Source organism: Tachyglossus aculeatus, chromosome 10, assembly GCF_015852505.1.
Source record: "Tachyglossus aculeatus isolate mTacAcu1 chromosome 10, mTacAcu1.pri, whole genome shotgun sequence".
Lineage (NCBI taxonomy): Eukaryota > Metazoa > Chordata > Mammalia > Monotremata > Tachyglossidae > Tachyglossus > Tachyglossus aculeatus.
This window is the reverse complement of record NC_052075.1, coordinates 50,759,931-51,278,328: the sequence shown is the minus strand read 5'-3', so window position 1 is coordinate 51,278,328 and position 518,398 is coordinate 50,759,931. Positions and strand designations below refer to the sequence as shown.

The 518,398-nt window shown below is 53.3% G+C and overlaps 39 protein-coding genes and 9 non-coding genes across 65 annotated transcripts; 31 read left to right on the top strand and 17 right to left on the bottom strand.

Annotated features, from left to right (window-relative positions):
• Window positions 1–6,019: 6,019 nt before the first annotated feature.
• On the top strand, window positions 6,020–6,668 carry NTF4 (neurotrophin 4). The gene has a single exon (XM_038752877.1). The coding sequence runs from the start codon at window positions 6,020–6,022 to the stop codon at window positions 6,617–6,619; it is 600 nt and encodes a 199-aa protein (XP_038608805.1). The 3' UTR covers window positions 6,620–6,668.
• Window positions 6,669–9,137: 2,469 nt separating this feature from the next.
• On the top strand, window positions 9,138–10,881 carry LOC119933385. Its single transcript, XM_038752876.1, has 5 exons — window positions 9,138–9,266; window positions 9,345–9,548; window positions 9,665–9,814; window positions 9,930–10,048; window positions 10,154–10,881. The coding sequence occupies exons 1-5, from the start codon at window positions 9,147–9,149 to the stop codon at window positions 10,497–10,499; spliced, it is 939 nt and encodes a 312-aa protein (XP_038608804.1). The 5' UTR covers window positions 9,138–9,146; the 3' UTR covers window positions 10,500–10,881.
• Window positions 10,882–10,987: 106 nt separating this feature from the next.
• LOC119933387 (lutropin subunit beta-like) lies at window positions 10,988–11,919 on the top strand. Its single transcript, XM_038752878.1, has 3 exons — window positions 10,988–11,207; window positions 11,344–11,538; window positions 11,644–11,919. The coding sequence occupies exons 1-3, from the start codon at window positions 11,193–11,195 to the stop codon at window positions 11,878–11,880; spliced, it is 447 nt and encodes a 148-aa protein (XP_038608806.1). The 5' UTR covers window positions 10,988–11,192; the 3' UTR covers window positions 11,881–11,919.
• Window positions 11,920–12,047: 128 nt separating this feature from the next.
• Window positions 12,048–22,619, bottom strand: RUVBL2 (RuvB like AAA ATPase 2). Of its 2 annotated transcripts, none has more exons than XM_038752480.1 (15): window positions 22,592–22,619; window positions 22,356–22,407; window positions 17,099–17,154; window positions 16,850–16,991; window positions 16,530–16,659; window positions 16,353–16,419; window positions 16,080–16,186; window positions 15,798–15,891; window positions 14,074–14,197; window positions 13,765–13,859; window positions 13,479–13,597; window positions 13,262–13,381; window positions 12,841–12,970; window positions 12,430–12,544; window positions 12,048–12,227 (listed from the first exon to the last, which is right to left on the bottom strand). In XM_038752480.1, exons 1-15 carry the CDS (start codon window positions 22,601–22,603, stop codon window positions 12,202–12,204), a joined length of 1,389 nt encoding a protein of 462 aa, XP_038608408.1. In that variant the 5' UTR covers window positions 22,604–22,619; the 3' UTR covers window positions 12,048–12,201. The 2 variants fall into 2 exon arrangements, with proteins under 2 accessions (XP_038608408.1, XP_038608409.1); XM_038752481.1 differs by having other exon boundaries at window positions 12,048–12,224.
• A 3,156-nt stretch (window positions 22,620–25,775) lies between these two features.
• Window positions 25,776–37,908, top strand: GYS1 (glycogen synthase 1). Its single transcript, XM_038752584.1, is given in 17 exon segments — window positions 25,776–25,893; window positions 27,642–27,823; window positions 28,556–28,594; window positions 28,596–28,748; window positions 30,191–30,376; window positions 30,477–30,621; window positions 31,944–32,061; window positions 32,181–32,301; window positions 32,652–32,758; window positions 33,238–33,297; window positions 33,583–33,661; window positions 34,100–34,213; window positions 34,692–34,818; window positions 34,943–35,038; window positions 35,143–35,306; window positions 35,763–35,843; window positions 36,054–37,908. Coding segments are annotated over 17 exon segments (2,205 nt in total). The 3' UTR covers window positions 36,369–37,908.
• Window positions 37,909–39,848: 1,940 nt separating this feature from the next.
• On the bottom strand, window positions 39,849–42,505 carry FTL (ferritin light chain). Its single transcript, XM_038753093.1, has 4 exons — window positions 42,207–42,505; window positions 41,070–41,216; window positions 40,195–40,320; window positions 39,849–40,110 (listed from the first exon to the last, which is right to left on the bottom strand). The coding sequence occupies exons 1-4, from the start codon at window positions 42,306–42,308 to the stop codon at window positions 39,958–39,960; spliced, it is 528 nt and encodes a 175-aa protein (XP_038609021.1). The 5' UTR covers window positions 42,309–42,505; the 3' UTR covers window positions 39,849–39,957.
• Window positions 42,506–55,222: 12,717 nt separating this feature from the next.
• Window positions 55,223–57,236, bottom strand: LOC119933106 (ferritin heavy chain B-like). Its single transcript, XM_038752404.1, has 4 exons — window positions 57,019–57,236; window positions 55,982–56,128; window positions 55,633–55,758; window positions 55,223–55,447 (listed from the first exon to the last, which is right to left on the bottom strand). Exons 1-4 carry the CDS (start codon window positions 57,121–57,123, stop codon window positions 55,307–55,309), a joined length of 519 nt encoding a protein of 172 aa, XP_038608332.1. The 5' UTR covers window positions 57,124–57,236; the 3' UTR covers window positions 55,223–55,306.
• Window positions 57,237–61,489: 4,253 nt separating this feature from the next.
• Window positions 61,490–73,119, bottom strand: BAX (BCL2 associated X, apoptosis regulator). Its single transcript, XM_038752841.1, has 6 exons — window positions 73,046–73,119; window positions 69,721–69,775; window positions 69,458–69,619; window positions 65,306–65,441; window positions 63,796–63,900; window positions 61,490–61,973 (listed from the first exon to the last, which is right to left on the bottom strand). Exons 1-6 carry the CDS (start codon window positions 73,077–73,079, stop codon window positions 61,872–61,874), a joined length of 594 nt encoding a protein of 197 aa, XP_038608769.1. The 5' UTR covers window positions 73,080–73,119; the 3' UTR covers window positions 61,490–61,871.
• Window positions 73,120–80,082: 6,963 nt separating this feature from the next.
• On the bottom strand, window positions 80,083–93,727 carry SLC6A16 (solute carrier family 6 member 16). Of its 3 annotated transcripts, XM_038752606.1 has the most exons (14): window positions 93,641–93,727; window positions 91,113–91,218; window positions 89,484–89,770; window positions 89,116–89,273; window positions 88,888–89,014; window positions 87,537–87,712; window positions 87,108–87,218; window positions 86,760–87,001; window positions 86,427–86,616; window positions 85,794–85,995; window positions 85,097–85,256; window positions 83,045–83,207; window positions 80,634–80,863; window positions 80,171–80,250 (listed from the first exon to the last, which is right to left on the bottom strand). In XM_038752606.1, the coding sequence occupies exons 3-13, from the start codon at window positions 89,668–89,670 to the stop codon at window positions 80,654–80,656; spliced, it is 1,926 nt and encodes a 641-aa protein (XP_038608534.1). In that variant the 5' UTR covers window positions 89,671–89,770; window positions 91,113–91,218; window positions 93,641–93,727; the 3' UTR covers window positions 80,171–80,250; window positions 80,634–80,653. The 3 variants fall into 3 exon arrangements, with proteins under 3 accessions (XP_038608532.1, XP_038608533.1, XP_038608534.1); XM_038752604.1 differs by having other exon boundaries at window positions 80,083–80,863; XM_038752605.1 differs by lacking the exon at window positions 91,113–91,218 and having other exon boundaries at window positions 80,083–80,863; window positions 93,641–93,674.
• A 9,670-nt stretch (window positions 93,728–103,397) lies between these two features.
• CD37 (CD37 molecule) lies at window positions 103,398–110,048 on the top strand. Of its 2 annotated transcripts, XM_038752259.1 has the most exons (9): window positions 103,398–103,489; window positions 104,179–104,262; window positions 104,877–104,949; window positions 106,385–106,509; window positions 106,739–106,813; window positions 106,964–107,071; window positions 107,756–107,974; window positions 108,759–108,842; window positions 109,096–109,492. In XM_038752259.1, exons 2-9 carry the CDS (start codon window positions 104,188–104,190, stop codon window positions 109,387–109,389), a joined length of 1,053 nt encoding a protein of 350 aa, XP_038608187.1. In that variant the 5' UTR covers window positions 103,398–103,489; window positions 104,179–104,187; the 3' UTR covers window positions 109,390–109,492. The 2 variants fall into 2 exon arrangements, with proteins under 2 accessions (XP_038608187.1, XP_038608188.1); XM_038752260.1 differs by lacking the exons at window positions 103,398–103,489; window positions 109,096–109,492 and adding an exon at window positions 109,521–110,048 and having other exon boundaries at window positions 104,063–104,262.
• A 543-nt stretch (window positions 110,049–110,591) lies between these two features.
• Window positions 110,592–121,073, bottom strand: TEAD2 (TEA domain transcription factor 2). Of its 4 annotated transcripts, none has more exons than XM_038752255.1 (14): window positions 120,741–121,073; window positions 118,884–119,227; window positions 118,561–118,625; window positions 118,322–118,384; window positions 117,479–117,490; window positions 117,257–117,376; window positions 116,782–116,892; window positions 116,502–116,560; window positions 115,967–116,040; window positions 115,653–115,798; window positions 114,496–114,669; window positions 113,247–113,387; window positions 111,913–112,065; window positions 110,592–111,090 (listed from the first exon to the last, which is right to left on the bottom strand). In XM_038752255.1, exons 2-14 carry the CDS (start codon window positions 119,077–119,079, stop codon window positions 110,977–110,979), a joined length of 1,428 nt encoding a protein of 475 aa, XP_038608183.1. In that variant the 5' UTR covers window positions 119,080–119,227; window positions 120,741–121,073; the 3' UTR covers window positions 110,592–110,976. The 4 variants fall into 4 exon arrangements, with proteins under 4 accessions (XP_038608183.1, XP_038608184.1, XP_038608185.1 ...); XM_038752258.1 differs by having other exon boundaries at window positions 111,013–111,090; window positions 111,913–112,061; XM_038752256.1 differs by lacking the exon at window positions 117,257–117,376.
• Window positions 121,074–121,223: 150 nt separating this feature from the next.
• DKKL1 (dickkopf like acrosomal protein 1) lies at window positions 121,224–132,998 on the top strand. 3 transcript variants are annotated; one of them, XM_038752263.1, is made up of 5 exons: window positions 121,224–121,329; window positions 129,165–129,331; window positions 130,626–130,766; window positions 131,914–131,991; window positions 132,636–132,998. In XM_038752263.1, the coding sequence occupies exons 2-5, from the start codon at window positions 129,173–129,175 to the stop codon at window positions 132,906–132,908; spliced, it is 651 nt and encodes a 216-aa protein (XP_038608191.1). In that variant the 5' UTR covers window positions 121,224–121,329; window positions 129,165–129,172; the 3' UTR covers window positions 132,909–132,998. The 3 variants fall into 3 exon arrangements, with proteins under 3 accessions (XP_038608191.1, XP_038608190.1, XP_038608189.1); XM_038752262.1 differs by lacking the exon at window positions 121,224–121,329 and having other exon boundaries at window positions 129,105–129,331; window positions 130,629–130,766; XM_038752261.1 differs by lacking the exon at window positions 121,224–121,329 and having other exon boundaries at window positions 129,105–129,331.
• A 4,495-nt stretch (window positions 132,999–137,493) lies between these two features.
• Window positions 137,494–163,824, top strand: KASH5 (KASH domain containing 5). Its single transcript, XM_038753009.1, has 18 exons — window positions 137,494–137,581; window positions 142,092–142,233; window positions 146,051–146,152; window positions 146,395–146,575; window positions 146,937–147,001; window positions 150,979–151,045; window positions 153,098–153,259; window positions 153,890–154,007; window positions 154,504–154,554; window positions 157,196–157,273; window positions 158,011–158,067; window positions 158,262–158,321; window positions 158,467–158,531; window positions 159,001–159,076; window positions 159,692–159,790; window positions 160,716–160,789; window positions 162,759–162,878; window positions 163,615–163,824. Exons 2-18 carry the CDS (start codon window positions 142,215–142,217, stop codon window positions 163,766–163,768), a joined length of 1,548 nt encoding a protein of 515 aa, XP_038608937.1. The 5' UTR covers window positions 137,494–137,581; window positions 142,092–142,214; the 3' UTR covers window positions 163,769–163,824.
• A 19,821-nt stretch (window positions 163,825–183,645) lies between these two features.
• SLC17A7 (solute carrier family 17 member 7) lies at window positions 183,646–206,260 on the bottom strand. Its single transcript, XM_038752881.1, is given in 13 exon segments — window positions 183,646–186,271; window positions 187,256–187,383; window positions 187,488–187,598; window positions 188,923–189,055; window positions 189,863–190,012; window positions 190,165–190,307; window positions 191,168–191,254; window positions 193,217–193,259; window positions 193,261–193,305; window positions 193,419–193,533; window positions 193,666–193,784; window positions 196,123–196,375; window positions 205,941–206,260. Coding segments are annotated over 13 exon segments (1,740 nt in total). The 5' UTR covers window positions 206,003–206,260; the 3' UTR covers window positions 183,646–185,920.
• A 1,786-nt stretch (window positions 206,261–208,046) lies between these two features.
• On the bottom strand, window positions 208,047–216,395 carry PIH1D1 (PIH1 domain containing 1). 2 transcript variants are annotated; one of them, XM_038752653.1, is made up of 10 exons: window positions 216,313–216,395; window positions 213,874–213,966; window positions 213,711–213,777; window positions 213,312–213,491; window positions 212,032–212,093; window positions 211,777–211,858; window positions 211,586–211,679; window positions 211,207–211,282; window positions 209,080–209,223; window positions 208,047–208,178 (listed from the first exon to the last, which is right to left on the bottom strand). In XM_038752653.1, exons 2-10 carry the CDS (start codon window positions 213,961–213,963, stop codon window positions 208,137–208,139), a joined length of 837 nt encoding a protein of 278 aa, XP_038608581.1. In that variant the 5' UTR covers window positions 213,964–213,966; window positions 216,313–216,395; the 3' UTR covers window positions 208,047–208,136. The 2 variants fall into 2 exon arrangements, with proteins under 2 accessions (XP_038608581.1, XP_038608582.1); XM_038752654.1 differs by having other exon boundaries at window positions 211,800–211,858.
• Window positions 216,396–216,542: 147 nt separating this feature from the next.
• ALDH16A1 (aldehyde dehydrogenase 16 family member A1) lies at window positions 216,543–227,773 on the top strand. The gene is made up of 17 exons (XM_038752652.1): window positions 216,543–216,682; window positions 219,058–219,160; window positions 219,417–219,543; window positions 220,254–220,432; window positions 220,519–220,596; window positions 220,714–220,898; window positions 221,117–221,269; window positions 221,447–221,632; window positions 221,896–221,991; window positions 222,351–222,487; window positions 223,104–223,209; window positions 223,411–223,541; window positions 223,994–224,161; window positions 224,889–225,099; window positions 225,332–225,517; window positions 226,485–226,607; window positions 227,436–227,773. Exons 1-17 carry the CDS (start codon window positions 216,611–216,613, stop codon window positions 227,598–227,600), a joined length of 2,406 nt encoding a protein of 801 aa, XP_038608580.1. The 5' UTR covers window positions 216,543–216,610; the 3' UTR covers window positions 227,601–227,773.
• Window positions 227,774–234,085: 6,312 nt separating this feature from the next.
• FLT3LG (fms related receptor tyrosine kinase 3 ligand) lies at window positions 234,086–237,653 on the top strand. Its single transcript, XM_038752955.1, has 9 exons — window positions 234,086–234,115; window positions 234,271–234,338; window positions 234,922–235,026; window positions 235,156–235,209; window positions 235,687–235,830; window positions 235,984–236,122; window positions 236,974–237,149; window positions 237,335–237,445; window positions 237,565–237,653. The coding sequence occupies exons 2-8, from the start codon at window positions 234,306–234,308 to the stop codon at window positions 237,395–237,397; spliced, it is 714 nt and encodes a 237-aa protein (XP_038608883.1). The 5' UTR covers window positions 234,086–234,115; window positions 234,271–234,305; the 3' UTR covers window positions 237,398–237,445; window positions 237,565–237,653.
• Window positions 237,654–241,093: 3,440 nt separating this feature from the next.
• On the top strand, window positions 241,094–245,334 carry RPL13A (ribosomal protein L13a). Its single transcript, XM_038752773.1, has 8 exons — window positions 241,094–241,123; window positions 243,688–243,760; window positions 244,002–244,067; window positions 244,156–244,257; window positions 244,460–244,545; window positions 244,745–244,804; window positions 244,984–245,106; window positions 245,220–245,334. Exons 1-8 carry the CDS (start codon window positions 241,109–241,111, stop codon window positions 245,304–245,306), a joined length of 612 nt encoding a protein of 203 aa, XP_038608701.1. The 5' UTR covers window positions 241,094–241,108; the 3' UTR covers window positions 245,307–245,334.
• Window positions 243,787–243,870, top strand: LOC119933920. Its single transcript, XR_005452786.1, has one exon. It is a non-coding gene; the product is annotated as a small nucleolar RNA Z195/SNORD33/SNORD32 family (small nucleolar RNA).
• On the top strand, window positions 244,305–244,388 carry LOC119933895. The gene has a single exon (XR_005452763.1). It is a non-coding gene; the product is annotated as a small nucleolar RNA Z195/SNORD33/SNORD32 family (small nucleolar RNA).
• On the top strand, window positions 244,594–244,669 carry LOC119933928. Its single transcript, XR_005452795.1, has one exon. It is a non-coding gene; the product is annotated as a small nucleolar RNA SNORD34 (small nucleolar RNA).
• Window positions 245,335–252,016: 6,682 nt separating the features above from the next.
• Window positions 252,017–252,105, top strand: LOC119933930. The gene has a single exon (XR_005452796.1). It is a non-coding gene; the product is annotated as a small nucleolar RNA SNORD35 (small nucleolar RNA).
• Window positions 252,106–253,149: 1,044 nt separating this feature from the next.
• Window positions 253,150–253,233, top strand: LOC119933926. Its single transcript, XR_005452793.1, has one exon. It is a non-coding gene; the product is annotated as a small nucleolar RNA Z195/SNORD33/SNORD32 family (small nucleolar RNA).
• Window positions 253,234–253,470: 237 nt separating this feature from the next.
• LOC119933908 lies at window positions 253,471–253,554 on the top strand. Its single transcript, XR_005452774.1, has one exon. It is a non-coding gene; the product is annotated as a small nucleolar RNA Z195/SNORD33/SNORD32 family (small nucleolar RNA).
• Window positions 253,555–253,755: 201 nt separating this feature from the next.
• On the top strand, window positions 253,756–253,828 carry LOC119933927. The gene has a single exon (XR_005452794.1). It is a non-coding gene; the product is annotated as a small nucleolar RNA SNORD34 (small nucleolar RNA).
• Window positions 253,829–259,263: 5,435 nt separating this feature from the next.
• Window positions 259,264–265,418, top strand: RPS11 (ribosomal protein S11). The gene is made up of 5 exons (XM_038752222.1): window positions 259,264–259,352; window positions 260,657–260,788; window positions 263,089–263,164; window positions 263,965–264,094; window positions 265,256–265,418. The coding sequence occupies exons 1-5, from the start codon at window positions 259,338–259,340 to the stop codon at window positions 265,377–265,379; spliced, it is 477 nt and encodes a 158-aa protein (XP_038608150.1). The 5' UTR covers window positions 259,264–259,337; the 3' UTR covers window positions 265,380–265,418.
• LOC119933931 lies at window positions 262,905–262,996 on the top strand. The gene has a single exon (XR_005452797.1). It is a non-coding gene; the product is annotated as a small nucleolar RNA SNORD35 (small nucleolar RNA).
• On the top strand, window positions 263,210–263,300 carry LOC119933932. Its single transcript, XR_005452798.1, has one exon. It is a non-coding gene; the product is annotated as a small nucleolar RNA SNORD35 (small nucleolar RNA).
• A 2,898-nt stretch (window positions 265,419–268,316) lies between the features above and the next one.
• On the bottom strand, window positions 268,317–284,504 carry NUCB1 (nucleobindin 1). The gene is made up of 12 exons (XM_038752220.1): window positions 284,364–284,504; window positions 281,070–281,177; window positions 279,642–279,774; window positions 279,169–279,272; window positions 278,053–278,238; window positions 276,181–276,271; window positions 275,616–275,674; window positions 274,662–274,754; window positions 273,070–273,159; window positions 270,971–271,141; window positions 268,820–268,910; window positions 268,317–268,635 (listed from the first exon to the last, which is right to left on the bottom strand). The coding sequence occupies exons 1-12, from the start codon at window positions 284,478–284,480 to the stop codon at window positions 268,526–268,528; spliced, it is 1,353 nt and encodes a 450-aa protein (XP_038608148.1). The 5' UTR covers window positions 284,481–284,504; the 3' UTR covers window positions 268,317–268,525.
• Window positions 284,505–289,332: 4,828 nt separating this feature from the next.
• TULP2 (TUB like protein 2) lies at window positions 289,333–300,243 on the top strand. Of its 2 annotated transcripts, none has more exons than XM_038752219.1 (14): window positions 289,333–289,565; window positions 290,282–290,317; window positions 290,591–290,642; window positions 290,731–290,857; window positions 292,530–292,667; window positions 292,869–292,985; window positions 293,489–293,614; window positions 293,832–293,908; window positions 297,033–297,272; window positions 298,382–298,494; window positions 298,600–298,714; window positions 298,798–298,896; window positions 299,439–299,610; window positions 300,062–300,243. In XM_038752219.1, the coding sequence occupies exons 2-14, from the start codon at window positions 290,283–290,285 to the stop codon at window positions 300,193–300,195; spliced, it is 1,545 nt and encodes a 514-aa protein (XP_038608147.1). In that variant the 5' UTR covers window positions 289,333–289,565; window position 290,282; the 3' UTR covers window positions 300,196–300,243. The 2 variants fall into 2 exon arrangements, with proteins under 2 accessions (XP_038608147.1, XP_038608146.1); XM_038752218.1 differs by having other exon boundaries at window positions 299,439–299,634.
• A 438-nt stretch (window positions 300,244–300,681) lies between these two features.
• PPP1R15A (protein phosphatase 1 regulatory subunit 15A) lies at window positions 300,682–304,310 on the bottom strand. Its single transcript, XM_038752221.1, has 3 exons — window positions 304,156–304,310; window positions 301,735–302,668; window positions 300,682–301,198 (listed from the first exon to the last, which is right to left on the bottom strand). Exons 2-3 carry the CDS (start codon window positions 302,617–302,619, stop codon window positions 300,977–300,979), a joined length of 1,107 nt encoding a protein of 368 aa, XP_038608149.1. The 5' UTR covers window positions 302,620–302,668; window positions 304,156–304,310; the 3' UTR covers window positions 300,682–300,976.
• Window positions 304,311–307,145: 2,835 nt separating this feature from the next.
• Window positions 307,146–354,143, bottom strand: ODAD1 (outer dynein arm docking complex subunit 1). Of its 2 annotated transcripts, none has more exons than XM_038752640.1 (14): window positions 353,836–354,143; window positions 317,957–318,059; window positions 317,119–317,308; window positions 316,646–316,768; window positions 315,459–315,572; window positions 315,266–315,333; window positions 314,275–314,462; window positions 313,138–313,272; window positions 311,910–311,992; window positions 310,886–311,054; window positions 309,604–309,767; window positions 307,873–307,979; window positions 307,610–307,691; window positions 307,146–307,474 (listed from the first exon to the last, which is right to left on the bottom strand). In XM_038752640.1, the coding sequence occupies exons 2-14, from the start codon at window positions 318,013–318,015 to the stop codon at window positions 307,373–307,375; spliced, it is 1,584 nt and encodes a 527-aa protein (XP_038608568.1). In that variant the 5' UTR covers window positions 318,016–318,059; window positions 353,836–354,143; the 3' UTR covers window positions 307,146–307,372. The 2 variants fall into 2 exon arrangements, with proteins under 2 accessions (XP_038608568.1, XP_038608567.1); XM_038752639.1 differs by lacking the exon at window positions 353,836–354,143 and adding an exon at window positions 323,392–323,594.
• PLEKHA4 (pleckstrin homology domain containing A4) lies at window positions 330,224–341,460 on the top strand. The gene is made up of 20 exons (XM_038752002.1): window positions 330,224–330,583; window positions 331,657–331,747; window positions 331,937–332,041; window positions 332,319–332,391; window positions 332,584–332,684; window positions 332,770–332,879; window positions 333,124–333,342; window positions 333,440–333,725; window positions 333,911–333,985; window positions 334,155–334,202; window positions 334,478–334,558; window positions 335,338–335,496; window positions 335,875–335,973; window positions 336,328–336,474; window positions 338,517–338,619; window positions 338,741–338,817; window positions 338,939–339,139; window positions 339,618–339,703; window positions 341,005–341,120; window positions 341,213–341,460. Exons 2-20 carry the CDS (start codon window positions 331,667–331,669, stop codon window positions 341,431–341,433), a joined length of 2,388 nt encoding a protein of 795 aa, XP_038607930.1. The 5' UTR covers window positions 330,224–330,583; window positions 331,657–331,666; the 3' UTR covers window positions 341,434–341,460.
• Window positions 341,707–349,844, top strand: HSD17B14 (hydroxysteroid 17-beta dehydrogenase 14). Its single transcript, XM_038752642.1, has 9 exons — window positions 341,707–341,831; window positions 344,532–344,570; window positions 345,615–345,715; window positions 345,828–345,894; window positions 345,993–346,084; window positions 346,269–346,373; window positions 346,604–346,671; window positions 348,375–348,471; window positions 348,620–349,844. The coding sequence occupies exons 1-9, from the start codon at window positions 341,744–341,746 to the stop codon at window positions 348,788–348,790; spliced, it is 828 nt and encodes a 275-aa protein (XP_038608570.1). The 5' UTR covers window positions 341,707–341,743; the 3' UTR covers window positions 348,791–349,844.
• On the top strand, window positions 353,160–365,755 carry BCAT2 (branched chain amino acid transaminase 2). Of its 2 annotated transcripts, none has more exons than XR_005452535.1 (11): window positions 353,160–353,285; window positions 358,954–359,028; window positions 359,119–359,322; window positions 361,256–361,366; window positions 361,829–361,948; window positions 362,397–362,560; window positions 362,716–362,858; window positions 363,843–363,939; window positions 364,063–364,148; window positions 364,468–364,608; window positions 364,825–364,857. XR_005452535.1 is itself a non-coding variant. In XM_038752641.1 (11 exons), the coding sequence occupies exons 1-11, from the start codon at window positions 353,262–353,264 to the stop codon at window positions 365,157–365,159; spliced, it is 1,182 nt and encodes a 393-aa protein (XP_038608569.1). In that variant the 5' UTR covers window positions 353,160–353,261; the 3' UTR covers window positions 365,160–365,755. The 2 variants fall into 2 exon arrangements, 1 of the variants encoding a protein (XP_038608569.1); XM_038752641.1 differs by lacking the exon at window positions 363,843–363,939 and adding an exon at window positions 365,121–365,755 and having other exon boundaries at window positions 364,825–364,899.
• LOC119933231 (tripartite motif-containing protein 15-like) lies at window positions 355,777–357,815 on the bottom strand. Its single transcript, XM_038752638.1, has one exon. It carries the CDS (start codon window positions 357,680–357,682, stop codon window positions 355,844–355,846), a length of 1,839 nt encoding a protein of 612 aa, XP_038608566.1. The 5' UTR covers window positions 357,683–357,815; the 3' UTR covers window positions 355,777–355,843.
• Window positions 365,756–372,844: 7,089 nt separating the features above from the next.
• LOC119933620 (galactoside alpha-(1,2)-fucosyltransferase 1-like) lies at window positions 372,845–375,456 on the top strand. Its single transcript, XM_038753173.1, has 2 exons — window positions 372,845–374,831; window positions 374,958–375,456. Exon 1 carries the CDS (start codon window positions 373,412–373,414, stop codon window positions 374,576–374,578), a length of 1,167 nt encoding a protein of 388 aa, XP_038609101.1. The 5' UTR covers window positions 372,845–373,411; the 3' UTR covers window positions 374,579–374,831; window positions 374,958–375,456.
• Window positions 375,457–376,844: 1,388 nt separating this feature from the next.
• FUT2 (fucosyltransferase 2) lies at window positions 376,845–379,427 on the top strand. The gene is made up of 2 exons (XM_038752602.1): window positions 376,845–377,064; window positions 378,256–379,427. The coding sequence occupies exon 2, from the start codon at window positions 378,266–378,268 to the stop codon at window positions 379,328–379,330; it is 1,065 nt and encodes a 354-aa protein (XP_038608530.1). The 5' UTR covers window positions 376,845–377,064; window positions 378,256–378,265; the 3' UTR covers window positions 379,331–379,427.
• A 2,316-nt stretch (window positions 379,428–381,743) lies between these two features.
• RASIP1 (Ras interacting protein 1) lies at window positions 381,744–394,691 on the bottom strand. Its single transcript, XM_038752976.1, is given in 14 exon segments — window positions 381,744–382,160; window positions 384,258–384,309; window positions 384,311–384,406; window positions 385,056–385,228; window positions 385,663–385,906; window positions 387,752–387,867; window positions 388,025–388,176; window positions 388,412–388,449; window positions 390,147–390,806; window positions 391,396–391,524; window positions 391,526–391,752; window positions 392,711–393,435; window positions 394,335–394,478; window positions 394,614–394,691. Coding segments are annotated over 13 exon segments (2,958 nt in total). The 5' UTR covers window positions 394,475–394,478; window positions 394,614–394,691; the 3' UTR covers window positions 381,744–381,954.
• Window positions 394,692–395,078: 387 nt separating this feature from the next.
• On the bottom strand, window positions 395,079–400,596 carry IZUMO1 (izumo sperm-egg fusion 1). The gene is given in 10 exon segments (XM_038752977.1): window positions 395,079–395,126; window positions 395,128–395,360; window positions 395,479–395,637; window positions 395,722–395,875; window positions 397,283–397,383; window positions 397,543–397,623; window positions 398,033–398,053; window positions 398,210–398,296; window positions 398,635–398,709; window positions 400,329–400,596. Coding segments are annotated over 10 exon segments (1,206 nt in total). The 5' UTR covers window positions 400,576–400,596.
• A 5,751-nt stretch (window positions 400,597–406,347) lies between these two features.
• On the top strand, window positions 406,348–419,626 carry NTN5 (netrin 5). The gene is made up of 12 exons (XM_038752001.1): window positions 406,348–406,419; window positions 410,550–411,224; window positions 411,708–411,896; window positions 412,271–412,420; window positions 412,527–412,580; window positions 413,284–413,364; window positions 414,490–414,844; window positions 416,898–416,958; window positions 417,506–417,585; window positions 418,099–418,238; window positions 418,289–418,487; window positions 419,554–419,626. The coding sequence occupies exons 1-12, from the start codon at window positions 406,386–406,388 to the stop codon at window positions 419,624–419,626; spliced, it is 2,091 nt and encodes a 696-aa protein (XP_038607929.1). The 5' UTR covers window positions 406,348–406,385.
• A 3,299-nt stretch (window positions 419,627–422,925) lies between these two features.
• Window positions 422,926–430,296, top strand: CA11 (carbonic anhydrase 11). Its single transcript, XM_038752000.1, has 10 exons — window positions 422,926–423,561; window positions 423,797–423,871; window positions 424,531–424,673; window positions 425,476–425,661; window positions 425,997–426,092; window positions 426,211–426,283; window positions 426,494–426,648; window positions 428,217–428,382; window positions 429,857–429,918; window positions 430,168–430,296. The coding sequence occupies exons 1-10, from the start codon at window positions 423,492–423,494 to the stop codon at window positions 430,294–430,296; spliced, it is 1,155 nt and encodes a 384-aa protein (XP_038607928.1). The 5' UTR covers window positions 422,926–423,491.
• Window positions 430,297–434,413: 4,117 nt separating this feature from the next.
• LOC119933162 (D-box binding PAR bZIP transcription factor) lies at window positions 434,414–442,859 on the top strand. The gene is made up of 4 exons (XM_038752496.1): window positions 434,414–434,948; window positions 435,357–435,716; window positions 441,081–441,292; window positions 441,848–442,859. Exons 1-4 carry the CDS (start codon window positions 434,813–434,815, stop codon window positions 442,061–442,063), a joined length of 924 nt encoding a protein of 307 aa, XP_038608424.1. The 5' UTR covers window positions 434,414–434,812; the 3' UTR covers window positions 442,064–442,859.
• Window positions 442,860–443,382: 523 nt separating this feature from the next.
• Window positions 443,383–454,847, bottom strand: SPHK2 (sphingosine kinase 2). 2 transcript variants are annotated; one of them, XM_038752494.1, is made up of 6 exons: window positions 454,771–454,847; window positions 450,013–450,772; window positions 448,404–448,553; window positions 446,363–446,457; window positions 446,162–446,277; window positions 443,383–444,887 (listed from the first exon to the last, which is right to left on the bottom strand). In XM_038752494.1, exons 2-6 carry the CDS (start codon window positions 450,407–450,409, stop codon window positions 443,924–443,926), a joined length of 1,722 nt encoding a protein of 573 aa, XP_038608422.1. In that variant the 5' UTR covers window positions 450,410–450,772; window positions 454,771–454,847; the 3' UTR covers window positions 443,383–443,923. The 2 variants fall into 2 exon arrangements, with proteins under 2 accessions (XP_038608422.1, XP_038608423.1); XM_038752495.1 differs by having other exon boundaries at window positions 450,013–450,623; window positions 454,771–454,823.
• A 5,245-nt stretch (window positions 454,848–460,092) lies between these two features.
• RPL18 (ribosomal protein L18) lies at window positions 460,093–464,386 on the top strand. Its single transcript, XM_038752887.1, has 7 exons — window positions 460,093–460,153; window positions 461,621–461,707; window positions 461,828–461,935; window positions 463,436–463,534; window positions 463,682–463,805; window positions 463,959–464,028; window positions 464,277–464,386. Exons 1-7 carry the CDS (start codon window positions 460,151–460,153, stop codon window positions 464,350–464,352), a joined length of 567 nt encoding a protein of 188 aa, XP_038608815.1. The 5' UTR covers window positions 460,093–460,150; the 3' UTR covers window positions 464,353–464,386.
• Window positions 464,387–472,657: 8,271 nt separating this feature from the next.
• On the top strand, window positions 472,658–477,843 carry FAM83E (family with sequence similarity 83 member E). The gene is given in 6 exon segments (XM_038752985.1): window positions 472,658–473,122; window positions 473,343–473,510; window positions 473,786–473,910; window positions 475,841–476,525; window positions 476,527–476,619; window positions 477,148–477,843. Coding segments are annotated over 6 exon segments (1,686 nt in total). The 3' UTR covers window positions 477,298–477,843.
• Window positions 474,185–475,404, bottom strand: SPACA4 (sperm acrosome associated 4). The gene has a single exon (XM_038752986.1). The coding sequence runs from the start codon at window positions 474,602–474,604 to the stop codon at window positions 474,227–474,229; it is 378 nt and encodes a 125-aa protein (XP_038608914.1). The 5' UTR covers window positions 474,605–475,404; the 3' UTR covers window positions 474,185–474,226.
• A 782-nt stretch (window positions 477,844–478,625) lies between the features above and the next one.
• SULT2B1 (sulfotransferase family 2B member 1) lies at window positions 478,626–516,447 on the bottom strand. Of its 4 annotated transcripts, none has more exons than XM_038753065.1 (11): window positions 516,406–516,447; window positions 512,540–512,694; window positions 504,107–504,176; window positions 503,024–503,104; window positions 501,554–501,685; window positions 496,296–496,438; window positions 495,004–495,212; window positions 482,238–482,364; window positions 481,006–481,100; window positions 479,894–480,074; window positions 478,626–478,830 (listed from the first exon to the last, which is right to left on the bottom strand). In XM_038753065.1, exons 3-11 carry the CDS (start codon window positions 504,163–504,165, stop codon window positions 478,646–478,648), a joined length of 1,212 nt encoding a protein of 403 aa, XP_038608993.1. In that variant the 5' UTR covers window positions 504,166–504,176; window positions 512,540–512,694; window positions 516,406–516,447; the 3' UTR covers window positions 478,626–478,645. The 4 variants fall into 4 exon arrangements, with proteins under 4 accessions (XP_038608993.1, XP_038608994.1, XP_038608995.1 ...); XM_038753066.1 differs by lacking the exon at window positions 516,406–516,447 and adding an exon at window positions 516,306–516,324; XM_038753067.1 differs by lacking the exon at window positions 504,107–504,176.
• Between the last annotated feature and the right edge of the window lie 1,951 nt (window positions 516,448–518,398).

Here is a 518,398-nt window from a genome sequence, read left to right as displayed (position 1 = left end):
ATATTTAGGCCATGAGGGAATGTTGGGGGCGGACGAGGCGGCGCTGCCCCAGTCCCCCCTCCCCCTTCCCCCTTCAGTCTAGCTTCAATCGGTCTCACTGCACCCAAAAGGAACGGCAGACCCCACCTCTCCAGCCAAGGCCCATCACCTGCCCTGGGTCCCGCGCTCTGGTGTCAGGTGTCGGCGAGGGTTAAAAATAACTGGAAAAGGGCGGGAAGGGGGAGTTATGGGGGAAGGAGGGGGGGTGTGGTCCAGGGAGGGGAAGCTGGAAAGCATTTCCTGGTCATAGGAGTCTGGGGGAAGATGGTGAGAGGGATGGGAGGAGGGGGGAAAGGGAGTTAGAGAGAGGAGGGAAATAATCCATCAGTGGTATTTATCCTAACTCCACCGCTTGTCTGCTGTGTGACCTTGGGGAAGTCACTTCTCTGTACCTTGGTTACCTCATCTGCAAAATGGGGTTTGAGACTGTGAGCCCCACATGGGACAAAGACTGGGTCCCACCTGATATGCTTGTAACCACCCCAGCTCTTAGTACAGTGCCTGGCACATAGGACTTAACAAATGCCATAATTATTACTATTAAGTGCTTACTGTGTGCAGAGCATTGTGCTAAGTGCTTGAAGAGCACACTCCAGCAGGGGAGATAGACTCGATCCCTGCCCGCAAGGAATTTACAGACTAAGAAGGAAAAGGAAAACAGAGGGGGTAATAATTATGGTCTCTGTAGCAACTCCAGGTTGAGCCTCATGGGGGTCTGCTGGGGCGAAAGGCTGTTCTCCTCGCCTTCTGCCGGGGGAGCGTCTCTCTGTGTCTTAATAATAATCATAATCACTGTGGTATTTGTTAAGAACTTACTATGTGCCAGTCTCTGTACTAAGAGCTGGGATGGATACGAGCAACAAATCGGGGTGGACACGGTCCCTGATCCGCATGGGGCTCACAGTCATAATCCCTATTTTACCGATGAGGTAACTGAGGCACAGAGAAATGAAATGACTAGCTCAAGGCCACACAGCAGACAGGTGGCAGATTAGGGTTAGAACCCATGATCTTCTGACTCTCAGGCCTGTGCTCTAACTAATAGGCAATGCTGCTTCTTGTTTCTTTATGTGTGGCTCCTTCCCTCTCTAAGGCTTCCTCATGACCTCTATGGCCCCATTCCTTCATTCAATCATTTATTGAGGGCTTACTGTGTGCAAAGCACTGTACAAAGTGCTTGGGAACGTACAATACAACAATAAAAAGACGCATTCCCTGCCCACAACGAGTTTACACTCTAGAAGCTGAGCCCCTGTCTGTCTCTCTGACTCTTTGTAACTCTTAATTCCTTCCGTGTCTCTCCTGCCGTCTCCATCTGTGTCTGAGTCTCACCTGCTCCCCCGCTTACCTGTCTCCCACAGGGTTGGATGATTTGTCTGTGGACTCCAGTCTCCTCAGGCCCCTTGGGGAAGGGAGATTCATTCATTCATTCATTCAATCGTATTTATTGAGCGTTTACTGTGTGCAGAGCACTGTACTAAGCGCCTGGGAAGTACAATGCCATTATTGTTATTATTATTATTACAAGTTGGCAACAGATCGAGGTCTGGAGGGTGTGGAAGCCCCCTGCTGTAGCCACCCACTGTTAGTGCTTGGCACATAGTAAGCGCTTAACAAATTCCATCATTATTATCCCCTCTGAACCCACCCCCTTCCCAGCTTTTTCACTAACACACACCTACCTCCCCCCACGCATCTTGTCTAATCCCAGCTTTGTCCAGCAGGAAGAGGCTGGGAGGTCACCCCTGAAGCAAGCTCCCTTCCCGGGAGGGAGGGAGCACTGGAGAGGAGGGAAGGGGAGCAGTCTGTTGTCTGCTCTGCGGGAAGGGATGGATAGGAAGAGGCTTCCCTAACTGCCCCTGCTATCCAAAAGCCCGAGGCCTAGAGGAAGAATCCGAGACCCAGTAAAGAGGCTCGTTGCGGGCAGGGAATGTGTTTATTGTTATATTGTACTCTCCCAAGCGCTTAGTACAGTGCTCTGCACACAGTAAATACAATTGAATTCATTCATTCAATCGTATTTATTGAGCGCATACTGTGTGCAGAGCACTGGACTAAGCGCTTGGGAGAGTACAAGTTGGCAACATATAGAGACGGTCCCTACCCAACAACGGGCTCACAGTCTAGAAGGGGGAGACAGGCAACAAAACAAAACGTGTGGACGGGTGTCAAGTTGTCAGAACAAACAGAATTAAAGCTAAATGCACATTGTTAACAAAATAAATAGAATAGTAAATATGTACAAGTAAAATAAATAGAGTAATAAATCTGTGGGGAGGGGAAGGAGGTAGGGCTGGGGGGGATGGGGAGGATGAATGAATACAATTGAATGAAAGAATGAGGAGTCAGGGAAAGTCCTGGCTTCCTCCTTGGATCCCATGGCTCCCAGAGATCAGCTTCCAGAGACCCTTTCCGCCTTAGACATCCTGGTTGCTAGGGAGGGAGGAGCCCTGGTAACGGGGCCTGGACCACTCCCCTCCCCAACCCAAAGCCTGGAAGGACGAGTCCCTTCTAGGCAAGAGTTGCGATCCTCCCCCTAGCCCCTCACGGCATCTCCACCCGGCCCACCAGAGCCAGGTTCAGAGACCACCCCTCTCCGGCCCCCCTCCTCCCTCCCAGAGGTGCTCCTAAGCTCTTAGTCCAGTGCTCTGTACACAGTAAGCGCTCAATAAATACGATTGAATGAATGAATGAATGCTCCCTGGAGATCAGAGAGGACTGCATTCCCCAACCCCAGGGTCCCGTTCCTGTTCCCACCCAGAAGTAGGTTCAAATCCCTGCTCCACCACTCGTCTGCTGTTTGACCTTGAGCAAGTCATTTAACTTCCCTGTGCCTCAGTTATCTCATCTGTAAAATGGGGATTCAAACTGTAAGCCTCAAGTGGGACAACCTGATTACCCTGTATCCACCCCAGTGCTTGGCACCTAGTAAGCGCTTAACCAATACCCTAATTATCATTATTATTATTAGAGCTGAGATGCCTCGCTTGGGTCGGTGACAGCAGGCCGGGAGAGCCGCCAGGCCCCAGCTGGAGCTTGGGCCTCCCACCATCCCCTCCCGGGCCCATCTTGCATCTCCCCTTCCCAGGCCGGTCAGTCTCTGTGGACTGGTGGGAGCTCCAGGCCGCAGCCAGACGGAGGAAGGGGGGATAGTGAGGAAGGGGGGGACGGGCGGACAGAGGACAGACAGGCCCTTATCTCCCAGACGGGCAGGCGGCTGGTTTGTGTCTAGGCCTGGGAAAACGGCAGCCGTGGGGAGGAGGGGTCTCTGGGGAGAGAGTGTGGCTGGGGGCCGGGATGCTTGGGTCTCTGAGGGCAATGGGAGCAGGATCCGAGGGCTGGGGTTAGCCACTCTGGTGGTACCCTGGTTCCCCCAACTCCAGTGGGGAGGGCAGGGCGGGGTTCTCTGGCCTCTCCCCATTTCTTCTCCTTCACCTTGCTCCTCCCCCTCCTCATTTCTGCTCCCGGGGAGGCGGGGTCCCCGCTCCCAACCCCGCCCCCCACCCCACCCCACCCTCCTGGGGAAAGCGGGTCCTGCTGTCGGCGGGGACACGCACAGAGAGCACAGCGGAGGAGAGGAGGGAGCCAGAGGTAAGGGAGGGACCCAGGCGTCCCGGCTCCTCCCTTCCCGGGCACCAGGCTTTCTACCTCCCGAAGCCCCCAGCTCTCCCCTTTCCAACCCCCAATCCTCCCAAGGACCCATGTCGGCATCCCACCAGCCTCCTTCCTTCTCCCCCAAGATCCTGGGGTCCTCGTTCCCATCTCTCGTCTCCAAGATCAAAGCAGGAGGCAGAGCAGGGAGAAGGGAGCCAAGGGGTGGAGCTTGGGGGGAGGAAACTGAGGCAGAGCAGGGACCTCGGTGTTCGCCCCTTCGCAGTCCCTGCTCCTCTTAGGGGTCTGGCTGTCCTGTCAGCCCTCCCTGTCCCATTCCTCCTCCGGCTTCCCTCACCGAAGTGTCCTGGAGTCTGGTCCCGGCTCGCTCCTTCCACTCTCTGCTCCTTTTCTGGAACTCAGGTGTCCTGCTGGGACGTGGATTCGCTTGCTCTGGCGATGGGAAGCAGCTGTTGCAGCCCCAGGAAAAGATGCAGCTTCAGGCTGCTTCTTATTAGCCACGGGGCCGCCTGCCCCTTCCCAGCCGGGGGAGCAGAACACCTGGGTCTTGAGAGGAAGCAGAGCTGAAGGGCAGGACACCTGGGTCCCGAGGTGGGGGACGGCTGAGGCAGGAAGCCTGAGTCTTGAAGGGAGGGAGAGCTGAGAGGCAGGACGCCTGGGTCCTGAGGGGAGGGAGGAATAAGAGGCAGGACGCCTGGGTCCCGAGGGGAGAGAGGAGGGGCAGGAAGCCCGGATCCTGAGGGGAGGGAGAGCTGAGGGGCAGGATGCCTGGGTCCTGAGGGGAGGGAGAGCCGAAGGGTGGGATGCCTGGGTCCTGAGGTGAGCTAGGTTGGGGAGAACACCTGGGTTCCTGGGTTCCTTTTCGACTGTGAGCCCACTGTTGGGTAGGGACTGTCTCTATATGTTGCCAATTTGTACTTCCCAAGCGCTTAGTACAGTGCTCTGCACACAGTAAGCGCTCAATAAATACGATTGATGATGATGATGATGATGATGGAACCCTCCAGGGTCCCGCGCGTTAATCCTCTGTCTCCTTCCCTACCTCCCACCTCCCTCCCGATCCTTCCCTTGGTTCTCTGGGCTGTTGGGCGGGCGGGTGGGAGCCCCAGGTATGCACCACCTGAGGCCCGGGCGGGCCCCGGCCTGCCCCACTGTGGAGAGAGCATTCCTCCCACACAGCCGGAGTCCGGGACCCGGCGTCCGGCCCCGCCGGCTCCCCTCTCCCTCGGGGACCCAGGTGTCCTCCACGCTCCCGCAGGGTCCCGGGCATTCCACTGCTCCCCTCGGGGGCCCAGGCATCCTGTGAAGTGTCACAGGACCTACCCCCGCCCCGGTTCAAGTCTCCTGACACCCCCACCCTCCCCAAGGACCCAGGGGTCCAACTCCCCAGCCTCCGGGACTCTCCTCCGCTGTTTCCGGTGGAGGGGGAGAGAGAAATTTCTTCCAGTCCTGGAGCCTCATCTATCAACTCCCCCCGACCCTGTCCCACCATCTGCTTCCCATCCCAGCCCAGGCAGGTTCGTCACCTGAGCTGGGGCCTCTGTGGGAGGTGTCTGTGTGTGTGTGTGTGTGTGTACACGTGTCTGAAACTGAGGCCCGGGGGTTGGGAGAGGGGCCTGGGTCCAGGAGGTCTGGGTCTCTAAAGGGAGTGGGGGCTGGTGGCCGGCGGGATGAACATCTGGGAGATGGAAAGAAAGAGCTGGAGTGAAGAAAGTTCTGTTTACAATGGCCAGGGCTGACCACAGCTCCCTTCTCTCCCCCTCTCCCAGGTGGTTGCCCCTCCCTCACCCCCGGGATGGTGCAGCGGAGGGGTCCCCCGATGTCTCCTCTGGGGCCGCCCGGGGACAGGCCCCGGGGGCCACGCCAGAAACCCTGACCAAGAAGGTAACAGCTCCCCACCCTCCATCGGTTGTCCTAAACCCCATTCCTTTCCCCCAATTTCCCTAAACCCTGTCCACTCCCCCCATCCACCTCCCCAGTTTCCTTCTCGTCCCACTGACTCCCCCCATGTCTCTCCTGGGCCCCGTCCCTCCCCCAGACCCCTGCCCTCCTCCCCTTTCCCCCCATTAGACCTCCCTTCCTGGTGGGTCTGTAGCCCCGCTCCCCTTCAGCCCCCACTCCTTTGGGGGAGGTCTTGGGTGGCGATGCCATGGCTCCCATGCTGGCCTAGTTGGCACGGCCAACTAGGCCCTCAGGGTGGTGGCAAAGGGAGGGGGGGACCTTGTGGAGTTTGGTCACGGCTAGGGGAGAGGCCCTGATGACCAGGGCGAGGTCCAGACGGGACAAGCCAGGCCTGGTGAGGCTCGGGCCTTGCGTTCCCCACAGGCCCTGCGTTGAGTTCTGCCCTCTCTCCCCAGGTGGCCACGTGATGCTCTGGTCTCCTCGGCCTTGCCTCCTCCTCCTCCTCGTCCTCCTCCTCGTCCCAGCCTCCCGGACGGCCCCGCTCCTCCTGCTGCCGCCACCGGTCCCCGGGCCGGACTGGTCCCTTCTGAGCCCGCGGGTGGCCCTGGGCCGGTCGGCGCCAGCAGGGCCACCGCTCCTCATCCTCCTGGAGGGTGGGGCCTCGGTGGGGGCAGCTGCCAATCGGAGCCGTCGGGGTGCCGGGCCGGGGCGGCGCGGGGAGCTGTCGGTGTGCGACGCGGTCAGCCGCTGGGTGACGGACCGCCGGACGGCCGTGGACATCCGGGGCCGGGAGGTGGCCGTGCTGGCCGAGGTGCAGACCCTGGCCGGGCCCCTGAAGCAGTATTTCTTCGAGACCCAATGCAAGGCCGGCGGGGCCGGGGGATCCGCCGGTCCCGGGGGAGGCTGCCGCGGCGTGGACCGGCGCCACTGGGTGTCCGAATGCAAGGCCAAACAGTCCTACGTGCGGGCGCTCACCGCCGATGACCAGAAGCTGGTCGGCTGGCGCTGGATCCGCATCGACACCGCCTGCGTGTGCACCTTACTGAGCCGAGCCGGCCGCGCTTGACGGGCAGCAAAGGAAACCGGACCGTAGTCAGCAGCAGCATCGAGAAGCAGCGGGGCTCGGTGGAAGGAGCCCGGGCTTGGGAGTCAGAGGGCGTGGGTTCTAATCCTGGCTCTGCCACATGTCTGCTGTGTGACCTTGGGCAAGTCACTTCACTTCTCTGGGCCTCAGTGACCTCATCTGTCAAATGGGGATGAAGACTGGGAGCCCCACGTGGGACAACCTGATCACCTTGTAACCTCCCCAGCGCTTAGAACAGTGCTTTGCACATGGTAAGCGCTTAATAAATGCCATTATTATTATTATTATTCTCTGAGCCTCAGTAACCTCATCTGTCTAATGGGGATGAAGACTGTGCGCCCACTGTGGGACAACCTGATCAGCTTGTATCCCCCCAGTGCTTAGAACAGTGCTTCTCACATAGTAAGCACTTAACAAATGCCATCATTATTATTATTATTATTATTATCATCTTCATGGTGGTATTTCTCAAGCGCTTACTACATGCCAGGCACCCTACTGAGCCGCTGGGGTGGCTACAAGCAACACGGGTTGGACTGTAGCAGGGGTCAGCCAGGACAGAGATTTATTTTCTCTTTTTTAATGGTCTTTGTCAAACGCTTACGCTGTGTCAAGCACGGGGATAGATACAAGCTAATCAGGTTGGACACAGTCCCTGTCCCATATGGGGCTCACCGTCTTCATCCCCATTTTACAGCTGAGGGAACTGAGGCCCGGAGAAGTGAAGTGACTCGCCCAAGGTCACACGGCACACAAAAAGCGGAGCAGAGATTAGAACCCAGGTCTTTCTGATTTCCAGGCCCGGGCTCTATCCACTAGGCCATGCCACGCTGGGCCGGCTAGGACCAGGACAGGAGAACTGGACACTGGCTTTGGTTCACTGATGACCAGGACAATTTAATTGGACATAATAATAATAATGATGATGGTATTTGTTAAGCACTTACTATGAGCCAAGCAGTATTCTAAGCGCTGGGGTAGTTACAAGGTAATCGGTTGTCCCTCGTGGACAGTTTTAATCCCATTTTACAGATGAGGGAACTGAGGTACAGAGAAGTTAAGTGACTTGCCCAGAGTCCTACAGCTGATAAGTGGCAGAGCCGGAACTAGAACCCACAACCTCTGACTCCACTAAGCCACTCTGCTTCTCTTTTGGGAGCGATGCTGATCCACTGGGACCAGGATGCAGTCGATTTAATACCTCCCCTCCTACCAGGGGTGGCTAAATAGCCACGGATGATGTGGTTAACTAGGTACAGGACGGGTCAGCTTGGCATTGCGGGTAGTCAATCGGATTAATTGGTCAGTGAGCAGCAATCACGTACCGGATTAATTGGTCAGTGAGCAGCAACCAGGCCATTGGGACAAGTCAGCGTGTTAAGTGGATGGAATCAAGAGGGTCCAGGATTGAAGTCACTGAGCTTTGGGTACAATGTGTCCATGTGAGACTGGGCCCTCAGTGCTGCTGTTGGACCAGGTCACCTGATCACCGGACACGGTCAACTGGGTCCTGGCATGGGCCACGAGAGGCTCCTGTCAGCCAACCAGGCACTAGACTGGGGCAATGAGGAAGTGGGCAAAGCCCAATGATCTCTAGGCGATCAGCGAGCCATTGGTCAAGCCATCTGGACACGGGAAGCCAACCGGACTCCAGATGCGGTCAACTGGTCAATGGGGAAAAAAGATCGAGTGGACGAAATCGGTACGGTCCTCTGAGGTTAGACCAGCCCGGCTGTACCCTGGGCAAAGACGACCGCTTAATACGCGTAGTCGACTTAACTCTGGCGGTCGCATCACTGGGCAGAATTAATTGGTCAGTGACTGTTCAACTGGACACCGGGTGGTCAACAGGGCGGTGGACACGAGCAACTGAAACCAAGACACTGTCAGCTGGTTAACAGGCAGGGCCCACGGGTTTTGGCGTGGAGCCCCAGAGACCTGAGGGGGGCTGAGTCCTGGGCCCCAGACACTAAAGGAGGGGATGAGATGGAGGCCAGCACCCCAATTCCTCCCTCTGAGTCCCGCCGCCTCTCTCCATCATCATCATCAATCGTATTTATTGAGCACTTACCGTGTGCAGAGCACTGTACTAAGCGCTTGGGAAGTACAAGTTGGCAACATATACGGACAGTCCCTACCCAACAGTGGGCTCACAGTCTCCAGGGGCCTCCTGTCCCGTCTTCATTCCCCTTCCAACCCCTCTAACTTATCGTGAGACCAGAACGCCCCCCGTCTGTGCCTCCCCCTTCCCCTCGGCTATGGACTGTACTGGGAGGCGAGTGCCTCCCCGCTGGGCTCACCCTTCCAAGGGCAAGGCCAGGACTCCCCTCCCTGTGCCCGGGCAGGAGACAGGGCGGTTAAGGGCATCCGAGCCCGCCTGCCTCTGCCACGCTCCTTCCCCGCCCCCAAACTCGGAGTCGGGGGGGGGAGGGGGGCGTCGCCATGGCGACGGCCTAACACGGCTCAGCCCCGGGGGACGGGGCAGGACCAGGCCGGGCCGGGCGGCCCAATGGTGTGGGGCTCCCGTAGGGCGGAAGGCCCGGGCCCTTGGCCGCATGGGTGTCGCACCAGCAGTGAGGTGGGCCTCCCTCCGACCTCGCCCCTGCCCTTCCCCCCGCCAGCAGCTCGGGTAAGTCCGGGGGTCCCGGGGCCGGTGGGGGGCGGGGGTCGCCTGGCCTCCTCCTGATGCCCAGGGTGTCTCCTCCAGTCCACAGCCCCGGCCCCCCTCCCGTGGGCCCTGGCTCAGGACCCCTGGGGTCGGAGCTTCGACGAGGGGGTTGTGAGCAGGTGGGAAACCACAGCCGGCGCCGCCTACGGCCCCAAGACCTACGGGGGTTGCTATGGGCAGCCCACCGCCCTCCCGCCGGCCCGGGCTGAGCGCCTTATGGGAATCAAGGGAGCCAGGGACAAGGTGAGCCCCGGAGCCAAAGGGGGGGCTCCCGTTTTAGGGTGCTGGGGATGGGGGGGTTATCCGGGTGCAGAGGCAGCAGCAGGCCTTGCCTTCCCTGCCCGTCTTGGGGCCTGCAGCTGGTCCTCCGCGCCTGGACCTCCCACCAGCGGAAGAGCGAGATGAGGGCCCGGTACCCGGGCTGGCCCAGCCTCGCCCCGCAGGCGACCTTTGACCCCGGGCCCCTGCCCTTCGGCCTCGCTGACCACCACACCCGAGGTCCCTCCCAGGTGACAGCGGGCCCCGGGGCTGGGGGCGCTGGGAGCGCTGGGGACAGGGGAGGAGGGCTTGGCTGTGACTTCCTCTCTCTCCCCTCCTTTCCCCTCTGACCCCCCGCACCATCAGGCCGTAGTCCCCAGCACAGAAAACCCAGCTCTGGCGGGAAGGATCTATCACATCCCAGAGCGCGCCATCCTCCATCTACAAGAACCGTACCTCTCCATCACCGCCCAGGACTTCTCCAGGTTCCCAGTTCCTTCCCTCTCCCCAGAGACCCCACCCCCACGTGCCCACTTCCCCCTCAAACCAAGCATCCAGATCCCTGACTTCGATCCCGTCTCGCCGCACAGAGCCGACCGGGCCCGCCCGTCCCCGCTGACGGCAGAGACATCGCAGGTTGGGGGCCCGGTGCCCCTCCACCCGCCCTGGCCCCACTCGGCCGAGTTCCCGCCCCCGCTCCCCAGAGGCCGTATCGCCCACCTGGGCCCCCTGCGCCCGCCTTGGCAGTGGCGGTCGCTGACGCACGCCTCCTTCACGCCCCCGCTTCACCCGCTCCGGACTCCGGATCGCTTCTGCCCGCTGGAGCTGCCGTGGGTCGGGCCCCACCGCTGCCCCAGTCCCAAGCTGGCCGCCGTGCCCCACTTTTACCAGCCCGAGAGCACCCGCTACGGCAGCGGGAAGCCCTGTGCCCTCTGAGGGGCCGCGGATGGGAGCTGCAGGCCGGGGCGCGTGGCAGGCGGGTGGGCAGGCAGCAGGCCGGGGCAGAGGGCGGGCACAGACCGGGACCGCAGCCCCCCGTTCCCGCCCAGAGCCAGGCAACTGCAAGTTTGGTCAGCAGCAGGCTGGGGGCGAAACCTGGGGCCTGGGCTCCTTTTCTAGGGGCCAGGATTGCCAGGGGCCTGGGAGAATGGAGGAGGAGGAGGCAGGAGGTGGAGACAAGGCTTGATGGCCGAGGCACAAACAGCTCCACCGTTGGGGGGAGGGAGGGGATGGGGACAACAGGCACAGCCCACACTGACTGTCCCCCACTCCCACCCTTCCAACATGACCATATGACCATTCTCTGGCACAAAGCTCGTCAACTTTTTTCCTCTCTGCCTTGGCAGCGCGGGGCTGAGAGCGAAGCTCGGGGTGGGGTTTGGGCTGTGAGCGCTTCAGGTCTCTTCCGACCCCCGCCGGCCCTCCCTCCCCTAAGCCCTCGGGTTCCCTGCTGGCTGTGGCCTTGCCCCGTCCACCCCCTCCCTGCCCGGCCCCGGAGGGCGGTGGGCGAGGGAGAGGATTAGCTGCCTGGTTACCCGGCTCCCGCCCCCGCCCTCTGGCCTTGCCGCCCCCACGGTGGCCGGGCCCCTATAAGGGCAGGGACCAGGTGGGGAAGGGGCCAGCCTCAACATGGAGCCACACCTGGTGAGTTGCTGCAGAGTCCCCGTCCCCCGTCCTTCCACCCATCCCAGGGCCCCCCCAAAACCCCTTTATGGGAGGGAGTGGGGGTGGGGGCGGAGGGGCGCAGGGGGTGAAGGGGGAGCTGACGGTGGGCCCTCAGGGGCTCTCGCTCCTGCTCTTGTTCCTGCTGCCGCCCCTGCTCCCAGCCGGGGACCCCGGCGAGCCTGGCAAGCCGGGCCTCAGGGGGGGCCCCTACTGCCGCCTCGTCAATGCCACCGTGGCCGCCGAGCACGAGGCCTGTCCTGTATGCATCACTTTCACCACCACCATCTGTGCCGGTTTTTGTAAGAGCAAGGTGAGGGTGGGGAATAGGGCCGGGGAGGGAGGCCTGAGCTAGATGCCCTGGGGCGGGGGGAGGCGTCCCCTTCAGCCGCTCTCTCACCCGCCGCTTCGTCCTCAGATGCCCCTGTTGCCGAACCCAAGATACCCGCCCGTCCAGCAAGTGTGCACGTACGGCCGGCTGCGCTACGGATCCCTGCGGCTGCCCGGCTGCCCGCCCGGCGTGGACCCCGTGGTCTCCTTCCCCGTGGCCCTGAGCTGCCACTGCGACCAGTGCCAGCTGGCGTCCAGCGACTGCACCTCCCGCATGCAGCATCACAGGCTGGACTTCTGCTCGGCCCCCCGCCTGCGCTTCTAGTGCCCCCCTGCCTCCCCCCGGGGGGCCTCTCAATCCAATAAAGCCCCCGTTGACACTCCTGTTGTCTGACTTGGGCTTTGGGGAAGGATGGGGGAGGGGACGCGCAGGGAGAGAGGGACGGGCCAGAATTCAGGGTTGACCACTGGCCAACAGACACGGCAGGCCCCTACTTTGAGAACCATTTTATAAAAATTCACAGTCCCTCGATACTGGGTTAAAAAAAAAAAATATGACAGATGGAGGGGCAGGGAGGGGACGGAGAGGGTCGGACAGACAGACTCTAGCAGACGGGGAGGAAGGATTCCAGCCGAAGGTGCCAGCTCATGAAGTGTCCATGGTCTCTCCTTCTGAGGGGGAGATGGAGGGGGACGTCGGAGGGGGCCCAGGGCACGTAGGGGGTGGGTGTGGCGGGGTCTGGGCCTGGGGGAGGGAATGGGGGAAAGAGGAGGAAGCGTGGGCCACCTTGGGGAGGAAAGACTGGCCAGGGGCGCCAGACCTGGGTGGGGAGGCAGGGGTTGGCCCCTGAGGAAGAAGGACGGAGCTACTCACTGAGCTCATTGAAGAGGAAGGCATCTTGGTACTCCTTCATGTACTGTGTGGAACGCGACTCGTCCAGGAAGAGTGAATACACGCGCTTGATATCGTCCACCTGCACTTCTGTGCCCTGTGGCGGAGGAGGGAGGTGTTCACTCAATCGTATTTACTGAGCGCTTACTGTGTGCAGAGCACTGTACTAAGCACTTGGGAAGTACAAGTGTTCAGGGGTGCAAGGCCACCTGGCCCCAAGGGAGGGGTGGGAGAAGCAGCAGGATGGGGAAGTGTGGGCAGGAGGGGAAGGAGGAGGAGGAGAAGCAGCAAAATGGGGAGAGCAGAAGCAGTGGGCTGAGGAGAGCAGGAAGGAGGGGGAGATGGATGGGGTGCCCATGCAGAAGGAGGATGGGGGAGAGGGCAGGCTCCCACCTTGCGCTTGCGGCAGACCAGGCTGGCGGCGGTGATAAGCTGGATGGCGTACCGCAGGGAGGTCTCCAGGCCGATGCGGGTCAGCACCGTGTAGGCGTCCTCGCTCATCTCCACATCTTCCTCCTCACATCTGGGAGTGCGGGCGGGCGGGAGGGTAGGGGTCAGGGGACCTGGGACCGAACCGCCCAGTCCCCAGCCTGCTCTGCCCAGTGAACGCGCACACCTGGGTGTCTGCTTGGAGCGGGCTCTCTCGCTCACTCTCTTCCAGGCCTCGGCTCTTCTCCCCTCCCTCACCCGCCCCCAAGGGCCTCGCCCTCCTCCCCGCCCCCCCACGGGCCCTCAGTTGGCAAGGACGAGAGAGGGCCAGTGGCACCCGTCCCTCCAGATGGGAGACTCCCCCCTGTCTGGCCCCCGGCCTAACCGGATCTTGAGGATCTGCTTGGTGTCCTTCTCGCTGTAGGGGGTGGTGGACACGATGAGGAGGCGGTCCAGCAGGTCGATGGGGATGCCGTGGGGGCTCTGGTAGGAAGTGCCCCGGATCCTGGCGGGGAGGAGAGGGCAGATGGTAGTGAGCAGCCCCTGCCACCCCCCTGCTTCAGGCTTCTGCCCTCAGCCCCCCGTCCCGCTGCTCGGGGTACCGGGTGATGCCACGGTTGGTGGCCATGATGAGGACGGGGGCCATGTCGCTCTCCAGCGCGCGGTTCAGGAAAGAGAAGCTCTCGATGTCCAGCATGTGGACCTCGTCGATGAACAGCACCTGGCCGGGGCGCAGGCAGGGGTGGCGGTGAGGGAGGGCGGGAAGGCTGGGAGGACCGGGGGGCAGGGCAGAAGCGGATGGGGGTGAGAGGGAGGAGCCGAGGAGGAGGAAGAAGAGGGCCAGTTCCTCCAGTTCTGTCCCCCACGTCCTTCCCCACCTCCGCTCACCCCGGGGATGATGTCGGCCTTGCCCTCCTCTCTCCACTCCGCCACCTTGGCATTGATCTGCTCCCGCACCTCCGACTTGATCTCGCCCGTGTCACCTGTGAGGACAGGGTTGGGAGGATCGGGATGAGAGGCTAGTGGAAGTGGAACCAGGAACGTACAGCCTGGGGTGGGGGCTCAGAGAACGCTACGGACGGAGAGGTTGACCAAGTCCCGCTAGCTAGCCCGCTCCCCCCGAACTTGGAGGAAGCCAGGAAGCTCCGACCCCTGTACCCCCTGCCAGAGCAGAGAGCCCCGAGCCGCCCTCCCTACCAGAGAAGAGGGCCAGGAAGCCCTGGGTCCGGGAGTTGATGACGTCAATCTCGTGCAAGGACACAGTATGCACCACCTCCTTCCGTTTCTGCAGCTCCCCATCTGGGCACTGCACAAACTTGGTCTGGGGGAGACAAGCACAACTCGCCTGTCGCCGCGCTGCCTGCCCCTTCCCCCAACTTCCTGGTCCCTCCCTTGGCACCCCCCAGTCCAGAGACAAGGGGACAGGGGGGCCCAGAGCTACTGTTAACAGGACTGTCAGCTGATCCCTCTCCATCATCCCCTCTCCAGAGGTCTCTGGTCCCTCTCTAATTATTCCCTCCTCTAACACCCCTAATGACAGGGGCGGCCTATCCCTCCCCTGTGGCTATGGACTCTTCTGGGGCCCAGGTGCCTCCCCCTAGGCCCACGCCCCCTTGGTTAAGTCCAGGACCCCCCGTAAGGGGCTGTGGAGGGCTAGGGGTGTGGAGGCAGTGTGGGGGTGTGGTTGAGGGCATCTGTGCCCACCTCTCTCTGCTACACCCCTTCCCCGCCCCCAGACTCGGAGACCAGAGCGGGGGGTGGAGGCTGGCTGGGAAGGGAACATATCCTGTCTCCAAGGCGATGGTCTAACACTGCTCAGCCCTGGGATGGCGGGGAGGGGCGGGGCAGACAGCCCTCTTGCCCATGCCTGCTGCCCAGGGATAATTAAGTGGGAGGATCTGGAGGAGCAGGAGCAGGACAGAAGAGGAAGAGGGACGGGGACTGAGCATGGAGGCTTGGGGAGTGTGGAACCATAGAGGCCCGAGGCCCAGCAGCCTTGGGGGGGCTGCTCCAGGGCCTGGGCCGATCTCCCTCAAGAACTACTGGGGCTCCTAAAGGGCGATGCCAAACCTAGAAAATTACAACTGTGAACTGCCTCTCCAGGACAAGATGCCCCAACAAAACGCGTCCCACTTTGATCTGCAGAGAGAAGAGCACATGCCCTGGGCAGCATGGCTTAATGGATAGAGTTCATGCCCAGGACTCAGAAGGACGTGGGTTCTAATCCTGGCTCTGCCACATGTCTGCTGGGCAACCTTGGGCAAGTCACTTCACTTCTCTGTGTCTCAATTCCCTCGTCTGTAAAATGGGGATCAAGACTGGGAGTTCCATGTGGGACACACACCGTGCCCAACCCAATTTGCTTGTATCCACCCCGGCACTTAGGACGCTGCCTGGTGCATAATAAGTGCTTATCAAGTACCATAATTATTAAGGGAGCCCTGAGAAATGAACATGGGAAGGCCACAGCTGTGCAGAATTATGGGAGAACACAAGAAAGAAGCCCGCGCACGCTGGGGGGACTCCCCACCTTCCCCACCAGCAGCCAGAGCCCCAGCTGTGGCCAGCCTTCCCTTCCTGAAGCCACCCATCATCCCCACCCTCCACTTGCTTCTCCAGGGGAGCGGGAGGGATACAGGAAGGCAGGAGTAGCACACAGCTCTACAGACTCAGTGACCTGGAACCTGCAGGGCACACGAGAGGCAAAAGGCCCATGTCTCCACTCTCCCTGGGTCCCAGCCCCAGGCAGGACACGGTGACCCCCCGCCCCCTCCCCAAGCATCTAGACCACCTCCCTCGATACCATCTCCAGTTCTGAGCCCTTCTTCAGATATAGCGGGCAGGCGCCGTCTCAGTATTCCAGGAGCGCTGGCCTCGGAGATGGCGGGGATGGGATTCGGGGGGGGGGGGGGGGGAGGTACCTGGGAGCCCATGGCGTCATAGTCCCGGGCACGGGTGAAGGAGCGGCCCAACTTGGAGATCTTGCCTGTTGCTTTGTCGATGGTGATCACGTCCCTGCCAGGTACGGGGGAGGGAGTCGGTGAGGGGAGAGGAGATGAGCTGGGTGACCCTCCCACCCGCCCCTCCTCCCTCTTCCTTCCTCTTCCTCTGGGTCTCCTCCCCCTCCCCGCTTGCTACTTCCGGAACCTCTCTCTCCCGTAGCCACCCTCCTTAGACCAGACGCCGCCCATCAGGGTACTGACCCGGCCTGGACCTTCTCCTTGGTGAGCGACTCGATCATCTTGGTGCCCAGATCGTAGATCGTTTCCATCTCTGTCGTCTTCAACGTCAGCTTCCCCACTTTGGCACCCTTGGGGGAGGGGGGCCAGGCGGACTCTCAGGTCATCCCTCGGCCCCGCTCCAACCCCTTCCCAGGAATCCAGAGGAGACCCCGTGATGGGAATTGGGCGGTGGCCACTGGCCCACCTTGCCCCTCACGGGGGGAGGTGGACACCCCTGCCTCCTTGGGGACTTACAGTGCCGGAGGCTGGTCGGTCAATCTGGATCTCCACCACTTCGCCCTCAATGATCTCGGTCTCTTCCCTGGGGGGAGGAGTGGCGGGGGTTGGGGCAGCTCCATCTCTCCCCTACAAGTCCTTCCCTCAACCCCTCCGCTCGGGGACACAGTCGCCCCTCCCCGCCACTCTCCATACTTGATGCGAACCCCGATGGAGCGCCGGAACGCCTGAGTCAGGGCCTCCGTCTTGCTCATCTCCAGGGAGAAAATTTCACTGCCGGCGATGGCTGTGAACGGAGTATCTGGGCCCAGGGCTTGGGCCATGCCTGGGAGAGAGAAGATGTGGGGCGGGATACAGTGTCATTCCCACTAGCTCTGGGCCCTCCACTTCCTCCTCCTCCTCCGAACCCCTCTCCCACCTCTTCCCTCCCTCTCCGTTCAACCCTCTCCCTGCAGCCCCTCCCTCGGGCAAGTCTCTGTCCTCCGTGGCCACGTGCCCTTCCCGGGAATCCTCACCCATGGCGATAGCAGTCTTGCCGGTCCCCGGCTGACCGGCGATGAGGACGGCCCGGCCCGCGATCTTCCCCTCGCGGATCATCTCTAGGATCACGCCGGCGGCCCGCCGTGCTGCCAGCTGACCCACCATGCCCTGGGACACCTGGAGAACGTGGGAGCGGAGAAGAAGGTTGGGGGGTGGGGGGACGCCCAGCAGAGACACCCTCTTGACTTTACCCCCGTCCCAAAACCCGTCTCCCCTCTCTGTACCTGTCGCGGCTCCAGGGCATCATCCAAGCCGAGGCCTCTGATGTGGGAGTGGGCTCCTGGGGGGGGGGGGGTGGGGGTTACCTGGGCGAAGTTGCGTTTATCACCCTCTTTCAGGGTTGACGCTCACCCACGTCCTGCCTCCTCAAATCCGACAGATAATTACTGTCTTCCCCTCTTCAAATCCTTATTGAAGGCACATCGCCTTCCCAGACTGAGCCCCTTCCTTCCTCTCCCCCTCGTCCCCCTCTCCTTCCCCCCCATCTTACCTCCTTCCCTTCCCCACAGCACCTGTATATATGTATATATGGTTGCACATATTTATTACTCTATTTATTTATTTATTTATTTTACTTGTACATTTCTATCCTATTTATTTTATTTTGTTGGTATGTTTGGTTCTGTTCTCTGTCTCCCCCTTTTAGACTGTGAGCCCACTGTTGGGTAGGGACTGTCTCTATGTGTTGCCAATTTGTACTTCCCAAGCGCTTAGTACAGTGCTCTGCACATAGTAAGCGCTCAATAAATACGATTGATTGATTGATTGATTGAAGAAACCGTCCCTAAGCCCTCCTTTCCTCTTCTCCCACTCCCTTCTGCATCATCCTGACTTGCTCCCTTTATTCATCCCCTCACCCAGCCCCACAGCGCTTATGTACGTATCTGTCATTTATTTACTTATATTGACATCCTTCTCACCCTCTAGACTGTAAGCTCACTGGGAGCAAGGAATGTGCCTGCTTATTGTTATTACTGTACTCTCCCAAACGCTTAGTGCAGTAAGGAGCACAGCCTAATGGACAGAGCTCGGGCCTGGGAGCAGAAGACACTGGGTTCTAATCCCGGCTCCACCACTGATCAGCTGTGTGGCTTTGGGCAAGTCACTTGACTTCTCTGTGCCTCAGTTACCTCATCTGTAAAATGGGGATTAAGACTGTGGGCCCCACGTGGGACAACCTGATTACCTTGTATCTACCCCAGGGCTTGGAACAGTGCTTGGCTCATAGTCCCCTACTAGCCTGTGTTGTTGGGTAGGGGCTGTCTCTATCTGTTGCCGATTTGTACTTCCCAAGTGTTTAACACAATGCTCTGCGCACAGTAAGCGCTCAGTAAATACGATTGAATGAATGAATGAACGAGGGTACTTATTAAGTGACTACTATGTGCTGAACACTGTAGCGCTTAACAAATGCCATTATTTTTATTAATGATAATAGAGATAACAATAGTAGTAAGAGAAGCAGTGTGGCTTAGTGGAAAGAGCTTGGGCTTGGGAGTCAGAGGTCGTGGGTTCTAATCCCGGCTCCGTCACTTGTCAGCTGTGTGACTTTGGGCAAGTCACTTCACTTCTCTGGGCCTCAGTTCCCTCATCTGTAAAATGGGGATGACGACTGTGAGTCCCACGTGGGACAACCTGATGACCTTGTATCTACCCCAGTGCTTAGAATAGTGCTTGGCACAGAATAAGCACTTAGCAAATACCATAATTATTATCATTATTACTTTTATTACAGGGACTGTGTCCAACCTGATTAACTTGTGCGAACCCCAGCACTTTAGAACAGTGCTTGGTATGTAGTTAGCGCTTAGCAAATGCCATCTGATATCTGAGCAAATGCCATAGACTGAGCCCCCTCCTTCCTCTCCCCCTCCTCCCCCTCTCCATCCCCCCCTTACCTCCTTCCCCTCCCCACAGCACCTGTATATATGTACATATGTTTGTACGTATTTATTACTCTACTTTACTTGTACATATCTATTGTATTTATTTTATTTTGTTAATATGTTTTGTTTTGTTCTCCATCTCCCCCTCTCACACTGTGTGCAGAGCACTGTACTAAGCACTCGGGAAGTCCAAGTTGGCAACATATAGGGACGGTCCCTGCCCAACAATCAATCAATCGTATTTACTGAGCGCTTACTGTGTGCAGAGCACCGGACTAAGCGCTTGGGAAGTCCAAGTTGGCAACATATAGGGACGGTCCCTACCCAACAATCAGTCAATCGTATTTATTGGACGCTATGTGCAGAGCACCGGACTAAGTGCTTGGGAAGTACAAGATGGCAACATATAGAGACGGTCCCTACCCAACAGTGGACTCACAGTATAGAAGGGGGAGACAGAGAACAAAACCAAACATATTAACAGAATAAAATGAATAGAATAGATATGCACAAGTAAAATAAATAGAGTAATAAATATGTACAAACATATATACATATATACAGGTGCTGTAGGGAAGGGAAGGGCCCAACAATCAATCATCAATCGTATTTATTGGGCACTTACTGGGTGCAGAGCACTGTACTGAGCGCTTGGGAAGTCCAAGTTGGCAACATATAGGGACGGTCCCTACCCAACAATCAATCAATCGTATTTATTGGGCGCTTACTGTGTGCAGAGCACCGGACTGAGCACTTGGGAAGTACAAGTTGGCAACACATCAATCAATCAATCGTATTTATTGAGCGCTTACTGTGTGCAGAGCACTGGACTGAGCGCTTGGGAAGTACAAGATGGCAACATATAGGGACGGTCCCTACCCAACAATCAATCAATCGTATTTACTGGGCGCTTACTGGGTGCAGAGCACTGGACTGAGCGCTTGGGAAGTACAAGTTGGCAACACATCAATCAATCGCATTTATTGAGCGCTTACTGTGTGCAGAGCACTGTACTGAGCGCTTGGGAAGTCCAAGTTGGCAACATATAGGGACGGTCCCTACCCAACAATCAATCAATCGCATTTATTGGGCGCTTACTGTGTGCAGAGCACCGGACTGAGCGCTTGGGAAGTACAAGTTGGCAACACATCAATCAATCAATCAATCGTATTTATTGAGCGCTTACTGTGTGCAGAGCACTGGACTGAGTGCTTGGGAAGTACAAGATGGCAACATACAGGGACGGTCCCCACCCAACAATCAATCAATCGTATTTACTGGGCGCTTACTGGGTGCAGAGCACTGGACTGAGCGCTTGGGAAGTACAAGTTGGCAACACATCAATCAATCAATCGTATTTATTGAGCGCTTACTGTGTGCAGAGCACTGTACTAAGCGCTTGGGAAGTCCAAGTTGGCAACATATAGGGACGGTCCCTACCCAACAATCAATCAATCGTATTTATTGGGCGATTACTGGGTGCAGAGCACCGGACTGAGCGCTTGGGAAGTACAAGTTGGCAACACATCAATCAATCAATCAATCGTATTTATTGAGCGCTTACTGTGTGCAGAGCACTGGACCGAGCGCTTGGGAAGTACAAACTGGCAACCAACCAATCAATCAATCAATCGTATGTATTGAGCGCTTACTGTGTGCAGAGCACTGGACTGAGCGCTTGGGAAGTCCAAGTTGGCAACATATAGGGACGGTCCCTACCCAACAATCAATCAATCGTATTTATTGGGCGCTTACTGGGTGCAGAGCACCGGACTGAGCGCTTGGGAAATACAAGTTGGCAACACATCAATCAATCGTATTTATTGAGCGCTTACTCTGTGCAGAGCACTGGACTGAGCGCTTGGGAAGTCCAAGTTGGCAACACATCAATCAATCAATCAATCGTATTTATTGAGCGCTTACTGTGTGCAGAGCACTGGACCGAGCGCTTGGGAAGTACAAACTGGCAACCAACCAACCAATCAATCAATCGTTTGTATTGAGCGCTTACTGTGTGCAGAGCACTGTACTGAGCGCTTGGGAAGTCCAAGTTGGCAACATATAGGGACGGTCCCTACCCAACAATCAATCAATCGTATTTATTGGGCGCTTACTGGGTGCAGAGCACCGGACTGAGCGCTTGGGAAGTCCAAGTTGGCAACACATCAATCAATCAATCAATCGTATTTATTGAGCGCTTACTGTGTGCAGAGCACTGGACTGAGCGCTTGGGAAGTACAAGTTGGCAACACATCAATCAATCAATCGTATTTATTGAGCGCTTACTGTGTGCAGAGCACTGTACTAAGCGCTTGGGAAGTCCAAGTTGGCAACATATAGGGACGGTCCCTACCCAACAATCAATCAATCGTATTTATTGGGCGATTACTGGGTGCAGAGCACCGGACTGAGCGCTTGGGAAGTACAAGTTGGCAACACATCAATCAATCAATCAATCGTATTTATTGAGCGCTTACTGTGTGCAGAGCACTGGACCGAGCGCTTGGGAAGTACAAACTGGCAACCAACCAATCAATCAATCAATCGTATGTATTGAGCGCTTACTGTGTGCAGAGCACTGGACTGAGCGCTTGGGAAGTCCAAGTTGGCAACATATAGGGACGGTCCCTACCCAACAATCAATCAATCATATTTATTGGGCGCTTACTGGGTGCAGAGCACCAGACTGAGCGCTTGGGAAGCCCAAGTTGGCAACATATAGAGACGGTCAGTCAATCAATCAATCGTATTTATTGAGCGCTTACTGTGTGCAGAGCACTGGACCGAGCGCTTGGGAAGTACAAACTGGCAACCAACCAATCAATCAATCGTATGTATTGAGCGCTTACTGTGTGCAGAGCACTGGACTGAGCGCTTGGGAAGTCCAAGTTGGCAACACATCAATCAATCAATCAATCGTATTTATTGAGCGCTTACTGTGTGCAGAGCACTGGACCGAGCGCTTGGGAAGTACAAACTGGCAACCAACCAACCAATCAATCAATCAATCGTATTTATTGAGCGCTTACTGTGTGCAGAGCACTGGACTGAGCGCTTGGGAAGTCCAAGTTGGCAACATATAGGGACGGTCCCTACCCAACAATCAATCAATCGTATTTATTGGGCGCTTACTGGGTGCAGAGCACCGGACTGAGCGCTTGGGAAGCCCAAGTTGGCAACATATAGAGACGGTCAGTCAATCAATCAATCGTATTTATTGAGCGCTTACTGTGTGCAGAGCACTGGACCGAGCGCTTGGGAAGTACAAACTGGCAACCAACCAATCAATCAATCAATCGTATGTATTGAGCGCTTACTGTGTGCAGAGCACTGGACTGAGCGCTTGGGAAGTCCAAGTTGGCAACACATCAATCAATCAATCAATCGTATTTATTGAGCGCTTACTGTGTGCAGAGCACTGGACCGAGCGCTTGGGAAGTACAAACTGGCAACCAACCAACCAATCAATCAATCAATCGTATTTATTGAGCGCTTACTGTGTGCAAAGCAGTGTACTAAGCGCTTGGGAAGGACAAGTTGGCAACCTGTAGAGCCGGTCCCTCCCCACCAGTGGGGGTCGCAGCCCCGCACTCACCGATCCGCTCGATCCGTGTGACATCGCGCACTTCGGGAACCTTCGGCGGGGCCTACGGAAAGGGACGAAGCGGGCTGGGGGGGGCTCGGGGCGGGGGGCGCACCCTCCCCCCTCCCCTCCCCCGGGATCGGACCCGAGAGGGAACCGGTCTCAACGCTCAGCCCAGCGCTCTGCACACAGTGAGCGCTCACTAAACACGACTGAACGGGCGCACCCCGGCGCCTCCCCTCCCTCACCGTGGTTGCCATGTTGCCCCCACAACGGCCGCGACGCTCTGACCGGAACCGGAAGCCGGCGGGGCACGTGGGGCCGCTCTAGGCCCCGAGGCGGGCGCGCGTCTCTATGGTCGGGCCCTGAGGGGACGCCGTCCTCGCCCTCTGGGGGCCTTCAGTCAGTCGTCCATCGTCATCAATCGTATTGATGGAGCGCTTACTATGTGCAGAGCACTGTGCTAAGCGCTTGGGAAGTCCAAATTGGCAACACAGAGAGACAGTCCCTACCCACCAGTGGGTTCGGGTCTAGTACAGTGCTCAGCGCACAGTAGGAACCGTCCCTATACGTTACCGACTTGTACTTCCCAAGCGCTGAGTCCAGTGCTCTGCACACAGTGAGCGCTCAATCAGTACGACTGAATGAATGAATTCATCCCTCATCCAGCCAGAGAAGCAGCGTGGCTCAGTGGAAAATCAATCAATCAATCGTATTGATTGAGCGCTTGCTGTGTGCAGAGCACTGGACTAAGCACTTGGGAAGTACAGGTTGGCAACATAGAGAGATAGTCCCTACCCAACAGTGGGCTCACAGTCTAAAAGACTGTGAGGTAAGAAAAAGGCCCGGGGTTTGGAGTCAGAGGTCATGAGTTCAAATCCCGACTCCACCACTTAGCTGGGTGATTTTGGGCAAGTCACTTCACTCCTCTGGGCCTCAGTTCCCTCATGTGTCAAATGGGGATGAAGACTGTGAGCCCCCTGTGGGACAACCTGATCACCTTGTAACCTCCCCAGCGCTTGGAACAGTGCTCTGCACATAGCGCTTAATAAATGCCATTATTATTATTATTATTATCTATCCATTCATTCAGGAGAAGCAGCGTGGCTCAGTGGAAAGAGCCCGGTTTTTGGAGTCAGAGGTCATGAGTTCAAATCCCGGCTCCACCACTTGTCAGCTGGGTGATTTTGGGCAAGTCACTTCACTTCTCTGGGCCTCAGTTCCCTCATCTGTAAAATGTGGATGAAGACTGTGAGCCCCCTGTGGGACAGCCTGATCACCTTGTAACCTCCCCAGCGCTTGGAACAGTGCTTTGCACCTAGTCAGCGCTTAATAAATGCCATTATTATTATTATTATTATTATCTATCCATTCATTCAGGAGAAGCAGTGCGGCTCAGTGGAAAGAGCCCGGGCTTTGGAGTCGGAGGTCATGGGTTCAAATCCCGGCTCCGCCAGTTGTCAGCTGGGTGACTTTGGGCAAGTTGCTTAACTTCTCTGGGCCTCAGTTACCTCATCTGTAAAATGGGGATTGAGACTGTGAGCCCCCTGTGGGACGACCTGATCACCCTGTAACCTCCCCAGCGCTTAGAACAGTGCTTTGCACATAGTAAGCGCTTAATAAATGCCATTATTATTTATTTATTTATTATCTAGCCATTGATTCATTAATTCTTCATCCATCCATTCATCCATCCGTTCTTCATTCATTCATTCTTCATTCATCCATCCATCCATCCATTCATTCATTCAATCGTATTTAATAATAATAATAATAATAATGAAGGCATTTATTAAGCACTTACTATGTGCAAAGCACTGTTCTAAGCGCTGGGGAATTTACAAGGTGATCAGGTTGTCATTCATTCATTCAATCGTATTTATTGAGCGCTTACTGTATGCATAGCACTGTACTAAGCGCTTGGGAAGTACAAGTCGGTAACATATAGAGACGGTCCCTACTCAACAACGGGCTCACAGTCTAGAAGGGGGAGACAGACAACAAAACAAAACCCATCCATTCATCCATTTATTCATATTTATTGAGCGCTTACTGTGTGCAGGGCACTGTACTAGGCGCTTGGGAAGTACAATTCAGCAACAGAGACAATCCCTGACCACAATGGGCTCACAGTCTAGAAGGGGCTCCGTGGAAAGAGCCCGGGCTTGGGAGTCAGGGGACGTGGATTCTAATTCCACCTCCACCACTTGTCTGCTGGGTGACCTTGGGCAAGCCGCTTAACTTCCCTGGGCCTCAGTTACCTCATTTGTAAAATGGGGATTAAGACTGTGAGCCCCACGTGGGACAACCTGATTACTTTGTATATACCCCAATTATTAGAACAGTGCTTGGCACATAGTAAGCGCTTAACAAATACCATTATCATCATCAGTAAATACAATTGACTGGGGAGGGGTATTCATTCATTCAATTGTATTTATTGAGCATTTACTGTGTGCAGAGCATTGTATTAAGCACTTGGGAAGTACAAGTTGGCAACATATAGAGACAGTCCCTACCCAACAGCGGGCTCACAGTCTAGAAGGGGGAGACAGACAACAAAACAAAACAAACTAGCAAAATAAAATAAATAGAATAGGTATGTACAAATAAAATAGAGTAATAAATTCGTACAAAGATATACACATATGCCTGATCACCTTGTAACCTCCCCAGGGCTTAGAATAGTGCTTTGCGCATAGTAAGCGCTTAACAAATACCATCATTATTATGATGATGATGATAAGCGCTTAGTACAGTGCTCTGCACATAGTAAGCGCTCAATAAATACGATTGTTGTTGTTGTTGATGATGATGATGAAATCCCGGCCCCTATTGGGCCTCTCTCTTCCCTCTTTCTTTCCCCGGGCCCCTCCCCCCGCCCCCGCTTCCTTCTCCCCCGCCCATTCCCAGAAAATGTCGACACTTCCCCTTTAAGAAGCGGCACGTCCTCCACGTGCGGTTTCCCCGCCTCGCCCCTCTCGTTGTCCCCGCCCCCTCCCCAAGACGGACAGGAGCCCTCCCCAATCCCCGCGCGCTCCCTTGGCCCCACCAGCCAATCGCCTTCGAGCCCTGCTCCTCGGGGGCCACGCCCCCCTGGGCGATCCCCGACTGACCCGCCTCCAGCCAATCAGGAGCCTTCGGGCCGCTCCAGGCCCCGCCCCCCCCGGAGGCGCAGGGGGCGGGGCCTGCCCCCTGGTGGTCGCGGAGCCTCGCTGCAGCTGCCCGGACCGCCCCATTGACGCCTTCGCTGCTGCTCCTGGAATTCCAGTTCGGGAAGTCGAGGGAGCTGGGAAGCGCGGGCGCGGCTTGGGATCCAACGGGGAATATCGTGAACCTTCTTTTGCTCCCGGTTGTGCAGCCCCTTGTCCAGCAGCGGGAGGAGACGGGGTCCCCCTCCTCGCCCCCCGAAGTTTGCTAACTAGGCCGACAATGCCCCTGAGCCGCAGCCTGTCGGTGACGTCCCTGCCGGGGCTGGAGGATTGGCAGGATGACCTCGATTTGGACAACGCCGTGCTCTTCGAGGTGGCCTGGGAGGTGGCCAATAAAGGTGAGGGGCTGGGGGGGCCGGACCTCCCCCGGAGGGATGGCGAAATCTGACCACCCGGGACGCCTGGGGCCCTGGGAGAGGAGAGAACTGGCCTCCTGCAAAGGGGGCTGCGGGGTCGGGACGCCTGGGTTCTCCCCAGGGTGACCTTGAGGATCCTGAGGGCCCTTTCCTGGCGGGCGAACGGAGCCCCGATCGTTCATTCAGTCATTTATGGAGCGCTTACTGTGTGCAGAGCGCTGGACTAAGCGCTTGGCAACATACAGAGAAGCAGCGTGGCTCAGTGGAAAGAGCAAGGGCTTTGGAGTCAGAGGTCATGGGTTCAAATCCCGGCCCTGCCAGTTGTCAGCTGTGGGGCTTGGGGCAAGTCACTTCACTTCTCTGGGCCTCAATTACCTCGTCTGTCAAATGGGGGTTAAGACTGTGAGCCCCCCCGTGGGACAGCCTGATCACCTTGTAATAATAATAATGATGGCATTTGTTAAGCGCTTACTATGTGCAGAGCACTGTTCTAAGCGCTGGGGGTGGATACAAGGTGTATCCTTGTAACCTTGTACCTTGTAACCTCCCCAGCGCTTGGAACAGTGCTCTGCACATAGTAAGCGCTTAATAAATGCCGTTATTATTATTATTATATAGAGATGGTCCCTACCCAACAACGGGCTCACAGTCTGAAGGAATCCCGCGGCAGCGGGCATACCCGCATCCTGCTGCCCACCCCAAACCCTCCCCGGGTTGCCCCAGCCCTGCCCCACTCCACCCCATAGGTGAGAAACTTTGCATCCGCTCCCCCCAAACCCCCTTTCTTCAGGGGACCAGAGGCTTCGATTCCCCCATATAGTTTTTAACGAGCACCGACTACGTGCAGAGCACTGTCCCAAGCCCTTGGGAGCGTACATTCCAGCGGAGTTGGTAGACGTGAACCTCTCCCTCAAAGGAGTTTGGAATCCAGCAGGGGAAATGGAGTCTTCCCCCTCCTCTCCCTCCCTCTCCCCATCCCGGGATGCGGGAGGCCTGCAGCCCAGGCTTCAGCTCCGTGGCCTCAGCCTCAATCAATCAATCAATCAATCGTATTTATTGAGGACTTACTATGTGCAGAGCACTGTACTAAGCGCTTGGGAGGTACAAATTGGCAACACATAGAGACAGTCCCTACCCAACAGTGGGCTCACAGTCTAAAAGGGGGAGACAGAGAACAGAACCAAACATACCAACAAAATTAAATAAATAGGATAGAAATGTACAGGTAAAATAAATAAATAAATAAATAAATAGAGTACAAAATATGTACAACCATATATACATATATACAGGTGCTGTGGGGAAGGGAAGGAGGTAAGATGGAGGGATGGAGAGGGGGACGAGGGGGAGAGGAAGGAAGGGGCTCAGTCTGGGAAGGCCTCCTGGAGGAGGTGAGCTCTCAGCAGGGCCTTGAAGGGAGGAAGAGAGCCTCCTGTTCCCTCAGGACCCCGGGGTCCTGGCCCTCCAGCTCCATCCCCGGCTCGTGGCCTTGGACGAGTCACTTCATTTTCCTGTGCCTCAGTGACCTCATCTGTCAAATGGAAATTGAGACTATGAGCCCCGTGTGGGGCAGGGGCTCTGTTCAACCTGATTTGCTTATATCTACCCCAGCGCTTAATCCAGTGCTTGGCACATAGTAAGCGCTTAGCAGATAGCACAATTATTAATTATTATTATTATCCCTTCTCCTTCCCCCGCTGGCCTGCTAATTGGGCTGGGTTCCTCTGCAGTGGGCGGGATCTACACGGTGATCCAGACGAAGGCGAAAGTGACCGGGGACGAGTGGGGGGACAATTACTACCTGGTGGGGCCCTACACGGAGCAGGGGGTCCGCACCCAGGTGGAGCTGCTGGAGCCCCCGCTGCCCGCCCTGAAGCGCACCCTGGACGCCATGAACAGCAAAGGCTGCAAGGTGAGCATGCGTGACGGAAGCTCCGGGGCCCCGGGGTGCGGGGAGGACCCCAGAGTCCTCACCCCGGGCCCTGCCTGCCCTCCCGTTTCCTCTCCTCTTCCTCCGGGCAGCTGCCGGCCACGTGGGGCGGGCGCGGCTGTCACCTTCCTAAGAATAACCGCCCAGGATGGGGGTGGGAAAAAGGGCAGGCGGCAGCTGGGCCTAGCGGAGGGGGTCCTGGCACCGGGGGATCCGGCCTTCATCCCGGTGGCGGCGCCGGATGGGGTGCCAGAGGTGTCAAGGTCCAGGGCTGAGTTGCTGCTGCCGTCCTGCCCTTCTGTCTGCCCCGTCTGTCTACGGCCGGCCCGTCTGCCCTTCTGTCTGCCTCCCCTGCCTGTCTATCCACGGCAGGCCCATCTGTCCATCTTTCTCCCCACCCGGCGTGACCTTCCACCACAGGCCCACCTGTCCGCCCTGCCTGCCTGTCTGTCCACGGTGGATTCATCTGCCCTTCTGTCTGCCTGCAGTGGGCCCGTAAATCAGTCTGTCTCTTTCCTCTGCCCGCATCCCATCCCGATGACCAGAATGCCCACCGCCGCACCCCCTCACCTCTCCACGACTTCTCCCTCTGCCTCTTTAAGCCCGAGCCGTGCCCACCGTGAGCCCCCTGGGGGGGTCGGAGTTAGTCCCCTCTGGGCAGGGAGGGGTCCCTGCGGCTGCAGGTGTGCGGATGTGTGTGTGCCTGCTGCCTAGGTGTACTATGGGCGCTGGCTGATTGAGGGGGGGCCCGCCGGTCATCCTGCTGGACGTGGGGGCGGCGGCCTGGGCGCTGGAGCGCTGGAAGGGGGAGCTGTGGGAGAGCTGCAGCATCGGCGTCCCCTGGTACGACCGCGAGGCCAACGATGCCCTCCTCTTTGGCTTTCTCACCGCCTGGTTCCTGGGCGAGGTACGGCCCCCAACTGCCCACCCTGCCCCCTCAGTGCCCAGCCCCTCACCGCCTCATTCCTGGGCAAGGTACAGCCCCCCCCCCCACTGCCCCTCTGGCCACTCCTGCCCATCCCCCAGTGCCCGGCCTGTTTTTTGGGTGAGGTACGGCATCCCCTGCCCCTTTCCCACTATCCGGCCCCTCACTGCGTAGTTCCTGGGTGAGATATGTCCACCCCTGCCCCTCCACCAGCGCCCAACCCCTCACCACCCGGCTCCTGGGCAAGGAACAGCCCCCACAGCCACCCCTGCCCCTTCCCCAAATGCCTAGCCCCTCACCTCCTGGTCCCTGGGCACACCTGGTTCCCTACCACCTCCCACCCCACCCATCTCCAGAAGCAGCTTGGCACAGTGGATAGAGCACAGTCCTGGGAATCAGAAGGTCATGGGTTCTAATTCTGGCTCTGCTACTGTAGTACAGTGCTCTGCGCACAGTAAGTGCTCAATAAGTATGATTGAATGCATCATATATATACATACGTGTATATATGTATGTATATGTATATATATATACCTGTATATATGTATGTGTGTTTGTACATATTTATTACTCCATTTATTTATTTATTTATTTTACTTGTGCATATTTATTCTATTTATTTTATTTTGGTAGTGTGTTTGGTTTTGTTCTCTGTCTCCCCCTTTTAGACTGTGAGCCCACTGTTGGGTAGGGACTGTCTCTATATGTTGCCAACTTGGACTTCCCAAGCACTTAGTACAGTGCTCTGCACACAGTAAGCGCCCAATAAATATGATTGATTGATTGAATGAATGCATGCTGTGCAACCTTGAGCAAGTCACTTACATTCTCTGTGCTTCAGTCACCTCATCTGTAAAAAATGGGGATTAAGAGCGTGAGCCCAATGTGGGATGGGGACTGTGTTCAACCTGGTTAATTTGTCCTACCCCAGTGCTTAGAACAGCGCTTGGCACATAGTAAGCGCTTAACAAGTGAAGCAGTGTGACTCAGTGAAAAGAGCACGGGCTTTGGAGTCAGAGGTCAGGGGTTCAAATCCCACTCCACCAACTGTCAGCTGTGTGACTTTGGGCAAGTCACTTGGCTTCTCTGGGCCTCAGTTCCCTCATCTGTAAAATGGGGATTAAGACTGTGAGCCCCTCCGGGGGAAAACCTGATCACCTGGTAACCTCCCCAGCGCTTAGAACAGTGCTTTGCACATAGTAGGCACTTAATAAGTGCCATCATTATTATTAACAAGTACTATCGTCATTATTACTACTATTATTTATCCAAGCTCAGCTCCTCTCCCCAACGTCCCAGTCCTCCACGACCCCCGGATACCAGGCTCCTTGCTCCCTCCTTGCCCCGAGCCCTCCTCCCCTCGGGTCAGGGCTCCCCGCCGGGGGCCTCGCAGTGACTCGGCTGCCTGGCCCTCTCCCCTCCAGTTCTACGCACAGAGCGAGGAGAAGCCATTCGTGATCGGCCACTTCCACGAGTGGCTGGCCGGCGTGGGCCTCTGCCTGTGCCGGGCCCGCCGCCTGCCCGTGGCCACCATCTTCACCACCCACGCCACCCTGCTCGGGCGCTACCTCTGCGCCGGGGCCGTTGACTTCTACAACAACCTGGAGAATGTGAGCGGGGCGGCGGGGAGGCGCGGAGAGACGGGCAGGGGCGAGGGGAAGGCCAGTCCTCCCACCTCCGACCATTCCCCGGCCCCACTCCCTGACACAGTTCAACGTGGACAAGGAGGCCGGCGAGCGGCAGATCTACCACCGGTATTGCATGGAGCGAGCAGCCGCTCACTGCGCCCACGTCTTCACCACCGTCTCCCAGATCACCGCCATCGAGGCCCAGCACCTGCTCAAAAGGAAGCCCGGTGGGTGGGGAGCTGGGTCCCGGCGCTGGGGACTGGGACTCGGAGATCGGAGACCCCAGGAGGGTGGGCCAACGGGGCAGAGAGCGGGGGTTCGGGTTTCTGAAGCGTCGGACGGAAGCCGGCCTGGAGGAGGGGGACGGGGGCTGGGGGCGAGTGAAGGGGAGAGGTTTGTGCTGGGAAGATGGGGGGTGAGGGGGAAAGGGATCCGGTGGGGCCTGGGAGTTCTGGGGAAGGGGCTGGGAGAGCTCAGGTAGCACTAGGGACCCAGGAGAGGCCGAAGGGTGTAGAGGCTGAGAGGGTAGGGAGCAGCTGGGGAGGATGAGGTAGGGGCTCAGGGGCACTGGCGAGTTGCCCAGGGCCAGGCATGGACTTTAGCTTAGACTCCCAAATAATAATAATGGCATTTGTTAAGCGCTTACTATGTGCAAAGCACTGTTCTAAGCGCTGGGGAGGATACAAGGTGATCAGGTTGCCCCACGTGGGGCTCACAGTCTTAATCCCCATTTTACAAACGAGGTAACTGAGGCCCAGAGAAGTTAAGTGACTTGCCCAAAGTCACACAGCTGACGTAGCGGAGCCGGAATTTGAACCCATGACCTCTGACTCCAAAGCCCGTGCTCTTTCCACTGAGCCACGCTGCTTCTCTAAGCAAAACAGCCATGCTGGGGGCGGGATTGGGGGGGGGGGCGGCTGGTGCACTTGCCATTCAACTCCCGCTGCCACGGCCCAGCAGGCTCAGCGCCCAACGTGGGCTGAGGGCTGTGAGGGGGGCACCCCCTCAGGAGTTGAGGGACCCCCTCGCTCTGAGCGGAGGCAGAGGACCAGACCCGATGAGCACCTCTCCCCAACTCTGAAAGGACAGGACACCCTCGTCCCTACCACCGAACCGGGGAATGGGGGGGGGACGTGGGGGTGAGGGCTGAGGATTGGCAGGGTCAGTCATCTGTGACACCCCATCATCATCATCATCAATCGTATTTGTTGAGCGCTTACTATGTGCAGAGCACCGTACTAAGCGCTTGGGAAGTACAAATTGGCAACATATAGAGACAGTCCCTACCCAACAGTGGGCTCACAGTCTAAAAGGGGGAGACAGAGAACAAAACCAAACATACTAACAAAATAAAATAAATAGAATAGCTATGTACAAGTAAAATAAATAGAGTAATAAATATGTACAAACATATATACAGTATATACATATATATATACATATATATGTATAGACATATACATATATGTATATATGTATATATATGTGTGTATATATACGTATATATGTATATATATATACATATACACCCCATCCCCACCCTCCTCAGATTTAGTAACCCCCAACGGGCTCAATGTGAAGAAGTTCTCAGCCATGCACGAGTTCCAGAACCTGCACGCCCAGAGCAAGGCCCGGATCCAGGAGTTCGTGCGCGGACACTTCTACGGGTGAGGGGCCACCCGGTCCCTGGAGCGGGGAAAGCGGGGCAAGGGACGGAACCCAAAATGAGCATCTCTTACCGGCTCCTTCCTCCCCTGGACCCCCCACCCCTCTTCCACCCTCTCAGGCACCTTGACTTCAGCTTGGATAAGACCCTGTTCTTCTTCATCGCCGGACGCTACGAGTTTTCCAACAAGGGAGCGGATGTGTTCCTCGAGGCCCTGGCCCGCCTCAACTACCTGCTCCGGGTGAGTATGGGAGAGACGGAGGAGTTGCGGGGAAGGGAAAGATGTGGGGAGGGTGGCCCGCATAGCCTAGTGGATAGCGCGTAGGCCTGGGAGTAGAAGAACCTGGGTTCTAATCCCGGCTCTGCCACTTGCCTGTGGTGTGACCTTGGGTGAATCACTTCACTTCCCTGTGCCTCGGTTTCCTCATCTGTAACATAGGGATGAAGACTTCGAACCCCATGTGGGACAACCTGATCACCTTGTATCCCCCCCCCCAGCGCTTAGAACAGGGTTTGACACACAGTAAGCGCTTAACAAATGCTGTCGTTATTATGATGATGATTTTTCCCTTCCTGCTTTCCCGTTGGCAGGTGAACGGCAGCAACCAGACGGTGGTAGCGTTCTTCATCATGCCCGCCAGGACCAACAACTTCAACGTGGAGTCCTTGAAGGGCCAGGCCGTTCGGAAGCAACTCTGGTCAGTTTCCCGGGCCCTTCCTGCTGCTTCAGACAGCATGGCCAACCCCTACCACCCATTCAACGCCCCCAGCATGGTCTAGGCAGCATGGGCTAGTGGCAAGAGCCCAGACTTGGGCATCAGAGGATGTGGGGTCTAATCCCGGCTCTGCCACGTATCTGCTGTGTGACCTTGGGCAAGTCACTTCACTTCTCTGTGCCTCAGTTACCTCATCTCTAAAATGGGGATTAAGACTATAAGCCCCATCTGGGACATAGTAAGCCGGTACCCCTATCGTTAACTGTTGTTATCACTGTGGGGCAGAATGGAGGGGCTGGCGAGAAAGGTCTGGGTCAGGGGATGTGTGGGTGGCTGGAGGGGCAGGGGAGAGTCCCGGAGGTTGGAAAAGGCAGGGGGGGAGAGAGAGCTCGGGTTGGGGGGCAGGGCAGGGGCTGTGCGTCAGTTACCTCATTTGTAGAATGCTATCTCCCGCCACCCAGGGACACGGCCAACACGGTGAAGGAGAAGTTTGGGAGGAAACTGTACGAGTCTCTGCTGGTGTGAGTCTCTGCCGCAGATCCACCGTCTCCAGCCTCTCCATTCAATCGTATTTATTGAGCGCTTACTGTGTGCACAGCACTGTACTAACCGCTTGCCCCCCATCCTACCAGCTCACCCCTTCCCTGGCTCCCCTGACCCAACCCTCCCCTCCTTCCCCATCTCCAGCCTCTCTAGGCTCTCCTGACCCCAACTCCCCACCCCGACCCCCATCTCCCCACCCCGACCCCCACCTCCAGCCTCTCTAAGCCCCGGTCGTCACAGCTCACCCCTAGCTCCACTCACAGGGGGAGCCTCCCGGACATGAACAAGATGCTGGACAAGGAGGATTTCACCATGATGAAGCGAGCCCTCTTTGCCACTCAGGTTTGGGCAGCTGGGGCCGGAGAAGGGAAAACCCATGACATGGGGGATTGAAGGCAGTGTGGGTGGGAGAGCGGACCCGGCGCCTCATGTGCTCCCTGAAGAGACCTCCATCCACTGGCTCCAGACCCTCCTCCCTCTCCCCCCCCTCCATGCGCCCTTTGACCCTTCCAACTGGGGAAGGCTGGGAGAGGTGTCAGCCTGAGACCTGGGTTCAAATCCCAAATGCGTCCCTGGCCTGCTTCCTGACCCTCGGCGAGCAACTTAACCACCCTGGACCTCTGTTTCCTCATTTGTGAAATGGGAAGAAAATAGCTGGTGAACCTCATCTCGTAACTTTGTATCTACTCTTAGCACTTAGCACATACAATGAGCTTAAGGGATGCCATCAGTATCCTTCAGTGAACACCTCCTAAATAGGTTCCTCCCTTCCCCCTCCAGCGCCAGTCTTTCCCCCCAGTCTGCACCCACAACATGCTGGACGACTCTTCCGATCCCATCCTCACCACCATCCGTCGCATCGGCCTCTTCAACAGCAGCGCGGATCGCGTCAAGGTGAAGGGGGATGGGCGGTCAGAGGGGGTGGGTGGAGAGTGGTCAAGGGGGATGGGAGGTGAGGGAGATGATGGGGAGGAGGGGGGCGGGCAGTGGGGAGGATGGATGGTGAGAGGGCGGAGAAGTGGAGATGCTGCTTTCCAGTCCTTTCTCCTCTCTCAACTCTCCCTTCCCCCATCTCCCACCACCTTTCTCCTTTGCCATCTTCCCCTTTCTCTCTCCCTTCCCCCTTCCCCCATCTCCCACCACCTTTCTCCTTTGCCATCTTCCCCTTTCTCCCCCACTTCCCCCTTCGTTTCTCCTTGCCCTCCTCCATCTTCCACATTTTCTCCTCCTTCTCCTCCATCTCTTGGCCCTTTCCTCCTCTGCCTTCTCCCCGTTCCTCCCGCTCCCCCTTCCTCCCGCCATCTCCTCTTTTCTCCCCCCCATCTTCCCTCCCCGTCCTGGGACCACCTGACCCCACTCTGCCCCACACCAGGTTATCTTCCACCCCGAGTTCCTGTCCTCCACCAGCCCCCTTCTGCCCGTGGACTACGAAGAGTTTGTCCGTGGCTGTCACCTGGGTGTCTTCCCTTCTTACTACGAGCCCTGGGGGTACACGCCCGGTGAGGGAGTCCTGAGAGGGGAGAGGAGAGGCTCGGAGCCCAGGGAGTGGGGTGGGGTAGAGCGGGGTACCGGATTCTGAGGAACCCTCCAAGGGTGACCCGCCCTCTCTGTCCCTCCCCGCAGCCGAGTGCACGGTCATGGGCATCCCCAGCGTATCCACCAACCTGTCTGGCTTTGGATGTTTCATGGAAGAGCACATAGCTGATCCCTCAGCCTACGGTCAGCCCCGGGGGTCTCCGCTGGTGGCAGGGTGGGCGAGGCCGGCTGGGTGCCCGCGGGTCCCCCGGGCCCCGTGACCCACATCCTCCCCGGCCGGTCCGCAGGCATCTACATCCTGGACCGGCGGTTCCGCAGCCTGGACGACTCGTGCACCCAGCTGACGTCTTTCCTGTACAGCTTCTGCCAGCAGAGCCGGCGCCAGCGCATCGTCCAGCGCAACCGCACCGAGCGGCTCTCCGACCTGCTGGACTGGAAGTACCTGGGCCGGGTACGATGGGGCCTACTGTTGGGTAGGGACTGTCTCTGTATGTTGCCAACTTGTACTTCCCAAGTGCTTAGTACAGTGCTCTGCACACAGTAAGCGCTCAATAAATACGATTGATTGATTGATTGGGGCTGGGACCCCAGACCCTCGGGTCCCCGTCAGGCGATCGATCGCTGCCAGGACGGGCCTGCCTGGCTCCACCCTCCAGCCCCCAGGAGGCCCTGGCCCTTTATGGGGAGGGTCTTGTGGCGACTCATTTGCACATAAGGGTGGGGTTAGAGTGTATTCTACTCTCAGGGACACTCTTTCCCTTTGACCCCTCCATTCCTGGCCTCTGCCTGTCTTGCCTCCGGGGAACCCAAGGTGCCACTGAGGGCTCTGCTAGCTCACAACGGGGGCCGGAGCCGGGGGTTCCCGTTCCGGCTGAGCCTATCCTCCTCGCCTCCTTCCTCCCCACAGTATTATATGTTTGCCCGACACATGGCTCTGGCCAAAGCTTTTCCAGACTACTTCACTTACGAGCCCCACGACGCCGATGCGGTGAGCCGGGCTGATGGCAGTGGGTGGTGGGGAACGGGAAAGCCAGATTCTCACAGAAGGCCGGGGAACGGGAAGACAGGAAGTTTGGGAGGGGAGAGGACCAGGTCAGGGGACCCCGAAGGAAGAATCTGGGAGGCTCCTGGGCAGCTCACGAGACACCCCCCCCAACCCCCGCCTCCGTCCCCCTTCTCCCTTCCCCCTCCTTTCCAGACCCAGGGATTCCGCTACCCCCGCCCGGCCTCGGTGCCCCCCTCGCCTTCGCTGTCCCGCCACTCGAGCCCCCACCAGAGCGAGGGGGAGGAGGAGGAGGAGTGCGACGAAGCAGAACGCTACGACGAGGATGAGGAGGCGGAGAAGGACCGACGCAACATCCGGACCCTCGAGTGGCCGCGTCGCCCCTCGGCCGGCCTCCTCACCCAGAGCGGGGCCAAGCGCGGCTCCGTGGACACCGCCCCCTCCAGCTCGGCCAGCTCCCTCAGTGAGCCCGTCAGCCCCACCAGCTCCCTGGGGGAGGAGCGCAACTAAGGGTACCCTAAGTGCCTCCTGTGTGTTATCGTCCCCCCCCACCCCAACACACGTACCCCCTTCGGGTCTCCCCACCCACCCACTCGCTGTCCCGGAACCGGAACCCACTGGGGTTGGGATTCCGAGTCGCCCGTGGTCTTGCATCCAAGCCCAGGTTCGGCCGCTGGGGCCCTCACCTCGGTCTAGAATTTAAGCTCTAGATACAACTGGAGGACTGCTTTCGGCCTCCGGAACCCCAGCTTCTAGACCCGGTTCCCCGGGACTGATTTTTAGATGGGGATTCAAGCTCCAGTCCTGCCCGTCCCCCGTCAAGAATGAGAGGCTCTCAAGCTCTGGGGCTCCTCCTGGATCCAGAACCCCCAACTCCTCGGGGCCCCACATGGAAAGGAATTCAGGTGTCCCTGTTTTAAGACGGAGGACCGAATCTCGGCCCGGGAGCCCAGAGGATCACTTTTACAGCCTTAATTTGGAGTGCTGGGGCTCTGGAATAAGCTCCAGCCCTGTCCTGGGAACCATCTTGATTTTTAGCTTGCCTTTAGCCTGGAATCCAAGACCTGGTGTTCTGCCCTGGATCTAGAATGTCTCCTCTTGGAAGGCAAGTTTTGAACTTGAACCCGAGCCATCCTGCTTGCTCCTTGAAGCCTCCCGCTAGACTAGAATGCAGACTCCAGTTTGCTGTCCCCGGGACCAACTTCCTGTAGAACCCCAGGTCCAGAGGTGGTGCTACAGGATCCTATTTCTTGGAGAGTTGGAGGGGAGGGTGTCCTAGAACTGATCCCCCTCTCCCCCTGACTCAGTTGCCCCTTTCCCGAACCTACCGAAGCAGAACTTGCTGTGGCGATCCAGAACCCCAGAGGTCTAGACGCCGTCCCGTTCTGAGACTTCCATTGATCCGTCCCACCATTTTGCAGAGGCTGGGAGCGCCCCGATCCCAGACTCTTAGAACTGTGAACTGTATCCCGGACCACTTGTTCTGTCTCCTGCCTCACGCTAGAGACGAGCACAAGGCCCGGGCCTAGAACCCCTTCCCCTGTCAGCTCATTGGTCCCTTTCTCCCTCACCGCCCCTGAAGCGTGTTGGGCAAATCCTTTGCTAGAACCTCTGCCTGAGTGCCTCACCCATCTGGAGCCCACCTGTCCCTGCTGTGGCACCCAAGAGGTGGTCTAAGAACCAGTTCTAAAAACGGCCCCCGCCTAGGCTGTAGCCTAGGACCCGCCCTGAACCCGGAACATTTCCTCAGGCCCGGTTTCCAGGCATCCGCCCTCAGTGACCCCAGGGATACACTTCTCCAGCCCTGCCAAATACAGGGCAGTAGCCAAAGTCACCCAACTCTGGGAATCATCTGTGCCAACCTCTGGGAGTGTGTGGGAAGAAGGGGACTTTCTTCCAGGTGGGAGGGGCAGGGGGTGTGTCTGTTTGCTGTGAGTCCGATGCCTCCCTTTCCTCCTGCTGCTTGGTTTGCGTTATTTGGTTGTTGGGGGATGGTGAATGCTGGATTTGCCAGAGATATCTATTTAAAGAATAAAGGATTTTAACCATGGTACTGGTGTGGATGGGTTGGGGCACTACCATCTAACAGCTATAATTGAGGTATTTAGGCACTTTTTTTTAGTGGTATTTGTTAAGTTCTTAGCTATGTGTCACGCACAGTGCTGAGATCATAAGATTGGACAGTCCCTGACCCCCATAATAATAATGGCCTTTATTAAGCGCTATGTGCAAAGAAAGCACTGTTCTAAGCGCTGGGGAGGTTGCAAGGTGATCAGGTTGTCCCACCCAGGGGCTCACAGTCTTAATCCCCATTTTACAGATGAGGTAACTGAGGCCCAGAGAAGTGAAGTGACTTGCCCAGTCACACAGCTGACAAGTGGCATAGGTTGGATTAGAACCCATGACCTGTGACTCCAAAGCTGGGCTCTTTCCCCTGAGCCACGCTGCTTCTCTACAGTGCCCTCAGGCTGAGGGAGGACAATAATAATTGTGGTATTTAAGTGCTTGCTCTGTGCCAAATTGCTCTATGCCCTGGGGTAGATGGAATGCAAATCAGCACTTAGTACAGTGCCCTGCACACAGTAAGAACTCAATAAATATAACTGACTTGACAGGTCAGAGTTCCCATTCCATCTGAGACTCACAATCTGAAAGGAGAGGGAGAACAGAAACGGAGTCCCCATTTTCTGAGTAAGAAATTTGAGGCATAATTAGGGATCCTGTCTAAGGTCACAGCCATTACATGATGGAGCAGGGATTAGAAGGCAGGGCTTTTGACTCCCACTCTCAGACTCTTCCTAGGCCAAGTGGCTTCTCATGTAAGATAGGCAGGAGGGGACCCAGGCAGCTGCTGCTCAAAGGCCTCACTTCAGGTCAGTTGGCAAAGCAGAGCTGAGAAAATAAACCTGCAGTTCAGTGGGCAGGGCACAAACCCCAACAAGTTGCCATCCCAGTCTTGCTGGTGGCCTAGCCTAGCATCACTGGAGCCCACATACAGAGGTTGGTGCGGCTTCTCAAGGAGAACCATGGATATTTATTGTCATGGGGCCCACTTTGGACAGGGATTGGTTAACACCAAAGGGAAGACTTGCAGTTGTAGAGACCCAGCCTGAGGTAAGTGGATGTGTGGCTGTGTCTTTTTGGGGGGTGGGGGAAGTGGGACAGGGAAGGACAGGAAGAAGCAGCACTCACCTGGCTCTGCCACTGGCCAGAGCCCATCTTGGGCCTCAGGCCTGCTGAGGACCCACATCTCCAGTCTGGGGGAATGTTGGGAAGTAGGGGGCATTAAATTGTCAAATTTGGCCTGAGGGGGAAATCAAGAGTTGAGGGGAACTAGTTGTTAGAACCAAGGAGTTGGGGTGAGGGATTTGATTTGCTCCCCCCTCCCCTGGGAAAAAAAAAAAAATATTGAGCACTTACCTGCTGCAGCACACTGCACTAAGCACTTGGGAGAGTACAGCACTGAGGGGCAGGTGAGGGCATGGCCCTAAACAGTGGAAATAGTGCAATGGGCCTTTGAAACCTGGGGCCTCCTCTCTCACCAACCCCAGCCCAAAGTCTGCTTCTCCAACAACCCCTGGGAGGCTGGGGGCAGCGTGGGAGAAAGATAAAAACCATTCCCTCAAACAAAAAACCCCACCCACTAAGAGTTTAAAAAAAAAAAAACAAAAAAAGCCTCTCTCCCTTAGATTCATTCAATCCTGAGTGCTTACTATGTGCAGAGCACGGTACTAAGTGCTTGGGAAGCACAAATCAGCAACATAGAGATGGTCCCTAAGCAACAACAGGCTTACATCCCACCTCCTCCCTGGCATTTGCCATGATACACTTCCCTCTCTCCCACTCCAACTTGTTGAAATCAATTTGCTTACTCTTTTAAAAATACTTCCTCCTCCCTGCCACTTATATTGTGACATTCTCAGCTGCTACCAGCGGGCCCATTTAGCAACTAGCTCACAGAATTAAGATCAGCTTTCAACCACACCAAACCACAGAGATGGCAGTAGCTTTATTCAATGCACTTTGTTTCTCAGCTGGGGAAGGGAACCAGGTGCCTGAGGGGGCAGTGGCAACAGCAGTACAACCACCTCCTGCTCCTTCAGTCGTGTTTGAGGGTGAGTCTCTCGAACAGGTATTCTCCCAGACCCTCCTCTGGAGCCTTCAGGCGACGCAGGTTGGTCACGTGGTCACCCAGCATCTTCAGAGTCTTGACCTCTGACTCCAGGAAATGGGTCTCCAGGAAGTCACAGAGCTGAGTGGAAGTAAAGGGGAAAGGTCAGAGGGCATAGGCAGAACAAGGGCCGGCCAAGAGACCAGAATGCCATTCAGTACTCACATGGGGATCCGCGTGAGTTGTCGCAACAGCATGCAGCTCCAGTAGAGCTTGGTTCAGCCCCTTCTCCAGGGCCAGGGCAGCCTCCATGGCATCCAGGCTGCGGCCCCACTCGTCCTGGACCGGTTTCTGGGGGTGGAGAAGATGAAACGGAAGAGTTTACATGGAGAAGCAACAAAATCTCGTGGGTAGAGGGTTTGGGTTCCAATTCTGATTTCACCACCTGTCTGCTGTATACTTTGGGCAAGTCACTTCACTTCTCTGTGCCTCCATTCCCTCATCTGTAAAATGGTGATTAAGACTGTGAGCCCTATGTGGGACAGGGAGTGTGTCCAGCCCAGTTATCTTGCATCTAGCCCAGGACTTGGCATCACAGTCCTTAATACTAGTATTGTTACTAGATGCATATGGATCACCAGACTGCTGTCCCCACCGAGAAGCAGCGTGGCTCAGTAAAAAGAGTGCCTGAGCTTGGGAGTCAGAGGTCATGGGTTCTAGTCCCAGCTCTGCCACTTGCCTGCTGTGTGACTTTGGGTGAGTCACTTCTCTGTGCCTCACTTACCCCATCTGTCAAATGGGGATTAAGACTGTGAGCCCCATGTGGGACAACCTGATCACCTTGTATCCCCCAGTGGTTAGAACAATGCTTCGTGCACTGTAAGCGATCAACGAATACCATCATTATTATTCTCCCCTCAGAAGATGCAACAGTATGGAACTAGTCCCAGTTTTGAGTCCCCCCTGCCCCTTGAGCCTTGTGGAGCAAGGATGACGGTGGATCTCTTATCTGCTTTGGTGTGAGGCACAGAGTAAGCTCTTCGTAAACAACATAGTTGTAATAGGAGTGATGATAGGGCGCAGACCCCCTCCCCTCTCACCTGGATATCCTGCAGCACAGCCCGGCCGCCCCTGCGGTTCTGGAGCTTGAGGAGACGCTCGGCCCCCTCCCGTTTCTCCTCCGCTTGCTCGCGGAAGAAGCGGGAGACCCCGGCCAGGGCCACATCATCCCGGTCGAAGTAGTAGCCCTAGAGGGGGAAACAGAGGTTAAAGGTCAGCTTGGGCTCTCCCCCCACCTCCACTCTACCCTTCCCTCCAAATTACGACTCCCTTTCCATGGGCCTGCCCACTGCGAGGCTTTTGACTCCTCCTATCCCCCCTCCCCGAGGAGGTCAACCCCAGGGACTTCGCTCCCACTTTGGTAAACACAAAAGGGCGGGGACTGGAGCATGCGCAGTTAACGAAGGGGCGCCCACTCCGAGGCCAGGGGGAGGGCCACCATTCACTCATTCACTCAATCATATTTATTGAGCGCTTACTGTGTGCAAGGTACTGCACTAAGCGTTTGGGAAATACACATTGGCAACATATAGAGACGGTCCCTACGCAACAACGGGCTCACAGTCTAGAAGGGGGAGACATACAACAAGACAAAACATGGGGACAGGTGTCAAGTCATCAGAATTAATACAAGGTAGATGCATATCCTTAACACAATAGGATAGTAAATATATACAAGTAAAATAAAGAGAGTAATAAAGCTGTACAGATACATACACAGGTGCTGTGGGGAGGGGAAAGAGGTAGGGTGGGGGCGATGGGGAGGAGGAAAGGAAAGAGACCAACGAGGCCTAGGAAGGGAGTCATTCATTCATTCAATCGTATTTATTCAGCGCTTACTGTGTGCAAAGCACTGTACTAAGCGCTTGGGAAGTACAAGTTTGCAACATAGAGAGACGGTCCCTACAGAACAGCGGGCAGGGGCACACTCAATCGTATTTTTTGAGAACAGGACAGTGTACTAAGCGCATCACAACAATATAACAGACATTCTCGGCCCACAGCGCCCTTACAGTCTCCCCCGTCTAGACCATAAGCTCATCGTGCGCAGGGAATGCGTCTGTTTATTGCTCTATTGTACTCTCCTAAGCGCTTAGTACAGTGCTCTGCCCACGGTAAGCGCTCAATAAATACGAATGAGGCAAGCGGGGTTCTGGGGGAGGAAAAAGGGGTCTCACCAAGCTCAGGTAGGTATACGAAGCCCGCAGGTGCAGGTTGACCAGGCGGTTGACCCCGGCCTCGGCCTCGGGGGCGAAGTTCTGGCGGATCTGGGAAGTCATGATCGCAGAGAACGACAAGGAAGAAGAGGAAACTGGTCCCAGTTGCGGTCTGGTGGGGAATCTCGGGATAGCCGGGCTATTGGTGGAACTGGTCCCGATGAACTGGTTCTGCTGGGCGGTGGGAATGGGGTGGGAAAAAGAAGAGCCGCCGGATCCGTTCCGTTCAAACACTGTTGAAGCAAGACACAGGACCAGGCCGGAAGGAGGCGCCCGCGGCCTCGCCTTTTATAGAGGAGCTGCCCGGGGGGCGTGGCCTTGATGGACCAATCAGGAGAGGTGGGCGGGGCTGTCTATAAATGGGTGTGGCTTTGACTGGCCAATCAGGAGGGCGAGGGGGCGGGGCAAGGGCGGGGGCGCGCGGAGGGAGGGAGGGAGTCACGCGCCAAAGGCGGGAGGTGGGGGGGCCTTTCACGTGCCTTAGGGGCCGCCCCGCCATCGCCTCACGGGCAGTCAATCAATCAATTGTATTTATTGAGCGCTTACTGTGGGTAGAGCACTGTACTAAGCGCTTGGGAAGTCCAAGCTGGCAACATATAGAGACAGCCCCTACCCAACAGCGGGCTCACAGTCTAGAAGGGGGAGACAGAGAACAAAATCAAACATACTAACAAAATAAAATCAATAGAATAATCAATCAATCGTATTTATTGAGCGCTTACTGTGGGCAGAGCACTGTACTAAGCGCTTGGGAAGTCTAAGCTGGCAGCATAAAGAGACAGTCCCTACCCAACAGCGGGCTCACAGTCTAGAAGGGGGAGACAGAGAACAAAATCAAACATACTAACAAAATAAAATCAATAGAATAATCAATCAATCGTATTTATTGAGCGCTTACTGTGGGCAGAGCACTGTACTAAGCGCTTGGGAAGTCTAAGCTGGCAGCATAAAGAGACAGTCCCTACCCAACAGCGGGCTCACAGTCTAGAAGGGGGAGACAGAGAACAAAATCAAACATACTAACAAAAGAAAATCAATAGAATAATCAATCAATCGTATTTATTGAGCGCTTACTGTGGGCAGAGCACTGTACTAAGCGCTTGGGAAGTCCAAGCTGGCAGCATAAAGAGACAGTCCCTACCCAACAGTGGGCTCACAGTCTAGAAGGGGGAGACATTGCACAAAACCAAACATACAAACAAAATAAAATAAATAGAATAGATAGGTACAAGTAAAATAAATAGAGTAATAAATATGTACAAACATATATCCCCACAGCACCTGTATATATGTATATATGTTTGTATATGTTTCTTTTAGACTGTGAGCCCACTGTTGGGTAGGGACTGTCTCTATATGTTGCCAGCTTGTACTTCCCAAGCGCTTAGTGCAGTGCTCTGCCCACAGTAAGCGCTCAATAAATACGATTAATTGATTGATTGTACATATTTATTACTCTATTTATTTATTTATTTTACTTGGACATATCTATTCTAATTATTTTATTTTGTTAATATGTTTGGTTTTGTTCTCTGTCTCCCCCTTTGAGACTGAGCCCACTGTTGAGTAGGGACTGTCTCTATATGTTGCCAGCTTGGACTTCCCAACGCTTAGTACAGTGCTCTGCACACAGTAATCACACAATAAATACGATTGATTGATTGTTCATGTTTATTACTCTATTTATTTTACTTGTACATATCTATTCATTTTATTTTGTTAGTATGTTTGGTTTTGTTCTCTGTCTCCCCCGTTTAGACTGTGAGCCCACTGTTGGGTAGGGACTGTATATGTTGCCAGCTTGGACTTACCCAAGCGCTTAGTACAGTGCTCTCTGCACACAGTAAGCGCTCAATAAATACGATTGATTGATTGTACATGTTTATTACTCTATTTTACTTGTACATATCTATTCTATTTATTTTATTTTGTTAGTATGTTTGGTTTTGTTCTCTGTCTCCCCCTTCTAGACTGTGAGCCCACTGTTGGGGAGGGACTGTCTCTATATGTTGCCAGCTTGTACTTCCCAAGCGCTTAGTACAGTGCTCTGCACACAGTAAGCGCTCAATAAATACGATTGATTGATTGATATATACATATATACAATAGATTTACGTTGAGACAATAGCTCAGGCGGCGGGATGGACGCCTCAGGAGGGGAGGGGGAGAGGGCTCGATTCCTCTGCTCTCCTTCCTCTTCCTCTCCCTCCTCTCCCTCTCCCCTCCCCCTTGCTGAGTCACGCTGAGCTCAGCTGGAGGGAGATTGCGGCTGACCACCAGAGGCCCGGAGGCAGGGGGCTGGCGAGAATGATGATGATGATGGTATTTATTAAGCGCTTACTACGTGCCAAGCACTGTTCTAAGCGCTGGGGAGGTTCCAGTCTTCTAGACTGTGAGCCCATTGTTGGGTAGGGACCGTCTCTATATGTTGCCAACTTGTACTTCCCAAGCGCTTAGTACAGTGCTCTGCACACAGTAAGCGCTTAATAAATATGATTGAATGAAGGAATTAATACAAGGTGATCAGATTGTCCCATTCGGGGCTCACAGTCTTCATCCCCATTTTCCAGATGAGGGAACTGAGGCCCAGAGAAGTTAGGTGACTTGCCCAAAGTCACGCAGCTGACGAATGCATTCCCTGGCCACAGTGAGTTTACAGTCTAATAATAATAATGACATTTATTAAGCGCTGACTAGGTGCAAAGCACTGTTCTAAGCGCTGGGGAGGTTACAAGGTGATCAGATTGTCCCATTCGGGGCTCACAGTCTTCATCCCCATTTTCCAGATGAGGGAACCGAGGCCCAGGGAAGTTAGGTGACTTGCCCAAAGTCACGCAGTTGACGGATGCATTCCCTGGCCACAGTGAGTTTACGGTCTAATAATAATAGTGACATTTATTAAGCGCTGACTATGTGTAAAGCACTGTTCTAAGCACTGGGGAGGTTACAAGGTGATCAGGTTGTCCCACGGGGGTCTCAAAGTCTTCATCCCCAATGGGAATGGGAGAAAGGGGGGGATTGTGCTGGGAGATTGGGGGGGGTGAAAAAAGAAGGGATGAGGGTGGGTGTAGTTGGAAAGATTAGGAGATTGGGGAAAGGCTGAGGTGGGGGCCACGGCTAAGGGCCCCAAAGGACCCCTATCACCTCCTTCATTCATTCATTCGATCATATTTATTGAGCATTTACTGTGTGCAGAGCACTGTACTAAACGCTTGGAAAGTACAATTTGGCAGCAGATAATGACAGTCCCTACCCAACAACAGGTTCACAGTCTAGAAGGGGCAGACAGACACAAAACAAGTAGACAGGTGTCAATACCATCAGAATAGATAAATAGAATTATAGCTATATACACTTCCACCCCTTTCCATCTTCATTCATTCAATCGTATTTACTGCAGTTTACTATGTGCAGAGCACTGTATTAAGCACTTAGGAAAGTCCAATACAACAATAAACAGTGACATTCCCTGCCCACAACAAGTTTACAGCCTAGAGGTAGGGAGACAGACATCAGCACGTGTAAGGCAGCGTGGGTTAGTGGAAAGAGCACAGGCTTGGGAGTCAGAGGATACGAGTTCTATTCTGGCTCCACCACTTGTCTGCTGTGTGGCCTTGGGAAAGCTATTTCACTTCTCTGGGCCTCAGTTCCTTCATCTGTAAAATGGGGATTAAGACTGTGAGCCCCACGTGGGACAACCTGATTACCTTGTATCTACCCCAGCACTTAGAACAGTGCTTGGCACATAGTAAGCACTTAACAAATACCATTATTATTATTAATAATAACAATAATAAATAAAATTACAGATAGGTACATAAGTGTTAGGCTAGGAGGGGGGATGAATAGAAGGAGCAAGTCGGGGGGACGCAGGAGGAAGTGGAAGAAAAGGAAAAGAGAGCTTAGTTGGGGACAATCTCTTGGAAGAGATGTGCTTTCCAACAAGGCCTTGAAGAGGGGGAAGAGTAATTGTTGGATATTCCCGACTTGTACTTCCCAAGCGCTTAGTACAGTGCTCTACACACAGTAAGCGCTCAATAAATATGGATGAATGAATGAATATGAGGAGGGAGAGGCTTCCAGACCAGAGGCAGGACATGGGCCAGAGATTGGCATCGAGATAGATGAAATCAGGTACAGTGGGAACGTTGGCATTAGGGAGCCAAAGTGTTTGGGCTGGGTTGTAGTAGAAGAATAATGAGGTGATGTAGAAATAATAATAATAATAACAATAATAATGATGGCATTTATTAAGCGCTTACTATGTGCAAAGCACTGTTCTAAGCGCTGGGGGGGGGGGGGTTACAAGGTGATCAGATTGTCCCACGGGGGGCTCACAGTCTTCATCCCATTTTAGAGATGAGGGAACTGAGGCCCAGAGAAGTGAAGCGACTTGCCCAAAGTCACACAGCTGACAATTGGCAGAGCCGGAATTTGAACCCATGACCTCCGACTCCAAAGCCCCTGCTCTTGCCACTGAGCCACTGAGTGCTTTAAAGCCGACGGTGAGGAGATTCTGCTCGATGCGGAGGTGGGTGGCAACCACCGGAGGTTCTTGAGGCATGGGGAAACGTGGCCTGAATGCTTTTGTAGAAAAATGATCCGGGCAGCAGAGGGAAGCATGGACTGGAGTGAAGAGAGGCAGGGAGGCCAGGAAGGAGGCTGATACAGTAATTAAGATGGAATCAGTAAGCGTTAAGCCTGTGTGCAGATCACACCCCTATTTAGTGTGGGGGGCTTGGGGAGGGGGACATGAAGACTGGTTCTGATGCACTCACTGACCCACGGGGTTGGGGGGGGGGGTCCCCCACTGTAAAAGGAGGGGGAAGGCCAGGGCCTGGGAAACAAAATAACAGTTTTTAAGATACTGTCAAAGCTGCTGAGTCACACTGAGGTCAGCTAGGGGAGAAGGTGCCGAGATGATAATAATAATATTTGCTAAGCATTTACCATGGGTCAAGCGCAGTTCTAAGCACAGGGGTAGATCCAAGTTAATCGGGTTGAAAAGTAATAATAATAATAATGGCATTTATTAAGCACTTACTATGTGCAAAGCACTGTTCTAAGCGCTGGGGTAGATACAAGGTAATCAAGTTGTCCCACGTAGGGCTCACAGACTTAATCCCCATTTTCCAGATGAGGGAACTGAGGCCCAGAGAAGGGATGTGACTCGCCCAAAGTCACACAGCTGACAAGTGGCGGAGCTGGGATTTGAACCCATGACCTCTGACTCCAAAGCCCGAGCTTTTTCTACTGAGCCACGCTGTAGTGCGGCCAAGTGGGCTGAGCAAGTCAGAAGGACCTGGGTTCCGATTCCGGCTCTGCCGTGTGACTGCCAAGTGACCTTGGGAAAGTCACTTAACTTCTCAGTGCTGTAGTTCCTTTATCTTTAAAATGGGTATTAAGATGGTGAGTCATATGTGGGACATGGACTGTGTCCAATCTATCTTGTATCTACCCCAGCACTTAGTACAGTGCTGGGGTAGATAAGTAATTAACAAATAACATTACCAAAAAAAAAAAAAAAAGGTGGAACACAGTCCCTCGCCAAACAGGAGCCTCACAGTCTAAGTAGGAGTAAGAATCCCTGCTCCACCACTTGTCAGCTGTGTGACCTTGGGCAAGCCACTTAACTTCTCTGTGCCTCAGTTACCTCATCTGTAAAATGGGGATTAAGACTGTAAGCCCCACTTGAGACAACCTCATCACCTTGTATATCCCCCCCCCCCGGCGCTTAGAACAGTGCTTTGCACGTGGTAAGCGCTTAACAAATACCATTATTATTATTATTGAGGTATTGAGTCCCCATTTTAGAGTTGGGGAAACTGAGAAGCGAAGTGACTTGCCCAAGATCACTTTTAGACTGTGAGCCCACTATTGGGTAGGGACTGTCTCTATGTGTTGCCAACTTGTACTTCCCAAGCGCTTAGTACAGTGCTCTGCACACAGCGCTCAATAAATACGATGATGATGATGTATGTTTGGTTTTGTTCTTTATCTCCCCTTTTAGACTGTTAGCCCACTGTTGGGTAGGGACTGTCTCTATATGTTGCCAACTTGTACTTCCCAAGCGCTTAGTCCAGTGCTCTGCACACAGTAAGCGCTCAATAAATACGATAATGATGATGTATGTTTGGTTTTGTTCTCTGTCTCCCCTTTTAGACTGTGAGCCCACTGTTGGGTAGGGACTGTCTCTATATGTTGCCAACTTGTACTTCCCAAGCGCTTAGTCCAGTGCTCTGCACACAGTAAGCGCTCAATAAATACAATTGATTGATTGATGAAGATCACCCAGCAGGCAAGTGGCAGAGAATCCAGAATCTTCTGGCTCCCAGGCCCAAGATTTTTCCACTACGTCACCCCAAGTTGGGGTGCGCGTGGTGCTCACAGAGGAGATTGTGGTCTCTTCGACCGGCAGGGAAGACTAGGGGGGTATGATGGAGTAGGGAGTTCAAAAGAAAGGGAGGGAATTAAAGGGAGCAGCAGGGAAGGAAAGAGGCATGAAGGTGGGAATTGGGATATGGAGGCCTGGGAATTCAATGTGGGAGCGTGGGGGTGGCAGTTAGGAAGAATAAGGGGGCTGGGGTGAGTGGGTGGGAAGACTTTGTTCTGCCCCTTTCTCCCCCCTCCCCCTGCTGCAGAGCAGCTGAGCTCACACAGGGCTGGAGCAGGCCACAGTCATCCGGTTCAGACCAGTCTGGGGTGCGGGGGGAAGGGAGGAAAGACAAGAAGGAGGAGCAGGGTTAGACTAGAAAAAAGGGCAGCTGTGTATTTTAGTGTGCCCCAGCTCTTAATCCCAACTTTCCCTCTGGAAACTAAGGACCCCAGGGCCCCTTTCCCTCTCCCCATCCTAACTAGCACCTTGCCTCGGGGCCAGGCCTAATAATAATAATGACATTTTTTTAATTGGCATTTATTAAGCGCTTACTATGTGCAAAGCCCTGTTCTAAGCGCTGGGGAGGTTCCAAGGTGATCAGGTTGTCCCACGGGGGGCTCGCGGTTTTCATCCCCATTTGACAGGTGAGGTAACTGAGGCACAGAGAGGTTAAGTGACTTGCCCAAAGTCACACAGCTGACAAGTGGCGGAGCCGGGATTCGAACCCGTGACCTCTGACTCCCAAGCCCGGGCTCTTCCCACTGAGCCACGCTGCTTCTCCGTTTGTTAAGCGTTTACTATGCGCAGAGCACTGTTCTAAGCGCTGGGGGGGATACAAGGTGATCAGGTTGTCCCACTTGGGGCTCACAGTCTTAATCCCCATTTTACAGATGAGGTAACTGAGGCTCAGAGAAGTTAAGTGACTTGCCCAAGGTCACACAGCAGACATGTGGCAGAGTGGGATTCGAACCCATGACCTCTGACTCCAAAGCCGGGGCTCTTTTCCACTGAGCCACGCTGCTTCTGATCCTCGCTTAGTACAGTGCTCTGCACCCAGAAGGCGCTTTGTAAATACTGGTCATGGGTTCAAATAATAATAATAATAATGTTGGTATTTGTTAAGCGCTTACTATGTGCCAAGCACTGTTCTAAGCGCTGGGATAGATACAAGGTGATCAGGTTGTCCCACGTGGGGCTCACAGTCTTCATCCCCATTTTACAGATGAGGGAACTGAGGCCCAGAGAAGCAAAGTGACTTGCCCAAAGTCACACAGCTGACAAGTGGCGGAGCCGGGATTTGAACCCATGACCTCTGACTCCAAAGCCCCGGCTCTTTCCACTGAGCCACGCTGCTTCTCAATCAAATCCTGGCTCAGCCACTTGTCAGCCGTGTGACTATGGGCAAGTCACTTGACTTCTCTGTGCCTCAGTTCCCTCATCTGTCAAATGGGGATGAAGACTGTGAGCCCCAAGTGGGACAACCTGATCACCTTCTATTCTCCCCAGCGCTTAGAACAGTGCTTTGCACGTAGTAAGCACTTAAAAAATGTCATCATTATTATTATATTATTATTACTGTTGTGGCCAGGGAACGTGTCTGTTATATTGTACCCTCCCAAGCGCTCAGGACAGTGCTTTGCACACAGTAAGCGCTCAATAAAGCATGAAAAGCAGCGTGGTGTCGAGGATAGAGCACAGGTCTGGGAGTCGGAAGGTCATGGGTTCTAATTCTGCTGCCACTTCTCTGCTGTGTGATCTCAGGCAAGGCACTAAACTTCTCTGTACCTCAGTTACCTCAACTGTAAAATGGGGATTGAGACTATGAGCCCAGGGGGGACAGGGACCGTGGCCAACCTAATTTGTTTGTATTCATTCATTCATTCAATTGTATTTATTGAGCGTTTACTGTATGCAGAGCACTATACTAAGCGCTTGGGGAGTACAAAGTTGGCCACATATAGTGACGGTCCCTACCCAACAGCGGGCTCACAGTCTAGAAGGGGGAGACAGACAACAAAACAAAACATATTAACAAAATAAAATAAATAGAATAGTAAATAAGTACAAGTAAAATAGAGTAATAAATATGTACAAGCATATGTACAGGTGCTGCGGGGAGGGGAAGGAGAGGAGGGGGAGAGGAAGGAGGGGGCTCATTCTGGGGCTTGTATCCACCCCAGCGCCTAATACAGTGCCTGACACATAGTAAGCGCTTAACAAATAGCGTAATTATTTACTTATCATCATCAATCGTATTTATTGAGCGCTTACTATGTGCAGAGCACTGTACTAAGCGCTTGGGAAGTACAAATTGGCAACATATATAGTCCCTACCCAACAGTGGGCTCAGTCTAAAAATCTTATTATTATAAATACGATTGACTATTACCACTCGCCGGCCCCCGCTGAGAGACATGCCTCAGTTTAACCCTAAACCCTGCGTTACTGACTTGACCCCAGGTCTCGAGGGAAACGGGAAGAAGAGGGGTGGGACAGAGAGCAGAATTAACTTCTGGGAGAGGTCCAAGTCTCCACTTCTGGTTTCTGAACCCGGAGTCTTCTCTCCTCCCTCCACCCCGGCTGCTGATCGCATGGGGCCTCAACCCAACTAACAATCAATGGTATTTCCTGAACCCTTACTATGCGCAGAGTTGGTAGTCAAGAACCCTGCCCACAAGGAGCTTACAGTGTATGGGGGAGATAGGCAAAAACTCCTCACTATTGGCTTTAAAGCACTCAATCACCTTGCCTCCTCCTACCTCACCTCTCTACTCTCTTACTACATACGATCCAGCCCGCGCATTTTAATCCTCTGTTGCCGACCTTCTCACTGGGCCTCCAGCGTGGCTCACTGGAAAGAGCACGGGCTTTGGAGTCAGAGTTCATGGGTTCAAATCCCGGCTCTGCCAGTTGTCAGCTGTGTGACTTTGGGCAAGTCACTTCACTTCTCTGGGCCTCAGTTCCCTCATCTGTAAAATGGGGATTAAGACTGTGAGCCTCCCATGGGACAACCTGATCACCTTGTAAACTCCCCAGCGCTTAGAACAGTGCTTTGCACATAGTAAGCGCTTAATAAATGCCATCATCATCATCATCTAACTCACCGCTGACCCCTCGCCCACGTCCAGGCCTCTGACCTGGAACGCCCTCCCTCCTCAAATCAAACAGACATTCACTCTCCCCCACTTCAAAGGCTTATTGAAGGCCCATCTCCTCCAAGGGGCCTCCCCAGATTAAGCCCTTATTTCCTCTTCTCCCTCTTCCTTCTAGGTCCCTCATTTGCTTCCTTTGTTCTTCCCCTCTCCTAGCCCCACAGCACTTGCGTACACATCTGTAATTTATTTATTTATATTAATGTCTGTCTCCCCAGCTCTAGACCGTAAACTCACTGTGGGCAGGGAATGTGTCTGTTCATTGTGGTATCGTACTCTCCCAAGCGCTTAGTACGGTGTTCTGCACACAGTAAGCGCTCAAGAAATAAGATTGAATGAATGATGGGGAGGGGTGGAAGGGGTGGGTGGCAGAGGGGGTAGGGGGTGTAAAGTGGTATAAAATGGGGAGCAAAACGAGGTTCCCCAGGGCCTGGCGGTCATTGGGTTTCTCCATTCCCCCATATCTTACCTCCTTTCCTTCCCCACAGCACCTGTGTATATGTTTGTACATATTTATTACTCTATTTGTTTTACTTGTACATATCTATTCTATTTATTTTATTTTGTTAGTATGTTTGGTTTTGTTCTCTGTCTCCCCCTTTTAGACTGTGAGCCCACTGTTGGGTAGGGACTGTCTCTATATGCTGCCATCTTGTACTTCCCAAGTGCTTAGTACAGTGCTCTGCACACAGTAAGCGCTCAATAAATACGATTGATTTCTGTGTGTGATGGGACTGGGATGGGCTGGCTGGAGGGAGGGGATTGAAGGGTCACAGTGGGGTGGGTGAAGTTTAGTTGAGGTAAAAGCAACTTAATCCGGTGATATCCTGAGGAGATGGTTGAATTGTCCTTGGTCCCTGAGAGTGAAGAGACCAGAGAATAGGAGAAAACAGGCCAAGTTGGTGTAAAGACAGGCCGCTGTTGATATGTAAAGTATAAATCTGGGCCTTTGTCACCTAGGGGTTAGGCAGCTGCCCCCATCTTTGTTATCCCTGAGGGAACAGGCCCGACTGCAGGGAATCAATCAATCAATCAATCGTATTTATTGAGGAAAGAGAAAGAAGATGAAGAAATGGCCGCTTCTGGGCCACAGCAGATATGGAACGAAATGCTGGAGACCTGATGGGCCGGCAGAAGGTAGGTGGTGGTTCCGATGGTTAGTATGTTTGGTTTTGTTCTCTGTCTCCCCCTTTTAGACTGTGAGCCCACTGTTGGGTAGGGACTGTCTCTATATGTTGCCAACTTGTACTTCCCAAGCGCTTAGTACAGTGCTCTGCACACGGTAAGCACTCAATAAATACGATTAATGATGATGATGATGGCTGATAAGATGGTCAGATTGAGGTCGCTCGGCAGAGAGATCCCTGCGTCCTCGAGCAGGTCTCTGTCCCGGGCGATGGTCGATGGTCCGGCCCGCTTTGCGGCCTCTCGGCGGAGGCATCCCTTCCGACCCATAGAACTCGGGGGCCGGAACCAAAACTCCAGACAGGATGGAGGGAGGATGGGTGCTTTAAAATAATTGATTGGACATGAAGGCATTCAGAGCCCTAGCCACAAGAAACGGATGAGCTGAAAACCAGACTGTCTGGAATAAAACCAAATGAATGGGCAACCCAGGGGAAGGAGCGGAGTCCCTCTGGAGCAAGGGGGCAATGGGGAAAGCAAAAATAGGGACACGAGGGCCAGCCGGGTTGCTGAGAAGGAGTAGTTTGGCACAGACCTGGAAATCAAAGGGCCTGGGTTCTAATCCTGCTCTGGGTGACCTTGGGCAAATCACAACTTCTCCGGCCCTCAGTTTCCTTATCTGTAAAATGAGGCTTCGTTTTCTGCTCTCCTTACCCCTTCTAGACTGTGAGCCCACTGTTGGGTAGGGACCGTCTCTCTATGTTGCCAACTTGTACTTCCCAAGCGCTTAGTACGGTGCTCTGCACACAGTAAGCGTTCAATAAATACGATTGAATGAAATGAATGAATGAATAGGGACTGTGTCCAACCTAATGATCTATCTACGTCAGCATTTAGAACGTAAGCGCTACTAATTCCACCATTATTATTAAGAAATGGAGGTAGCAGGGATTATTTTTGTTAGGAAAGCCAGATGCCTACACAGAAGAATCACGTGGATGCCCACTGTCCTCTGCCCCAGTATCACGTTGGAATGGACGCCCAGCCTCCCGCAGGAATTTCAGAAAGTTGTGAAACTGTGACTCTTGTGACTATTGGACTCTGAACTTGTTTTGTTTTTATTGTTTGTCTCACCTTCCTAGACTGTGAGCCCGTTGTTGGGTAGGGATTGTCTGTTGCCAAATTGTACTTTCCAAGTGCTTAGTACAGTGCTCTGCACACGGTAAACGCTCAATGAATACAATCTAATGAATGAATCCATGAATGAATCAACAGCTCTTCTGCCTCCCGTGCCCTGTTGCCCTTGTTGTTTTTATCAGTTTCCTTGGCTGATGTTCGTGTTTCTATTTATTTTTAAGATTATAAAACCCGGGAGGGCGGAGGACCCGGCCATTTTCACATGTATTTTTATCCCAGTATTTATTACCCTTCCTTGCACCCAGTGGGGTACTTAGTATTATTACTACTACTACCGCCTTCCTCCAAAGCAGCATAGCCTAGTGGCTAGAGCTTGGGCCTGGAAGTCAGGAGGATCTGGGTTCTAATCCCAGCTCTGCCCCTGGTCTATGTGACCTTGGGCAAGTCACTTCATTCCTCTGTCCCTCTGTAAAACAGAGATTAAGACTGAGAGCCCCACATGGGACATGGACTGTGTCCAACTTGATTAGCTTGTATCTGCCCAAGTGCTTAGTAATAATAATGATGGTATTTGTTAAGCGCTTACTATGTGCAAAGCACTGTTCTAAGCGCTGGGGAGGTTACAAGGTGATCAGGTTGTCCCACTGGGGGCTCAGTCTTAATCCCCATTTTACAGATGAGCTAACAGAGGCACTGAGAAGTGAAGCGACTTGCCCAAAGTCACACAGCTGACAGTTGGCAGAGCCAGGATTTGAACCCATGACCTCTGACTCCAAAGCCCGGGCTCTTTCCACTGAGCCACGCTGCTTCGTATTGTGCCTGGCACGTGGTAAGCGCTTAAGTACCATAAAAGAAATGCTAGTGGGGAATTTCTAGACTGTAAGTTCGTTGTGGGCAGGGAATGTGTCTATTAGTGTATTGTAGTTTCTCAAGTGCTTAGTACAGTGCTCTGCACACAGTAAGCACTCTTTAAATATGATTGAATGAATGAATGAATGAATGGACCGTCTATCCCTGACCCTGGAGAAATGCCAGTTTTGCTTTGGTCATGGTCCATCCTGGATAAGGGCCACTGTTGTTATCCAATATGTTTGCTAGAGCAGTGTGGGGAGTCAGGATATAGATAATACACACACACACACACACACACACACACACACACACACACACACACATACAGAGGTGGGGCAAGGCAAAAACACCCTTTATTGAAGGGGGAAAGAGGAAGGGAGCCAGCCCCTCGCCCCCTGTCCCTGCCCCAGATTGGCCGCTCAGCTGCTCAGGCTGTGCTTGTCGAAGAGGAATTCGCCCAAGCCGGGCCCCAGCCGGGTGAGATTGGTGACGTGGTCGCTGAGCTTCTTGATGGCCTCCACCTGCTCGGCCAGGTAGTGGGATTCCAGCAGATCACAGAGCTGGAGGGGCGGAAGGCAGGGGAAGTTAGGTCAAACAGAGGGACCACGGGAGCCCTAGATTGAGGATCGGCTGTGGCGGGGTGGGCGGAAAGGGAAACGGTCGAGGCCAGGATCTCAGGTCATCGTTGGAGAGGTCACTGTTGGGCCTGGGATCTGGGGAAGGGTCCCACTGGAGTGTCACTCACATGAGGGTCAGCCTTGGCGGTGGCCAGCGCGTGCAAGTCCAGCAGGGCCTGGTTCACCGTCTTCTCCAAAGCCAGGGCCGCCTGCATCGCCTCCAGCACCGAGCCCCACGAGTCCTGCTCTGGTTTCTGGGGGCCCGACACACACGCTTCAGGATCGCGGAGGCGCCAATGGCGGGCGAGGGGGGTGGTCAAAGGGCAGGCACAGCCCAGCGGGCCGGTCAATGCCCGAGGGCCCGGGTGTCTGAAGGTCACCTGGCCCCCTCCCCTTCCCATCTGGCAAGGGCAGTGCCCATCTCTCCCTCCCCACCCTCCTCTTGGGGGTGCGGGGCTCAGGCCCCCCCGGACTCACCCGCACGTCTTGCAGGAGTATGCGGCCCCCACGCTGGTTCTGGTAGCGCAGCAGCCGCTCGGCGTGTTCTCGCTCCTCGTGAGACTGGGCCAGGAAGAACTCGGACACATGATGCAGGGCCACGTCGTCCTGATCAAAGTAGCTGCCCTGGGAGGAGAGAACACCTTCAAACCCTTCCCGCTCCACAAGGGCTGGGGACGAGCTGGCGAGGGGAAAAGGGGCACCCTCCCCCCAGCACCAGCACGAGAAAGATGAGGGAGGGGGAACAGAAAGGAGGAAGAGCGGTCTGGGAGGAACTGAGTCACGGAGGAGTTGGGGGGCGGGAAATTGGGACGACTGAGGCTGAAGAGGAAGAAGACAAACCGGAGTGAGGTTCCCAGGGCCGGGAAAGCGGAGGAAGTCAAGCGAGGATGGAGACAAAAGGCTGGGCGGCAAAGATGGGCATTAGGATTCAGTGAGAAGACCCTGCTGGTGGTGGATGTGTGCTGGGGGAAAGTGGAGAGCAGAGGGGAAGAGCAGCGTGGTCTAGTGCCTAGAGCACGAGCCTCTAATCCCGCCTCTGCCACATAATGATGGCATTTGTTAAGTGCTTACTATGTGCAAAGTACTGTTCTAAGCGCTGGGGAGGCTACAAGGTGATCAGGTTGTACCACGGGGGGCTCACCGTCAATCCCCATTTTACAGATGAGGGAACTGAGGCCCAGAGAAGTGAAGTGACTTGCCCAAAGTCACCCAGCTGACAATTGGCGGAGGCGGGATTTGAACCCATGACCTCTAACTCCAAAGCCCGGGCTCTTTCCACTGAGCCATGCTGCTTCTCTAAGCATGCCTAAGTATGCCACATGCCTGCTGTGTGACCCTGGGCAAGTCACTTCACCGTGCCTGGTTACCTCATCTGTAAAAATGGGACTGTGACTGTGAGCCCCACGTGCGTCCAACCCCAATTGCTTGTATCCACCCCAGCGCTTAGCACGGTGCTCGGCACATAGTAAGCTCTTAATAAATCCCACAATTGAGTATTCTTATAATTAACTCACCATGGACAGGTAGACGTAGCTGGCGTAGAGCTCCAGGTTGACCATCCGGTTCAGCGCGGCCTCACACTCCCGGTCGTAGTTCTGTCGGATCTGGGACGAGGCCATGGTGGGCTGGTACTGGTGCCGGAACTGGTTCTGGAGCTAGGATCGGGGGTTCGGGGACGCGGTTCCGTCCAAGCACTGTTGGAGCAGGAACCAGGTCCAGGAGAGGGGTTGGGGGGCACTGGGGCAGCTCTGGGCCTTTATCCCCTCCAGGAAAGGGGCGGGGGGGAGGGTGGGGCTTGGAGAGGGTGGGCAGGGCAAGCTGGAGGGCCACTGGGTTGGTGGGGGGACCAGCTGGGAGGGTCACTCGGGGTGCTGACTCAGTGGGAGGAGGAAATTCCGGGAGAGACTGAGCATGAAGTGAGTGGGGAGGGTGGGCAGGACACAAGTCAGAGGGCAGGAAATGACCCAGAGGGTGGAGCAGGGGTCAGAGCGGCCAAAAGGGGAGTTGGGGGAGGATGCGGAGGAGGGGCGTCACTGCTGAAATGCAGACTCCTCACCGTTAGGCCTCGTTCTCCCCTGTCCCACCGTCGACCCCCGGTCCACGTCCTATCCCGGGCCTGGAATGCCCTCCCTCCCAACGTCCGCCTAGCTAGCTCTCTTCCTCCCTTCAAGGTCCTACTGAGAGCTCACCTCCTCCAGGAGGCCTTCCCACACTCAGCCCCTTCCTTCCTCTCTCCCTCGCCCCCCTTTCCATCCCCCCCATCTTCCCTCCTTCCCTTCCCCACAGCACCTGTACATATGTATATATGTTTGTACAGATTTATTACTCTATTTATTTTACTTGTACATATCTATTCTATTTATTTTATTTTGTTAGTATGTTTGGTTTCGTTCTCTGTCTCCCCCTTTTAGACCGTGAACCCACTGTTGGCTAGGGACTGTCTCTGTGTGTTGCCAGCTCACCTCCTCCAGGAGGCCTTCCCACACTGAGCCCCTTCCTTCCTCTCCCCCTCGCCCCCCTCTCCATCCCCCCATCTTACCTCCTTCCCTTCCCCACAGCACCTGTATATATGTATATATGCTTGTACGTATTTATTACTCTATTTACTTATTTATTTTACTTGTACATATCTATTCTATTTATTTTATTTTGTTAGTATGTTTGGTTTTGTTCTCTGTCTCCCCCTTTTAGACTGTGAGCCCACTGTTGGGTAGGGACTGTCTCTATATGTTGCCAACTTGTACTTCCCAAGCGCTTAGTACAGTGCTCTGCACACAGTAAGTGCTCAATAAATACGATTGATTGATTGATTGATTGACAGGAAGTGGGCAGAGGCTGGAGGTGTCGGGGCTCATGGGCAAAGGAGATGCTAGGGGCGGGCAGGCAGGAGGAGGGGCAAAGAATGATGATGGCATTTGTTAGGCGCTTACTATGTGCAAAGCACTGGTCTAAGCGCTGGGGAGGTTCCAAGGTGATCAGGTTGTCCCACATGGGGCTCACTGTCTTAATCCCCATTTTACAGATGAGGTAACTGAGGCCCAGAGAAGTGAAGTGACTTACCCAAAGTCACACAGCTGACAGTGGGCGGAGCCGGCATTTGAACCCCTGACCTCTGACTCCAAAGCCCGGGCTCTTTCCACCGAGCCACGCTGCTTCTCCAGAGAAGCAGAGGGGTGGAAGGAGGGCGGGAGTTTCATTTTATTTTATTAGTATGTTTGGTTTTGTTCTCTGTCTCCCCCTTTTAGACTGTGAGCCCACTGTTGGGTAGGGACTGTCTCTATATGTTGCCAACTTCCCAAGCGCTTAGTCCAGTGCTCTGCACACAGTAAGCGCTCAATAAATACGATTGATGATGATGAGCAGGGCTTGGGGCCCTATGTCAGTGTGACTTGGCATGGGCCCAGGCTGACTCAGCCCCAGGAGGAGGAAGTCACAGGGCCTGCTGGCTTACCCATTACCCCAGCCACTCGTGCTAGCCCCGGGTGTCTGTTACCACGGTCTCACCAATTATGTGCCCTTTGGCCCGGGCCCGCCCGCCCGGGCCACCAAAGCGCCCTGGGTTCCGGAGGGAGCCAAGGGGAAACGTTGGCCACCGCGGGAAGGGCAAGTGGGGGTGCTGGGATAGTCCGGGTGGGGTTCAGCCCGGGGACGAGGTGTCCCTGGGCCAGTGCCAACACCCCAACCCTATCCTGCCAGTGTGTGCCATCTCATCTTGGGGAGGGAGGGGTAGTTTATTTAAGCGTGCCTGCCCTACCTAGAGTGTAAACTTAACCATCGCGGTATTTGTTAAACACTTGCGTGGCTTAGTGGAAACAGCACAGGTTCGAGTTCGGTAGTGAGTTCTAATGCCGCTCCGCGACAGCTGTGTGACTTCGGGCAAGCCACTTAGCTTCTCTGGGCCTCAGTTCCCTCATCTGTAAAATGGGGATTAATCAATCAATCGGATTTATTGAGCGCTTACTGTGGGCAGGGCACTGTGCTAAGCGCTTGGGAAGTACAAGTTGGCGACATATAGAGACGGTCCCTACCCAACAGTGGGCTCACAGTCTAGAAGAGGGAGACAGAGAACAAAACCAAACATATTAACAAAATAAAATAAATAGAATAGATATGTACAAGTAAAATAAATAGAGTAATAAATATGTACAAACATATACACATATATACAGGTTAAGACTCTGTGCCCCATGTGGGACAACCTGATTACCTTGTATCTACCCCAGCGCTTAGAACAGTGTTCGGAACATAGTAAGCACTGACTGTGAGCCCACTGGTGGGTAGGGACTGTCTATGTTGCCAACTTGTACTTCCCAAGCGCTTAGTACAGTGCTCTGCACACAGTAAGCGCTCAATAAATATGATTGATGATGATGATGGTATCATAATCATCACTTACTATGCGCCAGGCACTGTACTAAGCACTGGGGCGGACATAAGCTAATCAGGTTGGACACAGTTCTTGTCCCCCAGGGGGTTCACAGTCGCCATCCCCATTTTACAGATGAGAGACCTGAGGCTCAGAGAGAGAAATGACTTGTCCAAGGTCACACAGCAGACACACGGCAGAGCCAGGACTAGAAACCATGACCTTCTGACTCCCAGGCTCTGCTCTATCCACTAGGCCCTGCTGCTCCTCACTGAGGGTAGGGATCCTGCCTACTGCCTTCATTCAATTAATTCTATTCATTCATACTGCCTTTTAGACTGTAAGCCCACTATTGGGTAGGGACTGTCTCAATATGTTGCCAACTTGTACTTCCCAAGCACTTAATACAGTGCTCTGCACACAGTAAGCGCTCAATAAATATGATTGATGATGATGATTCTTCTAGCCTGTGAGCCCGTTGTCGGGTAGAGACCGTCTCTAGAGAAGCAGCGTGGCTCCGTGGAAAGAGCCCAGGCTTTGGAGTCAGGGGTCATGGGTTCAAACCCCAGCACCGTCAATTGTCAGCTGTGTGACTTTGGGCAAATCACTTCACTTCTCTGTGCCTCAGTTACCTCATCTGTAAAATGGGGCTTAAGACTGTGAGCCCCCCGTGGGACAACCTGATCACCTTGGAACCCCCCCAGCACTTAGAACAGTGCTTTGCATATAGTAAGCTCTTAATAAATGCCATCATTATTTTATGTTGCCAACTTGTACTTCCCAAGCGCTGAGTCCAGTGCTCTGCGCACCATAAGCGCTCAATAAATGAATGAATGAATGACTGAGCCCCCCTCCATCCCCCATCTTACCTCCTTCCCTTCCCCACAGCACCTGTATATATGTATATATCAATCAATCGTATTTATTGAGCGCTTACTGTGTGCAGAGTTGTATATATTACTCTATTTTACTTGTACTTATCTATCCTATTTTATTTTGTTAGTATGTTTTGTTCTCTGTCTCCCCCTTCTAGACTGTGAGCCCACTGTTGGGTAGGGACCGTCTCTATATGTTGCCAATTTGTACTTCCCAAGCGCTTAGTACAGTGCTCTGCACATAGTAAGCGCTCAATAAATACGATTGATGATGATGATGATAGGGACCCTCTCTATATGTTGCCAATTTGTACTTCCCAAGCGCTTAGTACAGTGCTCTGCACACAGTAAGTGCTCAATAAGTAAATACGATTGAATGAATGAATACGATTGAATGAATTCAATTGTTTACCTTGTGCAGAGCACTAGACTAAGCGCTTGGGAAAGTGCAATACAATAAACAGACACATTTCCTTTCCTGTATGGCATCCTGAGTCGTCTGTACAGCACTTTGTAAGCACTCAAGCAAGCCCGCTGATTGATAAGCTTAAGAACCGAGGAGGGATTGGAGCCCGCCAGAAGCGGATCATCAATCGTATTTATTGAGCGCTTACTGTGTGCAGAGCACTGTACTAAGCGCTCAGTAAGCGGATCCGGGATGCGTGCGTCTGACCCAGAATTGGGGCCCAGGTCGGATTCCGAGCACCCCCCACCCCAACCCTAGTCACACATCACACTCTCAGCCCTTGCTGCTACTCTGTTTATTGCCTTTGTCCCCTCAACGTCCCCAAACCGGTGGGGAGGGCTGGGGGTCACAGGAAGGGACAGGGGAGAGAGTCAGTAGGAAGTAGTGGTGGTCTTGGCTTTATCCCCCTCTCTCCCTCCCACGGCATCCAAAGCAAGGCAGCTGGCTCACACCCCCGTAATTAAAAAAGTAACAAACCCACCCGGCCCTCCCCCAACACGTCATAATTTATCATAAAAGCAACCCCCCCCCCGCAAAAAAACAGTTCATGGAAAAGATCCCCCAAATCTGAGATCACCCAGGGCCCCAGAGGAGAGGGGGCTGGGGGGGGGGGGCGGGGGGGCAGGGAAGGGTCTCTCTCCCCTCCCCCCACCTCGGCCCCTAGGACATCTTCCAGATGGTGAGGGACGCAGTGAGGACCCCGGCGGCGAAGATGGTGAGGGTCTGCCAGGTGGGCTTGCCGAAGTAGGAGAGGAGACCGTCCTGCGGGGAACGAACAGAGGGAACGGCAGTCAGGGGAGATGGAAAAACTGGAGGAAGGAGGGGGACAGGGAGGAACAGCAGCACGGCCTAGTGGGTAGAGCCCATGCCGAGGAGTCAGAAGGACCTGGGTTCTAATCCCGGCTGCACCACTTGTCTGCTGTGTGACCTTGGGCGAGTAACTTCACTTCTCTGGGCTTCGGTTGCCTCCTTTGTAAAATGGGGATGAACATACACTATGTCCAATACAGTATATACCCTGTAGTACCCTGTATATACCTCAGCGCTTAGAACAGTACCGGGCACATGGTAAGTGATACCATAAAATTGAAGCTCCAGGGGTTGCCCATCCACCTCCGCAGCAAACAGAGACTTCTCACCATTGGTTCTGAAGTGCTCTATCGCCTTGCCCCCTCCTACCTCACTACTCTCCTACTATAACCCAGCCGGCATGCTTCGTTCCTCCGGTGCTGGCCTCCTCGTTATATCTCAATCTCATCTATCTCACCACCGACCTCTTGCCCACATCCTGCCCCTGCCCTGGAACCCCCTCCCTTCTCGTAGCCAACAATGACTCTACCCCCATTCGAACCCTTCATTGATTCATTCATTCAATCATTTATTGAACGCCTACTGTGTGCAGAGCACTGTACTGAGCACCCGGGAAAGTACAATACGGCAGGGAAGAGAGACAATCCCTGCCCACAAAGAGCTCACAGTTATTGATCCAAGAGGCGTTCCCTGACTAAGCCTTTCTTCCCTTTTCTCCCACTCCCTTCTGCGTGGTCCCTTTATTCATCCTCCTTCCCAGCTCCTCACTGTTGGGTAGGAACCGCCTCTATATGTTGCCAACTTGTACTTCCCAAGCGCTTAGTACAGTGCTCTGCACACAGTAAGTGCTCAATAAATACGACTGATTGATTATGTACATAGTAATTTAAATAAGTAATTTAATTACTTAATAAATAATTTATTTATTTATAGTACTGTCTTGCCCTCTAGACTGGAAGCTCATTGTGGACAGGGAATGTGCCTTTTATTGTATTCTCCCAGGCGCTTAGTACAGTGCTCTGCACACAGTAAGCACTCAATAAACACGACTAATCGACTGACAGCAGAAACCATTTACTCTGCGTTCCCAAGCCCCTAATGCAAGCTTCTCCACAGCCAGCCCGGGACTCAAGAAACGCTGCTGCTACTGATCATCATCATCGTCATCATCATCAATCGTATTTATTGAGCGCTTACTATGTGCAGAGCACTGTACTAAGCACTTGGGAAGTACAAATTGGTGTCTCTATATGTTGCCAATTTGTACTTCCCAAGCGCTTAGTACTGTGCTCTGCACATAGTAAGCGCTCAATAAATACGATTGATGATGATGATGATGATATAGAGACAGTCCCTACCCAACAGTGGGCTCACAGTCTAAAAGGGGGAGACAGAGAACAAAACCAAACATGCTAAAAAAATAAAATAAATTAAGCGCTTACTATGTGCAAATAAAATAGAGTCATAAATATGTACAAACATATATACATATATACAGATGTCTATCTACTTGTTCTGTTGGGTTGTCCGTCTCCCCCTTCTAGACCGTGAGCCCGCTGTTGGGTACGGATTGTCTCATCTGTTGCCGAATTGTTCTTTCCAAGCGCTTAGGACAGTGCTCTGCACACGGTAAGCGCTCAGGACGACTGAATGAATACCGATGAATGAATTTGAGGGCTTCCAGTCAGCGCCGGGTCAGGTGAGGGAGTGGAGGAGGAAGATGGAGAATGACGGGTCGGGGCGGGGGGGAGAAGAGGACGTGTTTCCGCCTTACCCAGCCTCCCTGGGCCTGGATCCAGCCCAGCAGCCTCTCGCGCAAGAAGTCGAGGGTCCAGCCCACGATTGTGCGGATCAGCTCCGGCACCTTGGTACACAGGGCCTGGACGGGCAAGGACAGAAGGGCTTTCAGTGGTCCGCGCCCGCCGGCCCCTGCCTACACCCGAGCTAAGCCGCGGACGCACGAGGGTTGGGGTTAAGCGGTAGGACCGGTGGGATACAGAAGCGGCGTGCCTCAGTGGGAGGAGCTCGGGCTTTGGAGTCAGAGGCTCTGCCAATTTATCACTCAATCGTATTTATTGAGCGCTTACTGTGTGCAGAGCACTGTATTAAGCGCTTGGGAAGTACAACTTGGCAACATGTATTGTCACACAATTGTCAGCTGTGTGCCTTTCGGCAAGTCGCTTCACTTCTCTGGGCCTCAGTTACCTCATCTGTAAAACGAGGATGAAGGCTGTGAGCCCCCCGTGGGACAACCTGATCACCTTGTAACTTCCCCAGCGCTTAGAACAGAGCTTGGTACATAGTAAGCGCTTAATAAACGCCATCATTATGTTCGGCGCCAGGACGCCGATAACGGACATGTACTTCCCAGGCGCTTAGTACAGTGCTCTGCACACAGTAAGTGCTCAATAAATATAACTGAATGACAAGGACCAGGGGAGGGCAGCTGGGGTTGTGAGGAATGAACAGAAGCCCAACCGCCATCAGTACATTGTTAGTAATAATAATAATAATAATTGTGATATTTGTTAAGCGCTCACTATGTGCCAGGCACTGTGCTAAGCGCCGGGGGGTGGGGGGATACAAGCAAATCAGGTTGGACACAGTCCCTGTGGCAGATAGGGCTCACAGCCTTCATCCCCATTTTACAGATAAGGGAACTGAGGCCCAGAGAATAATAATAATGGCATTTGTTAAGCGCTTACTATGTGCATAGCACTGTTCTAAGCGCTGGGGAGGTTACAAGGTGATCAGGTGGCCCTATGGGGGGGGAGCTCACAGTTCTTCATCCCCATTTTCCGGATGAGGGAACTGAGGCCCAGAGAAGTGAAGTGACTGGTCCAAGGTCATACAGCAGACACGTGGCCAAGCCGGGATTAGAAGCCAGGTCCTACTGACTCCCAGAGCCCTGCGCTATCCACTAGGCCATACTGCTTCACCCTATTGTACACTCCCAAGTGCGTAGTATAAAGCTCTGCACGGAGCAGGTGCTCAATAAATATGATTAACAGGTGGGATCGTGCCACCAGTTCCCATCCCCTTTCCCCACTCTACACCTGCTCAGGTGCCAGCATGCATCACTCTACCCCAGAGCAGCCCTCTGATCCCCCCACATTTTGCGGGGGGTTTTCTGGCCCAACCTGGGGGTCTCAGCAGCAGAGTGGCGGGTTAGGTAGACCTTTTGGGGGGTTTTCGGTGCTCTGTGCGCCGCCCCCTGTGACCCCCCCTGCCCCCCCCGGGTCCCCTCCCCTGCCTCATTTCCCCCACCACGCCCCTCTTCCTACCCTGAGCACAAGTTTGCAGGCAAAGTAGAACAGGGCGACCACTCGGCCCCAGTTGAAGGTGCCGTCAGCGAACATTTCAGCTGCCACTCGGAAGAAGACGTCGCGGGGGGAGGCGGTGTCCACCGATTCAATCATTCTGAGGGGAGCAGGAACTGAGTGAGGACCCCAGTGACTGACTGTTCCCTCCCCCAGACTGTCACCTCTTTACAAGAAGTCCCTCCTGGCTGGGAACCCATCTTCTAACTCGACAGCATCTATCTCGCTGCCGACCTCTTGCTTGCGTCCTGCCGCTGGCCTGGAATGCCCTCCCTCCTACCTGACAGTCACTCTCCTCTCCTTCAAAGTCTTAATGAAAGCACACCTCCTCCAAGAGGCCTTCCCTCATTAAGCCCTCATTTCCTCTTCTCCCACTCCCTTCTGCTTCACCACGACTTGCTCCCCTTATTTATCCCCCCTCCCAGCCCCACGACACTTTACGGACATACCCGTAATTTATTTATATTCACGTCCACCTCCCCCTCTGGACTAGCAGCTTGTTGTGGGCCGGGAACGCGCCCACCAACTCTGTTTTATCGTACTCTCCCACGTTCTCAGTACAGTGCTCCGCACACAGTAAGCATTTAATTAATATGACTGATTGATGACCCCAAGAGCTTTATGTTTGGTATTCTGCCCAGACTAGGTGCTCAATAAACACTACTGATGTAAGCGCCTTGTGGACAAGATCAGGTCCGCCAACTCCAATAATAATAATAATGATGATGATGGTATTAGTTAAGCACTATATGCCAAGCACTAAGCGCCGGGGTAGATACAAGGTCATCAGGTTGTCCCACATGGGGCTCACGGTCTTAATCCGTGGACTGTGAGCCCACTGTTGGGTAGGGACTGTCTCTATATGTTGCCAACTTGTACTTCCCAAGCGCTTGGTACAGTGCTCTGCACACAGTAAGCGCTCAATAAATACGATTGATTGATTGATTAATCCCCATTTTACAGATGAGGTCACTGAGGCACAGAGAAGTGAAGGTGACTGGCCCCCAGCCTCACAGCAGACAAACGGAGGAGCCGGGATTAGACCCCCCCGACCTCTGACTCCCGAGCCCGGGCTCTTTCCACCGAGGCACGCTGCTCCCTTGTATTCCTTGTACAGCTCTACTGTATTTTCTCAAGCACTCAGTACAGTGTTCTGCATACAGTAAGTGCTCACTAAATATGATCGATTCAGCAGGGAGAGTTCATCGGAGCCCTACCCACAGCCTGTCCCTCAAGGTTTGGTCTTGCCAGGATCCCAGGCGGCAGTCGGCCCCCTCCCACCTTCCGAATCCTGGGCACTGGCCCCCGTGGGATCAGGTAAGTGGGGGTAAAGTCTTTTAGACTGGGAGCCCACTGTTGGGTAGGGACTGTCTCTATATGTTGCCAATTTGTACTTCCCAAGCGCTTGGTACAGTGCTCTGCACATAGTAAGCGCTCAATAAATACGATTGATGATGATGATGGTAAAGGCTTCCACTGGTTTGGTCCTTATTTTGGCTGGCTGCATAAAAGGGGGAGTGGGCTCCCCGCCTCCACCCCCTCGGCTTCTTCGAATTTGGACGGCAGCTCCCAGCGTGTATCGCGGTGGGTACAGAGGGCAAAAATATGAACCAGAGCTACTGTGTATGAACGCCGTACCCGTCAATAGCGTCTGGCAAGGTGGGTCAATAAGGAAGCCAGTAAAAGAGTTCAGTCGGAGTGATTACTACTTTTTAAAAGGCACACCTCCTCCAAGAGGCCTTCCTTAAGCCCCCCGTCTATCTCCCCTCTCTAGACTGTAAACTCATTGTGGGCAGGGAACGTCTCCCCCTCTTCCCCCCTCCATCACCTCCTTCCCTTCCCCACAGCACCTGTACATATGTATATGTGTTTGTACATATTTATTACTCTATTTATTCATTTATTTTACTTGTACATATCTATTCTATTTATTTTGTTAATGTTTTGTTTTGTTCTGTCTCCCCCTTCTAGACTGTGAGCCCACTGCTGGGTAGGGACCGTCTCTATGTGTTGCCAACTTGTGCTTCCCAAGCGCTTAGTACAGTGCTCTGCACACAGTAAGCGCTCAATAAATACGATTGATTGATTAATTGTTATAGTGTACTCTCCCAAACGCTTAGGGCAGTGCTCTGCACATGGTAAGCGCTCAATAAATGTGACTGCCTGACTGGCCAAGAGTTTCTCCGGTCCTGAGAGACGCGGCCCCGGGTTCGGCTAGGTTTCCAGCAGGCAAGTGGCCAGGACAATGGGGTTTTTGATCCCAGGGGTCTGGGGGTGATGGAAGAAGGGAAAAAGCGTGGCTCAATGGGAAGAGTCCAGGCTTCTTAGTCAGAGGTCATGGGTTCTAATCCCGGCTCCGCCACTTCTCAGCTGTGTGACTTTGGGCAAGTCACTTAATAATAATAATGATGGTATTTGTTAAGCGCTTACTATGTGCCAAGCACTGTTCTAAGCGCTGGGTGATCAGGTTGTCCCACGTGGGGCTCGCAGTCTTCATCCCCATTTTCCAGATGAGGTAACTGAGGCCCAGAGAAGTGAAGCGACTTGCCCCAAGTCACCCACCTGACCGGTGGTGGAACCGGGATTAGAACCCACGACCTCTGACTCCCCAGACCAGGCTCTTGCCATTAAGCCACGCTGCTTCTCTGTGCCTCAGTAACCCCATCTGTAAAATGGGAATTAAGACCCTGAGCCCCAGGTGGGACAACCTGATGACCCTGTAATAATAATAACAATGTTGGTATCTGTTCAGCGCTTACTATGTGCCAAGCCCTGTTCTCAGCACTGGGGGGATACAAGGTGATCAGGTTGTCCCACGTGGGGCTCACAGTCTTAATCCTTGCGTCTCCCCCAGCGCTTAGAACGGGGCTTGGAACATCTTCTAGACTGTAAGCCCGTTGTTGGGTAGGGACCATCTCTTTCTGTTGCCAACTTGTACTTCCCAAGCGCTTAGTACAGTGCTCTGCACACAGTAAGCACTCAATAAATACGGTTGAATGAATGAATAGTAAAGTAAAATAAATGGTGGTGTTTGTTAAGGGCTTACTATGTGCCAAGCCCTACTCTAAGTGCTGGGGAGGTTACAAGGTGATCAGAGCTTGTGGGTTCTAATCCCAGCTCCGCCACCCGTCCGCTGTGTGACTCTGGCCAAGTCACTTCACTTGCAGCATGGCTCAGTGAAAAGAGCCCGGGCTTTGGAGTCAGAGGTCATGGGTTCCAATCCCGGCTCTGCCAGCTGTCAGCTGTGTGACTTTGGGCAAGTCACTTCACTTCTCTGGGCCTCGGTGACCTCATCTGTAAAATGGGGATGAAGACTGTGAGCCCCACATGGGACAACCTGATCACCTTGTAACCTCCCCAGTGCTTAGACCAGTGCTTGGCTCATAGTAAGCGCTTAATAAATGCCATCATTATTATATTATTATTCTCTGGGCCTCTGTTCCCTCATCTGGAAAGTGGGGATGAAGACTGGGAGCCCCATGGGGACAACCTGATCACCTTGTATCTCGTGGCTCAGTGGAAAGAGCCCGGGCTTGGGAGTCAGAGGTCATGGGTTCATATCCCAGCTCCGCCAATTGTCAGCTGGGTGACTTTGGGCAAGTCACTTCACTGGGCCTCAGTGACCTCATCTGTCAAATGGGGATGAAGACTGTGAGCCCCCTGTGGGACAACCTGATCACCTTGTACCCTCCCCAGAGCTTAGCACAGTGCTTTGCACATAAGTGATCAATAAATACCATCATTATTATTATTGTTGTTATCCCCCCCAGTGCTTATTACAGGGCTTGGCACCGAGTAAGCGCCTAACAAATGGAGAAGCATCGTGGCTCAGTGGAAAGAGCCCGGGCTTTGGAGTCAGAGGTCATGGGTTCAAATCCCAGCTCCGTGATTTTGGGCAAGTCACTTCACTTCTCTGGGCCTCAGCGACCTCATCTGTAAAATGGGGATGAAGACTGTGAGCCCCCCTTGTAACCTCCCCAGCGCTTAGAACAGTGCTTTGCACATAGTAAGCGCTTAATAAATGCCATCATTATTACTGCTATTATCAGACTGTCCCACGTGAGGGGTCAGGAGAGAGCATCATCCCCCAGGGGAGGGAGCGGGGGGACGTGGCACCTCTGCAGCTCCATGTTATTGTCCAGTTCGTCCCCGATCCTGCGCAGGCATTCGCTGAGCCGCTTGGTGGAAGCGTCGGGGGGCGGCAGCTCCGAGCCCCCCAGCTGCTCCGGGGTCAGGTCCGGGCCCCCCTCCACGTGCGCCACCCGGTCCTGGATGAACCTGGGCGGGAGGGGCACAGGTGGGCGAGGGGCCCAGGTGGCCGACGGGCCCAGGCATCGCCCCCCCACCCCCCCACCGCCCGTCCGGCCGCCCCCTCTCACCCCTGAAGCAGCAAGGCCCCGGTCTTCATGATCTGCTCGGAGCTGGTGGCGGAGGCTGCGGGGAAAATGAGCGGGCCGTCAGCGGAGGGGAGACCAATTTATGTTGCCAACTTGTACTTCCCAAGCGCTTAGTACAGTGCTCTGCACACAGTAAGCATTCCATAAATGATTGAATGAATGAATCACGTCGCCCACTCCTACCTCACCTCCCTTCTCCCCTTTTCCAGCCCAGCTGGCACCCTCCGCTCCTCCGCCGCTAATCTCCTCACCGTGCCTCGTTCTCCTGTCCCGCCGTCGACCCCCGGCCCACGTCCTCCCCCGGGCCTGGAATGCCCTCCCTCTGCCCATCCGCCAAGCTAGCTCTCTTCCTCCCTTCAAGGCCCTACTGAGAGCTCACCTCCTCCAGGAGGCCTTCCCACACTGAGCCCCCTTTTCCTCTCCTCCTCCCCACCCTACCTCCTTCCCCTCCCCACAGCACCTGTATATATGTATGTACTTACTACTCTATTAATTTTATTAGCACATATTCTATTTATTTTATTTTGTTAATATGCCTTGTTTTGTTGTCTGTCTCCCCCTCCTAGACTGTGAGCCCGCTGTTGGGTAGGGACAGCACCTGTATATATGAATATATGTTTTTACATATTTACTACTCTATTTTACTTTGTTAGTATGTTTGGTTTTGTTCTCTGCCTCCCCCTTTTAGACTGTGAGCCCACTGTTGGGTAGGGACTGTCTCTCTATGTTGCCAACTTGGACTTCCCAAGGGCTTGGTACAGTGCTCTGCACACAGTAAGCGCTCAACAAATACGACTGATTGACTGATTGATTGACCGTCTCTATATGTTGCCAACTTGGACTTCCCAAGCGCTTAGTCCGGTGCTCTGCACACAGTAAGCGCTCAATAAATACGATTGATTGATTGATTGACCGTCTTTATATGTTGCCAACTTGGACATCCCAAGCGCTTAGTCCACTGCTCTGCACACAGTAAGTGCTCAATAAATATGATTGATTGATTGATTGACCGTCTCTATATGTTGCCAACTTGGGCTTCCCAAGCGCTTGGTACAGTGCTCTGCACACAGTAAGCACTTAATAAATACGATTGATTGACTGATTGACCATCTCTCTATGTTGCCAACTTGGACTTCCCAATAATAATAATAATGGCATTTGTTAAGCTCTATGTGCAAAGCACTATTCTAAGCGCTGGGGGAATACAAGGTGATTAGGTTGCCCCACGGGGGAGCTCACAGTCTTAATCCCCATTTTACAGATGAGGGAACTGAGGCTCAGAGAAGTGAAGTGACTTGCCCAAAGTCACCCAGCTGACAGTTGGCAGAGCCGAGATTTGAACCCCTGACCTCTGACTCCAAAGCCCAAGCTCTTTCCACTGAGCCACGCTGCTTCTCAGTCACGCTGCTTCTGCTTCCCAAGCGCTTAGTCCAGTGCTCTGCACACAGTAAGCGCTCAATAAATACGATTGATTGACTGATTGATTGACCATCTCTATAGGTTGCCAACTTGGACTTCCCAAGCGCTTAGTCCAGTGCTCTGCACACAGTCAGCGCTCAATAAATACGATTGACTTATTGATTGACTGTCTCTATATGTTGCCAACTTGGACTTCCCAAGCGCTTAGTCCAGTGCTCTGCACACAGTCCGCGCTCAATAAATACGACTGATTGATTGTCTCTATATGTTGCCAACTTGGACTTCCCAAGCGCTTAGTCCAGTGCTCTGCACACAGTAAGCGCTCACTAAATACGATTGACTGATTGATTGACCGTCTTTATATGATGCCAACTTGGACTTCCCGAGCGCCTGGTCCAGTGCTCTGCACACAGTCAGCGCTCACTAAATACGATTGACTGATTGATTGACCATCTCTCTATGTTGCCAACTTGGGCTTCCCGAGCGCTTAGTCCAGTGCTCTGCACACAGTAAGCGCTCAATAAATATGATTGACTGATTGATTGACCGTCTCTCTATGTTGCCAACTTGGGCTTCCCAAGCGCTTGGTCCAGTGCTCTGCACACAGTAAGCGCTCAATAAATACGATTGATTAATTGATTGACCGTCTCTATATGTTGCCAACTTGGGCTTCCCGAGCGCTTAGTCCAGTGCTCTGCACACAGTAAGCGCTCAATAAATATGACTGACTGATTGATTGACCGTCTCTCTATGTTGCCAACTTGGGCTTCCCAAGCGCTTGGTCCAGTGCTCTGCACACAGTAAGCGCTCAATAAATACGATTGATTAATTGATTGACCGTCTCTATATGTTGCCAACTTGGACTTCCCAAGCACTTGGTCCACTGCTCTGCACACAGTAAGCGCTCAATAAATACGATTGATTAATTGATTGACCGTCTCTATATGTTGCCAACCTGGGCTTCCCAAGCGCTTGGTCCAGTGCTCTGCACACAGTAAGCGCTCAATAAATACGATTGATTAATTGATTGACCGTCTCTATATGTTGCCAACTTGGGCTTCCCGAGCGCTTAGTCCAGTGCTCTGCACACAGTAAGCGCTCAATAAATATGACTGACTGATTGATTGACCGTCTCTCTATGTTGCCAACTTGGGCTTCCCAAGCGCTTGGTCCAGTGCTCTGCACACAGTAAGCGCTCAATAAATATGATTGATTAATTGATTGACCGTCTCTCTATGTTGCCAACTTGGACTTCCCAGGCGCTTAGTGCAGTGCTCTGCACACAGTAAGCGCTCAATAAATACGATTGATTGATTGACTGACCGTCTCTATATGTTGCCAACTTGGGCTTCCCGAGCGCTTGGTCCAGTGCTCCGCACACAGTAAGCGCTCAATAAATACGACTGATTGATTGATCGTCTCTATATGTTGCCAACTTGGACTTCCCAAGCGCTTAGTCCAGTGCTCTGCACACAGCAAGCGCTCAATAAATACGACTGATTGACTGATTGATTGACCGTCTCTCTATGTTGCCAACTTGGACTTCCCAGGCGCTTAGTGCAGTGCTCTGCACACAGTAAGCGCTCAATAAATACGATTGATTGATTGATTGACCGTCTCTCTATGTTGCCAACTTGGACTTCCCAAGCGCTTAGTGCAGTGCTCTGCACACAGTAAGGGCTCACTAAATACGACTGAATGAATGAATGAATGACAGGGTCGGGGCAGCACCGGGCAAGTCCGGGCCTGCCCGGGTGCCCTGGGGGGAGGGGAGGGGCCGCCCGGGGGGGTTGGGGGTCTCTGGTGTGTGTGTGTTTTTTTTTGTGTGTGTGTGTGTGTGTGTTTTTGTGTGTTTTTTGTGTGCGTTTGTGTGTGTGCGTGTGCTCACCCCCGCTTCTGGGCTGGTCCCCGGAGCCCTCCATCGCGCCTCTCCCGCCGCCGCTCCCGCCCTTCCCGGTAACCGGGCGGCCTCGGCGCCCACCCCGGCCACGTGACACCGGCCCCCCCCTCGTCACGTGACCCCGGCGACACCGCTCCCTCCCCCCGCCACGTGACTTCAGGCACCACCCTCGCCCCCCGCCACGTGACCGCGAACGCGCGCTCGTTCAATCCATCACTCGTATTTACTGAGCGCTTACCGCGTGCAGAGCACTGGACTAAGCGCTTGGGAAGTCCAAGTTGGCAACATCTAGAGACAGTCCCTATCCAACCGTGGGCTCACAGTCTAGAAGGGGGAGACAGAGAACAAAACCAAACATACTAACATAGTAAAATAAATAGAATAGATATAATAATAATAATAATGGCATTTGTTGAGCGCTTACTATGTGCAGAGCACTGTTCTAAGCGCTGGGGGTGGATACAAGGCGATCAGGTTGTCCCACGTGGGGCTCACAGTCTTAATCCCCATTTTACAGATGAAGTAACTGAGGCTCAGAGAAGTTAAGTGACTTGCCCAGGGTCACACAGCAGACATGTGGCGGAGCCGGGATTTGAACCCTTGACCTCTGACTCCAAAGCCCGGGCTCTTCTCCACTGAGCCACGCTGCTCAAGTAAAATAAATAAATAGAGTAATAAATATGTACAAACATATATACATATATACAGGGGCTGTGGGGAAGGGATTCACTCATTCATGCCTTCAATCACATTTATCGAGCGCTTACTGTGTGCAGAGCACTGGACGAAGCGCTTGGGAAGTCCAAGTTGGCAACATGTAGAGACGGTCCCTATCATTCAGTCGATCGTATTTATTGAGCGCTTACTGTGTGCAGAGCACTGGACAAAGCGCTTGGGAAGTCCAAGTTGGCAACATCTAGAGACGGTCCCTATCAATCAATCAGTCAATCATATTTATTGAGCACTTACTGTGTGCAGAGCACTGGACGAAGCGCTTGGGAAGTCCAAGTTGGCAGCATCTAGAGACGGTCCCTATCAATCAATCAGTCAATCGTATTTATTGAGCGCTTACTGTGTGCAGAGCACTGGATGAAGCGCTTGGGAAGTCCAAGTTGGCAGCATCTAGAGACGGTCCCTATCAATCAATCAATCAATCGTATTTATTGAGCGCTTACTGTGTGCAGAGCACTGGACGAAGCGCTTGGGAAGTCCAAGTTGGCAACATCTAGAGACGGTCCCTGCCCAACAGCGGGCTCACAGTCTAGAAGGGGGAGACAGACAACAAAACAAAACACATTAACACAATAAAATAAATAGAATAAATATGTACAAATAAAATAGAGTAACAAATACGCACAAACATATATACAGCTATACTCTCGTCACGTGACCGCGGACGCCGCACTCACCCCATCCGTCACGTGACCTCGGACACCACCCTCGCCCCCCGCCACGTGACCGCAAACGCACACTCGTTTACTCATTCATCCCTTCAATCGCGTTTATCGAGCGCTTACTGCGTGCAGAGCACTGGACGAAGGGCTTGGGAAGTCCAAGTTGGCAACATCTAGGGACGGTCCCTACCCAACAGCGGGCTCACAGCCTAGAAGGGGGAGACAGACAACAAAACAAGACATTAACAGAATAAAATAAATGGAATAAATATGTACAAACAAAATAGAGTAATAAATACGTACAAACATACAGACATATATATACTCTCGTCATGTGACCGCGGACGCCGCATTCATACTCTCCGTCATACATTCATAATCACCGTTAGGCCTCGTTCTCGCCTGTCCCGCCATCGACCCCAGGCCCACGTCCTCCCCCGGGCCTGGAATGCCCTCCCTCTGCCCATCCGCCAAGCTAGCTCTCTTCCTCCCTTCTCAAGGCCCTGCTGAGAGCTCACCTCCTCCAAGAGGCCTTCCCACACTGAGCCCCCTCCTTCCTCTCCCCCTCGTCCGTCTCCATCCCCCCCGTCTTACCTCCTTCCCTTCCCCACAACACCTGTATATAGGTATATATGTTTGTACATGTTTATTACTCTATTTATTTTACTTGTACATATCTATTCTATTTATTTTATTAGTATGTTTGGTTTTGTTCTCTGTCTCCCCCTTCTAGACTGTGAGCCCACTGTTGGATAGGGACTGTCTCTATATGTTGCCAGCTTGGACTTCCCAAGCGCTTAGTCCAGTGCTCTGCACACAGTAAGCGCTCAATAAATACGATTGATTGATTGAGTGATACTCTCGTCACGTGATCGCGGACGCCGCAGTCACACCCACCGTCACGTGACCTCAGACCCCTCCCTCGCCCGCCTCCCCCGTCACGTGACAAGCGCCAACTCACCTGCACCACGTGACCACCGGTCCGGGCGCGGCACCCGCCGCAAAAACTATCACGTGACTCCGAAACCCCCAGGTGACCCAGCCCCCTCCCTATAATAATAATAATGATGGCATTTATTAAGCGCTTACTACGTGCAAAGCACTGGTCTAAGCGCTGGGGAGGTTGCAAGGTGATCAGGTTGTCTCATGTGGGGCTCACAGTCTTCATCCCCATTTGACAGATGAGGGAACTGAGGCCCAGAGAAGTGAAGTGACTTGCCCAAAGTCACACAGCTGACAAGTGGCAGAGCTGGGATTTGAACCCATGACCACTGATTCCAAAGCCCGGGCTCTATCCTCTGAGCCACGCTATAATGATGGCATTTGTTAAGCACTTAATATGCACAAAGCACTGTTCTAAGCGCTGGGGGGATACAAGGGAATCAGGTTGTCCCACGTGGGGCTCACAATCTTAATCCCCATTTGACAGATGAGGGAACTGAGGCACAAAGAATAATAATAATGATGGTATTTGATAAGCGCTTACTATGTGCCAAGCACTGTTCTAAGAGCCGGGGGGATACAAGGGAATCAGGTTGTCCCACGTGGGGCTCAGTCCTCATCCCCATTTGACAGATGAGAGAATTGAGGCACAAAGAATAATAATAATGATGGCATTTGTTAAGTGCTTACTGTGTGAGACACTAAGTGCTGCGGGGGTGGGGGGGTAGAGAAGCAGCGTGGCTCAGTGGAAAGATCGCGGGCTTTGGAGTCAGAGGTCGTGGGTTCAAATCCCGGCTCCACCAATTGTCAGCTGTGTGACTTTGGGCAAGTCACTTAACTTCTCTGGGCCTCAGTTACCTCATCTGTAAAATGGGGATGAAGACTGTGAGCCCTCCATGGGACAACCTGATCACCTTGTAACCTCCCCAGCGCTTAGAACAGTGCTTTGCACATAGTAAGCGCTTAATAAATGCCATCATTATTATTATTATTATTATTACAAGGGAATCAGGTTGTCCCAGGGGGGCTCACAGTCTTCATCCCCATTTGACAGATGAGGTAACTGAGGTCCAGAGGAGTGAAGTGACTTCCTCAAGGTAACACAGCTGACAAGTGACGGAGCTGGGATTAGAACCCATGGCCTCTGACTCCTCCCAAGCCCGGGCTCTTTCCACTGAGCCATGATTTGCGCCTTTAATCCTTCGCCCATTGACTCGTGACAGGGACGGGGTCTTTGCATATTACTTTGCATCTTATTTACAAAAAGTGCTATTAATATAAGAAGGGGAACAGGGTTTTGTGAAGCAAAAAAAATCCCACCAGAAACAGAAGCAGCATGGTTTAGTGGAAAGAGCCAGGGCTTGGGAGTCAGAGGTCGTGGGTTCTAATCCCAGCTCCACCACTTGTCAGCTGTGTGACTTTGGGCAAGTCACTTCACTCCTCTGGACCTCAGTTACCTCATCTGTCAAATGGGGATGAAGACTGTGAGCCCCCCTGGAACAACCTGATTCCCTTGTACACCCCCCCTACCCCCAGCACTTAGAACAGTGCTTGACACATAGTAAGCGCTTAACAAATGCCATCATTATTATTATTCTTTGTGCTCTGTGACCTTAGGCAAGCCACTTAACTTCTCTGTGCCTCAGTGACCTCATCTGTAAAACTGGGAAGAAGACCGTGAGCCCCACGTGGGACCGCCTGATTACCTTGTATCTCCCCCAGTGCTTAAAATAGTGCTTGGTACATAGTAAGTGCTTAACAAATACCATTATTATTATTATTATTATTAGAACTGTAGCAGGAACGGATGAGCATGGTCTAGTGGAAAGAGCAAAGACATGGGAGTTAAGAGGTCTGGATTGATGATGACGATGGTATTTGTTAAGCGCTTACTGTGTGCCAAGCACCGTTCTAAGCACTGGGATAGATACAAGGTTATCAGTTGTCCGACGTGGGGCTCACGGTCTTAATCCCCATTTTACAGATGAGGGAACTGAGGCACAGAGAAGTGAAGTGACTTGCCCCAACTCACACAGCTCATAAGTGGTGGAATCGGGATTAATAATAATAATAATATAGGCATTTGTTAAGCGCTTACTATAATAATAATAATAATGATGGTATTTGTTAAGCGCTTACTATGTGCAAAGCACTGTTCTAAGTGCTGGGGGGATACAAGGTGATCAGGTTGTCCCACATGGGGCTCACAGTCTTAATCCCCATTTTACAGATGAGGGAACTGAGGCACAGAGAAGTGAAGTGACTTGCCCAAAGTCAGAAAGCTGATAAGTGATGGAGCTGGGATTAGAACCCACGACCTCTGACTCCCAAGCCCTGGCTCCTTCCACTAAACCACACTGCTTCACGACCTCTGACTCCCAAGCTTTTTCCACTTAGCCACGCTGCTTCCTTGAATGGCGATTCGTATCCGGTCTCTGCCGTCTGCCTCCTTCACGCCTCCATGCTTCACCTACCTCATCTGTAAAATGAGGATTTAATGCCTGTTTTCCCTCCTACTCGGATTGTGGGTCCCATGTAAGTCAAAGTGCATTTAATTATTTTTTTGATGGCATTTATTACACACTTACTATGTGCAAAGCACTGTTCTAAGCGCTGGGGAGTTTACAAGGTGATCAGGTTGTCCCACGGGGGGCTCACAGTCTTAATCCCCATTATACAGATGAGGGAACTGAGGCCCAGAGAAGTGAAGTGACTTGCCCAAAGTCACACAGCTGACAAGTGGCAGAGCTGGGATTTGAACCGATGACCTCTGACTCCAAAGCCCGGGTTAATTTAATTGGTTATCTACACCAAGTTTTAGCCCAGGGATTAGCCTATAGTAATCACTCCGGCGCTCACTATAGTGCCTGGCATATAGTAAGTGCTTAACAAATACAATAAACAAGGTACCGAATACCATTATTTATTACACTGGGGTCCCTGAGTGGATGTGCGTGTGTTGGGAAGGGTGTATATATGTTTGTACATATTTATTACTCATTTATTTATTTTACTTGTACATATCTATTCTATTTATTCTATTTTGTTAGTATGTTTGGTTTTGTTCTCTGTCTCCCCCTTTTAGACTGTGAGCCCACTGTTGGGTAGGGACTGTCTCTATATGTTGCCAATTTGTACTTCCCAAGCGCTTAGTACAGTGCTCTGCACATAGTAAGCGCTCAGTAAATACGATTGATGATTGATGATGATGACAAGTGGCGGAGCCAGGATTTGAACCGATGACCTCTGACTCCAAAGCCCGGATTAATTTAATTGGTTATCTACACCAAGTTTTAGCCCAGGGATTAGCCTATAGTAATCACTCCGGCGCTCACTATAGTGCCTGGCATATAGTAAGTGCTTAACAAATACAATAAACAAGGTACCAAATACCATTATTTGTTACACTGGGGTCCCTGAGTGGGTGTGCATGTGTTGGGAAGGGTGCATATATGTTTGTACATATTTATTACTCTATTTCTTTATTTTACTTGTACATATCTATTCTATTTATTCTATTTTGTTAGTATGTATGGTTTTGTTCTCTGTCTCCCCCTTCTAGACTGTGAGCCCACTGTTGGGTAGGGACAGTCTCTGCATGTTGCCAATTTGTACTTCCCAAGCGCTTAGTACAGTGCTCTGCACATAGTAAGCGCTCAATAAATACGATTGATGATTGATGATGATGACAAGTGGCGGAGCCAGGATTTGAACCGATGACCTCTGACTCCAAAGCCCGGGTTAATTTAATTGGTTATCTACACCAAGTTTTAGCCTAGGGATTAGCCTATAGTAATCACTCCGGCGCTCACTATAGTGCCTGGCATATAGCAAGTGCTTAACAAATACAATAAACAAGGTACCAAATACCATTATTTGTTACACTGGGGTCCCTGAGTGGATGTGCGTGTGTTGGGAAGGGTGTATATATGTTTGTACATATTTATTACTCTATTTATTTTACTTGTACATATCTATTCTATTTATTCTATTTTGTTAGTATGTTTGGTTTTGTTCTCTGTCTCCCCCTTCTAGACTGTGAGCCCACTGTTGGGTAGGGACTGTCTCTATATGTTGCCAATTTGTACTTCCCAAGCGCTTAGTACAGTGCTCTGCACATAGTAAGCGCTCAATAAATGCGATTGATGATGATGATGATGAGCCACAAAGGGGAAGAGACCTGTTCATATTACCGTCTGTCTCCCTGCTCTAGACTGTGAGTTCATTATGGTCAGGGGACAGGTCTGTTAATTCTCTTGCCCAGTACTCTCCCAAGCACTTAGTTGTGCTCTGCACCTAGTAAGCGCTCAATAAATACAATTAATTGATTACGCACAATATCCACCCAACGAATTGGTTTATTTGTCATTTAGCACCATGGGTTACCCCCACAGGGGGCTCTTGGCTGATGGAGGCCAGTCGTGAGGAGGCAGCTGTGTGGAGCTGGAAAGACTTAGTCCCTTCCTTCCATCGTCCCCACTGGAGTGTTTGGTAACGATTTCCCCACCCCACCCTCTCCAGGAGTTTCTAAAAAAGCCTCTTAGCAACCTCCCTGCCTTATAAATAGAAGGAAGGATGTGATCTGGACTGGGGCAGAGAGAGGCTCGCTGGGATCGGAGGACCAGTTTGCCAATGAATGGTCTCCGGGAGGATTTTCCACCTGGTGGAAATTTATAACGTCACTGGCCAGATGAGATACCCGTTGGAGCTGAGGACGGCGGAGGTTGGTAGGCAGGGTATCCACTTAGTGGAATCTGATGACTCCGTCGTCACTGGTCGCCGGCCGAATCGTCCACCTTGCGGAATGTGATGATGGCACCGGGTGCCCGGCCGCTTGTCCTTCAGTGGCCAGAGAGGCTATCGGAGGGGCAGAATTCAATGTTGTCATCTGTTGTTGGGCAAATTCGTCTCCTCTCCTTGCTGCCCTGGTTCCAGAGGGAGCCCAGGGAGGGAGGTGTGTATGTGTGTGCGGGGATACAGGGGCGGGGATGAGAGGATGGCGTTACGGCGGGGGGCGGTGGTGGAGGGGAATGAGAGGATGGTGTGTGTGTGCAGTGCGGAGTGGGACAAGAGGACGAGGATGATATGGGTGTGTTTGTGTGGCATGAAGGGGATGAAAGGATGGTGGGGGGGGGGGCGGGTGGGGAGAGGGCAGGGGGGTGAGAGGATGAGAGCCCAAGCATCTGAAGCCCCTGCCCCCTAGATGAAGCGTGGAGGGGGAGGGTCCGTCCTGTGTCCACCTTGGCCTCCATCTCTGCCCCTACTCCGTCCTCACGGGCACATAACCGTTGGCAGGGCCATCGTCCTCAGGGGCAGGGACAAGTTCCCTGGGCGAGATTCCTTTCTGGGCCTGGTATTCCTGGTAGAGTCGGTGCAGGAGGGCGGTGGGAATGGGCAGGATGGCCAAGACGATGAGGATGATGAGCATGGCCAGAGCCCAGGGTGGGTAGGGGAGGTCCACCTCGTGAGCCTGTGGAGAGGAGAGTTGGGAGCTGGAATAGCGTGGGCACAGGGATTAACAGAGGGGAGGGCGTGGCCTAGTGGAAAGAGCCCGGGCCTGGGAAGCAGAGGATCGGGATCCTCATCCTGGCTCCACCACCTGCCTGCCGTGTGACGAGGGCAAGCGACTCACCTCCTCTGGGCCTTGGTTTCCTCATAATAATAATAATGATGGCATTTATTAAGCTCTTAGTATGTGCAAAGCACTGTTCTAAACGCTGGGGAGGTTACAAGGTGATCAGGATGTCCCACGGGGGGCTCACAGTCTTCATCCCCATTTTACAGATGAGGTAACTGAGGACCAGAGAAGTGAAGTGACTTGCCCAAAGTCACACAGCTGACAGTTGGCGGAGCCGGGGTTTGAACCCATGACCTCTGACGCCAAAGCCCACGCTCTTTCCACTGAGCCACGCTGCTTCTCATCTGTGAAATGGGGATTCAATGCCTGTTCCCCTCCTACTTAGACTGTGAGCGCCACATGGGCCAGGGGCAGTGTCCAGTCTGTATATATACACTGTATCTATCCTAGCGCTTAATACAGTGCTTGGCACATAGTAAGCACTTAACAACCCTAAAGCACTTATGTCCATAGCGGTAATTTACTGATTTCTATTAATGACCGTCTCCCCCTCTAGACTGTCAGTTCACTGTGGGCAGGGAATGTGTTTGGGAAGCAGCATGGCACAGTGGAAAGAGCCCGGGCTTTGGAGTCAGAGGTCATGGGTTTGAATCCCAGCTCCACCACATGTCTGCTGTGTGACCTTGGGCAAGTCACTTAACTTCTCTGAGCCTCAGTTACCTCATCTGTAAAATGGGGATTAAGACTGTGAGCCCCACGTGGGACAACCTGATCGCCTTGTATCCCCCCCCAGCGCTTAGAACAGTGCTTTGCACATAGTAAGCGCTTAACAAATGCCATTATTATTATTATACTGTACTCTCCCAAGCACTTAGTACAGTGCTCTGCACACAGAAAGCGCTCAATAAATACGATTGAATGAATGAATATTGGAGGTGGCGAGCTCTCTTCCTCCCTTCAAAGCCCTACTGGAGGCCTTCCCAGACTGAGCCCCCTTTATCCTCTCCTCCTTCCCATCCCCTCCGCCCTACTTCCTTCCCCTCCCCACAGCACCTGTATATACGTTTGTACAGATTTATTACTCTATTTTACTTGTACATATTTACCATTCTATTTATTCTGTTAATGATGTGCATCTAGCTTTATCTCTATTTATTCTGATGACTTCACACCTGTCCACATGTTTTGTTGTCTGTCTCCCCCTTCTAGCCTGTGAGCCCGCTGTCGGGTAGGGACCGTCTCTAGATGTTGCCGACTTGTACTTCCCAAGCGCTTAGTCCAGTGCTCTGCACACAGTAAGCGCTCAATAAATATGATTGAATGAATGAATGAATGAATGCAGAGCACTGTACTAAGCGCTTGGGAAGTACAAATTTGCAACACATAGAGACAGTCCCTACCCAACAGTGGGCTCACAGTCTAAAAGGGGGAGACAGAGAACAGAACCAAACATACCAACAAAATAAAATAAATAGGATAGAAATGTACAAGTAAAATAAATAAATAAATAAATAAATAGAGTAATAAATATGTACAACCATATATACATATATACAGGTGCTGTGGGGAAGGGAAGGAGGTAAGACGGGAGGATGGAGAGGGGGACGAGGGGGAGAGGAAAGAAGGGGCTCAGTCTGGGAAGGCCTCCTGGAGGAGGTGAGCTCTCAGCAGGGCCTTGAAGGGAGGAAGAGAGCTAGCTTGGCGGATGGGCGGAGGGAGGGCATTCCAGGCCCGGGGGATGACATGGGCCGGAGGTCGATGGCGGGACAGGCGAGAGCGAGGTACGGTGAGGAGGTCAGCGGCGGAGGAGCGGAGGGTGCGGGCTGGGCTGGAGAAGGACAGAAGGGAGGTGAGGTAGGAGGGGGCGAGGGGATGGATGGACAGCCTGGAAGCCCAGGGTGAGGAGTTTCTGCCTGATGCGCAGATTGATTGGTAGCCACTGGAGATTTTTGAGGAGGGGAGTAATATGCCCAGAGCGTTTCTGGACAAAGATAATCCGGGCAGCAGCATGAAGTATGGATTGAAGTGGGGAGAGACCCGAGAATGAATGAATGAATGAATGAGAGAGCTCACCTTCTGGGCATCCCAGGCACGATAGGTGGGGACCTGCAGACATATCTGCACCATGCTGGCCAACAGCAGCCCGACCATGCCCACCAGCGTCACGTAGCGCCACAAAAACCGGTAGCCGGGCCAGGGCCGGTGCCCCAGCATGACCTCGATGTCCGCCAGGAACCTGCAGGGAGAAGGGAGGCAGGAAGGCAGGGTGGGCTCAGTGCTCCCCCGGGACCACAGGAAGCCGTCTCTCCTTCCCAAGAGGGCAGGGTCTCTGCCTAACTGATGCCATGTCTCTTGGCAGTGCTCTGCACATAGTAAGCACTTAACAAATGCCATCATTATTATTGGAAGAGACAGGATCTGAGCAAACGCACCATCTTTGGCCACCACCCTGCACACACACACGGGAGATCCTGGGCACTCTCTGGGACCACGAGTTCCAGCAGCCCAGGCAGTCACAATAATTGTGGTATTTGTTAAGCGCTCACTATGAGCGCTTATTAAAGAAGCAGCGTGGCTCGGTGGAAAGAGCCTGGGCTTGGGAGTCAGAGGTCGTGGGTTTGAATCCCGGCTCCACCACGTCTGCTGTGAGACCTTGGGCACGTCACAACTTCTCTGAGCCTCAGTTACCTCATCTGTAAAATGGGGATTAAGACTGTGAGCCCCATGTGGGACAACGTGATCACCTTGTATCCCCCCCCACCAGCGCTCAGAACAGTGCTTTGCACATAGTAAGCGCTTAACAAATGCCATCATTATTATTATTATTATTATCTCAGTGTCCCTCCAGCACGATGCTTGCTCATTCTGGAGACAGGATCTAGACTGATGGACACCTGGACTGATCCAATACAGCATTTCTGAGGCCTATCTGTAGGGCAAGGGCAACAGCTGCTTTTCCTTGACACCCTCCTAATGGTTTGTGGATAATTTATTTTAATGTCGGAGGTTAGCTCGTAAGTCCCTCGAGGGCAGATGCCTTTGTGCTCTATTGCCTTCTCCCGAGCGCTTGGTACAATGCTCTTGCATAGTAAATGCTTTCCACTAGTATGGCCTAGTGGAAATAGCACAGGCCCGGGAGTCTGAGGACCTGGGTTCTAATTTCTATTTGGCCCCATGCTGCTGTAGGACCTTGGGCAAGTCATTTACCTTCTCTGTGCCTCAGTCCCTTCATTTGTTCTTCCTACTTAGACTGCCCATATGGAACCTGAATATCTTGGATCTACCCCAGCACTGAGTTCAGTGCTTGGCACATAGTGAGTGCCTGACAAAAACCACAATTATTAATAAATCCATTTAATCGATTGATTGATTGATCGGTTAGGGATAGACCATCCGGCATCCCTAACTTGTCTTCTCTACTTCTACTTGGGAACTGTCCGTTCATGAATTCATACCAACTGGTTTTGGGCCTACTCTTGTTTCTTGCCGGGGGTGGGCTGGGGGCTGGGAGATAAATTCCCATGTACCACTCTCTGGGTGAAGCTGTTCACTGTAAGCCCGCTGTTGGGTCGGGACCGTCTCTATATGTTGCCAACTTGTACTTCCCAAGCGCTTAGTACAGTGCTGTGCACACAGTAAGTGCTCAACAAATACGAGTGAATGAATGAATTGAAAAAGCTGTTTTCCTGGGGCTGTTTGGAACATATCATCTCCAAGACTCAATGGGTGTCACCTCATCCTGTAACTAAGGGATCTGGCAGATTACAATTCCATGTTCATCCTGTCAAATCCCTTCATGATGTGTCTGCTTATTGTTCACGCAGCACAGTGCTCTGCACACAATAAGCGCTCAATAAATACGACCGAATGAATAATCAAGCGGTGTTAGGTTGGGCTACGGAAATCTGATTTATGCATGACTAGATCCTTCCCCAGGGGCTCATGGGAATCATAGCTCTTGGGTAGGGGGAGGCGGGGATAGTAACCTGTTACCTCCCCCAACCATCTTCTGGTCCAGTCTTCCAGGACTGGGATAAGAATCTCAGTCCTCGGAGGGTGGCGGGGGTCAGATTCCGCCAGCTGCTAAGGAAAAGCACGCAGGGGAGGGACCTATGTCCGTCTCACCGGTCGGCTCCGTAGACCCAGGCCACGGCCATGTTCTCGCAGACCACCACGGCGATGAGAGGCAAGGTGGCCGAATAGTCATCGAACATGGCCAGGAAGTAGCTGCCCGAGCCCTGGGTGAAGAGGAGGCCACCCAGGAAGCCCAGCAAACAGGCGCCAACTGCAGAAGAGGTAAGGAAAATGGGGGGGCAAGATCAGACCAAGATCTCAAAGGCTGAAGGGAGATAAAGTTTCTGGGACCAAGGAATTCTGGGAGGGCCGGTCCCTGTGGCCTCAAGGAATTCTGGACATCTGGGGCAATAGGGCTCTATTTGGCTGCCTTAGAGGAATTCTGGGATCCACAGCCCTCGCACGCTGGAGGGGTTCTGAGGGCCAAGGGGGCTGTGGGAGTTGTGGCCTCAAAGAGCACGACCCTAGGGGTCACTTGCTCACCACGTGACCTTGGGCAAGTCACCAAACTTCTCTGGGCCTCAGTTTCCTCCTCTATAAAATGGGGATGCAATACCAGTTCTCTCCCCACATTAGACCGTGAGCCCCAAGTGGGGCAGGAACTCTGCCCAACCTGTTTCTCTTGTCATTTCCCCGTTAACTTAGCGCTGGGCTCGGCCCAAGTACCACCCTCATCATTATGAGGGGGGCTCAAGGAGGCCGGGTCCCCTCTCTCCCCTCACCCCGGGGCCCCCCCGACCCCACATACTGGTGAGCAGGGTCCGGCGGGAGCGCAGCAAGTGGAAGGCGTCCTGCAGGGGGGTGAGGATGCCCTGCAAGGTGCCCAGCATGGTGCTCAGCCCCAGGTTCAGCAGCATCAGGAAGAAGAGCACTGCCCAGAACGGGGCGCCGGGGAAGAGCGTCAGAGCCTCAGTGAACACCACAAAGGCCAAGCCTGGGCCTTCCACACCCTAGGTGGGGAGGGACCCCAGGAGAAGACCCAGGAAGAGACAGGAGAGATGTACGGGGAGTCAGAAGCGCGCAAAGGAAAGACTGAGGGAAGCCCCGTCTGACTGGTCCCTCACTCCTCCCTTGCTTCCCTCCAGGTCCCCGGCCCCAGAGGACTCGGATCGCAGAAGCACCGGGGCAAGAGGCGGGGGCTGTGGGACCCTGCAGGGGATTCTGGGCATCGGAGTCATCATCAATCGTATTTATTGAGCGCTTACTATGTGCAGAGCACTGTACTAAGCGCTTGGGAAGTACAAATTGGCGTCAGAGTCAGTGCCTGAGAGATGCGGGGCTTCTGGGCAAGGGAGGTTGGGTCCCTGGAGCCACCGCTCCTGCCTCCGAGAGGCGGGGAGGGGGGGGGGGGGGGCTCTGGGGGCTTGGGTTTGGCCCTCACTTTGTTCAGCTCTTCCTCCAGGCTGCAGGAAGACATGTTGAACTGGTGGAGCTGGGCGGCCAGGTCCGGGTGCAGTGCTCGGAACCAGCGGTTGAATGTGGTGGCTGGCAGGTCCGACAGGTTGGTAGGGGGCAGAGCCTCAGAGGGCAGCAGATTCCCTGCGGTGAGCTGCACCAGAGCCTCCGCATTCCTGGGGAGGCAGAAGAGCAGACCAGAAGGGGTCGGCTGGGGCTGGCGGGCCGGGCGTCTTCCCGGACGGCATTCCGCCCAGCCCCCGACCGGGAACTTCGCTCCCGGCCCGCCTCCACCCCCCAAGCCCCCCAGCATCCTCACCGGATGGCACAGCGGCGGGTCAGGGTCATGGCTCGAAAACCCAAGACGGAGTAGACCACGAGAGTGGCCAGCAGGGACGTGGCCAAGTTGATATAGGCCACCATCCAGGCGTCGCGGGCACAGTTGTTTTCCCGGCGCGTATAGGAGGCGAAGGCCACGACGCTGCCGAAGCCCAGGCCCAGCGCGAAGAAAACCTGGGTGCCCGCCCGACGCCACACCGGGATGGACAGCAGAGCTGAGGGCTGCGGGGCGCAAGTAGACAGAGTGAGGCCGAGGTGGGAGGGGAGCAGGGGGGCCCGCCCCTCTCCTTTATGGGGTCCCAGGGGTCTCTGGGGAGCAGAGCCTGACCTGAGTTTGCAGCATGTGCTTCAGGCCGGCGGTAGCCCCGTCAAGCAGCAACCCCCGGATCAGCAGGCACAGCAGCACCAGGTAGGGGAACAGCGTGGAGAAATACAACACCTGGGAAGGGGAGCCCGAGGGCAGGCAGGGCATTCAGTGAGGTAGAAGACAGGGAGGTGGAGCAGGGGGCATCTGGGGAGTGAGGAGGGAAATGGGACACAGAGGGTCCCTGGCCATCACGGAGTCACTGGGGAGACCACGGGACAAGGTCGCCGGAGTCAACGGGAAGACCTCAGTGGAGTCAACAGGGAGACGACGGGGGGAGGTCACTAGGGTCACCGGGGAGACCACTAGGGAAGGGAAAGGTCACGGGAGTCTGGAGGAGTCGGGGCAGGGGGACAACAGGCTTCGGAGGGGTGGTGCCAGGAGAGAGGTTACCTTCCCAGAGGACTTGATCCCACGAATCATGGCCCCACAGACCAAGAACCAGGCGGCCAGGAGCGCAAGGGAGAGAGCCAGGACAAGGCCACCGCTCTCCCCGATGGAGCCAGTGACCTCCAGAGTTTTCCGGTACCAGAAATACGTAGTCGGGGAGGAGTGATCACACTCAGGCACTGTGATGGGGGGAAGCAGGAGGAGTTGGGAGGTCGGGGGAGACCCTGACCTCCTCCCTCCTCTCCATCCATCGAGAGTATTTACTGAACTCCTCCTTTAGGCAGAGCATCACTCTCCCACCCTCTCCTGCCCCTTCTTTGACTCTCCCATCTCTCTCTCTCCTCTGCATCACCTATTAACTTGCTCTTCCCCTCTCCCAGTGCCACAGCTCTTAGGTATCTATCTGTAATTTATTTGTACTGATGTCTCCCTCCCCTCCTCTAGACTGTAAGCTCGTTGTGGGCAGGGATTGTCTCTACTTGTTGAATTGTACTCTCCCAAGCACTTAGTGCAGTGCTCTGCACACAATAAGAGCTCAATAAATACGTTTGAATGAATGAATGGATCTCTACCCTTTAAAGCAGTTGATATCCAACCAGCTGGCAACCCCATGGCACTCAGGTCCTTATCTGTCATTTATTTGAATGTCTGTCTCCCCCTTTAGACTGCAAGCTCTTTGTGGGCAGGGAATGTGTCTAAACACTTAGGCAGTGTGCACAGTAAGAACTTTATTTATTTTTTTAAGGGTATTTGTTATGTGCTTACTGTGTGCCAGGCACTGTTCTAAGCACTGGGGTAGAAATAAGGGAATCAGGTTGGACACAGTCTATGTCCCACATGGGGCTCACAGTCTTAACCTCCGTTTTACAGATGAGGTAACTGAGGCAGACAGAGAAGTGAAACGACTTGCCCTGACAAGTGAGAGCCAGGATTAGAACCCAGGTCCTTCTGACTCCCAGATCTGAGTGCTTTCCACTAGCAGCGTGGCTCAGTGGAGTGAGCACATGCTGTGGAGTCAGAGATCATGGGTTCAAATCCCGGCTCCGCCAATTGCCAGCTGTGTGACTTTGGGCAAGTCACTTAACTTCTCTGTCCCTCAGTTCCCTGATCCGTAAAATGGGGATTAAGACTGTGAGCCTCCCAGGGGAAAATCTGATCACCTTGTAACCTCCCCAGCACTTAGAACAGTGCTTTTCACATAGTAAGCACTTAATAAATGCCATTATTATTATTAGTAGGCCATGCTGCTTCCCAATTTACATCATTGCTTTGATTTTCCTAGGTGCTTGGGAGAGTCAGGCCGTCTCTTGGCTGCTGGCCCTCCCTCCCCCTAGTCTCATCCCTGCCCTCTCACCGGCATTGGTGCTATTGGGTAGGAGTGGGCAGGTCTCCCAGGGCAGCGGGGCCTGGAACGAATGGCTCAGGTAAAAGAGGCTCCAGGCGAGGATCACGTTGTAGTAGAGGCCAACGAAGCCACACACCTATGGGGAGGGTGATCGTCGGGGGCGGTGAGGGGCAGGGCCAGGGAGCAGAGGCCGGAGTTGGGGCAGGGGGCGAGGGCCGCGGCGGGAGAGGGGCTCACCACACAGCTGGCATAGCCCACGCCCCCGAGGCGCGGGCTGATGCGTTTCCAGACGCCGATGCTGCCCTGCCGCAGGTCCTGGCCCGCCGCCATCTCCATGAAGAGCAGTGGGATACCAATGAAGGTCAGGAGAAGCATGTACAGAAGCAGAAAGGTGCCTAGGGGGAAGAGGGAGCTTCAGGGGCCCAGGAGTCCTGCCCCCGCCAGTCTCCAGCTCCCTCCTTCCCCATCCTACACCTGCCCTCTCCTCAGGGGATTCGGAGCCTCAGGCCCCAGGCCCCCAACCCTCCCCCATCCCCGCCAAGACCCAGGCTCCGTCGCACCCCCAACCACCTCCCCCAGCAAGGACCCAGGCGTCCAGGCCTTACCGCCTCCATTCTGATGACACAGATACGGGAACCTCCAGACATTCCCCAGCCCCACGGAGAACCCGACCTGAGCCAGGATGTACTCGGTTTTGTTGGCCCAGGCCGGGCGGGTAACGGGAGCCTTGCCCTCCTCCTCCTCCTCACCGGCCTCCCCGTTGGCGGCCTCTGGCCTCTCCTCCATCTCCATCTGGGCAACGGAAGTGTGGGGGGAGGGCGGACCCCAGTCCCAGAGGAGACGGCCGGACCCCGGCCCGGGTACACGGACCCCCTCGGGTGGCCGGGGACACCTGGAATGAGAAATCCAGAAAAAATGGAGGTTTCTAGAACTGAGCCGAGGACCGTAGATCCAAGAGGACTCGCAGACGTGGGGAACAAAGAGGGCTGGCTAGAAAAATCCAGAAGGAGACCTCCCTCTTCCCAGGCCATGGATAGAGAGAACCAGACCAAATCAAGAGTGCAGGAGGCACTTCTGTGCAGAAAGAAACAGCAGACGTAGGCCTCCTCCTGACTCAGTGTTCACATTTTTCAAGTTTTTAGGACTTTCCCCCATTTCTCAAGAATCCCCACCTCCCCATCAAACAGAAACTCCTTAAAGTCACCTCGCTGCTCTCCTTTTACAACCCAGCCCACACACTTTGCTCCTCTAACGCCAACTTACTCACTGTACCTCATCCACAACCTGACTCTGGCCTGGAATGCCCTCCCTCTTCACAGCCGACACTAGATCACTCTCCTTACTTTTAAAGCCTTATTTGAAGGCACATCTCCCCCAAGAGGCCTCCCCCAACTAAGCCCTCATTTCCTCTTCTCACACTCCCGTCACCCTTGTACTTGGATTTGGTCCCTTTATTCACCCCTCCCTCAGCCCCACGGCATTTATGTCTTATCTTGTCTTATGCTGTCGAGTCGTCTCTGACCCATAGCGACTCCATGGGTACACCTGTCCCAGAATGCCCCAACTCCATCTGCAATCGTTCTGGTAGTGTATCCATAGAGCTTATTTATTATATTATTTATTTATTTAGATTAATGCCTGCGCCCCCACCCCCACCCCCAGACTGTAAGCTCGTGGTGGGCAGGGAACGTCTCTGCCAACTCTGTTCTATTGTACTCTCCAAAGTGCTTAATACAGTGCACTCAATAAGCACTCAATAAATACGATTGATTGATTGACTTTGGGGACTTTAAAAGCCCCCAAACTGCTCCTTTAGCCTTAGCCTAGATTGCACTTTAGCTCAACTCGATTGCTTCTTGGAATTCAACCCTAGGGTATTCCATACCAATTCCTTCCAACGTTTTCTGAGGCTATAGGCCCCGTGTGTCTAATTCTCATCCTTGCTTCTGGCTTTCCTCGGGGAACCGAGGAACCCCAAACACCCCAGGGCCGGTTTGGGTCAGCCTGGCTTGTCCAGGAGCAGAGGTCAGACCCCTCCCACAGAGGCCGGACGGACCTGGGGCCGTTCCAAGACCCCCGTCTCTAGCCTGAGCCCGGAACGAAGAGGCCCAGAGGAAGTCAGGTCCCCCAAACCTCGAACGGACAGCACCTTCACGCCCACCCAAGCGCACAAGCGTGTAGGATCTCGAACCGAGCACCGAGACTTGGACAATGCTCCCTCCCCTGCCCCGGACCTGGATGCCCGCTTGCAATTTGGAACAGGACACGTTGCAGTTGGACAGATCCGTTCCCGGTTCCCTCACGAGGCGGCCTCGATGGGTCTCCTGGGGCTCCGAGGACCTGCAACAAAGTCAGGGCCGCAGGATGGGGGAGGCGGCAGGGCTGGGAAAGGGCCAGGGGTCGAGGGAGGCCCCTGAAGAGAATTTCTTCCTGACCCCCTCTGCCATCCGGACTACTGCCCCCGACCCAGTTGGTCCAGAACCCCAAGGGATGAGGGGGTCCCTGAAGAAAATTTCTTCCTGACCCCTCTGCCCAACAGTGCTTTGCACATAGTGAGCGCTTAATAAATGCCATCATGATTATTATTATTACCACCCCCCGACCCAGTTGGTCCAGAACTGCACCCCCAAGGGACGAGGGGGGTCCCTGAAGAGAAGTTCTTCCTGAGCCCTCTGCCCAATAGTGCTTTGCACATAATAAGCGCTTAATAAATGCCATCATGATTATTATTACTGCCCCCCGACCCAGTTGGTCCAGAACCGCACTCCCAAGGGACGAGGGGGGGTCCCTGAAGAGAATTTCTTCCTGACCCCTCTGCCCAACAGTGCTTTGCACATAGTAAGCACTTAATAAATGCCATCATGATTATTATTATTACCGCCCCCCGACCCATTGGGTCCAGAATGGCACCCCGCTCCCTGACGGGCCTCATCTCCCACTCCCCTCTCTAGTCCTGCCCATCAGCAGGTCCTGGGGGGTAACAGCCCCACTCGGGACGCCGGCTGGGTGCGTGTGTAGGGGAAGCTGGGGGTCCCGGACCTCTGGGTCCCAGGGGCGAGTAGGACTCATTCATTCATTCAATCGTATTTATTGAGTGCTTACTGTGTGCAGAGCACTGTACTAAGCGCTTGGAAAGTAGAAGTTGAAATCCTGGCTCCACCAGTTGTCAGCTGTGTGACTTTGCACAAGTCACTTCACTTCCAGCGCTTAGAACAATGCCCAGCGCTTAGAACAGTGCTTTGCACATAGTAAGCACTTAAAAAATACCATCATCATCATCATTCTCGGTGCCTCAGTTCCCTCATCTGTAAAATGGGGATTAAAACCGTGAGCCCCAACGTGGGACAACCTGATCACCTTGTAACCTCCCCAGTGCCGAGAACGGTGCTTTGCACCTAGTAAGCCCTTAAGAAATACCATTATTATTATTATTATTATTACAAGTTGGCAACATATAGACCCAACAGCGGGCTCAATCAATCAATCAATCGTATTGAGCGCTTACTGTGTGCAGAGCACTGTACTAAGCGCTTGGGAAGTCCAAGTTGGCAACATATAGAGACGGTCCCTACCCAACAGTGGGCTCACAGTCTAGAAGGAGGAGACAGAGAACAGAACCAAACATATTAACAAAATAAAATAAATAGAATAGATATGTACAAGTAAAATAGAGTAATAAATCCGTACAAACATATATACATATATACAGGTGCTGTGGGGAAGGGAAAGAGGTAAGGCGGTGGGGGGGATAGAGGGGGAGAGGAAGGAGGGGGCTCAGTCTGGGAAGGCCTCCTGGAGGAGGAGGCTCACAGTCTAGAAGGGGGAGACAGACAACAAAACATATTAATAAAATAAATAGAATAGTAAATATGTCCAAGTAAAATCCATAGAGTAATAAACCTGGACAAACATATATACAGGTGCTGTGGGGAGGGGAAGGAGGTAAGGCGGGGGGGATGGGGAGGAGGAGAGGACTGTGAGCCCGCTGTTGGGTAGGGACTGTCTCTATATGTTGCCAACTTGTACTTCCCAAGCGCTTAATACAGTGCTCTGCACACAGTAAGCGCTCAATAAATACGATTGATGATGATGATGATGAAAAGGGGGCTCAGTCTGGGAAGGCCTCCTGGAGGAGGAGGCTCACAGTCTAGAAGGGGGAGACAGACAACAAAACATATTAACACAATAAAATAAATAGAATAGTAAATACGTCCAAGTCAAATCCATAGAGTAATAAATCTGGACAGACATATATACAGGTGCTGTGGGGAGGGGAAGGAGGTAAGGTGGGGGGGATGGAGGGGGAGAGGAAGGAGGGGGCTCAGTCTGGGAAGGCCTCCTGGAGGAGGAGGCTCACAGTCTAGAAGGGGGAGACAGCCAACAAAACAAAACATATCAACACAATAAAATAAATAGAATAGAAAATACGTCCAAGTCAAATCCATAGAGTAACAAATCTGGACAGACATATATACAGGTGCTGTGGGGAGGGGATGGAGGTAAGGCGGGGGGGATGGAGGGGGAGAGGAAGGAGGGGGCTCAGTCTGGGAAGGTCTCCTGGAGGAGGAGGCTCACAGTCTAGAAGGGGGAGACAGCCAACAAAACATATTAACACAATAAAATAAACAGAATAGTAAATACGTCCAAGTCAAATCCATAGAGTAATAAATCTGGACAGACCTATATACAGGTGCTGTGGGGAGGGGAAGGAGGTAAGGCGGGGGGGATGGGGAGGGGGCTCAGTCTGGGGACTCCTTCTCACCCTCTTCCAGCGCAGAGTGGCCAGGGGATGCAGTGAGGTGGCCAGGGGATGCAGTGAGGTGGCCAGGGGATGCAGTGAGGTGGCCAGTTGATGCAGTGAGGTGGCCAGTTGCATCAGCCCCGAAGGGGACGTGGCTTCCAGTGGCCGGGCCCCGCCCCCTCCCTCATTAACCCGTTTTTTTCCGTTCCTAAGGGGGGGGGGGGCGCGAGAAGATGGGGAGCCAATGGAAGCGCGGCTTCCCCCGATGGGCGGGGCCAAGGGCCCAGGCGGGAGCCAATGGGAGGAGACCTTTTTTAAAAAAAGGGGGTATTTGTGATGCGCTGTCAATCAATCGTACCTATGGTGACTAGAGAAACAGCGTGGCGTTGTGGAAAGGGCCCGGGCTTGGAGGTCAGGGGTTCAAATCAATCAATCGTATTTATTGAGCGCTTACTGTGTGCAGAGCACTGGACTAAGCGCTTGGGATGTACAAGCTGGCAGCATAGACAGTCCCTACCCAACAGCGGGCTCACAGTCTAGAAGGGGGAGACAGAGAACAAAACCAAACACACTAACAAAATCAAATAGATAGGATAGATAGGTACAAGTAAAATAAATAAATAAATAGAGTAATAAATCTGTACAAACATATATACATATCTCTTTCTCCCCCTTTTAGACTGTGAGCCCACTGGTGGGCAGGGACTGTCTCTATATGTTGCCAATTTGTACTTCCCAAGCGCTTAGTACAGTGCTCTGCACACAGTAAGCGCTCAATAAATACGATTGATGATGATACATATAGACAGGTGCTGTGGGGAAGGGAAGGAGGTAAGATGGGGGGGATGGAGAGGGGGTCGAGGGGGAGAGGAAGGAAGGGGCTGAGTGTGGGAAGGCCTCCTGGAGGAGGTGAGCTCTCAGTAGGGCCTTGAAGGGAAGAAGAGAGCTAGCTTGGCGGAAGGGCAGAGGGAGGGCATTCCAGGCCCCGGGGGAATCAATCAGTCAATCAATCGATCGTATTTATTGAGCGCTTACTGTGTGCAGAGCACTGTACTAAGCGCTTGGGAAGTACAAGTTGGCAACATAGAGAGACGGTCCCTGCCCAACAGCGGGCTCACAGTCTAGAAGGGGGAGACAGAGAACAAAACCAAACATAGTAACAAAATAAAATAAATAGAATAGATATGTACAAGTAAAATAAATAGAGTAAAAAGTTGTGTGTGTTTGTATACATATACATAAAATCACTGCCCATAAGAATGCCAATAGCTAGCGTGCATGTCAATGTTGTAAATGGCTTAAAACAAACTATGAAAGGCTCATTATACAGTAAATGTTCTCCCTCCTAGTCCCATGTTTACTAATAGGGTTTTGTGAATACCAAAGAATTTAAAAGTGAAGAATTCAACAGCATACATCTCTTTATGTGGCTCTCCAGCCCAAATAACTATTCATTCTTGCAATAAAGTCTTTTCCCAAATTTTAATCCTTGGGTAAATTTCCAGTAGATTGAAGGAGACTAAACTAAGCTTTATTAGCCAGATTATTTGAGAAAAAATGTCCACACTGAATTTGGCATAACAGGAAATAAATCCATCCCTGCTCCGTCAATTGTCAGCTGGGTGACTTTGGGCAAGTCACTTCACTTCTCTGGGTCTCAGTGACTGCATCTGTAAAATGGGGATGAAGACTGGGAGACCCACGTGGGACAACCTGATCACCTTGTATCCTCCCCAGCGCTTAGAACAGTGCTTGGCACATAGTAAGCACTTTTATATATGTAAGTATACATACATATATAAAATATATAAATATAAATTCTATAAATATATATTTATAAATATATATAATATGTTTATACATTTATAAATAAATATTTATATACTCATAAATACATAAATATATGATATATTTATATATTTATAAATACATATTTATATATTTCTAAATATGTATGTATTTATAAATATATATTTATATGTTAAAATATATAATATTTTATAAAATAAAGTGTATATACATTTATATATAATAATATATATAAATAAATATATATTTCTTATATATCTGGGCCTATATATGTATATATAGTGGTATTTCTTAAGCACTTATATACATATATATATGTATATATCTGGGCCTCAGTTACCTCATCTGTAAAGTGGGGATGAAGACTGTGAGCCCTCCGTGGGACAACCTGATCACCTTGTATCCTCCTCAGAGCTTAGAACATTCATTCATTCAATCGTATTTATTGAGCGCTTACTGTGTGCAGTACTGTGTACTGTGTGCAGGGCAACATATAGAGACAGTCCCTACCCAACAGCGGGCTCACAGTCTAGAAGGGGGAGACAGACAACAAAACAAAACATATTAACAAAATAAAATAAATAGAATAAATATGTACAAATGAATAGGTAATAAATATGTACAATCATATATATATGTATATACGTATATATACACAAGTGCTGCTGGGAGGTGAAGGAGGTAAGGTGGGGGGGATGGGGAGGGGGAGGAGGGGGAGAGGAAGGAGGGGGCTCAGTCTGGGAAGGCCTCCTGGAGGAGGTGAGCTCTCAGTAGGGCAGAGAAGCAGCATGGCTCAGTGGGAAGAGCACGGGCTTTGGAGTCAGAGGTCATGGGTTCAGTTTCCGGCTCTGCCAATTGTCAGCTGTGTGACTTTGGGTAAGTCACTTCACTTCTCTGTGAGCCCCCCGTGGGACAACCTGATCACCTCGTAACCTCCCCAGCGCTTAGAACAGTGCTTTGCACATAGTAAGTGCTTAATAAATGCCATCATTATTATTATTATTGTTAAGGTCCCAGGAAGCAGAGCCCAACCCCCTCGTAGTTGGTTCACCTGTGTAATGGTAGTCGGCCAGGGGGTGCGATGGTGTTTTCTGTGGCCCCTTAATCAGCAGGGTCTCCAGGGCTTCCAAAGTGTTGCCTTTGGACAGTGCTTGGCACATAGTAAGCGCTATATATATATATATAGTGGTATTTCTTAAGCGCTTACTTTATATATATATAAAGTATATCAATCAATCAATCGTATTTATTGAGCGCTTACTGTGTGCAGAGCACTGTACTAAGCGCTTGGGAAGTACAAGTTGGCAACATATAGAGACAGTCCCTACCCAACAGTGGGCTCACAGTCTAAATATATAAAGTAATAAATATATAAGGCTAAATATATAAAATAATAAAGGGTGAGGAGGTGAGGGACTAATCAGGGAATGGCCTAATAATAATAACTGTGGTATTTGTTAGGCTCTTATTATAATAACTGTGGTATTTGTTAAGCACTTACTCTGTACCAGGCACTGTACTAAGCGCTGGGGTGGATACAAGCTAACGGGGTGGGACACAGTCTATGTTCCACGTGGGTTCACAGTCCAAGAGGGAGAGAAAATGGGTATTGAGTCCCCCCTTTTTTTATAGTAGTTGTGAAGTGCTTACTATGCACCAGGCACAGTACTAACCATGGGTTAGATACAGGCTAATCAGGTTGGACACAGTCCTAGGCCCACATGGGGCTCGCAGTCTTAATCTCCATTTTACAGATGAGGGAACTGAGCCACAGAGAAGTGAAGAGACTTGCCCAAGGTCACACAGCAGATAACTGGAGGAACTGAGCTAGAACCCGGGTCCTTCTGACTCCCACGCCCATGCTCTATCCACTAGCCCACACTAATTCATTTTACAGGTGACCACCCCCTTTTCCTGGAAACATTATCTAGCCTTGGCCCTCCTGGTCTTCCTCTTAACCCTCTTGTCTGTTCCATTCTCAGTCTCTTTTCCAAACTCCACCATTGCTTCCCACCCCCTAACTGTGAGGATCCCTAGAGGCTTAGTTTTGGGTTTTGGGTCCCCCTTCTATTTTCCATCTATACCCACTCCCTTGAAAAACTCATTCGCTCCCATGGCTTCAACTACCATCTCTATGCAGAGGATTCCCAAAACTATTTCTCCAGCCTGAACTTTCTCCTTCTCTGTAGTCTCATATTTCCTCCCACCTTCAGGACATCTCTATTTGGATGTCTCGACACCTCAAATTTAACATGTCCAAAACAGAACTCCTTTATCTTCCCACCTAAGTCCCGTCCTCCTCGTGACTTTCCCATCCCTGTAGACAGCATCACCATCCTCCCTGTCTCACAGTTCTGTAACCTTGGTGTGATCCTCAACTCATCTCCTTTCATTCAACCCACATGTTCCATCTGTCACCAAATCCCGTCAGTTCAACCTTCACAACATGACTAAAACTCATCCTTTCCTCTCTATCCAAACCGCTACTCCAGCGATCCAAGCACTTATCCTATCCTACCTTTATTTATTACTGCATCAGCCTCCTTGCTGACCTCCCCTCTCCCTGCCTTTCCCTGCTCCAGTCCAAACTTTACTCTGCTGCCCGGATCATTTTTCTAAAACTGTGAAAGTGTGAGCCCCCCGTGGGACAACCTGATTACCTTGTAACCGCCCCAGCACTTAGAACTGTGCTTTGCACGTAGTAAGCACTTAATAAATGCCATTATTATTATTATTATAATAAAAAGAGTTCAACCCATCTTTCTCCACTCCTCAAAAACCTCCAGAGGTTGCTCATCCACCTCCACATCAAACAGAAACTTCTTAACATTCGTTTTAAAGCATTCGATTACTTGCCCCCTCTAATCTCATCTCTCTGATTTCCTTCTACAACCCTGTCTGCTCACTTCTCTGCTCTAACACCAATCTACTCACTGTACCCCTATCTCACCTATCTCCCCACCCATCTCATGCCCACGTCCTGCCTCTCCTGGAACACCCTCCCTCTTCATAGCTGACACTAGATCACTCTCTCTCACCTTCAAAGCCTTATTGAAGGCACATCTCCTCCAAGAGACTAGTCCCTCATTTCCTCACCTCCTATTCCCCTTTGTGCTGCCCTTGCATTTGGATTTGGACCCTTTATTCACCCCTCCTTCAGCCCCACAACGCTTATCCATAATTTATTTATATTAATGTCTGTCTCCCCCTCTAGACTGTAAGTTCATTGTAGGCCAGGAACGTTTCTACCAACTCTGTTCCACTGTACTCCCCCAAGAGATTATTATCACAGTGCCCTGCACACAGCAAGCACTCAAAAAATATTATCGATTGATTATTTGAGAGGAATGTAGCTGTACAAACCAGAGTGTAGTGGGAAAAGATTGACGGTAAACTGTGGGGAAGGAGTTGATTGAGGGCTTTTAAGCTGCTGGTGAGGACTTTTTGCTTGACACAGAGAAAGGCAATCATTAGAGATTTGTGAGGAGTGGGGAGATATGCACAGAACCTTGTTTTAGAAAATTGATCGGTACAGCAAGGTGAGGTGTGGACTGGAGAGGGGAGAGGCTGGAGGGGTGGAGGTCTGTCATTCAGTCAGCTCTCTCCTTCCTACCTTCTCTCACTGATTTCCTCCTTAAAACCCAACCCAAACATCCTACATTTCTCTCCTCTAACACCAACCTACTCTCTGAACCTCGATCTCATCTATCCTGCCATCGACCCCTTGCCCACATCCTTTCTCAGGCCTGGAACTCCCTTCCTCCTCTTATCTGTTGGACCTCCACTCTTCCCACCTTCAAAACCCTTCTAAAATCACATTTCCTCCAAGAGGCCTTCTCTACCTAACCCCTCATTTCCCCTGTTCATTCATTCAATTGCATTTATTGAGCGCTTACTGTGTGCAGAGCACTGTACTAAGTGCTTGGGAAGTACAAGTTGGCAACATATAGAGACGGTCTCTACCCAACAACGGGCTCACAGTCTAGAAGGGGGAGACAGACAACAAAACAAAACATGAGGACAGGTGTCAAGTCATCAGAATAAATAGAAGTAAAGCTAGATGAAGAGTAAGAAGCCTACCTAGAGCTCAAACTATTACCACTGTATTTTTATTGTGCTAATTTGGAGCTTCTGTGTTAGAAAACTACCTAATCTACAGTTAGAGAAGCAGCGCGGCTCAATGGAAAGAGCACGGCCTTGGGAGTCAGAGGTCACGGGTTCAAATCCTGACTCTGCCAATTGTCAATAGTGTGACCTTGGGCAAGTCACTTCTCATTTCCCCTACCTGCCCTCCCCTCTGAATAATCTATGCACATGGTTGTGTTTCCCTTAATCACGCTGATACTCCCCCAGCCCCACAGAAATTATGTAAATAGACCTTTACTCTACTATTTCCCCAAGCCCTAATTAATTTTAATGTCCATCTCTCTGTGTAGACTGCCATCTTCTTGTGCGCAGGGATTGCATTTACCAACTCTGATATATTGTACGTCTTTTTTTAATGACATTGGTTAAGTCATTACTCTGTGCCAGGCACTGTATTATGGGTTGGGGTATGTACAAGGTAATTAGGTTGGACACAGTCCTTGTCCCCCCAGTGGGCTCACAGTCTCAATCCCCATTTTACAGATGAGGTAACTGAGGCACAGAGAAGTGAAGGCCTAGGTCACACGGCAGACAAGTAGCAGAGCTGGGATTAGAATCCAGGTCTGACGACCCTCTCTCCACTACCCCACACTGCTTCTCTAAGCAGCTTTCCTAAGAGCTTACTACAGTGCTCTCTGCACACAGTAATTGCTCAATAAAAAACAGTGATTGATGGATGGAGATTAATGCAGTAGTTGAGCCCTGATACGCCAAGTACGTGGCCCAGTGTGTTGGTAGTTTGGGTGGAGGGGGAGAGGATTTCTGGAGATGTTGTGGAGGAAGAATTGAAAAGATTTGACCCCAGACTGAATACGGGGGTCGGAAGAGAGGATGGGGTCAAGGACAACGCCAAAGTCGCGGGCTCGAGAGACAGGAAAAATGGTGGTGTTATCTACCCTGATAAAAGTTATCTGAGGGAGAAGAGGAAGGGAGAAGAGGAGTCAGTTTGGACGCGATGAGTTTAAGGTGTCCCCGGGACCTCCACGATGACAGAAGGCCAGTCAGCCAGTCAATCGCATTTATTGAGCGCTTCCAGGGTGCAGAGCACTGTACTGAGTGCTTGGGGGAGCCCAGTAGAACTAAAGATAAAGAGACTCATTCCCTACCCACAACAAGAAGCAGCATGGCTCAGTGGAAAGAGCCCGGGCTTGGGAGTCAGACGTCTTGGGTTCTAATCCCGGCTCTGCCACTTGTCTGCTGTGTGACCCTGGGCATGTAACTTAACTTCTCTGGGCCTCAGTTCCCTCATCTGCAAAATGGGGATTAAAACTGTGCGCCCCATGTGGGACAACCTGATTACCTTGTATCTACCCCAGCGCTTTGAACAGCGGTTGGCACCTAGTAAGCGTTTAACAAATACCACCATTATTATAATTATTATTATTACAGTCTAGAGGGCAGAGGAAAGACCTCCGCAACGCCCTAGGGGAATGAAACAGGGGCTAGTCAGAGAAGCATCGTGGCTCAGTGTAAAGAGCTCGGGCTTTGGAGTCAGAGGTCATGGGTTCAAATCCCAGCTCCGCCAATTGCCAGCTGTGTGACTTTGGGCAAGTCACTTAACTTCTCTGGGCCTCGGTTCCCTCATCTGTAAAATGGGGATGAAGACTGGGAGCCCCACGTGGGATGACCTGATCAACCTGTAACCTCCCCAGCGCTTAGAACAGTGCTTGGCACATAGTAAATGCTTAATAAATGCCATTATTATTATTACTTCACTTCTCTGGGCCTCAGTTCCCTCATCTGTAAAATGGGGATGAAGACTGTGAGCCCCCCGTGGGACAACCTGATCACCTTGTAACCTCCCCAGCACTTAGAACAGTGCTTTGCACATAGTAAACGCTCAACAAATGCCATCATTATTATTATTATAGTCAGTAATATTATAGTCAGTAATAATAATTATTATTATTACTTCAATACGATTGATTAACTTCTCTGGGCCTCAGTTACCTCATCTGTAAAATGGGGATGAAGACTGGGAGCCCCACATGGGACAACCTGATCACCTTGTAACCTACCCAGTGCTAAGAAGAGTGCTTTGCACATAGTAAGCACTCAACAAATGCCATCATTATTACTATTATAGTCAGTAATATTATAGTCAGCAATAATAATTACTATTATTACTTCACTACAATTGATTGATTAACTTCTCTGGGCCTCAGTTCCCTCATCTGTAAAATGGGGATGAAGACTGGGAGCCTCACGTGGGACAACCTGATCACCTTGTAACCTACCCAGCGCTGAGAAGAGTGCTTTGCACATAGTAAGCGCTCAACAACTGCCATCATTATTATTATTATAGTCAGTAATATTATAGTCAGTAATAATAATAATTCTTATTACTTCAATACGATTGATTGATTAACATCCCTGGGTCTCAGTTACCTCATCTGTAAAATGGGGATGAAGACTGGGAGCCTCCTGTGGGACAACCTGATCACCTTCAATCAATCAATCAATTGTATTTATTGAGCGCTTACTGTGTGCAGAGCACTGTATTAAGCGCTTGGGAAGTACAAGTTGGCAACATATAGAGACAGTCTCTACCCAACAGTGGGCTCACAGTCTAAAAGACTGTGTAACTTCCCCACTATTATAATAGTAATAATAATTACTATTATTACTTCAATACGATTGGCTAACTTCTCTGGGCCTCAGTTCCCCCATCTGTAAAATGGGGATGAAGACTGGGAGCCCCACGTGGGACAACCTGATCACCTTGTAACCTCCCCAGTGCTGAGAAGAGTGCTTTGCACATAGTAAGTGCTTAGGAAATGCCATCCTTATTAATCAATCAATCAATCGATTGATTGATTAATCAATCAATCGTATTTATTGAGCGCTTACTGTGTGCAGAGCACTGTACTAAGCGCTTGGGAAGTCCAAGTTGGCAACATATAGAGACGGTCCCTACCCAACAGTGGGCTCACAGTCTAGAAGGGGGAGACAGAGAACAAAACCAAACACCTTAACAAAATAAATAGAGTAGATATGTACAAGTAAAATAAATAGAGTAATAAATATGTACAAAGCGCTTGGGAAGTCCAAGTTGGCAACATATAGAGACGGTCCCTACCCAACAGTGGGCTCACAGTCTAGAAGGGGGAGACAGAGAACAAAACCAAACATCTTAACAAAATAAAATAAATAGAATAGATATGGACAAGTAAAATAAATAGAGTAATAAATATGTACAAAGCGCTTGGGAAGTCCAAGTTGGCAACATCTAGAGACGGTCCCTACCCAACAGTGGGCTCACAGTCTAGAAGGGGGAGACAGAGAACAAAACCAAACATCTTAACAAAATAAAATAAATAGAATAGATATGGACAAGTAAAATAAATAGAGTAATAAATATGTACAAAGCGCTTGGGAAGTCCAAGTTGGCAACATCTAGAGACGGTCCCTACCCAACAGTGGGCTCAGAGTCTAGAAGGGGGAGACAGAGAACTAAACCAAACATCTTAACAAAATAAAATAAATAGAATAGATATGTACAAGTAAAATAAATAGAGTAATAAATATGTACAAACATATATACAGTTTTGTTTTGTTGTATTGTTGTCCGTCTCCCCCTTCTAGACTGTGAGCCCACTGTTGGGTAGGGCCCGTCTCTCTATGTTGCCAACTTGTCCTTCCCAAGCGCTTGGTCCAGCGCTCTGCACACAGTAAGCGCTCAATACGTACGACTGAATGACTACACATATAATTATTGTTGCTGAAGGACCGAAAACGGCGGCCGAGGCGGTTCCATGTTAAGAGGGCTGGGCGGGGCAAGGCCGGCCCCGGTCCAATGAGGGGCTGGGCGACGCCCCCCCGGGGCCCCCCAAAACCCCCGCCTCGGCCGGAGTTGGGGCAGTGGACCCCTTGGCGGGAGGACCCCGGAGCTCGGCCTCCCCAGCTGCAGACCTGGTAAAAAGGGGGGGGAAGGGGACGCGTTTCTTCCTGGGCCCCCTTCTCCTCCTCCTTCTCCTCCTCCTCCCCCCTCCTCCTCCTCTTCCTCCTCCCCATCCTTGCCGGGGTCTCTTACCGACCCCATGGCAACCGGCCCGGCTCCCTCTGTTACCAGGGGGGGGGGGCCCAGCCCTTTCCCCCCCTGACACCCCACTTTCCTCCCTCCACTTCCTCCCCGCGAGGCCACAGGCCCGGTCACCCCCATTTCCTGAGCCGGGGTTTGGGGCGGAGGGGGAAGAAATCAGAGGGGAGGGGCAACCCAAAACAGGTTGCTAGGAAATCCCCGCTCCCCATTCCCTAGGGACCCCCCCCCCAGACTCTCACTTCCCCCCCCAACCCCCCCAAAAAACAGGGCCCCAAGGCCAGCTGTCTTGTCGCCGCATCAGCTTATCGGACGCCCAGTTGGTGTTGTGACGATAGGCAGCCTCACTGTGAGGTTGGGGGGCTGGGTTGGGGGGGCCCCCCCCGTCCCCTGACCGGCCCCGCCGGCCATGGGCAGCAAAGAGGAGACCCTTCTGAGCCCTCCCTCCCCCTGGGAGAGGCAGGTGGGGCGGAGGGGAGGGGAGAGAAGCCCCTCCGGGGCTCCCTGTTGCTTTGCCCGGCCGGGGCCTCCGCCTCCCTCTGATCTCATCACCGGCCCCCACCAGGCAACCACCATGTCGCCCAAGGCCGGGAACGGGTGTCTCAGCCTCACGAAATATTTCCTCTTCGTGTTCAATCTCTTCTTCTTCGTGAGTTCCGCCGCCCCTCAGTCCCCTAGGGTCCCCCGGGCACCTGGGCCCCTCCTGTCCTCCACCCAAGACTTCCTGTTTCCCCTTCCCCATCCGACCACCCCAACATTACTGGGTTCCCCGGACTTATTTATTATTTATTTTACTTGTACATATCTATTTTATTTATTTTATCTTGTTAGTGTGTTTGGTTTTGTTCTCTGTCTCCCCCTTTTAGACTGTGAGCCCACCGTTGGGTAGAGACTGTCTCTATAGGTTGCCAACTTGGACTTCCCAAGTGCTCAGTCCAGTGCTCTGCACACAGTAAGCGCTCAATAAATACGATTGATTGATTGATTGACTTCCAGCTCCCCTCTCAGCCCACCTGGGTCAAGGTCCACCCGCAACTCCCACTGCCCAGTGTCGGTCACCTCCTGGGATTTTTTTTTTCTTTTTCCCTTCTAGACCGTGAGCCCGCTGTTGGGTAGGGACGGTCCCTATATGTTGCCAACTTGTACTTCCCAAGCGCTTGGTACAGTGCTCTGCACACAGTAAGCGCTCAATAAATACGAATGAATGATCCCTCCACCCTCCACCCCACATGTCCCCCGACCCCTGCCCCCATCCGCCTCCAGGTCCTCGGTGGACTCCTCTTCTGCTTCGGGCTGTGGATTCTCTTCGACCGGAACAGCTTTGCCTCCTTCCTGGGTGAGCCCAGGCTACTGGGGGAGGAGAAGGCAGAAGGGTGGGGAAGGGTGACCCCCCTCTTTGACCCCCCCAGCGACCTAGTCCCCGTCTCCCGATTTCCCAAATTCCGTTTCCGTATTCCCTCCATAATGATTCCAACCCAGCGCCCTTGCCCTGACCGCTCCCAAGCTTGCTCACAAGCAGCCACGAGGCCTAGCGGAAATAATAATAATAAAAATAATAATGGCACTTGCTATGTGCATAGCACTGTTCTAAGCACTGGGGAGGTTGCAAGGTGATCGGGTTGTCCCACAGGGTGTTCACAGTCTTAATCCCCATTTTACAGATGCGGTAACTGAGGCACAGAGAAGTTGAGACTGGCCCAGAGTCACACAGCTGACAATTGGCAGAGGCGGGATTCGAACCCATGACATGACTCCAAAGCCTGTGCTCTTTCCTCTGAGCCACGCTGCTTCCCAGGCCCAGGAAAGACCCTGGGCCTAGGAGTCAGGAGGCCTGGGTTCTAATCCAGCGTGGATTAGAGAACGTTGGAGATGCAGCGTGGCTCAGTGGAAAGAGCATAGGCTTTGGATTCAGAGGTCGTGGGTTCAAATCCTGGCTCCGCCAACTGTCAGCCGTGTGACTTCGGGCAAGTCACTTAACTTCTCTGGGCCTCAATTACCTCATCTGTAAAATGGGGATTAAAACTGTGAGCCCCCTGTGGGACAACCTGATCTCCTTGTAACCTCCCCGGCACTTAGAACAGTGCTTTGCACATAGTAAGCGCTTAACAAATACCATCATTATTATTATTATTATTGTAATCGCAGCTCTGCTGCTTGCCTGCTGTGAGACCTTGAACCAGTCACTTAACTTCTCTGGGCTTCAGTTTCCTCATCTGTAAAATGGGGATTCAGTACCTCTTTTTCCCACTCGGACTGTAAACCTCATGTGGGGCAGGGACTGTGTCTGATCTGATTATCATGTATCCAACCCAAAGCTGAGTACGGTGCTTGGCCCATAATAAGTGCTGTTAACGAATATCACTGTTATTATTCTGACCCCAGTGCTCTGATCCACATGACCTTAACCCTGAAGTGGTTTAAGAATAATAATAATAATAATGGCATTTATTAAGCGCTTACTATGTGCAAAGCACTGTTCTAGGAGCCGGCGAAGTTACACGGTGATCAAGTTGTCCCATGGGGGGGCTCGCAGTCTTAATCCCCATTTTACAGATGAGGTAATTGAGGCCCAGAGAAGTTAAGTGACTTGCCTAAAGTCACACAGCTGACAAGTGGCGGAGCCGGGATTTGAACCCGTGACCTCTGAGTCCAAAGCCCGTCCATTGAGCCCCCAGCTCCCGGACCCCATCCCCATTTACACAGTCCTAGCTCCGGGCTTCCGTGCTCCCTTTCCTCTCCTTTCCCCCAACCCGCCTGCCCCCCGTCTCTAGGTGTGTCGTACTCCCCGCTCCGTGCATGGTCCTTCGCGCTTTCAGCCTCCGGGATCCTGACGATGCTGCTCGGCTTCCTGGGCTGCCTTGGTGCCCTCAAAGAGATCCGCTGCCTGTTGGGCTGCGTGAGTTTGTGTCGGTGTGTTTGTGTGTCCGCGTCCGCAGCCCACCTTCCCCCACAAGCCCTGACCCTACTGGACAAGTCTCTCCCCAAAGTCCTGCCCCCTGCATATCCCGCCCTATTCTCACCAGAGCAAGCGCTGATCCTGGACCGGGTTTTGGGGAGGTGGTGGAGGGGGCTGGGGGAAGAGCTCTCCCTTCCTCACACCCTTCCCGTCTCCCCTCCACCTGCAGTATTTTGGGGTCCTGCTCCTCCTTTTCACAGCCCAGATCACCTTGGGAGTCTTGATCTACACCCAGCGTGGCCGCGTGAGTGACCTCAGGGTCGGGGTGGGGGCAGAGAGGGTCAGGAAAGGCCCCAGAGGGAGGGCTGGCTGGAAGGAAGTGGGGTGGCCAGTCTTGGACATCTTGTCCAGGAGGGAGGGGGCTGTCATCCTTTATTTCCCCCTGTTCCTTCAGCTGAAGGCGAAAGTGGGCGAGGTGGTGGTGGACTTAATCGAGAACTACCAGCAGAAGCCAGGAAAAGAACGGGTTGGTGAGGAGAACTGGGATTATGTCCAATTCCAGGTGAGAGCTGCCCTCCCCATCCTCTTCCCTTCCCCTTCCCGAGACCCACAACCCCTACCCCCTCCCAGGCCCGTGTCTGGAGATCGTAGGCCAGATGCGGTTCAGGAAAGTTTAATGGGTGAGAACTTGCCAGCATTTGGGGGCCAGGCCCACCTCGGTCCTGTGAAGCATCACCAGACAGCAAGGCTGAGCCCTAGCACGGCCCCTTCCCCCATCCTCGATTCAGGGCTGGGCTTCTGTGGGCCAAGGGTGACCATTTGAGGCGGAGCAGTCTCCAAATTCCACCCCAGATCGCAACTCTCAGGGCTTTACCGATGCCAGAAGGCCTGGGCCAGCCCGGGCTCGCCGCTTGGGAATCAGCGGGTGCCCCCATCTCTCCGGGTACGATCTGCGCTGCTTCTCCTCAGCAGTCTTGCCCTCCTGGCTCTGGGCGCCTTCCCCTAAGGCTCCTGGCGGTCGGCCCCTTTGGGTGTTGATGGAGCACAGTGCTGTTTTCCGGCCGGCTTCAGTAACAGAGGGGCAAATCACTGCTCACTGGGTCTCTGTGGCTGTTGAAGTCCAGTCGGTCTGTGCCCTGTACACCCCCCTACAAGCCTTCTCTTGGGTCCCAGCCAGTGGCCTCCGCCACCTCGCTTCCGCCTCCGGCTCCTGACCCTCCGCTTTGTTCTCTCCCCTGACCCCCAGCTCCACTGCTGTGGCTGGGCCTCCCCCCAGGACTGGACTCGGAACCCGGGTCTGCGTTCCAACAGCTCGGCCCCCCAAGTTCCCTGCTCCTGCCGCAACAGCACCGAGATCCACTCCAACGTGACGGTTGACTCCACGACTGCGCTGGTTGGCCCCGGGGCCCCAGTGGCCCCCATCCCCTCTGGCTTCTGCCCTGGGGATGTGGCTGTCTACAGGGAGGTGAGTGACATCGTGGGGCGGTGGATGGGGGACTGAATGGGGTGGGAGAGGAGGGAGCAGTTTTTTCTTCCCTCCATCCCCAACCCCATCCTGGGTCCCCAACCCCCTGGTGTGGGTGTGTGGGTTCAGGGGAGTAGCGGAGAAACCCAGCTCAGAGGTCACCACCTGGGTTGCCTCCCTCAACTAACCAGTGGTTATTTGGTGAGCGCTTACTGTGTGCAAAGCACTGCATTGATATCTTGGGAGAGTACAATGGAGTTAGCAGACACCATCCTGACCCTAGAGCAGCTGACGGTCTAGAGGGGTCCTTAGCTGTTGGGGCAGGGGGCTGCCCTGACAGGATTCAGTCTGCCCCTTGTTCCTCTGTGCCCCTTCCGTGACAACCACATCCCTGAGATGGACACTGTCCACTTCGATTGTTTATATTACCATCCGTCTCCCCTTATAGGCTGTAAGCTTGTGGGCAGGGAATGTGTCTGTTCATTGAGGTATTGTACTCTCCCAAGCACTTAGTACAGTGCTCTGCACACAGTAAGTGCTCGGTAAATACGATGGACTGACTGACTTCCCCTGGTACACTTCAGGTGCCCCTCTAAGCCGGTGATTTGGTCACTCTGGTTCCTGCCTGTTTCTCCTGGGTTTTGCCTAGGGCTCCTATCCCAACTCACCCCCAATCTAGTCCTATCTCGGTGGAAAGGACAGGGTGTGGGGAGCGGCAGGGCTGAGGAGACGCCCAGCCTGGGCCCACGCCCTCTGACCACCTCCCCCCCCAATCCTCTCTCAGGGCTGCGCCCGCAGTGTCCACGCGTGGCTCAATAACAACCTCATCTCCATCGTTGGCGTCTGCCTGGGCATCGCACTGCTTGAGGTACAAGTCCAGTCCTGCTCCCCTCCTCTGACCCGGCCCAGGGTGATCCCATTGGCTTGCCCTCGGGCCCCCCTGCGCCCTGGGGAGAGGGGAGGGAAGAGGGGTGGATTGGAAGACTGAGTGACAGCCTGAGGGAATCCAGCCCCAACATCCCTCACTGGATGTGCCTTTAGTTACCCACCCCTGATTGGAGGCCTGCAGGCTCTTCCCCACCCTTCCACCCCCTGACTCACCGGTGCATTTCCACTTCCAGGTGCTCTCGGCCGGGCTGACCTGGGTGCTCAGCCAGCGGGCCCGGCCTTGGGGGGCCCTGAGAACCATGTTGCGGGAGGGGCCCGTGGGGCGGTTGGTGGGGCTGGTGTCCTTGGCGGGCCGTGGGGCGTCGCTGCAGGAGCGCTGGACCCGCCTGCCCACCACCCCCAGGATCCCACAGATCTCCCGGGCCCCTCCCCACCTGCCCCGCATCTCCCCCCACCTCTGCCTCCACGTAGTGGAGCTGGGCTCCTGGAAGACCAAGAGGAAGGGTTCTCTCAATAAAAGGGTCTGACAAATGGACACACATGGGAGCTGAGCTGGTGTTCTGGGGGGATGCAAATGGTTCCCCCCGCCCAGGAGGGGGGCGGGCGGCCAATTGGAGGGGCTTCCTGCCCTCTGACTCCATCCCCTTTCTCTCCCCAGCTCGGGGTTATGGCCCTCTCGATGTTCCTGTGCAGGAACCTGGATCACAACTACAACAAGCTCGCGCGATACTCCTAGGCCTTGACCCCTTGCTCAGGGGACTGTGACGCCTCCGTCTCCACCCTCAGGTTCAGGGATAAACCACTGCACCTTTCCTCTCCCCATCCCTCCAGTCCTGGGGGGGCCGGTTCCCCTCCACAGAGCTGTATATATTTTTGTGACTCTCCACCACCTCCTCCCTCAGCTCCCAAGGTGTCTTCCTAACTCCCCGCTTTTCCCCCGCTACCTCCCCACTGCTGGCTTCTGCTTTCCTCAGGGACCGAATAACTTCTTCCCCGCATTCATCCACTCCCTTCCGGGGTCTAAACCGTTCCTCCAGCTGAACCCTCTCTGTCCCCCACCTCCTTTCAAGGATCCTTTGGAGTCCCAGCCCCACCCCGCCTTTCTCCCTCCCAGCCCATTCCTTGCGCCTCTCTTTCAGGTACGTTTTATAAATAAACAATTTTATGGGGTTTTCTGGCCTGGCCTCCGTCCTAATCCCTTTCCCAGCAAGCCATCAGGTGGGTAAAATAAATTAGCCTTCCTCCCAAAGCACCGAGCCCAGGGGTTTCTGCCTGCAGCCCAAAGCAGTGCCTGCCCCCTTTTGTGGCCCACAGTTTGGACCGGGGTGGAGGGGCAGGGGGCACAGCCTTGAGTAGAGGGGTTCCTCCCAAAACAGGGATTCGTGCTCTCCCTTGAATACTGCTGAACAGGTAAGAAAATGGTCTCCAGGTCACTGGGTCTCTTCCCTCCTACTCCATCCCCATTCTTGCCTCTGTCCCACCCCAGCTTCCTCAGGGAAATCAGGGGATAGGAGGGTCAGGGTTAGTCCAAATTGTGGGGGAAGGAAGTGGGGGAGTCTGCCTTGTGCTGGGAAAATCTCAGGGCTGGGTTTTGGGGGGGGGTTCCCCCAATAAGGGGACCCATCACCTTTAACTGTACTTAAACGACCTTCAGAGGAGGCGTTTGGATGGGGACATTTTGGGGTGACCCCCAGCTACTGATGCTCCAACAGACACACTTCTACATTGCTGAGTTGAACCCCAAATCCTTTAAGTCTTTCAAAAGCCGGACCCCCTGCGTCAGGAATTCCCCTGCCTGAGGCCAGGACCCTGCCATTTTCAGGAAGGGAGAAGGTCTCCCCACTCCGGGTACCCCCTTCTGCCACTCCTCAGCCCCCCACAAATGAGCAGCAAAGAGCATCAAAAGGACTGGTTGGACAGCCCTGGGGATCCGGGGTGTGTGTGTGGGTGCTGGAAACCCCCCCACCCCGCTTTGGGTTGCCCCATTCTTGATCTCTGTTCCCCACAAGCCAGCGGGCGGGTCCATGACCCCAACCTGGGGTACAGAGAGGAGTCAGGGGCCCCTTTGAGGGGGGGGCTGACGAGAAAGGTCCACCTGGTTCGGGGCCGCCCCTTCAGTCCTTGATGAGCCGGTAAATGTGGTGCTGAGCCCCGTGTTCGCTGGTGGAGACCTCGAACACATAGGCCGTGCAGAGCAGCAGCTCTTGTGTGTCTCGGTTGGTCACAACCTGGAGAAAAAATTGGGGTTATCCCACCCCCTGGCCGAGCCCAGGGGGGTCCTCTCTGCCTGGGGCCCAACCCCTGGCTCTGGGCCGGGGGCTTCCTTTGTTCTCTGAGGCCGGTGGCCGAGGGCAAAGGGGACGGAGGAAGTTCGTAAAACTGGGAGAATCCAAAGGTTCCCAGTCGCCCCCATTCCTCGGCGACCTCGGGTGGGGGAGCTGAGACTGCCACTCCAGGGATGAGTGCCCCTCTGGGTTGGGGAAGCCCCAAACTTGGGATGTCTTCTACTGCTGAGGGCACTGCTGGGAGCAGACCAACAGTGGTGACGGTGGGTGGGGGGACCCTCAAGTTTCAGGGACCCCCCCCCCCCCGGACAATAGAGCAGCCTTCCTCTGGTGAGCACCACTCCTCCAACATTCGCTGCCCTTGGCCACGTCTCCGCTCCAGGTTTGGGGTGCTCAGTGTACCCGCAATGGGTTTGGGATGCCTGGGGGGGCCATGCCCACTACACATCAGAGGTCTCCCAGCACCATGCCCGCTACAGGTTTTGGGGTCCCCCACAGTGCCGTACCCGCTTCAGATTTGGGGGCCCATTGCAGTTTTGGGGTACCCAGAGCCATGCCTGCGACAGGTTTGGGATACCCGCTGCCGGTTGGGGTGTCCCTCGCACCATGCCCTGGGCAGGTTTTGGGGTGCCACACCCGTTGCAGGTTTGGGATTCCCACTGCAAGCTGGGGTGCCTCTCGACACTGCGCCCTGTGCTGGTTTCGGGGTACCCCCCGTGTCGTACCTACTGTAGGTCTGGGGTGCCACGGCCAGGAGGCTCATACCTGCAGGATGGTGAAGTTCTCCAGGACGCTGTTCATCATGTAACGCTCGGGCAGCTGCTGCAGCTTGTGGACAAAGTTGACCAGGTACTCGCACATGGGCGAACGCCGCAGCTGGAACACGAAGCGTCCGTTCTCCGGCCGTGCCCGCTCTGTCTGGGGCACCAAGAAGGGGTGGAAAAGACAGGACAGAGGAGTCACCCCCAGCCCAGGCCCCCCTCCCCGCTCTCCAGGTGGACCAGCTCAGAGCTTCCCCTACATCCTGAGTCTCTGCCCCCAAGATGAAATAATGTCTGTCTCCACCCACTTGACTGTAAAAGCTTGTTCTGAGCAGGGAATGTGTCTGTTCATTGGTGTATTGGCCTAGTGGATAGAGTAAGGGCCTGGGAGTTGGAAGGTCATGGGCTCTAATCCCGGCTCTGTCACTTGTCTACTGCGTGACCGTGGGCAAGTCACTTCACTTCTCTAGGCTTCAGTTACCTCATCTGTAAAATGGGGATGGAGACTGTGAGCCCCACGTGGGACAGAGACTGTGTCCAACCTGATTTGCTTATATCTGTAATTATTATTATTAGTACAGTGCTCTGCACACAGTAAGAGTTCAATAAATATGATTGAACGAATGTATGAATGAATGAATCAGTTCTCACTTCTCAGAGCCAACCTCTTCACCCCCACTGAGCCCCCTCCTTCCTCTCCCCCTCCTGCCCCTCCCCATTCCCCCGCCTTACCTCCTTCCCCTCCCCACAGCACCCGTATAGATGTTTGTACATATTTATTACTCTATTTTATTTGTACATATTTATCCTATTTATTTGACTTCGTTAATATGTTTTGTTCTCTGTCTCCCCCTTCTAGACTGTGAGCCCACTGTTGGGTAGGGACCGTTTCTATATGTTGCCAACTTGGACTTCCCAAGCGCTTAGCACAGAGCTCTGCACACTATAAGCGCTCAATAAATACGATTGAATGAATGAATGAATCAATCAGTGGTATTTATTGAGCGCATCCTAGGTGCAAAGCACTGTACTAAGCACTTGGGAGAGCATAATACAACAAAATTAGCAGACATATTCCCTGCACAACAGCCAGCTTAGAGTCAGTCAGACTCCTTATGCTTTCCCTCCCCGAGACTCCCTCTTAACAGCCCCCACCTCAACCATGGCTCCTCCAGCCCCCCGACCCCCATCCAGACTCCTCCCCATGGTCTAGTGTCCGGTGGGGCCGGACAAGCTCGTGTGGTCAGCACTGTGTTTAGTGTCTGCCCCAGGGGCCGGGATGACTGAGTAGGCCCCGGAGCCTCCTCCTTCTCCTTGACCCATTCCCCAGCCACTCACCTCCACCTTCTCCACCACCTGCTTGCCGAAGGAGCAGACCTTAGAGGAGCAGGTGACCGTCATGTCTTCGGGACTTTCATATAGGCTGGTCACCCCATAAAACCTGCCCGGCTCCTCTGACTGCCCGGAGTTCAAGTCCGCCTGGAGAGGGGGGCAAGGGCGGGGGGAGGGATCAGCAAAGAGGTAAAATAACTGTGGTATTTGTTAAGCGGTTACTATGTGTCAAGCACTGTTCTAAGCACCGGCGTAGATCCAAGATAATCAGGTCAGATACAGCCCCTGTCCCACACAGGGCTTACAGCCTAAGTACAAGGGAGGAGTATTGAGCCCACTGTTGGGTAGGGACTGTCTCTATATGTTGCCAATTTGTACTTCCCAAGCGCTTAGTACAGTGCTCTGCACACAGTAAGCGCTCAATAAATACGACTGATGATGATGATGAGTATTGGATCCCCATTTTACAGATTAGGAAACTGAGGCCCAGAGAGGTACAGACCTTCGCAGCTTGGATGCCAGAGGTCCCAGTGATAAGTAAAATTTGTGATACTTGTCAAGTGCTCATTCTGAGTCAAGAACTTTGCTAAGTACTAGGGAAGATAGTAGACAGTAGACATAGTAGACAGTCTTTTAGACTGTGAGCCCACTGTTGGGTAGGGACTGTCTCTGTTGCCAATTTGTACTTCCCAAGCACTTAGTACAGTGCTCTGCACATAGTAAGCGCTCAATAAATACGATTGATGATGATGATACAAGCTAATCATGCCGGACCCAATCGTGTCCCACACAGGGCGCACGGTCTAAGTAGGAGGGAGAAGGAGTATCGAATCCCTTTTAGACATGAGAAAACTGAAGTCCAGAGAAATCAAATGACTTGTCCAAGATCACCAAGCAGGCAAGTGGTGGAGCCGGGATAATAATAATAATAATGATGGCATTTGTTAAGTGCTCACTGTGTGCAAAGCACTGTTTGTTCTAGGCGCTGGGGAGGATACAAGGTGATCAAGTTGTCCCACTGGGGCTCACAGTCTTCATCCCCATTTTCCAGATGAGGTAACTGAGGCCCAGAGAAGTGAAATGCCTTGCTCTAAGTCACACAGCTGACAAGTGGTGGAGCCGGGATTAGAACCCACGACCTCTGACTCCCAAGCCCGGGCTCTTGCCACTGAGCCACGCTGGAATGAAGACCCAGGGGCCTCTGATTCCCAGCCTCGTGGCTTCTTAATTGGGCTACCTCTCTTCACTCGCTCACCCAGAACTTGACCAGGAAGAAGGCATTGGGGGGGCCCCGCTCATACAGCTCCCGCAGCCCTCCTTTCTTCTCCGGGAACTTGTCATAGATCTGCCGCACGTCCACGCTCTCTAGGGGAGTGTCCCCGGCGCCCGAGTTGTCCTGGCTGATGTGGACGAACAGGTGCCGCTGAACCTGGGGGTGGGGGCGGGGGGTGAGGGTCAGTCATGGGACCTCCCGTCCCCCCATTCAGATCTCTTCTGGACTTGAACTCCCCTCCTCGAGACTTTTTGGGGACCCACCCACTCCTTAATAATGATAATGGTATTTCTTAAGCACTTACTATGTGCCAGGCACTGTTCTAAGCGCTGGGGTAGATTCTGCGTCACCCTGACTTGCTCTTTGTTCTTCCCCGCTCTCAGCCCCACTGCACTTATTCATTCATTCATTCAATCATATTTATTGAGCGCTTACTGTGCGCAGAGCACTGTACTAAGCGCTTGGGAAGTACAGGACATATATGTCTATATGTTGCCAACTTGTACTTCCCAAGCGCTTGTACAGTGCTCTGCACACAGTAAGCGCTCAATAAATACGATTGATTGATTGGGAAGTACAGGTCGGCAACATATAGAGACGGCCCCTACGCAACAACGGGCTCACAGTCTAGAAGGGGGAGACACACAAAACAAAACATAACAAATATCTGTAATTTTATTTATACGGATGGCTGTCTCCTTCCATCTAGACCGTAAGTTCGCTGAGGGCAGGGAATGTTACTGTTTATTGTTGTGTTGTACTTTCCCAAGCGTTTAGTACAGTAAATAAATACGACTGAGTGAATGAATGAATGAATAATCGGGTTGGACATAAATTCCTTCTTGCCTCCTTGATATTAAACCTTTTGACCCTGAAAACTCTGATGACCACTGTAATTCCAAAACCCTCTGGGTCAGCATCAGCCCCACAACTTCTGGGTGAGCCCCCCCCCACCCCCCCAACCCCCATCTTCTCTTTTTGACCCCAGGGACTCATTGCCCTAGTGAGCCCCGTGGTCTCCTGCTGACCTGTCCATAACCAGCTGGTGACCTCCAAGGGACTCCAATGACCTCACCAACTTTAGTGTGTTCTCCGCTACCCCTCACCCTCCCTGCTCCCTCAAAGCCCACGTGACTCACGGCTCCAGCCCCGTCGGGCACCTCCACGAAGGCGGAAAACTCTACCAGCTGCAACCTGGGAGTGCCCAGCACCCGGCCTTGCCAGCCCGGGGAAGAGCACGTGCCTGGGGAGGGGGACAGACCACCGGGAGGAGAGGAGTCATATCCTGGGGGAATGGAAGAAGGGGAGAGAGGAGGGCAGATGAGTCATTTGGCTACTCCCAGTCCAACCCCAGAAGTGACCCCCAGAGCGGGAGGAAGGAGGGCAGGTGGTGCAAGATAGAGTTAGGAAGAAGGTGGAGAAGGAGCAGTGAATTTGAGGGGTGCAGTGGTACCTGGCAGGTCCATAGGGGTCGGAGGCAGCATCAAGGTGGGGCACGGCGCCGGAATCAGGGGGAACTGCTTCCCGCTGTTGGAGGGGACACAGCTGGGTCGACGGGAGACCCGTCAAGGTCGGGGCGGGGGGCCCGGGGGCATCGAATAGGGCAGCGGGGACATAGGGTTAATAATCTGCACCCAGTAAGCGCTCAATAAATACGGCTGAATGAATGAATAATAATCGTGGTATTTGTTAAGCGCTCACTCTGTGCCAAGCATCATTCTAAGCTCTGGGGCAGATGCGAGGTAATCAGGTTGGACACGGTCCCTGTCCCACATGGGGCTCACCGTCTTAATCCCCATTTCACAGATGAGGGAAGTGAGGCACAGAGAAGTGAGGGGACTTGCCTAAGGTCACACAGCAGACATGTGGCAGAACCAGGATTACAGCCCATGTCATTTGATTCCCAGGCCCGTGCTCTTTCCACCAGACCATGCAGGGTTGGGTCTGGGTGAGCTGGGGAAATTTGAGCAGCGTCGGGAGTTACTTACTCCTGTCCAGATAGGGGCTGGCTGCCTGGTCCTGGCCAGAACTGGAAAAATTCGGAGGCCTGAGGAAGGAGAAGTGGTCTTTATCCCTCCCCCCAGGACACTCTGGTGGCCCCCCGGAGAGTTTCCCCCTTCCCTGGGGCTTGTCTTTGCCCTCATTCCTTTCCCGTACCCCCGATCTCTGCTCCCCTCACCCCACCATCCCCCAACCCCTGCCCACCCACACCCCCCGGGGCGCCTATCGCCTGGCCTTCTCTGCCCCCAAGGGTCCCGTGGGACTTACATGGGGGCCGGGGTTGGGGGGCGTTGGGGGGGTCAGCACCGGGGCCGCAATGAGTTGGGCAGATGACATGGCCGACAGACTCTGCAGGGCCTTGTCCTTGGCCACCTGGTCCTGGGGACGTTGGGGGGAGACGTGGGGTCGGGGTGGAGGAACGCGGGGAGAACCGAGGGGCGTGGGGTTGTCGGGGACACCAAGGACATCACGGGGCAGAGGTGGGAGGAAACACTGAGGGACCAGCGCGGGAAGTGGAGAGTCGAAGAGGGGAACGGTGGGGTTGGACGGCTGGGGCTTGGAGGACACCGGGGGCGAGTAAGCGTGATCAGGGGGATTCTTGGGGTTGGAATGGGAGAGACAGATGGGGTGTGAAGGCACATGGGAGTCAGCAAGACCCAAAATGGACCCGGCAGGACAGGAGGAAGGAATGACGGCCCACCTCCCCGCCGGCCGGCCAAGCCCCCGCAGGACTTCTCCCCACCTCACATCTCCTGCCTCTTCTCAAGACCTCTCTCTGAGTCTCCCCAACCTCAGAACCTCTCTCTCTGTCTCTCTCACTCTCCCTTGGGAGGCCGGAGAGCTCGCGAGGAACACAGGGAGGCTGGGGCCAAGAGGACGACAGAGAAATAGGGGGCTTGAGAAGAATGGAGGAGAGAGAGGGGAGGGGAGATGGCAGAAGGCTTTTCAGGGGCCTGGGACTTACCACATTCAGGGTCTGATGGTGGGGGGGCGCCCGCCAGGGAGAAGGAAAAAACAGGAGTTTAGCTGGAGACCCTCCCCCCTCTCCATAACTCCCCCCGCTCCTAGACTGGGATCCCTCCACGGAACAGGGACGATGTCCAATTCCCACCTGTGCATTCTCTGCCAGCACTTAGTACGGTGCTCTGCAAACGATAACCACTTAACAATTGCTATTGCTACCCAGGATCTTCCAATCCGGATCAGCAAAGTGTGGGGGAGGAGACAAATCTGGGGGGATTCAGGGTAACCGAAGTCAAGGGGAGGGAGAAGTGGGAGGAGGCACAAAAGAGGAAAGACAGGAAATAGATGAGAGGGAAAGGAACTCAGAAAGTGGGGAGACGGGAAATGATTGGAGTGTGAATAGGAACTACGGAGGATACATGCAAGGGAAGTAGGAAGTGGGGAAATGGGCAGAAAATGAGCCAGGGGAAAAGGAAGTGAGGATGGGCTCAGGGAACAAGGAGAACAGGAAGCAGGATTCAAAGGAGACAAGTGGGAAACTCAGGGACAGACAGGAAGTGGGGCAAGGCCTGATGTGAGGGAGGGGAGGAAAGGGGCTGCTGAGTTTGGGAGTGCCCAGACCAGTCCAGCCATCAAGGGCGCCTCAGCAGAAGTGGAAGACAGGAAGCTGATGGAAACAGGGAAGCTGGGCAGGCAGTCGGAGGGGTCCAGGGGCCGAACCAAGGCTGGGATCTCTCCCCCTCTCTCCCCAGGGAATCCTCCAGAGAGGAAAGACATTGTGCCCGGTCCCATTTTTTCCCTCCGGGAAGGCAGAGTCTGGGTTGATCTCCCTACCAACACACACCTTGAGCTTGGACTGTATCTCCCGGGATTTTCGCCGAGCCAGAACCTGGATGTGACTGGAGACCTGGATTGAGGGACAGACAAAGAGTCCTCAGCCCACCCCTCCTCCCCCTTCCCACACCCCCTTCCTCCCTCAGGTCTACACACTAGTCAATTTACAAGCTGCCCAGACACATACACCCAACCCCCCGGGCCCGGCCAGCCCCCGAGAAACCAGGCGGGCCGCCCTCCCAGCCGGACCTGCTTCCGGGTCCGTGTCTTTCCTGTCCGGAGCTTGATGTATCGGGCGATCAACTCGTTCCGACCTGGTTGGTGAGGAACAGAGGGGATGAAGCCGGTGGGGGTGGGGTAGAGGAGGGTTCTTGACTCTGGAGTTTGTGCTTAGGAGACCCCGACCCTCCCCACACTTTAATTCCTCCACTGTAGCAAGACAGATTGAGGCTAGACTTCGGGAAGATCTTCCCGAACGGGCACGCGCAAGGACGGTTGTGTGAGCAGCATCTCTCCTGGGGAGATGCGGGCCCCATTTGGGATCGGGCAGGGCTCAGGGTGGGGACACTCACCATACATCTTGCCCTCGTCCGAGAGGATGATCTTGCGACGCCCACATGGTGGGTAGATGGCAAGGGCCTCCTGGAAGCTTAGCTCGATGTCTGGGCTCCACACGCCCTCCGCGTCGGGCTCCGGACACCCCTCATCCTCCGCGGCCCCCTCTTCGCTCTCCACCTTGCCCCCGGCCCAGCCATTGGGCTCCCCCATCCGGGCTTCGCAGCCTGCGGAGCAGGGTGGGTGAGAGGGTCTGGATCCCGGAGGGAGCTTGGGGGCAAAGACCACTGGGTCCTGAAGTCAGTGGGGGCCAGGGAAGGTTACGGGTCAGATCTTGGTCGGGGGCACCATATCCAGATCCCTGAGGAGAAGAGAGACAGGGAAGGGTCCTTGAATGTCTGAGCGCCTGAGAAGGAAACAAGTCCTATGTGAGATCGGGGCTCCTCTGGGGACGTCCACGTTGGGTGCTACAGCAGGACTCTGGGTGAAAGTGGGTGAGGGGCGGTTGTCCCTGGGGTGCTGGGGATATGACAGTCTCTGTTTCAGAGAGAGAGAAGGGCAGGGGGGAGGGAAAGAGAGAAAGAGATAGAGTGTGTGTGTGTTTGTGTGCGTGATTTGGGGCTGGTTTCTGCAGGTCTGTCCTGGGGGAAGGATAAGAGGGATAGGGCGGGGAGGGAAAGTTTGTTCTCCCGGAAAACAGGGGCAAGGAGACTCTGTAAGGTGTAGAGAGAGACTCAGGGCCAGAGAGAGGCAAAGAGTGCCAGAAAAAGGCCGTTAGAGAGGCTGGGAGACGGAGTCAGTCTCCCAGACAGACAGAAACAGCGGATGGTGGGGGGGGGGGGGGGGAGGGGGGTTGGTTGAATCCAGGATCTGGAGCCAAGGAACAAAGAAGGCCACCGGCGCCCCCCTCCCCCAGCCTGCCCTGAGCCCCCCGAGGGGAGAAAGCTGGGCAAGGGGTAGTGCGGGGAGGGGAGGGGGCCCGACCCCCTTTTAGCCCCCTTCTCCTCCCCGCCCTCCCCTCCCCCATCTCGCCTCTCCGATTTCCTCCGCTTTTCCGGAGGCCGCGGAATCCCGGGAAAACTTTTCCCAAGTCCCGTCCGGCGGCCTCAACGAGCAGCTCTGCCCCGGCCCGCTTTTCCGTGCCATCCGGGGGCCCCTCCTCTCAGCCCCCCACCCTCCCCCCAGGCGTCCCCTTCCCCGTCCCCAAGGAGCCAGGCGTCCAGCCTCCCGTCCCCTTCCCCCTCCCCTCCTCCGTGCTCTTGGAAGACACGGAAACAAAGGTCCCGCGGCGAACCCACTTGTTGCTCGGCGTCGGGGGTCGGGGGTCGGGGTGGGGGGGATGGTTGGGAGGCCCGGGTGGGGACCCCTCCGGCTCTGCCCCCTCCTCGGGCCTGGATCTTGGACTCCCTGGGCCCCTGTGTCCCTTAGCGGCCTGCGGACTGGGAAATCGCCGCTGGACAAAAGAGCGACGCGTTTTCCGGGCGGATGGGCCACCCCCGGCCACCCACCCACCCACCCACCCACTCCATATCCGCCCCTTCCCACTTCCCCGCCGGTCCTGGCTTCCATGCGGCACAAATCATCCAAAGTCCAGTCCCAGGCCGGGCCCACCCGCAGCCCCAAATCCGGACGGTCCAGGAGGGGGTCATTTGGGGGGCTCAGGGGGCCTGGTACTTCCCAAGCGCTTAGTCCAGTGCTCTGCACACAGTAAGCGCTCAATAAATACGATTGATGATGATGATGGATACCCGAGGTCCGGGAACAGCGGATCAGGAGCCGTCCGAGGGTTGGGAGACAGTGGGGGAAGGCCTTCAGGAGAAGCCTGCCAAGCTGGAATAATGGTATTTATCAAGCCCCCCACAAAGTTTCCTTACCTTCCTTCTGGGGAATGCGGGGCGGAGGTGGCCAACCGCCGGCCGGGAAGGAAGACAGAGGGGGATCCAGAGAGAGAGGGCGGGAAAGTTGCCGGGATCTTTGTTTGGGAAAGTTTGGAGGAAGAGGGAATCCGGGGAAGGGAGGGGAAAGGCGGGATCCCAGATTCCCTGAGGGGAGTGGGGGCAAGATCCAGAGCTAGGAGAGGCCGACTCCCGGGATGGGGGAGGGGGGACTGGGGTGAAGGCTGGGAATGGGGGTCCTCCTGTCTCCCTTCCCGCCGGCTGTCCCACCCCGAATTCATGCCCCCAACCCCGTCGGCAGGAGTTTGGGCAGCGGCCTGTCTGCTCCGGGCAGCCGAGGGGGCGGGGGGGGATGGGGAGGGGGGCCACGAGGAAGGGGGAGGGGGTTGGCCCCGTCACCAGGGCAACGCTGGTCGCTTGTGACCTCACCGGGGCCAAGGGCCACCTTATGCAGATGTTTCCGTGGGGGTTCTGAGTTCAAAACTACCCGTCGAGTTGCGCCCCCGTCCCCACCACAGCCCCGCCCGGAGCCCAGGTCTAAAGGCCAAAAAGGGCGATAAGGGGCCTGGTAAGAGCCGGGCTGGGAGCTCGGACGCCGGGATCTTTCCGGGAAACGGGCTGGGGACAGGAGGATCAGGTTCTGGGAAGCCGGATGCCTGGGTTCTGGGGAGCGGATTGCGCCGGGATTTCGGGAAAAGGCTGGAGTCGCCCCCCCCGCCCTCCCCGCTCACAGCGCCAGGCCCTGCTGGCCCCATTAACCGTTTCCATAAATGAGGTTTATTAACAATAATAATAATGACATTTATTAAGCGCTTACTAGGTGCAAAGCACTGTTCTAAGCGCTGGGGAGGTTACGAGGTGATCAGGTTGTCCCACGCTTATATTCTTCATCCCCATTTTGCAGATGAGGTAACTGAGGCCTAGAGAATAATAATAACAATAATGGCATTTATTAAGCGCTTACTAGGTGCAAAGCACTGTTCTGAGCGCTGGGGAGGTTACAAGGTGATCAGGTTGCCCCACGGGGGGCTTATAGTCTTCACCCCCATTTTACAGATGAGGTAACTGAGGCCTAGAGAATAATAATAATAATAATAATGGCATTTATTAAGCGCTTACTAGGTGCAAAGCACTGTTCTAAGCGCTGGGGAGGTTACAAGGTGATCAGGTTGTCCCACAGGCGGCTCATAGTCTTCACCCCCATTTTACAGATGAGGTAACTGAGGCCCAGAGAATAATAATAATAATAATAATGGCATTTATTAAGCGCTTACTAGGTGCAAAGCACTGTTCTAAGCGCTGGGGAGGTTGCAAGGTGATCAGGTTGTCCCACGGGGGGCTTATGTTCTTCATCCCCATTTTACAGATGAGGTAACTGAGGCCTAGAGAATAATAATAATAATGGCATTTATTAAGCGCTTACTAGGTGCAAAACACTGTTCTGAGTGCTGGGGAGGTTACAAGGTGATCAGGTTGTCCCACGGGGGGCTTATAGTCTTCACGCCCATTTTGCAGATGAGGTAACTGAGGCCTAGAGAATAATAATAATAATAATGGCATTTATTAAGCGCTTACTAGGTGCAAAGCACTGTTCTAAGCGCTGGGGAGGTTACAAGGTGATCAGGTTGTCCCACGGGGGGCTTACAGTCTTCACCCCCATTTTGCAGATGAGGAAACTGAGGCCTAGGGAATAATATAATAATAATGGCATTTATTAAGCGCTTACTACGTGCAAAGCACTGTTCTAAGCGCTGGGGAGGTTGCAAGGTGATCAGGTTGTCCCACGGGGGGCTTATGTTCTTCATCCCCATTTTACAGATGAGGTAACTGAGGCCTAGAGAATAATAATAATAATGGCATTTATTAAGCGCTTACTAGGTGCAAAACACTGTTCTGAGCGCTGGGGAGGTTACAAGGTGATCAGGTTGTCCCACAGGGGGCTTATAGTCTTCACGCCCATTTTGCAGATGAGGTAACTGAGGCCTAGAGAAGAATAATAATAATAATGGCATTTATTAAGCGCTTACTAGGTGCAAAGCACTGTTCTAAGCGCTGGGGAGGTTACAAGGTGATCAGGTTGTCCCACGGGGGGCTTATAGTCTTCACCCCCATTTTACAGATGAGGTAACTGAGGCCTAGAGAATAATAATAATAATAATAATGGCATTTATTAAGTGCTTACTAGGTGCAAAGCACTGTTCTAAGCGCTGGGGAGGTTACAAGGTGATCAGGTTGTCCCACGGGGGGCTTACAGTCTTCACCCCCATTTTGCAGATGAGGAAACTGAGGCCTAGGGAATAATATAATAATAATGGCATTTATTAAGCGCTTACTATGTGCAAAGCACTGTTCTAAGCACTGGGGAGGTTGCAAGGTGATCAGGTTGTCCCACGGGGGGCTTATGTTCTTCATCCCCATTTTACAGATGAGGTAACTGAGGCCTAGAGAATAATAATAATAATGGCATTTATTAAGCGCTTACTAGGTGCAAAACACTGTTCTGAGCGCTGGGGAGGTTACAAGGTGATCAGGTTGTCCCACGGGGGGCTTATAGTCTTCACGCCCATTTTGCAGATGAGGTAACTGAGGCCTAGAGAATAATAATAATAATAATGGCATTTATTAAGTGCTTACTAGGTGCAAAGCACTGTTCTAAGCGCTGGGGAGGTTACAAGGTCATCAGGTTGTCCCACGGGGGGCTTATAGTCTTCACCCCCATTTTGCAGATGAGGTAACTGAGGCCTAGAGAAGAAGAAGAATAATAATGGCATTTATTAAGCGCTTACTAGGTGCAAAGCACTGTTCTAAGCGCTGGGGAGGTTACAAGGTGATCAGGTTGTCCCACGGGGGGCTTATAGTCTTCACCCCCATTTTACAGATGAGGTAACTGAGGCCTAGAGAATAATAATAATAATAATAATGGCATTTATTAAGCGCTTACTAGGTGCAAAGCACTGTTCTAAGCGCTGGGGAGGTTACAAGGTGATCAGGTTGTCCCACGCTTATATTCTTCATCCCCATTTTGCAGATGAGGTAACTGGGGTCCAGAGAATAATAATAATAATAATAATGGCATTTATTAAGCGCTTACTAGGTGCAAAGCACTGTTCTAAGCGCTGGGGAGGTTACAAGATGATCAGGTTGTCCCACGGGGAGCTTATATTCTTCATCCCCATTTTACAGATGAGGTAACTGAGGCCTAGAGAATAATAATAATAATAATGGCATTTATTAAGCGCTTACTAGGTGCAAAGCACTGTTCTAAGCGCTGGGGAGGTTACAAGGTGATCAGGTTGTCCCACGGGGGGCTCATAGTCTTCACCCCCATTTTACAGCTGAGGTAACTGAGGCCCAGAGAATAATAATAATAATAATGGCATTTATTAAGCGCTTACTATGTGCCAAGCACTGTTCTAAGCGCTTACTATGTGCCAAGCACTGTTCTAAGGGCTTACTATATGCAAAGCACTGTTCTAAGCCCTGGGGAGGATACAAGGTGATCAGGTTGTCCCACGGGGGGGGGCTCATAGTCTTCATCCCCATTTTACAGATGAGGTAACTGAGGCCCAGAGAAATGAAGTGACTTGCCCAAGGTCACACGGCTGACAATCGGCGGAGCGGGATTTGAACCCATAACCTCTGACTCCACAGCCCATTCTCTTTCCATTTAGCCACACTGCTAATAATAATAATGATAATAGTAATAATAATAGTAATAGTGGTGGTATTTGTTAAGCGCTTACTATGTGCCAAGCACTGTTTTTAGCGCTGGGGGAGATACAAGGTCATCAGGTTGTCCCACATGGGGCTCACAGTCTTCATCCCCATTTTACAGAGGAGGGAACTGAGGCACAGAGAAGTGAGAAGGAGGAAAGGGGAGGCAGAGGGGGAAGACAGAGAAGGGGGAAAGGGGAGGCAGAGGGTGAAGACTGTGAGCCCACTGTTGGGTAGGGGCAGTCTCTATATGTTGCCGACTTGTACTTCCCAAGCGCTTAGTACAGTGCCCTGCACACAGTAAGCACTCAATAAATACGATTGAATGAATTAATGAAGTAATTTATAATATATAATTTATAGCCGTATAAATAACTACTGTAAGTCTGAGGGTGGGGCGAACAGCAAATGCCCAAAGGTCACAGATCCAAGTGTAAAGATGGAGCAGAAGGGAGAGGGAACCTGTAGTGTGGCCTACTTGGATGCAGGATGGGCCTGGGTCTCAGAAGGACCTGAGTTCTAATCCCGACTCCGCCACCTGTCTGCTCTATGACTTTGGGGAAGTCACTTCACTTCTTTGTGGCTCAGTTACCTCATCTGTAAAATGGGGATTATTACCATGAGTCCCATGTGGTATAGGGACTGTGTCCAACCTGATTAGTTTGTATAATGATAATAATGATGATGGCATTTATTAAGCGCTTACTATGTGCAAAGCACTGTTCTAAGCGCTGGGAAGGTTACAAGGTGATCAGGTTGCCCCACGGGGGGCTCACAGTCAATCCCCATTTTACAGATGAGGAACTGAGGCACAGAGAAGTTAAGTGACTTGCCCAAAGTCACGTAGCTGACAAGTGGTGGAGCCGGGATTTGAGCTCATGACCACTGACTCCAAAGCCTGTGCTCTTTCCACTGAGCCATGCTGCTTTTCTTGTATATATCTCAGCGCTTAATACAATGCCTGGCAAATAGTAAATGCTTAACCAAACCATAAAAAAAAGGAAGAGGGCTAAGTCGGGGAAAAACTCTTATGGATGTAACCAAAACAGGCAGGGATGGGGAAGGATGTGAGGCAGGGAGTATAAAGGGACAGGGTGGCAGGGTAAGTGGAGAGTATATCCAGTCAAGGGGGCTAAACAGACACAGAGGCCGACACAGAGACAATATGTGATACAAAAATACAAAGAGCCAGTCAATCAATCAGTGGTATTTATTGAGGGCTTCCCATGAGCAGAGCACTGTACCAAGCACTTGGGAAAGTACAACAGAGTTGGTAGATGTGATTCCTGCCCACAGGATTCCAGAAACTGAGGCAGGGAAAGATCTGGGTGGAGATCAAGACCTAGGGCCAAATAGCTAGAGGTAAATCTGACGGAACAGCACCCCCCCGCCCCCGTCTTCATAGCCCTACTAAAATCGTATCTCCTCCAGGAAGCCTTCCCTGCCTATCCTCTCATCTCTACACCCTATTCTCCCTTCTCCATCACCTATGGAGGAGCAGCATGGCCTAGTGAAAAGAGCACCGGCCTGGGAGTCGGAAGACCTGGGTTTTAATCTGGCTTCGCCACTTGTCCTGCTGTATGGGCAGGTTCACTTGGGCAAGTTCTGTGTCTCCGTTTCCTAATCTGCAAAATGGGGATTCATTCAACTACTTTTTCTCCCTCCTACTCAGACTGAGCCCCATGTGGGCCAGGGACTCCGTTTGACCTAACTTGTATCTACCCCAGCGTTTAGAATAGTGCTCGACACACAGTAAACACTTAACAAACACAATTATTTCTTTTTTAAAAACCTATGCACTTGGGTCTGTACAACCTAAGAACTTTGATACTCACACTACCCTCGCCTCCTCAGCATTTCTGCACTTATCCTCGTAGTACGCTGCTTCCTCTATTTGGAATTCATTTTAATGGCTGTCTCCCCACTAGATTATCAGTTTCTTGAGGGCAGGGATGGTCCCTTCTAACAGTATTGTATTCTGTCCACAACTTGCTCTGGTCTGCAACACTCTTCCCTCCTCATATCCCACAGACATGACTCTACCCCGCTTCAAAGCCTTACTGAAGGCATAGCTTCTCCAAAGGCCTTCCCTGACTAAGCCCTCCTTTCCTCTCTTCCCACTCCCTTCTGCATCACCCTGACTTGCTCCCTCTATTCTTCTCCGCTCCCAGCCCCACAGCACTTACATCTATATCTGTAATTTATTTATTTATAATAATGTCTGTAAGCTTGTTGGGGGCAGGGAACGTTTATTGTTGATTCAGTCATTCGATTGTCTTTATTGAGTTCTTACTATGTGCAGAGCACTGTACTAAGTGCTTGGGAGAGTACAATACAACAATAAACAGTCACATTCCCAGCCCACAGCGAGCTTACAGTCTAAGTGGGGGAGACAGACATCAGTAAAAATAAATAAAATTACAGATTTGTACATAAGTGCTGTGGGGCTGGGAGGGGGGAAGAGGAAAACGAGCAAGTCAGGGCATCACAGAAGGGAGCGGGAGATGAGGAAAAGTGAGGTTTAGTCTGGGAAGGCCTCTTGGAGAATAAGGCTTTGAAGGGGGGGAGAGTCATTGTCGGATTTGAGGAGGGAGGGTGTTCCAGGCTAGAGGCAGGATGTGGGCTAGACAAGGGAGATCGAAGCACAGTGAGTAGGTTAACACTAGAGGAGCAAAGTGTGCGGGCTGGGATGTAGAAAAAGAGAAGTGAAAAGTGAAATGAGGTTGGAGCGGGCAAGGTAGTGGACTGCTTTAAAGTCAATGGTGAGGAGCTTCTGTTTGATGTGGAGGTGAATGGGCAACCATGGGAGTGTTTTTGAGGAGCGGGGTGACATGTCCTGAACGTTTTAGTAGAAAAATGATCGGGCGGAAGAGTGACGTATGGACTGGAGTGAGAAGAGACAGGTGGCTGGGAGGTCAGCAAGGAGGCTGATGCAGTAATCCAGGCAGGATAGGATGAGTAATTGTATTAACTTGGTAGCAGTTTGGATGGAGAGGAAAGATGTCCCCTTGGATGTCCCTTTCCTTCCTCTCCCCCTCGTCCCCCTCTCTATCCCCCTAATCCTACCTCCTTCCCTTCCCCACAGCACCTGTATATATGTATTTATGTTTGTACATATTTATTACTCTATTTATTTATCTATTTTACTTGTACATATCTATTCTATTTATTTTATTTTGTTAGTATGTTTGGTTTTGTTCTCTTTTGTTCTCTGTCTCCCCCTTTTAGACTGTGAGCCCACTGTTGGGTAGGGACTGTCTCTATATGTTGCCAACTTGTACTTCCCAAGCGCTTAGTCCAGTGCTCTGCACACAGTAAGCGCTCAATAAATACGATTGATTGATTGATTGATTGATTGATTGAAAGGACGGATTTTAGCGGTGTTGTGAAGGTGGGACCGACAGGATTTAGTGATAGAATGACTGCGTGGGTTGAATCTCAGCGAGGAGACACGGATAATCCCAAGGTTACAGGCTTGTGAGATGGGAAGGATCGATCGTTATATTGTGTTCTCCCAAGCGTTTAGTACAGTGCTCTGCACACAATAACCCCTCAATCAATATGCTCTACTGACTTACAATTGTACTCTCCCAGCGCTTAATACAGTGACTGATTGATTGAAGGAGCTGGACCAAAGGTGCTGGACCAAGGCCTGGGGCAAGGGTTTAGAAAGGGGGTATGAGTGGAAAGTGCAGGGGCTTGGGAGTCAGAGGTCATGGGTTCGAATCCCAGCTCCGCCACTTATCAGCTGTGACTTTGGGCAAGTCACTTCACTTCTCTGTGCCTCGGTTACCTCATCTGTCAAATGGGGATGAAGACTGCGATCCCCATGTGGGACAACCTGATGACCTTGTATCTACCCCATTCATTCATTCATTCAATTGTATTTATTGAGCGCTTACTGTGTGCAGAGCACTGTACTAAGGTCTTGGGAAGTACAAGTTGGCAACATATAGAGATGGTCCCTACCCAACAACGGGCTCACAGTCTAGAAGGGGGAGACAGACAACAAAACAAAACATGTGGACGGGTGTCAAGTCATTCATTCATTCAATCGTATTTATTCATTCTTCAGCGCTGAGAACAGTGTCTTGCACATAGTAAGCGCTTGAAGCAGCACGGCTCAGTGGAAAGAGCACGGGCTTGGGAGTCAGAGGCCGTGGGTCCTAATCCCGGCTCCTTCACTTGTCAGCTGTGTGACTTTGGGCAAGTCTCCTAACTTCTCTGGGCCTCAGTTCCCTCGTCTGTAAAATGGGGATGAAGACTGTGAGCCCCACGAGGGACAACCCGATCACCTTGTATCCTCCCCAGTGCTTAGAACAGTGCTTGGCATAGAGTAAGCGCTTAACAAATGCCATCGTGATTACTTCTAGACTGTGAGCCCGTTGTTGGGTCTCTATGTGTCGCCGACTTGTACTTCCCAAGTGCTTAGTCCACTGCTCTGCACACAGTAAGCGCTCAATAAATACTATTGAATGAAATACTATTATTATTATTATTATTATTATTATATCAAGTGGGGGGGCCCTGATTTTAAGGGCGGGGCCAGATAGGTGAGCCTGGGGGTGGGGCCAGAACGTGGAGGCGTTTCTAGGCAGCTCAAACATAAACAAAGGGAAACGGGCAAGGTGGAATCCGGGGCCTGGGGGATGATGGAGCCCTATCTCTCTGCCTCCACCTCCCCTGCAGCCCCCGGGATGTGGTCCCCAATGAGGCTCCTGTTCCTCCTCGCCGTGGTTTCACCGAAGGGGATTGCCCCAGCCCCGTTACTGCTGGACGGGCAGACCTACGGGGCCGTGGAGCCCATCTTCGGCCTGCACAACCTCATCCGCCGGTTTGGTCGCCTCCTGCAGCCGGTGAGAATTTGTCGGGGGTGAGGGGGGGACCCCGAGGGCAGATTGGGGAGGGGAGAGAGAAGAGAAATAGGGGAGGATGAGAGCGAGCCCAACAGGTGGGAGGAAGAGAATTGGGAGCCTGTTAGGTTCGTCGTGGGCTCCTCGTGTGTGTTTGTTGTCAAAGAGGACTCTCCCAAACGCTCGGTGCTCTACAAACTGTAATTATTATTATTATTTATGTATAATTATTATTATCAAGTGCTGCCGATTCGTAGAGACTCTGTGGATATATTTTCTTCCAGAACGTCCTGCCGTAATCCGTAACCTTGATGATGGTTCTGCCACTATCCCCCTTTTAGACTGTGAGCCCACTGTTGGGTAGGGACTGTCTCTATATGTTGCCAATTTGTACTTCCCAAGCGCTTAGTACAGTGCTCTGCACACAGTAAGCGCTCAATAAATGCGATTGATGATGATGATGATGATGATTATCGGTGTTCTGGTTTCTCTCCATCCAGCCACGGGTCTGCCCCTTCCACGTTTTCCCTGGACTTTTCCTAGCATTAGTGTCTTCTCCGGAGAATTAGTCCTCCTAATGATGTATCCAGTGAGCCCGCTGTTGGGTAGGGACTGTCTCTATGTGTTGCCAACTTGTACTTCCCAAGCGTTTAGTAGAGTGCTCTGCACACAGTAAGCCCTCAATAAATACGATTGATTGATTGATTGATTGATTTAGGCCTCCTGATTATGTGTCCAATGTGTCCCGTGTGAGTCCTTATGAATCAATGCCTTACTATGGCAGGAGAGTTTGCGTAGGCCAGTGAAGTAGAGTTATGCCACTGAGAGATACTTTCGCTAGGGTTATCCCTAACGGAAAGGCCTAAGGTGACCTGTGCTGGGCAGCAGCAGCATGGGAAAGAGTCAAAGGCTCTTTTGATCAAATGATGAAAATGTTGATCAAAGACAACAGCAGAGGCTCACATTTTCACTGCGCGAAAAAGGTGATGGTAAACCTCTTCCGTATTTTTACCAAGAAAACGCTATGGGTGCGCACAGTAAGCGCTCAATAAAAACAGTTGACCGAATGGATGAGGGGAAATTAGGAACAAGACTGAGAATTAAGAGGGGAATGAGGATGGGGTACAGAAGGGACCCCATTAGTGGTGTAAGAAGTAGCAAGAACAAGAGGAAGGAGGCAGAAGGGATGGAGATTGGCCAGGAACTGAGGAGGGAGTGGAGGCTTTGTGGGTTAAAGGGAATAATCCTCTCTCTCCCCCCCCACTTCCCGCCCCCCAACCACCATTTTCCTGGATAGCAGGTGGAGCTGGGCAGAACGGTGAATCTCTTTGATGAGCTCCTGAACATCCGGGGCCTCCCTCCAAACTACCACAACGAGGCCCAGTCTCAACAGAAAGTGGGCAATGCCACAGTCTACAGCCACCGCCAGATCAACAAGGTACAGGATAAACTTGCTGCTTCTGCTTCCCAGCCTTCCTCAGGGCAAGCCAGCCTTCCCCATGCTTCTGCCCTGGAAACCATCCCCCCCGCTCCACCCAAGCCCCAGCCCACTCCCCATTTGGGAAGTCCCTTTTTTTTTTTTAAAAAAAAAAAAGATATTTGTTAAGCACTTACTATGTGCCAGAAACTGTATTAAGCACCAGTGTAGGTACAAGGTTGGACACATTCCATGTCCCGCCTGGGGCTCATAGTCTTAATTCCCATTTTACAGATGAGGTAACTGAGGCACAGCGAAGTTAAATAACTTGCCCAAGGTCACACAGCAGTCAAGTGGTGGAGTCAGGATTAATCAATCAATCAACCAATCGTATTTATTGAGCGCTTACTGTATGCAGAGCACTGTACTAAGCGCTTGGGAAGTACAAGTTGGCAACATCTAGAGACAGTCCCTACCCAACAGTGGGCTTACAGTCTAGAAGGGGGAGACAGAGAACAAAACCAAACATACTAACAAAATAAAATAAATAGAATAGATATGTACAAGTAAAATAAATAAATAAATATATAGAGTAATAAATATGTACAAACGTATATACATATATACAGGATTAGAACCTAGGTCCTTCTGACTCTCAGTTCCATGGGCTATCCGCTAGGCCATGTCCTCACCTTGGAGTGCCTGACATTTTGATGGCTTCACCCCTGAAGCCGGAAATTCCACCTTTTCCTTGGGCAGGCAAGGAGTTCTGGTGGAATCCATCCTGATGGTTAATTGGGAAGCAGCATGGCCTAGTGGATAGACCATGGGCTTGGGAGTCAGAAGGACCTGGATTCTAATCCCAGCTTTACCACATGTGTGCTGTGTTACCTTGGGCAAGTCACTTGACTTCTCTGTTCCCCATTTATCTCATCTGTAAAATGGGGATTAAGACTGTGAGCCCCATGTAGGATCTGGATTGTATCCAACCTGATTCGCTTCTATCTACCCCAGTGCCTAGAACAGTGCTTGACACACGGTAAGAGTTTAACAAATACCATTATTATTACCAAGGGGAATCAGTACTGGGCTTGGGGAAGAGACCAAGAAGCAGGGATGTGTGGTTAGAATTAGGTTTGCAGGCTCTGAAAATCTACCTCATGTTCAGGAAACAGACAACGACACTGGAGAAGTAGTGTTCGAGGAAAAGGTAATAACATCCGTGGAAGAAGACGACATGGGGAAGGTGAGTTGGTGCCCCTCCAAATCTCCCTCCTTCTACTTCCCTGCTCTGTACCCCTTCCCCAGTCTCTCCCCCTATGCCTCTCCATCATCCCCCTCTTCAGTTGTTTGGTTTTTCCGTTCCTCATTGTAACACCTAAAACGCCCCTAAATCCAGCTGCCCACCCAGACCCCAGGGACCTGCACTGCATCCCCCTTTCCAACACATTCTTCAGGACCCAGGCATCCTGCTACCCCTAGCCCCCATCAGGGACACCGGCCTTTCATCCACAACACTGGTCCTCTCCAGGGCCTCAGGATCTGCTCCTCCATCTCCGTTCCCTCTCAAGATTCAGGCAGCTGGACTTCCAGTTCTAAACCCTTTTTACCTACACAATCCCTCAATCCTTCCAGCTCCTTCTCCCCTCCCAGCTCCCTGCAGCGATCCAGACATCTTGCTTCACAGCCCTACCTAATCCTCTCCTCCCTGTCTTTCAGAGTGGCTGCCGCTAACTTCCTCTGAAGGAGAGCGGGGGCTAGGGAGAGGATGGGGGCCAGGGAGAGGAGGGGGGCCCAGAGGCCGGGGAGGGACTGACGAGGAGGGGACACATGGGAACGGGCTGTTAAAGAGGGATCTGAAGGAGTAGCTGTCTGTCCTGTCTCTCTCAGAGCCCATCCATCAAGGAGGAGGTGGAACACCGCCAGATCCAAAGACCCCAGCTCAGCTCTCCACCCCACATTGCCTTCTTTTTTGTCCCACTTCCTCGACGCCTGGCAAGAACTGACCCCCCTCCTTCGGGCGGGCTGAAGGATCACTGGTTAGACAACCACCAGAACCGGCTCATGGCCCTCCGCGCTGGACTCCGCCAGGCCCCTCGTCTCCACCCCATCTCCCCGAGGTCTCATTTCCTCTACTTACTGCGGCCTCCCCGCCCACTCTAGAGAGGCTTGCAGGTTGGGGGCCCAGAGGCACGAGTTGAGATTACTGGCCGGTGTAAACCTTTTGGAAAGAGTAAAGTTTTAATGTGAAAAGTCAAATAGTGTCATCATTTCGTAGTATCAGTTTCTCTGACCCTGATTCTCCCCATCCCGATTTTTCTCTTATGTTCCTCCCCATCTCTCTGCCCTCCCCCATCTTGCCTCTCTCCTCCCTCTACCTCTCTTTTTCATCTCTGTCTCTCTCACCTGGACAATTACCAAATTAAATCATTACTTTTGCTAGTCCACAGATGTTTCTAAAAGGTTTAATACTTGGTTTTATGCCAGGCCATAAATATTTACCTAGTGCTTAGAAACAGGATTAGAGCTTGAAGAGACACAGTTCTGATCATCTCGTCTTATTTTCCTCAACACCTATGTCCGCCCCCTCGTTAGAGGAGCAGAAGCCTCACACTGGCAATTTTAAACATTTCCAGAGGCTTACAATTCCAGCACAATCCAGTCAAAATGGCATGAGAAGCAGTGTGGCGTAGTGGATAGAGTACGGGCTTGGAACTCAGTAGGACCTGGGTTCTAATCCCGTGTCTGCTCTGTGACCTTGGGCAAGTCATTTAACTTCCCTCATCTGTAAAAAGGGGATTAAGACTGTGAGCCCCATGTGGGACAGGGACTGTGTCCAACCTGATTAACTTGTATCTACCCCAGTGCTTAGAACAGTGTTTGGCACATAGTAAGCACTTATCAAGTACCATAATTATTTAAAACACCATATTTGTCAAGGGCTAAACAACATCAAAGGGCCACTTTTTAGCTAGAATAATGAGATTTTGTATCAGGGATTCCCAAATTTAGATCATGAAGGAGCATATTAGCACCCCTTCGGGGAGCTGAAGGAGTAAGGAGGAAGCCAAGATGAAGACCAAGGGTCTGCAGGTGAACAAAGTTTAGTCAAAGTACACCAAGTGTGTTAGCATTTCACTTTTATATTTTCCTTTTCTCAACATTTAGATCCAAACTTGGGCGTGATCCTAGGGTGACCAGTGTGTTGGAGGTTTGTTCATCCAATCCTCTTTATTGAGCACTTACTGTGTGCAAAGTACTGTAATAATATTGATGGTATTTGTTAACCACTTACTATAATAATGATGGTATTTATTAAGCGCGTACTATGTGCCAAGCACTGTTCTAAGCGCTAGGGTAGATACAAGGTTATCAGGTTGTCCCATGTGGGGCTCACAGTCTTAATTCTCATTTTACAGATGAGGTAACTGAGCCACACTGCTTCACTATGTGTCAAGCTCTGTACTCTGTATAGGGAAGCAGTGTGGTTCAGTGGAAAAGAGCACGGGCTTGGGAGTCAGAGGTCATGGGTTCAAATCCCAGCTCCGCCAATTGTCAGTTGTGTGACTTTGGGCAAGTAACTTAACTTCTCTGTGCCTCAGTTACCTCATCTGTAAAATGGGGATGAAGACCGTGAGCCCCACGTGGGACAACCTGATCGCCTTGTATCCCTTCCCAGCACTTAGAACAGTGCTTTGCACGTAGTAAGCACTTAACAAATGCCATTAGTATTATTATTACTAAGCGCTAGACTAAAATCCTGGGGCAGTAACAGTAAACAGACACATTCCCTGCCCGCAATGATCTTACAGTCTAGAGGTTACAGTTATTCAGGTGGAAGGGTGAAAGGGGTAGCATCATTTTGAATTTTGAGGCCCCCCCCATGGGACAACCTGATCACCTTGTAACCTCCCCAGTGCTTAGAACAGTGCTTTGCACACAGTAAGCGCTTAATAAATGCTATCATTATTATTATTATTATCCCCTCCCAGATGGTTCTAATTGGCCAAAAAGAGGAAATAGGCCTCAAAATTCAAAATGATGCTATATTTGGCTACTTTCATTCATTCATTCATTCAATCGTATTTATTGAGCGTTTACTGTGTGCAGAGCACCGTACCAAGTGCTTGGGAAGTCCAAGTCGGCAACATATAGAGACGGTCCCTACCCAACAACGGGCTCACAGTCTAGAAGGGGGAGACAGACAACAAAACAAAACATGTGGACGGGAGTCAAGTCATTCATTCAATCGTATTTATTGAGCGCTTACTGTGTGCACAGCACTGTACTAAGCGCTTGGGAAGTACAAGTTGGCAACATATAGAGATGGTCCCTACCCAACAACGGGCTCACAGTCTAGAAGGGGGAGACAGACAACAAAACAAAACATGTGGATGGGTGTCAAGTCATTCATTCATTCAATCGTATTTATTTATTTATTCATTCATTCAATCGTATTTATTGAGCGCTTACTGTGTGCAGAGCACTGTACTAAGCGCTTCGGAGGTACAAGTTGGCAACATATAGAGACGGTCCCTACCCAACAGTGGGGTCACAGTCTAGAAAGTCTGAACAAGTCTTCAGAACAAATAGAAGTAAAGCTAAATGCACATCATTAACAAAATAAATAGAATAGTAAATATGTACATGTAAAATAGAGTAATAAATCTGTACAAACATAGATACAGGGCCTTCTCAGACTGAACCCCCTCCTTCCACTCCCCCTCCTCCCCCTCTCCAACCCCCCCCTTTACCTCCTTCCTCTCCCCACAGCACCTGTAGATATGTATATATATTTGTACGTATTACTCTATTTATTTATTTTACTTGTACATATTTATTCTCCTTATTTTATTTTGTTAATATGTTTTGTTTTGTTCTCTGTCTCCCCCTTCTAGACTGTGAGCCTGCTGTTGGGTAGGGACCGTCTCTAGATGTTGCCGACTTGTACTTCCCAAGCGCTTAGTCCAGGGCTCTGCATACAGTAAGCGCTCAATAAATACGATTGATTGATTGATTGATTGTTGGGTAGGGACCGTCTCTATATGTTGCTGACTTGTACTTCCCAAGCGCTTAGTACAGTGCTCTGCAATCAATCAATCAATCAATCGTATTTATTGAGCACTTACTGTGTGCAGAGCACTGTACTAAGCGCTTGGCAACAAATTGGCAACATATAGAGATGGTCCCTACCAAACAGTGGGCTCACAGTCTAAAACGGGGTGACAGAGAACAAAACCAAACATACTAACAAAATAAAATAAATAGAATAGATATGTACAAGTAAAATAAATAGAGTAATAGATATGTACAAACATATATACAGGCGCTGTGGGGAAGGGAAGGAGGTAAGATGCGGGGATGGAGAGGGGGACGAGGGGAAGAAGAAGGAAGGGGCTCATTGTGGGAAGGCCTCCTGGAGGAAGCAGTGAAGCAGTGTGGTTCAGTGGAAAGAGCCCGGGCTTGGGAGTCAGAGGTCATGGGTTTGAATCCCGACCTCGCCACTTGTCAGCTGTGTGACCTTGGGCAAGTCACTTCACTTCTCTGGGCCTCAGTTCCCTCATCTGTAAAATGGGGACTAAGACTGTGAGCCCCACGTGGGACAAACTTGATGACCTTGTATCCCCCCCCCAGCGCTTAGAACAGTGCTTGGCACATAGTAAGCGCTTAACAAATACCACTATTATTATAACCGCTTAGTACAGTGCACTGCACACAGTAAGCGCTCAATAAATATGATTGATTGATTGAGGAGGTGAGCTCTCAGTAGGGCCTTGAAGGGAGGAAGAGAGCTGGCTTGGCGGATGGGCAAGTCACTTAACTTCTCTGAGCCTCAGTTACCTCATCTGTAAAAATGGGGATTAAGACTCTGAGCCTTACGTGGGACACCTTGATCACACTGTATCCCCCCCAGCGCTTAGAACAGTGCTTTGCACGTAGTAAGCGCTTAACAAATGCCATTATTATTATTATTATTATTATTGGCAGAGGGAGGGCCTTCAAGGCCCGGGGGAAACACAGTAAGCACTCAATAAATATAATTGAATGAATCATCATCATCATCATCATCAATCGTATTTATTGAGCGCTTACTGTGTGCAGAGCACTGGACTAAGTGCTTGGGAAGTCCAAGTTGGCAACATATAGAGACAGTCCCTACCCAACAGTGGGCTCACAGTCTACAAGGGGGACGGGAGGGGAAGGAGGGAGGGCGGAGGGGATGGGGGACGTTGACCAAAAGGGCGAACTGTTTGAGGCCCACTAACGGTCTTCAAACTGCCAGCCATTAACGGCCACTCCCACCCCACCCCCCTTCCCGGCTTCATCGCGTCCTTCCCTTCCCCACAGCACCTGTATATATGTATATATGTTTGTACCTATTTATTACCCTATTTATTTATTTATTTTACTTGTCCATATCTATTCTATTTATTTTATTTTGTTAGTCTGTTTGGTTTTGTTCTCCGTCTCCCCCTTTTAGACTGTGAGCCCACTGTTGGGTAGGGACTGTCTCTGTATGTTGCCAACTTGGACTTCCCAAGCGCTTAGTACAGTGCTCTGCACACAGTAAGCGCTCAATAAAGTCGATTGATGATGATGATGATGATGAAGGGCGCCGTGAAGGAAGGCGCGAAAAAGAGGCCCCCGCCTTGCGCGCGCGGGAGAAGAGCTAGAGCGCATGCGCCAACGAGCCGGGCGCGTGCGCGCGTGGTTACGGAGTCTGCGCAGAAGGGAGTCCGAGCTCGTGCTCCCTTTGGGCGGGAAAACGGCGCCTCGTGAGCAACTCCCGCCCCCCCTCCGCCATTTCGCACCTCCTCGTCCGTGGCAACGCTGAGGTAACGATTTCCACAGCTCTGGATGATCAGGCCCCACCTTCACAGCCCTCGTGCCCATCAATCAATCAATCAATCAATCGTATTTATTGAGCGCTTACTGTGTGCAGAGCACCGGACTAAGCGCTTGGGAAGTCCAAGCTGGCAACATAGAGAGACCATCCCTACCCAACAGTGGGCTCACAGTCTAAAAGAGAAGCAGCTTGGCTCAGTGGAAAGAGCAAGGGCTTTGGAGTCAGAGGTCATGGGTTCGAATCCCAACTCTGCCACATGTCTGCTGTGTGATCTTGGGCAAGTCAACTTCTCTGGGCCTCAGTTACCTCATCTGTAAAATGGGGATTAAGACTGTGAGCCCCACGTGGGACAACCTGATCACCCTGTATCCTCCCCAGCGCTTAGAACAGTGCTTTGCACATAGTAAGCGCTTAACAAATGCCAAATGATTATTATTATTATTATTATTAAAAGCCCATCAGCCTTCTCAAAATGGCTGCAAAACCCCGTCATAATAATGATAGCATTTATTAAGCGCTTACTATGTGCAAAGCACCGTTCTAAGCGCTGGGGAGGTTACAAGATGATCAGGTTGTCCCACGGGGGGCTCACAGTCTTAATCTCCATTTTACAGATGAGGGAACTGAGGCACAGAGAAGTGACTTGCCCAAAGTCACACAGCTGACAAGTGGCGGAGGCGGGATTTGAACCCTTGACCTCTGACTCCAAAGCCCGTGCTCTTTCCACTGAGCCACGCTCCATCATAGCCCACGACCTCGAGGTTTAGGGATCGCCGAAAGAGCCTGGGCTTTGGAGTCAGAGTTCACGGGTTCAAATCCCGGCTCCGCCAATTGTCAGCTGGGTGACTTTGGGCAAGTCACTTCACTTCTCTGGGCCTCAGTTCCCTCATCTGGAAAATGGGGATTAAGACTGTGAGCCCCCCATAGGACAACCTGATCACCTTGTAAACTCCCCAGCGCTTAGAACAGTGCTTTGCACAGAGTAAGCGCTTAATAAATGCCATCATTATCATTATTATTATTATTCCCCGGCCCCCTTCCTAAGGGAAAGCTAACAAGAGGCCTAGGGCTCCCAAACGCAAGGAGCTCGGGCCCTCTGAGGGAGGCTCCAGTCGACGATGAGGATGGCATTTGTTAAGCACTTGATGATGATGATGATAGCATTTGTTAAGCGCTTACTATGTGCAAAGCACTGTTCCAAGCGCTGGGGGGGATACAAGCAGAAGCAGCATGGCTCTTCCCTTCCCTTCCCTTCTGGGCATTTCTCCTGGCTCAGTGGAAAAGAGCACGGGCTTTGGAGTCAGAGGTCATGGGTTCATATCCCAGCCCCGCCAATTGTCAGCTGGGTGACTTTGGGCAAGTCACTTCACTTCTCTGGGCCTCAGTTACCTCATCTGTGAAATGGGGATTAAGACTGTGAGCCCCCGTGGGACAACTTGATCACCTTGTAACCTCCCCAGTGCTTAGAACAGTGCTTTGCACATAGTAAGCGCTTAATAATAATAATAATAATGGCATTTATTAATAAATGCCATAAATGCCATAATATGGCAAGTCGGCAACATGTAGAGACGGTCCCTAACCAACAACGGGCTCAGCCTAGAAGGGGGAGACAGACAACAAAACAAAACAGTACAATAATGATAACAAAACAATAATGGCATAAATGCCATTAATAAATTTATTAATGGCATTTTATTAATAAAATGCCATTATTGTGATTGTGGTTGTTACAAGGTGATCAGGTGGTCCCACGTGATGATGATGATGATGGCATTTATTAAGCGCCTACTATGTGCAAAGTACTGTTCTAAGCGCTGATAATGATGGCATTTATTAAGTGCTTACTATGTGCAAAGCACTGTTCTAAGCGCTGGGTAGGTTACAAGGTGATCAGGTCGTCCCACGGGGGGCTCACAGTCTTCATCCCCATTTTACAGATGAGGGAACTGAGAAGTGAAGTGACTTGCCCGGAGTCACACAGCTGACAATTGGCGGAGCTGGGATTTGAACCCATGACCTCTGACTCCAAAGCCCGGGCTCTTTCCACTGAGCCACACTGCTGGGGAGGTTGGGAGGAGTAGCTTTAGGGTAGAAGATGAGCTGTGCTGTTTTAGACACTGAGTTTGAGGAATTGGCAGGATATCCAAGTGGAGGTGCCCTGGCTGCGATTCTGCAGTGGCGGTGAATTGTGTAGCCCACGGTTGATTCTTCTGCCCTCCATACTGAGCCATGATGGAGGGAAAATGTCTTGGCTGGTTTATCTTCTTTCCCTAATCTGGCCCCAACGGCTTCCTCTGTCTCCCGGCCGGGGCTCACAGTCTTAATCCCCATTTTACGGATGAGGGAACTGAGGCTCTGAGAAGTTAAGTGACTTGCCCAAGGTCACACAGCAGACATGTGGCAGAGCTGGGACTCGAACCCATGACCTCTGACTCCCAAGCCCGTGCTCTTTCCACTGAGCCACGCTGCTTCACTTACTAGTTGCCAAGCACTGTTCTAAGCGCTGAGGTAGGTACAAGGTCAACAGGTGGTTCCCACGTGGGGCTCACGGTCTTCATCCCCTGTTTAAAGGTGAGATGGCTGAGGCACAGAGAAGCTAAGTGACTTGCCCAAAGTCACGCAGCTGACAAGTGGTGAAGTTGGGATTAATAATAATAATGATGGCATTTGTTAAGCGTTTACTATGTGCCAAGCACTGTTAAAAGCCATAGAGTAGATACAAGGTAATTAGGTTCATTCATTCATTCATTCAGTCGTATTTATTGAGTGTTTACTGTGTGCAAGAGCACTGTACTAAGCACTTGGAAAGTACAAGTTGGCAGCATATAGGTTGTCCCACATGGGGCTCATAGTCTTAATGCCCATTTTACAGATGAGGTAACTGAGGCACAGAGAAGTTAAGTGACTTGCCCAAAGTCACACAGCCGACAAGTGGTTTAGCTGGGATTAATAATAATAATAATAATGGCATTTGTTAAGCGCTTACTATGTGCCAAGCACTGTTCTAAGCCATAGAGTGGATACAGGGTAATCAGGTTGTCCCATGTGGGTCTCACAGCCTTAATGCCCATTTTACAGATGAGGTAACTGAGGCACAGAGAAGTTAAGTGACTTGCCCAAAGTCACACAGCTGACAAGGGGCAAAACCGGGATTAGAACCTATGACCTCTGACTCCCAAGCCCGTGTTCTTCCCACTAAGCCACACTGTTTCTACAGTTTCTAGTCCTCGCCTAGGTTGGCTTGTGGACCTCAGAGCCTTAATGATGATCTTAATGATAGATGGTACAGTATATGCCATTACCTGCACAGTTTAATCATTTGGAGCCAATATGACCTCATAGAGATTAGATTTTTCATGGCAGTCGTGGAGGGTAAGAGCAGTTGTTTCAGGTAGTCAGAACTTCAGCCCATGGAGGCTATCATTAGAAAGGGAAAATCTGTTGAAAAACTTTTAATATAATTTGTCTCCAACTACCACTCACCCCCTCCCATAGCTGTCTATCAGTAGGGATACTGTATCACAATTATTTTTCAGCGTGTGAATGGGGTAATGTTAGACATACAGAATTGACTCCTGTTTTTGTAGGACCTGCTGAAAACCTGGCAGGGAAGAGCTGTACTCCAGTGATTGGCTCTTGGGCTTAAGATCTATTCCACTTCTACCTCATACTCCCAAAATAAAGCTGACAAATGCTACTTTAGGGCAGGCTTCCATATTCCCTTTGTCCTGGCATTCAGCATGAATGCTTAGATGGGCCAGGACGGTGGGAGGTGTGACTACTTCAACTTCTTCCTCCACCCAAACTGTCTTTCAGCAATAGGTTGGGAGCTTGCTTCCCTTTTTTTTTCCCCTGCCTGCCCTTCCCAAGAGACCCTGAGACAGGAGAGAGAATAAAAAAGGAAAAAGGACTTGAAAACTCATTTGGGGACTATTACAAGTTAGCTTTGTCAACCACTATTTACCCAAATGCTCCTACCTTCTCCCACCTGCCTCTCCTCTCTCAACCGTCCAACAATCCACCGTTCCTCATCCGTCCATCTATTTTTGATAATAGTTTCTGTCTCAAAGTGCCTCTTTCTGCCCCATTTTTGCATTTCTGGCCCTCTGGACTGTAAATTCCCCCTAGACTGTAAGCTCATTATGGTCAGAGAATGTTTCTAATTCTGTTTTATTGTACTCTCCCAACCACATAGCGCAGGGCTCTGCATGTAGTAAGCGTTCAATAAATACCATGGACTGATTTTCCTCTTCCTGCTGCTTTCTTTGTTTCTCTGCTTCTGGGTGTCTGTCACCGTTTCTCTGCCCATCACTGAGTTTCTCAGATTGCCTCTCCAAGCTCCACTCTCTGTCTGTTTTTGTCTCTCCACCTCTCTAGGAGAGTGGAAGGGGAGCATTTTGTGGAGATTGCGAAAGAGACATAGATAGGGAGCTTTAGAGGAACCAGTTTTGAGACTGACATCTGCCTTTGACTTATCATTTGTCTATGTGCTTTAGGATTGGGAAAGAAGTAGCTCAAGTTCTTCCCAAAGGCAGCCGGCTCCTTTCTCTTCGTGAACCAGCGTGTCACAGCCAAATCACTGGACAAGCATACAGTCTGCTGAACAGCATTTGGATGAAATGGAACCGCCACCAAGAAGTATGTGTTGGCACCAGGAATTTTCAAAACACATTCACTCCATGAACCTCCTGTCTCCATGCCTGTGGGCTTTCTGTGGAAGGGACAAGGAGAAGCAGAGTAATAATAATAATGTTAATAGCGATAATAATGATGGTGGTATTGATAATAACAATGGCATTTATTAAGCGCTTACTATGTGCAAAGCACTGTTCTAAGCGCCGAGCACTGTTCTAAGCGTCAGTGCATACTATGTGTCAATCACTGTTCTAAGCAAGCGCTGGGGAAAATACAAGTTAATCAGGTCTGACACAGTCTCTAGACACAGAAAAGGAATCGAATCCCCATTTTACTGATGAGGAAACTGAGGCCCAGAGAAGTTGTGACTTGTCCAATTTACCCGTTAGGCAAGTGGCAGAGGCAGGATTAGAACCCAGGTCCTCTGGCTCACAGGCCGATGCTCTTTCCACGCCGAGGGGGGACAGGAGAGGTCGGTGGGGAAAGTGACTCCAGGAGAAGCGTCAAGCAACTCCTGTATGGCTAACTGTCAGCAAGAGGGAGAACCCAAGAACGGTATGGGAGAACAGGGTTATATTTGTGATCAGCCCAAGATTAATCTGATTTCATTTGTGTTTGAAGTAACTGGGAGGGGCAGGGAGGTCTGATCTTGGAGAGCCTGAATCTGGACAGACCATTTCAAACCCTGCACCCCAAGGACAGTTAGTCACTGTTTCCTGGGACATCCATTTTAAACATTTTCAGCCCCGTGAAATGGAACCCCCAGAGGCCCTGAATCACCCAATCTGTGATCCTCAGGTCAGGAATTATATGGATGCCTCCCTCTGAAAACCTCAGGGAGCCGTCAATGGGCATAGAACCCCTTGAAGAGATTCAAGGTAGACCGCTTGGGCCAGTAATAGTAATAGTGGTGGTATTTGTTAAGCGTTTACTATGTGCCAAGTACTGTCGTAAGCACTGGCTAGGCTGATACAGGGTAGTCAGATCGGACGCAGTCCTTGTCCCACATGGGACTCACCATGTAGGTGAGAGAGATAGAATAGGACTGTAATCCCCACTTTACAGGTGAGGAAACTGAAGCACAGAGAAGCAAATTGCCCAAGGTCACACAGCAGGCAAATGGTGGAGCCAGATTTAGAAACCAGGTCTCCTGATTCTCAGCTTCAGGCACTGTCCATTAGAGCCCGGGCTTGGGAGTCAGAGGACGAGGGTTCTAACCCCGACTCCGCCACTTGTCTGCTGTGTGGGCAAGCCGCTGCCACAACTTCTCTGTGCCTCAGTGACCTCATCTGTAAAATGGGGATTAAGACTGGGAGCCCCACGTGAGACAACCTGATTACTTTGTATCTATCCCAACACTCAGAACAGTGCTTGGCATATAGTAAGCGCTTAACAAATCAATCAATCAATCAATCGTATTTATTGAGTGCTTACTATGTGCAGAGCACTGTACTAAGCGCTTGGGAAGTACAAATTGGCAACATATAGAGACAGTCCCTACCCAACAGTGGGCTCACAGTCTAAAAGGGGGAGACAGAGAACAAAACCAAGCATACTAACAAAATAAAATAAATAGGATACCATAATTATTACGAGAAGCATTATGAGAAGCAAGAGAAGCAGCGTGGCTCAGTGGAAAGAACACGGGCTTTGGAGTCAGAGGTCATGGGTTCCAATCCCAGCTCCGCCGCTTGTCAGCTGTGGGAAGTCGCTTAACTTCTCTGTGCCTCAGTTACCTCATCTGTCAAATGGGGATTGAGGTTGTGAGCCCCCGATGGGACAACCTGATCACCTTGTAACCTCCCCAGCGCTTAGAGCAGTGCTTTGCACTTAGTAAGTGCTTAACAAATGCTATTATTATTATTATTTTCTTGGGCCAGGATCCAAGCACACTGTCTGGGACCAGAATTGTGGGGCGGGGAGCAACAGCCAAACCCCCTTTGGCAGTGTCTGGCTCGTGGTCTGGTAATGCCCATCCAGCACATATCTTCCTGGCCCTTTCCCTGTGTCCTTTTGGGGATGGAGATGGAGAAGCCAGCCGAGCTTCTTAAGTCACTTCTGTTTCTGTATATTTTGTCAGGGCCAGAAGAGGGCGAGGAGGACCTAGAAACAAGGCTGTTGCCTTAGCGTGTGGAATGGCGAAAGTGTCCCGTTCCCAGAAAGGGGACCCGTCTCCATGAGCGGAAGACCTGCCTCTTCCTTGCCAACTGGCCTTCTGTCCCCTCAGGTCCCCGGAGAGTGGAGGGAATCAGAGCGATGGTCTGCTGGCCCCTATTCCTCCCAACTTCCCACAATCAAATCCCGGCTCCACCAGTTGTCAGCTGCGTGACTTGGAGCAAGTCACTTAACTTCTCTGGGCCTCAGTTCCCTCATCTGATCTCATCCAGCAGAGGAAACTGTTCTCTCCCCCATCTTCATCCCAGTGCCGAGGAGGACTGGGCCTGCCTTCCAGCTGATTCTGCGGCAGCCACGGCCTCATTTTATTCTAACTGGAACGGGAGAATTTGGGCTACGGAGAGAGTGGGGAACAGAGGAAGTCGGGGCAAAGTACATGGGTGAGGAGGCTTGGGAACCCCCTCCTCCGGACAGTAGCCCAGCTCCTCCTCCGCTCTCCCGTAGATGCTGATGAGGTCATTTTTGCCGCTGAGCGAGGGAAAGGGGGTGGGGAGGAGAGGGCACAAGTATGGAGGGAGAGAGAGTGGAGCATGGCAGGAAAACAGTGGCTGAGGGTGAAACCAGAGATGGCGGCATCCGTTATCGGATTGTCCTTGTCCCAGCTCTCAAGACCTTTTCCAGGCCTTCTGTAGGATGGGGGAACCCTCCTGCTCCCCACCCCCACCGTTGGCCCTCTCACTGGGCTGCGGTTACTTGGGCCTGGCTGGATCCTGCCGGTTAAAAAAAAAAACAAACCTCCACGGGCATGTCACAGTGAGCTGCCCCCTTGCCCGCTTACTGTTGCACGGTCCTCCATGCCCTGGTGGGAGACTGACTGGTAGCAATGGGAGTCTGCGGGTAGTGCCGTGCAAACCACCGGCTAACTGACTCCTTCACGTGAGTTCCTGGTTCTGAAGCCTCAGGCCCGAGGCCTGTCCACCGTGCTCGACTACACACTCCACCAGCATCTGCAAAGTCATCCCCTTAGAGTCAACATGTGAGCCCCGCGATCTGATGATAAGGATAATACCAATTCTGGTATGTGTTAAGCGCATACTCTGTGTCAGGTACTGTGCTAAGTATAGGCGTAGATACAAGCAAATCGGGTTGGACACAGTCCCTGTCCCACGTGGGGCTCACAGTCTCAACCCCCATTTTACAGATGAGGTCACGGAGGCACAGAGAAGTGAAGTGACTTGTCCAAGGTCCTATAGCAGACAAGAGGTAGAGCCGGGATTAGAACCCATGACCTTTTGACACCCAGGCCCGGGTTCTGTCCACTAGGCCTTGCTGCCTTACCATAGGAAAGGGTCGAGTGCGCTTTTGACCCTTGTGGCATCGGAAGGACTCGGGGCTCAGGAGACCCAGCTAGGGAAATGGGACGGGACTGAGAGGTGTTGGGTCTGAAAAAGTGTTGGGCAAGGGAGGCAGAGGAAAATACAGTGAGAGGGAGAGAGGTTAGACTGAAGGCAAGGTGAAGGGGAGAGGGGGCCTCTTTTGGAGAAGCCGCCTCTTCACTGGGGTCAAGACGAAGGCAAGAGAGGTCAAGCCAACCTGCAGGGGGATGAAGAGGTCGGAGGGAAAAGGCGAGGGACGTTGTGTCCCTAAAGGGGGTCCCTCATGCTTCAGCCACACGCTGTCAAGACCCTTCTTCTCCTTTCTGTAGTGATTCCCAGACGTAGGCCATGTGATGCGCTGGGGAGCCCTGTCAGCCTGGAGGAGCAGGTGCTCATCTCCACATTCAGAGCGTGTGACCTGGAAAAGACAGGTACCGGCTCCAGGGGAAGGAGGCGGCGGGGGGCGGGAACCCCCGGGGAGTGAGAGAGAGTGTGAGGTGTGGGGAGAGAGCAGGGCCTAGAATCACTAGGGGTGGGGGTGGGGAGGAGGACAGGGGATTGGGGACACTGTGGGAGCAGAGGCCGGGGAACCTGCTGAGACAGAGAAGGGGGTCGGGAGCCCTTGGGGGCGGGGGGGCCGGAGGGTGGCCCTGACTCGGTGGTGGGTCTGCAGGAAAGGTTCCCGTGGCTCAGATCCTGTCATACATCGAGGCCGTGTCCGGGCAGGGCGCCGGGGACGCCCGGCTGCAGTCTCTGGCCAGCCAGCTGGACCCCGAGCGAAAGGGGGCCTCTGTCGACCTTCGGACCTTCCTCGCCGTCACCGGGGACTGGATCTCCTACTGCCAGCAGTACAGGTGAGCCCAGCCCCTACCTACGGGCCTGGCCCTCCGTCCCCCGGAACCTCAGCCCCAGGCCCTCTCTGCCCTGCCCCCCTCTCCAGCGGTCCCCCGTTTCCTACCTCACTTCTCCCTCCACATCTGCGCCTCGACCGGTTCCCCTGGCTCCAGTCCCCCTCCTCCTCCGCCCTCCATCTGGCCCCACAGCCACACCATATGGCCCTGCCGCGCCCTCCCATGGGGGTCAGCCACCCTCCTTCTTTCTCCCTGTGGCAGCCCTGCCTTCCCCAACCCTGTCCCCCCTACTCCCCCCGCCCCCCCACACATCCCCTCCCTTCTAGGGGAGCAGGATTGATCTCCCCTCTGCTGTCTTCCGCAGGGGGCCCGAGCACGCCGAGGAGGCAGAGGAGGGAGCCACGGTCTCCACTGACCTCCTGCCATCTGGTGAGAGAGCCGGAGCCCGGGCCGCATCTAAATATAGGCCGCTCAATAATTCAGGAGCCTGGAAGGAGGGCCGAGAAGCTGAAAAATCCACTTCTGCCTCACCTCCTCCCTCTCAGGGAAACAGCCTATCAGGATCCTTTTTCTTGCTTCTGGGTAACCCTCTCGACTCCCCATGAAGGATCTGTTCTTGGATCTTGCCCCCATCCCCAGGCTCTTCATCTGGGACACCAGCTCCTCCTTTCATGGTATCTCCTTCAAACTCTAGTTCTTTGCCTCTTCCTCTCTTTTTATGTCAGTATCTCTGTTCTCTGCCTTTCTATCTCTTCAGTTTTTTATCCTCTCAGTTCTCAGTTCCCTCATCTGTAAAACGGGGATTGAGACTGAGCCCCACGTGGGACAGGGACTGCGTCTAACCCAGTTTGCTTGAATCCACCCCAGTCTCTCTCTCTCTCTTTTCCCCATGTCCTCTGTCCTGAATCTCTGTTTCTGTGTCTCCATCTTGTTCTTTCCAAGTCTGAAGCACTCCTGAACTCTGATCAACTTCTGGTTTTGTCTTGATTTCTCCCAGTCTTTCTCCAGAACCAGTATGGGATTCCCCTAGGGCCTTCCCATGTCTTTGGATATCTCAGGACCTGCCCTCCTCTCAACCTTCTAGGCACAGTCCATCAAAGAGGCTGAGGACTGATCAGTTCTTATCAAATCCAAAAAAAAAAAGCAGAACTGGAGCCCTTTTTTGAGTCATTGCCTAGTTCAGTGTTATCTTTTTTTGAAAAAATGATATTGAAGCGTTTACTATGTGCCGGGCACTCTATTGAGCACTCTGCTAAGCCCGGTACAAGCTAATCAGGCTGGAAAATCAGTCTCAATCTCCATTTTTCAGATGAGGTTACTGAGGCACAGAGAAGTGAAGTGATTTGCCCAAAGGCATAGCAGACAAGAGACAGAACCAGGAAGATCTCATCCTTTCTTAGATTCTCATAATAATAATAATCATAATAATAATGATAATAACCGTGGTTTTTGTTAAGCACTTACTACATGCCAAGCACTGTACTAAAAGTGCTGGAGTAGATAAAAGATCAACAGGTCCCAAATGGAGCTCGCAGGCTAAGTAGGAGGGAAAACAAGTATTGAATCCCTATTTTCCAGATGAGGGAACTGAGGCAAAGAGAAGTTAAGTGACTTGCCCAAAGTCACACAGCCTGTAAGTGGCAAGCCAGATATTAGAACTCAGGACCTCAGATTCCCAGGCCCAGGCTCTTTCCAAGAGGCCACAAAGCTTCTTATATCCAAACCTGAAAGTAGTAAGTTTAAAAAACAAACAATAGGAAGCACCTTTTCACACAGGGTGAGGTCAACATGGAATGTGACAGGAGCAAAGGTACGCAAGCGGAAAATATCGAGGGGTTCAAGAAAAGTTTGGATAAATTTGGGACAGAATAGTGGAGGAAAAAGTTAAGTATTTGGGGGGGACAAAAGTGACGAATGACAGGGCACCTGTCCCTGTAGGTTCACAGTGTCAGTGTCACCAACAGTGGTGTTTATTAAGAGCTTGTTGTGGGCAGAGCACTGTACTAAGCACCTGAGAAAGTTCAGTCCAACAGAGTTAATAGTAATGATGGCATTTATTAAGCGCTTACTATGTGCAAAGCACTGTTCTAAGCGCTGGGAAGGTTACAAGGTGATCAGGTTGTCCCACGGGGGGCTCACAGTCTTAATCCCCATTTTACAGATGAGGGAACTGAGGCACAGAGAAGTGAAATGACTTGCCCAAAGTCACACAGCTGACAAGCGGCAGAGCCGGGATTTGAACCAAAGCCCAGGCTCTTCCCACAGAGCCACGCTGCTTCTCAGAGTTGGTAGACCCGATTCCCGCCCTCGAGGATATTACAGTCTATTCTAGTGGCAGCCCGAATTCATGTACTGGGCGGTCGCTTGTCCGACCTCGGAGAGCGTTGCTTGGTCTTACCTTCCCTTCACCTTTCCGGCAGCCCCGAAACCTGCCACGGAAGGGGCGTCTTCCAAGTTGTCCAAGTCACCGCTTTGGCCAGGGGAGCCTGAAGGGTGGAAAGGAGAGTCGGGGGGAAGTGCCAGTTGAAAGGAGGCCGTGTCTTCTGTGGAGATGGTCCCTGAGGACCGATTAGGCTTCTCCTGCCATTGCTGCCCACCTCTAGCTGGGCTTGCGGGGACGAGGTGGGCCAGGCTGGGGGACTGCCGCCCGTAATGTCCCTTACTGCCAGCGGAGGGAGCCAGAACCCACGGTTCGTCTAATAATAATAATAATAATAATAATAATAATAATAATAATAATAATAATAATTTGTTAAGCACTTACTATGTGCAAAGCACCGTTCTAAGCGCTGGGGGATACCAGGTGATGAGGTTGTCCCACGTGGGACTCACCGTCTTCATCCCCATTTTACAGATCAGGGAACTGAGGCACAGAGAAGCAGCGTAGCTCAGCAGAAAGAGCCCGGGCTTTGGAGTCTAGAGGTCAGGGGTTCGAATCCCGGCTCCGCCAAATGTCCGCTGTGTGACCTTGGGCAAGTCACTTAACTTCTCTGAGCCTCAGTTACCTCATCTGTAAAAGGGGGATTGACTGTGAGCCCCACGTGGGACAATTTAATCACCCTGTATCCTCCCCAGCGCTTAGAACGGTGCTTTGCACATAGTAAGCGCTTAACAAATGCCATTATTATTATTATTATTATTATTATTATTATTAAGTGACTTGCCCAAAGTCACACTGCTGACAATAGGTGGAGCCGGGATATGAACCCATGACCGCAATAAGGGCCCAACCTCGGCGCTCAGTTGGTCCTGCTCACCTGGATGGGCCCGGAGAGGGGAGGAGGACTACCGGGATCTGGGGCCGCCAAATAAACAACTCCCAAATGGCCGTACAGGCCTCGGTCGGGGGCGGACAGAGACCCCCGACGTCTGGTCTCCACTGATGTTGCCTTCCGTTCCTTGGCTCTCCGTTGCCCTCCTCAGGGACCTTCCTCTTTGAAGTATTTCCCTCAGTCAAGACCTTTCAAATCTCATTTCATCTCTTCCCCCGCCTCAAGCGGAGATTCAGTCAATCGTATTTATTGAGCGCTTACTGTGTGCAGCGCACTGGACTAAGCGCTTGGGAAGTACAGGTCGGCGACATATAGAGACAGTGGGCTCACAGTCTAGAAGGGGCAGACAGCAAAACAAAACATGTGGACAGGTGTCAAGTCGTCAGAATAGAATTAAAGCTAAATGCACATCATTAACAAAATAAATAGAATAGTAAATATGTACAGGTAAAATAAACAGAGATTGCTCGTTGCCTAATCAGGAGAAGGCCTACAAGGATTTGGTTGGGAATGATGAGGGGGAAATCCTTCAAGTCCTTCAAGTGTCAAGTCGTCAGAATAGAATTAAAGCTAAATGCACATCATTAACAAAATAAATAGAATAGTAAATATGTACAAGTAAAATAAACAGAGATTGCTCGTTGCCTAATCAGGAGAAGACCTAAAAGGATTTGGTTGGGAATGTTGAGGGGGAAATCCTTCCTAAAGCAAGACCTGTGCCTCTCGGACTGCCAGATAAGAATTATCAGGGAGTTTGGTAGCAGAGGGTGGGGGGTTCCCGATAGATCTTTTGGAGAGGACATTTTCCTGCCCTGGCTCTCCCATGATTGGAAAGTTCCTTCTGTTTTCTGTCAGTCTGCCCCGAGTCCCTCCCGCTTAAGGGTTCTATTGGAACTGAGGTCTCCCTCTTCCTTCACAATCTTCTAGCCTGTACTGCCAGCCTCTGCCTATTTCCCCTGTCCCGGGACATAAAAGCCACTTGGGTCCTCCCTTCCCTTTGCCCCTTTTCCCAGGCCCTTTCTTTAGCCTTAGGCTCCCCAGGCTTGAATGTAGGGTTTCATGTTGTATGGGGTGTAACGGAAAAATTCATATCTCTCTCTCTCGCTCTCTCTCACTCTCTCACTGTCATTCCAGGGACTCTGAATCATTCAGACATTGCCCAACTGGAGAGTTATGGTGGAGAAGACCTCAGAGCTGCATCGTAAGTTAGACCCCCCTCCCCAATTCAGGCACTCCCCCACTTTCAGAGTCTCTCGTCCCCTCCTCCCTACCAGCCACGAGCCTGTGTGGCCCGACACCCGGGGCACCAGCAAGCCCAAATTGCCACCCAGGGCACCAGCGAAACCATCATCCCTTCTGTGTTTAATGGGTCTTGGTCTCACCTCCAGGAAGGCACTGGGGTAGATACAAGCCCACCCCTCAGCACTTAGGCACAGATCCGTAATTTCTTTTAATGTCTAACTCCCCTTCTAGACCGTAAGCACCTCGTGGGCAGGGAACATGAGGCTGTTGTATTGTCCTCTCCCAAGCGTTTAATAGAGTGTTCTGCACACAGTAAGCACTCAATAAATACCACTGATGGGGTAACCTGTCTGAGGGAAGCAAGAAGAAGAGTGGCTAGGCTTCAGGCTGAGGGGTGGGGAGAGAGAGAAGCAGAAACTGGGGAGGGAGAGGGAAAGCTGGCTGAGTTAGAGAAGCAGTGAGGGTGGGGAAGGGGAGAATATGGACCCAGGCCTTTACACCCCCTCTCTCTTCCCCTCCTGCCTCCCTGGGAGATCAGAGGATTAAACTAGCATGGCCCTGGGAGTAAGAAGGACCTTGTTCTAATCTGGGCTCCACCACTCATCTGCTGGGTGACCCAGCGTGGCTCATGAGAAGCAGCATGGCTCAGTGGAAAGAGCAAGGTCTTGGGAGTCAGAGGTCATGGGTTCAAATTCCGGCCCTGCCGCTTTGGGCGAGTCACTTCACTTCTGTGTGCCTCAGTTACCTCATCTGTAAAATGGGGATTAAGACTGTGAGCCCCATGAGGGACAACCTGAACACCTTGTATCCTCCCTAGTGCTTAGAACAGTGCTTTGCACATAGTAAGCGCTTAACAAATGCCATCGTTATTATTAATCAATCAATCGTATTTATTGAGCGCTTACTGTGTGCAGAGCACTGTACTAAATGCTTGGGAAGCACAAGTTGGCAACATGTAGAGACAGTCCCTACCTCCTCTGTCCCTCAGTTACCTCACCTGTAAAATGGGGATTAAGCCTGCGAACCCCGGGAGGAACAGGGACTGTGCCCAATCCGACAACCTTGTATGTATCCCAGTGCTTAGTACAGTGCCTGGCACATAATAAGCCCATAACAAATACCACTGGGAAGCATTATGGCCTAGTGGGTAGAACAAGAACAAGGGCCTGAGAGTCAGAAGGACCTGGGTTCTAATCCCGACTGCCACTTGTCTGCTGTGTGACCTTGGGTAAGTCATTTCACTTCTCTGGGCCTCAGTTCCTGCATCTGTAAAATGGAGATTACGACAGTGAGCTCCATGTCAGGATAGACTGTATTTAACCTAATTAGTTGTATCTATCTACTGCAGCACTTAATACGCTGCCTGGAACATAGTAAGCACTTAACGGATGCCAGTAAAAACACAAAACTACAAACTTAAGTCATTGTTCATTTATTCACTCCCCCTGCCTCTTCACTGGTCTTCACATCCCTTTCTCCATATCTCTGTCTCACTTCATCTCTCTCTCTGTCTCTCTCTCTCTCTCTCTCTCATTCTGTGTGTGTTTCTCTTTGTTCCTCTCTCACTGCCTATGTGTCTCTGGATCTCTCCCTGCCTCTGGCTGTATTTCAGCAGGGCAGCTTGGCTTAAGAAAGAACATGACCCTAGGAGTCTATCTGGATACCTTGGTCTTTCTTTTGCTTCTGGTCTGCTGTGTGACCTTGGGCAAGTCACTTAAGCTAATAATATTAGTTGTGGTACTTACTATGTGCCAAGCCCTAAACTAAGTGCTGGGAGAGATACCAGATGATCAAGGCAGACAGAGTCCTCGTCCCTGGGACTCACAGCTTAAGGGTCGGAGGCAAACTCGTTTACAGCCCACCCAGAAGGTCCTCCATCCTCTCTTTTCCACAAGGGAAAAGTGATTGAGCCAGGTTCCCTGGGGAGAGGGGCAGGGCAGGGGACTCCCGAGGCAGGGGATTGGAGCTGATGACCTTCCCCCAAACCCCTCTCGTCTCTCCCCACACCCAGCCCAAATGAGGCCGAGCTCCGGAGCAGCATTGAAGACCTGGAGTTCAACAACCGAAGACTCGTGGGGGAGAATGAGAAGTTACAAAGGGCAGTGGAGGTTGCAGAGGAAGTCGGGGCCCGGCTGGGTGAGGAGATCTCCACCCTGGAGAAGAAACTGAGGAGGTGAAGACCAGGCCAGGAGACCCTGACCCTCCCCCTCCTCCTCTCCCTCCCCCCAGCCCCTGGCCCTGAGCCTTGCGGTGACCCAGACCTTCTCCGGTCACCTGTTGTCCCCTGCTCATGCTCCCTACCTCTGTCTCCAATCCCGGCCCCCTCCCTGCCCCTCTCCTGTGTCTCATCCTGTCTCTTTCCCACCCCGCCTCAATGGCTTCTGGATCAGTTAATCCCAGCTCCGCCACTTGTTGCTGTGTGGCCTTGGGCAAGTCGCTTCACTTCCCTGTGCCTCGGCTACCTCATCTGTAAAATGGGGATTGAGATTGTGCACCTCACATGGGACAGGGACTTTGTCCAACCCAATGTGCTTGTATCCACCCCAGTACCTAGTACAGTGCCTGGCACATAGTAAGCGCTTAACAGATACCAGAGTCATTACTATTATTACTATTATTTCCGTCGCCCTCCCCATCTCTGTGCACCTGTCTCCCCCACCCTCCACCTTACTCTCCCAGCTCCGTCTCTGCTCTCTGCTGCCTCGCCCCTTCTTTGCCTCTCACTCACTTCACCCGTCCCTCTCTCTGTCTGTCTGGGACTCTCTGACTCTCCCCATCTCTGTTTGCCTCGTCTCTCCCTTAGCTCCCAGCAGGCCCTCCAAGTGGCCAAGTACCGGGACGAGGAACTGGAAGACATGAAATCTCTGGCCAAGAGCCTACAGGAAGAGAATCGAGGCCTGCAGGCCCAAGCCCGGCACTCGGTGAGTGGAATAGGAGGGACACCTGGATTCACCCAGGGTCCTCTCTCTCCGACCAGTGCCCAAGCCCTTCAATGCCCCAAGAATCCTGCCTCCCAGCCTCTGTCTCTCCCTCCAAAGCCCCCCGCACCTCTTTTTTTCCTCTCCATCTCCTGTTACTTCTCTGCTTGTCATGTCTCTCTCCCCTCTGCGACCCTTTAGCAAGTGCCAATTATGAATGGAGCTGATGAGCTAATCCCCAGCCTGGCAGAGACCTTCCTCCTTCACTGAGGAAATGTTCCTCTCCTGAGAAACCCTCATTGGTCCTCTCTTCATCCTCACCATCCACATGGACAGTTCTCCCTATGGTCTGCTCTGCCTTCCCTCCCTCCCCACCGTGCACCCCACTGAGACAGACCCCATATCCAGAGGAAGGGAGACTGGTTTCTGTGTAGAAAGATTGCTTTCCCCCTCCCGTTGCCCCGCTCCTTCAGTCTACCCTCCATCCTCTCCACTGCAGGAAAGAGAGCAGCAGCAGTTTGTGGCCGAGGTGGAGACGCTCCGGGAGCAGGTGAGTTGGACCCAGGGAAAGCTCCCACTCGTGGGCTGGGACAAATTATATTTTAATGCTTCTCCTTCTGGAAATTTTTTCTGTCCTCTGGAATCGTTGGCAAGCTCTGGATTTGAAATTAGGAATGTGTTCTGGACCATTTAACTGCACCCTTTAGACTGTAAGCTCTTTGAGGGCAGGAAATGTGTCTGTTGTGTTATATTGTACTCTCCCAAGGGCTTAGTACGGTGCTGTGCACCCAGTAAGCGCTCAGTAAATACGACTGACTGAAGACCGGAAGCTCCTGTGGGCAGGGATCATGCCTACCAACTAGGTTGTATTGTCCTTTCCCAAGCGCTTAGTACAGTGAACTGCCCACAATAAGGGCTCAATAAATACCATTGGTTGATCAGAGACTGTCTCCCCCCCTGCCGCTGGGTGATCCTAGAAAAAATGGTCAGCCTCTCTGATTTTGCTTAGAACAGGGAGGGAGACAGGAAGATCGGGGAAAATGGACAGGTATTCCCCTCCTTCAACTCTTCCTGCCTCTACTCCTTGTGTCTGCTGCTTTCTCCCAAGCGTTTAGTACAGTGCTCTGCACCTAGTAAGCACTCAGCAAATGCAATTGAATGAATGAATATCTGTCTCTGTCCTTATACCCTGCCACAGACTTATGCTCTGCCATTTCCCCCATCTGTCATTTATTGTAATGTCTGTCTCCCTCACTAGACTGCAAGCTCCTTGTGGGCAGGGATCATGTCTATTAACTCTGTCATCCTCTCCCAAGAGCTTATTACAGTGCCATGCACACAGTAAACACTCAGTAAATACCATTGATTGATTGTCTCAATCATTCAAGAGTTGGTAGACACACTTCCTATCCTCAAGGAGTTTCCAATCTAGTGAGTTTACAATCTAGACCGCATCTCTCTCTGCATCTCTCTCTCTCCCTTTTTAATGGTACTTCTAAAGTGCGTGGCTCAGTGGAAAGACCACAGGCTTTGGAGTGAGACGTCATGGGTTCAAATCCCCACTCCGCCAATTGTCAGCTGTGTGACTTTGGCCAAGTCACTTCACTTCTCTGTGCCTCAGTTACCTCATCTATCAAATGGGGATGAAGACCGTGAGCCCCCCGTGGGACAACCTGATCACCTTGTAACCTCCCCAGCGCTTAGAACAGTGCTTTGCACATAGTAAGCGCTTAATAAATGCCGTCATTATCATTATTACTGTTATTATCACTATGTGTAAAGCACTGTTCTAAATAGATACAAGGTAATCAGGTTGGTCACAATCTAAAGAAGAAGGAGTAAGATTTAATCCCTGTTTTCCAGTTGAGGAAACTGAGGCACAGAGAAGTTAAGTGACTCTTTGAGTGTCCTTGTCTCTGTATCTCTCTGTATCGCTCTGTCCCTGTGACCCCCCTCTAAGCCTGTCTCTGTCTTTCTCAGTTCTTTGACTCTCCCTTGCCCTACCTCTGCAGTGTTTATGTCCCTGCATACCTCTTCCATTTAGTGTTTTCCCCTTTCCTCCTCCCACCTCCTCCGCTCTTTTCCCTTCTGGACATTCTCCAATTCCTCTCTAATAACTCCCCCTCCCTCCCTTCTTGGCCTCCCTCCCCTCCTGGCCCCATGGAGGGAGAGAGAGTGAAAAGGGAAAGAGGGGAAGAAACCGCCTCTGCAGATATCCGGGACACTTTGCCCTTCTCTGGAAACCTGAGCTGCTGGAGGAGGCCAGAGCCACTGAGCCAGCGAACAGGGGTGTGCGTGGAGTGGCAGGGGTAGGGGGAAGGGGAGGTAGGAGGGAAGAGCAAGTTGGGAGGAGAGTGAGAGGGAAATGGATGGGCAAGGGGGGTTGGATGATAGAATGGGAAGAGGGGATGTGGAGAGAGCCAGAGGAAAAGTGAAGTGGGAATAGGGGAGTGATGGAGGAGGTTTTCTGGACGAGGGCTGGCCGCCTAGGCCTCTCTTCTCTGCCTAATAATAATAAGAATAATGCCAGTAATGATAATAACTGTGGTGTTTGCTAAGCGCTTACTATGTTCCAGGCACTGTACTAAGTGCTGGGGTAGATATCAGATAATCGAGTCAGACACGATCCCGGTCCCACATGGGGCTCACGGTCTCAATCCCCATTTTACAGGTGAGGCACAGAGAAATGAAGTGACTTTCCCAAGATCGCACAGACAGATGGAGCCGGGACTAAAACCCGGGTCTTCTGACTCCCTGGTTGTCTAGAACCAACAGCACCAGCAGGGTGTGGGGTCATGACTCAAGGAAGCAGCGTGAGAAGCAGTGGGACCTAGTGGGAAGACCCCAGGCCGAGGAATCAGGACCCCTGGGTTCTAATCCTGGCTCCGCCACTAGCCTGCTGAACACGACTTCAGTTTCCTCATCTGTAAAAGAAAGCAAAATAGGGATCAGACCCCAGTTCTCCCTGCCTCTTAGATAGTGAGCCTCATATGGGATGGGGACTGTGGCCAGTCAGTTTGTCTTGGACCTACCAAATCTACCCCTAGTCTTAATAAGTGCTTAGTAAAGACCCCAGTTATTCATATTAGGGTAGACCCTGGCAAGGAGGGAAAGGTTGGGCTCTTAAGATTCAGTGCAGTCATCTAGCCCTGGAACTGGCCCCGCATCGCCTCTGGCCCACTTTTTTCCAGAATGGGAAACTACTGGCAGAGCAAGAGGGAGTGAAGATGAAGAGCGAGTTGCTGGCCGCCGAGAGGATGGCTCTGAAGGTACCTATCCTCTCCCTCTTGGGGGCCAAGAGGGGCCACAATATCTGTCCCTCTGCCTCCAGGCTGAAGCCTTTGGGCTGGAGCGGGATGGGGCTCTCCTTCGTGGGCCCTCAGTGGTCCCTTCCCGAAAGCCACCTCGGTCCTCTTGTCCCAGCATCTCCCGCATAGATCCACCAGGAAGGAAGTCTTTCTCAGATCCTGCAGCCCCATTTCTTGGCTCTCCTTTAGAGGAGCCAGAAGTGCTCCTGGCTGAGGGAGGGGAGAAGAGGGAGAGAGGAGCTGGGAGGGAAGAGGTGGAGGGGGAAGTGAGGAGCCCCTGGATACCCTGGGAAAGGTGACTCGCCTTCCCCAGGAATCCATTTCTCCCTTTTCCCCCACCCTGACAAGGCAGGATCATCTCTGCCAGGAAGGGATTCTCCTTATTCCCTGGGGGGAACTTCCCACCTGTCCACCTGTCGGAGAACAGGATAGGTACTAGTTACTTGTTCTCCAGAGACCTCACAAGATGAGGGATTCCTCCAGGACCTCAACCCCCTTGATTCTGACATCACAGCAAGTCCGATTTATGTTAGACATAAGCGAGGACTTTCCCAGGCTGGAAGGGCAAAAATCACTGGGCCCCGGGGGCATCTCCGCCCCAAGGGATTTTAGTGGGGAGTGGTCGGGGTTGGCTGCCACACAGTCTGGGAAAGGAGGGGGTAGCAAGGGCAGGTGGAAATTCTCTTCCCTTCCCCTAGCGCCAGCTGTGTGAGTACCAGACCCTCATCTGCCACAGAGACAGCGTCCTCTTGGAGGTGAGTGCCCTTTCTCCTAGCTCTACTCCCTCAGAAACATCGGCCTCCAGCCCCCGACTCCCACCAGAGGCATCCTGCCCCACGTCCCAGCTTCCAGGTCTCACTCTCCCCTGAGACTCCGTTGTCCCAACCCTCCGGTTCCCCTCAGAGCCCCGAGCCCCACCCCCGTCCGCTTCCCGATTCTGTGTTCCCAGAGAACAAGCCAGACAGAAGATCTAACGGAAACTGTGGAGCAGTATCGAGCTACAATCCAGGTAGTCACCACCCCCCATCCCCCTTTCTACCCATCCCCCTCTCTCAGCCTCCCCTGTCATGGGAGAGGAGGGGATGGTCGGAGCCCAAGCTGGACTCCACCAGGGCTCCGGGGGATAGCGGGGTCGGCTCCCTCCTTCATCCTAGGAATTGAAGTCCGAGATTGGCCACCTAGAAGAAAAACTCCTCCTGAGTCAGGGAGGCGTGGAGAGGTGAGTGCTGGTCGGAGGAAGAGAGGAGTTAGGAGGGGGAAGGAAAGAGGGGATGGGAAGCGCGAGGGGGATGGGGTCCCGGGTTGGGAGGTGAGAGGCAGATCCGCCCTCCCCAAGCTGCTCCCATGATCACTGCAGCCCGAGGGACCGAGGTTATTCATTCCTTCATCTGATCACATTTATTGAGCTCTTACTGAGTGCAGAACACTGTACTAAGCGCTTGGGGGAGTACAATACAACAATAAACAGGCACATCCCCTGCCTGCAACGAGCGTGCAGTCTAGAGGCTAGACACCAGGAAGAACTCGTTGCTGGAAGAGGAGGAGAAATTCTAGGGGAGAGTCGCTGGTGGAGAAGCTTTGGGATTGGGACTCAGGCCACCCTGACTGATGCGGGAAGCAAGGGAGGAGCAAGTTAAACCCCAGCAGGCCCTGAGACTGACCTGGGGGCTATCCGGTTTGTGGCCTAGCTGGACGAGGGACCCACCAGAGGTGGGAGAGAGAGCCCCACAGTCCATGTTCTTGGAGATCGAAGCCACCCAGTTGGTAAGCCACACCATTGTCCTTGACCCTCTCTCTATCTCTCCCTACCCGAGCTCCATCCCTGCCCTCCTATCCCAGCCTTATCCTGCCCCAGCTGCCTCCCTTTCTTCCTCTCCAGCCCCGCCCCTGCCCTCTTCCCCCAGCCCCGTCCCTTCCTTCTTCTCCACATGGCACAGTGGAAAGAGCATGGGCCCGGGAATCAGAAAGTCAAGAGTCTGATCCCGGCTCTGATGCTTGTCTGCTGTGTGACCTTGGGCATGATATTTCACTTCTCTGTGTTTCAGTTCCCTCATCTGTAAAATAGGGATTAAGACTGTAAGCCCCGTGTTGGACAGGGACTATGTTCAACCTGACTAATTTGTATCTACCCCAGCGCTTACAGCAGTGGGTGGCACATAGGCAGTGCTTAACAAACACCATAATTATGATTATTATTCCCCCAGCCCTGCCTCCAACCCATCCCCAACTTCCTACCGCCCCACCCAACTCCAACCTCATAGTGTACTAGCCCCATCCCCAAGCCCTGACCTTTTATCCCCTGTGGCCTTAGCTCTAGTCCTCACCCCAGGCCGACTGCCCGCCCTCACCTCAGCCCCCCTCCTCTGCTCGGCCCTACAGAGCCTGGAGCTGGAGCTGCCCAGCCCACTGTGCGGGGCGCTGCCCGACGGGACGCCCTCCAAGCCAGCCAAGGCGGGAGACTTCAGTGAAGAGGAGCTGGTGAGCTAATTGTCCCCCGGCGATTTCCAGCATGCCCCCACGCTCCAGGGAGGAGTAGCCCCAGGCCTCTGGGGATGATCAGCTTCAGGTGGCACCCTGCCCACACTCTGCCCAGTGCCGTCCGTCTCGGGTGGCACAGATGGGGGCGGAGGGGGAGCCGGCGGTGTGGGGAGCGTGGTGGCAGCTGGGAACAACAGGCTGCTCCCCAGCAGCCGGCCAGAGTTCCGGGGAGCGGGGGACGGGGCCCCCAATAAAGGAACCAACCGGCTTGGCTGGCCGATGGGGAGAAGGTTGAAGGGCCTGGGGGCATGGCTGGCTGGGGGTCCATTAGGGGGCCAGGGCAGCGATGAATGGGAGGCTTGGGAAGAGGACGAGCGAGGGAGGTCCTAGAGCCATCTCAGATCTTGGGAATTGGCCAGGAAGGAAGACAGTCCTCTGGGGGCCAGGCAGGGAGAGACCAGCCAGTACATAGGCAGGGCTCACCCCAAGGGGATGAGAGTTTTCAATCGATAAATTAATTAGTTATGAGATTTATCCAGGGCTTAAAGCAACCCGCAGCACTGTGCTAAGCACTGAAGAAGATACAGGATAATCCAATCAAGCATGGTCCCTGTCCCATATGGGATGTGCATATCCGTAATTCATCTATTTATATTAACGTCTGCTTCACCCCCTACACCCTTGTGGGCAGGGAACGTGTCTACCGACTCTGTTCTGTTGTACTCTCTTATGCGTTCAGTACAGCGCCCTGCACACGGTAAGCACTCGGTAAATATGATTGAGCGATAAGAAGGGTCATCTTATCCCCATTTTAAAGAGGAAAATGAGGCAAAGAGGGATTCAGTGACTTGCCCACCATCACAGGTCTAGAAGGGAGGTTTCCCGACTCTCAGGCCCACGATCTTTCCATTTGCACCTTTCCCAGTCTCTGGAGCAGGGAGACCAAGAGGGGAGAACAACGTCTCACCCCGAAGCCGTGGGCCCCGAGGAGACAAGAAGGTAATCCATCCCCTGGAACCAAGGCCCCTCCTCTCCTCCCAGGGCCAGACAGCTTCCTTCCTTCAGCGACCCAGGCATCCCCACCCCTGCCAGCCCTCAGCTCTCACTTCCAGGCTGAGAGGTCTCCATGCCAGTCTGTCCAGGGGCCCGCTCTCTGCAGCTCAGTTCCCCCGCGCCACCCCCTACCTTCTCCCAGACAGTCCCAATTAGCTCCTGTCCCTGCAACCTCATTAGAGAGAAGGAGCGGCCAGTGGGGCGGGGGAGAGACCATCGAGACGGAGCCACGGCTACTGACGTCTGAGCCCGGGGGTGATGAGAGGTCTGAGTCCCCACAGGGCCCGGAGCTGGGCGGGGAAGATTCACGACCCAGAGAGCCCCCGCCTGGGTCCTCAGGAGAGCTGGGGGGGGGGGGGGCAGGGGTGTGGGAGAGAGAGGGTAGAGTGAGGAGTGGTGTGCCGGGGGAGGTGGGGGGAGAGAGGGGTGCCACAGGCTGAAGAGAGTGAAGAGGGGAGGGGGAAATGGCCCAGGGAGGCTGGGCCCAAGTGGAAGAGGAGTTATTGGATGAAGGGTGAATGGTTGGGGGTCTGGGGACCCTGGAGGAGGAGGCTGTGGGGGAGAGGGACTCCCCACAGCCCCGCAGCAACAGTGATTCGGGGTAGAGTCATGGAGTAACTCTGGACTTTGGGAAAGCTGGGCCCCAGCTGTCTCCTTCCACAGAGATCTCTCCAAGAAGGCCGTCACTCCACCAAGGCCTAAGATGTGGTAGGGTCAGCTGGCACGGGGGCAGGAGGAGGGGCAGGGCCAACTGGCAGAAGGGTGGGAGGAGGGGCAGGGTGATACTGCATCAGTGCAGGTGAAGGAGTCCAATTCCAGGAAGGAGGAGGGAGTGTGAACTCCAGGTGTGGAGAAGAAAGGTCTAACAGTTCTGGTCATCAAATTCCCTTTACCGCAACTCCTGCCAAGGCTCAGCCCCACTCCCCAGCTCCCCCTCACAAACCACAGCTACCCCCGCCCCCCAACAATTCCACAGTTCCTTCCCTCCCATACCTATCACCCTCCCGGAGCCCAGATACCCCTTTCCCCCCTTCCCAGGCATTGTCCCCACAACCCGCCTTGGCCTCCCCCAACCCAGGACTTCCAAAGCTGAGAGGGCCCATCCTCCTGATCCTCCATCCCCCCCCACGCTGCCAGCCCTGCCCAAACCTAAAGGACCCAACACTCCCCTGTCTCCTGCTCTGTTTGTTCCCTTTCAAAATCGCAGCAGATTTTCATGCGTGGAAAAGACAGAAGAAAAGATGGGAGGGAGAAGTGGGTGGGTGGCAGAGAAGGAGGGAAGGAAGAAGGAGAACATTCTGGTTTACCATTTGTCACCGCCAAACAGCTGTTGAGAAATACACACACACACACACACACACACACACACACACTCTCTCTCTCTCTCTCTCTCTCTCTCGCTCTCTCTACCCCTCTTCCTCTTCTCTTCCTCCTCCTTATTCTCCTCCCCCAGGATTCCTCTAGACTCCATTGAGGTCCCAACTACGAGTGAGAAACAATGGTTCAGGCGCACGCACACACGCACATATTCAGAGGCATTCAGTCACAGTCACACACCCACACACATATCTCAAGAAAACCTTCCATCCAGACCCAGGCCCACCCAGGGAGACCATCCAAGAGAACCCTCAGGTGTGGACGGGGATCGAGCCATGACCTGCCCTGCTGCCTCCCAACCCCCAGTACCCCCATTAGGCAAAGGCAGGGAAACGTGCTGGTGCTGCAGCAGGAAGGATCTAGGTTAGATCTGGTTTCCCCGGTGCCAACGAACCCAGCTCCATAAACACAGGCTTACCACCCCCTAGCCGGGTGGGGCAAGGCTCTACCTGAGGGGGCCAGGGAGAGACAGGACAGAGAGAATCCCAGTGTCGAACCCACTGAAGTCTTTCTCCCAACTTCTCTCCCCTCCTCCCAGAGACACGGAAAGCCCAGCCCTGACCGGGCCCTTAGTGCCGGTACAAAACCAAGTGGCCCCAGTGAGGCGGAGGACCTGGAAGCAGCTTCATCCCGACCCCCAGGCCCCTCCGGACCACAGGTAGGAAGGCCAGTCAGCCAGAGGGAATGGGGAGGACCTCCCGGGATAGACAGTTGTCATCCCCAAGCAGACTTCACAGCAGCAGGATCTCAGGGTGGGGCAGGAGATTATCCAGGATGGAGAGAAACCCCCTCCCATCTCACCCACTTGGATTGGCATTACAACAAGGAGGATTTAAGGTAGACTCTGGAAAGAATTTCCCCATTGTGGGCGTGAGCGTGAGGAAAGCCAGTAGATTTGGGGCACCACCTCAGTTCCCCCATATCTGTGCCCACAAACACCCTGTCTGCAGTGAGGCGGGTTTAGAAGCAGTGTGGCTGAGTGGAGAGAGCCTGGGCTTTAGAGTCAGAGGTCATGAGTTCAAATCCTGGCTCCACCAATTGTCAGCTGTGCGACTTTGGGCAAGTCACTTAACTTCTCTGGGCCTCAGTTCCCTCATCTGTAAAATGGGGATTAAGACTGTGAGCCCCCCGTGGCACAACCTGATCACTTTGTAACCTCCCCAGCGCTTAGAACAGTGATTTGCACATAGTAAGCACTTAATAAATGCCATCATTAATTAATTAATTTAGATCAGGCTTCACAACGGACCTCTCCGGCAAGAGGACGAGGGTGGGCGGCTACGGGGAAACGTGACCGGAGAGGAGGGGCCGGGCTCAAGGGCGAGCGACGGGGCGGGCGCAGAGGCAGGGAGTGGGACAAGGTGACCCCTGTTCCCCTCCGACCCCTCGTACAGGGCCTCGCCCCAGCCTCCGCTCCTAGGCCTGCTGCTTCTGTTCCTGCTGCTGCTGTCGCTGCTGCTCCTTTCGCTGCCCAGGACCCCGGCCCCACCCAGGAGGCCGGCCTGGCCCCACCTGCAGCTGCACTATCTGCAGCCTCCCCCAGTGTGAGCGGGCCCGTGACACCCCAGGGCTCCGGTGGCTCCGGCTGGAATAAAACTTGGTTGAACTCGAGTCTGGGCCGAGCTGCTGGGCCGCCTGTTCTGCGGGCCAGTCGCCCCCGCCGTGACTGCGCGGTTCCTCATCAGCCCTAGTGCAGTGGTGGTGGCTCTGTCGTTACTTCAGAATTCACGCTCCATTCTCCCAAAAGGAGCGTCCTCGCCCCGGGGCTGGGATGAAACGCCACTTCGGAAAGAGGGACCCTTCTTCCAACCGCATACGCCTCCCCGGAGAGGGCCTGGTGCCAGTATAACAATAATAATAATCATGGTATTTGTTAAGCAGTTACTATGTGCCAGGCACTGAACTAAGCCCCGGGGTGGATACAAGAAAATCGGAATGGACAAAGTCCCCGTCCAGTGTGGGGCTTACAGTCTCAATCCCCGTTTTACAGATGAGGTAACGGAGGCACAGAGAAAACAAGTGACTTGCCCAAGGTCAAACAGCAGACAAGGGGTGAAGCTAGGATTAGAACCCATGATCTTTCGACTCCCAGACACATGTTCTGTCCGCTCCACCAGGCTGCTTCTTACCATGCTGCCGTGTCCTAAGCGGGTGTCATGGGGCATCGACAGAGACACACAAATCTTGAGGCGTGTTTTCCTTCATGCGGGGTCTGTCCGGAAGGAAACCCGCTCCCCAGTGTGGTAGGAAAACTGCTCCCGTGGAGGGCTTATGGGGCAGAGCACAGCACTGGGCACTCGTGGGATTTCCCAGAGAACACAATTGCTGCCCTGGAGGGGCTTACAAACCAACATTTTGGGCTTCTGCCTGGGCAGCTCCCTGAACAGCTGGAGGGGCCCACAGCTAGCCCCTCTCCCTAAGGCCACACTGCTTGACATAGGGAAGCAGTGTGGCCTAGTGGATAGAGCCCGGGCCTGGGAATCGGAAAGGCCTGGGCTCTAATCTCAGCTCTGCCACTTGTCTGCTACGTGACCCTGGGAAAGTCACTTCACTTCTCTGTGCCTCAGCTACCTCATCTGTAAAATGGGGATTGAGAATATGAAGCCCACGTGGAACAGGGATTGGGTCCAACCCGATTTGCTTGTCTCTACCCTGGGCTTACTACAGTGCCTGGCACATAGTAAGCACTTCAAAAATACTACTACAGTCTGGTGAAAAATGTAGAATCCCCCAAGAGAGCCCCAGACTGGACTGGTCACCACCCTCAAGGGAGTCCCCTGGAGTCAATCCCCAGCCTGCCAACAACCAGTTGTCCAGGCACAAAGTGAGGAGGCCAAAGCACTCAGCACAAAACCTCCTGAGGGACTACAAGGAAGAGTGTTGCTCAACTCCCAGAAACACTTGCAGGAACTTCTTGCTGATTGGCCCATTGAGGTGATGCAGCTGGGCTGTGGAAGAGGAGGAGGAGGACGATGTCTTGGGTTCTTTTTGGTTTGGCTTTGCATCGGTTACTATGTGCCAGGCACTGTCCTAAGCGCTGGGGTAGATACAAGGTAATCAGGTTGGACACAGTCCCTGTCCCACATGGGCCTCACAATCTTAATCCCCGTTGTTCAGATGAAGGAACTGAGGCCCAGAGAAATGAAATGACTTGAATAAGGTCACAAAGCAGTAGAATGGCAGAGCTGGGACTAGAACCCAGGTCCTCCTGACTCCCAGGCTCTCGCTCTAACCACTAGGTCACGTTGCTTCCTGTCCCTGCCTCTTTTTGGCCCTCCCATCCCCTGCAAGGCCTACTGGCTGCCCGCCCAGCTAAAGGACCTTCAGCATCAGGCTGTGTTACATCAGAGGAACGTGCTGCTTTTTCTTGCCCACCCCTTGGTCAGTTGCTAATGAGGGTAACCTGGGAGCTTCTTGGCCAGTTTTTCCTTCTCAGCCACGAGGATCCCATTCGGCCTCAGCTTCATCCCCATCCCTGGCTCGGGGGAAAACCACCTTCCTAACTCTGGCCCTTGGCTTTGGAGGAGAGCAATCCCAGTTACAGTATTTCAGTTCTCCAAGGGTGAGGGGAGTGGTAGAAGGTGGTCCCTCTGGGGTCCTTGGGAAACCCAGACCCAATTTCCTGAGGAATGCCAAGATATAGAACGCTGGCCCGGTTTCTGGACCATCTCGAGTTCCAGAGTTGTGACCACAGAATGCCAGAGCCAGGAGGGATCTCATAGGCCTGTAGATCCAGCCCCCTGCTTCCGATCAGGTGATGTCACCACCAAAATTTTAGAAATTTTATGAAAGAGATTCCACAAACTCCACTGGTGTTGAATCCCCCTGGGGATCCTTTCTTAATCCAACTCCCTCTGACTGCAAATTAAACCCATTTCTTCTCTGGATACAGAAAACTGGCCAATGTCTCCCTTCTCCCCTTCAGAAAAACCTGCCTTTCCTTAAAGGCAATCAGCAGGCAGCCATTTGATCTCCAGGTTATAGTTTAGTCCGCACAATACTAATTCGTCCTCCCTCCCAGTTTCTCCTCAATGAACCTAGTGGCAAGTAAGCAAGAGGGAGTCTGGTTAGACTCAGAGAGGGGACTGGTGAATATGGAAAACTGAAGACAGAAGACATGGCTCCGGGAAATGCAGGGTCAGGGCTACAGTGCTAAGCGCTTAGTACAGTGCTCTGCTCACAGTAAGCACTCAATAAATATGACTGAATGAATGAAGACCCCGCTGGAGACCCTACATAAACAAGTCCTCAGAAGGTCATGGCAAAGATTCACCCATAAGTCAAGACCTCAGACCTTACTGCATCTATCCCAGCATTTGGGATAGTGTTGACACATTTTGAGCTCTTAACAAACATAAATATTATTAATTGGGCCTCAGACCTTTCCCCTGGATGATCACCTTCGTGAGGTGGATTCAATCAACCTACTAATTGTGTTTCTGTGTATAGTGCATTGTACTAAGTGCTTGGGAGGTACTAAGCCAGTGCTTAGTACAGTGCATAGCACATAGTAAGCACAAATACCATTTAAAAAAGAGATATAGTTAGAAAACACCATCCCTGTGAGCCCCATGTGGGACATGGACTGTGTCCAACCTGGTTAGCTTGCTCCTGCCCTAGCCCTTAGTACAGTGCCTGGAATATAGTGCTTAATAAGTACCACTTAAGAAAAATAGATTCCTGCCCTTGAGGCATTTCCAATCTAGCTGGGGAGCAGAAGGCCTCCCTAGCCCTGGAGACTCCCCCGGAGGGGCCGAGTGGTGAATCCGTCTTCAGAACAAGAGCCCAGGTCGGCCACGCTTGAGGAAAGGGACTCGGATGTCTCTGGGGGAGGCAGTGGGGGTGCTCAGTGGTTTGGGGACCCTCCTTCCAAAAGCCCAGATGCTCCCCAAGCAAAGCCACCTAAGAAAAGCCCTAAGAATAATAATTGCAGTCCTTCTAAAAGCCCAGACGCTCCCCAAGCAAAGCCACCTAAGAAAAGCCCTAAGAATAATAATTGTGGCATTTGTTGAGCCCTTTGTATAAACCAAGCACCAATATTTTTTAAAAAAATATTTTTATGGCATTTGTTAAGCACTTACGATGTACCAGGCACTAAGCACTGGGGTAGATACAAGTTAATCAGTTTGGGCACAGTCCATGGCCCACGTGAGACTCAGTCTTAATTCCCATTTTACAGATGAAGAAACAGAGGCCCAGAGACATGAAGTGACTTGCCGGAGGTCACACAACAGACAAGTGGCGGAGTCTGTATCAGAAGCCAGGTCTTTCCGACTCCCAAGTCCTATCCTCGAGGGCCTGCTCTATCCATTAGGCTACACTGCTTCTCTCGAGACCAATAGGCTAATACCAGGAGACAATATCCCTGCCCCAGATGGAGCTACCATACTTCATGCTGCTGCCCGGATTATCTTTGTCCAGAAACGCTCTGGGCATATTACTCCCCTCCTCAAAAGCCTCCAATGGCTACCAATCAATCTGTGCATCAGGCAGAAACTCCTCACCCTAGGCTTCAAGGCTGTCCATCCCCTGGCCCCCTCCTACCTCACCTCCCTTCTGTCCTTCTCCAGCCCAGCCTGCACCCTCCGCTCCTCCGCCGCTAATCTCCTCCCCGTACCTCGTTCTCGCCTGTCCCGCCGTCGACCCCCGGCTCACGTCATCCCCCGGGCCTGGAATTCCCTCCCTCTGCCCATCCGCCAAGCTAGCTCTCTTCCTCCCTTCAAGGCCCTGCTGAGAGCTCACCTCCTCCAGGAGGCCTTCCCAGACTGAGCCCCTTCCTTCCTCTTCCCCTCATCCCCCTCTCCATCCCCCCCATCTTACCTCCTTCCCTTCCCCGCAGCACCTGTATATATGTATATATGGTTGTACATATTTATTACTCTATTTATTTATTTATTTATTTTACTTGTACCTATCTATCCTATTTATTTTATTTTGTTGGTATGTTTGGTTTTGTTCTCTGTCTCCCCCTTTTAGATTGTGAGCCCACTGCTGGGTAGGGACTGTCTCTATATGTTGCCAATTTGTACTTCCCAAGCGCTTAGTACAGTGCTCTGCACATAGTAAGCGCTCAATAAATACGATTGATTGATTGATTGATTGATTGATTAAGCAGGAGGGAGACCAGCTATAGAATCCCCCTTCTACAGATGAGGAAATGGAGCCGCAGGAAAGTCACCGACTTGGCCGGGGTTACACCCCAGGCCAATGGCGGCGGCGGGATGAGAACCCACGTCTCCTGCCTCCCAGTTTCGGGCTCTTCCCACTAAACCATGCAGCTTCTCCACCTAAGCAAGTCCAAACGTCCCTGCTGCAGCTCGCGGCCTTGTGACTTCTCCCCGCCGCTCCCCCTCCTGCCCAGAGGCTTCGGAGACAGGGCCGGATCGATGGATCCGTTCGGAGTGGGGGTGGGAGGCAGCCAATTACGGGGGGGAGGCGAAGAGCCCGGGGGGTGGCTGGGAGAGGAGAGGCCACTGCCAGGATGAGTTAGCAACTAGCCGGGGGACTGGCGGCCGACAAACCATTCAATCGATGTTGAGACATGAGAAGCTTGCAGGCCGACAGCAGGCCCGGTTGTCGGGCAGACAGGATGCCAGGACCCGGGGAGGACCCCCATCCTCCCCAGATCAGTCAGTCAGTCATATTTATTGAGAGCTTACTCCGTGCAGAGTACTGTACTAAGCGCTTGGGAGAGTATGATATAACAGACACAGTCCCTGCCCACAACAAGCTTACAGTCTAGAAGTAGACCCCTTGACAGACCACCGCCAAATGGAGGGAGAAGCGATGTGGCCTAGTGGGAGTCAGAAGGAGCTGGGTTCTAATTCCACCTTTGCCACTTATTGGCTGTACGACCTCGGGCCAGCCACTTAACTTCTCTGTGCTTCAGTTATTTCATCTGTAAAATGGGGATTGATGCTGTGAACCCCATGTGGGACAAGGATTGTGTCCACCCTGATTAGCTTATTTCTCCCCCAGCGCTTGGAACAGTCCTCAACACATAGTAAGTGCTTAACAAACACTATAATACTAATTATTATTATTAGAATAATAATAATACTTTTATTATTATTATTATTATTATAAGATTGGACAGAGGCCAGGAACCTATAGTTAGCCAGCCAGGCCTCCGGCTCCCCACCCCCACAACCCAACACCGACTGAATTTTGAAACAGAAACTCTGAGAGGAAAGAGACCTGCTCATTCAGGGAGGCAGAGAGAGGCGAAGAGATGAGGAGAGTGAGCGGGAGAGAGCAGAGAATGAGGAGCAGGGTCAGGGGCGGCAGAGCTTGAGGTGGGGAAACACAGACCTGAAAGAGGAGGTCGAGAGGGAGGCAGTAGACAGGGGGGAGGTAGAGACGAGAGGAGGTAGAGACAGGAGAAGGTGGAGACTGGGGGAGGAAAAGCCCAGAGGGGATAGAGACGAGGTGAGGTAGAGACTGGGGAGAAGGGAGAGACGAGGGGACGGAGACGAGGGATGTAGAGGTGAAAGCAGCATGACACAGTGGATAGAGATAGGAGTCAGGAGGTTATGGGTTCTAATCCTGACTCCGCCACTCGTCTGCCCTGTGACCTCGGGCAAATCACTTCACTTCTCTGGGCCTCAGTTCCTTCATGTGTAAAATGGAGATTGAGACTGTGAGCCCCACGTGGGACAGGGACTGTATCCAATCCAATCTGCTGGCACCCACCCCAGCGCTTAGTACAGTGCCTGGCACACAGTTAAGCGCTAAACAGATAGCATAATTATTAGATGAAGGGAGGGAAAGTGGGGCTTGGAGGGAGGGGTTCTGCCTCTTAATTGTCCTCAAGCGGCCCCGGCTGAGGCTGAGGAATATATCCGAAAGACCCGTGAAGCGCTTTCTGCTTTCTAGAAATTTTGGAGCAGGTTTCTCGCTCCTTCGTCCTGGGAGCTCTGAGCCAGCCCCGCGGTGGTTGAGGAGCGGCCTGCAGTCATTTAGTCGGAGCCAAACCCCACTTCCCGTCAGTCCGTGGCCGTGGTCGTGGCTCTGTTCGCCCAACTGCCTCCCGACCCCCCCAAAACCGCCTCACCGGCCCCCGGGGGGGAAGACAGGGATGGAAAGGCAGTGTGAAATCTGGGAGTGCGAGGGGGACAGGGAGGGAAGGAACAGGAATGGAGATGGGGAGAAGCAGGAGCTTCGGAGGAATAGTCTCTTCTCTCTCTCTCCCTCTGGGAAGGAACAGGAGCAAAGAGCAAAGATTTGGAGAGGCTTCGAAGACAGAATCTATTTTCTCTTTCTCTCTGGGAAGGAACAGGAGCGTAATGGGGAGAAGCAGGGGCTTCGGAGAGAGAGTCTATTCTCTCTCTTTCTCTCTCTTTCCCTCTGGGAAGGAACAGGAGCAAAGAGCAAAGATTTGGAGAGGCTTCGAAGACAGAATCTATTTTCTCTTTCTCTCTGGGAAGGAACAGGAGCGTAATGGGGAGAAGCAGGGGCTTTGGAGAGAGAGTCTATTCTCTCTCTCTTTCTCTCTCTTTCCTTCTGGGAAGGAACAGGAGCAAAGAGCAAAGATTTGGAGAGGCTTCGAAGACAGACTCTATTTTCTCTTTCTCTCTGGGAAGGAACAGGTAATAGGGAGAAGTAGGGGCTTCGGAGAGACAGTCTATTCTCTCTCTCTCTTTCCCTCTGGGAAGAAACAGGAGCAAAGATGGGGAGAAGCAGGGCCTTCGGAGAGAGTCTATCCTTCCTCTCTTTTTCTCTCGTCTCCTCTTCCCTCCTCTCTCTCTCCCCCCCATGTCTCTGTTTCTCCGGCCCCAATTACCATCCACTCTCCGGGTTCCACCCCCGGCTCCTCGTTATCCCATCTCCGGCTTTTAATGAGGCTCCCAGGGGGGGCGTCCCTCTGACCCCGCGACCCCCAGCCCCTTGGTCCCTGCGTCAGCCAGCCAGAACCCGAGGTGGGGGGAGGCCGGAGGGGCCGGGGCTATATAACCAGAACCCACAGTTGGGGAACGGGGATGGGGAGAAGCTGGGTAGGTGGCTGAAGGAGGGGGGGTAGGGGGTTGGGGGGTTCGGGAAGGCTGAGCCCCCCCCCCAACCGACTCTGTCTCTGCCTCGCCCCACGCAGGTGATGGAGGCGACGCAGAGACGGGAGCCAAGACGGCTGCTACTGGCGCTGCTGGCGCTTCTGGTGGGGTCCAGGCCGGGGGTCGGGGCCCCTCTTCCCTCCGGGGGGGATGGCAGGTGGGTGACCGGAAGGCCCAGAGTGAGAAACTGAGGCACAGACAGGGACGGACAGAGTGAGGAAGAGGGGTGGGAAGAGGAGCAGGGAGGGGAGGGGATGGACGTGGACGGGGTGGGAGTCCTGAAAGGGGGTGGAACTGGGGGGAGCCCGAGGAGGGGAGGGGAGAGAGGGAGGAAGCAGAGGACCCGGAGGCAGGGGTGGGGAAGACATGACCTCAGGCCCGGGCCGTCGGGGGAGAATCTAGGGATGGGGTCAGGGAAGGAGGAGGGACCCGGCTGAGGCCTGTCCCCTCCGCCGCCCCCAGGCCGTGGCGGCCGCCCCCCTTGTTGGCCCCGGCCTGGGCCCCGGCCCCGTCGCTGACCCTGCGGGACTGGACCCTGCGGCTGACGGCCGAACCGGGCCCAGAGCGGCCGGGCCCGCCCGGGGGGGACTGGGGCCCCGGGGCCAAGCGGAGCCTCGTGGTGGCCGACGACACAGTGTTCCGAGAGCGGGCCAAGCTGCTGACCGCCATGGAGAGGAAAAAGTGGCTCAACTCCTACATGCAGAAGATGCTGCTCGTCAACGAGGCCTGAGGACGGGGAGCGGGCGACGGGAGACCCTCAGGGGCCCCCCGGACGGCCGCCTCCTCCTCCCCCAGCCCGCCCCCCGCCTCAATAAAGCCCCTACTCTCCCGGAGACCTTGCTGGACGTGTCGTCACTAGGTGCGGTGCGGGATGGCGGGGAGGGGAGGGGAGGGGAGGGGAAAAAAGGCCTCAGTTCCTAGGCTCCCTCGATTCCACTTTCTCTCTCTCGCTTTGTGTGTCTCTTGTGCTACTGTCTCTGCCCCTCGACCTCCCTCCCCTCCTCCCTGCCACCCTCATCTCTGCTTCCCTCCCCGCTCTAAAGACCCAGCTGGCTGCTCAGGACCCAGGAGACCGAGCCTGGGAACAGGCTTTCCTTTCCTTTCCTTCCCTCTCCTCCCCTCTTCCACCAGCACAGACCCAGGCAGTTAGAGAAGCAGCGTGGCTCGGTGGAAAGAGCCCGGGTTTTGGAGTCAGAGGTCACGGGTTCAAACCCCAGCTCCGCCAATTGTTAGCTGTGTGACTTTGGGCAAGTCACTTCACTTCTCTGTGCCTCCGTTGCCTCATCTGCAAAATGGGGATTAAGATTGTGAGCCCCACATGGGACAACCTGATCACCTTGTACCCTCCCCAGCGCTTGGAACAGTGCTTTGCACATAGTAAGCGCTGAACGAATACCAACATTATTATTATTATTCTCTGTGCCTCGGTTACCTCATCTGTCCAATGGGGATTAAGACTGTGAGCCCCACATGGGACAACCTGATCACCTTGTAGCCTCTCCAGCGCTTAGAACAGTGCTTTGTACATAGTGAGCGCTTAACAAATACCAAAATTATTATTATTATTATTATTATTATTATTATTATTGTCTGTGCCTCGGTTACCTCATCTGTCCAATGGGGATGAAGACTGTGAGCCCCCCGTGGGACAACCTGATCACCTTGTAATCTCCCCAGCGCTTAGAACAGTGCTCTGCACATAGTAAGAGCTGAACAAATACCAAAATTATTATTATTATTATTGTCTGTGCCTCGGTTACCTCATCTGTCCAATGGGGATGAAGACTGTGAGCCCCCCGTGGGACAACCTGATCACCTTGTAACCTCCCCAGCGCTTAGAACAGTGCTCTGCACATAGTAAGCGCCTAATAAATGCCATCGTTATTATTATTATTAGACGGAGGCCCCCGGAGTGGAGCGGGAGCTGGGGGCGGTGGGAGCCGGGGAGCGGGGACGGCGGCTGCGGGAGCGGATCGCGTTCTGATTGGCTGACGGGAAGCAGGGGGTGGGAGGATGCGGGCGGACGCTCTTCTGATTGGCCAAAGGAGAGACCCGGGCGGGCCGGGGGACGCACCGGACCCCAGTGGGGACAGGACAGGTGGGGCGACCCGCGGGAGGGGCCGGGGACTAGCGTGTGTCCTCACACGCCTGGGGGATGGGTGGCTTGCTGCCTACGAATTCATCGCTCGATCAGTGCTATTTATTGAGCGCCTACTACTGAGCGCTTGGGAGAGTACTGTCTGTCTCCCCCTTCAAAACTGTGAGCCCGTTGTTGGGTAGGGACCGTCTCTATATGCTGCCAACTTGGACTTCCCAAGCGCTCGGTACAGTGCTCTGCACACAGTAAGCGCTCAATAAACACGATTGATTGATTTATTGAGCGCTTACTGTGTGCAGAGCACTGTACTAAGCGCTTAGCAATTGGTAATACTAATATTTTAAGCACTTTACAATATTCCAAGCACGGTGATAAGTGCTGCGATAGATAGAATAAAAGCAGAACAGACAGAATCCCTGTCATATCAGTTTTGCAGAACTACTTCTAGTGCTTGGCACATAGTAAGCGCTTAACAAATACCAACATTATATTTATTACTCTATTTATTTATTTTACTTGTACATATTTATTTTATTTTGTTAATATGTTTTGTTTTGTTGTCTGTCTCCCCCTTCCAGACTGTGGGCCCACTGTTGGATAGGGACCGTCTCTATATGTTGCCAACTTGTACTTCCCAAGCGCTTAGTACAGTGCTCTGCACACAGTAAGTGCTCAATAAATACGATTGATTGATTGATTGAATTACAATGCAACAGAAGCAGCAGACGCGTCCCCTGCCCCTTACGATAACAATAATAATATCTGTGGTATTTGTGGTATTGCGGAGAAGCAGCATGGCATAGTGGATAGAGCAGGGGCCTGGGACTCAGAAGGTCCGCCACTTGTCTGCTGTGTGGCCTTAGGCAAGTCACTTTCATTCACTCACTCGTTTAATCGTATTTATTGAGCACTTACTGTGTGCAGAGCACTGTACCAAGCGCTTGGGAAGTTCAAGTTGGCAACATATAGAGACAGTCCCTACCCAACAGTGGGCTCACAGTCTAGAAGGGGGAGACAGAGAACAAAACAAAACATATTAACAAAATAAAATAAATAGAATAAATATGTACAAGTAAACTAGAGTAATAAATATGTGCAAACATATATACATATATACAGGTGCGGTGGGGAGGGGAAGGAGGTAAGGTGGGGGGATGGAGAGGGGCGCGAGGGGGAGAGGAAGGAAGGGGCTCAGTGTGGGAAGGCCTCCTGGAGGAGGTGAGCTCTCAGTAGGGCCTTGAAGGGAGGAAGAGAGCTAGCTTGGCGGATGGGCAGAGGGAGGGCATTCCAGGCCCGGGGGAGGACGTGGGCCGGGGGCCGATGGTGGGACAGGCGAGAACGAGGTACGGGGAGGAGATTAGCGGCAGAGGAGCGGAGGGTGCGGGGTGGGCTGGAGAAGGAGAGACGGGAGGTGAGGTAGGAGGGGGCAAGGGGATGGACAACCTTGAAGCCTAGGGTGAGGAGTTTCTGCCTGATGCGCAGATTGGTAGCCACTGGAGATTTTTGAGGAGGGGAGTAACGTGCCCAGAGCGTTTCTGGACAAAGACAATCCGGGCAGCAGCATGAAGTATGGATTGAAGTGGGGAGAGACACGAGGATGGGAGATCAGAGAGAAGGCTGATGCAGTAGTCCAGACGGGATAGAATGAGAGCTTGAACGAGCAGGGTAGCGATATGGATGAAGAGGAAAGGGCGGATCTTGGCAACGTTGCGGAGCTGAGAACGGCAGGTTTTGGTGACGGCTTGGATGTGAGGGGTGAATGAGAAAGCGGAGTCGAGGATGACACCAAGGTTGCGGGCTTTCCAAATGCTAATCCAGCATTTAGAACAGTATTAGGCACATAGTATGTACTTATCAAGTACCACAATTTTTTAAGGAGTTGGAGGCCCCAGTAAATCTAGGTTCTCGCACCCACTTCCCTCCACTATTCCTCACCTGTTCTCTCTATTAGACTGCGAGCCCTATGTCGGGCAGGGACTGTGTGCAAGCTGATTAACTTGAATCTACCCCTGAACCTAGTACAGTACATGACACACAGTCAGCACTTAATCATTATTATCATCGTTATTATTATTGTCACCCACCCTCCAGGGTTACGAGTGAAGAACTGAACTGAAGAACTGAACCCTCTATGGGACCAGACTCAGGGCTTCCCCTTCTTTGGGTCTCCCCCTTCTAGACTGTGAGCCCACTGTTGGGTAGGGACCGTCTCTAGATGTTGCCAACTTGGACTTCCCAAGCGCTTAGTCCAGTGCTCTGCACACAGTAAGCGCTCAATAAATACGATTGAAAGAACAGGTGCCTTCCCCTTGCTTCACTAACGGGGGGACTCTTCGCCAACACCATTTGCTTGCCTCCACCCAGCCTGGCCCAGCAAGTGGGAAATTCCCCCCTACCTGCCTCCCCCGGCCCCGCCAGCGATGTAAACTCGGTTGGGGCCGAGAATGTGTCTGTTTGTGGTTAAATTGTGCTTTCCCAAGGGCTCAGTACAGTACTCTGCACACAGTAAGCTCTCGATAAATACAATTCAATGCATAAACAGATCCTTGGTGAGGCCCTTTTACTAGAGAGTTCCGTTGCGTTTAGTCCGTTCCCCAAGGAGAGGGGGAGGAAATTGCTCGGTGGTCTGGTGTGGGGGAGGGTGTGGCCAGGCTCCCCAGCTCTCCGAGGGGCGGGAGTGGGATTTAGGAGAGACTGATCCTTAAAGAGACAGGGCTCACTTTCACTCCCCGACGATTCTCTTTTCTGGGGGGGCAGGACACTCGAAATAATGATGATGATAATCATAACGGTTGTTGTTATTGTTGTTAAGCGTTTGCTAGGTGTCAAGCACTGTTCTAAGCGCTGAGATACAAACAAGATAATAATAATAATAATTATGGTATTTGCGAAGCGTTTACCCAGTGCCAGGCACTGTTCTAAGCGCTGGGGTGATTAACAAGCAAATCGGGTTGGACACAGTCCCTGTCCCGCACGGGGCTCACAGTCTTAATCCTCATTGTACAGAAGAGGTAACTGAGACACAGAGAAGTGAAGTGACTTAATAATAATAATAATAATGATGTTGGCATTTGTTAAGCGCTTACTGTGTGCAAAGCACTGTTCTAAGCGCTGGGGGGGATACAAGGTCATCAGGTTGTCCCACGTGGGGCTCACGGTCTTAATCCCCATTTTACAGATGAGGGAACTGAGGCTCAGAGAAGTGAAGTGGTTTGCCCAAGGTCACACAGCAGACATGTGGCGGAGCCGGGATTTGAACCCATGACCTCTGACTCCAAAGCCCGGGCTCTTTCCACTGAGCCATGCCGACTTGCCCAAGGACACACAGCAGACAAGTGGCAGAGTGGGGATTAGAACCCATGATCTACTGACTCCCATCCCCATGCTCTCTTCACAGGGTTGGACACAGTCCCTGTCCCATCTGGAGCTCACGGTGTAGTGAGTAGGGAGTAGGATTTCATACCCATTTTACAGATAAGATTTATTACTCTATTTATTTATCTATTTATTTTATTTGTGCATATTTATTCTATTTATTTCATTTTGTTAATATGTTTTGTTTTGTTCTCTGTCTCCCCCTTCTAGACTGTGAGCCCACTGTTGGGTAGGGACCGTCTCTATATGTTGCCGACTTGTACATCCCAAGCGCTTAGTACAGTGCTCTGCATACAGTAGGCGCTCAATAAATACGAATGAATGAATAAGATCCTTAGGAGAAGCAGGGGGCGAGATGCGGTTCTTCCCATCCCAAGTGCTGGGCTCCTCAGGGTTCCTACTCCCCGGCCTCCACCTCTCTCTACTAAATCCCTGCTCCCTACAGGGATCTAGGAGTGTTCCCTCCCTGTGACCTCCGTCCGGCCCCGCCACTTGTCTGCTGGACGACTTTGGGAAAGACACTTGACTTCTCTGTGCCTCAGAGAAGTCTGCAAAATGGGGATTAATCAACCAATCAATCGTATTTATTGAGCGCTTACTGTGGGCAGAGCACTGTACTAAACACTTGGGAAGTACAAGTTGGCAACATATAGAGACGGTCCCTACCCAACAGTGGGCTCACAGTCTAGCAGGGGGAGACAGAGAACAAAACAAAACATATTAACAAAATAAATACAATATGTACAAGTAAAATAAATAGAGTAATAAATACGTACAAACATATATACATATATGCAGGTGCTGTGGGGAAGGGAAGGAGGTAAGGCCGGGGGGGTGGAGAGGGGGAGGAGGGGGAGAGGAAGGAGGGGGCTCAGTGTGGAAATGTTGCCAATTTTTACTTCCCAAGCGCTTAGTACAGTGCTCTGCACATAGTAAGCGCTCAATAAATATGATTGATTGATTGATTGATTGAAGAGGTGAGCTCTCAGAAGGGCCTTGAAGGGAGGAAGAGAGCTAGAAAGACTGCGAGCCCCACGTGGGGCCACCCGATTACCTTGCATCTACCCCAGCGTTGAGAACAGTGCTTGGCACCTAGGAAGCGTTTAACAAATGCCGTCATTATGATTATTATCATTCCCTCTCCATCCCCTCGGGTGTCAGGCCCCAATGCTGCCCCTTTAAGAGATGGCACCTTGGCAACAGGTGCCTCGGGCCCGAAGCGGTGTCGGCTGCGTCACGGAGCCCCCGGGGATCTCCCCCTGCCCCGCCCCACCCCCTGTTGTCTCCTTGTCGCCGTTCACCTGGCGCTGCTCTTCGCTTTGTTCACCTGTTGTTGCCTCCCGTCCCCGACCCCCGCCCCGCAGGTAAGGGACCCCTCCATTCTCCCCCGTCTCTTGAGCCACTTCCCCCTTGGGTCAGGAATAATAATAATGATGGCATCTATTAAGCGCTTACTATGTGCAAAGCACTGCTCTAAGCGCTGGGGAGGTTACAAGGTGATAATAATAATAATAATGGCATTTATTAAGCGCTTACTATGTGCAAAGCACTGCTCTAAGCGCTGGGGAGGTTACAAGGTGATAATAATAATAATAATAATGGCATTTATTAAGCGCTTACTATGTGCAAAGCACTGTTCTAAGCGCTGGGGAGTTTACAAGATGATCAGGTTGTCCCACATCAGGTTGTCCCACAGGGGTTGGGGAGGGCTCCCAGTCTTCATCCCCATTTGACAGATGAGGTCACTGAGGCACAGAGGAGTGAAATGACTTGCCCAAAGTCACACAGCCGACAATTGGCGGAGCCGGGGTTTGGACCCATGACCTCTGACTCCAAAGCCCGTGATCTTTCCACTGAGTCACGCTGCTTCTCTGATCCAAGCGCCCTGATCTCCATCCTTTAGCCTCCCCTCCTCAGCCCGCCCTCCCCTGAGGGACTTGGGCATCCTGGATCCCATCCGGGCCCCAGCTCGGTCTACTGCAATTCCCATTCATTCATTCATTCATTCATTCATTCATTCATTCATTCAATCGTATTTATTGAGCGCTTACTGTGTGCAGAGTACTGTACTAAGCGCTTGGGAAGTACAAGTTGGCAACATATAGAGACGGTCCCTACCCAATAACGGGCTCACAGTCTAGACAACAAAACTCTGCCCCCGGTGTCCAGCTCTCCGGGCTCCCTTCTTGTACTCCGGGCCCCACCCTCCGTCCCCACAGACACCCAAATATTTTGGTCCCCACTTTCCCCACCAAGACCCGCACCCTCCAGGGACACCCAGGCGTCCTGCCCCCAGAGTTCCTGGACCCCCTTCATCCCCAGCATCCTGCTGCTTCCCAACACTCTCCGGGGAGCATTTAACTTCAACGAGTGGAAACTCGGGGTGACTGGGGGATGAGGCCCCCCTTTCCCTTCCTTTTCCCTTCCCTTCCACCCCCCCCCCCACCTTCCTCTCCCAGCTCCAGCCCCGATCCCGGCTCTACGGTGAAGGCGTGGGAAGGTCCTCGTCCTCCCACCTCTCAGGGACCGTCTGTGCCGCGGGTCATCGGACGGACTACAATCCCCATGATGCCCGGCAGCCTCCGCTCCAGCCAGGGGACCTGGCCGCTGCCGCGGGTGCTCCTGGGAGTTGTAGTTTTTCTGGGACTAGGCCGTTGTCGCGCCCGTCTTGCCGGGGTGAAGGGGGGAGGCCCGGCCCAGGCCGAGCCACGCCCTGATGAACCTTTCCCCCACCTTGTCCCTCAGGTGCAGCGGATTCCGTGCGCTATGAGATCACACTGGCCCCTTCTCTTCTCCCTCCTCTTCCTCCTCCACCCCCTGAGCTCGGTAGCCGAGCCGAGCCCCGTCCCCCCGGGGACCTTCCCGCCCACCCCTTTCCGAACCGACACCCCCCTCTTCTCGGCTGAGCCCCGTCCAGGGACCCAGGCTTCCCTGGGCTCCGACTCCCTGGCCGGCACAGAGGCTGGGGGCGAGGGGACGAATGCCGTGACCTATAACCCCAAGCAGACCCCTGGATCGGAGACCCCCAGGCCCGGGACCCCAGCCCCAATTATTTCCGCTTCGTCTGAAACCCCTGCGTCGGAGTCCTCCAGCTCAGAAAATCCTTCCACCGATTCCGAAAGTCCCACCCTTGAGCCCGAGACCCCGACCTCCCCAACTCCCGCCTCACCCAGTTCCTCACCCCAAACCCCGGGCCGAGACCCCCTCTCCCCAGATCCTCCCTCGGCCTCAATCTCCTCTACAACTTCTCCAGCAACAGGTCCTCCCTCCCCCGACAGCCCTGAATCCAGCAGTCCCGCCTCCAAGACCTCTACTCCTGGAAACTCTGGGCCCCCAGCCCCCAGCCCCCAAACCCCTACATCTGGAAACCCCACCCCCCAAACCCCAACAGCTGGGACCCCCGCCCCTCAAACTCCTGCCAGTGTAACCCCTGCCTCGAACACTCCGGCCCCCCAAACTGCTATCCCTGGAAACCCCGGCCCCCCAACCCCTACCCCCGCGGACTCCTCCCCGAAGACCCCTTTCCCTGGAAACTCCTCCCCCCCAGGCCCTCTCCCTGGAAAGCCTTCCTTCGAGACCCCCTCCCCTTCCCTCGCCAATGAGTCCAGGCCCTTCTCCCCTGCATCCCTCGCCCTTGACCGCCCCCGACCCCCGACCCCTCCTCCTTTCCCGCCCCCGCAGCCGCAGCGCGGCGGGAGCGACCGACTCAACACCATCATCGTGGTGGAGCGCGTGGAGGAGACAGGTAACAATAAATAGCAATGATGGTACGTGGTAAGCCCTTACGATGTGCCAAGCGCTGATCTAAGCGCTGGGGTAGATCCAAGGTCATCAGGTTGTCCCACGTGGGGCTCACAGTCTTCATTCCCATTTTCCAGATGAGGTAACCGAGGCCCAGAGAAGTTAATAATAATAATAATGATGGCATTTGTTAGGCGCTTACTGTGTGCAAAGCACTGTTCTAAGCGCTGGGGAGGATACAAGGTGATCAGGTTGTCCCTCGGGGGGGCTCACAGTCTTCATCCCCATTTTCCAGATGAGGTAACTGAAGCACAGAGAAGTTAAGTGACTTGCCCAAAGTCCCACAGCTGACAATTGGCACAGCCGGGATTTGAAGTTCAGTGACTTTGGGCAAGTCTCACAGCCGCTAAGTGGCAGAGGTGGGATTAGAACCCAGGGCCTCTGACTCCCAAGCCCGGGCTGTTTCGGGGCCCGAGCGCGGGGAGACGGCCGGGAAGCTTGGGTACCGCTCGGACCTCGGTCTCGCTGCCCGACAGGTGTGACTTTGGTGGGCCGGGCCCGGAGCCCGGGGGGCGGCGCCCTGATCCTGTTCCTGTGCGGGGCCGGCCTCCTCCTCGGGGTCTTCCTCCTCCTCTACTGCCTCTACCGTCGAGCCACCCACCACCAATCCTTCGCCCACCACCGGCTGCACGAGGACGGTTACGACGAGCCAGGTGAGGCCCCGCACCCTTCCCTCCCCTCCCCTCTCCCCCACTCCTTTCCCCACCCCCCGACCCTCCTCCACCTCCCCTTCATCCCTGCAGTTCTCCACCTGGACAACCCCAAGGACCCGTACGACCTTTACTTCTACGCCCCGGACGCCTGGATCCCCTCCCACATCGCTACCAAGCAGCCTCCCCAACAGACGCCTCCGCTGCCCTCTCCGGTGCCCCCAAAGTTACCTCCCCCAGCCCCGGGTCCCCCCCAAAACGGGAAGTCGACGATCCACCTGGAGCCTCTCTCGGCCGCCGCCCTCCCCAATAACTTTGTGTGAAGCACGGGTCCTCTTGGGAGGATGAGGGTCGTCGGGAGACCCCCTCCCCAATCCCTTCCTTCCTTCCCTGGCCCCTGACTCCCTTGGCCCTCACTGCCGGGATGCTCCCTACCCCCAGGTACCCAGGGGTCTGGCTTTCCCATTGGTGCCAGGTGGGAATGGGCTGAGGAGTGGGGGACTCTGGGTTCCCCTTTCCAGCATGCTTTGCCCTGTAGTTCTGCCATATCTCTTTTTCCCCCCTCCCACAGTCCCTTTCAGGCTGGAAGAGGTCTCCGGCCAGGGGAAGGTGAAGGGGAGAGGGCCCTAGTCGTCGCTTTGCCTTAGCAGAGGGAGGACCCAACGAGTCAGTAATAAAACCACCCCTGGGCTCCAATCTTGTTCTCTGCCTCATCTGTTTGGGAGGGAAGAAGTCAGGAGAGGTGGTGGGAATGAAATGAGAAGGCTGCTTCAGAGGGCAACAGTGGGCAGTGGCGACATAGGGATGCAGTACGGTCAGAGGTTAATAGTAATAAATTGTAGGATTTGTAAAATAAGCACTGAGTGCCGAGCAGAAGACCTTACTTAGGCAGAGCTGAACGGGCCCTAGAAACCCATCCTGGGAAGACAGTGTAGACCTACCTCCTGGTAGCTGGCCACACCCATTCCCATTGGGGTGGAGGGTTCTTCCAGGGGATTGATGAGGTGCCCTGTGATGTCATGGTTGGAGACGGTGCTAGGGGAAGACCGAGGGGCTGGAAAGATGCCAAAAAATTCACTTCCCACCCCAGGCCATGGCAAAGCACCCAAGCCAAGGTAAGTATTAGAAGCCCCTTCCTAAGCAAGGGAACACCTCTGAAGTCTGAGAAGATCCAGCTTTAGCCAACCCTTTTTTTGTAAAAGCCCTTCATAAACCAGGCTTGAGCGGCCCAGGTTCCAACCAATCCATTTCTTTAGGGCCTTTATAGCGGCATCTGAAAGGTTTCTGAAAAATGATGGCGGTGGCAGGGGGGACCAGCCAGCTCTGAGAGAACCCTAGGTAAACAGGCTCATGACAATCCTATGTAAGCCAAGTCAGGTCTCAGGGGCCCAGGTAAACAGGCCACTAAAGACGCTACCTGATCAGAAAGCTGGACCTTTCGTAAACAATGTCAGGTGGGAAGAGTCCTTATAGTAAGCAAAATCAGCCAAAGACCTTAAGGTATGAACAGGATGGAGTTGGTGGAAAATTCCATTCTGGGTCCCAAGGGGCTTTTGCCTCCCCCTCTGCTGCCCCCACTGAATATCTGGGTGTTCTCTGACATGGAACCCTTCTTGGGAAACGGCAGCCAGCTCTTCTTGTGGTAATTGGGACCTCAGGGGCGGCGGGAACCAGCGTCCCTGCAAGAAGATAAGCATCAAAACTAACAGAGAGACAACAGCTCAGGAACCTGAGGGATGAGAACTCTGTCTAATTCCCACCTGTAGAGAGAAGCAGCTTGGCCTACTGGATAGAGCCTGGGCCTGGGGGTCAGAGGACCCGATTTCTAATTCCATCTCCACCACTTGTCTGCTGGGTGACCTTGGGCAAGTCACTTACCTTCAGTTCCCTCATCTGCAAAATGGGGATGAAGACTGTGTGAGACAGGGACTGTCCGTACCAATTTGCTTGCACCCTCCCCAGCACTTAGCACAGTGCCTGGCACATAGTAATCACTTAATAAATACCGCAATTTTTATCATTACAATAGTCATTCATTCAGTCGTATTTATTGAGCACTTACTGTGTGCAAAGCACCGTACTAAGCAATATTTTTTCCCAGGGCTTAGTTCAGAGCTTCTGGTCACAGTCAGCTCTTAAGAAATACTATAACTCTTCCTCCCCAATGCCAATCTCTCTTCTTCAAGTATTTCCACTTCTCCCCTCTCCCCCACCTTCCAGCAACAACCCTCTTCCCAATCCAGTCCGCAGCTCTCTTCCCTTCCTGCCTCCTCTCCCCTCTCCTTATTTCAGCTGTTCCTTCATCTCTCCCCTTAAGCCCTACTTTCCTCTCACAGCGAGCTACTCCTTCCCCCCTCCCCACTCCTGCTCCAAGATCCAAGTAGAAGGGGATCCAGGGTCCCCCATCCACAATTAGAAACTAGCAAATGAATGAGGGAAGACCAGAACAGGAAGTCAGGAGGCAGTGGTGTGAATCTGTGTTTGGAGCTGAGAGATGGGGAGGCAGCATATCCATGTTATTGGGGTGGGGGGCAGGTGTTGGCCCCCCAAGCCTGCAGGAACAAAGCAAGGAAGGAGTGGTGGGGGCTGGGACGGTGTATTTATATATTTACACAACAGCATTTTATTCAGACAAGGAAGTGGGCAAGAGCAGGAGCACAACACAGAGACACAGAGACGGAGCAGGGACCCCAGGGGAATGGGGGAAGGAGGACTGGGATCCCCGGATTTGGGGGGAAACCCGGACTCTGAGTCGTTCACCCCGGATTGGGTACTCGCCAAGGGGTGGTGGGGTATGGGTCTGGAGACCGCTGGTGAAGGCTTAGGGGGGGAAATGGATTGGAGTGGTTTAAAACCACCAGAAGGGAGGGAGGATATGGTAAAGTGCTAGGAAGTGGGAGGCCTTGAAACCACCATGGAGAAAGTGCAGGCGGAAGGGCGAGGGACGTTGAAACCGCCAGGAGGTGGGTGGCCATTTTAGATGTGGGGTGATGGGGACTGGGAACGGCCATTTTGAAAGTGTGAGTTAAAGACCATGCCAGAGAAGGGGTGAGGGGTGGCGGGCTCTTGGGCCCATAAAGGAAATGGCCATTGTGATTGGGTGTGTTGCCCAAAGGACGAATGGAGATCGCTGGGCTCAGATCCCTCAGAGCTGAGGGTGGGTGCCAGAAACATCCTCAGAGATAAATGCAAGGGGGTGAGTAGCTGTCCCTGGGGCACCATAGGCAGGGTAGGGGGCACCTGAGGGCCCCAGGAAAGAGAGCTGGCTGGTTTGGGCTCCAAACCGACCTCGAGACCAGGCCGAGGCGGGCAGGTGCGGGAGGCTAGAGGTATCGGTCTAGGGCCTGCTGGGCCAGGGCACCCGCCACTGGCTCCCCTGCGGGGAGGAGGGTCATTCCTCGCGTGTCTCCTAGAAACGCTGGTGGATGTCAGTTCCAGGGGAGCAGAGCGGCTGTGGGGATGCGGGGGCAGGGCCTCACCCTCCGTTTGTGCCCAGAGGGGGAGAGTTGGGACTCCCCCAGGAGGGAGGGGATGCTAAGTCTCGGGGGGCTAGAGACTCGGAGGACTGGGGGGAGTATCCATCAGGGATCAGAGGGAGGCCTGAAACCACCTGGGTTTTGAGGAAAATTATAGCCTTGAGCTCCCTCTTTATCCCAATCTCTGGGAGAGTTGGCATGAAGGGGGCTCAGAGTCCCAGGGCCTTCTGGGGTGTGTTATCTTGGAGAGTGGGCAAGTGCGGGGAAGCTACCTAAACTGCCTTGGCACCTGCTCTGGACCCTCATGGCTGCATTTGTAGCTGGCCTAGAAGGGGCCTGGGGTGACATCTCTCAATACCCCAATAGTAATTCTACCAGGGCTGGACCCAGGACCAATTCAAGAAGGACTTTGGCGGGCCTTGAAACCCCGGCAGGGGCTAGAGGGAGCCCTGGAATTGCCAGTCTGGAACAGAGAGGCTCATAGAGAGGATTGGGAAGAACTTGAAACTGCTGGTCAGGGGGAAAAGAGAGACCCTGACATGACTGATGAGGAGACTTGAAAGTGCTGGTCAGGAGTGTGGGGCGAATCCCCTCCTCAGGACAATTAATAAAAGACTTTCCAGTTAGAGAGGGGACTTGCCCGAGGGAGAATAAAACCCCCGAGCGGAGGGACTTGAGACTTTAGGGGTGGGGGTAGTCAGAGACAGAGGACCTTGAGAAATTGCTGGTTGGGGAGGGGTCCAAACACTTCCAAAACCCGAGCAGGAAGATTTGAAACTGCCAGCTAGGAATTGAGAGGGGCCCTGAAACACCCAAGGGAGGTCTTGTAGCAACCATTCAGAGTGGGAGGGAAGACTCCACAAACATCTGAGGAAACTTGGAATGGATTGGCCTGGTGTGGTAGGGAGGGCCTGAAACCATCGATCGGATCGAGTGCTTTGGAGAGGATCTCGTCCTGCCAAAAGAAGGGCTGGGAGTGCGGAAACAGAGGGAGCCCGGGCCCACCCTAAAGGTTCCCTCTGTTGTCTGTGACACAACTAGTTGGAAAAGGGGAATGGGGGGGGCTGGAAACACCTGAGATCAGCTGAGGGAGGATGGGGGGGGCGCTTGAAACCGTGGTTTGAACCCGATTGCAGCCTGAGAAGGGCTGGGGGTGTCTGGACACCTCCTTTTCGATCAGACGCTCCGTCTCTCACACGCACAGAGGACATCACTAGCCCCGCTCCTGGGATGGGGGGAGAGAGGGGGCTGCCTCAGAAGTCCCGGCCAGGGGCGAGAGGCCGGGAGGGCGCGGGGTCGTCGAAGGAGACCCAGTTGCTGGGGGCCCGAGTGGTGGAGCGGGTCGCCCCGTAGCCGTGAGGGGCCGGGGGCCGGGCCGGGGGACCCGTGGGGGCCGGGGGCACCCCATCTTCCTCGTCCTCGTCCTCGTCTTCCTCGCTGGCCCCCAGCTGGTCCTGGTGGATGAAGCCACACTTCTCCTCGCTCTGCTCCTCGGGCTCGGCCCATGGCTGCTTCTCTCCCGAGGCGAAGATCCCGTAGAAGAGAACTCCGCCGTAGTGCACCAGGGAGGCGATGAGGAATACGTATTGCCATTCTTCCCGCGTCTGCGGGGCCCAGAGAAGGGGAGACGTGAGGGAAAGGGGGTCCGGGGGAAGAGAGTGAGGAGAGAGAAGGAGGCAGAAGGGAGAGAAATCAATCTAGCTCAGTCTGCGGCCTTCTCCTCCCCTTCGCGTTCCCTTTTTATGGTATCTGTTAAGCCCTTATTATGTGTCCAACACTGCCCTAAACGCTTGGGTAGGTACAAGTGAATTAGGTTGGACACAGTTCCTGTCCCACCCGGGGCTCACAAGTAAGAGAGAGAACAGCAGTGCCAACATTTTATTTGTTCCAACGATTTTGACACCCGTCTACATATTTTGTCTTGTCTGTCTCCCCCTTCTAGACTGAGAGCCCGTTGTTGGGTAGGGACCGTCTCTATCTGTTGCCGACTTGTACTTCCCAAGCGCTTAGTACAGTGCTCTGCACACAGTAACTGGCCAAAGGTCATCTATCGGAATGAGAAGCAACATGGCATAGTGGATAGGGGATGGGAGCTCTAATCCCAGCTCTGCCACTTGTCTGCTGTGTGACCTTGGACAAGTCACTTCGCTTCCCTGTGCCTCAGTTACCTCACCTGTAAAGTGGGGATTGAGGCTGTGAGCCCCATGTGGGATAGGGAATGTGTCCAACCACATTTGCTTGTATCCGGTGCTTTGTACAGTGCCTGGCACATAGTAAGTGCTTAACAAATACTATTATTATTATTATTATTGTTATTAGAAGCCAGGTCCTTTGACTCCCAGTCCTGTGTTCTTTCCACTAGACCACGTGGCTTCCCACTGCTAGAGCTTGCGTGTCTGCTGTGCTTTCCCAAGCATGTAGTATGGCGAGTTGCAGTCACCAAGCACTCAACAGATGCCACTGCCCGATTTCCGTACCAGCCCTCAAAGATCCTGCCCTCTGGGCCTCCCCGGCTGCTAGGGAGGGTCTCTCTCGGACAAAGAGGCCTTGATTCGGACCCCTCAGAGAACCCTACCTCCGGTAAGTACCTTGTGCTTGGTCATGGCGCCCACGATGATGGGACAGACCATGCCGGACAGCGTGCCCACGCCGTTGGAGATGCCCATGAGGATGCTGGCATAGCGAGGGGCGATGTCCAAGTGGTTAACGTTGAAGCCTGAGGGCAAAGCCTGTCAGAGGCCCGCAGAGACACGACGGCGGGGGTAGTCCCTTGGGTTGGCCCTCCCCTCTCCGTGCCCCCACCCCGCCAGGCCCCCGCACCGGAGATGGCGAAGCCACTGAAGCCGACGGCCAGAACCAGGAAGGAGATGGCCACGCCTTTGGAGTGGGAGTAGCCAACGACCAGCAGTAGGGTAGCCTCCATTCCGAACCCTGGGAGGGGAGGAGGGGAGATCCGTCAGCCTCGTTGTGAGCAGGGGACGTGACTACCTACTCTGTTAGAGTGTCCTCTCCCAAGCGCTTAAGTATAGTGCTCCGCACGCAATAAGTGCTCAATAAATGGCATTGATGATGATGGCAGCGTGGCAAGGTGGGAGAATTGCAGGCCTGGGAGTGGGAGCCCCGGGGGTTCTAGTCCCAGCTCCGCCACCTGTCTACGGTGTGGCCTTGGGCTAATCACTTAACCTCCCCATACCATCTGTAAAATGGGGATAATGCCTGAGCCCTACCACGCAAGGGTGTTGTGAGGAGCAAATTGCTTGGCAATAAAAGTACCAGAGCTCCCTCTAGACGGTAAGTTCTTTTTTTTTTTTTATAACGGTACTTGTTTAGCGCTTTCTATGTGCCAAGCAATATTCCAAGCACTGGAGTAGATATAAGATCCTCACATGAGCCTCACAGTCTTACTCTCCATTTTACAGATGAGGTAACTGAGGCATAGAGAAGTGAAGTGACTGGTCCGAGGTCACACAGCAGACAACTGGAGGAGCCGGAATTAGAACCCAGGTCCTTCTGTGTTGTGGGCAGAGAATGTGTCTGCTAACTCTGTCCTCTCCCAAGCACATAATACAGTGCTCCGCACATAGTGAGTGCTTAATAAATTCGACTGATGATGATGGTGAGGCCTTCCCTGACTAAGCCCCTCTTTCCTCTTCTTCCATGCCCTTCTGCGTCACCCTGACTTGTTCCCTTTTTTCATCCCCACTCCCAGCCCCACAGCACTTACGTACATATCCGTCGTTTATTAATTTATGTTAATATCTGTCTCCTCCTCTCTAAACTGCAAGCTCGTTGTGGGCAGGGAATGCATCTGTTTATTGTTGTACTCTCCCAAGTGCTTAGTACAGTGCTGTGCTCTGCGCTCAATAAATACAACAGAATGAATGAGTGAATGAATGGTAAGGTGTGCTCCGCACACAGTAAGTGCTCAATAAATATGATTGAATAAGAATAAGAGTAATAATGATGGTATTTGTTAAGCACTTACTAGGTGCCAAGCACTGTTCTAAATGCTGGGGTAGATATAAGGTAATCGGGTTGTTCCACGTGGGGCTCCCAGTCTTAATCCCCATTTTCCAGATGAGGTAATTGAGGCACTGAGAAGTGAAGTGACTTGCCCAAAGCCACACCGCTGACAAGTGGCGGAGCCGGGATTAGAACCCAGGACCTCTGACTCCCAAGCCCGGGCTCTTTCCATGGAACCACGCTGCTTCCCTGAATGGTGATGGGGGCAGGCCACCCCCCGCCCGGCTCTCACCGCCGCAGTTCATCATCTTGCGCACGTTGGTGGTGGACATGATGCGGCGCGTGCGGAGGAAGTCGGCGATCTGGCCCCCGATGGGCACGATGATGGTCATGACCAGGTGGGGGAGGGCCGAGACCAGCCCCACCTGTGGGGGGGGGGGGCACGGACAGGTGAGGTCCTAGGGCCACGCCCACTCTACCTCAGGCCAGCCCACTCCATCCCAGGTCACGCCCACCCATCCCGGGTCATGCCCACTCCATCCCAGGTCATGCTCACCCATCCCAGGTCATGCTCACCCATCCCAGGTCATGTTCACCCATCCCAGGTCATGCCCACTCCATCCCAGAGCACGCCCACTCCATCCCAGGCCAGGCCCACCACATCCCAGGTTACGCCCACTCCATCCCAGGTCACACCCACTCCATCCCAGGTCACGCCCACTCCATCCCAGTCATGCCCACTCCATCCCAGGTCACGGCCACTCCATCCCAGTCATGCCCACGCCATCCCAGGTCACAGCCCCTCCATCCCAGGCCAGGCTCACTCCATCCCAGGTCATGGCCACTCCATCCCAGGTCATGGCCACTCCATCCAGTCATGCTCACTCCAACCCAGGTCATGCCCACTCCATCCCAGGTCACAGCCCCTCCATCCCAGGCCAGGCCCACTCCATCCCAGGTAACAGAAACTCCATCCTAGGCCAAGCCCACTCCGTACCAGTTCACACCCATTCCATCCCAGGTCATTCCCACTCCATCCCAGGCCAGGCCCACTCCACCCCAGGCCAGGCCCACTCCATCCCAGGTCAGGCCCACTCCATCCCAGGTCAGGCCCACTCCATCCCAGGCCTCCACCCTGACTTGACCCCGCCCCTTTTCTTGTCTCCCCTCGGGGGGTCAGTGGGGGGGAGCACCCTGGGCATCCCCGGTGGCCGGGGAGAAGGCGGCCTGACCTTGCTGATCTCAAAACCGAACACCTCCTCGAAGTAGGCGGGCTGGGAGATGAGGAGCAGGTAGAAAGTCCAGCTGCGGCAGAAGTTGGCCACGATGATGGCGTAGACGGGCATGGACGTGAAGAACTTGCGCCACGGAGTGCTGAACTTCTGCGGGGGCGGGGGGCGGGAGCTGGGGGAGGGGGCCCAAGCCGGTCTCCCCCGCAATCCACCCTCAACGCTCCCCTCCCCCACCTCCTCCAGCCCCCTGCTCCCTTTAGCCCCAGGGGGCCCAGCCATCAATCCCCCGGCCGCCCCCTGACCGAGACGGGGTTCACGAGGTTGGCGCTCTCGCCGATGGCCTCCTCGATGTAGCGCCTCTCCTCCTCCGAGATACTGGGGTGCAGAGCGGGGCTCTCGTAGGAGACCAGGAGCCAGAACAGGTACCAGAAGATCCCGAAACTGCCTGAGAGCCCGGACCCGGGAGCAAGTGAGGACCCAGGCGCTCCAGCCCGTCCTCACCTTCTGACCCCATCCCCCTAGAAGATTCAAGCCCCCAGCCCCTGGTCCCAACCCGCCCATGCACCTCAGGGACCCAGGTGCCCAGTTCCCAGCCCCATCCCACCCTCACCTTCTGACCCCCTTCCCCTCAAAGCCCCCAGCCCGCCCCTGCCCCTCAGGGACCCAGGTGCCCAGTTTCCAGCCCCAACCCACCCTCACCTTCTGACCCCCTTCCTCTTAAAGCCCCCAGACCCTCGTCCCAGCCTGCCCCTGCCCCTCAGGGACCCAGGTACCCAGTTCCCAGCCCCAACCCACCCTCACCTTCTGACCCCCTTTCCCTCAAAGCCCCCAGACCCTGGTCCCCCCCCACCCCTGCCCCTCAGGGACCCAGGTACCCAGTTCCCAGCCCCAACCCACCCTCACCTTCTGACCCCCTTCCCCTCAAAGCCCCCAGACCCTGGTCCCACCCCACCCCTGCCCCTCAGGGACCCAGGTGCCCAGTTTCCAGCCCCAACCCACCCTCACCTTCTGACCCCCTTCCCCTCAAAGCCCCCAGACCCTGGTCCCAGCCCGCCCCTGCCCCTCAGTGACCTAGGTACCCAGTTTCCAGCCCCAACTCACCCTCACCTTCTGACCCCCTTCCCCTCAAAGCCCCCAGCCCCTGGTCCCAGCCCACCCTTATCCCTCAGGGACCCAGGTGCCCAGTTCCCAGCCCCAACCCACCCTCACCTTCTGACCTCCTTCCCCTCAAAGCCCCCAGCCTCTAGTCCCAGCCCGCCCCTGCCCCTCGGGACCCAAATGCCCAGCGCCCAGGTAGTCACTGACCGTAGACGTAGAAGACAGAGCTCCACCCTGAGTATTGGACGAGGACTCCGGCGAGAGGCATTGCCACCACGGCCCCCGCGTAGGAGCCTGTGGAGAAGGACCCCCAGAGGGTTCACCCGGGAATGGCTTCCCCCCGACTTTCCCTTCACTGTAGACAACACCACCTGTCTCAGAAACCTTCCATCATCCTGTATTCATCTATCTCATTCAAGCAACATATTCAATCTGTCACCAAATTCTGCAGATTCTACCTCTACAATATCTCCTTTCCTGTCCCCACAAACTGCTACAACGCTGGTCCAAGCTTTTATCCTATTTCGTCTCTACGCTGACTTCCCTGTTTCCTGTCTCTCCCTACTCCAGTCCATACTTTGCCTACGGGATCATTTTTCTTAAAAAAAAAAGTTCAATCCACATCTTCCCACTCCTCTAGAACCTCCTGTGGTTGCTCTTCCACCTCGGCGTCCAACAGAATCGCCTCGCCATCGACCTTAAATCATTCAATCTGCTCTCCCCCTTCTACTCAGCCTCATTCATTTCCTATTACGACCCAGCATATATAATTAATCCATCAGTTGTATTTATGGAATGCTTATTGTATGCAGAGAACTGTACTAAGTGCTTAGGAAAGTAATGATACTGATGGCATTTGTTAAGTGCTTACTACAAGTAGAAAACAATTGAGTTTGTAGTCAGGATCCCTGGCTTCAAGTGAGCTGGAGGTAGATATAAGGTAATCAGGGTGTCCCACTTGGGGCTCACAGTTCTTAATCCCCATTTTACAGATGAGGGAACTGAGGTGCAGAGAAGTTAAGTGACTTGCCCAAAGTCACACAGCTGATAAGTGGCCAAGCAGGGGTTGACTCCCAAGCCCGGGCTCTTCCCACTAAGCCACGCTACTTTTCTATATCCTCATATCCTAATATCATTATATTCTCCCACTTACCCTACCTGTGATTTGCTTTAATGTCTGGTTTCCCCACTAAACTGAAAGCTCCTTATAATAATGGCATTTATTAAGCGCTTACTATGTGCAAAGCGCTGTTCTTGAGGGCAGGGACTGAATTTACCGACTCTATTGTATTGTACTCTCCCACGCGCTTAGCACAGTGCTCTGCACATAGTAAGTTTTCAATAATTATCAGTGATTGAGCACCCTAGCCCTAGCCTCAGTTGCTTCCCATCGAGCATCAGACATCCTTTTCCTTACTACAGTGATAATAACAATAAAATTATTGCCTTGTGCCAAGCACTGTGCTAAGTGCTAGGATGGATACGATACAATCAGGCCAGACACAGTCCTTGTCCCACGTGGGGCTTGCAGTCTAAGGGTGAGGGAGCACAGGTGTTGAATCCCCATTTTACAGATGAGGGAACCGAGGCACAGAGGAGCTAAGTAACTTGTTCAAGGTCACACAGCAGGTTCCCAGGCCCAGACTCTTCCCACCAGACAGGGCTGCCTCCCCAGACCACCACCTGGCCCAGTCCCCACGCCCTTCCTTAGTAGCCCTGGTGCCCGTTGCCCCCATAATAATAATGATGGGATTTGTTAAGCGCTTATTATGTGGAAAACACTGTTCTAAGCGCTGGGGGGGATACGAGGTGATCACGTTGTCCCACGTGGGGCTCACAATCTTAATCCCCATTTTGCAGATGAGGTAACTGAGGCCCAGAGAAGTGAAGTGACTTGCCCAAAGTCACCCAGCAGACAAGTGGCGGAGCCGGGATTAGAACCCGTGACCTCTGACTCCCAAGCCCGTGCTCTTTCCACTGAGTCACGCTGCTTAATAATAATAATGATGGTATTTGTTAAGGGCTTACTATGGGCTGGGGGAGGTACAGGGTAATCAGGTGGTCCCACGTGGGGCTCATAGTCTTCGTCCCCATTTTGCAGATGAGGGAACTGAGGCCCAGAGAAGTGAAGTGACTTGCCCAAAGTCACCCAGCAGACAAGTGGCGGAGCCGGGATTAGAACCCGTGACCTCTGACTCCTAAACCCGGGCTCTTTCCACCAAATCACGCCCCATCCCCACCCCCGCAGCCCCTCACCGCAGAAGGCTGTGGTGGCCAGACGACTCCGCTCCAGTGGGGGGGGCCCACTTGCTCCAGATCCCGTGGCACGCTGGGTAGGTGACCCCCTGAGGAAGGAGGAAGGGGTAGGGGGGCATTCAGCACCAGGGTGGGGGCCTGGGCACAGGGGAGGGGGCGTGGGCCAAAGGGTGGGATGGTGGGCAAAGGGGCAGGGCCAGACCTCCACCAGGCCCTGCAAAATGCGGACGAAGATGACGCAGCCGTAGTGGACGCGTGCAGCGGAGGGAATGAGCATGTTCAGCGTGGACGTGGCCACAATGGCGAAGCCGAACACCCTGTGGGCACACAGGGAAAAGCCATCAGTCGTGGTAGACGGAGGTGGAGGGCCCAGCCCAACCCCGGCCTCCTCCCCCAGATCCAGCCTCCTCCCCTCATTCCTGGGCCCTGGTTCCCCCCAATCCCCGCACCTGTTGGCAGCGAATTTCTGGCAAATGAACCCGCCGGGGATCTGGGTGACGATGTAGCCCCAGAAAAAGGAGCCGTGGATGAGGCCTACCGTCTCGGGGTCCCAACCGAACTGGGCTTTCTGGGGAGACAGGGGAGAGAGGGGCGTGCCAGAGGGCCGGCCCCCGCCAGACCACAACCCAGAGGTCTCCTTCGTGTCTGGGCTGGCTGGGGACCCCGCAGGCTTGTCCCCTCCTCGCCCCTCAGCCCCCACGGGGCTCCCAAATCCCAGTTGAAGAGTCTTGTCTTGTGCAGATGCCCCCACGGGACGCCCGGAACCGACCCGCAGCTCGTGTCTGGCCTTTGGGTTCCTCATAATAATAATGGTAATAATAATAATAATAATAATCAAGTGGTTAGTACAGTGCTTTGCACACGGTAAGCACTCAGTGAATGAATAATACTTGTTTTGATGCCTGTCTCCCCCCTTCTAGGCTGTGAGCCCGTTGTTGGGTAGGGATTGTCTCTATTTGTTGCTGAATTGTACTTTCCAAGCGCTTAGTACAGTGCTCGGCACACAGTTAGCCCTCCATAAATACAATTGAATGAATGAATGAGTAATATTGTTAATAATAAATAGTCGTCGCATTTAAGCGCTTACTGTGTGCCCAGCACTGTATTAAGCGCCAGGGATAGATGCAAGATCATTTGGTGAGATAGTCCCTGCCCCACACGGAGCCCAGAGTCTAGAGGGGAGATAATAATAATGATAATAATAATAATTATTATTATTATAGTATGTGTTAAGCACTTACTGTGCGTCCGGCACTGTACTAAGCGCTGAGTTGGATGCAAGCAAATCGGGTTGGACACGGGCCCTGTCCCACGTGGGGCTCACAGTCTCAATCCCTATTTTTAAGATGAGGGAACCGAGGCCAAGAGAAGTGAAGTGACTTGCCCACGGTCACACAGCAGACATGTGGCGGAGCCCTGATTAGAACTCAGGTCCTTCTGACTCCCAGGCCCGGGCCGATAGAACAAGTAACTCATAAGCGTTTAGTACAGTGCTCTGCACTCAGTAAGCGCTCATTAAATACAATTGAATGAATGAATCCTCAGATGACAGTGGAGGAAGGGGAGGCCCAGAGTAATAATAATAATAACGATGGCATTTGTTAAGTGCTTACTATGTGCCAAGCACTGTTCTAAGCGCTGGCGTGGGGGGGAATACAAGGTGATCAGGTTGTCCCACGTGGGGCTCGCAGTCTTAATCCCCATTTTGCAGATGAGGGAACTGAGGCTCAGAGAATAATAATAATAATAATAATAATAATAATAATAATAATGGTATTCGTTAAGCACTTACTATGTGTGAAGCACTGTTCTAAGCGCTGGGGGGGATACAAGGTGATCAGGTTGTCCCATATGGGGCTCACAGTCTTCATCCCCATCTTACAGATGAGGTAACTGAGGCTCAGAGAAGTGAAGTGACTTGCCCAAGGTCACACAGCAGACACGTGGCAGAGCTGGGATCAGAACCCCTGCCCTCTGCCTCCCAAGCCCGGGCTCTTTCCACTGAGCCACGCTGCTTCTCAGAGAAGTGAAGTGACATTTTGCAGATGAGGGAACTGAGGCTCAGAGAATAATAATAATAACAACAACAATAATAATAATGGTATTTGTTAAGCACTTACTATGTGTGAAGCACTGTTCTAAGTGCTGGGGGATACAAGGTGATCAGGTTGTCTCACATGGGGCTCCCAGTCTTCAGCCCCATCTTACAGATGAGGTAACTGGGGCTCGGAGAATCAATCAATCGTATTTATTGAGCGCTCACTGTGTGCAGAGCACTGGACTAAGCGCTTGGGAAGTACAAGTTGGCAACATCTAGAGACAGTCCCTACCCAAGGGAAGTGAAGTGACTCGCTCAAGGTCACACAAGCAGACACGTGGCGGAGCCGGGATCGGAACCCCTGCCCTCTGCCTCCCAAGCCCGGGCTCTTTCCGCTGAGCCAGGCTGCTTCTCAGAGAAGTGAAGTGACATTTTGCAGATGAGGGAACTGAGGCTCAGAGAATAATAATAATAATAACAACAATAATAATAATAATAATAATGATAATGGTATTTGTTAAGCACTTACTATGTGTGAAGCACTGTTCTAAGTGCTGGGGGGATACAAGGTGATCAGGTTGTCTCACATGGGGCTCCCAGTCTTCAGCCCCATCTTACAGATGAGGTAACTGGGGCTCAGAGATTCACTGTACTGAGCGCTTGGGAAGTACAAGTTGGCAACATCTAGAGACAGTCCCTACCCAAGGGAAGTGAAGTGACTCGCTCAAGGTCACACAGCAGACACGTGGCGGAGCCGGGATCGGAACCCCTGGCCTCTGCCCCCCAAGCCCGGGCTGTTTCTCAGAGAAGTGAAGTGACTGGCCCAGGGGGACTGGGCGGGGGGGACGACGGAGAAGGGCTCCCGCACCTGGATGAGGACTTTGTCTCCCTGTCGCACGGTGCTGTTGTTGACCATGCTCACGATGGCCACGCCCAGGTTGCAGCGGATGCCGAAGCTGATGCAGAAGCCCAGGCCGCTCATGATGGCGATGATGTAGCGGCGCGGCAGGCCGAAGCACGTGCAGTCCAGCACGGGCCTCCGCCGCTCCGACACGGCCACCGGCCGGCCCTCCTCCGTCAGCTCCAGCCTCTCCGAGCCCTCCTGCCGCTTCTCCAGGAGCCTGGCGTCCAGAGTGGGCTCAGACGGGGGCTGCAAAGAGGGGACCCCCCTCCTCTCCCCGTAGCCCGCCCCCCAACCCCGACATCTGCCCCTCCCCACGTCTCCCGCCCCCTCAGACAAGCAGCGTGGCTCAGTGGAAAGAGCCCGGGCTTTGGAGTTGGAGGTCGTGAGCCCACTGTTGGGTAGGGACCGTCCCTATATGTTGCCATCTTGTACTTCCCAAGCGCTTAGTACAGTGCTCTGCACACAGTAAGCGCTCAATAAATACGGTTGATGATGATGATGATGATGATGATGATGATGATGATGAGCCCGGCTCTGCCAACTGTCAGCTGGATGACTTTGGTCACTTCGCTTCTGCGGGCCTCAGGTTTTTTTTTATGGCATTTATTAAGCGCTTACTATGCGCAAAGCACTGTTCTAAGCGCTGGGGAGGTTACAAGGTGATCAGGTTGTCCCACGGGGGGCGCACAGTCTCCATCCCCATTTTACAGAGGAGGGAACTGAGGCCCAGAGAAGTCAAGTGACTCGCCCAAAGTCACACAGCTGACAATTGGCGGAACCGGGATTTGAACCCATGACCTCTGACTCCAAAGCCCGGCCCCTTTCCACTGAGCCACGCTGCTTCTCTAGCCTCAGTTCACTCATCTGTCAAATGGGGATGAAGACGGTGAGCCCCACGTAGGACAACCTGACTCCTCTGTATCCCCCCGCCAGCACTTAGAACAGTGCTTAACAAATGCCACCATTATTATTATTCTTTGTGCCTCAGTTACCTCATCTGTCAAATGGGGATTAAGACTGTGAGCCCCACGTGGGACAACCTGGTCACCTTGTACCCCCCCCCCCCCAGCCCTTAGGACAGTGCTTTGCACATAGTAAGCGCTTAACAAATACCATCATCATTATTATTATTATTATCGCCATTCCCTTGAGGCCCGGACCCCGGAGTCTCCGAGGGGAGCTGGGGGAAGGGCCCCTCTAGACTGTAAGCCCGTTGTGGGCAGGGATTGTCTCCCTTTATCTCTGAATTGTAATAATAATAATAATAAAATGGAATTTCTTAAGCGCTTACTATGTGTCAAGCACCTTTCTAAGCGCTGGGGGAGATACAAGGTAATCAGGTTGCCCCACGTGGGGCTCACAATCTTCATCCCCATTTTACATATGAGGTAACTGAGGCACGGAGAATAATAATAATAATAATAATAATGGCATTCGTTAAGCGCTTACTATGTGCCAAGCACTGTTCTAAGCGCTGAGGTAGATACAAGGTAATCAGGTTGCCCCACGTAGGGCTCACAATCTTAATCCCCATTTGACAGATGAGGTAACTGAGGCACGGTGAATAATAATAATAATAATGGCATTTTTTAAGCGCTTACTCTGTGCCAAGCACCATTCTAAGCGCTGAGGTAGATACACGGTCATCAGGTTGCCCCACGTGGGGCTCACAGTCTTCATCCCCATTTTACAGATGAGGTAACTGAGGCACAGAGAAGTGAAGTGACTTGCCCAAAGTCACACAGCTGATAAACGGCAGAGGCGGGATTAGGACACACGACCTCTGACTCCCAAATCCGGGCTCTTTCCACTAAGCCACGCTGCTTCTAAATTCCGAGCGCTTAGTCCAGTGCTCTGCACACAGTAAGCTCTCAATAAATACGACTGACTGAATGAATGAGGGGCAGGGCACCAGGGAAAACAGAGGCTGAGGGGGGCGGGGAGTGCTGGAGGCTGGGACGCCGGGGACTCCGAAGGGAGCAGAGGCTGCTGGGCTGGGCTGGGCTGAGGAATTGGGGTGGGGGGCGTGTTCAGACATCCACTCTTGGGTGGGGAAGGGTTATTTTTAACAGCAGCGTCTGACTAGCATCTGTTCCTGCGACACCTTCCTCTTTGCATCTCGTTAGCACCTTGAGCAGTTTCAAATAGAGCGTGTCAGCCTGGGGGGCTGGGGAAAGGGGGGACCCGGGAGTCTTGGCCTCAGTCTCCCCGGGTGGGCCCCCGCTCCGCTTCCCATGCCAAAGACGTAGGGCGTCTAGCGGAGCTGGGGCCAGGCAGCGCCCGGCAAAGGTCGGGGCACGAAGGCCCTCACTCCCCCGGCCCAGGGCGGAGGAGGGACCCGGGAGCTCAAAAGAGGGAGAGGCCCAGAGGGGAGAAACGTCGGGAGCGCGATCCCCCGGACTGAGGGGGCCGAGATGGACAGAGTCCGAGAGAGATTCCGACAGATAGAGGGAGGGAGAGATGGACAGACAGACAGACGGTCGGAAGGACGGAGGGACAGAGCCGGAGAGGGAGGCAGGGAGGGAGGGAGGAAGGCAAGAAGGCAGGCAGGAAGGAAGGAAGGGAGGGAGGGAGGGAGGGAGGAAGGAAGGAAGGAAGGAAGGAAGGAAGGAAGGAAGGAAGGAAGGAAGGAAGGGAAAGGAGGAGGGATGGAAGGAGGGAAGGGAGGAAGGAAAGAGGGGAGGAGGGGAGGAGGGGAGGAAGGAGGGAGGGAGGAAGGAAGGAAGGAAGGAAGGAAGGAAGGAAGGAAGGAAGGGAAAGGAGGAGGGATGGAAGGAGGGAAAGGAGGAAGGAGAGAGGGGAGGAGGGAAGGAAGGAGGGAGGGGGAGGAGGGAAGGAAGGAAGGAGGGAGGGGGAGGAGAGAAGGAAGGAAGGAGGGAGGGGGAGGAGGGAAGGAAGGAAGGAGGGGGAGGAGGGAAGGAAGGAGGGAGGGAGAGAAGGAGGGAAGGAAGGAGGGAGGGAAGGAGAGAAGGAGGAAAGAAAGAAAGAAAAAGAAAGAAAGAAAGAAAGAAAGAAAGAAAGAAAGGAAGGAAGGAAGGAAGGAAGGAAGGAAGGAAGGAAGGAAGGAAGGAAGGAAGGAAGAGAAAGAGGAAGGAAAGAAGGAGGGAAGAAAGAGAAAGAAAGAAGGAAGGAAAGAAGGAAGAAAGGAAGGGAGGGAGGGAGAAAGGAAGGAAGGAAAGAAGGAAGGAAGGAAAGAAGGAAGGAAGGAAGGAAAGAAGGAAGGATGGATGCAGGAGACGCCGGCCCTGCGCCAGGCTTGGAGCGTTGGGGAACAGATGGAAAGAAAGACGGAGCCGGGGGAGGAGGGGGCGAGAACAGCCAGGCCTGGTGGGGGGGGGGGGAGAGGAGGGGGGCGTGAGGCAGCACAGTGAAGAAACGTGAGGGGATGGGGGAGCCGTCGAGGGAGAGAACATGGGAAGGGCGGGGGGACCAAACGTGTCCATTTCCACTCGCCCACTTTTGGTCACGGTGCATGGGGGAAATTGGTGGCTAAAGGGGGTGTTTTATTTCTCACGTCTAGCTCACATACACATGCACAACAGCCCTTCAGAGGATTGCGGAGAGGGCCGGGGAAGAAGAGCCCTCCACTCCTCTGAAGTCTCCTCTGTCCCACCCTTTCCGGAAGTCCCTCCTCGAGTCTTCCCCAAGTTCCTCACACTTCAGGATCCACTTGGCTCTCCAGGAAGCAGGGTGAGCACTAATTCCTCCTTGTCCAGGTCTAATGACAATAATAATAATGTTTTATAGTGCACTATATATAATATAGCAATAATTATGGCTTTGTTAAGCGCTTATGATGTGGGAAACACTGTTCCAAGCGCTGGGGTAGACACAAGTTTGTCAGGTCAGACACAGTGCCTTTCCCACTAGGGGGCTTCCACTCTAAGTAGGATGGAGAACAAGTATTGGGTTTCCATTTTACAGTTGAGGAAACTGAGGTAAGGAAAGTTAAGTGACTTGCCCAAGGTCACACAGCAAGCGAGTGGCAGAGGCGGGATTAGAACGCAGGTCTTCTGATTTCCAGGGCCGGGCTCTTTCCACTAGGCCACGCTGCTTTTCTAATCCAGCCAAGCATTGGCCCCACTAAACCCAGCTTCTCACCTTCCCTCAACACTGCGAGGCCGCAGTTCTGATCTCTTCTCATTACTCTGAGTCCTGACGTCCCGATTCCAATGACTAAGAGCAAATACGGTCTTCTGATGCCAGAGCCCGTCCTGAGAACGAACCTGTCATCTGCAGCCTGGCTCAGTGGAAAGAGCACGGGCTTGGGAGTCAGAAGTCGTGGGTTCTAATTCCGGCTCCGCCACGTCAGCTGTGTGACTTTGGGGGAAGTCACTTAACTTCTTTGTGCCTCAGTTACCTCATCTGTAAATTGGGCATTAAGACTGTGAAACCCACCTGGGACAACCTGATTACCCCCAGTACTGAGAACAGTGCTTGGCACATAGTTTGTTAAGCGCTTAACAAATACCATTGTTATTATTATTATTATCATTATCTGCCGAAGAGTGGAGTCTCACGTTCAATCTCGGAGTCTTAGAGCGAGCTAATCATTTCTCCTAATATAGGGATGCGATAGATCAATATCCGGGATCAGAGTCGGATATCTCTAAATGTCCTCGCCTGTTATCAGTTTCTCATCTTGGAGTCAAATGTCGAATTTCCGAGCTCCGGCCTGCCACCAGTACTAATCTATGGAGTTTAATCGCACACTCCCACCCCTCTCTGGGTGTCTATTGATTTGCCCCCTGCCGCCCCCAACTCCCAGCCTGCTCCCCGGGGTCCACCCTGGTTTCCCGCTCCCTGGAAGCTTGGGGGGCCCGGACCAGTCGGAAATGATTACTGGGATGGGGAGGTAGAGTGGACATGGCTCCCAAAGCTTCGGTCCCTGCCCTGCCCTGCCCTTCAGAAACCTGGTCTATTCAGTCGGCTTTCCCTTCCCGCAACGCCCGCCCCCGCCACTCCCGCATCGCCAGGACGTTGAGCTGAGGGGAGGCTGAGAAGGCCTGGGGGTGGACTGAGGGAGGGCCGGGAAAGGGGGGAGAGGGGCCTGAGAGCAAGCTGAGGACCAGCTGAGGGCGGCCCGAGGACAGGTTGGATGAGGGCCAGGGTGGGCTGAGGGAGGACAGAGGGAGGGCTGAGGGCGGGCAGAGGGAGGACTGAGGATGGACAGAGGGTGGGCTGAGGAAGGGCTGAGGGAGGGCCGGGCCGGGCTGAGGGCGGGGAGAAGGAGGGCAGAGGGAGGTCTGAGGACGGGCTGAGGGTGGACTGAGGGATGGGCTGGAGGAGGGCAAGAGGAAAGGCAAAGGATGGGCAGAGAGCGGGCTGAGGGTGGGCTGTTAACGGGTTGAGGGTGGCGGGGTTGGGTTGGGTTGGGCTGGGCCGTGCCATATGGCCAGGGATGTGCCTGGGGGCCGCCAGGGAAGAGGTCAAGACAGAGGGACGGAGACAGAGAGAGGCAGAGGCCGAGTTAGCCCCACCTCGACCTCCAAATGGCCGGAGCCCTCTACTCTAGGCCCCACCACCCCGACTCCTGCAGCCAAGGCCCGGCTCAGCCCCGGTGACTCTCCCTCCCCTAGGCATCCGGCTCCGAGGGGATTTCTCTCCCCGCCACCAAGGAATCCTGAGGGGAACTTGGTGGGGGAATCGGGTCCGAGGGGACGAAAGGTTCCCTCCATCCCCTTCTGGTCCCGGTGAATTCAAGGGTCAGTCCAATGGGGGCACTAGGGTCTGTCCAGCTGGCTCTCCTCTGCTCTCCCCCCGTCATCTGCTGTCCGGGGATAGCAGGTCCAGGTGGGGAGTTGGAGAAGGGGGAAGCGCTTCGGTTTTTAACCTGGAGTTCGGGGCTCTGGGCTTCCTCGGGGGCCGGAAGGAGCCCCCCGCCCTCTCCCCAAGCCCCTGAAGGAGGCCGAGGAGACAATGAAATAGCCGGGGGCTTTAGGGTCCAGTTAGAGAGCGGTGAAGAGACAAAGGAGAGGTAGAGACAAAGGCCAAGAGAAATGGACAGGGAAGGAGATCGCCCGATAATAATAATAATGATATTATTATTACTGTGGCATTAGCTAAGCACTTACCATGTGCCAGGCACTGTACTAAGCGCTGGGATGGATCCAAGCAAATCGGGCTGGGCACAGTCCCTGTCCCACATGGAGCCCACAGCCTCAATCCCCATTTTACAGATGAGGTCCCTGAGGCCCAGAGAAGTGAAGTGACTGGCCCAAGGTCACACAGCAGACAAGCGGCAGAGCCGGGATTAGAAATCATGACCCCCAGGCCCGGGCTCTTTCCACTAGGCCACGCTACCTGATCTCTGGCCACTCCCCATCCTGCCCGTTCCCCCCCTCTCCTGCTGGAATAGATGGGGTGGGGGGATTCTGACCAGACCCCAGTCCCAAACCCCTCCCTTTCCCCAGGCATGTCCCTTCCCAGCCTGGGAGGGTCGGGGGAGGCGTCCCCAAAACGGGGTCTCTCTGGCTCACTCGTTCTCTCGCTCTCGCTCGGTGCTCTCTCCCGAGTTCACGCCTGGAGGTATATATATACCGATATATATCGGGCGTCGCGCGAACCGAGGTGTAGAGAGCTGGGAAGAGGTGGCGGCGGAGGCGGCGGGGGCGGGGGGCTTGGACTCCCTGGGAGCCGATCTGACCTGCCTTTCCAAGGCCTGCCTTTCCTTCCCTTCCCGAGGCCCAAGCCCCGACCCTGCCGGAAAGAACTAGAGCTTCAAGAAGGGATCCCCAACCTCCCCGCCCCGCGTGGGACGGGGGCGCAGACACCCCATCAGACATTCCTCCCATACTCTGCCCCGCTTCCCTCCCGCTGCAGAGCCTGGGGGGAAGGGGGAGGAGCTGAAGGTTGGCCGGTTCCCCTTGTCTGTTGTATTGTCCTTTTACCAAGCGCTTAGTACAGTGCTCTGCGCACTGTAAGAGCTCAATAAATACCATTGATTGAGTGATTGATTGAGAGGTGCCCCAACCCGGTTTGATTGCTGGGAAGGGGGAGCAGGAGCTTGGGGGGAAAGGGTCCTAGATGGGAGAGGGATGCTGAGGTGATTTGCCCGCACTGAGAGAGGCCTGGTGGCGGGGCGGGGGGGGGGGGCGGTCTCCTAACTAGGAGAGGGTCCCCAGCTCCGCCCTCCTCCCCCAGCTGCAGCGAGCTGGACCCCGATTATACCTCAAGAGCAGGGATTCCTTTTTTTCCCATGGTATTTGTTAAGCGCTTACTATGTACCAGGCTCTGAACTAAGGGCTGGGGTAGATACAAGTTCATTCGTTCATTCAATCGTATTTATTGAGCGCTTACTGTGTGCGGAGCACTGTACTAAGCTCTTGGGAAGTACAAGTCGGTACCATATAGAGACGGTCCCTCTGACGGTTAATCAGATTGGATACAGTCCCTGTCCCACTTGAGAAGCAGCGTGGCTCAGTGGAAAGAGCAAGGGCTTGGGAGCCAGAGGTCATGGGTTCTAATCCCGGCTCTGCCACATGTCTGCTGTGTGACCTTGGGCAAGTCACTTAACTTCTCTGAGCCTCAGTTCCCTCTTCTGTCAAATGGGGATGAAGAGTGTGAGCCCCACGTGGGACAACTTTTAGACTGTAAGCCCACTGTTGGGTAGGGACTGTCTGTATGTGTTGCCAACTTGTACTTCCCAAGCGCTTAGTACAGTGCTCTGCACACAGTAAGCGCTCAATAAATACGATTGATGATGATGATGATGATGACAACCTGATCACCATGTATCTCCCCTAGCGCTTAGAACAGTGCTTCGCACATAGTAAGCGCTTAACAAATGCCATTATTATTACTGGAGCTCATAGCCTTAATCCCCACTTCACAGATGAGGTCACCTAGGCCCAGAGAAGCAAAGTGATTTGCCCAAGGTCACACAGCAGACGAGTGGCAGGACTAGAAGGCAGTTATGTCAAGGGGCAGCCCGAGGGACCCTCCTCACCCCCACTCCCTCCCTCCCCTACTCCCCACCCCGTCTTCCAGATGGATAGGGAATCTCCAGGAGGCCTGCGAGAGGGCATTGCGGGGGCAAACTCGGGAGAAAGGATTTTCCAAGTGCCCAGAGGACCATCAACCCACTCCCGGAGGGCTAGGCAGAGGGAAGGCTAGAATGACCCTGGCCACGCTACCTGAGGGGTCACTTGCCCTCGGACTCTATCTCCCCACCCCTGGGCCCGGCCCAACCCTCGCGTGGGATATTTATAGTCGGTCTCTGCAGTTTTGAGTAATACCTCTGATACGGAGCCAGACCACAGAGGGGAGTGAGGAGGGGAGCGGGCAGAAGAGGCGGCTATGACCTAGAGTCTCCTAGGGCTCGCCAGGGTCAATTCAGTCATTCCACTGTCCCTGCATAGGCAGAGACCCTGCCCACCTTGAGTCTACCCCCACTCCTTCCTACTGCAGGGATTGCTTCTAGAAGTCCCTTCTGCCCGCTGCCGGCTCGTCAGCCCCTCTCGACCCCTTTCTGTTCTCTCTCCCCTGGACTGAACTCCCTCCTGTGACTTCCCTCTGGGAAAGGGGAAAGTGCAGGGGGCTGGAAAGAGAATCCTTCCCAGGAAAAGACACACACACACACACACACACACACACACGTGGAGAGAGAGAGAGAGAGAAAGAGAGAGAGAGAGAGAGAGAGAGAGAGACAGAGGGAGATGGGGTAGAAACAGAGACTCTGAAACTGAAAATCGGAGAGACCGACATCTTTGAGGGAGATCTCACAAGGACCTTCCTTCCGCTGCCCCCTTCCTCACCCCCACCTCGAGGACTTGAAGGTGAAGGTCTGGCAGGGAAGACCCCTGGAGAGAGAGCCCTGCTGCCCTCCTGCCTCCCTACGAGGAATAAGGAGACCCTGCAGCGGGAAGGAGTTGGGATGGACACGGGGCGACTTCTTCGAGGAGAATGAGGCGGGAGGTGACATGGGGTTATGTCAGGAAGAACTCCAGGGTTCAGGCCCCAGGGGCTCCCCTCCCCCAGTCCTGGCTCAAACCACGCCAGGACACGGTCCTCTCTCCTGCCTCCATCCACTCCCCACCCACTGCCAATCGGCTTTGGCCCTGGATTAGGCCTGGGCAGGGAGAAGGGGGGGAGAGGCGGGGTTGAGAGACTGGGGGAAGGGGGCTGCTGGGTCCTGCCTTTCCCCCCTCACCTCCTCTCCAGACTAGAGAATGCGAGGCGGGGGGCGGGAGGGGGTGGATGCGAAGGGAAAAGAGGCAGAGATGGAGCCAGACTGACAGAGACCAGAGAAGCTGACAGAGGGGGCAAAAAGGCAGAGGGAAGATGAAGGAACCACAGAGTGTGGGGCGAGAAGACTGAGGCAGAAGCAGGAGGCAGAGAGGGCCCCCGGGCCCAGCTCAGGGACACCGGGAATCCATCCCTCTCGCTCTGTCCACAGTCTTTTAGACTGTGAGTCCACTATCGGGTAGGGACTGTCTCTATATGTTGCCAACTTGCACTTCCCAAGCGCTTAGTACAGTGCTCTGCACACAGTAAGCGCTCAATAAATACAATTGATGATAATGATGTCCATCCGGGACACTCTCTCCCTGTCTCTGTGACTCTGTGTCTTTCTCCAGAAGCCCCCTGGTCCTGGCCCTGCCTGTCTCCTCTCCTGTTCCCCCACCCTCCCCGGGATTCCCGTCGGATCCTAACCGTCCGGGATGCGATTGGAGCATTGGAATATTCCTATTCGGTCGACGTCCCAAGGCTGGGGAGGGTCTGGGCTGGGCTCGGGGGGACGGGACGGGGACGACACACAAATTCTGGGGGAAAGGACTCACCGGTGCAGGTGGCCCAAGGTCTTCCCGGCCAGTTTCTGGAATTCCTCCTTCCGGAACTCCATGGCGGTGGGATGTTGGCCGGCCTTCCTGCTATTCCGGGGGGCGATCAGCCCCAGAGGCGATGGTCACACCAGCGCCCCACCCTTCTGTCTCTCTCTCTCTCTCTCTCTCTCTCTCTCTCTCTCTCTCTCTCTCTGTCTTTCCCAGAACGTGGGGGGGGCGGGCGTCAGCACATCCCAGGTTTGGGGGGAGGGTCTTCGGGGATGGAAGGGAACGCCACTTTGGAATGCCGTCTGGAATTCCAGGGGCGCTGCTCAGATCCGATGACTGCAGAGGGTCCTCTCTCTGCTGCTGCCTTCCCACCCCCCCCTCCGCCCCCCACCCACCCAAAGTTGGGACTGTCACTCCTGGAAAGTCCGGCCTTGGGATTCCGGAGAATTGCGGACTGAAGGTGGGGGAGGGAGGTGAGTGGGGTCCTGGAAGAGGGAACTGGAGGTTTCAGGTTTAAGGGGAGGTGGGGGGGTCCTGAGAGGTAAAAGGTGGAGGGGAAAAGGGGTGGATGGAGGGGGCGGGAGAGGCGGTGGCTGGGATAGGAGCTACTGTAGGGGAGGCTGCGGCCCCGCCCCTAACCGGTGGGTTATATATAGTGCTAGGGGGGAGGGGGGAAGGAAGGGAGGGAAGGGGGGAACAGGGAGGGGCTGGGGACTGTGCCCTCCTGGGTTCCACACCAGCCCCTTCCTTCCCCCAAGGCCACCAGAGCTCCACTCCCTTTGGCAACACTGGCTTTTCCCCCCCAGGGTCTCCCAGCACCCCCACCCCGCCTCATAGTCCCCGGCTTCCCAAGCTCGGGGGGCGTCCAGGAATCCCTTGCCCGCAGCTCTCCCGGCCGTCCCCGCCCCCCGGCCACGAGGCGGGCGGCAGCACCACGGCCAGCGGCCGGGCCCTTTAAATCCTCCCCTCTCCCGGCCGCCCCCTCCCCCGCCGCCCCTCCGGGGGGACCCCGGGGCTCGGGACACGTGGTTCCCGGAGTAACCCTGGAATTGCCGGCGAGGAGCGCCGAAGACCCTCCCCCCCAGGGTCGCCTGGGGTGTCTGAGGAGGCCGGAGCCCGCTGGGGACGGAGAGGCAGGGACAAGAAGAGGAGGAAAGAAAGAGGTGGGTGGGTGGGTGGGTGGGGGGACCCCGGCCCCAGCCCTCCACCCCGCCTAATGCACCGGGAATGAAATTTTCCCTGGTCGGCTCCGAGCCACCAACTAGGGGAAAGACCGGAGAGGATGGGGAGGGGAGCTCACGAGAAATAATAATAATAATAATAATGATAATGGCATTTATTAAGCGCTTACTATGCCCAAAGCACTGTTCTAAGCGCTGGGGAGTTTACAAGGTGATCAGCTTGTCCCGCGTGGGGCTCACAGTCTTCATCCCCATTTTCCAGATGAGGCCACTGAGGCCCAGAGAAGTGAAGTGACTTGCCCGAAGTCACACAGCTGACAAGTGGTGGAACTGGGATTTGAACCGGTGACCTCTGACCCCAAAGCCCGGGCTCTTTCCGCTGAGCCATGCTGCTTCTCAACAGCAACGGGGCTGGTGCGGAGACACACACGCCCACCCGGAGACCAGGATCCCGGCTTCCCAGCCCCCGTCGCCCATTCAGTCTCCCGGTGCCTGGGCCCTCGGGGCTGGCCCGGCGGCTGGGAAGTTGAGGCGGTGGTGGTCGGGGGTGTGGGAGGGTAAATGGGGGGGGTGGGGGGGGGTGGGGGGGGTGGGGGGGACCCTCCCCGACTGTGGCATCCCTGGTGCCACCTGGTAGCCGGGAAATGTGGCGATGGGATGTGGGGCCGCCTGGGTGTGGGCGGCGGCTCCATGCCAGGTGTGATCTGGAGGGGGGGACCGGGAGGAGGGGGAGCAGATGGAGAGGGGGAGGGGGAGGCGGCCAGCTGCCAGGTCCCCCCAAGTGAAGGCTGTTGTCATGGAGACAAACCAAGGAAGCGGCCACCCTCCTCAAGGCCTAGGTGGCCCTTTTCCCCACGAGACACCCCCCCCCCCCCCGCCCACGGCTCCCTGCCACCCTCTGCCAAGAGGATGGGACACAGACAGGTTCAGGTTCAAGTTCAAATCTTTTATTTGCACACACAGATTGGAAGAAAGCGCGGCCTCTCCCGGGCTCCCACCTCCAGGGAGCCAGGAGTCCTGGGGCTCAGCGGCAGGGGGTCTGCAGAGGCATGGTGACTGTCAGGATCTGGACAAAATAATGATAATGATGGCATTTATTAAGTGCTTACTATGTGCAAAGCACTGTTCTAAGCGCTGGGGATGTTACAAGGTGGTCAAGTTGTCCCAAAGGGGGCTCACAGTCTCATTCCCCATTTTACAGATGAGGGAACCGAGGCATGGAGAAGTTAAGTGACTTGCCCAAAGTCACACAGCTGACAATTGGCGGAGCCGGGATTTGAACGCATGACCTCTGACTCCAAAGCCCAGGCTCTTTCCAATGAGCCACGCTGCTTCGAAAGTGAGCTTAGATGTTTCTGTCCCACCTCATCACCTCAAAATAGCATCCCTATCCTGCCCCCCATCCCAGGGCGCTGGTCTGCCTTGAGCCGCCCCACGGCCTAGTGGAAAGAGCGTGGGGCTGGGCGACAGGAGATCCAGGTCCTAACGCCGGCTCTGCCACTTGCCTGCTGTGTGACTTTGGGCAGGTGACTTCACTTCCCTGGGCTCTAGTATCCTCATCTGTAAAATTGGGGATCGTACCTGCTCTTCCTCCCCCTTAGAGCTCTGCGGGGGTCAGGGATCATCATGCATCTACCCCAGTGCTTATCCGATGCCTCTGTTATTATCAGTAGCAGTAGTAGCGGAGTGTTAGTAGAGAAGCAGCATGGCCTAGTGGCAAGAGCACGGGATTGGGAATCAGAGGTCTGGGTTCTAATCCCGCTCCGTCACTTGTCTGCTATGCTTGGGCAAGTCACTTAACTCCTCTATGCCTCAGTTACCTCATCTGTAAAATGGGGATTGAGACTGTGAGCCCTACGTGGGACCTGACTGCCTTGTACTTACCCCAGCGCTTAGAACAGTGCTTGGCACATAGTAAGCGCTTAACAAATACCATAATAATAATAATAATACTGTTACTGGAGCACCTTGCTTTCCCGGTTGAAGGCCGCCCGGCTCTGCTCCTGGACCACGTTATGAGGCACGAACACGTCGAGCCGGTAAGGGGAGTCGACGCCGGCCAACACGAGCCGATCCTCGCCCAGGCTCAGGGTCAGGGAGCGAGCGGAGTCCTAAGGGGGGGCGGGGGACCCCAGAGAGACAGAGACACGGAAGAGACACCCGTCCACTTGTTTTGTTCTGCTGTCCGTCTCCCCCTTCTGGACTGTGAGCCCGTTGTTGGGTAGGGACCGGCTCTATACGTTGACGACTTGTACTTCCTAAGCGCTTAGTCCAGTGCTCTGCACACAGTGAGCGCTCAGTAACTACGATTGAATGAATGAATGGATGGATGGATGAATGAATGGAGCCAGGGTCAGCCCGCTGCGGCTTCGCCGGTCTCAGGGCGTCCTCCGGTGGCCAACGGCAGAATTGCAGGGAGGCCCGGCTGTGGCGGTGGCTTGAAGCCTGCGGGCCTGGGCTACCTGTGGGCCGGGGCTACCTGTGGGCTGGGGCTACCTGGGGCTTCAATCCGGCCCCAGGGAGAGAGAGGGAGACAGACAGATAGATAGAAACACACACACACACACACACACACACACACACACACTCTCTCTCATATTGCTCCTCATCATCATCCCCCCCGCCCTACCTCCTCCCCCTCCCCACAGCACCTGTATATATGTTTGTACAGATTTATTACTCTATTTGTTTTATCATCATCATCATCATCAGTCGTATTTATTGAGTGCTTACTGTGTGCAGAGCACTGGACTAAGCGCTTGGGAAGTCCAAGTTGGCAACATATGGAGACAGTCCCTACCCAACAGTGGGCTCACAGTCTAAAAGGGGGAGACAGAGAACAAAACCAAACATACTACCAAAATAAAATAAATAGAATAGATATGTACAAGTAAAATTGAGTAATAAATATGTACAAACATATATACATATATACAGGTGCTGTGGGGAAGGGAAGGAGGTAAGATGGGGGGATGGAGAGGGGGACGAGGGGGGAGAGGAAGGAAGGGGCTGAGTGTGGGAAGGCCTCCTGGAGGAGGTGAGCTCTCAGTAGGGCCTTGAAGGGAGGAAGAGAGCTAGCTTGGCGGATGGGCAGAGGGAGGGCATTCCAGGCCCGGGGGATGACGTGGGCCAGGGGTCGACAGCAGGACAGGCCAGAAAGAGGCCCGGTGAGGAGATGAGCAGAGGGTGCGGGCTGGGCTGGAGAAGGAGAGAAGGGAGGTGAGGTAGGAGGGGGCGAGGGGATGGATGGACAGCCTTGAAGCCCAGGGTGAGGAGTTTCTGCCTGATGCGCAGATTGATTGGTAGCCACTGGAGATTTTTGAGGAGGGGAGTAATGTGCCCAGAGCGTTTCTGGACAAAGATAATCCGGGCAGCAGCATGAAGTATCACTTACATATATTTACTATTCTATTTATTTTGTCAATGATGTGCATTCAGCTTTAATTCTATTTGTTCTGACGACTCGACACCTGTCCACATGTTTGGCTTTGTTGTCTGTCTCCCGCTTCTAGACGGTGAGCCCGTTGTTGGGTAGGGACCATCTCTATATGTTGCCGACTTGTCCTTCCCAAGCGCTCAGTACAGTGCTCTGCACACAGTGAGCGCTCAATAAATACGACTGAATGAATGAATACTGAGGGCTTACTGTGTGCACAGCACTGTACTAAGCACTTGGGAGAGTACAACATAACAATATAACCCACATTCCCAGCCCACAACGAGCTTACAGTCTAGAGGGAACACACGCACAGTCATGTTTATTGAGTGCTTACTGTGTGCAGAGCGCTGTACTAAGCTCCTGGGAGAGTACAACATAACAATATAACCCACATTCCCAGCCCACAACTAGCTTACAGTCTAGAGGGAACACACGAACAATCATATTTATTGAGCGCTTACTGTGTGCAGAGCACTGTACGAAGCGCTTGGGAGAGTACAGTATAACAGACAGACTCCCCGCCACAACGAGCTTACAGGCTACAGGACGGATATGGACACCCCTCCACCCGCCCCCAGCTCAAAGCTGGCCCCGGTATTAGATGCTCTTGGGGAGCCTGGCCCCCAACCCCCCTACCCCTCCGGGGCCCCCTCACCAGTTTGGGCAGAGCGATCTCTGCCTTCATGAGATGGGGCGGCTCCAGCCACAGGGTCAGAGCCGGAGCTTCGGGGCTGGTGGAGACACGGAGATGGAGATGGATGGAGGGTCAGGCAGAGCCAGAGAAAAGGAGGGGAGCGGTGATGGAGCGAGGCCCAATCTCCTCTCTCCAAAGCTAAGGGGACTGGAAGCCCCTTGAGGACAAGGATCACGTCCACCAACTCCATGGTACTGCACTCTCCCAAATGCTCAGGACAGTGCTCTGCACCCAGTAAGCACTTGGTAAATGCCACTGATCGACTGACAAGGATGTTGAATGGGCTGGGGGAAGCCTGTCTGCTAGCTCCGTCCCCTCCTGCCGCCCACCCCCGCCTCACCTTGCCAGCTCCTGGATCCCCGGCCGGCTGTGGGTCCGGATGTTTTGCTCCGAGATGGAGCCGAGGAAGGGCCGATGTTTCAGGAGGCGCCACTCTGAAGGGGAGGGATGGAAGGGGGTGTCGGAGGGCTCCGTCCCTTCCCTGGGCCCCCTTGCCCCCTCCCCGGGCCCACCCACCCACCCGCTCCTCACCGCTGCTCAGCTCCACCCCATACTTGCTGCTCAGCCCCTCCAGGGCGACAGTGACGAAGAACTCGAGGAAGAAGTCGTTGGTCTGGAGGGAGGACGGCACGGGGTGGGGCTCGGCACCTGCGGTCCCCCGGTCCGGCAAGCCCATCCCTCCCCGGCCGCGCCCCCCGGGACCCCAGCCCCCACCCCCGGCTGGCACCTGTGTCCCTCGACTGCACACCCCTCGCCCCCGCTGGGCCCCCCTCAGCCCAGCCTCACCCGCAGCTTCTCGTAGAAGTCGCTGTTGATTGCCACGTCGTACGCCGTACAGCCTTGCCCACCTGCAACAGCCGGGATCCCGCTAAACTGTAAGCTCCTCGAGGATGGAGATCACATCTTCTGCCTTTTTCTGTCCACGCCTGAGTCTTAGTACGGTCCTCTCTGCTCTTAGCAAGCGCTCAATACACTTTATTAATGGAGTAGGACCCCAGGGCTTGTATTCTGGCTCCCCCCTCTAGTACAGAAGTTCGTTGTGGGCACAGAACGTGTCTATCATTGTGATGTCCTCTCCCAAGCACTTAGTACAGTGCTCTGCACACAGTAAGCGCGTGATAGATACGATCGAATGAATGAATGGAGTCCCAGCAACCCCGTGGGCCCGAAGGTGGCTGAGTCCAAGGGAAAAGTTTCACGGCACCTATATAGATATCTATGTTTACGCTACACTTATTAATAATGACGGAATTTCTTAAGCACTTACTATGCATCAAGCGCTGCTTTAAGCGCTGGGATAGGTACAAGGTAATCGGGTTAGACAGAGTCCCCGTCCCACGTGGGGATCACGGTCCGGGTCCCCATTTTACAGATGAGGTAACTGAGGCACACGGAAGTTAAGGGGCTTGCCTGAGGTCACACGGCAAACAAGTGGAAGAGCCGGGAATAGAACCCAGGTCCTTGTGACGTTCAGGCCCGTGCTCTATTCGCTAGGCCGTGCTGCTTCCCAAAGGGAGAGGTGGACAGGACACCAAAGCACTCGTGTACATGTCCAAAATTTGTTTTAATGTCTGCCTCCCCCTCTAGCCTGGTGGGCGGGAGGCGTGTCTACCAACTCTGTTGGATTGTCCTCTCCCAAGTGCTTAGTCCAGGGCTCTGTGCTTAACAGCTTAACAAATACCCACGTTTATTTTTATGTTTATTTATTCGCTTATGTGCGCATCCATAAGGTATTTTAACGGCCATCTCCCCGTCTTAACCGTAACCTCCTGGTGGGCAGGGAAGTCTATCAACTGTTGTGTTGTGCTCCCCCAAGCAATTAGTCCAGTGCTCTACACACAGTGTAAGTGTTCAACAAATACCATCGACTGATTGATCAACTACCCCCTTCCTCCGGGCTGGGGCTGGGCATCGTCCTCCCGGCTCTGGGTGTCGGGAGGGGGTCTGGGCTTTGAGGCGGAGGAGCAGGTGCCGGGAGCTGAGGACAGGTGAGGGCTCACCCAGGGCCCTTGGGATGGAGGTGGGGGTAGCAGAGGGCAAAGGGGAGAGGAAGCTTAGTTTCTTACTTTTGTCCAGCTCAGCATGGGGCTCCCCCAGGCTCATGGGGACCCGGAAGGCTGTCTGGTCATCCTCGATGACACACAGCAGCTCCTGCTCAGTCAGGTCGGCCGGGGGCGGGATGGAAGGGGAACGGCAGACGTTAATAAAGACTTTCCCTTGCGGGGAGCGGGTCTTGATGCAGAAACCTGGTGCGGGAGGAGGAGTAGTAGCAGGCGACCCGAGGGTTATCCACCCAGAACCCGAATCAGCTCCACCCCTACACAGCTCTCTGTCCGTCACTCTGTGACTCTGCCTCTTCCCCTCTCCCTCCGCCTCTCCCATTTTTTCCTCTTTCCCTCTCTCCCGCTGCCCTTCCCATCTTGACCGCTTCCCAACCCCTAAAGCCTATTCCCCCGCCTCAGTACCTGGTTGGGGTCTTATCTGTTTTGAGTCAGGCATGGGAGAGCGGGCATTGATGATTTTCTGCGTGGCCTAGAGAGGAGAGGGATGGCGAGGCGGTCACTCGTGGCCCCCCGGTTCGGCCCCTCTTCCCCGCTCCCCTCAGGGCCCGGGCATCCAGCCCTCCACCTGCAGCAGGATGCGCTCGTACAGTGCTTCGTCCTCATCCTCCTCATTCTGGCCCGGGAAGAGTAGGGAATCATCCGCCTGCACCGCCATGACCTGGAGGGGTTGAGATGTGGGAAGGGTCAGCAGAGGGGCTGGGCATCCCTTTGGCTCCAGACCCCCACACCCAAGAGAAGAAGCATGGCTTAGTGGAAAGAGCATGGGTTTAGGAGTCAGTGGTCATGAGTTCTAATCCCGGCTCCACCGCTTCTCTGCTAGGTGGTCTTGGGCAAGTCACTTCGCTTCTGTGTGCCTCAGTTCCCTCATCTGTAAAATGGGGATTAAGACTGTGAGCCCCACGTGGGACAACCTGATTACCTTGTACCTACCCCAGCGCTTAGAACAGTGTTTGGCACATAGTAAGTGCTTAACAAATACCCTAATTATTATTATTATGAAGACCACTCCCTTTCTCCTTCTGCGACCCCACTTTCCTCCTCCTACAGCCATGGGTTCTAATCCCAAGCTCCACCGCTTGTCTGCTGTGTGATCTTGGGCAAGTCACTTCATTTCTCTGTGCCTCAGTTCCCTCCTCTGCGAACCAGGGGGTTGAGACTGGGAGCCCCATGTGGAACGGGGAATGTGCCCAACCCGATTTGCCGGTATCCACCCCAGCGCTTAGTACGGTGCCTGGCACACAGTAAGTGCTTAACAAATACCAAAGTTGCTATTATAGCCGCCACCCCAGCTCAGCTAGCTTCTCCCCATCACCCTCCAATTGCTTCTTGCTTCCTCCTCCAGTCTCCAGCTCCCCACGTGCCTCATCTCCATCATCCGCTGCCCTCCCCATCATGGAGCCCCTCAAGCCTAGCCTAGCCCCCTCCTTTCGGATCTGCTGCTACTAATGATGCATTTGCTAGCGCTTTCTACGGGCCAAGGACTGTTCTAAGCGCTGGGGGGAATAGAAGGTAATCAGGTTGTTCCACGTGGGGCTCACAGTCTACCTGTCATCATCATCAATCACATTTATTGAGCGCTTACTATGTGCAGAGCACTGTACTAAACGCTTGGGAAGTACAAATTGGCAACACATAGAGACAGTCCCTACCCAACAGTGGGCTCACAGTCTAAAAGGGGGAGACAGAGAACAGAACAGCATCATCATCATCAATCGTATTTATTGAGCGCTTACTGTGTGCAGAGCACTGTACTAAGCGCTTGGGAAGTACAAATTGGCAACATATAGAGACAGTCCCTACCCAACAGTGGGCTCACAGTCTAAAAGGGGGAGACAGAGTCTAGAGTTCACAGTCTAGAGAAGCAGCATGGCTCAGTGGAAAGAGCCCGGGCTTTGGAGTCAGAGATCATGGGTTCAGATCCCAGCTCGGCCAACTGTGTGACTTTGGGCAAGTCACTTCACTTCTCTGGGCCTCAGTTCCCTCATCTTTAAAATGGGGATGAAGACTGTGAGCCCCCCGTGGGATCACCTGATCACCTTGTAGCCTCCCCAGTGCTTGGCACATAGTAAGCACTTAATAAATGCCATTATTATTATTATTATTATTATTATTAGAGAAGTAGCGTGGCTCAGTGGAAAGAGCCCGGGCTTTGGAGTCATTGGTCATGGGTTCAAATCCCACCTCCGCCAACTGTCAGCTGCTGTGACTTTGGGCAAGTCACTTAACGTCTCTGTGCCTCAGTTCCCTTATCTGTAAAATGGGGGTGAAGACTGAGCCCCTCGTGGGACCACCTGATCACTTTGTAGCCTCCCCAGCGTTTAGAACAGTGCTTGGCACATAGTAAGAGCTTAATAAATGCCATTATTATTATTATTATTATTATTAGAGAAGCAGCGTGGCTCAGCAGAAAGAGCCCAGGCTTTGAGGTCAGTGGTCATGGGTTCAAATCCTGCCTCCAACTGTCAGCTACTGTGACTTTGGGCAAGTCACTTAACGTCTCTGTGCCTCAGTTCCCTCATCTGGAAAATGGGGATAAAGACTGTGAGCCCCCCATGGGACCACCTGATCACCCTGTAGCCTCCCCAGAGCTTAGAACAGTGCTTGGCACATAGTAAGCGCTTAATAAATGCCATTATTATTATTATTATTATTATTAGAGAAGCAGCGTGGCTCAGTGGAAAGAGCCCGGGCTTTGAGGTCAGCGGTCATGGGTTCAAATCCTGCCTCCAACTGTCGGCTGCTGTGTCTCCGTGCCTCAGTTCCCTTATCTGTAAAATGGGGATGAGGACTGTGAGCCCCCCGTGGGACCACCTGATCACCCTGTAGCCTCCCCAGCGCTTAGAACAGTGCTTGGCACATAGTAAGCGCTTAATAATAACAATAATGATGGCATTTGTTAAGCGCTTACTATCTGCAGAGCACTGTCCTAAGTGCAGAATGCCATTATTCTTATTATTATTAGAAAAAAATAGAATAATGATAAATGCCATCATCATTATCCCACCTCAGGTCCAGCTGAGCTCCTGAGCCCGGGCCGGGCTCCCTGGTAACCCTCGCTCTAACTACGCGCTTCCGAAGCACTTCCGCCCCACTTCCGTCTTTTTCCCGGGGGCAATGCCACTCTTCCGGCGCCCTGTTGCCCGACTTCCGGTCCCGGCCGGGCGCTGGGCCAATGAGGAGGCGGGGCTGGGGGCGGCGCTCTAGCCCGCCATTTGCCCTTCGTCTCGGTCGCCTGGCGAGAGACGCTCTCTCCCGGTCCGCCCGGAGGCCTCCGCCCGGCCCGGGAAACGGTCCTGCCGGTCATGGCGGCGGCGCGGGACATCTTCGCTAGCCTGGAGTTCGGCCCGGTGCCCGAGAGCCACGCATGCGCGCTGGTGAGGCGCCCACCGACCCGCCCTCGCCTCCCCCTTCTTTTGATGATCGATCAATCAATCAATCGTATTTATTGAGCGCTTACTGTGTGCAGAGCACTGTGCTAAGCGCTTGGGAAGTCCAAGTTGGCAACATCTAGAGACGGTCCCTAACCCAACAGTGGGCTCACAGTCTAAAAGGGGGAGACGGAGAACAAAACCAAACATACTATGATAGGGACCGTCCCTAGATCATCGTCATCAATCGTATTTATTGAGCGCTTACTGTGCGCAGAGCACTGTACTAAGCGCTTGGGAAGTACAAGTTGGCAACATATAATAATAATGACATTTTGTTAAACGCTTACTATGTGCAAAGCACTGTTTTAAGCGCTGGGGGAGATACAAGGTAATCAGGTTGTCCTACGTGGGGCTCACAGTCTTAATCCCCGTTTTACAGATGAGGTAACTGAGGCACAGAGAAATTAAGTGACTTAGCCCAGAGTCACACAGCTGACAATGGGCAGAGCTGGGATTTGAACCCATGACCTCTGACTCCAAAGCCCAGGCTCTTATCCATTGAGCCACGCTGCTTCCACATATAGAGACAGTCCCTACCCAACAGTGGGCTCACGGTCTAAAAGTTGCCGACTTGTACTTCCCAAGCGCTTAGTAACAATAATAATAATAATGATGGCATTTGTTAAGCGCTTACTATGTGCAAAGCGCTGTTCTAAGCGCTGGGGAGGTTACACGGTGAACAGGTGGACCCACGGGGGGCTCACAGTCTTCATCCCCATTTTACAGATGAGGGAAGTGAGGCCCACAGAAGTGAAGTGACTTGCCCAAAGTCACACAACTGACAGTTGGAACCCATGACCTCTGACTCCAAAGCCCGGGCTCTTTCCACTGAGGAGACTCCTGTGAGAAGACTAGACTGTGAGCCCACTGTTGGGTAGGGACCGTCTCTATGTGTTGCCAACTTGTACCTCCCAAGCGCTTAGTACATTTCTTTGCACACAGTAAGTGCTCAATAAATACGATTGAATGAATGAATGAAGTGACTTGCCCAAGGTCACACAGCAGACATGTGGCGGAGCCGGGATTCGAACCCATGACCTCTGACTCCAAAGCCCGTGCTCTTTCCACTGAGCCACGAAGCGCTTACTATGTGCGAAGCACTGTTCTAAGAGCTGGGGAGGTTACAAGGTGATCAGGTTGCCCCACGGTGGGGGGCTCACAGTCTTCATCCCCATTTTCCAGATGAGGTCACTGAGGCCTAGAGGAGTTAAAGTGACTTGCCCAAAGTCACACAGCTGACAGTTGGCGGAGCTGGGTTTTTAGCCTCTGACCTATATATGTATATATGTGTGTACATATTTAATACTCTATTTTACTTGTACGTATTTATTCTATTTTATTTTGTTAATATGTTTTGATTTGTTGTCTGTCTCCCCCTTCTAGACTGTGAGCCCGCTGTTGGGTAGGGACCGTCTCTAGATGTTGCCAACTTGGGCTTCCCAAGCGCTTAGTGTAGTGCTCTGCACACAGTAAGCGCTCAATAAAATACGATTGAGTGAATGACTACAAAGCCCTGGCTCTTTCCACTGAGCCACGCTGCTTCTCTCCCTACTCGTTCATTCATTCATTCATTCAATCGTATTTATTGAGCGCCTGCAGTGTGCAGAGCACTCCATCCTCACACTCTCCCCCACCCTTGCTCTCGCTCCCCACCCTTGCCCTCTCCCTGTCCCGTCCTCCCTCTCTCCCCAGAGTGTGGAGTGTGGCCAAGGCAGGGTACCCACGTCCTGGACGTCTCCCCCATCCTTGTTCTTTCCCCACCCCATGCTCACATTCTCCCCCGCCCCCAAACCATCGCTCTCTCCCCACTCCATCCTTGCCCCATCTCCTTTCCCTGGCTGTCAGGGAACTTGTACTTCCAACTTGTACTTCCCAAGCGCTTAGTATAGTGCACTGCACACAGTAAGTGCTCAATAAATACAATTGATTGATTGATTGTCAGGTACCACCCCCTGCCCAGCTCGGCCGATCTGAGGCTGAACCTCACTCCCTCTGGGGCCCAGCTTCCCACCCTTTATGGGTCAGGGGAGCCCCGGTTGGGGTGAGAGGGGACGGCTTGAACCCCGAGGCAGGGAATGGCACTGGCCGTTTGTAGGGTATGGAGAGAGAGGGAGGGCTGGACTCTGAGCTGGTGGAGCAGGTGTGAAAGGAACCCTGGAGACCTGGACTTGCCCTCTCCCCCACCCCTTGAATGAGCAAAGGGCAAAGAGGAGGGAGCCTGGCGGATGGGATGACCAGGATGAGAAAAGGGGCTAGTCTCTCCCTCGAGGACGGGGCAAGGAGGAGAAACTTCTGACCCCCTTTTCCCTTGTCCCCAGGCCTGGCTGAATTCCCACGGCCAGGCTCTGGGCCATTTTGTGGACGGGGACTGGTTAACGCCGGAGGGAAGAGAGACTCACAGCTGTAGGGATCCAGGCACAGGTAAGTCAGGGGCAGCCAGGGCGGGGCGACTGGGCGGGCGGAGCGGGCAGGGGAAACCTGGTCTCAGGCATATGTTTGTGTGGTGTTGGGGCGGGGCGGGGTGGGGGGATGACAGACTTGGAGGGACGGGGTGTCGGGGTTGAGGGGAGGGCCAGTTCTCACAGCCAAGGGGCAACCACTGGCCCTCTCTTGTTGGGAGGGGGTTTTGGATCTGCTGCCCCTAAAACCTCTGCCCTTCCTCCTCCTGGGGCCCCAGGGGAGTTCCTGGCCAGCAGCCTGCAGGGTGAGGAGAAGGATGTGGTCGTGGCCGTGGAAGCGGCCCAGCGGGCCTTCAAGACGTGGAGCAGGCTCCCCGGGACCAGGCGGGCTCAGCATCTGACCAGGTGAGTGGCCAACAGCCCCCGGGCTGCGGCCTCCTCTCTCGGAAACCCCTGCCCCAGGCTCCATATCTCCCAGCAGCCTCTGGACTGGGGACTCAATTTCCCCTCAGAAATCCTTTTCCAGTCCCACCTCACCCAGCACAGTAGCACTTCTGCAGTCGCAACCCGCCGCTAAACTTCTGAACGGATTGACTGTCGTGTTATACTGTTTAAGCACTTCCTTCTTGTCTTCTGCCTCTGTTTCCCCCATTCAATTATAAGCTCCTTGAGGGTAGGGAACGTGGCTTCTCCCTCTTTTGGGCTCTCCTAAATATGTAGTACAGTGCTTTGTTGGCTGGAGGTGCTCAATAAATATCAATTGATTGATCAAGCTATGTGCCTTGGTAACCTCCCAGCAACCTGTGGGGCAGCCAGTTCTTCTTAAGGCAGGAGGCCTATCCGTCTCAAGGCCTGAAAGGGTCAAGGAGGACATTAAGTCTCTTCTTCCCCATTCACTCTAAATCTTCGCGCCTGTTCCTGTTAGGAGGCAGGACCTTTCCAACTACATTTCCCAGGGAGTTCTGGACTCCTCTTCCCCCTGCTGCTAGGGGCTTTGACCCCAAGGGCTCATGGGAGTTGTAGTTCTACTTAAAAGAGCCCCAAGGGGAAGTGAAAGCCTGGGTTCTGACCCTCTGCTTCTTCCCCATCCCCGCCCCCCCATCCCCTCCCCCTAGCTTTGTGAAGACGATACAGAAGCATCAGCGGCTTCTGTGGACCCTGGAGTCCCTGGTGTCCGGCCGGGCTGTTCACGAGATCCGGGATGGCGATCTGCCTCTGGCTGCCAGCCTGCTGCAGTATCATGCCAGCTGGGCCCAGATCCAAGAGGAAGAACTGGCAGACTGGGAACCTGTGGGTAAGAAGCCAAGACCCGGGCATCCTGCCTCTCAGGCTCCACTGTGTCCATCCCCCAGGTCCCAACACTCTCCCGTCATCCCCCAGGGGTGGTGGCCGTCCTCCTCCCTGGATCCTTCCCTCTCACTGAGATGATGTGGAGAGTCTGCCCGGCTTTGGCCGTGGGTAAGTTGGAAGTTGGCGCTCTAATGTGGGGTGGGGGAGACTGGAAGCATGTGGGGCAAAGAGGGAACCCTGAGCCCTGCATGTCGACCCTCCCCTCCGTCTCCCCCGGCTCTCCAGGCTGCTCCGTGGTGGTCCTCTCGGCTGGCTCCGCTTGCCTCTCCCCGCTGCTCCTGGCCCAGCTTGGGGGGGAGGCGGGCCTGCCCCCCGGGGTCCTCAACGTGGTCACGGGCCCCTCTTCCCTGGGGCCCCTGCTTGCCGCCCAGCCCGGGGTCGGCAAGGTCTCCTTCGCCGGGGATACTGAGGTAGGGAGGAGAAGGAGGCGGGGAGAGGGAACAGGGAGGGATGGGATGGGAGTTGAAGGGGGAATGGGAGCCTGAGAAAGGCAGGGGTGGCTGAGGGAGGGGCTCATGGGATGAGGGAAGGTCTCCAGCTAAATGAATGTGAGTGAGGCTTCGTGGCTGAGGTGGGCTTTATTCTGAGGGGTGGGGCCGGGCTAAGTGATGGATGTGTCTGTTCCCAGGAGGGGCGGAGTCTGCGGCGGGCCCTGGCCGGGGTAGGGCCGGAGCTGGCCCTGAGCCTGGGAGCTGACACCGTCCTCCTGGTCACCGACTTGGCCGACCTGGATTCTGCCGCGGAGGGGGCCTTGGAGGCCGCCTGGTCCGATGGCAGCGCGGTAAGGGCCTGGGCCGCTCGAGCGGAAAGGCCGGCTGGGGGGAGAGGGGGCTGGTTGTCCGGGGGGAGAGGAGACCATCTCGGTGGGCAATGAGGAGAGGAGAGCATCCAGGAGGGCAGGATGGGGAGGGTAGCCGGAAGCATCCTTGAGCAGTCCCTCCGTCCCTGGGGCGGGCAGGGCGGGGCGCGGCTACTGGTGCAGGAGTCGGTGTGGGAGGAGACGCTGCGGCGGGTGCGGAGCCGGATGGATCGCCTGCGTGTGGGCCGAGGCCTGGACGGGGCCGTGGACATGGGCAGCCTGGGAGACGCGGCGCGGGACAAGGCCGAGGCCTTTGTCCAGCGGGCCCGGAGCCAGGGGGCCCAGGTGAGTTGCGGGCTGGGGCGACCAGTCCCGTGAGCCTCTGGGGGAACCAAGGGGCAGAGACTGGGTTGGACCCTGGATCAGATGGCAGGGATGGGAGCCGGGAACTTAAGCTTAAGACCGTGGGGCCAGAGGGAGGGTTGCAGTCTCCACCGTCGGCTCTCTGGGGCGGGATGAAGTGGGGGTGGGAGGGCTGGGCGGCTTAGATCCCCGTGGGCGTTGGGGGCTGAGAGGCCAGGGACTCAGGTGTGTGCCTCTCTCCTCAGATCTTCCAGGCTGGAGACCTCCCCCAGGAAGGGCCCTTCTACCCCCCAACCCTGATCACTGACCTCCCTGCAGCTTCCCCCTGTGCCCACAGTGAGGTCAGTGATGGCCGAAAAGGGAGGACTTCCTGTGGTGGATGGGGTGGGGGGTCTGCCTGAGGGGATGGGGAGGGGGCTCTGTGGGGCAGAGGAGGTCGGCGGGGTGGGTGGAGGAGGAGGGAGTGGAGGCTGTGGAGTGGGCGTCTTTAGGGCTCTGGAGGTAGTGCTGTAGGACACTCTAGACTGTAATCTTGTTGTGGGCAGGGAATGTGTCTGTTTATTGTATTGCATTACTCTCCCAAGCGCTTAGTACAGTGCTGTGTACACAGTAAGTGCTCAATAAATAAGATTGAATGAATGAAAAGGGGGTTTGGGTGCGTAGGGGCTAGGGTCCCTGAGAATCTGCCTCTCCCCGGCAGATCCCCCGGCCCCTGGTCCTGGCTCTCCCCTTCCGCACGGCCAAAGAAGCTTTGGCCCTGGCCAACGGGACCCCACGCGGGGGCAGCAGCAGTGTCTGGAGTGAGAAGCTGGGCCTGGCCCTGGAGCTGGCCTACGGGTGAGGACCTCCTCGCAATCAATCATTCAATCAGTAGTATTTATTGAGCGCCTACTGTGTGCAGAGCACTGTACTAAGCGCTTGGGAAATACAAGTTGGCAACATATAGAGACAGTCCCTACCCAACAGTGGGCTCACAGTCTAAAATTCCTTCCCACCCCGAGAAGGCTCTGTGATTCTGGCCTCCAGCCTGGCGCTGTACTTTCCTGACCTGCCTCTGCCCCCTGCACTCTCCTCCCATGAGAGGGGTACCCCCCCGCCACCCAGAATGTAACTCAGACCAAAGCCCCCTTCCCCTGGGAAGCCCCCTCCCCAGCTCAGAGGAGGCCCTACCTGAAACGGGCAGACTCAGCCTCTCCTCTGCCAACTCTTGCCATTCTGGGGCCCTGAGGTGGGCGGGCTTCTCCGAGCCAGGGTCGGAGGGATCCGACGAGGGCCCCCGGCCGCTCATCTGGGGGACTGGGAAGGGCCAGAGGAAGAAGAGCCAAGGGAAAGTGGAATTTTAATACATTTCGTTCATGGTCCTGATTGTTCCATTCCCCAACTCCCCTGCTCTCTCCCTGCCCCTGCTTTTCTCTGTTGCCCTGGCCTCCCTCCCTTCCCCCACCCACTCCAGGCTTCGGTTCGGTACCATCTGGGTCAATGCCCATGCCCTCCGTGACCCCGCGGCCCCTTTCGGAGGCTGCAAGGAGAGCGGGCCGGCCTGCCATGGGGGCTCAGATGTGAGTATGGCCCCCGCCCCGCCACCTCTTCTCCCCAACGCCTCCCCATCCCTCCTCTCGTCTCTTCCCTTGCCACGTCCCTTCCTCAACCCTTCACTGGCCCTTGCCTCCCACATTCTCCCCCACTTCTCTTCCTCGATTTTTCACTGGCCCTCCCCTCCCTTGTTCTCCCCATTCCCTAACTTCCGTCCCCCCTTCTAGGGTCTCTATGAGTACCTCCGTCCTTCCGGCCTGACCCCTCGATGCCACGGAGCCATCACAGACCTCAACTATGACACCTTTGGCCTGACTCCTGCTCCCACTGTCCCCGGGGGTCCCCTGGTCACTCCCAGGTGAGAGCTGAGCGATTGGAACGGGGAACTTTGGCTCCTAGAATCTCCAGAGCTTGGGCAACCTGGTCCCGTAAGCCTCTGCGGAGCCCCTCCTCGGTCCCATCTCCTTAATTCATCGCTTAATGGACCTGAAAGGACTCTGACTCCCGTGATCCTCCAGGGCTGGGCGCCTACTGTCCCTTCAGAACCCACCCAGGGATGGGGGAGTTTTCCCTTTTGAGGAGCCTGAGAGTTGGGCCCCGGGGGGCTAATGGAAGATGTAATTCCCATCTCTCAGGCTGCGGTGGGGAGGGGAAAAGGGGCTATGGCATCGTTGATGCTGAGGTCCTGGGAGGCAGAACGCTGAAAGCGGGGAGAGTTCCTGGGTTGCCTGCATTCTGACCCCTCTCTCCATTCTCTCTCTCTCCACCCCGCCTGTCTTCGTTCCTCCGCTTCCCTGACCTGACCTCCAGTCCTGCCATCCCCTACGGCCTGTTCCTTGGCGGTAAATTCCAGCCCCCGGGGGGCCGAAGCTCCCGCCTGGTCCGGGCCCCTGATGGAGCGGTCTACGCCCACGTCCCTGAGGGAGGGGCCAAGGATGTGCGGGTCGCCGTGGAGACCGCCCATAAGGCTGCCCCCGGGTAAGGGGAGTGGGGGGACCGGGGCCAGAGGGGCCGGGGCGAGCAGCATGGCGCAGTTAATAGAGCAAAGTCCCGGGAGTCGGAAGGTCACGTGTCCTCATCCCAGCTCCACCGTTTACCTGCTGTGTGACCTTGGGCAAGCCACTTCACTTCTCTGGGCCTCAGTTACTACCTCATCTCTAAAAGGGGGATTGAGACTATGAGCCCCGTGTGGGACAGGGACCGTATCCAACCCGATCTCGGTTTTGACACCCATCTACATGTTTTGTTGTCTGTCTCTCCCCCTTCTAGACTGAGCCCGTTGTTGGGTAGGAACTGTCTCTATATGTTGCCGACTTGTACTTCCCAAGCGCTTAGTACGGTGCTCTGCACACAGTAAGCGCTCAATAAATACAATTGAATGAATGAATGAATCTCCTTGGATTTACCCCAGCACTTAAAACAGTACCTGGCATGTAGTAAGTGCTTAACAAATACCACAGTTATTATTATTAGGTGACCAGGGGACACTTGGGTCCTTGAGAGTAGATGGGACCGAGAAGACTTCACTTCTCTGAGCCGCAGTTACCGCATCTGTAAAATGGGGATTAAGACTGTGAGCCCCACGTGGGACAACCTGATCACCTTGTATCCCCCCAGTGCTTAGAACAGTGCTTTGGACATAGTAAGCACTTAACAAATGCCATCCACTCCCTTCCCCCGCCCCACTGGGCTTCTCTCCCCACAGTTGGGCAGCCCAGTCGCCTGGGTCCCGGATGGCGGCCCTGTGGGGCCTGGCCTCTGCCTTGGCCCGCCGGAGCGCGGCATTGGCAGAGACCCTGATCCGAGCGGCAGGCAGGAGCCCCGAGGAGGCCAAGACGGAGGTGGAGCTGAGTGTGAAGCAGCTGCGGGTGTGGGGGGCTCGCGCCCAGGCCCAGACCCTGGGGGGCCACGTGCAGGTGAGTGGGGCCCAGCGGCCCCCGGAACCGCATTCCCCATGAACCTCTGGGCCTTCTTTCTTCCCGCTGCCGTAATAATAATAATAATAATAATAATAATGGCGTTTATTAAGCGCTTACTATGTGCAAAGCACTGTTCTAAGCGCTGGGGAGGTTAGTTGCAGGCCCCAAGGTGGGTTTGGGCTCCCGGGAGGCGAGGAGGTCCAGGCCCGAGCCCTGTTTCTCCCCACAGGCGGCGAGTCTGAGGGGTTCCGTGCTGCGGCTGCGGGAGCCGCTGGGCGTCCTGGGGGTCGTGTGTCCCGAGGAGCAGCCCCTACTCAGCTTCGTCTCGCTTCTGGCCCCCGCCCTGGCCCACGGCAACGCCCTGGTCATGGTGCCGGCTGGGGGCTGCCCGTTGCCTGCGTTGGAGCTGTGCCAGGTAGATGGGGACCCAGACTGACCGAGCCCACTCCTGGACTCTCCCCCCTGCCCCGTCACTGGCCTTCCGTGGCCTCCCCACCTCCCTATTAATAATAATAATAATAATAATAATAATGATAGCATTTATTAAGCACTTACTATGTGCAAAGCACTGTTCTAAGCGCTGGGGAGGTTACAAGGTGATCAGGTTGTCCCACAGGGGGCTCACAGTCTTCATCTAGACTTCATCTAGTCTTCCTTTCTAGACTATGAGCCCACTGTTGGGTAGGGACCGTCTCTATATGTTGCCAACTTGTACTTCCCAAGCGCTTAATGCAGTGCTCTGCACACAGTAAGCACTCAATAAATATGATTGATTGATTGATTCATCCCCATTTTCCAGATGAGGTAACTGAGGCAAAGAGAAGTGAAGTGACTTGCCCAAAGTCACACAGCTGGCAACTGGAGGAGCCGGGATTTGAACCCATGACCTCTGACTTCAAAGCCCGGGCTCCTTCTGCTGAGCCACGCTGCTTCTCTCTACCAGTCTCTACTTGCCTCCCCTCTCAAACCCCCAGTTCTTCTCTTTCATTCATTCATTCAGTCGTATTTATTGAGTGCTTACTGTGTGCAAAGCACTGTACTAAGCACTTTGGGAGAGTACAGTATAAAAGCCAAGTCATGGGTTCTAATCCCGGCCCTGCCACTCATCCAGAAATTGGGGCTTGAGGGACTGTATCCAACCTGATTTGCTGGTATCCACCCCGGCACGTAGTACAGTGCCTGGAGTGTAGTAAGCACTTAACAAATACCACAGTTATTATCGATAAAGGGACACATTCCCTGCCCACAGTGAGCTCACCTGCTGCACCTCTGCCCCCAGCTCCAACTCTCCTCAAGGACCAAGGGGTCAATGCCCCCATCCCTCCTCCCCGCCCCCCAACTTTGGCAGCCATCTGCCCCTCTGCTTCTCTCCTCCCCCACAGGATGTGGCCACAACCCTCCCCGCCGGCGTGGTGAACGTGATCACTGGGGACCGGGCCCACCTGACCCGCTGCCTGGCCCTGCACCAAGACGTCCCCGCCCTGTGGCACTTCGGGTCCGCCGAGGTACAGTCTCCCCCGGCCTCTCCAGCTCCTTGCCCCTCGCTGCCCCGCTGGCTAGGGTGTGGTTGGCCCTGGCAGATGAGGACAAAATCTCCCCTCAACCAGATTGGTACTGGGGGGCTCCCCCTGACCCCCTCCCTTGAGTCAATCAGTCGTATTTCTCTCTTTCTCTCGTGATCATTCATTCAATCATATTTATTGAGCGCTTACTGTGTGCAGAGCACTGTACTAAGCACTTGGGAAGTACAAGTTGGCAACATATAAAGACGGTCCCCACCCAACAGCGGGCTCACAGTCTAGAAGGGGGAGACAGACAACAAAACCAAACCAAACCACCAGAAATGCTCTTGTTCCCACTCTAAGGTTTGGAGAAAAGGAATGGGAAACACTCCCAAAAGTGATCACATTTACTGGGTGCTTACGGTATGCAGAGCTTGGAAGAGTACAGTATAACGGACACATTCCCTACCCACAACGAGCTTACAGTCTAGAAGGGACACACACACACACACACAATCGATCGTATTTATTTAGTGCTTACTGTGTGCAGAGCACTGTACTAAGCGCTTGGAAGAGTACAATACAACAATAAACAGACATTCCCTGCCCACAGCAAGCTTACAGTCTAGAGGTGGGGAGACAGACATTAATGTAAATAAATAAATGATAGATATGGGCAATAAGTGCTGTGGGGCTCGGAGGGGGAATGAATAGAGGGAGCAGGTCAGCGTGACACAGAAGGGTGAGGGAGAAGACGAAAGGAGGGCTTAGTCAGGGAAGGCCTTTCTTCCTTCCTCCTGACTGCCCCTTTCATCCCTCCCCCGTCCCCAGTGTTCCCAGTTTGTGGAATGGGCTTCGGCCGGCAACCTGAAAGCTACATGGGTGAGCGGAGGCCAGGTCCGGGCCTGGGACCAACTTCCCCCTGGGGCCATCGAAGAGCTGGGCCGCCGGGCCGCCCGAACCAAGAGCGTGTGGCTGCCCGCGGGGGACAGCTGAGATCCCTGGGCCAGCCAGACCGCCCGCCCACCCACCTGTCGACGGGACAGACCTGAGGCCGGACCCCACCCCCACCCCCTCTCCGCCCCAGTAGTTGACCAGAATCGGCACTGATTCTCACTGCCCGCTAACCTCCACCACCACCCCGGCCCCTCCGCTCCCCCAATAAATGGCCCCAGGATGTGAAAATCATTCAGCTTCTGAATGGGGGGAGGCTAATGAGGTCCAGAGAGGAGGGAAGGGGAGAGGATGGGGCTGAATGGGGAGGGGGAAGAAAAGGAGTCCAAGTAGGAATAGGTTTGAGAGGAGTAGGGCAGGGGATAGGGGGCCTGGTGAGGGGAGTAGAGGGGATGGATCCGGGCATCCGTGGGGGCATTCCCAGGTTGGCGGGGTCAGCGGAACCGTCACGAAACCAAGTCCTGGTGGGCCGGTGCCCACCTCTCAGGTGGATTTGAGTGCCACTCTCCAAGTCCCCCGGGCCCAGGGAGAGAACGCTGCAGAACTGCACTCATCCTGTGGGGCAGCAGGGCCAGGCCGTTGACCAATCAGTACATCCTCTGCAGTACTTACTGAGCATCCACTACGTGCCGGACACTGAGCTAAGCGTTCAACGGAGAACCAGGGAGGTGAAGGATACCCCCCTGCCCTTGAGGACCTTATAGTCTCCAAGGAGAGAGACGGACACCAGATCATTTACGAATAATAATTGCGGTATTTGTTAAGCACTTACTATATGCCAAGCGCTCTACTAAGCCCTGGGGTGGATACAAGCCAATCGGGTTGGACACTGTCCCTGTCCCGCATGAGGCACACAAGTCTTAATCCCCATTTTAAAGATGAGGAAGCTGAGGCCCAGAGAAGTGAAGTGACTTGCCCAAGGTCACACTGCAGACAAGTGGCAGAGCTGAGATTAGAACTCAGGTCTTTCTGACTCCTAGGCCCGTGTTCTATGTACTAAACATCACTGTGTTTACAGCTCGGATGGATGGGCTGATGAACAAATTAAGTGCTCAAACAGTAGAGAACGTGAACTAAGAAGGGTGGGGAGTTGGGAGGGGACCTAAAGGGAAGCAGCGTGGCTCAGTGGCTACAGCACGGGCCGGGGCGTCAGGAGGACCTGGGTTCTAATCCTGGCTCCGCCACATGTCTGCCGTGTGATCTTGGGTAAGTCACTTTGCTTCTCTGGGCCTCAGTGACCTCATCTGTAAAATGGGAATTAAGAGCGTGAGCCCCATGTGAGACAGGGACTGTGTCCAACCTGGTTAACCTGTATTAACCCCAGTGCTTGGCATATAGTAAGCGCTTAGGTACCATACTTATTATTACTAAAGATCCAAGTGGGAATTGGGGGAGATAAGACCTGTAGCCTGGAAGCTCCTTGTGGGCAGGGAACGTTTCTACCCGTGCTGTTATATTGTGCTCTTCCAAGTGCTTTATACAGGGCTTTGCACACAGTAAGTGCTCAATAAATGCCACTGTGATTGACATGACCTAGGGAGAAGAGATGGATTGGGGAAAGCCACCTGGAGGAGGTGGGCTGTTGGGGGGCATTTAAGGTGGGAGTTGTCCACACTCCTGTCCCGCCCCTCTCTGGGTGTCCTTGATTTTCTTGGCTCGAGCCACGGAGGCCCAACCCCAGAATAATAATTGTGGTATTATTACTGAGCTCTGGGGTTATTAGTACCAGATGTTGTCAAGTCGTTCCCGATTCATAGCAACTCAGTGGATATATATTCTCCAGAATGCCCTATCTTCTTCCATAATCCTTAAACTTGAATTCTGTTATCGTTGCTATGATTTCTATCCATCTAGCTCTGGTCTGCCTCGTCCACGTTTTCCCTGGACTTTTCCTAGCATTCGTGTCTTCTCCAGAGAATTAGTCCTCCTGATGATGTATCCAAAATATGCTAATCTAACTCGAGTCATTTGGCCTTCCAAAGACCACCTTGGCTTAATTTGCTCCAAAATCCATTTATTTGTCTTTCGGGCAGTCCATGGTATTCACAAAGGCCTTCTCCAACACCACATTTCAAAAGAGTCGATGCTCTTTCTGTCCCGTTTTTTCACTGTCCGGCTTTCGGATCCATACAATGTCACTGGAAACACATAGAATTTACAGTTTGTATTTTTGTGGCGATTGTTACATCAGCGCATTTCATGATTTTTTCCAGGTAAAATCCTGCAAATCTTCCTAACATTAATCTTTGGCATATCTCTTGACTACTAGTTCCTTTTATTACTGAGTATCAATCCCAGGAGAGAAAAATTGTCAACTATTTCTATCTTCTCTTCACCCGCTATAAATGTGTTAAAACTTCCAAGTGTCATGGTCTTTGTATTCTTGACATTCAAATGCAGGCCCATCTCTTTGCTCTGTTCCTTAGCTTCTAATTATAAGCCCTTCAAATCGTCACTCTCTGCTAGTAGGGTAGTGATCATCAGCATAACAAAGGTTGTTGATATTTCTTCCTCCAGTCTCTCTACTCCCCGTTTGTCTTCATCCAATCCGGCTTCTCTCATTATGTATTAAGCATAAAGGATGACCCGATAAGGCGATGAGTTGCATCCTTGTCTTACTGTACTGTACCCGTACTGATGGGAAACCAATCAGCTTCTCCACGTTCCGTTCTTATTGTAGTTTCCTGCCCGGCATACGGCTTCCGTATTAATTCTATTAAATGGTCCGGCCTGCCCATTTTCCTTAACATGCTCCAGAGTTTCTGAAGTATCCATGCAGTCAAAGGTCTTACTATAATCAATAAATGACTTCCTTTTGATGTTCTCTTGCCCTTTCGATTGCTCAACAGACATCAGCAATAAGACCCCCTGTCCCTCGTCCTTTCTGGAATCCTGCTTGGAAATCGGGCAGTTCACATCCCATGTAGGTCTCCGTTCCATGCTGTATAACTTTCAGCGATACCTCGCTGGCATCTGAGAGCAAGGAACTACTACTACAGTAATTGTCGCATTTAGTTCTCTCTCCTTTCTTTGGTTTTGGAACATAACCTGATCTCTCCCGATCAGCTGGCCATTGAGTGGTTAGCCAACTTTGTTGACATAATTGGACTTCAACCGATTTTTCTCCAGCTGCCTGAAACATCTCAATAGGAACCCTATCCAAGCTGGGTGCCTTATTTCTGGCAAGACAGAGCAAAGCTGATCTAACTTCGCTTTCCGTGATGAGTGCCTCTAATTCACAAGGAACTTCTTCAAATACTCCTTGTATATTGCTATCCTTCTGGTGTAGTTCCTGTATGGATTCCTTCCATCTCTGATTCCACTGACATTGCTTATCGTCAGTCCATTTTTAGCAAAGTCAATCGAGGACAAAATGTCCCCTTGATTTCCTCAGTCTTCTGAAATAGTGATCTTGTCCGTCCACATTTGTTACTGACTTCCCATTTCTTTACATATGCTGTTATAATATTCCTCTTTCTCCTTCCTGGCAGAGCATTGGAATCCTTGGTTCAGTTCTTTAACCAAGTTCTTTTGTCCTCCGATTTTTGCTTCCTTCCTTTTCCTGGCTACTTCCAGAGTCATATTCAACATCCATTTTGACTTCTGCTTCCTGACTCTTTGCTGTACTGTGTCGCTTTCTTCCTCGATGACATTTTCAATCTCCATCCACAGTTTCTCTGGTTCCTTGTCTGTGAGATTAAGTGCCTCAAATCCATTTTTTACATGATCCTTAAATGCAGGGGGAATATTAGTCTGATCATATTTGGGCAGCTGTAAGGCATGATTGGTCTTGCTAAGTTTTAGCCTGAAGTTACACACGAACAGCTCATGATCTGTTCCACAATCCGCTCCAGGCCAAGTTTTTGCTGCCAAAAGAGAACTCCTCCATCTCTTTCTCCAGGTAAAATAGTCTATTTCATTTCCATATAGTCCATCTGGTGAAGTTCGTGTGTACGGTGGTTGTTTAGGTTGGTTAAAGAAGGTGTTGGCAATAAAAAAGTCATTCGATTCATAGAAATCAATGTCAGGGTCTGGCTTGCTTCTTATTTCCAAGACCGTATTTCCCGACAACCTTTATTTCCATTCCATTACCAACGTTCGCATTACAGGCCCCAGTGATAATCGACACATCTTGCTTGAGGCTTTTATCAATCTCTCTCCACTTCATAATAAAATCTATTTCTTCTTGCTCTGCATCTGCTGTTGAGGCGTACACCTGAAGTATCATCATATTGAATGGTTTTCGCCATACAAGATGATCCAGTTCATTCAATTGTATTTATTGAGTGCTTACTGTGAGCAAAGCACTGTACTAAGTAGGACACAGTCCCTGTCCAAAGGGGTTCGCAGCCTTAATCCCCATTTTACAGAAGAGATAACTGAGGCAAAGAGAAGGGAAGTGACTTGTTCAAGGTCATACGGCAGACAGGTGGCAGAGTCAGCATTAGAACCCAGGTCCTTCTGACTCCCAGGCCTGAGCTCTAGCCACTAGGCAACCCTGCTTCTTTATAGCAGCCCTTTCCCTCAAGGCCTAAGAAGCAGCAGAGCCTAGTGGAAAGAGCACAGGCCTGTAAGTTCCCTCCGGACTAGGCTCTTTGTGAGCAGGAGGGGCCCAAGGACTCAGTACAGTGCTCTGCATCCAGGAAGCGCTCAATAAATACTATTGATTGGGTTGGGAGGCTTGGGTTCAAAACCCAGCTCTGCCACTTACCTGCTGTGTGAGCTTGGGCAAATAAATCAATCATGTAAACTGTGTGCAGAGCATTCATTCATTCAATCGTATTTATTGAGCACTTACTGTGCGCAGAGCACTGTACTAAGCGCTTGGGAAGTACAAGTTGGCAACATATAGAGACGGTCCCTACCCAACATTGTACCAAGTGCTTGAGACAGTACAATATAACAGTATAACAGAGTTGATAGACACATCCCCTGTCCACATTGAGCTGATAGTCTAGAGGGCAAATCATTTAACTTCTCTAGGCCTGTGTCCTCACCTGTAAAAAGGGGATTCAAAACGCTTTCCCCCTCCCCCTTACTGTGTGCAAAGCACTATACTAAACGCTTGGGAGAGTACAATATAACAGAATTGGTAGTCACATTCCCTGCCTATAACGAGCCCTCAGGCTAGTGGAGGGGGAGGATTGTGAGATCCTTCTGTTGGGTAGGGACTGTATCTATAAATTGCCGACTTGTACTTCCCAAGTGCTTAGTCCAGTGCTCTGCACACAGTAAGTGCTCAATAAATACGATTGAATGAATGAATGAATGAATGTCGAGGGGCTCTGGGGTCCCCCACCTCCCTGGATTGAGTTTGGGTGGCCCCGGTTTGGGGGTACTGTCGAGGGGCTCCGGGGTCCCCCCACCTCCTTGGATTGAGTTTGGGTGGTCCCGGTTTGGGGGTACTGTTGAGGGGCTCCAGGGTCATTCATTCATTCAGTCATATTTATTGAGTGCTTACTGTGTGCAGAGCACTGGACTAAGTGCTTGGGAAGTCCAAGTCGGCAACACAGAGAGCCGGTCCCTACCCACCAGCGGGCTCCCAGTCTAGAAGAGGGAGACGGCCAACAAGACAAAACACATTAACAAAATAAAACAAGGAGGTCCCCCCCACCTCCTTGGATTGAGTTTGGGTGGCACTGGACTAAGCGCTTGGGAAGTCCAAGTCGGCAACACAGAGAGATGGTCCCTACCCACCAGGGGGCTCCCAGTCTAGAAGGGGGAGACAGCCAACAAGACAAAACACATTAACAAAATAAAACAAGGAGGTCCCCCCCACCTCCTTGGATTGAGTTTGGGTGGCACTGAACTAAGCGCTTGGGAAGTCCAAGTCGGCAACACAGAGAGACGGTCCCTACCCACCAGCGGGCTCCCAGTCTAGAAGGGGGAGACGGCCAACAAGACAAAACACATTAACAAAATAAAATAAGGAGGTCCCCCCTTGATTTTTAGGCTGTGAGCCCACTGTTGGGTAGGGACTGTCTCTATATGTTGCCAACTTGTACTTCCCAAGCGCTTAGTTCAGTGCTCTGCACACAGTAAGCGCTCAATAAATGCGATTGATTGATTGATTGATTGATTGAGTTTGGGAGGCCCCGGTTTGGGGGTGCGCCTCCTTGGATTGGGTGCTGCCTATTGGCCCCTCTCGCCCCCCCAAAACACACACAGACACACACACAGACACACACACACAGACACACTCTCTCTCTCTCTCTCTCTCTCTCTCTCTCTCTCTCTCTCTCTCTCTCTCTCTCTCTCTCTCTCTCTGTCACTCACACACACACACACAGAGGAGTTTTTGCTTTCGATATCTTGACCTCCCGGCTGGTCTGGGCGGGACTGGGCTGGACTGGGCGGGCCCAGGGCCGCCGAGCAGAGTCCAGGTGAGAACCGAACCCATGCTGGCCGAGGAGCTGGCCGAGGCGGCGGCCGGGCCCCGTGCAGGGCACTGCCCCGGGGGGGCCGCTCAGCGGCTCGGACGCCTGGGTCCCCGAGGGGGGCAGGGCCCGGGGGCAGGCGCCCGGGTTCCTGGAAGGCGGGCAGGGGACCTGTTCGCAGTAAGTGCAGGCACAGGAAGCCAGGCACACGGCGACGGGGGGGGAGCAGGGCGGAAACCGAGCCACATGAAGGGGCCGGGGGCCGGGGAGGGGGCTGGGGGGCGGCCGGCCCGGACACCTGGGTCCCCAGCTCGGGGCTGACTCCTCCGCCCTAGGGCCCGGCCTCCGGCATGTGGGGCCCGTCGGCAAGATGACGGCTCGGCCGCCCCCGGCACTCCCCCACGTGAGTACCGGGCCGGGGGGCGCCGGGGCACCCGACGGAGAGCTCACTGGGGAGTGGGGTGGGGGCCTACCCACTGGGGGGGGTCGGTGGAGCGGGAGAGGGGGCACCCCGGGGGAGGAGGACGGGATGGGGGGTCACCCGGGGGGAGGGGGAGGTGTGGGGAGTCACACCGAGGGAGATGGGGGGCAGTGAGATGAGGGGCCAACCTCGAGGGTGATGGGGGTCAGTAGAGCGTGGGGGTCAGCGGGGAGGGGGGGTCATCCCAAGCAGAGGCAGGACGTGGGGAGCCATCAGAGGGAGAGGGAGGGGATGGAATCCGTGGGGTGAGGGGGATGGAGGGAATGGGGGGCAAGGGTCATGGGGACATTGCAGGGAGAAGAAGGGGATGGGAGGATTAGCCGGGAGGGGGCAAGGAAGGGGATGGGGGGCACTGGCGGGGGGGCGGGGAGGGAGGAGATGGAGGGGAGGCCAGGGGCAGGCAGATGGAGGTGGCCAGAGAGGGAGGGGCAGGTTGGGGCCCGCCTTGGGGAGGGGGCGGGGGGCCCAGGCCCCGGCCCAGGCTTGGCTGCTGGTCCACCTTCAGCTGTTGCTGCTGCTCCTGCTGCTGAGCGGGCCGCCTCCTGCCCCCGCCTGCGCCTTCCGCTACAGCCCCGTCAGCTCCATGTTCCCACTGCACATCCACAACCTGGTGAGCCCCCCACCCCGGTTCCCAGAACCCCATCCGGCCCCGGATTCCGTCGCCCACTGCCCTTCCCTTCCTCCCCGCTAATGGACTTCTCTCTGCCCGGCCTCCCCACCCCCGGACCCCCCGCCACAGGCCCAATACCTGCTCCAGGACTACCCCATCAGCGTGGTCACCAACCTCCAGACTGTGAGTATGGCGCTGCTCCCCCGGACCCTCCCCTTGCCCCCCACCGCGCCCCCAGAGCAGAGCCCCTAGAGCCCTGCACCTCCCAATCCCCCCCAGGTCCCAGGGCCCAGGACACAACAGGGACCCTCTCCCAGCCGGGGCGGTTCCTCCGTGTTCCCCGGCCTCACGTTGGGGGTGCAGAAGGGCTTGGAGGGAGCGAGAAAGGCCTCCCTCCCCCAGCCCCTCAAGGACCCAGGTCTCCCTCACCGCTGTCCCCCAGCTCTTCACCACATCCCTTCCTCTCCAGGTCCCCCAGCCCTCCCCGTGCCCCCCTGGGTCTTCCTTGCACTTTGCCCCCTCCCTCCCAGGCTTCCTGATGCTCCCAACACACCCCATCGTCCCCACGTCCTCTCCCAGTTCCCTCCAGTCTCCCCCACTGTGGCCCCTCGCTCGCCCTCCCCACCCCCACACCCGGCCCCAGCCCTGGCTGTACCCCAGGATGAGCTGTGCTGGGAGCTGTGGCACCTGTCGGTGGCAAAGGAACGGCTAAAGCACTTAGAGCGGATGTCCGGGCCTCGGCTGCGGGACCTGGTCCACAAGGTCCAGGCTGAAGTCGACTTCGTCAGCGACTGTGGCTTCCAGGTGGGACCGGCCCCCCTCACCCCCATGGCAGGTGGCTTCTGTGGGCAGGGACGGGAGTCCCCATCCAGCAACCGCTCCTCCCCCGCCGGGGGGGACTGGAGACCCTGGGGGACCCCCGGGAAGTCTGAAGCAGGGGCCTCCTCTCCCGCTCAGCGCCCCCAGAAGTGCGCCAGATTCCAGCAGATCAACATCTCACAGTTCCTGGGGGACGTGTCCCAGCACCTGACCTCCCTGCGCCCCAAGATAACCAGCCTCAACTTCTCCAGCTGCCTGGAGCTCCGCTGCGTCCCTGGTAACAGCCGTCTCCATCCCCGATCCCCAGCTCTGCCACCGTCTTGCCTTGCCCGATTCTCCTTCCCCTTTCCCCACCCCCCGCATTCAACTTCCCTCCGTCTTCATGTTTTTCGCCAGTCCCACTGCCTGTCCTTCCCTGACCCATGTCTTCGCCCCTCTCTCCCAGTTCCTCTTGTTCACTCCTTCCCCACCCTGGGCCCCGCTTTCCCAGGTCCCCCTTGTCTGCTCCTTTCCCACCTGGGCCCCTGTCTCCCAGCTCCCCTGCCCAACTCATCCCACCTGCCCCCCTCCTGTGCCCTCCACCACAGGGGCAGGGGGTGGGCGTGGGGGCTCTCCCTGCTAGCGACTCCTCCAACTCACCCTGGTGCTCGCAGACTGGCAGAGGATAGCTGCAGGAAATGAGTCCCTTGCCCTACCCATTTCCCAGCTACTGTCGCTGGGGATGGGGCTTTGGGGGTGGGGGGAGTGAGACTCTCCCCAAAGCTGTATATGTTCCCTTTCCCCCTCCTCACCCTGAGCAAACCCCCGTCTCTGGGCCTGGGCTCCCCTTCCCAGCTCCATTGGGTCCTCCAAGGCGGAGGAGGGAGTAGGGACTGGGAAGACGGGACTTCAGGACCCTGGGGGTGGAGGGCACGCTCAGGAGAGAGTGGGAGGGGAGAAAAGAGAAGTCTCAGCCCACATTTGTGAAGGCGGTTGTCCCCCTGGAGGCAACCCTCTCCCCCCCAACTTCCACTGTTCCCCACCCCCCCAGCCCTGCCCCCCTCTCCCACTGTGTCCCACTCCCCTCAGCCACCCTATCCCTCCCCCTTGACCTCCTCTCTCTCCCGCTCATTTTCCCCCTCCACCCAGATTCCTCCACCTCAGCTCCTTCCGCTGGCACCCCGGGCCCCCTGGGCAGCCAGGCTCCCCTATCCCAGGGCCTCCTCCTGACCCCGCTGTGGCTCTTCCTGCCCGGGCTGGCCATGGGGGCATTGTGGGGACTGTGGAAGCTGTGGAGGATACGGAACTGGGGAGGACAGAGCCAGGTGAGCTGGGGGCGGGACGGGGCCGGGTGGATAGGAGCGGGGGTGCCCCCCCACCCCACCGTGGACGGGGAGTTGGGGTTCCCGAGGTGGGCAGGGGGTCCTCCGTCATCATGGGCCGCTCCTTCCGATAACCCAGAGGAGCGGGCAGTTTCCCATTTCGGTGCGGGGGCTCTCTCTCTCCACAGCCGTGCCAGAGGGCGTCTCAGATCCCCACAGATTCTCCCCTCCCGAGGAGACCGTGCTCATGACCCCCTGCCCACCCTGAGCGGGACTGAGAGTGGAAGCAGAGAGACAAGGTACATGGGCGCAGGCTGGCAGCCGCCCCCCGTCTCCCCGCTACCCGGGTCTCTCCGCCCCATGGCCCCCAGACCCCAGCTCCGGCCAACGCCCCCCAATCTTTGTCTCTTCCCTCCAGGACTTCACTGCCACTTGTCTCCCGAGGAAATCAGAAGGGGGATCCAGCTGGGTGCGGGGCAGGCCGGAGCAGGCCAAGCTTCACCTCCCCCTCCTGCCCCTGCCCACCCGCCCCCTCGCGCATCAAGCCGAACGTTATTGACATGGAAAGATTTTGCTGTGAGAGGCTAAACCACATCTCATCCCGCCTTCAAGCTGCAAAAAGCCACCTCCTCCTCCAGGCAGCCTTCTCGGACTGTGGACTCCTTTCATCCACTTCAGCCGCCCTAGCAACTGTGTATTATCTCTGTAAATCTTGTGTATATATTTCCGTTCTTAGTTTTATGCTCCTGGCACGTGCACTTTTGGTGTAATTGAAAATGGATGTGGTTCCTGCCTCCCTAAAGAGACTGTAAACTCCTCCAGGGTGGGGGGACTATTATCTTATTCCTCATTTGTAATTCCTGTCAGCCCTCAGGGCCCAGGGTGCCCCCCTTCCTCAGCTGATCCTCAATAAACACCGGTAATGATATTGAAGGCAAGGCACCCCCAGGGTGTCTGAGAGTTATGGGGACTGGGGGCACTTGGGTAGTGCTGGAGACATTCATTGAGTATTTATTGAGCTCTTACTGTGTGCAGAGCACTGTACTAATGACATCTGCAGCGTGGCTCGGTGGAAAGAGCCCGGACTTTGGAGTCAGAGATCATGGGTTCAAATCCCTGCTCTGCCACTTGTCAGCTGTGTGACTTTGGGCAAGTCACTTAACTTATCTGGGCCTCAGTTACCTCATCTGTAAAATGGGGATTAAGACTGTGAGCCCCCCGTGGGACAACCTGATCACCTTGTAACCTCCCCAGCGCTTGGAACAGTGCTTTTCACATAGTAAGCGCTTAATAAAATGCCATTATTATTATTATTTGCAGCGTGGCTCAGTGGAAAGAGCCCGGACTTTGGAGTCAGAGGTCACAGGTTCAAATCCTGGCTCTGCCACTTGTCAGCTGTGCGACTTTGGGCAAGTCACTTAACTTCTCTGGGCCTCAGTTACCTCATCTGTAAAATGGGGATTAAGACTGTGAGCCCCACGTGGGACAACCGGATCACCTTGTAACCTCCCCAGGGCTTAGAACAGTGCTTTGCACATTGTAAGTGCTTAATAAATGCCATTATTATTATTATTATCTGAGTGCAGGGAGGGAGGGAGGGGAGCGGGTACCTGCTTTGTGACCTTGGGAAGTCACTTAACTTCTTTGTAAAATGGAGATTAAATGACCTTCCTTTTAGATCGTGAGGCCCATGTGTCCAATCTACCTACATTGCACTTATCTCAGGGCTTATAGACTACTTTTTTTTTTTTACAGCATTTGTTAAGCGCTACGTGTCAGACGCTGTACTAAGCCTGGGGTAGATGCAAGCTAATCAAGTTGGACCCAGTTCCCATCCCACAGGAGGCTCACAATCTTAATCCCCGTTTTGCAGATGAGGGGACAGAGGCCCAGACAAGTTAAATACGATTGATTGATTGATTGATTGTCCCTACCCAATAACGGCTCACAGTCTAGAAGGGGGAGACAGACAACAAAACAAAACATGTGGACAGGTGTCAAGTCATCAGAACAACTAGAATTAAAGCTAAATGCACATCATTAAGCAGCATGGGGAAGCAACATGGCTCAGTGAAAAGAGCCCAGGCTTTGGAGTCAGAGGTCAGGGGTTCAAATCCCGGCTCCACTGGTTGTCAGCTGTGTGACTTTGGGCATTCATTCATTCATTCAATCATATTTATTGAGCGCTTACTGTGTGCAGAGCACTGTACTAAGCGCTTGGGAAGTACAAGTTGGCAACATATAGAGACGGTCCCTACCCAACAGTGGGCTCACAGTCTAGAAGGGGGAGACAGAGAACAAAACAAAACATATAAAATAGAGTAATAAATACGTACAAAGATAAATACATATATACAGGTGCTGTGGGGAGGGGAAGGAGGTAAGGCAGGGGGGATGGGGAGCGGGAGGAGGGGGAGAGGAAGGAGGGGGCTCAGTCTGGGCAAGTCACTTAACTTCTCTGGGCCTCAGTTACCTCATCTGTAAAATGGGGATTAAGACTGTGAGCCCCCCGTGGGACAACCTGATCACCTTGTAACCTCCCCAGTGCTTAGAACAGGGCTTTGCACATAGTAAGCGCTTAATAAATGCCATTATTATTATTATTATCATTAACAAAGTAAATAGAATAGTAAATATGTGCAAGTAAAATCAATAGTGTAATAAATCAGTACTTAGTACTAAGTAAGTGCCCAATAAATATGACTGAATGAATGTTCTAAGCGTTTGGGTGAAAAAACCCATGTCCTTCCAACTCGGAGGCCTTCCCAGACTGAGCCCCCTCCTTCCTCTCCCCTCCTCCCCCTCTCCATCGCCCGCTTTACCTCCTTTCCTTCCCCACAGCACCTGTATATATGTATATATGTTTGTACGTCTTTATTACTCTATTTTACTTGTACATATTTATTCTATTTATTTTATTTTGTTAATATGTTTTGTTTTGTTCTCTGTCTCCCCCTTCTAGACTGTGAGCCCACTGCTGGGTAGGGACCGTCTCTATATGTTCATCGTCATCATCAATCGTATTTATTGAGCGCTTACTGTGTGCAGAGCACTGTACTAAGCGCTTGGGAAGTACAAGTTGGCAACATAGAGACAGTCCCTACCCAACAGTGGGCTCGCAGTCTAAAAGGGGGGAGACAGAGAACAAAACCAAACATACTAACAAAATAAAATAAATAGAATAGATATGTACAAGTAAAATAGAGTAACAAATATGTACAAACATATATACATATAAACAGGTGCTGTGGGGAAGGGAAGGAGGGAAGATGGGGGGGATGGAGAGGGGGACGAGGGGGAGAGGAAGGAAGGGGCTCAGTCTGGGAAGGCCTCCTGGAGGAATATATACATACATACATATATACAGGTATATACATATATATCTGTATATATGTTTGTACATATTTATTACTCTATTTTACCTGTACATATCTATTCTATTTATTTTATTTTGTTAGTATGTTTGGTTTTGTTCTCCGTCTCCCCCTTTTAGACTGTGAGCCCACTGTTGGGTAGGGACTGTCTCTATATGTTGCCAATTTGTACTTCCCAAGCGCTTAGTACAGTGCTCTGCACTCAGTAAGCGCTCAATAAATACGATTGAATGAATGGGGAGGGAATGGAGAGGGGGAGAGGAAGGAAGGCCCGGGAAGTTTCCACCCCCTTCTCTCCCAGGGCCGCTTCCACCTCAGGCCCGCCGTACGGCGTCCTGTTGTACGGCATCTGCCCCAGAGAAAGATGGCGTCCCCCACAACCCACGTGCTCTCCCCTTAGCCTCCCCATTGGCTCCTCTCTTCCGCGTGACCCGGCCCCGCCCTCTCTTGAGGGACGGCGGCCGCAATCTGACCAATAGCGAGCGGAGCCTCCGGGTCCCCCGTGACGTCACTTCCGGCGGCCCCTGCGCCGGCGATAAGGAGACCCCTGAGGAGGCACGCTCCTTCTTTTCCGGGCGGCGGACGAAGATGGCGGAAGGCCAGGTGGGGAGCTCCGCGACGGGCGACGGGGGGGACCCGGGACTCCTCGTTCCCTGCGGAGTAGAGCTTTAATTCTGTTTTTTCTGACCATTTTGACACCGTCTGCAGGGTTCGTTTTGTTGCCTGCCTCCCCCTTCTAGACTGTGAGCCCGTTGTCGGGTAAGGATCGGCTCTCTATGTGGCCGACTTGGACTACATCATCATCATCATCAATCGTATTTATTGAGCGCTTACTGTGTGCAGAGCACCGGACTAAGCGCTTGGGAAGTACAAGTTGGCAACGTATAGAGACAGTCCCTACCCAACAGCGGGCTCGCAGTCTAAAAGGGGGAGGCGGAGAACAAAACCAAACCTACGAACAAAATAAAATCACCATCATCATCATCAATCGTATTTATTGAGCGCTTACTATGTGCAGAGCACTGCACTAAGCGCTTGGGAAGTACAAATTGGCAACATAGAGAGACAGTCCCTACCCAACAGTGGGCTCACAGTCTAAAAGGGGGAGACGGAGAACAAAACCAAACATACGAACAAAATAAAATAAATAGAATAGATATGTACAAATAAAATAAATAGAGTAAAAAACACGTACAAACATATATACATATATACAGGTGCTGTGGGGAAGGGAAGGAGGTAAGATGGGGGGGATGGAGAGGGGGATGAGGGGGAGAGGAAGGAAGGGGCTCAGTCTGGGAAGGCCTCCTGGAGGAGGTGAGCTCTCAAAATAAATAGAATAGATATGTACAAGTAAAATAAATAAATAGAGTAACGAATATGTACAAACATATACAGGTGCTGTGGGGAAGGGAAGGAGGTAAGATGGGGGGGATGGAGAGGGGGATGAGGGGGAGAGGAAGGAAGGGGCTCAGTCTGGGAAGGCCTCCTGGAGAAGGTGAGCTCTCAAAATAAATAGAATAGATATGTACAAGTAAAATAAATAAATAAATAGAGTAACGAATGTGTACAAACATATATACAGGTGCTGTGGGGAAGGGAAAGGAGGTAAGATGCGGGGGGATGGAGAGGGGGACGAGGGGGAGAGGAAGGAAGGGGCTGAGTGTGGGAAGGCCTCCTGGAGGAGGTGAGCTCTCAGTAGGGCCTTGAAGGGAGGAAGAGAGCGAGCTTGGCGGATGGGCAGAGGGATTGGGGGCATTCCAGGCCCGGGGGATGAAATGGGCCGGGGGTCGATGGCGGGACAGGCGAGAACTTCCCACGCGCTTAGTACAGTGCTCCGCACACGGTAATTGTTCAATAAATGTGAATGAATGAATGGGGTGCGGGGGCAGCGGACCGAGAAGAGGCGAAGTGCCAAAGGAGGCCGCAAAACTACATCCTTCCGTTTGCATCCGTCAAAAAATCTTATTTACTGAGCGCCTACTTCGTGCGGAACACTGTATTAAACCTTCCGGAAAGGACCCTGTAGTAGTTCCTCGCCCGCGAGCTTACATTGTAGACATTCTGCCAGAGGCCGACCTTGTACTAATGATAATGATGGTGTTTGTTAAGCGCTTACTATGTGCTAAGCGCCGGGGGGCTCCAAGGTGATCAGGTTGTCCCACGTGGGCCTCATAGTCTTCATCCCCATTTTGCAGATGAATCAATCAATCAATCGTATTTATTGAGCGCTTACTGTGTGCAGAGCACTGGACTAAGCGCTTGGGAAGTACAAGTTGGCAACAACTTGCAGATGAGGGAACTGAGGCCCAGACAAGTGAAGTGACTTCATTCAGTCGTATTTAGTGAGCGCTTACTGTGTACAGAGCACTGTACTAAGCGCTTGGGAAATACGAGTCGGCAATATACAGAGACGATCCCTACCCAACAATGAGCTCACAGTATAGAAGGTATAGACTTGCCCAAAGTCACACAGCAGACATGGCACAGCCGGGATTAGAACCCATGACCCTCCGACTCCCAAGCCCATGCTTTTTCCACTGAGCCACGGTGCCTTTCCAACCCAGCGCTTAGAACGGTGCTCAACGCATAGTAAGCGCTTAGCAAGTACCAGCATTTATTATTATTACTGTTTAAGCGTCGTTGTAGCGCCGAAGGGCCCCACCAGTCCATCAGGAGTATTTGTCGGACGCTGTCTGCAGAGCACTGGCCTAAGCCCTTGGGGGTAGAAACAATCACTGGCGTTTTTGAGCGCAAACTGTGTGCGGAACACTACTAAGCCCTTAGGAGTGAGTCATTCACTGGTGTTTTTTAGCACGTACCGTGTGCGAAATACTTAGCTAAACCTTTGGGAGTGAGTCAATCACTGGTATTTTTTGGACTGTCGCTGGGTGTGGAACACTACCAAGCCCTTGGGAGTGAATCGTTGGTTTGAGCTCTTAATATGTGCAAAGCACTGTACTGAGCGCTTGGCAGAGTACAGTACAACAGAGTTAGCAGGCACTTATCCTGCCCAAGTGAGTTTAAAGTGAACAACTCAGGTTTGATCACTGCCCTGAAGGAGCTTGCTGTCTGGTGGAGGGCACAGACACTGAAACAACTTGCTGGGTGTGGGGGAACGAGTATGAAAAGGCCACTGGCATGTTAAAGTACACTCTCCCTTCCAGGTGCTGGTGATAGACGGGCGCGGCCACTTGCTGGGACGCCTGGCAGCTATTGTGGCAAAGCAAGTGTTGCTGGGTAGGTGCCACCCCCTGCCTGGACCCTCGGCCTGTGATGAGGAACATTCACCATCTTTCGTTCGAGTCTTGCGACCGTGAGACCAACTCCATGCACCGCTCTGAGGCCTCTTCCCCCCACAGTCCCCTCCCCTCTCATCTTTCCTTCTGGGTCCCTGATCCCCCCCATCCTGGGGCTGGTGGGAAGGAGGAAGCTGAGGATCTGGGGTAGGATCGCTAACCCTGTAAAACTCGCGCCCTAGGACGCAAGGTGGTCGTGGTGAGATGCGAAGGAATCAACATCTCCGGCAACTTCTACCGGAATAAACGTGAGTAAAGGGGTCCGTTCGGGGGAGCGTCGGGGGTGGAGGGCAGGTCGCTTGGGTCCCCTGACTCCTCCTCTCCGTCACTTCCCAGTGAAGTACCTGGCATTCCTGAGGAAGCGGATGAACACCAACCCCTCCAGGGGGCCTTACCATTTCCGGGCCCCGAGCCGCATCTTCTGGAGGACGGTGAGAGGTGAGAGGGGGCCTGGGCGTGAGGAGGAGGGAGGTGGGGCGGGGACACCGGTCTGTGATGACGACTGTCCACTTTATTTCGAGTCTTCCGACCTTGAGATCACATCTCCATGCACTACCATCTGAGACCGTCCAGCGTCCGGGGAGGGATTGGGGCTCTGGGTTATGGGGGGCTGGGCCTCTGACCCCCATCTTCCCCTTAGGGATGTTGCCCCACAAGACCAAACGTGGCCAGGCGGCCCTGGAGAGGCTCAAGGTGTTCGACGGGATCCCCCCGCCCTACGATAAGGTACCAGTCTCTTGGAGTCCCTCCTGCCCCTCTGAGCCCCCTTACCCTGGGGGTCAATGATGCTGCGCGATTACCTACATTGCTTGATTTTCCCCATGAGAACATAACTGTGACTGAGGCCCCCCCCGGGACGCTCTCCCCCCCTGACATCCCTCCCTCTGGCCCGTATCCTGACTCTGACCCACCCGTCCCTCTGCAGAGGAAGCGCATGGTGGTCCCTGCTGCCCTCAAGGTGCTCCGGCTGAAGCCCACCCGCAAGGTGAGTTAGTTCCAGGACCCTGGAAGGTGGGCCGACCTTGGTCAGGGCAGCCACTTGCCCTGAACGCCTGGCACATGGAGGGGAGGGAGGAGGTTGAGGGGGCTGACTCATGGGCAGCCGGAGATCTTGAAGTAACTGTGCGGGCTCTTAACTGCACCGACCCCTGGTTTCCTTCTCAGTTTGCTTTCCTGGGGCGCCTGGCCCATGAGGTTGGCTGGAAGTACCAGGCGGTGACAGCCACGCTGGAGGAGAAGCGGAAGGAGAAGGCCAAACTGCACTACCGGCGCAAGAAGAAGCTGACGGTGAGGAGGCCTGTCGGAGTTGGGGGGCCCCCGAGCTTGGGGAGCCCCTGAGGTGGGGGCTGGGAGGGAGTGGGTAGAGTTGACTCTGAATTAACCTCCCCTCCCTCCTGCAGAGGCTGCGCAAACAGGCAGAGAAAAATGTGGAGAGCAAGATCAACAAGTACACAGAAGTGCTGAAACAGCATGGGATCTTGGTCTAACCCTCCCAATAAAAGGCTCTTTGACAGATCCCTTTGGTTCACTCATTTGCCTGTTGGATTGGTGGGGGGCGGGGTGACCTTCCTCTGGATCACGCCAGGCAGTTGGCACTGTAGGACACAGGTGGGACAGATGGACGATTGGGTAGACCCTTATGGTCGACGCTGGCAAAGTCAGCAGGATGAGGAATCCTTCCTCATCTTGTCTTTGTAACCGCTCATCTTCCTTGTTAGACTGGAAGCTCTTTGAGAGTTCTGTCATGTCTCCCAAGCATGCTTCCAGTTTAACAGGCGCTCAGTAGATACTGTCGGTTGGCTGAACATTTCGAGTGATGGTGGGAACAAATATTTTCAAAGAGGTCACAAGTGAATGGGGCCCGACAGCTGACTTGAATTAACGTTTAAAAAAAAAAAGGCAATGTGAGTGCTAATGTGGTTGATGGGTTTCACCCATAAAGGTCTCCTCCTTACCCTATGCTGGGCAAAAGTTCACTCAATCATTCGTTTTGAGTGCTTGCTGTGTGCAGAGCAGTTTAGTAAGCATTTGAGAGAGTCCAGGTTAATTGTAGGTAGAGACAATCCCTGCCTGAAAGAAACTGTCTCCAACAAATTAAGGTATTTAGCACTTTGATCCAAAGCACTGCTACAGGTAAGGAAACTGGGTCAGGGAGTAGTTTTTTCATGGTATTTTAGTGCTGACTGCCAGTCACTCTACTAAATGCTCAGGTAGATACAAGGTACTCAGGTTGGTCAGTCCCATGTGGGGCTCAGTCTTAATCCTCATTTTGCAGATTACAGGCACAGAGAAGTGAAGTAATTGGCCCAACGTCACATGGCAGGCAAATGGCAGAACTGGATTTGGAGCCCAGGTCTTTTGATTCCCAGGCCCATGCTCTATCCATTAGGCCACACTGCTTCTCTTTGTAAAATATCAATCCACACGCCTCAGAAACCTGTGGTTTTGCATCTGTGCCTAGATAAACCTATCCTGACCTTTGGGCTTTAAGGGGTTCATAAACTTGACCTCTCTACTCTTTCTACAACTGTACCCCAGCATACATTATACTCCCTCCAAACGAACCATATCACTCTCAGCTTTCCCACAACCCTCCACTTATAATCTGTCAGGTAAGTGTTTGCCCCATCTTCAAAACCCTTTTGGAATCCATCCTCCAATTCCTTTTTTTTCTCCCCAGGATACAGCAGTTTAGTTACCAGTTCAATGCTTACCCCCTCCACCTCTCTTGGAAATTCTGTGCATGTGTGTTTATATCAGTCAGTTTAATTGATTTACCCTGGCGTAGTGGAAAGAGCACAGACAAAGGGGGCAAAAAGATCTGGGTTCTAATGCTGGCTTTGCCATTTAAGATTGACTATGAGCCCCATGTGGGCCATGGACTGTTCAATTCAACCCTATTATCTTGTATCCACCCCAGTGCTTTACAGCACCTACCTCACAGTAAGTTTTTACCAAGTGTCATGATTAAGTTCAGTCAACAAACTCCACGTGGAAAAGGATTGTACTGGCCCAAGCGCTTAGTACAATGCTCTGCTTAGAGTAGGTGCTTAATAAATAGTATTGATTGCTCCCTGGAGTCTTTGCAAATCGTTTTTATGGGCTATTTTCAGTCAATTGAGCTGGTTTGGAAGGCAAGCACTATAGGTGCCCTTTGGAGGGGGGCATTGAGTGAACAACTATTCAGTAGGATAAAACTGGTCATCCTGCCAGGGTTACAAAGACTAGGGGTGTTTATTGAGCCCTTAATATGTGTTCAGCATCGGGAAAGAAACAGATCAAGAAGCAACATGGTCTAGTGGATAGAAGACAGAGCTCCTCCGTTTGTGTGCTCTCTGACTTTAGGCAAGGCACTTCACTTTTCTGTGCCTGTTTCCTCATCTATAAAAATGGAGATTAATAATAATTGGCATTTGTTAAGCGCTTACTATGTGCAAAGCACTGTTCTAAGCGCTGGGGAGGATACAGGGTGATCAGGTTGTCCCATGTGGGGCTCACAGTCTTAATCCCCATTTTACAGATGAGGTAACTGAGGCCCAGAGAAGTTGTGACTTGCCCAAGATCACACAGTAGACATATGGTGGAGTCGGGATTCGAACCCATGACCTCTGACTCCAAAGCCCGTGCTCTTTCCACTGAGCCATGCTGCTTCTCTTAAGACTGTGCCCCGTGTGGGATGTGGACTGCCCGACCTAATTAGCTTGTATCTACCCTAGTGCTTACTACAGTGCCTGGCACATAGTAAGTTTTAACACATACCATAAAGATAAACAGTGTGGTGTAGTGGACAGAGCATGGGCTTGGGAGTCAGGTTGTGGGTTTTAATCCCACATCCACCACTTGTCAGCTGTGTCACTTTGGGCAAGTCACTTAACTTTTAACTAGCAGGGTAATCTCTGCCTCCCAACTGCCTCTCCCTAATAGTGCTGCAGTTCTTCTAGACTGTGAGCCCACTGTTGGGTAGGGATCATCTCTATATGTTGCCAACTTGTACTTCCCAAGCGCTTAGTACAGTGCTCTGCACACAGCGCTCAATAAATACAATTGATTGATTTTCTATGTCTGTTAACCTCATCTGTAGAGAAGCAGCGTGGCTCAGTGGAAAGAGCCCGGGCTTTGGAGTCAAAGGTCATGGGTTCGAATCCCGGCTCCACCATATGTCAGCTGTGTGACCTTGGGCAAGTCACTTCACTTCTCTGAGCCTCAGTTCCTTCATCTGTAAAATGGGGATTAAGATTGTGAGCCCCACGTGGGACAACCAGATCACCTTGTATCCCCCCAGCGCTTAGAACAGTGCTTTGCACATAGTAAGCGCTTAACAAATGCCGTCATTATTATTATTATTATTATTATCTGTAAAATGGGGATTAAGACTCGTAGCCCCACGTGGGACAGATTACCTTATATCTACCCCAGTGCTTAGAAAACACTTGGCACATAATAAATGCTTAACAAATACCATCATCGTCCAAGAAAGATATAATCTAATAATGCAAGATGGTAGGCTGCCCAGGTGTTTTACATCTGTTTTACAGATGGGCGAATAGGCACAGAGAGGTTAGGTGACTTGCCCAAGATCACACAGCAAGCCAGTGGCAGAGTTGGAACTGGCAGCCTGGATTCCCAGATCCCTGCTCCTTCCATTAATCTTTGCTGCCTCTGGGCTGGAAGCTTATATGACCAGGTGCTCAGTACCCAGCGCTCTGCACACAGTAATAATAATAATGGTAATAATAATGATGGCATTTGTTAAGCACTATGTGCCAAGCACTGTTCTAAGTGCTGGGGGGGGGATATAAGGTAATCAATCGTATTTATTGAGTGCTTACTATGTGCAGAGCACTGTACTAAGCGCTTGGGAAGTACAAATTGGCATCACATAGAGACAGTCCCTACCCAACAGTGGGCTCACAGTCAGGTGACCCACAGTAATCAGTAATCAGGTGGCCCACAGTCTTAATACCCACTTTACAGATGAGGTAACTGAGGCCCAGAGAAGTTGTGACTTGCCCAAAGTCAGCAGACAAGAGAAACAGCATGGTTCAGTGGAAAAGAGCATGGACTTTGGAGTCAGAGGTCATGGGTTCAAATCCCAGCTCTGCCAATTGTCAGCTGTGTGACTTTGGGCAACTCACTTAACTTTTCTATGCCTCACTTACCTCATCTGGAAAATGGGGATTAAGACTGTGAATCCCCTGTGGGACAACCTGATCACCTTACAACCTCCCCAGCGCTTAGAACAGTGCTTTGAACATAGTAAGCGCTTAATAAATGCCATCATTATTAAGTGGCAGAGTTGGCATTAGAACCCATGACCTCTGACTCCCAAGTCCAGGCTCTTTCCACTGAGCCATGCTGCTTATTAAGCGCGCAAGCACTGTTCTAAGCTCTGGGGTAGAGCTCTGGGTCATGGACTATGTCCAATCTGTTGTTCTCTCATCTAGAGAAGCAGCGTGGTTCAGTGGAAAGAGCATTCATTCATTCATTCATTCAATCGTATTTATTGAGCACTTACTGTGTGCAGAACACTGTACTAAGCTCTTGGGAAGTACAAGTTGGCAACATATAGAGATGGTCCCTACCCAACAGTGGGCTCACAGTCTAGAAGCATGGACTTTGGAGTCAGAGGTCATGGGTTCAAGTCCCTGCTCTGCCAATTGTCAGCTGTGTGACTTTGGGCAACTCACTTCACTTCTCTGTGCTTCAGTTACCTCATCTGTAAAATGGGGATTAAGACTGAGCCCCCCGTGGGACAACCTGATAATAATAATAATAATAATGGCATTTATTAAGCACTTACTATGTGCAAAGCACTGTCTTTTCCGGGCTTTGGAGAAGCAACGTGGATCATTGGAGAAGAGCCCGGGCTTTGGAGTCAGAGGTCATGGGTTCAAACCCCAGCTCCGCCAATTGTCCGCTGTGTGACTTTGGGCAAGTCACTTCTCTGTGCCTCAGTGATCTCATCTGTAAAATGGGGATTGAGACTGTGAGCCCCACGTGGGACAACGTGATCACCTTGTAAGCTCCCCAGCGCTTTGAACAGTGCTTTGCACATAGTAAGCGCTTAATAAATGCCATCATTATTATTATTATTTTCCACTGAGCCACGCTGCTTCACCTGATCACCTTGTAACCTCCCCAGCACTTACAACGGTGCTTTGCACATAGTAAGCGCTTAATAAAATTCCATTATTATTATTATTCTAGCGTTTAGTCCAGGGCTTGGTACCCAGTAAGAGCTTGCAAATACCCCCATTATTATTATCATCATCAAGGACACTGTCAAGAGTTGGAAGTGAAGGGAGGTCACGTGACCTGAGCAGGCATGGCGGCCGCGTGGACATGCGGGGAGATCACGTGGTACGGTACGGACCACGGCCTCCGCCCATCACCCGTCACGTGACCAGAGCTCCCCTTTCATCTTGGCCAATGGGAAGGCGCGGTAGGGATGACGTCACTTTGACCCCGCCCCTGGGCTGGTTTAAAAGGCCCCGCGCAAAAGAACGCCCCCTCTTTCCCGATAAGCGCTGGACGTTGGAGGGTTGCAGGTGAGGAGCTCGGCGAGGGTGCTGTCGGTTGGAATAATAATAATAATAATAATGATGGCATTTCTTAAGCCCTTACCATGTGCAAAGCACTGTGTTCAGCGCTGGGGAGGATACAAAGTGATCAGGTTGGCCCACGTGGGGCTCAGTCTTAATCCCCATTTGGTAGATGAGGGAACTGAGGCTCAGAGAAGTTAAGTGACCTGCCCAAGGTCACACAACAGACATGTGGCGGAGCTGGGATTAGAACCCATGACCTCTGACTCCAAAGCCCGTGCCCTTTCCACTGAGCCACGCTTCTTCTCAGCATTTTATTTATTACTTATTATTATTACTCTATTTTACTTGTACATATCTATTCTATTTTATTTTGTTAGTATGTTTCGTTTTGATATCTGTCAACCCCCTTTTAGACTGTGAGCCCCCTGTTGGGGTCGGGACTGTCTCTATATGTTGCCAACTTGTACTTCCCAAGCGCTTAGTACAGTGCTCTGCACACAGTATGCGCTCAATAAATACGATTGATTGATTGATTCTCAGGGTAGATTCCGTTTGGACCGGCGGCCTCAGCTGGGGAGGAACTTGGGCAGAGGGTTTGGGGCCCGGGAGGGATGAGAGGTCGACCCTGAGCCCGTTGTTGGGTAGGGATCGTCTCTATTTGTTGCCGAATTGTGCTTTCAAACGCTTAGTCCAGTGCTGTGCACACAGTAAGCGCTCAATAAATACGATTGAATGAATGATGCAAGGCTCGGTCAGGCCCAGAGCGGGCGACCCTCTTTCCAGGCCCTCGAATATGCGCAGAGCGGGTTGGGACGCAGACTTGCGAAGGGCTAGAGCTCCGGTATGGGAGTCAATCAATCGTATTGAGCGCTTACTGTGTGCAGAGCACTGTACTAAGCGCTTGGGAAGTACAAGTTGGCAACATACAGACACAGTCCCTACCCAACAGTGGGCTCACAGTCTAAAAGTCAGAAGGTCATGGGTTCTAAATTCTAATTCCGCACTTGTTTGCTGTGTGACTTTTGGACAAGTCACTTCTCTGCCTCAACTGCAAAATGAGGATTGAGACTGAACCCCACGTGGGCCAGGCGCTGTGTCCACCCCAGCTCTTACTACAGTGCCTGGCACAAAATGAGCGGTTAACAAATACCAGTTATTATTATTATTCAGATCCCCACCCTTGGGCAAGTCACTTGACTAATCTGCTGCAGTAACCTCATGTAAAATGGGGATTGAGACTGGAACCACGCGATTACCTTGTAACAGCCCCAGCGCTTAGAACAGTGCTTGGCACATGGTAAGCGCTTAACAAATACCATCATCATCACCCTCGGGTCCACGTAGTCCCACACTGGCATACGGGGAGTCCTCTGGGTACGTGGTTTCCATACTTCGAAACTAAGGTGGTCTTCGAACTCCCAATTAAGGGGCCGTGCCAACGCTGCTGAGTGGAGCGGGTGATGCCAGGGGAGGAGGTGCAGCGGTCGCGGAACCCCGACGTCCTTCCTCTCCGCTCCCCCCTGACATCTACTTTCTTCTGCAGGCCATCGAGGACATCTGCATGGTCAGGAAGTGCCCATGTACCGGAAATGTGTCCGTCGGTGGCCTCTTCCTCTCTGGTGAGTGTTTCTGAGGGCCACCTCTTCCCCTCTGGCAGATGATGTCCAATCTCACGATGGTCTTCAGATTGCCCTCCGTGGGCGCTGGCGACACTGCCGAATGGCTCAGCTGATGCCAGGGGGGCCAGGGAGGGGGTGGTCGTCGGGTTTGTTATTTTTCGGGGCACTGGTTGTCCGCTAGTTAGCAGCTGTAAGTACTCTATGCTTGGGTTCTATAGGTGCCGAGCTTGAACACCCAGTAAGTCGATTTTACTGTGTAAAGCACTCCCGAGCATTTGGGAGATCAATGCTTCTGGCATTTGAATGCTTAACTATTTGCTAAAGATTGTACCAAGTGCTAGAGTGGACACAAGATAACTTGGCCCGACATGAGGCGCAGAGTTTGAAAGAGAAAGGGTACTACATTTCCATTTTGAAGGGGATTTGCCCAAATGGGGCTGCAGTTTTTCAGGAGGTAACCCAATGTGATCATCTCTGGCCCTTCCTCCATCCTCACTCACATGTTTAGTGTCCAAGGAAAGTGCAGCAGCCAGTTATCAAGTGGTGTAACCACCGTTGTAATCAAAGCTGTTCAGAGAAAGGCCTCCAAGAGGAAGAAAATCTGCTTTTGACAAGCTGGGGTGACTACTGTGTTCCCCTGGGTTTGGGCCTCTGGAGGTGTTGCTGACTGGAACTGCTTCAGGAGACTAGTTTAAATCCATTCCTATTCAATTACCACTGTAACCGGGTAGAGCACTGCATTAAGTACCAGGCAAAATAGAGAAGTGAGTTTCAGTTCAAAAGGGGTTTACAACTTAGGGGAGATGGACCTTTTTCTTTTAATGATATTAAACTCTTAATGTGCCAAGCATTGGGGTGGATTATCAGATTGGGCAGTCCTTTTCCCACATCTGTTGTCGAATTGGGGGATCCAAATCCCATATGAGAGCTCAGGTCCATGTTCGTTTCACTAGCCCACACTGCTTCCCTGAGCTTGGGAATGACAGCCCAGTGGGTGCCGGCTGTCAATGAAGGATTGTCCTGAGAGCTGCTGCCCAACAGTGTCCCCTATCTCTTCCAGGAGCTGGCGATTGATGGGTGGGGCTGCCTGGCTGCCATTGACTGAGCAGATGCCACCGGGTAAGTGTTGCCTGTGCCCTGGACCCCCTTCAGCAGCCCCCAACCTCCCGGCCAATGATGAGGAACATTCACCATCTTTCGTTCGAGTCTCGCGACCGTGAGACCAACTCCATGCACCGCTCTGAGGCCTCTCCTTTGCTCCCTAAGTGTCTCTGCAGAAGTCCCTGGGTCTTGGGGTGGGGGCTGAGGGGCAGGGGCCAGAAGGATACTAAGGTCATCCATCCTTGTCTCCCAGCGAGGTGCTTGTGTTCCTGAGGAACTAGATGGACGTTATCCTGTCCAGGAGACTGAGCCACTCCTGAATCCCAAGCACCATCTTCTGACGGATGGTGAGAAGGGGTCTTGGGTGGTGGATGTGGGGGGGAACAAGGGTCTGTGATGATGACTCTTCACATTATTTCGAGTCTAACGACCTTGAGATCACATCTCCATGCACTACCATCTGAGACCGCCGAGAGTAGGGAGGGGTTAGGTTTCTGGGGTCGGGGTTTGCTGGTCCTCTGACCCCCATCTTTTTTTCTCTAGGGATGCTGCCCCACAAGACCAAATGGGGCCAGGCGGCTCAGGAGAGACTTGAGGTGTGGGGGTCCCCTCTGCCCTACAATAAGGTACCAGACCCTTGGTGTCCCTCCCGTCTGTACCCCCTTTCCCCGAGGGTCAATGATGATGTTTAATTACCTACATTGTTTGACTTTCCTATGAGAATACAACTGTGTCTGAGACCCTAGCTTCCATTGATGTCCCTGTCTCTCTTTGGCTCCCCCAACCCCATGCCATAAAGGATGGGGTGGAGGATCACTTGTCTTGTTAGGGAGAGAATGACTAAGTGGCATTAAGCACTTACTGTGTGTCAAATCACTTAAATCCCCATTTTACATGGAAGCTGAGCCATAGAAGTTGTGACTTGCCACTCAACAGACTAAGGGTCTTTCTGACTCCTAGGCCCAAATTCTTTCTGCCAAGCCACACTTGCTTTTTCAGCTTGTTGTTTAACATCCTTTTCTCCACCTCACTAGGACATGTGTGAAGATGTCTTCGAGGACCATCTGCCAAAGGAGGATGGAATCCTGGTTTAACCTGCAATATGATTGTCCTGCTTCTCACTTCTGGGTGCAGTAGTGGCCCTTTACCTGGAATTCATGTTAGTGTCTGTCATGAGTGAATCTTCACCAAGATTGTAAGCTCTTTGAGGGCAGCGATTGATCTTGTCTATTATACTCTCCCATGTGATCAATAAATGAAATTCAACTTAAGAACAAGGTATCCTGATGTGATTTCTCTAAGTCCCAGAGCAGGACGCCTCCCCACTCGAATGAGGAAACGGGTTAGGGAGAAATAGAGATTGAACATGAAACAGCAAACTTGTTCACTCCACCTTTAACTTATAAACATGTAGGAGGCGATACAAGGATCAGCTAAAGCAGCACTGAATTGAATTGGGAAGTGTATTTTGCTGTAAGTACTGAAGGTGGTCAAGTCCATTTTTGGGTTGAAGTTGAAGAGGATGTCTGCTCTTATCTTGAAAGGGCTGGAAGCTGGGTGGGGAAGTGGGAGAGCTTTGGAGGCAAGAAGTTGTTACTGTTTTGGAAGCAGAATAGCATGACTTGCTCTAATCTGGCACACACTGACCGTTTGGATTTGATTTTCTTCCTAATCTGCACAGCTTCCTGTCTGAAGGAACTTGTGCTATTAATGGCCTGTCAAGCAAGATTGTTCCATTTCCTTTGGTTTGGGAAACACCACATTCAGGCCTTTAGTGCCCCCTATTCCGGAATGGTTCATCTTGTCCATCTACTACTCTAAACTCCTTAGTCAGGGCATATAGATACCAAATCTGTTATATTGTACTCCCAAGTAATTGCACAAAGTGCTCGATAAAGGATTTAATTGGACCTCCTAGGCTATTCCAGGAAAAGGTTTTCCTACCTCGGTCATCTTGTAGGCTTCTTTCTGTGGCTACTAATCAAAGCAGCAGTTTGGAGTTCAGGCAGTGGATTCCTGCAGGAAAAGATCACAGACCCACGGAAACAAACCAAGGCATTCACTTTGCTAAGCTATAATAGATACAAAGTAACAGACAACTGCAAAGGGATGGGGTCTCAGATTCTTGGGTGGAGGGGATCTCTAGGGATGGGAGAAATGGGGCAGGGAAGATTTTTGGGAGATCACACCTAAGGATTTTGACTTTCTCAAAGTAGGTGGCTAGATGATTAGGGGTAAGGGATAGGAGGTGATCCAGAGCTGTGGCTTAGTGGTATGAGAAGGGATGGGGGAGCGAGTGAGTTCAGTAGAGGGTGGTGAGCATCACTGGGGTGAAGCAGGATGTCAATGGAGTGGTAGGAAGCAGGCAGTGGAAGGGTCATCAGGACTGTCCCCCTCATACCCCTTCCTCTGCCCCCTGTCAACTCGCTCCCATCCACCCCTCGTGCTGTCCCTCTCCCACTCCCCTCCATCCACAGCTTCTGCCAGGTGTGGCCTGTGGGACCCCTGCTCCATCATGGGGAAGCTTCCCTTCATCCTTGACCTGTTCCTGTCTGTCACTCCTCACCATCATTGAAACCTACAATAATAATAGTGATGGCATTTATTAAGCGCTATGTGCAAAGCACTTCTAAGCGGTGGGGAGGTTACAAGGTTATCAGGTTGTCCCACGGGGGCCTCACAGTCTTAATCCCCATTTTCCAGATGAGGTAACTGAGGCCCAGAGAAGTGAAGTGACTTGCCCAAAGTCACACAACTGTCAATTGGTGGAGCTGGGATTTGAACCCGTGACCTCTGACTCCAAAGCCCATGCTCTTTCCACTGAACCACACTGCTTCTCTAACCTGCCTCTCCCTGGACAACACAGTCTCCCCTGCTGCTCTCCCCAGAGGGGGCTTCATCTTCCCCCCATTCCCCCAGACTCACAGAAAAAGGTGTTGGCTTCCTTCTCCAATGTGCTTTCACACCATTCCACCTTTGCCATCCTTTTCTTTCCCTACAACCCAGCCCACACACACCACTCCTCTAATGCCAATCTACTCACTGCACCTCCATCTCTCTCAATCAATCAATTGTATTTATTGAGTGCTTACTGTGTGCAGAGCACTGTACTAAGCGCTTGGGAAGTCCAAGTTGGCAACATCTAGAGACAGTCCCTACCCAACAGTGGGCTCACAGTCTAAAAGGGGGAGACAGAGAACAAAACCAAACATACTTACAAAATAAAATAAATAGAATAGATATGAACAAGTAAAATAAATAAATAAATAAATCCTGCCTCTAGCCTGGAACTTCTTACTATGCGACAGTGCCTGCATGGCACGTGGTTAGCGCTTAACAAATACCATAATGATGATGATAATAATCATCATAATAATAATGATGGCATTTATTAAGCGCTTACCTTGTGCAAAGCATTGTTCTAAGCGCTGGGGAGGTTACAAGGTGATCAGGTTGCCCCACGGGGGGCTCACAGTCTTAACCCCCATTTTGCAGATGAGGTAACTGAGGCCCAGAGAAGTTAAATGACTTGCCCAAAGCCACACAGCTGACACTTGACAGAGCTGAGATTTTTTTTTATGATGACATTTATTAAGCGCTTACTATGTGCAAAGCACTGTTCTAAGCATTGAGGAGGTTACAAGGTGATCAGGTTGTCCCACGTGGGACTCACAGCCATCATCCCCATTTTACAGGTGAGGTAACTGAGGCTCAGAAAAGTTAAGTGACTTGCCCAAGGTCACACAGCAGACTTGTGGTGGAGCAGGAATTCGAACCCATGACCGCTGACTCCAAAGCCCATGCTCTTTCCACTGAGCCATGCACCCATGATCTCTGACTCCAAAGCCCGGGCTCTTTCCACTGAGCCACGCTGCTTCTCTGATTATTTATTTATTTTGTACATATTTATTCTATTTTATTTTGTTAATTTAATATGTTTTGTTTTGTTCTCTGTCTCCCCCTTCTAGACTGTGAGCCCGTTGTTGGGTAGGGACCGTCTCTCTATGTTGCCAACTTGGACTTCCCAAGCACTTAGTACGGTGCTCTCCCCCTCTCCATCCCCCCCTCCTTACCTCCTTCCCTTCCCCACGGCACCTATATATATGTATATATGTTTGTACGTATTTATTACTCTATTTATTTTACTTGTACATATTGTATTTATTTTGTTAATATGTTTTGTTCTCTGTCTTCCCCCTTCTAGACTGCCCGTTGTTGGGTAGGGACCGTCTCTCTATGTTGCCAACTTGGACTTCCCAAGCGCTTAGTACGGTGCTCTGCACACAGTAAGGCGCTCAGTAAATACGATTGAATGAATGAATTATGATCATAATAATCAGAGTCATCCCCAACATCGCTCCCCAGAGGGCGCTATCTCAGAGCTCGATTTGTCGCCCTCTGGCGTTCAGCCGCGGGAAGCCACGCGACCCCTCTCCCCCTCTCCATCCCCCCCGCCTTACTTCCTTCCCTTCCCCACGGCACCTGTATATATGCATATATGTTTGTACGTCTTTATTACTCTATTTATTTATTTTACTTGTACATATTGTATTTATTTTATTAATATGCTTTGTTTTGTTCTCTGTCTTCCCCCTTCTAGACTGTGAGCCCATTGTTGGGTAGGGACCGTCTCTCTATGTTGCCAACTCGTACTTCCCAAGCGCTTAGTACGGTGCTCTGCACCCAGTAAGGCGCTCAGTAAATACGATTGAATGAATGAATTATAATCATAATAATCAGAGTCATCCCCAACACCGCTCCCCAGAGGGCGCTATCTCAGAGCTCGATTTGTCGCCCTCTGGCGTTCAGCCGTGGGAAGCCACGCGACCCCTCTCCCCCGTCCATCCACCCCGCCTTACCTCCTTCCCTTCCCCGCAGCACCTGTCCATATGCATATATGTTTGTACGTCTTTATTATTCTATTTATTTATTTTACTTGTACATATTGTATTTATTTTGTTAATATGTTTTGTTTTTTTCTCTGTCTTCCCCCTTCTAGACTGTGAGCCCATTGTTGGGTAGGGACTGTCTCTATATGTTGCCAACTTGGAATTCCCAAGCTCTTAGTACTGTGTGCTCTGCACACAGTAAGGCGCTCAGTAAATGAGCCCACTTTTGGGTAGGGACTGTCTCTATATGTTGCCAATTTGTACTTCCCAAGCGCTTAGTACAGTGCTCTGCACACAGTAAGCGCTCAATAAATACGATTGATTGAATGAATGAATTATAGTCATAATAATCAGAGTCATCCCCAACACCGCTCCCCAGAGGGCGCTATCTCAGAGGTCGATTTGTCGCCCTCTGGCGTTCAGACGCAGAAAGCCACACGGCGCCTCTCCATCCCCCCAGCCTTATCTCCTTCCCTTCCCCACGGCACCTGTATATATGTATATACGTTTGTACATATTTATTACTCTATTTATTTATTTATTTTACTTGTACATATCTATTTCTATTTATTTTATTTTGTTAGTATGTTTGGTTTTGTTCTCCGTCTCCCCCTTCTAGACTGTGAGCCCACTGTTGGGTAGGGACTGTCTCTATATGTTGCCAGTTTGGACTTCCCAAGTGCTTAATCCAGTGCTCTGCACACAGTAAGCGCTCAATAAATACGATTGATTGAATGATTGATTGATTGATTCTCTGAGCCTCAGTTACCTCATCTGGAAAATGGGGATTAAGACCGGGAGCCCCACGTGGGACAACCTGATGGCACAGTAAGCGCTCATTAAATACGATTGATGATGATGATGATGACCTTGTATCCCCCCCAGCGCTTAGAACAGTGCTTTGCACATAGTAAGCGCTTAACAAATGCCGTTATTATTATTATTATCATTACGATTGAGTGAATGAATTATAATCATAATAATCAGAGTCATCCCCAACACCGCTCCCCAGAGGGCGCTCTCTCAGAGGTCGCTGTGTCGCCCTCTGGCGTTCAGCCACGCGACTTCTCCGGCTCCTCCCCCGCCACGACGTTCAGGGACGCCGGCGACGAGCGCCGCCTAGCGCGACGCCGCGTGAGCCGGGCGCCTCCCCGACCGGAAGCCCCGCCTCCCCTACCGGAAGCCGTGCCTCCCCTACCGGAAGCCGTGCCTCCCCGACCGGAAGCAGCGCCTCCCCGACCGGAAGCCCCGCCTCCCGGGTGGGGCGGGGGCCCGTGACGTCACTTCCGTTACGCCCCTGCTCTAGCGCTAAGGAGACCCCTGCTGGGCGCGCGAGGCTTTCCTTTCCCCGGCGGCCGGCGAAGATGGCGGACATCCAGGTCGGGTGCAGCGGGAGGGAGCGAGGGTAGACCGGCGGGTGGCAAGTTGGGCGGGAAGGAAGGAGGAAGGGCCCACCCTGTTGCTGACACCCTCCTCAATAACCTCCAGTGGCTCGTTCTCCCCTGCCCCCCGTCCTCCCCCAGGCCTGGAATGCCTTCCCTCCCCACATCCCCCAAACTAGCTCTCTTCCTCCCTAAATCATCATCATTAATCGTATTTATTGAGCGCTTACTGTGTGCAGAGCACTGGACTAGGCTCTTGGGAAGTACAAGTTGGCAACATATATCATCATCAATCGTATTTATTGAGCGCTTACTATGTGCAGAGCACTGGACTAAGCGCTTGGGAAGTACAAATTAGCAACCTATAGAGACAGTCCCGACCCAACAGTGGGCTCACAGTCTAAAAGGGGGAGACGGAGAACAAAACCAAACATACTAACAAAATAAAATAAATAGAATAGATAGGTACAAGGCCCTACTGAGAGCTCACCTCCTCCAGGAGGCCTTCCCACACTCAGCCCCCTCCTTCCTCTCCCCCTTTCCATCCCCCCCGCCTTACCTCCTTCCCTTCCCCACAGCACCCGTATATATGTTTGTACACATTTATTACTCTATTTTACCTGTACATATGTATTCTATTTATTTTATTTTGTTAGTATGTTTGGTTTCGTTGTCTGTCTCCCCCTTCTAGACTGTGAGCCCACTGTTGGGTAGGGGCTGTCTCTATATGTTGCCAACTTGGACTTCCCAAGCGCTTAGTACAGTGCTCTGCACACAGTAAGCGCTCAAATACGATTGATTGTACTCCCCAAGCGCTTAGTCCGGTGCTCTGCACACAGTAAGCGCTCAATAAATACGATTGAATGAGTGAATGTTGCCAACTTTTCTTCCCAAGCGCTTAGGCCGGTGCTTTGCCCACAGTAAGCGCTCAATAAATACGATTGAATGAATGAATATTGCCAGCTTGTACTTCCCAAGCGCTTAGTCCGGTGCTCTGCCCACAGTAAGCGCTCAATAAATACGATTGAATGAATGAATATTGCCAACTTGTACTTCCCAAGCGCTTAGTCCGGTGTTCTGCACACAGTAATAATAATAATGGTATTTGTTAAGCACTTACTATGTGCAAGGCACTGTTCTCAGCGCTGAGTGCCAAGCGCTCAATAAATACGACTGAATGAGTGAATGTTGCCAACTTGTACTTCCCAAGCGCTTAGTCCAGTGCCCTGCCCACAGTAAGCGCTCAATAAATACGACTGAGTGAATGACACGTGCACCCTCTCTTTCCCTCCCCATGGCAGACGGAGCGCGCCTACCAGAAGCAGCCCACCATCTTCCAGAACAAGAAACGGGTGCTCCTCGGCGAGGGCGGCAAGGAGAAGCTCCCGCGCTACTACAAGAACATCGGCCTGGGCTTCAAGACCCCCAAGGAGGTGGGCTACCATCAGTGTGAGCCCGTTGTTGGGGAGGGACCGCCTCTCTGTGTTGCCAACTTGTACTTCCCAAGCGCTTAGTACAGCGCTCTGCACACAGGGAGCGATCAATAAATACAATTGAATGAGTGATAATGGCATCTGTGAAGCACCTATTAGGTGCCGCTTCAATGAATGAATGAATGAGACACAGCGTGGCTTTAGTGTTTAGAGCCCGGGCTTGGAAGTCAGAGGTCCTGGGTTCTAATCCCACTTCTGCCACTTGTCTCCCCACAGCACCTGTATATATGTTTGTACGAATTTATTACTGTATTTATTTGTGCATATTTATTCTATTTTATTTTGTTAATACGTTTTGTTCTCTGTCTCCCCCTTCTAGACTGTGAGCCCACTGTTAGGTAGGGACCGTCTCTATGTGTTGCCAACTTGTACTTCCCAAGCGCTTAGTACAGTGCTCTGCACACAGTAAGCGCTCAATAAATACGATTGAATGAATGAACTTGTCAGCTGTGTGACTTTGGGCAAGTCACTTCACTTCTCTGGACCTAAATTCCCTCTTCTGTAAAATGGGGATGAAGTCTGTGAGCCCTAAGTGGGACATCTACCCCAGTGCTTAGGACAGTGCTCTGCACAAAGTAAGCGCTTAAAAAATGCCATCATTATTATTATTATCCCAGTTTCGTCACTTATCAGCTGTGTGACTTTGGGCAAGTCTGTGCCTCAGTGACCTCATCTGTTAACTGGGGGTGAAGACGGTTGAGCCCCATGTGGGACAACCTGATGCCACTGTTGTCGCTGTTCTAAGCGCCGGGAGGGATACAAGGCGATCAGGTGGGCCCACATGGGGCTCACAGGCTTCACCCCCATTTTGCAGATGAGGGAACTGAGGCCCAAAGAAGTGAAGTGACTTGCCCAGGGTCACACAGCTGACAAGTGGCGGAGCTGGGATTAAGACTGTGAGCGCCCCGTGGGACAACCTAGTAATAATAATAATGATGGTATTTGTTAAGTGCTTACTATGTGTGAAGCACTGTTCTAAGTGCCAGGGGGTGATAACAAGGCGATCAGGTTGTCCCACATGGGACTCACAATCTTAATCCCCATTTAACAGATGAGGTGACTGAGGCCCAGAGAAGTGAAGTGACTTGCCCAAAGTCACACAAGCTGACAATTGGTGGAACCGGGATTTGAACCCATGACCACTGACTCCAAAGCCCGGGCTTTTTATCACCTTGTAACCTCCCCAGCACTTAGAACAGTGCTTTGCACATAGTAAGCGCTTAACAAATACCATCATCAGCATTATTATTATTAGAACCTACGACTGTTGACTCCCAAGCCTGGACTCTTTCTACTGAGCCATGATGCTTTTCAGAGGCTGTTGGGCCCAGGATTGGCAGGGGGAGGGACGCCCCTGCTTCAAAATGCCGGGTGATGATGATGATGATGGTATTTAAGTGCTTACTATGTGCCAAGCACTGTTCTGAGTGCTGGGGGTAGATCTAAGGGCTTCAGGTTGTCCCACGTGGGGCTCAACGTCTTCATCCCCATTTTAATGGTAATAACAATGATATTTGTTAAGCGCTTACTATGTGCCAAGCACTGTTACAAGCACTGGAGTGGATCCAAGGGCATCAGGTTATCCCATGCAGGGCTCAACGGCTTCACCCCCAGTTTACAGATGAGGTCACTGAGGCAGAGACTCACCCAAAGTCACACAGCTGATAAGTGGTGGAGCTGGGATAATAATGATAATGATGGCATTTTTTAAGCGTTCACTTTGTGCAAAGCACTGTTCTAAGCACTGGGGTAGATATCCCACTTAGGGCTCACAGACTTCACCCCCATTTTACAGATGAGGGAATTTAGGTCCAGTGAAGTGACTTGCCCAAAGTCACCCAGCTGACAAGTGGCAGAAGTGGGATTAGAACCCAGGACCTCTGACTCCCAAGCCCGGGCTCTTAACACTATGCCACGCTGAGTCTCATTCATTCATTCAGTCAATCGTATTTATTGAACGCTTACTGTATGCAGAGCACTGTACTAAGCGCTTGGGAAGTACAAGTTGGCAACATATGCGTCTGGTCCTTGACACAGGGATTTCGGGGCCTCCCCTGGCACGTGATGTCCATCCTCACGATGGTCTTCCAAGCCCCCCGGTGAACGGGCTGTGCCGACGCTGCCAACTGGCTCAGCTGATGCCAGGGGAGGAGGTGCAGCGGTCACGGACCCCCGGCGTCCTGCCCTCCCCTCCACCCCCCCTGTGTCCGCTCCGCCCTGACCTCTACTTTCCTCTGTAGGCCATCGAGGGCACCTACATCGACAAGAAGTGTCCATTCACCGGCAACGTGTCCATCCGCGGCCGCATCCTCTCCGGTGAGTGGCTCTGAGGGCTGCCCGGCCCGGCCTTCCCTTCCCTCTGGCAGATGATGTCCATTCTCACGATGGTCTTCGGATGCCACATCGCGTGGGCGCTGGCGACGCCGCCGAAAGGCTCAGCTGATGCCAGGGGGACCCGGAAGGGGGCCGGGGGGGTGGGTCAGATGGGAGGCTCGGAAAAGTCGGGCTGATTTTTGTTTTGTGGGGAGAAGCAGCACAGTGTAGTGGCTAGAGCGTGGGCTTGGAAGTCTGGTGGTCATGGGTTCTAATCCCATTGCTGTATGACCTTGTGCAAGTCACTTCACTTCTTTGGGCCTCAGTTACCTCATCTGGAAAATGGGGGTTAAGATTGTGAGTCCCACGTGGGACAACCTGACTACCTTATATTCAGCGCTAAAACAGTGCTTTGCACATACTAAGCGCTTATCGAATGCAGTTATTATTGTTATTAGAGGAGTGTTTGCTTTCAGTAGCTCCTGGCTGTTAGGAATATTGACTCCCGGATGCTCCTGGGGCCTTGCCGGAGACTCTGTATTTACTGCTCGCTTTGGACAGAGAATGTGTCTGTTGTACTCTCCCAAGGGCTTAGGACAGGGCTCTGCCCACAGTGAACACTCAGTAAATAGGACTGACTGATTGACACAAGAAACTTGGAGTGTGGTACGTTAATGGGGTGGGTTGGTTTTCCACAGAAGGGCTCAGCATGGCAAGGATGTCTCTGGTTCAAGGGGGCTGTGCAGCAAAGCGCTTGAACCCCCCCAACTTCAGATTATTTTTGACGACTCCTCTGTCCCCAGGGGTGGTGACCAAGATGAAGATGCAGCGGACGATTGTGATCCGGAGGGATTACCTGCACTACATCCGCAAGTACAACCGTTTTGAGAAGCGCCACAAGAACATGAGCGTCCACCTCTCGCCCTGCTTCAGGTGAGCCTGGGACCAGTGGGCACAGCAAGGGTTGTCTGGGTCCCCCTCATTCATTCATTCATTCATTCAATCGTATTTATAGAGTGCTTACTGTGTGCAGAGCACTGTACTAAGCGCTTGGGAAGTACAAGTTGGCAACATAGACGGTCCCTACCCAACAGTGGGCTCACAGTCTAGAAGAGGGAGACAGAACAAAACAAAACATATTAACAAAATAAAATAAATAGAATAAATATGTACAAATAAAATAGAGTAATAGATTCCCTCAGTGGTGAATCTGTCCATCTCTGCCTTTACCTCATCTGCAAAATGGAGATGAAGACGGGGAGTCCCATGTGGGACCTGGACTGCGTCAAACCTGACTAGCTTGTTTCTGCCCCAGTGCTTAGCACAGTGTTGGGCACATAGTAAGTGCTTAAATACCAAAAGACATAAGCTTGAGAGCCTACAGGGAAGTTCAGCACTGCCCTTGAAACAAAACTCAAGCCCAGCCCCATAGATTTAAGGGGTCCTTAAGTACTGAGGTGGTTGTTGGGGGGAATAGGGAAGTAATCAGGAAAGACTTTGAAGATGGTGGTCAGGTGGGTGTTGAGGTTTGGGCTGGAGTTGAGCCTGGTGTAGCTGGGGAACTTCACTCATGAAGTGCTAACTGTGCAGAGCACTGTACTAAGCACTTGGGAAAGTACAACAAACAGTGACAGTCCCTGCCCACAATGAGCTCACAGTTTAGAGGGAGTGTGAATTGGGAGGGTGCCCACGTGTAAAGGGGATGAAAGCTGTGAACCTCAAATCCAGTGGGAGGGAATTTTTTTTTGATAGCATTTATAAAGCGCTTACTATGTGCAAAGCACTGTTCTAAGCGCTGGAATTTCCACTTAATATAGTGGGAAATGAATAGCCTTAGGAGCAAAGTGCTGAGCGATGGTCTAAGATGGTTATTGAGGGAGCAGTGTGAATCGTGGTTGGGAGGGAGGGTGGGCGAGAAAGGGTGCAGTAGTCTGGTTTGTTGGGTGCTTATTGAGTGTCTCCTGCTCTGTGGGGAAGGCACACAGTGCTCCATGGAGGGGGCTGGGCCAGAGGAAAGGCTTCAGATAGTGGGTTGAGGGTTCCAGAACTTGCAGTCATGGGTTTTCTGACCCCCCCATTTCTGCTCCCCTCCAGGGACGTCCAGATTGGCGACATTGTCACTGTGGGTGAGTGTCGCCCCCTCAGCAAGACCGTGCGCTTCAACGTCCTCAAGGTGACAAAGGCTGCGGGCACCAAGAAACAGTTCCAGAAGTTCTAAGAGTGTCCCCACCCCAAATAAAGCTAACTTTCTCATCCAGTCTGGCTTCACTATGTTTGGCAAGTACCCCTTCCCGCACCCCCGGGGGAAAGGTGCAGGGGGCCTCCGAGGCCATCACAGCATTTCCCAATAATTGTACTAAGTGCTTACTATGTGACAAGCACTAAGCACTGGGGTAACAGTAATGATGGCATTTATTAAGCACTTACTATGTGCAAAGCACTGTTCTAAGCGCTGGGGAGGTGATCAGGTTGTCCCACGTGAGGCTCTCAGTCTTAATCCTCGTTTTACAGATGAGGGAACTGAGGCATAGAGAAGTTACTTGACTTGCCCAAAGTCACACAGCTGATAAGTGGCGGAGCTGGGATTTGAACCCATGACCTCTGACTCCAAAGCCCGGGCTCCTTCCACTGAGCCACGCTGCTTCTCACGTGATAAGCAGATACAAGATAATTGGGGCTCACAGTTATAAGTAGGAAGGAGAACAGGTTGAATCCCCAGAGAACTGAGGCCCAAAGAACCTGCCCAAGGAGAAGCAGCGTGGTGTAATGGGTAAAGCATGGGCCTGGGAGTTGAAAGGTTGTGGGTTCAAATTCCAGCTCCACCAATTGTCAGCTGTGTGACTTTGGGCATGTAACTTCTCTGTGCCTTAGTTACCTCGTCCATAAAATGGGGACCAAGACTGAGCCCCACGTAGGACAACCTGATCACCCTGCATCCTCCCCAGCGCTTAGAACAGTGCTTTGCATGTAATATGCGCTTAACAAATGCCATCATAATTATATCTGCTGTGTGACCTTGGGCAAGTCAACTTCTCTGCCTAAGTTACCTCATCTGTAAAACGGGGAGTGAGACTCAGCCCCACATGGGACAGGTATTGTGTCCACCCCAGCGCTGAGTACAGTGCCTGGCACATAGCGCTTAAATAAATACCATTATTATTAAGGACTCTGAGGTGAAGAGATCATACATTAGGTCCTGGAGGGTCTTGTCTTTGGCCAGGCACATCTCGGGGGTGGGTCTTCCGTGTCCAGGCGCTGCCGGCTATGGTAGATGTGATGGAAGATGGATATAGTGATGGTGATGATGAAGAAAAGGAAGATGGTGCCCACAACCATAGCCGCCAGGTCCACCAGGCCTGAGGTGGGCCTAGTAGCTGTGTCCCACTTTATTTGGGGTGGGGTATGGCAGTGGTTACTGCCGTGGGTGGTAAAGGGCAGACCCGGGTTCCTCCCCCTGCTCAGACAAATCCCCTACCTCCATCACCACGTACTAAACCGATAACATTGCCAGTGATTGTTCCCCACCTCCCCCGAAAGACACCATGCCACCCAAGTGAACGAGGGCAGTGCTCTAGTGGGTGATAACTCCCTCATCACACTCACCTCTAGTGCACCCCGGTGCAAAGGCAGCTGCGTCCAATCGAACCCGCCCAGAGCAGGAAGACTCCAAGATCCAAGTGGGATCTTGTGGGAGCCAGCTGGTACAGCCTTTCTACCAGAAGCTGGTGCCTAGTAACTTGCCTAGTTAGTGGCCGAGGCAGCATCCGTTCTCCGCTGGGCAGGGACCCCACTCAGAGCTTGGATTGCAGAGGGACTGGGCTTCCAAGCAGTGTGGCTCAATGGAAAGAGCTTTGGAGTCAGAGGTCATGGGTTCAAATCCCAGCTCTGCTGCTTGTCAGCTGTGTGACTTTGGGCAAGTCAATTAACTTCTCTGTGCCTGTTACCTCATCTGTAAAATGGGGATTAAGACTGTGAGCCCCCTGTGGGACAACCTGATCACCTTGTAACCTTCCAGGCGCTTAGAACAGTGCTTTGCACATAGTAAGCGCTTAATAAATGCCATCATTACTATTATTCCAAACTGTTCACTCAGCCCTCCGGAATTGGCCATCATATGGAAACAAGGCCCAAATTCAAGCCGTGGGTTGGGAGGACACCAAGTCCTACCCCAACCCTGGACACAGCAGAACAGGTAAACCTTCCCCCTCCAACAACCTCCCTCTACCATCCTCCACTAATAGGTCTACTCACCAGCTCCTCAGCGCTCTGCCCCACCTTCCTGTTTCTTAACAAACCTTGAAGCAGTGAAAAAAATCACTTGATGTGGACACAGCAGAACAGGTAAACCTTCCCCCTCCAACAACCTCCCTCTACCATCCTCCGCTAATAGGTCTACTCACCAGCTCCTCAGCGCTCTGCCCCACCTCCCTGTTTCTTAACAAACCTTGAAGCAGTGAAAAAAATCACTTGATGCGGCCCATTCCCCCGCCATGCCACCTTCAAATTCCCCTTACTTCCTTTCCTCCACGCCCCAGCCTCTGGAAGAAGGGGAAGCCCTGGCTGCTGAAATCCGGCCAGTGAAGGGGAAGTAGTGTTAACGTTATCCAGGAGTTCACGCTCCCTGATCGCGGCTAAGGGCGAGGAGTGCTGAGTCTGCCCATCAGGCCACACGTGGCTCAGACCGGACAGACCCAGGAGCTCAGCTTCCCAGTCACAAGACTAAGGACACGAGCTGTTGCCACACCCAGCACAACCTTGGTGCCCGAGGTTCGAAGGGCAGGCAAAGGCCAGATGGGCAAGAATAAGGGTGGGGAGAGAACCCAGGAAAACACAGGCCCCCTTCTAGGATCAGCCACGCCAGCTCTGGACTTCGATCTTGGCCCTAGGAGGCCGGCTGCCCATCGCTCCTTCCACCTCTGGGCCCCGATAAGCACCTCTCCCAGATAAGAACCCCAAATCAGGACTTTTTCACTTCCAGAGACCACAGCCAAGTTACTGACGTGACGGTTGTTATCTGCAGACTAGGGAAACTGGCTGAGCCCCAAGCAGTAAACTTCCATCCTGCCTCCATCGCTAGGAGTCACAAGGTGTGCTTTGACCCTTCTCCGGCCCCCAGTCTTGCCCAGACTGGAGCTGACAGAGTATGGACGAGCAGTTGAGGAGGAGTCTTTATTCCGGGGTCTCTGCTGGCCCTGGAGTTCCTCGCCCCCTGAACGGCCCCCAGGGCTCTCATTCTGGTCCCCCCCAGGCTCCGCAGTGCTTCTCACAGTCCCGGGAGATTGACGGGAGAGAGGAGATTCCGCAGATGTCGCCAACTGAGGGGTGATGAGGGTGGAGATGTCAACCTGGGGGCGTGGGGGGTCGTCACTGGAGCTGATCGGGTTGAGGTGGGTGGTCCCCAGGCGGCTGTGTAGGCCTCTGCTCGGGGTTGGCCGAGGCGGGGAGGGTGTCCCGGGGGCCTGGGGCTCCGGCACCTATAACGAGACCGAGGGACCGTATCTACCAACTGGTATCTTGAACTCTCCCAAGGGCTGCACCAAGTCAGCGCTCAATAAATGGGACTGGTTGACTGATTAAAAGAGGGAGATCTGGGCCCCCTGGCTCCTCTTCCTCCCTGCCTCGCTCCCTTCAGAGGTCCAGCTGTCCCACCCCTCCTACCTGCTTGGGGCTGGAACAGAAGTTGGCCCTCAGGGCCAGGGGCCTGGAGTGCTGGAGGCTGCTGCTTCCGCTGCTCCATCTGCAGAACGGCCTGAAGGACAGGTGGACAGTGGACTGTATTTATCACCAGGGATTTAGCAATCCTTAGCCTCCCCATCCCCCACAGAGGGTCGGGGCCCAGGCTCCTCGGGGTCTAAACCCAGATGGGGACTTCAGTCCTCCGACCCCTGGGGTCAGGCCCAACCTATTTTTTTTTTTAAATGGTATTTGTTAAGCATTTACTATGTACCACGCACTGAGCTACGCGCTGGGGTAGATACAAGATAATCAGTCCGGACACAGTTCATATCCCACGGGGGTTGGGGGGGCTCGCAGTCTTCACCCCCATTTTACAGCTGAGCTAGCTGAGGCACAGGGAAGCGAAGCGACTTTTTCAAGGTCAGCATAGCATAGTGGAGAGAGCCCGGGCCGGGGATTTGGAAGGTCATGGGTTCTAATCCCGGCTCCGCCACCTTTCTGCTCTGTGGCCTTTGGCAAGTCACTTCTCTGGGCCCCAGTTCCCTCAGCTGTAAGGAATGTATCTGTTAATTGTTATATTGTGCTCTCCCAGGTGCTTAGTACAGTGCTCTTTAAGCGCTCAATAAATGCAACAATGAATATAAAATTCATTCATTCATTCATTCAATCGTATTTATTGAGCGTTTACTGTGTGCAGAGCACTGTACTAAGTGCTTGGGAAGTACAAGTTGGCAACAAATAGGGATGGTCCCTACCCAACAACGGGCTCACAGTTTAGAAGGGGGATCAAAAATGGGGACTGAGACTGTGAGCCCCACGTGGAACAGGGACTGTGTCCAACCTGATTCGCTTTTATTCCACCCCAGCGCTTAGTACAGAGCCTGGCCCATAGTAAGTGCTTAATAAATACCACAATTAACTAGGATCATATAGCAGGCCGGTGGCAGAGCCAGGATTAGAACCCAGGTTGCTCCGGCTCCCAGCCTGAGCTCTATCCACTAGGCCACGCTGCTTGTCATGTTTGGCTCATCAAACTTACATTTCCACCAAGTTACACCCCAATGGACGAATAAAAAGCTTACTTTTCCAAATGATCTGGTTTAAGAGGGAAGGCACTGAATGTGAATAAGTTCACAAGTCACAGCTCTCTTGGTTCTAATATATATATATTATATATATATAATAATAATAATGTCATTTATTAAGCGCTTACTATGTGCAAAGCACTGTTCTAAGCGCTGGGGAGGTTACAAGGTGATCAGGTTGCCCCATGGGGGGCTCACAATCTTAATCCCCATTTCACAGGTGAGGGAACTGAGGCACAGAGAAGTTAAGTGACTTGCCCAAATTCACACAGCTGACAATTGGCTGAGCCGGGATTTGAACCCATGAACTCTGACTCCAAAGCCCGGGCTCTTTCCGAGGTAACTGAGGGCCAGAGAAGTTAAGTGACTTGTCCAAAGTCACACAGCTGAGCTGGGATTTGAACCCATGAACTCTAACTCCAAAACCCAAGTCCCACTTAGCCACAATATATGTAATATGTATGCTATATATATGTATAATAGACAGCATATATTAATACATAGCACATATTAATATATAATACATAGCATATATTAATACATAGTATATATTAATATATAGCATATAATACATAGCATATACTAATATATAATATATAGCATATATTAATATATATATATTTTTCCCAAAGCCCTTTACCATCCCAGCTAAGCACGTCCTTTAGTAATTAAGATGGCTGAACTGAACGTCTTGTACATATTTACTATTCTATTTATTTTGTTAATAATGTGCATCTAGCTTTATTTATTCTGACGACCTGACACCTGTCCACGTTTGGTTTTGTCTGTCTCCCCCTTCTAGACTGCGAGCCCGTTGTCGGGTAGGGGCCGTCTCTACATGTGGCCAACTTGGACTTCCCAAGCGCTTAGTCTAGTGCTCTGCACACAGTAAGCGCTCAATAAGTACGACTGAATGAATGAATGAATGCAGCAGAACTTCTTCCAGTCGAACTTGGGTCAGGGTCCCCGGGGCACCGGACGGTGTCCCCCACCGTGGGGCCCCACGTCCCTTCCCACCCCAAACTTGGCATGGAGGAGCCTCTCCCACCTGCTTCAGTTCTTGCTTCTTGGCATCCAGCTGGCCCTGGGAGCGCTTCAGGGCCTCATGCTCCCGGCCCAGCTGAGCGGCGCGTTCACTCAGTTCTGCCTCCCGGGCGACCAGCTCCGCCTCGAAGCGCGCCAGCTCCTCCTCTGTGTACACGGGCTGCTCCTCCACCGTCTGCGGGACGATCAGTTAGTCAGTCAGCCCTATTTATTAATAATACTAATGGCATTTATTAAGCACTTACTATGTGCAAAGCACTGTTCTAAGCGATGGGGAGGTTACAAGGTGATCAGGTTGTCCCATGTGGGGCTCACAGCCTTCAGCCCCATTTCACAGAAGAGGGAACTGAGGCTTAGAGAAGTGAAGTGACTTGCCCAAGGTCACACAGCAGACAAGTGGCGGCACCAGGATTAGAACCCATGACCTCTGACTCCCAGCGCGCGCTCTTTCCACTGAGTCACGCTGTTTCTCAAGCGCTTACTGAGCACAGAGCACTGTACTAAGTGTTCGGGAGAGTAATAATAATAATAATAATTTTGGTATTTGTTAAGTGCTTCCTATGTGCAAAGCACTGTTCTAAGTGCTGGGGAGGATACAAGGTGATCAGGTTGTCCCATGTGGGGCTCACAATCAATCCCCATTTTACAGATGAGGTAACTGAGGCCCAGAGAAGTTAAATGACTTGCCCAAAGTCACACAGCTGACAAGCGGCAGAGCCGGGATTTGAACCCACAACCTCTGACTCCCAAGCCCAGGCTCTTTCCACTGAGCCACGCTGCTTCTCTCAGTACGTTATAACACATTCCCTGCCCATAACAAGCTTACAGTCTAGAGGGAGAGGCCGACATTTATATAAATAATTACAGATGTGTACCTAGTGCCGTGGGGAGGGGAGGATGAATAAAGGGAGAGGGTTGGGCAGAAGGGAGTGGAGGTATATATGTATATATGTTTGTACATATTTATTACTCTATTTAATTTACTTGTACATATCTATTCTATTTTATTTTGTTAGTATGTTTGGTTTTGTTCTCTGTCTCCCCCTTGTAGACTGTGAGCCCACTGTTGGGGAGGGACTGTCTATATGTTGCCAACTTGTACTTCCCAAGTGCTCAGTAAGTGCTCAATAAATACGACTGATTGATTGAAAAGGAAAAGATGGCTTAGGCCAGGAAGGCGTCTTGGAGGAGAAGTGCCTTCAGTAAGGCATTTTATTTTGTTAATATGTTTTGTTTTGTTGCCTGTCTCCCCCTCATAGACTGTGAGCCCGTTGTTGGGTAGGGACCGTCTCTATATGTTGCCAACTTGTACTTCCCAAGTGCTTAGTACGGTGCTCCGCACACAGTAAGCGCTCAATAAATACGATTGAATGAATGAATGAATGGAGAGAGAGTCACTGCCTGTCGCGTAGGAGGAGGGAGGACGTTCTGGGCCAAAGGCAGGAGTGGGCAGCGAAATAGGCAAGACTGAGGTACAGTGAGTACATTGGCATTAGAGGAGCGAAGCATGCCAGCTGGGTTGTAGTGGGAGAGTAGCAAGGTGAGGGAAGCTCGGCAAGGTGATTGAGTGCTTACTATGTGCACAGCATTAGACTAAGCACTTGGGAGAGTACAACATCATCATCAATCGTATTTATTGAGCGCTTATTGTGTGCAGAGCACTGTACTAAGCACTTGGGAAGTACAAGTTGGCAACATATAGAGACAGTCCCTACTCAACAGTGGGCTCACTGTCTAAACGGGGGAGTACAGTATAACAACAAAGGTATTCGTTAAGCTCTTACTACTACTAATAATAATGATGGCATTTATTAAGCACTTACTATGTGCAAAGCGCTGGGGAGGTGACAAGGTGATCAGGTTGTCCCATGGGGGGCTCACAGTCTTAATCCCCATTTTGCAGATGAGGGAACTGAGGCCCAGAGAAGTGACTTGCCCAACGTCACACAGGTGACAACTGGCGGAGCCGGGATTTGAACTCATGACCTCTGACTCCAAAGCCCGGGCTCTTTCCATTGAGCCTCGCTGGTACTATGTGCCAGGCACAATATAACAGACGCATTCCCGGCCCACAACGAGCCCCAATGGCCGGCCCCTCCTCACCTCCCAGCCTTCGGCCTCGGCGAATTCCTTGCGTTGAGTGGATGACAGAAATTCATCCAGAGTGACCAGGCGGTCATGGTTGGTGTCCACCTGGGAAGAGTGGGCAAAGTTAGGACCTGACTCCTTCCCCCCAGGGCCAACCTCCCCCTGGCTCCTGCCTCTAATAATAATAATGATAATATTTGGTAAGCGCTTACTATGTACCAAGCACAGGGGTAGATACAGTATCTGCATCTGTATCTCTCTTCCTCCCTTCAAGGCCCTGCTGAGAGCTCACCTCCTCCAGGAGGCCTTCCCAGACTGAGCCCCTTCTTTCCTCTCCCCCTCGTCCCCCTCTCCATCCCCGTCTTACCTCCTTCCCTTCCCCACAGCACCTGTATGTATGTATATATGGTTGTACATATTTATTACTCTGTTTATTTATTTATTTATTTTACTTGTACATTTCTATCCTACTTATTTTATTTTGTTGGTATGTTTGGTTCTGTTCTCTGTCTCCCCCTTTTAGACTGTGAGCCCACTGTTGGGTAGGGACTGTCTCTATGTGATGCCAATTTGTACTTCCCAAGTGCTTAGTACAGTGCTCTGCACATAGTAAGCGCTCAATAAATACGATTGATTGATTGATTGATTGATCTGCAGATGAGATACAGTTCCTGACCTACATGGGGCTTATAGTCTAAACAGGAGGGAGAACAGGTATTAAATCCCCATTTTACAGGTGAGGAAACTGAGACCTGAGGGAGTTAAGTGATTTCCCCAAAGTTACACAATAGGCAACTGGCTGTACCGGGATTAATAATAATAATAATAATGGCATTTATTAAGCGCTTTTCCCAGACAAAGCCCCCTCCTTCCTCTCCCCCTCGACCCCCTCTCCATCCCCGGTCTTACCTCCTTCCCTTCCCCACAGCACCTGTATATATGTATATATGTTTGTACAGATTTATTACTCTATTTATTTATTTATTTTACTTGTACATATCTATTCTATTTTATTTTGTTAATATGTTTGGTTTTGTTCTCTGTCTCCCCCTTCTAGACTGTGAGTCCACTGTTGGGTAGGGACTGCCTCTATATGTTGCCACCTTGGACTTCCCAAGTGCTTAGTACAGTGCTCTGCACACAGTAAGCGCTCAATAAATACGATTGATAGATTGATTGATGGGGCTCATAGTCTAAACAGGAGGGAGAACAGGTATTAAATCCCCATTTTACAGGTGAGGAAACTGAGACCTGAGGGAGTTAAGTGATTTCCCCAAAGTTACACGACAGGCAACTGGCTGTGCCGGGATTAATAATAATAATAATAATGGCATTTATTAAGCGCTTACTATATGCAAAGCACTGTTCTAAGTGCTGAACCCAGGTCCTCTGGCTCCCAGGTTTGGGTTCTTTCCACTAGGCCATGTTGCTTCCCCCAGAGCCAGTGGGTCCAGCTCCCCGAAGAGGGTTACGCAGGACACGGGGAGCCGGGGGCCGGCACCCAGTCAAGGGGATGGGATACCCCAGTTCTTCGTTCTCCCCTGGGTTGGGGGGGGGTCCTAACTGAGTGCCTATTCTTGCTCTACAAGCTGAGCGCCCATCCTCACGTTCTTCATCACATGCTCCCGCATCCTCAGCCTCTCCTCCTCCATCTCTCTCATGTCATCGTCCTCATTCTTGGGGTCGTAGACCTTCTCCAGCTGGGCAGCGGCGGCGGCGAACAGCGGGCGGGATGGGAGAAAAAGGGGACACCGGAGTCACGCAAGTTCCATTCATTCATTCATTCATTCATTCAATCGTATTTATTGAGCGCTTATTGTGTGCAGAGCACTGTACTAAGCGCTTGGGAAGTACAAGTTGACAACATATAGAGACGGTCCCTGCCCAACAGCGGGCTCACAGTCTAGAAGGGGGAGACAAACAACAAAACAAAACATGTGGACAGGTGTCAAGTCATCAGAATAAACAGCAATAAAGCTAGATGCACGTCATTAAGAAAATAAATAGAACAGTAAATATGTACAAGTAAAATAGAGCAATAAATCTGTACAAACACATATACAGGTGCTGTGGGGAGGGGAAGGGGGTAGGGCGGGGGGGATGGAGAGGAGGAGACCAAAAAGTAGGGGCTGTGAGCGTGGCTCAGTGGAAGGAGCCCGGGTTTTGGAGTCAGAGGTCATGGGTTCAAATCCTGGCCAGGCAGACAGGTGACTCAGACCAGGCCACACCCCTCCTAATAATAATTATCTGCGGTATTCGTTAAGCACTTACTATGAGCTAGATATTGTACTAAGCGTTGGGGTAGATAGGAGATGATTGGGTTGGACGCAGTCCCTGTCCCACATAGGGCTCCCCATTTTACAGATGAGGCCACTGAGGATCAGAGAAGTGAAGTGTCGTGCCCAGGTAGTGGAGCTGGGATTCGAAACCAGGTCCTTCTGACCCAGGCCCGGGCTCTATCCACTAGACCATGTTACTTCTCCTCCACCCAGCTCTTCGTCCTGCTCCCCCCAGGGACCCAGGCACCCTGCCCCCAGCTCCTGGCTCTCCCCACAGCTCACCTCTTTGGTGAAGAGCGCTTCCAATTCCTGCTCATCGAGAACGCCATCGCTGTTGGTGTCTGTGGAGGGAGGGAGAGGAAGTTCAGATTCCTCGTCCGGGAGGGAGTTGGGGGGCTTCTGGGATCACGGGTCGGGGGGGGCACTTAGACCGAAGGAGGGTCCAGGCCTTACTAGGCTTCCCCAGGTCTCATTTCCGCGGAGCGTTTCTGCTTAGCAACTGAGGCACGGAGCTGGGGGGACAACCCTGGGCATCTGTTAGGGCTCAGGTCGGGGGGAGAAGTAGAAGCAGCGTGGCACAGTGGAAAGAGTACGGGCTTTGGAGTCAGAGGTCACGGGTTTAAATCCCGGCTCCGCCAAATGTCAGCGGTGTGACTTTGGGCAAGTCACTTAACTTCTCTGGGCCTCAGTTCCCTCATCTGTAAAACGGGGATGAAGACTGTGACTCCCACGTGGGACAACCTGATCACTTTGTATCCCCCCACTTAGAACAGTGCTTTGCACATAGTAAGTGCTTAAAAAATACCATTATTATTATTATTATTATTATTATTATTCGGCCCCGTACCATGCAGCCGGAAGAAGGTCTTGGGGTTGAACTCTGCGGGGTCCAGACCATCTGTCTCTTCCCAAACTTCCTGCAGCTGGGCCCGGCTACCCTGGGGTGAGAAGCAGAGTTGGTGGAGGGAGGATGTCCCTCCCGGTAAACCCCCCTCTGGACCCCCAGAACAGATGGGGAAGAGAGAACCAGAAGGCAATAAGAGAGTTCCCTGTTACGAGCAGGGAACTTGTCGGCCGATTCTGTTCATTCATTCACTCAATAGTATTTACTGAGCGCTTACTGTGTGCAGAGCACTGTACTAAGCGCTTGGGAGAGAGTACAACACAATAAATAGACACATTCCCTGCCCACAACGAGCTGACAGCCTGGGTGGGGGAGACAGATGTCAATACAAATAAATAAATGATAGATAATAATAATGTTGGTATTTGTTAAGCGCTTACTATGCTCCAAGCACTGTTCTAAGCGCTGGGGGAATACAAGGTTGTCCCATGTGGGGATCACAATCTTCATCCCCATTTTACAGATGAGGGAACTGAGGCCCAGAGAAGTGAAGTGACTTGCCCCAAGTCACACAGCTGAGAAGTGGCAGAGCCGGGATTAGAACCCATGACCTGACTCCCAAGCCCGGGCTCTTTCCACTGAGCCACGCTGCTTTCCTGGATATGTAGATAGATGTTCCCTAGATAAATATGTACATAAGTGCTGTGGGGCTGGGAAGGACAAAGGGAGCAAGTCAGTAAAACAATTACTCTGTTGTACTCTACTCTCCCAAGCGCTTAGTACAGTGCTGTACACATAATAAGCACTCAATAAATGCAACTGACTGAGGCTGCAAGAGGTGGGTATTGCGGGCCAGGCATGTGTCTCAGGTGGAGGCCAGTTTCCTGTTGTATTGTATCAATCAATCGTATTTATTGAGCGCTTACTGTGTGCAGAGCACTGTACTAAGCGCTTGGGAAGTACAAGTTGGCAACATTGTACTCTCCCAAGCGCTTAGTACAGTGCTCTGCACACAGTCAGCGCTCAAAGCATACAATCCCCCCTGCCCTACCTCCTTCCCCTCCCCAGAGCACCTGTATATATGTTTATACAGATTTATTACTCTATTTCACTTGTACATATTTACTATTCTATTTATTTTGTTAATCATGTGCATTTAGCTTTAATTCTGTTTGTTCTAACGACTTGACACCTGTCCACGTTTTGTTTTGTTGTCTGTCTCCCCCTTCTAGACTGTGAGCCCGTTGTTGGGTAGGGACCGGCTCTATATGTTGCCAACCTGTACTTCCCAAGTGCTTAGTACAGTGCTCTGCACACAGTAAGCGCTCAATAAATACGATTGAACGAATGAATGACTGAATGAGTGAGTGCAAGCTCGTTGTGGTCAGGGAATGTGTCCGTTTATTGTTCCATTGTACTCTCCCAAACAGTACAGTGCGCTCTGCACCCAGCGCTCAGGTGGCGTCCAGCCTGATTAGCCTGTATCCACCCCAGCCCTTAACGCATAGAGAAGCAGCGTGGCTCAGTGGAACAAGCCTGGGCTTTGGAGTCAGGGGTCACGGGTTCAAATTCCGGCTCTGCCAATTGTCAGCTGCGTGACTTTGGGCAAGTCACTTCACTTCTCAGTTCCCTCATCTATAAAATGGGGATTAAAACTGTGAGCCCCCTGCGGGACAACCTGATCACCTTGTAACCTCCCCAGCGCTTAGAACAGTGCTTTGCACATAGTAAGCGCTTAATAAATGCCATTATTATTATAGTAAGTGCTTCCCAAATACCATCATCATTATAAATACGGTGGACTTGTTGAGTGAGCGGGAGCCCAGACCTCCCCAGGTCCTCCGAGTGGCCCCCCAGAGCGGCCCTCGCACTCACAGGCACATTGACCCTCGGGTGCTGGCGGTGGCGCTTCTGTTGCTCCTGCAGACGCCTCTCCTCCTCCCGCCGCCGCTCGCTGCCCAGGGAGTCCAGGTACTGGCGCCGCTCGTGTTCCTTCAGCATCTCGTAGCGCTTGAATTCGGCGTGGTGGGCCGCGTCGTACTGGGCCAGGTCCCGCGTGGCCTGCGGAGGGGCCGGGCCCGGCGGTGACCCCTCTGCCCCTCAGCTCTCCAGCCACGGACCCGCGCCCCTTCCCCTTCTGGTCAAGAGCTCGTACCTCACTGTACCTCGATCTCTCCTCCCCCTGGCCCGGAATGCCCTCCCTCCGCACATCCGCCAAGCTAGCTCTCTTCCTCCCTTCAAAGCCTTACTGAGAGCTCGCCTCCTCCAGGAGGCCTTCCCAGACTAAGCCCTCTTTATCCTCTCCTCCCCCCCCAACCTCCTTCCCCTCCCCACAGCACCTGTACATATGTTTGTACAGATTTATCACTCTATTTTACTGGTACATATTTACTATTCTATTTATTTTGTTAATGATAATAATAATAATAATAATAATAATGGCATCTGTTAAGCGCTTACTATGTGCAAAGCACTGTTCTAAGCGCTGGGGGGATATAACGTGATCAGGTTGTCCCATGTGGGGCTCACAGTCAATCCCCATTTTACAGATGAGGGAACTGAGGCTCAGAGAAGTTAAGTGACTTGCCCAAGGTCACACGGCAGACATATGGCGGAGCTGGGATTCAAACCCATGACCTCTGACTCCAAAGCCCGGGCTCTTTCCACTGGGCCACGCTGCTTCTCTCTGTGCACAGAGAGATGATGCGCACAGAGCTTTAATTCTATTTGTTCTGACGACTGGACACCCGTCCACCTGTTTTGTTTTGTTGTCTGTCCTCCCCCTTCTAGACTGTGAGCCCGTTGGTGGGTGGAGACCATCTCTATACTTGCCGACTTGTACTTCCCAAGCGTTTAGTCCAGTGCTCTGCTCACAGTAAGCGCTCAATAAATACGACTGAATGAATGAAAGGGTGTCTGCCGCCCCGTCCGAGACGACCGACTGATGGACGGCTTGATGGCAGGCCCTGGCCTCCCTCGCACCCGCCTCACCGTCTGGATCAGCAGCTCCAGGTCTCGGGCCTCAAACCTGTGCTGGTTCTGTGGGTCCAGGTGATCGAACTGCTTCAACAGACTCAGGTGATCCACCTGTACTTCTGGGAGGAGGAATAATAATAATAATAATAATAATAATAATAATAATAATAATAATAATAATAATAATAATAATGGTATCTGTTAAGCGCTTACTACGTGCCAAGCACCGTTCCAAGCGCTGGGATAGATACAAGGTGATCAGGTTGTCCCACTTGGGGCTCACAGTCTTCATCCCCATTTTACAGATGAGGTGGACCGAGGCACAGAGAAGTTAAGTGACTTGTCCGAAGTCACACAGCTGAGCCGGGATTAGGAAGGGAGTCGGGAGTCCGGCTCCCCAGCCATCTCTCTCCCCGCCGACCCTAACTCCTTCTCCCAGGCCTCCGGTCCCCCCCCGCACCCCGGTCACCTCCAGGCCCCAGACCCACCCTGCTCCTGCATGGCGTCCATCTTGGCCTTGAGCAGCATTCGCAGCCGGGACACCTCCTGCCTCTTCAGCTCGTCCAGCTTGGTGCGGATATGGTGGCTGACGAAATCCAACTCCCGGCTCAGCTTGCCATTCTGAAGGGGGGCAGGGGTGGCCAGTTAGGGGGCAGACGGTTTGGCTTAGTGGAAAGAGCACCGTCTTGGGGGCCGGAGGACCTGGGTTCTAATCCCTGCCCTGCCATGTGTTTGCTGTGTGACCCTGGCCAAGTCACTTCACTTCTCTGGGCCTCAGTTCCCTCATCTGTAAAATGGGGATTAAGACTGGGAGCCCCACATGGAACCCGATTACCTTGCCCAGAGCTTCGTACAGTGCCCGACACAGTAAGCGCTTAACAAATACCATTAAAAAACAAAAGTTACTTAACTTCTCTGTGCCTCAGTTCCCTCATCTGTAAAACAAAGATTCAATATCTGTTCTCCCTCCTACTTAAACTGGATGCCCCATGTGGGCAGGGACTGCGTCTGACCTGAAAATCCTGTATCTTTCCCAGTGCTGACACCCCGTTAGGCGCTTAAGACCACAATCACAGAGAAGCAGCGTGGCTCAGTGGAAAGAGCCCGGGCTTTGGAGCCAGAGGTCATGGGTTCAAATCCCGCTCTGCCAATTGTCAGCTGTGTGACTTTGGGCAAGTCACTTCACTTCTCTGTGCCTCAGTTCCCTCATCTAGAAAATGGGGATGGAGACTGTGAGCCCCCCGGGGGACAACCTGATCACCTTGTAACCTCCCCAGCGCTTAGAACAGTGCTTTGCACATAGTAAATGCTTAATAAATGCCACTATTATTATTATTAATTATTATAATTATGTGCCTGCTCATTCTCCGGGCCCATCATAATCATCAATCGTATTTATTGAGTGCTTACTGTGTGCAGAGCACTGTACTAAGCGCTTGGGAAGTACAAGTTGGCAACATATAGAGACAGTCCCTACCCAACAGTGGGCTCACAGTCTAAAAGAATATCCCCCCTCCCTCAACCAGTCAATGGTACTTACTGTGAACTGTAATAATAATAATAATGATGGTATTTGTTAAGCGCTTACTATGTGCAAAGCACTGTTCTAAGCGCTGGGGAGGTTACAAGGTGATCAGGTTGTCCCACGGCTTTAATCCCCATTTTCCAGATGAGGGAACTGAGGCCCAGAGAAGTGAAGTGACTTGCCCAAAATCGCAAAGCTGACAGTTGACGGAGCTGGGACTTGAACCCATGACCTCGGACTCCAAAGCCCGGGCTCTTTCCACTGAGCCACGCTGCTTCTCCACTGTACTAAGTGCTTGGGAGAACATCGCAGCACGGAGCTGGTGGTGACATTCCCTGCCCTCAGGGAGCTTCCAGCCTGATCTCCACCCGGCGCCCCTCCGGCCGCCCACCTTGATGTCCTCGGCGTTGGCGGCCTGTAGCTTCTCCTTGAAGTGTCCGTCCGTCTCCAGCACGTTGATCACTTCCTGCAGGTAGCGGTGATAATATAGCCCGGTGTCCTGGCAGCAGTCGGGAAGGATGGAGAAACAGCATGGCTTAATGAAAAGAGCACAGCCCTGGGAGGCTGTGCCCAACCTAACTAGTACATACCCCCGGTGCTTGGCACACTCCTTCATTCATTCATTCAATCGTATTTATTGAGCGCTTACTATGTGCCAAGCACTGTACTAAGCGCTTGGGAAGTCCAAGTTGGCAACACATAGAGACGGTCCCTACCCAACAGTGGGCTCACAGTCTAGAAGGGGGAGACAGAGAACATATTAACAAAATAAAATAAACAGAATCAATATGCACAAATAGAGTAATAAATTCGTACAAACATATATACACATATACAGGTGCTGTGGGGAGACAAGTGGCAGAAGTGGGATTAGAACCCAGGACCTCTGACCCCCAAGCCCGGGCTCTTAAGTGCTTAACAAGTACCATAATAATTATTATTATTATAGAAGGAGCTGGGTTCTATTCCGGCTCTGCCAAATGTCTGCTTTGTGACCTTGGGCAAGTCATTTCTCTGTGCCTCAGTTACCTCATCTGTAAAATGGGGATTAAGACTGTGAGCCCCCCATGGGACAGGGACTGTGTCCAAACTGACTATAAAATGGGGATTAAGACTGTGAGCCCCCCATGGGACAGGGACTGTGTCCAAACTAACTTGTATCCACCCGAGTGCTTAGAACAGTGCTTGGCATATAGTAAGCGCTTTGGAGTCAGAGGTCATGGGTTCAAATCCAGGCTCTGCCAATTGTCAGCTGTGTGACTTTGGGCAAGTCACTTCACTTCTCTGTGCCTCAGTTACCTCATCTGGAAAATGGGGATTAAGACTGTGAGCCCCCCATGGGACAGGGACTGTGTCCAAACTAACTTATATCCACCCGAGTGCTTAGAACACTGCTTGGCATATAGTAAGCGCTTTGGAGTCAGAGGTCATGGGTTCAAATCCAGGCTCTGCCAATTGTCAGCTGTGTGACTTTGGGCAAGTCACTTCACTTCTCTGGGCCTCAGTTCCCTCATCTGGAAAATGGGGACTAAGACTGTGAGCCCCCCCGTGGGACAACCTGATCACCTTGGAACCTCCCCAGTGCTTAGAACAGTGCTTTGCACATAGTAAGCGCTTAATAAATGCTATCATTATTATTATTATTATTATTATTATTAGCATTCGTTCATTCCTTCAATCATATTTATTGGGCACTTACTGTATGCAGAGAACTGTACTAAGCACTTGGGAGAGAACAATACAACAATAAACAGATACATTCCCTGCCCACAAAGAGCTTACAGTCTAGAGGGGGGTAGACATTAATATAAATAAACAAATAAATGACAGATATGGACATAAGTGCTGTGGGGCTGGGAGGGGGATGACTAAAGGGAGCAAGTCAGCAGGGTGGCTAGTGAAACATCGGAAAGAGCCCGGGCTTGGGAGTCAGAGGATGCGGGTTCTAATCCTGGCTCTGCCACCTGTTTGCTGTGTGACCTTGGGCAAGCCACTTAACTTCTCTGTGCCTCAGTTGCCTCATCCGTAAAATGGGGATTAAGGCTGTGAGCCCCATATGGGACAACCTGATGACCTTGTATCATCTACCTCAGCGCTTAGAACAGTGCTTGGCACATAGTAAGCGCTTAACAAATACCATAATTATTATTATAGAAGAGGAAAGGAGGGGCTTGGTCAAGGAAATCCTCGTGGAGGAGATGTGCCTTTGATGAGGCTTTGAAGCTGAGGCGAGTGACTGTCTGTCGGATTGTCTGTCAGAAGGTCGAGGGTTCTAATCCTTGCTCTGCCACTTGCCTGCTCTGTATATATGTATATATGTTTGTACATATTTTTTATTACTCTATTTATTTATTTATTTTACTTGTACATATCTATTCTATTCATTTTATTTTGTTAATATATTTGGTTTTGTTCTCTGTCTCCCCCTTTTAGACTGTGAGCCCACTGTTGGGTAGGGACTGTCTCTATAGGTTGCCAATGTGTACTTCCCAAGTGCTTAGTCCAGTGCTCTGCACACAGTAAGCGCTCAATAAATACGATTGATCGATCGAATGAATGAACAGCTGACAATTGGTGGGGCCGGGATTTGAAGCCATGACCTCTGACTCCGAAGACCGGGCTCTTTCCACCTATATATATATATATATATATATTTATATATATATATATATACCTGTCTATGTGTATATATGTTTGTACATATTTATTACTCTACTGATTTATTTTACTTGTACATATCTATTCTATTTTATTTTGTTAGTATGTTTGGTTTTGTTCTCTGTCTCCCCCTTTTAGACTGTGAGCCCACTGTTGGGTAGGGACTGTCTCTATAGGTTGCCAATGTGTACTTCCCAAGTGCTTAGTCCAGTGCTCTGCACACAGTAAGCGCTCAATAAATACGATTGATCGATCGAATGAATGAACAGCTGACAATTGGTGGGGCCGGGATTTGAAGCCATGACCTCTGACTCCGAAGCCCGGGCTCTTTCCACCTGTATGTATATATATATATATATATATGTATATATATATATATACCTGTATATATGTTTGTACATATTTATTACTCCATTTATTTATTGTACTTGTACATATCTATTCTATTTATTTTATTTTGTTAGTATGTTTGGTTTTGTTCTCTGTCTCCCCCTTTTCGACTGTGAGCCCACTGTTGGGTAGGGACTGTCTCTATAGGTTGCCAACTTGGACTTCCCAAGCGCTTAGTCCAGTGCTCTGCACACAGTAAGCGCTCAATAAATACGATTGATTGATTAAATGAATGAACAGCTGACGATTGGCGGAGCCGGGATTCGAAGCCATGACCTCTGACTCCGAAGCCGGGGCTCTTTCCACCTGTATATATATATATACCTGTATATAGGGATATATGTTTGTACATATTTATTACTCTATTTCTTTTACTTGTACATATCTATTCTATTTATTTTATTTTGTTAGTATGTTTGGTTTTGTCTCCCCCTTTTAGACTGTGAGCGCACTGTTGGGTAGGGACTGTCTCTATGTGTTGCCCGCTTGGGCTTCCCAAGCGCTTAGTCCAGTGCTCTGCACACAGTAAGCGCTCAATAAATACGATTGATTGATTGATTGATTGATTGATTGAGTCTTCTGATGCTGCCCGGGGGGTCCCCCCCGGCGGCCCAGCCCCGCCGAAGACGGCTCTTACCGGGGTGTCGGTCGGCTGCTCGTCGCCCTTTTTGGCTCCGGGCCTGTCGAGGGGCAGGGCGGCGGCGGCGGGGACCAGCAGCCACAGGCCCAAGGCCACCAGGGCGGGCGAGGCCATGGCGGGGACACCGGACCGGACACCTGCAGCGGCCCGGGGACCTCCGCCCCCAGCCCCCGATTGGCTGCAGGAGGACCCATCCCAGCCAATCCCAGCCCGAGGATGACGGGCATCCCGGGGAAACCACGCCCCCTGCAACCGGATTGGCGAGCAGGCGCCGCCCCTTCGACCCAAATTGCTGCAGGAGGAGCCATCCCAGCCAATCCGAGCCCGAGGATGACGGGAATTCGGGGAACCCTCGCCCCCCTGCAACCGGATTGGCGAGCAGGCTCCGCCCCCTCGGCCCAATTGGCTGCAGGAGGAGCCATCTCAGCCAATCCGAGGCCGAGGGGTATTCGGGGAGGCCACGCCCCCTGCAACCGGATTGGAGAGCAGGCTACGCCCCTTCGACCCAATTGGCATCCCAGCCAATCTGAGGCCAAGGGGTGTAAGGGGAGGCCACGCCCCCTGCAACCGGATTGGAGAGCAGGCTACGCCCCTTCGACCCTATTGGCTGCAGGAGGAGCCATCCCAGCCAATCCGAGGCCGAGGGGTATAAGGGGAGGCCACGCCCCCTGCAACCGGATTGGCGAGCAGGCTCCGCCCCTTCGACCCAATTGGCTGGAGGAGGAGCCATCCCAGCCAATCTGAGGCCGAGGGGTATAAGGGAAGCCCACGCCCCCTGCAACCGGATTGGCGATCAGGCTCCGCCCCTTCGACCCAATTGGCTGGAGGAGGAGCCATCTCAGCCAATCCGAGGCCGAGGGGCATTCGGGGAGGCCACGCCCCCTGCGACTGGATTGGCTAGCAGGCTCCGCCCCTTCGACCCAATTGGCTGGAGGAGGAGCCATCCCAGCCACTCCGAAGCCGCGGGCTATTCGGGGAGGCCACGCCCCCTGCAACCGGATTGGCGAGAAAGCTCCGCCCCTTCGACCTAATTGGCTGGAGGAGGAGCCATCCCAGCCAATCCGAGGCCGAAGGTGACTGGCATTTGGGCATGCCACGCCCCCTGCGACCGGATTGGCTAGTGAGCGAGCGCCTCCTCCCCCTCCCCCGAGGCTCAGCCCTGAAAAAGAAAACGGGATTGGAACACGGGATTTGAACATTGTTCCGATGTGTTGTTTTGTTTTGTTGTCTGTCTCCCCCTTCTAGACTGTGAGCTCGCTATTGGGTAGGGATCGCTATGGTTGTACATATTTATTACTCTATTTATTGATTTATTTATCTTACTTGTACATATCTATCCTATTTATTTTATTTTGTTAGTATGTTTGGTTTTGTTCTCTGTCTCCCCCTTTTAGACTGTGAGCCCACTGTTGGGTAGGGACTGTCTCTATACGTTGCCAATTTGTACTTCCCAAGCGCTTAGTACAGTGCTCTGCACATAGTAAGCGCTCAATAAATACGATTGATGATGATGATGATGATCGTCTCTAGATGTTACCAACTTGTACTTCCCAAGCGCTCAGTACAGTGCTCTGCACACAGTAAGCGTTCAATGAATACGATTGAATGAATGAATGAAAGGCCCCACGACCCCGCTTTCTGCAACCTGATTGGTTGGGAGATGGATTCGGATCCAATCCGCTGCCAAACCCAGGCTCCACCCCTCCTTTTTTTTAATGATGATGATGGTATTTGTTAAGCTCTTTTTATGTGCCAAGCACTGTTAATTGTATTTATTAAAGATTTACTATGTGCCAGGCACTATACTAAGCGCTGGGATAGATGTAGAGAAGCAGCGTGGCTCAATGGAAAGAGCACGGGCTTGGGAGTCAGAGGTCATGGGTTCTAATCCCGGCTCCGCCACTTGTCAGCTGTGTGACTTTCGGCAAGTCACTTCACTTCTCTGTGCCTGTGACCTCATCTGTAAAATGGGGATTAAGACTGTGACCCCCACGTGGGATAACCCGATCCCATTGTATCCTTCCCAGCACTTAGAACAGTGCTTTGCACATAGTAAGCGCTTAACAAACGCCATCATTATTATTATTAATATGCACTACGTGCTTGTCAGGTTGGACAAAGTCCTTGTCCCACATGGGACTCATAGTCTTCATCCCCATTTTTCGGAAGAGGTAACTGAGGCACAGAAAAGTGAGTAAGCGCCTGAATGAATGAATGAAGTGATTTGCTGAAGGTCCCAAAGCAGACAAGTGGCATAGATATAATAATAATAACGATGGCATTTGTTAAGCACTTACTATGTGCTGGGGAGGATGCAAGGTGATCAGGTTGTCCCACGTGGGGCTCACAGTCTTCATCCCCATTTTACAGGTGAGGTAACTGAGGCACAGAGAAGTTAAGTGACTTGCCCAAAGTCACGCAACTGATGTGACGGAATCGGAATTAGAACCCATGACCTCTGACTCCCAAGCCCGTGCTCTTTCCATTGAGCCATACTGTTTCAACATGGTGTAGTAAATAGAGGATGAGCCTGGAAGTTCAGAAGACCGTGTCCAACCCGACTTACTTGTATCTACTCCAGCGCTTAGTATAGTGCCTGGCACACAGAAAGTGCTTAACAAACACCAGAATTCTAATTACTATTGTAATACCTTAAGTGGAGTGGAGGAGACATGACCTTAATTAGGCTCTGAAGGTGGGGAAGAGTGAAGATCTGGCATAATAAGTTCCATCATCATAAATGGGCTCTTACTATGTGCAGAGCACTGTAGTAAGCTTTTGGGAGACTGCAATACAACAGAGTTGGCAGACATGTTCCTAGCCCACAGCAAGCACTTAGTACAGTGCTTTGCACACAGTAAGCACTCAAAATAATAACAAGTTTACAGTTCCAGGCTAGAGGGAAGATACAGGAAAGTGGGGGTGGTGAGGTAGGGGGTAAATGAGCACACATGCATATCTCCGTAATTTATTTTCATGTCTGTCTAGGATCTAGGCTTCTTGTGTGCAGGGAATGTGCCTACCCACTTGGTTATGTAATGTACTCTCCCAAGTGCTTAATACAGTGCTCTGCACCCAGTAAGCTCTCAATTAATACTGTTGATTGATTGATTGATTGAGCTGGGACTCCTGGATTACGAAGAGGAGCCAGGATGGAGAGTGGGTTCCTGGATCTCTGAGAGAAATGAAGTCCGGGGCATCCGCCAAGCTAGCTCTCTTCCTCCCTTCAAGGCCCTGCTGAGAGCTCACCTCCTCCAGGAGGCCTTCCCAGACTGAGCCCCTTCTTTCCTCTCCCCCTCGTCCCCCTCTCCATCCCCCCCATCTTACCTCCTTCCCTTCCCCACAGCACCTGTATATATGTATATATGTTTGTACATATTTATTACTCTATTTATTTATTTATTTATTTATTTGTACATATCTGTTCTATTTATTTTATTTTGTTAGTATGTTTGGTTTTGTTCCCTGTCTCCCCCTTTTAGACTGTGAGCCCACTGTTGTGTAGGGACTGTCTCTATATGTTGCCAATTTGTACTTCCCAAGCGCTTAGTACAGTGCTCTGCACATAGTAAGCGCTCAATAAATGCGATTGATTGATTGATTGATTGATTTAAGGAATGACATCACTTGTTCTGGGACAGTACTTCGCACCCAGTAAGTTCTCAATAAATACTGTTGATTGATTGATTGAGCAAGTCCCTTAACTTCTCCATGACCTGGTTACCTCATCTGTAAAATGGGGATTATGGGACTGTGTCCAACCTGATTAACTTGTATTAACTCTCTCTCTCTCTCTCTGTCTCTGCCTCTCTCTCTCTGTTTGTCTCTGTTTCCCTGTTTGTCTCTGTTTCTCTTTCTGTCTCTGCCTGTTTCTCTCTCTGTCTGTCTGCTTCTCTGCCCTCTCTCTCTCCATTTCTCTATTTCTTCCTCTCTTTCTCTGTCTCTGTCTGTTTCTCTGCCCCCTCTCTGTTTCTCTCTCTCTCCCTCCATTTCTCTATTTCTTCCTCTCTCTGTTTCTCTCTCTCCATTTCTATTTATTTTATTTTGTTAATATGTTTGGTTTTGTTCTCTGTCTCCCCCTTCTAGACTGTGAGCCCACTGTTGGGTAGGGACCGTCTCGATATGTTGCCAACTTGTACTTCCCAAGCGCTTAGTACAGTGCTCTGCACACAGTAAGCGCTCAATAAATACGGTTGATTGATTGATTGATTGACTCCTGGATTACTAAGAGGAGCCAGGATGGAGAGTGGGTTCCTGGATCTCTGGGAGAAATGAAGTCCGGGGCATCAGAATGTCTAGGTCCCTTTAAAGAATGTCATCCCTTGTTCTGCGACAGTACTTCGCACCCAGTAAATTCTCAATAAATACTGTTGATTGATTGATTGATTGATTAAGCTGGGACTCCTGGATTACTAAGGGGAGCCAGGATGGAGAGTGGGTTCCTGAATTTCTGGGAGAAATGAAGCCTAGGGGCATCAGAATGTCTAGGTCCCTTTAAGGAATGTCACCCCTTGTTCTGCGACAGTACTTCGCACCCAGTAAGTTCTCAATAAATACTGTTGATTGATTGATTGATTGGGCTGGGACTCCTGGATTACTAAGAGGAGCCAGGATGGAGAGTGGGTTCCTGGATCTCTGGGAGAAATGAAGTCTGGGGCATCAGAATGTCTAGGTCCCTTTAAGGAATGTCACCCCTTGTTATGGGACAGTACTTCGCACCCAGTAAGTTCTCAATAAATACTGTTGATTGATTGATTGATTGAGCTGGGACTCCTGGATTACTAAGAGGAGCCAGGATGGAGAGTGGGTTCCTGGATTTCTGGGAGAAATGAAGTCTAGGGGCAACAGAATGTCTAGGTCCCTTTAAGGAATGTCACCCCCTTGTTCTGGGACGGTACTTCATTCCCCTGTTGCCAGGCGCAAGCCCAGACCGGGGCCCATTCTGCGGGAGTGAGCAGGGAGTTTGAGTGCAGAAAATTGGGGGTCTGAAGCAGAAGGAACTTTTGGGGTGAAAGGCAGAGGGAAAGGAGGCATTGGGGTGTGGTGTCTTTTGACCCTCTCTCCCCCTCCACTCTCTGAGATCCCAGTTCTGGGGCCTCAGCCCCATCCCCGGTCGCTAAGGCAGATCGCCCCTCTGGACTCTGGGTGGGTGACACCCAGTTTTCAGATCTCCAAGGGAATCCAAAAGGAGAAGAGCAGGTAAGGAATGGCAGAAACAGAGGTAGAGGAACAAACTCAAAGACAGAGACTGAGGAGGGGGAAATGAGGGAGAGTGAGTGAGGGAAACTGAGGCAGAGACCTAGCCCGGGTGGGGTGGGGATCCCCAAACCCATCTCCTCCGGCCCCCAAGGCAGATTAGTGCAGATTAGATTCTGCCTTCTAGACTGTGAGCCCACTGTTGGGTAGGGACCGTCTCTATATGTTGCCAACTTGTACTTCCCAAGGGCTTAGTACAGTGCTCTGCACACAGTAAGCGCTCAATAAATACAATTGAATGAATGAATGAATTAGTGGGCAGGATCAGGCTCGGGGAGAAAGAGCGAGGGGTGGGGGGGACTGGGCCCCCAGGTCCCTGTCATCTGGAGGGATAGAAAAGCAGCAGCAGTAGATAATGAGCCTGGAAGTCAAAAGGTCATGAGTTCTAATCCCAGCTCCGCCACTTGTCTGCTGTGTGACCTTGGGCAAGTCACTTCACTTCTCTGGACCTCAGTTACCTCATCTGTAAAATGGGGATTGAGACTGTGAGTCCTCCGTGGGTCGGGGACTGTGTCCAACCCGATTTGCTTGTATCCACCCAAGCGCTTACTACAGTGCCTGGCACACAGAAAGTACTTAACAAATACCAATATTATTATTATTATGGAAGAGAGTTAGGGTCTGATGCTTGGGTCTGAGCACCCCTCCTCTCCCCCCAGGATGCTCCAGGACACCAATCCCTGGAAGAAGGAGCTGTAAGTCTAGGGAAGACCCAGTTTCGGGCCTCCGTTCCCCACTCTGGCAGCCCCTCAGCTCCCAGGCAGACCCCCCTCGCCCCGTAGCCCAGGCTGGAGAATCATAGGGTCGGGTCTGGATTTCAGGCCCTCCCCGCTCTGCTGGAGAGATAATCCCACAGACATAATCCTACTCCAACCCCTAGACGGAATGTCCGGGGCCCTGGGGGGAGCGGAGCTGGTGGGGGCAGGAGCCCCCAGAGGTTTGTGACCTCACAAATACTTGTCTCTCAGGGGCATTGGTGATGAGCTGGTGGCCGTGAGACTGCAGAAGCTGGAGCAGCAGGTAAGACGGAGGCCCTTCCCCGTCCCCCATTCAGTCCCCTCTTTCTCACCACCCCCGTCTCACCTTCTCTCCCCTTCCCCTCGTCCAGCGCCGCCTTTTTGAGAAGAAGCAGAGACGGAAGCGCCAGGAACCTCTTATGGTTCAGGCCAACCCTGACGCCTCTCTGAGACCCCGGCGGCCTCAGAGGCGGGAGGAGAGGGGCACCGTGTGGAGAGGTGAGAAGGGCTGGGGTCGGTGGGGGAAGAGAGACAGAGAGAGAGACACATCCATTCGTTCATTCAATCCTATTTATTGAGCACTTACTGTGTGCGAATCACTGTACTAGGTACTTGGGAGAGTCACGAACACAGAAACAGAGAGAGAAGGTGGAGGGAGAAGGGAAGAAAGAGGGCGGAGTCCTCAGGAGCGTGGGGCCTGGGAAGATCCAATCAGTCAGTCAATGATATTTACTGAGCGCTTAATCATCATCATCATCATCATCAATCGTATTTATTGAGTGCTTACGATGTGCAGAGCACTGTACTAAGCGCTTGGAAAGTACAAATTGGCAATGTATAGAGACAGTCCCTACCCAACAGTGGGCTCACAGTCTAAAAGGGGAGACAGAGAACAAAACCAAACATACTAACAAAATAAAATAAATAGAATAGATATGTACAAGTAAAATAAATAAATAAATAAATAGAGTAATAAATATGTACAAACATATATACATATATACAGGTGTTTTGGGGTAGGGACGGAGGTAAGATGGGGGATGGAGAGGGGGATGAGGGGGAGAGGAAGGAAGGGGCTCAGTCTGGGAAGGCCTCCTGGAGGAGGTGAGCTCTCAGCAGGGCCTTGAAGGGAGGAAGATTAATGTTTAATGCTTAATGTAGGCAGAGCACTGTACTAAGCACTTGGAATAATAATGATGGCATTTGTTAAGCGCTTACTATGTGCAAAGCACTGTTCTAAGCACTGGGGAGGATACAAGGTGATCAGGTTGTCCCACGTGGGGCTCACAGTCTTCATCGGTCTTTTGAGTCAGAGGTCATGGGTTTACATGCCGTTCCACCACTTATCAGCTGTGTGACTTTGGGCAAGTCACTTAACTTCTCTGGGCCTCAGTTACCTCATCTGTAAAATGGGGATGAAGACTGAGCCCCCCGTGGGACAACCTGATCCCCTTGTTAACCTCCCCAGCACTTAGAACAGTACTTTGCACATAGTAAGTGCTTAATAAATTCCATCATTATTATTATTATTATCCCCATTTTACAGACGAGGTAACTGAGGCACAGAGAAGCTAAATGACTTGCCCAAAGTCTCACAGCTGAAAATTGGTGGAACAGGGATTAGAACCCATGACCTCTGACTCCCAAGCCCGTGCTCTTTCCACTGAGCCATGCTGTTTCAATATAACAATATAATAGACACATTCCCTGCCCACAATGAGTTTACAGTCTACCATTCCAGCCTCTCTTCTCTCTAGACTCAGAGAAGCAGCGTGGCTCAGTGGAAAGAGCTCGGGCTTTGGAATCAGAGGTCATGGGTTCAAATCCCAGCTCCACCACATGTCTGCTGTGTGACCTTGGGCTAGTCACTTAACTTCTCGGAGCCTCAGTTCCCTCATCTGTAAAATGGGGATGATGACGGTGAGCCCCACGTGCGACAACCTGATCACCCCAGCGCTTAGAACAGTGCTTTGCACATAGTAAGCGCTTAACAAATGCCACTATTATTATTATTATTAGACTGTAAACTCCTCTAGACCATAAATTCATGGTAGACAGGGACATATGTCGATCTGTACTGTATTGTACTGTACTTTCCCAAGCGCTTAGTACAGTGCTGTGCACATAGCGCTCATTAAAAGCCACTGATGATGCTCCTCCCCAACCGCAGGCCCGGGGAGCCCTCCCCTCCTGGACCCCATCCCCGATTCGCGGATGCTGCCCCGTGCCCACAGCAGTCCGGGGCCTGTGAATTGTGGCAGGACCCGGGGCCGGGAGAAGGGGGTTCGCCACTCCCCGCCTGGAGCAGGTAACTTTGCCCCTGCCAGCCCCCACTCCTCTGGGACCCCGGCGACTTGAGGAGCCTCCCCCAGGAACACTGGGCATCTTGGCCCTCAGCTTCTTGCTCTCCTCGGCCCCCTCAGGTCCCCTCGTTCTGACCTCCGCCCTCCCCTGCACCCCCTGCTCCGCAGGGGCCGAATCCTCAAGCCCCCTTGCTCTCTCGCCACAGACAACTCTGACCCTGAGCTGGAGGAGGTGTCGGTGGCCGATACCCCAGCCTTGGCCTCGCCACACAAGGATATTCTGGGGGCCCGTCGCCGGGGCTGGCAGGCTTGCCAGAGAACCGGTCAGTTTGTGCGCGGAACTGGCCCAGCGCCGGAGAATCCCGGCCCACCTTGCCCCCTTCCCCACTTTACTTCCCCTGGGGGTGCAGCCGCCCCCTCCCCCGGGACCCAGCACCTCCTGTGATGGAGACCTATCTTGTAGACACCACCCGGGTGCAGCCCACCTTCTGCCGCTGTTGGGTTCCAGTCTGGCATGGGGGCCCTGCCCACTGCACCCCCATATTGCACCTCCTGGCTTGTAGGGAGAGCGGAGATCCCAGGGAAGCCCAGCCCAGTGTTGGGGGCAGGGAAGGGGCAGAGAGGCCAAGGGGCAGGGGCCAGCAGGGATCCACAATGGGGATGTGATGTGGCCTTTGGGATTTCTCCAGGGTTTGTCTTCCTGTTCCTCCCCACAGGAAGTGGATGTGGTAGGTGTCTCACATTTCTCTCTCACATACAGTGATGCATTTCTCTCTCTCACCCATGCTACCACACCGAACGGGCACATCTCCCCCTGCTTGTCCAGGAGTGGAGGAGACGGTCCTGCTCCAGGACACAGAAGAGGGGCAGGGGGAGCCTGCCGAGGGGGTGACCGCAGGCCAGTTCACTCATGGCAGATTTCAGCGGGAGAGGAAGCCGTCCCCACAGCCAGGTAGCCCGGACCCCGGCTCCAGCTCCCCAACATCTGTCTCATCTCCAACACCCATCCCTCCACTGGGACCCAGTAATCCCCTCCTCCTCGCCTTCAGTTCTCCCCCCCTTCCCTGCCATTGGGCCCAGAAGCCTGCTGCCCCAACCCACCTTCCTCGGAGAGCCAGGCAAACCCACCCTCTGTCCTGGTGGGCTTCCCCCCATTTTGCCCTCTCTAGGCTTCAACTTGAAAGATGAGGCCGAGGGGGAAGACAAAAGCTGCAGCTCTGGAGGAAGTTTTTCTCCTTCCAGCAAGGTGAGGTGGGCAGACCCAAAGACCACGGGGCCACGGGGCAAGGGCCATGTGGCCCGGGCCTGTAGGCCATGGTAGGGGTGGGGGCTCCAGTGGTGGGTGGACTTCTGGAGGGCCTCTCTCTCTGAGCTTGGAGTAGTGAAAATGTGAGGAATGTTGGCTTCAGAATCCCCAAGGGGGAGAGACTTCATGGCACTCAGAATCAAGTGAGTCAAGTTCGGAAAGAGGAGTTCATTTCCCCAGTTGATTTCTAATCTCCCCATCTGCCACTTCAGAACTTCCACCCCACCTAAGAATTTGGGGACTCACGCTCTGCCCTAGCTCATATCTTTAAACTCAGTTGCTCCCTTTACCTGTAGTTTATTTTATTTCTAAACCCAGATTTGCCACCTGCCTGCTGTGTGACCTTGGACAAGTCACTTAACTTCTCTGTGCCTCGGTTTCCTTGTCTGTAAAATAGGAATTAAATACCTGTTCTTCCTCTCTCTTAGACCTTAGCCTCATTCGAGACAGGAACTACGTCCATCCTAGTTATCTTGTATCTACCCCAGGGTAGATTAGTATATGTAATATATACTAATATATATAGTATGTATAACCGATATATATACATCGGGTAACTTTGCCCCTGCCAGCCCCCACTCCTCTGGGACCCCGGCGACTTGAGGATCCTCCCCCAGGAACACTGGGCATCTTGGCCCTCAGCTTCTTTCTCTCCTCGGCCCCATCAGGCCCCCTTGTTCTGACCTCCGCCCTCCCCTGCACCCCCTGCTCTATCCCTGGGGTAGATACAAGATAACTAGGATGGATGTAGTTCCTGTCTCGAATGAGGCTAAGGTCCAAGAGAGAGGAAGAACAGGTATTTAATTCCTATTTTACAGACAAAGAAACCGATATATATATGTTATATATACTATATATATTAGCATATATTATATATACTATATAATAATATAGTATACTATATAAGCAATATATCAGTATATATTATATATACTATATAATAATAATTATAGTATATATTTATATATACTATAATATTATAGTATTTGTTAACTTTGACCCAAGCAGAACCCTAGGAGAGAGTCTTCAGGGGATGGAATTTGAGTCATAGAGCTCAGAGCCAACGGATTGCAGGGGAGCCCGTTTTAGAATTTAGGGCCTGGAAAAGTTTGGATAACAAATTTCGAGCCTCTGGAGGCGGAGCTTCAGAATTTGGAGGGGACAGGGTTGTGAAAACTCGAGGCCAATTAGACCATGGTGGTTGGGATTTGGGATTCAGGGAAATTGGGGTGGGGGGAGCCCGGAATTCGGGAGGGGTGGGCTTGGGGTTTTGAGTCCCAGGGAACGGGTCGAGGGCGCGGCTTGGAGTCATCGGATTTGCAACGGCTCTGAGGCCCCTCCTGACCCTGCTGTGTGGCCTTGGGCAAGTCACTTCACTTCTCTGTGCCTCAGTTACCTCATCTGCAAAATGGGGATTTCAGACTGTAAGCCCCACATAGGACAGGGACTGCGTCCAACCCGATTTGCTTCTATCCACCCCAGGGCTTGGTACAATGCCTGGCACATAATAATAATAATATATAGATATATAGATATATAGTTTAGTATACCGTATATAGTAAAGTATATACTTATAGTATATATATATATATATATATATACTGTATATACCTCTATAATTTACAGAGGTGATTATTATTACTATTATTATTACATTTGGTAGCACTTTCTATGTGCCAAACTCTGTGCTAAGCCCTGGGGTCGATACAATATAACTAGGATGGACGTAGTTCCTGTGTCGAATGAGGCTAAGGTCTAAGAGAGAGGAAGAACAGGTATTTAATTCCTGTTTTACAGACAAGGAAACCAATATATATATATATATATATATCGGTTATATATACTATATATTAGTATATATTATATATAATAATAATACAGTATACTATATATGCCATATATATTAGTATATATTATATATACTATATAATAATAATTATTATAGTATATAGGTATATATACTATAATATTATAGTATTTGTTAAGTGCTTACTATGTGTCAAGCACTATTCTAAGCGCTGGGGGAGATACAAGGTGATCAGGTTGTCCCAGGTGGGGCTCACAGTCTTAATCCCCATTTCACAGATGAGGTAACCGAGGCACGGAGAAGTTAAGTAACTTGCCCAAGGTCACACAGCAGACAAATGGAGAATCCGGGATTAGAACCCATGACCTACTGACTCCCAGGCCCATGCTCTATCCATTTTATTATTATTAATAATAATAATGGCATTTATTAAGCACTTACTATGTGCAAAGCACTGTTCTAAGCACTGGGGAGGATACAAGGTGATCAGGTTATCCCACAGGGGGCTCACAGTCTTAATCCCCATTTTACAGATGAGGTAACTGAGGCACGGAGAAGTTCAGTAACTTGCCCAAGGTCACACAGCAGGCAAATGGAGAATCCGGGATTGGAACCCATGACCTACTGACTCCCAGGCCCATGCTCTATCCATTTTAATAATAATAATAATAATAATGGCATTTATTAAGGGCTTACTATGTGCAAAGCACTGTTCTAATCAATCAATCGTATTTATTGAGCGCTTACTGTGTGCAGAGCACTGTACTAAGCGCTTGGGAAGTACAAGTTGGCAACATCTAGAGACGGTCCCTACCCAACAGTGGGCTCACAGTCTAGAAGGGGGAGACAGAGAACAAAACAAAACATATTAACAACAACAAAATAATGATGGCATTTATTAAGCGCTTACTATGTGCAAAGCACTGTTCTAAGCGCTGGGGGGGGGGGGTTACAAGGTGATCAGGTTGTCCCATGTGGGGCTCACAGTCTTAATCCTCATTTTCCAGATGAGGTAACCGAGGCCCAGTGATGTGACTTGCCCAAAGTCACACAGCTGACAATTGGCGGAGCCGGGATTTGAACCTGCCTCTCTATCATCATCAATCGTATTTATTGAGCGCTCACTACGTGCAGAGCACTGTACTAAGCACTTGGGAAGTACAAATTGGCAACATATAGAGACAGTCCCTACCCAACAGTGGGCTCACAGTCAATACCAGTTATTTATTAGCCTCCAACGTCTCTCCTCCATTCCAGGAAGATGAGAAGGAGCAGAAGGAGCTGGTTGGGGCCGGCGGAGGGGACGGGGCCGGTTTCCCCAGCTGTCCGAACCAGGCCCCCGGGCCCCAGGCCGGCGAAGACATGGAGAAGTATGCCCTGCGGCCAGTCCCCCGCGGCTTCACGGCCCAGTGCCGGATCATCCGGGACAAACGTGGCCTGGACAAGGGCATCTTCCCCTCCTACTACCTGTACCTGGAGGGTGTCAACGGAAAGAAGGTGAGAGATGCCAGGGGCCTGGGTCCCTGGGCCGTGGCCAGACCTGGGGAGGGGGAAGATCTGTGGCCTAGTGGAAGGATCACGGGGCTGGGAAGCAAGAGACCCGGGTTCTTGTCCCAGCTCCATCACTGGCCTGCTGTGTGACCTTCACTTTCTGGGGCCTCAGTTTCCTCATCTGTAAATTAAATTGGGGATTCATTCATTCATTCATTCAATTGTATTTATTGAGCACTTACAGTCATTTAGACTGTGAGCCCACTGTTGGGTAGGGACTGTCTCTATGTGTTGCCAACTTGTACTTCCCAAGCGCTTAGTACAGTGCTCTGCACAAAATAAGTGCTCAATAAATACGATTGATTGATTGATTAATTGTGCAGAGCACTGTACTAAGCGCTTGGGAAGTACAAGTTTGCAACATATAGAGACAGTCCCTACCCAACAGCGGGCTTGCAATCTAGAAGTCTAGATTCAGTCTAGGATTCAATGACTGTCCTCCCTCCCACTTAGACACTCACTCTAGACTTTAAGCCCTTATGGGCAGGGGATGTGCCTGCTGATTCCATTGTATTGCACTCTCCCAACCGCTTAGTACAGTGCTCTGCGTACAGTAAGAGCTCAATAAGTACCACTGATTGATTTATTGGACTGTGAGCCCCACGTGGGACAAGGACAGTGTCTGATTGTATGGGACTGCCCCAGCATTTAACACAGTGGGCATAGAAAGCACTTAATAGATATTACTTAATAGATATAATAATAATAGATATTATTCTAGACCGTGAGCCCGTTGTTGGGTAGGGACCGTCTCTGTATGTTGCCAACTTGGACTTCCCAAGCGCTTAGTACAGTGCTCTGCACACAGTAAACGCTCAATAAATACGATTGAATGAATATTACAGTTATTGTTATTATTACTGGGAAAGGCCAGGCTGTGGGGCAGAGAAGTCCCAAAGGGAGTGGGGCAGAATGTGAGCTTTAAATGTGAGCTGTAAGTTGTTAGATCAGCCACCCAGAGGATCAAGGAAAAAGACACCCGGAGACTGGGGCTTTTCTGAGCCCCTTCCCAGCTTTTCTGATTCATCGGTTCCCCCTTTTGCCCCCCCACCCAGCAATTTCTCCTGGCCGGCCGCAAGAGAAAGAAGAGCAAAACTTCCAACTACCTCATTTCCCTGGACCCCACAGACCTGTCTCGGGATGGAGAGAATTATATCGGGAAAGTTAGGTGAGAACTGCCTTCCTGCAGTGAGCTCTGAATGGCAGGGTTCCCTCTGCTAAGGGGGGGGGGCAGGGGGTGGGGAGCAGAGCTGCCCGGATCATCCGCCCACAGGTCCAACGTGCTGGGGACCAGATTCACCATCTTCAACAATGGAATCAACCCCGAGAAGAAACCATTTGTACCCGAGTCAGCACAGCTTCGGGAGGAACTAGGAGCCGTGTGCTATGTGAGTTTGGGGGGTTCCCAGCTTCTCGGGCCAGGGATGGGGTCTCAAAGGACAGACTGACTGTTCCCTCTCGGTTTCCCCAGGAGACCAACCTCCTAGGCTTCCGGGGACCCCGCAAAATGACCGTCATCCTCCCAGAGATCGACGCCCAGGGCCAGAGACTCAGCATCTGGCCCCAATGTGTAAGGCCTTGGGAGGGGGGCCCTGGTGAGGCCTCGTGGGGAGTCCCTGGCTCCGATCCCAACTTTGCTTCTCCTAGACCCCAAGCCCCATGAGGGATGGGAATTGTGTCCAACTTGATGACCTATTTACCTCATCGATTAGTACGGTGCTTACCACAGCTACTATTACCGACTTGCTGTGGTACCATGAGCAAGACACTTGGCCTCTCTGAGCCCCAGCATCCTTCTCTGGTCTCTGCTCTGCCCACCTGCCCCTCTGTCTGACCTGGTCACTTCATCATCATCATCAACCGTATTTATTGAGCGCTATGTGCAGAGCACTGTACTAAGCGCTTGGGAAGTACAAATTGGCAACATATAGAGACAGTCCCTACCCAACAGTGGGCTCACAGTCTAACTGGGCTCACTGGATCCAGGCCAGTGCTGAACGCAGCACTCTGGCCTCCAGAATGAATACCAGGATTGTGACTTCTCCGGAGAGGGGTGGGGGCTGGAAACAGGGACTGGGCGTTCTCCCAACCATCGTCTGGTCTCCTCCCCAGGAGCGGGAGTCCCTCCTGAACCAGGTGCAGCGAGGAGCGCTTAAGGGACTGGTTCTGCTGCAGAACAAGACGCCGTCCTGGAACGAGGAGAACGGCGCCTACGTCCTCAACTTCCACGGCCGCGTCACCCGGGCTTCCGTCAAGAACTTCCAGATCGTCTACCCGGAAGACCGTGAGCCCGGGGCCAAGGGCAGAGGTAGGGGTGGAGGGGGGGCGGGGAGGAGGCAGACATCTGAGAAGGAGTGTGACCTAGTGAGTAGAGCACGGGCCTAGGAGTCAAAGGACCTGTGTTCTGCCACTGGTCTGTTGTGTGACCTTGGGCAGGTCACTTGAGTTCTCTCTGCCTAGGTTCCCTCATCTGTAAAATGAGGATTAAGACCATGAGCCGTATATGGCTAGTTCTAGACTGTGAGCCCACTGTTGGGTAGGGACTCTCTCTCTATGTTGCCAACGTTGAATACGTTGAATACGATTGATTGATTATATGGGCCAGGGACTGCCGTCCAACCTGATTATCTTGTATCTGCCCCAGTGCTTAGTACAAAGTAAGTCCTTAAATACCACAATTATTATTGCCTGACTCTGTGGCCAAGAGGGGCCTTAACTCTCATTTCCCCCTCCAGCCGAGTACCTGGTGCTACAGTTCGGCCGCATCGCTCCCGACCTCTTCACCATGGACTTCCGCTTCCCCCTCTGCCCCCTTCAAGCCTTCGCCATCTGCCTCTCCAGCTTTGATGGGAAGCTGACCTGCAAGTGAGGGCAACTAGGCTGCTTTTCTGTACCAGCAATAAACTTATTTCCCTTAGACATGTGTCTGGGTGCCCTCAGCCCGCTCCCTTCATCAGGTTAGGGTGAGGTCAGGAAAAAGAGAAAGATAAATTTTATCGTGCCCCTCCATCAGGGTTGCAGCAATCTAAACACTCTAGATCTCTCTCAGCCTTTTCCCTGACTGAATGATGGTATTTGTTAGACATGTACTGTCTGTCACGGACTAAGCGCTGGGGTAGATATGAGGCAATCAGGTTGGACACAGTCCCTGTCCCACATGAGGCTCCCAGTCTTAATCCCCAGTTTAAAGATGAGGTAAATGAGGCCCAGAGAAGTCAAGTGACTCGCCCACGGTCACAGAGCAGATAAGTGGCGGAGTGGGATTAGAACCCAGGTCCTTCTGACTCCCGGGCCCGTGGCTGTATCTCCTGGGCCACGCTGCTGCCCTGCAGTCAAACACAACAAGACATCAGCCTTAGAAACCCAGACACTTTATTCTTGCCAATAAATAAAACAGATGAATCAAGGCCAAAAGAGAGGAGGAAAAAGGAGTTAGGATGAGGGGAGCTCTACCTGAATTTGGAGAGCTCCACTGGTTCAGTTTGTAGGACAGGGGGAAGATCAGGCCTCTCCCTTTGAAGGAGAGGAAATGACACAAGCCCCAGAATGGGAGGAGAGGCTGACTCCACTCCCCTTCTCAGAGCCACACGGACCGAGCCAGAACCGGTCCCAGGGAGCCGCTCTCCTCGGTGTGGCCGATGGCCACTCCATCAGGCTCCCAGGCAGGGCGTGGGTGGGTGCAGGCGGGCCCAGGCGGCAGCCCGGGCCCCGGGGGAGAGGCAGGGCGCCAGTTCCACCTCAGCCTGGGCGATGCGGCGGGAGAAGCGGCTGCGGTCTCGGGCCAGCTGCTCCCAAGGGCCCCGGCGGGTGGCCCTGGCCGGCCCGGCCCACACAGCCATAAGGTGGACAGAGACCTGGGAGGAGAACCGGACCTGTGGAGGGGAAGAAACAGAGAGAGGAGTCAGTGGCACGGAAAGAAAATCCTGCCTGGTCCCCTGAGCCAGGAAACCCTTCCCCTGAACCAGCCCTTTGAGAAAACACCAGCCTGTTCCCTTCCATCCCAGCCTCCTTTTCAACAGCAAGATACCTACTCTAAATTCCACAACTCTGGGATTAACCAGTTCTCCAAATGTTAAGGATCAGCAGGCCCTTAACTGACAGGGTCTCTCGTCAATTTCCGGAGGAAGGCTTCTATCTTCCGCTTGTTTACTCCCTCCCCTCCCGCTGGGCCGCTCAGATGCCAAACATTTGAGTCAGTCAAGGGGAGTCACGAGAGCTTGTTGGTGTCACCCGAAGCCCCAAGGTCTATTTGTGTCCTTCCTCCACTCCCCCACCTCTTTTGTCTCTGGCTTTCTAGCCGATTACACACCAGACACTCCCCCGAGACCAGCTTATGCAACTTGTCTGCAACCTCAACCCTTTGTTTCCCCACCCCCACCCGAAACCCAGGTCCTTATTTAGTCCTTACTTTCCTTCCTGCCACAGACAGTTCCACCGGTGGGTCTGCAAGCAAGGGCTGCCTTCTGGCTGGGGGGGTTCTCATGCGCCTCTGCAGCCGACGGGGAATCTGGGGGCGTTCCCAGGAGGCCGGTGGCTCCGATCCAGGGAGATAGAAGGCCACAAGGAAGGGTTTGGGTGAGTGGGTGTGGGTCTCTTCGTCTTCATCATCAACATCTTCATCTTCATCATCTTCCCCGGGACGGCAGACCCAGCCCCTTAGCAGAGGGCTCATGAACATTGGAGAGAGGGGAGTTTGAGTGACTTCTATGTTGTCATTATTGTCATCCTCCTTGTCTTCTTCTTTCTCCTCCTCCTCCTCCTCCTCTTCTTCTTCTTCCTCCTCCTCCTCCTCTTTCTCCTCCTCCTCTTCTTCTTCTTCTTCTTCTTCTTCCTCCTCCTCCTCTTCCTCCTCCGGCCTGTAGGCCCAGGCCCTGAGCCAGGGGCTCATGAATACTGGGGAGTGGGGACATTGGGTCACTTTTGTTCTTTCTTCATTCTCCTCCTCCAGTGGAAAGACAGGAGCCTTAAGTAGGTCAGTGCTTGAGGCAAAAGGAAGCCTGGGAGTTGAGGCTGTCTCTTCTTCATCATCCTCATTCTCTTCATCTTCATCATCCTCATTCTCTTCATCTTCATCATCCTCCTCCTCCGTTTCCTCTATTGGCTGGCACTCTCCTGGCATGAGCGTGGGTTCCCAGAAGGCGGGGCTGATGTTATCTCCATCCTGAATCTCCTTCTCTGAGTCACTGGAGGAGGAGGGGTCTCCTCCCGTGGCCCCTGCCCAGCCCAGAGAAGCCCCCGAAAGGGCACTCCAGGCCCACTGGATCAGGGTGATGAGGTAGGCTAGCGAAGCCATGGCGAGGGCAGGTCCCGGGGGGGCCACAGATGGGGGGCATGGCGCCGACCTGTGGGGTGAAACGGGGCGGAGGAGTGAGTCACGGTAACCTTGGCCCATCTCCCGCGGCGTGACGCTGAGTCAAGAAGCGAAAAAAAGAGAAGCAGCGTGGCTCAGGGGAAAGAACCCGGGCTTGGGAGTCAGAGGTCATGGGTTCTAATCCCGGCTCTGCCGCTTGTCAGCTGGGTAGTCACTTCACTTCTTTGGGCCTCAGTTTCCTCATCTGTCAAATGGGGATTAAGACTGTGAGCCCCACGTGGGACAACACTATCACCTTGTAGTAATTATAGTGATGGCATTTATTAAGCGCTTACTATGATCTGAGCGCTGGGGAGGTTACAAGGTGATCAGATTGTCCCACGGGATGGGGGGCGGGGGGCTCACAGTCTTCATCCCCATTTTACAGACAAGGTAACTGAGGCCCAGAGAAGTGAAGTGACTTGCCCAAAGTCACACAGCTGACAATTGGCGGGGCCGGGATTTGAACCCATGACCTCTGACTCCCAAGCCCGTGCTCTTTCCACTAAGCCACGCTGCTTTTCACCCTGCCCCAGAGCTTAGAACACTGCTTGGCACACAGTAAATGCTTAACAAATGCCCTCATTATTATTATTAAAAAATAGAATAATAATAATAATGGCATTTATTAAGCGCTTACTATGTGCCAAGCACTGTTCTAAGCACAGGGGAGGTTACAAGGAGATTAGGTTGTCCCACGGCGGGGGGGGCTCACTGTCTTAATCCCCATTTTACGGATGAGGGAACTGAGGCACAGAGAAGTGAAGCCTTAAAGTGAAGCCTTCTAGACTGTGAGCCCACTCTTCTAGACTGTGAGCCCACTGTTGGGTAGGGCCCATCTCTATGTGTTGCCAACTTGTACTTCCCAAGCGCTTAGTACAGTTCTCTGCACACTTTTTAAGCGCTCAATAAATACAATTGATTGATTGAAGCCCACTGTTGGGTAGGGCCCGTCTATGTTGCCAACTTGTACTTCCCAAGCGCTTAGTCCAGTGCTCTGCACACAGTAAGCATAGAGAAGCAGCGTGGCTCAGCGGAAAAGAGCCCGGGCTTTGGAGTCAGAGTTCACGGGTTCAAACCCCGGCTCCGCCAAAGGTCAGCTGTGTGACTTTGGGAAAGTCACTTCACTTCTCTGGGCCTCAGTTACCTCATCTGCAAAATGGGGATTAAAGCTGTGAGCCCCCCCCCACCGTGGGACAACCTGATCACCTTGTAGCCTCCCCAGCGCTTAGAACAGTGCTTTGCACATAGTGAGCGCTTAATAAATGCCATCCATCATCATCATCATAAATACGATTGATTGATTGATTGAAGCCCACTGTTGGGTAGGGACCGTCTCTGTATGTTGCCAACTTGTACTTCCCAAGCGCTTAGTCCAGTGCTCTGCACACAGTAAGCGCTCAATAAATACGATTGATTGACGTGCTAGAGGCCAGGCCAGGCCTCCTGTGCCTCCCGCCTTAGGCCCAGTGGTCTCACCGGTTGGAGCAGGGAGGGTCAGCCCGGGGAGCGGGCGGGATTCAGCAGGCGATCGCGGGTCCAGGAGCCTCGGGGCGGCGGGAGGGTCATCTCACGGCCGGGCGGCGGGTTCCCACGGCAACGGAGGGCGGCTACTACGATGACTTCTACGCTGGGGAGCTCACCAAGTTGCCCAGCGTCGCCGCCCGGGCCCTTTTATTAGAGCCGCCCCACCCCGCCGCGGTGACGTCACCAGGGACGTGCAAAAACTCCCCGACGCGCTGACGTCACCAGGGACGTGCCCGACGTGCTGACGTCACGGCCACCCCGCCTCTCCCCTCCTTTTCGACTTGCCGTTTACCCGAGTTCCGCCGGGAAAACCCAAACTACCATTCATTCATTCATTCATCATCAATCGTATTTATTGAGCGCTTACTATGTGCAGAGCACTGTACTAAGCGCTTGGGAAGTACAAATTGGCAACATCTAGAGACAGTCCCTACCCAACAGTGGGCTCACAGTCTAAAAGGGGGAGACAGAGAACAAAACCAAACGTACTAACAAAATAAAATAAATAGAATAGATATGTACAAGTAAAATAAATAAATAGAGTAATAAATACGTACAAACATATATACATATATGCATCCATTCATTCATCCATTCATCCATTCAATCGTATTTATTGAGCGCTTACTATAATAATATTAAGCGCTTACTATGTGCAAAGCACTGTTCTAAGCGCTGGGGAGGTTACGAGGTGATCAGGTTGTCCCACGGGGGGCACACAGTCTTCATCCCCATTTGACAGATGAGGTCACTGAGGCACAGAGAAGCTAATAATAATAATAATAATGATGGCATTTGTTAAGCGCTTACTGTGTGCACTGTTCTAAGCTCTGGGGAGGTTACAAGGTGATCAGGTTGTCCCACGGGGGGCTCACAGTCTTCATCACCATTTTACAGATGAGGTCACTGAGGCACAGAGAAGCTAATAATAATAATGGCATTTGTTAAGCGCTTACTATGTGCCAAGCACTGTTCTAAGCGCTGGGGAGGTTACAAGGTGATCAGGTTGTCCCACGGGAGGCTCACAGTCTTAATCCCCATTTTACAGATGTGGTAACTGAAGCACAGAGAAGTTAATAATAATAATAATAATAGTGATGGTATTTGTTAAGCATTTACTTCCCAATAGCTTAGTACAGTGCTCTGCACACAGTAAGCGCTCAATAAATACAATTGATTGATTGATTGGTTTACTATGTGCAAAGCATTGTTGTAAGTGCTGGGGGGGATACAAGCTGATCAGGTTGTCCCACGTGGGGCTCACAATCTTCATCCCCATTTTAAAGATGAGGTAACAGACCCAGAGAAGTGAAGTGACTTGCCCAAAGTCATACAGCCGATAAGTGGCTTGTTAAGTGCTTACCTATGTGCCAGGCACTGTACTAAGCGCTGGGGTTGGTACAAGTAAATTGGGTTGGACACAGTCCCTTTCCCACGTGGGGCTCACAGTCTCAATCCCCATTTCATAGATGAGGTAACTGACTTCCCCAAGCTGACTAGGAAGTTCAAAAGGACAAAGTTAGCCTCAGTGATAGAGGTTTAGTTTTTCATTTGCATGTTTTCATTTTTCATTTGCATTTTTCCATTTAACATGTTCCTATCTCCTCTGATTACCATCTACATTTTATGGATTAATTCCTACCATTATCTAATAGACAAAAACTATTACTCATTACAAGTGATAGACCAGGTCGTAGACACAGGTGTGTTAGTAACATGGCTGGTGGATTGATGTGCCTCTTGGCTCAAATAGCCTTTGGCTGTAAACTAGAATGGAATACGTAATGACACCATTTACTAAGCACTGGGGAAGGCACCAGGTTATGAGCTCAGACAAAGCCCCTATCCCACATACAGAAACTGAAGCCCAGGGAAGTTACCCAAGGTTATCCATCAGGCCAGTAGCAAAATTGGGATTCAAACCAGGTCTCCTGACTCCTAGACTCATGTTTTTTCCACGAGGCCATCCTGTTAAAGGTGGGATTTGACCAGCCCCCGTTTTCCATGGTATTTGCCAGGCACTGGGGTAGATATAAGCTAATTGGGATGGACACAGTCCTTGTCCCATGTGGGGCTCACAGTCTTTAATCCCCATTTTACAGGTGAGGTAAATGGGGCACCATAGAACCCAGGTCCTCTGAGTCCCAGACCCATGCTCTTTCCACTAAGGCACGTGGCTTCTCAAGGCTTTCTGAAGTTTTTTGTTTCTGGTCTGCCCCTTCCCCTTCAAACTTGCAATTAGTCACAAGTATATGGTCTTTTCCCCCTCTGGCCATTTCCCTCTGCAAAATCCCTATTCTGCCTTTCATGTGCTGGTCTTATTCCAGCTCGATTACACTATCAGCTTCTCACTCATCTCCCTGCTTCTGAATTTTCCCCACTCCAGTCTATACTTCACTCTGCTCCCCAGATGATTGCTTTAAAACTTCATATATGCACCCCTCTCCTCACTCCTCAAAAACCTCCCAAGGATATCCAATCCTCCCTCCATTAAGCCAAAACACCCGACCGTCGGCTTTAAGGCACTTCATCAGCTCTCTCCCACTTATCCACTCTCTTCTCCCATTCTGCTCCAGCCTCACACTCTTTTCCCCCCTCAAAATTACCTTCTCACCAGGCCTTGTTCTCAACATCCCCCCCTCCCCTTTTTAATGGAATTTCTTTAGCATTTACTATGCACCAGGCACTGGGATAGATACAAGATAATCAGGTTGGACACAGTCCTGGTCCCACATAGGACTCACAATCTTAATCCCCATTTTACAGATGAGGCAACTGAGGCCCAGAAAAGTTAAGTCACTTGTCCAAGGTCAAATAGCAGAGCCGGGTTGAGAACCCAGACTTCTTGATGTCCAGGCTCTTTCCACAGGACCATGCTGCTTCTCCTCCAGACTCCGGTCTCCTCAGTCCCTCCACACTCACAGATCAGACACAGCGGAGGGTCACAGGTCACGCTAAAACTTTATTCTACACTTCCACATACAGCCCAGACCCTTCCCCTTCCTTGGGCCCCAGAATCTTCTGGGCTTCCCAGTGACGAGGAGGAGAAGGGAGGAGAGGAAGGGACTACAGAGATGGATGGAGTCGGGGCTTGGCCTCAGAGACAAAGGCAGCACTGTGAGGCCCCAGCAATGGAAGGAGGGAGGGAAGTGGGCAGTGGGGAGAGCCCTCAGGCATCAGCCACTTTCTTGGGCAGAGGAGTTCCCCCTTGGTCCCCGGCCACGCCAGACACGCTCTTCCTGCAGAGATGAGCCTGCTCCCGAGCCAGGATCTGGAAGATGGAATCAGTGGGCAACAAGCGGGCCCGGGGAGAGCTTCCCTGGCCAGCACAGCTTGTCCGCATCCTGGCCATCCGGGCCCTCGGCCCACCTGCCCCCCATTCCCGGCCAGGGTGCCCACCACTCACCGCTTGCAGGACTTGGGCCTTCAGCTCCCCGTGGCTCAGGGGCCGCTCCGCCTCCTGCTGCTGCAGGAATTCAGGCTCCTCCCTGGGCATAGCCAGGGTTAGAGCCCAGGAGTCCCCAGCCACCCCACCCTTCGGTCCAACCCTTCCCCGACCAGAGCCCGGCAGCTCTCTCTTCACAACCCCGTCCAGGCCCCAATCCATCCCCTCCACCATTTTTACGGCCTCCCTCACACCCAAAATCCTCTCCATCCCCGGTTCCATACCCAGAAAAGGGGAGTCGGGGCTGGCTGGGGCGGGGCCCAGGACCCTCACGACTCTGCCCCAAGAGAAGGAGGGCAGTGGCCTCCGGGTCGTAGTTCGCCTTGTCGTCCTGTGGGGTTGTGGAGCAGGAAAGGAGTCAGTCATTCGTATTTATTCATTCATTCAATCATATTTATTGAGCGCTTACTGTGTGCAGAGCACGTACTAAGCGCTGGGGAGAGCACAATACAATAAACAGACACATTCCCTGCCCACGAGCTTTACAGTCTAGAGGAGGAGACAGACGTTAATATAAATAAATAAATTACAGGTATGTACATAGTCATTGAGCGCTTACTGTGTGCAGAACACTGTACTGAGCGCTACGGAGAGTACAAGACACATTCCCTGCCCACAATGAGCTTACAGTCTAGAGGGGAAGACAGACATTAATATAAATAAATAAATGAATGACAGAAATGCACGTAAGTGACACAGGGCATGGAGGGGGAGGGGAAGGGAGTCAGCAGATAGAGAAGCAGCGTGGTTCAGTGGAAAGAGTACGGGTTTGGGAGTCTAAGGTCAAGGGTTCGAATCCCAGCTCTGCCACTTGTCTGCTGTGTGACTTCGGGCAAGTCACTTCACTTCTCTGTGCCTTGGTTACCTCATTTGGAAAATGGGGATTAAGACTGTGAGCCCCATGAGGGACAACCTAATCACCTTGTATCCCCCCCAGCGCTTAGAAGAGTGCTTTGCACATAGTAAGTGTTTACCAAATACAATCATTATTATAAAAGCCCAGTGTAGGTCAGGGAGAGGGTTGGTAGACAGGGAATACGACGGGAGGGAAAAGGGTGGGGGAACATGAAAGAGAACCCAGAGAAAGTTGGGGGAAAGCAGGAGGAGGACCCAGAAAGGGACACAGGTGGAAAGGGTCCTGGGGGAAGGGGTAAGAAAGGACATGGAGGGAGGAAGGAGGGAAGGCCCATTGGAAGGGGACATACGAGGGGAGCAGGGGCTCAGTTCTTTCCTTCATTCCCACACTGCTGCCTCACCGCTAACCCGCTCCCTCTTACTCCTTCTGGCCACCTCCCTTTCCAGCTAAGGCCTGAGGAAGGACCAGTTCTGGGATGAGATGGGAAGGGTCATCTGGGTTCACCCTCTGCCTCAGTACCAGCTGACTCCTCTCTATCCAGGACCCCCCCGACCCCTAGCCCAAAGCTCCTCAAAAGTCCTCACTTCCTCCCTCCTCCTCCCCAAATCCCAACAGCTTTCCTACCCTTCTCGGCTCCTCCAGCCTCCCCTCTCTTCCTCCAGTCCGTCCAGCCACCCCTCCTTGGGTTTCCTCCAGGCTCCCTTCCCCTTGTCCTCTCTGGCCTTCCCTCCACTCCTCCAGTCCTTCCAGTCTCCTTTCCTGCAGTCTCCCCTCTCCTTCTCCAGCCTCCCCCTCCTCCTCCAGTCCCTCCAACCTCCCTTTCCCTCCTCCAGACCCTTCAGCCTCCTCTCCTCCAACCCCCAACTCCTTCTCCAGCCTCCTCTCCTCCAGCCTCCCCTCCTCCGGTCCCTCTGGCCTTCCTTCTCCTCCTCTGGTCCCTCCACCCTCCTTTCCTCCAGCTTTCACTCCCCTTTCCCCCTCCAGCCTCCCAGCCTCCTCACCCTCCCTTCCCCCCCACCCCACCTCCAGTCTCCCTTGCTGTCCCAACCCCCATCCTCCCCCCAGGTCGAACCTAGCCCTTCCCTTCAAGCTTTCCCACCTTGGAGTCCAGGAAAGCCTGGGTGGTCAGCAGCTCCCCGAGCCGCCGCTCGATGAGGGCAAAGAAGACCCCAATGTTGTTGTCCCGGACTTCCGTCCCCCCGCCCAGCAGCTGCTCCAGAGTTGTAGAGTCACAGCTCATCCGTGTAAAGATGGCTCCGATGCCTGGGGTGGGTGGGTAGAGAAGCAAAGGGAGACGATGGAGCCACATACGAAAACGCAGGTACCCACCTCTTTCAGCTTCATGAATGACAATAATAATAACAATAATGAGGTGAACGGTATGTGTTCAGCACTTTCTATGTGCCAAGCACTGTGCAAAGCAATGGGGCAGATATGATGCAGTCCACGTCCCACAGGGAGCTCACAGTCTAATGGGGATAGGGAACAGTTATCTTAGCCTCATTTCACAGATGAGGAAACTGAGACACAGAAAAGTCAAGTGACTTGCCCAAAGCCACGTAGCAGGGAAATGATGGACCCAGGATTAGAACCCAGGTCTCCCAACTCCCAGCCTGTGACCTTTCCAATGCAATTTCCACGCGGCTTCTCCGGCCACGAAGCCCAAAGATTGTCTTCCAGCTAACAGTGATCCCATCTCCTCTGCCTTTAAAGCCCAAGTGCTTCATTCAAGCAATCAATGGTATTTATTGAGAGCTTACTGTGTGCAGAACACTGAACTAAACACTTAGGAAAGTCCAATACAACAGAGTGAGTAGACATGTCCCCTGCCCACAAGGAGCTTACAGTCTAGAAGAGGAGAGAGACATTAAAATAAATTGCAGAAGCAGCATGGCTTAGTGGAAAGAGCCTGGGCCTGGGCTCTAATCCCAACCCCGCCATGCACCGGCTATGTAACCTTGGGCAAGTCACTTAAGTTCTTTGGGCCTCAGTTCCCTCATCTACAAAATGGAAATTTGATACCTGTTCTCCCTCTTATTTAGACTGTGAATCCCATGTGGAACCGGATTACCCTGTATCTACCCCAGTGGTTAGTCCAGTAGACTGTAAGCTCGTTGTGGGCAGGGAATGTATCTGTTTGTAGTTATGTCATATTCTTCCAAGCTCATAGTTCAGTGCTCTGCACACAGTAAGTGCTCAACAAATAGGACTGAATGAATTAATACAGTCTTGGAATATAGTAAGTGGTTAACACACCACAATTCTTATTAATGATATGATCGCAAGTGCGGTAAATTTCTCCTTACCCCAAGGCCCCATCCCCTTTGCCCTCTGGAATCCCAGTCTGGGAGACCCTAAGTCTGGGCCCCCCGGGGCCTCACCAGCTTTGAGCAGTTCCAAGGTCTTGGCCGTGGCCTGAATCTTCTCTGTGAGCTGCTTGGCTTCCTGCCCAACCACCTCCTGCTGCTCCTCGAGGGCTGCCAGCTCCTTCTGCTCCTTGGCCAGACGCTCCTCCTTCCTGGACACACACATGGCCTGGGCCTTCTCGGTCTGGCAGAGGCCAAAGAGGCAAAGACAGGGCGTGGATGTTGGGGTAGAAACTGCCAATGCCGGAGGGGCGGGGGGAGACCGGACAGAGACTGGAGGGAGCCCCGGGGAGGGGATGGAGGCCAAGGGGTGAGGACTCACTGGATCAGGGTACCCTTGGGGACGCAGTGTGGTCTGGGGGAAATAATATAATAATTATGATATTTGTTAAGCATTTATTATGTGCCAGGCTCTGTACTAAGCGCTGGGGTGGATACAAGCAAATTCAACTGGACATAGTCCCTGTCCCACAAAGGGCTCACAGACTTAATCCCCTTTTTAAAGATGAGGTAACTGAGACACAGAGAAGTGAAATGACTTGCCCATGGCCACACTACAGACAAGTGGGGGAGCCGGGCTTGAACCCATGACCCCAGGCCCGTGCTCTATCCACTATGCCATGCTGCTTCTGGGAGATGGGTCTACTCCCAGCTCTGCCCTTAGCCTGCTGTGTGACTGTGGTCAAGTCACTTGACCTCTCTGGGGCTCATTTTCCACATCTTTAAAATGGGGACAAGACAGATGGTGAGTCCCAGGTGGGATAGGAACTCTGTCTTGATCTGATAACCCTAAAGCTTAGCACATAAGTGCTTAATATATGTCATTATGGGTCAGCAGGTCGGAGATCCCAGGGGCAATGGGGTTATGGAGCTGGGAGACAGAGTGAGAGGGTTCACAAAGTCAAAGGTCTTTGGGTCAGAGGGAGTCAGGGTTGAGGAAATCACAGGTATTGGAGCACGCAGAGTCAGGAGTGACCCGAGGTCAGAGGTCACATGGGTCAGAAAGTAGCCACGTGGCTGGCCCGCTCCCTCTTCCCACCTCCTGGATCTCTTCCCGAAGCCGCTCCAGTTCGTGGTTCTGCTCATTGACGTAGTTGAACTGGGCAAAGTTTCGTTCCTCCACTGGGGGAAGGGAAAGGGATAAAGAGGAAGTTACGCACAAGGGACACGGGATAACAGCGTGGCCTTGAGGAAAGAGTCTGGGCTGAGAGTTAGTGAACCTGATTTCTAGTCCTGGTCCCGGCACTTATCTGCTGTGTGACCTTGGACAAGTTACTTAACTTCTCTGTGCCTCAGTTAACCTCATCTGAAAAATGGGGATGAAGACTGTGAACCACATGTGGGACATGGACTATGTCCTATCTGATTTGCTTGTATCTACCCCAGTGCTTAGTACTGTGCCTGGCACAGAGAAAATGTTCAATAACATTAAAAAAAAACAACAACACCCAGATCCTCCCCCAGACTGGGCCTTCTTCTCCCAACACTGCCTCCTTGAGCTCTGGGTCTCCTCTTCCTTTGGCAATCCCCTCTAATGATAACAATGGCTTTTTGATAAGCATTTACTATGTGTAAAGTACTGGACTATATATGAGATAATCAATCCCTGTCCCACACAGGGCTCACAGTCTAAGCAGGAGAGTGAACAAGTTCTGAATCCTCATTTTTCAGATAACTGAGACTAAAGAAAATTAAGTAACTTGCCCAAGTTAACACAACAGGCAAGTGGCAGAGCCAGGGTTAGAACCCAGGTCCCCTTGACGCCCAGGCCCAGGCTCTTTCCTCCGGGCCACGCTGCTTCTCAGAGTCTAACTCAAACACCAATTCTGCCTTCTATCACCCATTTTTCCCTCCCCACCCCTCTACAACTCTAGTCCCGTCCCCCAACCCAACATCAGAACTCTGGGTCTGACCAATGGCCAATGACCCACTACCACCCGGCTCCTGTCTCTGCCGTGGACACCAAAGACACTTGGAAAAGCAGCACATTAGTTGCCCTCTTTGACATCCTTCAATCAACCAATGGAGTTTGTTGAGGACTTTGAAGATGGGGAGAGCAAGGGTCTGTCAGATGTGGAGGGGCAGGAAGTTTCCGGCAGAGGGGCTGACGTTTCTCCCCAGCAGCCCATCAGGGCCTCTTCTCCCCCAAATCCACCTAAATTCTTCTCAAACCTGCTCACTTCTCCCTCTGGAAACCCATCGGAGAGGCCTCAGCCCCCTGACGCTCAAGTGCCCCCTGCCCGCCCCACAAAAAAACCAGGTGGCACCTTCCAGGTATTTGTCCATGAGCTCCTTGATGTCTGTCTCGCCTGTGAATTCCTCAAGCTGCTTCAGCATTGTCTTGTAGCTCTCTGCCAGCACCTTCCGGGGGTCTCGCCGTTTTCCTTCAGCCTTCTCCCACTCTGCCAGCCCACCATGGTCGGGGGTGGTTAGGAGATAGGGTGGGGAGTGAGGGAGAGCGGTGGGAAGACATTGGGAGAGGGGATGGAAGGAAGATGGGGGACAGACGAGTAGATTCCGGGGAAGAGTGAGGATGGGACAAAAGGGAAATAAGAAAAACGGGGGCAGGATGACCGGCGAATGGAGGCAGGGGGAAGGAAGGAGGTGATGGGGTGAGATGAGGGAACCAAACCAGCAACTGTTCCCCTCCCCTAAGCTTCAGACCCAGAGTCAGTCAGTCAGTCGTAATTATTAAGCGCTGTGTGTAGAGCAATGTACTAAGCGCTTGGGAGAGTACACTATAACAATGTTTGTGCGTGGCTCAGTGGAAAGAGCACGGGCTTTGGAGTCAGAGGTCATGGGTTTAAATCCTGACTCCACCAATTAGCTGTGTGACTTTGGGCAAGTTACTTAACTTCTCTGTGCCTCAGTTCCCTCATCTGTAAAAATGGGGACTAAGACTGAGCCCCCCGTGGGACAACGTGATCACCTTGTAACCTCCCCAGTGCTTAGAACAGTGCTTTGCACATAGTATGCACTTAATAAATGCCATCATTATTATTATTATCCAGCGCTTAGGACAGTGCTTGGCACATAGTAAGCACTTAATAAATACCATCATTATTATATAATCAATCGTATTTATTGAGCACTTACTGTGTGCAGAGCACTGTACTTAGCGCTTGGGAAGTACAAGTTGGCAACATATAGAGACAGTCCCTACCCAACAGTGGGCTCCCAGTCTAGAACAGACACATGCCCTGCCCACAGTGAGCATACAGTCCTTTTCACCCAGCCCTCAGCTTTTTGCTCGACCACCTCCCACCCTCTAGGCCACTGTGGATCTGTCTCACCCTGTCCGTCCCCTCCCTCACCCAGGGTGCCCTCCCTCCCTCTGCCGCTGTCCTTTCTCTCCAGGGGACCAACTCCACCGGCCCCTGCCTCCGCCACCGGGGCTCTCTCACCCCGCCGCTTTCGGGCCTCCAACGCCAGGGGATCCAGCCCCCGCTCCTGGCTCTTGAAGGCCAAGAAGAGCCGCATCCGCTCCTCGTGGTCCAGCAGCCGCTGCAGCTCCCTCAGCTCCCCTCTGCGCTGCATCGCCTCCTTCTCTGCCTTCTCTCGCAGCTGCGACGCTTTGCCCTGTGCCTCTTCCCTGGGCCGCCCGTCGACAGAGTGGGTCCTCGCAGCCCTTGACCTCCTCCTCCTCCTCCCCACTCCATTCTTTCTGGGAGAGCCCCCTGCCAAGGTCACCCCGACCCTCTCCCCCGGCCTCCTCCCTGCCCTTGGGGAGGGGCAGTCTGTCAATCCATGAATCAACGGCTTCTCTTGGCCATCTACTAAGCACTTGGGAGAGTCAACGGAAACGGGATGGAGACCAAGAAGGTGGGAGGAAGGAGGCTGAGGTCCCAGCTGGGATGGATTGGGGAGCAGAGGGCCTCCCTCTTCGCCCTGCCACTCCCCCGTCAATCATATTTATTGAGCACTTTACTGTGTGCGGAGCCCTGCACTAAGTGCTTGGGAAAGTACATTAGAACAGTCACATTCTCTGCCCACAGTGAGCTTACAGTGCAGTAATAATAATAATAATGGCATTTATTAAGCGCTTACTATGTGCAAAGCACTGTTCCAAGCGCTGGGGTAGATACAAAGTAATCAAGTTGTCCCACGTTGGGCTCACAGACAATCTCCATTTTACAGATGAGGTACCTGAGGCACAGAGAAGTTAAGCGACTTGCCTAAAGTCACACAGCTGACAAGTGGCAGAGCTGGGATTTGAACCCATGAACTCTGACTCCAAAGCCCAGGCTCTTTCCACTGAGCCACGCGGCTTCTCTAATAGCTCCTCGTGGGCAAAGAACTCCCGCTGCACTTTCCCAGGCATTTAGTACAGTGGGGCGCTTTGGTTTAGACGCTCAATATTTCCCATTTCTCCTCCTCTTGGTTAGGTGTGGGTACCTGGCACTGAAAGCAGAGGCCGAAGAGTCGACGTGGGCCGCGATGATCCGGGAGGCGTGGTAGTGTTTCTGGCGGGAGGGCACGGGGGGGCCATGAGCCTGGGGCAGGGCGTAATACCCACCTGGGGACCCTGCTGCCCGAACTCTACTACGGCTGGAGGTCCCTGGGCTGTCGGGGGTAAAAAGGGCCCAACCTTAAGCAGTCGGTTGTGAAGACGCTGAAACCGGCTCCATTCCACGTGCAGCAGATGCAGCTCCTTTCTCAGCGCCGCGTTTTTCCCCAGCTGGGTGTTGAACTGATTGCAGGCCTGCCCAAGGTGGTGGGAAGGGGGAGAGGGTGACGACGGGCAGGGGAAAAAGCTTCCATTTGCTTGTATCCTCCCCAGCCACTTAGTACCTTGCTTGGCATGTACTAAGCGCTTAACCAATACCACAATCATTATTATTCTGCCTGAGCCAGAGTGCCAGCCTGTCTCGACTCGACCCGCCGCCCAGGGCCAGTCTGGAGGTGAATCCAGACCTTGTTCTCGTGCCCAGCGGCAGCAGAGCTGCAGTGGCTGGGCCGTCACCCTCCACCGTGATGGAGCTGAGGGCGAGGGGAATAAATCCAAGGGCTAGAGCGGCACAGAAAGGAGTTGGGAGAAGAGGAAATGAGAGCAAAGTCGGGGAAGGCCTCTTGGAAGAGGTATGCCTTCAATAAGGCTTTGAAGGGGCGGAGAGGGATCGTCAGTCGGACCTGAAGAGGGAGGGCATTCCAGGCCAGAGGCAAGATGTGGGTGAGAGGACGGTGGCCAGATAGTCAAGATTGAGTGCTGCACTGTAGTAGGAAAGCAGCGAGGGAAGGTAAAATGGGGCAAGGTGATGGAGGGCTCTAAAGCGTTTCTGTTTGACTTGGAGGTGGATGGGTAACAACAGGAGGCTCTTGAAAAGTGGGAAAACACGGACTGAATAGTTTTGTAGAGAAATGAACCGGATAACAGAGCGAAGTATGGACTGGAATGGGGAGAGACAGGGTGAGGGTCTGAGTCGGTTGAACTTGGGACCTCAGCCTGTGTAGAGGTAGATGAGGGAGAGATTGTCTGTTAGACCATAAGCTCCTTGAGGGCGGGGATCTTGTCTACCCTATTGTACTCTCCCAAGTACTTCATACAATGCTCTACAGGTAGGAAGAGCCCAATAAATTGATCGATCAATTGATTGGGAGGGGCAGACTCCTCAGAGTCCAGGACCCCCCATCACTACCTCCTTCTTTATGGTAATTGTTATCATCCCCTTCTCCTGTGAGCCCCTACTCCCTTAGGCTCCTGTCCCTGACATTTCCTTGCTCTTGGCTTTCCCTCTCCTCTGGCACCCTGGTATCCGACTCCTCAGCATAATTCACCACGTTCAGCTGGTTCTCCAGGATCTTCACCCTTCGCTGGGCCTGGGTCTTCTGGTTTTGGGAGACGCCAGGGGCGTGGGACTCCCGGTGTAGAGACAGAATCCGCTTTTCCCACTCACGGATCTAAGGGCCCAAAGTGGGTTGGAAGGAAGGTAATGATCACCACATGTTCCCTCTGGCCTGCACCTCTGGGTCTTGGCTCACCTAGCCCCACCCCACCTGCCCTTCCGCCCTGACTGTCTCCATGCCCCAACTCTTCCACCCAAAACCTCTTATTTCCCCCTTACCATCCCCTATCCCCTTCCCACCCCCTCCCACACTGTCTTCTCCTCATTCCCTCATTTTACTCATGTTCTCCTGCCTCCCCCCTCCTCCGGCCCATTCCCCGCCCCGCTCTCCCGTCTCCCCTGACTCCACCTGCCCTCATCCCCGTCCTCCTCCGCGTTCCCCACCCTGCACGCTGTTCATCCCACCTGTTTGTCCAGTTCCTGCAGCCTGTTCTGTTCCTGTTTCACCTTCTCCTGCACCTGGTCCTGCTGTTCCAGCAAGCCCCTCAAGTTACGCCCGTCCTCCCGGTCCCGCCGCTGGTTGGCCCGACTCTCTGAGGCCTCGATGCTGACGAGGAGCTCTGCCTGTTCTTCCTTCAGACGGGCGATCTTCTTTCTGCCAGTCCCCAGAGGGAGACACAGTCCGCTTTAGGAAAACTGAGGACACGGTAGCCATCGTCTTCCCCACCAAGGAATCCTGCTCTCCAGTTCCCTCAGGACCTTGGATGTCCCAACCCCGGTTTCTCCCTCCTCCTTCCTCTCCCAAAGAAGCAATGCGGCTTAGGGCAGAACAGAACAGGGTTGGGAGTCGGGAAACCTGGGTGCCAATCCCAGCTCTGTCACTTGTCTGCTATGTGACCCTGGGCAAGTCACTTGACTTCTCTGTTCTGCAATTTCCTCATCTGACAAAGGAGGATTAAGTATCTGTTCTCCCTCTCCCTTAAACTGTGAGTCCCATGTGACAAGGACTGTGTCCGATCCGATTACCACAGTGCTTAGTAAAGTCTGGGCATACAATAAGCACCACATTTTAAATTATATTATTATTATTATTATTCTTTGTCCCCACTCACCTTTCCAGACCCAGGTGTCCTGCCCCCACCTCTTCCCTCAGCACACAAATCCACACCTTCCTCCCAGGCCCCCCCACCCAAGTTCTCTTCCCTTCGGGGTCAGGGGGTCTATTCCACATCCCCCCCAGGTTCTCCCTGCTCCAGATCCCAATCCCCTCGGGAGCCCCAGGGGTCCAGCTCCCTGCACTCACTGTTGCCGTCGGATGACATTTTGGCTCTCAATGTTATAGGCCTGCATGTTGCGCTCCATCAGCTGGCACTTCCGCTGAAGTCGCTTCACCTCTGTTTTCACAGCTAAAATAATATCATAATTATGGTACTTGTTAAGCACTTACTATGTGCCCAGCACTTGTTCCAAGCACTGGGGGGAGAAACAAGTTAATCAGGTTGCGCCAGTCCATTTCTCACATGGGGCTCACAGTGTCGGTCCCCATTTTACAGATGAGGTAACCGAGGCCCAGAGAAGTGAAATGACTTGCCCAAGGTCACACAGCAGACATGTGGAGGAATGGGGATTAGAACCCAGGTTCTTCTGATTCCCAGGTCCAGGCTCTAACCACTAAGCCACCCTGCTTCTCTGCTAGGAAGGGGATGGAGGAGCTGGCCTAGGGGGGCAGCTGGGGGCACCCCATCTCTGTTTCTCCAGTCATTCAATCAATCAATAAATCAATCAATCGTATTTATTGAGTGCTTACTGTGTGCAGAGTACTAAGCGCTTGGGAAGTACAAGTTGGCAACATATAGAGACAGTCCCTACCCAACAGTGGGCTCACAGTCTAAAAGGGGAGCAGTGTGGCTCAGCGGAAAGAGCCCGGGCTTTGAAGTCAGAGGTCATCGGTTCAAATCCCGGCTCTGCCACTGGTCAGCTGTGTGACTTTGGGCAAGTCACTTCACTTCTCTGGGCCTCAGTTACCTCCTCTGTAATATGGGGATTAAGACTGGGAGCCCCACGTGGGACAGCCTGATCACCTTGTAAATTCCCCAGCGCTTAGAACAGTGCTTTGCACATAGTAAGTGCTTAATAAATGTCATCAAAAAAAAAAAGGGGGTAGACAGAGAACAAAACCAAACATACTAACAAAATAAAATTAATAGAATAGATATGGACAAGTAAAATAAATCAATAAATAGAGTAATAAATATGTACAAACATATATACATATATACAGGTGCAGTGGGGAAGGGACAGTACAGTCTAGTGGCAAGACCACGGGCTCGGGAGTCAGAGGACGTGGGTTCTAATTCCAGCTCTGCCACCTGTCTGCTGTGTGACCTTGGGCAAGTCACTTCACTTCCCTGGGCCTCAGTTACCTCATCTGCAAAATGGGGATTAAGAACTTTGAGCCCCATGTGGGACAAACTGATTACCTTCTATCTACCCCAGCGCGTAGAATAGTGCTTGGCACACAGTTAGCGCTTAACAAATACCATCATTATTAGTGCTTGGCACATAGTAGGTGTTTTACTTCTCTGTGCCTCAGTGACCTCAACTGTAAAATGGGGATCAAGACTGTGAGCCCCAAGTGGGACAACCTGATCATCTTGTAACCTCCCCAGCGTTTAGAACAGTGCTTTGCACATAGTAAGCGCTTAATAAATGCCATTATTATTATTATTATTATTAACAAATATCATTATTATTATTATTACTTATTAAGCACTTGCCATATGCAGAGCACTGTACTAAGGGCTTCGGAAAGCACAATATAACAATAAACGGGGATATTTCCTTGCCTACCCTCTCATGGATTAGTGGCTAGAACGCGGGACTGGGAGTCCGAAGGTCATGGGTTCTAATCCCGGCTCTGCCACGCCTGCTGTGTGACCTTGGGCAAATTCATTCATTCAATCGTATTTATTGAGCGCTTACTGTGTGCAGAGCACTGTACTAAGCGCTTGGGAAGTACAAGTCGACAACATATAGAGACGGTCCCTACCCAACAGCAGGCTCACAGTCTAGAAGGGGGAGACAGACAACAAAACAAAGCATATTAGAGCTCGGGCTTGGGAGTCAGAGGTCATGGGTTTGAATCCCCGCTTCACCACTTGTCAGCTGTGTGACCTTGGGCAAGCCACTTAACTTCTCTGTGCCTCAGTTCCCTCATCCGTAAAATGGGGATTAAGACTGTGAGCCCCATGTGGGACAACCTGATTACCCTGTATCTAACCCAGTGCTTAGAACAGTGCTTTGCACATAGTAAGCACTTAACAAATACCACCATTATTATTATTATATTAACAAAATAAAATAAATAGAATAAATATGTACAAATAAAATAGAGTAATAAATACGTACAAACATGTATACATATGTACACATATGTATATACATATACAGGTGCTGTGGGGAGGGGAGGGCCTCAGTTTCCTCATCTGTAAAATGGGGATGGAGACTGTGAGCCCCACGTGGGACAACCTGACGACCTTGTATCTTCTAGACTGTGAGTCCACTGTTGGGTAGGGACTGTCTCTATATGTTGCCAACTTGTACTTCCCAAGCTCTTAGTACAGTGCTCTGCACACAGTAAGCGCTCAATAAATACGATTGATTGATTGTATCTACCCCAGCGCTTAGAACAGTGCTTGGCACATAGTCAGCACTTAACAAATACCACCGTTATTATTATTTCCGAATCAGCTACCACCCCCTTAACCGTGCCCCTCCCTTGCTCAATCAACTGTATTTATTGAGCGCTTACTGTGTGCAGAGCACTGTACTAAGCGCTTGGGAAGTACAAGTTGGCAACAGTCCCTACCCAACGTATAGAGACAGTCCCTACCCAACAATCAATTAATCATATTTATTGAGTGCTTACTGTATGCACAACACTGTACTAAGCGCTTGGAAAGTACAAGTTGGCAACATATAGAGACGGTCCCTACCCAACAATCAATCAATCGTATTTATTGAGCGCTTACTGTGTGCAGAGCACTGTACTAAGCGCTTGGGAAGTCCAAGTTGGCAACATACAGAGACAGTCCCTACCCAACAGTGGGCTCACAGTCTAAAAGGGGGAGACAGAGAACAAAACAAACATACTAACAAAATAAAATAAATAGAATAGATATGTACAAGTAAAATAGAGTAATCAATCAATCGTATTTATTGAGCACTTACTGTGTGCAGAGCACTGTACTAAGCGCTTGGGAAGTACAAGTTGGCAACATATAGAGACAGTCCCTACCCAACAGTGGGCTCACAGTCTAAAAGGGGGAGACAGAGAACAAAACCGAACATACTAACAAAATAAAATAAATAGAATAGGTATGTACAAATAAAATAAATAGAGTAATCAATCATATTTATTGAGCGCTTACTGTGTGCAGAGCACTATACTAATCGCTTGGGAAGTACAAGTTGGCAACATATAGAGACAGTCCCTACCCAACAGTGGGCTCACAGTCTAAAAGGGGGAGACAAGAGAACAAACCAAACATCCTAACAAAATAAAATAAATAGAATAGGTATGTACAAGTAAAATAAATAAATAGAGTAATCAATCATATTTATTGAGCGCTTACTGTGCGCAGAGCACTATACTAATCGCTTGGGAAGTCCAAGTTGGCAACATATAGAGACAGTCCCTACCCAACAGTGGGCTCACAGTCTAAAAGGGGGAGACAGAGAACAAAACAAACATACTAACAAAATAAAATAAATAGAATAGGTATGTACAAGTAAAATAAATAGAGTAATCAATCATATTTATTGAGCACTTACTGTGTGCCGAGCACTATACTAATCGCTTGGGAAGTCCAAGTTGGCAACATATAGAGACAGTCCCTACCCAACAGTGGGCTCACAGTCTAAAAGGGGAAGACAGAGAACAAAACCGAACATACTAACAAAATAAAATAAATAGAATAGGTATGTACAAGTAAAATAAATAGAGTAATCAATCATATTTATTGAGCGCTTACTGTGTGCAGAGCACTATACTAATCGCTTGGGAAGTACAGGTTGGCAACATATAGAGACAGTCCCCACCCAACAGTGGGCTCACAGTCTAAAACGGGGAGACAGAGAACAAAACAAACATACTAACAAAATAAAATAAATAGAATAGGTATGTACAAGTAAAATAAATAGAGTAATCAATCATATTTATTGAGTGCTTACTGTGTGCAGAGCACTATACTAATCGCTTGGGAAGTACAGGTTGGCAACATATAGAGACAGTCCCCACCCAACAGTGGGCTCACAGTCTAAAAGGGGAAGACAGAGAACAAAACAAACATACTAACAAAATAAAATAAATAGAATAGGTATGTACAAGTAAAATAAATAGAGTAATCAATCATATTTATTGAGCGCTTACTGTGTGCAGAGCACTATACTAATCGCTTGGGAAGTACAGGTTGGCAACATATAGAGACAGTCCCCACCCAACAGTGGGCTCACAGTCTAAAAGGGGAAGACAGAGAACAAAACAAACATACTAACAAAATAAAATAAATAGAATAGGTATGTACAAGTAAAATAAATAGAGTAATCAATCATATTTATTGAGCGCTTACTGTGTGCAGAGCACTATACTAATCGCTTGGGAAGTACAGGTTGGCAACATATAGAGACAGTCCCCACCCAACAGTGGGCTCACAGTCTAAAAGGGGGAGACAGAGAACAAAACAAACACACTAACAAAATAAAATAAATAGAATAGGTATGTACAAGTAAAATAAATAGAGTAATCAATCATATTTATTGAGCGCTTACTGTGTGCAGAGCACTATACTAATCGCTTGGGAAGTACAGGTTGGCAACATATAGAGACAGTCCCCACCCAACAGTGGGCTCACAGTCTAAAAGGGGGAGACAGAGAACAAAACAAACACACTAACAAAATAAAATAAATAGAATAGGTATGTACAAGTAAAATAAACAGAGTAATCAATCATATTTATTGAGCGCTTACTGTGTGCAGAGTACTATACTAATCGCTTGGGAAGTACAGGTTGGCAACATATAGAGACAGTCCCCACCCAACAGTGGGCTCACAGTCTAAAAGGGGGAGACAGAGAACAAAACAAACACACTAACAAAATAAAATAAATAGAATAGATATGTACAAGTAAAATAGAGTAATAAATATGTACAGACATATATACAGGTGCTGTGGGGAAGGGAAGGAGGCAACACATAGAGACAGTCCCTACCCAACAGTGGGCTCACAGTCTAAAAGGGGGGAGACAGAGAACAAACCAAACATACTAACAAAATAAAATAAATAGAATAGATATGTAGAAGTAAAATAGAGTAATAAATATGTACAGACATATATACAGGTGCTGTGGGGAAGGGAAGGAGGCAACACATAGAGACAGTCCCTACCCAACAGTGGGCTCACAGTCTAAAAGGGGGAGACAGAGAACAAACCAAACATACTAACAAAATAAAATAAATAGAATAGATATGTACAAGTAAAATAGAGTAATAAATATGTACAGACATATATACAGGTGCTGTGGGGAAGGGAAGGAGGTAAGATGTGGGGGATGGAGAGGGGGATGAGGGGGAGAGGAAGGAAGGGGCTGAGTGTGGGAAGGCCTCCTGGAGGAGGTGAGCTGCTCTCAGTAGGGCCTTGAGGTCCCTGCTACTCCAAGCGCCCCGCCCAGCCCCAGGTACCCAATCCATCAGTGTCCGTTACGCTGCTCTCGGAGCGGGCAGTGGTGGTCCACCCGCCAAAAGCCATGGTGGTGGTCTTCGGGGGCTGGGGAATGGCGGGGGCCGTTGGGACTTGGCCGGGGATGAGGAATGGGACCAGAGCGAGCCCGGGCCGCTCCTCCTAGGCCCCGCCGGCTCCCGGGTTTGGGCCGGTTGCCTAGGAGACGCCTCTGGACTCCGGTTAAGAGGCGGCCGGCAGTGGGCGGGGCGGCCGTTGCCGGGGTAACGGGCGAGGAGGCTGGGGGAGCCACCTGGGAAAAGACCCACATCATCATCATCAACATCAATCGTATTTATTGAGCGCTTACTATGTGCGGAGCACTGGACTAAGCGCTTGGGAAGGACAAATTGGCAACATCTAGAGACGGTCCCTACCCAACAGTGGGCTCACAGTCTGAAAGGGGGAGACGGGGAACAAAACCAAACATACTAACAAAATAAAATAAATAGAATAGATATGTCCAAGTAAAATAAATAAATAGAGTAATAAATCTGTACAAACATATATACAGGTTCTGTGGGGAAGGGAAGGAGGTAAGATGGGGGGATGGAGAGGGGGACGAGGGGGAGAGACGAGGGGGACATAATACACCTACACACATAATACACAGTCCTCTAGACTGTGAGCCCGCTGTTGGGTAGGGACCGTCTCTATATGTTGCCAGCTTGTACTTCCCAAGCGCTTAGTACAGTGCCCTGCACACACTGTAAGTGCTCAATAAATACGATTGATTGATTGAGTCAGAGGTCTTGGGTTCTAATCCCGGCTCCTCCACTTATCAGCTGGGTGACCTTGGGCAAGTCACTTCACGTCTCTGGGCCTCAGTTACCTCCTCTGGAAAATGGGGATGAAGACTGTGAGCCCCGCGTGGGACCACCTGGTCCCCTTGTATCCTCCCCAGCGCTTAGAACAGTGCTTTGCACATAGTAAGCGCTTAACCAATGCCATTATTATTATACAGTCCCTGTTCCACACGGAGCTCACAGTCTAAGTAGGAGGGAGCACAGATGTTGAATTCCCATTTTCCAGATGAGGAAACAGAGGCCTGGAGAAATTAAATGTCTTAACCAAGGTCCCACAGCTGCCAAGTGGCAGAGCTAGGATTAGAGGCCAGGTCCTCTAATTCCCGGGTGCAGACTCCTTGTCCTTGCTTATTTTATTTTATTTTATTTTATTTTACTTGTACATACTATTCTATTTATTTTATTTTGTTAATATATTTTGTTTTGTTGTCTGTCTCCCCCTTCTAGACTGTGAGCCCGTTGTTGGGTAGGGAACCATCTGTATATGTTGCCGACTTGTACTTCCCAAGCGCTTAGTACAGTGCTCTGCACAAAGTAAGCACTCAACAAATACGATTGACTGAATGAATGAATTATTATTATTCAATCGCAAGTCACTTAACTTCTCTGGGCCTGTTACCTCATCTGTCAAATGGGGATGACGACTGTGGGCCCCATGTGGGACAACCTGATAATAATAATAATGGCATTTATTAAGCACTTACTATGTGCAAAGCACTGTTCTAAGCATTGGGGAGGTTGCAAGGTGATCAGGTTGACCCACGTGGGGCTCACAGTCTTAATCCCCATTTTCCAGATGAGGTAACTGAGGCACAGAGAAGTTAAGTGACTTGCCCAAAGTCACACAGCTGACAAGTAGCGGAGTCAGGTTTTGAACCCATGACCTCTGACTCCAAAGCCCAGGCTCTTTCCACTGAGCCACGCTGATCACCTTGCATCCCCCCCCCCAGCGCTTAGAACAGTGCTTTGTACATTGTAAGCGCTTAACAAATGCCACTATTATTATTATTATTTATTGAGCTCTTACTGTGTGTCAAGCACTTCACTTCTCTGGGCCTCAGTTCCCTCATCTGTAAAACGAGGATTCATTCAATCGTATTTATTGAGCGCTTACTGTGTGCAGCGCACTGCACTGAGCACTTGGGAAGTACACGTCGGCCACCTATAGAGACCCCTACCCGACAATGGGCTCACAGTCAATCAATCAATCAATCGTATTTATTGAGCGCTTACTGTGTGCAGAGCACTGGACTAAGCGCTTGGGAAGTACAAGTTGGCAACATATAGAGACGGTCCCTACCCAACAATGGGCTCACAGTCTAGAAGATGGAGACTGTGAGCCCCACGTGGGACAACCTGATGACCTTGGATCTACTCGAGCGCTTAGAACAGTGCTTGGCACGTAGTAAGCGCTTAACAAATACCATCATTATTATTATTATTGAGTAGTGAGGGGAGGGGCCTCTGGGGGCGCTGTCAGACGCCCCTGGGGCACCGCGCGCTCCTCCACTGCGCCTGCGCGGCCAACGCCCCGGCCGCTCCCGCCAAAACCGCAGCCACGTGCTGCTCGCCTCCGCCGCTCTGATTGGCCACGCTCAGGACACGCCCACATCACAAGCCACGCCCCCTTATAAAGTCACGCCCTCTGCCGTTTGTTGGGTCTCAAGCGGGCTGAGTATTCATTCATTCATTCAATCGTATTTATTGAGCGCTTACTGTGTGCAGAGCACTGTACTAAGCGCTTGGGAAGTACAAGTTGGCAACACATAGAGACGGTCCCTACCCAACGGTGGGAGCAGCAGCAGAGAGGAGCGTGGCACAGAGACGGACAGACACTCAGACAGAGGCGGGCAGCAGGGACACAAGGAAGAGGGTCACTCAGTTGTATTTACTGAGCGCTTACTGTGTGCAATCAATCAATCGTATTTATTGAGCAATTACTGTGTGCAGAGCACTGTACTAAGCGCTTGGGAAGTACAAGTCGGCAACATATAGAGACAGTCCCTACCCAACAGTGGGCTCACAGTCTAGACAGTGCAGAGCACTGTACTAAGCCCTTGGGAGAGTACAGTGTTCACTCATTCATTCAATCGTATTTATTAAGCGCTTACTGTGTGCACAGCACTGTACTAAGCGCTTGGGAGAGTATAATGTTCATTCAATCAGATTTGTTAAGCATTTACTACTACTACTAATAATGGCATTTATTAGAGGGCTTACTATGTGCAAAGCACTGTTCTAAGCGCTGGGGAGGTTACAAGGTGAGCAGGTTGTCCCATGGGGGGGCTCACAGTCTTCATCCCCATTTTACAGATGAGGTAACTGAGGCACAGAGAAGTGAAGTGACTTGCCCAAAGTCACGCAGTTGACAATTGGTGGAGCCGGGATTTGAACCCATGACCTTCGACTCCAAAGCCTGGGCTCTTTCCACTGAGCCACGCTGTTTCTCTCAAGCTCATGCTGCTTACTGTGTGCAGAACACTGTACTAAACACTTGGGAGAGTACAATGTTCATTCATTCTTTCAATCATATTTATTAAGCGCTTACTGTGTGCAGAGCACTGTACTAAGCACTTGGGAGAGTACAGTGTTCATTCAGTCATATTTATTTAGTACTTACTGTGTGCAGAGCACTGTACTAAGTGCTTGGGAGAGAACATCATTCCCTTAGTCGTATTGAGCACTTACCGTGTGCAGAGCACTGTACTAAGCGCTTGGGAGAGAACAACATTCATTCATTAAGCATATTTATTGAGCGCTTACTGTGCGCCGAGCACTGTACTAAGCGATTGGGAGAGAACAACATTCATTCATTCAATTGTATTTATTGAGCGCTTACTGTGTGCAGAGCACTGTACTAAGCACTTGGGAGAGAACAGCATTCATTCATTCAATCGTATTTATTGAGCGCTTACTGTGTGCAGAGCACTGTACTACGCACTTGGGAGAGAACAATATTCATTCATTCATTCAATCGTATTTATTGAGTGCTTACAGTGTGCTAAGCACTGTACTAAGCGCTTGGGAGAGAACAACATTCATTCATTCAATCGTATTTATTGAGCACTTACCGTGTGCTAAGCACTGTACTAAGTGCTTGGGAAAGAACAATATTCATTCATTCAATCGTATTTATTGAGCGCTTACTGTGTGCAGGGCACTGTTCTAAGCGCTTGGGAGAATACAGTGCATCAACAGACAGACACATTCCCTGCCCACAACAAGTTTACTGTCTGGACGACGAGTTCACAGTCTAGGAGATGGGAGAGATGTATGGGCAGAGAGATGGGGAAGGTGAGAGAAACAGAGGGAAGTCGGCAGAGCCAAAGGAAAGGGCAGTCATTCAATTGTATTTATTGAGCGCTTACTTTTTGCACAGCACTGTACTAAGCGCTTGGGAAGTTAAGTCGGTTCCCCCCCTCCTTCCTCTCCCCCTCCTCCCCCACCCCACCCCCCCGCCTTACCTCCTTCCCCTCCCCACAGCACCTGTATATATGTTTGTACGTATTTATTACTTTATTTATTTTATTTGTACATATTTATTCTATTTTGTTAATATGTTTTGTTGTCTGTCTCCCCCTTCTAGACTGTGAGCCCGCTGATGGATAGGGACCGTCTCTATATGTTGCCAACTTGTACTTCCCAAGCGCTTAGTACGGTGCTCTGCACACAGTAAGCGCTCAATAAATATGATTGATTGATTGATTGATTGATTGAAGGGACACGGACAGATGGACAAGTCGAAGAAACATGGACAGAGGCAGAGAGTCACAAAAAGAGAGAGGCAGAGAAAGAGAATGGCAGGGATATCGAGACAAACCTACCCCTTACATCGAGAGCTCCGTGTGGGACTACAATGTTTGGCACATAATAAGCACCTAACCATCAATCAATCGTATTTATTGAGTGTTTACTATATTTGGTATATGTGGTACAAACGTATTTAAGTGTTTACTATATGCCAGGCAATGTACTAAGCGCTGGGGTCGATACGAGCAAATCAGGTTGGACGCAATCCTTGTCCCCCATAGTAGTTAGTACAATGTTTGACACATAAAAAGCTCCTAACCATCAATCAATCGTATTTATTGAGTGTTTACTATATTTGGTATATGTGGTACAAATGTATTTGTTAAGTGCTTACTATATGCCAGGCACTGTCCTAAGCGCTGGGGTCGATACGAGCAAATCAGGTTGGATGCAATCCTTGTCCCCCATAGTGGTTAGTACAATGTTTGGCACATAATAAGTACCTAACCATCAATCAATCGTATTTATTGAATGTTTACTCTATGTGGTATATGTGGTACAAATGTATTTAAGTGTTTACTATATGCCAGGCACTGTCGTAAGCACTGGGGTGGATACGAGCAAATCAGGTTGGACGCAATCCTTGTCCCCCATGGGGGTCACAGTCTTAATCCCCATTTTACAGATGAGGTAACTGAGGCACAGAGAAGTGAAGCGACTTGCCCAAGATCATACGGCAGACAAGTGGTGGTGCCGCCGTTAGAACCCAGGTCTTTCAGACTCTCGGGCCTGTGCTCTATCCGTTAGGTGCAGAACACTGTCCTAAGCGCTTGGGAGAGTGCACTTCAAAGAATTAGCAGACACGTTCCCTGCCCATAACGAGCAGTCTAGACGGCCTGCGGTCTAATACCATTCATATTAGTTTTATTATTGTCTCTTCCTATGCGTGTTCCCCGTTCGACCTCCCTCTTCCCTTCTCCCCCTTCCTCCTCCCCCCAATTGACACGGAACCAACTGTTCTGCCTCTGCCTCACCCCCCCTCTCCGCCCCCTCCCCAGCCCTTAGGCGCCAATTCCGTGGATTTTTAGACGCTGCTTCTTTCACGCCCACAGCTTTTTGGATCTGAACTCTGAGCCTCGCGCAACCCGGATCTCCTACAAAACATCAGGGCTTAAAAAGCCCCCAAACCAAGTCTTTCTGATTTAACTCTTCGATGCCCGCCCTCCCCATCCCCATCCCACTTGCTCCTCCCCAAAGGCCCCCTCCTCTCTCCACCCGATCAATTGTATTTATTGAGCGCTTACTGTGTGCAGAGCACTGTACTAACCGCTTGGGAAGTACAAGTTGGCAACATATACAGTCCCTACCCAACAGTGGGCTCACAGTCTAAAAGAGAATTTGTCCCCTCTCTGCCCAGAGCCTTCGCTGACCATCGCCTTCCACATGCCATTCCTGTCCGCCCTCCGCCTTCCCCTCCCCATTGCTCACCTACCCTGGCTCAGTGGAAAGAGCCCGGGCTTTGGAGTCAGAGGTCGTGGGTTCAAATCCCGGCTCCGCCACTTGTCAGCTGTGTGACTTTGGGCAAGTCGCTTCACTTCTCTGGGCCTCAGTCACCTCATCTGGAAAATGGGGATGAAGACTGTGACCCCCCTGTGGGACCACCTGATCACTCTGTAACCGCCTCAGCGCTTAGAACAGTGCTTTGCACATAGTAAATGCTTAACAAATGCCATTATTATTATTATTATTACCCTGCCCTGAGCCTCCAGGGCTATGTGTGTCCCCAACCCTATGGTCTGTGGGGGTGATAGGCTCTCCCTGCCTCTTCCGGCTAGGAGGATTTCTTGGGCTGCCCATGCCACCTGAACACTGAATTCATACCCCTGCTTCCCTCAGGGACTCAGGCGCCCCACCCTCCAGCCCTCCCACCCTTCAGCCGCCTGGCCCTCCAACCCCTGGCTTTCCTCTCGCAGGGACCCAGGCATCCTGCCCCACTGCACTCCACTCTCCCCCCACTAACTCTCCTCTCCTTAGTGACCCAGGCATCCTATCCCTGAGGCCTGGACCCCTCCCACCCTCTGAGGGGGCAGATGGGACCAGGGGTTAGGTTGTTCTGGGGGTAGGCGGGGCGAGATGGGATAGACAGGGAGAGGAAGGAGGGGAGGGAAGGGTGTGCGGGGGCGAGGGAGAGAGAGAGAGAGAGAGAGAGAAGACTGGGACAGGGGGAGAAAGAGCAAGACAGAGAGAGACAGCCGGGAAGGGAGAGAGGGGTTGGAAAAGTTGCAGAAGGAGCAGAGTCAGAAAGCAGGAACGGACAGAGAAGGAAGTTTTCTGAGTCACTGGGAGGGAGGGGGAGTGAGAGGGAGACAGAAAGAGAGATCAAGAACACTCATATGTAAGGACTGAGGAAATAGGACGCTGGATCTCGAGAGGGGAACCAGCAAGAGAGAAAGGGCTGAGGTTTCGATCCTGGACATCCCCCAGAGGAAGTAGAGGCTGGAGTAAGGGGAGAGACCGGGCCGAGGGGCAGGAAGGTACCCCTGGTCTTCTCTCGAAGACACCTGCACAGATCCAAGACCAGCTGACCTGCAAGATCAAGGTAAGACTGCAGAGGTTGGGGGCAGGACACCTGGGTCCCCCTCCTGATCCCAGGCTAGGTACATTGAGTGTGGGAGAGGGCAGGGCTAGGGGATTGGAATCTCAGAGTTGGGGCAGTTGGGTTTGGGTTACAGGAGAGATGGGGATTTGGGGCAGCTGAAAGGACTGGGGCTGGGAAGGGAGGATGAGTGATGGGAGTGGCCTCTAGTTTCTGCCTTGGAGGTCAAGGGGGCTGGTTTGGTTTCTGCCTTTGGGAAGTCTGGGGTCTGTGGGGGGGTGAGGCCTATAGGCTCCTCTCTGTTCTGTACCATCCTCAAGAGTGTCACGAGTTGAGGTTGAGCCTCAGCTTGCCCTCCCACCCCCCCGCCCCCCACTGCCCTCTCCAGGGGCCCAGCAGGATGGTGGGTGGGGCAGGGCCAGTGAGCTGAATGGCCAGTGGGTGGGGGGGGTTAAATTCCTGATCTCTGGGACCCTCGCCACTGACCCCCTCCCCCTTCTGCAGGGGCCTGAAGACAAAGGGGGTTCTTTTCTGCTCTCCACCCCGCCTCCCAGCTGTCCCCCCCCCCCCGCAAGCAGCTGGCTCCAGGGAAGGAGTTCAGCTTCCTTCACCACACTCTCTGTCCCCCGTCCCCCCCACCCATCTCCAATCGGCCATTCCCTTCCCCACCCCCGCCAGCCTGCAGCTGCTGTAGCCCCCCTGGCAGTGCCCCCAGCTTGGTATGCCAAGCAGGTTCCGCCCATGCCAAAATCCAGCACCCAGCCCCTGCCTCTCCCGGACCCCTAGTTGGGCTGTCCTTACCCGCCCCTACCTCCACCTCCCTTCTGTACCCCTTCCCCCCACCATCTCTCCAAACTTTCTTTCTCTCCTCGCCCACCCCGCAAGTCCGATCCCCACTCTGATCTGAGCTGGAGCCCAGAGACTCCACCCTCCCCAGGGTAGAAGTTAAGGGGCCACGGCCCACCGGGCTCCCAAGCGCCCTTGAGCAGAGCTGACATTTCCCTCTGCAATTTCCGGTCTCCGGGCTCCACAGCCTTTTTCCTCGCAGCTCTCTCTCTCTCTTCTCTCTCCCCCAGGGGAGAGGAGATGGAGGACGGGAGACCCAGGAGCAGCTTGAGCGTCTCCAGCAGTGTCTCCACAGCCTCCTCCCTCAACCTCAGCTCCAAGGTCAGTGAACCAGCATCGTGGCGTGGGCCTCCAGAGGCCCCAGCCCTCTCGGACATGTTGTGAGGGATGGGCGCTCCCGAGCAATGGGGCCTAGGCTCCCTGCCCCTCCACACTGCCCCACCCCACTGGCCCTCAAGCGGCCCAAAGCCCTCGCGTAGGGACTGAAGCATCCCCGTCTCCTTTCCCCAGCCGGCCCGGCCTGTCAGCCGGGTCCACGCTTTTGGGAAGAGGGAGAGCGCTCTCAAGAGAGACCCCAACCTGGCTGTGCAGATCAGGGGCTGGTTATACAAGCAGGTACGAGGGGCAGGGGTGACCCTGGGGCAGGTGGGGCCATGGAGAGACTTGGGAGGCTGGTGAGGGGCTGGACAGACCTCAGGGGTCTTGGAGAGGTTGGAAGGGAGGTTGGGTCTCTGAGGGTCCCCTCTTTAGGCCCCTGGGCCCGTCTCTTTGGTCCTCTCCCTGTTTCCATCTCTCCAGCTGTGCTTCTCTTTGTGTCTCCGTCTTTCCTTCCCCTCCTGTCTCTACCTACTGTTTCTTTTTGATTTTTCCCTCACTTTGTTCTGCCTCCCAGGATAGCTCAGGGCTTCGTCTCTGGAAACGTCGCTGGTTCGTCCTCTCCGGCCACTGTCTTTTCTACTACCGGGGTCAGTGCCTGGGGGTTCGGGCGGGCAGCCCAGGGGAGAGGGTGGGTGATCCCTGACCTTCCACCCTGATCCTCCAGAGATTCACCCACTCACCACCCTCCCTTAGAGCACTGAGGTGGGTAACGGGCACCGATCCATCAGCCCCCAAGCTGTCCTGGGGACCCAGGCCCTACCCTCCCACCCCTTTTACAGACAGCCGGGAAGAGAGCGTCCTGGGCAGCGTGCTCCTTCCCAGCTACAGCGTCCGCCCAGATGGCCCCGGGATGCCCCGCGGCCGCCGCTTCACCTTCACCGTGAGTCCCACTGCCACAGGAGCTTCCCCCTTGCCCCTCCCCCTTACCGACCTCTGGGACCCCCATCCTCCCTTCCCCTTTCCAGGCAGAGCACCCTGGGATGAGGACGTACGTGCTGGGGGCTGACACCCAGGAGGACCTGCGGGGCTGGCTCCGGGCCCTGGGCAGGGCCGCCAGGGCTGAGGGGGAGGACAGGTAAGGAGGAAGGATGGGGGCGTGGGGAGCAGGGAGTGTGGTCACCCGGGAGGGGCAGCCCCTGGAGCCCAAGCTCCACCCCCCGAAACCTTCCCTCATCCGCATTCTGCCTCCTGAAGTCTCCAGGCCCTTGGGATTAGGGACCCCACCCTCAGCCCCCAAGACTCCCGGCCTGTCCTGCGGCCTCCCCTTGTCTCATGGTCCCCGTCCCGTCCAGCCCCCCCTCACCAGCCTCCCCTCTCAGTTTCCCCAGCAGAGGCCGCCCCTCCCTGCAGCCTGGCCCCGAGGGTCCCGGGGGGCCTGGGGGACCCCCCGAGCTGGGCAGCGGGGATGAGGACCGCAGCGCCGAGTCTCTGGAAGTGGCCAGGATCTCAGAGAGCCAGAGAGGAGGCGGGCTCCCCCCGAGCTCCCCAGCCCGTCCTGAGCCGAGGGAGCCCCGGAGCCCCCCGCCCCGGAGCCCCGAGTGAGTGGGTGGGGTTGAAGGAGGGCAGGGCAAATGGTGGTAGTGCCAGGCTGGGCTGGGCCCACGGCTAATTCCTCTCCCTCCCACCCTCGGCCAGGTTGTTCTCACCCCTGTCCCGGCCCCCGTCCCCACTGGGGCTGCCCCGGCCCCGTTCGGCCCCAGCCCGGCGGCCCCCTCCTCACGCAGCCTCCTGCGAGGAACTGGGCCGCCCATCCAGACCACACACGCCTGTGGGCCGCCTGGACGTCCGACCCCAGGACTGGGCCACTGCCACACCGCGCCGGCCCATATCCAGGCCTTCCACTCCGCGCCGGCCACTGGCCACTGAGGAGGGGCGGGCCCGGCCCCCCCGGAAGCCCCTGGACTGGACCCAGGAGTCCGGGGTGAGTCGGGGGACTCCCCCGGCTCGGGTGAGTGGGGCTGGGACCCTCGGTCCAGTCTGGGATCGGGTTTGGCCACCCATCACTCTCTCTCTGCCTCGCCCCAGCCCAAAAACCTCCGTGCATCCTCTGGCCCTCCGGAACCACGGGCACGCGTCACCTTCTCATCCCCTCCCTTTGCCCCCCAGGTGTCCCCTGGACCCTCCCCATACCTACAGCTTCCCCCTCGGCCGCCTGGGTCCCGGACCTCCCTTGCCGCTCTGGTACGTGTATCCCCACTTACCTCTGTCGCGCCCCCATCCTCATTCACCTCTTTGGCTGCCCTGGTGTCCTGTGAGGAGGGATGAGGGAAGCTTGGGCCCTTGTGAGGGGCAGTGACCCCACTCTCACCCTTCCCCCTGATTTCTCCCTCCCCCTCTACCCCTTTCACAGCCTGGAGCCCATGCAGATTCTACTCTCCGACGAGGGGCTGAGACAGATGTAAGTCCCCCCTCCCCCGACACACACACACACCCTGCACCCCTTCCCTCATCCCCAAATTCCAGATTCCAGCCTCTGCTGCCGGTTTATATCGGTCACTGGGAGTTTCTGGTGCTCTGGTCCTTTTATGGATTGGAGGCAGAGATGACTCCTTGGGGAAGAAGGTTCCTGGGGGTCTGGGAGAGGTGGGGAAGGAGACTGGGGGAGCAGAAACAAGGTCTTGAAATAAACAGAAGTAGCTTCTCACCCAAAGCTCATCCTCTGTATCCCTGTAGGTGCTGCTGAACAGGTTGTGTGGGCAGGACCGGCTGCTGAGGGGGCTGGAGGAGGAGATGGCGAGGAGGCGGGAGGAGAAGGTGGGATTTGGCGGGGTGTGGGGTCGGGGGTTGGGGACCCTGGGACTTCAGGCCCCTATGATGGCTGGCTCCGCCCAACCTCCCATGGGCAAATCCTTCTTCCATCTGAAGCGATCTCTGGGAAAGGTAGCGCCCTTCCCTTACTGAAGTCTCATAGAGTGTGGCTTAGTGGATAGAGCCCAGGCCTGGGAATCAGGGGACCGGGGTTCTAATCCTGGTTCCGCCACTTGTCTGCTGTATGATGCTGGGCCAGTCACTTCACTTCTCTGAGCCTCAGTTACCTCATCTGAAAAATGATGATTCAATATCTGTTCTCCCTCCTACTTAGATTATGAGCCCCTCTCCCTCGTGGGATAGTTACATGGTACTCTCCCGAGCCATTGGAGAAGCAGCATGGCTCAGTGGAAAGAGCACGGGCTTTGGAGTCAGAGGTCATGGGTTCAACTCCCGGCTCCACCAATTGTCAGCTGTGTGACTTTGGGCAAGTCACTTCACTTCTCTGTGCCTCAGTTACCTCATCTGTAAAACGGGGATTAAGACTGTGAGCCCCCCGAAGGACAACCTGATCACCTTGTAACCTCCCCAGTGCTTAGAACAGTTGCTTTGCACATAGTAAGCGCTTAATAAATGCCATCATTATTAGTAGTAGTAGTAGTACAGTGTTCTGCACAAAGCACTCAATACCTATCAATAAATCGACTGATTGACTGAGTGTCACTCAGTAGGGAGCCCAAGCCTCCCTCCCTGCCGCCCTCTCACACCGTCCCTCCGGCCCCCAGGAGCAGCTGGAGGCCGCCCTGGAGCTGACCCGTCGCCAACTAAGCCTCGTGCCGGACCAAGAGCCCGCAGTGGCCGTCACCGAGAGGATCTGGACCCGCCAGCGTCTTCTCCAGGACCGGCTGGTGTGCGTGCGGGCTGGGCTTTGCCAGCTCACCCTGGTGAGGGCCCTGGGGACTGGCTGGGGGTAAAGAGAAAGGCAGGCAGGGCCCCCCACCTGTCTTCCCACCAACACCAACCTTCCGGACCAGGACTCTGACTCCAAGGAATCAGGATGCTGTGTCCCTGCAGCCGCAAGAACTTCATCGCCCAGCTTCGGTGGGGTGGGTCCAGAGGCTGTTGGGAGTCCATTGGGCTCCTTGAGGCTGACTGGGCCTCCCAAGGCCCCCCCGATGCTATGGGATGTGGCCACTTCTCCTCTGATTCAGCTGCTAAACTGGCCTGGGGTGGGGAGAAGAGAGGCAAGGGGAAGGGTGGTAGGTAGAGATGTTGGGAACAGTGTATTGCCTTGTCCCATGTCCCCATCTCCCCTTGCCCAGGAGCACGAGCGGGTGTGGGAGAACTACAGTGGGCTGGAGCAGGAGCTGAAGACACTGAGAGAGACACTGGAATATCTGTTACAGCTTGGTTCTCCCCAGGTAAACCCGTGCCCCCCGGGTTGGGGGGGTTTGGGTGTGGACTAGGCAGAGGGAATACCTGGCTTGTATCTGCCCCTTCCCATCTCAAGTCTTCCTCCCTAGCTTTGATCCTCAGGCCCCTGGCATGCAATCAATTAATCAATCAATGGTATTTATTGAGCGCTTACTGTATATGGAGCACTGTACTAAGGGTACAAAATAACAGAGTTCACTTGGATTCTGAACTCTGCTAGTTGAAGCGCTATCGGTCCTGATCCTCGACGCTTTTCCTAAACTCTGTCCCCATCCCCGTCTTATCCCCACATCTGACCGGAATTCCCTTCCACCTTTTCCAATGCCCTCCCCTTCCTGTAGGCCCGGGCGTCTGCCCAGCAGCAGCTGTGGATGGTAGAGGACACTTTGGAGGGCTTGGGGAGCCCCTCTTCCCATAAGCTACCACCCTATCACCTAGAGGCCCCAGGTTCCCCTCTTCTGCCAAGAAGGAGCTCCCCTAAATTAGAGGTGAGTGACCCTCCGTAACCCAATCCTCCTCACAGCTCCCACTTTCTCTTCACCCCGTTTTTTATTTTTCCCAAGTACCATCCATCAACTGATGGTATGGGAAGCAGCATGGTCTAGTGGCTCAGTGTGGCAGTGTGGCTCAGTGGAAAGAGCCTGGGCTTTGGAGTCAGAGGTCATGGGTTCGAATCCAGCTCTGCCAATTGTCAGCTGTGTGGCTTTGGGCAAGTCACTTAACTTCTCTGTGCCTCAGTTACCTCATCTGTCAAATGGGGATTAAGACTGTGAGCCCCACACGGGACAACTTGATCACCTTGTAACCGCCCCAGTGCTTAGAACAGTGCTCTGCACATAGTAAGCACTTAATAAATGCCATTACATATATATATATAGTGGCCTGGGAGTCAGAAGGACCTGGGCTCTAATCCCAGCTCTGCCACTTATCTGCTATGTGACCTTGGGCAAGTCACTTCACTTTTCTGTGCCTCACTTACCTCATCTGTAAAATGGGGATGAAGACTGTGAGCCCCTTGTGGGACACAGACTTTGTCCAACCTGATTAGCTTGTACCTACCCCAGTGCTTAGTTCAGTGCCTGGCACGTAGTAAACACTTAACAAATACAATTAAAAAACAAAAGCAGCATGACCTAGTGGAAAGAACATGGGCCTGGGAGGATCTGGGTTCTAATCCTGGTTCCGTCACTTGCCTCTCGTGTAACCTTGGGCAAGTCACTTTAACTTCGCTGTGCCTCAAATCCCTCACCTGCAAAATGGGAATTCAGTACCTGTGCTCCGTCCTCCTTGGAATGTGAGCTGAGCGTGGGGTGAATATCAAATGCTTAAACGGTACAAATCCAAGTGCAAGGGCAACACAGAAGGGAGAGGGAGTAGGGGAAATAAGGGCTAGTATGGGAAGGCCTCATGGAGGAAATGTGATTTTAATAAGTCTTTGAAGGTGAGAAGAGAGGTGATGTGTCATATATGCAGCGTGGCTTGGTGGACAGAGCACAGGCTTGGGAGTCAGAGGATGTGGGTTCTAATTACAGTTCCGCCACTTGTCTATCTGCTTGTCTGCTTGGGCAAATCATGGAAGGCCTCAGAGGAAATGTGATTTTAATAAGTCTTTGAAGGTGAGAAGAGAGGTGATGTGTCATATATGCAGCATGGCTTAGTGGAAAGAGCACAGGCTTGGGAGTCAGAGGATGTGGGTTCTAATTCCGGTTCCGCCACTTGTCTGCTTATCTGCTTGTCTGCTTGGGCAAATCACTTAACTTCTCTGTGCCTCAGTTACCTAATCTGTAAAATGGGGATTATGACTGTGAGCCTCATGTGGGACAACCTGATTACCTTGTATCTACCCCAGTGCTTAAAACAGTGCTTGGCACATAGTAAATGCTTAATAAATACCATCATTATTATTATTATTATCATTATATGAAGAAGGAGAGTGTTTCAGGCCAGAGGGTGGTCGAGGGCAAGGGGTCAATGCTGAAATAGACGAGATTGTGCTTCCCAAGCGCTTAGTACAGTGCTCTGCACACAATAAGCACTCAATAAATACGATTGAATAAATGCATCAAGGTACAGTGAATAGGTTGGTATTAGAGAAGTGTGTGGGCTGGGTTACAGGAAGGGTTAAGCTGATTGCTTTAAAGCCAATAGCAAGGAGTCTATACCATAATTATTATTATTTTGTGAAAGTGGATGTGCAACCATTCGAGGTTTTTGAGGAGTGGAGAGTCATGGACTGAATGTTTTTTTTAGAAAAATGATCCAGGCAGCAGTGTGAAGTATGGACTGGAGCGGGGAGGGCAGGAAGCTGAAAGGTCAGTGAAGAAGTTGATGCAGTAGTCAAGGTGGGATATGATAATTGTCCCCATTTTAACCTCATATCCCTTAGAGGTAGGAAGAGGCAGGTGCTAGAAAACCCATTTTACAGATGAGGAAACTGAGGCCTAGAGAGGTGAAATGGCTTGCCCAAGGTCAAAGAGCAGGCCAGGATGGGAACCCAGGTCACCTAACCACACTTGCTTTCTCCTAACAGAGCCCGCCCCAGGGGTCTCACCTGGATTTGGGGATCCCAGGGTCCCCAGACCTCCACTGGGGGAGTCTCCCGAAGGAGAGAGACACCTGCAGTACACCAACAGGTGAGAGAGAGAAGCATGCCGAGCATTAACTGCTCCTTCCCTATCCCAATACCAACCCGAACCCTTCTGCCCTTCCTTCATTTATCTCTTCTCCTGGCTTGCCTTGCCCCCTCTCCTCCAGGCCTCAGCTCCCCCGGGTCCCCCTCAACACCCAGGCCTGACATTCAGCTCCAGTTGTCCCCCCAGCCAGGGGCAAAGGTAGGACACTTCCCCTTCCCCAACCCTGGGAACAGCATCTCGTGGCCCCCTTCACCCTTTTCCCCTCAGAACTCGGAGGCACGGCAAACCTAACGACCCCCGCCCTCTCCCCTGCCTCCAGTCCACTGCCCGGGGAGTCCGACCCCGGATGAGTGCCCAAGAACAGCTGGAGCGGATGCGGCGCCACCAGGAGACCTGCCGGCCCCTTCCCTGTCCGGCATCCCTGGGGCCTCGAGGGAGGCTGGGCTCCCTGGGGGGAGCCAGGAGGACCCTTTCTCCATCCAGTCAACAGCCCCTTCAGACCCCGGAGCCAGTCAATCAGGTTGGTGTAGGCGGAGGGGCGGGAGCGGCTGAGGACCCCCTTCCTGGAGGAGGCCGTGGGTGCTGGACCGTCCCCACGATCTTCTCCCACGCCTGCTCCAGTGTGGCCTAGTGGATGGAGCACGGCCCTGGGAGTCAGAAGGACCTGGGTTCTAATCCCAGCCCTGCCACTTTTCTGCTGTGTGACCTCGGGCAAGTCACTTGACTTCTCTGGGTCTCAGTTACCTCATCTGTAAAATGGGGATTAAGACCACGAACCCTGTGAGGGACAGGGCTTGTTGTTGGGCTTATGTTGCCAACTTGTACTTCCCAAGCGCTTAGTCCAGTGCTCTGCACACACTAAGCGCTCAATAAACACGATTGAATGAATGACAGGGACTGTGTCTGACCCAATTACCTTGGGTACAGTGCCTGACACATAGTAAGTGCTTAACAAATACCACAGTTGTGATTATTATTATCATCTCCACATCCCCCAGGTTGCCACTCTCGCCCCGGACTCGCCAGAGGCCTCGGACCAGCCTGTGGTCACAGAGTGGATCCGGAGTTCAGGATCCTGGAGCAGGTGAAAGGCTTGGGGGGCTGTGGAGGGGGAGGGGAGTCGGAGAACGGGCCCCCGGTAGCCCGGTGGGTCTTGACTCCCCTTCCCCACTGCCCCCGGGATGGGGAAGGTCGGGGGGATGAAGGCGAGACTACGTTTCCCATGAGCCTTTGCGGCATTGGGTTTTTCATTCATTCATTCAATCGTATTTATTGAGCGCTTACTGTGTGCAGAGCAAGGTACTACGCGCTTGGGAAGTACAAGTTGGCAACATATAGAGACGGTCCCTACCCAACAGTGGGCTCACAGTCTAGAAGGGGGAGACAGAGAACAAAACAAAACATATTAACAAAATAAAATAAATAGAATAGATATAACAACGGGCTCACAGATCATAATGATAGAATTTATTAAGCGCTTACTATGTGACACCTGACGAGTCCTCAGCCTGTCCTACGCCCTGGCAGCCGAGGCCTCAGGGAAATGAAGGCAGGACTACATTTCCCATGAGCCTCCGCGGCGTTGGGTTTTTCATTCATTCATTCAATCGTATTTGTTGAGCGCTTACTGTGTGCAGAGCACTGTACTAAGCGCTTGGGAAGTACACGTTGGCAACATATAGAGACAGCCCCTACCCAACAACAGGCTCACAGATCATAATGATGGCATTTGTTAAGCGCTTACCATGTGACACCTGACCACATGTTTTGTTTTGTTGTCTGTCTCCCCCTTCTAGACTTTGAGCCCGTTGTTGGGTAATAATAACAACAATGATAGCATTTATTAAGCGCTTACTATGTGCAAAGCACTGTTCTAAGCACTGGGGAGGTTACAAGGTGATCAGGTTGTCCCATGGGGGGCTCACAGTCTTGATCCCCATTTTGCAGATGAGGTCATTGAGGCACGGAGAAGTTAAGTGACTTGCCCAAAGTCACACAGCTGACAGTTGGCGGAGCCAGGATTTGAACCTGTGAACTCTGACTCCAAAGCCCGGGCTCTTTCCACTGAGCCATGCTGCTCGGACTAATAATATTTAGGGTGTTTGTTTAGTGCTTACTATGAGTAAGTAGGGACCGTCTCTACCTTGCCAACTTGTACTTCCCAAGCGCTTAACACAGCGCTCTGCACACAGTAAGCGCTCAAGAAATACGATTGATTGATTGCTCTGCACACAGTAAGCGGTCAATAAATGTGAATGAGTGAATGCAAGGCACTGTTCTAAACGCTGGAGGGGATTACAAGGTGATCAGGTTGTCCCACGTGGGGCTCACAGTCTTCATCCCCATTTTCCAGATGAGGTAACTCTGTCCGTCTCCGTGTTTCAGCCCCAGGTCCCCCGCCCCGGCCTACGTGCCACCCCCCGAGGGTCACCGGGAACGGGTCCTCAGCCTGTCCTACGCCTTGGCGGCCGAGGCCTCGCACTGGCACCGGCTTCTCACAGGTCAGGGGTCAAGGGTCAGGGGTCGGGACCGAATGCCGGCACTCCGGTGACGGAGGATTCACGATCCACTCTCCTTCCCCGCACATCCTCAGGCCGGAGCCTTGCCGCCGCCGCCGGAGAGCCCTCCCAATCTTCCCCCGTCCCCCGGGCAACGCCGCCGACCAATCCCCGCGGGCCCCGGCCGCCCGCCTCGACCAATGAGAGCGCAGAATCAGGCCCCGCCCCCTGGGGGCCCTCCTCAGGGGCTGGGCCGGCCCCCTCAGACGAAGGCCCGTGGCCTCCTCGCGTCACCCTGCTCCAATCCAGTTTCTAGGATTCCCTTCCCCTTTCCCGATTAAACTTTATTCCCTAGCCCAGAAGCCTAGTCTGTTTGTCTGGGAAAAAAAGGAAAGGGAGGGTGGGTCGCCCGGGGAGGGGGGGAATTTGGGATGATGGGGATCCCAGACGAGTGGGGGCCGGTCCTGGGCCCTGAGGGGAACTGATGGGGAGGGGAGGGACGAGTTCAGGGCGCTGGGGGTGAGGCCCCTGCCCCCTCGAGGTCCCGCCTCCTCTGCTTTTTCTTTGCCATCCCGCTCCCTCGCTCTCTGTGTCCCGGTTGCGGACGAGGGAGGAACGGGAGCGGTATGGCCACCGGGCAGCGCTACGCCGGGCGGGTGGCCGTGGTGACCGGGGGCGGCCGGGGCATCGGCGAGGGCATCGTGCGGACCTTTGGTATGAAGGAGGCCTTCCCAAACTGAGCCCCTTCCTTCCTCTCCCCCTCTCCATCCCCCCCATCTTACCTCCTTCCCTTCCCCACAGCACCTGTATATATGTCTGTACATATTTATTACTCTATTTTATTTGTACATATCTATTCTATTTATTTTATTTGGTTAGTATGTTTGGTTTTGTTCTCTGTCTCCCCCTTTTAGACTGTGAGCCCCCTGTTGGGTAGGGACTGTCTCTCTATGTTGCCAATTTGTACTTCCCAAGCGCGTAGTACAGTGCTCTGCACATAGTAAGCGCTCAATAAATACGATTGATGATGATGAAGGAGGGCGAGGAGATCCTGGGGGCTGCGGGGAATAATAATGGCATTTATTAAGCGCTTACTATGTGCAAAGCACTGTTCTAAGCGCTGGGGAGGGAATCTGGGGGCGGGAGTGCTTGGGAAGCGCGGGGGATGGGCTGGGTTTGGAAAAGTAGGGACCGTCTCTATACGTTCATTCAGTCATTCAATCTGAATCTGAAAGGGGCCCAGACTGAGCCCCTTCCTTCCTCTCCCCCTCGTCCCCCTCTCCATCCCCCCCATCTTACCTCCTTCCCTTCCCCACAGCACCTGTATATATGTTTGTACATATTTATTACTTTATTTATTTTACTTGTACATATCTATTCTATTTATTTTATTTTGTTAGTATGTTTGGTTTTGTTCTCTGTCTCCCCCTTTCAGACTGTGAGCCCACTGTTGGGTAGGGATTGTCTCTATATGTTGCCAACTTGGACTTCCCAAGCGCTTAGTACAGTGCTCTGCACACAGTAAGCACTCAATAAATACGAATGATTGATTCAATCGTATTTATTGAGCACTTCCTGCGTGCAGAGCACTGGACTGTTGCCAACTTGGACTCCCCAAGCGCCTCGTACAGTAAGCGCTCAATAAATACGATTGAATGAAGGAATGAATGAAAAGTGGAGGAGACAGACATTCATAGAAATAAATAAATTAGGGCTTGTGTACATAAGTGCACATACATTGCCAACTTGTACTTCCCAAGCGCTTAGCACACAGTAAGCGCTCAATAAATACGATTGAATGAATGAATGAAAGACGAGGCGGATGGGGGCCTGGGGAAAAAAAGCCTGGAAGGAAGATGAAAAAGCTTTGGGCAAGTCACTTCACTTCTCTTCACTTCACTTCACTTCAGTCTTCTAGACTGAACTCGTCGTGGGCAGGGATTGTGTCCGTTTCTTGGTATATCATACTCACCCAGGCGTTTAGTACAGTGCTCGTCGCACAGTAAGCGCTCAACAAATAATAATAATGATGGCATTTGTTGAGCGCTTACTATGTGCAAAGCACCGTTCTAAGTGCTGGAGAGGTTACAAGGTGATCAGGATGTCCCGCGAGCGGCTCACTGTCTTAATCCCCGTTTTACATTTGAGGAACTGAGGCACAGAGAAGTTAACTGACTTGCCCAAAGTCACACAGCTGACAATTGGCAGAGTGGGATTTGAACCCACGACCAATAAATAATAATAATGGTATTTGTTAAGCGCTTTCTATGTGCAAAGCACTGTTCTAAGCGCTAGGGAGGTTACAAGGTGATCAGGTTGTCCCACGGGGGGCTCACAATCTTAATCAATCAATTAATCAATCGTATTTATTGAGCGCTTACTGTGTGCAGAGTACAAGTTGGCAACATATAGAGACGGTCCCTGCCCAACAGTGGGCTCACAGTCTAGAAGGGGGAGACAGAGCCATTTTACAGATGAGGGAACTGAGGCACAGAGAAGTGAAGTGACTTGCCCAAAGTCACACAGCTGACAATTGGCGGAGCTGGGATTTGGACCCATGACCAATAAATAGGATTGAGTGAATTTTGAAGGGGGATGCATTGGAAGTAGGGAGAGGAGGAGGAGGAGGAGATGGGGAGAGCTGGGGAGGTGGGGTCCATCCGCCCTTCGACCCCTGCCCTGCGATCACGGGAATGGGCGTCACGGGGGGCAGGTGGGCACAGCTCCCCCGGGGCCAGCAGAGGGCGGCAGAGATCGCTTCATTGAGTCATTTATTGAGCGCTTACTCTGGCAGAGCACTGTACTAAGCGCTTTAGAGAGTACACTATAACCCAGAGAAGCAGCGTGACACAGTGTAAAGAGCACGGGCTTGGGAGTCAGAGCTCATGGGTTCGAATTCATTCATTCATGCAATCGTATTTATTGAGTGCTTACTGTGTGCAGAGCACTGTACTAAGCGCTTTAGAGAGTACACTATAACCCAGAGAAGCAGCGTGGCACAGTGTAAAGAGCACGGGCTTGGGAGTCAGAGCTCATGGGTTCGAATTCATTCATTCATTCAATCGTATTTATTGAGTGCTTACTGTGTGCAGAGCACTGTACTTAGCGCTTGAGAAGTACCAGTTGGCAACATATAGAGACGGTCCCTACCCAACAACGGGCTCACAGTCTAGAAATTCCGGCTCAGCCACTTGTCAGCTGGGTGACTTTGGGCAAGCCACTTAACTTCTCTATGCCTCAGTTCCCTCGTCTGTAAAATGGGGATTACGACTGTGAGCCCCACGTGGGACAACCTGATCACCTTGTAACCTCCCCAGCGCTTAGAACAGTGCTTACCACATAGTAAGTGCTTAACAAATACCAACATTAATTAATTAATCTCTTCCACTGTCCCCTTCTCTCCGCCGTCTCCAGTGGATCAAGGAGCCCGGGTTGTCTTCTGTGACAAAGATGGTGAGTGTGGACCCAGGTGCCCGGGAACCTAGTTTGCCAATCCAAATCCTCACTGCCCAGGTTCTCCCTGCTCTTCCTCACCCTATCTCCCACCCAAATTTTCTCCCCTCAATCCCGTCTTCTTCCCCCACCCACCTCTAATAATAATAATAATAATGGCATTTATTAAGCATTTACTATGTGCAAAGCACTGTTCCAAATGCTGGGGAGGTTACAAGGTGATCAGGTTGTCCCACAGGGGGCTCACAGTCTTCATCCCCATTTCACAGATGAGGGAACTGAGGCACAGAGAAGTTAAGTGACTTGCCCCAAATCACCCAGCTGACAGTTGGCAGAGCAGGGATTTGATCCCATGACCTCTGACTCCTCAGCCCGTGCTCTTTCCACTGAGCCATGCTGCTTCTCTGATCGCCTAACTGCCTTCAGGTACCCCAGTTCTCTCGCAGTTTCAGGTGCCACCCAGGGTAGGCGAGGCTGAGATGAGAATTTTTTTTTTAGTAGTATTTATTAAACACTTACTATGGGCCACGCACTGTACTAAGTGCTGGGGTAAGGTACAAGTTAATCAGGTTGGACACAGTCTTACCGGGGCTCACAGTCTTAATCTCCCTTTTACAGACAAGGTGACTGAGGCACAGAGAAGTTGTGACTTGCCCAAGGTCACACAGTAGACAAGTGGCGGAGCCGGGATTAGAACCCAGGTTCTTCTGACTTCCAGCCTAGTGTATCCCCTAGGCCATGCTGGCCGATCTATTGTGATATGGGGAGAAATCAGGGACTGAGTTCTGGGAGGTGAAACTGAGGTGTTCAAAAGATCACCCCAGCCATCCCTACTCCTTATGAGTGGCCCTCAGACAATGGAGGACTCCTTCCCTCCCCAACCTCCAATGCAATGCCCACTCCTGTGCCTCTCAAGGACCCAGGCATCCTGTCCCCCAGCCCCTCTCTCCCTCAGTCCCCATTTTACTCAAGGTCCCGGAGGCCTCACCCCTAGTCCTCCAAGGCCCAAGTGGCCTGCCCTCCAACCAACCATTCATATCCCAGAGGCAGCAGGCCGGGCCCTGGAGCTGGCCCTGAAGGAAGCCCACACCCCCGGGGAAGCCATATTCGTGCCGTGTGATGTGACCCGGGAAGAAGAGCTTCAGGTGGGTGAACTCCGACCCCCTGGCAGAGAGGTGGGGAGGGAAGGATTGGAGATGGGGGCCACAGCTGACCGGCCAACGCCGGTCTGTCTGCGTCTCCTCATGTGCATCTCAGGCCCTGTTCTCCGAGACACTACGGCGTTGTGGTCGACTGGACTGCCTGGTGAACAACGCCGGGCGCCGTGAGTCCACTGACAGAGGGAGGCAAGGACAAGGAGGGAGGGCTCCAGGGGCCGCCTGAAGGGGAAGAGTTTGAAAAGCCACCTCCTTCCTCCCCCAGACCCTCGCCCGGAGCGGATAGAGGACACGACGGCTCAGGAGTTCCGAGATCTCCTGGAACTGAACCTGCTCGGATACTACACGGCCTCCAAGGTAGGGGAAGGAAGAGACCACGGGAGGGTGGGAGGGGTGCAGAGAGACAGAGATGCAGGTAAGGAGGTGGGGAAAGACAGAGAAAAGGGGACAGATTTCAGTAGAAGTGATGTTGGGCAGGGGTTCAGGCTACTAGGTTGACCCCTGCTTACCTCTGTTTTTTGCTCTTCCTCCTTCCTCACAGCTAGCCTTGCCCCACCTGAGAAAGACCCAGGGAAACATCATCAACATCTCCAGCTTGGTGGCAATCATTGGCCAGAGGGAGGCTGTGCCCTACGTGGCTACCAAAGTATGTTGGGCCAAACCCCTTCTCCACCCCCGCCTGCTGCAACAAGGTCTGATTGGGAGGGAAAGGTCCTTCCTGGTTCAGGGCCTAGTAAAGTCTGAGCATGCACCAGAGCAGAGCCCAGAAGCCCTGTTCCTTTGGTCCCAGTTCCCAGGGAGACACAGTCCCTGGCCCAAGACCCTCTCAAACACTTCTCCCCGCGCCCCCCGACTTGTTCTCCTTTCTCCCCCCAGGGTGCCGTCACTGCCATGACCAAAGCTCTCGCCCTAGATGAAGGTCAAAATGGTGTTCGGGTCAACTGGTAAATAATTCAGAGTGCTTGGCTCAATCAGTGGCATTTAGAGAGGTCTTAGGGAAGGTTTTCGGGAGGAAACGGGGCTTTCAGGTAGGACTCTGTGGATGGGGACAGTGGGCGGGGGGGGGGTCCGTCACATATGTAGGGGGGAGGGGGGAAGTTCCAGGTAGGAGGGAGGGTGTGAGCAAAGAGTTGATGGCAGTGAGGCCGGGGGGAGGGACGGCCGAGTAGGTTGGTGTTGATGGAGTGAAGCATGCGGGCTGGGTTGTAGTGGGAGAGGAACGAGGCTCCTTAAAGGAGCTGGGGTGGCATTAGGGGAAGCATCTTGGAGGTGATCAAGAGTGGTGGACCAGGACACCGGGGTTCCTAAGGAAATTGAGGAGGGCTTGGTGTTGGGGAGTGTGGCTGGAAGGATTTAAGGCCTGGAGCTTGAGACATCTTGGGTATCCTACACTCTGGGGATCTGCTAGTCTCTACCTCAGTCCACGTCAGCAAGAGAAGAAAAAGATTGATACCCCAGTGGGAGGGAGGAGAGCTGGCTCTTAGTACACTACTAAGCACTTAGTACAGTGCTAAGCTCTGTATATAGTGGAAAGAGCACGGGCTTGGGAGTCAGAAGTCATGGGTTCAAATCCTGGCTCTGCCGCTTGTCAGCTGTGTGACTTTGGGCAAGTCACTTCTCTGTGCCTCAGTTACCTCATCTGTAAAATGGGGATTAAGACCGTGAGCCCCACATGGGACAACCTGATCACCTTGTATCCCCCAGTGCCTAGAACAGTGCTTTGCACATAGTAAGCGCTTAACAAATGCCATCCACATTTATTATTATTATTATTATTATTATATAAGTGCTCAATAAATGCCATTAAGTAAGGGACTGATTCTCCTTTGAGAAATTCCCCTGCCCAGGCAGGGTAAAACCCAGGGCAGGTAGAGGAAGGGGAATGACCATTATGACCTCTCAGGTCTCTTCCTTATGGGCTCTGAACTATCAATCAATTAATCAGTCAGTGGTATTTGAGTACCAACCAGGGGACTGTGCTAGGGGTGAGAACAATACAGTACAGTTGATCAATTAATAAGTACTCAATAAACACCATTATGTGCAGAACAGTGTACTAAGCTGTTGGGAGTAGGGACCTTCTCTATATGTTGCCAACTTGTACTTCGCAAGTGCTTAGTACAGTGATTTGCACACAGTAAGCGCTCAATAAATACAATTGAATGAATGAATAATACAACAGGGTTGATAGACTCATTCCCTGCCCGCAAGGAGCTCACTGTCTTAGAGAACTACTTAGTCAGTCGTATTTATTGAGCGCTTACTGCGTGCAGAGCATCATACTAACCTTGGGAGAATACAATAATAAACCAGAAACATTCCCTGCCCACAAGGAGTTTACAGCCTAGAGTGGGGAGACAGACATTAATATAAAAAAATTACAGATATGTACATAAGTGCTCTTGGATTGGGAGGAGGGATGAATAAAGGAAGCAAGGGACGCATGAGGGAGTGTGAGAAGAAGAAATGAGGGCTTAGGCAGGGAAGGCCTCTTGGAGGAGATGTGCCTTCAGTAAGGCTTCTGAAGGAGGGGAGAGTTATTGTCTGATGGATATGAGGAGGGAGGGTGTTGCAGGATATGGGCGACAGAGGGGACACTGGAAGAGAGGCTGTCCTGACCATTTGCACTCACCCCTGCCCCTGACAGCATCTCCCCTGGTAACATTTGGACTCCCCTATGGAAGGAACTGGCCCAGATGACACCAGACCTCTCCAAGGCAGTGAGGGAAGGGGAGGCTGCTCAGGTAAGGTGGGAGGCAGGAAGGAGATTGGACATTGGAACTGGAGGGTAGGGTTAATGAGGCTGGCGGTGGGATGCAGGGTTTGGGGAGAAAACTCTTCAGACCCTTGACTCTTCCTCCTTCTCTCTCCCCATCCCTAACCCTTCCCCAGATCCTAGGCCGTCTGGGGACGCCAGCAGAGGTGGGGGCAGCTGCCATGTTCCTGGCGGCAGAGGGATCCTTCTGCTCGGGGGTCGACCTACCTCTCAGCGGAGGAGCTGAACTGGGGTATGGCCCCAAGGCCCTGACTCCTCTCGTGTCCCAGGCACAAGGAAGCCCCTAGCTTCCCCACGAAATCTGATCCACCTGAAGTCCTCAGAAACCGTAAACCTTAAATCGTGAGGACTCCAGACCTCCAAAAATCTGGGACTGCCCACCTCTGTAAACTTTTTTTTAATGGTATTTGTTAAGCACTTACTATGTTCCAGGCACTGTTCTAAGCGCTAAATCTCCCCTTCCAGCCCTCTCAACCAACCCCCACTAACCAAATAATAATAATACTAATTGAGGTATTTTAAATGCCTACTCTGTTCCAAGACTTGAACTAAATGCTGGGGTAGAAATAAGACAATCAGATGGGGTACAATTCCTGCCCCACATGGGGCTCGCAGTCTAAGGGCGAGGGAGAAGATACTGAATCCCCATTTTATAGATGAGGAAACTGAGACACAGAGAAGTGGGGTGACTTGCTCACAGTCACACAGCAGGTGAGGGGCGGAGCTGAGATTAGAATTCAGGTTTAGCGAGCCCCAGTTCTGTGCTCTATTTATGCTGCTTCTCTCACCCTCCTCACCAACCTTATCTCTATCTTCCCCTCAGAAGATCATGTTCCCTCTAGTCATGGGGTTAAACAATCGGTCCATTCAGCTGGGTATTCGTGGCATTCGCCTTCTGGCAGTGGCATTAATATGCTGTGAGCAGTGTTTTGGTCATTCATCTTAAAAGTTAGGGATAATAATTACAATCTTGGCTTTTATTAAGCACATGTTAAGCACTGGACCGAACACAAGGCCATCTCTCCAGCCCTAACTCTACCTCTACTTGACCAATAATTTTTCCAAATCCCTCTTGAGTCTACTGCTATTTTCTCCCTGTCTTTATTTTTAAATGATATTTGTTAAGCGCTTACTACGAGTCACACACTGTGCCAAACGCTGGGGTAAGGTGCCAGTTAAGTTAGACACAGTCCCTGTCCCGCATGGGTCTCAGAGTCTAACTCTCTCACCTTATGGCAACTTATTTCCCCTAAGTTATCCCAGTTCTGACTCTTCCATCTTCCCACTAAATGTGATTGGAGCTAGAGGGAAAATGCAATAAAGTATTTTATTTCCCCCCACGTTTTGATTGTCAGCGATGCTTCAGTTTGGAACGACGACGCCGCCATTTTCCCCCGCCCTCCCCTCCCAGCTTAGAGGCGCACTACAAGTCCCAGAAGCCTCCGCGCGAGGGGCTTTGCCGCACGGCCTTCTGGGAGTGGTAGTCTCCTGAGAAGGAGGACAGGTGCCCCAAGGAGATAACTGCTAAGTAGTTAATTAAGCGGCTTCCTTAGAGAGATAATTCTAATAGTACATACTAATGAGGCCCTAATGGGGGAACGAGAGTCGGTTCCCAGGTTGAATAATAATAACTATAATAATTGTAGTATTTGTTAAGCGCTTACTCTGTGCCAGGTACTGTACTAACCGCTGGGGTGGATACAAACAAATGGGACTGGACACAATCCCCGTCCCACGTTGGGCCCCCAGCCTCAATCCCCATTTATTATTATTATTCCCTGTGCCTCAGTTACCTCATCTGTAAAGTGGGGCTGAGGACTGTGAGCCCCATGCGGGACAACCCGATTACTTTGTATCTACCCCAGCGCTTAGAATAGTGCTTGGCACATAGTAAGCGCTTAATCAATCAATCAATCAATCGTATTTATTGAGCGCTTACTGTGTGCAGAGCACTGTACTAAGCACTTGGGAAGTACAAGTTGGCAACATATAGACACAGTCCCTACCCAACACTGGGCTCACAGTCTAAAAGGGGGAGACAGAGAACAAAACCAAACATACTAACAAAATAAAATAGAATAGATATGTACAAGTAAAATAAATACATAAATAAATCAATAGAGTAATAAATACGTACAAACATATATACAGGTGCTGTGGGGAAGGGAAGGAGGTAAGATGGGGGAGATGGAGAGGGGGAGGAGGGGGAGAGGAAGGAAGGGGCTCAGTCTGGGAAGGCCTCCTGGAGGAGGTGAGCTCTCAGTAGAGCCTTGAAGGGAGGAAGAGAGCTAGCTTGGCGGATGGGCAGAGGGAGGGCATTCCAGGCCCGGGGGATGCTTAACAAATACCGTCCTCATCATCATTTGACAGATGAGGAAACTTGTGCTTGAACTTCCCATGCGCTTAGTACAGTGCTCTGCACGCAGTAAGCGCTCAATAAATTCATTAATTCATTCAATCGTATTTATTGAGCGCTTACTGTGCAGAGCACTGTACTAAGCGCTTGGGAAGTGTAAGTCGGCAACACAGACGGTCCCTACCCAACAACGGGCTCACAGTCTAGAAAGGGGAGACAGACAACAAAACAAAACATGTAGACAGGTGTCAAAATAGAACAAAGAGAATTAAAGCTCTATGCACATCATTGACAAAATAAATAGAATAGTAAATATGTACAAGTAAAATAGAGTAATAAATCTGTACAAATTTATATACAAATGCTGTGGGAAGGGGAAGCAGGTAGGGTGGAGGGGATGGGGAGGAGGAGAGGAAAAAGGGGGGCTCAGTCTGGGAAGGCCTCCTGGAGGAGGTGAGCTCTCAGTAGGGCTTTGAAGTTGAATGAAACTGAAGCACAGAGAAGTGATTTGCCTAAGGTGCCACAGCAGACAAATGACTTGTACTTCCCAAGTGCTCAGTACAGTGCTCTGCACATAGTAAGTGCTCAATAAATATGATTGAATGAATGAATGAATGAATGGCGGAGGCGGGATTAGAACCCAGATCCTTCCGATTCCCAGGCCCATGCTTGTGTCCAGCATGACATACTTGTCTCCACCCCAGCGCTTGGTAATAATAATAATGGCATTTATTAAGTGCTTACTATGTGCCAAGCACTGTTCTAAGCGCTGGTGAGGTTACAAGGTGATGAGGTTGTCCCACGGGGGGGCTCATAGTCTCCATCCCCATTTTCCAGATGAGGTGACTGAGGCCCAGAGAATAATAATAATAATGACAGCATTTATTAAGCGCTTACTCTGTGCCAAGCATTGTTCGAAGCGCTGGAGAGCTTACAAGGTGATGAGGCTGTCCCACGTGGGGCTCACAGCCTCCATCCCCGTTTTCCAGATGAGGTGACTGAGGCCCAGAGAATAATAATAATAATGACAGCATTTATTAAGCGCTTACTCTGTGCCAAGCACTGTTCGAAGCGCTGGAGAGCTTACAAGGTGATCAGGATGTCCCACACGGGGCTCACAGCCTCCATCCCCGTTTTCGAGATGAGGGAACTGAGGACTAGAGAAGTGAAGTGACTTGCCCAAAGTCCCAAAGCTGACAATTGGCGGGGCTGGGATTTGAATCAATCAATCAATCAATCATATTTATTGAGTGCTTACTGTGTGCAGAGCACTGTACTAAGCGCTTGGGAAGAACAAGTTGGCAACATATAGAGACGGTCCCTACCCAACAGTGGGCTCACAGTCTAAAAGGGGGAGACAGAGAACAAAACCAAACATACTAACAAAATAAAATAAATAGAATAGATATGTACAAGTAAAATAAATAGAGTAATAAATATGTACAAATATATATACAGGTGCTGTGGGGAAGGGAAGGAGGTAAGATGAGGGGGATGGAGAGGGGGGCGAGGGGGAGAGGAAGGAAGGGGCTGAGTGTGGGAAGGCCTCCTGGAGGAGGTGAGCTCTCAGTAGGGCCTTCAATCAATCAATCAATCAATCGTATTTATTGAGCGCTTACTGTGTGCAGAGCACTGTACTAAGCGCTTGGGAAGTACAAATTGGCAACATATAGAGACAATTCCTACCCAACAGTGGGCTCACAGTCTAAAAGGGGGAGACAGAGAACAAAACCAAACATACTAACAAAATAAAATAAATAGAATAGATATGTGCAAGTAAAATAGAGTAATAAATCTGTACAAACATATATACATATATACAGGTGCTGTGGGGAAGGGAAGGAGGTAAGATGGGGGGGATGAAGAGGGGGACGAGGGGGAGAGGAGGGAAGGGGCTGAGTGTGGGAAGGCCTCCTGGAGGAGGTGAGCTCTCAGTAGGGCCTTGAAGGGAGGAAGAGAGCGAGCTTGGCGGATGGGCAGAGGGATTGGGGGCATTCCAGGCCCGGGGGAGGACGTGGGCCGGGGGTCCTGGCCCAGAGTAAGGGCCTCCCAAATGGCCCCAATTATGCTGATTATTGGGTGCCGGGGGGCCGGTGTCCTTGCGGTGCCCTAATGGGGCGGGGGGCCTGGTGGGGGGCGGCGGCCGCCAGGCGGTTGTTGATTGGTCCCGCGTGGGGGTGGGACCCGGTGGGACCGGCCCCGTTGTTGGGGGGACCCCCACCGGCTTGGGGGGGGGTCGATGAAGACAATCGGAGGAGGGGGGCGACGGCGGGGTGGTAGGGGGCTCTGAGGGGCCCGCGCCCCCCGACCCGTCCCGTCCCGTGTGGGGCGGGGCCCGGAACGGAACGGCACTTCCGCGGGCCCGGGGCCTCCCTCCGCCTCAGTTCGCGGCGGCACCGGCCATGGCAGCGACGGCGGCCGCCCAGGTGGGTCTCCGGGGGTCGCGCGACCAGGGGAGGGGCCGCCTGCCCTCCTCCTCCTCCCCTCCCCCGCCCCCCCCCCCCCCGGGGAGCGAGAGGGAAGAGGACGTCCGGGAGGGACGCCTGAGTCCCGTATGGGCTTCCCCGGTCCCCAATTCCCAGTATCTCCAGTGCCCTGATTCCCCAGTCTCCCCCAATTCCCTCAATTCCCAGTCTTCCCAGCATCCTCAGGGTCCGGATTCCCAGTACCTCCAATGCCGTGATTCCCCAGTATCCCGAAATACCCAGGAGCAGGGCCCCCAATTCCCAGTCTTCCCAGCATCCTCAGGGTCCGGATTCCCAGTACCTCCAATGCCGTGATTTCCCAGTCTCCCCAAATACCCAGAAGCAGGGATAATATGCCCAGGACCCGAATTCCCAGCGCGCCCCAACCCCCATCTCCAGTATCCTCCCGGTCCTGATTTCCAGTCTCCCCTTCCTCCTCTTCCCACCCCCACCCCGATCTCCAAGGCCCCCAATTCCCTGTATCCCCAAGGTCCCCGTTGCCATGGCTTACCATCCTCCTGGTAACCTCAGGATCCTGATTCCGAATCACCGCCGCTCCAGTGCTCTGCCATCCGTCAAGGCCCATTTCCCAGTGCCCCCAGTCTTTCCAGTTTTTTGGCATCTGAATTCCCCCCTAATCCCTGGATCTTGATTTCCACTCTCCACAGTACCCCTAGAGACCCGCTTCCCATTTCCTGATGACCTTACCAGAGCCCCGCCCCTGTAACCCCGATATCCCTACATCCCAATTCACAGTTTCCTCTGGCTTCCCCCATCCTCCCAGAAAAGGGCTGTGGCGAAGCCGGGCCTGGGAATCAGAGGACCTGGGTTCTAATTCCGGCTCTGCCGCTTCCCTGCCGTATTATTTAATTTCTCTGTGCCTCAGTTTCCTCATCTGTAAAATGGGGATTCCATAAGTGTTCTCCCTCCCACTTAGACTGTGAGCCCCGTGTGGAACAGGGACTGTATCCGATCTGATGATCATGTATTCACCTCAGCACTTAGTGCTTGGCACATAGCAAACGCCTGAGAAATACCCCAATTATTATTGTTGTCAGTTCTCCCAGTTCCTTCGGTCTCTGCGTGCCAAGACCCTGGTTCCTGGAATAACTCCAGGCCCCATCCCTGCTCACTCCCGTGGCTCCTCCTCTCCCTCTTTTCCTCCTATGCCTCCACTTCCCCTTTTCCCTTTCCCTCAGTCAGCGCTGAACACGAGGCCCCGGGGGCCAACACTCCGCCCCTTCCCCGCCCCCTTCATTGGTTCCCTGAGCCTTTGGTGCCCTCTCGTGGCTTTAAGCTCCTTAGTTTAATTGATTAATTAAGTAATTAATTAATTAATCAATCAGTCAATCGATCAGTCAGTCAATTTTTTCTCTCCCTGGCTCTTCCCAACTCCTTTTATCAACTGTCCACCACCAGGTTCGGAGCCAGCTAATAATAATAATTGTGGCATTTGTTAAGCGCTTACTATGTGCCAGGCACTGTAGTGGATACAAGGAAGTCCCTGTTCCACATGGGGCTCACAGTCTTAATAATAATAATAATAATAATAATAAATAATGGTATTTGTTAAGCGCTATGTGCAAAGCACTGTTCTAAGCGCTGGGGAGGTTACAAGGTGATCAGGTTGTCCCACGTGGGGCTCACAGTTTTAATCCCCATTTAACAGATGAGGCAACTGAAGCACAGAGAAGTTAAGTTAGTCGCCCAAAGTCACACAGCTGACAGTTGGCGGAGCTGGGATTTGAACCCATGACCTCTGACTCTAAAGCCCAGGCTCTTTCCACTGAGCCACGCTGTTTCTCTCAAGCTCATGCTGCTTACTGTGTGCAGAACACTGTACTAAACACTTGGGAGAGTACAATGTTTATTCTCCCAAGTGCTTAGTAATAATAATGGCATTTATTAAGTGCTTATTACGTGCAAAGCACTGTTCTAAGCACTGGGGAGATTACAAGGTGATTAGGTTGTCCCACATGGGGCTCACAGTCTTAATCCCCATTTTCCAGATGAGGTAACTAAGGCCCAGAGAAGTTAAGTGAGTTGCCCAAAGTCACACAGCTGACAGTTGGCAGAGCTGGAATTTGAACCCATGACCTCTGACTCTAAAGCCCGGGCTCTTTCCACTGAGCCACGCTGATTCTCCTTAATCCCTGTTTTACAGATGAGGCAACTGAGGCACAGAGAAGTTAAGTAACTTGCCCAGAGTCACCCAACAGACAAGTGGCGGAGCCGGGATTAGAACCCAGGGCCTCCTAACTCCCAGGCCCGTGCTCAGGCCCCTCCGGGGACAGGGACAATTTGCTTGTATCCACTCCGGTGCTTAGTACAGTGCCTGACACCTATTAAAGCCTTAAAAAATACCACAATTATTACTAATACTAGACCACGCTGCTGCTCCTGACCATCTCTACTCCCACCCCAGTGGGTCTGGAATAAGAACAGAAACTGCCAGAGCTCATTTCTTTATCTTTTCCCGCCCGCCCCCGCCTCCTGTGAGACTGCCCGGTCGGGACCGACTAGGGTCCCAGCTTCAGCTCCCCGCCGACGTCCCACAGCCAGAAGAAGGCGCGCAGCGGTGTGGCCCACCCGGCCCCGGTGTAGTCATGAAGGGGGGCTGCCGTCTCGGCATCCGAGAAGCCCAACAGCCCCGCCTCCACGTCGAGGAACACGGCCAGGCGTTGGGGCGGGTGCCTCAGGGGGACTGGGAGCGTGTCGGGGGTCCCAGAGGCCGCCCAGCACTGGCCGCGATTCATCCTCAGGACCCAGACGCCCTCGGAGGGGCTGAGGCGCAGCTCCCCGCACCGCCTCGCAGCCTCCTGGGCCACGCCCGCCGCCCACACGGCCGCTCCGCTCACGTCCACCTCCCAGTAGTGGGTCCCGCTGGAGAAGACCGCGTCCCCCAGCACGCAGGGGCACTCGGTGAAGCGGCCCGCCTCGGGGGAGGCCGGCAGTGGGGACGGGGGTCCCTCCCCGACCCGCCGCAGGCTCCGGCCGTCATCCTCCACGGAAAGGCTGGGGTGGGCGCTGGCCGGCAGGAAGCGGAGCGGCGGCCCTTCCTTGCGCTCCTGCTCCGTCTCCAGGCGCTGGCGGAAGGCCCAGGCGGCCTCGCGCAGCACGGCCTGCTTTCGGGCCAGGGCGCCCAGGGCCCGCTCCAGGGGCTGGCCGCCCCCCGCCGCCGCAGGCCCCCGCCGAGCCTCCACCTCGGCACGCCGCAGCCCCACCCGGGCCCCCTGGTCGGCCAGCAGCCGGGTGGCCGGGAGGCTCTGCCAGGCGTCGACGTCAGCCAAGAGGCGGTCGAGCCGGAGCGCCTGGGCCGACAGGCATTGGGCCTGCAGGCGGGCCACCTCCCGCGCCTCGTGCTCGGCGGCCCGCAGCGGCTCCAGGAGGCGGCGGCCAGCCTCCCGCAGGAACTGGCTCAGGTCTTCCAGCTCGGCCGCCAGCTTCTGCCGCCGGATCTCCACCTGGCGGGCCAAGGTCTCGGCCCGCTGCTCCCGCCGGCCGCCCTCCTGCTCCAGGGCCGCCCGCCGGACCCGCAGCCCCTCCGCGGCGGCCCGGAGCCGGGCCCAGACCAGGTCCCCGGCCTCGCCCAGGGACACCACGCGGTGGCCGTGGTGCTCCGGCGAGAGGTGGCACAGGACACAAAGTGGCTCCTGGTCCTCCTGGCAGAAGAGCCGCAAGGTCTCTTGGTGCCGGGGGCACGGGCCGCACTCCCCTCCCCGGACGGTGGCAGAGGCCGCGGCGGCCGGGGGAGAGTCCTCGGGGCAGATGGGGGGCGTCTGGTCCCACGTCGGGCTCGCCCTTCGCCCCGTGGGGCTCATGGCCCGTCTCTCTTCTCCGCCGGGCCAGGAGGAGCCCCTCGCAGGGGAGCCCTCCCCTCTCTCGGCTAGTCGTTCCCGGGGCTCCCGCTCAGGTGCCATGGAGCTGGCCACCGCCGCCTCGTCCTCCCAGTCCTCCCCTGCGCCCTCGTCCGCATCGTCATTCCCGCCGGTGGCGGCGGCGGCGACACAGGGCCGCTTGGGTCGGGCCTCGGGGCGCGGCGAAGATGGGGTCTTGCGTTTGCGGAGGCGGCACTGGGGGCAGGAAGAGTGGCGGTGGCCCCGTCCCTTCCAGCGGCGGCTGAGGCAGGAGCGGCAGAACTGATGGCCGCAGTGAAGGGTGACGGGGTGACGCAGGGCGGCCCGGCAGGCCACACACGATGCCGAGGCCACTCTTGCCCCCTTTCCCGCCTCCTCCACGCACTGCTCCTCCACTTCCTCCTCTTCCTCCTTCTCCTCTTCACCCTCCTCCTCCTCCTCCTCCTCCTCCTCGTCTCCCTGCTGGGCCGGCCTCCGCCGTGGAGCGTCCGGTGGGGCCATGGCTGCACTCGGGCCTAGGATCCAGCGGAGAACCCAGCCCGCTCTGCCCCCTCAGCCTGGCTGGGGCTGCCTCTCCGGGGACAGGGATTGTGAGGTCACAGAAGGTGGGGGAGGGAGGGCCATTTTGGGGGAGTGGCGGAGTGGGGGGGGGGGGGAGCAAACGCCTGGATTCAGGTCGGGTGTCAGGGTGGAGGAACACTGGATTAGAAGGGAATAAAGAACAGAAGAGGATTAGGGGCTGGGGCCTGGATTCCTGAGGGAATGAGGGGGTAGTGGGGAGGGACAGGACCCTTGAAGGAAACAAGAGCAGCCTGGTGGGCTGTGGAATAGTTCTCTGGAGGGAGTAGGGTGACAGGGAAGTGCCAACTAATCCCTTCTCTTGCCCCTGAGGAGGAAGGGGGTTCTGGTTGAGACCCTGCTGCCCCCAAAGACCCCCTTGGCCCCCCACCCAAGGGCCAGCACTCACCTTCCCGGTCTCCAGCTCCCCGGAATCTGAGCTCCAAAGCCGAGAGCTCCGGGGCAAAGTCCTCTGGAGGTGGGCAGGAGTGTGAGCTTTGACCCTGGCGGGGAGGGGATCTGAGTGCCCGAGTCAGCAGTTTTGGGCATACACTACCGCTCGCTGGAATGGAGTCTTTGTGGAGGAGGGGAGGGAGATGAAAGGGGAAGCCAGGGCCCGGGCTAGGGGGCTGTGGGGACCAGCCTCTCTGCTATGATCTAGTGGGGAGGGGGCATCTGGTGGAGGGGAGGAGGGGCTGGGCCCAGCCAAGCTCCTCTGCAGTGGGGGAGGGCTAGTGGAAGCTCTAGGCTGGCTAGGCCCCGACCTCAGGACTCAGTAAATCCAGTGGCAGAGAGACTGTGAGCCCCACATGGGACAGGGACTGTGTCCTACTCGATCTGCTTGTATCCACCCCAGTGCGTAGTACAGTGCCTGGCACATAGTAAGCCCTTAACAAATACCACAGTTATTATGATTGTTATTATCTCATCCAAGAGGCCCTGTACCTCTTTTCCCTCTCCCTTCTGCGTCGCCCTGACTTGCTCCCTCATTCATCCCCTCTCCCAGCCTCACAGCACTTATGTACATAGTTGTCATTTGTTTATTTATGTCAATATCTGCCTCCCCCTCTAGCCTGTAAGCTCGTGGGCAGGGAATATATCTGTTCTATTATATCGTACGCTCCCAAGCGCTTAGTACAGTGCCCTGCACACAGTAAGCACTCAGTAAATATAATGGACTGACTGACTAACCTCCCTCCCTCTTTCCCACCCAGATTTTGGCTCGAAAACTGCACAAGACCCCCCTACTCCTGTGCGGCGCCCGGAGATGCGTCAGCTCGACATTCAAGGTGGCGGGGACGGCCCTCAGGGGCTGAGGGAGGCAGTGGAGAGGGGCCGGGCTGGGGGCCATGGTGCCAGCCTCCATTTGCCCCCCTCAGGCGGCGGACCTGCACATCGAGCTGAGCCGGACCCCCCGGCCCAAGCCCCCCGCTGGGTCCCAGCTGACTTTTGGGAAGACCTTCACGGACCACATGCTGACGGTGGAGTGGAGCGAGGCCCGGGGCTGGGGCCGCCCCCACATCAGGCCTTTTCAGAACCTGTCGTTGCACCCCGCTTCCTCAGCCCTGCACTACGCCATCCAGGTCGGCCCCCTGTCCCTCCCCAATCAATCAATCGTATTTATTGAGCACTTACTGTGTGCAGAGCACTGTACTAAGCGCTTGGGAAGTACAAGTTGGCAACATATAGAGACAGTCCCTACCCAACAGTGGGCTCACAGTCTAGAAGGGGGAGACAGAGAACAAAATCAAACATATTAACAAAATAAAGTAAATAGAACAGATATGTACAAGTAGAATAAATAGAGTAATAAATACGAACAAACATATATGCAGGTGCTGTGGGGAAGGGAAGGAGGTAAGGCGGAGGGGGAGGGGGGCAGAGGAAGGAGGGGGCTCAGTCTGGGAAGGCCTCCTGGAGGAGGTGAGCTCTCAGTAGGGCCTTGAAGGGGGGAAGAGAGCTAGCTTGGCGGATGTGCGGAGGGAGGGCATTCCAGGCCAGGGGGAGGACGTGGGCCGGGGGTCGACGGTGGGACAGGAGAGAACGAGGCCCGGTGAGGAGATTAGTGGCAGAGGAGCGGAGGGTGCGGGCTGGGCTGGAGAAGGAGAGAAGGGAGGTGAGGTAGGAGAGGGTGAGGTGATGGACAGCCTTGAAGCCGAGGGTGAGGAGTTTCTGTCTGATGCGTAGGTTGATTGGTAGCCACATCCCCCACCACCCACCTTCTGTCCAGCCTTGAGACTCCTGTCCAAGACAGAATTGCCAACATTCTCTGAGCACATATTCCAGGCCAAGGACCTGGCCCAGAGAATGGGAAAGAAGCAGCATCTTGGGCCCTCGGAGAGTTCAATTGCCCCTCGCCCTGCTCGTCTTCTTCTGCCAAGCAGCATGGCTTAGTGGAAAGAGAAGCCTGGGAGTCCGAAGCCTTGGGTTCTAAATCCCTGCTGTGCCGCTTGTCTGCTGTGTGACCTTGGGCAAGTCACTTCACTTCCGTATTCCTCCACTCTCTCATCTGCAAAATGGGGATTCAATACCTGTTCTCCCTCCTACTTAAGACTGTGAGCCCTGTGAGGGACGTGATTATCTACCCCAGAGCTTAATACAGTGCTTGACACATAGTAGGCACTTGACAAATATCACAATTATTAAGTCACCCCCTTCAGCCCCTTCGTATCCTCGAGAAGCAGCATGGCCTTGTGGAAAGAACATGGGTTTGGGGGTCAGATGTCGTGGGTTCTAATCCTGATTGTGCCACATGTCTGCTGTGTGACCTTGGGTAAATCTCACTTCACTTCTCTGTGCCTGTTACCTCATCTGTAAAATGAGGATCAAGACTGTGAGCCAGCCCCATGTGGGACAGGGACTGTGCCCAACCTGATTACCTTATATCTACCCTAGTGCTCAGAACAGTGCTTGGCATATAGTAAGCCCTTATCAAATACCATGATTATTATTATTATTACGTCTTTCCTCCCCACCAGAACCCATATCTCTGCCTCCGTCAGTAATGGCATTTATTAGGTCATGATTCTGTGCCATGTACAGGGATAGATACACGATCACCAGGTCAGACACAATCCCTGCTCCAGAGGGGGCTCACAGTCTTGAGAGAAGAACAGGTATTTCATCTGCATTTTCAGAGGAGGAAACTGAGGCTCAGAGAAGTTAAGTGACTTGGCCAAGGTCACACACAGGCAAGTAGTGGAGCCCGGATTAGAACCCAGGGCTCTTTGTCCCTGTTCATCCCTGGCCACGCTGCTTCTTCTCTCATCCCTGTCATTGTTTGGCCTAGGGAACCCAATGTCCTGTGATTATGGGGTTGTCCTGCCCCCGTCTTTCCAGGAAGCTTTTTCTAGGAAGGACTGTCATCTGAATTTGGGAAACAGAAGCTGGAGGAGTGGAAGGGCCAGGGCACTGAGCGGCTGGCAGTGACAGTGACCCAAATTCTCCAAACTGAAATTTTGCCGTCAGCGTGGCGCTGGCCTCTTCTCCAACCCATCCCCAAATTTCCCCCACCAGCTCTTTGAGGGGATGAAGGCCTATCGGGGTCCTGACCGCCACGTCCGCCTCTTCCGCCCCATGCTCAACATGGACCGGATGCTGCGATCCGCCCTGCGCATGTGCCTGCCGGTGAGGGGGTGGAGATGAGGCCGCGGGCAGGCGGGTGGGGGAGCGTCCAAGGGCCCCTGAGGCCGTTGTCCAGAGCATCCCTTCCTAGCAACTAGGGCCTGGGAGTCTGCGGAGGGGAGCGGAAACTTCCTCGGGATTCCCCCAGGAGGGATTTTGGCAATGGAGATTGGAGCTCAGGTTTCAGCTCTGCTGCTGGGAATCATCCCTCCCTAGCAACCAGGATCACTATGGGGCTGGAGCCTCTGGCAACCAGGATCACTGTGGGGAATGGAGCCTCCCTAACAACCAGGATCACTGTGGGGAGTGGAGCTTCCCTAGCAATGAGCATCACTAAGGGGCTGGGGCTACTGGGCTGTGCTCCAGAGGGTGGGAGGAGGTCCAGGCCAGCAGGAGGGCCCAGGATTTGAGGAAACAGATTTGGAGGCCTAGTCCCCTTCTCCCCCCATCCCCTCTCCTCTGCAGAGCTTTGACAAGGCCGAGCTCCTGGAGTGCATCCGGCGACTGGTGGAGGTGGACCAGGACTGGGTGCCCGAAAGCACTGGGAGCAGCTTGTACATCCGCCCGACGTTTGTTGGGAACGAGGTGGGGGAGATAGACCGGGGCGCTCAGCATCCCTGGGAGAGTAGGGGCTGGAGTTAGGGAGGACCAAGGACTGGGAGCGGAGACCCCTCTGGGTCCCTGAGGGGAGAAGTAATAGGGGCCGGTCTTCTTCTCCCCACCTCTCTTCCTATCCCCAGTCCTTTGGGAATCCATGGGACCCATTCGCTCAGGAACAAATGGACTAGGTTTCCCGTCAGCCCCTGGGGTAGCAACCCACCTCCGCCTTGGGAGGGACTTTTCCTCCGCTTGAATCCATGGTGGGGAGTTTCAGGGCCTGGGGAGGGAATGATGAACCAGAGGCTGAGGAGGAAAAATGGAGCTGGATCCAGCTGACTCACTGAGGGAAGCAGGGTCTTGGGGGCCAGCTGCCTGACCCCTGATTTACTCCCTTCCTTCCCCTTTCCGCCCCCCACCCCGGTCCCCCCCCCAGCCCTCCCTGGGTGTGGCCCGGGCCCACCACGCCCTCCTGTTCGTCATCCAGGGCCCTGTGGGGCCGTACTTCCCCGGGGACGGCTTCTCCCCGGTCTCTCTCCTCGCTGACCCCCGCTTTGTCCGAGCCTGGCTCGGCGGCGTTGGAGACTGCAAGCTAGGCGGGTGAGTGACCCTCGGTCCGGCCTCCCAGGCTTCACCCCCCAGTTCCTCGAGTGGGTGAAGGTGATTGGTGGGGGGGACTACAGGGAGTCGGGGGCAGGGAAGGCAGGGGCGAGCAGCTGGCCCCAACCTGACCACCCGGTTTTTACCCCCTGCAGGAACTATGGGCCAACGGTATTTGTGCAACAAGCCGCCCTGAAGGAGGGCTGCGAGCAGGCCCTGTGGCTCTATGGTGAGGACCACCAGCTCACTGAAGTTGGCACCATGAACATCTTCCTCTTCTGGACCAATGATGATGGTGGTGAGAAAATCCTCTGCTTTCCCTCCCGTCAGTCTTCTCCACCTCCCTTGGACGACAACTACTACTATTCTTACTGCTACTAATAATAGTGTTTTACGTTACGTGCTTACTATGGGCCAGGCACGGTACTAAACGCTGGGGTAGATACAAGCTAATCGGGTTGGATACGGTCCCTGTCCCATATAGGGTTCACAGTCTCAGTCCCCATTTTACAGATGAGGTAACTGAGGTACAGAGAGATGAAGGGATTTGCCCAAGGTTATAGAGCAGACAAGTGGCGGAGCCGGGATTAGAACCCAGGTCCTTTTGACTCCCAGGCCTCTAGTCACTAGGCCCCGCTGCTTCTCTGTTGCGTCTCTGCTGCTCTAATTCCATCAGCCCTCAGACTACTGAGAAGTGGTATGGCTTAATGGATAGAGCATAATGGGTTCAGAACATAATCAGAACATAGTGGGTTCTAATTCTGGCTCCGTCACTTGTCTGCTGTGTGACTTTGGGCAAGTTACTTCACTTCTCTGGGCCTCACTTACCTCATCTGTAAAATGGGGATTGAGACTGTGAGCCCCATGTGGGACAGGGCCTGGGTCCAACCCGATTTGCCTGTATCCGCCCCAGCACTTAGAACAGTGCCTAGCACATAGTAAGTGCTTAACAAACACCATAATTATTATTATAATCCTTACTGGGTCTGGCAGGGCCCCTGCAATGGGGCTCTAGTGGCTGCCCACCTTTCAGAGTTTTGACTATTTTCCAGAAGCCCTTGGAGGCCCAGCTCATCTGTGCCTGGGAAAGAGGGCCCCAGGGAAGTCTGAGAAGTATAGTTCTCTTCCCAAGGATTTATGTGGGGAGGTTGGGGGCAGATGCCTCTCCCCCAGGTCACCCTCGGCACCCTGTCACTTGCAGAAAAGGAGTTGTGGACTACATTCACTGCCCTGCCAGCCCACCTTTTCCTGAACCCTAGAGCCTCATGTTTCTCTCCCAAAGAACAGGGGAATGGAGGGGAGAGTAATCCACAGGAGAGGCGGGGAAGGAGCTGTCTACCCATTTCAGACGGCCATCTGGAAAGCTGGGGAGTTGCCAGGTAGACTCAGAGTCACCAGGTTCCCTCAATGCCGGGGGTCTCGAAGGCAGGGATATCTAGGTTGGGGGGTTGGGGAGAGGGGGAATCTGAGCCCTCCGGGCTGGATCCCTCTGTCCCCTCCAGAGCTGGAGCTGGTGACGCCTCCCCTGAATGGAATCATTCTCCCTGGAGTGACCCGCCAGAGCCTGCTGGACCTGGCTCGCAAGTGGGTGAGTGTGATGGGGAGGAGAGGGAGCCCCCGCTCGCTGCCTCTGCCTGCTGCTGTCAGTCCCTGACTCCTTGCCATGGCCTTCCTCCTCCTTTGTTTCTGTCTTTCTCTGGGTGTCTTTCTAACTATTTTTCTGTCCTCCACGTCGCTTTGTTTCATTCCATCCTCTGTGTCTCTGTCTCTTCCTGCCCTCCTTGTCTCTCTCCATGCTCTCTGGGTGTCTCCCTGTCCTATACCCCTGGTCTTCCCACCTCCTCCCCCCTCTCCCTCCACTGCCCCGGTGTCCCAGTGCTCTCTGACCCTCCCCTCACCACCACCAGGATGAGTTTAGGGTGACAGAGCGCCCTGTGACGATGGAAGAGCTCCAGAGGGCCCTGCGCGAGGGGCGAGTTCGAGAGATTTTTGGCTCAGGCACCGCCTGTGTTGTCTGTCCTGTCCATCGGATCCTCTACCAGGGGGAGGTAAGGGGGGCAGGGGGCAGGGAGGAGCCGGGGGTCTGGTTGCAGCAGGGCAGAGACAGATGCGGGGGGACTAAGGCTCGGCATGGTGGGGTCAGAGCACTGTTGGGGGAGGTAGGACCCAGCGGGGAAGAACTGGGAGACCTAAAGACCCTAGGTTTCGGGGAGTGGGGGAGGTGAGTGGAACCAAGCTGACCCCATCCCCCCACCTGTTGCCAGACCCTCCACATCCCCACCATGGAGAATGGGCCCGAACTCGCCCAACGTTTCCTGACTGAGCTGTTGGACATCCAAGTAATGCTTGGGGGCTGCCGTGACTGGGGGTGGGGGGCATGGGGGACCCTCCCGGGGCTTTTTATGCCTTGGGGTTCGGGGAGGGGTGGTGAAAACAAACTCCCATAAGCCTCTGGGACAGCCAGTCCATGGAACCTGAGGGCCAAGACCCACTCAAGATGTGGGAGGTGTTTTCTGCTTGTCTCCCAACTCTCCTTTCTCCCTCTCTCTGTTTCTCCCAGTATGGCCGGGTGGCCCACGAGTGGATGCTGAAAGTCTGACTGTGACTGGACTCCCTCCTCCTCGACCTCTAACCTCGGGTTTCCCAGCACTCGGCTCCCTCCCCCTACCCTTCCTTCTCTTCCTCCTCTTCCTCTTCCTGTTCTCTCCTGCTTCTCACCAAGGACTCAAGTGCAATATGGATATCCAGGCTGGGAAGCTGGGGCTGTCTGGGTTCCCCCCGACGGGTAGGTGGGGAGAGGAAGAGGAGGATAGTCTGAGCATTCGCTCTTCTTCCTTTTTCCCATTCTCCTCCCCACCACTCTCCTCTCAACCACTCCCCCAGTTATTTCACTCCAAAGCCATAGGGGTTGGGACCCAGGTATCTAAGCCCCCACCCTCCCCACCTCCCTCTATTCCCTCCTCTACTGCACCCCAGGACCTCCCTCCCCACCTCTGCCAACCCTTCAGCAGCTTTGGCGGTGGTGTGGCCTCTGGGAGGAGGGGAGACCTAGACCTCCTCCTACCAATTCCCTCCCTTCAGGGGCCACTATCCACCCTGAACCCGGCGTCTTGCCAAGGTGATGGCTGTGGCAGCTGCTGCTGCTGATGAATTATTTTTGCTTCAATTCAAAATAAAATACCAAAGGAAACATCCCCTTGAGACCTCTGCCTTCAGCTGAGACCCCAGGCCCTGTCTTCCTGGATTGGAGCTTGGCACCATGCCTCTCCCAGGCTCCCAACAGTTAGCATGACTACCCAGGGGCTCTGAAAGCACAGTCCCAGCAGGGAGATGGGGGGACGAGGGGGTGTCCACCCGAGGTCTGGGCTTCGGCTCTTTGGCCCCAGAGTCCTGCCACCACCCCACAAGTGTAGATATGCTTCCTGGTGACTGACATGTCTCCATCCTCTGTGGCCAGAGCATAAATTCTAGAGCAATATATCATCATAATAATAATAATATTTAAGCGCTTACTATGTGTCAAGCACTGTTCTAAGCGCTGGGGTAGATAATAATAATTGTGGTATTTGATAAGTGCTTACTATGTGCTAGGCACTGTTCTAAGCGCTGGAGTAGGTACAAGATAATCGATTTGGACACAGTCCCTGTCCCACATGGGGCTCACAGTCTTACTCCTTAATCAGAGGGAATCCTCGGAGGGAACTGAGGCACAGAGGAATAATGTGACTTGCCCAAGGTCACACAGCAAAGAGCAGAAGCTCCCAGGCCTATCCCAGGCACAGCTCTATCCACTAAGCCATACTGCTTATCATAAACCAACCACAGAAGTAAACCAAATTATAAAACAACCCCAGACTTGAGCCCCCCTCCTCCCTCACTTTCCTCCCACTCAATCATGGAATAAATTCATCCCCACCAAGGAAAGAGCCAACAATAAATACAATTTACCTAATAAATAATTGTGGCTGGGTCTGTTGACGGGTGTCCACAGTTATCCTAGTGGGGGCCAGGTTAGCTTAGTCTAGCTAATACTAATAATGATAGTATTTGCTAAGCGCTTACTATGTGTCAAGCCCTGTACTAAGTGCTGGGAAGATAAAAGCCTATTAGTCTGACACAGTCCCTGTCCCACATGGGGCTCCCTCTCTTCATCCCCATTTTACAGATGAGGTAACAGGCACAGAGAAGTGAAGTGGGTAGGGACCGTCTCTATATGTTGCCAACATGTACTTCCCAAGCGCTTAGTACAGTGCTCTGCACACAGTAAGCCCTCAATAAATATGATTGAATGAATGAATGACTGAAAGTGACTTGACCAAGGTTACACAGCAAAGTAGCAGAGCTGAGATTAGAACCTAGGTCCTTCTGACTTTCAGGCTCGTGCTCTATCCACTAGGCCATGGTGCCTCCCTCTCAGCAGTCCAGGTGTTCCCAGTCAGTACCAGTAGCTGGGGCTGAGGGAGGGGGGGCGGCTCCAGAATGCCAAGGGGATCGGAGGACTGAATGGCGGGGGGCTCGGGGGGGCCGGGAAACTGGGGCTCCGGAGGCAGCAGGGTGCCGGGCAACAGCAGGAAGTGAACAGGGGCCTGGACAGGGGCAGAGGAAGGGGCAGGGATGGGCGGGCCGGATAGCTGCAGGCCCAGACGGTGGGCCTCAGAGGTGAACAAGTTGTAGCCATCGGGGAGGAACTGCTGCTGGAAATTGCAGTCTTGGGCTGTGTAGTGGAGCTGCAGCAGGGAGAGAAGTGTGGGGTCAGAGGGGGTGGGAGGCCAGGGGTAGTTGAGGGCAGGGAACCTGAGGACAGGGCTTGGGGGAGGTCACCGAGAAGGCTGGGAGGTTGAGGAAAGGTAATAATAATGATAATAATGATGATGATGGCATTTGTTAAGTGCTTACTATGTGCAAAGCACTGTTCTAAGCGCTGGGGAGGTTACAAGGTGATCAAGTTGTGCCACGGGGGGCTCACAGTCTTAATCCCCATTTAAGGGTGGAAAGGTGGGGTGGGAAAACCCAGGGTCAGAGTTGGGGGAATGGGAGACCCAAGGGGGGCTCACGGTGCTATAGACCTGGCCCTCGGTGCTCAAGCACAAGAAGCGGGAGCTGGCCACAGCCCAGAACCGGATCACGCCGGGCTTCACAGCCTTGCGCGCCAGGAGGCCTGGGGTGGGGTGGAGGGGTCAGAGAAACAACCACCTGTCCATCCACCCAGCTCTCCCTGCCTTCTGCTGGTTTTCTCCACCCCAGCCACCGTCCCAGCCACCAGCCAGCTCGTCTCACCACCGTTCAGCTCTCCCAGCCACCACCCAGCTCTTCCCACCACCACCCAACTCTTCTCATCCCTGCAAAATTCAGACTTTCTGTCCCAGGGCCCTAGCACCCAGCCCCTCCCTAATGGGAGCCACGACTCACCGTAGGGCCCTGGCTCATCCACCCTCCGCACGGCCCCGTCGGGCAGAACCTCCAGAAAGGCCAAGTGTCCCGCGATGTTGACGTACAGGTTCCGGAACCGCGCCTGCACCCCGAATTGCAGCATTGGGCTGGAGAGTGGCAGTAGCCAACATCCAGAGGCTAGAAGAAAGAGCAGGGGCAGGGACTGGAGTAGGGGCCTACTAGGCCACCCCCTCATGGCTGGGGAGGAGTACCTGGTTTGCTGAGAGCAGAGGGAGATACCCAGGTGCCCAGCTTGTCCCAGCCGCGTGCCTGAGCTCAGGGTGTTTGGGGATGCCAGGGTTTGGACCCCCCCAGACACGTGGGGTCCGAGAGACGCAGATGCCTGGGTTCAGAGCGTCCCAGGTGTCTGGGCCCAGGGCGTTCAGATGCTGGGGTTGTGAAGAGCCGGTGGAGGTGAGATGGGTGGGGGCCCTGAGAAGTCTGGCTAGACTGGTCCGCTCCTGAGGCCAGGGGCCAGATGCAGCCCTCTTCGGCCGCCTGGGGCTTTGTACTGTCGTGGATCCCCCGGTCCCGCCCCCGCAGTCCAACCCGCCACAGTTGACCTGATTACAAAGCCAAGACACCCTCCTAGGCCCCAGCTGAAGCACCAAGAATAGGGTCTCCCATCCGTCCGTCCCCTGCTGGCCCTGCCCGCCCCCAGGGCCAGGCCCCATTACCCCCATCTCCCAGAATATCCAGAGTCGGGTGCTGGGAGCAGGGGGAGTCAGGAATAGTGGTCCCCCAGAGGGAGCTGAGGGTTCAGAGGGAGAACTTCCACTTGCCCCTGACCCTGGCCCCAACCTTCGGACCCGACCCCGGACTCCAGGTGGTGGGGGATCTGGGATGTTAGGTCTCAAGATAAACACAGGAGCCGGATGTGGTGTCTGCATAGGGAAGGCGGCTTGCCCCCTCCCCACCAGCTCTTCCCCAGGCCCCCTCTTGGGACCCAGGTGTTCTGGTTACTTGCTAACATCTCCCCCGACCCCCAGCTGGGAGTCATGGCTGTGTCAGATTGTGTCAACTCCTGACACAACCTTTCAGCCAGAGTATTTCTTCTCTGGTCGGGCTCAGGGTGGGAGTCTTATGTTAGGGAGGGCGGAGAGGAGCAGGAGAGAGGTAAGTACCAGATACTACTATTAATAACAATAACGATAATAATAAAAATGTTAATAATGATGGCATTTATTAAGTGCTTACTATGTGGAAAGCACTGTTCTAAGCACTGGGGCGGTAACAAGGTGATCAGGTTGTCCCACGGGGGGCTCACAGTCTTAATCCCCATTTTACAGATGAGGTAACAGGCACAGAGAAGTTAAGTGACTTGCCCAAAGTCACACAGCTGACAGTTGGTGGAGCCAGGATTTGAACCCATGACCTCTGACTCCAAAGCCCAGGCTCTTTCCACTGAGCCACGCTGCTACCCAAAAAATATTGGCATTTGTCAATGCATTAAGCACTAAGTACTGGGAGGAAATACAAGATAATCAGGTCAGACAAAGGGGGTTCACAGTCTAAGTGGGAGGGAGAATTTCCATTTTACAGATTAGAAAACTGAGGCACAGAGAAGTTAAGTGACTTACCCAAGGTCAGCTAGCAGGCAAGTGGCAGATCTGGGGTTAGAACCAACTCCTAGGCCCATGTTCTTTCCGTTAGGCCACATTGCTTCTTCTACTTATGTCTTCTTTCTCTGACTTTCTGCTTTATTCCCAGTGCTGGCATGGGCATAAAGGGAGGCTTGGCCCGGGCAGCGGTCCCAGCTTGAGGAGGAAGGTGAGGGAAATTGGGTCTCCTGAATGGGACAGGGCCCAAGGCAGGGGAAAGGGGAGAAGAGAGCAGCATGACTCAGTGGAAAGAGCACAGGCTTTGGAGTCAGTGGTCATGGGTTCAAATTCCAGCTCCGCCAATTGTCAGCAGTGTGACTTTGGGCAAGCCACTTAACTTCTCTGTGCCTCAGTTACCTCATCCGTAAAATGGGGATTGACTGTGAGCCCCCCGTGGGACAAACTGATCACCTTGTAACCTCCCCAGCGCTTAGAACAGTGCTTTGCACATAGTAAGCACTTAATAAATGCCATTATTATTATTAAGAGGAAGTGGGGAGGGGTCAGGGGCAGAGGAACAAACTTCCCTGGCTCCACCTCGGAGCCTCTTCCATCTGGACAGGATGACCTATCTGGGGTTCCAGGATCTGTACCTGGGTTGGGGCAATTACTCTGTGCCAAGCACTGTGCTGAATGCTGATGTAGATTAGAACAGTGCTTTGCACATAGTAAGTGCTTAATAAATGCCATTTTTTTAAAAAAGATAAGCAGTAGAAAGAGTGTGAGCCTGGGAGTTAAAGGACGTGGTTCTAATCCCAGCCCCACCAGTGTCTGCTTTGTGATCTTGGGTAAATCACTTCACTGTGCCTCAGTTAGCTCATTTGTAAAATGGAGATTAAGATTGAGCCCCAGGTGGGACATGGAATGTGTCCAACTTGATTATCTTGTACCTACCCCAGGGCTTAGTTCAGTGCTTGGCACATAGTAAGTAGTTAAATATCATTTTAAAAAAAGTTAGATTGGATATAGTCCGTGACCCATAAAGAGTTCGCCTGAGAATGGTAGCAGGTTGGGTGAGGATGCTCCCCGGGGCGTGTTGGCAGCTGAAGCAGCGTGGCTCAGTGGAAAGAGCCTGGGCTTTGGAGTCAGAGATCATGAGTTCAAATCCGGGCTCTGCCAATTGTCAGCTGTGTGATTTTGGGCAAGTCACTTCACTTCTCTGGGCCTATTACCTCATCTGTAAAATGGGGATTAAGACTGTGAGCCTCTCATGGGACTACCTGATCACCTTAACAATTAAGTGCTTAACAAATGCCATCATTATTATTATTAGGTGGGGGGAGGGTGTTCCCGGGGGATGGGAGCAGATGGGGGGTGGTCCCTGTGCCACAGTAGCGGGTGGGGGAAGGTGGTTCCCAGGGGACAGGGGCAGGAGGTGGGCGGAGGGTGCTCCCCCGGGGGGGGGGGCAGTGGCAGGTGAGGGGAGGGTGCTCTGCAGGGGGCTTGCTTGGGTGGTTATCCCATCTGAACTGGCCCGGGCCGCGTCACCCTGGGCAGCAACACGGCCCAGCACAAGCCAGTTGGCTCAACCCCCTGCCCGTTCTGCCTGTGCCACCACCTAGGCCAGGGGCACTACCTCCTGGCCCCTCAGGAAGGCCTGCCCACACCCCAGGAGGGCCAAGGTGGCCACAAATGCAGTAGTCACCTCCTCAGCCCCTCCTGCCGTGGGTGGGGGGGATGCCTTCTGGCTGAGGGGTTCTTCCTGTCAGCCCCATGGGGCCCCTAAATTTTTCATCGCACCTACAGTGCCACATTCACTCATTCATTCAATCGTATTTGAGCGCTTACTGTGTGCAGAGCACTGTACTAAGCGCTTGGGAAGTACAAGTTGGCAACATACAGAGACGGTCCCTACCCAACAACGGGCTCACAGTCTACATCTGGTTCTCGCAGCTGGAGACTGAGAGTCCTAGACCCCCCTTGACCTTAATTCTGGGACGCCCCCCACCCGAACCCCAAGGGGGGAACTAGCTCCGGCGGGGAGCCGCAGGAACTGGGCCGCGGGTGCTGCTGATTCCTCGCGGCGGTGGAGGGGACCCAGGCGTCCGGGATGATTGCAGGGCGGGGATGGGAACGGGAGAGGATGCGGAGGCGGGCCAGGGATTAGCGGGACGGGGCGCGGAACTTCCCGAATCCAGAGATCCAGTGTTTCCCCTTCTTGCGCGTAACCGGAGTAACTGGTTCTGGTCCCCAACATCGCTAGGACCGCCTCCGAGCAGGACCCAGGCATCCCATTCCCAGGCCTGACCCTCCCAAACAATAATAACAATAATTTTGGCATTTTTTTTAAGCGCTTACTCTGTGCCCAGCACTGTTCTAAGCGCTGAGGGAGATACAAGGTGATCAGGTTGTCCCACCTGGGGCTGACGGTCTTAATCCCCACTTTTCCGGATGAGGTCACTGAGGCCCAGAGAAGTGAAGTGACTTGCCCCAAAGTCACACAGCTGATAAGTGGCGGAGGAGGGATTAGAACCCATGACCCCCGACTCCCAAGCCAGGGCTCTTTTTCCACTAGGCCACGTTGTTTCTCTAAGCTAAGTTTCACGCTGCTTCTGGGAAGCAGCGTGGCTCAGTGGAAAGAGCACGGGCTTTGGAGTCAGAGGTCGTGGGTTCGAATCCCGGCTCCGCCCCATGCCTGCTGTGTGACCTTGGGCAAGTCACTTCACTTCTCTGAGCCTCAGTTACCTCATCTGTAAAATGGGTTTGACTGTGAGCCCCACGTGGGACAACTTGATCACCTTGTATCCCCCCCAGCGCTTAGAACAGTGCTCTGCACATAGTACGCGCTTAACAAATGCCATTATTATTATTATTATTATTAAGCCCAAAGCCTGGGCTCCCGAGAACCCCACCCTTCAGCGTGCCCGGACCCGCCTCTCCCCCTTCCCTTTCCCGCCCCCTTCCCAAACACACCGACACGTGTTCCGGCGCCGAGGGAGTTAAGGTGATTTCACGGCGTAAGAATCTCGGGGGAGGTGGAGGCAGGAAAAGCCGGGACCGCAGCTTGAGGACGGAGAGAAGCGGGTAGGAGCGGGGGGCCCGGACGCCTGGGTCCTTTGCGGGGGGCGAGAGGAGGACTCAGGCCCAAGGGGGAGAGGGCAGGGCCTGGAGACCCGAGGAGTGGGGGCGTGGGGGGAAGAGATGGAGACCCAGAGAGAGGGATGGGGAGACAAGGAGGGTCGGGGGATAGTTGTCCAACCGGCCTTCCCTGGCCGGGTCTCCGGGGTCCCCGGGGGGCAGGGCCCAGGCTGGCTCCGCAGTCCCGGCCCCCCGCCTCGCCCTCTCTCCGGCCGACTCCCCCTGGGCGGGGCGGTCACTTCTGGAACACAGGCTGTGCGCTCTCCCGGGCGCGCCGGCTCCAGGCAACCGGGCCGTGACAGGGCAGAAACCGGGGCCGGGGCTCCGACGGGAGCAGGGGGCTCGGAGAAGGGACGGGGCGACAGCTGGACATCGGAAAACCTGGGACCCGCCTGACTGTCGCCTCCCCCCCCCCGGCTTCCGCCCATCCCCGCCTGTGTTTGCTGCAGTGGCTCTCTGGCACCGGGTACCCTGAGTCAGACCCCCCGAGACACGCCCGGCCCCTTGGGCAAGGGCTGGGAGCAGAGGTGAGTGAGTCCCACCCTTCCACCACCTGGGATTTAGGGGGTCCCCTTCTCCCCTAACTCCTAGTCCCCTTCCCATCCCCCCAAGCCTCTGCTTCCAGGCCTCCGGGCTCCCGGATGTCTCCGCTCCTGCCAGGATATCAGGATCTCCCGGCCCCTCAACAGCCCCAGGGAGCTGCCCCCCAGGTCCCTGAATCCCGTTCCTCCCTCCCCCAGCCATGTGGTCCCCATCCCGACGCCAGCTAGGCCTGGCTTTCCTCCTCCTCTCCGCCCTCTCTGCCGCCTCCCTTCTCCTCCGCCTCCGCTTGGGCCTGCTCCCCCACCACCTGATCCTCAACGTGCTCTGCCCTACCAGCTGCCCCTCACCTGCCCGCATCTCCTTCGTCTGCCTGGCTGGCTCCAGCAGCCGCCTCAACGCCTCGGTGGTCCTCTCCGGCCGGAAGGAGGCCGCCGGTTCCGGGGCGTCTGCCCCCGCCGGCCCCACGGGCTCCTTCAGCCACAGCCCCGCCACTGACCGCCAGCCCCTGCTGCTGGGAACCTGGACCATCCAGCCCGAAGGCCGCTTCGGCAACCAGATGGGCCAGTACGCCACGCTCTTCGCCTTGGCCCGGCTGAACACCCGCCGTGCCTTCATCCTGCCCCCCATGCACGCCACGCTCGCGCCCATCTTCCGCCTCTCCCTGCCCGTCCTCGCCCAGGAGGCCGACACCCATGCCACCTGGCACCACTTCCCCCTCCACGACTGGCTGTCCGAAGACTACGCCCACCTGGGCCACCTGGACCTGATCAAGTTTACCGGCTTTCCCTGCTCCTGGACCTTCTTTAACCACCTGAGGGCCGAGATCCAGGCCGAGTTTGCCCTCCACGACCACGTGCGTGAAGAGGCCCAGGCCTTCCTGCGGCAGGTCCGGTGGACGCGGGGGGACCACCCGATCACGTTCGTCGGCGTCCACGTCCGCCGTGGGGACTACGTGCAAGTTATGCCACGGCACTGGCGGGGAGTGGTGGCGGATCGGGGCTACCTGGAGAAGGCCCTGGGCTACTTCCGCGGCCGCTACCCTAACCCGGTGTTTGTGGTGACCAGCAACGGCATGGCCTGGTGCCGGGAGAACATCGACTCAACGCTGGGGGATGTGGTCTTCGCCGGGGACGGGGCCGAGGGCTCCCCGGGCCGGGACTTTGCCCTTTTGATGCAGTGCAACCACACGGTCATGACCATCGGGACCTTCGGCTTCTGGGCCGGCTACCTGGCCGGTGGGGAGACCGTGTATCTGGCGAACTTCACCCTCCCAGACTCGGAATTCCTGAAGATCTTCAAACCTGAGGCGGCGTTCCTGCCCGAATGGGTGGGGATCCCCGCCGACCTGTCGCCCCTCAGGGGTTAATGATCACTAGGGGCCTTGAGGGGGGGTGGGGGAAGGATGAGGAGCCAGGGGCTGAAGGCCCCCCCCCCCCAGGGGGAGCGAGGAGGTTCGGGGTGGCCGGGGAAGCCAGATCAGCTGCTGAGCCCATGGCGGGGCAAGAGCAAAGGGGATTGCATGAGACTGTTCCTTTTCTTACCCTCAGCCTTGTTCTTCTGGGGCATTCTAGGTCACACCGTCATCTGTTCTGGGCCTGGTGTCTCCAGTTCTCAGTCAGGTATGAGATGTTGTCGCCATCTCTCCCTGGTGTCTGGCAGGGGCAGGGAGTTTCCTCCCTTACCCTAGGCCTAAGCCTACTGGTTGGGGTGTTTGTGTGTGTGTGTGTGTGTGTGTGTGTGTTTAGGCATCCAAGACTCCAGGACTCAGCCCCACACAAGAGGCTTTCCCCCAGCTGGCATGTCGGCCGGACAACATGGGTTGTGTGGTGATGCCGAAGAGACACTGGGTTCCACGCCTCTTGTTCTAGAGGTTCCAGCCAGGTGTTGGGGGTTTGAGCAAACCACCATTCTCAGGATATCTTATGCCATACTCTGCTCTCCATCCTTCCTGCTGCACTGTTCACCGGCCTCCCTGCAGTCACCCTCCTATTTCTGGGAGGTCTGGCCTGGTGGCTATGCTGAACTCTTCTTGCTCCAGTGACTGGTCAGCCCGTTTTGGGTGCTAGAGAGAAGACAGCTACTCTGTCCACTCCTGCCTTTGTCCCTGGGTCTCTATGCGCCCCACCCTTCTTCCTACTGTCACTGCAAACTCAGGGATTTAGCTCTCCATTTGGTATTTCCTTTGGGGTGGGGGCTAGTGAGATGGGAGCTATGCACTGTGGAATAAAAGTACCAAAACACTCAGCCTTGGGCCTGTGCTGCCGCTAATGCCTTGAAGCCAGAAAAGGAAAATGAACGTCTGCAAGCAATGGAACTGGTTCTTCGTGTTCCCTCCTTGCTCAGAGGCCAGGGGCTCAACCTGACCAAGGCGGTCCCCTCCTCTGGAAGGAGAGAGTGGCTATAAAGTGCCCCATTAAAGGAGCCGTCAGCTTATTGTGGAGGGGTGGAAAGGCGGGTAGGAGGAGGAGAGGTGTCGAAGCTTTTTTTATGGAGTAAAGAAGGGTTGGCGGGGAGACCGTTTCCCGGGTGAACTTCACCCTCCTGGACCGAGGCTTCTTCCAGGGGCTGGGTGGCAGAGGATGATGATGATGGTATTTGTTAAGCGCTTACTGTGTGCGGAGCACTGTTCTAAGTGCTGGGGGGAAACAAGGTGATCAGGTTGTCCCACATGGGACTCACAGTTTTAATCATCATCATCATCAATTGAATTTATTGAGCGCTTACTATGTGCAGAGCACTGTACTAAGCCCTTGGGAAGTACAAATTGGCAACATACAGAGACAGTCCCTACCCAAAAGTGGGCTCACAGTCTAAAAGGGGGAGACAGAGAACAAACCAAACATACTAACAAAATAAAATAAATAGAATAGATATGTACAAGTAAAATACATAAATAAATAGAGTAATAAATACGTACAAACATATACATATATACAGGTGCTGTGGGGAAGGGAAGGAGTTAAGATTGGGGGGATGGAGAGGGGGACGAGGGGGAGAGGAAGGAAGGGGCTCAGTCTGGGAAGGCCTCCTGGAGGAGGTGAGCTCTCAGTAGGGCCTTGAAGGGAGGAAGAGAGCTAGCTTGGCGGATGGGCAGAGGGAGGGCATTCCAGGCCCGGGGGGGGACGTGGGCCGGGGGTCGATGGTGGGACAGGCGAGAACGAGGTACGGTACAGATGACGTAACTGAGGCACAGAGAAGTGCAGTGACTTGCCCAAAGTCACACAGATGACAAGCGGCGGGGTCGGGATTAGAACCCATGACCTCTGACTCCCAAGCCCTAGCTCTTTCTACTGAGCCACGCTGCTTCTCTAATGGGGGGCGTGGGTGAGGCCAGCGAACCCTGCTAGAAACAAAAAGTTTTCGGAAGTAGCGCCCGCACCCCCACAAGTCCCCTACACGTCCTCCTGTCCGTTCCGGGTATCCCCCTGCCTCCGCTCCCACGCCCTGCCCAGCTCTGGCTCGGCCGCAGGGAGCGGCTCCTCGCGGCGAACTACATTTCCCAGGAGGCCCCGCGGCCGACGCGGTGCCCCGGCAACGAAGCCGCTGCCCCGGGGGATGCTGGGAGTTGGAGTCCCTCGGCTCCAGGGCCTGCCGCAGGGCAATAAGATCAATTCTTTGGGATTGGGTATGAGTCGACGGATCACCCCGGGGAGGAATTTGGGGTGCGGGACACCTGGGTCCCTAAGGTGGCTGGGCGGGGGTGCAGAATGGAGGTGTGCAAAGAGGAGTGAGTTACCTGAAGGGGTGTGGCCTGAATGGGGGGAGGCGGGCCTCCAGGTGCAGGAAGCAGCGGCGGACACCTGGGCAGGGAGCGAGCCGGGCTTCGGGAGAGAAGATCCGACCCCCATCCAGGTGAGATCCCGGGCAAGGCGGGCACCCTCCGGCCTCGTCCTCCCCTCGAGAGCGTCAGTCCCGACAGGTGCTTTATCTGCAACTCCCCCAGCTCCTTTCCCCTTGGGACCGAGGTGCTAGCTAGCAGGAGGAAGTGAAGGTAGACTTTGAGAAGAACTTTCTTCCTCACTGAAGGAGTCAACCGAGTGGAAGACACAACCCTTCCTGCCCCGGTGGCCCCCCTCCCCACCCTATTTTGCCAGAGGCGGGAGCTCGTCCCCCGAAAAACCCCATTCCCTCCCCCAACCCTCCCGAGAGACATAGGAGAAACAACATCTGCCTCCTTCCTTCCTCACTGCGTACTCTCCTTTGTCCTCCCTTCCTCAGTCCCTAGCCACCCCCCCCCACACACACACACAACAACAACAACAAAAGTGGCGTCCTCTTCCTCTCAAGAACACAAGCCCCAGACTGCTCTCCCACTTCCTGGTCCCTACTAGATGTGGCTTTTCAGGAGGAGGAAGCAAAGGGAGACTCGCGGCTTGGGCCCGGGTGGGGGGGAGCTCTTCTCCCCTTTCACTAAGGACCACCCCATCCATTCTGCTATAGGGAGCCCTTCTGGAAGTCTGCCCCAATTCGTCGTACTGCAATGTCAGTCCTCCTCTCCAGAGACCCAGGGGTACAGAAGTTCTCTTTCTGCTACTAATAATAATGATGGCATTTGTTAAGCACTTACTGTGTGCAAAGCACAGTCCTAAGCACTGGGGAGGATATAGGGTGATCAGGTTGTCCCACGTGGGGCTCACAGTCTTAATCCCCATTTTCCAGATGAGATAACTGAGGCCCAGAGAAGTGAAGTGACTTGCCCAAAGTCACACAGCTGACAAGTGGCGGAGCTGGGATTAGAACCCTTAACCTCTGACTCTGAAGCCCGTCTCTTTCCACAGAGCCACGCTGTTTCTCAGTAGTTCAGAGGGAGGGATAGTTGGGTTTCCCTTTGTTCCTCCTAAAAACGTCCTTTTCCCTTTTTGAACTTTGTTAAACAGGATTGTTGGGGAGTGGGAACGAGGACATGAAGTACTCCCTGGTGCTGCTTGTCCCCTGCATTTAGCTCAGACACCCCTTCTCTATCTGTTCCCCTTTATTCATACTCACCCCCCCCCACCCAGACCCAGGACCTCCCCCTGATCCCTCTCTCTCTCTCCTCTTCAGCCCTCCAGAAATGACCTCTCTCCCGTCTTCATCCCCGCCCACCATCCCGGTCCTTCTCATTGTCTTTATTGCCTCCACCCTCTTCCACCTCCATGCCCGCCTTACCCAGATGCCTGGGCCCCTGCCTGCAAAGTTAAGTGCCCTGGAGGCCCACCCCACGATACCCCAAAGCGCTCCTGAGGCCCGCCCCATCAGCACCGTGACTCACCGTGACCCTGGTGTCTGGACAGTCAATACAATTGGCCGCCTGGGGAACCAGATGGGAGAGTACGCCACGCTGTACGCCCTGGCAAAGATGAATGGCCGGGCGGCCTACATCTCCCCCGAGATGCACAGGACCCTGTCCCGGATCTTCCGGATCACCCTGCCCATCCTCTCTGCCACCGAGACCCGCCGCATCCGGTGGCGGAACGTCCCCCTGCACGACTGGATGTCGGACGACTACCGGACCATCTCTAGTCCCTTCGTCCGGCTCACCGGCTACCCATGCTCCTGGACCTTCTACCATCACCTGCGGGCTGAGATCGCCCGGGAATTTTCCCTCCATGACCACGTCCGGGAGGAAGCCCAAACGTTCCTGCGGCGTGCGGGGCGGGAGCGGGCAGGAGGAGGGCGGAACCTCACTTTCATCGGCGTCCACGTCCGCCGCGGGGACTACGTGCGCGTGATGCCGCAGGTGTGGAAGGGCGTGGTGGCGGATCGGGGCTACCTAGAGAAGGCACTGGGCTACTTCCGCGACCGCTACCCCAACCCGGTGTTCATAGTGACTAGCAATGGCATGGCCTGGTGCCGGGAGAACATTAACGTGTCACGGGGGGACGTGGTCTTTGCGGGAGACGGGGCCGAGGGCTCCCCGGGCCGGGACTTTGCGCTGTTGACGCAGTGCAACCACACAGTCATGACCATCGGGACCTTTGGGATCTGGGCTGGCTACCTGGCCGGTGGGGAGACCGTGTATCTGGCAAATTACACCCTTCCGGACTCCCCTTTCCTCAAGATTTTCAAGCCTGAAGCAGCATTCCTGCCCGAGTGGGTGGGGATTCCTGCCGACCTGTCACCCCTGCTGCATGGGTGACAGTGGGGGGTGACCAAGGACTCCGTCACCCACCTCTCCCTCCCTCATCCCCACCCGGGGCAGCAGGGACCTGAATGCAACCTGACAATAAAGTAGCCCGCAGGCCTCGTTCTAGTTGCCATGTCTGAGTCCTTCTCCAGAGCTGGCAAGGCGGAGCTACGGAGTCGGACCAGGAGGGACAGAGATCAGGTCCGGGCAAGTAAAAGATCACATCCCAGGCATAAGGATCTGAAGCATCATGGCCTAGTGGATACAGGAGTCTAAAGGACCTGGGTTCTAGTCTGCTGTGTGACCCTGGGCAAGTCACTTCACTTCTCTGTGCCGTAGTTCCCTCTTCTATAAAATGGAGATTAAGACTGTGAGCCCTATGTGGGACAGGGACTGTGTCCAACCCGATTTGCTCGTATCCACCCCAGCGCTAAGTACAGTTCCTGGAACACAGTAAGGGCTTAACAAATACCATAATTATTATTATGTGGGATATGGACTGTGTCCAACCTGATTACCTTGTATCTACCCCGGTGCTTAGAACAGTGCCTGGCACATGATAAGCACTTAACAAATACCATAAAAAAAGGGTGAGAGGTAGGCATCTGGGTGAGGGAAAGGGCAAGAGGTCAGGGAAGCACATGACCTAGTGGCAAGAGCACGGGCTTCGTAATCAGTGGATATGGGTTCTAATCCTGCCACTTGTCTGCTGTGTGACCTTGGACAAGTCACTTAACTTCTCTGGGCCTCAGTGACCTCATCCGTAAAATGTGGACTGAGACCGTGAGCCCCCCATGGGACAGGGACTGTGTCCAACTCAATTTGCATGTATCCACCCCAGCGCTTAGTAATAATAATAATAATGATGGCATTTGTTAAGTGCATACTATGTGCCAAGCACTGGGGAAGATACAAGGTGATCAGGTTATCCCATGTGGGGCTCATAGTCTTCATCCCCATTTTCCAGATGAGGTAACTGAGGCACAGAGAAGTTAAGTGATTTGCCCAAAGTCACACAGCTAAGTGACAAGTGACAGAGAAGCAGTGTGGCTCAGTGGAAAGAGCACGGGCTTTGGAGTCAGATGTCATGGGTTCAAATCCCAGTTCCGCCAGTTATCAGCTGTGTGACCTTGGGCAAGTCACTTAACTTCTCTATGCCTGTTACCTCATCTGGAAAATGGGGATGAGGACTGTGAGCCCCCCGTGGGACAACCTGAACTCCTTGTAACCTCCCCAGGGCTTAGAACAGTGCTTTGCACATAGTAAGTGCTTAATAAATGCCATGGTAAAGTGGCAGAGTCAGGATTTAATAATAATAATGATGGCATTTATTAAGCACTTACTATGTGCACAGCACTGTTCTAAGCACATGGATGCTTACAAGGTGATCAGGTGGTCCCACCAGGGGGCTCACAGTTTCAATCCCCATTTTACAGATGAGGGAACTGAGGCTCATAGAAGTGAAGTCACTTGCCCAAAATCACACAGCTGACAATTGGCGGAGCCGGGATTTGAACCCATAATAATAATGATGGTATTTGTTAAGTGCTCACGGGCTTTGGAGCCAGACGTCATGGGTTCAAATCCTGGCTCCACTAACTGTCAGCTGTGTGACTTTGGGCAAGTCACTTAACTTCTCTGTGCCTCAGTTACCTCATCTGTAAAATGGGGATTGAAACTGTGACTGTGATAGGACAACCTGATCACCTTGTAACCTCCCCAACGCTTAGAAAAGTGCTTTGCACATAGTAAGCGCTTAACAAATACCATTATTATTATTACTATGTGCAAAGCACTTTTCTATGTGCAAAGCACTGTTTTAAGCGCTGGAGGGGATACAAGGTGTTCAAGTTGTCCCACGTGGGGCTCACAGTCTTCATCCCCATTTTACAGATGAGGGAACTGAGGCTCTGAGAATAATAATAATAATAATGATGATGGCATTTATTAAGCACTTACTATGTGCAAAGCACTGTTCTATGCACTGGGGAATTTACAAGGTGATCAGGTTGTCCCACGTGGGGCCCACAGTCTTAATCCCCATTTTACAGAGGATTTAAGTGACTTGCTCAAGGTCACACAGCACACCTGTGGCAGAGTCGGGATTCGAACCCATGACCTCTGACACCCAAGCCCGTGCTCTTTCCACTGCTTAGCACAGGGCCTGGCACCTAGTAAGCGCTCAATGTCATTCAGTCGTATTTCTTTAGACTTTTAGACTGTGAGCCCACCTTTTAGACTGTGAGCCCACTGTTGGGTAGGGACCGTCTCTATATGTTGCCAACTTGTGCTTCCCAAGCGCTTAGTACGGTGCTCTGCACACAGTAAGCACTCAATAAATACGATTGATTGATTGAGCGCTTACTGTGTGCAATCAATCAATCGTATTTATTGAGCGCTTACTTGTGCAGAGCACCGTACTAAGCGCTTGGGAAGCATAAGTTGGCTCAATGTCATCATTCCCAGTGCCACGAGGCTGAGGGAAAGGAGCGGCCGGGTGGGAAGCAAACAACCTGGCTCCTCTCCAGTTCCCCCAGGGAGGGTGTGACCCGACCCCGAGGTCCTTTATTGCTGCTCTGCCGGGAGCCGCGCATGCGCACACGCCCCTCCGCGCTCCGAGGGGGCGTGGCCTCCGCTCAAGGGGGCGGGGCCATCGGGGGTCCGTGGCGCTGATTGGCCGGCAGCTCCTGCTGCTCCAGATCCCACAGGAGGCGGCGGAGCCTGCGCAGTTCCACGTGGAGCCCGTCGTCCGTCACCGGGCCCGACAGGCGCATGCGCAGGCGCGGGCTGCCCAACGGCAGGATCAGGGGCGGGTGCGACGAGAAGCTCTCGAAGATGTCAGCTGCTGGACAGAGGGGAAGGGGTTTCTTTTCTTTTCTTTTTTCTTTTTTCTTTTCTTTTGTTGTCTGTGCCCCCCTTCTAGACTGTGAGCCCGTTGTCGGGTAGGGACCATCTCTAGATGTTGCCCACTTAGAGAAGCACTGTGGCTCAGTGGAAAGAGCCCGGGCTTGGGAGTCAGAGGTCATGGGTTCAAATAATAATAATAATAATAATGACATTTATTAAGCGCTTACTATGTGCAAAGCACTGTTCTAAGCGCTGGGGAGGTTACAACGTGATCAGGTTGTCCCTCGTGGGGCTCACAGTCTTCATCCCAATTTTACAGATAAGGGAACTGAGGCCCAGGGAAGTGAAGTGACTTGCCCAAAGTCACCCAGCTGACAATTGGCGGAGCCGGGATTTGAACCCATGACCTCTGACTCCAAAGCCCGGGCTCTTTCCACTGAGCCACGCTGCTTCTCAGGAGTGCTGCCTCCGACAATTGTCAGCTGGGTGACTTTGGGCGAGTCACAAAGCAAGACTTTGGTCCCTACCCAACAGCAGGCTCACAGTCTAGAAGGGGGAGACAGACAACAAAAGGGAAAGTGTTTTGTACATAGTAAGCGCTTAATAAATGTCGTCATTATTATTATTATTGTACTTCCCAAGCGCTTAGTACAGTGCTCTGCACACCAGTAAGCGCTTAATAAATACAACTGAGTGAATGAATGAGGGGGGTCAGTCAGGCCGTCTGTCGCACATAGTGAGCACTTCTGGGTGCAGAGCATTGTACTAAGCGCTTGAGAGAGTCATAATAACCGTGGCATTTGAACAGTAATAGTAATAGTAATGACGGTATTTGTTAAGCGCTTACAATGTGCAAAGCACTGTTCTAAGCGCTGGGGAGGATACAAGGTGATCAGGTTGTCCCACGTGGGGTCACAGTCTTCATTTTACAGATGAGGAAACTGAGGTACAGAGAAGTTAAGTGACTGGCCCAGAGTCACAGCTGACAATTGGTGGGGCAGGGATTTGAACTCATGGCCTCTGATTCCCAAGCCCGCGTTTTTTCCATTGAGCCACACTGCAGTACTTGGCATATAGTAAGCCCTTGACAAATACCATTATTATTAAGTGCTTACGATGTAATAATAATCATAATTATGGTATTTGTGAAGCACTTACTACGTGCCAAGCACCGTTCCAAGCACTGGGGTAGATACAGGGTAATCAGGCTGTCCCACGTGGGGCTCACGCTTTTAATCCCCATTTTACAGATGAGGTGAGGCACAGAGAATAATAATAATAATGTTGGGATTTGTTAAGCGCTTACTGTGTGCCAAGATAGAAGTTAAGTGACTTGCCCGAGGTCACACAGCAGATAACTGGCGGAGTAGGGATTAGAACCCATGTCCTCTGACTCCCAAACCCGTGCTCTTTCCACTAAGCCACCCTGCTTCTTATGTCACTAGGCGCTGTTCTAAGCGCTGGGATGGACAAAAGCAAATTGGGTTGAACACAGTCCCTGTCTCACACAGGGCTCACAGTCTTCATCCCCATTTTAAATAATAATAATTAATAATTATGGTATTTGTTAAGCGCTTACTGTGTGCCAAGCACTGTTCTAAGCACTGGGATAGATACGAAGTAATCAGATTGTCCCAAGAGGGGCTCACAGTCTTAAATGCCATTTTTACAGATGAGGTGACTGAGGCCCAGAGAAGTGAAGCGACTTAGTCCAGTGCTCTGCACACAGTAAGCGTTCGATAAATACAATTGAATGAATGAATTGTCCAAGAGAGAAACAGCGTGGCTCAGTGGAAAGAGCCCGGGCTTGGGAGTCAGAGGTCATGGGTTCAAATCCCTACTCCAGCGATTGTCAGCTGTGTGACTTCAGGCAAGTCACTTCACTGCTCTGTGCCTTAGTGACCTCATCTGTAAAATGGGGATGAAGACTGTGAGCCCCCCCATGGGCTAACCTGATCACCTTGTAACCTCCCCAGCGCTTAGAACAGTGCTTTGCACATAGTAAGCGCTTATTAAATGCCATTATTATCATTATCACACAGCAGAAATACTGGTCGGGGATTCCAGGGTTCAGGACGGGGATTAAACTCACCGGGGTCCATGGCATCCCGTTCGGCGGGCGGAGGGTCCCAGGCCGGCGGGGGGGCTGCGACCCGGGCCCAGGTGGTAATGGCTGAGCAGGTGGTGCAGCTGAGCGGGGCTCAGAGACGGGTGCTCCGTGCGCAGACTCGACCAGGACGCCTGGGGAAGAGGGGGCCAGGGATGCAGAAGTCAAGATTTTTCTCCCTGATTGGTTTTGTGGGGACCCCCGCCCCTCAGAATTGTCGGACGGTTGATTGGGTAGGAATCCCTTCCCCCACGAGGTGTCCCGTAGCGGGATTGGGCGCTCAGAGTGAGCAGAGCACTGTACTAAGCGCTTTGGAGGCTACAACAGAGTAGACACGGCCTTTCCCCTCTCGGAGAAGAGCTGGGGTTTCTAGGGCGCAGGGGGGATCCAGGGGAGGGGGCGGCAAGTGGGGCTTGAGAGACCAAAGCGATGGGAAGGAGTTTGATGATGGTACTTGTTAAGCGCTTACTACGATCACCTTGTAACCTCCCCAGCGCTTAGTACAGTGCTTTGCACATAGTAAGCGCTTAACAATCAATCAGTCAATCAATCGTATTGAGCGCTTACTGTGTGCAGAGCACTGTACTAAGCGCTTGGGAAGCACAAGTTGGCAACACACAGAGACGGTCCCTACCCAACAGTGGGCTCACAGTCTAGAAGGCTCTAGAAGGCTCACAGTCTGATACCATTATTATTATTATTATTATTATGTGTCAAGCACTGTTCTAAGCGTTAGGGTAGATACACGGTAATCAGGTTTGGGTAAGGGGTGAGAGAGGCTACCTTGAGTAGAGAGGTCCGAGGGACACAGAGCAGGTTGACGGCGAGGGACAGTTTTCGGAAAAACTCTGTGGCGATGTCCCCCAATCCCGCCCCCTGCAACCAGTCTAGCAGCATGTCCAAATTAGTCCGGATCTGCACCGCCCTGGACCACTGGTAGAACGGACGACCCTGGCCTGGGGGAAGGGGAGGAAAGTGGGGATGAAGAAAGGGATGAGGGAGACATCGGTTATCCATTATTTACTTACCCTTCCCTCCCCTCTCCCTGGCATTGACTTGAGAAGAGAGGGGCCTGACAGTGATAACAAACATGGCATTTGCTAGAGCCCTAAGGGCTAAATATGTGCTAAGTGCCCGGGTAGATAGGATTCATTCAGATCCCTGTCCCACAGTCTAAGGGGAAGGAAGAACAGGTACTTAATCCCCATTTTACTTGTGAGGAAGCTGAGGCACAGGGAAGCTAAGTGACTCGCCCAAAGACACACAGGAGACAAAAGGCAGTGGGGAGTTAGAACCCTATCGTATCCCTGTATCTCTTCTCTATCTTCTCCCTCCTCTGCTTCTTTTCATCCCACCCCCACCCCTGGCATTCCCCACCATTCCCACTCACCCCTCTCCATGAGGGAGTTGAGCAGTGAGGCATTGGAGAAGAAGAACAGGTAGCCAAAGGTCTGGGACACCAGATCAGGGTGCAGTTCACACTGGCTGGTCAGCTCCAGCGCGGCCTGGAAGACGCCCAGGGTGGGCCGCAGCCCCGGGGGCATGGATGCCAGGTCTGCCCCTGGTCCAGGCAGCTCCGCCCCAGCTGTGAATGGGTTGCTGTCCAGGAGGGCTGGTAGGGTCGAGTATAGGGTCTGTGCAGGGTAAGGAGAGACAGGGGAGAGTCACTGCCTGAGGTGTGGATGGGGAGATGAGGAGACCCACGAGCCTATCCCTCTAGACTGGAAGCTCCTTGTGGGCAGGGAACGTGTTTATCAACTCTGGTGTATTGTGCTCCTCCATGCGCTTAGCACAATGCTCTGCACACAGCAGATGCTCAATAAGTACCGTTGATTAATTGGCTGATAGACTGTAAGCTCGATGTGGGCAGCGAATGTGTCTGTTATATTGTACTCTCCCAAGCGCTTAGTACAGTGCTCTGCACATAGTAAGCGCTCAATAAATACGATTGATGATGATGATGCACAAAATAAGCACTCAGTAAATACAATTGACTGACGCAGCCTCTGGGATCATGGAGTTATGGCTGCAAGGGGCCCTAGCCCAGGTGATATCATGGGATCCTTAAGGGGCCGGAGAAACAGGTATTCCAAGAGCATTTTAGGAAACACGGTCCTAGCCTGAAAGGGTTCTACCTGGCTCGGAAGGCCGTGGGCACTGATTCCACCCTTAGAGGAGCCAGAAAGTCCAGGGAAAAATCAGAGGGCCTCACCTCCCCCAACTCCACAGGGCCAGGGTCACTTAGTGGGCAAATCCTCCATCAGTCCTTGGGGCTACTCTGGTTTTCGGGAATAGACAGCTTCCCCAAGACTCACGGAGGGTGTAGTCGTTGGGAAGCGGAAACTAAAACACGACATGGGAGAAGGGGAAAAATGGAAGAAGGGGGGAGCCCTGGAAAAGGGCTGGAGAGCCGGTGGGTAGGGGAGAGAGGAAAGAGATCAGACAGGGGGTGGGGGGCAATTGCTCCCATCTCTACTTCGGCTTCATTTCCCCTTAATTAGCCATCTGGTAATTAGCTGGATTGTGGATCCCTAACTAAGCAGCTAATGATTCCTTGTTTGTTAGAAGTTAATTAACAATCTTCTTCTCACCATGGAATTACATGGTGACAGGCTAATTAGTTGAGGTTGGCTAATTAGTGCCAACCAAGATGGTGGTCCCTAAATGAGCTGCCATTTTAATTAGGGGCTGATTGGTAATCAGGCCTGAGAGTCAGAAAGACAGGTAGGATGAAAAGGAATAAGACCGGGCTGGATGACACAGCAGGAAGTGAAGCCAGAACTAAGACAAGAAGTGAGGTCAGTTGATGAAGGAAGAAAACCCAAATTAGAAAATCAGGTCATAGCTCTCCCACCTACCAATTACTATAGCACAGTGTGAGTCAAAACGGAAAAGGAAGTGATGTTCCAGCCGTGGGACACAGGGGACCCAAGAACAGTAGGAAGAGAAGTCCAAGGAACAAGAAACCCAATGGGAAGGAGGTGGGGGTAGGGACCAGGAAAGAGTCTCGCGTGAACAGGAAGCAAAGTCAGAGCCAGAACAGGAGGTGAAGTACAACCTTGAGAAGTGTGTCACTCACGGCTAGATTTGACCTCTAGGGAACGGGAATTGAGATCCAGAAATTGAAAGTGAAATCAGGTGGATGGTGATTCAGCTTGGGACTTAGGAATTAATTAATTAATGATGGCATTCATTAAGCGCTTACTATGTGCAAAGCACTGTGATAAGCACTGGGGAGGTTATTAGGTAATCAGGTTGTCCCATGAGGGGCTCACAGTCACAGTCTAATCCCCATTTTACAGATGAGGTAACTGAGGCCCAGAGAAGTGAAGTGATTTGCCCAAAGTCACACAGCTGACAATGGGCGGAGCTGGGATTTGAACCCACGACCTCTGGCTCCAAACCCGGGCTCTTTCCACTGAGCCACGCTGCTTCTCGAACGGGGGTCCTGAGGTCCCTGGGGGAGAGGGGAGGCTAACCTTGGTGAGGTAGTAAACAGACTGCTGGAAGGTGCACATGATGACTTCATCTAGCATGGCCATTGCTTCGTCACATAGATCCAGATCACTGCAGAGCTGAGGGTCTGAGGAGAGGCCTGGGAGAAGGAGAGGCAGAGGTTGGGGGACAAGACCCTGGGGTCTCCGAGGGGAATGGGGCCCGGAAGGAGGCAGGGGAAGTCGGAGGCTGAGGTGAGGCATCTGGTTCCCTGAGAAGGCCAGGGTTGGGGGTCGGGGTTGACCTCAGGAACTCACCCTCCTGCTCTCCCTCCTTCTCCACGTCCAGCACCTTCTCTTGCACGAAGCTCAGTAGTTCTGTGGTGTTTGCCATCCAGAGCATGAGAGGGCGAAGCTCAGCTGACACCTCCTCAATGCTCAGTGGGGCCTCGAGGGTCCCCTCGGGATGACTGTGGAGGGGGAGGGATCAGTCCTCATTCCCACCGAGCCCTCTGACCAGACGTTGGCAGCCCTGTCTCTTAGAAGGGCCCTCCCCAACAGCGGGGCCTAGTGAGCCTTGGTCCCCTCCATCCGAGGGCCCCCAAACTGGAGCTCAGAGTCCATTTTCCACTGGCCCCCAGTGGCCCCCAGTCTGCCGGAGGCCCGGACCCACCCATCCCCTCCCCTTCCTCCTCCACTTCTTACTTCTCTGGCTGCCTGTCTCCAATCTCCTTTATCTTCTCCTGCGGGGGGAATGTGAGAGAGGGTGGGAAAGTCAGGATTCGGAAGGGCGAGGGGGTGAAGATCACATTTAAAAGGGAGTTGGGGATATGGGGCGCAGCAATTAGGGATGAGGGTGGCCTGGGGCCTGAGAATGGTGAGGAGGATGGGGGGGGCTAAGTGCTCTGAAGTTAGAGGAGATGGGGTTAAGGTCCCCCAGAAATCCTGCAGAGAGACTGCAAGTCCCACAGTCCTGGGTGTAATATTGGTGACCTAGGAGAAGCAGCGTGGCCTAGAGGAAGGAGCACAAGCCTATGATTCAGAAGGAACTGGGTTCTAATCCCTGCTCTGCCACTTGTCTGCTGTGTGACCTTGGGCAAGTCACTTCACTTCTCTGTGCCTCAGTTACCTCATCTGAAATGCAGGGACTAAGACTGAGCCCCATGTGGGAAATGTATTATGTCCAACCTGATTAATCTGTATATACCCCAGTGCTTAGCACAGTGCCTGGCACATAGTAAGTGCTAAACAAATACCATTAAAAAACCCCGCAGGAACTCATGGGAGGTGTGGCCCTCTTGTCCCTAAGGGGTGCTGGAGGTCAATGCGGTAGTTTAAGTGAAAGCAAGGGCCTCCAGACCTCTTGGCAATGTCCAGTCCTGAAGCACAGGCCCATGGAAGTTCCTGGACTCCACAGATTTCCCCCGCCCTCCAGATAAATGTCCCATTGGTTGCTGCAGCTGTCCGATTCTCACTGGCAATTCCCACTTCTCCCACAGCCCTCCAAGGAGCTGGATTTGGGGTAAGGAGGGGGAAGGGGTGGTGGTTGGGGTTTCAATTCCATCTTAGGTGGAATCAAGACAGAGAAGAGTTTGGCATTCAAGTTCCAAGGAAAGGAGAAAAGGATCTAGAAAGGGAGGTGCAGGACACTCCCAAGTAGTCCTCTTTTTCCTTTACGGTATTTGTTAAGTTCTAACTATCTTCCAGGTACTGTGCTAAGCTCTGGGGTGACTACAAGACATTCGGGTTGGACACAGTCCCTGTCCCACATAGGGCTCACTGTCTTAATCTCCATTTTACAGTTAAAGGAACTGAGGCACAGAGAAGTGAAGTGACTCACCCTAGGTCACAGAGCAAACAAGTGGAGGGGTGGGAATTAGAACCCAGGTCCCCTGTCTCCCGGGCCTGTGTTCTTTCTACTCTACCACACTGCCAACCAGCTCATCCCACAGATGACTGGCTAATTGCCCCAGTGGTCGCCATGACACTCTGACCTTGGTCCATCTTTCTTTGAGGGTTTGCCTTCTCTTGGAGTTACCCAGGGATGGGGAAGGAGGTTAGGACAGGTTAGGATAAAGTTCCTGGGGAGGAGGTCAGGGAGAGTCAGAATAGGAAGATGACTTGATTTGGGGTTCAGATAAGCCTTACGGCCCTAAGGAACATTAGATAAATGTCCTCGTGTCAGTCGGTCAGTAGTATTTATTGAACGCTTATTGTGTGCAGAGCACTGTACCAAGCGCTTGGGAGAGTATGATCTAACAATATTGTCTCGGGGCTCACTGGGAATATCCTGACTCTTGAAATCCCCCTGATGAGAAGCAGAAGGGGGATGCTGAGGGAGGGTGGGCGGTGAATGGGTTGAGGGGAAGAAGATGAGGGCAGTTGAATTGCCAGGGGTGGCAGGACCAAGAGGAGGGAAGGGGACGATGGGGCACCTCACCCAGACAGCCTCCTTGACCAGCCGTGCCAGCCGACCCAGCAGTTGGGGCAGGTGCCCGGGCTCCAGCTCGCGGGCAGAGTGCTCGACGCACATGGCCAGGAGGGCCGCGGGGCCGAGGGGCGGCAGCGACCCGCCCCCACCGCCGCCGGCCCCAGCCGCTCCGGCCACCCGCACGATCTCCCCAAGCAGGGCCTCCTCCTCGTGCGGCCGGTACCGGAGCACTGGCTCCCTGCCATCCAGGTAGGCGCCCAAGGCCTCCTGCCGCTCCTGCAGCCAGCGGCCGCACAGGCGGCACGAGAAGGCCCAGCCGGGGCCAGGCGGTGGGACGCCAGGCCGGGCCGGGAGCCAGGGGGGCCGAGGGGAGCCACCCCCTCCTCCCCCGCCCCGGGGGTCCTTGTACATGAACAGGAAGTGCTCCCCTAGACCCAGCAGGTCTCCCGGTTGCAGGTCAGCCTCGCGGAGCAGCAGGCCACCGTTGTGGGTCACGGGAGCCCCCCGGAAGGGGCGGACGCGGGCCGGGGGCTCAGGCCCGGCCCGCACGACGCAGTGGCGGGGGAGGATGTCGGGGGCGTTCAGGAAGGTGTCGACGTAGGGGCTGCCCCGGGGTCCCCCCCGGCCAAACACGTGCTGCTCCCGGGTCATCACGTACATCACGAAGTCCTGGCCCGGGGGGAGAGGAGAGGGACAGTGAGGCCTTGTGGTGTCCCCTCCCTAGAGCCAGGACAGTTGGATTCTCCCACTGCCCTCACTCACTGCCCCACCAGACCCCAGGGTCCCTCATTCATCCCCTGCTGAGAGAGACTCTCTCCCTTCTTTCCCTTCAGTCTAAAAAAATTTTGATGTCCCCCCCCCAACTCTGCCACTAAAGTTCTCTCCTCTTTCCCTCTTGCCCTTTTTCTTCATTCATTCAATCTATTTATTAAGCGCTTACTGTGTGCAAAGCACTGTATTAAGCGCTTGGGAAAGTACAATACAGTAATAAAGGAGGATGGGGAGGAGGATAGGGAAGAGGAGGAGAATGGGAGGAGGATGGGGAGGAGGGGGGGCCCTCCCTCCCACCCCCAGGGCCTCTGAGACTGACTCATCCACAAGGCCTCTCGACACCGACGAGGGGCCACACAGACCCCGAGTGTCTGCTTCCTTTTCCCGCCACTTCCCCTCCCGCTCCTTCCCGAGGGATGACAACCCACCGATCCCGATTCCTCCCCTATAGTCCCTGGGTCCTTGGGATGGCCCCAAGCAGGCTCACCTGGCCCTCCCCGTACCCCTGCAAGAGCAGGAAGTAGGGCCGGTGGGAGGGTGCCTGGATGAGATACTGGGCCAGCTGGTCGAAGTCCGGGGTTCCGGGTGGGTCTACGGGGGTATCGGGCCCCCCGGGGGGGGGCGGCCTCCCCGCTCCCGCCGGCCCCGGGGGCCATGCTGAGCGCCTGCTGGCGGCGCTCTTGCTGCCTCCGCCGGCGGCTCTGCAGGCTGAGCTCCGACACGCTGCGCCGCAAGGAGAGGTTATCGGCCCGCTCTTTGGGGGCGCCTCCTCCCGGGCCCAGGCCGCCCCCGGACGCTGCCCGCGAACGGTTCTTCTGGTGACGCCAGGCGGGGACCCCCGGGCCTGTGGCGGATCGGGAGAGGAGGAAGAGGGGCTCAGGAGGGGCGCACCCTCAGCCCCCTCCTCACCCGTCCTCTCCCGCACCCCCCGTTTTTTAATTGGTGTTTGTTAGGCACTGAACTGAGCGCGGGGGTAGATTCAAGGCGATCAGGTTGGACACAGTCCCTGCCCCACGTGGGGCTCACAGTCTATGTTCCCATTTTACAGATGAAGTGACTGCGGCACAGAGGAGTGAAGTGACTTGACCCAAGTCACGCCGCAGACAAGTGGGGGAGGCTGGATGAGAACTCAGCCTCTACCACCGTAATACCATTATTGTTATTATTAACTCTGGTCCTCTGACTCCCAGGACCGGCTCTTTCCACTAGGCCACAGTGTTTCTGGCCCCCAAAGAACATTTCCCCGCAGTGGCCCACGTGCCCCTCTCCTCCTCTGTCCTTTTCAGTAACCGGTCTCCTTCCTCCTCCTCATCTTCCTCCTCCTCTTCCCCATCCTCCTCCTCCCCATCCTCCTCCTTCTCCCCATCTTCCCCTTTCCCTCTTCCCCCTTCCCCTCCTTCCCTTCCCCTCCTCCCCTTCCCCTCCTCCCCTTCCCCTTCTCCTTCCCTTCCTCCCCTTCCCCTCCTCCCCCTCCTCCTCTTCCCCATCCTCCTCTTCCCCATCGTCCTCTTCCCCATCCTCCTCTTCCCCTTCTCCCCATCCGCCTCCTCCCCATCCTCCTCCTCCTCCCTATCCTCCTCCTCCTGCTCCCATCCTCCTCCTCCCCCTCTTCCCCATCCTCTTCCTCCCTATCCTCCTCCTTCTCCCCATCTTCCCCTTCCCCTCCTCCCCCTTTCCCTCTTCCCCTTCCCATCCTCCTCCTCCCCCTCCTCCTCCTCCCCCTCCTCCTCCTCTTCCCCATCCTCCTCCCCCGTCCCCCTCCTCCTCCTCCCCACCCTCCTCCCCCCCCGGCCCCCCCTCACCGGCGCCCTCGTCGTCGTCGGCCTCCTCCACCATCCTCCGCGCCTCCTCGCGGCTCCTGAGCTCGAAGCGGCGGGCCCAGCCGGGCCGGGGCTGCCACAGCTCCTGCAGCAGGAGCGGCCGCTCCGCGTCCCCCAGCACCCGGGCGTGCTCCGTCCGCCACTCCCCGACCCCCGCACGGCCCAGCGCGTCCACCAGCGCGAACTCCCCGGGCCCGGGCCCGGACCCGCCGTCGGGGCCCTTGCCACCCCCTCCTGCTCCTCCTCCTGCTCCCGCTCCTCCTGCTCCTCCCCCGAGGCCGTAGCGCTCCAGGGCCTCGCGGACCAGCTCTCGGGCCGTCGAGCGCGGGGTGGCCAAGACGCTCTTGTAATTAGCCCCCGAGGCCAGGCCGCCCCCGAAGATCTTCAGCACCCCCGGGGGCGGGGGGCGCGGGGGGGCCGCTAGCTCTTCGGCCAGGGGCCCCCCCGACAGCTCGGACAACTTCTTCTCGCTGCCCCAGCGCGGCCCCCCGGGCCCGCCGCCGCCCCCTCTTTCTCCTCTTTCTCCACCACCTCCTCCTCCTCTTTCTCCTCCTCCTCCTCCTCCGGGGCTCCCGCGCAGGAAGAGCTGCGAGATGCGCTTGGCCCGGCTGCCCGACGCCCCGCCCGCCGCCTTGATGGCCCCTGTCCGGCGCAGCTCCACCGGCGGCGGCTCGCTGCTCCGGCTCGTCGTGTCCGAGGACGTGGACCTGCCGGGACCGGGGGGAGGGGGCTCAGGGGAGGGGGCACCCCGGACAGCGAGGGGCGAGAAGAAGGGATGCGGCCTGCAGTCGGGACCCTCCGGGGGACCAGAGACGGGGAGGGGGCTGGGGAAGGGGAGAGAGGGGCGAGGAGAGGGGATGCGGCCTGGAGTGGGGACCCCCGGGTGACCAGAGAGGTGGAAGGTGAGGCCAAGAACAGGGAGGGACGAGGAGAGGGGATGCGGTCTGGAGTGGGGACCCTCCGAGTGACCAGAGACGGGGAGGGGGCTGGGGAAGGGGAGGCCAAGGACAGGGAGGGGGTGGGAGGGGCGAGGAGAGGGGATGCGGCCCGGAGTGGGGATAATAATCGTAATGATGGTGTTTGTTAAGCGCTTACTATGTGTGAAGCACCGTTCTAAGCGCTGGGGGGGATACAGTGTGATCAGGTTGTCCCACGTGGGGCTCACAGTCTTCACCCCCATTTTACAGATGAGGGAACTAAGGCTCAGAGAAGTTAAGTGGCTCGCCCAAGGTCACACGGCTGAGAAGTGGCGGAGCCGGGATTCGAACCCATGACCTCTGACTCCCAAGCCCGGGCTCTTTCCACTGAGCCACGGTGCTTCCCGCAGGGATAGGGATGTGGGGGGGACCCCCGGGTGACCAGAGAGGGGAAGGGGAGACCAAGGACACGGAGGGGGGAGAAGAGGGGATGCGGCCTGGAGTGGGGATGAGGGGGGACCAAGGACAGGGAGGGGGCTGTGTGAGAGGCGGCCCGGAGGAGTGGGGATAGAGGGGGAAGGGAAAAATTGAGGGGAGTGGGAGCAGGAGGGGGTGGGAGAACAAGAACGGGGAGAGAGAGAGGAGGGGGCGGGCTGGGGCGAGGCCCAGGGGCGGCGCCGGGGGCTCACTTGACGGAGCCCACGCTGGGCCAGCGGCGCCCGAGCTTGGCGAGCTGCTTTCGTGGGGAGTTGATCCACAGTCCGACGGGCAGATGGAGCTTCCCGAACCGAGGACTCCCGGCCCCTTCCTTCCGCTCCCCCGACAGCATGGCCCTGGAGGAGATGGGGCTGGGGAGTGGGGCGCCAAGATCCCGAGGGGAGGCGAGGAGGATGGGCACACCTGGGTCTCGCAGGGTTTGGGATCCCGGGGTCCCCGTGGGGGGCGGCTGGAGGCGGGGGGGGGCTTACCCTCCTCCCCGCTTGGGGGCCTGGCTCTCCCGTGCCTGATCCCCCGTCCCAGGTCCGGCTGTTCCCGCTCTGGCTGCTGCCCTGGCTCTGGGTGGGGGACAGGAAAGGCCGAAAGGAAACAGGGCAGGAAGAGCTGGGAAGGGGGGGTGTCCTGTGTGGGGGCTGGGGGAGGGGAGACGAGCCTGGGGGCAGGGAATCTGGGAGCCAGGTGGCCCACCCTGAGCCCACGCTCCTTTCGGGGACCCCCCGTCACCTGTTCTCCCACCTCTGGCTCCCCACCTTCCTTCAGAGACCCACCAGTCCCACCGACAACTCCTGGTCCTTTCCTCCCAGCTCGGGCCCACCTCAGTCTTCCTAGCAGACCCAAGCATCCTGCCCTCCGTCCCACCCCCTCCTCCCCAGAGGAATGGGTTCCACCGGTCAGCTTGAGGAGGGTGAGGAGCTGGGGAGCCAGACGCCTGGGTCTCAGCGGGGGACCACCGATGGAGCTGCCAGGAAGTGGGAGGGGGAGCTGAGAGGCCAGGGGCTGGGACCCTTGAGGTCCCAAGGGGCAGGGAGGGGAGGGACTGGCACAGGAGCAGCACCAATGAGTTTGCACTTTATTTGGGGGTTCAGAGTTGGTCCCACCTCCCCCTCGGGCTCCTTTGTCTTCATTTCCTGGGGCGGGACGCTGGCATCCAAGTCCTCTTGTGCTCCGCAGGCCCCAGCCTCTTGCTCCCGGACCCCCGCAGGCAGGCCCAGAAGACACTGGAGAGGGAAGGGTGGAGAGTCAGGGTCTTCCGGGCCCTGGAAACGACTCCCTGAGGCCCCCATCCTTGCTTCGGCCCTCACCTCAGACCCACAGCTCCTAGCACTGCGGCCCCACCTGCTGCTACCAGCCCTATCAGCCAGTGGCTCAGGAGGGTGGCCGGCTGAGGGAGCGAGGGGGCTGGCGTCTGGGGGACGGGTGTCGTCAGAGGCTGGGGCCCTGAGGACGCAGATCCCAGCCCTGCCTCTTCCTCTTCCTCCCTCCTTGTTGGGGTCACTGGGAAGGGAAGGCCAGAGATGGAGAGAGAGACGGCATTTACTTCACCGGCCCCTCTCCCGTCAGGGACCCAGGCGACCTGACCTGTGACCTGATATCTCATCTCCGTGGCCACCTCACGGCTGGCAGTGTCCAGCGTGCAGCGGTACGTGCCTGCGTCCTCCATAGTGACCAGGGGCCGCCGAAGGAAAGGGTCAGGGCTCCGCGCCAGCAGCTGCTCCGTCCGGTTGGTCCAGACCTGTCCCGCCCATCCCATCCACCGCAGGGCCCCATCAGCAGGGGGCTGGGAGAGGGGAGCTGCTTTAGGGAATGGGGGAGAAAGGGAGGGGGAGGAAGGAAAGGGAAGAGGGCCAAGGGCGAGAGAGGAAGAAGAGGAAGAAGAGGTGGAGAAAGGAGAAACTGGAGAGGGAGAGGAGGAGGAGATGAGTCAAAACCATCAAGCAGAGGGAGAGTCCTAGGCCCAGTGGGCGAGGCTTAGGGGAGTGGTCAGAGCTTCAAGGTCCTACAGAATCTGCACCAAACCATGGTTCTCCAGGAGCCAAAATGGTAGAGTAGGCCTGGTCCAAAGTCAAATCCGGCTGACTCTGGGCCGGACTTGGTCAGTCTGGTGGTCTCTTGCAGCTGCCGCCATTTCAAGCAGGCGGTCCTTTAGGCCTCAGTCTAGAGAGCCTCAGTCCTCTAGACTGTAAGTTCTTTCAGGTCAAGGAACAAGTCTACTAACTCTGTTGCACCAACTCCCGAGAGTTTAGTACAGTGTTCTGCACACTGTAAATGCTCAACTCCCAAGAGTTTAGTGCCGTGTCTACTAACAAGTCTACTATCTCTGTTGCACCAACTCCCAAGAGTTTAGTAGTGTTCCTTGACCAGAAACAGCTTACAGTGCTCATTAAATGCCTCTGATTGAGGTGTGTGTGAGAGGCGGTACTGAGGCCTAGCAACTGGGGCATTGCTGAGCTGAAAGTGAGCCAGACCAAACCCCAAGGGGTCCTAGTGCTACCTCCCCCAAGGGCTACTGCCCTGCATATGCAGTTTTTCCTGGGACTACAACTCCCAAAAGCCCCCAGAGGCAGTGCACTCATAACAGTGCCCCCCACCCCACCCCAGGAGAGAAGTCCCCGGGTGGGCCCCAGAATTCTGGTCCATGCTAAGTTCTTCCTTAGGGAGTTATTTACAGTTATCCCGGGGACTTTAGTACCTAATGCCCAGTCTTTAGGGATTGTAGGCTCTGCTGAAAATCCATCTCTTGCTTCGCCTCTTGCCTCACTAGAGCCCATCAAAATGATTCAGTTCTGTTATTCAAGCTCTTCTGCTTTACCTAACCGTGGGCTGTGGTGGTTTCCTCGTCTTCCCTGTTGGACTGCTAGGGATGCCTCCTTTTCTTTCTTGTGAACTCTCCTCAGCACCAGCAGTGAGGCATGGGAGTGGTGATGGATGGGAGGAGGGAGGGCAAGGGAAAGGCAGAGACATGGGAGAAGCGAGGGGGCTGAGGAGGAGGGTGGGGGGTGAAAGAGGTGGGGAAGAGAAAGGACTAGGCTGACAAAAGCAGGAGGGAGCAGGGGAATGGTTAGGGAGTAAGTGAGCAGGGGATGGAAGTGGGGGAGACAGGGTGGGGTCCCTGAAGGTCAGGGACGGGGCGGGGGCTTACCCTGTAAAAGGAGTAGTCAGTGAGGCCCTGGGAGACAGAATGCCAGGTCAGCCCACAGTCCAGAATCAGCTCCTCGTCCTCCTGGATTTCAATCAACCGCTCTGACGGCCCCAGAGGGAGATAAGACAGTCAGAAGTCCTGACCCTGATGGGACAGCCTCCCCCACGGCTCCTCCTGGGGAATCCCCAGGCCCCTCCCCTCTCCCTTCTCCTCCCTCCCACAATCCTTTCCCTTTCCCAGCCCCCGGGATGGCCCCTCACCCCCACAAAAGGGTGGCTTTTCACACAGGTACTTCTGCTTCTTACACTTCTGGCACCAGATTAAGGTCTGCAGCATTCGGCCTATGGGAGGGAATTTGCGGGGACGGAGCCAGGAGGAGACGGGGTTTAGGAACGGGAGGGATGGGGCCTCCCCGAAGTACATGAGAGGGGGCCAGAGCGGGCCCAAGAAAGGAGCCAGAGGGGAGTGGGGGAGGCCAGAACAGAGGAGTAAAAACCCCATCCCTGGGAACAAGGAATTTCAGTGAGGAGCAGGAAGAGGGAAGGGAGGTAAACTGAGTGTGTCGGCTTGTTTGGGCGGGGAATGTGACTGCCAACTCTATTGTATCGTACTCTCCGGAATGCTTAGTACAGTGCTCTGCAAAGAGTGCCTGCTCAATAAATTCCATTGATGATGATGAAGATGATGGGTGCAGGAATGGGTTACCGCCGCCCCTGGGGTCTCCTTGCACCCCCGACCACCAAGACTCACCACACTTGTTGGGGCAGAAAGCTGTGGGGGGGCAGGAAAAAGGATGAGCGTTAATTCGGGGGACCCCCCCCCCCCCCCACGGGACAGTGATCTGGAGAAAGGTAACTATGGGGTGGGGGCCGAGGTCAGAGCCGGGGGCAGAGGGCGGGAGCGGGAGGCAGTTGGGGCCCTTCCCACCTTCCTTCTGGAACTGCGAGATGAGGCGGATGAAGGCGCTCTTTTGCTCCTGAAGTAGCCAGAGTAGCTGGTTTACCAGCTGACCATCTGAGGGCAGAGGCAAAGGGGGTAGGGGATACGCAGGTTAGGCTGGCCTCACTCCAAACTCTGCCCCCCGGTCTGAGAACTCCACCCTTGAACCACCCCCATCAACCTCAGTACGTTAGGTGGGAGCCTTCTGACGTGGAAAGCAGACTCCATTGTATCCCGTCACTAGACTGGCAGACGGTGCCGTGAACGCGGGGAAAGGAAGAGGGAAGGTGCATTGGCTTTGGACGGGGGGACAACCCTCTGAGTCCCTCTCCCCTAAGGTACTCAAGCATCCTGGCCTCCCAAATCCCATTCCCTCCCAGGGCCCCAGGCGTCCGGCCTTCCAGCTCCAACACCTTTGACCTCACTCTCGATGATGCGCTTCAGTTCGTTGAGGAAGCCCCAGGAAGCGGTATTGAGCGTGTGTTCATCTGTGGGCAGGCAGCACCGGGCATCCAACTCTCACCACCCCTCCCCTTCTCAATCAATCAATCAACCCATTAATCAATGGTATTTACTGAGTGCCTTCTGTGTGTGGAGCACTGTACTAAGCCCTTGGGTAAGTACAATAAAACAGAGTTAGTAACCACGATCCCTGCCCAAGAGGAGTTAGTCATTATTCTCATCATTTGGAAAATGGGGATTAAGACTGTGAGCCGCAGGTGGAACAACCTGATTACCTTGTATCTCCCCCAGTGCTTAGAACAGTGCTTGGTACATAGTAAGTGCTTAACAAATACTATTATTATCTTCAATGGTACTTATTGAGCCCTTAATGTGTGCAGAGCACTGGACTAAGAACATGGGAGAGTTTAATAAAACAATACAACAGACACATTCCCTGTCCACAATGAGCTTACAGTCTAGAGAGGAAGAAAGACATTAATATAATTTAAAATATAGCCTATGGGCAGGGGGGTGGACAGAAATTAAAATAATTCCAGATCAGGGAGATGGTAGAGCAGAAGGTCCTGTGCATAAAGTGCTGTGGGGCTGGGGTGAGTTTCCAAATACTTCTCCTCGCCCAGACCACCCACAATCTTAATGATAATAATAATAATAAGCAGCGTAGCTTAGTGGAAAATGCATGGGCTTGGGAGTCAGAGGACATGGGTTCTAATCTCAGCTCTGCCACTTGTCTGCTGTGTGACCTTGGGCAAACCACTTAACTTCTCTGTGCCTTGTAAAATGGGGATTAAGACTGTCAGCCCCACGTGGGACAACCTGGTTACCCTGTATCTACCCCAGTGCTCAGAACAGTGCTTGGCACATAATAATAAAGATGGCATTTGTTAAGCGCTTACCACGTGCCAAGCACTGTTCTGAGCACAGGGGAGGATACAAGGTGATCAGGTTGTCCCACGTGGGGCTCACAGTCTCAATCTCCATTTTACAGATGAGGTAACTGAGGCACAGAGAAGTTAAGTGATTTGCCCAAAGTCACACAGCTGACAATTGTACTTGTACTTCCCAAGCACTTAGTACAGTGCTCTGCACACAGTACGTGCTCAATAAATGCTATTGATTGATTGACTGATTGGAGGAGCCGGGATTTGGACCCATGACCTCTGACTCCCAAGCCTGCGCTCTTTCCATTGAGCCACGCTGCTTCTCTATAAAGTGCTTAACAGATCAACATAATAAGTGCTTAACGAATACCATAATTATTATTATATAACATTATACTATGTATTAGTTATATTTAATAAATTATATCATATACTATTAATAGACCACATTATACTATGTATTAATTGTATATAATAAATTATATCATATACTATTAATATACCCTTTCTAGACTGTGAGCCCGTTTTTGGGTAGTGACCGTCTCTATATGTTGCTGACTTGTACTTCCCAAGCGCTTAGTCCAGTGCTCTGCACACAGTAAGCGCTCAATAAATACGATTGAATGAATACCACATATTAATATTATTATTATTACTTGCTAAGCACTATGTGCCAAGCACTGTTGCAAACGCTGGGAGAGATACAAGTTCCGGGAGCCAACCCTGACCTCCCCTGGGGTCGTCTCAGCCCGGCCCCTCACCGATGTACCCCATGTAGGTGTCCTCGCTGAAGGGCAGCTTGCTCAGGTCGCGGACGGCGTCCTCCAGGCGGGAGCCCAGGTTTTTCCGCATGTCGGGCAGGCCCTGCAGATGGTTGGGCAGGTATTCCTTCCTCAGCATCCTCATCTCCGCCTCCACCCCGGCGTCGCACCAGAGGCAGCCGAGGCCCGGGGCCCAGCTCAACATGGACAGGGACAGGGACAGGGACAGGAGAGGGGCCCAGCCCATCGCCCCCCAAGTCCGAACGGCTCCACCCGCCTCTCTGTGACATCAGGACAGGGGGAGGGGGTTCCAAGGAGCCACGTCAGAGGGGGAGTCCTCCTTGAGGCCTTCCAACCCCGCAACCCGCAGGGAATGTGTCTGTTTATTGTGCTACTGTTCTCTCCCAAGTGCTCATTCATGCAGCAAGTCTGCCCACTCATTCCTAGCACTGTTCTGCCCTCTTTAAATACCACCTGGAGAGCTACAGAGGCAACAGCTAGGAAGCTGATTTAAAATTTTGCAGTTGCATCACCGCCCTAATCAATCTCTCATATCCGGGTTCTCCATTCTATAAATATAGGCCTTCCCAGACTGAGCCCCCTCCTTCCTCTCCCCCTTTTCCCTCCACATCCCCCCTGCCTTACCTCCTTCCCCTCCCCACAGCACCTGTATATATGTATATATGTTTGTACGTATTTATTACTCTATTTTATTTGTACATGTTTATTCTATTTATTTTATTTTGTTAATATGTTTTGTTTTGTTGTCTGTCTCCCCTTTCTAGACTGTGAGCCCGCTGCACTTAGTACAGTGCTCTGCACACAGTAAGTGCTCAATAAATACGATTGAATGAATGAATGAATGCTCAGTTTGAGAAGCTGCGTGGCGTAGTTCATTCATCATCATCATCATCATCAATCGTATTTATTGTGCTTTTACTGTGTGCAGAGCACTGTACTTAGCGCTTGGGAAGTACAGGTCGGCAACATATAGAGACGGTCCCTACCCAACAATGGGCTCACAGTCTAGAAGGGGGAGACAGACAACAAAACAAAACATGTAGACAGGTGACAAAACATGCAGACAGGTGACAAAACATGTAGACTAGACAGGTGAATGTCAACGTTTCATCCAAAATGGGCTTGGGAGTGTAGGGCTTAATTATCTAAGTACACTTAATTATCTAAGTACACTAAGTACACTTAATTATCTAAGTACACTATCTAAGTAGTCTAGTGGATAGAGCCCGGGCCTGGGAAGGTCGAGGGCTCTAAGGCTGGCTCTGCCCCTTGTCTGCTGTGGGACCTTGGGCAAGTCAACTTCACTTCCCTGGGCCTCGGTTACCTCATCCGTAAAATTGGGATTGAGACTGCGAGCCCCATGTGGGACAGGGATGCTTTGCTTGTATCCACCCCAGGGCTGAGAACACTGCATAGCACATAGTAAGCGCTTAACAAATATCGTAACTATGAGCCCTTAGAACCATGCCTGGCACGTAGTAAGCACTTAACAAATACCATAATCAGTATTATTATCCACCCTAGCACTCAGTATAGTGACTGGCACATAGTAAGCACTTAAACATCATAACTATCAGCGCTTAGAACCATGCCTGGCACGTAGTAGGTGCTTAACAAATACCATAATTAGTATTATTATCCACCCTAGCACTCAGTATAGTGACTGGCACATAGTAAGCGCTTAAAAATCATAACTATCTGCACTTAGAACCATACTTGGCACATAGTAAGCGCTTAACAAATACCATAATTAGTATTATTATCCACCCTAGCGCTCAGTATAGTGACTGGCACATAGTAAGCACTTAAACATCACAACTATCAGTGCTTAGAACCATGTCTGGCACGTAGTAATCGCTTAACAAATACCATAATTAGCATTATTATCCACCCTAGCGCTCAGTATTCATTCATTCAATAGTATTTATTGAGCACCTACTGTGTGCAGGTACAGAGTACAGTGCTCTGCACACAGTAAGCGCTCAATAAATATGATTGATTGATTGATTGATTGCACGGCACTGTACTAAGCACTTGGGAAGTACAAGTCGGCAACATATAAAGACGGTCCCAACCCAACAATGGGCTCACAGTCTAGGAGGGGGAGACAAACAACAAAACAAAACATGTATAGTGAGTGGCACATAGTAAGCGCTTAACAAATACCACAATTATTATTATTATGGCTATTACAATGCTTTGCACACAGTAAGCGCTTAATGAATACGATTGAATGAATGAACACTGAGCCCTAGGGTGGATAATAATACTAATTATGGTATTTGTGAAAGGCCCCGGCCTCATCCAGTCCCTCCCCTCTCCCCCTTCCCGCCCTTTCACAGGGGCTCCGACACCCCACCCCCCCCAGGCCACCTGGCCGGCCGGATCGGGGTTCAGGCCACGGTCTGCTTCGAATTATTTAACCCTTGATCTCCCCAGGCGCCTGCAGCTGCCGGCAACCCTCATCACCTTCCCGTCTCGACCCTCCCGGGCGCGACCAGGGCCCGGACGGGAGGGAAGGGGAGAAAGGAAGGCATTCCCCCCGAGCCTGGAATGCCCTCCCTCTGCCCATCCGCGAAGCTAGCTCTCTTCCTCCCTTCAAGGCCCTGCTTAGAGCTCACCTCCTCCAGGAGGCCTTCCCAGACTGAGCCCCTTCCTTCCTCTCCCCCTCGTCCCCCTCTCCATCCCCCCCATCTTACCCCCTTCCCTTCCCCACAGCACCTGTATATATGTATATATGGTTGTACATATTTATTACTCTATTTATTTATTTATTTTACTTGTACATATCTATCCTATTTATTTTATTTTGTTAGTATGTTTGGTTTTGTTCTCTGTCTCTCCCTTTTAAACTGTGAGCCCACTGTTGGGTAGGGACTGTCTCTATATGTTGCCAATTTGTACTTCCCAAGCGCTTAGTACAGTGCTCTGCACATAGTAAGCGCTCAATAAATACGATTGATGATGATGATGATGATGAAGAGATCTGGACGCAGAGATGGCTACAAGGTAGAAATGAGACAGACACACGGAGACTCAGAAGACCCCGGAGGGGAAGGAGGGATGCAGGAGGGGCAGAGAACCCCAGAGAAAGGGACGGGCAGGGAATACTGAGCACCCGGATCCGGCTACTCTACTGTCCAGGAGGGCGACCTGCCCGCGTTATTCAAGGGTCTGGGGTCGCCAACGTGTCTCCTCTTCCTCCTCCTCACCCGGTTACCCCGCACTTCGAGCCCCATTGATCGTCCCTGAAGGACCCACGGTGGTACAGTCCTCTCCAGCCCGCCCTTTTCTGCTGAACCTCCCTGTGGGCAGGGATCACGTCTCCCGCCTCTCCCGGACGCCTAGTACAGTGCTCCGCACACGATAAGTGCTCGATAAACACCACTGATTAATTGGGATAGAGCACGGGCTTGGGAGTCAGGTCACGGGTTCTCCGCCACGTGTCTGCTGTGTGACCTTGGGCAAGTCGCTTCACATCTCTGGGCCTCAGTTACCTCATCCGTAAAATGGGGATTAAGGCTGTGAGCCCCATGAGGGACATGGACTGCGTCCAACCTGATTAACTTGTATCTACCCCAGCGCTTAGAACAGTGCAAGGCACAGAGTAAGAGCTTAGCAAGTACCATAATAATAATAATTATTATTATTGAACCCACAGATCCGTTACAGCTCCTGGCCCGGCGGTTCAGTTGACGGGGCCCGATTCATAATCATTCAATCAATCAATCGTATTTATTGAGCGCTTACTATGTGCAGAGCACTGTACTAAGCGCTTGGGAAGTACAAATTGGCAACACATAGAGACAGTCCCTACCCAACAGTGGGCTCACAGTCTAAAAGGGGAACTGAATTCATAACTGGAAAATTAATCAACTCCTTGTCTCTCGGGAGAGTGACGACCCCCGCGGTGAACGTTCGTGTCATTGATTACATTTTTGGTGATCGGACAGTGAGGTTCCTTTCAACAACGCTTTTCGACCCTTCCCTCCCCCTAAACGTCTCCCGCCACTTTCCCTCGCGAGCTGGGGGCGTTCCTTATCAATTTAACTGGAGCCCCTTGCTAGTATTTTCCTTCTGCATTCATTATCATCATCATCATCAAATAGCCTTTAAATTACTCGAGGTTGCTTTTATTAAAATTCATTTTCATAAAATAAATAAACTGATGGTTAGAGCCTAGCAGGGCCCGTAGCACGGCAAACAACGTCCTGGTAAATAACCGGACCCACCGTGTCCATTCCGGGACCTCGGGACGCCCGTTTTCCTAACCGTTGTGATAAATACGATTGAATGAAATTCTCTAAATTATCTCCAGCTCGACTCGCATCGCGAATGCTGCTGGTACTTGCCTGTTTACTTGTATTGGTGTCCGTCTCCCCCCCCCCCCCGCCAGACTGTGAGCCCGTTGTGGGCAGGGATTGTACTTTCCAAGCGCTTAGTACAGAGCTCTGCACACAGTAAACGCTCAATAAGTACGACTGGATGAATAAATGAATTCGTTCACGGAATAATCCATCTAACTCAATACCATTTACCGCTAGTTCCCCCGCCACTCATCTGTACCATAGGCGGGCTGCTCGGCACTCAATAAAAGCCGCTGATTGATGGATCGATCGAAATGCGGGAACGGAATTAGGAACGCCTGCTGGAATTAGCGTTCATTAGGTGACAACCGACACCTGGCACAGACCAGAGGCCCTCAGCCCCAGGCAATTTGAAAGGGTGCGGGGGTGGAGAGGGGAAAGGCGAGAAGCCCAAATTCGCCTACCGCGTGGGCCCCGCTCTCCTTCCCTCGGGGGCCTTGGAAAGTCCAGCCCGGACCGGCCTGGGGCGGGATGGGGGTCCCCGGGGGTCGGTGGGGAGCCGGCTCCCGGCCTCCGTTGGGCTTGCGAGGGTCCACCGGGCCCCGTTTCCCGCTGCAGCATCGACAGCGACGGTAATAAATCCAGGACCGTGGCCGGGCCCAGCTGCTTTCTCACCGCGTTGGCTTCTCTTCGCCCCGGGCAACCTCCGCCGACGCTGACCGGAGCCCGGGGGGCGGTGGGGGGGGGGGGGAACACGAGGAGCCCCCTCCCCAACCCTCTCGGCCGGCGAGGGAGAAGGGAGGTGGGGGTGAGGCTCTGGAGAGATTGTCGGGGTTTGGGGGGGGCCCACATTCGCGTTGCCTGCGGTCGCACGCAGGCTCTTCTCAGGGCCAGTTTGGGAGCAAAGACCCCCAAACTCCAACGAAAGCCCCCACCTCCTCCCGCACCTCCCAGAAAATGAGTGGGGATCCCCCGGGGTCCTCAAGGGCACCGGCCAACTGCACAAATGCCCATCTGGGCAAAATACTACGAGTCCTTAAGGAAAATAGGATTCCACGCAAGAGGAGGCCCCTGGAGAGCCTTCCCACGGCCCCCCGAAGGCGGGGAGGCAGAAGGCCGGGATTCCTGGTGGGGGGGCGGGTTGGAGACCCGAATTTAGGAGGGGAGATGTCTAGAGGCTGAGGCGAGTGGGGGCCGGAGCCCAAAGATGGCGTTTGGTTCCCCGGCCTGCGAGGAGAGTCGACGTCCGTCGTCTCGGGCCCGGAACGGCGGGAACATCTGCTCGGAGGCGGCGGGAACGCCCGACCCGTCCGTGAAATCGGGCGCGGGGCTGGAGAATGATGTCAGAGCCCCCTTGCCGCCCCTCCAGGCGGCCACACCCAGGCCCCCCGGCCGTCTTCCCGCCCCAGACCCCGGCCTGGCCTCACACCGGAGGGACCCGCCGTTCGTCCCGCAGGTGTGCTGGAACTGACGGTTTGGGGAGCGAGGGGGAAGGGGAGGCCCGAACCCTCGAGGGTCCCCTTTGGGAGGGGGGAGGTCGGGGGACGGGGGAGCTACCGAAGATAGACAGGGCAGGGACCGGCCCTGAGAGCCGGTGAGGAGCCGGCGGGTGGCTTGGGGGGCATATTAGGGGCTCAGCCCCTTGGAGGGTCCCAGGTGTCCTGAGCCTCCGGCCCTCCCCCAATCCCAGGGCCCACCTCCACAGCCTCCTCTCGGGCTCCGGGAGCAGATGGGGGATCAGACGGAGCGCTGGGGGCTAAGAGGTAAGGTGACACCAAGGTCAGGGGGTGACATCGCCCTTAGGGAGGGGGACCGAGGGCGGTTGAGGGGACCTCCTAGGAAGGCCCCAAACTCACCCTGGCCGGGTCACCCCACTCAGAGAGCCAACAAATCGACAAAATTGGAGGCTCAGCAGGGTGGGCTTCCTTCCAGGATCTGGGCATCGCACCTCCTCAGCCACTGTGCTCCCCCCCGCCAAGTTCCTGCCCCTTCCCCTCCACACACCTTCAGGATACAGGTGTTCCCAGCACCCCGCTCCCCCCCGCCCCCCATCCCCTGTTTCTCACCCGAGTCTCTCTTTCCCCAGCCCCTGCCCCTTCCAGGGACTCAAGCGACCTGCCCCCCAGCCCCAGACTTTCTTTTCCCCTCTTCCTGAGTGAAGAAAATACTCCATCTGGGGTGACCGATTGTTTACATAACCCGGGGGGGAAGGAACGCAGGCGAAATCGAGAATTTAGCTAAAGGTAATCCCAGGCTTAACACTCCCTGCTATCTGTCAGGGTGTGGGGTTTGGGGGTGGGGGGTTGGCGGTGAAGGGAAGAGGGGGAGGAGAGGCAGAGATAGACCCCCGCCGGAGTCAGAGAGGTGCCCAGTGAGAGCGCTGCGGAGGTCGGGGAGAGAGAGAGACAGAGTGAACCGTACAAAGGGAGGTGGAGAGACTGAGGCAGAGAAAGCAGAAGGTCCCAGGGTGGAGAAGCTATGGGGGGGGGGGGGTGGATCAGAGGCAAGGGGCCCCCGTCCCCGAATCCCTGAGCCCCCCGGATCAGAGCTGGCGGGCCTGTTCCCACGTGGGGCCCTAACATCTCTCTCCACACCCCTGTCACGGACTGGATTAGCTCAGACCGCCCTTAACCCTCTCCTCTCCTCCTTGCCCTTAGCCCACACCTGAGGAGAGCAGGAGCTGGGGAGGGGTGCCTGGGTTCCTTCCTTAAGGTTGGAAATGGGGGAGGAGAGTGGGGGCTAGAGGACTTGGGCTGGGGGTTGCATCTTTGTCTGCTGTGTGATCTTGGGCAAGTCACTTAACTTCTCTGGGCCTCAGTTCCCCCATCTGTAAAATGGGGATTAAGGCTGTGAGCCCCACGTGGGACAACCTGATCACCCTGTATCCTTCCCAGCGCTTAGAACAGTGTTTTGCACATAGTAAGCGCTTAACAAATGCCTATTATTATTATTATTATTATTATTATTATTATCTATTTCCATCCCCCCCATATACCCACTCTTTGTCACCCCGCTTTGAGTTGCTTCCTTCTCTGCAGTGGCAGTGTTTCCTCTGCCCCAATTCCATGGTTACTTCAACTCCTCGGGGTCTCCCTGCCCTTGGCCAGGCCCCGCCCCTCCCCCGTAATTCCTCTGGACCCCCGTGTGTGTCCCCCCCCCCCCCCAGTCACTGGCTGAGGGGCTCTCCTAGGTGAGCGCTGCCCTTGTTGCAGAGGCCATAGCTGGAAACTGCCAAGAGAAGCAGTATGGCCTAGAGGATAGAGCCCGGGCCTGGGAGTCTGAGGACTTGGGTTCTAATCCCGGCCCCGCCACTCGGCTGCTGTGTGACCTTGGGCAAATCACTGCACTTCTCTGTGCCTCAGTTTCCCTATCTGTAAAATGGAGGTTAAGACTGTGAGCCCTACGTGGGACAGGGATTGGGTCCAACCTGATTAGTTTGTATCTACCCCAGTGCTTAGTAACAATAATAATGATAATGATGGTATTAAGCGCAAATACAATGCCTAGCACATAGTAAGCGTTTTACAAATACAAGCTCACTTAAGCAGGAGGGAGGGGAGGTTTTAATGGTATTTGTTAAACGCTTACTATGTTCTACGCATTGTATTAGTGCTTAACAGATACCATTAAAACAAAAAAATCTGGCTTGCCTATCCTCCCCTCCCTCCTGCTAAAGTCACCGCCACGAGCTTGTCTTCCTGCTTCTCCCCACTCCCTGGTGGCTCTACAGATCTACGTTGACCCTGACAGTTGGAGCTGCCCCTCTCCCCGGACTTTCTCCCCCACAACCCCCACCCCACAACCCTCCTTGCTCCTTTATCCTCAGCCCTCGACTCCTCAATTCCTTCCAGGAAGCTATGAGGGCAGGAATCAATCGTATCTTCTCATTCTACCATATTCTTTCAAGTGCTCAGTACAGTACTCTACATACAGTGCATAAACGGATTGATTCTCTGACACTCCCCACCCCCCACACCTCCTGTCCTGCCTCTGAGCCTTTTCCCATACTCCCCTTTGGGCTGAGCATAACCTTCTTATTTTTTTTTATAATGGCATTTATTAAGTGCTTACTATGTGCAAAGCACTGTTCTAAGCACTGGGGAGGTTACAAGGTGATCAGGTTGTCCCAAAGGGGCTCACAGTCTTATTCCCCATTTTACAGATGAGGTAACTAAGGCACAGAGAAGTTAAGTGACTCGCCTAAAGTCACACAGCTGGCAACTGGCCTGGCGGAGCCAGGATTTGAACCCATAACCTCTGACTCCAAAGCCCAGGCTCTTTCCACTGAGCCACGCTGCTTCTCTCTTCTTGTTTCAACTGCTATTTTTCTCCGTCACCAGATCAAGGCCACCACCTTCAGGAAGCATAGGATTTCTGGAAATCCCTCCCCATTGCCTCCATACACACTCACACACATTCACACACATCCCCAATGACCTCTTCCCTCCCAGACACCCCGATCCAATCCATCCTGCAGCAAGCAGTGCGAATCCACTCCAGACAGCAAACTCACTGAGGACAGGGAATGTGTCTATTCAGTGTTATAGTGTACTCTCCCTAGCGCTTAGTACAGTGCTCTGCACACAGTAATCGCTCAGTAAATACAATCGAATGAATGAATGAATGAGCGAATCCACTCTTTCCAGGGTTGTCTGCCCCTAACCCTCCCATCTCTGAAAGTGGAAAGTAGTCCCTATCGTCCCATCACATGCCAATGATTCTTCTGACCACGGACTTTTAGACTCCACCCTCTGTCCCGGTCTGTTACATCCTTTGGCTCATGGTCTCTGCTCCCCATCTCCGGAACCCACCCCCAACTTTCCTTCCTCGGAATTATCAGGTATACCATTCCCGCTGCCAGGAATGCCCTCCCTCCTTACACCACTCCTCCTCTTCCTCCCTCTCCTCCCCAACCACATCCCTCTCTTTCTTCAGAGTTTCCATAAAAATCCTCCCCCCACCCCCAAGGAGCCTTTCCGGGTGAAATCCCCCTGACTCCAGCCCGTCCAGGCTCCCCCTGCCCCCGCCTTGCCATCCATATCTCTGCAGTTATGGGGGTTCAACGTGTCTCTGGAGGCTGTGCCCCAAACTTTCTGTTCTTTCTCTGGCTCCAGGTTCCTGTCACTCGTTTATTCTGTGTGTCCTCTGACTCTGACCTCCTTGGGGCCACCAGCTCCTCAAGAAAGGGAGTCTGCCTTATTCCTCTCTTCTCAGTCTCTTTCTTGGTGCCTGTCTTTCTCCATCTCTGCCCCTTGACTTGCCCCTTGGCTGTGCGTCCAAGCAACACTGGGAAGTGACGCTGAAGTTCCGCCTCTTCAGAGCACGGGCTTGGGAGTCAGAGGACTTGGGTTCTAATTTTGCCTCCGCCACTTGTGCTGTGACCTTGGGCAAGCCACTTAACTAAGCGCTGACCAAATATTTTGTATCTCCCCCAGCGCTTAGAACAGTTCTTGGCCCATAGTAAGCGCTTACCAAATACCTCGTATCTCCCCTAGAGCTTAGAACAGTTCTTGGCCAATAGTAAGCACTTACCAAATAGCCAGTATCTCCCCCAGCGCTTAGAACAGTGCTTGGCCCATAGTAAGGGCTTACCAAATACCTTGTATCTACCCCAGGGCTTAGAACAGTGCTTGGCCCATAGTAAGCGCTTACCAAATACCTTGTATCTCCCCCAGCGCTTGGTTCAGTGCTTGGCACATAGTAAGCGCCTAGCAAATACCAACATTATTCTTCTTCTGCCTGTCTGGGCCCCTCCCCTGTCTCCTCCTGTGAAAGCTCCTCTCCCTGCCTGCCTCCCTCTGCCCCACAAGCTGTGAGGTCTCTGGGACAGCCCCAACCTCTCCTCCCGGGCCTCGGCAGACCCGGTGATGGCCCCGCCTCTTGTCACCCCCAGGTCCCACCATGTCCGCGGCCTCCGTCCTCAGCCTCCTGCTCCTCCTGTTCCTACGGCCGACCACCGCGGACCCCTGCCACGACGGCCGAGGCCGGCCTCGCTTCTGCCTCCCGCCCCCCATCCGCCTGGCCCAGGCCTCGGGGTCCTGCGGGCCTCGCCTGTCCTGCCCCCCGCTTTCCGGGGAGCCCGGCGGCTGGGCCTCCTGTGCCCGGGGGGCGGAGGGGCAGACCCCCACCGCCAACCTCACCCTGGACCTGGGGGGGCCCTTCCTGCTGGCCTCCGTCCGTCTCCGCTTCTGCTCCCCGCTGGCCTCCCCGCCCCCGCTCCTCTCCTTCTCGGGGGATGGGGGCAAGGGCTGGGCACCCCTCGGGGGCGCCCCGGCCCAGGACGGGGCGGGGGTCGTGGCCTTCCGCCCCCCGCCGGACTCCCACGGGGGGCCGCCTGCCACGCACGTGCGGGCAGAGCTGGGCCCGGCCGGGGCGCGGCTGGGCGAGATCAGGGTGCGGGGCCGGTGCCAGTGCCACGGGCACGCCGCCCGCTGCGCTGCCCGCGCCCGGCCCCCGCGCTGCCGCTGCCGCCACCACACAGCCGGGCCGGCCTGCCGGGATTGCCGGCCCACCCACCGAGACCGGCCCTGGAGGCCCGCCACGCCCAGACACCCCCACCCCTGCCACCGTGAGTTGGGGAGTGGTCCATCATCCCTCCCCATGCCCTTCCACCCTCCCCATTCCGTTCTGTCCCTTGGGCTGGAAAAGGGCCTGGGTTGCTGGGAGGGATCGGCGTGGGGGGCCTACCTCTGGACCTCCAGTCCCTCAGCTTGCCGGTGGTCATCCTCCCCTGTTTCTTCATCTTCTCCATCATACCTCACCCCAGGGACTACACCCCGGCACCTCCATCAGCTTGGAAGGCCTTTCTTGAGTCTCACCTCTGTCCTTTCTGCTGCAACTCCAGCCTGCCTCCTCCCGTGGCCCGAAGAACGGCGGTTCCCTGACTCTCCAGGGCTGCTGTGGCTTGGGAGAGGAGGGAGCAAGTGCGGGGAATTAAGGAGCTGAGGCCGGGGGAGTGAGTGGAGGGAGACCCGGGGTCAGAGGTCATTGCCCCTCCCCCTGCGACATACTCCCCCTCCCAACCCTCCTCTCCTGCCTCTGATGCTCCCAGCGTGCACCTGTAACCGACACTCCCGCCGCTGCCGCTTCAACGCAGACGTGTATCACATGTCGGGCAGGAGGAGCGGGGGCATCTGTCAGCACTGTCGCCACCACACAGCTGGACGGCACTGCCACTACTGCCAAGCGGGCTACAAGAGGGATCCAGCCCAGCCGATGACCAGCCGCGGAGCCTGTCGAGGTCAGGGGTGGGGGGCGGGGAAGGCCTGGGGTCAGGGCAGACCTTCTGACCTGGAGCAGCGTGGCCTGGTGGAAAGTGCCCGGGGCCGGGAGTCAGAAGCCCTGGGTTCTAGTCCTGGCTCCGCCGCTTCCCTGCTGTGTGGCCTTGGGAGAATCACAGTCACTCAACTGCCCTTTGAGTTTCCTCGTCGGTAAAATGGGGATTCAGGGCCAATCGTCCCTCTTCCTCAGCCCGTGAGTCCCGTGTGGGACAGGGACCAAATCCCGTCTGCTTATATTGCTCCTTCCCCAGCGCTTCCCACAGTGCTTGGTGCTGCGCTTTCCACCTACCACGGTTTATTAATGATTAACCCCCCTGTCCCATGCCCCCTTCAGCTTGCCAATGCCACCCCATCGGGGCCATCGGGGGAGTCTGCAACCAGACCAGCGGTCAGTGTCAGTGCAAGCCAGGGGTGACGGGGCTGACCTGCAGCCGCTGTGCCCAGGGCTACCAGCAAAGCCGCTCTGCCCGGCTGCCCTGTCAGCGTGAGTGCCCGGGGCTCTGAGGGCAGCAAGGGCTGGAAGCATGAGAGGCCTGCTGTTTCTGATGGCTCTCTGCCTCTTTCTCTCTGTTTGTCTCTGTGTCTCTCAGGGATTCCAGAGATTCTGACAACAACAGTTACCACTCCAAGCGAATACAGCACAGGTAGGGGGGGGCTTGGGATCCCTAGGGGGAAGAGTTGTCAAAGGCTGCTGGTTAGCAGGTAGGATGAAAGTGGTGGAGTTGGTGATTGAAATCCTGGGCTCCCGAGGGTAATGGGGCTTGAGGAAGGGGGAGAAATGGGATACTTGGGTCCTGAGAAAGCAGTGGGGCTAGGAGAAGGGGAAGGGCAGGAGGAGGAGGAGGCTGGGGAGGGGTAGAAAAAGACGTGGAAGAGTCGGCTCCATCCCTGCAGCTTCCCTTCTCTTTCAGTGGTATTTATTGAGCTCCCACTGTGTGCAGAGCATTGTACCAAGCGACCAGGAGAGCAGCGTGGCTCAGTGGAAAGAGCACGGGATTGGGAGTCATTCATTCATTCATTCAATCGTATTTATTGAGCGCTTACTGTGTGCAGAGCCCGGGTTTGGGAGTCAGAGGTCATGGGTCCAAATCCCGGCTCCGCCAATTGTCAGCTGTGTGACTTTGGGCAAGTCACCTCACTTCTCTGTGCCTCAGTTCCCTCAGCTGTGAAATGGGGATTAAGACTGTGAACCCCACGTGGGACAACCCGATCACCTTGTATCCTCCCCAGCGCTTAGAACGGTGCTTTGCCCATAGTAAGCGCTTTACAAATGCCATTATTATTATCATGAAACAGAGTTGATGGATCTCTGTAAGCCCACAATGAGCTTACAGCCTTTCTCCCCAGATCCTACGTGCCAGAGCCACTGTAACGCCTCCTACACCCGAGTCCACATGAGTCTGCAGAGATACTGTCAGCAAGACTACGGTGAACACCTCCCCACCCCTCTCCCCGGGTCCCCTTTCCCCTCCTCAATCTGGGTCCCGGGGTCCGGTTACCTCCCCCTGCCCCTTTGCCCTCAGGGTCCGCCTCACCTTCATTCATTCATTCAGTCGTCTTTATTCATTCATTCATTCATTCGTCTTTACTGAGGGCTTATTGGGTGCAGAGCGCTGTGGAAGAGTAGTTTCAACAGTGAGCAGAGAGAGCACGCGCAGCTCCGCCCGCCCCTCCCTTCCCCGCCAGAGGGCGCCTCGCCCTCCCGCCCCTCCCCTCCCCGCCAGAGGGCGCCTCGCCCGCCCGTCCCTCCCCTCCCCGCCAGAGGGCGCCTCGCCCGCCCGTCCCTCCCCTCCCCGCCAGAGGGCGCCTCACCCGCCCGCCCCTCCCCACCAGAGGGCGCCCCGCCCGCCCACCCCTCCCCTCCCCGCCAGCCCACCCCTCCCCTCCCCGCCAGAGGGCGCCTCGCCCGCCCGCCCCTTCCCTCCCCGCCAGAGGGCGCCTCGCCCGCCTCACCCCTCCCCGCCAGAGGGCGCCTCGCCCGCCCGCCCCTCCCCTCCCCGCCAGAGGGCGCCTCGCCCGCCCGTCCCTCCCCTCCCCGCCAGAGGGCGCCTCGCCCGCCCGTCCCTCCCCTCCCCGCCAGAGGGCGCCTCGCCCGCCCGCCCCTTCCCTCCCCGCCAGAGGGCGCCTCGCCCTCCCGCCCCTCCCCTCCCCGCCAGAGGGCGCCTCGCCCGCCCGCCCCCCCCTCCCCGCCAGAGGGCGCCTCGCCCGCCCGTCCCTCCCCTCCCGCCAGAGGGCGCCTCGCCCGCCCGTCCCTCCCCTCCCGCCAGAGGGCGCCTCGCCCGCCCGTCCCTCCCCTCCCCGCCAGAGGGCGCCTCGCCCGCCCGTCCCTCCCCTCCCCGCCAGAGGGCGCCTCGCCCGCCCGTCCCTCCCCTCCCCGCCAGAGGGCGCCCCGGCCGCCCACCCCCACCCTGTTCCAACCAATCAATCGTATTTATCGAGCGCTTACTGTGTGCAGAGCACTGTAGCAAGCGCTTAGTTCCCCCGGTTCCCTCCGCTCCGCTCCCCGGCAGAGGGCGCCCTGCCGGGTGGGTGAGCGTCCGTTTGTTCCCGCAGTGGTGCGTGCGCGGCTGGAGAGTGCGGTTCCGTCCGGGCCGTGGTGGTGGCGGCTGCGGGCCCGCGTGCTGGCCGTCTACAAGCAGCGGGGGACGGAGTCCGGGCGGCGCCGGCGGCGGTGGCGGGTCGGGGCCCGGGAGGCCTGGGTGCCCCGGCGGGACCTGGCCTGCGGCTGCCTCCGCCTGCGGCCGGGGGGCACCTACCTGCTGCTGGGCGCTGCGGGGGGCGGCCCGGAGGAGCCCGGGGCCCGGCCGCGCCTGGTGCTGGACCGGCACGGCCGGGCGTTGCCCTGGCGAGCGGGCTGGGCGCCCAAGCTCAGGCAGCTGCAGCGGGAGGAGCGAAGGGGCGCCTGCCGAACCGGCCCCAACCGGCCTCTCGCCGCACCCGGACAATAAACACGGACCGAAGGGACACTCGGCCTTGGCGCCTTCCTTACGGCTGCAGGGCGGGGGGGAGAACAATCAATCAATCAATCAATCGTATTTATTGAGCGCTTACTATGTGCAGAGCACTGTACGAAGCGCTTGGGAAGTACAAGTTGGCATCACATAGAGACAGTCCCTGCCCAACAGCGGGCTCACAGTCTAAAAGGGGGAGACAGAGAACAGAACCAAACAGACCAACAAAATAAAATAAGTAGGCTAGAAATGTACAAGTAAAATAAATAAATAAATAAATAAATAGAGCAATAAATATGTACAATAATTATTAACAATAATTATCATTATTATTATTAAGCGCTTACTATGTGCAAAGCACTGCTCTAAGCGCTGGGGAGGCTACAAGGTGATCGGGTTGTCCCACCGGGGGGGGGCTCACCGTCGTCATCCCCATTTTACAGATGCGTTAACTGAGGCCCAGAGAAGTGAAGTGACTTGCCCAAGGTCACACAGCAGGCTGCGAGCCCATTGTTGGGCAGGGGCCGACCCTATACGTTGCCAACTTGTACTTCCCAAGCGCTTAGTACAGTGCTCTGCACACAGTAAGCGCTCAATAAATACGATTGATTGATTGATTGACTCGGCCTTGGCGCCTTCCTTACGGCTGCAGGGCAGGGGGGAGAACAATAATAATAATGACGGCAGTTCTTAAGCGCTTACTATGTGCAAAGCACTGTTCTAAGCGCTGGGGAGGTTACAAGGTGATCAGGTTGCCCCTCGGGGGGCTCACCGTCGTAATCCCCATTTTACAGATGCATTAACTGAGGCTCAGAGGAGTTAAGTGACTTGCCCAAGGTCACCCAGCAGACTTGTGTGAGCCCACTGTTGGGTAGGGACCGTCTCTATATGTTGCCAACTTGTACTTCCCAAGCACTTAGTACAGTGCTCTGCACGCAGTAAGCGCTCAATAAATACGATTGAATGAATGAATGTGGTGGAGCCATGACCTCTGACTCCAAAGCCCGGGCTCTTTCCACTGAGCCACACTGCTTCTGGATGGGAAGAGGGGGGCACGCCGGGCTTGGCAGTGCCCAGGGGGCCCTCCCGCCCAGCAGCCCCCTTGCCAGGAGATTCATTCAGTCGTATTTATTGAGCGCTTACTGTGTGCAGAGCACTGGACTAAGCGCTTGGGAAGTCCTAGTCGGAAACAGGTAGAAACAGTCCCTACCCGACAACGGGCTCACAGTCTAGAAGGGGGAGACGGACAACAAAACATGTGGACAGGTGTCAAGTCATCAGAATAAATAGAAATAAAGCTAGGTGCACATCATTAACAAATAGAATAGTAAATAGGTACAAGTAAAAATAAAAGTAATAAATCTGTACAAACATATACAGGGGCTGGGGGAGGGGAAGGAGGTAGGGTGGGGGGGGGTGGGGAGGAGGAGAGGGAAAAGGGGGCTCAGCCTGGGAAGGCCTCCTGGAGGAGGTGAGCTTTAAGTAGGGCTTTGAAGGGAGGAAGAGAGCTAGCTTGGAGGATGGGCAGAGGGATTGGGGGCATTCCAGGCCCGGGGGAGGACGTGGGCCGGGGGTCGATGGCGGGACAGGCAAGAACGAGGTACAGTGAGGAGGTTAGCGGCAGAGGAGCGGAGGGTGCGGGCTGGGCTGTTGAGCGCCTACTGTGTGCAGAGCACTGGACTAAGCGCTTGGGAAGTACAAGTCGGCAACAGATGGAGACGGTCCCTACCCGACAACGGGCTCACAGTCTAGAAGGGGGAGACAGACAACAAAACAAAACATGGAGACGGGTGTCAAAATCGCCAAGCCCCGGTGATATCATGACCTGCAGTTACGGTGGGGCAGGCGTGGGCCTAGAGCTTCCCGCCTTCCCACCCGCCTCAAAGCCCTGCCCTGTGGCCCCGTGCCAAGCCCTGCCCCTTGGCCCCAACCCAGCCCTGCCCAGTTACCCCTACCCCCAAACCCCACCCTGTTACCCGGTGGCCCCACTCCCAAACCGCACCCCAATACTGGCACCAAGGCCCCGCCTCCAAATCCCACCCCAAGCCCTGACTCATGGATCAGGTTGGAGGTCAGGGAAATAGGGTCAGGCTGAGGTGAGTTTTGGGGGTGGGGCCTTGGGGCAAGATAATCGGGTCCCACTTGGGGTTCCCTGGCTAAGTTGGAAGGAGGAAAGGTATCGAATCCTCATTTTTGCAGATGAGGGAACTGAGGCACAGAGCGGTGACTTACGCAGGAGTCAGAGAGATCTGGGTTCTAATCTTGACTCTGCCACTTTGCTGTGTGACCGTGGGCAAGTCACTTCACTTCTCTGGGCTTCAGTCTCCTCATCTGTAAACTGGGAATTAAGACTGTGAGCCCGATGTGGGACACGGACTGTGTCCAACCTGGTTACCTGGTATCTACCCCAGTACTTAGAACAGTGCATGGCACGTAGTAAGTGCTTAAACGCTTAATAAATACCACCCAAAAAGCTGTACTGTACTCTCCGAAGCGTTTCGTACAGTGCTCTGCACACAGTAAGCTGTCAATAAATACACTGATTGATGATAACAGTGGTGACCAGGCACTTGGAGTAACAGTGAGGTGGTTATAATATCCCTAACCGTTGCCTCCAGCAAACTATTGTCATACGCCCACCCTTCTTGAAGCTAATGATATTTTCAGTCCACACCACCTTCTGTGGGAACGCAGCCAAGTAATTTACCCACGGCTGCGTGAAGTGTTTCCTTTAGTTTGTTTTGAACCTGCATCCTTCCAGCCTCAACGGGTGCCCTCTTGTCCTGTCGCTGAGGAAACTGTGGACCGATCCCTATTCGCTCTGCCTTCCACGACCCACCTGGGGGCTTTGTAAATGCGTAGCAAGATCTGGAGACCCCAGAAACGCGGAAAGGGAGAGAGGGGTAGAGATGAGAGGCCCGGATGGAGCGCATGGCCGTCAGCTGAGGGGATGGGGAAGGGGGCGAGAGAGGAGAAGGAAATGGAAGGACAAGAGCCATCTAATCAAGCGGGCCTCGGCAGAGGGAGTGAGAGCGGCACTCGGTAAATCCCCCTCAGTCTCGGACAGATGGGAGATTGGGGGATTTCAGTCCCGTTAGTCCTGGTCGGGATTTGGGCCTTGGTCTGGATCGCTCCCGAAGGGATGTAGGCCTCAGACTGGCGAGGCCTAGGGGGTGGTTGAGTCTGGCTCCGTGTCTTTTGTTTTCTGAAGTCGAGATGGCGTCAGCCTGGAACCCGGACCTGAGGGCCCCACCGGGAAGCGGGGCAGGACGTCGGGAGGCAGGGATGGCGCTTTCGGCCGCCTGGGATGGGCTGGGGAGATGAAAGGGGCTAGGGGCCCCGGCGGAGGGGGTAGGGGGTGGCGGGACATGTGTTCCCTGTGACCCCAACCTTGTTCCCAGCGCCCGCGACCAATCGCCGTGAAATCAGCATCTGGGGCCCCAGCCGCTGCCTTCCCCTCTCCCCCCAACGCCACCAGTCCCCCCCAGCCCTCTTCATCTCCAGCCCCTGCACACTGGCACACATTCCCCACCTGCTCCCGCCGCCACCTTTGGCCAAGATCTTGCCTTTCAGCTATCCGGGTCCTGGGAGAGGAGTCCTGTGGGGGGTTCCTCCTTCCCCTATACCCCGTTTCCCCGCCTTCCAACTCATCTTTGCAGCGTGGCTCAGGGGAAAGAGCACGGGTTTTGGAGTCCGAGGTCATGGGTTCAGATCCCGGCTCTGCCAATTGTCAGCCGTGTGACTTTGGGTAAGTCACTTCGCTTAGAGAAGCAGTGTGGCTCAGTGGAAAGAGCACGGGTTTTGGAGTCAGAGGCCATGGGTTCAAATGCCGGCTCCACCACTTGTCATCTGTGTGACTTTGGGCAAGTCACTTAACTTCTCTGGGCCTCAGTTACCTCATCTGTAAAATGGGGAGTAAGACTGTGAGCCCCCCGTGGGACAACTTGATCACCTTGTAACCCCCCCCAGCGCTTGGAACAGTGCTTTGCACATAGTAAGCACTTAATAAATGCCATCATTATTATTATTATTATTCTCTGGGCCTCAGTTACCTCATCCGTAAAATGGGGAGTAAGACTGTGAGCCCCCGGTGGGACAACCTGATCACCTTGTAACCTCCCCAGTGCTTAGAACAGTGCTTTGCACATAGTAATAGCTTAATAAACGCCATCGTTATTATTATTATTATTCTCTGGGCCTCAGTTACCTCATCTGTAAAATGGGGAGTAAGACTGTGAGCCCCCCCGTGGGACAACCTGATCACCTTGTAACCACTCCAGCGTTTAGAACAGTGCTTTGCACATAGTAAGCGCTTAATAAATGCCATTATTATTATTATTATTATTATTATTCTTTGGGTTATTATTATTATTCTCTGGGCCTCAGTTACCTCATCTGTAAAATGGGGAGTAAGACTGTGAGCCCCCCGTGGGACAACCTGATCACCTTGTAACCTCTCCAGCGCTTAGAACAGTGCTTTGCACATAGTAAGCCCTTAATAAATGTCATTATTATTATTAGTATTTATTATTAGTAGTAGTATTAGTATTATTAGTATTATTAATGATCTTTGCGCGTTGCCGCCCCCTCTGGCCGTGTCTCCCCGTCTCCGTCCGCCGGCGCGCTCCCGGCTCGCCGCTGCCCTCCCGTGGCCATTTGGACGTAGGACACCCAGGGCCTTTCCCCCGGAATCCGGGAGCTCCGAGCCGCAATTAAAGGCCGCCCCGCCCCTGGGGTGATGGGCCCGGGTCAATGCCCTCGGGCAACTCACTTCGCTTCTCCGTGCCCCCTTTCCCTCATCTGTAAAGACTATAAGGCTGTGGTCATCATGTGGTACGGGGACTGTGTCCAACCCGATTTGCTTGTATAATAATAATAATAACAATATTTGACCTCACCTCCCTTCTCTCCTTCTCCAGCCCAGCCCGCACCCTCCGCCCCTCTGCCGCTAATCACCTCAATGGGCCTCGTTCTCTGCTGTCCCACTTCCTCCCCCTAACCTGGAATGCCCTCCCTCTGCCCATCCGCCAAGCTAGCTCTCTTCCTCCCATCAAGACCCTACTGAGAGCTCACCTCCTCCAGGAGGCCTTCCCACACTGAGCCCCTTCCTTCCTCTCCCCCTCTCCATCTCCCCATCTTACCTCCTTCCCTTCCCCACAGTACCTGTATATATGTATATATGTTTGTATATATTTATTACTCTATTTATTTATTTTACTTGTACATATCTATTCTATTTATTTTATTTTGTTAGTATGTTTGGTTTTGTTCTCTGTCTCCCCCTTTTAGACTGTGAGCCCACTGTTGGGTAGGGACTGTCTCCATATGTTGCCAACTTGTACTTCCCAAGCGCTTAGTACAGTGCTCTGCACACAGTAAGCACTCAATAAATACGATTGATTGATTGATTGATTTGAACCTATGACCTCTGACCTGTATGTATGTATATATGTATATATATGTATATATATATATATGGTTGTACATATTTATCACTCTATTTTACTTGGACATATCTTGGACATATCTATTCTATTTATTTTATACTGTTATTTTATTTTGTTCATATGTTTGGTTTGGTTCTCTGTCTCCCCGTTCTAGACTGTGAGCCCACTGTTGGGTAGGGACTGTCTCTATATGTTGCCGACTTGTACTTCCCAAGCTCTTAGTACAGTGCTCTGCACACAGTAAGCACTCAATAAATACGATTGATTGATTGACTGATTAATAATAATAATGGTATTTGTTAAGTGCTTACTATGTGCAAAGCACTGTTCTAAGGGCTGGGGGGATACAAGGTGATCAGGTTGTCCCCCTCCTCCCCCTCACCTCCTTCCCCTCCCCGCAGCACCTGTATATATGTATGTATTTATTACTTTATTTATTTTATTTGTACATATTCTATTTATATTATTTTGTTAACATGTTCTGTTTTGTTCTCTGTCTCCCCCTTCTAGACTGTGAGCCCACTGTTGGGTAGGGACCGTCTCTATACGTTGTCAACTTGTACTTCCCAAGCGCTTAGTACAGTGCTCTGCACACAGTAAATGCTCAATAAATACGATTGAATGAATAACAATAATAATAATAATAATGGCATTTGTTAAGCGCTTACTATGTGCAAAGCACTGTTCTAAGCGCTGGGGGGATACAAGGTGATCAGGTTGTCCCACGGGGGGCTCACAGTCTTCATCTCCCTCCTCCCCCTCACCTCCTTCCCCTCCCCACAGCACCTGTATATATGTACGCATTTATTACTTTATTTATTTATTTATTTATTTGTACATATTTATTCTATTTATTTTATTTTGTTAATATGCTTTGTTTTGTTCTCTGTCTCCCCCTTCTAGATTGTGAGCCCACTGTTGGGTAGGGACCGTCTCTATATGTTGCCAACTTGTACTTCCCAAGCGCTTAGTACAGTGCTCTGCACACAGTAAGCGCTCAATAAATACGATTGAATGAATAATAGCAACAATAATAATAATAATAATAATGGCATTTGTTAAGCGCTTACTACGAGCAAAGCACTGTTCTAAGCGCTGGGGGGATACAAGGTGATCAGGTTGTCCCACGGGGGGCTCACAGTCTTCATCCCCATTTTACAGACGAGGGAACTGAGGCTCAGAGAAGTAAAAAGTGACTTGCCCAAGGTCACACAGCTGACAAGTGGCGGAGCCGGGATTCGAACCCATGACCTGACTCCCAAGCCCGTGCTCTTTCCACGGAGCCACGCTGCTTCCCAGCCCAGCATCCGCGCCAGCGCTTAGTACAGTGTCGGGCACATTGTAAGCGCTTTAACCAATACCACGGTTATTATTTATTGGAGCCAATTGGGGGGATGGGGCCCAGGATCCCTGGGTCTCCCAGAGGAGTTGGGGCTGGACATGTGGGGCAGCTCCCTGCGTGGGTGTGGGTCGGCCGGAGGATCCCGGGAGCCCACGGGGATAACGGGTCCACTTGGTCGAGGACTGAGGCCCTCCCACTCCACTCATTCATTCATTCATTCAATCGTATTTATTGAGCGCTTACTGTGTGCAGAGCACTGTACTAAGCGCTTGGGAAGTACAAGTTTGCGGTCCCAGGCTGCTCAGACTCCCGGCTTCCCATCTGGGCCTCAGAGGCCCGGGGGAGCCCGGCTCTGGGCTGGGGCGGGCTGGAGTCCCATGGGAGACTAAAAGGGTCTGGGGAAAAGAGCCAAGCATTTTTTGGGGGAGGGGTCTCCGAGCCAGGAGGCCATCGGACCCTGGAGGAGAAAGCCGGGGGCTGTCACGGACGGGGAGGGGGCGGCAGAGGCAGGCAGGGCTATTTGCTTGGCTCCACCTTAAATCCCCCCTCCCCCCTATTCTGTGCGGATGATCCGAGCTGCCAGCATCAGGGCCCCAGGTGCCTAGTCCGGATCCTTCTTCCCCCCGAAAGACCCCCGACTCCCCCCCCTCTGCACCCCTTATCTTCCCCTTCTTCTTTCCCACTCCCCCCAACCAGGCCCCCCTTCTTTCTCTTTCCACCTCCCCTCCCTTCAGCTTCTGATCCTCTTCTCACCTGTGCCGGCTCCAGCTGGTGGTGGTTGGTGGCGGTGGGGAGGCTTGGGGGGTTCCTTGAATTAAGGGAGAAGGGGGAGAGACGGAAAAGGAGGGGGAGAGGGGGGAAGAGAGAGACGGAGAGGGAGAGCCCGGGAGAACCTGGGGAGAGAGCCAGAGGGAAGGAAAGAGAGAGCCAGAGGGAGAGGGAGGGAGGCAGAGAGAGGCTGAGAGAGCTAGAGCCAGAGTAAAAGAGAGAGAGAGAAGGAGTGTGAGAGAAGGAGTGGCTGAGAAAGGGAGAAGGAAAGGAGCAGGGAGTGGGGGGGGAGGAAAGGTATGCACGGGAAAAGGGGTAGAGAATGAGTGAGAGAAAATAAGGGTTTGACAGAAGAGAATTAAAGAAGGAGAGAGAGGGAAATACAGAGAGCCAGGAATGAGAGAGAGAGGAGAGGCAGGGAGGAATAGGGAGGTAGAGGGTTAGAGAAAAAGGACCTGAAAGAAATAGAAATAAAGGCAGAAAGAGAAAGGATTGGAGAAAGGGGAGGAAGAGAAAGAGAGGTAAAGAGAAGAAGCAAGAGACGATTATGGTAAAGGGATAGAGGTGGGAAGAGAGAGAGAGATTGAAATAAATAGAAGAATAAATAATGGAATAAGAGCTAAAGGGGCGGAATAGGAGAGGAACAGAGAGCAGGAAGGAAGGGAAACGGGAAAAGAGAGGCAGAAATTGAGGGCCAGAAGGCGTTAGAGGTGAAGAGGGGAATGTATTGATCTGTAGGGAGGGACTGGAAAAGTTGGGTGGCGGGGTGTGGGGTGTAGCTGTCCTGACCCTTTGGGGGACCCTCCTGAGGCTTCCCCAGGGAACAGGTTGGTGAGGAGAGTGGGGTGGGGGGAAGGAGTAAGAAACAGAGGGAGTGACCCAGTGGGAACCAGACAGAGTGAAGTAGAGAGTGACAGCGAGAAAGCACACAGAGAGGGGGAGGGCTGTGGAAGGTTCCCTCCCGTCCAGCCTTCCCTTTCCAGGTGGTCCCCCTGCCCCTCCCTGCCTGGCCCCTTCCCCTTCAGGAACGGCTGAACGGCCAGGGCTATGGGGAGAGTAGATGGCCTCAGCCCGCCTAGGGTCCTGCTGCTGCTGGGGGCCACGCTGGGGGCCACAGGTAAGAGCGGGGATCCTCCCCGCCCCCTCCCCCTCCCCCGGGGCTCTCTGACTAGGATCCCACTACCGGCTGAGCTCTAGATCCCAGCGACCCTCACCCCACAGGCCCCCAGGAGAGATCCAGAAAGGCTGCCCAGATTCCCATGGGACGGAGAGGGGCAGGGCTGGACACTGGAGGATGGGGGAGGGCTTCCCCCACAAAGGGGTCTTCCCAGCGGATCCTCTCCTCTCTCTAGCTCACATCCGTCCCATGCTGGCCCCCGAGGACTGGTGGACCTACAAGGACAGCCTCCAGGGAAACTTCGTTCCAGGTTGAGTTTGTTGCCTCTTTCCCGGCTTGCAGACTCAGGGCATCCCGGCCTCCCGCACCCTTCTCCTGCCTCCCTCCCTTCCCTGACCCCTCCCGCTGGTGGTCTCCTCCCTCCCTATTACTCCCCTGGGTGAGCGCTTCCCCCTCCCCACCGCCATCCCCCAGCCTCCTACCCCTTCCCTCGGAAACCTCCCTATCCTTTTCCCTTCTCTCCCCGCTCCCCAGGTCTCCCCGCTCCCTGGATTGGGCATTAGCGATGCGCATTTCAAGTAGTGAGTGGGAGTGAGTGGAAGGAAAGAGAGAAAGCGGGGGTGGTGTGGTGGGGTGTGTGTGTACGTGTGAGAGTGTGCTCGTGTGCCCGTGTGGGAATCCAGGCAGCCGGTTTCTCCAGGTCGTACACCGTCAAGCTGCACTCTACCCCATCCCAATTGGTTCCCCCAAATGACCCTTGACCCCAGCTCCTTGAACCCCAGGGGTCTTTCACTAGCTTCAGTCCCTTTAGTCTCCGGCCTCCTGCTCTGTTTCCCCAGCCACTCTCCCTCCGGGACCCCAAACCCTTCTGTCCCCTTCAGGGCCCATCCACCCAATGCCTGGTCTGCCCCCAAGGCCGGCCAGTGACCCTTCCCCACCCCGGCTTGTTGCCCACCCCACCCTCAACAGGACCACCGTTCTGGGGCCTGGTGAATGCGGCCTGGAGCCTGTGCGCCGTGGGCAAGTGGCAGAGCCCCGTCGCTGTGGACACCGGCAGGGTCCTCTACGACCCCTTCCTACCCCCGCTGAGGCTCAGCACTGGTGGAGAAAAGGTGCGGGGTTCGGTTGGGGACTTAGGGCTGAGAGCCTTCTAGGCTGTAAGCTCCTTGTGGGCAGGGAACGTGTCTGTTTGTTGTTATGTTGTACCCTCCCAAGCACTAAGTACAGGGCTCTGCACACAGTAAGCGCTCAATAAATACAACTGACTGACTGACTGACTGACTGGCCGTCTGCACCCAGTGAACGCTCAATAAATATGATTGATTGACTGACTGAGCTGAAGGGAGAGGCAGGGAGGAACAGGCCCCTGGAGAGCAAGTTCAGAGGCAGAGACACAGAGAGATAACGATGGATAGAGAGAAGAGATGGACGTGGAAGATAGGCTCGGATGGGGGAGAGAAGCAGCGTGACCTATTGGAAAGAGAACAGGCTTGGGAGTCAGAGGATGTGGATTCTTATCCCGGCTCCTCCACGTGCCTGCCGGGTGACCCTGGGCAAGTCACTTAACTTCTCTGTGACGCAGTTACCTTATCTATAAAATGGGACTTAAGATTGTGACGGACTGTGACCTATCTGACTACTTGTATCCACCCCAGCGCTTAGTATAGTGCTTGGCACATAGTAAGTGCTTAACAAATACCATTAAAAACAAAAACAAAGAACCAAAATAGAGAAACTCTCAGACAGCAGTGTCATAGGCAGAAACTGAGGCAGCTAGACAGAGAACAGAATGGTAGTCTACAACACGTGTGTGCACACACACACAAACCCCATCACCCCCCCTCGCCCCCATCTCTCCTCTCTGACTGGACTCTGTCTCTCTCCTTGTGTTTCTATTCCTTCCCCCATGCCCAGCTGCGAGGGACCCTGTACAACACGGGTCGCCACGTGTCCTTCCTGCCAGCCCCCCGGCCCGTGGTCAACGTGTCGGGGGGGCCCCTGCTCTACAGCCACCGGCTCAGCGAACTGCGGCTGCTCTTCGGTGCCCAGGACGGGGCCGGCTCCGAGCACCAGCTCAATCACCGGGGCTTCTCCGCTGAGGTGGTCCACCCCGGCCCCCTCCAGCATCCCGGGTCCACCCTCATCCCTGCAGCCCCTCCCCTGCCCTTTGACCTCCCCCCAAGCCACCACCAGCCCCATCCTGCTACTACCACCTCCCTGGCCCTCCAGGGCCCCCTCCCTCCCTGCCCAGTTTCTCTCTTGATCCTTTCTCTTCCTCCCCCTGACCCAATCCATCAATCAATCAGTAAATAGATGGTATTTATGACCCCCGTACTGGGAACAAACACCTCACGCCCCCAGCCTTCCTCAGACATTCCCTCCCTCCCTCCCTCAGACAGGGTGTCACATCCCCTCCTCCCGCCGGCCTCCCACAGGTCCAGCTGATCCACTTCAACCAGGAGCTGTATGGCAATCTGAGCGCCGCTTCCCGGGGCCCCAACGGGTTGGCCATTCTGGCCCTCTTCGTCAACGTGAGCTGGGGGCCTCGGGCACCTGGGTTCCGGGGGCAGCAGTGGGCCTTGGGGGAAGAGAAGGTGGGGGCCGGCGGCCTGGTCCCCCGGGGTCACCGGCCTCGCCGCTCCCTTGCAGGTGGCGGGAAACTCCAACCCTTTCCTGAATCGCCTCCTTAACCGCGATACCATCACTCGCATCTCCTACAAGCGTGAGACTGGGGGAGGCGGAGGGTGTGGGCACCAGGAGGGCCGACGAGGCCAAGGAAGGAGGAAGGGAAGGAGGAGGGAGGGAAAGAGGCGGTGTTGGGTGGCGGGTTGGGGGGAATGGGATGGGGAAGGGGAAGCAAAATGCAGAGAAATAAAGGCCAGACCTGCTGATCCTTCCCCTCTCCCCTGCCACCTGCCTGCTTATTCCCCAGACGACGCCTACTTCCTTCAGGATCTGAGCCTGGAGCTCCTCTTCCCTGACAGCTTTGGTTTCATCACCTACCAGGGCTCCCTCACTGCCCCGCCTTGCTACGAGACGGTCACCTGGATCCTCATCGACCAGCCCCTCAACATCACCTCCCTGCAGGTGCCACCAGGCCCCACTCTCCTCTGGAGCCCGGCACCCCGCCCCCTAATAATAATTATGATATTTGTTAAGCACTTACTGTGTGCCAGGCGGCTTAGAGGAAAAGGGACGGGTTTGGGAGTGAGAGGTCGTGGTTTCTAATCCCGGCTCCGCCACTTGTCAGCTGTGTGACTTTGGGCAAGGGACTTCTCTGTGCCTCAGTTACCTCATCTGTAAAATGGGGATGAAGACTGTGAGCCCCAAGTGGGACAACCTGGTAACCTTGTATCTACCCCAGTGCTTAGAATAGTGCTTGGCACATAATAAGCACTTAAATACCATTCCAGCGCTTAGTACAGTCCTCACGCATAGTAAGCACTTTTAACAAATACCATAATCATCATCATCATTACTGTTCTAAGTTCTGGGGTAGATACAAGGTAATTAAATTGGACACAGTCCCTGTCCCACATGAGGCTCACACTCTTCATCCCCATTTTACAGATGAGGTAACCGAGGTACAGAGAAGTTAAGTGACTTGCCCAAAGTCACACAGCAGACAAGTGGCAGAGCCAGGATTAGAACCCACGACCTCTGACTCCCAACCCCATGGTCTTGCCACTAGGCCATGCTGCCTCTCCCGCCAGCCATCCTCCCCTAGGCTCTGACTCACTCTCTTTTCTCAACGCCCGTTCCCTCCTCAGGACCCTGGCCCCGCATTCAGCCTCTCTCTCCTCCCTCTGCTTCCTGCTTTCCTGGTTTCAATCAATCAGTTGTATTTCTCGTGCACTTACAGTGTGCAAATAGATCATTTCTTTGTTGAAAATGATTTGCTTATACTAGTGTCTGTCTCCCTCTCTAGACTGTAAGCTCATTATGGGCAGGGACCTTGTTCGCTCATTCAGTTGTATTTAACTCTCCCAAGTGCTTAGTAGAGTGCTCTGCACTTAGTAAGCACTCCATAAATACCATTGATTGATTGATCAATTGATTGAGAATAATATAACAGACTGTGAGCCCACTGTTGGGTAGGGACTGTCTCTATATGTTGCCAATTTGTACTTCCCAAGCGCTTAGTACAGTGCTCTGCACACAGTAAGCGCTCAAGGAATACGATTGATGATGATAACAGAGTTGGTAGATATGTTTCCTGTCCACAACGAGCTTTCCCTCCCCATGGCTTAGGCTTCGCCTGCCCCAGTGACTCTCCTTCATTCAGTCATATATATTGAGCGCTTACTGTGTGCAGAGCTCTGTACTAAGCACTGGGGAGAGTACAATTCATTCATTCATTCAATGGTATTTATTGAGCGCTTACTGTGTGCAGAGCACTGTACTAAGTGCTTGGGAAGTACAATAAAACAATAAACAGACACATTCCCTGACCACAACAGGCTTAGCTTACAGTCTAGATGATTGTAGAAGAATGGGGGGAGACAGACATTAATCCTGCAGGGCACAGCTGGATGCCAATCTGGGACCCCCAGGGCACTGCCCTCCTCTCCTCCTGCCCTCCCTGCTTCTTGGGGACTCTGTGCCCTCCCCACTCCCAAACTTTGCCTCCCCCCTTTCCTGTCGCCCCCCACTAGATGCATTCCCTGCGTCTCCTGAGCCAGAACCCGCCCTCTCAGATCTTCCGGAGCCTCAGTGGGAACACCAGGCCTCTGCAGCCCTTGGCCCACCGGGCCCTAAGGGGGAACACCGACTTCCGACACCCGGAGCGCCGCTGCCAGGGACCCAACTACCGCTTGCACGGTAGGCACAGATGCCCCGTCTCCTGCTCCCTCTGTATGGTACAGTCCATTTCCCTGCTTTTTCTAACTGGTGAGGGATCATCCAATCTCCCCTGGCTCTTCCCTAGCATGGTATAGTCCTGTGTGCTAACCACACGGAATGGGCAGCCCACACGGAATTGGGCAGCCTACCATTCATTCATGCATTCATTCATTCAATCATATTTATTGAGCGCTTACTGTACACAGAGCACAGTACTAAATGTCCTTCCTGTCTTTTTCATTCATTCAGTCAGTCTTATTGAGCACTTAGTGTGTGCAAAATACTGTACTAAACGCTTGGGAGAGTACAGTATAACAATAAAACAGACATATTCTCTGTCCACAATGCCCTTTTCCTCCCGCTCCATCCACTTGGTAGGATACCGTTAGAACCTGGTTTGCCCGGGCCCCCACGTTTGCTGGGCTGACCTCCTCTAGGCTTCCGCCTCATTTTATTTATTATTAATAGTATTTACCACTGGGTTTCTTGTTGGGTGTGGGGGGAATGGAGGGAGAAGGTGGATTACAGTGGCTGGATGCTATTGCACATCCACTTGAAGGGTGGGCCCCCGGGATGCTAGCAGCTTCCAGGGCCCACCGCACCTGTAGGCTAGGGCTCCAGGAAGTGAGCCTGGGATCTCTGCTAGTTTGGTCTGGGCTCACTTAATTTCCATTCATTCATTCAATCGTATTTATTGAGCGCTTACTGTGTGCAGAGCACTGGACTAAGCGCTTGGGAAGTACAAGTTGGCAACATATGGAGACGGTCCCTACCCAACAACGGGCTCACAGTCTAGAAGTGGTAGTCTCTCAGTGGAAAGAGTATGGGCTTTGGAGTCAGAAGCCATGGGTTCAAATCCCGGCTCCACCAATTGTCACCTGTGTGACTTTGGGCAAGTCACTTAACTTCTCTGTGCCTCAGTTCCCTCATCTGTAAAATGGGGATTAAGACTGTGAGCCCCACATGGGACAACCTGATTACCTTGTATCCCCCCCAGCGCTTAGAACAGTGCTTTGCACATAGTAAGCGCTTAACAAATACCATCATTGTTATTATTACCAGAAGCCAGAGCCATTCCAGGGACCGGCTGGACACAAACTTGAGTCCAGAGGCCAGGACTGGGGTGGATCCGCTCTGACCCTGCCTTGAATTTCTGGCCAGCACAGGGCAATCTCTCCTCTCACCCCCCATCCCAAGTTTATGGCCCAAATTATTACTCCTCTCCCCTCCCTGGGCACCTTCTGGTGGAGCCTTCCTAGGCTGAGCCAGAGAAAAGAAGCTGATAAGGGACTCAAGGGAACAGGCTAGCCTCCTTTCCTCCATTTGCAGCCAGGAAGGTTTACTGTCTCCTGCGTGCTGGGGCATCGCACAATCCACGTGCAATGATGAATCACAGATGTCCCAAATCCCTGCCTTTCCCCCAACCCCGTCCCCTCCCAGTGCTGTCCCCCAGTTTCCTCTGGAACTACAAATAACAGCAGCCCCTTGGGCAACTCTTCTGGCATTGGAAGTGAGGTGAGGCCAAGTTGTTGGTAGGCCCCAAGGGTTCAGCTTGGGCCGCAGATTTAAGTGAGGTGAGGCCCAGCCATTGCTAGGCCCCTCTCCAGTGGTTTAGTTTGGGTCCCAGATTTTTGGTTCATGCAGGGACATTAAACCTGGGTTCATCAGTTCTCCTTATACCTTTCCCGTTCGACCTTCTCAAGGCGGAATCTCCCCCAAATAAGCGGGGCCTGTCATTCCGCATTCCCCTTCTTTCTCTCCTAGTGGAAGGCTCTTCCCCACCAGCCACTTCGTAACTACCACGACTCCCCGCTGCTGGAGAAGAAAGCTGTGCCACCTCCCACCCCCTGCCAAGAGAGACCTTCTCCGCCAACGTCTATTCCCCTTTCCTGAGGAGCGCCCATCCCCACCCCTTCCCAGAGAACCTTCCCAAGAAGGTGACACTCCATGAAGATCTCCATCGTGGGAGGGGGGGAAAACCCCTCCCTCTGCATCTTCATGATTGGGAACCTCCAAATTATTAAAGATTTAGAATACTTTAGGTGCCTATTGTCTGTTTCTCTCTGGCTCAAAAAAGAGAGAGGGTGGGGAAGAGAATAGGTTACTGCTCTGTACAATACCAACTCTGTTATATCGCACTCTTCCAAGCACTTAGTACAATGCTCAGCACACAGTAAGGCTCAATAAATGCCATTGTGGCCTAGTGGAAAGAGCAAGGGCCTGAGACTTAGTACGATGCTGTGCACACAGTAAGTGCTCAATAAATGCCACTGTGGCCTAATGGAAAGAGCAAGGGCCTGGAAATCAGAAGGACCTGGGTTCTAATCCCGGCTCTGCCACTTGTCTCCTGGGTGACTTTAGGCAACTCACTTTACTTCTCTGTGCCCCAGTTATCTCGTCTGTAAAATGGGGATTACGACTGTGAGACTCAGGTGGGACCTGGACTGCATCCAACCTGATTATCTTATGCCTACCTCCGGGACTTAATAAAGTGCCTAGCACATAGTAAGTGCCGAACTTGTACTTCCCACGTGCTTAGTACGGTGCTCTGCACACCGTAAGCGCTCAATAAATACGATTGAATGAATGAATGAACAAATACCATAAGTAAAATCGATTGATTGCCCTGAGGGGAGGTAGGAGCAGGGGGGTCAGAGACTTAAGGGAGGAGATAATTACCGCAGGAAGGTCCTCCCCATCCTAGGAGGGTAGAGAAGACTGCAGGTTGCTGGGGCTCCAGACAGATATGTTCCCACTAGGCAGATGCATAGGCAAGGAAATTAAGCAGAAAGAACAGGCCAGAACTCACCGTAGGAACAAGGAAACAGATCATGCAAGTGCTAATAGGGTCCCAGCCCCCAGCCTGCCTTCCTCCTCATCCTAATTCACTGCATTTATTGAGTCAGGCAATCAAATTTATTGAGCGCATAGTGTGAGCACTGTACTAAGCGCTTGGGAGAGTACACTATAACAATAAACAGGCACATTCCCTGCACACAACGATTGAGCTGATTGTGTGTGGCATAAAAAGCAGCTGTGTGGGTCGAATGGAAAGTATAACGCATTAGCAATCAGGAGATTGGGGGGGTTTAGTCCCTGCCCTGTCACTTGCCTTCTGGGTGATGGCTTCCAATCCCGACTCTGCCCCTGGTCTGCTGTGTGTCCTTGGGCAAGTCACTTCACTTCTCTGGGCCTCAGTGACCTCATCTGTGAAATGGGGATTGAGACTGTGAGCCCCACATGGGACAGGGACAGTGTCCAACTCGATTTGCTTGTAACCACCCCAGCGCTTAATACGGTGCCTGACACATAACAAATACCATAATTATTACTATTATTAAAATGGGGATCAGGAGACCTAGATTGTCCCACTTAGATCGTGAACCTCAGTTGTGACGTGGACTGTGTCCCATCCGATGATCTCCCAACCAGCACCGTGCTTTGGCATAACCGTAAGCAACATTTTAAAAAATGGGGATAATAATAATGGTGGCATTTATTAAGCACTTACTATGTGCAAAGCACTGTTCTAAGTGCTGGGGAAGTTACAAGGTGATCAGATTGTCCCAGAGGGCTCACAATCTTAATCCCCATTTTCCAGATGAGGTAACTGAGGCCCAGAGAAGTTAAGTGACTTGCCCAAAGTCACACAGCTGACAATTGGCAGAGCCAGGATTTAAACCCATGACCTCTGACTTCAAAGCCCGGGCTCTTTCCACTGAGCCACGCTGCTTCTCTGAAGATTGTGAAGATGAAGGTGATGAAGGTGAAGATGAAGATGATTGTGAAGATGAGGATTGTCAGGATGAAGATGGTGAGCCCCACGTGGGACAACCTGATGACCTTGTATCTACCCCAGTGCTTAGAACAGTGCTTGGCACATAGTAAGTGCTTAACAAATACCAACATTATTATTTTGTACATATGTACAAATAATATACAAATATGTACAAATAAAATAAATCAATAGAGTATAATAATAATCACAATGATGGTATTTGTTAAGCGCTTACTTCCTGGAGGAGGTGAGCTCTCAGTAGGGCTTTGAAGGGAAAGGGAGCTAATTTGGCGGATGGATGTGCACAGGGAGGGAATTCCGGGCCAGGGGGAGGACGTGGGCCGGGGGTCGACGGCCGGACAGGCAAGACCAAGGCCCAGTGAGGAGGTTAGCAGCAGAGGAGTGGAGTGTGCGGGCTGGGCTGGAGAAGGACAGAAGGGAGGTGAGGTAGGAGGGGGCGAGGGGATGGAAAGCCTCGAAGCCCAGGGTGAGGAGTTTTTTCTTGATTCGTAGGTTGATTGGTAGCCACTGGAGATTTTTGTGGAGGGGAATGACATGCCCAGAGCGTTTCTGCACAGAGATAATCCAGGCAGCAGAGTGAAGTACAGACTGAAGTGGGGAGAGACAGGAGGATGGAATGAACAGATACCACTGGGGAAAAAAGATTATTAGTCTTCTTGTTGAGGAAAAGCCTCCCATGAGCCCAGACTGAACCCCCTCCTTCCTCTCCCCCTCGCCCCCCTCTCCATCCCCCCGTCTTACCTCCTTCCCTTCGCCACAGCACCTGTATATATGTATATATGTTTGTACATCATCATCATCATCATCAATTGTATTTATTGAGCGCTTACTATGTGCAGAGCACTGTACTAAGCGCTTGGGAAGTACAAATAGGCAACATATAGAGACAGTCCCTACCCAACAGTGGGCTCACAGTCTAAAAGACTACATATTTATGACTCTATTTATTTATTTATTTTACTTGTACATATCTATTCTATTTATTTCATTTTGTTAATATGTTTGGTTTTGTTCTCTGTCTCCCCCTTCTATCAATCAATAGACTGTGAGCCCACTGTTGGGCAGGGACTGTCTCTATATGTTGCCAACTTGTACTTCCCAAGCGCTTAGTACAGTGCTCGGGACACAGTAAGCGCTCAATAAATACGATTGATTGGTTGATTGATTGATGTTGCCAACTTGTACTTCCCAAGCGCTTAGTACAGTGCTCCGCACACAGTAAGCGCTCAATAAATACGATTGATTGATTGATGTTGCCAACTTGTACTTCCCAAGCGCTTAGTACAGTGCTCGGCACACAGTAAGCGCTCAATAAATACGACTGATTGATTGATTGATTTAAAAAAAATAAAACACAGGTAAGGATGGAAGGGGGTTAAAAAAATCCATCCTCTCCCTGCTTTTCTCCCCATGTTGTTTTTCCTAAATCTGGGTGTTCCTGTCTTTTATTTCCACTCGAATCTAGACACGGTTCTCCGAATCTGCATCCCATTCTGCCCCGGGTCCCCGTCCCACGCGCCCGGTCTTACCAGGTAAAGGTGTACGGTCCCTTTAAGGAGCCGCCCCCCCCCTTTCCCGAGGCGGCACGCGCGAGGCCATGTGCTCAGTGCCCGCGGGAGGGAGGGGGGAGGGCTCTCCCCGCCTCCTCCTCCAAATCCGCCCTTCCCATTGGCCCCGCTCGGGCCGGGGCCCCGCCCCCGGCGCTGCCTCCCATTGGTCAAAACTAGGTCAGGGCCACGCCCCCCTCCCTTTCTCCCCTCTCCCCCGCCCCCTGGCCCGACCGCATGACACGCGCCGGGGACGGCACGCGCCCGCCCGGATCCCCGGCCGCCCATTGGCTCAGCCCACACGCGGGGCGCGCCCTCCCATTGGTTCGCGCTGGCAGAGCTCTCCCCCCTCTCCATCCCACCCCCGGGGGGCGGGGCCGAGGCGGGGTTTTGAGAGCAGACGTTTAGTTTATTTATTTTTGTTTTTGCAGAAGCGAGAAGGGGGGTAAAAAAGAGAATAAATGCAAAGGGCTATTTGTGCATAAGAAGGGAAGACACGGGGGGCGACGGCGGGTCCTACCCCGGAGGAGCCCGGGGGCTGGGGGCGGGGAGAAACCTCCCTGCAAATAGGCGGCCGCGTGCAAGGCTCCCGGAGAAGTGTGTGTGTGTGTGTGTGTGTGTGTGTGTGTGTGTGTGTTGTTCCCTGGAAGACACTGTTCCCCTTTTCTTTTTTTCAAAGAAGTTTAGACGGCTCCTCCCTCTTCCCTTTCCCTCCACCTCCACCGCTTCCATCCGTCTCCCCGCCGCCTCGCTCCCTACCGTACGGACTGCACGAGCCCCGGGACGGATCGCGAGCCCAGCCGGATTGCGGAGGTTTCACGGACTGCATCCGTCCGCGATCCGCCAAGCTTCCCCGCCTGACTTGCCCGGACTGCCAGGTGGCCTAGCCGAACAGCCCCCGACCCCCAACAACCCCCGCCGGGGCTCGTGGATTGCCCTCGCCCGCCCGGCTGGGCCTGGCCCCCCACCGCAACCCGACCGTCCCCTTTCAGGCCGGACTGCCCCGCCGGCCCGGGAGTCCCATGAGCCCGTGATCCACTCCCCCGGATCCCCCTGCCCGGGGATGGCGCGGCCTGCGGGCGACAGGTCCCCGGCCCCGCCGCTGACCGGGCAGGCCGGGGGCCAGGCGGGCGGAGCGGGGCTGCTCAGCCTCCGGACTCTCCTGCAAGGCCCGGTGAAGACGAAGGAGCCGGCCAGCTGTGAGTGTTGTCGCCCCTCCCCGGGTCCCCCGGGTGCAGACCCTACCCCCCCAACTTGCCCCGGCCCCGTTCTCCCGGATCTAACAGCCCCCACGCCAGTCCGGTCCTTTCCGGCCCGGGGGCATCCTTCCCGCTCCCGCGGCCCCCGGCCCACCCGCTTCCCCCCGAGGCCTGAGCGGCCTGCCCCCGGCCCCTCCCCCGGGGGTGTGTCGGGTCTTCACGGGGCGGGGCGGGGCCTCGGTGGCCCGGGAATGTGCGGAGCCCGGGGGAGGAGGGGGTCTCCCCGGTGTCGCCTCGCCCCCCACCCCCCGGGGCCGGCGAGGCCAAGGGTCCCCGGGCGGTACGATGGGGCCGGTCCTTGGGGCCCCCCCCGGATCCCTGACGGGGCTTCCCCGGCCCCCCCGTTAGGCCTCCTGAAGGAGAAGGAGCGGAAGGCGCGTCCGGAGCAGGAGGACGACGAGGAGGAGGAGGAAGAGGGGTCCCCCCGGGCCCGGGCCGGGGGTCCCGGGACCCTGCTGGGCTCCCTGCTGTGGGAGCGGGCCCTGCCCTTCGGGGAGGTGGAGTACGTGGACTTGGACGCCTTCCTGCTGGAGCACGGGCTGCCGCCCAGCCCCCCGGGCCCGGGCCCCCCGGCCCCCGCCGCCCCCTCGCCCCCCGCCCCCGGGCCCGGCTCCTGCGGCTCCTCGGCCCGCTCCTCGCCCGGGGAGGGCATGATGGAGGCCGGGGCCGGGACCCCCGCCCGCCGGGGAGCCGGAGGGGGCCACGCAGGTGAGCGCCAACGGGCCCGGACGGTGGGAGAGCCGGGGGGGGGGCGGGCAGAAAAAGAGAAGAACGACGGTATTTGGTAAGCGCTTACTCTGTGCCCAGCACTGTCCTAAGCGCTGGCGGACATACGAGGAAAGCAGGTTGTCCCGCATGGGGCGCCCAGTCTTCATCCCCATTTGACAGATGAGGAAACGGAGGCCCAGAGAATGATGAATAATAGTGATAGCATTTGCTAAGCTCTTACTATGTGCAAAGCACTGTTGTTAGCTCCGGGGGGGGCTTAGGAGGTGATCACATTGTCCAAAGTGGGGCTCACATTTGACAGATGAGGAAACTGAGGCCCAGAGAATGATGAATAATAGCGATGGCATTTGTTAAGCGCTTACTATGTGCAAAGCACTGTTGTAAGCTCCGGGGGGGATACGAGGTGATCAGGTTGTCCCACGTGGGGCTCACATTTGGCAGATGAGGAAACAGGCCCAGAGGATAATAAATAATAATGATGGCATTTGTTAAGCGCTTACTATGTGCAAAGCACTGTTGTAAGCTCCAGGGGGGGTTACGAGGTGATCAGGTTGTCCCACGTGGGGCTCACATTTGACAGGTGAGGAAACTGAGGCCCAGAGGATAATAAATAATAGTGATGGCATTTTTTAAGCGCTTACTGTGTGCAAAGCACTGTTGTAAGCTCCGGGGGGGGGGGATACGAGGTGATCAGGTTGTCCCACGTGGGGCTCACATTTGACAGATGAGGAAACTGAGGCCCAGAGGATAATAATAATGATGGCAGTTTTTAAGCACTTACTATGTGCAAAGCACTGTTGTAAGCTCCAGGGGGGGATACGAGGTGATCAGGTTGTCCCATGTGGGGCTCACATTTGACAGGTGAGGGAACTGAGGCCCAGAGAATGATGAATAATAATGATGGCATCTGTTAAGCTCTTACAATGTGCGAAGCACTGTTGTAAGCTCCAGGGGGGGATACGAGGTGATCAGGTTGTGCCACGTGGGGCTCACATTTGACAGATGAGGGAACTGAGGCCCAGAGGATAATAAATAATAATGATGGCATTTGTTAAGTGCTTTCTATGTGCAAAGCACTGTTCTAAGCGCCGTGTGGGGGGGGATACAGGGTGATCAGGTTGGCCACAGGTGGGGCTCATAGTCTTCATCCCCATTTGACAGATGAGGTAACTGAGGCTCAGAGAAGTTAAGTGCCTTGCCCAAGGTCACACAGCAGACATGGGGCGGAGTCGGGATTAGAACCCATGACCTCTGACCCCCAATTTCCACCGAGCAACGCTGCTTCTCAAGCTAAGTGACTTGCCTAAAGGCCCCCCCGCCCTTTAATAATAATTGCATTTATTAAGCGCTTACTATGTGCTGGGGAGGTTACCAGGTGACCAGGTTGTCCCACGGGGGGCGCCCAGCCTTCCCCCCCATTTGACAGGTGAGGCCCAGAGACTTGCGGAAAGTCGCACAGCCGACGAGTGGCAGAGGCGGGAGGCGTGACCTCCGACCCCAAATCAATCAATCGTATTTATTGAGCGCTTACTGTGTGCAGAGCAGTGTACTAAGCGCTTGGGAAGTACTGAGCCACGCTGCTGCTTCCCCCCCGCACCCGGAGGCTGGGATTCCCTGGGTTCTTTTCCAAGCGGGTGACGGTTTTCCCCCCCAATCCCGGGCTCCCCCCCACTGTTGGGTAGGGACCGTCTCTCTATGTTGCCAACTTGTACTTCCCAAGCGCTTAGTACAGTGCTCTGCACACAGTAAGCGCTCAATAAATACGATTGATGATGATGATGATGATGATGACCCAGGGGTCCGCCCGTCCGCTCCCTCCCTCCTTCCCTCCCTCCGCCTCACACTCCCAGGCCACGTGAGCCCCGCTCCCTCCTCCTCCTCCCCCCGGGCCGGGGCGCGGTCACGTGCGAGGGGGCGTGGCGCAAGCGGGAGGGGCACGTGACCCCCCGGGCGCGCGGGAGGGGCACGTGACCCCGGCCCCGTGTCCTCGGCTGACCCCGGAGCCTGCCGCCGCCGCCGCCGCCGCCGCGCCCCCTCTTAAAGGCGCAGCAGCCGATCCCTCATTCATTCAATCAATCATCATCATCAATCGTATTTATTGAGCGCTTACTATGTGCAGAGCACTGTACTAAGCGCTTGGGAAGTACAAATTGGCAACATATAGAGACAGTCCCTACCCAACAGTGGGCTCCCAGTCTAGAAGGGGGAGACGGAGAACAAAACCAAACATACTAACAAAATAAAATAGAATAGATATGTACAGGTAAAATAAATAAATGAACAGAGTAATAAATATGTACAAACATATACATATATACAGGTGCTGTGGGGAAGGGAAGGAGGTAAGATGGGGGGATGGAGAGGGAGACGAGGGGGAGAGGAAGGAAGGGGCTCATCATCATCATCAGTCGTGTTTATTGAGCGCTTACTATGTGCAGAGCACTGTAATCGTATCTATTGAGCGCTTACTGTCGCAGAGCACTGTGTACTAAGCGCTTAGCACTGTCGCATTTATTGAGCGCCTACTGTGTCGCAGAGCACTGGACTAAGCGCCTGGGAAGTCCCAGTCGGCAACAGATAGAGCCAGTCCCTACCCGACAACGGGCCCAGGGTCTAGAAGCGAGAGACGGGTGTCAAAATCGTCTAAACCCTTGTCATTCATTCAATCGTACTTATTGAGCACTTACTGTATGCAGAGCACTGTACTAAGCGCTTGGGAAGTCCAAGCTGGCAACATATAGAGACGGCCCCTACCCAACAGCGGGCTCACAGTCTATTGTCCCTCACTTGCTCCCTTTATTCACCTCCCCTCCCCTTCCCACAGCACTTACGTTCATATCTTACATCCAGAGAAGCAGCATGGCTCAGTGGAAAGAGCCCGGGCTTTGGAGTCAGGGGTCATGGGTTCGAATCCTGGCTCTGCCAATTGTCAGCCGTGTGACTCTGCGCAAGTCACTTCACTTCTCTGGGCCTCAGTTCCCTCATCTGTAAAATGGGGATTAAGACTGTGAGCCCCCCCAACCGTGGGACAATCTGATCTTGTAACCCCCCCAGCGCTTAGAACAGTGCTTTGCACTTAGCGCTTAATAAATGCCATTATTATTATTATTGTCCGCTGCGTGACCTTGGGCAAGTCACTTCTCTGGGCCTCAGTTGTCTCATCTGTAAAATGGGGATCGAGATTGTGAGCCCCATGTTGGGTAGGGACCGTGTCTATATAACAATAATAATAATAATAATGGCATTTGTTAAATGCTTACTATGTGTGAAGCACTGTTCTAAGTGCTCAGGGGATACAAGGTGATCAGGTTGTCCCACGTAGGGCTCCCAGTCTTCTTCCCCATTTTACAGATGAGGTCACTGAGGCTCAGAGAAGTTAAGTGACTTGCCCAAGGTCACACAGTAGACATGGCTAAGCAGGGGTTAGAACCCATGACCTCTGACTCCCAACCCCGGGCTCTTTCCACTGAGCCACGCTGCTTCTCTATATGTTGCCGATTTGTACTTCCCAAGAGCTTAGTACAGAGCTCTGCACACAGTAAGCGCTCAATTGAATGAACGAATGAATGAATAAATACGATTGAATGAATGAATGTGGGACGGGGACTGTGTCCAACGCAATTAGCCTGTATCCGCTCCAGCGCTTAGGACAGTGCCTGGCACATAGTAAGCGCTTACTATGCAGCAGCACTATGGGGTGGATAGAGCACGGGCCTGGGGGTCAGAAGGTCATGGGTTCTAATCCCGGCTGCACCACTTGTCTGCTGGGTGACCTTGGGCAAGCCACTTCACTTCTCTGGGCCTCAGTTCTCCATCTGAAAATTGGGGGTTGAGACTGTGAGCCCCACGTGGGACAGGGACTGTGTCCAACCTGATCTGCTTGTAGTCACCCCAGTGCTTAATACAGCGCCTGGGACACAGTAAATGCTTAACAAACACCGCGATTGTTATTATTATTATTATTGGTATCCCATTTGCTGCAGTTCCAGATAATAACTTTAATTGCCACCTTTATTGAGCAGCTGCTATAATGCCTTGAGCACAGGAGTAGCTTATAAGGTCATGAGATCGGACGGAGGCCCAGTCCCACACTGGGCTCCCAACCTCTTTTATCTCCATCTAACAGATGAGGGAACTGAGGCCCAGAGAGATAAAGTAGGCCATTCCCAGAGCTGGGACTCGAATCTAAGTCTCCTCACTCTCAGGCCTGTCGTCTTCCTCTAGGCCATGGTTTTCTTCCGGTTCTAAATTCCAAAACAACAGGGAAACCACAGGCATCTCCCTGGAGAGAAAACGGGTCGGTGGAGGAATTGACATTACAACAAGATGGATTCAGATTAGACTGCAGGAGACATTACCTGTCAATGAGGAGGGCCATGAAAGCTGGGAATGAGGGGGGAAAGAGCTGAAAGGGGAGTTCACAGGAGAGGAAAACCCTTCCCCCCAGGGGATCTAGATTCTAACCCCAGCTCTGCCCCTTGCCAGTTATGTGACCCTGGGCAAGTCACTTAACTTCTCTGTGCCTCCATTACCTCATCTGTTAAATGGGGATTCAATATGGATTCTCCCGGCTACTTAGACTGTGAGCCCCGTGTGGGACAGGGACTGTGTCCGACCTGAGTATCTTGCGTCTCCTCCGCTGCCTAGTAGAGCACTTGGCACACAACTGCTTACCGTGCCACCGTTATTAGTGGCATTATTATTACTGTTATTATTATTATCATCAGCTCCAAGGTGTAGGCTGTGTGCACCAGGCATTGAGAGAGTCTCCAGGTCAGCCTTCTTTGTAGGACTTCCTGACTTTTGGGAATGGGAGAAGAGAGGGTTGATGTGGGGTGGGATAGCCCAAAACAAAACGCCAAAGAATCAAAGATTACCTTGAGATAAATGTAGTAGTCTAAATGAGAGGGAAAGCTGGGAAAGGGTTCATCATCATCATCATCAATCGTATTTATTGAGTGCTTACTATGTGCAGAGCGCTGTACTAAGCGCTAGACAGTCCCTACCCAACAGTGGGCTCACAGTCTAAAAGGGGGAGACAGAGAACAAAACCAAACATACTAACAAAATAAAATAAATAAGATAGATATGTACAAGTAAAATGAATAAATAAATAAATAAATAAATAGAGTAATAAATATGTACAAACATATCTACATATATACAGGTGCTGTGGGGAAGGGAAGGAGGTAAGATGGGGGGATGCAGAGGGGGACGAGGGGGAGAGGAAGGAAGGGGCTCAGTCTGGGAAGGCCTCCTGGAGGAGGTGAGCTTTTAGCAGGGCCTTGAAGGGAGGAAGAGAGGTAGCTTGGTTCAGTGACCCAGCTGCCTTCTTCCCTGCAGTCCCAGCCCCTCGGGACACCCCCAGCCCCGTGGACCCAGAGGCTGTGGAGGTGCTGATGACCTTTGACCCTGATCCGGCTGATCTGGCCTTGTCCAGCGTCCCCGGCCACGAGACCTTCGACCCCCGGAGGCATCGCTTCTCAGAGGAGGAGCTCAAGCCCCAGCCCATCATGAAGAAAGCCCGGAAGATACAGGTGCCGGACGAACAAAAGGTGAGGGCCTAAGGAGGCGGGGTGCCGGGCCGGCCCAGATCCCCGCCCCGGAGCTTTGACCTAGTCCCCGGCCTGGCCAGGGGTCAGCGCTCAGATACTGACTTCCATCACTTCCAGTTCAGTCAAGGCCAGGGCCCGTCCCCTGGCTACCCAAACCTAGGAGGCGGTGGGGCCCGACCCGGCTGGCCGCGTCACCTCCTGGTCAGCGGGTGGTCCGCGTGGGACCTGCCACTGCAGCTACTGTTGCTGTTCAGCCGCTGGTCTCTCCGGCCCGAGCCTGCCCTGAGGGGTGAGGGTGAGGGCGGCGAGGTCCGAGCCCAGGCCCAAGCTGGCCCGGTCCAGTTCGGCCCCAACCGTGGGCTGCCTGGAACCTGGGCAGGGCGCCCTGGGGGTGGTGAGTGGGGGTCTGGCCAGGGCACCACCAGGGTGGCCCCGGGCGGCTCAGCCCGAGGTGGAGGAGAAAAGGAGGAGGGCTGCCCCGGCGACCGGGCCCTCCCCTGCAGCCACCATCCCCGGACCGCCCCGCCTGTCAGCCCTCCCTCCTCGCCCCCGCAGGATGAGAAGTACTGGAGTCGCCGCTACAAGAATAACGAGGCTGCGAAGCGCTCGCGGGATGCCCGGCGGCTGAAGGAGAATCAGATCTCGGTGCGGGCGGCCTTCTTGGAGAAGGAGAACGCGCTCCTGCGGCAGGAAGTGGTTTCCATCCGCCAGGAACTGTCCCATTACCGTTCGGTGCTCTCCCGCTACCAGGCCCAGCACGGGGCCCTGTGAGGCTCCGGCCCCACGCCGCCCGCCCCCATTCCCCACCCTCCCCCTGGCCGGCCGCTGCTCAGCAGAGGACTGGGCTCCCCGGATGGGAGGGCCGGGAGGCCCGGTAGTGGAGAGAAATGAAGGCAGGTTAGGCGGATGAGCCCTGACGCCCCGCCCTGGGTTCCGGGGACTCCCCCGGCCCGGCTGGCCGGGAGAAAGGAGAAGTCCGGACACGTGGAAAGACCCCTGGGGCCGAGGCCCAGGGGGTTGGTGTCGAAGGTGGAGTGCTCTGGCCCTTGGAAATTGTGGGGAGCACAGACTGGAGCCCTCCTGCCTGTGTGTAAGAGATGCCACAGGTGGAGGCCTGCGGGGGCCCCTAGACTACTCCCCCCCACCTTTTCTACCGCCCCCTCCCCAACCCCAAACACGCAAACCCGAGTCTCCGCTCCCAGTTCCCCCTGCTCCCCACTTCTCCTTTGGGTAGCAGGTGGAGACTTCTGGTTCCGGGCTGGGCCCCAGTGGAGTCTGTGGGGACGGTGAGGTTTCAGGGATGGGGGGCGGGGGGGGAAGGCCTGGGTACCTGGGCCAGTGCCAGATGATGATAAATATATATTTTTTTTAAGAAAAAGAAGAGCCACCGGGTCCAGGAGGATGGGGACGGGGTGGAGGGGGAGGAGGAAGTCTGTTTCTCCGTCTTGTGTGTTGCCCGCTGGGGACCCAGGCCTTCCCTGCCCCCAGCTCACCTATCCATTTGCCCCTGGCGGCGTCTTCACTGCAGTTTACAAATCTTGAATAAAGCGTGAGACCGAGTCCCCCACCGTGGAGAAGCGGCATTCGGGGCGGGTGGGCGGAGGGAAGGACCGAGGGATGGAAGAGGGAGGCGGGCCTGTGGTTCCATCTGTCCTCACCCTCCCCCCCCACCCCCTCGTCCTGCAGCAAAGCAGCCCCTCTCCACTCTTGGGGGTACGGGGCCGGGGGAGGAGGGTCCTTTCCTCCCACCCTCCTGCTGCTCCATCCATCTGGGGGCCTCCCCTCCCTTCCCCTCACTGCGGCTATTAACGCCTCTTTTAGCTTTGGTTTTCGCGGGCGATAGCTCACCCTCTCCTGCCTCCTTCCCAGCTGGTACCAGACCCACTAGTGTTTATTACGGTCTCCTGCAGATGCCACCCTGCCCCCTTTATACCGCGCCGTTGGCTCCTCTGCCTTTGGCCCTGCTGGAAAGTCTCCCCTTATTCCTGCCAGCTGCAGTGACAATGCCCGGGGCCCAGCGGGATGAGTTGAAGGTGAGGGCTGTGGATTTGCCCATCCCACCCGCCTCCACACACGGTCACAGGCATTCCTCGAAGCCAGCGTCTTTATTGCATAGAGGATTTCATTGCTTTGAGGACGATTTTTTTTCTCAGGAGGGAAGTCTGCTCTATACGTGACGGGGTCCTGCCCCCTTTCCCCTTCCCCCCACCGAAGCCAAGGAGGGGGAGGGAGAGGGAATAGTCTTTGAGGGTGTGGGGTAAACTGAGGCACACCGGAGACCAGGCCCCTCCACTGGGGTTGGGGGGGAGAAATAGTGCAAATGAAAATGGGGGACAAAGCACGTGTGTGTGAGGGTCTCGCTGTAAGCTTCCCCCCTTCCCCCAAGCTGCTACCCAATAGGCTGGTCCCTTTGAACGGCAAGGTGGAACCCCACCGCCTGATCCCTGGTGGCGTCCCTGGCTTGGGTTGGTTTCCCGCCCTTCCAGCCGGGAGTCTACCTCCTCTCTTCCCCAGCGCCTCGCTGGGGTTCTAGGCTTCCCCCGGCCTGCCCTGGGGGTCCTGGGCTCCACCCCAGGCCTCCTCCCGTCAGCGTGGTGGGACGGTGGCTGGCCTTCCCGCTCCCCGCTGGGGTCAGGACCCACCGGGGGGGTTGCCCGCGAGGATGCGGCCCAGCCCGCCGTGCACCTGGGCCTGGAGGGGCCCGTACTCCACCCGCTCCCCATCCACTGTCAGGATCCCACGCTGGGTCAAGGGCTCCAGGCGGAAGGCGCGGGCTGCGGCGTAGGCCAGCTGCGGGCAGTCCAGCCCGAAGTGGGTGCCCCGCTCCATGGCCAGGAAGAGGCGCAGCAGCCCCGCCCGCGAGACCCCTGCCCGGACCCAGCACAGGTGCACCACGCCATCCCCGAAGTGGGCGAAGGGGACGGCCACCAGGTCGGCCCCGAGGTGGCTGGGGGAGATGGCCAGCAGGAGGACAAAGTCCCCCTCCAGCGTGACCCACTCTGGGGGCAGGGGCTCGCCCAAGGGGGGCAGCAGGTCGTCAGCGGGACCCCCGGGGGCGGGCGAGGAGGGCGGGGCGGGGGCGGCGCTGGGCTCCGGGGGGCCGGCGGTCAGGTCCAGGTCCCCGGGTGGGGAGAAGGGCGAGGGCGGAGGCGAGGGCGAGGGGGCCGGGGAGCGGGCGGCGGGGGCGTGCAGGCCCCGCTCCTCGGCCAGCGCCATGTCGGAGACGGCCCGTTGCAGGGGAGACCGGTGTGGCGGGGCCGGGGGCGGCATGGCCGTGGCGCTCCGGGCCAGCGGCCGGAGGGGGGCACCGGGCGGCGGCTGGGCCGCGGGGAGGTAGGAGAGGCGGCCGCGGTAGGTGTGGAGGGAGGCCAGGCGCAGGGCGGTGCCCAGGGTGAAGCGGGCAGGGCCCAGCGGGCGGAAGCGCTCGCTCTCCACGTCCACGTCCGAGACGAAGCCCCAGGCCACCGACAGGAAGGAGAAGGTGCGGGTGCCCGAGGCCAGCGTCACCGACAGCAGGTCCAGGGGAGTCCTGGCCCCGCGGCACAGCAGCAGCGAGCAGTTGAGCAGGAGGTCCAGGCCGAGGGCTGGCTCAAAGCTGAGGAAGACAAGGGGAGGGAGGATGAGGGGGAGAGAGAGAGAGATGGGAAGAGGAGGAGAGAAGAGACGGAGATGGAGAGAAGGGGATGGGGGGAAGAAAGGGGGGAAAGAGGGAGCGGCAGAAATGGAGAGAGGCAGAGGGGAAAGGGGCAGAGAAAGAGAAAATCTCCGTGGCTACCAATCAACCTACGCATCAGGCAGAAACTCCTCACCCTGGGCTTCAAGGCTGTCCATCCCCTCGCCCCCTCCTACCTCACCTCCCTTCTCTCCTTCTACAGCCCACCCCGCACCCTCCGCTCCTCTGCTGCTAATCTCCTCACCGTACCTCGTTCTCGCCTGTCCCGCCGTCGACCCCCGGTCCACGTCATCCCCCAGGCCTGGAATGGCCTCCCTCTGCCCATCTGCCAAGCTAGCTCTCTTCCTCCCTTCAAGGCCCTACTGAGAGCTCACCTCCTCCAGGAGGCCTTCCCAGACTAAGCCCCTTCCTTCCTCTCCCCCTCGTCCCCCTCTCCATCCTCCCATCTTGCCTCCTTCCCTTCCCCACAGCACCTGTGTATATGTATATGTTTGTACATATTTATTACTCCATTTATTTATTTATTTTACTTGTACATATCTATTCTATTTATTTTATTCTGTTGGTATGTTCGGTTTTGTTCTCTGTCTCCCCCTTTTAGACTGTGAGCCCACTGTCGGGTAGGGACCGTCTCTATATGTTGCCAACTTGTACTTCCCAAGCGCTTAGCATAGTGCTCTGCACACAGTAAGCGCTCAATAAATACGATTGATGATGATGATGAGAAAGAGAGGTAGAAGAGGAGAGGGAAGAAGAGGGAGGCAGAAGGAGATGGGGAGAGGCAGAGAAGTGGAGAGAAGATCCCGGGAGAGATTTGGGTTATGATAGGGAAAGAACAAGAAAGAAGAGTCTGACCCTGAGGAGGGCTAGGAAATACCTCCTCCCCTTAGTTACCTCTGCCCGGATCCCGTCCCTTCTTAAGGAGATTCAGCACCCCCAGTCTGTGACTTGCCATCAGGCTCCAGGCCTGGTCCTCCTGCCTCATTTTAGCCCCACCTGCTAAATCCCCAATTTCTCTTCCTACTGGCTTTCCCTCTACCCATAGATGCCTCCCATAACCCCAAACTGCAAAGACCTTTCTAGTCCCTCCCCCTCGGCCCCTAGTTAGGTTTGGGGGTGTGGGGGGGGTGAGATTCCTGTCACTCCTGCCCTGGCCCCTCCTCTCCTGCCCCTGTCCCTCGGGGCCGCCTCCTTACCCCCCGTGCTGGTTCACGGCTCCTGCCAACGCGTTCCCAGATCCGCAGGGGAGGATCCCGACAGGTGTCTTGATGGCCTTGGCCCAATCGGGCCGTTCCATGAGCCCATTCACGACCTAGGGAGGGAGGCGGGGGATTGGAGGGCGGGACCCCGGGACCCCCGAGGAGGGTAAGGATGTGGGGCAGGGGGTCCCCACCTACCTCGTACAGCAGCCCATCTCCGGACAGCGTCACGATCCCATCCCACTCCGCCAGATTCAGTCCCCGGACCAGCTCCCGGGCATGGTTCTGACGCTCTGTGACGAGAGGCAGGGAAGGATAATCAGGATGTCTGAAAGATAACCTCATTAAGCACTTACTAAGTGCCCAGCACTGTGCTAAACTTCGAGGAAGATTCAAGGTAATCAGATTGGACATGGTCCCTGACCCACTTGGGACTCACACTCTAACAGGTGAGGAAACCCACATAAAGGTGTGAAATGACTTGCCCAAGATCACACAGCAGGCAAGTACCTGTGTAGTTCAGACAAGCAGCATAGCCTGGAGGACAGAGCACGGGCTTGGGAGTCAGAAGGACCTGGGTTCTAATCCCAGCTCTGCCACTTGTCTGCTGTGTGACCCTGGGCAGGTCACTTCATTTCTCTGTCCCTCAGGTCCCTCACCTGTGAAGTGGGGAGTAAGACCGTGAGCCCCATGTGGGACATGGACTGTGTCCAACCTGATTAGCTTGTAATAATAATAATGATGGCATTTACTAAGCGCGTAATATGTGCCAAGCACTGTTCTAAGCGCTGGTGAGGTTACAAGGGATCAGGTTGTCCCAAAGGGGGCTCACAGTCTTACTCCCCATTTTACAGATGAGGTCACTGAGGCCCAGAGAAGTGAAGTGACTTGCCCAAGGTCACCCAGCTGACAATTGGCAGAGCTGGGATTTGAACCATGACCTCTGACTCCAAAGCCCGTGCTCCTTCCACTGAGCCACGCTGCTTCTCTTGTACCTACCCCAGCGCTTTGTACAGTGCCTGGTGCACAGTAAGCACTTAAATACCTTAAAAAAAGAAGTGGCCGAGCCAGGTCTAGGACCCAGCTCTCATCATCATCAATTGTATTTATTGAGCGCTTACTATGTGCAGAGCACTGTACTAAGCTCTTGGGAAGTACAAATTGGCAACATATAGAGACAGTCCCTACCCAACAGTGGGCTCACAGTCTAAAAAACAGTGGGCTCACAGTCTGTTGGGTAGGGACTGTCTCTATATTTTGCCAATTTGTACTTCCCAAGCGCTTAGTACAGTGCTCTGCACATAGTGAGTGCTCAATAAATACGATTGATGATTGATGATAAAAAGCTCACAACTCTCCCAGCTGCCGCGCTCTTTCCATTAGGTCTCGCAGCCTCCTGGGCATCTCTAAATAATAATAATAATAATAATTATGGCATTTATTATGCTCTTACTATGTGCAAAGCACTGTTCTAAGCGCTGGGGAGGTTACAAGGTGATCAGGTTGTCCCACGGGGGCTCACAGTCTTAATCCCCGTTTTACAGATGAGGTAACGGAGGCTCAGAGAAGTTAAGGAAGCAGCGTGGCTCAGTGGAAAGCGCACTGGCTTTGGAGTCAGAGGTCATGGGTTCAAATCCCAGCTCTGCCAACTGTCAGCTGTGTGACTTTAGGCAAGTCACTTCACTTCTCTGTGCCTCAGTTCCCTCATCTGTCAAATGGGGATGAAGACTGTGAGCCCCACGTGGAACAACTTGATCACCTTGTAACCTCCCCAGCGCTTAGAACAGTGCTTTGCACATAGTAAGCGCTTAATAAATGCCATTATTATTATTATTAAGTGACTTGCCCAAAGTCACACAGCTGACAAGTGGCGGAGCCAGGATTTGAACCCATGACCTCTGACTCCAAAGCCCGGGCTCTTTCCACTGAGCCACGCTGCTTCTCTAAAGCCCCAGCGGAGGCTCTTCCTCGGCTCCCCCTTCATCCGTCAGCCCCCCAGCCCTAACGGCCACCACCCCACTCTCCCCACAGTCCCGGGGTTCAACCTCCCAGCTCCTTGGCAATGTCTGCCAGTGACACGGTCTTCCCCTCTAGCTTCTGGGCTCACTGTGGGCAGGGAAAGTCTACCAACTCTGCCATCCTGTCCTCTCCCAAGCGCTTAATACAGTGCTCCGCACGCACTAAGAACTCGATAAATACCACTGACTGAGTGGTTGACTGACCTGGGCAGTGCACTCACCGGTCTGGATGAGGTTGAAGGAGAGGTCAGCTTCCGAAATCATGGGCAGCACGTGGTTCTGACACCACTGCCAAGCCTGCCCCCGCCCCCCAAAGGGATTCACCAAGAGGAGCAGTCGCCGGGGCCGGGGGAGGAGCTCCGGAGTGATCACTGGTTGGGGAGAGGAGAACCAGGGTTAGCTACTCAGTCCGTCCTATTTATTGAGCGCTTACCGTGCCCGCTGCATCGTCCTGAGCGCTTGGGAGGGCACAACAGAACAATAGACAGGCACATTCTCTGCCCAGAATGAGCTTACAGTGTAGACGGGGAGAAAGACATTAATATTGTTACAGATATAATAATAATAATGGCATTTATTAAGCGCTTACTATGTGCTAAGCACTGTTCTAAGCGCTGGGGAGGTTACAAGATCAGATTGTCCCATGGGGTGGGTGGGGGGCTCACAGTCTTAATCCCCATTTTACAGATGAGGGAACTGAGGCCCAGAGAAGTGACTTGCCCAAAGTCACACGGCTGACAATTGGCAGAGCTGGGATTCGAACCCATGACCCCTGACTCCAAAGCCCGGGCTCTTTCCACTGAGCCGCGCTGCTTCTCTGGACGTAAGTGCTGTGGGAAGGGGAGATGAATAAAGGGAGCAAGTGAGGAGAAGGGACTGGGAGGTGAAGAAAGGAGGGCTTAGTCAGGGAAGGCCTCTTGGGGATGTGCCTTTGCTAATAATAATAATAATGATGGTATTTGTTAAGCGCTTCTATGTACTAGGCACTGTACTACGTGCCGGGGTGAATACAAGCAAATCGAGTTGGACAGTCCCTGTCCCACGTGGGGCTCAGTGTCAATCCCCATTTTACAGATGAGGTAACTGAGGCACAGAGAAGTGAAGTGACTTGCCTAAGGTCGTCCAACGCAAATGCAGTGGAGCCAGGATTAGAGCCCATGACCTTCTGCCTCCCAAGCCCAGGCGCCATCCACTCTGCCATGCCGGTTTTGCTTTGAAGCAGGGGAAGGGTCACTGCCTGTCGGATAATTAGGCGTTCGCCAGTCCCGTTCTCCTTGAATACCCAGGCGTCAGGCCCTACGGGGGTTTCCACCTCACCAGCTGGACTGGAATGATCCAGAAGGGGAGGGGGTGAGGTAACCGAGGGGGCAGGGAGGCTACTGACCAGGGAACCAAGGCCGAGCTGCGTAACCTAATCATCAATCTGGCTTCGCTCTTTGGCCCCTGACATCTTCTCCAAGAAGCAGGGGGAGGGAAGGAGGCTTAGCCGACCACACCCTCACCTGCAGGCAGGGCTCAGGTGTCCGCTGGCCCAGGTTGCCTTCCTCCCGGTCGGACGGCTTTCCTTGGTAACCCTACCCCGGAGTTTGGGCCCTCTATTATCTTAGATTTGGCCAGCCATCGCCTCCCGGCACAGACACAGACTTCACAGCCCCAGACACGAGGCCAGACCGGGGCATCCCGGTTGCAGGAACCGGGAATCCTGGTCCCCCAACAGGACCCAGGCTCCCTGGCCTCCGGTCTCTGGCAGGACCGGGCGACCTGGTCTCCGGCCCTCGGCGGGGCCTGGGCATCCTGGGCATCCTGGCCTCGGGCCCCCAGCCCCCTTACCCGTGTCCCCGCCCAGGGCTACGCCCCACACCAGGCACTTGATGACGGTGGCCCAGCGTTCCGCCACGGCCTGATTCTCCTCGTAGGTGCCGTCCCCGTCCACCCGGAAGGTCCGGGCCGCCCGCCGCCTCCCGCCCCGCCGCCGGCGCGGGTAGGTGTAAACGGCGAAGTAGGCGGCGGGCTCTCCGGAGGCCAGGCTCCGCAGCGTGTGGCAGCCGGACACCTCTCCCACGGGCACCACCGTGCGCTGCTCCGCATCGGGCCTGGGCACCAGGCGCTGGATGTGCAGGGCGGACAGGGTCAGGGTCAGGGCGTAGCGGGTGCCCCGTGCTGGGTGCGCCCCGAACTCCCCGTGGAGCAGGGTCTCCTCTCTGGCCCGGGCACTGCAGGGGGTCATGATGGCCGGTGACGGGGAGCGGGGCCCAGCCGGTCCGGGTGGCAGGTCCCTCTCAGCTTCCTTGACCTCTGCCCCCGGAATCCTCCGGGCCTACTCTTCGGTCTCCTCTTCTGGGCTTGCTCCTCAGGCTCGGTGGCCCGTCCCCGCACTCGTCCCTCGACGGGTCCTTCTCTTCGTCCGGAATCTCAGCCTTCGGGTCTCCTCCGGGCCCGCCCTGGCGGGAAGACCCGGGCATTCAGCCGCCCCAGCGACGGTCTCCCCGGCCGGGCCCGGGGGTCAAAGTCCCCGCCACAGGGTCCGGCCTGGCCTGGCTCCCGCCGTGGGGGGAGGCCCGGGGCGGGATCACGGCTCCGGCCTTGGGATCTGGAGAGGCGTGAGGGGCGGAAAGGCGGAGAGATGTCAGCCCAGGGCCGTGGTCCTCCAGCGGGCCGAGGATGGGCCGCACTGACCTGCGGAGGGTGGGGTCCGGCCTGGGATGGGCCCCGGCCCCCCTCAGGGGCCCATCCCTGCCTCCCTTCCCGCGTGTGTCGGTGGGTCAGTCCTGCCAGCCCTTGCCTTCCTTCCCTGCCGGTCCCGCCTGTCCCACCGGCCGGTCCTGGGCCGGAGCTCACCTCGGCTCCCGGCCCCTCCTCCTCCTCCTCCTTTTCCTCCTCCTCCTCCTTTTCCTCCTCCTCCTCCTCCTTTTCCTCCTCCTCCTCCTCCTCCCTCTTTTCCTTCTTTCCCTCCTCCTCCTTCTCCTCCTCCCTTCCCCTCGACTCCCGCTCCCCCTCCCGCTCACCCCCGGAACTGCTCCGGCTACACCTGGCCGCGGGAGGGGGCGCGCGCGCGCGAAGCGCCCTAGCCAATCACGGCCCGGCCCGGCCGGCCGGCCCACCAATCAGAGCCCGAGAGGGACGGGGCTGGGATTCTCCACAGCCGGACTGCGGAGGGGACGGGAGTGGGGGGCGGCCATGTTGAGTGAGGGCAACGCGGCTGAGGGTCAGTCAATCAATCAATCAGTCGTATTTATTGAGCGCTTACTGTGTGCAGAGCACTGGACTAAGCGCTTGGGAAGTACAAGTTGGCAACATAGAGAGACGGTCCCTACCCAACAGTGGGCTCACAGTCTAGAAGGGGGAGACAGAGAACAAAACCAAACATACCAACAAAATAAAATAAATAGGATAGGTACAAGTAAAATAAATAAATAAATATGTACAAACATATATACAGGTGCTGTGGGGAAGGGAAGTAGGAAGCTTTCAGTCATTCATTTAATCGTATTTATAATAATTATAATAATAATGATGGCATTTGTTAAGCGCTTACTATGTTCTAAGCGCTGGGGGGGGTACAAGGTGATCAGGTTGTCCCACGTGGGGCTCACAGTCTTCATCCCCATTTTACATTGTGGCTACCAATCAATCTGCGCATCAGGCAGAAACTCCTCACCCTGGGCTTCAAGGCTGACCATCACCTCGCCCCCTCCTACCTCACCTCCCTTCTCACCTTCTCCAGCCCAGCCCGCACCCTCCGCTCCTCCGCCGCTAATCTCCTCACCGGGCCTCGTTCTCGCCTGTCCCGCCATCGCCCATGTCCTCCCCAGGGCCTGGAATGCCCTCCCTCTGCACATCTGCCAAGCTAGCTCTCTTCCTCCCTTCAAGACCCTACTGAGAGCTCACCTCCTCCAGGAGGCCTTCCCAGACTGAGCCCCTTCCTTCCTCTCCCCCTCGTCCCCCTCTCCATCCCCCTCGTCTTACCTCCTTCCCTTCCCCACAGCACCTGTATATATGTATATCTGTTTGTATATATTTATTACTCTATTTATGTATTTATTTTACTTGTACATATCTATCCTATTTATTTTATTTTGTTAGTATGTTTGGTTTTGTTCTCCGTCTCCCCCTTTTAGACTGTGAGCCCCCTGCTGGGTAGGGACTGTCTCTGTATGTTGCCAATTTGTACTTCCCAAGCGCTTAGTACAGTGCTCTGCACATAGTAAGCGCTCAATAAATACGATTGATGATGATGATGATGATATGTTTGTATATATTTATTACTCTATTTATTTTACTTGTACATATCTATTCTATTTATTTCATTTTGTTAGTATGTTTGGTTTTGTTCTCTGTCTCCCCCTTTTAGACTGTGAGCCCACTGTTGGGTAGGGACCGTCTCTATATGTTGCCAACTTTTGTACTTCCCAAGCGCTTAGTACAGTGCTCTGCACACAGTAAGCGCTCAATAAATACGATTGATTGATCCCCACTTTACAGATGAGGGAACTGAAGCACAGAGAAGTGAAGTGACTTGCCCAAAGTCACACAGCTGACAACTGGCGGAGCCGGGATTTGAACCCATGACCTCTGACTCCAAAGCCCGTACTCTTTCCACTGAGCCATGCTGCTTCTCGGCCACAGATAGAGACCCAACAACGGGCTCACAGACTAGAAGTATAGCTATAATTCTATTTATTCTGACGGTTTTGACACCTGTCTACATCTTTTGTTGTCTGGCTCCCCTTTCTAGACTGTGAGCCTGTTGTGGTAGGAACCGTCTCTCTATGTCACCGACTTGGACTTCCCAAGTGCTTAGTACAGTGCCCTGCACACAGTAAGTGCTCAATAAAGAAGCAGAGAAGCAGCGTGGCTCAGTGGAAAGAGCCCGGGCTTTGGAGTCGGAGGTCATGGGTTCAAATTCCGGCTCCGCCAATTGTCAGCTGTGTGACTTTGGGCAAGTCACTTAACTTCTCTGGGCCTCAGTGACCTCATCTGTAAAATGGGGATTACGACTGTGAGCCCCCCGTGGGACAACCTGATCACCTTGTACCTCCCCAGTGCTTAGAACAGTGCTCTGCACATAGTAAGCACTTAACAAAAGCCATCATTATTATTATTATTATTAAATATGACTGAATGAATATAGAAGGGGGAGACAGTCAACAAAACACGTAGACAGGTGTCAAAACCGTCAGAACAAACATAATTATAGCTATATGCACATCATTAATAAAATAAATAGAGTGGTAAATATGGACAAGTAAAATATTCGGGGCTTTGTCCCGGGGGCCCCGCGGCCAATGTGGCTTCTGGGTGGCCGCCATAGCGACTGAACCCGTAGGGCTTAGTGGGAGGGACGACGAGAAGTCGCTCCGCCACCATAATTGTTTAGGGTAGATGGACTTTTGAGCTCGGAAATCAGGGTCATAGACGCTTTTGAAAGGTGTTTGCTTAAGCCTGTTATATGTTTCCAACTTGTACTTCCCAAGCTCTCAGTACAGTGCTCTGCACACAGTAAGCGTTCAATAAATAGGATTGAATGAATGAATAAATAGGGGCCCCTAAGTTACTTTATCCCCATACTGTGCCTTACTGCCTAGAGCAAGGGCCCGGGAGTCAGAAGGATTTGGGATTTCTAATCCCGGCTCGGCCTCTTGTCTTCTGTGTGACCTTGGGTAAGTCACCTCACTTCTCTGGGCCTCAGTTCCCTCATCTATAAAATGGGGATTAAGACCCTGAGCCCCATGTGGGACAGGGACTCTGGCCAATCTGATCAACTTGTATCTACTCCAGTGCTTAGTACAGTACCTGGCATATAGTAAGCGCTTAACAAATACCATTTAAAAAAAAGTTAGAGAAAGGTATTGGTGATGTCAGGATAGGAGTGGGGAGAAGGAGAGGAAAGACAGGAACGCCTCAGGCGAAGAAGGTAGGCTTAGGTTAAGGGACACACTTCGTTCCTCTAATGCTAACCTTCTCACTGTGCCTCCATCTCATCTATCTCACGCCAACCTCTCGCCCATGTCCTGCCTCTGGCTTGAAACGCCCTCCCTCCTCAAATCCGACAGTTACTCTCCCCCCGTTCAAAGCCGTATTGAAGGCACATCTCTTCCAAGAGGTCTTCCCTAAGCCCCCCCTTTCCTTTTCTCCCACTCCCTTCTGCATCACCCTGACTTGCTCCCTCTCTTCCTTCCCTCTCCCAGCCCCACAGCACTCATCAACATAGCTGTGTTTGTCCTTTGTCCATGAATGAATGAATCAATCAATCCATCAATCATATTTACAGAGCACTTACTGTATTCAGAGCACTGTACTAAGTGCTTAGGAAAGTACAATACATTGGTGGTGTTAGGTTCCCTATCCACAAACAGCTCACAGTCTATAGTCATTCATTCATTCATTCAATTTTTTTTGAGCACTTACTATGTGCAGAGTACTGTACAAAGCACTTGGAAAGTACAATTCAGCAGTAAAGAGAGACAATCCCAGAACTCACTTCCCTCCCATGTAATCCTCTTATCCTTCATCTTCCCCATCCCTCTTTCCCTCTCTCTCGATTCTTCTCTCCCTACCCACCCCTGCCAAAAGAAAATACAGCCAAACCTGAACACTTGTGAGTCTGGGTTGGAAGCAGAGCAGGGTGAAGTCACCTTCTGGCTTGGATGAGGAGGAAGAGAAGCTGAGGTCCGGATTATGGGGAGGGGCAGAAAAGGAGACAAAGTTGAGGCTGATAAGAGCTGGAGGACAAGAAAAAGGCAGGGTTGCAGGGAGGGGGAGGCTCCCCGTGTCCCTCCACAACAAGCAAAAACTGCTCACAATAAGCTTCTTTTAAACTTACCCCCCCCACCATACATATCTGTTCTTTTCAGTCACGACCCTAGAAATTCAATCATTCAGTCATATTTATTGAGTGCTTACTGGGTGCAAAGCACTGTCCTAAGCGCTTGCGAGAGTGCAATATAACAATAAACAGACCCATTCCCTGCCCACAACGAGCTTTCAGTTTAGAATCATCTCTTCATTCCTCCTCGGCACTCTCTCCAAATTCAAAGCCCTCCAAAATACCACCTCTCCGATCAGCCTTCTCAATTCATTCCCAACCTTCTTGAGGTCGCACCTGGAGAGTTTCCAGTCTCAACTACGGGAGGGAGAGTCAAGCAGAGACCTACCCATTCCATTTTTAGCTTGGCCAGGGCTAGTGCGTAGAAGGCAATCTGCTGCGGGTCAAAACTCACCTGTGCTGGGCAGCAGCGGCATGGGGAAAGAGTCGAGGGAAGAGACTCAAGTTTGCTACGCGGAAGGAAGCAGTGGTAAACCACTTCTGTATTTTTACCAAGAAAACTCCATGGATTATCTACCAGAACAATTGCAGGTGGAGGTGGGGTGTTCTGGGAGAGACGTGTCCGTGGTGTCGCTATGGGTTGGGGGTGACTCCGACAGCACAAGACAAGACAAGATTCATTCCCAACATCTCCAGGATTTATGTGATAGGTAGGGACTGTCTCTATATGTTGCCAACTTGTACTTCCCAAGCGCTTAGTACAGTGCTCTGCACACAGTAAGTGCTCAATAAATACGATTGATTGATTATGTACTTATTTATATCCATCCTCAGCACTTTGGCACTTCGGTTTGATTGCACATTCAATATCTGTAATTTGATTAACCAACCCTATTGTATTCTTTCCCATATGTACTGTCCCCCTCTAGACTGTGTGCTCATTGTGTCCAGGGAATGTGTCTACCAACATTGTACGCTCCCAAACGCTTAGTAGAGTGTTCTGCATATAATAACTGATCAATAATTATGATTGATTGATTGACTGGGGATTAAGACTGTGAGTCCTATGCGGGACAGGGACTGTCCAACCTGATTAGCTTGTATCTACCCCAGCGTTTGGAACGGTGCTTGGCACAAGGTGCTTAACAAATGCCATCATAATTATTATTAAGTGCTTAGTACAGTGTTGTGCACCCAGTGAATGCTCAGTAAATATTATTTATTGATCGATTACTTGATTAAATCAATCAATCGTATTTATTGAGCGCTTACTGTGTGCAGAGCTCTGTACTAAGCGCTTGATTAAAGTGCTTAGTACAGTGCTATGCACACAGTAAGTGCTCAGTAAATACCATTGATTGCCTGAATATTCTAATCATAAATATTCAAATGTCTACCAAACAAGGCACTAGAGGATAAGCTCTGTGTAGACAGGGATCAGAATCATTCCTTTGTTTTGAGCTTCCAAAGCACAAATTCCAATACATTGTTTCGTTCTTCCCAAGCACATGTTCCAGTCCACTGTGCCAATGGGGGCTTAGGAAATTCCGTTACTGCTGTTAGGAGCCCAGAACTGGAGTACAGGTCACTGGACATTAGAAAATGGAGATCTGGGGAGTGGGGGATGGATGAATGTACTGGTACAGGGAGTCCCGGGAGAGAGTCTTGTTAGGAATCAGGGAGTGAGAGAGCAATGAAGAGGGGGAGAGGGACCAGCCTGGAGGGAAGAGGAGCGAGCAACGGGAAAAATGATCCTTCTCTGGGGGGCTCTGAAATTTTGAGAAAGGAAGTTACTATCGAAACCCCAGAGATTGCATTCTGCAATCAAAATAAAATTTATTGCACGCCTTATTGGGGGAGAGAGAAATGGAATTAGTAGGTGGGAAGCAGAACGGTGTAGTGGACAGAGCATGGGCTTGGGAATCAGAAGGTCATGAGTTGTAATCCTGGCTTTGCCACTCGTCTGCTGTGTGACTGTGGGCAAGTCTATTCACTTCTCTGTGTCTCAGTTACCTCGTCTGTAAAATGGGGATTGAGATTGGAACAGTGTCTGTGTCCAACCCAATTTGCTTGTGTCCACCCCAGTGTCTGGGACATAGTAAGTGCTTAACAAACGCCATTATTATTATTATTAGACACGGCCCCTGTTGTCAAGGCATTTACAATCAATCGATCAATTGAATTTATTAAGTGCTTACTGTGCACAGAGCACTGTACCAAGCACTTGGGAGAGTAGACTGTAACAATAAACAGACACATTCTCTGCCCACAACGAGCTTACAGTGTAGAGGAGACAGATATTAAAATAAATCAATTACATAAGTGCTGTGGGGCTGGGAGGGGGAATGATTAAAGGAGACAAGTCATGGTGATGCAGAAAGGGGTGGGAGAAGAAGGAGGATTTAATCAGGGAAAGCCTCTTAGAGAGTTGCCTTCAATACCACTGACTGATTGATGGTTAGATTAACGGTTATTAGATTGGATTAAGAAGCAGCGTGGCTCAGTGGGAGGAGCCCGGGTTTGGGAGTCAGAGGTCGTGGGTTCTAATCCCGGCTCCACCACTCGTCAGCTGGGTGACTTTGGGCAAGTCACTTCATTCATTCAATCGTATTTATTGAGCACTTACTGTGGCAGAGCACTGCACACCTAGCTTCTCTGTGCCTGGGGATTAAGACGATGAGCCCCATGGGGGACAACCTGCTGACCTTGTATCTACCCCAGAACTTAGGGTTTGGCACATAGTAAGCGCTTAACCATAATTATTATTATTATCATCCAAGGGGGCCGTCAACAAGGGAAACTTTACTATTCTATTTATTTTATTTTGTTAATATGTGTTGTTTTGCTGTCTGTCTCCCCCTTCTAGACTGTGAGCCCACTACTGGGTAGGGACCGCCTCTATATGTTACCAACTTGTACTTCCCAAGCACTTAGTACAGTGCTCTGCACATAGTAAGCGCTCGATAAATACGATTGAATGAATGAATGAAGGGAAACAGATGGTTCATTCATCGATTCATTCATATTTATTCGGTTATTAGATTGGATTAAGAAGCAGCATGGCTCAGTGGAAAGAGCACGGGCTTTGGAGTCAGAGGTCATGGGTTCAAATCCCGCCTCTGCCAATTGTCAGCTGTGTGACTTTGGGCAAGTCACTTAACTTCTCTGTGCCTCAGTTCCGTCATCTGTAAAATGAGGATGAAGACTGTGAGCTCCCCGTGGGACAACCTGATCACCTTGTAACCTCCCCAGCGCTTAGAACAGTGCTTTGCACATAGTAAGCACTTAAAAATGCCATTATTATTATTATTACTATTGAGCACTTTACTCTGCCTGGGAGAGAACCATATAACATTCATTCATTCATTCATTCAATCGTATTTATTGAGCACTTACTGTCTGCAGAGCACTGTACTAAGCGTTTGGAAAGTACAAGTCGGCAACATAGAGAGACGGTCCCTACCCAACAGCGGGCTCACAGTCTAGAAGGGGTATTCATTCATTCGATTCGTTCAATCGTATTTATTGAGCGCTTACTGTGTGCAGAGCACTGTACTAAGCTTGGAAAGTACAAGTTGGCAACATAGAGAGACGGTCCCTACCCAACAGCGGGCTCACAGTCTATTAGGGGTATTCATTCATTCGATTCATTCAATCGTATTTATTGAGCGCTTACTGTGTGCGGAGCACTGTACTAAGCGCTTGGGAAGTACAAGTTGGCAACATCTAGAGACGGTCCCTACTCAACAGTGGGCTCACAGTCTAGAAGGGGTATTCATTCATTCGATTCATTCAATCGTATTTATTGAGCGCTTACTGTGTGCGGAGCACTGTACTAAGCGCTTGGAAAGTACAAGTTGGCAACATCTAGAGACGGTCCCTACCCAACAGCAGGCTCACAGTCTAGAAGGGGGAGACAGAGAACAAAACAAAACACATTAACAAAACAGAATATGTACAAATAAAATAGAGTAATAAATACGTACAAACACATATACATATATACAGGTGCTGTGGGGAGGGGAAGGAGGTAAGGTGGGGGGGATGGGGAGGAGGAGGAAAGGAAGGAGGGGGCTCAGTCTGGGAAGGCCTCTTGGAGGAGGTGAGCTCTCAGTAGGGCTTTGAAGGGAGGAAGAGAGCTAGCTCTATAGTTCTATATAGTAGTTCCATAACAGTTCTCGCCTGTCCCGCCGTCGACCCCCAGCCCACGTCCTCCCCCGGGCCCGGAATGCCCTCCCTCCCCACATCCGCCAAGCTAGCTCTCTTCCTCCCTTCAAAGCCCTACTGAGAGCTCACCACCTCCAGGAGGCCTTCCCACACTCAGCCCCCTCCTCCCCCTCCCCATCCCTCACTGAAGCAGGGCGGCTCAGTGGAAAGAGCACGGGCTTGGGAGTCAGAGGTCATGGGTTCAAATCCCGCCTCTGCCGCTTGTCAGCTGGGTGACTCTGGGCAAGTCACTTAACTTCTCTGTGCCTCAGTCACCTCATCTGTAAAATGGGGTTTAAGATTGTGAGTCCCACACGGGACAACCTGGTCACCTTGTATCCTCCCCAGCACTTAGAACAGTGCTTTGCACATAGTAAGCGCTTAACAAATACCAAAATTATTATTATTATTATCCCCCCGCCTTACCTCCTTCCCCTCCCCACAGCACCTGTATAGATGTATATATGTTTGTACGTATTTATTACTCTATTTACTTGTACATATTCATTCTATTTATTTTATTTTGTTAATATGCTTTGTTTTGTTGTCTGTCTCCCCCTTCTAGACTGTGAGCCCGCTGTGGGGTAGGGACCGTCCCTCTATGTTGCCAACTTGGACTTCCCAAGCGCTTAGTACAGTGCTTTGCACACATTAAGCGCTCAATAAATACGACTGAATAAATAACAGGTCTAACAATAACCGGACTCAACGAGATCGCGTCTCCACCCTCTCCTCTAGCATCTGCTTGACCTGGGCGGGGTGGGAAGAAACGATATGAATGAACCTCCTAACCCGCAGCGTGGGAACGGAGGCGGTCCTCCGAGGGCGGTAGAGGGCGCCATCGCCGGGGCCTCGGGCGCCGCGCGGCCACCCGGACTCGCCGTCCCCGGCCGGGCCGTTGCGCAGGCGCGTCACGTGCGTCCTCGCGCGTCTCCTCCCCCCCGCGCGCCGGCGCAGTTCGCCCTTTCCAGCTTGAGCCGCGGGGAGGGCGCCATCATGGTGAGCGCTTCCCTACCGCCATCGGGGGGCAATCCGTCTCCATCCGCCGCCATCCGCGACCCCCGCGGGCTGAGAGGGGCGCGGGAGGAAAGGGGAAGCCCCCATCGGTCCCCCTTTGGGAAGCTTTCGAGCTGTCTTCCTTCAAAGCCCCACTGAGACCTCACCTCCTCCAAGAGGCCTTCCCAGACTGAGCCCCCTACCTCCTCCCCATCCCCACAGCACTTGCATATATACTTGTACAGATTTATTACTCTTTATTTTACTTGTATATATTTATTTTGTAATTGATGTGCATAGAGCTTTAATTCTGTTTGTTCTGACGATTGTGATACCCGTCTACGGGTTTGGTTCTGTTGTCTGTCTCCCCCTTCTAGACTGGGAGCCCCTTGTCGGCCCTCTGTTGCCGACTTGTACTTCCCAAGCGCTTAGTACAGTGCTCTGCACACAGTAAGCGCTCAATAAATAATAATAATGATGGCATTTGTTAAGAGCTTACTATGTGCAAAGCACTGTTCCAAGCGCGGGGGGATACAAGGTGATCAGGTTGTCCCACGTGGGGCTCACAGTCTTCACCCTGTATATATGTATCCTGTGTATATGCATATATGTTTGTACATGTTTCTTATTCTATTTATTTATTTTACTTGTACATATCTAAGATAGAACCCACATCCTCTGACTCCGAGGCCCGTGCTCTTCCCACTAAGCCACGCTGCTTTATTCTACTTATTTTATTTTGTTAATATGTTTGGTTTTGTTCTCTGTCTCCCCCTTCTACACTGTGAGCCCACTGTTGGGTCGGGACCGTCTCCCTATGTTGCCAACTTGTACTTCCCAAGCGCTTAGTACAGTGCTCTGCACACAGTAAGCGCTCAATAAATGCGATCGATTGATTCACCCCCGTTTTACAGATGAGGTCACTGAGGCTCAGAGAAGTGAAGTGACTTGCCCAAGGTCTCACAGCAGACATGGGGCGGAGTCTGGATTAGAACCCATGACCTCGAACTCCCAAGCCCGGGGTCTTTCCACTGAACCACGCTGCTTCTCTTGAATGAGTGAAATGGGGCTGGGGAGGGGGCCGAGGCTGTGACCTGACCCGCCCTTTCCCCGTCCACCCCTCCTCCAGGAGGCCTTCCCAGACTGAGCCCCTTCCTTCCTCTCCCCCTCGTCCCCCTCTCCATCCCCCCATCTTACCTCCTTCCCTTCCCCACTGCACCTGTATATATGTGTATATATGTTTGTACATATTTATTACTCTATTTTACTTGTACATATGTATTCTATTTACTTTATTTTGTTAGTATGTTTGGTTTTGTTCTCTGTCTCCCCCTTTCAGACTGTGAGCCCACTGTTGGGTAGGGACTGTCTCTATATGTTGCCAACTTGTACTTCCCAAGCGCTTAGTACAGTGCTCTGCACACAGTAAGCGCTCAATAAATACGATTGATTGATTGATTGACTCTGCAGGGTGTCGATATTCGCCACAACAAGGACCGCAAGGTGCGGCGCAAGGAGCCCAAAAGCCAGGACATCTACCTGAGACTGCTGGTCAAGGTACTAACCCCGGCTTGGGGGTCTGGGGGAGCGGGGTGGGGGTCGGCGGAGCCCGGGTTCCCCGTTGGGGGCCGGGCATTCCTGCGTCCTCAGCCCCCGCTCTCCCCTTCCTCCGCCCAGCTGTACCGCTTTCTGGCCCGCCGGACCAACGCGAGCTTCAACAAAGTCGTGCTGAAGCGGCTGTTCATGAGCAGGACCAACCGGCCCCCTCTGGCCCTCTCCCGCATGGTGAGTAGCACGTGAGAGGTAGTGGGATCGATGCCCGCATTCTCCCATTTCCCCTTTCAGACTGTGAGCCTACTGTTGGGTAGGGACTGTCTCTATATGTTGCCAACTTGTACTTCCCAAGCGCTTAGTACAGTGCTCTGCACACAGTAAGCGCTCAGTAAATACGATTGATTGATTGAGACGGCCCCGAGGCGACCAGTGAACCATAAATAATCAGAATATGACGGTGTTTTGGAAGCCCTTCTTATGTGCCAAGCACTGTTCTAAGCACTGGGGTAGATCCAAGGTCATCAGGTTGGCCCACGTGGGGCTCACAGTCTTATCCCCCATTTTACAGATGAGGGACCTGAGACATAGAGCCTTAAATAATCATAATAATGATGGTGTTTGTTAAGTCCTTGTTATGTGCCAGGCACTGTTCTAAGCGCTGGGGTAGATCCAGGGTGATCATGTTGTCCGACGAGGGGCTCACAGTCTTATCCCCCATTTTATAGATGAGGGACCTGAGACATAGAGCCTTAAATAATCATAATAATGATGGTGTTTGTTAAGCCCTTGTTATGTGCCAGGCACTGTTCTAAGCGCTGGGGTAGATCCAGGGTAATCAGGTTGTGCGAAGTGGGACTCACAGTCTTAACCTCATTGTACAGATAGGGAACTAAGGCACAGAGCCTTAAATAATAATGATGGTGCTTGTTTAAGCCCTTATTATGTGCCAAGCACTGTTCTAAACACTGGGGTAGATCCAAGTTAATCAGGTTGGCCCATGTGGGGCTCTCAGTCTTAACCCCCATTTTGCAGATGAGGGAAATGAGGCACAGAGCCTTAAATAATCATAATGATGGCGTTTGTTAAGCCCTTATTATGTGCCAAGCACTGTTCTAAGCGCTGAGGCAGATCCAAGGTAATCAGGTTGTCTGACATGGGGCTCACAGTCTTAACCCCCATTTTACAGATGAGGGAACTAAGGCACAGAGCCTTAAATAACGATGGTGTTTAAGCCCTTATTATTTTCTAAGCACTGGGGTAGATCCAAGGTAATCAGGTTGTCCCACATAGGACTCAGTCTTAACCCCCATTTTACAGACGAGGTAACTGAGGCACAGAGAAGTGAAGTGACCTGCCTGTAGTCACCCAGCTGATAAGTGGCGGAGTCGGGATTAGAACCCATGATCTCTGACTCCCAAACCTGTGCTCTTTCCACTAAGCCTTGCTGCTTCACAACGCCCACTCTCCGGGGCTGAGCTGTGATGGCAGCTGGAAGTGGGGGTTGCGGGGCACCGGGTTTGGATTGGCACCGGATCACCCCGAGGTTGCTGCTGGGACTACTGTTCTGGCAAGTGCCTGTCTATAGCAAGCCCACCTTGGGCCAGGTGGATGCGGCGGTGGAGTTCAACTGGGGGGATACTATCCTGAGGAGGGGAGAGGCCCTGGGCCGGTTTGGGAAACATCCCCCCAGGCCTTCCCACCGACCTCAGCTCCCTTCCTCTTCGGGCCCAGATCCGGAAGATGAAACTGCCCGGGCGGGACAACAAGACGGCTGTGGTGGTGGGCACCGTGACAGATGATGTCCGGATCCAGAATGTGCCCAAGCTGAAGGTGAGAGAGAGAGAGAGAGAGAGTGTGTGTGTGTGTGTGTGTGTGTGTGTGTGGTCGGGGGAGGAGAATGGTACCCCTCAGTGGAGGTGGAGGGGGTCCAGGGGTTGAGAAACGGGCAAGATCTGAGGCCTGGGCTTACCTTGAAAGGTGTGTGCCTTGCGGGTGAGCAGCGGAGCCCGCAACCGCATCCTCAAGGCTGGTGGGAAAATCCTCACCTTCGACCAGTTGGCCCTCGCTGCACCCAAGGGCCAAGGAACCGTCCTGCTCTCTGGTGAGTTGGGGAGTAGCGGGGGGCGGGTGGAGGGAGAGAAGAGGGGGCCGGGGCAGGGGAGCTGTTGCTGGCTCTACTGATGCTCTGATCTCGGCCTGATGTTGAGTCTTCGCTTCTTCCTCCCCTTTGTCACTCGGATTGTCTCTTCTCCAGGTCCCCGGAAGGGCCGCCGGGTGTATAGGCATTTTGGGAAAGCTCCTGGCACTCCCCACAGCCACACCAAGTGAGTATGGCGGCGGGTTGTCCGTCGTGGTGGGAGGAGCTGGGGAGGGTGGCCACATCTATCATGGTCAGCCTTGATGGGATGTCAGGTCCGCCAAGGTTGGGCATTCCAGAATCCCAGGTGGACCCAACCACCTGAAGAAAGTGTCTCTGCTGACTTGCCCAAGGCCATCCCTGAAGGGGTGCTGGGGGTTCGGAGCCTCGGCCGTGCCCAGCCAGGGGCTGACCTCCTGTCCTCTTTCCCCACAGACCCTATGTCCGCTCCAAGGGCCGGAAGTTTGAACGTGCTCGTGGACGACGTGCCAGTCGTGGTTACAAAAACTGAACTCGCTCATCTATTAAAAAGCTTCGGGATTGAAGCTGTGGTTTCTGTCTCTGGCTGGGGACTGCAGGGAGGCCTGGGGGACTGGGGCAGCAACTTGGAATGGGCGCATCCACACCCCCTCAGTGCCCTCTCAGGTCCTTGCCTGTTGCCACATCCTAGCATGGGCCCGCCCCTCCGAGGGAAGACTATGCTGCAGGAATACCTGCTCTGGCAAACCACTGGAGAGAGGAGAGACTAGGCGCTTGTCAGCCGGGGTCAGGCAGTGCTACTTCGGTGGGTGCCTGGAAGTTAATTATGGGTATGGACACAGGTGGCGTGGGGCTGGGAGGGGGGTGACGAATAAAAGGAGCAAGTCGGGGTGATGCAGAAGGAAGTAGAAGAAAAGGAAAAGAATCCTTTGGCCAGGTAGGCCTCTTGGAGGAGATGTGTCTTTAATAAGGCTTCGAAAGGGGTAAAAATAATGTCGGATATGAGGAAGAAGGGTGTTTCGGGCCAGAGGTGGGTTGTGTGCAAGGAGTCGGGCACTAAGACATGATCAGAGTACAGCGAGTAGGTTGGCAGAGGAGCTAAGTGCAGGCTGGTTGTGTGTGAGAGTTGCGAGGTGAGGTAGGAGTGGGCAATGGGCATGCTTTAAAGCTGGTCGTAAGGAGTTTCTGTTCGATGTGGAGGTGGATGGGTAACCACTGGGAGTTCATAAGTGGGTTAATGTAGATTGAACTTTTTTGTAGAAAAATGATCCTGGAAGTATCATTTGCAGGGGGAGAGGCAGGAAAATTAAGGAGGCTGATAAAGTAGTAATCAAGGCAGGCTAGGATAAGTGCTTGGATTAACACAGTTTGGATGGAGAGGGAAGGATGGGTTTTAGTGATGTGGAGGTTGGACTGACGCCAGGACCAGGCTGAGAGTGAGGGTGCTGTGTATCAGCTGGCAAGGATGAGGCCAGGCTCTAACTGCTGTGACAACTCCTGAGGGACAGGAGTGCCCTCTTTTCTTTTTTCTTGTAAGCTTTTTAAAAATGGCATTGAGCTCCTACTGTGTGACAGAAACTGTATTTTGTGCTACAGTCCCTGTCCTACATGGGGCTCACGATCTTAATCCCCATTTTACAGATGAGGTAACTGAGGCACAGAAGTGATCTGCCCAAGGTCACAGCAGCCAAGTGGAACAAGATTAAGAACTCAGGACCTGACTCCCAGGACCCTGCTCTACTAGGCCAAACAGCTTTCCCAGACCTGAATCCCCCTGACACATGGCCTTCAGCTCAGTCAGTTGTATTTATTGAGTGCTTACTGTTTGCAGAGCACTATACTAAGTGCTTGGGGGAGAGTACACTAGAAGAGCATAACATGCATTTCCTGCCCACAGTGAGCTTATAGTCTAGAGGGGGAGGTAGGCATTACTATAAATAAATTACAGATAGGTATGTAAGTGCAGTGGGGCTGGGGAGGTGGATGAATAAAGGGAGCGAGCCAGGGCAATGCAGAAGGGATGGAGAGGAGGAAAGGAGGGCTTAGTCAGGGAAGGCCTCTTGGAGAAGATGTGCCTTCAATAAGGCTGTGAAGGTGGAAAGAGTCATTGTCAGATTTGAAAGAAGGCATTCCAGGACAGGCAGGACTTGTGCGAGAGATTGGCGGTGAGGTAGGCGAGAAGGAGGTACAGTGAGAAAGTTGGCATTAGAGGATCAAAGTGACCCCAGCAGCCCCGTACCCACTGATCCGCCGACCAGATACCTTGCCTCCTCGCTATTTTGACCCCATCTGGCTGCTGCATTGGGAGCTCCTCCCACCCACATCTACTCAGCAGTGCCCGCCTCTCCCCTGCTAGAATGCCCAGCCCACAATTCCCATGCCCATCGATTGCCCTGGCTAATTTCAAATATTTATCTCGCTTCCCCACCCCCTCCCACAATTCCCCCACGTCTCTTGGCCCTAAAATAACCTGGTCATTTAATTGATAAAATTGAAACCATCAATTGCAATCTCCTTAAAATCTCCCCTATTCCTCTCCAGTCCTTCCCTCCTGCCGCCCCTTTGATTTTTCCCTCTTTCCCAGCACTATTTAATAATAATGATGGTATTTGTTAAGTGCTTACTATGTGCAAAGCACTGTTCTAAGCGCTGGGGAGGTTACAAGGTGATCAGGTTGTCCCACGGGGGGCTCACAGTTTTAATCCCCATTTGACAGATGAGGTCACTGAGAAGTTAAGTGACTTGCCCAGTCACACAGCTGACAATTGGCAGTGAAGGGATTTGAACCCCTGACTTCTGACTCCAAAGCCCGTGCTCCTTCCGCTGAGCCACGCTGCTTCTCTATTTCAGGATATGTCCCACTTTCTCTCAAAATCTACCTCCCCACCTGCACCTTCACACTTCATCAAAAGACTTGCCCTCTCCCTTCTTCCCTCTTGACCCCAATCTTGAACTTTTCGCTTTCCAATGGCTTCTTCCCCTCTGCTTTCAAACACACTCATGTCTTCCCTATTGTCTCCCCCATCTTAAAAGAGCCCTCCTTTGCTCCCAAGGCATCCTGCAGTTATGTCCCCAGCTCCTGCCTACCATTCCTCTCCAAATTGTGCAAGTTGTCCATACCTGCCACCTCCACTTTCTTCCAATTCTCTCCTCGACCCCTTCCAACCCCGCCCCATAACACCACAGGAACTGCCCTTAAGAGGTCACCTTCATTGTCATCTGGTATCTATTGAGCGCTCACTACATGCTTACAAAATCCAATAGCCTCTTCCCCATCCTAATCCTCCACGGCGTGGACCCTACTTGCTTTGGAAAATGTAATCGTATTTCTCAAGTGCTTACTTGTACGTAGGCGCTGTAGCACCCACATGTAGGCACTGTAAAATTTTACAGATGAGGTAACAGGCACAGAGAAGTGAAGTGACTTGCCTAGGTCACACAGCAAGACAAGTGGTGGAGGCAAGGTTAGAACCCATGACCTGACTCTCAGACCTGTGCTCAACTCACAAGGCCCTGCTGCTTATCAATCTTATCAGTTGGCTTCACTGACACTCCTGCTTTTATACCCACTGTTGGGTAGGGACCATCTCTATATGTTGCCAACTTGTACTTCTCAAGCGCTTACTACAGTGCTCTGCACACAGTGCTCAATAAATACGATTGATTGATCTTTCTGGCCATTCATTCTTAGTTTCCTGGGCTCCTCTGCCTCCCCCCATTAACTGGGAGCCCCTCAAGACCCAATTCTGGGTCCCCTTCTGTTGTCCATCTACACTCCCTTGGAAAATTAATTCCCTCCCACTGCTTCAATAACCATCTCTACAAGGATGATTCCCAAATCTACGTCTCCAACCCCGAACCCCAAGCTACCTCTACTCGGATGTCCCGCCGACACCTCAAAGTTAAAATGGCCAAAGACAACTCCTCATCTTCCTGCCCAAACCCTGTCCTCCCCCAACTTTCTCAAAGAGCGCGGGCTTGGGAGTCAGAGGTCATGGGTTCGAATCCCTGCTCCGCCACTTAGCTGTGTGACTTTGGGCAAGTCACTTCACTTCTCTGGGCCTCAGTTCCCTCATCTGGAAAATGGGGATTAAGACTGTGAGCCCCATGTGGGACAACCTTATCACCTTGTATCTCCCCCAGCACTTAGAACAGTGCTTGGCACATAGCGTTTAACAAATACCAAAACTATTATCATCAGTATCATTGTAGACAGCCCCATCATCCTCCCTGTCTCCTAAGACTGTAACCTTGGCATTATCGTCAACTAGTCTCATTCAACTTACATATTCAATGTCAGCAAATCTAATCAGTTCTACCTTCCCAACACCGCTAAAATCTGCTCTTTCACTTCATTCAAACTACTGTGCTGATCCAAGTACCTCGATCCCACTTGGACTAGTTGATTGCATTTATTGAGCAGTTACTGTGTGCAGACCATGGTACTAAGGAGCATGGTCTAGTGGTTAGAGCACAGGCCTAGGAGTCTGAAGAACCCAAGTTCTAATTCTGGCTCCACCACTTTTCTGCTATGTGACCTTGGACAAGACACTTAATTTTTCTGTGCCTCTGTAATAAGAATAAGTTCCATTTGGGATGGAGACTCTGTCTGACCTGCCTATCTTGAATCCATCCCTGTGCTTAGAACAGTTCTTGACACATAGCATTTAAATGCTATTACCATTATTATTATTATTATTACTAAGCCGTTGAGAGACTACAATATAATAGTTGGTAGACACGCTCCCTGTGCACACAAGCTTACAGTCTAGAGGATACTGCATCAGCTTCCGTGCTAACTTCCCTGCCTTCTCTCTCCCCACTCTAGTCCTTACTTCACTCAGCTGCCCGGATCCTTTTTCTTAAAAAAGTTCAGTCCATGTCTCCCCACTCCTCAAAAACCTCCAACTGTTGCACACCCACATCTGCATCGAACAGTAACTCCCGGGCAGCGTGGCTCAGTGGAAAGAGCATGGGCTTTGGAGTCAGAGGTCATGGGTTCAAATCCCAGCTCTGCCAGTTGTCAGCTGTGTGACTTGGGTTAAGTCACTTCACATCTCTGGGCCTCAGTGACCTCATCTGTAAAATGGGGATGAAGACTGGGAGCCCCCCGTGGGACAACCTGATCACCTTGTAACTTCCCCAGCGCTTAGAACAGTGCTTTGCACACAGCACTTAATAAATGCCATCATTATTATTATTATTTGGCTTTAAGACATTCAGTCGCTTTTCCCCCTCGTACCTTACCTCTGATTTCCTATAACCCAGCTCACACACTTTGCTCCTCTAATGCCAAGCTACTCACTGAACCCTGATCTTGTATATCTCGCTACCAACCCTTTGCCCGTGTCTTCCCTCTGGCCTGAAACATCCTCCTCCTTCACATCTGACAGACCACCACCTTCAAAGTCCACCTAACACTCAAATATCCTCCAAGAGGCCTTCTCCTCTCCTTTTTGTGCCACCCATGCACTTGGATCTGCACACTTTAAGCACTTGATGTTCAACCCAGCCTTGGCCCCATAGCACTTACTGTGCGCAGAGCACTGTTCTAAGTTCATTCATTCAATTATATTGAGCGCTTACTGTGTGCAGAGCACTGGACTAAGCGCTTGGGAAATACAAGTCGGCAACAGATAGAGACGGGCCCTACCCGACAACTGGCTCACAGTCTAGAGGGGGGAAACAGACAACAAAACATGGAGACGGGTGTCAAGTTGTCAGAACAAATAGAATTAAAGCTAAATGCACATCATTAACAAAATAAATAGAATAGTAAATATGTACAAGTAAAATAGGGTGATAAATCTGTGCAAACATATATACAGGTGTCATGGGGAGGGGAAGGAGGTAGGGCGGGGAGGTTGGGGAGGAGGAGAAGAAAAAGGGCTCAGTCTGGGAAGGCCTCTTGGAGGAGGTGAGCTCTCAGTAGGGCTTTGAAGGGAGGAAGAGAGCGAGCTTGGCGGATGTGTGGAGGGAGGGCATTCCAGGCCAGGGGTCGACGGGGGGACAGGTGAGAACGAGGTACAGTGAGGTGCTTGGGAGAGTACAATAAAACTAAAACCAACACCTTCCCTGCCCAGAATGAGCTTACAGTCTAGAGAGAGAGACAGAAATTGATATAAATACATGGCAAATAGGCACATAATTACTTTGGGGCTGGGGGGGGGGGGGGATGAATAAAGGGAGCAAGTCAGCGCAGAAGGGAGTGGGAGAAGAGGAAAGGTGGGCTTTGTGAGGGAAGGCCTTCTGGAGGAGATGTGCCTTCAAAAAAAGGCTTTTAAGGAGGGGAGAGTCATTGTCAATATGTCCATATGGTAATTGTCCATAAATGTCCATATCGGTAATTTATTTTAATGTCTGTCTTCCCCTCCAAACTGTAAGCTCTTTGAGGGCAGGGAACATACTTATTCTATATTGTACATGGGAAGCAGCATGGCCTAGCGGATAGAGCATGGGCCTCAGAGTCAATAGGTTGTGGGTTCTAATCCTGACTCTGCCACTTGTTTGCTGTGTGACCTTGGGCAAGTCACTTCACTTCTCTGAGCCCCAGTTTCTCATCTGTAAAATGGAGATTAAGACTGGGAGCCTCATGTGCGACAGGGACTGTTTCCAACCCGATTTGCTTGTATCCACCCCAGCGCTTTGTATAGTGCCTGGTACCCAGTTAGTGTTTAACAAATACCAGAATATTATTATTATCATTATTATTCCTCTCCCAAGCACTTTGGACAGTGCTCTGCATGCAGTAAGTGCTCACATACTATTGACTGATTGAGTACAGTGCTCTGCATACACTAAGCACTCATATATGAGTGAATGAATGAAGCTTTGCAGCCTGTCCCACCTGGCCACTTTCTACCCCTTTTTTCTCTCCCAGCTTCTGCGCCCCATCACCAGCCTAACCCCCTCTCTGAGACCCCCATCCTGGACTTGCCAGTTCCACCCCACCCACCCGGGCCCCCAAATCTCTCAGCCTGCCAGCTTCCTGCTCACCTCCCCACCTTCTAGCATCCTGGTATCAGGTGTGTGAGTCTCACCTGCTTCCTTCTAACTGTCCCTCCCCGGCTGACCTCGTCCTGGCCCCACCCACAAAGAGCCTTAAAGGAGCAGGGGCCCCTCACCCTTATCTGTTGGTCCCTACATTCCCCCTCACCCCATCCTGACCCCCTCCCCCGCCGCACTATTCAGAGAGGAAAAGGACCGGGGATGGAGAAAGCCTTGACTGGGATGTTGGGGGGTGGGGGAGAGGGGATCAAACAAAGGCTTATACTGGGCAGGATGTGGACTTGGTCAGAGGAGGAGGGGGGAGTGGCCCCAGGCAAAGGAGCCTGATGCACAGTAAGGTAACTGGGGCAAACTGGGGCAAACTGGAGTCTTGTCTCCCCCACTCCAAACTGGGTTTGAAACTGAGCCCCAGACTGAGAAGAAAACAGGTCAGCTTCTCATTTCTGCTGCCCCCTCTCCACTCCCTCCCTCCCTCCTTTCTCCCCTCCCTCTCTTCCCTGTTGGCCTTGTTTACTCTGTAGGGTTGGGTTTTTCCAGAAACACCCCTTCCCAGGGCTTCACTTTTCTCGGATCAAATGAATGGGACTGCTGGGAGAGAAGGTGTCTGAGGCCCTGGGCTGAGGGTCCAGAAGAGCAGGTGAGGGGAGAGAGGGGAGGGTGAGAAACTCCTTGCAATGAAAGCTGGACACCCAGGGATCCCCCGCATTGCACCCCAGAACTTAATCTCCCTGGCTCCAATTCCCCCGAAGTCCAGAGACCCCATCTCCCCAGACTCCCTGCCCACCCCCGTCCTTGCCATGATCCCCTCCAGGAGCCCAGAGTCCCCTCCTCCTTACCCCCCAATCCCTTTTCCCCTCATTTTTTAATCGTGCTTTTTAAACGCTTACTATGTGCGAGGCACTGTTCTAAACGTTGGGGTAGATACACGATAACGAGCACCTGTCCGACGTGGGGTTTGTGATCTTAATCCCCATTTTACAGTTGAGGTAGCTGAGGCCCGGAGAAGTGATTAGAATGAACAGACTCGCCCAACCAAGCTCACACAGCAGATAAGTGGCAGAGCTGGAATTAGAACCCAGGTCCTTCTGACTTTGAGGCCCGTGCTCTATCCACTGGGCCATGCCGCTTCCCCTTCCCCCCGACCCCCTCCATTCCCAACTTGAAATAGGCCAACCGGTGAAGTGATTAACTGGGAGTGGAGCGAGGGTTGGAGAAGTAAGAAAGCAGGTGGTTGGCGGTTGGCTGATCATGAGGAAGTGGAAGAAAGAAAATAAGGTTCAGGGGGGCCCTGAGTCAAAAAGCCCACTCCAGTCCCTAACCACTTTCCAGTGACTTTGTGACAGTCACTTTTCAGCGGCTTTTTTTTTCTGTCTCTCTCCCCCAGGACTCCATCCTTCCAGCTTCCCATCCTCGCCTCTTTGGGGCAAACAGGGAGGCCCCTGGGAGTGGGGCTGGTGGGGTCCGAGGCCGGGGTTCAGGACAGCAGCCCCAGGGCAGGGAGAGGGGGCTCCGAGCGGGGGATCCCCATCGGACCGTCCTCTCTATCGAGGAGCAGAGGGCTTTAATGGGTCAGAGGGAGCCGGGCTTCCAGCTGGTAAAAGCAGGGGAGGCCCGGGGCCTGGCACAGAGGGCAAACCAGGTGGGGGCTGTGGGAGGGTCACAGGAAGCTGCCCAGCTGGAGGCAGATGGGAGCCGGGCCTGCCGTGTGGAGGAAGGGAAGCCTTGGTGGCTGGCACTGTTGACCCGGGCCGGCCGGGTGGAGTCGGCCTCTTAGTGGTGACCCTTGGGTGGTAGGAGAGACAGGAGGGCAGGGAGACGCAGGCCCCAACATGGCAGCCTCCCAGCTGGCGGCCCTGGAGGAGGAGGAGAATGGGGAAGGAGGAGCTAGGACGAGGCTGGGGGAGCGGGAGGCTTCGTGCTACTCGGAGGGGCAGCGGCTGGCCCTGGAGGTCCTGCTGAGCGAGGGGGCCACGGGCTACGGGGCCTTCGTGGCTCGGGAGGGGATGGTGCCCTTCCTGGGAGCCGAGGAAGCCCGGGGCCTGGAGGCTGCGACCGAGGACTGGAGGCCCCAGGGGCCCCAGGAGGAGGGGTGTGATGGGGAGGGGGCCGGCGGGGACAGCCTGACCTACTGGCCGGGCTGCACGGAGGAGTCCCCCCCGGAGCTGGGGCTCGGGTGGCCGGAGGACTCCTCCTGGAAGGGCATCAGCAGGGCCCGGCTCTACACCCACCCCCCCGCCGAAGGGGACCCGCCCATCAAGGAGCTGCTGAGGACCTCGATCCAGGAGGCCAGCAAGGTGGGGAGCCCTCCCAACCCTCAGCCCTCCTCCGTCCCCCGATCCTGGCCCAAGCTTCTCTCTGGGGGCCGGCACCCTTGCCCGCGGTGGGATGGGGAGAAATTGAGGGACGATGAGGTGCTCGAGGCGGGGCTCGGCCCAGCGGGGAGGACTGGGAAGCGAGGAGGGAGGGAGGGAGGAGAGAGGAGAGTCCTATCGGCCCTTCCCCAACCCCTTGCAGGTAGTGGCCGTGGCCATGGACATCTTCACGGACCCTGACCTGCTCCTGGATCTCTACAGGACAGCGACCCGCCGGAGGGTCCCCGTCTACCTCCTCCTCTGCCAACAGCACCTCCCGGCCTTCCTGGCTCTGGCCAAGCAGCTTGGCCTCAGTTTTCAGACCACTGAGGTACTCCTGGACGAGTCCCCCTCCACCCTCCCCACACTCTTCCCCTTCCTCCCTCACTTCCCACACCCCGAGCCGCCTCGCTTCCCCAACCAGGCCTGACGCGGTGGATGTGGTAGGACCTCTATGCTGCGGCTAATTCTGGGGAGAAGCAAAGTGGGAGGGCAGTCCTGAGAGCCGGGAACGGCCTGGCTTTCCTCCCAGGGGGGCAGGAAAGGTCTCCAGCCTGGGGAGGCTCCGGCCCCACCTCTGAGACCCCTCCCACCCTGCCCCGCTAGAACCTGGAGGTGCGGGTGGTCCGTGGCTGCACCTTCCAGAGCCGGCATCGAAAGCAGGTGAGCGGGGATCTGAAGGAGAAGTTTGTGTTGCTGGATGGAGACACGGTCATCACCGGATCCTACAGGTATCCGTCCTGCTCCCCTGAGGGAACCCGAAGCTGCCCGGTAGCTAGAGAGAAAGGGTCCCTGGTATCGGGGCCTACTGAGGCCTCGGAGTCCCACCTCGTCCTCTACCCACCTGCCTGCTGCCCCCTCCGGAATAGAGAGCCCAAAACCCCCCCAGGTCCCCACTTCATCACCCATGGAACCCCCCACCCCATCACCAAACCTGGTTGCGAGACCCGTGAACCCTGGGTTTCTCTCCCCCACTTCACGATCCCCAGAGATCGTCTTCCCTCAGGACACTTTAATAGGATCGGGGGGTTGGGAGGAAAGGGGCGGTCAAAGCAGCCAGGGGTGTAACAGCCCGATGAGACCCAGCAGGAGGGCAGCCCCGAGACCCCCGGGCCCGGGGCGGGGGACCGCGGCGTTGCAGAGCTCTCCCTGGCAGCAGGCAGTGACCAGGCTGTAGGTGACGCCCATGTAGATCACAGGCTGCTCCTTGCCACAGTTGGTGGCCCGGACGCAGCCCTTGTTGGAGATCAGCGAGACGCCCAGGGCCACCCCGTGGCCCGTGAAGCAGTCCTCATCCTCGGCGCACTGCATCAGTGTGCCCGGGCACTGCTGGGCATCCGTGAGTTCACAGAAAAGGCAGCCTTTCTCCGAGGTGGGCCCTGCCAGCAGGGCGAGCAGGAACAGGAGCAGGGGCCTGGGGGCCATCCTCCTCTCCCTCAGCAGAGCCTCTTGACCCTGGTGGGCACCGACTCTTCACTTCTATATCCCTTGGGGACGCCACGGGGGGACCACTCTGATTTCAGGCTTTGCCGTGATGGCCAATCACTCGGCTCTGAGATGGTTTCAGACGCCCGAATTTGGTGGCCTGTGACCACCCCCTGGTTTGGGGGCTTGGGGTCACTCAGTCTTTTGATCTCCGTGTCATCAGGCGTCGTCAGTCTCTTACTCCGTCTGTCACCCCTTGCCTCAAAACACACACGCGCATGTGTCCTTGACTCTTGAAGTGTTTTGACTTAAAGTTTCTCTGAGTGACCCTTGCCCTTGTGCCCTTTCTTTCCTTCTCTCTCTAATTTTTTTGATCCAGAAGTCTCTGGATTTCTACATTCTCGATCTCTGACACTTGGCTTTCAGTCCTCCTCCGATCCGCTGGTCTCTCGATCTTGGAGACTTCCTTTGATCTTCCGATCTCTTGATCGAAACCTCTCGATCTGGACCCTCCAGAGTAGCTTGGTATCTGATCCTCTAGGTCCTGGAGACTTTTGGCTATCTCCCTTCCAGTCTCTTAAAATTTAATCAGATTCTTGTCACACTTGGGTATGATCCCAAGGCAGGAAACTCTGCCCCACTAGCTCTGTCTTCCCTTGGCTCTGGGCCAGATCTACCCACCCCTCTCTCCCTTTGCTCCTTCCCTCGGCACTTCCTGGCTCCCGTCCTTAGTAGCCTAGACCCACAGTCTCCTTGGAGGAAGAGAAAAGGTACCCCTTGGGTCCCTTCCCCTGCTCTTCCAGGGAAAACGAACGGGAATTCACAGAGCTCTCAGCGAGTTCCGATTGGCTGCCTTAAGGCTGAGGTCACAGATGGTGCTGAGGTCACAGACGGGACTCCAGGCTCAGCCCCGACCATCCCATCCTTGCTTCTCCCAAGTTAACCAATGCAAGGCCCAGCTTCTGTCTCACACCCTTTCCTAGCAACTGGGGCCACCCGGGAGGCAGGATATCCGTGTTGGGGTTGGGGAGGACTGGGAATTCATCAATCATTCAAGCTTGGTGAGGATGAGGATGACCTCTGAGCTCAAAGAACTAGGAGAGAGAAAGAAACAGGGTCTCGGGGCCGGAGGGTGGATCTGGGGGTGTGTCCCTACCGAGCAAATGAGGTTGCCAAGGGGGGCTTCCAGGCTCTGAATCTGGATGCAGGACTCCCACACCCTCTATCCTCCCTCAGCTTCACGTGGAGCGATTCCCGGCTCCATCGGGGCCTAGTGACTCTGCTGACTGGGGAGATTGCCAATGCCTTTGACCACGAGTTCCGGACCTTGTTTGCCGCCTCCTACCCCCTGCCAGCCCAACCCACGCCCTTCCAAACCCTTGCCCTGCCCCCGAGCTCCTACTTCAGCATGCTGGATGGGGTGCAGCTGGCCTCCTCCAGGCCCCACCGCATCACTCAGCGCCGCACTATGGTCCCCGTCGTCCAGCCGCTGACGTCCTCGCCGCCGCCCGGCCACGGCCCGTTCTCGGGGAGACCGATTCCTGGATCAAAGGGAATGGCTCCTGGACCCCGGTCTCCCCTAGTGACTGCCTTCGTTCCCCACTGTGCTCCAACGAAGGCCCCGCGACCCCCATCTTCCAAAGTCACGTTCCAGGGAAACCTGCCTCCTGGAAAGTCATCCGTGTTGTCAGCAGCCCGGAGACCGCCATCTCCAGTAGGGACGGCGAGCCCAAGTCCCCCAGCCATCCTTCTTCCAGACGACTCTATCCGCCATCGTCTGGCCGCCTGCCGCACGTTCGAAGGCCCGAGGAAGGTCAGGGGGTCAGGGGATCTGGACCCGCTTCCCCCCGGCAACCTCCCCACTGGCCCAGCCCTCAGTGACATCCTACGCAGCGTACAGCAGAGACGTCAACCCTCCGGCCCCCCCTACCCGGCCTAGTCGCTCGCTATGGGACCTGAGCCGCCTCTCCCAGCTGTCCGATTCCAGTGACCAGGAGGGGGAAAGAACCAAGGAGGTGAGAGGGGGTGGGAGGAAGGGGCAAGGATGGGAGGAGAAAGGGAGGAGGGAAGGGGCAGGGATGGGGGAGAGAGGGAGAAAGGGGGTGGGGGCTGGGGGCTAGGGAAGGGAGGTACAGGGGAAGTTGGGGGGAGGCAGCCTCTCTGCTCTTCCCCTGCAGATGGTACCCTGATCCTCCCTTGGCAAATATTGACTCCAGTCGGCCAGCACCTCCCTCCTCCTTTTTCCTGCTCTTTTTCACCCTTCTCAGAGACCTCGATCTTCAACCCCTTCCTACTTTTCAACCTCCAACCTCACCTCCCCCTTTCCTTTGCTCATTGCCTCCACTTCTCTCTTCACTGAAGGGAGGAAGGGGGAGCTGGGTGAGGGGATCTAGGGGCCATGGAGGCCAGGCGGCCCAGTGGGAACTGGGGTCCCTTGGTTTCCAGGGGTGTGGGAATTTTGGGGAAAGGGGAGGGTTGGGAAGCTGGGTTTAAGAAGGGTCAACTTTAGGAGTTTGGATGCTCACTCCCTCCCCCATCCCTAGGCTTTGCTGACCTGGGGCCACCGGGACACCCCGGCCATGGCGCTGATGAGGCAGCGGGGAGCAGGGCCCCCTCGAGAGGAGGTCCAGCCCCTCCCCCCGCTTTGGGGTGGCCCTACCCGGCCCGCCAACTTCCGCCAGTACCGCCGCTGAGACCCCAGAGAGACACCAGAGGCAGATGGGCGAGGTGGTAGAGATGCGGGGATGATATCCCGAAACTGGACCAAGGCACGCTCGGGGGCCCTAGACTGGCCGAGGGCAATGGGAGCCCTCCGGGGCTGTGAGGTTGCCCAGCAGGGCTCCCAAGGGCCATGAGGTCACCCGTTGAGGCTCTTGGGGGCCGAGAGATCACCCAGAGAGGCTCCCGGGGACCGTGAGGTCACCCAGCGGTCTTGAGGACACCTGGCGAGGCTCCCAGGGGCCAGGACCTGGGCGCTGCCACGAGCTGGCTGGGCTGAGCCATCGGTTGGGTGCGGATATGAGTTTCTGGGGCCGAGCCGGGAAGCCCTTGGATTGAACTGGGTGGGTGGAGGGGTGACGGGGCAGGGGCCTCCTCCATCCACCCACACCCAGGAAGAGGCAGGACAAACTGGGATTAACTGGGAGCCTGAGGCACAGCGACCGGAAGGAATGTGTGGGAGTGGACAGAATGCGGGGGTGGGGTGGGGTGGGAGGCGGTGGTCCTGACTGAGCTGAGGTTTTCTGGGGCGGGACCATTGGGAGAAGGCGTCATGTCAGGCACAGGTGTTCCCCTCCCTGGTGTATTAAAAGCATTTGTAGTTCCCTTTCCCTCTCCCTTTGAATGCTCCTGGAGCCATCGCAGTGCTGTCCCCCGCCTCTAAAGCTCGCCCTTGGTTTTCTAAAGCCCCCCACCCACCACCCACCTGAGTGCCCACCAGGGCTGGGCCGGCGGTGGGCCTGGGCTGGGCCAGAGCGCCATCCTCCCGGGGCCTTCCGGGGCGGGCGCGTCACCCACTGACTCACCCGCCCTCCACCCGCTTCCCTTGTTTCGTAAAGCCCCGGAGGGCCGCGGGTGGGGGGGATCCGGGGATGAGGCCCCAGCTCAGGTGGCTTCCCACGCTCCCCGGTGCGGGGCCTGCAGACCGGAAGTCCCTCGCGTCCTCTCACGCCCAGATAATGCCACCCTGATGCTTCCCTCGGATCCCTGCCCCCCATCAGCCCCCAGTCTGTCTGCCCCCGTCTCACTGGTGGCACTCGGGGTCCAGAGGGTGTACCACCCGGATCCCCGCCCCACCCCGCAACCAGTTCCCCGCCACATCCTTCCTGGCCTGGGGCAGGATGCCTTCCTGGCTGCCATGTGGTGGGATGGGATGCGGACTCCGCCCTAGGCCCGGATGACCGGCATGGTTGGCCCCCCGCTGCCCCCGGCTCTCTGGGACACGTTCCCCCCACCCACCCCCGCGTCTCGCCGCCGCAGAGGGGGCGCCTCCCCCAGGGCCCAGTGGACGGATGGTGGGGCAGGTGCCGTTTATTGGCCGGTTTACAGGCCCAGCGGGGTGGGGCTGGGCGGGCTGTCTGGCTCAGGGTCCGGCTCTGGGTTGGGGTCGCGGGTGTCCTGGTCCCAGGGGAAGGCGCCCTCCAGCCCCTTCATCCTCTCTCCATAGACGCGGTCGAAGGCCTCGCTTTGCGCCACGGTGAAGTGATTCTTCCAGTCACCGCAGATACCTGGGGCCAGGAGAGGGGGTAAGGGGCGGTGGCAGCCAGGGTCAGCCTCGGGGAAGCAGCAGGGACCCGAGTCTGGCTCCTCTGGGGTTTTCCCAGTATCGGGTGAAAGGCCTCCCCTCCTCGGTCTCTGGACTCCTCTCCCGGCTCAAACCCAGCAGCACCGGGGTAGACGCTTCGCCCCGTCCAGGACCTGCTCCCCTGACACTCTGCCCTTAAAAGCCCCAGCCCCACTCGTCCTTTCTTGCTCCCGACACTACATCCCTGCAGGGCTCTGCCCTCTCCTTGCCAACAACTCCTGGGCCCCTCCCATCACGGTCCATCTCTCCCGGGCTCTTCCCGTCAAAGTCCATCTCTCCCGGGCTCCTCCCTTCGTGGTCTGTTTCTCCCGGGTTCCTCCCATCACGGTCCGTCTCTCCCTGGCTCCTCCCGTCACGGTCTGCCCCTCCCAGATTCCTCCAATCACGGCCCCGCCTGTATGGGGCCCCTCTCCCAAGTTCATCCTTTGGCTCAGTCTAACCCCATCTTTAATCTCTCTCCAACTGCCCCGCCACGTGTACGGGGCAAAGGAACCGATGAAAGGGGTATGGGATGGAGGAAGGGAGGAGGAGGGGAGTTTGCTGCCCCTGTGCCTCCAGTCCCGGGCGTGGGTTGTGATGGTCCCATGGTCCGGTAGTGGCCTGTAGTGAGGGACCTCAGGTGGGACTTGGGATGGAAGGACTCTGGAACTTCAGCAGCTTCCAGGCCCGGCAGCCAGGGTGCCAGACATGGAGCTGAGGGTCCCAAACCTCGGGGATCCTGGCCTTAGGGGCTGAGGGCCATGGGAGCCGGTCCTGAGGGTTCTCAGGTCGGCCGGCTTCTTCATCCCTCCTCTCTTCCCTTCTTCCCTCACTCCTTCCTCCCGATACGACCCCTCTTATTGGCTGAGACACATCTAGCTGGCGAATGTACCCCAAAGAGGCTAAATCAAGTCGAGCCCTGACATTTCGGGGCATTTACACTGAAGTAGGGGGCTCTGAGCCTTGACCCGTGACCTGAGCCTTCCCAGCCCACCGTGCCCTCTGACCTTTGCGCAGGAAGGCTCCGCGTGTGTGGTCCAGCAGCACGGCAGGAAGCAGCGTGAGGTTGCTCATTCTGTTCTCCTTCATGGCTCCGAAGGTTGTGTTGGCCAACACTGAGGCCAACGCCGCTTCGCTCAGCTCCCGGTCCAGGAACCTGCAGACCTGCCCCACCACTCCCCGCAGGTCCTGAAGGAGGGTCACAGGTCAGCGCCAGGGGCACAAACACCCACAGACAGAGAGCTCGATGGGGTCAGGCAAGCCCTGGAGGAGGAGGAGGACTCCGGGACCCTTGGGGAAGGGGAAGCGCCAGAGGATAGGGACTAGGACAACTAGTTTCCTGAGAGGAGTCGAGGCAACTTCCTGCAGAAACACTCCCAATATCTTCCCCACTCTTCACACTGACCTTTTCTTTAAAAAAATGGTATTTGTTGAGCACTTACTATGTGTCAGGTGCTGTTCTACGTGCTGGGGTAGATACAGGCTAATCAGGTTGGACACAGTAGATAAGTGGCGGAGCTGGGATTAGAATTTAGGTCCTCCTGACTTCCACGCTTGTGCTCTATCCACTGGGCCATCCTGCTTCCTTTTGTGTGTGTGTGTGTGTTGGGGGAGAGGGGCTGTGGGGGGGAATAGGGCAAGGCGAATTGGGAACCTTGAAAAACCAAGTGACAGTGCTCAGGGGGAGGCAAGGGTCAGGCTAGGGTATGGGCCAAGAAATATGAGGCCAGATTTCATGTCTAAGGTCCCAGTCCAAGCAGTGCCAAAGGTCAGAGGGATGGCAGTGCTGAGGATGAGATGAGGATGGATGGGTTAAGGTTGGGTTCCTGGTTCTAAGAAAAGTCACGGACAGGGGTGAGTGAAGAGGCTAATGAGGGTGGCACAGGGGCTGACTTTTCATCGTGATAAGGCAGGGGTAGAGATTTTAGGTGGGGGATGAGAACTGGGAGGCGACAAGCTTCAAACAGCTCCCGGGCCGGAAAGCCCCCATTTTGAAAACTCGAAGGTCCCGTCGGAGAGCTGGGATTTCTGGGAGTCCGGCTGGGAAAGCTGTGGGAGGGATGGCCCCCAGAGGCTGGGGGGGCGGGGGGAGGCAGAGTTGAGGGGTTGGGCCTCTGACCTGCTGCAGCTCCTCATAGGTCAGGAATAGGAAGTTGTCCTTTCCCCGCATTCGCAGCCACCCCTTGATGTGGTCAAACCAGGAGCCAAACTGTACTGGGGGGAACAAGGGAGCAGGGTCAGGGGAGCTGGCTTCCCTGCCTCCGAGCCCCATCCCTTGACCTTTGACCTTGACCTCCCTCCCTCCCTCCAGTCTCCACAGTCATCCTCTCTTCCACTCCAAATCAGTTCCAGCTGGATCAAGGGTCTGGAGCTGAAGCGGGGAGGGGACTGCCTTTGACTCACATCCCTCTCTTCCTCATCTCTCCAGAAATCCCAGCTCCTAGGGGAGACATTCCCCGATTTGTTTTCTTCTCCCTGGGACTCATCCATCCCCACCAATGGCCACCTCTGCACTTTTGCACACCAGTTGATGAAGCCTCATTTATTCACCGTTCCATCTCTCCACCCTCTTTTCCCTCTTATCTAAGTGAGTTTATGGCTGTCTCCCCCATTAGACTGTAAGCATCTTGAGGGCAGGGATGGTTTTACCTCTGTCATTCTCATCCAAGTGCTTAGTACAGTGCTCTGCATCCAGTAGGTGCTCAATAGATACTATCACTGGGGAAGCAGCGTGGCTCAGTGAAAAGAGCCCGGGCTTTGGAGTCAGAGGTCATGGGTTAAAATCCCGGCTCCGCCACTTGTCTGCTGTGTGACCTTGGGCAAGTCACTTAACTTCTCTGGGCCTCAGTTCCCTCATCTGTAAAACGGGGATGAAGACTGTGAGCCCCACGGGGGACAATCTGATTACCTTGTATCTTCCCCAGCGCTTAGAACAGTGCTTGGCACATAGTAAGCGCTTAACAAATACCAACAATATTATTATTATTGATCTCTAGCCTTCATCTTCCCTTCTCTCATCTCTCCATTATCTCCTCCATGTCTACCGTCCCACTTTTGGCCTCTTCTCATCTCTCACTTGCCATCCCTCTCCCCAACTCTCTTCCAAATCGCTTCCCCTTGTCTCCCCGTCTCGCTCACCCCAATCAATCCAACAGTGGTATTTACTGAGCGCTTACTGTGTGCAGAGCTCTGTAGCGCGTGCCTGGGAGAGTACAATATAATCTAGTTGATAGACGTGTTCCCTCCCCGTGATCCCAAACTCCTTCCATCTGTCCTTCCCACCTCTCTCTTTCTCCCCCATGCCCCCAACCCGGCTTCCCCTGCCCCCTCCCCCATCACTTCCCCCCTCACCCTCGCCCTTAAGGAAATCCTGCAGGAACTGGTCTGGGCTCTCAGGGTCCTTGAGCTGGCTGGCAATCTTGGAGTAGTGATAGAGCGACACGAGGACATCCCGAGGGTCGCGGCCAATGTAGATTACCTGGCGATGAGGGAGAATCCGTGCGGGGGTCACTTTTTCAACCCACCTCAAACCCTAGTCTCCCCTGCCCACCCAAAGACCCGCTTCGTACCTCCCAAATTGCAGTGTGGCAGATTAGGGTTATATTCCAGGGGTGAGGGCCATCCCCCTTGATTTGCAAATACAAATCAGGTATTGAACAATGCGGCTCCAGGCCAGTCCTCTGGGACTGCCGAGGTCAGGACCATGTAATAATAATAATAATGATAATGATGGCATTTATTAAGTGCTTACTATGTGCAAAGCACTGTTCCAAGCCCTGGGGAGCTTACAAGGTGATCAGGTTGTCCCACGGGGGGCTCCCAGTCTTAATCCCCATTTTACGGATGAGGTAAGTGAGGCACAGAGAAGTTAAGTGACTTGCCCAAAGTCACACCGCTGACAACTGGCGGAGCCAGGATTTGAACCCCTGACCTCTGACTCCAAAGCTCGTGCTCTTTCCACTAAGCCACGCTGCTTCCCCAGCAGAGAGGACACTGGAGCCAAGAAACAACAGAGAGAAAGAGGGGCAAACACTAAGAGAGAGAGCGTGTCAGAGAGATAGTGGAGAAAGAAAACAGGGAGAGAGAGATAAAGTGCTCTGCACACAGTAAGTGCTCAGTAAATACGATTGAATGAATGAAAAGAGAGTCAGAGACAAGAACTGCAGGTAGAGTAAGCGCTCAATAAATACGATTGATTGATTGATAGAGAAACGCACAGACTGCCCAAGCTTCTTGCAGCTCAGGGCCACCTTGTCCTTGGGATTTGGTGAGTCACAGTCTGGATCTCAGAGGGTGGCGGGACCACTGGGACAGACAGACCCAGCTGCGCAACTGGCCGGGGCAAAACGGAGGGTGGGAATTGAAGTGAAAAGGATTTGAGAACAGCAAAGGGTAAGTTCACTATTAGATGGGTGGAGCCTAGCTTCAGACGGAGTTTTCCGGATCAGCTGAGACCCAAGGTAATGTTAAATAAATATTGTATACATATAAGTATATGTATAAGTATATGTATATACTTATGCTTATATATATGTATATATATATATAAGTATATTCCCTTATATACTTATAAGTATATATATACTTATATATACTTATACTTATATATACTTATACATATACGTATATATATAAGTATATATAAGTATAAGTATATATAAGTATATATATACTTATATATACTTATATATACTTATACTTATATATACTTATACATATACATATATATATAAGTATATATAAGTATAAGTATATATATACTTATACTTATATATAGTTATACATATACGTATATAAGTATGTATAAGTATATATAAGTGTGTATATATATATAAGTATATATACTTATAAGTATATAAGGGAATATACTTATATATATATACACATATATAAGTATATACATATACTTATACATATACTTATATGTATACAATATTTATTTAACATTACCTTATATAAGTATATATAAGTATATATAAGTATATATACCTTATATAAGTATATATAAGTATATATAAGTATAAGTATATATAAGTATATATATATATATGTATATATAAGTATATATAAGTATATTGCCTTCCCCACAGCACCTGTATATATGTATATATGTTTGTACATATTTATTACTCTATTTATTTATTTTACTTGTACATACCTATTCTATTTATTTTATTTTGTTAGTATGTTTGGTTTTGTTCTCTGTCTCCCCCTTTTAGACTGTGAGCCCACTGTTGGGTAGGGACTGTCTCTATATGTTGCCAACTTGGACTTCCCAAGCGCTTAGTACAGTGCTCTGCACACAGTAAGCGCTCAATAAATACGACTGATGATGATGATGAGTGTAGGCTCACGCATGAATATGTAGGTCTAATTAGCGACATCACCACTGTCTGCTACATATGACAAACTAGATGTGAACCAGTCACTGGGATCAGAAGAATCAGGGGAAGCGGTGAGGCCTAGTGGATAGAGCGCGGGCTTGGGAGGCGGAAGACCTGGGTTCTAATTCCAGATCTGTCACCTGTCTGCTGTGTGACCTGGGGTAAATCACTTCACTTTCTCTGTGCCTCAGTTACCTCATCTGCAAAATGGGGATTAACACTGTGAACCCCATGTGGGACATGGACTGTGTCCAACCTGATTACCTTGTTTAGACCCCAATGCTTAATACAGTGACTGGCGCAGAGTAAGCACTTAACAAATACCTTAAAAAAAAAAAAACGACTGTTCTCCCTCCCATTTAAGACTGTGAGCCCCATGTGGGATCTGATTATCTTCTATATAACCCAGTGTTTGGCACATAGTAAGCGCTTACCAATGACCACAATCATCATTATTATTATTACCCATTCTCCCTCCTACTTAGACTGTAAGAAAGGGACTATATCAATCAATCAATCATATTTATTGAGCGCTTACTGTGTGCACAGCACTGTACTTAGCGCTTGGGAAGTACAAGCTGGCAACATATAGAGACAGTCCCGACCCAACAGTGGGCTCACAGTCTAAAAGGGGAAGAATCTGGCCGGATTAATTTGTATCTACCCCAGTGCTTAGAACAGGGCTTGAAACATTGCAAGCAACAAAAACAAATACCGTTAAAAAAAGAAAGAAAGAGAATTAGCCAGTGAAGTTGTGAAACTTCGGGCAAAAGAAGGTAACACAGAACTGGGCAGATATTTGGGCTACAGGGCCATTTGAAGTCTTTTCCTAACTTACGGAAGGTCACACTTCTGTCTGCCACTGTCAAGAATAGGCTAGGGAGGTGGGGCAGTTTAGGGAGCCAAAGCAGTTTTCACCCAAGGCCTAACTGTCCCCAAGCCTGCCTCAAATAGCTCCCAGGGCCGTGGCAAAGGGAGGCCTGCCTTGCCAATCACTTGGGCCAGATTTGATCTATGGACCACATTTTACCCAACTCTTCTGTAGCCTATCGTTACAAATGGCCACAGTCCTAGATCACACTATAATTCTCATCTATAACACAGGCGGTTTGGGGGAACTATGGTCCAATAAGTCTCATTTTCAAACTTGGAAAATTAATAGAACCTATTGTTAATTTTTTTGGGGGGATAATCAACCTGGTTTCCAATTTAGGGGAAAATCATGACTCGCCAATTCACTAGAATTCTTTGACGGGCTCCATAAGCATGTGGAGAACCAGTGGGCACAATATTCTTGGATTCTGAAAAATCCCTTAGCTGGGTCTCCCCTCTCCCCCTCCCCATCCTCCCCGCCCTACTTCCTTCCCCTCCCCACAGCACCTGTATATATGTTTGTACAGATTTATTACTCTATTTATTTTACTTGTACATATTTACTATTCTATTTATTTTATTTTTCTAATATGTTTTGTTGTCTGTCTCCCCCTTCTAGACTGTGAGCCCGCTGTTGGGTAGGGACCGTCACTAAATGTTGCCAACTCGTACTTCCAAGCGCTTAATACAGTGCTCTGCACACAGTATGCGCTCAATAAATACGATTGAATGAATTAATGAATGGGTCCCACATGAAAAGCTTTTAAAAAGACAGTCATCATGGGATTAGAGGGACTCTCCTGACCTGAGGGGCAATATATTAAAAGAAAGGAAACAAAAGGAGAGCGATAAACTGCCATTTTGGGAAATAGAAAACTACATGTAATAATACTAGTAGTAGGAATAGTATTTATTAAATGCTTACTAGGTGCAGAGCACTGTACTAAGTGCTGGGAAAGAATACCCAGGAATTAAGCAGAGTCTCTGACCATCAAGGGTCTCGCCATCTAAGAATATAAAGGGGGAGAAGGAACTGATGACAGAAAAGAGAAAAGGGACTGCAGCTAGGGGAGCAGAATTTAAGTCTCCTTTTGGTTCGGAGTCCAAGGCACATCCTTTGTCATTCTCCATAGTTTATCTATATTTTTATGGTATTTGTTAAAAACCCTGTCCTCCTCCTGACTTTTCCATCATTGTAGATGGCACCACCATCCTTCCTGTCTCTTGAGCTATTATCATTATGGGAAGCAGCGTGGCTCAGTGGAAAGAGCCCGGGCTTGGGAGTCAGAGGTCATGGGTTCTAATCCCGGCTCTGCCGCTTGTCAGCTGTGTGACTTTGGGCAAGTCACTTAACTTCTCTGTGCCTCGGTTACCTCATCTGTAAAATGGGGATGAAGACTGGGAGCCCCACGTGGGACAACCTGATCACCTTGTATCCTCCCCAGCACTTAGAACAGTGCTTTACACACAGTAAGCGCTTAACAAATGCCATTATTATTATTATTATTATCATCACTGATTCCTCTCTCTCATTCAACCCCCATATTCAGTCCATCACTAAATGCTGTCGGTTCTACTTTCTCAACATAGTTAAAATCCACCCTTTCCTCTCCATCCAAACTGCTAACACGTTACTCCAATCATTATTATTATTATTATCCAAGCCTGCCTTGATTACTGCATCAGCCTTCTTACTGACCTCCCTGCCTGTCTCTCCCCACTCTAGTCCATACTTCATTCTGCTGCCCAGATCATTTTTCTACAAAAACATTCAGGCCATGTTCCCCTCTCCTCAAGAACGTCTGGTGGTTGGTTGCCCATCCACCTCCACATCAAACAGAAACTCCTCACTTTTGGCTTTATAGCAAACCATCACCTTGCCTTCTACCCCACTTCGCTATCCTCCTGCTACAACCCAGCCCGCATACTTCGCTCCTCAAATGCTTACCTTCTCACTGAACCTCAATTTCGCTGCCAACCTCTTGCCCACATCCTGTCTCTGTCCTGGAATGCCCTCCCTCCTTATATCTGACAATTACTTTCCCCGCCTTCAAAGCCTTACTGAAGGCACTTCTCCTCCAAGAGGCCTTCCCTGACTAAGCCCTGCTTTCCTCTTCTCCCTCTCCCTCTGCGTCACCCTGACTTGCTCCCATTATTCATCCCCCCTCCCACCCCCACTGCACTTATATACATATCTGGTATTTATTTATTTATAGTAATGTCTGTCTTCCCTTCTAGATTGTAAGCTCGTTGTGGGCGGGAAATGTGTCTGTTATACTGTTATAGTGTGCTCTCCCAAGCACTTAGTAGAGAAGCACTGTGGCTCAGTGGAAAGAGCACGGGCTTTGGAGTCAGAGGTCATGGGTTCAAATCCCGGCTCTGCTGATGGTCAGCTGTGTGACTTTGGGCAGGTCACTGAACTTCTCTGTGCCTCTCAGTTATCTCATCTGTAAAATGGGGATTACGACTGGGAGCCCCCTGTGGGACAACCTGATTCATTCATTCATTCAATCGTATTTATTGAGCGCTTACTGTGTGCAGAGCACTGTACTAAGCACTTGGGAAGTACAAGTTGGCAACATCTAGAGATGGTCCCTACCCAACAGCGGGCTCACAGTCCAGAAGGGGGAGACAGAGAACAAAACAAAACATATTAATAAAATAAATAGACTATGTACAAGTAAAATAAATAAATAGAGTATTAAATACGTACAAACATATATACATATATACAGGTGCTGTGGGGAAGGGAAGGAGGTAACACAGGGGGGATGGAAGGGGGGAGGGGGAGAGGAAGGAGGGGGATCAGTCTGGGAAGGCCTCCTGGAGGAGGTGAGCTCTCAGCAGGGCCTTGAAGGGAGGAAGAGAGCTAGCTTGGCGGATGGGCAGAGGGAGGGCATTCCAGGCCCGGGGGAGGACGTGGGCCGGGGGTCGACGGCGGGACAGGCGAGAACGAGGTACGGGGAGGAGATTAGCGGCAGAGGAGCGGAGGGTGCGGGCTGGGCTGCAGAAGGAGAGAAGGGAGGTGAGGTAGGAGGGGGCGAGGTGATGGACAGCCTTGAAGCCCAGGGTGAGGAGTTTCTGCCTGATGCGCAGATTGATTGGTAGTCACTGGAGATTTTTGAGGAGGGGAGTAACATGCCCAGAGCGTTTCTGGACAAAGACAATCCGGGCAGCGGCGTGAAGTATGGATTGGAGGGGGGAGAGACAGGAGGATGGGAGGTCGGAGAGGAGGCTGATACAGTAATCCAGACGGGCTAGGATAAGAGCTTGAACACCTTGTAACCTCCCCAGCACTTAGAACAGTGCTTTGCACATAGTAAGCACTTAATAAATGCCATTATTATTATTATTACAGGGCTTTGCAAACTGTAAGCACTCAAAAAATACGTGTCAAGCACTGTTCTAAGCACTGGGGTAGATGAAAGCTAATCAGGTTGGACACAGTCCCTGTCCCACATGGGGCTCACAGTCTTTATCTCCATTTTACTGGTGAGGTAACTGAGGCGCAGAGAAGTTAAGTGACTTGCCCAAGGTGTCACAGCGGACAAGTGGCAGAGCCGGGATTAGAACCTGGGTCCTTCTCACTCCCAGGCCCATGTTTTATCCACTAGGCTGGGCTAATCAGGCCAGATTCAGTCCCTATCCCAATTGGGGCTCACAGTCTAAATGAGAGGGAGAACAGGTACGGAATCCTCATTTCACAGATGAGGAAACTGAGGCACTGAGAAGTAAAGTTACTTAACCAAAGTCAGAAAACAGTTAAGTGACAGAGCTGGAATCAGATTCTCTGACTCCCAGGCTTTGCTTAACAGCTGTATGAATGACTCGGGAGAGGGAGTGTTCAGTGAAATCTTCCAATTTGAAAATGTCCCCAAACTATGAAGCAGCGTGGTTCAGTGGAAAAAGCCCGGGCTTTGGAGTCAGAGGTCGTGGGTTCAAATCCCAGCTCCACCACAAGTCTGCTGTGTGACCTTGGGCAAGTAACTTAACTTCTCTGAGCCTCAGTTACCTCATCTGTAAAAATGGGGATTAAGACTGTGAGCCCTACGTGGGACAACTTGATCACATTGTATCCCCCCCAGCGCTTAGAACAGTGCTTTGCACGTAGTAAGCGCTTAACAAATGCCATTATTATTATTATTATTATTATTTGGGGGGAGAGGGGGAGGGGTGGGAGGGAAATGCCAGGCAGATGTGGGGAAACAGTAGGAAAACCTCACTAAAATGAGTGAGGGGCAGAGCGATGGCAGGGAAACTTCCGTGTGAGCAAATGCAAGAAAATGTACTCAGGGAAACCCAAACTCTGATGGTGGGTTCTGAGCTGTAATAATAATTAATTTATTTGTTTTCTACAGGTCAATCATCATCATCATCATCAATCGTATTTATTGAGCGCTTACTATGTGCAGAGCACTGTACTAAGCACTTGGGAAGTACAAATTGGCAACATACAGAGACAGTCCCTACCCAACAGTGGGCTCACAGTCTAAAAGAGAATTTGTCGCGCTGGTTAATCAGATTGGATACAGTCCCTGTCCTACATGGGGCTCACAGACTAAAGACGGAGGGAGAACAGGTATCGAATCCCCGTTTTACAGATGAGGAAACAGACGTAGCGAAGTGACTTGCCCAAAGCCCCATAGGAGGCCCATGGTGGAGCTGGGACTAGAACCCAGGTCTTCTCACTCCCGGGTCTGTACTCTTTTCACTGGGCCACATGGCTACTGCTTCCCTATCAGTCACCTCTGAGGAAAAGGGTCCCGGAGTCACTTTGACTGTCTCTTCAGATCGTTGGCTTAGTGGGTAGGGGGGTAGCCAAAAAGCCAACAAGAAACTGAATGGCGTCCGGAAGAGGAGCGGGGATTTTAAAACCGTCCAACTCCCGTGGCTCATGGCTGCATACAAAGGAAGAGGTAATGGAAGTGGACATGGGGCTCACAGACTAAAGATGGAGGGAGAACAGGTATCGAATCCCCGTTTTACAGATGAGGAAACAGACGTAGTGAAGTGACTTGCCCAAAGCCCCATAGGAGGCCCATGGTGGAGCTGGGACTAGAAGCCAGGTCTTCTCACTCCCGGGTCTGTACTCTTTTCACTGGGCCACATGGCTACTGCTTCCCTATCAGTCACCTCTGAGGAAAAGGGTCCCGGAGTCACTTTGACTGTCTCTTCAGATCGTTGGCTTAGTGGGTAGGGGGGTAGCCAAAAAGCCAACAAGAAACTGAATGGCGTCCGGAAGAGGAGCGGGGATTTTAAAACCGTCCAACTCCCGTGGCTCATGGCTGCATACAAAGGAAGAGGTAATGGAAGTGGAGAAGAAGCCCGGGGAGGGCAACCAGGATGATAGAGGAGGGGATGGAGAAGAAAGGATAGGGCTGTTCGGTGTGGAAAGAAGATAATGGGGGAGGTGAGGCAATTGAATTGTACATATTTTTTACTCTATTTATTTATTTATTTATTTTATTTGTACATATCTATTCATTTTATTTTGTTAGTATGTTTGGTTTTGTTCTCTGCTTCTGCCTTTTAGACTGTGAGCCCACTGTTGGGTAGGGACCGTCTCTATATGTTGCCAATTTGTACTTCCCAAGCGCTTAGTACAGTGCTCTGCACATAGTAAGCGCTCAATAAATACGATTGATGATGATGATGAAGTTGACGAAATTGTGAAGGGTCGGGGGGCGGGGGGGGGACACGGAATTGCCGTTCAGCAAACGCCACAATGAGAAGGAGGTTTGGGGAGGCTTGGTGAGGCTTGAAGGGGATAGCAGCAAAACTAACTGAAGGGAGGACTTGGCCCAAGTGGGTGGCAAACACACGGAATTCTTGGCCAGGGGAATTTGGTGCAGGCTGAAACATTTCAGCAGGTTCGGCAGCGGAATGATAATAATGATAACAATAGTATTTGTTAAGTGCTCATAATAATAATAATATGATATTTGTTTAGTGCTTACTACATGCCAGGCACTGTTCTAAGTGCTGGGGTAGATACAAGTTAATCAGGTTGGACACAGTCCCTGTCCCACATGGGGCTCCCAGTCTTAATTCCCATTTTACAGATGAGGAAACTGAGGGCCAGAGAAGTGAAGCGATTCGCCCAAGGTCATGCAGCAGATAAGTGGCAGGGTCAGAATTAGAACCCATGACCTCCTGACTCACAGTCCTGTGCTTTGTCCATTAGGCCATACTGCTTCAGACAAACTTATGGGGAAAGTTTGGAGACTAAGGAAAGAGGTAAGGATGTTTCATTTCTAAACACTGGGTGGGATATTGATCCCACTGGGTGGGATTAGAAGCAGCATGGCTCAGTGGAAAGAGCACAGGCTTGGGAGTCAGAGGTCATGGGTTCTAATCCCGGCTCCGCCACATGTCTGCTGTGTCACCTTGGGCAAGTCACTTAACTTCTCTGAGCCTCAGTTACCTCGTCTGTAAAATGAGGATTAAGACTGTGAGCCCCACATGGGACAACCTGATCACCTTGTATTTCCCCTGGCACTTACAACAGTGCTTTGCACATAGTAAGTGCTTAACAAATGCCATTATTATTATTATTATTATTATTATTATTATTATTATTATTATTATATTGAGGAGCAGAATGGCCTAGTGAAAATAATCTGGGCCTAGGAATCAGAGGACCTGAGTTCTAATCCTGGCTCTGCCACTTGTCTGCTGGGTGGCCTTGGGCAAGTCATTTCACCTTTCTGTGACTCAGTTCCCTCATCTGAAAAGTAGGATTTAAGACTGTGACCCTCATGTGGGACAGGGACTTTGTCCATCCTGATTAGCTTGTATCTACCCCAGCGCTTAGAACAGTGCCTGGCACATAATAAGTGCTTAACAAATACCTTTTTTTTAAGAAAAAAAAAGAGTGGGAGTCATAGGATTTGGATTCTAATCCTAGATCCACCACTTGTCTGCAGTGTGACCTTGGGCAAGTCATTCACTTCGCTTCTCTGTGCCTCGGTTACCTGATCTGTAAAATGGGGATTGAGACTGTGAGCTCCGCATGGGGACAGGGACTGTATCTGAATCGATTTGCTCGTATCCACCCCCGTGCTTAGTACGGTGCCTGGCACCCAGTAAGAGCTTAACAAATACGATTGAATGAATGAATGAATATGTATATATTCATATATATATATATATATATGTATATATGTTTGTGCGTATTTATTACTGTATTTTATCTGTCCATATTTATTCTATTTATTTTATTTTGTTAATGTTTTGTTTTGTCGTCCGTCTCCCCCTTCCAGACTGTGAGCCCGCTGTTGGGTAGGGACTGTCTCTAGATGTCGCCAACTGGAACTTCCCAAGCGCTTAGTACAGTGCCCTGCACACAGTAAGCGCTCAATAAATACGATTGAATGAATGAATGAATGAACAAATACCCCAATTATTATTTTTATTATTAGGTAAAATTTGACTGGGACGAACTCTGAGGCTCACTGGTTGCCTGGATCTGGTTCAGAGAGAGAGAGAGAGTGTGTGTGTGTGTGTGTGTGTGTGTGAGAGAGAGAGAGAGAGAGAGAGTGAGACAGTGTTGTATGTGTGTATGTGTGTGTGTGTGTGAGTGTAAACTGGAGATGATAGATAGGGAGCCAGCTTGCCTCTTCCTGCCTCTTGGTGCTGAGATCTAGGGACTGTTAAGGCTACTTGTAATCACAGACACCAACTCAAACCCCCGAGATGGGCGTTCACCCTCCTGGAATTGGCACTGTGGGGGAAGAGCCTTTAGCTTCGCCTGCTTCTAGGTAGGGTGGGCAGCCTTGGCCTTGGAACCAATGGGAGCCTGCTGGAGTTGTTCCTGCTGGCATCTTTTTTTTAAAAAAAAACAACAAAAAACGGTATTTGCTAAGCGTTTACCATGTACCAAGCACTATTCTAAAGCGCCGGGCTAGATAATAATAATAATAATTGGCATTTGTTAAGCGCTTACTATGTGCAAAGCACTGTTCTAAGCGCTGGGGAGGATACAGGGTGATCAGGTTGTTCCAATTGGGGCTCACAGCCTTAATCCCCATTTTACAGATGAGGGAACTGAGGCCCAGAGAAGTTAAGTGACTTGCCCAAGATCACACAGCAGACATGTGGGGGAGTCGGGATTCGAACCCATGACCTCTGACTCCAAAGCCCGGGCTCTTTCCACTGAGCCACGATATTCAAGTTGGACTCAGTCCCTGTCCCACAAGGAGCTCGCAGTCCAGGTAGGAGAGAATAGGACTTAATCCCCATTTTACAGATGAGGAAACTGAGGCCCAGAGAAGTGAAGTGACTTGCCCAGTGTCACACCCAGTGGACAAGTGGTGGAGCCTGGATTAGATCCCGGTCCCTCTGATTCTCAGGGCCGTGCTCTCTCCACTAGGCCACGTTGCTTCTCATCAGTGCTCTGCACACAGTAAGCGCTCAATAAATACGATTGATTGATTGATTGATTGATCTGGGGCTTCCACAGCCGGACTCTCTCGAGTGGCCGCAGCTGAAGCCGAGCTACAGCCGGGCCCCCGGGTGGAGGGGTGAGGGGATTCTCCCCAGCCGGGAGGCCAGGACCCCTTGAAGCCACGTCCCGAGTCCGTGACCACGTAGGGATTCAGTTTGAACCTGGGGATTGTGTTTGAACTGAGGTGGATTCCGAGGTTACAGGGCTGTCCCAGGGGGAATCTCTGTCCCTTTAATTAGAGGTACAAAAGGGCAGCTCTGACACTGACGCTTCCAAGAGTCTCTTCCATTTCCGAGCTGACAAAACCTCCCAAGTCACTGGTCTGGACGGTGGGACTCTCCGTGCTTTCCAACAGAGAGAAGCAGAGAGAGATGGAGAAGTAGAGGGAGGCAGTGTTGCCTGGTGGAAAGAGCCCGGGCCTGGCCAATCAGCAGACCTGGGTTCTAGTCCCATCCCCACCACTTGTCCGCTGTGTCACCTTGGGCAAATCACTTCACTTCTCTGTGCCTCAGTTACCTTATCTCTAAAATGGGGACTGAGGCTGGGAGCCTCATGTAGTGTGGCTTAGAGGATAGACCACGGGCCAGAGGGTCATTAGGACTTGGGTTCTAATCTCGACTCCGCCCCATGTCTGCTGTGTGACCTTAGGCAAGTCACTTCACTTCTCTAGCCCTCAGTTCCCTCGTCTGTAAAATGGGGATTAAGACTCGGAGCCCCAAATGGGACAGGGGCTGAGTCCATCCTGATTAACTTATGTCTACTCCGGTGCTTAGAATATGCCTGGCACATAGTAAGCGCTTAACAAATACAATATATTATTATTATCATTGTTATTATGCAAAACCTGGGCTATATGCAACCCAATTAGCTTGGGTCTACCCAGTGCTCAGTACAGAGCCTGGCACATAGTAAGCACTTAATACTATTACAATACTATAATATCACAATCTTTTAGACTGTGAGCCCACTGTTGGGTAGGGACTGTCTCTATATGTTGCCAACTTGTACTTCCCAAGCGCTTAGTACAGTGCTCTGCACACAGTAAGCGCTCAATAAATACGATTGATTGATTGATTGATTGATTACAAACAAACCCAACAGCATTTATTGAGTGCCAACCATGTCCCCCATCTAGACTGTGTGCCCGTTTTGGGTAGTGACTGTTTCTATATGTTTCTGACTTGTACTTCCCAAGCACTTAGTACAGTGCTCTGCATGCAGTAAGTGCTCAATAAATACGACTGAATGAATGAATGAATGAATGAATGAACCATGTGCACAACACTGTGTTGAGCATTCAGTAAAAAAGGAGAACATAGAAATTGGAGACAGATAAGGATCCATCCTCTTTCTTCTTGGTGTCTGAGGGTTTCCTCTTCTTACTCCCCTACCCAGCCCCGGTCGGCTGACTCACCTTGGCATTGGAGCTGAAGAAGGACTTGGCGAAGAGCTGAATGGGGAGGTGGGAGGCGATGAGGCGAGGTGGGGGGCGGTTCTGCAGCCTTTCGGGCCCCACCACAGTCTCGTACCATGGGGCCCGCTCCCAGTTGGGAACCGAGCGGGCCCAGGTGGGATCGCCGTCGTGCAGGATTAGGCTCAGGACCTCGATCATCCAGATGGTGCCTGGGGAGGGAGAAGGAGGTCGGCGGGGGCAGGGTTGGGGGTGGTCCCGGGCCTCCCTGAGTTTCACGGGATCCCACTGCCAGAGGGCACCTGCCGCAACGTGTTGTCCTTAGGCCGTGAACCCCATGTGAGACAGGGACCGTGTCCGACCTCTAGACTGTAAGCTCGTGCGGGCAGGGAACGTGTTGTATTGTACTCTACCAAGTGCTTAGTACAGGGCTCTGCAAACAGTAAGTGCTCAGTAAAGAAATGATTGATTGATGTGATGATCTTGTATCGACCCCAGGGTTTAGTTCAGTGTGTGGCACATAGTTAAGTATTTTAAAAATTAAGTTATCGTCATCACCAGCATTCCATCCAAGCAGACAGAGAGGTCAAGGGGGCTGGGGTCTTTTGGCCGGGAAAGTCTGCTCTGGGTAGTTGAAGCCGGGGCGGACTGAGGGAGCAGAGGGCCCCTGGGAGCCATGGAGACCATAGCTAACCTGATTACTTTGTGTCTCCCCCAGCGACTGGCACACAGTAAGTGCTTAACAAATACCATAATCACTGTGCTCCCAGGGAATACCCCTCCCTTGAAACCTGGATTACCAGGGGGACATGTCTACTGTGTCATCTCAGGCAAGTCACTTCACTTCTCTGGGCCTCATCTTTAAAATGGGGATTAAGATTGCCAGCCCCATGTAGGACAGGGACTGTGTCCAACCTGATTTGCTTGTACCCACCCAAGCGCTTAGTACAGTGCCTGGCGCATAGAAAACATTCAACAAATACCACAGTTATTACTGATATTATTATTATTACATTTCAAGGGGCAGAGCCAGGATGAGGGAGATCAGAGAGATTGAGGGTCGAGAACAGAGGGGCTGGGACTCGGTTGGCCCTTTCCAGATTTCAGATTGGCTTAACCATCCCCTGCTCCTCAAGCTTCGGTCACCCAAATTTGGGGCAACTGAGCATCCCCTCTAGACTGTCCTGGATAGGTCAATGAAAGAAGGGGCGCTTCCATCACCTCGGGCTCCTTCTCGCTCCCCTCGGCCCTTTCGCGAAGACCCTCCTCCACCGCCTCCCTCCAGGTTCCGGTACCTGATTTGGGGTAGGTGACGATGAAGATGTCTCCGTCCAATGCTTCAAACTCATTCTCAGCGAAGGAGAGGCTCTCCGGGGAATAGATCCCGATGGGGAAGTTGATGCCCTTGTATTTGAAATAATAGCTAGGCACCTTCTTACTGAGGGAGGGGAGAGAGAGAGAGAGAAAAGCCACAGGGGTTGGTTAGGGTCCCGGCCCGCTCCATCCTCAAAGAACAAAGGATGAAGTTCGAAAAAGGGCAGAGGAGAGTCGAGGGTGGGGAGAAGAAAGGAGGCACAGAGAGGGGGGAACTGAGGGGAATTGGAAGGCAAGGTTAGAAAATGAGACAAGGCCTCAGCCTTCAGAGAAAACACAGGCCACAGACTTGTGACTTTGATGTCAACAGTCTCTATCAGCTTGCAGTCTCTCCTCCCAGCTCGTAGTTTTTACTCCTTCCAAAGTGCCCAGCTTCTCGCTCTTGACCCTCCTCCTCCCAACCCATCTCTCAGCTAGCTCTCTTCCTCCCTTCAAGGCCCTGCTGAGAGCTCACCTCCTCCAGGAGGCCTTCCCAGACTGAGCCCCTTCTTTCCTCTCCCCCTCGTCCCCCTCTCCATCCCCCCGTCTTACCTCCTTCCCTTCCCCACAGCACCTGTATATATGTATATATGGTTGTACATATTTATTACTCTATTTATTTATTTATTTATTTTACTTGTACATTTCTATCCTACTTATTTTATTTTGTTGGTATGTTTGGTTCTGTTCTCTGTCTCCCCCTTTCAGACTGTGAGCCCACTGTTGGGTAGGGACTGTCTCTATGTGATGCCAATTTGTACTTCCCAAGCGCTTAGTACAGTGCTCTGCACATAGTAAGCGCTCAATAAATACGATTGATTGATTGATTGATTGATTGATCGCTCCTGGCTTTTCCCCCACCGGAAAGTCCCTTTCCTTCAGTTTTGCCAAGCCAAGGCCCTCCGCACCCTTCAGAGAAGCGGTATGGCTTAGTGGCTGGGAGACAGGAGGACCTTTTCGAATCCTGGATCCACCACACATCTGCTGTGTGACCCTGGGCAAATCACTTAAATTCTCAGGACCCCAGTTACCTCTTCTGAAAAACAGGGATTAAGAGTGGGAGCCCCATGTAAGACAGGGACTACGTCCAACCTGATTAACTTGTATCTACCCCAGCGCTTAGTACAGTGCCAGGCCCATAGTAATCATTTAACAAGTACCATAGTTGTTATTGTTATTCAAATGCCCACTAAAAAGTCAACCCTTCAACGAAGTCTTCACAGATCAATCCCGCCGCCATTCCTAGTCATGCCAGCCCTGCTGTCATCTCAGTCATTGTTGTATTACTGATTGGTGCATTTGGGTTTACTCTCTAGGTCTAGTCTCAGACTTTTTTTGAAAAAGGTATTTGTTAGTGTTTACTATGTGCCAGCGCTGGGGTAGAGAAGCAGCGTGACTCAGTGGAAAAGAGCACAGCTTTGGAGTCAGAGGTCATGGGTTCAAATCCTGGCTCCTCCAATTGTCAGCTCTGTGACCTTGGGCAAGTCACTTAACTTCTCTGTGCCTCAGTTACCTCATCTGTAAAATGGGGATGAAGATTGTGAGCCCCACGTGGGACAACCTGATCACCTTGTAACTCCCCAGCGCTTAGAACAGTGCTTTGCACATAGTAAGCACTTAATAAATGCCATTATTATTGTTATTATCTCTCACACAGTAAGGTGCTCAATAAATACGATTGAATGAATGAATCTAAGCTAATCATCATCATCATCATCAATCGTATTTATTGAGCGCTTACTATGTGCAGAGCACTGTACTAAGCGCTTGGGAAGTACAAATTGGCAACATATAGAGACAGTCCCTACCCAACAGTGGGCTCACAGTCTAAAAGGGGGAGACAGACCATGTCCCACATGGGGCTCACAGTCTTACTCTCCATTTTACAGATGAGGTAACCGAGATCCAGAGAAATGAAATGACTTGCCCAAAGTCGCACAGCAGACAGGCGGCGTCACCAGAATTAGAAGCCAGGTCCTCTGACTCCCCAGGTTCGTGCTCTTTCCACTAGGCCATGCTGCTTACTCACTTCAAATATGACACATTGCCTCGACTTCCGTCTGCTTTTCCCATTCTGGGACAAACTCTTCAACGGCAGGGATCATGACATCCTACTTTTGAATGTCCCAAGCACCTCCTACGGTAATCCCCAGTACAGTGCCCTAACTAACAAGGTTCTGCCAGGGGACGTTCTGGATGTATTGTTATAATGAAGAGTGGCAATGGAGGTCAGAGAAGGACGCTAGACTGAAAGCTTGTTGTGGGTGGGAAATGTGTCTGTTTATTGTTGCACTGAACTCTCCCAAGGGCTTAGTACTGTGCTCTGCACACAATAATTGCTCAATAAATGAATGAATGAGAGACCGAAAGGGGTGGGGGAGATCCACAGTTCAGAGGAGAGAGATGGGGGATTGGGGGCTTGTACTTCCCAAGCGCTTAGTACAGTGCTCTGCACACAGTAAGCGCTCAATAAATACGATTGATTGATTAGTCTTCATTCCCCTCTCCATCCCCCATCTTACCTCCTTCCCTTCCCCACAGCACCTGTATATATGTATATATGTTTGTACATATTTATTACTCTATTTATTTATTTATTTATTTTATTTGTACATATCTATTCTATTTATTTTATTTTGTTAGTATGTTTGGTTTTGTTCTCTGTCTCCCCCTTTCAGACTGTGAGCCCACTGTTGGGGAGGGACTGTCTCTATATGTTGCCAACATGTACTTCCCAAGTGCTTAGTACAGTGCTCTGCACACAGTAAGCGCTCAATAAATACGATTGATTGATTGATTGATTGATTGAATGAGATCTAGGCGGGAGGAGTGAGAGGGGTCAAGATTAGAAAGAGGAATCAGAGGCCAGAGAGGGTTTGGGATTTGGAGAGACTGGTGATCGGTCTCCAGACTGTAAGCTCACTGTGGGCAGGGGATGTGTCTGTGTACTGTTATATTGTTGTCTCCCAAATGCTTAGCACAGTGCTCTGCATACAGTAAGCGCTCAATAAATGCAATCGAATGATCAGACACCCATACAAAGCCCCGGTGATAAATGACTGTGAGCCCGTTGTTGGGTAGGGACCGTCTCTATATGTTGCCAACTTGTACTTCCCAAGCGCTTAGTACAGTGCTCTGCACACAGTAAGCGCTCAATAAATACGATTGAATTAATGAATGAATGAATGACTGTGGGCACAGTGATGGTGCAGAGTGTGTGTGAGGGGGGAGGACTGGAGAGTAGAAATCAGACCCTGGTGTTAGAGATCAGAGCGAAGGACCGGGAAGTGAACAGACCCATCGGTGAGAGTAACAGGAGGGAGAGCAGAGCCTTGAAAATTCAGGTGCGATAATCATGGTCCAGCCTGAGAAACGTGAGGAGCAGTGCGGTCTACTGGAAAGAGCACAGACCTGGGAGTAAGAGCACCTGACTCTAATGCTGGATCTGCCATCTGCCTGCTGTGTGACCTTGGGCAAGTCACTTCACTTCTCAGGGCCTCAGTTTCCTCATCTGTAAAATGGGAATTCAATACCTGTTCTCCCTCCTTCTTAGACTGAGCGCCCCATATAATAATAATAATGATTGTATTTGTTAGGCGCTTACTGTGTGTCAAGCACCGTTCTAAGCACTGGGGGAGAATACAAACTAATCAGATTGGACTGATCAGATATCCCACATGGGGCTCACAGTCCTTTAATCCCCATTTTACAGAGGAGATAACAGAGGCATAGAGAAGTTAAGGACTTTGCCAAGGTCACACAGTAGACAAGTGGCGAAGCCGGGATTAGAACCCAGGCCCTTCTGACGCCCAGGTCCGTGCTCTAGCCACTAGGCCGTGCTGCCTCCTGTCCCGCGTGGGACGGGGACTGTTTCCAACTTGATTAATTTGTATCTACCCCAGTGCTTAGGAGCTTAAAACAGTGCTTGATACACAGTAAGCGTTAACAAATACCATTAAAACAGCCCAAACTCCATACAGTTTCAGAGGCCCAAGTTAGGACTCCTGCCCTGTCTCCCTTTCCCTCTCTTCTCCTGTCCCTTTCTTCTCCCCCTCTTCTTCTCCCCTCTCCTTCTCCCTTTCTCTGTCTCTCTCCCCTCCATCCTCTGGGCTGTCCCCATCTTTAGGACACAGTGGGAGGAGAAAGAGTCACCTGGTTCTGTCCAGTCTCTCCCTGAGTGGGTGGTATGAAGCGACTTGCCCAAAGTCACACGGCAGACAAGCGCACCCCAACTCCCAGAGGGGGAGGGGAAGGCAATGGAGGAATGGCGACTCAGGATGGGAAGCTGGGAGAGGAGAGGAGCCGGGAGGGATGGAGGGAGGCTGGGAGAGGAGAGGAGCCGGGAGGGACGGAGGGAGGCTGAAGGGGAAACCGTGTGACCTAGTGGAAAGAGCCCAGTCCTGGGAGTCAGAGGACCTGGGTCCTAATCTGGGCTCTGCCACTTGGCTGCCGTGTGACCTTGGGCAAGTCACTTCTCCTTTACCTTTTCTGTAAAATGAGGATTAAGACTGTGAGTCCCACATGGGGACATGGACTGTGTCCAACCCGATTTGACTGTATCTTCTCCAGCGCTTAGTATGGCGCCTGATATGTAGTAAGTGCTTAAAAAATACCATTAAAGGCAAGAAAAAAGGGACTGGGGGCCTGTCTTGAGGTCCTGGGTGATTCTCCCAATTCAGGTCTTGATCCCAAAGTGTCCAGCTCCTCAGTCCTGGTCTCTGCATTGCTTCCTTTAGGATCCCAGGGGTCCCGTGAACACCTGAATCTTTCCTGCTTGGCTTCCGGTTCCCTCAAGGACCCTCATGGCTCAGTCCCATCTCCAGGCCTGTCCTTCCCTTCTCCCCAGCCCACTTCTCCAAGGACTTGACACATCAAATTCCAATGCTCCCTTCCCCCTGCACAGGTCATTCAGCTCAAAGATCCTCTCTCCGCCGCCCAACCCACACCCTGGATTCTCCCCTCTCCAGGGCCTTGAGCTGCCCTCACCGCAGCCTACGCACAAGCCAACATCGGAGTGCTGCCCATTTTGACCCAAATGAGACATTCATGAAGCTCCTCAAAGAGATGGGAAGTTGGGATTCCTGGGCCCCTGAAAGAAGCACAGTCTGGAGCACCTTCCTGGGCACCCCCTCCCAAAACCCGGTCCCTGTTCCCCTCCAAGACCCCCGGCCCGGGTCCCCAGCTCCTGCTGTTCTCTTACCTGATCTCTGCCGGGGGGTCGGGCCTTGAAGCATTCCAAAAGGCAGAGATGCGTGACTCCAGGGGGGCCTCCATGGTGGGGCTGTGTGGGACGTGGGGTGGGGCCGGGCAGCAGGGCCGGGTGGATGACCGTCTGGCGTGGCGGAGGAGAGAGTGAGGCTGAACGCCCCAGAGCCACCCGAGCTGCTCCCGGCCGCTGCCTCCGCCGCTCTGAGCTAGAGGCTGGGAGGGGCGGGCTGAGCCGGTTCTCCCGGCTGCTACCCACGCGGGCACCTGCCCCACCCCTGGGCATTGGGATTCTGCCCCGCCCCCCCACCCCCCAACTCACCTTGGTTACCGGGGAGGCCCAGAAAGGGGGAGGCGTGGGGCCTGGGAGTGGAGGGGAGGACCAAGATGTCCCATCCTCCGGCCTCCACCCATCCCTGCCAAAGTCCTCTGAAGCCCTCATGCGTTCCTTCCACTAATCCCAGCTCCTCCCTTCCTGTCAGGATCCCGCTGCTCTCGGGAAACCAGGCATCCCCTTTCCCAGCAGCCTCCCCTGACCAGGCCCAACCCCCCGCTAAGGAAAACAGCTGCCTAGTTCCCCAGTCTCTGCCTCCACCGGCCCCCTCATCCCCTTCTCGGTTCTAAACGCGCCATGCAATGGGCAACATTGTCTTGCAAGATGGCTGGGAAGGACGGGGGGTGGGGAGGGGTCCGCAGAGTGGGGTGCTTGGACACCTGTGTTCGGGGAGGGGAGAAGCCCCAAGATGTGGGAGCAGGGATGGGGCGCTTGGGACTGGGATGGGGCTGAGGACCTGGACACCTGGGTATCGTTCCCCAGTCCAGCTGTCCCTTCCCTCCCTCCCCCTGGTCTCCCAGGGTCTCCTTCCTAGGCTTCCATTTCCTCTACTGGGTCCCGCCGGTCCAGGCTGAACAGCGGGATCCTGGACGATGGGGGCGGTGGAAAAGGGACGGTCAGGGAGGAAAAGAAACCGGAGGCGGACTATGTCCTGGAGCATCTGTCTCCGGAAAGTCCCATCTTCTGAGACAGAGAACAAAGGGCAATAGAGAGAGGAGAACAAAGCAAGAGGGTGAAGGAGCCGGGCAGGCAGCGGGAGGAGAGATTTGCGGGCCGGGCCGGGCCGCGGGGCAGGGAGGGGGTGTTGGTGGGACCAGGGGCACACGGTGCCCTCTCCTCCTGCGGCAGAGCCTCCGGCTGCAGGTCGGGGAGGGGGTTGTCCCTGAGCCCCACCCTTCCACCCCTGCCACCCAGGGCAGTGGGCTTTCTGATCCCAGAGCCTGTTTTCTCTGACCCCAGGGCCCCCGCCTTGTGACCTCACCCTTGAGCTCCCTCTCCCTCTCATGGCATGAAGACCATAGGGTCTGGGCTCCATGCCGAGCCCCCAGTCGGGGCTGAGTCCTTCCCGCCAGGCCTTTCCCATCCTTTTGGCTTGGGGTGACCCACCTCTCAGCCCCACAATCCCCTCACCTGCTTTGTCTCCTCTCCAGGCTTCTTCCACCGAACCCAAGGTCCGGCTCAGTCCCTCTGATCCAGGCAGAGAGCTGGCCTCTGGAAGGGAAGGTGGAGAATAAATAATAATAATAATGATGATAATAGCGGTACTAGTAAAACACTTACTGTCAAGTACTGTTCTAAGAACTGGGATAGATACAAGGTAATCAGATTGAACACAGTCCCTGTCCCACATGGGGCTCACAATCTTAATCCCCATTTAACAGATGAGGTAGCTGAGGCCCACAGAAGTGATTTACCCAAGGACACACAGCAGACAAGTGGTGGAGCTGGGACCAGAACCCAGGTTCTTCTGCTTCCCAGGCCTATGTTTTATCCATTAGGTCACAACGCTTCTCCATGCTGCCCTAGGTTTGCCCGATCCAGGAGCTCTGCCCCCCAACATCAGACCCGGACCACCCCTGACTTTCTAGATCCCCCAGTTGTGGTACTTGTTAAGTGCTTACTATGTGTCAGGCACTTCCCTAAGCGCTGGGGTAGATACAAGCAAATCGAGTTGGACACGGTCCCTGTCCCCCATGGGGCTCACGGTCTCAATCCTCACTTTACAGCCGAGGGAACAGAGGCCCCGAGGAGTGAAGTGACTCGCCCAAGGTCACATGGCTGACAAGTAGCGGAGCCAGGATTTGAACCCAGGTCCTCTGACTCCCAAGCCCGTGCCCTATCCGCTAGGCCACGACGCTTCCCAGCTTGGGAACCCGTTGAGACAGGTCCAGTCCTGCTGAGGGTAGGGGCGAGGGGTGGGAGCGGTTCAGGGTCCAATACCCCCCAACTCCCGTGCGCCCATCAGCCCCCTCGCACGTCCGCACCTTTACCCTCGCCCTGGAGCCTGCCCGGCGGCAGCCCCAGAAAACCCAACCCAGAAGGGGATTACACAAGCAGCCATGGAAACCGGGATGGGGCTGAGGGAGGGAAGCGGAGGAGGCTGGGCAGGATCAAGGGTGGCGAGAAAGGAAGGATCCTCTCTCCTCACGGCCAACACCTACTCCCCTCGTTCCCGGCTTTCGGCTCCCCTCCCTGTCCACCTCCAGGTCTCACCCCTGTCCTGCCCCTGGCCGGCTGGCCTCTTGGCTTTGTCCTCCGCCCGGCTCGCTCATGCTTGGAGATTCTAGGACGAAAGATACAGTGTCATCACTTCCCAGGAGTCAAGTCCAAAAGTGACCTGAACCTGAGGCTGTTGGTTGGTTTGCTCACTTTGTTCAAGAGCTGGCTCCCAGCTCTGCCACATGTCTGCTGTGTGACCTTGGGCAAGTCATTTAGCTTCTCTGAGCCTCAGTTACCTCATCTGTAAAATGGGGATTAAGACTGTGAGCCCCACGTGGGACAACCTGATCACCTTCTATCCCCACCCCAGCATTTAGAACAGTGCTTTGCACATAGTAAGCGCTTAACAAATGCCATCATCATCATCATTATTATTATTATTAAGAAGCAGCGTGACCTAGATAGAGCCTGGGCCTAGATAGACTCCTGAGCCTAGGAGTCACTAGGACCTGGGTTCTAACCCTGGCTCAGCCACTTGTCTGCCATGGGACCTTGGGGAAGTCACTTCACTTCACCTGGGCCTCAGTTCCCTCATCTGGAAACTGGGGATTAAGACTGTGAGCGCTATGTGGGGCAGGGATTGCATCCAACTTGAGTAACTTGTATCTACCCCTGGACTTAGAACTGTGCTTGACACATAGTAAGCATTAACAAATACCATTAAAAAAGGGGGGAACTATTGACTTGAGTGAGAGAGTTAAGGGGCCATTTCCCTGCTCATCAAACAATAACTCCCAACCTCCGGCTTCTGGGCTCTCTGATAGCTCTCTCCTCCCCTTTCCACGCTCTCCTCCCCAGGTCTCACTCTTGGGCCGGTCGGTCTCCCCTCCTTAGGTCACAAAGCTCCATGAGGGCAGGGAATGCGTGTCTTGTTTTTGTTGGACTCCTTCCCAGCACTCAGTCCAGTGCTTCGTGTGCAGTAGGTAGATACTCCAGAAACACCCCCAACTGATTAATTCACTCCTCCCCGGCTAACCTCTTAAGTCAACCTCGCTCTCGACTCTCCTGTCTCCGATGAGTCGTACACACCCTTCCCCCTGCGTGAAACACCCTTCCCCTCAAATCCGCCAGACCAGGTCTTTCTCCACCTTCAAAGCCTTCTGAGCCAGCAGATCCCACACGAGGCATTCTCCTTCCCACGACTCCCCTGGCTGGGTCACCTCATCTCTCCCTCGCCCATTTACCTATTCACGTTTGACTTCCTTTTATTTGGAATCAGCTGTGTTTTCCTCTTGTTCTCATTGAATGTGAGCAAATTGGGACTGCCCGCCTCCCCTTGTCTGTCGTAGGCTCCTTGAGGCCAGGAACTGTGTTTTAGTTTTGCTGTATGCGCCCAAGGGTCTGGTCCAGTGCTCTGCACATGACAGACGCTCTGTGAATTTGGATGATGAGGAGGAGGAGGAGGAGGAGGAGGGGAGCCAGGACATCTGAGGAAATAGGATCTGGGAGAGGCAGCCGGAGCTCTGAGGTGAACAGAGGCTGAACAGGGAAGCCAGGAGTTGTGGGGCACAGTCCCAGGATTCCTGAGGGGAGTGGAGACGACTTGGGAGGAAAGCCAGGGGTGGGAGGGCCAGACGTGGGGAAAGTTTAGGTTTGGGGGAGGATTAGAGAGCCTGGCCCTGTACCGGGAATCCAAACCCCAAAGAGGCAGAGAGTCCAGAACAGGTGGGGAACCAGAGCTGACCCCTCACGGAGCCCATATCCCTGGGGGTCTCGGGGCAGGCACCGCTGGACTCGACAATCGAACAAATTTCCTGGAGCTGCCCTCCTTCACCCCCGACCCTGCCCCTCCTCTAGAGGGTAAGTTTGTTGTGGGCAGGGAACACGTCCACCAACTCTGTTGTACTCTCCCAAGCATTCAGTACAGTGCTCTCCATCAGTAAGCGCTCAGTAAATGCCACCTAATGACTGATTTTTCTTTTTTGTATGGTATTTGTTAAGCGCTTACTATTTGCCAGGCGCTGTTTCATATGGGGCTCACGGTCTCCACCCCTGTTTTACAGATGAGATAACTGAGGCCCAGAGAAGTGAAGTGACTTGCCCACACAGCAGACAAGTGGCGGAGTCAGGATTAGAACTCAGGTCCTTCCGACTCCCAGTCCCGTGCTCTACCCACTAGGCTACAGTGCTTCTGACGGCGTGATTGATTGACTGATTGCCCAGGTCCAGGCTGAAATCCTTCCCACTGGGTCCCAACAACAGCCTCCTCACAGTTTCCGCACCACCAGCCTCTCCCTGCTCCTGTTTGCCCTTTTGCCCCGTACCAGGGATTTACTTCATTTTATTTAATTTTTAATGGCATTTGTTAAGGGCTCACTATGGGCCAGGCACTGTACTAAGCACATCTGTAAAATGGGGATTGAGACTGGCAGCCCTACCTGGGACAGGGACTATGTCCAACCCAATTTGCTTGTATCCACCCAGCACTCAGTACAGTGCCGGGCATGTAGTAAGCGCTTAACAAATACCACAATTATTATTATTATTATTATTATTAGGTCTTCTGACTCGCAGGCCCCTGCTCTTTCCACTAGGCCATGCTTCTTCCCTTTACCAGAGCAATACTCTTACCAGGAAACTTTTCCAACCAAAATTTTAAACTCCTGAACGGAGCTTTCAAGACCTAAGACCACTTACTATCCCCCTTCCCTGTAATAATAATAATAATAATGATGATGGCATTTGTTAAGCACTTACTATGTGCAAAGCACTGTTCTAAGCGCTGGGGTAGATGCAAGGTAATCAAGTTGTCCCACGGGGGGCTCACAGACTTAATCCCCATTTTCCAGATGAGGTAACTGAGGCACAGAGAAGTGAAGCGACTTGCCCAAAGTCACACAGCTGACAAGTGGCGGAGCCAGGATTTGAACCCACGGCCTCTGACTCCAAAGCCCGGGCTCTTTCCACTGAGCCACACTGCTTTCAAAACCTAAGACCACTTACTATCCCCCTTCCCTGACTGCTCTTCAGTCAGTCAGTCATTCATTCATTCAATTGTATTTATTGAGCGCTTACTGTGTGCAGAGCACTGTACTAAGCGCTTGGGAAGTACAAATGGCAACATATAGAGACGTCGATAATATTTATTGAGCGCTGTCAGTGTGCTTTCTTTATCACCACTGTTAAGCACGTACAGTGGACAACGCACTCTACCAACTACAAGCCCCGGGGAAAAAAACAGAAATATCGAATCAGACACAGGCTCTACTGGCTCTTACTTGGATACCCAGTGGAGTCAGCCTCATGGGGAAAGAAGTAATGGGTAAATTCTGAGAACCCGCCTAGCCTAGTGGAAAGAGAACGGGGCCGGTAGTCAGGAAACCTGGGTTCTAATCCTGGCTCTGCCGCTTGCTTGCTGTGTGATACTCGGGCGAGCCCCTTAACCCCTCTGTGCCTTAATCTGTAAAATGGGGATTTAAAACCTGTTCTGCCTCCTGCTTCGACTGTGAGTCCCACGTGGGCAGGGATCAGGTCTCATCCGACTGCACGTATCTCCTCCCGTAAACTCGTTGTAGGCAGGGACTGTGTCTCTTTATTACTATATTACTCTCCCAGGTGCTTGGTACAGTGCTCTGCGCATGGTGAATGCTCAATAAATACCACTGACTGACTGACTAAGCTTCTTGTGGGTAAGGGCCGTGTCTACCAACTCCGCTGTACTGTACTCTCCCCTGCACACGGTAAGCCCTAAAAAAAAAATGACTAATTGATTGATCACTTCAGTGCTTGGCGCATAGTAAGCGCATAACAAGCCCCACCGCTATTATTATTCAATTCAGCAGAAACCACAATTCCTCAGCAATGGTCCATTACTGCTAGGAGGGACTGGTTCTTGGGCTTCTAACTTCTCCTCACCGACCCATCTGCTCCCGCTGCCCCTTCTCCCCTGGTGAGGCGGGTGGACAGGGAAGCTGGGAGTGGGAGGGGAAGACGCACGATCCCTCTTTCCAATCCTCCAGCCAGGCAAACCTCTTTTCCATCCCCGTCGCGTGATTCTCCTCATCAGTCCATCAGTGGCATTTATTGACTGCTTACTGTGAGCGGAGCACTGTATTAAACGCTTGGTAGAGTGCAATGTAACCGAGTTGAGAGACGGGGTCAAGTCAGGGTCTAAGCCATTCTCCTCTCCTGAAATGTCCCTCCCCTCTCCTGTACCCAAGACACGCCTCTCCCCTCCCGCAAAATCTCGCTAGAAAAATAGTAATAATAATGATAGTCGTAATTGTGGTACCGGTCAAGTGATTACTATGTGCTCAGCAGTGCACTAAACACTGGGGTAGATAATAATACTAATTATGGTACTTGTTAAGCACTTACTATCATCATCATCATCATCAATCGTATTTATTGAGCGCTTACTATGTGCAGAGCACTGGACTAAGCGCTTGGGAAGTACAAATTGGCAACATATAGAGACAGTCCCTACCCAACAGTGGGCTCACAGTCTAAAAGGGGGAGACAGACAACAAAACCAAACATACTAACAAAATAAAATAAATAGAATAGATATGTACAAGTAAAATAAATAAATAAATAAATAGAGTAATAAATATGTACAAACATATATACATATATACAGGTGCTGTGGGGAAGGGAAGGAGGTAAGATGGGGGGGATGGAGAGGGGGACGAGGGGGAGAGGAAGGAAGGGGCTCAGTCTGGGGCCAAGCATTAATAATGACATTTATTAAGCGCTTACTACATGCAAAGCACTGTTCTAAGCACTGAAGCTTAGCATTGTTCTAAGCGCTGGGATAGATACAAGTTAATCAGGTTAGGCACAGTCCCTGTCCCACATGGGGCTCACACTCTTTATCCCCGTTTTATAGACGAGGTAACTGAGGCTCAGAGAAGTGAAGTGACTTGCCCAAGGTCACACAGTCATTCATTCCTTCAATCGTATTTATTGAGCACTTACTGTGTGCAGATCACTGTATTAAGCGCTTGGAAAGTAAATTCAGCAATGAAGAGAGACAATCCCTGCCCACAGCGGGCTTACGGTCTAGAAACACTAGCAGACAAGTGGCGGAGCCGGGTTTAGAACCCATGTCCTTCTGATTCCCAGGCCCAAGCTCTACCCACTAAGCAACACTACTTGCCATCAATACGATACAACCAACTCAGTCTTCCCAGAATCACCCCAGCTGGCTTTAGGCATTCTGGCAACCCCTCCACTCCGGTGACTGTTTTGTACATCGTTTGAGCATTTCCTTAGCCTGGGTTCTCCTGGCTCTTTTTATATGTATAAATATGTATATATGTATATATATATATATATCCCTTCCCCACAGCACCTGTATATATGTATATATGTTTGTACATATTTATTACTCTATTTATTTATTTATTTTACTTGTACATATCTATTCTATTTATTTTATTTTGTTAATATGTTTGGTTTTGTTCTGTCTCCCCCTTCTAGACTGTGAGCCCGCTGTTGGGTAGGGACTGTCTCTATATGTTGCCAACTTGTACTTCCCAAGCGCTTAGTACAGTGCTCTGCACACAGTAAGCGCTCAATAAATACAATTGATTGATTGATTGATATGTTCCTGTTTTCATTTTCTGGTACCTCTGTGTCCGGAGATCTGTCCCCGTCCCTCTTCCGCACGTCGAGAGATTTTCCGCCTCTGACTTTCTCCGTCTCTGGCCCTAGAAGTTTGTGGTTGTGGGTCTCTTTGATTGAGCCTGAGACTGGATCTGTGCATCTTGTCTCCCCCATTATTTTATCAGTCCCCTGAAGGTGGGAACTGAATCCTCTCCACAGAGCCAGGAAGAAAGGTCTCGCTCGTCCCCCTCTCCATCCCTCTCATCTTACCTCCTTCCCTTCCCCACAGCACCTGTATATATGTATATATGTTTGTACATATTTATTACTCTATTTATTTATTTATTTTACTTGTACATATCTATTCTATTTATTTTATTTTGTTAGGATGTTTGGTTTTGTTCTCTTTCTCCCCCTTTTAGACTGTGAGCCCACTGTTGGGTAGGGACGGTCTCTATATGTTGCCAACTTGTACTTCCCAAGTGCTTAGTACAGTGCTCTGCACACAGTAAGCGCTCAATAAATACGATTGACTGACTGACTGACTCTTAGTGGCTGCTCGGGATAGTCTAAGGATGGACCCAAGAGAAGATGACCGAGAGGAGATGGGTGGGGGCATGGGTTTGTGGACAGCGTTGAAAGTATCTCTGGGAAGCTGACGAGGCTTAATAAATCAAGGCTGATAAGCAGGCGCAGTGGTTAGCGCTTCCTACTGTGTATGACCCTGTTGGCTGTGTGACCCTGGGCAAGTCACTTCACTTCACTGGGCAAGTCACTTCATAGACGTGGCGTGGCTTAGTGGAAAGAGCCCGGGCTTGGGAGTCAGAGGTCGTGGGTTCTAATCCCGGCTCTGCCACTCGTCTGCTGTGTGACCTTGGGCAAGTCACTTCACTTCTCCGTGCCTCAGTTACCTCATCTGTAAAATGGGGATGAAGACTGTGAGCCCCACGTGGGTCAACCTGATTACCTTGTATCTACCCCAGTGCTTAGAACAGTGCTTGGCACATAGTAAGCGCTTAACAAATACCAACATTATTATTATCCACTTCTCTGTGCCTCAGTTACTAAAATGGGGATTGAGACTGTGAGCCTCACGTGGGACAGGGACTGTGTCCAAATGGATTTGCTCGTTTCCACTTCAACGCTTAGTACAGGGCCTGGCACGTACTAAGCGTTTAAAAAATACCATCATTATGATGATGATGATGATGATTATTATTCCTATGGAATTCTCTGCCTGTCAAACCAAAGGCTAATCTGGCTGGGGAGGGAAATTAAAGCTGCTGAGTTTCTTCAGTGACCTTTGGAGGGGTTGTGGCTCCCAAGAGCCCCTCAATTCAAACCCCCAAGTTTCTGATCCAACTTAGCTGCGCTGGCCACCTCACTCCCTCTCCCGCTCCCCAAAAGAACCTCACCAACCGCGGGGGCTGGCTCTCCTGCCTCCCAGCTATTCACATGCCATTCCCACTCCTGGAATGTTCTCCCCTCTCTTCTAACACCCCGTCTTTCTAAATGATTAAAATTCCACCTCTCCCAGGAAGCTTTCCCAGTTGAGTGCCACCTTGCTCCAGTCACTCGATACTCCCCCGCACTGGTGGACACAACTGTCTCTGTCTCCTTCTTCGTCCCTCCTACTCAGCTCCCTGCCTCCCTGTCAGTCCTCCCTCCTGGGACTTCAGGCTCCTTGGAGACATGGGAAGGGGCTTCCAGGGGCCTGTGCTTCCCCTCCTTTTTTTAAATGGTATTTGTTAAGCACTTATTATGTGTCAAACACTGTCCGAAGCGCTGGGGAAGGCACAAGCTAATCAGGTTGGACACGGTCCATGTCCCACATGGGGCTCCCAGTCTTAATCCCCGTTTTACAGCTGCGGCAACTGAGGCACAGAGAAGCGTAACGACTTGCTCAAGGTCACACACAGCAGACAAGTGGCGGAGCCGGTAATCGAACCCAGGTCCTCTGACTCTGTGATCTCTCGACCAGGCCACGCCGCTTCTCTTTCTCACCATTTTTTCTCCTGCTTCTCCCCCTGGTGCTTACTGTGGGGCTCTGCTCCCAAGGTAATAGCGATAATAGTACTCATTGAGCACTTTCTGCATCAAGACCACTGTACTAAACGCAGGGAAAGAGTAGGCAAGTAGCAAATAGACACAGACCCGAGCCCTCCAGGGGCACCCAATCTATGACTAGAGGTTGATGGGAGGGCTGGGGACGGACACACCGGGAGGAGAGGCAGTGTGGTCTAGTGGATAGAGCCCAGGTCTAGGACTCAGAAGAACCTGGGCGTTAATCCCAGCTCTGCCACTTGCCTGCTGTGCGACCTTGGGCAAGTGATTTCATTTCTCTGGGCCTCAGTTCCCTCATCTGTGCAATGTAGATTAAAACTGTGAGCCCTGTGTGGGACAGGGACTGTGTTCAATCTGATTATCTTGTATCTGCCCCAGCGCTTAGTACAGTGCTTGGCACATGGTAGGTGCTTAAGAAATACCATAAAAACAAGAGGAATGAAATAATAAAACATTAAAAAGCATGAGGGGCACACTCTGCTCCTCTCTCTGCCTCACCCTCACAATCCCTCCACACTCCAACTCCGCACTTCAGCTGGGGCTCTTTGGACCAGCTGAAAACTACAACCTGGCTCTTTATGGATAACGGTTAGGAAGACAATGTGGCCTACTGGGAAGAGCATGGGATGGGAAGGCAGAAGACCTAGGTTTGAGGCCCAGCTCTGCCCCCGGACTACGGTGTGACCTTGGGCAAGCTGCTTCACCTCTCTGGGCCTCAGTTTCCTCATCTGTAACCCCACAATCCACAGTCCAGGCTAGGGAATGACTAGGGACTTCGGCCGAGAGCAAACAGTGCGGAAGATCAAGGGAACTCACCAAGATGGGGAGAGCAAGGAGAGAAGTCTTTGAGTCAACTTCCTCTTCTTGGCTTCCTGCGCTGAGTCTCCGTAGGGCTGGCACGGAACACGAGCTGTCTGAGGATGCGGGTCTTACCGGAAGATGAAAATGAAAGGACAAAGGGAGCCTGCACCCTAGAACGTTAATGAGCAGGAGTTCGTTAAGGCAAGGAGGAAGGTGGAAGCCGCAGGTGAGCGTGAGCTCCAGGATGATTCGTAGCGGGGAAGGCCCCAAGACAGAGGCCAGATGGTCAGGAGGATGATGGAAAAGAGAGCCAAGGGCTAGAGGACGTGGGGACTGGTGGGGGGAAGGCTGAGGTCGGGGCCGGTATCCCTGAGTCCTGGGGAGAGGAGCAGTGGTTTCCGGAGGAGAAACTGGGTTCGGGAGGGATTAGGAAGCAGAGTGGCATAGTGGAAAGAGCCCGTGCCTGGAAGTCAAAGGACCTGGGCTCTAATACTGCCTCCACCCCTTGTTTGTTACATGACCTTGGGCAAGTCACTTTACTTCTCTGGGTCTCGGTTTCATCATCTGTAATGTGGAGATTAAATCCTCCTCACTCCCGCTTACATTGTGTCCGACCTGCATATCTGGTATCTACCCCGGCACTTAGTACAGTGCTTGGCACAGAGTAAGCGCTGAACGAGAACCAGGAAAAAAAAAATGAGGACATCTCAATGGAAGCATCACAGTGTTGAAGCCTCTGGAACTTCTCGCCGGCTCTGCTTCCCATCATGCTTTGAGATCCTCCCTGGGTGAGGTGGGGATGACATACCTGAAACCCGGAACATCTTTTCCCCACCTCTCAGAGGGTTCCCTCTAATCAGCAGCCCCATCAAGGGTGTGGGGTGTTGCAGAGCACTCGCCCCCAGAACCCCACCTCGATTACTCCATGCCAACCACTCCCCGTCCTTCACGCCCAGGCCCGATACCATCGTCCCAAAGCCACAAACCCCCTCCTCCTCCCCAGTCTCGGCGGAGTCACCGAGCAGACACGACACGGGCCTGGGCGCAAGAAACATCTGGGCTTCTTGAGGTGAACAGGGCTGAGGGGGAATGAGAGTGGGGCCTGTAGAAAGGAAGGCACAGGGAGTCAAGTGGGACACTTGGGAGAGCGGGTGCTAGGGGGCTAGATACCTGTGACCCTGAAGGGCTGGCCCATTTGGCTTCTTGAAAGGAAGCAGGGCCTTAGAGGAAAGCAAGAGCTGGGGCCTGGGAGTTGAAAGAGACAGGGATGGGGCGGAGCAGGGGAGAAAGCAACATCTGGAGGGCCAGAGGCATATTAGTACAGTGCTCTGCACACAGTAAGCGCTCAATAAATACGATTGAATAGGTCTTTGCAGGGGGCGAGGGGGGCAGGGGGTAAACTCGGGTCTCCCGATGGGATACAGGATGCCTGGGTACCTGGCTCCTGAGCCAAACTAAGAAGTCCACAGGGCTGCTCCCAGCTCAATCCAATCCAGTGACGCGCCAACCGGCCCAACCAGCCAATCCAGCTTCCCTATCTGCCTGTCCCCTTCCCCCTCTAGCCCCCACCTCTGGCTTCCTCTCTCCCCTCCCTTCCCTGCAGCTTCTCCGGGGAACAGTAAGACAATGAGACCTATTCCCTACTCGAAATGAAGGGGCGGAGAGGGACTGCTGGGGGCAAGGGAGGGCAGCAGCCAGGGGTAGCTAAGGGGAGTTTGGGGGTGGGAGAGAGAAGTAACCTGAACACTGAAGGACCAGACGCTTGGGTCCTCGCTGGGGGACGGGGGTGGGGAGGGGGTGTCAGGGGCTGGAGGGCAGGATGCCTGTGTCTCTGTGAAGTGCGGAAGCTAGAGAGATCTCCCCCGGAGGCTGACGTGGCGGGATGCCTGGGATGCCTGAGTGAACCATCTCCTCCTAATGGTTTAAAATGGTCTTAAGATGGTTTAAGATCTCCTCCTGAGATGGTTTAAGGAGCTGGGAGTCCACTCCTCCCATGCTGTGGCCCGGTTAGCCAGGTGGAGGCGTTGCTGGAGGTCGGGGAGAAAGGCCCAGACAATTCCTCAGCTCGGCTCACTTCCTCAAAAGCGTCTGCCCCGAAGCCAGGGCGAAAGGTCGGGGCCCATGACCCGCCAGGAATTTATGAGGGAAGATGACGCTGGAAGAGCCACCCTCCCCTTTCATCTCCAGCGTTGGAAGCCCAAACTCCCCCCCCGCCACAACCCTTCTGCCTCCCTTCCCCTCAAGAGCCTCAAGAGGCCTCCAACAAGGAAGCCCAAACTGTCCCCCTCAAACCTTTCTGCTTCCCTTCCCCTTAAGAGCCTCAAGAGGCCTCCAACAAGGAGGGTACCTTGACTTCTCTGCGCCTCAGTTCCCTCATCTGTAAAATGGGGATGAAGACGGTGAGCCCCCCATGGGACAACCTGATCACCCTGTAACCTCCCCAGCGCTTAGAACGGTGTTTTGCACATAGTAAGCGCTTAGTAAATGCCATCATCATCAAGGAGGGGTCCCCAGCTCCATCCCTCATCCCCACCTCCATCCCCATTGCTCTCTCTAGACCCTCCCCAAGCCTTCCCCGGTGAAGGCTAGACTGTGAGCCCACTGTTGGGTAGGGCCCATCTCTATATGTTGCCAACTTGTACTTCCCAAGCACTTAGTACAGTGCTCTGCACACAGTAAGCGCTCAATAAATACAATTGAATGAATGAATGAATGAATGAAAGGCTCCATTCTCGTTGCTCCACTTGGGCCCCCAACAAAGACGGGGGCTAGATTTGGATCCTGGCCCAGCCACCCAGCAGAAACCTCCTGGAGACCCACCTCCGGCCCCACTGCCCTCGCTGTCTCCCCAATGCCGCTCAATCAATCAATCAATCGTATTTATTGAGCACTTACTGTGTGCAGAGCACTGTACTAAGCACTTGGGAAGTACAAGTTGGCAACATATAGAGACAGTCCCTACCCAACAGTGGGCTCACAGTCTAAAAGGGGGAGACAGAGAACAAAACCAAACATCCTAACAAAATAAAATAAATAGAATAGATATGTACAAGTAAAATAAATAAATAAATAAATAGAGTAATAAATATGTACAAACATATATACATATATACAGGTGCTGTGGGGAAGGGAAGGAGGTAAGTTGGGGGGGATAGAGAGGGGGACGAGGGAGAGAGGAAGGAAGGGGCTGAGTGTGGGAAGGCCTCCTGGAGGAGGTGAGCTCTCAGTAGGGCCTTGAAGGGATGAAGAGAGCTAGCTTGGCGGATGGACAGAGGGAGGGCATTCCAGGCCCGGGGCTCAGCACTGGGCCCAAATGGGCCTAATGGCAGACACGTTGAACCATCCTATCAATCAATCATATTTATTGAGCGCTTACTGTGTGCAGAGCACTGTACTAAGCGCTTGGGAAGTCCAAGTTGGCAACATATAGAGACAGTCCCTACGCAACAGTGGGCTCACAGTCTTAAAGGGGGAGACGGAGAACAAAACCAAACATACTAACAAAATAAAATAAATAGAATAGATATGTACAAGTAAAATAAATAAATAGAGTAATAAATATATACAAACATATATACATATATACAGGTGCTGTGGGGAAGGGAAGGAGGTAAGATGGGGGATGGAGAGGGGAATGAAGACTAATCAATCAATCGTATTTATTGAGCGCTTCCTGTGTGCAGAGCATTGTACTAAGCGCTTGGGAAGTACAAGCCCCCAATCCCCCATCTCTCTCCTCTGAACTGTGGATCTCCCCCACCCCTTTCGGTCTCTCTTTCACCTCATTGATTTTTGTCACCCTCCCTCTCCAACTGCCCCCGTTTCTCTCTGTTTCCGTCGATCTTTCCTATGGCTGCTGTAATGGCCCTCACACCACTTACCGCCCTTTTTCCTCCCTCACACGTTCCCTCACCCGCGTGCGCATGCGCCTCAACCGCTGGGCGGGAGCACGCGACGACTCCCTAGGGCGGGGTGGGGGGGAGGAGAGAGTCTGCCCGGAGACTAATGATGTCACGAGGCCCTACGTGATCTGATTGGTCGCTCTCACGCTAAAGGAAGGATGGCGACCGCGGGCCCTTCAGACGACAGCCAGCAGGGGGCGTGGCTGTTCGGAACCAGCCAACTGCCTCCTTTGCCCCTGGTCTTCCTCAATCAATCAATCAATCAATCAATCAATCGCATTTATTGAGCGCTTACTGTGTGCACAGCCCTATACTAAGCGCTCAGGGATCCAAGCTTTCCCCCTCCCTCACCTCCCACCCCTTCACCAGCCCCCCAATTTCCCCCCTTATATTCATCTTTGAGAAGAAAAAAGAAACCATTACGGGCAGTCTACCATCCATTTACTTATCATTATTGTCTGTCTCCCAGGAAGCTCCTTGTGGGCAGGGAACGTGTCTGTTTATTGTTATATTGTATATATAGATATATACATATCTATTCTATTTATTTTATTTTGTTAGTATGTTTGGTTTTGTTCTCTGTCTCCCCCTTTTAGACTGTGAGCCCACTGTTGGGCAGGGACTGTCTCTATATGTTGCCAATTTGTACTTCCCAAGCGCTTAGTACAGTGCTCTGCACACAGTAAGCGCTCAATAAATACGATTGATGATGATGATGATATTGTAATTCATTCAGTCATTCAGTCATATTTATTGAGCGCTTACTGTGTGCAGAGTACTGTACTAAGCGCTTGGAAAGTTCAGTTCGGCAACAACGGGCTCACAGTCTAGAAGGGGGAGACAGACATCAAAAGAAGTCAACAGGCATCAATAGCAACAATATAATTAAATAGAATTATAGATATATGCACATCATTAATACAATAAATAGAGTAATAAACATGTACATATATACACAAGGGCTGTAGGGCAGGGAGGGGAGGAGAGCAGAGGGAGGGAGTTGGGGCGATGGAGAGGGGAGGAGAAGCAGAGGAAAAGGGGGCTTAGCCTGGGAAGGCCTCCTGGAGGAGGTGAGCTTTCAGTAGGTCTTTGAAGGGGGGAAGTGTGCTAGTTTGGCGGATGTGAGGAGGGATAGGGGTAGGATGTGGGCCAGGGGTTGACAGCGGGACAGGCGAGAACGAGGCACAGTGAGAAGGTCAGTACCAGAGGAGCAGAGTGTGCGGGCTGGTCTGTAAAAGGAGAGAAGGAAGGTGAAGTAGGAGGGGGCAAGGTGATGGAGAGCTTTGAATTGTACTAACCCAAGTGCTTAGTACAGGGCTCTGCACACAGTAAGCACTCAATAAATACCTCTGAGCGAGTGATTGCTGAGACTCTGCAGTGGCCTGATCACAACACTGAGGCTCAGCGCCAGCCTGACCCTCAAATAGTAAGGATTCCCAGGAATCTGAATCCCCAAAACATCAGCTCCCTGCTTCCTCCCTTTCCATTCCAGGTGGTGATGGACAAGAACTACCCAGGTCAGACGGAAAGATAAGAAGGTTGCTAAACAAGAGGAAAGGAGACTAAACGATCAATCAACCAGGGGTATTTATTGAGCAACAACTGAGTGCAAGGCTCTGTAATAAACATTTGGGAAAGTACCACTGAAGCTGATCACGGTTCCCTGCCCACAGAGAAAAGAAAATACAACCATCAGGATTGTTTATTGTTTAGCCATCAGGAATCCACCCAGTTCATCCATCACAAACCCTTAATTTCCTTCAGATTACAATTTACATTAGCCCCTTTTCCATCACAAGGCAGCTCCCGTGCGCTATTGCGTTTCTTTATTTTTTTTTAATGGCATTTGTAAGCGCTTACTATGTTTCAAGTGCCATTCGAAGTGCTGGGGTAGAAACGAGTTAAGCAGGTTGGACACAGTCCTTGTTCCACATTGGGTTCACAGTCTAAGTAGGAAGGAGAATAGGTGTTT

Coding starts and splice junctions, on each gene's coding strand:
- RUVBL2 (XM_038752480.1), bottom strand. Junction 17,155..22,355: donor CACACGGATCGAGCGGATCG/GTGAGTGCGGGG, acceptor CCCCCCCCCCAG/GAGCCCACTCCCACATCAGA. Junction 12,971..13,261: donor AAGCAGATCCTCAAGATCCG/GTTAGGCCGGGG, acceptor CCGCACTCCCAG/ATGTGAGGAGGAAGATGTGG.
- HSD17B14 (XM_038752642.1), top strand. CDS start 341,744: ATGGCCACCGGGCAGCGCTACGCCGGGCGGGTGGCCGTGGTGACCGGG. Junction 346,672..348,374: donor AATGGTGTTCGGGTCAACTG/GTAAATAATTCA, acceptor TGCCCCTGACAG/CATCTCCCCTGGTAACATTT. Junction 348,472..348,619: donor GGGAAGGGGAGGCTGCTCAG/GTAAGGTGGGAG, acceptor ACCCTTCCCCAG/ATCCTAGGCCGTCTGGGGAC.
- DKKL1 (XM_038752261.1), top strand. CDS start 129,125: ATGATGGAGCCCTATCTCTCTGCCTCCACCTCCCCTGCAGCCCCCGGG. Junction 130,767..131,913: donor GCCACCGCCAGATCAACAAG/GTACAGGATAAA, acceptor CCTCATGTTCAG/GAAACAGACAACGACACTGG. Junction 131,992..132,635: donor AAGAAGACGACATGGGGAAG/GTGAGTTGGTGC, acceptor TGTCTCTCTCAG/AGCCCATCCATCAAGGAGGA.
- PLEKHA4 (XM_038752002.1), top strand. CDS start 331,667: ATGGAGGACGGGAGACCCAGGAGCAGCTTGAGCGTCTCCAGCAGTGTC. Junction 333,343..333,439: donor CCCCCGCCCCGGAGCCCCGA/GTGAGTGGGTGG, acceptor ACCCTCGGCCAG/GTTGTTCTCACCCCTGTCCC. Junction 336,475..338,516: donor GGAGCTCCCCTAAATTAGAG/GTGAGTGACCCT, acceptor TTCTCCTAACAG/AGCCCGCCCCAGGGGTCTCA.
- LOC119933387 (XM_038752878.1), top strand. Junction 11,539..11,643: donor CCGGTTTTTGTAAGAGCAAG/GTGAGGGTGGGG, acceptor CTTCGTCCTCAG/ATGCCCCTGTTGCCGAACCC.
- LOC119933385 (XM_038752876.1), top strand. CDS start 9,147: ATGGTGTGGGGCTCCCGTAGGGCGGAAGGCCCGGGCCCTTGGCCGCAT. Junction 9,815..9,929: donor ACACCCGAGGTCCCTCCCAG/GTGACAGCGGGC, acceptor CCGCACCATCAG/GCCGTAGTCCCCAGCACAGA. Junction 10,049..10,153: donor ACCGCCCAGGACTTCTCCAG/GTTCCCAGTTCC, acceptor CTCGCCGCACAG/AGCCGACCGGGCCCGCCCGT.
- FLT3LG (XM_038752955.1), top strand. CDS start 234,306: ATGACGGCTCGGCCGCCCCCGGCACTCCCCCAC. Junction 234,339..234,921: donor CGCCCCCGGCACTCCCCCAC/GTGAGTACCGGG, acceptor GTCCACCTTCAG/CTGTTGCTGCTGCTCCTGCT. Junction 235,831..235,983: donor TCAGCGACTGTGGCTTCCAG/GTGGGACCGGCC, acceptor TCTCCCGCTCAG/CGCCCCCAGAAGTGCGCCAG.
- ALDH16A1 (XM_038752652.1), top strand. CDS start 216,611: ATGGCGGCGGCGCGGGACATCTTCGCTAGCCTGGAGTTCGGCCCGGTG. Junction 220,433..220,518: donor GGCAGACTGGGAACCTGTGG/GTAAGAAGCCAA, acceptor GTCATCCCCCAG/GGGTGGTGGCCGTCCTCCTC. Junction 223,542..223,993: donor GGTCCCCTGGTCACTCCCAG/GTGAGAGCTGAG, acceptor CCTGACCTCCAG/TCCTGCCATCCCCTACGGCC.
- CA11 (XM_038752000.1), top strand. CDS start 423,492: ATGGGGAGAGTAGATGGCCTCAGCCCGCCTAGGGTCCTGCTGCTGCTG. Junction 426,093..426,210: donor TTCTGGCCCTCTTCGTCAAC/GTGAGCTGGGGG, acceptor GCTCCCTTGCAG/GTGGCGGGAAACTCCAACCC. Junction 426,649..428,216: donor TCAACATCACCTCCCTGCAG/GTGCCACCAGGC, acceptor GCCCCCCACTAG/ATGCATTCCCTGCGTCTCCT.
- NTN5 (XM_038752001.1), top strand. CDS start 406,386: ATGGGGGATCAGACGGAGCGCTGGGGGCTAAGAG. Junction 412,421..412,526: donor TGCCCGGCTGCCCTGTCAGC/GTGAGTGCCCGG, acceptor TGTGTCTCTCAG/GGATTCCAGAGATTCTGACA. Junction 417,586..418,098: donor TTCTGTGGGAACGCAGCCAA/GTAATTTACCCA, acceptor TGTTTTCTGAAG/TCGAGATGGCGTCAGCCTGG.
- CD37 (XM_038752259.1), top strand. CDS start 104,188: ATGTCGCCCAAGGCCGGGAACGGGTGTCTCAGCCTCACGAAATATTTC. Junction 107,072..107,755: donor GGGATTATGTCCAATTCCAG/GTGAGAGCTGCC, acceptor CCTGACCCCCAG/CTCCACTGCTGTGGCTGGGC. Junction 107,975..108,758: donor ATGTGGCTGTCTACAGGGAG/GTGAGTGACATC, acceptor ATCCTCTCTCAG/GGCTGCGCCCGCAGTGTCCA.
- BAX (XM_038752841.1), bottom strand. CDS start 73,079: ATGGAGGGCTCCGGGGACCAGCCCAGAAGCGGGG. Junction 69,776..73,045: donor GGACCAGCCCAGAAGCGGGG/GTGAGCACACGC, acceptor TTTTCCCCGCAG/CCTCCGCCACCAGCTCCGAG. Junction 65,442..69,457: donor AATAACATGGAGCTGCAGAG/GTGCCACGTCCC, acceptor TGCTCCCCTCAG/AATGATTGAATCGGTGGACA.
- SPACA4 (XM_038752986.1), bottom strand. CDS start 474,604: ATGGCCCCCAGGCCCCTGCTCCTGTTCCTGCTCGCCCTGCTGGCAGGG.
- NUCB1 (XM_038752220.1), bottom strand. CDS start 284,480: ATGGCCTCGCCCGCCCTGGTGGCCTTGGGCCTGTGGCTGCTGGTCCCC. Junction 275,675..276,180: donor GACCTTCTTCCGGCTGCATG/GTACGGGGCCGA, acceptor CTCCCTCCACAG/ACACCAACAGCGATGGCGTT. Junction 273,160..274,661: donor GGGAGCATGTGATGAAGAAC/GTGAGGATGGGC, acceptor CACTCTTCCCAG/GTGGACACCAACCATGACCG.
- FUT2 (XM_038752602.1), top strand. CDS start 378,266: ATGACCTCTCTCCCGTCTTCATCCCCGCCCACCATCCCGGTCCTTCTC.
- LOC119933162 (XM_038752496.1), top strand. CDS start 434,813: ATGGCGCGGCCTGCGGGCGACAGGTCCCCGGCCCCGCCGCTGACCGGG. Junction 434,949..435,356: donor GACGAAGGAGCCGGCCAGCT/GTGAGTGTTGTC, acceptor CCCCCCCGTTAG/GCCTCCTGAAGGAGAAGGAG. Junction 441,293..441,847: donor AGGTGCCGGACGAACAAAAG/GTGAGGGCCTAA, acceptor TCGCCCCCGCAG/GATGAGAAGTACTGGAGTCG.
- PIH1D1 (XM_038752653.1), bottom strand. CDS start 213,963: ATGGCGGTGCAGGCGGATGATTCCCTACTCTTCCCGGGCCAGAATGAG. Junction 211,859..212,031: donor ACTTCTACGAGAAGCTGCGG/GTGAGGCTGGGC, acceptor TCCTCCCTCCAG/ACCAACGACTTCTTCCTCGA. Junction 211,680..211,776: donor TGGGGTGGAGCTGAGCAGCG/GTGAGGAGCGGG, acceptor CCTCCCCTTCAG/AGTGGCGCCTCCTGAAACAT.
- LOC119933106 (XM_038752404.1), bottom strand. CDS start 57,123: ATGGCCTCGTCCCAGATCCGACAGAACTACGACCGGGAGTGTGAGGCC. Junction 56,129..57,018: donor GCTACGTCTACCTGTCCATG/GTGAGTTAATTA, acceptor CTCTCCTCCCAG/GGCAGCTACTTTGATCAGGA. Junction 55,448..55,632: donor CCGCCAAGGCTGACCCTCAT/GTGAGTGACACT, acceptor CCGCCCCTCCAG/CTCTGTGATCTGCTGGAATC.
- ODAD1 (XM_038752639.1), bottom strand. CDS start 323,458: ATGGCTTTTGGCGGGTGGACCACCACTGCCCGCTCCGAGAGCAGCGTA. Junction 318,060..323,391: donor AACGGACACTGATGGATTGG/GTACCTGGGGCT, acceptor ATATTATTTTAG/CTGTGAAAACAGAGGTGAAG. Junction 314,463..315,265: donor GCCTCTGCTTTCAGTGCCAG/GTACCCACACCT, acceptor CGGGCGGCCCAG/GGAAGAGGCACAGGGCAAAG.
- RPL13A (XM_038752773.1), top strand. Junction 243,761..244,001: donor GGCAAAGCAAGTGTTGCTGG/GTAGGTGCCACC, acceptor CTCGCGCCCTAG/GACGCAAGGTGGTCGTGGTG. Junction 244,258..244,459: donor CTTCTGGAGGACGGTGAGAG/GTGAGAGGGGGC, acceptor TCTTCCCCTTAG/GGATGTTGCCCCACAAGACC.
- SLC6A16 (XM_038752604.1), bottom strand. CDS start 89,670: ATGGAGATGGAGGAGAGGCCAGAGGCCGCCAACGGGGAGGCCGGTGAG. Junction 89,015..89,115: donor TGGGCTATGCCAGCTGTGTG/GTGAGCCCCTCT, acceptor CCCTCCCCATAG/GTGTGTGGCTTCGTTGGCCT. Junction 83,208..85,096: donor TGGGTCTACGGAGCCGACCG/GTGAGACGGACA, acceptor TTCTCCCTGCAG/GTTCCTGGCGGACATCGAGG.
- NTF4 (XM_038752877.1), top strand. CDS start 6,020: ATGCTCTGGTCTCCTCGGCCTTGCCTCCTCCTCCTCCTCGTCCTCCTC.
- RPS11 (XM_038752222.1), top strand. Junction 263,165..263,964: donor CCGCGGCCGCATCCTCTCCG/GTGAGTGGCTCT, acceptor CTCTGTCCCCAG/GGGTGGTGACCAAGATGAAG. Junction 264,095..265,255: donor CACCTCTCGCCCTGCTTCAG/GTGAGCCTGGGA, acceptor GCTCCCCTCCAG/GGACGTCCAGATTGGCGACA.
- TULP2 (XM_038752218.1), top strand. CDS start 290,283: ATGCTCCAGGACACCAATCCCTGGAAGAAGGAGCT. Junction 290,643..290,730: donor TGCAGAAGCTGGAGCAGCAG/GTAAGACGGAGG, acceptor CCCCTCGTCCAG/CGCCGCCTTTTTGAGAAGAA. Junction 293,909..297,032: donor GTTTTTCTCCTTCCAGCAAG/GTGAGGTGGGCA, acceptor CCTCCATTCCAG/GAAGATGAGAAGGAGCAGAA.
- SPHK2 (XM_038752494.1), bottom strand. CDS start 450,409: ATGACCCCCTGCAGTGCCCGGGCCAGAGAGGAGACCCTGCTCCACGGG. Junction 448,554..450,012: donor AGCCCTGGGCGGGGACACGG/GTAAGGGGGCTG, acceptor CTCCCCAACCAG/TGATCACTCCGGAGCTCCTC. Junction 446,278..446,362: donor GAGATGGGCTGCTGTACGAG/GTAGGTGGGGAC, acceptor CTCCCTCCCTAG/GTCGTGAATGGGCTCATGGA.
- KASH5 (XM_038753009.1), top strand. Junction 151,046..153,097: donor GAAGACCTCAGAGCTGCATC/GTAAGTTAGACC, acceptor CCCCACACCCAG/CCCAAATGAGGCCGAGCTCC. Junction 162,879..163,614: donor CAGGCCCCTCCGGACCACAG/GTAGGAAGGCCA, acceptor CCCCTCGTACAG/GGCCTCGCCCCAGCCTCCGC.
- RPL18 (XM_038752887.1), top strand. Junction 461,708..461,827: donor ACCTGAGACTGCTGGTCAAG/GTACTAACCCCG, acceptor TCCTCCGCCCAG/CTGTACCGCTTTCTGGCCCG. Junction 464,029..464,276: donor ACTCCCCACAGCCACACCAA/GTGAGTATGGCG, acceptor CTTTCCCCACAG/ACCCTATGTCCGCTCCAAGG.
- FTL (XM_038753093.1), bottom strand. CDS start 42,308: ATGACTTCCCAGATCCGCCAGAACTTCGCCCCCGAGGCCGAGGCCGGG. Junction 41,217..42,206: donor CGTATACCTACCTGAGCTTG/GTGAGACCCCTT, acceptor TTCCCCCTCTAG/GGCTACTACTTCGACCGGGA. Junction 40,111..40,194: donor CAACTCACGCGGATCCCCAT/GTGAGTACTGAA, acceptor ACTTCCACTCAG/CTCTGTGACTTCCTGGAGAC.
- LOC119933231 (XM_038752638.1), bottom strand. CDS start 357,682: ATGGCCCCACCGGACGCTCCACGGCGGAGGCCGGCCCAGCAGGGAGAC.
- TEAD2 (XM_038752255.1), bottom strand. CDS start 119,079: ATGGGGGAGCCCAATGGCTGGGCCGGGGGCAAGGTGGAGAGCGAAGAG. Junction 118,626..118,883: donor GGACGAGGGCAAGATGTATG/GTGAGTGTCCCC, acceptor CTCACCAACCAG/GTCGGAACGAGTTGATCGCC. Junction 115,799..115,966: donor GACCCCTATGGACCTGCCAG/GTACCACTGCAC, acceptor CCATTCCCCCAG/GATATGACTCCTCTCCTCCC.
- BCAT2 (XM_038752641.1), top strand. CDS start 353,262: ATGGCAGCGACGGCGGCCGCCCAG. Junction 361,367..361,828: donor CCCTGCGCATGTGCCTGCCG/GTGAGGGGGTGG, acceptor TCTCCTCTGCAG/AGCTTTGACAAGGCCGAGCT. Junction 361,949..362,396: donor CGACGTTTGTTGGGAACGAG/GTGGGGGAGATA, acceptor TCCCCCCCCCAG/CCCTCCCTGGGTGTGGCCCG.
- LOC119933620 (XM_038753173.1), top strand. CDS start 373,412: ATGTGGTCCCCATCCCGACGCCAGCTAGGCCTGGCTTTCCTCCTCCTC.
- PPP1R15A (XM_038752221.1), bottom strand. CDS start 302,619: ATGGCTTCGCTAGCCTACCTCATCACCCTGATCCAGTGGGCCTGGAGT. Junction 301,199..301,734: donor TGTCTGTGGCAGGAAGGAAA/GTAAGGACTAAA, acceptor TCCCCTCCACAG/GTCCGGTTCTCCTCCCAGGT.
- SULT2B1 (XM_038753065.1), bottom strand. CDS start 504,165: ATGAGCGAGCCGGGCGGAGGACAAAGCCAAGAGGCCAGCCGGCCAGGG. Junction 480,075..481,005: donor CCTATGAGGAGCTGCAGCAG/GTCAGAGGCCCA, acceptor ACCCTCCTTCAG/GACCTGCGGGGAGTGGTGGG. Junction 478,831..479,893: donor CGGAGCCTTCCTGCGCAAAG/GTCAGAGGGCAC, acceptor TCCTGGCCCCAG/GTATCTGCGGTGACTGGAAG.